The sequence below is a fragment of the Zootermopsis nevadensis genome, unplaced genomic scaffold (genome assembly GCF_977971745.1).
Source record: "Zootermopsis nevadensis isolate Lab colony 2312 unplaced genomic scaffold, Znev_1.0 Znev_ptg000025l, whole genome shotgun sequence".
NCBI classification, from domain to species: Eukaryota; Metazoa; Arthropoda; class Insecta; order Blattodea; family Termopsidae; genus Zootermopsis; species Zootermopsis nevadensis.
Window position 1 is genome coordinate 7,516,714 of NW_028259157.1, and position 576,716 is coordinate 8,093,429.

Here is a 576,716-nt window from a genome sequence, read left to right on the forward strand (position 1 = left end):
AAAGAAACATATTATTTTATTTAATTCTTTAATCTTTGAACATAAATAAAATAATGTAAGGGAGTCATTTCTTGAATATACTTCATGACAACAAAATCTTCTGTTTATAAACAGTTTCATTATTATCCTGAATTATCTCTGGGTTTGCTTAGATGTTTTGTGTTGCAATGGCAGACCTGAATGCACTTCCACCCACTGTTGAGCTTACTGCATATCAAAAGAACATACAAATCTGAGTCTATTTTCTGCTTTTCATATAAAAGCACCACTACCAGACTCATCGAGAGAAATGTTTACCACTTAAATTTCATAACTGCCAGAAAGCAAGGCGATGAAGGATGAGGAGTACAAGGGGTTGCACTCTAAGATGACTATCAGAACAGCAGTAATGCACCAACAGAATACACGACTCAGGCTGTCTGTACTTGGAATAAATGTTTTTTGAACTGAGATAACCACATAATACATACAGCATAACTTCCATAACTAATACTATGATGCATCACTATTTATGTTTGTCTGCTCTCCACTCTTTATATTTATCAGTCACAGTTTTTATAAGAACTTTAAAATAACAAACCAATACTATGCAATTTGCATCACAACCACTTCCAAAATCCTGCCAACTGATTCCTACTAGCAAGATCAAATTATTACTACAAACAAAATAAATCAGGATAATATATTTCTAGATTGAGTTAAATCTGGTATAATAAGAGAAATGGCTTACTCTATAAAGCTCACTGGAGAAATGAGATGTTCGTGCAAGTGTACAAAAAGAAGGCAAATTAAGAAATATTCAACATATTTTATTTCATAATGTGTAACCAGAAAGTGTCCAGTACATGCTGACTATTGAATCTAGATATTTAAACAGTCATACACACTTTTTACCTTCTGGCAACACTTAAAGATCTCAATGTTTAGTGTTGGAAGATAAGTTACACAATGTCAAAAATGAAAATATTATAAAAAGTTGGCGTATTTGGAATTACCTTCAGCTGCATACGATACAAAAGTCTAATAAAAAAAAGTGAACCATCTGTGAGCAATTCTTATATCCCAATATAATGTAGTGGGATAAGCATGGTGTTAAAATTGTTCAACTTAGACAGAAATAAATTGTGATTCTGTTTATTTGATTTTTAAGTACCAACATAATAGAAGCAGAAACAGAATCACAAGTATTGGAATTCTATCCCCTATGGCACATGCTGTCAAATTTCACACACAGGGATAAGTTACAGAGAGAGAAAAGACTATAAAAATAACGTTCCAGTCTGCACCATATGATGTGTAATCAGCCACTTTACTTCAGAGAAGAAGTCCAACATTTTTCTCTCTCCCCCATTAGAGAATAACATAATGGCAACCCATTGTTAGTAGATGTAATACATCTACAGAGCCATTAGGGCCCATGGTGGTTAGTCAGTGTAAACCCATCTCATCACCATTGCACTAAATGTAGTTGCACCAGGAAAGTTAAGTCAGTGATCCATCAAGAATTGTTGTGACTAAATGCTGCTAAATTTTGCCATGCAAATGTTCTGTCTGTCAGAATAAAATACTTGTATCAACTCTTGTCCAGTCTTGTCTTGCTTCTGAATGGCAGAACATGTCAGTAATAGGAGACTGCCACATGGGTCACTCTGAACTGACTTTCCATGTACAACAATGTGAACAAAACTGGTGATGAGTTTGATGACTCTTGCTCTACATCCTTCATAGGCCAGCGCTTTTCCTTGGAGGTGTAGCACCATGGGTATATAAGTGTTTGTGTGTAAAACAATAGTGGGTACCCTTTACACCAGTTTTTCCAAAATTTTAAACATTTGCATACGCCTCTTGGGGATCTCAGACTTACTGGCATGCCCGCTCTCCAAATTATATCAGAATCAGTTAACTTGCAAGCAGTCAAACCACATTATAAGTAAGTTTTAGGCACAAATTAAGAAAGGCTATAAGGTAAGCTAAAAAATTTAAAGAAACTTATGAGCTTAATCAGTATTAACAAATTTGTTCGATTTTCTTTATATTAGAGATCATCTGACAGCAGTCAGAACTCTGGAACAATTTTAAATAATTATTTTTATGCTGCATACCCCTTAAAATACTGTAGCATACCACTAGTGGTACACATACCACACCACCTTGGGAAGCAGTGCATTGCACCATTTTCTGATGAAGGGGACAAAATTGACTACTGCTCTGAACTGACATGGCTGATCACTCATGATTATTTAATTTATAGCTGCCATAAAAGCTTCACATCTTGCATGTACCATCTGCTGTTGGTTCTATTGCAAGATTAGCAAATTCAATCGAGGACATACAGATTTTTTTTGGCATTCAACTGAAAGCTAGCACATTAAAACACAAACATTTGTATTATAAATTTACAACCATATGCAACAACTGAAGTAAAATGTAATATAATGAATCTCCAAACATTATACATATGTATGAAAAAAGCATTATGGATAAAAGACATTCAGAGACCAGGAGCTGCAATTAAATATGATGCATAAAAATTCTTTATCTGTACCATGATTAGGGCTCAGCCTTAGAAATATTTAATAAAAAAGTATACACAACAATAAATTTGTTACTATACATCCCCCCAAAAAAAGAGGAGGGTGAGGGTAAAATACTGAGGGTACTGGGTCCTGTTGTCATTTCAACACAAGCTAGAAAGAAATCATTACAGTGCTTGATGTGTGGTTTGGTCCCAACTCCTCCAAATACACAAGTGTAGCTGCTGTCAATTGAAACATAAGGGCACAGCATAGCTTGGACTAGTACTTTTCTACGACCATTGCAGCGCATTCAAAACACAAAGACATTCATGCACGGAACACAACAGGAGCCAGAAAATGTCATCCATAACTGTGTGCACCAGCTATAATAATTGGTAAATTATGTCATAAGATGCTCTTCACAGTCCATCTGCCAACCATTCTTCTGACAAGCCACAGAGTTTTCAGTCTTCCAACAATAAGATCGAGCTGGCACATTATGCTAACATAATGTACACCCAGATACAAAGTTGCCTCAAATAAGCTATCATCTACATCTGCTGCATAGTGCATGAACATGCACTCACCTATGGGAAGGGTTCTTCAAAGTTTTAATTACTGTACATATGATACAAACTTACACGGATCTCCGGACAGTCTCTTTCTGGCCTAGCATTATTTTTAACAAAAGAACAACAAAATAATGGCAAGTCATTTCCAGCAACTTACCGTAATTACAAAGTTAAAATTTTGTAGCAGTATTTTCTAGGAGTTTAATTTTATATAAAAATGGGAGTTTAAAATAATAGCTCTGTAAATCCACCCATAAATCTAGATCCTTGTGAGGGGACTTTTTGACACTTTTTTCTCTAGTATCATATTCGAGGCACTCAATGTTAGGAAACTATTGTGCTTTTAAAAAAGACATCTGGAACTCTTGACTGTCCTAATAGTCTCCATACTCCCAGTATTTCTAGGAGAGAAGGCAGACAGGAGAACATCATGTGCTTGACAAACATCCCATCCACCCTGCCACAGCCGGATTCGCTCATTCACTAATGCACCACCAACATCTTTGTTCAATTGTTCCATCACCTGATCCCAACAGAGAACGTAACATAACAGAACATCACATCACTTGCAGTCCCCTGGATCACAGTTTACAGTTGCATGTGCATGAAGCATATCACAGTCTCTTCTCTTTTTATCTCAGTAGAGATTGGCCAACAGGAGATCAGGTGACTCGCGCCGTCAGCATGTTGATGTCTCCTCTCCATCCAATGTACAACCCACATTTTCCAGTTTGTGAGCCAGATGCATCTTCTTGCAGTGAGGATCTATATCAAGTGCATCCAGGATCTGTAAGTCACAGAGCACACAGGAGTAATCTTTCAAATAAGTTTCTGAAAAGGCAAAAAGGGCTGATGGCAATAATCAGAAGAATGATAAAAATCACAGAATAGTTTCTCTCTGGGCCAAGATTTGAATCCAAAATCCTCCTGAATATGAAGCATAAGTGTTAACCACTTGGCCATGACATTTAGTCTTAAATACTTGTATGTTGAACAAGCATGCAAATTTTCATCTGTTGAAACACAATGTGCTTGCTTTCCTGTGTACAGACATAATAACCTCAGCAAATAATATACGTGAATAAATTTTACTTTCTTTTATAGTAACCAAAGAAATAAGCTAGAGAATTTTTGGTTTAAGACATGGACACAAAGAATGGCCCCCACCCAGGACTACACTAAAACTACTGGAGCACCACCTACCTGATCACTATACTTAGTGACATAGATGTATAGCTCTTTGAGTGCAGATACTGTGTCAAATTCTCCAATCTGAGACACCGAAAGCTGCTGCATGGCTGTGCTCATTTCCTGATCTGTTATTTGGGGCAACATCTGGACGTCATAATAAAAATTTGCTACTGTATGTCGGTAGTGAGGAATATCCTTGGCAAACAGAAGTTTATTTGATGGAGAATCTTTCCCTAAGCGATGCTCTGTTGTGGAACAAGAATCCATGAATGTCTGAGCAATGACAGACAGACAAGAATCCACTGTTGTTGTTTTGTTGATGTCAAATATGAAGTCAGGGTTCTTGATAAAATTTACCCAAAACCTCAATGGAAGACTGTAAAAGAAATCACATTTTATTTAACTATATTTGTGAAGACATTTATACCATAAGAAAGGAGATGCTTCATTTTTAAGATGTTGCAGCAGAAAGTGTGACAGCCCTGAGAATGCACCTTTACAGATCCTTACATAAATTATGAAAGTTCTATTGAAGGTGATTACAAATTAGTATAATTAATATTTCCACTGACAGTTTTACAATTCTTACAATGAGTAGGTGTACACATTTTACTATGAATGATTATCACTGTATGACAAAATGCCATTTTATAAAGTAACTGCAGCCAATAATTAAAAAAGAGTAACTGACCTATTGGAATGCTACCAGCAGTAAGCACATTATAACTTTGTGTCTGGGTCTGCAGCACTTCTGTCAAATTTAAATTTATTTTAATAGTGGGAACTGTTTTAATATGTAGATGACTCACCTGTTTGATTTCCAGGCATGAACCACCTCAGATTCAGTGATATTGTGCTTCTTGGCTGCATCATCCAGAAGGTCGAACAGCCACTTTACTGCTGGAGGGAGAGCTTCATTAGCTGTTAAGATGGTGTTGAAGAAATCATCCACAAATTTCTGAATTGTGCCTTTTGTGGACAGTAACCGTGTGAGAAAGATTTCAGGGATGGCTTTGTGTGTGCGTTCTGAGGATTTATTGTTTTGGTAGTGGTGCTCATCAATCGGTCGGACCAAGTGGTAGATGCGGAGATTCGATCCTGCTTCCACATCACCATTGGCTGTAATAATTGGGGACAGTGAGTTCGTGAAGTATGTACCAGTGCCTGTAATCATGGATAGAAACCACTTTATGAGAGAGTGCACGCAAATAATAATGACACATGGCATACATATATGTATATCTTCTTCTCCAGACACAAATATTCCATATTGTTAACACGCAACTTATTTTGTCACTGTTGAGACATTCCACAAAGCCTTCTGAAGGGATTAAAGGTAAATTTCACAAAACTTAGTCAGATAATTCAGATTCAGTTACATAGTACAAATTTGAATTTGAATTAATACATGTCTGAAACTTGTTTACAATCCCAAATAAACTACATTTACATACCAACTACAATCAATCCTCTTCATGCTTAGTGCTTTTAAGCAAAAAACTAAATAATTAATTTGTTTGCATTTCTCATGGTTAATGTGCTTCCATTATGGCAAGTCCACAAATGAGTAGCTTCTAATGTCTAAATATGACAGTCATGGTTAAATTTTACTCACTTTCTTCAATAACATACAGCAGAAAAGAAAAGTGTTTTGCTCTTGCTGAAACTCACAATTTTGGCAAGGCTGTTTGCAATTCGCATTGAAGCTGTCATTCTGCCGAGGAATCAGAGACATCACTGCAGACTCCTTTACTCCATAATGAGCTAATGTGTTCAGCTTCTTCCAACCACATATGGTTTTGGTAGTTAAATCCTCATCCTGTAAGGTCAAATGACCTCCACGTCCATGCCTCCATTCTGAATCAATATAAAGCAATATCATCAACTAAACTAACGTGTAAATAATAAGAAACTATCAAAAATTCTGTTCAAGGTTACAGTATACATCTTAGTTCTGCATAAATATGAATAAAACACTTTATATCATTTATGGGAAAGATACTAACAATCTGGTAATCCTTTATTGGATAATGAAAGAAACATGGTAAGTACTTTCTCATATTTCTCATATTAACTACTGTGTATCACATTGTTTTCCTACATATTGAATGCAAATACTGAACGTGAAAAGTTATAGAAGCCCATGTTCAGTATTACAATATAACTTAACCACCATCTGTTGCCTGTCATGACTACTTATTCATTGCGTTTACAGTTATGCTCTGTATCTACTGATCTCCTTGACCCACAACCTTAGGACAAAGGACCCACTTAACATGGATTATTTACATGGTGCAAGACAAAATATTTTTGGTTAAGAATATCAGTGTGCCAGGATTCACTTAGGTCAAAAATTTTGTGAGTTACATTCTCTCTTGTCTTTCACCCTCACACCCAAAAAATGTCAACAAAATAACTTACTCAGACAGTATAAGATACCTACCCAAATCTACTTCATGGATAGATGGCCTCATTGAGAAAGGCGTATTTTTATACAGGGCATCCAAGATTTTGGACTTAACTTGACTAATGGTGTCACAATCCAGAACTTTACACTGGATCTTCTCATCAAGATCATCCTGAACCACATGAAGGGTCTGCAAAAATGCAACAGTTCTGTTTGAAATTTGGAGTTCAAAAATATTTAAAAATGTGTATCTATAAACACTTCTGTTATTGCATGCATTAATGCATAAAGAGATAGATTACTGAACAAGCAAGAGTATGTAAGTATCAAGGGGGCTAGAAGACACAAATCATGATTCTTCTGTTATGCAAAGTTTTGGTTATGTGGCAAGATTTCTGATTATCATGAGGAATATGAAGATGACTGTTTTATGGGGTATTGCATTGTATAGTTTGGTAGATACTGGCCAATATATCTTAAACGCTGGTCAGTATCTATGAAAATACATGGTAGAACATCCCAGATAACAGCCACATCTTTTGAGTTTTCCCATGAAAACAATTGCCACACTGTAAAGAAAATATCAGATAACACACAAAAATTATAATATAGTCCCTACTGAAGTTACAAATTCAGCTTCTTACATTTACACATCATCATCATCATTTTCAGCTATTGAGTAGAATATCACACAAAGACAATTACGCAAGAATTAATTATTCCCAAGAATTTTTCTGAACATGCAACTGCTTTAACTCTGAATAATAAAGACATCCTAAAGAACTGACAGACCTTAATATACATTTCACAACATTACCCACCCATCTATATCTGATCTCACTATCACAGAGAATTATATGGCAATTCCAGCTACCATAACCTGAATTCCAAACAATACAGCAAAGCAACAGGCAACATCCCAACACCATTACAAGCAACAAGAAAGTTTTGGGAATGGAGAAATATAATGATATTCTCATTGCACATACTTGATATGTTTGGTAAGGGATTTTTTCATAATGTGGATCCTCTTGCACAAGATGGATTGTCTAGGGAAAAAAAGAAAGGAAAAATATATTGATGACCAAACATAAAACATAAGCAGTACAGAAACTCCCATACCACAAATGATAACCAGTAAGCATTGGCTCTGCTGAGCAATGGTACCCAGGATGCAGTATGTTACACTGGGGTGACCAACCACCTGTAGCATTTTCTGGATGTACAAACAGAATACTTTCTGCAGAAGAGAATGTGGCATAATGACAATGTGAAGTAATTAAAACTCACATTAAAGCACATTTTTATTGAGCTATGAAGTGCTGATATCACTTTAAAAGTAAGTCTGCACATAAAATAGTACAAAAGGATTTGAAACATGCAGTTGTTTCCCCCAGTCAGCACACCGCACCACAATGCATGCAACTTTTCCAATTTAGAAACTTCTTAACATAACATGTAAAAATAGTAGTATAAATCAGAGTCTATTAATTGCATTAATTCACTAAATTATGTATCTAAATAATGAGAAATTATTTTTATATGCCTTAGAAGAAATTGTATTATTAATAATATGAAGAAATATCACAGACGAGGCAAATAAAGCAGCAGCCACTGTCTAGCCCTGATAAACAATGAGACAATACTGTAACGTTTGCAATTCTGAGATAACATGCAAAAATAAAAAATATTGCTACAAAAAACCTACAATAAACAATGAATGCATATTCTGTACAGTAAACTGTTAATGTATTGTGATAAAAATGTTTGGCATGAACATTACTTACAACCATGCCATGTTCTATCTGCTCTCGTAGCAAGCGTTCTTCAGACAGTGAGTAACGAGCATCATGTGTAATAGCATCAACGGGGCCTTTCTCAATCTGGTGCTTGATGGCTTTGAAGAGCAGGAATAAGGAAGAACCAGCATAATCCTTCAAGTAGTTATACATACAAAGAGCCATCCAGTTTGTTAACATTTTCTCCACCACTGACTCTGTTCTCCGGAGCATTAGTTGCGGATGTTTGGTGAGCACAGATTTGTCAATGAGCCGTAGTAAGAGGCTTCTAAGGACATCAGTAGCATACTCCATCTTACCCATAAGCACAACCATCAAGAGTGACGCAACATTAACTCTGTGGAAGTATAATTTACCATATGTTAAGAATGGTTAACTTCTTGTTTGAATTATCTTTAATACCTGAAAGTGTTTTTATGCAGATCTTTGACATTAATGAATATTTGATGACATTCTGAAGTGACCTGAATAATTACAACTTACTTGTCTCTAATGTTGAATGATTTCTGTGCCTCCAGTGTCTCAATGAAGGTTAGAATGAAACACTTATTGTTGATAAGCTGTTCAAACTGAAGCATTGCTGCATCATAATTTGTTCTTGGTCCATTAATTCGCACCTATATTAAATTTTAAAAGAAAAGTGCATTATTATGTGCTGAGTATGTTGACACAATATTTTTTATCCTTGTGTTGCATCTTACATACAGTCAACTAGATACAATTTCCCTTATAATAAAAATGAATAATTCAGCTATTCCGAGATGACCAGTATATCTTGATTCAGCGACTTGCTAGCAACAAGAAAGATATTAATGACAACAATGTGATATTAAACTTTGCTTATTTTTTCTATGATGCATTTTCTGAAAATAATACATTAAAATATTTTATGAGTCCTTATGTGATGTTATGAACAAATGGTTCATTCCGATGTGAACTAAATTTTGAAGAAGTTTCCAGTACACAACATTCAGTAACAATGACGTGAAACAATAACATTTACTAAAAATTAGTAAGTGCCATCAATATCCTGCTTTCTCAAGTGTCTGCAATTCATTATATAAAATTAACCTTTATTGCAATATGATAGTGAGATGCATAATCAGCTGGACAGCACATAAGATGTGACAAGATGATAAAGATTAAGTCTCACTGCTGGGAATTATTACCGTAGTTCCATGAAACAAATAAAATAATTTAAATGAACCATTTTCAGCTCTTTGAGTTTAGCACAAGCTTCCACATTCTGTCAGTACTTAAATGTAGAGTATTCATAAAATTATTCTTATATGAGTTCAAACATTATACTTTATACACTTTCTAAAATTTTTCATAATTCACAAAATTTATAAATATGTTCTTTAAGTTGTAACAATGCAAAAATTAACATGTGAGAAAAAAAAACTGCTACAACACAAATTTCAAATTTGTACTTTGTACTATAGTATTATCTTATACTTATGTGACATATATACAAATGATGCATTTATTCTGTATGTCTACAGCTGCTAAACCCTTTCAGTAGTACGGAATAGTTCTAGCGATATGGGAAAGCAAACTGTTCATCACAAGGAAAGAAAACAGTTCTGCAATGAGTATTCTGTATACAGAGAGATTTGTTTCAAATAAAATATTGCATGGATGTTCAAAGACTGACAATCATTTAATACTGGTTAATGCACAACCAAGTGACATGCTTGTTTTTTGACTGCAAAAAGTTTAAACTCTCATATATATATATATATATATATATATATATATATATATATATATATAAATAGTATGCTGAAAAGGATTTGCAGGGAATTATTGAAGCACTCACTTATAAAATATACAAACCATAGCCAACAAAACAAACCAAGGAGGTATTTAAGCCTTAAGAAACAAGTGTGATTCAATTGTAAACAAATAGTAAGGAAACCAATTTTAAAAAAGCGTAATATATCATATACTGAAAACATATTATTTGCAGTGAAGACACCACCAGGTAACAGAAAATTCAAACCCAACAATGAAAAAAATAAAAAAAATAACACCGCATCATGCAGGATGCAATGAAGTTTGGAATACATAATTTTAAGCTACAATGCCTTTATCTAAATACCTCCTTACCTTTGGATCATTTAGAATGGGGTGATCACTTACACCAGGAAAAAACACCTTCATAATATAATTCTTGTGATCTAGAGTTGGAATTCCTGAAGATTCCAGGTCAGCTGTGAGATCTGTCATGTCAGTCTGTAGTTCAGCAAATGCTAGACAAAATAATAAAATTATCAATACTTTGCTCTATTTTATTTAACGCTCCCTACTGCTGCAGCATGCACATATATCTATAATTTTATCCCAAATAAATAATATTCCTTGTAGTGGATGTTGTATTAAGTCCCCAGAAATTAAGCAAACACTCAAATGAAGAAAAATTCAAAACTCTGCATATTAAGTTCAGTACTCCTCTCATAACTCAAGATCAAAAGCATCAAAATGAACAATTATTGTACATTTTCATTCTGCATAAACTACAATTTCAAAATAAGCATCACATCACTTGAACTTGTAGTTACAGACTTGTTTTTTTTTTTTTTTAGAAATAAACACACCTATGAGCTACAGCTTTTGACACAGAAGGAACACAGAGAAACAAATATAAAAGTGGAAGGCAGGAGTCACTAATTTAAATACAGTGGAACCTCAATTATCCAAAAATTTCAGTTGTTACATCTCTGCTTCTTTCCCTTGTGTTTGGTATTTTAATATTTCGGTATAGAATGGACAACATGTTGATAGAAACTGTGAAATTTTGAAACTGCACAACTGAACAAAATGTCAATACCTATGATAATAAATATGTGAATGACAGCCTCCTGGTTTTTCTTGCGATGTGGACCATTGTTGATGAAAACCATTTGTAATACTCCCCAATGATTATAGATAAGATGTAAATGTAAAACCATTCATTATACATTTTTGCGGCAAGATTGAAAAGTTTATGACTTCCAACCTTCAATATAATACAAATGGTTATTTGCCAGTTAAATTAGGTTAAGAACAAAATTGTCAGTGCCATCTTAATATTCAATAAGAACAAAAGTGGAAGACTGACAATTCCTTTAAATGCTATTTCTAATTTAGCCTAGTAATTCATATTTATGACTAACAATGCAAAACCATTACAATTGCACACCACGTGAATTATTAAAAGAATCTGTTGCCCTTCTCTGCCTTCACACTGGTTAATTGAGGTTCATTGTAGTAACAGAAAACTACCCTTCCCTACTCTTAAAAAAAATTACACTACCACTAATGAAAGTTATATACGTAGCCACTTCAGCCTCTAACTCGTTATGCTCTACATATTAATAACTATTTCTAACATCTCAAGGATTTAAAATATGTTACTGATGTTAAAGGTTTCTCACTTCTTTTCTTATAATTAAAATGTCAATAATTGTTCATCATTCACCTTTCTCTTTCTTTCAATGCAATGAAATAATCCTTACTCATCTAGATGAAATGATGGACAATTACAATGCACAGTGTAGGATACATTAGGCAGGATGGAACACATCGGCATTTGTATTACAGCTCCCCATAGCCACAGTAGAGCACATTTCCCTCCATCATGTACTGATGGCTGGGCTTATCCAACATGAAATAGGGAATTGCTTTTGGATAGGATCAACTATATCCATATAACAGAAACTGGCAAGACAAGCATTTAAATTCAGGAATTGCAACAACTGTTTATAATAAATCTGTCCATAGAAATTAATTTGATTTTAATAAACAAACTATTCTGGAAAGTAATTCACCCAACAGAACTTGTGTTCAAATTTCCCTACTGCTGGCTTTAAAGCAGATAGATCAGATGTCATACAATGGAATAAAGTCTTCTTGGATGACAGCAAAATTAATTTTCCTATGTTTTTGGGACTAATCCCATATGTAGCTGATTGCCCAAGAAGACTTAACTGTATTGTCACCACAAAATCTTAAAACCTTATTAAACACTGGACTATGACAATAAAATATTTCTGAATTTGAAACTCAGTCAATCAAACATCATTTTAGAAAAAAATCAGTATACTGAAAATTCTTGAAACATGAAAGTGAAATGTATTTTGGGTCAAAATCTGGGCTGTCATTTTATTAAGGTCATATTTAACTTGAAGAATGCTGTCTTCTGGGTTATTGCGCCCTGATGACCGAGGCAGTATGACCTCTGAAATGTTGGTGGAAATCTACTAGACTACACGGCGCAATAACCGAGAAGACAGCAATCTTCAGACTCACCGCTGTGAAAACCTCAAATCCTATATATTTAACTTGTTAAATGGTCAACAAATAAAACAATATTCTGGTGAAAGAAACAGTACTTGATAAAAAAACATTTCAAAATAAAAATAATTTTTCTGATTAGCCAACTGTACGGAATTTTATTCAACATGCCTTTGAATGCACTACCTAACGTAACATGTATGGCTGACTGCAAGAAAGAAGAGAATGGACTCTTTACTCTTTTATTCTATTAAATATGTAAGAGAATAAATGTTATATGAAGTGTATGTGAATTAAATGCAGTTGTCTCCTCTTAACAATCCTGAAATAAACAAATTATTAGGAAATTAGTAAGATAAATATTGATATACTTGATGCACATACGTACATTTTGGTGTACAAGTAGCTGTTTACGAGAAAGGTCATAAATGTAATTTTACATTAGATATGTTTCCTAAATGATTATTATAAAGTGCTATATCAAATGCTGATGTTATAAAGCACTGAATGAGACATGATTATGCATTGTGAATTGGACAGAATACAGGAGAAAGCAGGTACTATGCTGTTCAAGATTTTAACAGAGTATCTCCTGAGTTACTCCAATGTTAAACTTAAGAATAAATAATTCTGAAACGAAACTTGAATATGCTGTTTCTAACATCTGATTTCCTGCAAGATTAACAGTAATGAGTCAGAACTTAAGTTGTAACATCACTTACTCCAAAATGTAGGTTATGGTATACAATAAATGTAAGTGCGGTGTACGTGCACATGTGCATTATTTACATGATGCTATCTGACTTGTGAATGCATTAAGCAACCAGAAGCTGATCTAAAATCAGCAAAAACTGATTGAAATAAAAACCATAAATAAATTGTAACATTCATGGCTTTTCCAAAAGGGTGTTCCATGTTATGTTATTTGCCTAAAAAGAAGTTTTATTAGTAAAAATTCATGTTGCTTCTCTTGCCAGTTAAATTCTCTGACACGCTACCTGGATATGTAGGTAATAAGAACAAAGCCAGATAACATGGTGGCACTTCTATGTGACCAGTGCAAAGTTGTGCAAGTCGCCCTTGGCTGTCAGGAGCCAATTATTACATGTCATGCAACAGTATCATTATTTAGCATTCTTCCTAGAAGAAAAGCACTGTCCACAGGATTAGTTCATGCTGTTCAGGCTGTAAACAAAACAATCTCAGGCACTCAGTTAGTAAGTTAAGCTTCCAAGATGAAACAAATGCAATGTGCAGACGGAAGAAACTACAATATTAAGCGCAGTGGCAATACCATGCAGGAGGCGTGAACCACCATTGCGCCGTGGGTCCCAGGTGCACATCTGAGCGAAAGCTGAAAGAAATGGAAAACAAGACCCCTTTACCACTACTTGTATTATAACTAAATACATCGAGAATTGTGAATGAATTTGTAAAAGATAATATTTAATGCCGATATAAAAATTTTGTTTAGAACCAAATAAAAGCATAATAAAAGAACAAATAATTTTGTAAATAAAGTTTGATCTCAAAATAATAGAACAATAGCAAACTGAATATATGTTGCATATCCAATACGTGCTTTCAGGTCCCACCACATGTCTAAGACAACCAGCTACAAGTGCATGTTAAAAACAGTGAACTGCAACCAAAGTACAGAACTATGCTAAAGAAAACAAGCAAGCATGCACAGACTTACCTTGCTTGCATTCTGATCTAACATTGCTTTCCAAGGTGTCCATCTGAATCTGGATACGTTTGTATTCACGCTCTGCTTGCGTGGACTTGCGTCGGTACACGACCAGCACGATGACAAACAGCAACACAAGGAAGAAAGTCCCTGCAGCAATTCCAGCAATTGCTTCAGGAGGAAATGAATAAGGTTTCATGACTTCATAACGTAGGTATCCAATTGGAAAGCGTAGACTTCGACCGACGCGGACCACCACCAAGGGCAAACTAGTGTCTGTTTTTATTCCAATTTCATCTGTACCAGATGGCTGAACTTCAGGTGGTGTACAAACCAACTGAGTCATGGCCAGGGATGTAACATTACAAGGACGTGTTCCAATTGTTACATTTACATCAGATTCATCACTTGCAAGGTTCAAGTTTTCACCCTAGAAAATAAAAGTCAATTTTATGTATATATCAATTGCTATAATGTACACATAAACATAACACTAAAATTACTTACAATTTTTCATCAAGAGAAGTGCACTAGTTACGATACAGCATGTAAAAAAATTACACATTTGTTTACATTACGTCTTTAATCTTTACTGTCTATACATCATATATAATGTGTTGTCCAATTTGCTGTGCATTATTCCAGCATACTGCTAAACCATTAACCCTGGAGTTACTTCTGGAAGGCAGTACCATAGTACAGATGCTCTAATTCCCTGTTTCTCTATGATAAACATTAAGAAACTGTACAATTAATTAAAAATAGGCCATAGTTTTTCTGTATTTGGGCTATCTTATGCAGCAGGGTTGGATAAGTAGTGCATTGTGACTGGACATGTGCAATATTTACTGAAAGACTGCATAATGTGATCTAACTGCACATTATAAATAATCCATAAAATTTTTTTAGTCTTATGGTTTCAATGAATCTCTCTTTCAAGTCGCTGCTAGACACCATAGCAAGCCATCGGCTGTTTTACGAGGTTTCACACCTTTTCTCTTCATACACCCGCTCCCACCAGCAAGGTGGCAGCATAATTCACGGACACACACAAACAGCTTTTTACTTCACTTTCTCAAATATATGGGAGACAGAATTTGTGTTTATCTACAATACTCAAAATGGGCCGTAACTATGAACCCATAATATTACAATGCAAGGGGAAACTATTGAAAAATTTATTAAAAATATGTAGCTGGTGGCATACACAAGATTCCACAGTCACCATCCCAAACCTCTGCCATCATATACTGGTAACTTATTTGAAAAGTGCCCCTTGCTGTAGCCGCGCGGTCTGAGGCATCATGCTTTGGACCGGCGATATGGAATGCGTGCTGGTTTGAGTCTCGGGGGAGAAGAAATTTCCTCATGAGCTTTCGACCAGTGTATGGGACCGGTGCCAACCCAGCATCGTGAGGAAATTGGGGAGCTACAATGGGTAGCGTAATCCGGTCATGAAAACTAGCAATGGCTGGGGGTTCGTCGTGCTGACCACACGTCACCCTATATCTGGTTGGATGATCGTTCACCTTTGCTTAGGCATGTGAACGTGAGGCCAGCAGTCAAGCTAGTCGGCTTGGGCTCTCTGGAGCTGTTACGCCACAGATAATTTTATTTTTTTATTTAAAAAGTGGTGTACCATTAATCCTACAAAGACCTTCATGTCTTTCTATGTCAACTACCTTATGCATATGCAATGCAAACTCCTGGTCTTTAAAGCCTTTTAAATGAATGTCAGTACACAAGTGATGTCCCTTATAACCTTCATAGAAGAAAAATTTATGTAGAATGCTGATATTTACAATTTTAGATTTCACAGCGGCATACCAAACATCGAGTACATACCTCGATAACCAAAGTGTCTCCCTTGTACAATTTGATCTGGTTTGGGAACTGAAAGAACTTTGGATCATCCACATACACCAGATCTGATCTCATATTATGGAAGTGCTTCTCAAGATCTTTCACAGCTTCCACATTGTCCATAATGAATCCAATGCGAAGCTGCAGTTGCATAACTGTGTACTTCTGCGTCGAGTGCCGTTTTCGTCTGCGCATCGCCCTGAACTTGCCATTAACTGGTGGTGATGGGCATTCCATCTGAATACTATTCAGGACAGAGCACACCTGCAACATAAAGATACCACAACATAAATTCTATTACCTGTCTCACTTCTTTCATCCTGTAGTCATAATTCTGGAGATTATCATGCTGGACTGTTGCACTATTGTAAAACGTAGTTTTTTGATTGTTAGCCTTTACTGATTGCAACACTACTTACATGCAATGGCCATGCATCACAGTAAGTCTTAATACCACAGTTAAAGTTCAGCCAGCAACCCCTAGTACAGGAATTTAAAATGGATTACTTCTAGGACAAACAAAAGATTCCTGGTAGTTTGGAAAGTATTGTTTTTAACAATAATAAACACTAGTATTACTAATAATAATTACTGTTAGTACTACAACTGTCAATATGTTGATTATGATAATACGAATAAAAATAACATTACAAATATGAACCACGTGAAATGAAAATTAATAACTGCAAGCTATACCGAAACAGCAATGATCAAAGACAAACAATTATGATTAACAGATCTCATTAATGTGTAATAAGAAATAAAAAAATAAAAATAAATAAGGGCATAAAAAATAACCCATTCACAGAATATTATTAAGTTAGTATAGTCCTTATTTAGCTAAAAAAATGTTCTCAACCAAATATTTTCAAGTACCCTATTTTAAAATTGTAAATAAAACGACTTTCTTACTGTTTTGTTTATGGGGTTAGGCTCTTCATCAATGTATACCACCATTTCTGGCTTTAGTATGGTGTCCAAATTAGTGCCATGGACAGTAATCATTCGGCCACCTGAGGCAAAACTTATTAAAGGCTTAATCTCCATGATTGTAGGATCCATGGTGTAGTTAAAAGGGTTGCCTTCTAGCGTCCTATTGGCACCATCAATGATGAGAGTGAGACGGTTGATTCGGTGGGGACCGTTACAGCGTGACGTCATGCAAGTGATGCGACTGCTAGAAGCTTGTGTGGAGTTCACTTGGCATGGTAAGTCATCCAGGAATGCAGAAATTGTGCTGCCGATGTTCAGGTACTGTCCTGTAATTGCCAGCTGAGTGCCTCCACTTTGGGGCCCAATGGGTGGGAACACACCCTCCAGCAAGACATCCTGGAGAAACGGAAATGCTATTCAGTTCAAGTGTGAAGGACGACGACTTTTCACAAGCTGACATTATTAGATATTGTATGTATGTGTAATACATGAAAAACATATCATTACCTACAATAAAATCATAAATTTCAACTGTTGAACTTACTTACGAATAAAATTTTATATGATATATCTAATTCATAAGATAATAATTTGGCCTGCATCAGCCACTTTCCTTTAATAACTGATTCTTAGGTTATTTCAAGATGCTGTTTCAACTTCACAGGTTATATAGCATCAAATGACATAGGAAGATAGATGATCATTTATGATAAGCATGTAAGAGTTTGGAAGGATGCAGTCACGATCCATCGGAAGTTGCTACCCTGGCATTTATTTGGACAGAAAAATTATGGACAATCTTGAATAAAGTTCATAACATTATCACAATACCAACCTGCTCTGTACATTACTTGAAGGCAAAATAAAGTAAATCCTAAATATATTATTAAATACACATCAAAGTGCACATATTTCAGGAAGAACAGAATAAAAATAAGTACATATTGTCACAAAACTCAACTATAATGGGGGTGCCCCCCCCCCCCCCCCCCCCAGCCAAACATCTTGCCCGCATACGTCATGGCTGGCTGACTATACGTGAGTGTAATTTCAAGGAACTTAAAGCATCTGGAATAGTGCCAGACATTATAAGTAAATTCTCAAAGCTTGTAGTCCGGTCTGCATCCTTGCACAAATACGAGCTCCTGCAATGAGCAAATCCATGTCGAGGTAACAGGCAGATTCACAGCATCAGGAGACCAAAAGAACAGTACAATGTAAACAAGAACATTTATATCCAGATAACCATGACCTATGCCGGCCGCAGTGGCCACAGACCTCGCGTGCCTGGCTGATGAGACCGTGGGTTTGAGTCCCGCTCAGGGCATGGACGTTTGTCCGCGTCCTTTCTCTTCCAGTCTGACAGATAAAGACTGGCCATGGAAGGCAAGGCGAAACCACTGTGGCACCTTCGCAAGAAAACCCCGTAACGGGGGTCACCAACTTTCAACATTGAAAGTAGGATATTTAAAAAAAAAACATGACCTATAAAAATATGTATCATCACTAATCCATTCTGACTAAACTGAACAAGATGAGAAATCTTGTAAGTGGTACACAATGTGTTAAGGTATAAGCACATTCCATCAGCCATGTTTCAGGATCAAATCATGACCAGAATGCCGAAAAACCCTCTTCCACCGAACCTTGTAACTGAAGTGCACAGCAGACTCGGTCGTCCCAGCTTCATTACCAACGAAGACGGGGGCCAATATCTCTCCATCTGATCTTCCGGTGCGACACACAATCCTCACAGACACTTCATACTGTATCAGTTCACATGGCGTCTCTCCTATGCTGATTTTTCCTCTAACGTCATCTTCTTTCAAACCCAGATTGCTTCCTTCAATAGTGACGAGTGTACCACCTTCGATGGGACCACTGAGTGGTTTGATCTGGAAACATGACATTAAAATAATGATTACCCACTTAAACGATTAATTCATAAATTTCGGATTAGTTCTTGATCTGGCTGATAATCAGCGAGACGACGAGTCAGTGGTGTGGAGCTTACCATGTCAATGCGAGGTTTGGGACATTCGTTCACTGGCGTATGGAGACAACTTTCACTAAAGCTGCATGTGTTGGTGCACCACGTACATTGGTACTTCACATTACGGGTCACGCACAGAGAGCAATCTGGATGTTCCCGATGAGATCCTAGGATGTCGCATTTGTACAGCACGACATTAATCGTGTCCACGTGGTGATTTCGATTCCAAACAATTGTCACACTGGCTTGATATTCCCCTGTATTGGCTTCATATGAGTACTGTGGAAAAAACACGACTCAGTTAGTTACTTGTATCAGTAACAATTATATTAACAACAATAACAATTAAGATGTAAGATTTGAGGTTTTCACAGCGGTGAGAATGGAAATTTCTGTCTTCTGGGTTGTTGCGCTGTGTAGTCTGGTCGATGTTAACCAACATTTCAGAGGTCATACTGCCTCTGTCATCAGGGCGGTGAGTATGAAGCTTTCTGTCTTCTGGGTTGTTGCGCTGTGTAGTCTGGTCGATGTTAACCAACATTTCAGAGGTCATACTGCCTCTGTCATCAGGGCGGTGAGTATGAAGCTTTCTGTCTTCTGGGTTGTTGCGCTGTGTAGTCTGGTCGATGTTAACCAACGTTTCAGAGGTCATACTGCCTCCATCATCAGGGCGATGAAGATTTCTGTCTTCTGGGTTGTTGCGCTGTGTAGTCTGGTCGATGTTTACCAACGTTTCAGAGGTCTTACTACCTCTGTCGTCAATTAAGTAATATCAAAATAGTATTAAAATATATTATGACGCACCTACAATATCTTAAGTAATATCAATAAAAGCCAAGCAACCAAAAGCTACAGGAGGAGTTGATTTGAACTGGCAGATAAAATATTAAACAATACTACAATAAAACAGGAATAATAACAAAATACAAAATATACAGAAAATAAGTACAATGAATTCTTCTCGGGCTATGCACTGTGTCAGATGGTTGAATGGAGGAAACACCATTTTTGTCCCTGTTTTAAAAATAAAGAACAATTACACGAAGTAAAAATAATTAATAGTTATTACGAAGCAAAACATACTTACTGTTGTCTTATCGCAGACAATGAAGTGATTATCCACTCGTGCTGGTACCATCATTTTTGCGCCTTCAATGTTAACAATACACTGGAAGCCTGTATGCCCGACTTGTGGATGAGGCAAGTTTTCAACTTCAAGAACTATTTCTTTTGGCACATTGTTTGGCAATAGAATATCCTCTGCTGGACGACGGAATCGAGGACAGTACTTAGCGCCGTGAGACATAAGGTGAGCAGGATTCTATAAGCATATATCAATTCAAACATATTTAATAAATACTGACCATTTATAAACACGAGATCTATGGTTGACAAAAAGTTTTCCCAACCACAACACACAAAGAATAAAATAACACAGAAACATCAACTTTTGCAAACTGTAACGAAAATTTAACCTCGTATTAGATTTGAGGTTGTAATAGTGGTAGTGGTGATGATGATGATCTGGGTTGTGAAACCATGTACACTCACAGGCAGAGACCAACATTTCTTCTTCTTTTCCCAGTTTAACAATGTTCATACATTTTCCGGTACCCTTTTACGAGTCCCAAACTTTTTTTTTCGTTGGCTTGATCTATAGACATTCGGTAGGGCTCCTTGGACGAGGGATCGGCCAGTCGCAAGGCCTCTGCCTGTACACAGGACAGCACAACACAGAAAAACGCGGACAAACATCCATGGCTTGAGTAGGATTCGAACCCACGGTCCCAGCGACCAAGCGGCAAAAGGCCCACGCCTCAGACTGCGCGGCCACTGCGGACCCCGAGACCAACATCTCAAAGAACATATTATCCCCAGCAAATACCTGCAAGTTTACATGGTGCCACAATCTAGAAAAACATCATTATAACCTCATCAGATCATAACAAATATCACTGCATCTGGATATTGAATCTTCCTGATGTTACAGCTCGATCGACTTATGGTCACATGAAACAAGTACGAAATGTACGCAGAATGCATCAATTCATCAATATTTAACTTCTGATTTTTACAAATGGCAGGAGAATTCCATGGACGAGGACTTCCTACCCAGTCACTTCCGCATGCAAAGACAGATTGCCAACTGCCAGAAAATCACATTCTATAACAATTCTGGAAGAATATTCAACAACAATAAAAATAGAAATAAGACTCCCCCCCTCTTCTGCCATGAGAATTAGCTACTATCTCTATCATCATGACCATTGTTGTTATGTCTGGCAGTTGTCAAACACATGGATAAATTAATTTAATTATAGTGATTCGCATTATTAATATGTCATAAGCCGGGATACTCGGTAAAGAAACTGACCACATGCTAGACAACCAAGGTTAGATTCCTGGCAAAATGAGGGAATTTTCTCTTTGGCTCCATGTCCAGAATGTCCTAGCCTATGGATGGGCTAAACCAACCGGAACGTGAAACATTTCAACCTAGTGTGAAGGTAAGGAATGTGTGGAGCTTTATAGTCGACGTAGTAGTTTTTAGTCGGTGGAGAAGATAGCGGAGCTGGCGGACGGGCCTAGTCTGTGTACCTGAGGTGGCACGGTCAGTGTATTTCTTTTGTTTGGGCGTTCAGTCACCCAAGCTCCTCGGTGCAGTCAGCATTAGACTATCGCAAAAGAGACTCGCTCCTAGCCTTCCCCTTGAAAATTCCACCGGCCAAAAACTACTTCGCCAACTATACTTCGGTTCCAATGTCACGTGTTAATGGCGTGACATTTCGACACAGGAGGCCACTTTATTTATCTTATTATTATGTTAGTAATTTACTCAGACTCTCAAAGCGTGATCCGTACAAGTCTTCGTAGGAACAGACAAATGAGTGATTTTCTTCTTTCCGAAACCTGTCCCTCGACTAAAATTGCAACACTCTATGTGATCACAAAACAGCGATGTGTAGAGGTTAGGATTATTTGATATGAACAACACAAAAGTATCGCATGGAAAAGAAACTTGAAAGTTTTACGATGCATGAATTCTTACATTCGTTTGCTGTCCTGGAAACGTACAAATCATGTTGGGAAGATAAACGAGTTCGTTCCTAGGTTTTTATAGATAAGTCTTATTAATGATCTGCTTTTGTTGAAGAAACAACTAGACGTGAATGTCTGCTGTCGGGCTTGAATGAGGGTTTTGCATGCTTCATCTAATAAGGGAAAATGTCGTCATATTGCCATATAAATTGGCTACATGCATTGCCTTTCTGTTCTTAAACTCAATATTTCTAACACATTAACCACTATTAATTTACCAGCACCTAACCCACATACGCGCACCAATAAGCGCTACATATTCCACACCGACCTGTATTCTGGTATAACTTTACTGCAGGCAATATACTTCGATCCCTTAATTTTGGGTTAGGCCCTACAACTCCCTATGAGCCTTGACCGTTTTGGAGAATTCTTCTCTCACCTTTTCGAATATCTATTTGTTTTCATATATGGTACAACTGCTTAGAATTCCAGCATATAAAACCCACGCCTCACACCACCTGGCTACTGGGACAGGCAAACAAGTTACAATTTCAGGTTAATAATAACTTGCATGGGAAATTTTATATTTATTCAACATAGAAAAAAGACAAGGTATGAGGTATACACTATTATAACAAAGTTAACAAAAACGGCTACTTTATTGGACTGAATTTGAACAGCTCATTAAAACGAAACTGGGACACCATCAAACGTACAGAATAAAAAAAACAAGAGGGATATAGAAAACAAAATACGTGACACTGCGAAGCAGAAAACTAAAGGAAGAAGCACCACAGACTCCATTCCAAATGTTAAACTTTTGCTGAGAATCTCCAAAAGCGATTACATCGTTTCCGAGACTTCTTTAAAATGCTTCTATTATTTCCGGAAAATAACATGGAAATGAAATTTAAATAAGTGACTCAGAAAGGTAAAATATTGAACAACCACATTTCTTTTTTAATTTACAAGACACTTTATATTATTTTGTGATTTGATTGTGGGAAAAAAATCCCCCATTTGGTTGTAAGGGAAACCTATAACCCTGTTCTCTTTCAACACACACCTCCTTTCTTCATTCACCCTAACTTTTCTCGTCTTCTTTAAGCCCTGTTTTTAACATTGTCCCTCCCTTGTGACTAGCATCACCTCACAAATCCCCGTCTTCTATTCCTTTTTATTTTCCCTTCTCTACCCCCCCCCCCCCCCAACAACCCAGTACTTTTTGTTCACCCAAACTTTCACCCAGAGTTCGCTATAGCATGCCGACAACCCCTCGACGTTCTTCAAATCCTTCTCCTTTCTGCTTCAATCTCATTCTCTCCCCGCACAACTTGCTCAGAGATCAATAATTACACGATGTGACCAGAACATTACACATTGCCAGTAGTCACACGCCTTTCTACGTTTACACGAGGCTTCAAAGACAGGACAGAGCACTTAGGAACGTCCACCAGTCAGTGTCTGAGCGCGTTCATACGTACACCTCGTGTTCACACCTTCCGAATCTCCTGTTCACAATCACAAAGTACGGGTTCTCTCCTTATTCACACCAGCCTTCCACTGAATCTCCACTATCTCGTAATCCAGACAACGGGATGCCACTTCTCACACATCTGCATTCCTTTAAGGTACAAAATCCTCAATGAAAAGCTGTTAGTTACTTAGCTGGCCAAGAAACTTCATATGAGAGTTGATATTTTTACGGCGATAAGGACGGTGAAGTTCTTCTGGGTTTTGGCGCCGTGTAGACTCGTCGGTATGTGCCAAAGTTCCGGAGAAACATTCTGTTTCCAACTTCAGCCCTGAAGATGGAGGCAGTATATCTCCGATGAGTCTACACTCATTATTCAAAGCCACCCTAACGTAAAAAGCCACACAACCTATGCATTTGAAAAGGCGTTGTTAAAACGCAAGAGTGGACCAATTAATTTATTATGCCTCCTAGGTATTCGAACTGGTCCCTTCCCTTTCTATTATAATTTTGTACGCATTTATTTCCCCCACTCATGCTGCTACATGCTCATCATTTATTCAGCCACCCTTAAAAATCAGCAGAAAAGTACAAATTACGAAGATTCCACAGGTGTCCTTCGTCCTTTACTGTCATCGGGGGTTAAAATGCAACCCCGCTCATCTACAATGCGGACTGTTACCTTCACATCTGCATGGGTTAGAGACTGGGGTCATGGTTTCCGTGGTTTTCCTCAGTCTCAGCAGGACAACATGCTACAGTATCTTCGAACCGGCTAAAGCTATCTCCTTCCCAATCATCTTCCTACACCATCCGATGCCATATAACTTCAAAAGCTGAGTGAGTGTCGTGTTAAATAATTTAATATAAATAAAATACAGGCTTCCCAGGCCGCCAGACACCAGAATGGTTAAAGGACCACATACGTGGATCCATGGGGTTCAAACAGTGCAGATGACAACTGCCTCATAAGTATCGAAATGGAAATGGGGGAAGAATATCTATGACGAACCGTCGAGAAACGTCCTGCGGCATATCTTAAGATGCTGTTCCCAGGTTCGCCTGCATGACCTTGATTCTATCTTAGTCCCACTCTTCTGCAGAGATTACGTATGCATGGCGTGCTGCTTAATTCACCGGGGATAGCTTTACCTTCATCTTCAATTACATTGGTTAAATGGCGTCGAACGCTAGCCTGAAGTGGAAAGGTTGTGGAAGTTCATTACTGTGGCCCATTTTAAGACACCGCCTCAACATTTACGAGGAAAAAAAAAACTGAGGACAACTACCCGAAACCCCAAAGTCGGCCTGCAAACGACTCTCGTTATACGAGCTTACGCTACTCGCAGTTTTCAGTAGAAGCTGCTCCGAAGGCCCACTGACTCGCGGGTGCAGTTTTGATGACTCACCTCACCATTTCGACTTCTGAGACTACAAACAAAGGCATCTTGTGGTGTATCACTTAGAAAATCCAAAGGAATGTTAACCGTTTTAAGGTGTATGCGTTTTAAATAAATGCAACCCCGCGTATGACGAGAGTCACCTGCACTCGAGTTTCCGGCGAAATTCGAAACAGCGACCTTCCAAACACGAAGCAAGGGCGATAACTATCGGACAGCAACGCCTGATACAAATACCTAGCCGCGTAAGAAAGAAGCAGGTGTGGGGCCCAACACAAAACTCCTAAATACGAACCAGACTTATTCATTAATTCTTTTTAAATTTAACAACTCTGTTTCAGTTTGGCTATAAATTGCGAGAATGTAAATATTTGTAAGGACGCTGTATTTCAAGGCACTGCCTTGCTATTAATGGGAAGAAATGAGGAAAACAACGAACTACGCCTTTATGTAACCGGTAACGTCACTGTTAACTCGCGAATGAAGCCTGGAAGTTCCCAAGCAAACTTTAGCTTAGCGGTAACTTCAGACAAGAGACAAACAAACTGATTACTCAGTAGAGAAATGGACAACATAAACACCTATGAATATTTAATGACGTTCTAATGCACACACGACGTCTTACTCATTTCAAGTCTCCAACATCAACTGCATAAAGGGATAACGCAGTAGTTGGCATAAAAAGTGTAAAGTGAATCTGAAGATGACTGACGGTGTGATGGTCGAAACATGTCGTTAAACGTGACACCAATTAAACAGGGCAGTGACATGATAGTGTAACTGCAACAAACAATGGTAAAACGTTTGTAGAAACTGACGTTGAAACAGAACGGTAACTAAAATTAAGATATTTTTAGACATAATCTCATGTTGCGGAGAGGCCTATAATTTCTGACGGATGAAAAGTAAAGGCTTAACAGATACAATACATCATCTGTTAGCAATACGACCGAATCGCATGACGAATATTACGTCATATTTCTTATATCTCCTATCTTGAATGAGTTGAAAAGCTATTACATTTGTCGTGATATATGAGGACGTGGTCTCTACAGTTCCTTTCTCAGACTGTAGAGCAAAAACGTTTATTTATAAATGTTCTACAGAAACGTTAACGTTTTTATGCTAATACTTTCGACGTACTGACTGCCAACAAGCGTTCTGATACAAGTTCCAGCCACATCGCTCGTCATTGATCAGCCATTCAAAGTTCTAATCTCCTGCTTCTCAAAACTGTATGCTGCAAGGTCACAGAAGCTGCAAAGCGATGCTAGCTTTGCTACGCTGCGAGGTCTGAACCGTCTTCATTCGCCTGGCCTCCGCTGCTGCGTTATATAACATTGTACGACTTTGCTGTGGCCTTGAAGCATGCAATTTTGTGATGGCTACTACAGAACAAGTCACAAACTATGTTCATATTGTTCTCCGTGCATCGTTAAGCTCTTCGTTTATATGGGCCTACATATATTTTTGTAATTCGTATTTTAGTTCACAGAAAAATATTTAAGGGAGTTATTATTTATTATTATTTAGTGTTCTGTCTGACGACAGGTCCATATGAACAGGATCCTTCCATCCTTTTCTCGGACTGGGACCTGTTCATATACGTTCTTGGCAGATGATCCAGAAGTGGTTTACCATTGCAAGATGATCAGTTCTGGGAGGGGTAGCAGATAAAAGATGTGGTCCATATATGAGCTTCATTTAATGTACCGATTCTTAACCGCTTCTATGACAAAACTATTTTAACAAACTTTTCCTGTTTATATATTTTCATTAAGAGATATAAATACCATTTGTGTATATTTTCACTTCCATTAAATGGTAGATAGTGTCTCACTCGGTATGTCAGTCATAAATTATATTCAGGGCAGAAGATGGCGGTTTAAAATCGATAAACCTCGTTCGTATCATGAAGAGGGTTAAAATTATACAACCTTCACAAAGCGCTTATAATACATTTAGTAGTTGTAAGCTTTCTGATTTCTTATGCCAAGTTCCCACAACAGAATTTTCGGTGTTACATATGGTAATTTCGAAAACGCAGGAAGTTTGCCAGAACTTGGAATTTGTTAAGATAATCAGAGTAATTCATGAACTTGCATCTACCCTCTCTTCCCCTCAAAGACAAGACCGACAATGACCTAACACCTCAGGCTTTGCACACTGTAGCCGTGCTCTCAAAAGATGTCATCTTCCCCTCAGTACGTGTAAATGGTCTATTCCCAATGCGCATACATAACCATCACGAGAATGAACGTAAAGGTGGAGCGAGGACACTTCAGACTAATTGCAGATCTTGCAAATGTCCTGCTTCTTTCAACGCTACTGTCTTCTTGCGCCCCACCCACACGCCCAACTATGCCCCGAACCCAAGTCCCTTTACTTTATATTACTGCTATAACTTAATATTCCGCCCCCGTTCCAAAACCCCACGAATTTCCATATTAACACCATGTAGGGGAGAAGGGGCTAGTTGTTACACGGCAAGTTTTAGTTTAAAAATCACTCACTAGCAGCAGCATCTCACGAGTCTCGTATCTACTGCGTCTCCCCTGTGCGCAGTTCTACCCAAGGTATCGTACACGCGTTGGCAAATGATTACATTTTATCAGGAAAGACGGTACGAACGTACAAAAGGAATACAAGTTTGAAAACGCTTAAGTTAGCAGCTGATGAAGTCTCTTCTGGAAGAATCTCGTTAAGGCAAGCTGCTAATATATGATGAAAATGTTTCGTATGTTTGAAGTTAATTTCTGTAATTAATTGTTAATTGGTATATTGTCTGTAATTAATTACTTAATAAAGGTCAGAATCGTTCCTTCTGTTTATTAATACAATGTGTTGTAACAATTTCCCCCTTCACTGTTAACAACTAGCACCATAACAGGGAACATTGACACAAACCGCCTTCTCTTAAATAAACAAGTTTTGTGATGAAACAAAAATGAATAGGCCTTTGAAAAAATGTTATTAATATAGCCAAATAGTAATAGTACTTGAAGCCATAATTGCTAAATTTGTAAACTTTAAGAATAAATGCACAAAAAATCGTAATTGAAAATTGTAAGAACCAGCCCCAGTCTCCCCTACCATAGGCCAACTTCCGCCAAAAAAATCCTCACTCTAGCTCAGGGGTGTCGAAAATACGGCCACACTTACACAAATCCAAGTTACTTAGTAGTAAATGCTGGAAGTCAGCTCGGTGTTGGTTGGTTCTTAAGTTACTAGCCGAGTAGTTCCAACTGAAGAGGTTGTACAGCATCGGACGGGATCAGAACATGATCGTGAATGGTGGGTCGACAAGATTCTCCATGAAGGGGCTTGTATATATTAAGGTAGACCTAATCTTATATCCACCTAAACGCAAATTTTATTTCGTATTTGAAAACATCCTATCCCAAATATCTTTAGCTCCCTAACGTTTCAACCAAATCTATTTGCTTATTGTCTAAATAATTTATGTATTTGCTGCTCATCACACTGCACTTTAAGCAAACATTTTGACAGTGATCATATCAAAGAAAAGGGAGATGGTTGTCTTCTGGCTTGCAGCGTCGTGTAGACTATAATCTAGGCCAGTGGTATTCAACCTGCGGTACGCGTACCCCCGGGGGTACGCGAAGATATCTTAGGAGGTACGTGAAATTTAAAAATATATATATTATTTTATGATAAACACTGAATAATCAGTAATGTAATTTATTTAATTTATTTTAAATGTAGATTATATACTATGTATAACTTGAATTATACACCAACAACTTTGGGGGTACAAAGTTAGAAGAGAAATTATATCTGGGGGTACGCGAACAAAAAAAGGCTGAATACCACTGATCTAGGCGAATCAAACTGAATGGCAGAACCAAGGAAATTTGAGATTTAAAACATTATTTGCAACAACTTTATGGTATGTGTCTGATACAAAGGAAGATTACAAGACCCATTCCTGACACGCATTCTATTTGTCAAAAATAAATTACACTGATATAAGGGTGAAAAAAGACTCTTATATTAACAGTTGTAAATGTCCACCGCGTTCAGCGAAGCGTTCCTGTTTCACGGAAACAGTGCACCAGACGAGGAATTGTCGATCTGACACGTGAAAATCGGGAACCGCTTCCCTGAACTCATTCTGGCAAGTTACGTAATTACGAGACGTCGAGTAGTGTTCGACAGTGGATACTCGTTGCATCTGTGAAAAAAAAAAGACATCCTTGCAGTTCGACAGCTGAAAGACAAGTGACGTACCGGCGCGAACAGGTTACAACCTGACGTGACCTTAACGAACTTTTGTGATTATTACTCCCATCGAACTGCGCTGAATTGCAACAATCAATATAAACATTTTAATATGGGTTGCGTGGATTTTCGACCACCCTGTATATTCGTACCAAAGAATACGACTTTAAAGCGTCCGCTCTTGTACGGCTAGCTTCACAAGAGAGCAAACGTTTCAATACGATTTGCAGCAGCTTTGCGTGCCATATCCTAGCTATTCCCTAACCCAACTGTTATTGACAGAATATCAAATGGCTTCGCTTTGTACATAGCACAGTGCTCGGTAGGACACAGGTCCATTTATATTATGCTTCCTGGTTGAAATAATCAGGGCGAATGTCGAAAGCACTGAATATTATGGTACATCTCTGTATGCGCCTTTTTCGTCTAATTCTGATCTATTCCAGTGTGAATTATCCGTGATTCAAACAGAACAGAGAGGAGCTAATACCTGACGACATCTAACACTAATGCTGACCAACAAACCTTTACGTATAATTTCTAGTCCTCCCTCTCATTCTACGTCAATTTATACCAAACCTCTTTTATATAATGCTTAGAACATAAAGGCAAGCATCATTTTTTGGGCTGGGATTGGGATTAAGTCAACGCAGTCTACAGTTCCCTTCAGATAAACACGAAAACCGAATGAACTTGTAAAAAGGAGCGAGACGGGAAAACAACTGCGTCGGAAAAATAAACTTAATTAAAGTAGGGCTGAATGTCTACCCAATTTGACCTTAGAACGGTGAAATGTACCACGAAATCCCTAACCTCCACAGCAGACTACTAGCCACAGATGTTACAGGAAGAAAATATGGACAGGACATTCCACGGAGCGTGGAAGTTATTGCCACAATGAAGTCCAAACCTTCCGCTCATGAGACGACGAGAAACTCCATTAAAGACTCCAGCAAAGAGAGTGGGTCCACGACAGTCACAAATAGATTGAAAATTCTGCAGACGACAGCAGACGATTCGGTTTGCTCTACTGCATAACAACAAAATTCAGAACAAAAACTAAAGAATTTCTGAGTGAGATCTCACGGTGAGATTTCAACAGCCCTGATGATGGAGGCAGCAAACATATCTGAAACATCTGTAAACTGTCTGCCATCTCTTCACATTCGCCGCTGAGAACCTAGCATCTTGCAAAAAAAAAATGTTCGAATCTGATCTCGCGGTAATATGACTTCAAAGCAAAAATCACACCCTGGTTCATCAATTGCATAACTGGTGTCGTCTTCGGTGGCACATATACAATTTTATGTTCTCAGATAAATTCACATACTCAAGCACAACTCTTCTCCGCTTCGATACATCGTTGAGTTTCACCCTGAAAAGAAGACAGGAAAGTCGTATCTCTTTGGAGCGAACTAAAATTCTAAAGACGTTCTTCACGCCAGATCACGGGCAATGAGGTCAGGAGGTCAAGAAAGGGAACAAACGAAATGATGTCATCGCTGCAACAACGTGGGCCAAGATCACCGTTACCCCAATTCTATGAAAGACGCGACAGACAGACACACATGGATGACCCCATGAGACGTTCTTCGAAAAGAACACCTAGGAGGCATGGCAAACAGAGAAAACCACGCACGATTTGATGTTTTCACGTCTAAAGATGGCTGTCTGCCGTGCAGTCTGGTAGAAGACTTGCACGGCGCAAACACCCAGAAGACAGCCATCTTCAGAGAAAACCACGCTCACAAGGCGTGCTTGAATACGGAAAATTGTATCCGAAACTAATTTTCAGTACCAAGTGTGAGCAATTTCCTAATTTAATTTTAAGGTTGTGTAAGAATGTACGAGCTTGATAACCCTTACAACCCGCCACGAAGTATAAGCAGGCAAGCCAGGAGAAGAGAGTTTGAGAGTACAGCAGAGGTTTGAGCTACAAGCGAGAAGAGATCGAAACTTTGTAGGAACATGTTCTCATGTACAAGGGGAAAGACCGAGCAATTTCAGAGCTGTATTTCTTGTCTGCTACAGCTAGAACCACGGCCATGTGTGAGGTCCTGGAAGTGACTTCCTGTTGGGAGTACAGAGAAAGAAAGGTTCCTTCACCATATTTCTTGCATTAGTCATATAAAAAACACAACATTCGTTCGTTAAGTCGTGACGATTTAACCCTTATTTTATTTTTAACCTGTTGCTGTCACTCGGAATATCCCACAATAATTTCCATAAAAAGCAGAGAGTTCTAGCCGTAACAAAGTCAGACTATTCAACTCCCTTCTTATGGCTAGCCTACTACTGAGTAATAAGATAAAAGTGCCCAATACCTGTTGCAGCATATGGAGAATGCTTACATTTTCTCCGCTGATGACGGCGCGCTGGCAGGAAGTTGTGTTATGAGTGCACGTATTCTCATACACGCACCAATTGCACGCCCACTGAGACTTCACGCAGTCCATGCATGTCGCATGACGAGCACAGTCGTAGTACGCGAAGTTGCGGCTGACGAAATCCTTGTTGGTCTCAGAAGATCTCACAGAAAGAGGTACAAGCACGTGATCTCTCGAATCGGGGATTCCTGGGCGTCCAGCTACGCCTGGGGTAGGACAGGACAGTCCCATCGCAGTTACGACCGCGTCAATCGGCTCTGCCTTCCCAAACACGCATTTGTATTTTGCTCCTGAAGGCAAGTCAGGAAGTGTGCGGATTGTTAGTTGGACCTGCGAGAACAAAAGACAGTTTCAATCAGTATATGACGTCTCCCATGTTGAATTGCGTTCTGTGACGCCGTACATGGTTAATAACGTTCCTGCAGAAGCGAGAACCTCAAACACGACAGTAGTTTATAGATGGCACGTTCGGCCTTCCGCCATTCCTTCTCTTATTACAGAAATGCTGGTGGAATGAAGGGGATTCCCCGAGACTACCGCATTAAAACAAAGTTCACACGGAAGAAATTGCAAGTTCAAGAAACGGCGACAGTTCGAATGGATTTCGTGTTATTTGGCCAAGAACTACGTAAATGTTCGGTCAAAAACTTAAGAAAAGAAAGTAAAATAAATCAATTGTAACTGCCCGCTGTTTTGGTATTGCGGATGAATTATTATCTAACACGTAAAAACAGAAACGTCAATTCTAAACTATGCATTTATACACTATTACAATTTAAGAGTACTGTACGGCGACGTAATTAAACTTGTTTATAAATGGTGTGCAATTTCAACATTCCAACGAGGACTTTCGAGTGCGTAAAATGTGAGGACACGGGAGTGGGCAATTTCGTCTGCCCGAGAGATTCCTTCGTTTCCGCAAGTCTTAAACGACTTAAATAAAAGTACATTAACGAATCACACAATAAATTGTAAAATTGTACACTGCAAGAAAAATTCATTTTGAATTGTATCGGTCCGAATATAGGTAACTAACTACTTCATGCGAAGCTCAAATTTAACATTTTGTTTAGTTTTCGCAAGAATATTTAATGGTAAAAAAATACAGAGATTCATTACTTACATAACTACCATAACTGTGACCCAGACAATTTTTTACTTGTCATATTCAGAACTCAGTTACGAGTTTATAGCGCACATTTCTGCCACAAGAGTTCAGCACAATATGGATAAGACGGAACGAAAATAAAATATCCCCTGTAGTTGTCATTCAAGCAAATTATTTGTAACTCCTGTCCACTCACCGTGGCGAAAAAACAAAATGTCCCCCCTCCGCTATATGGACATCGAACTCCGGCCGCCATACCAACTGAGCTATCCCGATTTCAGAAAATCTTGCGTCACTGAGTCTTGCTTGTTACAGAATCCTGAACGTAATTGCGGTCTGAACGCACCCATTCGTATTGTTAGGGCGTGCTTCAGGGTCCCCGGGTACACTGACATTGGCACACGAGCCCTGAGGGAACTGTAATGGTAAATATGGCTCACATCGCTGTCTCCGAGGACAATTCATCCCAAGTTCCTCCCCTGTCACTCGGGTAATTCTGCATTATGCATAGCCTTTGTGTCTTTCGATATAGCATACGTAGCAAGTAAACATGACGCGATTGTGTTGACACGTACCCCCTAGACAAATGATAAAAAATACAAATGAAATCAGCGAAGTAACTTCGCTGGATTGTTCCATTCACTGTCCATTAGTATTCAGTAGTTAAAATGCAGACAAGGGGACACAAACACAAAGACCACGAACTCTGATTTAAAAATAAGGTACTTAACCCTGCTGTAGATACGAACGACATCCGACTTTCCTTCCAGCGTTCACTTTCCGCTTTACAGTAAATGTAAACGAAGATGGCAGTCTCCTGGGTTGTTGCTCCGTGAAGTCTAGTAGAAGTTTACCAACTTACCGCAGAAACTTGCTGCCTACTAGTCCTGAAAATGGAGGCAGTAGGAACGTCTGAAACGTCGTTAAACATTTACCAGGCGACAAGGCGGAATGACCCAGAAAACTACCATCTTCATACTTGCCACCGTGAGAAAGTGAAATCTTGCAACAAAAATTAGGCTTTTAACGTAATTACATGAAATACTCACGAAATTCTCAGTATTTTATGTAACTCTAAAGCTCGTTGTTGTTTTCAGTCCATCCTGGTATTATATTTCTTTACGGTTAATTTTAATATCACGCTCTTATCTACCACTAAAGAAGAACGTTTCTAAACCAAACTTAGTACGAAAAATCTGGAATAATCGTGGCATTTTTTTGTAAGCGTCATCCTCTGAAAAACGGAATTGTAAGGACTTCGATCGACTTTAGTTCTACCCTACGCCTGGCGCGCTGTTGATTAAGACTGAAGTTTTTCTTGTTCTATTTGATGTTTTAATTCAATTTCTCTAACTTCACTCGGATGCCTATTCCCTGACGCTTCTAAATAGTAACGACAATTCGACTTACAGTTTAAAACCAAATTAAACCGACCTTACCGCTGCATTATTCTCCTCCTTCAACCACAAGTAATTAAGACGAAATCTTCAAGGAGCCTGTACACGGTTAAAACAGTTTCACTACGCTGCACTGTACAAGTGGGAGAAATGTGTTTCATGTGACAAGACAGGAGGGGAAACAAGGTCGGAATGCAAAGTAACTTTTAATTTCCCCAGACTCGAAAGGGTGGGATGGCAGTGAGCTTTAAATTAGAAATGCCCACCGATGTGTGAACGTGTTGCCGGAAGATCACAGCGAAACATCATAGAGACACAAGTTAGGAAATTGACACTCGACCTGACGGGACAAGTTCCTAGGCAGAGGAATGAACATCACACCATAAGCTTACTGCAACTCTTTAAAGCCCAGTGGTACCTCATGTTTTACCACGGACTTATTTTCTGGTTTCATATGGTTCTGAATACAAACACCACCAACCGAATGATCTTTATAATGATGTGTTGTTTTATCTTTGCGGTGAGAATTAATTTATTTGAAAAGTATTCAGATGAGGTTTGGGCTTCAAAAGCATTTGGTCTCCACCTCCCTGTTCTGAAGTGTGAAGACAATTTGATTTACTACAGTTGAAAACAAAATGAAACCAGCGTATTTCTCTCTTCCTTACTTCTTCAAATTTCTTTTATCGTGAAGATTTCCGTCTTCTGGGTTGTTGCGCTGTGTAGTCTGGTCGATGGTTACCAACGTTTCAGAGGTCATACTGCCTCCGTCATCAGGGCGAGGTTTTCACAGCGGTGGGTATGAAGATTTCTGTCTTCTGGGTTGTTGCGCTGTGTAGTCTGGTCGATGGTTACCAACGTTTCAGATTCATCGCCCTGATGACGGAGGCAGTATGACCTCTGAAACGTTGGTTAACATCGACCAGACTACACAGCGCAACAACCCAGAAGACAGAAATCTTCATACTAAGAATCGCCCTGATGACGGAGGCTGTATGACCTCTGAAACGTTGGTTAACATCGACCAGACTACACAGCGCAGCAACCCAGAAGACGGAAATCTTCATATTCACCGCTGTGAAAACCTCGCCCTGATGACGGAGGCAGTATGACCTCTGAAACGTTGGTTAACATCGACCAGACTACACAGCGCAACAACCCAGAAGACAGAAATCTTCATATTCACCGCTGTGAAAACCTCGCCCTGGTGACGGAGGCAGTATGACCTCTGAAACGTCGGTTAACATCGACCAGACTACACAGCGCAATAACCCAGAAGACGGAAATCTTCATACTCACCGCTGTGAGAACCTCAAGTCTTTTATCGTCTTTCATGCCATTTCCAACACAGTTCTGGCCGTGAGGTATATAGACGTAGCGAAAAAGTAAACTGAATAAGGGGTCTATAAAACACGCACAAAAATATGTAAACACGTAGCTAAACAGCACAGCAATAACACGGAGCGTGGTTGACGCAACAACGTGGCAAGTGCGTAGTGCAATTCTCATAAATGTACTCGGTTCGTAGAACAATCAACTCCGCCTGTATATCGTAGTATGGCGCCTGTTCAGATCCCTTCACGTTACAATTTAATCATTAGTTTTTGCTAAATAAGCTCTACAGCTGGTACAAAGACACAAGTTAGCAAGGGGAGTATTGCTGGTTTTACTTTTGAAATATCTGCTGCGCGCTCCTCCAAATAACATATCTACTCGGTAGTTGAACTTAAGACTAGCACTTGGTTCTCAAAGTTATTCACAGATGGCATTGGTTTGTGAATGCCATCCGCGAATAACAAACCACTATTCTCACACTTGCCAATAGATGGCAACCGCATGCCATTATGAATCATACGACACAACTTCCGGTTTTGAGCCATTCAATGATGGGGCTCCATTACCTGAAAAACAAATGGAAACGGATATGTTGATTTTAATCTTTTCTACAAATATTTACAGTGGATCAACGAAAACGTATTGAAGAGTTTATCTACGCTTATTTAATCAATCAAAATGTAAAATAAAATGAACTTATTACGAACATAGGCAATTTTATTGCATTTCTGTCTTCATCCACAGGACCAACTGCTTGGATAATGAAGGGATTACACAATGAGAAAGAAGAGACAATGAACACTTCGATGGGAAAATCTTCACTGACTTCCAACAAAAGCGACGTCAGAGCTATCAGAAAGTTAGTTTTGTAAGAATGAACTCTGCAGATGAGGACTGCATACGAAGCAGTGTGTCACCCTTTCTGCCTGCAAACAGGGGCTTCGGTTGCATGTTCAAGGGAATGACGAAGAGGTCTGTGCAGGTGATGAATATTTAATGGAACTTGGAGGCTATTGTGTAACGTGCAGGGACTAGTCCGCAAATATGGAAATGGCACATAACACTAATAATACTGAACCTGCTGTTATTCTAAAGCTTTTCTATGGGAACGACCCATCTTTCACCATCTTCATTGGTCTTCCACATCATATCGAACGGTTATCTCTTCCACCTTAACACATTCCATCCCCTGAACGAGACGCAGCTCAGTCGCCAACACACTAAACGTTTTTTTAGTGTTCTGTCTGACGACAGGTCCATATGAACAGGATCCTTCCATCCTTTTCTCGGACTGGGACCTGTTCATATACGTTCTTGGCAGATGATCCAGAAGTGGTTTGCCATTGCCTTCTTCTGTGTGTTGGGATGCCACGGAGAAACCGGGGAAGCCCCCGGAGGAAAACCCCGTGATGCCTAGACCACGGCCTTGCCCAACACAAGTTATAAATTCGGGCACCGCCGGGAATCGAACCTGAGACTCTGCGAATGACATATAGAATTACGAACGTAAAGCAGGTGGTACCCGGTTACTAGTGACGAATAAAGGTTTTAAGTGGCTATGGCGGGACATGGAAGTTGTAGGATTTTCGGACTAGAGAAAGGGGAATGTCAGACCTCACGAATATTAAACAAACGTCCGTTGCTTACACAGTACGAGATATTTAACTTGTAGTTTGATTTATTTCCCCAAGTTGTGACTCCCGCTGGGTCAGCGACCCGTTCGCTCCCAGAACAGGCCGCTCTGCACTCCTGCGCTGGAAGACATAAAATTCCCTTTCCACGGGAAACCTGGCATACGCAAGCAATAACATTCAGCCCGGCCTAAACTCTACTGCACATGAATCAATTATTTTAAAATATTATAATTATCGTTATTCTAAAGGGCATTTTACAAAGCTGTCCGAACTGTATATGGTAACATCACGGAATTTCGCATGGAGAGACTGACGACAACCACGAAAAACCTTCTGGGATCAGTCAATGTTCTGGTGATGGAGGCAGCAAGCACCTTTGGCGCAAGAACCAAGAAGGAAGAAGTGTCCGATCCCTCTTTGTTTAATCGAATCCTCTTGATACGTATTCTATAGAAAAGTTAAAAAAAAGTGTTTCAAACCATTCTTAATATGAAATGCGTCAGACAAAAGTTTAGGCATTCCCGTACGGACTTTACTATAGGTTTATTTCAATTTTCCTCATTTCAACGGACAAAATAATGTGAAGACAATTTTATTTTCCACTTAATTCCTAAATAAATCATACAAATCCTTGAAGTACATAAATAAATGGTGCAGCTGTAATTTGCGTTTTGCAGAGCGGCCACGGTTTGTAAGAAAATAATCTAAGTTCGCTTATCAGAACGACCGGAACTCATCTGCATATAACAGCACAACAAATGCAAAAATCAATCTCTGCCTACCCTTACACTAAATCGCTTTGCAAACATCTCAAATCTCTTCCCAACAACACACTGCCTTAGCAAGCCGCCATCTGCTGCATTTTCTACCAATCTCTCCGATCACGTGGGGATTATAGCCGCTAACATTCCCCATTTGAGGGTGAGGCCACGCGCAATTCACTCCATACTGACAATCACGCCAACAAAGCAGCAACACGTAGAACATTTCAAGTGCACACTTCAAAATGGAGCTAATTAGCTCAGTATTGGCATCTAACGTCTTACAGCTACACCTGGGAACGCATATTGGTACTACAGCCAAGTGTGATTCACCTTTAAAGCCCGTAGTCTGTTATATGAAGTTAAATCCAACTTCGACTGTTTTATTTCAAACGACTCGTACAAAAAATGATGAAACAGAAAGCATGAATGTTATTAATAGGTCTGTTAATTTATATTTCTATTTTAAATATGGTAAATCTATTTAGTGAAATATAAAGACATTTTCTGGCTAGTTGTTGTCTACAGCTTTGTAATAATAGCATACATTTTATATGTAAACCTACAATAAGGTTCTTGTTGACGTACATTGTACGTTTTGTTGCTGAAAAAAATCCAGACTTACTCATTTATCCAAACAACAACAAGGCGAATCTGACACGAAAAATAAGTACAGGAAAAGTAAACGAAGATTACTGGAGGAACCAGTTAAATATATTTTAGAGACATACTTCTTATACACGATTTATAACAGTGAGATCACATACCTGATGCTATGAAGAAGACATCCATCTTTAAACCCGTTTTAATAGTCCAGTTACAAGACTTCGACATTAAATCACCATAAAGACCAAATACATAAACTCAAAGAACGCGTTCTGAATGCGTGTGTGCGTATTTTGAATCCCTTGTTGCAGCAAAACCTGCTCAAAGAATATTTGTTCACCGAGAACGTGGGATTTGGATGCGTCAGAACCCACCGACCATCATGCTCCACGGATTACAGTCAATGGCATGACCCAATTCGGAATTAATTCTGAAGCCTTTCGACATTTTGTAGGACTACTTCGTTGCGGGACCCTGCTGTCGTACGGCTTCTACAAAGGGACACGCGACACACACGGAGTGGGATTCGAAGCCGCGACCATTTACTTCAACGGCCCCAGACTGTATAAAGCAGAACGGGGGAGTGCAATAACAACGAACATTACACGAAACAATAGGAAAACCAAGACGAATGTAGGAGAATAATACTGAAGCTGTCTTTAAAACAGGATGAAAGGTTGTGGATTGAACTAAACTGACTCAAGATAGGGATCAGAGATGGGATCTTATAAACATGTAAATGAATCTTCGGATTCCGAAGAACGCGAATTTCTAGACTAACCGAGGGACTATAAGTTTCTCAAGAAATTATTTATAGTTGATTTGACGTTTTTCAGTAGCTCAGAGTATGCAGCGTCGAATGAGACGATAGTGAATAAAAGAGTGTGTAAAAGAGAGCGCTCATGGCCTCAGGCATTTGCCTGGGGGGACTGAGAAAAATCACGAAAAAACCCAGTCAGGGTAGCCGGTCTCCAGACCGAAATTTGAACCCAGAATCTCCTGAATACGAAGGGATGTCAACCACTCGACCACGACGTCCGGTCAGTTCCTCAAGAAGGATTGTATTCCATGAAGGACGTGCAGTCTACATTTAACCTCATGAAACAGCCTAATCGCCCCCGAACTATCACTGCTATATTTCCTTTCATAAGGCCGATTTCTCCAGCTTTCTTCATCTGCTCACAAAGTTTCAGAAGCTCTCCCGTCTAAACGAAAATTAGATACTGGTCACAGTTTCGCTTCACTTCCATCCTAGTCCTTACCTTTGACAATTTCACTTTATTACCTAGTGTGAAAGACGCTTTCAGTTCGCTGTCTGAATGGTTAACTCGAGTTCCATCAGCTGCACAGTTGACCTGTTCACAGCTATACGTTTGTCTGCCTGCTATTGCTCGTTTCGTTCCACCATTGTGACGACATCCACTCGGGCTGTGATGAAATGTCTGCTGGCTTCCCTTCACTCGCTCACCCCTCTCATCCTCAAGTAACCATGGCAACGACACATAAATATCATTTGCGCCATACCACCCAGAGCTGCTCTTGGGAAGACCAGTGGATCGGAGCAGTGCAGCCACTACAAACGGATGCAAAAAATAAAAGTAATCTGCAATTGTCATGATCATGACATCCACCTACGGCGTCGAATATGAACATGGCTGTCTTCTGGGGGGTTGTTGCATCGTGTAGTGTCGAAGACGTTTGCCGATGATAATCGCCCTGACGATGGAGGCAAAAGTTCTTTCAAGAAGTCGGTAACAACGTAGGTCTAGCTGCGCAGCTTCCAGGTCAAATGCAGCACAACTCTTCCGAGCGTAATTTGCAACAGTTTGTAACATGATTAGAAATTAGTCTTGTGCAGAATACGCCAACAAAGAATTAGATTCGCTCCTTATGTCACATCTGATGGGTGTCATAGAAGATGGACAGCAATAATGTTGTTACTAAGACGGTATAATTATGTCAACGTTTCGGAGAAACATAACGTCTCCATCTTCAGGGCTAAAGTAACGATATTCCCTATGAATTTATTTCAAAAAATCATAAAAAGCATTTTCATCATTCTGTCCGTCATAAAGCCACCTTTTATCCACTTCCTCTTCGGCTAGATAATGTAACTCCACTTTACCAAGAGCAGAGTACAAACGCGTGGAAGACAGAACGACCACAGGCCAACAAACGAATCTGTTCCAAACCACACAGCAAAGTTTGCAAGCGAGGGATTAAAGAAAAAAAGAAAAGTCTCGAGACATTAAACTTCTTATGATCGATTAAGTGCTCGGATATATCAGACTCCCTATGGAGCAGACCTCATTTCCACAAAGTTACTCCCACTTTGCGTGGAACGTAACCTCCATACAGGTGCTGCTAATTACTATCACCGTCTCTCTCCATTCCACAACGGACTCTGTTTCGCGCTGACCGCGATGAATGTCGACTCGGCACATTTCTGTCACATATTCTCACAACCACCTAGTGATTTCAATATTCCTTCTTTTAGAACAGCAGCACAGGATATAACTCGCCCTGGTTTCCTGAAAAGTTTTCAGCTACTGGGAGCAATCTTCCCTCTTCCTATCGCCTTTCTTCACCGGGAACTCTCATCGACTTCTTTCGCCTGAAAGCATTGTTAGGGTATGAGAGCGTATCAAGTAGACAAGACATCAATCCATCCCTTAACTGCCATACCATGCCATTCCCGACTGGTCCACTTCTCCATCAGCGTGTGCTCCTTTCCTTTGAGTGGTCTTCCGAGAACCACCCACCAACCACCCCCGAAGACACAAAACTCAAGACTCAGGACTCAGGCCGCGAGCTTCTGACTATTGAATCGCAGACGCTGAGGATTTCACCTCACCCCTCCTGCTATTCCCACCCAACCCTTTCTAACTCCGAAACCCACCCCATGCCTCCTCCCAACCCCCGTCACATTCCCAAGACGAACTTTAGACCAATTTCCTTCCTTACCTCCACTTCTTGGTACGTCCGTGAATCTGTTGGTACAGCCAAACTCAAGAACGTGGATACTAAAAATGTGTGTTGCTACATGTAGCAATATGATGTTTTTTACTTAAATTGTATGACAAGAAAGTACATTAATTTGCTAATTCTTCACGCTGGAGACTGACTGAATTAAGGCTGAGTTGTATCGGACGTGTAGCACGGATACAAAGAATGAGAAAATCGTGTAACACTTCGATGATGATGATCTGGGTTTAGACGCCGTGCAGATTCGTCGGTTCATGCCAACGTTTCAGAAAACATCATCTTTACCACCGAAAAACCTGAAATCTTATACAACGGTTTAGTCAACCTCAAGATATGAGACCACTTGTGCGACGTAGAATAGAGGATACTATTAAAATGCATGTTCACAAACTAGATCTTTGAACACTTAATTCAGCTCGTTCAGGTAAAGAACAACTGCAGGCTTTTGGAAAGTCTGTTGCGAACACCGTGTTTCAAAAAATAACGGAACTTTACTGATCGGCTATGGAACGATCAACTTTTTAAGAACGAACTTACTCAATGGCAATTGGGAAGGGTTAGTTCTGTATCTCATTATGAAACTGCTGTTCTGAAAACGTTATATAACTACAGATTTATATGGAGACTATTAACGAAAGTTTTCTCTCCAACTGCTGTCACCACTGCGCCAAGTTAATTAACGGGCAAAACCACGAATACATCTGACGCAGAACATGTGACCACAATTCTTGACCTCGAACTCTGGTCCTTTTAGTGGGAGACCGGTGCACTCGTGTGTCAACAGAAACTGAATAGTAGTGAAGTCTGGAGAAAAGGTTATACCTTTTTATGAAACAGCTGCCGTAAACACGTCACGTAAGTAAAGATTTATATCTGTTTTCTAAAAATTCCTCTCCGCTGCTTTCAATGCTAAGCACAATTAAATGTTCAAAGACGTTAATTTCCTGGCACCCCGCGAATTTGGCCTCTTACATCATACTGACAACGGGAATGCATGGCTTATTTACAGGCCGTACACATTAAGAAAGTAGATTGAGCGATGAGGTACACCTTTGAAATATCTGTACGTCTGTACTAAATGGTCTGGAAAGGCGTTGAAATTAAACAAACCAAAGAAAAACACGTCCACCGGCTTTCCTATGTTTTTCAAGAACGCACGATTCAAAAGTGTAAAATGTATTCTTGGAACAGTTCGAAACAACTGTAGTGTATTTCAGAACTGGAGGCTGGAGCGTCCACCAATCACTTCCTGCGGGGAGGGAGAAGTGACCAGAAAACACTTGAGTGGTGCCAAACGTAGCGTTGTGGATCGCTGGTTTCCAGTGAATGCAAAACTGTTGTATTTTTATTCGCTAGTTTAGTCTTCAAATCCACATCTTTCGTTTGCATCAAAAAAGGTCAGGCTGATGTTTCTATCTGCAGACCTTTTGTGATGACTGGTCACTCACGAAGTGCAGAACTCGAATGAGCCACCGATTCTGCCGAAAAACACCACAAACGCATGAGAATCGTTACTAAAAACCTCGCAGTTCGTCACGTGACTGGAGGAGTTACAAGTGATAAGTGTTTTTAGCTCAGATTATAAGCATGCAACCACATACATCAGCACCGTGTTGTTATGACGTCACCCATGCTTCTAGATACAGTGAGCGCACTATACAAGCGTCTCTGGCTGGGTAGCCAATCCCAGAACAAGAACTAGGTATATCAGGCCTGGATGCACTAAGCTTGAATTCTGTGCGCTGGGAGGAGTCTGCAGGCAACCTTCCAAGGAAACACCCATTGTAATTAGCGAGCTCTTTTATTTTTTATCCCATCTCCTGCGTTTCTTTATGTCTATCCCAGTCACTCCACTTCACGGCCTCTCTCTGCGGACATGTTTGCCTCCGGCAGCGGTTATTTCATGAGCGGAATTGATTTTCGGCAAAGCTGCAACTGTTAGCACCTGTTACCATGTTACACTGCTATGGCCCGTGATGTAATTGTCAAGTTGCCTCGAGAAAGGAAGGACTGATATTGGCGTGATGCAAGGAAACACTAGATTTGTTAAGGGTAATGGTGTGTGGGATGAAAGCTTTGATGTTCTCTCTTCCGTTCGTATCATGTCATGGTACTAACTTTTTCAATTTTAAGAACGAAATATTTCGTTTATACTAAGCAAAGCTCACTTCATAGACATCGGACTTAGTATGTTCCTCCGAAATGTTGGTCTCTCCCTACAAGCCCACATGGGGTTACAAACGAGAAGACCCAACATTGTCTTCGAAAAATACATAAGTTGTGTAATTAAAACGTATTCAAGTTTTAGAGATTCACAAAGATCGGGCAAGCAATTCTGCAATTCTCACGCGGATGTAACGTGATTTAATAACCGTTCTACCTTGGTACAACTGCGTACTTTATGATACCAGAGGAATGTGGTTAATGCCTTCAACAGTCCAGATGGCGATCGTTACTTCGAACTTCTTCTTTTTCAAGTCTTTCTTAGGGATCTCGAAAATTTCATGAAGTTGCATTCGATACACTTGTTTTTAGAACTTGCGGCTAACTTGAGTTAAATGTTCAAAGTATTAAAGAATAGTTTTATATGTTTTATAAAAGAACAACTTTCTGAAGTGCCTGCTTTAAACACAAAGGTCTGTAGAATTACAAAAAGCAAGGAAGAATGTTTAATAAAAAGTTCGACGTAAAGAAATGTGCCGCAACCTTATCTGAGCACCAGTTCCGACCTTCATGTTTGAAATACACTATTTCTCGACTTTAATTTGTAAACCCTCAATCATTTTCTCATTGAGTTTGTGGTCCTCTACCGCGATGGGCCCTGGTACTGTATCCCACATACGCCCACACAAAGTTTTGATTTTATCAGACGCATAAAGAGAAACCACTCTCAAAATTCGACTGTGCTCGACATCGAGGTCTTTCCGGGCTGACAGAGCCTTGCCAGCAGATCACAGGTGCCCCTGTACTACAGTTGTCTTGTGGTATCTGTATCTATAAAAAAATAGCGCTGTTTACGACTGTGTCGTAACCGAAGATTCGACAAAGCACTTGCGCAAAAGACAGGCATCGCTCGCCCGAAAAACCTCGTCGACCTTGAACCTGCGTGGATGCGTCGCCGATATTTCTGTTGTGACAGCTAGCGGGATGGGCAGAACGGCTCCAGTGCACGAATTACACACGGACAAAAAAAAAATCTTAAGGCATGTGAACTACCTTCTGCGCATGTCTTGTGGACCAGTTCCCATCTCCAGCGTTCCATACAAAGTGCTGAAGATATTCGGACAAAACGAAGATAATTTAACTGGGGATAAATACACAGTGAGTAGCTTCCTAATTTTCAGTCTCCACTACAAAACATTAGGATGATCAAATCTGGGAGGGTGAGCTGAACGAGACATGTAGCATGGATTTGGCAAACGAAAAATGCATACAAAAATCTTTGTCGAAAAGACGGACACGAAGAAACCAGTCAGAATACCTTGGCGTAGACACTAAGATAACATTACTGCAAAATAGAGCTCAAGATATGGGATGTGGACTGGATACAAATGCATGGTGACAGGGTCCAATGACGGGCTCTTCGATTTACAATTTCAAGGATTCTTTGGCCAGCTGAACGTCTCTCGGTTTCTGAAGAGCACTGCTGCGTTAAGACTACACAAATGAATAAGACCCCATCTTAGATCTGTTGATTCTCTCAAAGGATACATTAACGAAATCTGGATAACATGTAGGCCTACGAGTCTGTTTTTATAGTACGTTCTTTCAGGGCTTCCTTTTGTGCCTGCTTCAAGTCATTACGCAAAGCGACAGCTCTGAATTACGTGCTATCTGATAGAAACTATGCCAGATTCAACAACGCAAATAACAGAAATACGGACAATTAGTAATTCCACATGAAAACTCTTTGTTGTTCGGCAAGAAGGGCTTAAGTCAATGGAAATTACGCTAGGCTTAAGCCCCTTTAATCATCAAACACAAAATAATTAGCCCGGGCTTTACTAAGCAGGCTAACAAAACCTACAAGACCCTTAAATGATGAGAGTGGTGACGAAGTATGTCCTGCTTCATATTCGTAAGGTCACAAGTTCGTATATTGAAATTTATCCTGTTCTCCGAACTGTCGCCAGATAAACGAAAGGACAGTGCCTCAAGTAGGTCACAGCCGATATTTTCAGAAGCTGCCATTGGGTGCTCATTTCATCCTGAAGTTGGACACGGGAACTCCGAAACGTCGATCATACAGTCTACTCCTATGCAGTGCAATCACCCAAAAGCATGGTTTACATTAGATTCTGTGCGAAAGCCTCAATTACAATAGAAAAGTTGCTGAGTCGGTATCAGACACTCAGAGAAGAACTCGGATATTTGGAGAGATCAATTTCTACTGTCATATCCCACTCCACTCCGAAGCTTATATTCTATATCCTATTTCAAAATGAACTGGAAACATACACATTTCGTGTACATGTGTAATGATGGGTTAAAGTATTTTATTTCGTTCCATACAAAGCATAAGCCATTAACTTTATTAATATCTTGTTAACATGACACCATACAGACAGGCTCACGTTTCACGTTATATTTAAATTGAAGGGAAACAGGGGTTGGGTTCGAGAGAACGAGGAAGATAAATAGCTAGTGTATGACTGAGGGTGGCACCACTGAGCAGAGCGGGGAGATACTGGCTCGAATGGGCGAACCTAAACAGTGCACAGTGTACTAACACACAATGACACACTCATTCATTCATCTATCGCTCACTAAGGCACCAATTCATCCATCTGCTCACACCCAAACCCATACTGACACTCACCCAGACAGAATGATACACCCAGTCGCATACAGTGACACATTTAACTAACTTACGCACTCACCAACCCACACGCTAACTCACACACTCAAAATAAATCCCATTAGAGGACGACGCCAGACCAGTCAGTCTGAATAACAATTAGCTCGCAACCGAACTGAAGCCGTGGCCAAAGAATGTAGCAGAGGGGAATGGGCCTAGTCTTTTGTTGTAGCTGACGGTGGTCGGCCAGGAACTGTACCATGGCAGTCCCTAATTCCCAAATTCTCAGACCGGTGGCAGCTTATAGTAGTTATATGGACTTCTGGGAGCTGGGGGCTTTGAGGATAACCAAAGCGCACTTGATGTGTATAGGCTACTTTTTCGTGTGCATGAGGTACTGAAAACTCCGAATATCACGTGGGAATATACGGGCCTAGAGGCGGTGTATTACCCAATGTAATATTCATTGCCTTTCTGCACAAAACAACGAAATGAATACTTTGAAGTTCCATATACTACATTTATAACACCTGGTCCAGGTTAAGATCACTCACGGGCTTCGTGAGTATGTTATTTTGCTTCATGCTTCTATAAAATATCTGAGATTGCATTGTTTAATTCAAATCCAACCTTTTACTACAGTGTTTGCCAATAGCAAAGAGCCTATCATAGACAAACACGAATAAAAATATACAACGCTAATAAAATACGAAGCAAAGACAAATAATAATTTTAATTTTTTGCACGCAAAATTATATAATTTTAATTTCTATATGTTGGTTTTTGAAAACAACGCTTACTAAGCGCATGGACTTTATAACGCAATAAGACAAAGTTTACGCCTTAACGCTTCGAAGGCTTCGTACTTAAGCAAAGACAAAAAAAATGACTCATATTTGTGTTGCTTTGTTACACTTTTCAATAAAAATGTGTTTATAAATAAGATCTGGCGAGCAATTGTTTAGTATGTTACAACTCCACGCACTTAAATTTTTGAAATAATTTTTGGGGAACTGTAAACTGTGATATGCCTTATGTAGTAACTAAAACTAGAAATATAATGATACTACTAAAACAGACAGTATAAGAAGAAACCATAATACGAGGTCTGAAAGTTGGAGTCGAGTACAATTATGGCTCACCCAAGTCGAGGTTGACCCCCCCGCTATACTGGAGGGCTGCTCAAGAGGGGAGGACATTGCAAGTAATTAGATCAAGTGTCCACGAGGCATGTAGCACATGATTCAGGGTAATGTACCGCCCCACTAGGAAACCTTTTCTGTCCACAGCGCAGAGAACAGGGGTGAAACTTAATACACGTTGCCAATGTCAAGTTTACATTAAGGTCGGAATAACGTTATTCTGTTGACGCGTGTCACTGCAAACAAATTTTCGTCTTTGCTTCGAAAAATTCTACATACGCGAAATTAGAACGTTGGAAGTAACAAGAAATATTTGTGTAGCTTCTTATTTGCTTACCTGCACCTACACAAACTTTGAACACATTCCTTGGAAGTGTTCCACAGACAGAAATTTCGTTAAAGGAAAATTAATATCACGTTAATTTAAACAATATAACCAGATACGAAACAATGTACAAATGGCGATGTTATGGGTTGCGACGCCGTAGACAGATTCAAACATTTCTGAGAAACATACCGTCTCCATCTTCAGAGCTACTTCTTCAAAACGTTTGAACATATACCAACGAGTCTACAACCGCCACAGGCCCCTATCCAATTTCATTACGTCATTTTAATATTATCCTCCCATACACACCTAGGTCTTCCGATGCATCATGCAAACACCTATTTGGCTCATGGGCGTATAGCCTGCAGCTCCAAAGAACACGAACGATCCTAATCGATTATATCCACTAGCGCTGAGAGTTACAGAGGCGTTTGTTGGTATAATTCGACTGATAATGAACACGAGGTTTCTGGTTTTTAAAGAGAAAAGGCTTTTACCACCCTTGGAAACGGTTCACTTTCAGCAGCTGTATCCTCGCGACATACGTGCGCATATGGGAACAATAACAAAAGCCATACATACTCATTTCGCGTACTTTAGGGGAAGAGAAAGTACGAAATCTATTATTACATCCTTTATCATTACGTAAACACGGTTTAATAAGGGACATGGGAAAGTCGTGTCTGATGTTTTAACTCTTGCCTCGTGTATTTCTGTGTTTGGGGAATGAAGACGCACTTAGGAGTTGACATTACAAATTATCCACTTTTTTTTTTACAAACAAGCGAACACCATCTGCATACTTCAGCTATAAAGTGTTATATTTGCACCGCCGTATAGAACAGTGGTATTCAACCTTTTTTTTCGCGTACCCCCAGATATAATTTCTCTTCAACTTTTTACCGCCAAAGTTGTTGGTGTATAATTCAATTTATATATAGTATATAATCTACATCTAAAATAAATTAAATAAATTACATTACTGATTATTCAGTGTTTATGATATTTTTTTTAAAATTTCACGTACCCCCTAAGATGTCTTCGCGTACCCCTGGGGGTACGCGTACTCCAGGCTAAATACCACTGGTATAGAACACGCAGGCCAAGGGATCAATCAGATTTTATTACATTTATTTCTATATTATTAATATCGCTATTTTTCTCTGAAGCCTAAGGAAGGAGGATGAATATTAGGACAACTGAGGAAAACTAATCAGAAAGAACGAAGCAAAAACGTTTTAATTCACCTCAGAATTCGTCTGGAGAAACTAAAAATGCTAAATTTATTCAGCATAAGCGAATGTGGGATATAATTCAGAACTTCCCTCAGAGTAGACTGATGTATATGTCTGGCCAGACCTGCACTGTTCAGTTTCACTTTGATCTGGAATACCTCAATAAAGAGATTTACGGGGTTCCTGTCTCCGCAAGTGCATTAATGGCCCATACCTTTGAAAGAGGCCAAATTATCCTTCTAAATCCCAAATACTCATTCGTGACCATATTCAAAGCAAAAATCTATGCTGAAATATAGTTTAAGAGACAATCAATCAACTGACAAAATAATTTTCTATGTTGTAACCGAATGGCGGCTTAATTTAAGAGCACGCTAATTCGCTTACGAAAGCGATGGTAACCTGCCTCATGCACAATCGAACCGTGTTGTTCTGAATCCTCACCTACGCACGATTCCAATTAAGCACTAGGCAGAACCACGAAAGGCTCACCAAGGACAGTGATTTCAACCGGGTACCTTCCGCCGATACAACCTTCGTTAAAAACTCAAGATTACTGTAACCAATTAAATTAAAAAAACATTAGAAATTAACAGCTGGTATTTCCTGCAAAGTACTATTTCTGCTACCAGCTCTCAAAGAGTCCTCTATTGCAGTGGTATTCAAACTCTCTTTGTTCGCGTGCCCCCAGATATAATTTCTATTCAACTTTGTACCCCCAAAGTTGGTGTATAATTCAAGTTATACATAGTATATAATCTACATCTAAAATAAATTACATAAATTACATTACTGATTATTCAGTGACTATCATAAAATAATATTTTTTTTTAAATCTCACGTACCCCCTAAGATGTCTTCGCGTACCCCGGGGGTACGCGTATCCCAGGTTGAATACCACTGCTCTATTGTGCCATATGCTAACTGCCACGACAGGGACCTCGCTACAAGTTAAATCAATAAATGTAACATTAAAATTACGGTAAATTTTCTTATCTATTATCCCACACGTTGCAGGCAAGAGAAAGGTAGTAGCTGTTCATTTACAAGTCAAACATTAATTGCATGCATTAAATTACTGCTCTAGCCTTACTGAATCGAAAACAGCAATTATGTATCTTTAGACTAAAATTTCCACTTAGGGGCTTAATGGTTCAGATAATACTGAAACAAAATTCGAAAATAAAAATAAAAATATAAATCCTACACTACATGTTGATATCAGACCAGCATCTAAAGAAGATGACGAGGGGAATAAAAGGGGAGTTTGGGGATAATTACCTCTTTTATTAACATTAAATTCTGTTGGGAATCTCGCTTTTCAATGACTCGTCACAGAAATGTATGCACACAACGATTTCACACGTCAGCATTGTATACGACTTTTGCATATTAACAATTATTAACAAATAAAAAGTGCCATAGTTCAGGTGGTTCCAGGCCACTGACCCGGGTGGTGTTCGTCGTGGACAAATTAGCATGTGGCACGTTTTCCATGACATCAGAAGCATGAAATAGCCGTTGCTGAGCCCTACCAGGCAATTAAATTTCTTCGTTTACCCGGACGTCCAGTCTGTCAATAAAAATGCCTGCAGGTCACTGACACTTGAAGAATGGAAAACGTCGTTAGACAATGACGTAGGAATCTAATGTTTCGAGAAATTTATTAGTAAATCAGTCAAAAGATCATAACTTCAGGGCTCGTGTAACATGAAGGGGATCAATGAGCTATCACTATAACAAATCTATCTAAATCTAAATATTTAACCACAAGTAGCATGGTTCATTCAAATTAAGTAACAGGGGGCTTCTGTCTATACTTCGTCCGCTGAACTACCCCAACTTCGCGTCTCCGGTGACGTTTAAACCGATACAGAAGGGGTGGTACGTTCACGTCAACTGCCCTAGCCCCGCTAACACGTTAAAAAAAAGACAAGAAGCCACACTTTCGCGGTTCAGTGGTACTCCATAACACCGGAACAGAGCAGAACCGATTAGATAAAGTACACCGTTAGTCAGCTACAACCAGTCCATCACAGACGTTGGCCAGCTGCTTGAGGCATATATTTCCTGTGTTTGCGCAGGCGCAATTAGAAGAGACGCGATATAGTATATGTTTGAGGAAAGGAGGGGGTTATATGACCTTCAAAGCTAAGATGTTAGCCAAACCTCGACTGCTTACACGCTACATGCCTGCGTGCTGTATCAAACTTCTCGCGATATTAACTGCATAACATCTGTCACACGCGTGCGTCGAGTTGTGACTTGTGCACCATGGAAGATTAAGTACTACGCATTTTCTCAGCTGCGATAATTTTATCGACCCCTCTCTACGCCATGGGACACTTGTGTAAAACTCTCGCTCAACCACTAACATGATACAGGCTTAAGGAAAGATCTGATATAACTCTGATAATAAGTTTCTGCTAAACAAGGAACAGTGTAAAGTTCAGGTGGGCAGTAATTAAATCCATGTTACTGAATTAGCATGCGCGATTTTCATTAATCTTTTAATACAACGAACGAATGCGCCATTTAATCAAATTCACTTCTCTTTATCGGAGATTCAATTTTTTCCCCCTCTTCCCCGCAGGAACGGCCGTGTCTTTCGCCCTCTTGTGTGTAGACTAACTCGCATGCTTGTAATTTTATATAATGAATGTATTTTAACCTTTGTGTACATTCACTGCTATAACCAGCGTTTCATTACAAATTTAAAAAAAAATCAGTGAACGGCACAGAATATTAAACCGAAAGTTCATCCAGACAGCAAAATTAACTTTCATTGATCTCAATTGTTGGGGGCACAGTGATGATTTTTTTTTTGTGACTGGGAAATTTTGCTTTCGAGTTCGTCATTACAAAGAAGAGAGAGGAGTAAAACCATGGGTATACTTTCTCTGCTCTACACGCCCACAGATTTTAATTTTGGGCAGACGTAAGCGCTTCACAGACGCAACGTTGCTTGCTTAGTTCAAGCGCCCCCGACTTGTCTGCAATTGTATATACGCATACATGCATCTGCACGTGTGTTAGAGCAGTGGTATTCAACCTTTTTTGTTCGCGTACCCCCAGATATAATTTCTCTTCAACTTTGAACCCCCAAAGTTGTTGGTGTATAATTCAAGTTATACATAGTATATAATCTACATCTAAAATAAATTAAATAAATTACATTATTGATTATTCAGTGTTTATCATAAAATAATATATATATTTTTTTAAATTTCACGTACCCCGGAAGATGTCTTCGCGTACCCCAGGTTGAATACCACTGTGTTAGAGCATCACAAGCAATATAGACAAAACCATGAAAGCTGAAGTCTAATACTTTCTCGTTCTAAGTTGTTAAGTCAGTCTGAAGTCGAGGTACGCAGTCGCTCATACGCAAAAGAAAATAGTCCGACTATATGCCGATAATCGTAATATCATCCGGTATCCGGTCCAGTAACGATTTTCCAAGCAAATGTTTACTGAGGAAAAACCACTTTGCTTTAAATCATCCAATTGCCAGTGAAGAAAGGTTTGTACATCGGCACTATTTCTTATTCGATGGTCTATTTGTAATCGAAGCTCGATGTAGCCCGAGGGGATGAATTATTTTACGAAAGAAGTGCAAAGCTTACTGGAACCAACTCAGGGAAATTTGCCCCCGTGAATTAAAAGCCCAAAAACTTCTCATGAACGGAAAAGAATTCGAAAATGGCGTCCATCAGGGCAGATGTGGGACTGTTCGAGTTGTACTATTTCGGCTTTAACGTATCAGTTCGCCAGAAACGAAGCGTTCTTCAAGCACAGAGACAGAAAAACACAATGAATCACACGAATAAGAAACGAATCAAAATCGTAAGAAAATATAAAAATTAGAGGGGTAGAAAATAAGAAGGAGAAACAAACAAAATAAAGGAAGAAGAAAGGAAAAGGAAAGTGTGGAAAGAAAACCGAAATAACACGAAATCCATGCATAATAACATGAACTGCGGTTTCCAAACAATTGCGTATTACCAAAAGCGTTATGCAGTAGGATCTCCATCGACCCTCGCAAAGAAAAAAGAGGGTGTTCGGCCGTGGAGGAAACATCATACTACTTATCCTCTTGGGTCTGTTGACGGATTTACTTCCGGATGGGTGAACTCTTTCCCTTGCACAACTCCACGATCATCCACCAACTTCCGACCGAAGTCTGTCTTCGCACTAATGACTGACCCCCCCAACACCTGCTCGGTTCAGACTACATGCAGACAGCATCGCTCGATAGCGCCTTCAGGATGAGGTAACAATTCCATTTACAGGTGTGCCACTTCAGGGAATCCTTATACTGACAAGGAACTTCTGGTGGAAGAGGACTCTAAGTTCAGCTAAAGTTCCTTTACACATCCTTGAACTTAATTCGGGAACGAAAGCAGTAATTAAACGATTCCATTTTACAATGAAGGTAAACCACTTAGGAAGCAGTGTGTCATTAAACTGTACGTCCTTAAAGGAAGAAAAACAAGGCGGAGAAATAAGATGGCTGTCTTGCGAGTTGTCTCAGGTTGAGGGTTGGGCGTAGGGCCAACTACCCCACACCGTAAAAACAAAACCAGTTGAAAAGCCGGAGGCCAAGGTCCTCAAGAGGACCGTAGAGCCACGAAAGAGGAGGAGGTCTTCTGGGTTGTAGCGCCGTGTAGTCTAGTAGAATTTTTACCGACATTACATAGGTGCTTTCTGCCTCCATCATCAGAGCGGTAGATCATCTCAGAAGACAGACATCTCCACACTCGTCGCCGCGAGAAAATGAAATCTCCAATCAAATACGATAGTTCTCACGGTGGTAAATATGGCGACATCGGTTTCTGTGTGACGCAGTGATACCGACGTTTCGGAAAAACACATTGCCTCCATCTGCAGTCACTACCTTCATTTTGTATGTTACTATGCGTCCACCTGTACAACTGGACCAATAATTGTAGAGAAATAAGTACACAGGTGAGGAAATGACAAAAAAAGTTTTGGGTTTGAATTTGAACTTTGAAACAATGATACGCGTTACAGTCATTACATGGCCTCCACATTCTCCGCTTAGCATTAGGACACAAAAGTCTTTTCAGCGTCCTGCTTTCACAACGCATTCATTGGGGCGTTTGTTCTATTGTGAATAACAGTTACCACTGCCCAACGCAGAACTACCAATTCACTATTCAAATTTCTCTGATTCACAATTGTAGCATTTCGAGCTGCTAGATTCGTCTGTTGCCAAGTAATTAATAGAATCATTTATTTTCTTATTGCAATGTGTAGAGTTTCTGCAACCATAATTCACTGTCTTTCGCGTATCGATGTTACAATGTGCTTTATATAAACGACTCCCGAAAATTTTAAAAGAAGCACACTCAAAACATGTGCATTTGAAAACTTTCCACTATACAAATATTTTAATCGGGTAATATAATCAAAACGTTCAAAACCGATTTCTTCGGAAGCCATCGGACATGATCCTAAACCAGTTCCACCCGTTTTTTTTTTCATTTTTCAAACAACCCCCCTCCCCCAAATATTTGTGTTATGCCATCTCCCTTGCCTTCCAATATCGAAGACCGAAATTCTGTAAGCATCTATTTCCTCCCAGTCTACATGTCCAGCCCATCGTAACCTCCTAAGTAGGAGGTGAAGAAGAAAGAGACGGAAATTATGGAAGAAGCCGGAAGTTGCGGTCGAGCAGTAAACACTCCTGCTGAGATGTTCCTGGTTCAAATCTCGGCCAGGAAGTTGCCCATGTTTTTCCACGATCTCACCAGCGCACAGATTCGCCTCGAATATAGTATTTGACATTATTTTTCTCGTGTTTCCTGGATAAAATTCTATTTAAGTGTAATTTTACAGTAACTGGACACGTAATGAATAAACATGATTACGAATGACCAATCAGAAGTATTTGAAAGATACTTCCTATGGCGTATTGAAGCATAAGAAATTCTGGCTTTCCCTCGGGAGAACCTGTCAACAAATCAGGCCAGAAATTCGTCCCAGAAACATTTCGAAAGTCGTCATTAGACAATTGAAATCTCACTGTCGATGTTAGCATGGTGGAACTGTAAGAGATATTGTAAAATATCGTTGGATGTGATCAGGCAATGGAGGTCAGATCGCCTTTAGATGTATGACGCGAAATGCAATTGCTTTGGTGTCACGTGCAAAATACGACGCTTGAATAAACGGTACGGGGGATGTTCTTTCTGCTTCTTGTCAAACTGTTTCCAATATTTAGCCCGCTGTTCATTCACCACTACTCTATTAGACGACACACTTTTGTAGTAGAAACAAATTCGCCAAATTAACGAAGACGTATCTTTCTTTTGGACATAGCATTTCTGCCTTGGTAACGCTACGAATAGCTCCTCATGATATGGTAGTGGTTAACGAGATTACAACAAAATTTGTTGTCGGCAAAATGGCACTAGCATATGTTTTTCTCCGAGACCAAACATATTTAACTAAACTACATATCTCCACGAAGGACAGTCGTTGGGGTTCTCGGGTAGCTGGTTAGAAATTCGCAGCTTTTATGGAAGCCGAAGGTTCATTACCGTACTCACAAAAGGCCAAACAGACCCCTTGTCAATTAACATATGAAAATAAGATTGGCCACGACTATTTTTTTCCCCTTACCTTGACGTCGTGCTTTTTTAAACTTGCAGTCACTTTTTTGTCATGATTGTCGTCACTACATTTTCGGGAAGAAATTATAAATAACAATTTATCAGCGACCACCATCTGACCAGAGTATCAAAAATATTCCCACTTATCGTTCTGATTCTCCACTTCAGATTTCCTTCTAATTAATCACTTTCGCTGCTCATTTATGGAAGTAACTGAAATCCCTAGGGTTCGTGCAGAACAGAATGCAGCCCCAGGAGCGAGGCAGCAAGTTTATCTGCCGCTGCCACAACACGCCCGCACGGAGAAGTAATAAATTAAGTGGCCCATGTTGAACACAAACAAGTCCATGTAATATTTTCTAGTTGTTGTCCCACACTGCTTTGGGAGAAATCGCTCAATGCCAACCTGAAACAATGGCTCTCTGAGCTGAAGGTTATACATGCGATGCGCTGCTGGACTCGGCCAGACTAGAAATGTCATGTCATTGGTCCATCAAGATGATCCTATGCTCGGCCTTTGACTATCTCTTTCTGTACGTATGCCCGTCTGTCTATCTGTCGCAGGGATGTGCAAAATTTACAAACGGCCAGTTTATATAAGGAATTAATACCTCACTCTTTACGGACATATTCTCCCGGTGCGCTGGGAACACCGCTGTCTTCTGGGTTGCTGTGCCATGCAGTGTAGCGACGTTTCAGAGGTGACTGCTGCCTCCATAAACACGGCGACAACTTAGAAGACAGACATTGATATTCCTCGCCGTTGAGAACACAAAATCTCACAACATGGCTTATATTCAGCAAATTGTTCAATATTAACACAATATAAACCAAGCAATTTTCTTCAGGAAAAAAGGCATTTAAATATCGTAGCTTCCCTTAATTCAGTCAGTGTAAAAGACTAGGGGCTGGACAACCGGGGTTCGATTCCCGACAAGGACGGGTCTTTTCTCTTTCTCAATCCTGTCCGGGTCGACACTGTCGTCCAGTCTCCTGACCAACAGTTAACGGGGAGCTCTTCCTCTGGTGGTAAAACGGCCGAGGCATCAACCCGATCACCCACTTCCAGGATAAAAATGCACCTCTCCGCTCTCCCGTTGGTGATTTAAGGCCCTTTCATCCAACAGTATGTATTCTGTGGCATGTTCGCGACGTAACGTTTGTGAGTAAACAGCTATCTTCAATAAGTAGGATCTGAGGTTTGCACGGAGGTGAGTCTGAAGATGGCTTTCTTCTGGGTTTTTGCGCCGTGTAGCCTGGTAGAAGTTTAACGACGTTTCAGATGACCGTTCTGCCTCCATCATCACGTCGATTCGCCCTGATGATGGAGGCAGCAAGCTGGCGTCATTTTCCACCCTTACCAATAACACTGACAAAAACACAAAATCCACTAGGTCAACACTGAATGCATTCGCCGAATCCAGACTGGCTAAAAATGGCATAACACAATTAAGGTGTTTTAGGTGTGAGCCTTTAGAAACAGTTTTATTACCCCTCGTGTTTCCAAGTCCAACTCTGATCCAAGCACAACGTAACAAAGGCTATAGTTTCATGCAATGAATCTCTGGAAAGAGGACACCAGAACACTGAAAACTTGTCAGGATAGGATACCGCTCTTATTCAATGGAAACATTTTGTATTTCCCAAATGATATAAAGACTTAGAACCAATGCTGGATAAATTATTGCATATGGAAGAACAGAGTTGCATGTCCCTATATGCTCTGAAACAGACCAAGCGCTTCATATACGTTTGTGTGTTTTATAAATTGCTTCCATTACAACCTTTGCAGAATAGCTATTTACTGATAGTAGTGGCTTCGTATGCTGAATGGCAAACAACTAGTAAACCGCCATGTTTCTCGTTACCAATGAGTTCACGTGACACTATAATAACCAGCGTCCTACCGCACTCACTGCAGATAGCAGCACAGTATCTGCAATATCAGCGATGCTATCCAAGGATAAACTAGGATAGCAAATAATGACAACTTAATTTTTTACTACAAGCTTAAAAAAAAGATAAAAAAAAAGATTGACAAAAGTCAGAGAGTACAAATGTCACGCATTGAAAACGTGACCGGACGTTGGTTCGTGATCGTCTATTTTGTTTCTTGAAAGCAAAACAAATTTAGAATTAAAAATCTAGTTTGATTATTAAGTAATAATATCCTCACTTACACATTCCCATGCAATGGCAGAGAAATCTTTTTATTCCTGATCTCGGCACATTCGGCTTTGGAAAGACAACAAAACAAACCAGATATTTGTCTCTTAACTTAACCGTGGCCTATAACCCACAGGAAGAACACTCCTACTTTGCCAGAACACCGAACGATCCGGGTGACAAGGGTCAACACTCCTGCTGTCTTTAACTCAGCAGGGCTATGAAAAGCGGCCATCTTGATCAAGCAGCTTCATGGTTTCCTTCAGACACTCCAGACTAATGCCGAGATATTACTTTAATGAGGCCATGAACACTTTATTTCAAACCCTTCTCAATTCATTATTCAGCAATAAGGTTTCTTTCTACGGTATATTATCCGAGCAACTGACAGTGTAGTCAAATAAACCATGGATAATACAAGCCATTCATTATAATTAAGCACAGACACATTACCAATAACGCCGTTATTCATGAAAAATAATGGCATGAACGACAGAAACATGAAAAACTCACCCCCCCCCCCCCCACCAATCCACGCTCAGAAAATATACCTTCCATCATTAATCAGGGCGATTGTTGTGAAAACCTCAAATTTAAGCTCTATTGCGACAATCAGTGCGCGATATATAGGGCTTATGAAGCCGTTCTGGGTTTGAGCGCCGTGCAGACTGGTCGGTAGATGCATCTACCAGTCTGCACGTCGCGAAAACCTAGAACATCATCCTCGCCGTCGAAAAATCCTCAGATTTTGCAACATACAGTTCTAGTAAATTCTTGCGTTTTTCAGGAAAGTGTGTTATTAAGAATGGAATCCCTTAAAACATTCAGAATAAATATAAAGCCAATAAAGGAAGAAAACTGTCAAAGACGTGTACAGACTACGAGCGCTCGATTCCCGCTCGAGGCACATATGTAAGAGTTCTGTTGTTATTTTGTGTAGGTAGAAGCCTTGCTACGGGACGATCACCTTCATACACGAAAGCCTACTCAATATCAACCCATTAATCGTTTCGTAATTAATTACGTATCGAACAGGCTTGAGGGCCTGATGTCCGAAAAGCAAAGAAAGAATTCCATGGTCTACTTCTGCCCCGCGCTAGTAAATTATAAACTGATCTAAAAGCGAACGCGCTGAAGATCAATCTTAACTGACTGCACTAAGAGGCACAGACAAGAACATGCTGAGTCATGAGTCATTAGAAGAGCTAAGAAGAATATAACAATCACTTCAGTTTTCTTTTCCACATGCAAGCAACGATCCGAGATCACTATGACCTCCCACAGAGCGGACCTCTTCTCCGTTGTCACGCTACGACAGCTAACCTTTCATATTAATATTTCTACGGGCCTTAGTATTCTATTACTGAACTTCAAGATTCTTATTTAAGGCCTAAGTGCATAGTCTACCAACTTCCATATCCCTTTCAAGCATTCAATGTACAATTGTGCCGATCAGGACAATAATAATAACTATGGAGCGAAGTCCTTCTTGATAAGATTAAAATCATAGAGCTTGTCAAGAAATTGCGTTTTATGAAACCCAAACGAACGTTTGTTCATACACAACCGCCACTGTTCATAACCTGAGGCAAATCAACCTACTCCATATTCCACACCCTCCCGCCATTATCTCAAGATCCGTCTTAATGGTATCCTGCCATCTCCGCCTAAATCTTATAAGTGCTTCTCTTCTGCTCATATTTCGAGACCAAGCATTTATCACCTAACTCTTGCGTGCTATATGCTCTGCTAATCCCCCTCTATTTTATCACCCTAATAGTACCCGATTGAAGGGTACAAATTATGGGTCTTGGAGTCACAGAATACGTAAGAGATTTGGCATTACTGATTGGTGATGCCCTAATCGCATATTCAGTAAGTAGTTGCAAGCAAAATGGCGTACAACAGTCTTTTTAATCTTCAAGTTCTTAGGACGCAGACGCGAAAACGTATTTTAAATTGTAAAGTACAAAGTTTTCCCCAAATTTAATTTTTTCTTAATTTCATCCTAAGCGTAATAATAATAACAATAATGAGGACGAGTAGGAGGAGGTGTTATGAAGGAAAGGAAGGGAGGGACGGAAGGTGGACAAGATAAAACAGTTTTTGTTTCACGTCATCTGCGTACCCGCAGTGTTTAAAACCATCACTCCACAAAAACTGACTTCTTCTGATGACTTCCGATCTGAAAGGCATACTTCAATCTCACAGAGTATGTGGCAGTCTATAACACTGTTAGGACTGCCGACACAAAGGCATCTTTTTACTGTACGCGGCTCACATTAAATTCATCAAAGTGATCCCAGAGCATCGTGGCCATGTTTTAATTACTACCCCGGAAGGTGGGGCTCGGCATCCTATATATATATATGTCTGTCGTAAAAGAGCACTAAAAGTCAATAAAAATGGCATATGATCCTATAAACAGTTTTAGATCCACCGTAAACGGTTTTGGCTAAGGTTTACAAGAATCGAAAGCAGCCTCTGGACATGAGCCAGCCATAAAAGCATTGTAAAACACTGCCACACACAAACGCCACATACTGTATTCTAAACTTCTGAAAACTAGCTATAACTCTGTCGTGTGGAGTCTTAGCACTAATTCTTCACTGCAAGTGTATTAGTCCATTCCGCGTCTTAGGGCTTACCGCTTTTCACTTATACACTGTATCCACGTTAGCGGCGAATACAAAAAATGTTGGTTTGAAAATCTGAAGAGATGTAAACCACATGAAATAATTAGGCGTATATGGAAAAGCTAAAATGAACATTAAAGAAGTTGGGTAGGAGGCTGTAAAGTACGTTCATCTGACTCAGGTTAAGACAGTGGCAAGGTTCCGTAAATGTCGGGTAATTTCCTTACTAACCGAGTTGCTATAAGCTCCTCAAAAGTGACTCTGCTCGAAGGTGTCTGTTGCATTAAGAACAAATGAAATACAAAACTGAGTTTTCCATTAACACTAAACGATTTAACAACAATAAAACCGTAGATTAGTAAAAGTGTGGAAAAATTGGATATAAAAAACTATTTTATCGCATATCCTCATTTCACTGTCTTAAATGCGACGGGAATTAAAAAAGTAAGGGAAATATTTTCGTTGTAATATTGGCAACACTGCTGAGGCTTGGTCACACTATTTCTCAAGGTCAGACAGTGACGTGCTGCGAGTGTGGTTCGGTTGTAGCCCATACTTGCTGAGTCAGGGTGGCGTAAAGACGGCTGCCACACTAGAGGTTTGCTACAAGTTCAAAATATTTGCAAAATGGTGTAATACTTTTTGAGAAATAGGCTGTCCGTGGCATATCACGTAATCTTATGTGATTGGTTGAAGATTTTCTTACACTCCTAGATTAGTTGCGCACTCTTCCGGAAAGAAAATTAACGTCGAGTACATGGAGACGTCTTTGACTGTCTGGAAAAGTACTATGGTTATTAGAGACCACTGTCTTTTTGTGACTGGTTGATAAACAAAAACATGTCAACACTGGTCAGCGTGCAGAAGTTCTCCGCGCTAGCCTCAAGACCGGTATTAGTACTAGGACCACAGATTCATTAACAGGTTCCGAAACAAAATACCCACAGCACGAAAACTTGTAAGAAACAACGAATATTTGTTTCTGATGATGATTTAGACAAATAACATCGCTACCTTTTTAACGGTAAGCGTAATTAATGAGGACAGGACGGCATAATGAATACAAGTGGAAAGTTTCTGAGTATAATTCATCCGAACAATGGGTCACAACATGAAATTTCGAATGATACTATCAGGATCTCCGGTGGGCTAAAAGAATCTCAGCAAACCTCAGGCAGGAGAAACACATAAATGTATGTCAGCAGACATTCTTCTTGTCTAGATATATAACATATGGAAAAGTATGTCTTACTGTAGTCATCTGGCTGATGGGAATGCGGTCCGGCAGCACTTGTTCAAAGTCTATGCACTGCTGTCCTGTTCCCAGCGAAAGCCACCTTGGGGCACTCTGGCTGGCTTTCTGGCACGCGCTGCGAACGGTGCACCTGAAACAAATTCATATTTCACACAAGGCACGTGATAAGAAACAACTGATATGCGATGAGATCTGTGGATCTCACGGCGGTGAAGATGTGTTGTAGTTGTTCTGGGTTGTGACGCCGCGCAGACTCGTCGGAAGATACGAACGTTCGGGAGAAATTAGCTTCGGAGAAACGACTTCAGTCCTGAACACGGAGAAGGCAGATTTCTCCGAATCGTTGGTTATCTATGGACCAGTATACAAGGCGCCAAAACTCAAAACATCGACAGATATACACAATTACAATAAAAATGGATGAAACATAAAAACATGTCGGACAGACAGAAGTGCAGTTTTCTAAGACTAGAATTCCGGACATCTACACGATTTTCTGACACAAAACAGGTCAACTTCATCCCGTAACGAGGATAATATGGGTGATGTAAACTACACGTAAAACATTTGCGAGTTCTAAATTTCGTCGAAATTCAACACATACTTCTAGCGATGAGACACATTCTACGCGCGTTTTGAAAACAGAACACAGAAAGCTATGTTTGTTGCTTCAGTCCCAACGCTCAGGGGACATGTCGAGCTCGGTTGCTCGCTTCGTAGCCTGTACCCTCGGACGGGCGAGGATTGGCTGCTGCCTTGTGAGGGGTCAGGGGTCAGGCGCCGGACAGCTATGTCAGATCGACAGACACGCCATGAGAGTGATGACCTTATTGTGGTGTTACTGCGAATAGGATGAGGTGAATAAATATGAGGTCAATTGTTATAAATATGTATATGCGCTTATTACTGACGTGAGTTCACAATAAACAGTTGAAAATTAAAGGGAGGACACAAGAGAGAGAGAACAAAATAACTCGAACGGAACAGCAAAACAGCAAACACAAAAATAAATTAGTTCCTCATTGTGGTTTATAGTTTGATGGCCAAATGATACCGCAACTGTGAGCCTCGTTCTCTTTGTCACCGGGTCACAGCGCGTACTCGGGTTGAGGGTGGACAGCTGCGAACATATACAATAAGAACAGCTGATACGGGGTGGTCCCTCAACCTGGGAAAGGAGATATTTTACGTAGGACATCAGACATGGTGACGGACGAGAATGGTGATGAATCCTCGGGATCTATGAAAGGTAAGAGATTTCCGGACCAGCCATTAGCTTATCAAAAAGTCTGCTCCATGGAGTCAGGGAGTCGGCGGGAACAGATTTTTGGGACGTTTCACTTGAAGGCATGCCGGTGTGTGAGCGTCAAAGCAGCTGTTTTTTCATATTATTAAATCAAAATTAATGACTCTCATGAAAACAAAAATTCTAATGTAGACTTCGGGTACTGGATACGCGATTACAACAAGGCCTTGATATAACGCGAGAACGAGGCTGACTGTTGTAACAGAATACCATAGCATTCGTATATCGCCTTAAATGTATGCAAAATGTCAGTTTATTCCCGTTTCTATGTGCCTCAAGACGAAGTTGATTTTAAATTGCAAGTGAAATACATGAAAACTAACATTTATCGTAATTCTTACTTCTTTATTTACCTCATCCGACTTCATTCTAAATCTTTATAGATTTGTCAGTCCTCGCAAATGGAACACAGAGAGTTTAATTTCCCGACGCACTGGTCAATCTTGTAAATTTTGTGTGGTACTGAAAACTTTTTCAAATTTACAATTCAAGTGTGTTGTACTAAGCCATGAATAAACAGACTAGAAGTCCGAAGGCGTCTTACGACGGTGCGCTATAAAACTTTTTTGTTTGTTTTTGTAATTCGTTCTTCGCCTAAATTATGAAAGTACAACGTTTCGGAAGCAAGATTATAATTTCTGGTTTCAGATAAAACGGGGGGCTAGAAAACAGAAATCGTGCCTACAGGACCAGGTCTGAGGCTCGCTCAGCCAGACAACCCGGCAAATCGGCTTTCTGCCCTCCCCAATGAAGACGGTGGCCGAATCGTTACAGCTCTAAAATTTAGACGACGGACAAGTCCAAAAACAAATTTTACGTATCATAAAAGAGGTAGCTGGGATTACTGCAATGCGTGTGTTACCTTAGTTTCGGATTAAGAACTAAAGCAAAATAATTCATTACAGAGCTTATTATTCAGGCTTACACATGCGAAAATTGTCAGACCTTTGATGTGCGCTTTGTTATTCTAGCCATTAATTAGCACCCCTTTGTTGTGGTGACGGTGTGGCTGCGTAAACCCTAATGTAACATTAGTGGGGGGAGGGGGGGGGAGGGAAAGGCAGAGAACACGGGCCGCGGCAGCATTTGTTTCACATCACGCAATAATAAGGACAACCTTAATTTGGCTCGGAGTGAATGAGGTGGCTTGAGAAAGTAAATGGGGGGGGGGGGGGGAGGACAAAATATTAGCATACGATTCCATATTCCGCCTAATATTATTTACAGGACAACGGTCATAAAACAATCTTTATGGGTCCTATTATTTAATTAATTATAAGATGATATAGTTGCGTCATATTGTGAAAATATATATTTAATTAATTATTCTTGTCCATCTAATCACAATTTAAAATTAAAATTAAGATAATTAAAGTATCATGTGATGTTCCTACCGAAACATTCGATTTACATTTAGAACATCTTTTCTTATTCTCCAAACACTTCTTTTCCTACATGAAGTTCGTTAATTTCGACGGAAGCAATGCTCAAAAGGTTCAACTTTCACATTCGCTGTTATTCACCGTAAATTTTAAACATCTATGGTAACAAACAGCTAATAACTATGTTAATTACTATAACAGTAAGGTTGTCTCTGCTGCTTAACTAAGCACCAAGCAGATGTGTGAAGAGTGGGGAGAGAGCTCCACGCCCGGCAGCTTTGAGGCGAGGAGAAGAATCCTGCCCGGTCAGCCATAGTGTCACCTAGTTACAATACCGACCGAGCTATCACGAATCCTAAATAATGAAAATAACAGCAGCAGCGGCATTAACAGGGAACAGATCAGAAAGGAAACAAGAATTTTTCCGGCCATGGTTTTGCCTTGCCCGACCTGTCCCCATGTCTAAACCCCGATGAAGGCAGCAAACACCTCTGAAACGTCAGTCAACGTTTACCAGAAGACAACCATCCTCAACGTAACTCGGTATTATCCAGACATTCCAGTAATAGACTTAAAACTCCGGTTTATACAGGTTAGGGAAGAGTACATTGGACACGCCGGAACCTGTTCCTGAAAATAAAGAAAATTATACTGGACCCGTCCTATCGTCGCAGACAAATTACATAATTACTCATACTTATAGAGACACATTTCTGCAAGGTAAAGGTAAAGGAGTACACAATCTGGTACAGATGTCAGTGCTATGAAGAACAATTTGGTAAATGAGAAAACTGACAAGCATCTTCAAGAATCTGATCACGACAGGGACAATACAAATTGCAACAGAAGTACTTATAAATAAATGATACATCAATACAAATACATTTCAGACAGACCCCGTGTCGACACAGTGCTATAAACAATTACATTCTTATTGTACAAAAAAATTTAAATATTATATCAGCGAAATATAATATCTACGACTTGATATATGAAATAAATACGGTAATAATAGTTTTATATTTTATGGTCGTATTTATTTGGAGTGTGCTTAGCAACGAAAGTGGGTCTTATCATTAAGTATCGTATTTTCTGTAATTTCCCTTGATGACGTCGGATGAGGACAGGTATCTAAAAATATGAAACGTACTGTGGCATGTATCGTGTGCAATGTAAAATAAAATAATAGCGAGCGAAGAGTACATTTACTCGTGCATTTCAGTGCGAAAACATTAAATACTAGGCACGTGGAATCTGGAAGGTTGACAGATACTACACGTATCTCCACATTTTTGTGACGCATTCTTTTTGTATGTTGCAAATTACAAACATGCAGCGGCGCGAAATTTTGAGGTTAAATACGACATTGTCTATTTCAAGTCGTGGAGATATACAGGCCTACGTACATTAATGAAAACCATATTCAGACAAATGAATACACGGACCAAACCTGGACGAAACCTACATGCGAAATGTTTGCCGGCAGTCTCTGTCGGTGTGTACAGCCTTAAGTGTCATCTACGGCTTTCGATGAGCCCTGAATAATCTAACAAAACAAGAAAAAATCTCCAAAATAACAATATGATGTCTCGCCAACTTATAAATCCGCATGTCTACCATCACATATAAATTACATACAAGTCAGAACTCACTGGTGCAGAGGCCAATAAAAGAAATTTCATTTGAACAAATTTGAAATTCCTTAACATAATAGAATGCGCATATCAAACAACGTTACGAGCCATGTATCGACCGCATATAATCAACCTGCATGACAAATACCAGCAGAAATACATAGCAGGATACTAATTATAGGTGGGGTTAGCTGTTTCAAAAGATGGCAAAAAAGAGACTCGAAACGTGGGTAGTCTTAACTGTTTGTGTACAAAAGTTTCTATGATGAATCTGCGCCTACTGCAATCAACGCATACTTAATGCTCATCAGAAATACCGACAAAATTAAAATTCCGGTCAAACAGCAGCACAGAACAAACGCACGAAAGCTCGTGGTAATTACATTACGTCGCTTTACATAACTTGTACTTTGCTGCGATGCCAGCAGACAATATGACCAATATTATGGCTTCAATGGCAACTAGATAGAGGTTAAACCAATGACATCCAGGTTTCGCATAGAGGCACAAGAAATTTATCCATAATCGTGTTGTTCTGTGTTGTGGTAATCTTCAAGGTGAATATATAATGGTTTAGCATTTCTGGAAGCTTTATATAGGACAGGCAGACTGTTAAGATGGGCAACTGCAATGTTTGCCGAAATGCTGAAAAATTCTTAACACTCGACGCGGTTCATACGCGAAAGCCAAAGTTGCACACTGAACTCCAGCCCCGAAACCACACGGAAAAGGGAGAGAAAGAATATCAAAATTGCAATCCCAAGGAGACAAAGCGCGAATTAAATGCTAGAAACACTTGCTATCATGCACTACGTAATATTTTAACTTACCGTCTACCACACAGAAACCTACACGCGGACGGAGCTAGCTAGACAATATTTTAACCGGAAACCCTCAAGGAAAGATCCCGCTTTAAACAGATCTTACGCTGATATGGTATCGTGATGAGCTCTGCAATGAACTGGCTCAGAAAAGGATCCAGTTGCGGCAATGAACCTGTGGGTTTCCATAAATAACGAGGAGTTTCTTGACCACCTGAGAGAGAATGATCCACGGAGTTAGGAGTTTCTTCACGTCAAATTGTTAAAATGGAATCTGAAACACTATTACTCTCTCCCTTACTCCTCAGAATAAAACCTCTCCACTCATCCTCTACGAACAGAAAAAAAAACGTAGTAGGTGTATCCTGTCACTTAGTTATATTGCTGTCAAGATGAGAAGTAACAGATTAATCAAGAAATGTTCAAACAGCCATTTAAAATAAGTTCTATCCAATTTACGAGAAGAATACACTTAGTCCATAGAGAAACATTCAAAAAGGATGGAAGCATCTTGGATTGTATTTCCAATCAAGACGATCAATGATCTACAAGTAATGCTGCTGGTATTAGAAGGATCTTGTGTGTGTGTGTATAGTAGAGCTCTTTTATGTCCGGTGGATCCCCTACTCCTCGACGGGCGAACAACATTATAAAGGCGCTGTGATGTGCTCTAGCCGGTTCAAATTCTTTCTTACAAGCTACAAGGATATCCAGGGCAAGCCCAGATGTACTCTGAAAACATTAACAATTATCACGAAGACAGAAATCTTCATACTTACCGCTGTGAAAACCTCAAATCTTACATGAATTATCATTTTTATGACACGTATTCACTTCTTATTAGTTCCAAAAGTTTGTGACAATGAATACAATCTCAAGCTCATCAAAGTAATAGAGATCCAGTCCGTACCTTAAACAAAACACAACGCGTCTCCAATACCAAGATATGTTGACAAGCTTTCTTCAAGAAAACAGTAGGTTTACTCAGAGAATCACAAAAAAAACTACCATATTATTGCACTCCGTCGGAAAAATGGAGAGTTATAAATATAGCTACCATCGGTCACTCGGTCAACAGTCAATGCCCTTTAGACAAAAGAGGGGGCATAATTGTGAATTGAAACGGATCCGAAAGGAATCGGCGTTGGTCTATTTAAGGTATGGTACAAGCATATATGAACAGCCCGTTTACCCCATTCACACTTTTTCTGTTCACATGGTAAGACGGAAATTGGTCGACACCAAAGCTTAGCCGAGGATCCCCAGTTACAAATGTCATATACACGTGCGATTCTCAACGGCGTATAAGGGAAATAATTATTAGGATTCGAGTTTTTCACGGCGGTGGCTACAAGGACGTCTGTCTGCTGAAGTTTACCGGACTCAACGTCTCTCAGACTACACGGCTCTACAAGCCAAGATACACTCAACTTCAAAAGACCTGTGTTTGAGGCTCGGCAGGGTGAAGGCCTATCTTGACTGACGATGTTCGTGGTTTTTGTCAGTCACCCAAGATGATCGCTAATATTTCCCTGAAAGACGTTATGATCCCCTCCTATATTTTACCTACTCAACACGTGCCATTATCCACCCATCTAATTAACGCAACAATTTCTGCGATTAAGTATCTTAAGAATAAAGTCAACATATTGAGAATTGCATAGATATAACAGTACCTTACTAGATGTCAGTGTGCCTATCTGCATGTCCGAAAAACGAAAAATACGGGATAGGGAATGTATGTGGATTGTATGCAACTCTATTGGGTCCAGTGCTTAGAAGTGACCGATAACTATGGATGCGGAAGTGTGGCTTTATTAAAACTCTGAGGAACTCTTCCATAAAGTTGGATTCAAAAGGCCATGAAGCTGTTTCCAGTCAGAATAATGATCAACAACGTTTGGTTCCCACAGAACGGTCAGTTTAATATTGCTGACGGACGAGAAATTTCATATCCAACTACAAACTGTTAACCATGGTCCATATACATCATAAAGTGACGATAATCGTTCCGAGTGCAAAGGGTATGAACTGAACGAACACATCTGCAACGTTATACACCATTTGTATGCCGTCATGAAAATATACACTAGGTTGAATTACTACATGACCGTTGTTCCTATCCACAGTCATTGTGGATACACCCGATTTAAGTACCGCGCAAAGATAACAGAATCACCAATGCTTCATGGAAACTTTTATCTCTCGTTCGTGTTCGAAATGAAAATTATAAATAACCAAACAGCAACTTCCACGAAAACGGCTGTAATTTCTAGCACTTCGACACGGATCAATATCCACAAAACGCTGCAACAATCTCAAAACACTTCATACTATGAATTAAAAACAAAAATGCTTCGTTTTAACAAGGGTTACAATTAAAACACGAGACACTAATTTTCAGTGCACCCAATTTACACTAATGCTGAGCTCAGTTTATCAAGTGCATAACTTCAGTTCCGGTACTGGGAAAGACGCCACTGGATTTTCGAATTGAATTATGTATCCTTTCCGATTTCTCGTAAGCCAACTCCATACAAAAACGCAACTTGTAGGCAGGTAACTTAATTATCGACACCAACATCAACAAAATGACAAAAGCCTACAAAATATTATATACCCATACGAGATGAGAACGCAAGAAACAAAACAGGATTACGTTTTGTTTTACATACTGCTGCAGAAGTTCACAGACGTTTCAAAGTTGCTTGCTCGTCTCCGTCATCTGGGCGATCGCCCCGATGAACCAGGCTACACGGCGCAACGCCCCAAATACAGTCATCTATATAATCACTGCCGCGAGAACCTAAAATCCCTCCTGGACACAGTTGGTATAACACAGCTACATCCCAATGACGTGCTTTACTGAACACGCTAATGGACATTCGAGCTCTATAAAGGCAGGAAATTTCTTGAGCAGCTGAAGTAGCTATCAACTTGTCAAGAAAGAATAAGTGTTCGAAGTTACAAGCGGACGCCGGAATATCCGGATTCCAAACTATTGTTCTGATGCGGTGAAACCTGGTAACGGAATGCAGGGTACCTCTGGATACAAGACAGCCCACACTCCACACAATTAGACATACTGTGCAGATGATCTCTCCTCTTCCCAGCTTTGTGGCATGATTCGTTCTGAGGTTGTTCAACTCTTCTTCTGCTGGTTTTTATTTACGAAACTTTTTTTCTGTTAGCATGTGTCCATAGCAAAGTACAATTTCTGTTGGTGAAAAGCCACAAATTGTTGGCTTTAACTGTCGAGAGATGGCGGGAGAGGTTTCACTACTCCTATAACACCATTATGGCCGAACTCGAAGAATCTACATCGCCAATACCAAATCTCGTCACTGAATACGATTCATCCACCTCAAATGTAACCAAGCGCCACACCAAAACAACAAGGTTCAGTGTTTCGTGCGAGATACTTAGGGAAACGCACGAAAAATGTTAACATGGGACAGCCTTTCGTAAAGAAGAGAATCAGAATGTAAGATTAACCTAAATTTATCCTGATCCTGGCATTCCATGGAGTAACACGAGAAGACCAGAAGACCATCGTGACATAGGTAACATGGCCGACATTCAGAAAACGTAGTTATGGATGCACCAACTGCTGAGATGTGATTTATCTTCACGTACACCCGCGAAACAATTCCGAATACCGTACCGTGAGTCAGGAAGTGGTTTGTTTTCGAGTGCCAAAATACAATTTCACATACAGTGTCATAAAAGTATTTTCTGGCTTAAAAATGACAAGGGCGGACACAGTCACCATGTCTGACACAATATCTGTTCTAGCTATCAATACAGACATAAACAAACAAACAAACAAACAAATGTGTGCAGGAATGTTTAAATGACGTCTCCCAGGTCCGCGCTATATGAGGCAGCCAGTGTAAGAGTTGTATCGAGGCAGAGGGACTGATGCTTCGTTGTATCTTTCTTTTTTAGAGTGTCATTTACATGAAAAATTACTTGCTGGATTTGCCCCCATGAGTCCATGTGACAGGTCTAGGCACTTCAAACCGACACTCCAGAAGTAAAGAAAATATTGACATTTTAACAGACTCAATTATGATGGAATATCTTGCTTTGAAAAGGGGGCGTTACGACAACTTTAAGTGATACGCCTACTAAGTCCTTCAAATGGCTCAACCCAAGCCGAAGGGCCTGAACAACCACAATCCGCCAAGAAAACTGGTACTACTTCCTCTCCAGAGCGTATGTATACAAAGACGCAGGTACCGATAACGCGAGAAAACCAAAAATGCTGAATCGAAGTAAAAATTGTATTTGCACACATCCAACACGATAATTCGATAGGTCTCTTTTGAGCTGATGCGCCATGTAATCTGGTAAAAGTTCACCGACGTTTCAGAGGTGAGAACAATGACGGCTGTGTCGTAGTGCTGTCAGTAACTTATTCATCGCCCTGATAATGGAGGCAGTAACGACCTTTGAAACATCGGTAAACTCCTACCAGACTATACGGCACAACTCAGAAGACAGCCAGCCAGTCATCTTCACACTCGCCGGCAACGTAAGATGGCATTTCGTTTTTCGACGCTTTTGATAACATGTAAATGTTGCTGAGCCCGATTTATAAACATTAGCTCAGTAATTTCAAATGCTACGTAAAAATTACGCACGAGTCCTTTGTTTCCCTTCCACGGAAATTATGTAAATCAGGACCATAATAGCGAAGCTATCCTGTCAGCTGGCCACAAACAAGCAACCATGGAAACGGAAACTGAATGCATCAAAGTCCCAATGAGTAGCCTACACGTACAAACCAAAACGAATTGTTTAAAAAAAACTGACTACTCCTTCACATCATTTCATTAGACGCAATGGCGTGGAATGATTTATTTTTCATCTCAATCCTCAATGACAAAATTCATTATAAGAGTAAAATAAGTTTGTGTCTGCACATGCTTTTACTGCTCTAAGATATCCTACACAAGAAACGTTTCTACTGATATAGTTACACTACTCATTCACTTGCAAATTAAATCACAAACAAAACAACCTCATACATTCGCAACAAAACAAAATGTTCACTGCTTCGCCTCAAACAGGCGAAAGAGAACAGCAGACAAGTAAAGCTGATCTCATTTCCATTCTTGGCTGGTACAACTGCTCTATAAATTTCTCAACGTGTCCCCCTCTTCTTGAGTTTAATCAAAATACTAAAGCAGCCAACTAAAAATCCGTAAATTAAACAATTTTGTGTATATACAAACCTAATGGTTCCAGCATTAAGAATGATTCACTACATTAAATCCCCCTTGTGTCAGAACGCTGGAAACCGACGAAAAAGAATGTGCAAGTGACACATGAACGCCCGGAACAAAAGGAAGGAAAATGGATTCTTGATAAAGTGTTGGACGGGGATTTGAATACGCTTCTAGCAAAGACAGGAACAAGCCTGTAAGCTATTTTCCCTCAAGGCACCGCAAGCCATTCGAATTTCGTATTAATTAAATAAAACTTTCCTGTCTTTGCAAATTCAAACCGTCAGAAGATTCAGCTCGTATAGCAATAACAGTACGCAAAGCCACCGCGCTGACACGAGAGGCGGATGATAAGCTCTTCACTGTTCATCGCCAGGACGATGAAGGCAGCAAGCACCTTTGAAACATCCGAAAACTTCTACCAGACTACACGGCGCAACATCCCAGAAGACAGTCAACATCTTCTGGAATAATTTAGTATACATATTTTGGAGAACAAAAATAAATTTTAAACAAGGTTACTCAAAACAACACTCCACCATGTCGAAACATCACTCTTACTTTATAATGAAATATGTCAGTTATCATTAAATCTGAATAAAAAATTTGTGGCTTTTCGACTAGTGCCAAAACGTCTGTGACTAAAACGCTCCCCTGTGTACTTGTTCTACTCTTTTTATGATGAGAGTAATCCCAGGCTTTAGGATCGTTGCCGGGAACTGTAAGGGGCTGGTTGGCTAGCGACCGTCCCCTACCGCCTCCTTACCAACAACCGGCATGGGATTTGCAACTTGTGCGTCGGACAGTCACGCTACATTTATCATTTCTCGGATGGACAAATGGGAGAATGGAAGGGACCCTTCTGAAGCCAGCAGCTACAGTTGGGGCACATGTAACAATGCGGACATTAAACCACAACTAAGCGCACTCGAGTTAAGGCTGGTTCGCAATACGGTACGTAAAGACACGCGCCTTTTCCATTCTCACATGTACGAACTCCAGAACGATGAAGTCAGCATTCCGGGGAAGCACGGAACACAAAATTCGTGAATGCCAAATTAAAATATTTGTTTGTTTAACGTTTTCAGTCGCTCAGACTAGTCGTATGATAGGATGATTGATGAATTAGAAGGGATATGGAAGAAAGATGCGGTATCCTAATTTGATGAACGGTACAAGAGTTTTCCTGGAAGGATTAGAAGAACCACAATAAACCTAAACCACGATAGCCAAAATCCGGGGCGATATCTGAACCCAGGAACTCTTGAACACGAAGCAAGAACAAACTAGGAATCAGTCGTAACGTTCGGAATGTATTCTGATATACCAAAAAACATTCTGCAAGGAATCTTTACTAGGACGTTAACAAAGAAATACAAATAACGCACTGAAAGTAAGCCGATATTGTACTTCAGTTTGTAAACGATACCCGGAAATTAGTTTATAACAAGCCTCTGCCACAGGATTTCCAAAGACGCCAGCCACTTCCTTCCGCTGACGAGAAAACCTTACTTTAACGTAGGTGCGTCATAACGTACCGCAAACCGGAACGTTCTCATCAAATAACGCCGAGAATGGCTCAGGATCTAATTACAAACTACACTTGTTAGGATGAACTGAAATGCAGATGCGTTTCCCCGCCTGACAAGACTATAAAAGCTTTCTGGGGCAACGTTGGTTAACATTTCGAAGCACCAAGTTCATCTAAATGGCATTTAAAACTCAGTTCCTACCTCAGAGAAAACACGCGTCCACTCCAAACACGCGCTCAACGCCGTTTAAGGAAAACAGTTGTTATTTATTTTGAGAAATCATAAGAAACCCGTAAGTAACTTGAACTGTGTTCAAAATGCAGAGGTACTGAATTTTTAAGTAGATGGTACATGCAGTTACCACTGTGTTCTAACGGGGTATTCTAACAATGTATTTAACCGTGGCAGGATTTATGTGGAGCTGTGGTTGTATACTTCTGAATTAACTGTGTATTCAGGGGCCTATATGCTACTGAAAATAGCAATTTACATCACAATGGCACACATATTTTTGTTATTCATGTCTGTTTTCAAACTAAAAACAAAACAAAAACCACTTCCACTTTGAATTCACCGCAGTTAGCGAAATTCGTGTCTCGAAAACGTGAAATAGTAATGACAGACCTCGGGATTTTAATTGCAAGACCACAACCTGTAATTTGGGGAAAAAATTAATTTTAATTTGTATTTCTTAATTTTTAACTTTGTAATATGTAATTCTAAACAGAAAATCACACATAACTCTCCTTCTGGATAAGAAATGTATATTCCAGAGTAAGTGAAACATGTTGTCAAGAGTTTGAGTTTAAGTTTAAGCTGTTAAAAGCAGCCCCGCTACATGCCAATTAGGTCGCTTGGGGGGGGAGGTAGAAAAGCTCCCTCTCATTCTTGACCTCGGTAAGATTAGCTGACGACAGGACGTTTTTCATATCCACACTAATCTAACGTGTAAAACGGTTTATCAAACCGCAGGTTTTGTGAATCGTTTTTCAGAAAACTTACTAAAATGTAAACTTATGTGGGGTACAGTTTGGGAGGTGTGTTGCAATTAGTTCCAATCAAATCTACTGAAGAACCAGAGCTTTGAATTGAAAAACAGATGCAGATATCACCAGAGCATTTGTTTAAAAGAAATGTTAAATCAGTGAAATCCTTCGGTCAAGACGGCAGACCCCGGAGGCGAGAATAAAATCCAGGATCTTCTGGATACGAATCAGAACTAATGCTAACCACGCAGACGCAGAGTTCAGCACGAGTGACGAAAAGAAACACGATGATGTACACTGACCTTTGTTTAAAGTATGTCTGATATACACGACGTTTCGGGAGTATTTTAAAGGTCCCGCGTTCGATCCCGAACGTTGTCACTTACAATACAGACAAGGTGTCAGTATGACAACCAACAGTCTAAAGTCGGGAGTAGAGCCAATTCCCCAAACGTCGTATCAAATATTCCTCAGACAATGAACAATATCCAATACGGTATTTGTATGAGTCAACCAATGTCACAAACATTCAGATAATCAAGAAAGATACAAACCTACGCGTATCTACTGTGGATTTACTTTTTAAATGATCGTTTCTTTTTACTTCATTTCACATGCATAACGAGAAATGCACATTAAAGCTAGGGCAATCAGTTACATGCCACAACGTCCAAGTCCGAATGTCAGCCACAAGAGATAAGGACATCAGCTACTCACTCGAAACACATCTGACAATGTCAGCAACAGCGCTGGACCGAACCGCAGAAATGTCGTCACCCTCCAACCTCCTGTCTGCCGACGGACCAAGGCCACCAAGAAAGAACTCATTGTCATTCACGGACTTCTTTTCCTTGCGGAGGGAGTTAATACCAGTTCGGATCAGGCTGTGTCTAATCCACTAATAATCGTCCCTCCTTCAACAACAGCTCAGATACTGCAGAATACACAGCACTGCCACATGCAGCAATGTCCGGGACACGCACACGAATGAAACGTATTTTTTAGAAGACGACTTCAATGTCTGGAAATGCTTATCTGCTATCCGGAGAATTAAATTTGAATGAACGACAAACTTCACTGATCCGTTGCTCCAAGGAGTAACCAGTGTACTAAAATTTGTTACACAGCAATTTCCTGCTTTTATTGAGCCCGAAGGTTCATCACCATATTCACGAGAGTTTAGAAATTAATCCTGTCCCAAGTCACTCCAGCCCGATCTACATATTTACCTTCTGCTTCTGTAACATTCGTTTTACAGCCAGTCCCACACCTACTAGTTATTCAGTCACGTGTGAACTGTCAAGACAACCTTCAAAATTGTATTAGCTTCATATTTTATATCTTATGGTCAGTAGCGAAGACAGAATTTTCGGAAGTGTTAGGAAATTCCCGATACAGGGGGTGTCGTAAAAATCTTAGACACTGAGTAGTTATTTTTTTTTGTAGTGTTCTGTCTGCCGACAGGTCCATATGAACAGGATCCTTCCATCCTTTTCTCGGACTGGGACCTGTTCATATACGTTCTTGGCAGATGATCCAGAAGTGGTTTGCCATTGCCTTCTTCTGTGTGTGAATGGAGTAATTGTTGGGATGCCACGGAGAAACCGGGGAAGCCCCCGGAGGAAAACTCCGTGTTGCCTAGACCACGGCCTTGCCCAACACAAGTTTTAAATTCGGGCACCGCCGGGAATCGAACCCGAGACCCCAGGATTACAAGGCCAGCCTTCTAACCGCTAGACCACCATTGCGACTTCAGGCTGTCACATCCTTTCACACTGTGTAGTTTCTAACACCAGCAAACTTTTATTAACGGTGTTACACCAATGTGTAATAAACGTTTACTGGCGTATTGAACGTCTGTTTATCTCGGAGCTCCCTCTGTGTAGGAAATCTGAGGAAAAACTGATCTCTTCGTCAAGCATAAATTATGGGCAAAACAAACACACGTTATTACAATTCAAGCGATTAATTAAACTTATAGTACGCTATATATAAAAAATGCAAAATATTGTATCATTTTGTACTGTGTTCAGAGAAGTAAGTAAGCTTATTAAGTAGCAAATGTTCATAACATTTTCAGTCCTACATAATCCAATTTGTACACACGTGCATCTATAGGACTGCACGAAAATAAGGGACCAGTTCATTAACTCTAAACCAAACGCCCACACTCCTGTTTTTATGAATTCGTGTTCAAACACAGGCCTCCTATTTGAGCTGGATGAGCTGCTTTAGATAACAATTCCACGAATGCCAGCAAAAAATTGTAACAGTCTAATTAGGCCCATTTTTAATGTCCTGATTCGAGTCAATTAACCCACTGGTTATCAGCAGTATACTGAGGGCGATAAGAAATGTTAGCCCACACGTTACGCGCACATTTCAACCAACTGCAGTCCACGTCGCTGGTTTAAAACCGTTTTGTAGTGAAGCCATACTCCTGACATGGAGCTGTCTCCTGCAGCACATATGTTGGAAGTTTTATTATAGTCTCTTTCTGAATACACGAAAACAGAAAAAGTACAGTGCTAATTGAGTTACCTGCTTATAAAAATGAATGTTTACAAAAGCAGCTTACACAGTATAATTTTAATACCTCTTCACGACGGTGTCTGAAAACTTATATATGACACTGACTGCCACCCGTGATACATAAATTTTTAACATTCTCAAATCCAACATAATAAAGAATGACAACAAAACATTCCAACATGCAGGCCTGCAATGCATACGTATATATTTACTTTGACGAAAGAACATAATCATGAATGACAACACAAAGGCATTTGATCTTAGGGAGACATGTGAGCTGTTACATATCAGTTCGATAAAAGCTTTGCGACCGCGAATGTAATTTGGATCAATATACTGCATAGAAATTGTAATATTATCGCGTTGAAGAGATCCCTCTTTACAAAAACATTTTTGGTATGCAGCTACACCCATACATGACCTAAAAAGTCACTTTGAAATAAACCGTCCAAGAGGTCTCTTTTAGTTAACCAATAATATTCCCACTCTGGCAGTATGACACACATCACATCACTGATTGACGTTGTAAACACACATTGCACTTCGTAGTACATACGATAAAAAGCATAGACCCACCTATTCAAATATTCGCGCCAAGTATTACGGCCTACGAACATGGTAGCACTTTCGCGTGTTTCCACGTTCATACCTCTGGAAGATTTTATTCAGCAGAATTGTGAAGTAAAAACAATTTTTTATTCACTCATTTGTAAAAATTGACAGCAGGGCATTGTTAGTCGTTCTGACCCGGCTAACACTTAGGGAAGAAAATCTTGTTTAACTTTCGTGGATCAGCGGCACACCATACACTCGAAAACAGCAGAAGCGATCATACAAAATACATCGTTAGACAGCTCCAGTCAGCTAGACAGTTGAGTCTTACGCTCGCAGCGATCGCCTGGCCGGCGTTCTTTGCAAATCACATTCAAAGTAAACACCACGTGAAAACTCCCGCAAAAATCAAACTCTGCCAGACCCCACCACAGTCGCCAACGTAGCCTCATTTGCACTCGGTATCAGATATGTCACCGAAGTAACTAATCTTCAATTTTTTCCGCGTACCACAAACATTCAAGGGAGACAAACAACGGGTATTATAAAGGAGAACAAACAAATACGTGTTGATAGCTCTAGTTACGTTTGCTTAATAGCGGTTAGAACGTTGGCCTTGTAATCCTGGGGTCTCGGGTTCGATTCCCGGCGGTGCCCGAATATATAACTTGTGTTGGGCAAGGCCGTGGTCTAGGCAACACGGAGCTTTCCTCCGGCTGCTTCCCCGGTTTCTCCGTGGCATCCCAACAATTACTCCATTCACACACAGAAGAAGGCAATGGCAAACCTCTTCTGGATCATCTGCCAAGAACGTATATGAACAGGTCCCAGTCCGAGAAAAGGATGGAAGGATCCTGTTCATATGGACCTGTCGTCAGACAGAACACTAAATAATAATAAATATGTACATATAACATCTCCCATCTGACGAAAACGCACCGTCCGGTCAGTCGTGATTAGTAGCAGCAACAAGTTCAGATCGATGTTTTCATCATCATCAACACAAGACAACAGAAGCAGATACTGACCAGGAAGATAATCACTAACAACACAGATCCAGCTGGAAAAGAACAGGTAGAAGAGATTGTGACAACTTCTCAAACCGAGAGATAACTGAGAATCTGAGAGGCGAATTAAACACTTCGTACACTGCAACGCGTGAACACCAGTTTCAAAAGAACTCTGCACATTCTACATGCATGACACATTGTTCTAAATAATACTCCTTGACACATGTACTATATCTGAAACATGCAAACAAGCAGTTTGGTACCAAAGTGCATGATTTAGTACATGACCGGACTCCTAACCTGCAACCGCACAGGATAATGTTGACGGCGAGTATGTTGAAGTTAATAATAAAATGGTAATCATAATTAAACGATGCTTATATCGGCGAAGTGTTTATAAAATTCCAAAAGTTATTTCCCCCTCATGCTGGAACATGAGGCGCCAACAACTCGAAATTAAATTCTCTGCGCAAACCGGATGGAGAAAACTGATGTTTAAGCAAACTCACTAGCCCAATGCTTCAGCTCCCCGTATCGTAGGCAGATTAAAGCGCTCTTCCAACAACAACCATCGATGTGTTTGTGTGTATATTGCTTATCTTACACATTATATATAATTTATTCTGTTATACACCTTACCGTGTATTTCCTTCGAATTTCAAAACTGTCAGTTTCAATCCGACATTGCACAACGTCTCACTCAAATTTTCTGAAAGCACGGCAAACTGCCAAGACCAATTTTTTTTATTTCCAATTATAACACTGTTAAGATTATGCCGATGTTGGACAAGACGTAATGTCCGACTGAGTCGACAAAGGGCCCGGGGGACTTAAAAGAGTTTCAGAAGTCCAGAGTAAAATCGGAACATGCAAATGATTTACATCCAATTCGGTGTATGTGGCCTTACACTTTGAATAATATCAGCTGCAATGCAGTGGGAAACCACGGTCAGTATCCGCGGCACGTCGAAAGATGGCGTGGAGAATACAAACAAAAGCCAACAGGACAAGTTGAATGAAACGGCGCGCAACGTTAAAAAAAAGTGAATATGGACGTTAAAGCGGTGCCAGCCTCATGTTACGCTGGTATCTTCTCAAGCCCACACGGCGTTCCAAACCGGAAGACCAATATCGACATCTACACCGCCGTTAAATCCTCAAGTCTTTGTTCTGGGCACATTTTTCGACACGAAGAGGATACATTAAAAGTGCGTCATTGAATGTATACCACTGGTAATAAAAAATAAGAAGCCGGAATTGATGAATACAGAATCGAATAAGGAAAGACAGAAAAATATAGAAAATGTGTAGGAACAAACCAAGAAAAAGAAATTAAAGTTAAGAAACAGAAAAGTCTCCGAAGTGGGAACGAGAAAAAGGACACAGAGACAAAGAGAACAGCCGAGAAGAAGGAACGAAAATAAATGACGGAGAACGTGCAGGTATGTAATGTTCCTCAGACCTGCGCTGTTCAGAATTTTAAGACTTTCAATTAGTAGCTCTCCTGACAAGGAACCAGTTGGAGTGCAGATTCTTGTCGCCCTACAATTAACGAGTCTGCGGTATGCATACTGAATAATTATAAGTTAAACAAGACCAGAAGAACAAAATGTAAGTGAAATTACATAAAGTAGTTTTCTTCCCATAATATCAAACTTCATTACAGTTTCGTTCTCAGGCCAGAAATAGTGTTTCTGCTGCAAACGTAGCTACTGAGGATATCAGTCGGTCCGAAACATTTGTTAACTTTACACAGGGTCAAACTGTGCGGTAGATTTTATGCAGGCTTCAACTGTGCATTATACCCGTCGAAACTAACACTCTGTACTGTGATAATAATGCAATGTTAGTTCCAACATGGCACTTGTTGGCTATCTGGTTGAAGCCAGTACGTACTGGGAAATCACAATAATTAACTGGCGAATCCAAAAACACGTAGGCAGAATGGGAAAAGGTTATGTTGGAATATTATGATAACATTAAACGTTAATAAGTGAACTGGGACGAATTTATCCACTGGGATTTCCATGGACCGCGTTAGTCTGCTGTCTTTTTGAGCTGCACAATCGCCCAAATTGCAGTTACAGAGCTCGTTTTTAGCCACCGTTAAACAGAATGAGATAACTCGAAACCCGCTTTGCATTTATCGGGTCCCTGGAATCATCTACTGAAGTTTCATCAGCCGTTTGGCATTCTATATTAGTATACGAAATTTAGCAATTAACTACTCATAAACTAGTATGCTTTTAACAGTTTCGACAATATTTTACTGGCAAGATAACGTTTTCCTCAGAAAACAAAATTATCATATAAAACGTGACATAACAAAAGAAAGTTAAACATCGATTAAATTCATTCACTGTTAAAATGTCAGAAAAGTCCATTTAGCACGCAAGAGTACATCTTACATGGAGAATGTGCAAGTAAATATTTTAATTTTTACTAACATCGTCTGAGAGGATGATCAAATTACTGTTTTAAAGGAATGGCGTCTCAACACGAGAAACGTATAATTTATTATCATACATCAAACATAATACTACTTTCTGCAAACTTAATACGTCTGATGATCAGAAAATGGCTACGTAAAGAAGTAGAAGTAACTGAAATAGTGTAGATGACAACCTGAAGAAGTAACAAATACTGAAGAAGCAGAGACGGAGGAAAGTTTACTTTAACCATTTAAGCTCGGCCAACACTTTGAAAATCGAAAGAAAAAAAAAATACCTCCGTGGTCCAGTAGCTCTAGCCAGCCTAGCGTTGTTACGCTCTCCGCGAGCGTAATCTTGGCTGGCTGGAGCTGCCTAACGATGCATTTTATCTGATCGGTTCTGCTGTGTTCCTATGTACCGAGTAACAGTGAACCAGGAAAGAGAGAAGACATTTTATTTTTCAGTTTTTAAAAGTGTTAGCCAGGCTAATAGGGGTAAAACGAACGCTCCGCCCCCAGTTAATTATTAAGAAGTACAAACAGGTACAAATTTGAGTCAGCCAGCTGAAGAGTGCGGCACTGGAGAGCATTCAACAGTCGAGATGTTTAATTACGCTAAACTGTTCCACTCATCACACCTTAACCAGCCCAAAACCTGTTGCTATACCCGTCAACTAATAACCTGAAAGCAAAGTGCAGTTTCATACAATATCCGACTCGACGCGGTTAAAGAGACGCTGAAAACATCACAACAAATGAACAGACGAGGCGATTCAATGCACGTCTTCGCCCGGAGAACGAAACTACGGATTCTCATTGCGTTTGTTTGTTTGTTTGTTTGTTACTAATGATCACGATTCCTGCTGAACAACTGCGGAGCTGCAGACCAAGTCAGGAAGAACAGATATGACTGCTAAGTTCGAACGACGTCTAGTATCGAAAAGTCTGAAGCAAATGAGGAATACAACGACATTACGGTATCTAGCACAGGCCGAGAACATCTCGCTGAACAAAATTTGATTCAGACGTTTGAAATATGCCCCATATAAATATTCATTTTTTGACACACGTAAATTACTTCCTGCTATAACAAAAACATGAACAGCGAAACACAGAACCTCAGACATAAAAGTTTATCAGCGGCTGCATATCAGGGCTTCACCGTCGTTTCTCCATTCGCATTTCCTATACGTGTTTAACTAATGATGATATTTTTTTAAATTAAATACTTTAAATAATATCAATTTTAAAGGTGTTTCCGTCCTCAGGTGAAAAGGGAGAGGCATCTAGCTAACCTCAGTCACTGCAAAACACTAATTTCTTACTAAACAAATTCATTTACAATTATACATTATATTAAATCCTTTTCTTGCGAGATTTTCTCATCTGATGGCGTACTGTACTTCCTTCGCCATTTACTAATATCGTAAACCGAGTAGATATTTACCCTCGTCTCATTCATTTGTCTTCCTTATTATATGACATTTTCAGGACCCTACCGTATCCCATTTTAATCTCATAATTCAAGAGATGGGCAGGGCATGTAGCGCACGACGGAGATGCGAAAACAATTCTGACTATGAAACGTGAAGCGAAGAGGCCTTTCACAATGCCCAGAAGTCAATGCGAGGACAATGTTATAAAAGATGTGTGGATCCGGAGAGAAGTAACCTAGTTCAGAATAAGGGCGGGTGACGAACTCTTTGCTTCCATAAAAGACGGAGAATTTCCTGGATACCTCAGCGTACTGTTAGATTCTCCAAGAGAACTCTGTTTTATGCAGTTACTTTTGTTAGTTAAAAGCTGTCCCACTATACGCCATGTAGGCGCTTGGGGGGAGAGAAAGTATAGCTCCTACTCATTCTTAACCTCTGCACTAGATGGGGGTGAGTGGTCAGCATCACGCCCCGGCCGGCTTTACCCCCCGGGAAAGGACCCCGGTACCCATTGGAGAGGAAGCTGGGTGGGCCCCAGAGGCTAGAGGAAAAATCCTCTGCCCCCGTCGGGGATCGAACCCCGGTCGCCCAGTCCGTAGCCAGTCACTATACTGACTGAGCTAAAAAGAATATATTTCATTTACAGCTGAAGTAATGCGGAGTGTACATTAGTTGCCTTAGAAATAAAGAGAACGCATGTTGACGAATTGGGAATATTTGAGTACGATGCGACAAAATTTACAAGCGACCTTCAATCGGCAGATTTCGGTGGCGCGTGGGCCCTAATGCTTAAATCGCGATTTCGAATCCCATCTGGGGCACGGATATTTTAACGCGTTTTTCGTCTAAGCCAGCATTTCTATTCATCATCGCATTTCCCTCTCCCCGCGTCACTAAACCACATCCACGTTGCGGCAAATTGAAACGGGCTTAACAAACCGAACCACGTTTTAGTGCGAACTTGTATTTAATGGGCTTATGTATACGTGTGTGTGCATAAGCTATGTGCACGAAACTCTTTATACTTCATTATGCTTTACAATTATGTACTTTAAGTGTGATATGCGTTAGAGCTCAAAAATACACAAAAACAGACTGATGGTCTGGCTCACTGAGGATGGCCAACGATCACTTTCATCTAATCGGTTCTGCTGTGTTCCAGTGCAGTGGTATTCAACCTTTTTTTGTTCGCGTACCCCCAGATATAATTTCTCTTCAACTTTCTACCCCCAAAGTTGTTGGTGTATAATTCAAGTAATACATAGTATATAATCTCCCAAAACGAATGTCCTTACGTCCGGTTATCCTGTGGCGAACCCTAAATCTGGCCCTGATTATTCAGTGTTTATCATAAAATAATATATATATATTTAAATTTCACGTACACCCTAAGATGTCTTCGCGTACCCCAGGTTGAATACCATTGTTCCAGTGCATGGAGTACCACTGAACCGGCAAGTAAGACAGAAGACTTTAAATTTTTTGTGTTTACTCAAAGTGTTAGCCGGCTTAACATGGCTAACACGAACGTTTCGCCCCTGCACGCCACCTAGGCTGCACGTCAGCAGATATGCTGCAGTGTTAATAGCTTAATACTGTAGATAAGCTACGTTACTTATGGGCAGTCATAAATAGTGGCGTATCAGATTCTGTAAGATCAACAACCAATGGTATAATTTTTTGTTTGCAGAGCGCTGTCGGCCGGCGTAGATTCATAGCAGGATGTACCCAGTGAATCGAAATGCATGTGTTTTTTTTCTCTCCCCACGAACAACTGTCATGGGCTAGTGCGGACAATCGAACCACAGTTCAAAGCGAGCTGAACAACCACCAAGCTATCAGAATGCTAATTAATATCGCTGCTTTAATGCACCAACAGAAATCTGTGTATTATACACAGCAATGACACTGTCTCCTGGTATACTGAGCCGTGTAGTCTGGCGTTTACTGGTGTTTCAGAGGTGCTTACTGCCTCCATCATCAAGGCGATGGAACCTTAAATCTAAACTTTGTCATCCACCACACTCGGTACTTCCAACTTAACTATGTAGAAAAGCATCTGGGAAGGTGAATGAAAAATTTAGGGCATATTATTCTAGTAATTCCATTAAATCTGAATGAGTAATGGGTATAATGACGATGTTTGGTAAAGATGTTCATTAAAACTAAGCTTTTCTTCGCCGGATGAATAAAAACGAACTGCGAAATCAATTCGCTCCGCAATTAGATTGTTTTAGTTATTAAGCTTTAATTTTCAGTTCTGATATCATATTTAAGACCGACTCACACGTAACAGTGACCCCTCTAATACAAACGCCAATGAAAACACAGACGGCATTAACGAGCGTAATACCCATCGATTCCTTCATTCGTAAACAATGTTTTTTTTTCGTTTAACGCCCATCTCCTTTTTACGTTAACATTTTCTGTTTGTTAGAAGTAAATTTACTTTATTTCCTCCCACATTACATTTTAAGGCCAAACCACATTCACTAAGCCTAATGTTAGCTTTCCTTTCAATCAATCTTCAGTTTTAGACACGTCAGACTGTATCATCATCTTACAAGGTCTTCTGGCTGCACTGCTGTCAAACACACACACACACGGTCCTCCCACTCTACGGAAGGAAATATTTTTCTTACTACGTGGAAGGCAGGTGCATTTCAAACTCCACACAGACGTGAATCGTCCCCCACTCTCAATGTTATCTTTAGGTTATGTTTCACAAGACGAGAGAGCATTCTACCAATTCTATTTGGAAATGTTCATGTGGTTCTATCCCATTGCTTCTCCCAAAAGATAAACACCTGAAATATCTCCATCTGAATCAACCCTCATAGCTAAACCATCCCCGTCATAAATTAGAACAGAATCCTGTTCCCCACAATTCCCATCTACCCTACATAGACTCCGTGCTTCCCAGTGGTTGATTACAGGCCTGCAGAACATGAGTTTAATGAGACTCAGAATTCTGTAATACATTCAGATGAACAGTGTAAAATTTTCACTCATGGAGAACGTTAGTGCCAGGCAGAACTCTACCACACTTACAGAGGGCGTTTTCACAACATATAGCTTATAGTTTAATAGCGTCTGGACCCAGACAAATTAAAATGAAATTACAATTGTTCTAAAATCAAGTCAGGCTTTGTATCAGTCTAAATAAAACAATAAGCACAAGTGAGATTTGAAGTTATCATGGCGGCGAGAAGAAAGATAATTAATTATCTTCTGGTCTTCTGGGGTTGTTCATCCATGCAGTCTGAGAAGTTTCCCGACGTTTCAGAGGTGCACCTGCAACCGAGCGGTTAGCACTCCTACTTCGTATGCATGAGTCATGGGTTCGAATCTGGCACCGGATACCAATTATAATGATTGAGGTTTCTCATCTAATGCTGAGTTGGTATCTTAAATCAGGTCACGACTCATTCCTTTCAAGTTACTCCCAGTTCATTCGACACTATCTAATCTGAGCTACATTTCATTCTCTAGTTTTCATACATTAGCTATTCTGAGATGTTCCAATTCATAATTATGAAACAATGGATCTTTTAAACATTTCGTAGTGCGACTGCAGATTGAAAGATGTACGAAGCACAGAACAACATACTTGTATGAATACAACTGTATCCCAAGCGGGATTAAAAAATGCAACATTACAATTCCTGTTATCCTAAACGAGAAAGCTTCGTAAAGTGACTGGCCACGAACTTGACAAACGGAGTTCGATCACCGACACGGTCAGGAACTTATTCGCTTCGCTTTTACATCCAGACTAATTTCTAGGCTCTACGAAACGGGAGCCGGGGATAAAACGGGCATAGCGTGAAGTTGTAAATTCACTCCCATCTTGTGTGAAGGTCTGTAACGTGTGGAGCCAACAGTAGCGTTCTCTTTGTTGTTCAATTAACCAAATTACTTACTAATTAATTGACTCTCTGACGTAGCGGCTGAGCTGTTATCCATCCTGCTTCGCATTCGGAAAGCCCCGTGTTCAAATACCGGATCTGGGACCAGATGTCGAGACGCAAGTTCTTTTACGGGGTTTCCCCTAGTCAATGCAAGGATAGGCCACGATCACTTCCTTCAGTATGTTCACAAATTATTCATTAGGAACCACACAGCTTCAGTTAATATTGAGTGTCGTTAAGTAATAAATAAATGAAATTAAATCTATTATAGCAGAATCCGAAGGCCCAACATCACTTACACCAAAGCGTATCACAGGACAAGATACCAGGCCAGTTTAATCCAAATCCCAACATTATAACAACTTTTTGTAACAGTGATCTTAAATCAATCCTTCCGTCACCTTCTCAGTGTTCCTGCCCGTTCAAAAAAAATTATCCAATAATATTCTGCATGCATTTCTTCTTTCCCTTATCCTAACTACAGGCCCAGCCCATCGGAGTGTCCTACAGATCACTACCCTGACAAGAAGCGACTTTCCTACACTGTTCTTTTGATGTTCGTCTATCGTATACGTGTGGTTAAAATCACGACGTTTCGGAAGCTGGTTCTGTCCCCGCCATCAAATGAAAGGAAGCCAAAAGCGTAACCTGTTGGGTCCCTGAACCAGGTCCAGGTTTGAGAGCAGCTCGACCACGGGGCGACAAACATTAAGATTTTGTCTTCCTTTAACCTGATGACGGAAGCAGAGCCAACTTCCGAAACGTTGTAGTTTCAATAACATCTACACGATAGCCCAAAAGAACGCTCTAACACAACGATCCGCACCATCGTCAAAATCCTTCAAACTTCAAGAAGTGGCTTTTACAGGACGCGGCGTCTGAAATGTGTACTTCGTCCATCTTAGGCCCAAATATTCTCTTCTGCACTCTCCTTCCAAACTCTTGCATTCTATTAAACGCGCCTTAAACCCATAAAAACTTTTGAGGACTGGTTCACACTCTTCCGCTAAAGGTCTGGACCGCTTCGCCATTTTCACACACAGACCTCACAGCTATAGCAGATCATCAATTGGCAACGGGTCCACACCCTTTCTTCTCCGGATGAATGTTTGTAATCAAAATATTTTCGTTAGAACGCCACGCCCCCATCCGCTCACACTTGACCGGTGAGGAAAGAGGCAGGCAGACAGACAATTATTTGAGGTGACGATGGACTGACCCCAATGGCTAGTGAGTTAGTTAGGAATGTGTGCCAATTTACATTCATTTATACTTGCTTTACGTTCCAACGTTTCGTCTGCCACATCATTTTATTCTGTATCGCTTGCAATTTCATTTGTGTTAGTGGACTTCCATACATAACACGTTTCCAGCAAGGCTACTGTGTCTTCTATCACAACAACACACAGTGGGGATCAAATTTATAAAAAATCCTCAGACTATGCCAACATCACAAAGGGTACTTCAACAACCCAATGTTTTCGAAAGGGATAAAGATATGCAAACGAAATTTACATACTCAGCGAATGAAAAAATTGTTTCCAATTTTAAGGTACAAAATTGAAATGGTAAAATAGAGAAAACACGTACATGTCAGCTGGAATATTAAACATGTCTTACAGAAAGAGTGCTCAGCAAACGTTTGAGGAAGATATAAATTAGAATAAAATAAAATGAAAATAAAAACGTGTTTTCGCTTTACATGATGGCAAGATAAATGTTGCCATATCGTACTGTAAAATGTGAGTTCAGACGATAAAATTTCCGTTGGAAAGAGGAGCTGAGAGGTTGGGGGGGGGGGGATTATACCACACGTTGCAGCAAAACAGATGCCAATTCTCACGAGTATGTCGGAGACTAGAGTCCATTTAAAAATACATCTCGAAAAACATTGACAATACTCTCTCTGTACAGCACTGCTGCTAAACACCAACACCAGAGACACGAGATAGTTCCTCATTTAGTAATTGAACCTTTGAACCTTTTACCCAGTTAATTCTCACTTAGATCAAACTTCAATACTTCGTTAACAAACACATTTAATTCATCGTGATTTGACAGATGATAAGCCCTACTCACAGAATCAAAATTCTTACTAGATGGAAAAGGCATTGCGATACGAACACCAAGTCAACAGGTGACTGACACAAAGTAGGATGGCCCTAAACGAGCTGAAACCCGTCCACTATCTTCTATGGCATTTCGCTTGAAATTAAGATTTCAATAAAAACCCGAAAGGAAACAAAAATAGTTACAGATTCTGTAAGATCTAAACTGTCTCATTTTCTCATGGTGTCGCTTGAGAAATTGGTGTCCAGGAAAGAAACCTAAGGGTCTCTGACGAAGCTAAAACGCACGCTGCGGGGAAATGCAGCTCTCTGAAAACTCAAGTAAGGAATCTGTAAAACTGTTCACAAGGAAATTCTGCCCGAACGACCTGACACACTGTGTGCCATTTGGCGAGATGGCAATGCCTTCTGGGAAACTGCGCCGTGTAGATTGGTATTTTAACGACATTTCAGAGGTGTTTACTGCCTCCATCATCAGGGCTATCGAAATTATCACAGCTATTCTCAAATACCACATACATTCTGTACGTAAATGTCAATGTTTTCAAGCGATATATATAAATGATAGGCCCAATGGATAGGAAAGAATATTTTCATTCTATGTCTTCGATTACAATACTTAACTCCAGACTATTAAGAAGTAATTTATAAAGGCCTTTGATGTCAATGATACCCGAGTATCTTACTGGGACGAAAAAATTTGTAGTTCGCCTCCGGCACGATGGCATAATTCTGTACGTCTCTGATCCAAATTTTAGTATCCCGCAATCCTCATTTGCTTATAATCGTGGTGCATTTCCGTTCATGTCTAAATCACGCGTTATTATGCAAGCAATAACATGACGTGTCCAGCACCGACTCTCGACGTGTATCGATGCAGAACCCCTCTCCCGTTCAACCAGAACAGCTTTCCATCATCAACGTCTACACAAAAGAACTATCACAGCTTACCGGTGCTGTTATTGTTGTGATGGGGTGAGATTATGTGTTTGCGGAACTGGGGTTCCAAAGATCCCTTTGTCCATCCCCCAGATATGAGTGAATATCGAGCAATGGTGAAATGGTATTGACAGAGGAAAACCGAATGACTCCGGGAGAGAAACCTATCCCAGCGCTGCTTTGTCCACATGGACTGGCCTAGGAGCAAATCCGTCCTCCGCGGTGAGAAGCCTGCTACAAACCGACTGGGCTACTGCACGATCCTGTTATCGTGGCTTTGTGGCAGATGCGTTTTAGAATTACAGTGTGATAAATGGAAAAATGAAGGCAAAAACCGGTGTAAGAAAAAGATCAGAAGGAATGGATTAGGGACAACATTAATAAATAAAAAAGAAAGAACATAATGACAATGAGGATGGGTTTAATCCAAATACAGAAACGTAAAAGCGGCAATGTAGGCCTATATCATATTTCAACCAAAATCACAAACCTTTGTAAAACCTTCAACATCACCCCTCCCACCCCCTAATGCGGAAGTTTCATAACGGCGCTAGGCCCCATTCACGTAGGAGGAACAGATCCGAAAGAAGTTCACAATACAGCCTACACAACTTACACGTATAACTGGTTATCGATAATGATCGATACCGCGAACGCAGCCCCCAGTCTCCGTCCGATGTAGCAAATGGTCATCTTCAATTCTGCCTCACTTCATTCCTGTATCATTCCGTCTCACATCGGCCAATCAAATTCGATTCCGTAACCTGACAGCTCCAATCAGTGGAAAATAAAAACCAGAAGGTTTAGTCTTAACTGGACTATAAAATCCTCAGATAAAGTCAGTGGCAGGTCCTGAGCGAAGATTTCAGTCTGAGGAATAAAACAGACTGGGGTCAGATCAGTTTCAAACCCAACTACCACGGCACACAGCATCTCATCTAACCAGATTAACGGGGACCGCGGGAACTACTTCCGATATACAGAGTGTCCCACGAGTTCATAGCCATAGGAGAACTGTTATTTGGTAAAATAAGAAATAAAACATAAAGAGGAAAATGTCGCAGATCATGAGTTTGCAATCTCAAGCGATCTATTTTTTAAACCTAGAACGAGTCGTTACGGCGCTACATAATTTATATTATCACTAACAAAAATCCACGGCATTGGATGACAGAAATGTTAATAACAAATGAAATGGAAAGGAAAGAAATGTTCGTGGCTAACTAAAGATACTGTCAGCTGTCTGGGAAGGGCTAGGAAAGACATGAAAAACCTCAGACACGATGCCCAGACTTCGGGCCGAGATCTGAACCCTGAAAAACCCGTGGAAACATCTCGGCCGTGGCGTGGGGTGTTTGAAGGCTGACCATATAGAATCAAACACCGTCTCGGAACATAGAACAAAACTACACTAACGATTTTATATTAGACACGGGCAAGGAAGCACACACAGCGTGCTTAGTACAGGTGCTCTGAAAAAAGAATACAGAGAACATTCGATTACGCCAATCAGCCTCTTGCCAGATATCAATGTCGTCGTGTACTATGCAGTTGCAAATTACAATGAAGAATGAATTTTTTGTATTCAGTTTTACATTCATATTTACAATTAACTCATAATTAAACAAGCATTACGAAATGTAAACTATACTACTGACGTAGCATCATGACGTTTCGTGACTTAACGTTATATAAAAAAAAAATAAAAAAGGGGGGGGGAGTTGCTGCAAGTTCGCGAACTCTCAAGAACCGGGCTTCATTGTAAAAGGCATATTTATCCCACTGGAATACTTTGCCGGCTGATGGAGGCCTGCTCATTCGGAAATCAAAACTGTCAAATGTCCCTCCTTATGTAAGCCACGTTACAGACATAAGCGTCGTGCACAGTCTAAGCAATGGTGTGCAGGCTGGAAGCTTTTGACCTGTAATTGCTTACCCTAAGCAACGGGTAGTCTGGTAGGCGGGGATTACCACTGAGCTTGCCCTTGGACTGACCTCTATGTTTGTCTTGCGCACCTCTGGTAGCATAAGCTTCCTTGGAATCATATACCAGCAAATAATTATAGAGAACAGTAAAAATCTTGATACTTCGCTTTCATTATCGACTGACACGCTGTTTCGAACAGCCCACAAATACTTCTACCCCCCCCCCCCCAACACACTTTAATCATAATTCTCCACGCACGTATCTGTCACTCACATAAACAAAGTTATTACCTGGTGGTAACTTCATCACCCAGACGCGGTAATTCAAGTTATTAGAGCTTCACAAATGCAGAATTTATAGCGGCAACCGTACAGTCAAAATTACATCCTTCTGCCCTGCATACTCTCGATCAATTCTAACTATGCTTGACACCCTCCCGCACTGATTGGGGTTTAGCATATAGTCCTGAAACCCTTGCCGCGTGAATCCCATTCGCCCTAAAGCATCCACCTACTCTCCGACCCAAATCCCGTTTCGACGGACGCTAGTGGTCGCTCCCACCAAAAACATCAAATCGCTAATGGCTGATTTGCATTGACAAATGTAACGGCACGAAAGTGCACCTTACTCCATTACGCGAGTTCCAAAGTCGTCTGACGATCACTTAGTGCTACGACTGTCCTTAATGGGTGATAAATTTGTATTCCCAAGATGTCGGCGTTTAAGCCCACTTGAGTAAGATGTTCTGATGATTAAAGTAATAAGAGTATCGAGTAAAATAGCAAGAACCACTACTATTACCAAAGCGTTGTTATCATCATTATTGTTGTTATTATTACATTCAGCAACAGCCAACAATTTAAAATCAAAACAGCGCCAAATATCTTCCTACCTTCTCCTTGATAATGGAAAGTATACTACCCTGTTTAACATACCTCAAAAGTCGATACTTAACGAGTGTTTCACACGTCCCTGCTTTCTTATCTGTTGTAATCGGAGTAAAATATTTCCCGCTTAAATTTTCCTAACTGGTGTCCGTGGGAAGCATCTGCAGCCCACTTCGATAACACAATTATACTACGCGAGAAATGGACCCATTTCATCACAATTTCTATTTTCTACAGGCAACGTTCGTTGCAGTACATATCAACTGTCTTAATCATCATTTGCATTATTAATACCACTGAAAAAACCACAATTAATTAGTACTTCCATCAGAAGGGATATTTCAGTAAGAATAACGCATATTTCGTTACGGAACAACACAATATTATAAATATAAACTCAAAATTAATGGAAATGTGTTAACACTTCGTCAATTGGGAGTACTAAACCGACAAAAGAAAGCTTGACATGGCTGTCAGATCAATCTCACCATTAGACGCAAAAACGTATAACTTATTCGGCTAGAACAGCGTCATTAATTAGCAGTGGTCTTCACCTATATAAAAGTGTGTGGCAAGCTTCTGGACGTCTGTAAATGGCGGGATGAATCATGCCATGCCGGGAAGTGAACTCAAGTAGTCTAGCTCCTGTCCAGTACGCTTACTTACTCCGGCTAGAGTTTCACAGAACATCCGACAATTATAACGTCTTGTAGTCTGGTTTAACGGCGCTGTCAGCAGCTCAGAATATACTCCGGAGAACAAGATGATGACTGGAAACGATGTAGAAGGTCCAACTCCATGCACTACCCCGGCATTTGCCTAAGGCGACCGAGAAAAAACCGTAGTCGGGATACCAGGTCTTCGGGACGAGATATAAACCCAAGACCTCCGGAATACGAAACAACCACTCGACCGTGGCGTTCGCGTCAGTCCTGTGTTAGAGAACACGGTACTTAGACGGGGTTCGCACAAATTGAGTACCCTAGCAGAGGCAGACGCGCGGGGTCTACAGGAACAATTTCACGGATCGGCTAAGTAATCGAACATGACACTGTTCATCTGGAGCTTCAGTCGGCTATTCCGTCAACTCTCCTTACGAAATCCAAACACCCCAGCTGGACACTCCAAATTCAATCTCAACTAGTAATGACGTCTGTCAATTCTAATTTCCTACAAATAAACGTAAATATTACAGCCTTGCCTTCCCAGACACTCTTGGTCAGTTTTAACTGCTTTACGTATTGCTGATCATCACTTTAATGACATCATTTAACTTTGCGTAGAACATAAATGGACTAATTGTGGCATTATTTCAGACTCACGAGGAGCAATATACCAGGGAGATGAAGTCGTGTTAAAATTACAGCGTACAAGTCAAGTACTTAGGTCACACTAATATATTCAAACGTTTTGCTCTGCGAAACGTTAACAGAACTATATACAATTAGAACCTTTATAGCCTAGCATAAAAGTGAAAATTAAGTCACAGTAACCGGTGAATTGCGTAAAAATCTTACTAATTACAATTATGGTATTCTAAGAGTAACTGTTGACATCAGATCTTGCTTTTAATCTGTCAAAATAACGAGACATCTGACTGACTGATGGCAACAGAATCTACTTCATATTTTACAAACATGGAAGCCTTCCAAATGCATGTTAGTATTACACAGATTCCTATGATATTCGGGTATGTCCATACTTAAGCCAGTTAAACCCAACACGCACGGTAGCGTTTCTGTTCAGTTTTAAGCACAGAATAATTATATATACATCCTGGTATGCAATTATGACACACACTGTACACAAGTAGACAGGTCCTTAAAGAAACTGCTTATGGAAGTAATGAAGTTATAGCTTGGAGGGTGCTAACATTAAGATAGATCTTGAAGATTAAGAAGTGTAACGAAGACCGCAGCTTTCACACACTGTACACGGCGCATGCACTGATTCAATAACAGTTAAAATTAGTAAGCGATTTTTTTAAAACATAAACAGTTCTGCCGTACGTGTTACTCCAGAAGGGTGACTTCGGTCAGCCGGCCAAGACGATGTGATCTCTACCGACGACACGAGAACAACACACTTACCTGTAACAAGCAGAAAATCAAAACCAATAAAAACAATATGAAAATCAGAACAAAACAGCAAATCCAGCATCACTCTATGACATTCAGAAATTTCTATATCACACTATTTCTCCCGATAAACTATGCACACGCCTATCTACATAGGCCTACATACAAATTACTTCAAGGCTGCATAACACCGAAGGTGTTAATAGTTTCATTACATCGTTTATGAATAGCTTACATGCAGGTTATTTATAAAACAGGTTAAATTGCATTTAAAGTGCGTGTAGAAGACCAACTCGTATCGGTGTCTCTAGTTCGACATACGCCATGGCCTAACACCTTCAAGTGTCACAGCGCTTTTTCAACTCGAAGGCAATCGTCTTTCTCTTCGCCCAGGGATCACCAAACCCTTTAGGGGTGACGGGCACTAGAAAAATCTCATAATTAACTGTGTCCTCGTATCTGCTATTGAAACTGCCTCAGAGGAAACATTGCAAAAATATGAGTTAACAAATTAAAGACTCAAAACTTAAAAATTCTCTCAAGACCCAACGAGCCTGCGTGTAAATGGTCGGCAGTCCCTGCCCTCACCGACGGCGTGGCACATAAACCGCAAATGCAACGCGCAAATACCGAGCAGCTTTGCGCTTATTAGCCTGACACTGCTCGCTAAGGTTTCCTGCTAATGGCTTTTAACAGACCCGCTGATTCACTTTTTCAATGGAACTGGCAATGATATTGAATTCGCCTCTATTAAACCTTGGCGAAAAAAAAAAGTTAAATAGTCTATAGAGCTATCCAGCTGCAATCACTATCCTGTACGACAGGTTATCGATTCCCGATACGAGCAGAAACTCTTTTCTACAACCCCCACGTCCAGACCAGCTTTCCTATTCCATGGGATCCTGAGATCTCTTTCAGCAGAAATAAAGCGGCAGTAGCTTGAAACACGCAATTCTCCCCCCCCCCCAATTCAGTATCGAGGTTAAGAATTCGTGGAGCTATACCTCCACTCCACTAAACGTCATCATGTCGTGGTCCTTAATTAAGTATAAGGACCTAATTTATATTCTTACAAGAACGGGGTTTGTATGTAATGGTTTAGAGCTATTGAAATTGCCGTTAGATAAATTACAAATAAATATCGTGTCACATTAATAAGCAATTTATTGCATAAACGCGTTCCTTCCTATACGCCGTCGCTTCAAGCTGTTGCAAAACGGTAGACGTTGCTGCAACGTATCAACAGTAATCATCTCGGAGCCTACGAAGTTAAACGAGACAGACTGGAACGAGGGCCGAAGGCAACAGTTATTCTTGATTAAAACTTGGATGTTGATCAAAACATCAGAGAAGACCAATGTACATATCGCAGCTTCCAATCTGTGTCTTCAGCTCGCATCCCCCCTTCCACCCCTCAACAACCAAAACCTACTCGAGCGTTCTGCCCGATATAACAACGCCAGGCAGAGACACGAGATGTGACCCAACCTTCAGGTTGGTAGTGGATGTTAAGGGCACGGACCGGCCTCACGGCTAACTTAGGATATCACAGCACATGTAACGTTATGAGCCACAACAAATATCTGCACAGCAATTTTATGGCCTGGAATTTAATATCAAAAAGGAAGAAATATTGCATTAATGGGACGTTTCCCGGGTGATAATACTAGTACCATACATCCTAACTGGTTTTATTTCGTGTGTAATAACAGATTGGAAAAATAAATATTAATAAACAATCCAGTGTATTACTACCTGAATATAAAAATTAGCAGGCGTGTTACTTCCTCGCACATCCCTAGCTGCACGATTTTATTTCAGAATGTTGCTGTAATGTCCTTACAGCTGCGTATTTCTATAACAATAACACACGCTCGATACTTTGTTTTCGGAATAATCGTGATATTTACGCCATTTGTAAAATCAGTGGTGTACAAAATTTCAGCTGACTCTGAACAAGAAATTGAGGTTCTCACAGCATGTCTCGTAGAAGCTGACAGCCTCCATTGTGTTAACCTCAAATCTCGTATGGGCTCATTATGCAAGTTTATCCATTCCGTATTTTTCCACTTTCTTCGGTCCATGTATTCTCGTCAGCATCATGTTCTCACACAACTTCAATTTCAGTCACTCATGGAATTGTAACAACTAGTCTTCACAAGACTATAATTACAACGCTTTAATTACTATAATATACAGCCAAGCCCTCGGGTCGAAACTTCGTTACATTTCACACATAAGAGAATCGTCTGATACTAAATTCCCATTATGCACGCAACTAAGAATCAGGTGCCTGATTTTCTGTCTCATTACATACGAATCCACTCACGTTGCTTCCAGCTACCATTTATACACTACATATTACTCCGCTGGGTGCAATGGCCAATATTTTATGGGTAGCTTTTCATTGCATGTCTCATACAATCCCATAGCAACGAAGCAACTGTTTTATAATTCAATATGCTTATTACGTACGTATTTCGTGGCCAGTTCTACTGCATCTGACTGTAAACTGACTCAGAAATTGCAGGACTAATAAGTTCTGACAGATGAATAACTGTGAAAATTGTAGAAGTGTAACAATAATCTTCCATCCACTTACATATATTGCGTAAAAGCGTACGAACAATAAATAACCACTGGTGAATTAATAATTTTATTTAAGACGGAAAACATGCATTTATAAACTAGAGTTTTAGACAAAGGTGCTTTAGTGTTAGTCGGGGGAGCTGTCCTCTTTATTGTCATTGGATAATAATTCTGCATGTCCTTACAAATAGCAAAGCATAATGATGCATTGGTCCGACGTCATCAGTCCTGGTATGTGACATTATCAATCGTTTGAACTGAATTTAAAAGCCAATTTCACGAAATGATACTCACAACTTATTAAAACAATAAAGTCACTGGGGAAAAAATAAAATGTGTATACGACTTGAGTTATTCTCTGCACTGTCGGAGTCACGTAACAGATTTTTGTCCGTCCCGAATTCCAGAAACTATAATCTTCTTATTCCTTCTCGGATTAGGACATTGCCTGTACCGGTCTCTCGTTAAGAGCTCTAAATAAACTTACAATTACACTACATTCGAACAGAATTAGCTAAAATCCCTTTGTCCCCTTTCGCTTGAGTTACGAAAACTTGCAAAGCCATAGCAGCCTCTGGTAAACTTAATGCCACACGACTACATCCAAAAGTAACCCAAGTTTACGAATAAATGGTCGAGGTCGAACGGTATACGGGTGTTGAGGTTTCGTAAGGGCAAGGTTTATCTGTAGAGCAGAGGTTCAATCTTTGGCCACAGCCTTGCGGCAGCATGGTCTGACAGGATATCGCCGCTGCTTAGCTGCCACATTGCGGGAATTCAATGCAGTTTCTGAAGTAGTGACACCCAGAACACAGTGTTCTGTTCATTTGGATGTCTTCCAAGTGGCATATTCAGCGTCTACACGATTACTCTCGGTTTCTAAACAACTGCGAATTTCACTTTACAAGTCGGAAATCTTCACATCTGAAAGCGTTTCAAGTGTCATTAAGACAATTATCCTAGAACAAAATGTTGGTTGTACGTAGACGTAGAAATCCTCACTTTTAGGACACTAATTTGCGTACACCAAACACATAATGTCATCACCAAATATAAAATGTAATTTATGTAACGTAAGTGCATTTAACGACGATCATAATTTGCGTCCGTCAATTTGTCATCAACGCTTGCAGCATATTCAAAAGTGTTATTCTGAGGTCGTGCTTAATGGCACGATGTCCACCACATCAAATTTAATCCAAATCCGTCCAGCGATTCTCAAGCTGAATCGACTGGACGGACAGACATGACCAGATCGTAATGCATTCTGGCTATGCACTTCGTCGGAAAAAAAACGCATAAAAATAAACCTCGAAAACAGACAAACAGATAACGTGCAGTTGAGGATTTCAGATGTGGTAGCAGGAAGAAGACTTAACTTCTACACCGCTGGAACTTCATTTGCTCCGTTATGGAGAAAATCAATATGGACTGAGATTTCATCGATGCAAGTCAGTAAACGAAAAGAAAATTGAATCAGTTGTACTCTGAAGTACGTCAAACGCTTATCTAACAAAATATCACGAAACCGTCAGATGACCGGGCATTTCTACATATAAATTTCAGCTTACACTAGGTAACTTCAAGAAAACAAACAGAAATATAAATATGGAACAAAAGGGCTTTTATTTTACATTATCCTTCGTCTACGAGTTCTTAAAATCACGGCGTTTCAGATGTTGGTTTGACTTCCGTCATCAAGTGAAAAGGAGGACAGAAACGTAAATATCCATTGGGCTACATGGCCGAACGAGTCTCAAACCCCTTAAGACGAAAGTAAAACCAACGAACTCCAAACTTTGTGATTTTAACGTCTACACGATTACCCCCCCCCCCCCCCCCAGCCCAAAAAGTTAAAACAACACGCCAAACTCGGTAAACTTTTTAATAATTTTTCATTGTAGTTTCTTTCATCTTTCAAACCATGATCAAGTTTTCGTCCCGGTGAATTTCAGAGTGTTTTGGTGCTGACAGTGGGCGGGCGGGGTGTTCTGTGTTAAGTGAGTCTGTAGGGTTGTGCGAGGCCTGCGAGGCAGTTGAGATGCTGGGGGTGCTGCGATCTGTCTAGTATCAGTAACGGTCGGGTAGCTAAGTAGCTTAGGGAGTTTATTGCTGACAATACGTTTAACATTACTGAAAGAAGACATTTCCAAAGTTTCATGCTGAATATTTCACCTCAACCCAAAATCGTAGTAGACGCATTGAACGATTTTAAAAAGAACACAAGTCTGTTCGAAATGTAGCAGAAAGAGAGAGAGGAAGAGATAATATTCAAACATCACAAAACCTCATTTAAGACACAATATACTTTCACCACAAAATTTAAATAATTTTATGAATTAAGCATATATCTGATATCAGAGAGTTTTTGATGTTAAATATAGATGTTCTTTGGTAGCTCATGCTATTATAAGATTCTTAGGGATAATTCCACCGAAGTTTCGCAACATTACATGTACATTACGAGCACTATTTGGTGCCAATATTTATTACGCCTTCTAGTATCTGCACTACTAATAGAGCCGCGCGGGATAAATATTTCCATTGTCTTGAAGCATGAAGAACTACCAACCTTATCGCAACTTGGTAAACGAACTCGAATTTATGACCTCTGATACTATATACAAAGCCTATTAACAAACACCAACTACAGGAAGACAAATCGAACTTGCAATAAATAAACCTCGTTTTAGAAGCACACACAAAGAAAAACTTCGCAAACAATCCTTTATGTAGCAACATCACGAAAGGCATTCGTAACAAGCAGGGATGATGGCTGTGCGTTGACAACGCCATTATACTATTCAGCAACATTATATGAAAATGCTGGTAAGTTGGTCGTTCGTTCAATAGAACTGTAACAGGCTATCCGTAACTACGATACCAAATATAGGAATATATGTTAGAAAATTCAAATCAAAATGAACACATTCCACAAAAACACAATTCTCTTTATATTACGTTCTGAGGAAATCCCACATTCGGGAAAAAAGATAGGAGAATCAGTGTTCCTCAGTAACAGGCAAGAGATGAGTAGTCATAAAGAGAGAGAGAGATTTATAATGGTTTCATAGACCAGTGGCAGCAACTTTAGAAAATTCTTCCGCGCCCGTGGGTATGAAGATAAAATATTCAACTTTCCTGACTGTACGGTTGCTTAAAATTCAACATATACCACGCAAAGTCACAAAAAAAGCACTGCAATTGACAACAATCGATAAAGCCTTTCCAAAAGATCATTTAAGCCAATTTATGTCTTATTTGTCTCATTCTTTGCGTCTCTTTCTTTCTTTCATTCCCGTTCTGTCTTTCCATCATCACATATTTAAGTTATTTATACCTCTCTGCTGTCCTTATAAGAACCGGAAGTCTATAGAATGGCGTTAATATGTCATTTTCTAAAAGAACTCAGCGGTGAGCAGCTGTAAGAACACTGCCACAGAACCACGTCACAACTGTTTGTTCCTGCTTTAGCTGGCATTTAGTAAGCGATGCTCTTTAATCCCACGAGGTAGGCAGAAACCACAGACTGCAGGGATCCAGTGTGGCTGCCGCTAACTAGCCGTTGCAAACATTTTACGGGCAAAATTCTCTCCGAGAACAGCACAGTTATAAATGGAAACAATTGTTCGTCTCTTCAGCAACAAGATCGCATTATAAAGACCCTGAGATGTAATCCGGAAACCGATATCGTGGTAGCAGTTGTTTTCAGGCGTTGCTACAAGCTAAAAGGATTTATATCGCACTCCGTTCTTTCCCTAAGATGGCTGAACTTCGCAAGTTGACACTAATGCAGATCACTGTAGCAGCGAGTTCCCCATGGCATAAGGCAGGAAACCTAGCACCGCTGTACCCGTGATTTACACCCACACATTACGTGGGGCGGGGGTCATTCTGTGGCCTTCAAGCTGCAATTTTGTGATAGCCACTATAGTCTGGAACGAAAATACCGACACTTCGGAGATTCTTACTGCCTCCGTCATCAGGGCGATGAATTACTTTGTAAGCGGTTTATTCATCACCTCGATGATGGAGGTAGTAAGCACCTCTGAAACGTCAGCAAACATCTACCAGACTACACACTACGTATAACAATTCAGAAGACAGCCATCTTCATATTCGCCGCCGTGAGAACCTCAAATCTCAAAACACGTCGGCCTATTCAGCTGTGTTGTACACGCGCTCCTGCACGTGAATTTCGAAAACGTACCAAACGGCATTTCCACCAACATTACACGTGGGGGCTATGAAAAGCAAGGGAAGCGAGAGACATGAGGGGGGAATTAAATGCAAGCTATTAGGTTTCAATTAGGGGAAAATTCCCTAAAATCGACACATCATCACACGAAGAGAGTGGGTGAAAGCAGGAGACAGCGAGCGGCTCGTAATGAGTACGAAGCTGGCTCAGAATTAGCCTACAAGGGTTCGGTACGAGGGTGTCGGCTAACGAGAAACAATTAGGGATGCTGCTGAGCAGCTCACTGGGGCCCGGTGTCTGCGAATAAACACGCCTGCTACTACCGAGTAGCACAAATTAGGACCAAGATTATTTACTGCCATTTTAAAACATCTATCCCTGAGCAGAAGCTGCACACGTTAAATATCTTCCCAATTCTGTGATAATAAATTTTGAAACAAAAATGTTATTTGTACGTCCCCGTAACAAATTAATAATTCTAACATAACAAGATTTATTACACATATTCTTTATTCAAGGATAGAACATACAGAAATGTTGGCTTCATAATTCAACAGCCAAAGAGATTAGGCACCTTTTCTAATTACCGTATCTTTTTTTGGTTGATCAGAGAAGCATCAGCATCCTATCCGCGGCCTTGGTAGAAACAGCCGCGCAAGCCCAAAGGGTTGCGCGCGCCGGTTCACTGACTCGGCCTACCATTTTGACTCCTCGGACTACATATTACGGGCCCCTCATGGTACATCACTCGGAAAATACAAGGGCATGTTATACGCTTTCCATTTTAGGCGTTTTTCGATATTCACGGCGACTTTCAGAAACGTAGTTCAGAATATAACGAATCGCCCGTATAGGTAAAAAAAGTTGTAGGAAATGGTTGTGGCCTCAGCAAAGCGTTGCTGTTTAACAAATCCCCTCGAAAATGACAGAATATCAACCGCTTGAATCCAAGTTGTTTCCAATTTATCATCCTTCCACTCGACGCCACGTCGCTTGTCGTCGGTAAAATCGCTTCAGTGAACACAAAACTAGGTTTGACTTCAGCACTAAAAATATGACCTAACCTATGCGACCGAAAAAGATTATTCTCTTTACCAACGAATAAATCTTAAATTGCGGGAACAGGATTATGGACGGGAAGCTGTCTCCACACTGAACACCGCTCACTCTATTTAATATCAGGCCGTAGTGGCAAGCAATGATTTTGACGTGGTTAGTATAGAACGGAAACGGAGTTAGCATTCCCTTGCCAACAGCTAAAACTTCTTATCGAGGACGAAACTCTGCTGAAAGTTTTCTGAGATCGATGGCTGAGGTCTGTCAACTTCCCACTAGTTATATCATCAGGCCTACATGCACACGCTGCTGACAGTCCAACACTTCTACCGCGCTGTACGTAACATAAGAACCAGCTGAAACTTCACTCAAGTTCGGTCAATGAGGAATCCAGACTTAAGTTTTCACGGCGACGAGTATAAAGACGGCTGTCTTATGGGTTTACCGAGGCGTGTAGTCAGAGGAGCTTGCTGCCTCCATCACCCTGATGATGGACGCAGTAAGTTCATCCGAAACGACTGTAAATTTCTACCAGACAACACGGCGCAACAACCCAGGAGACAGCCATCTTCAATCAAAAATCCTCAAGAGAAAATACCACTCAGTAGATCTAGGCATAGAACATGGTGTTTAGAGACACTGGATTAAAGTCGCCCAAGTGGCTGGCTGGTGATGCATAATAAACCTTACGTAAGAATAAAAGCAACCAAGTAACTTTTTAATCACATGAATAATTTTCAACTTGTCATGGATGATTCTACGTCACTGTGGAGTTGATAAAAGATGGTTAAATGAACAACGTGTAAATCGACTTCGCCAACGTATCGATTTCGTACTACGTGATTTTTCTCAGAAATACGGAACGTTAGTGGAAGAGAATAGATTTCCATAAAATGATAACAAGTATTTGAAATTCAGCAGAAATATTAAATTTCTGCAGAAAAGGCATGTGAAGACGTAGATAATATGGCGAAAGAGAGTCCGGGAAGGAAAAAAACTGTTCTATTAAAACACATTTTACTTAAGTTTACCTCACGTTCAGCTTGAACAGAGCGATAAGACGTGACTCAACGAACATTCAGATTAAGAAGACAATGTCAATGCGCGGTTTGTTAAAATTATTCTCTTCTAACACAAGTTATCAGGAAGGATATCACCATCAGATACTTCACTGAGTTTTATTTCTAACCTTTGTGTAGCAAATGCCGGAACGTTTTATCACGTTTTCAGAACTACTCACTGAATTCTAGGAGTCGCCTCAGCAGTAATGCATCTAATTTGCATTTCGTAGCTGCACGTTACTCGACTCGAATATCGATTGAGAGAGAGAGAGAGAGAAAAAAGTCCAGTACTATTTCGAGTTCTGTCATGGTATCTTAATCGGAATGCCGAGAGAGTACTTTAAAGTAGGTCATGCAAGTTTCCCATTAAAATATCTTCAGATTCCAAGTTCATGAACATCGTTACAACTCATTAATATGCAACTTCTAAAAACAGCATCGTCAAACAGAGTACAGGCCATCCATTGAAATGAAACCGTTATTACCTTTAATCATACGACACTACTAATCCTTCCGTTAAAAATGTCGGGAAAATCGGACATAGTAAACACAGTCATAAATATTATCCCATAAGGCTCAAAATTCATTCATCACCAACCGAACAAACTGCTTATTCATATGGACAGATGAAGTCACAGCCTAAAAGTTAAAACTTCTACGTCGTATGCGGGAGATCCTCGTGTTCAATTCGATCGGCTCCCTTCATTGGTCCCTCCAGACAAATGATGGGATGGACAGAATCGTGTATCAGATGACCGCTTTTCCCATAAGCCTTACAATTCGCAACTCATAAATTATAATTCGACGCCATGCCGTCTCAACTACAGATAACATGGTTAAACGAACAAATTTTATTTATTTATATATATTCACACACACACACACACACACAGAGTATGAATTATTACCACATACGCAGGGTAATTCACAAACGTTTGCATTATCTAAAAGTCTAACAAGACGGAACGTTTGTACACCGCGCTGTTAATCTCATTATTAAGCAAAGCTGTAATAGTCTAGTTGCCATGAAGTTATAGAGCCCAACATGCAGTCATCACATTTAGAGGCCGTATCCGCGATATAATTCTTCTTCGCCCAACAGCTTCACAATAAACTTCGTCCTTAACACATTAATAGACACACATTCAGATAAATCATCGTATCTTGTAGATTTGTGATTTTATGATTTGTTAGGAATTATTTATTAAATATCTTTTTGTTGCTAGTGCTTTGCGGTTATTGGCCTTTTTTGGCTGTTCTAATAAATGAATTGAACTGAATTAAATATTTCTCTACAAACACAGACATTATTAGTACCCATAACGTTAGAACAGCCACAGGCCCATATTTCTCTGCACTACGTCATGAAAGCTTTGCAGTGGGTGAAGAACCACGAATCCTAATTCTCGAACTGAGGGAAGACGAAGCAACTGTAGGGTCTGGTCTGGTCTGGTCGCTTTTTTACACCCGAGGGGTGGCGATCAGTGTTATTCGCAGCGTGAGTTCCAGAACCGTTTTGAACGTGACGGCAAAGCGAAAAATTCTAAAGTTCCTATTAAGACTAGAATCCCGACCATCATCTCCGAAGCATGCCTGACCGCGTTGGTACTGCGATGCACGTTCTGTGAGCTACTCTTTACATTCACGGGGCAGTCTGTTACTTCCAGCAGACAGCACTAAAATACACAATTAGAATTCCACGAGGAAAAATTAAATTTAAATTACATAATCAAACATTCAACTGCGGTTAGATATTTTATGACAATGCAATCAGATATAAATTATTCATTTTCTGGCGTGTACTAGACAGAGACAAAAACTAAAAGATTCTTATTTTACCAGTATAAGAGGGACATAACTTTTACTGTTGGCATAGAAGTAGGATCCCCCCCCCCCCAATTCACGCTGTCTTATTCGTGTCTGGGACTCGGGATGAGCCCAACAAGGCGTATAAAATTAACCGTCTACACTCGGGTTAAAAAAATCAGGTTTAACTTGAATACTGGAAACTGCAGATCTGCAACTTTATTAATGCTGAATTACGTTTCTTTATTCGTACAGAAAATATGCACAGCATCCACTAACTAAAGGACTTTCCACTACATTTTACATCTTAATCTACGGGTTCTCAACCTTCCAAGAGCTGGGGGTCATATACATCGTGCGAGGGCGGGGTACAAAGCAGTTGATTAAAAACATTAACAAACCAACTAACTAACCAACCCTTTCACTGCATATTTCGAGTACAAACTGTGGATTTCTGGGTTGTACCATTAGCATTCTGGCTGTGTGCCATAGTTTCGGAGAAACACAGCTAAGCCAAGATTCGAACTGGGCACCTCCCACTTGCAAGTCTAAACGAAAAATTTTCGTCTTCCCCTGTTCCGAAATAATACACCAGCATTTTCTGAGCGGAACGCTACAAACAGTAAATATCTAGGCTGTAATATCGTTGGGCAATTTGAACGCGGTGCATATGCCATAAGACAATAATGAAATGCAAATTCGCGAGGACTTAACAACTACGGGATTGAAATCTACTTTAAATCTGTAAATTCTGAAACCAACTGGAAAAACCTCCCTTTTAAGTGGTGAGGCTGGTGTTCGCTATACAGAGTCTGGGTCTATTCTGTCAGTATTCCTCTCTACACCATGATTACCATTTAATTAACGTGGTAAAGATGCGATTATCGTCAGTAGATTAAGACCCTGCCATACGACTGGAATCGAAATTAAAGCCTCTGTCAGTATTTACACTCGAGACATGAAACAGACGAGAAATTCATATAAGAAATGCAAAAGAAACCTGTGTTTCTGTTTGACATCTGAGAGGTGGAAGTTTCATTTTGAGACATGAAACAAATTCACAAGTCTTTTTAAGTTTCTTCAGAGCATTAATTACGTTCTTTACACCTGTCTTCTCATGTTCGTAACTCATTAGAGTAATTCTGATTGGCTGTAAACATGACATGCAACCATGTCAGCTGAAAAGTGATACAAATTACATTACGAAATTAAATACGATGAACACTTCTGTACTCCACATTACGCCCACATCGTAATTGAGACCTCCTATCAAATCCTCCACTTCTAAACGACAAGTAAAAACGATAAAGGAAATCATGAGAATTCATGACTCTCCGGAATAATTAAACTTCATGACCTATTACCATCTGAACCACAGTCTGCAGCTGTTTTAACTAAGCCAGCTCAACCCAGTCAATTATGTCCTAACTTCAAATGAAACATTAAATTCCACCAATGCCAATAATTTATTCGTAATGTGCCCCAATTATATTCAACGTTATTTGCATTTATTTTGTTCATACATATTCGAACATTTTCGATTAATCAGTTGTCATGTCCGATCTGTCTACAAGAACTCTCCCTCATTAACAAATCAAATATCGGCTACTGGAACCGAGGGCATAATGGTCATGTTTAATTCCTTTTATTTGTGTCTGGTTGAGAGTTCTCAATGAGTCGTCACACAGCAAAATTTTGTGATGCCATTAGGCAGCTTTTGGAAGTGCTTCTATTATGGATGACGTATAAACTTTGAAACAACGTACTTGTTCTAAGGTGAAAGGAATGGAAAACGAATACTCGAAAGAAGAGAAGATGATAAAGTATAGAATAGAAAAGAAATAACGGGAGTAAGAGATGAGGATATTAAAAATATTAGCCGTTGAACAACAACGGGCCATGTCCAATATAAGTTAGAAATAAAGATAATTGACGAAGAATATGAAGTTGGTTACTGAAGCATATGTCAATCTGACTCTATTTATTTACACTGCCAACTGAATTTTGTAGTTTACTTTAAACGAGGACGCTCTATTTAATGCATAGATCACATAGCGTGGAACAGGCTGCAACAACGATTCTGAATGAGGAATTTAGAGCAACATTGAAGGATATCGTCGCCTATTCTGTGGAAATACATCAATCATTCGCCCCAAGAGACTGAGGTAAACCACGAAAATCGGCAATCGGGTCAGCCTAACATCGCGACGAGAGTTTACTGACAACGCCTGACTGGAGTTGGCTAACGTTGCATCTTATCTGAACGGTTCTGCAGAGCTGTTGTGTATTTAGTGAGTACCACTCATCCACAAAAGTAAGACAAAAAACAATTTTTATTTGTCGTTTTTCACAGTGTTGGCCGAACTAACGGTTAACATGCAGATAAAGAACTTTCTCGCTGGGATATCAAAAGTTAAAGTTTCAGTCTATACCTTACAGCTTAAAGCAAAGCCGGATTTTAGGTCCTAATGCAGCAGTATGGTCATCATACATGTTTTTCCCTGCGAAGAATGCTAAGTCTTCCATCTGTAGAACACAGGTCGCCAACCCAGTAGAAAAAGACGGGGCTCGTGAACGATACAATCGCCTTCTTCGGCCAGAGAGAGACAACAATCCTTCCTGGCAAGCCACCCACGTTGAAGCTGATCACGACACGGACTCCACATAACCAGAGGGTAGCCAAGTACAGCTCGCTACAACCAACATGGAAACAGCTAAGCTGCCTCACAATTAGGAGCTCCCTCACGGTCAAAAAATAAATCCACCACACTCTACAAAACGCATGTTAAACCCAGGGTTTGCTAAGGGCCGCTTGAATAAAAAGTTGACTGTTCCGGGGGCCATCACATGGAGTCGGGTAAATCACAACCGTTAAATCTGACGAATTCTAAGCACACGTTTAAGATTTATTTTCTCACAAGTACACATAAATATGAATCTGAAGATGGCTGTATGCTGGCTTGTAACGCCGTGTAGTCTGGTGGATCGCCCTGATGGTGGAGGCAGCAAGAACCTCTGAAACGTTGGTAAACTTCTACCAGACTACACGTCGCTACAAACCACAAGACAGTCATCGTCGTGAGAACCTGAAATCCTGCTAAATGTAAATTTCATTAAAACATTTACGAAAAGTTCAGGATGCCAGTTAACCCACCAGATATATGAACCAAGTCCAACCCGAGCAGACCACTACTCCATAGCGTCTCTGCTGCTCAAAGCTTCTCGGAAGACATCAATAACAGTTCTACGTTTACTACAACGACCATCAGTTCAGCCAATCAAACATCGCTGGCTGCTATTTATTCAACAGCTTTAGTGGGACATAAAGATGAAAAATGAGATGTCTAGTTGATTCGATTAGACAATTAGTGACAACGTAACTAGAGTTACAGTGACATTAGTGTTGCCAAGGGAAGCAATTCAAAGCGCCTTGAAACATACTAACACTCTGAAAATAATTGCAAAATTTGAACGTACCGAACTAGTTTCAAAAACTTCTTATTCGACAACAATTTTACAGCTGTGAAAACTTGTACGTTACATAAATTATATCTAATTTGTAGCTATCAATTTTACTTCCTTCTTCCTTTATAAATTATTTCTCTCCTTTTCATTAACTTCCCCGAACTTTTACACAGCGACATTCTAACAAAGTATTCTTAACATTAATTATATAACTTTCTTGCATTTACGTGAGTTAAGTTCATGTTTTTCCACGTTCTCCGAAGCTACATTTCTGTTACAAAACGGTAAACATTTTGTACTGCGTAACTGATAATGGATGAATCCTGCCGCATGACAGCCAGTCATGTCATGTAAAACGCGTTATGTAACGTTTTACAAATAAATGCTGAAACAATAAAAATCAAATATACAGAACTGCAATTTTACCTGTTGCTTTAAAAAGCTACGCATTTAAACAGAGCAATGTCGTTTCGAAGGGAAGGGCAATCATCGACCGGCGGTCGTTTAGAAATAAGTAGCAGAGGGAAAATTCGAGTATTTGGATTTTAAGAAAGAAGTAACAGGACAGCGTATAAAAGCAAATAAGAACAGACTTCATTATTTCTTCCCCTAAAACTCTTGAGCGTAATGAGGAAATTAATATGTGTAGCACTCCTGACTGATTTATTATTATTTGCTGTGTATTTAACGGCGATGTCAGAACTTCAGAATATATAGGGTTGAATAATACGGAAAAAAGCAGTCGTGGCTTAATTTAACGCACTATTTCGGTAATTTTACCATAAAAACAGAGAAAAACGAAAAACAGCTGTCAACGCACTTAGGTTTCAACCTGGGATCTCCCAAATATGAAACACTCGTTAGGGCGGGACATGTAGCACACGTGACGAAACGCGAAAAGCATTTTGGCTGCAACAATCTGGGAGAAGGACACTTAGTAAGGCGTAGACGGGAGGAGTGCATTATAAATGACATGAAGTTGGGTCGGTTGGACTCAACGGGCTTATGGTATGTTAAATGACGTGATCTTGTCAACACAGTAACAAACTTTAAAGTTCCACAAACGCGGAGAGTTCTTGAGAAGATGAATACATTATCGTATTCATACGAAGATTCTGTACCATGAAGTTCGTTACGCTGATGCTCTACTAGATAGTAGTAAAGAAATCGGTTTAGAAGTGTCACGGTTAGCCCGGCTAACACATTTAAAAACGAAGAACAAAAATCCTTCTGTCTGATAAGATGCGTTGTTAGACAGCTAATTGAGGCTTACGCTCACCTAATATAAAATGAGGTTCACCCGTTGGTTTAAACGATGGAATAACTGAGATAATCTCTCGTGACAAACTAAAATACTATAACGCTAAAGGGACAAATTCGTTAACTGAAATATTCAGTGCACAGCTTATTCGTGTGCAAGAATGTGAAATTTACGAGTCAGGCAGTAATAAACCCATTTAGTTATTTCGTAGAAGATTAAATTAGTCACGTAAACACAACACTGCTCTTACCCTGTCTCACGCAATCTGTTTTACTTTTATTTCAGTTAAAAAATGAAGTCCTTCCTGTTTTACTTTGATTCGTAACTGAGTAAAATGAATGTCAGAACATTTTAAGCGTCCTATAAAAAAGGAGATGTGGGGCCCGCAAATAGACTACGTAACCCTAAGGAAAAGATATTACTATACATTTGGGAAGATGGCTGTCTTCTAGTTTGTAGCGCCGTGTAGTCTGGCCACAGTTATTTGCCTTGTTGACGGAGGCAGCAAGGAACTCTGAAACGTCGGTAAACTTCTAGCAGACTACACGGCGCTACAACCCACAATTCGTAATTCGTAATTCGCCTTGAGAACCTCGAATCCTACTATGAATATTTAATACACACTTTTCCTGTTGATCTCTCGCGGTTATTACAAAAAAATTACCCTGTGCCTTCATATTTCCCAATTTGGATCCCAATGGAGCGAACGTTTTCCTTATACCCTCTAACAGTGAATGGGAACTACACTTCCTACTTTGATATTATCGTAAATTTTCATTAAAAAAAATATATATCACAGTACAGTTTGTTTAAACCCGTATTAATACTCTGCCGCGTCTCACGAAGTGTACGTAACAAAATTAAATATGGCCTGCTAAGCTAGACTCGCCAATGCTGACATGTGCAATGGTTTAGTTTATTAAAATACCTTTATTTCATTCACTGAATGTGTGTATACATAATTTTGGGACACGCTGTAGATTTACTTGGTATATTAAAGTGCTTACAGTAGGCTGACAATGTAGCTTGAATGAAAGAAACAACGTATACACGAAAACGCGTAGAAAACGGTCACATAGAAAACATTAACCGACGTGTTGCGATGATATTAAAATGGAACTCGGGAAAATGGTTCGTAGTAAAGTGGAGTGGATTAAACACCCTTAAGTGGGTTCAAAAGTGGGTTTCCAGGCATATCCAAGATTCTTTATCAATACAGGGACGGAACAGAGAAAGTCGGAGGCAGTATGACCTCTGAAACGTTGGTAAACATCTACCAGACCACACAGCGCAACAACCCAGAAGACAGCCATCTTCATACTTTTCATTTATATGTAACCTTGCCACGCTCCTGTCCACAAGAAATCGTGAAGAAGGCCGTGGGTCTGGAGAAGTCTGCCAACCAATGGCCTGCACCAAAGCTTCTGCACGAGATAATGACAAGGAAACAGGACAGATATAAAAGCGTATGTGTCCGTGTGTACTGAGCGCGTTAATGCATGTGAGGTGAATTTTTTCACACTAGACCATCACTCACATCCCACGCAAACCAATGCACAGGTCATCCAATCAATAAGTGCGGAATGGCGATATAACATCCAATACATCCTTTCAATATATCGCTACAGATGCGTGGTGAAATGCATCGTCATCATTCGTCATCATTCTATAATCTCCCCCACCAAGTTTCGCTCATCTCTCTCACAATGTGTCTTTTACATTCGTTCTAATTGGTATCTACAATCTTGAAGAAATGAGTAGGCCAGAATCCAGAGTCCCGATTCAGAGGTCCTTGCTGCCTCCATCATCAGGGCGATTACCTTGATGATTACCACTTTCTACAATAGTAGACGCCGTAACATCCCAGCGCCATGAGAACCTGACAACGCGAAATCTCATATGGAGAACTCATTTGGAATTTTGACTACAGGTGTTTAGGAGTCTGAAACAAGAGACGTGTTACGTTTCGGATTCCACATACACTGCAGCAACCGTACATCAAGAATATCGAGAAGAGTTATTTATATCAAACACGATTGCGATAATTAACACGTGCAGTCGCATAAAAAAAACATTTTGCTTTGGAACTATGGCGGCACAATATTCAGTCGGCAGTGTACAACAGCACATCACATACCACTGATTTAATTGCTGTCACGCAAAATTCCGATGACAGTAAGTGGCATCTCGAATCGATTATCCCACTCTCATAAACACACTCATAGTCGACAATGTAATGTACAGTCAATAGTAAGCAGGGTCAATCAGCTAATTCTCTGACGCTGTTCTGATTTGCTTATCGAGATAGCGCTATAACACATCATCAGCAGAGGCATGACAGATGATTTACTAATAGTGGTCATCTCTCCAATATATTCTGAAACCAAACAAGTGAGTTCAATCAGATTATCGGTCAGCATTCGGACAAACAGTGGAAGTCTGCAGCATCCTATTTCTCGGATGAGCATTCATCCATTCTGATCAGCGAAAATGATTTACTATATTAAGAAATTGTAATGACAAACCGCAAGCAAAGATCCAATTCTGTGGTTTGGGCTGATTTAGGGGAGGAATGGCCGCACGCCGAGTGCGTTTGAGAATAATTTCTGATAAACACAGCTGCCCCCCCCCCCCCACAAAAGTGATGGAGAAAATTACACGAAGACCTTTCACAAACTAATCCACTTACCTAAAACTACGCGATAAATTCAAAGGGGATAAGATAGGCAGAAAATGTAGCACGCACTAAGAAAATGAAACCTATTCAAATTTTGGTTGGAATTTCTCAACAAAAGGGGTCATGTGGAAGATATCGAAGAAAATCTCACGATAATATTAAAACAGAACTAAGAGAAATAAGGTGTGAAGTTGTGCACTGCATGGAACTGGTTCATAAAAAGGCTCAACTGCAGGCTTCTGTGACATCTCCATAAAATTCGATTATTTTTAACCTACTGAGTGACTACTTGCTTCTTAATAATCACTATTCCTTCATGTAATTAGTTTTCGTTCTATTGTGCCAACATATAACACAACTGATCGTGCTTCCACGTCTCACAGAACATTCACAAAGTCCTTGCTTCGTATTATTTTATGACACTGAATAATTTGCGGATAAATTACTCATTTTACTATTGAAAGAAAGGGGAAACCCATTTCAAGATAAAATCCTAAAGTGTCTGAAAGTGCTTAAGGAACCCATGAAAAACGAGTCAGAACACGTTTCAGGACAGAGATTCGAGTCGGAGCAAGATTACATTTCTATGTTCCGCAATCAACACAAAGCGCCATAGAGAAAATGCAGAAGAAGCGAATTCAACGACTGCGCCGAGCATTTTAATAAAATATTTTAATGGGCGTTGAAACAAAATGGATGCTAATTATAACATGGAGGGCCTAATGCATTTAAATCAATTAAGGAAGAAACGAATTGAATTAACCACATAACTGCTGACAGAATAATTCTGCTCTCCGTAAAGACTGTTCGCAAAGGCAGACTTGAACATCGATGACCCATTTCCTTTTAATGAGCTCAACCTCAGCAATGACTTGGGGGGGGGGGGGGGAGCTGTAATTTTATGCTATAGAAGTATAGTCGCAACCGAGCGAGTAATGTTTCGTTCGACGGAGACCCAATCAGGGCCAGGACGACGAGGGAGGAAACGAACAAAATGAAATAAATCCGTGAAGTAAATAAAGAAATATCTGTTTCCTTCCTTCCACGACGTCCAACTGTAATGACAAAAAGTCTATCGAACCACACGTACTTGTGAATTTGTTCCAACTGGTCAGCTTCTTTGAACTCACTATATCAATACCAGAATTTCCCAAGAACCTCGCTCTAGACTTGCTGAACCCGTATAGTAACAGACTATCTTCCATAGTCTATATCCAGCTGTCCCCCCACGTCGAGCTAGTTTGAAAACTTGTACTGCAGTGTGCAAATTCTTTCAAACTAAAACGTAAGCAAATAGTATTGAAATGTCCAACCCAAGAGTAACGGCTTAATATTTTAGTTCGGAGTGGAACACAAAGGACTTCGGAATACTTTATAATAAGATCGGATATGAACTGTGAAATCTTCCAATTTAGTAAGCATCTGCAAATGCTTTGTAAAGATGAGATACGAGCTTTTAAAATATAAAGTTAACTTTAGAAGCATCTTACAGTATTACAAAACATAAATAACAATAAGTAAACAACGGAAGTTCTGAAAAACTCGAGATATCATGCTAACAAAAATTCTAGCTAAACTTGTTTTGTGATTCAAATGAAGTGTTCATCAGCCCTGATGATGGAGACAGTCAGTCTTCAAAATGTTGGATTACAAGGTCATTATCACTGCTAATCTACAGGGACCACCTCACCGCACACAACCGCGAAATCTTACATACCGTCTTGGCCTTCAACAGTTCCGCACATAGCCATGTCAGTAACAAAGTCTGCGGGACACGTTATCAAATTACCCTTCGCCCTACAAATACGCACCACACCTCGGAATTCTCACAGCCCTTATCGAAGAGGCTGGCAGACCACACCTGCCATTGATCTGTGTGCAATGTCATTATCACACACCAACCTTCCTCATTTATAGGCTATTAATCGTTGTCCCGTATCAGGTTTGGACTGGCTTGCACATGTCGCTCGCCAGTTAATATCCAAAACCGACGTTAACACCCCTCACGCAATTCTGAGTATCCACTTCCAATAGTGTACTCTGCTATTCCAGAGGGCAGTGTGCGCTGTGCCATCGGGATGTAAACACGTGTGCCAATATTTTAATTGTACAAGTAAATCTGACCCCCTACACGCCACAAAGGCACTTGTGTGGGGAGACTAAATATTTTCTACTCATTCTTTACTTTCCAACAAAACAGATACCCGAAGAAATTAAATTTGTCTTCACTCTCTCTCTTTATCGCTTGTTCACAGTCTAGATTTAACTCTTCGCTGTGCGCGAGAGAGAAATGCTTAAATTCGATTCAGTAGTAGTAATATAAAATATATAAACGACTTTCACACCATTCCATTAACGTAAAAACGGATGCAGTGAAATGTTCATTGTGATTGTGCGTATTTAGCGAGGGATTTAACCTGCCGATAATGGCGCAAATCCAATAATTGATATCACGCCGCCCCAATACACAGCGAAAAGATCAGGACTAATGCAAGCGGGGTCTTCTGGGTCACTGACCCAGGCCAGAGGTCGGGGAGTAAGTGCTAAGCACAGGGTGCGCCGTTTAAAACGCAACCAAACAACCACCACGTACTATGGTGGAAAAACGAAATCAGCCGCAGGTTCGCCCTCGTCTCTCTCCTAGTCACCACCCTAACACTCGAGTCAAGGTCATCCCGGTTTCTAGGCCGCTGCTCACGTCAGTTGCGCAGGAACCGTGCAGGTGCGAACATGGTGTATTCACAAACAGAACGTGTGCTCATTCTCCACAAAACTTCGCATCTGAATCGTTTACAGCTATTCTTGAAGCATTTAGTAATGCGTATCCTGACAAGAAAGTACCGAATTATCGCCCTGATGATGGAAGCAGCATGGACCTCTGAAAGGTTGGGAAACTTCTACCAGACTACACGGCGGTACAGCCCAAAAAGACAGACATCTTCGGGCTCACCGCCGTGAAAACCTCAAATCTTACAATCTAAGAGACTACCCCTTCAAAGGGGTCCAATAAATAGGAAGCACCCCCTCCCCCAATTCTTATAAATGAAAAAATAAGCATCCAGTTTCCGAAACACTGTTTGGTAAAAAAAAAATCAAGACGACACGTAAAATGCAAAATAAAACATGTTTACTTTTATAGTAACTGAAATGACAACTGAATGTAAGAATAAATTACCTTAAACAGCTGGTTTGATAACAAGAAATGTATTCGTAAACCTAAATACCCAGTAGCAAAACACCACACACAATATCGCCATCCTGCAATTCGAAACAGATATCTTTATATCTGTCCCATTTTGAATACCAAAAACGAATTAGCCTTGAAGGGTTGTTTCCTGCAATACGTATGCTCTGCATTTCTCCTTAACCCGAAGCAGGACCTGCGGAAGGTACAAACAGATCACCAATTCTAACACTAACGCAATTTACACCCTTTCAAAATACAGACGTGTCTTGTTCACTGAACCAAATATTTAATTCGACAAGCGACAAAACTTCCAACCCCGTGCGTTGTTACATATGGTATAGGCTTCCCGGTCCAGGCAACTAACACACCCCACAGCTCCTATTCATTAAAATTGGTTGAAAATAACCTCCAATCCATCATCACAACTTCGCGACATGCTGAAAGGCCCTTCCTGTGGTCTACAGAAAACGGTGGTGTGGGTAGAAAGGGTCATTACGCAAAGCGATAGCAAAAGAATGGGCAACAATAATCCATGCTCTAACAACCTCATTCCACCCTCTCTCACCTAAAAAAATAATAAAAATTCGCCCTCCCGCAAAACCACTAGCATCATATACCAACACACACAACCCCCCGCCGCCCAAAACCCAGAATCGATCGTTTATCTACTATCAAAGGCTCTGGAGCACGGCGATCCACACGCACGCACGCACCAAAAACCACTCTAACATTACACAAAACATAACAACCACTGATAACTTGTACTACAGTGTACTACATCATAGGCTATGCATTACACTGCATGGGCTAACACATATCAACCCTTCAATACACTTCGCATCCTATTCACTTGTTTGATTTTTAATTTCTCGCAAAAGAAACTCGATCAAAGGGTAAAATTCAAATTGCTGTTACACTAAATTTATATTTATTGATCTGACAATAAAGTAATCCTCCTCGTTTCCATACCTCACTGACCTCAACTCGGTAAAGCGGGCACTTGCTTCATTTTCAAATCACATAAAGCGATTTATTAAGCCAGTGTCTTCGCCTTTGTCCAAGTGTGAGAAGTTTAATAATCTATTACGATGGAAACGAAAATTTTGTATGGCATACACAGGAAAGAAGGGAGATAAAATTCTCAGAAATATTGAATATCTTGAAGATTAGAACAAGCCTGAAACTACAACACAGAGTGGGAAAGAATCCATTACATTTCTGAATAAGATATAACATACACAAAAGCAAATGTCCTACTATTCCCTACACATTTCTACTAACATTTCATTTCTCGTCAGGTCTCAGCGGAGGACTGGTCTCACAATGCCAGTAGCAATTTGTTTTAACTTCGTTGTTGTAAACGAAAAATCTGAGACAGGTATGGACACACGAAACACGACGGAGGAAGAGGACAACCATCTTCTACCATAAGGGACAAGGAACAGGTATTTCTTTACGCAACGCACTAATGAAATCACACAATAACAGGCATGTCATTCGACTGAAAGTCCGTAAAGCAGTTCAGAATAAGATTTTAAATTACGAACAGAAAACCGTACATGTGCAGGTTAATTTTTAATAGAAATTTTCAAATCTTCCGATAAGGACAGGTTTCTGCGTATACAGGTACGTTTGAAGCAATTTGTACTGCATCTGACTTGTATAACACGTGTGGTCTTTACAAACTATTTAATCTAGTAGAATATGTGAACTCTTCAATTTGTTCCAAGTACAACGAGCACTTTACCGGGCTTGCTAATTTACATATCGCCTAGTAAGACCACACAATCGGAAATCTAAACTGCGCGTACATCAGCTTCCCAGAGTTTTGTCCGATCCAGCGAGCTGGTAGCAATTAAATAAAATAACAGAGCAGGACTAGTGTCGGAAGCCCGACTGAAACCGCTGTCATAATCTAGGCAAAGAGCGAAATAACCCAGCATTCAGATGCAGCATCAGTTCCAAACCAGACTTTGGGTATTTTATAACGACTACCGCAAATTACAGAATGGAGAGACAAAAGGTTAAAAACGGTGAGTCCAGAATTAAATTTCGAAGGCATCTACAACATATGAGTTGGAATGGTGTTATTAAAATAATAATGAAAAATAATTTCAGGAAGATTCCTGATATGATATTAAAGAGGGAACATAATACAATTCATTGTATCATAGTTAAGTTATAACGTATTCATAGATGCAAACTTTCAATTACTTTTATCGAAAAAAGACGCCCTTAAATTTGGTGGAATTTTGCTAAAACGATATATATATATATATATATATATATATATATATATATATATCACTGCAGAATACCTGGAAAATACTCAGATCACAATTCATATAAAATCTATAATATACGTTCATTGAAATGATGCCACTATTCACGAACTATTTAAACCATAACAACAAATTTTGTCTTCGCCTGGGAATTGTCGTATGATAAACAGGTTCCTGGCTGTAGTTTATGGTAATAAGTATCATTACTTTTGAAGACCGAACAAATATACGACCTCAAAAATCTGCAACGACAAGTACACTTTCGTTCCAGCTAATCCTTTAGAATTTCAGCAGAGCGAACGTTCCTCGTGACGAGACGTCGAAAAGGGAACGTATCGACAGCCCACTAGCCCCAGACAGGACGCTAAGTATCTAAGGGTCTGAGCACAGCGTCAATAAAGCTCGGAAATATTTTGCGACAGGTACACAAGGCAAGAAATATTATTTAACTCGAATAAGACAACATGCGGACACAACGCCGAGTCTGTTCAACACCCATTAAATAATAAATAGAACCAAGGCGATTACTGTCTTAGAAAAGCTTCCAAGTGATAGCAGAGACGGGCTGGGAGAGCTTTCGACAGGATACAGTCAGCCGGCGGCGGACGAGAACAGATCAAAGCCCGGCACCCAAGCGCGTTCGGCCTCCGTCCCTCCTTCTACTACGCGGTTTCTCCATTATTCACTATGGAGTCTTCTGAAAAACTCGGCATGCCTGGCCGTAATGTCATGGAACAAACGTAACCTGTTAATGGTACATGTGGTTAGCCTGAAGATTTAACGACCCCCCGACAGCATCTCCACGACAAGGAACGTCACCCCAGCTTAGGGGGACAGAGATCGTAATCCGACGCCAGACATCAAGACTCAAACACAACCACGTCTCTTCAATTTCCCAAACTGGAGAGGGGTTACGACAGATTCGGAAATTAAAATGCTCCTGCAAATATGCGGTACAGAATGAATCACTGAATATTACATTTTATACCATCTTCAGCTGCAAAGGGTTGCAACAAATATGTCCCAGTCATTATAAGGAAATCACACTTTACAAAACCAATATCTGAAGAAAGTATACGTAAATTGAGCCCATTGCTGGAGTAATCAGTATCCACACAGTATCTGGCTAGATCATACGATTAACTCAACAACGCGCCATAAATTCAGTACGAAATATATTTCTGTACACAGCGCACTAAACTGTTTACACTGTCAAGGGGAATGTGGATAATGTCTACCGAGCCAGAATTTTGCCCTGACCTGGACGTTAAAAGCGAGACACAGAAATACACATTTCACTCTCCATCAGAATCGTTTGATCAAACATGTGACCACGACTGCACGACATTAAACGCGTATAAGGATTAAATACACAACGACTCAAAGCTGCGTGCATTCTTTTGATTTTATTATTCACAAAGGTAGCGTTTTCCGAATGACTGGGGCCTTCAACATTTCTGTAAATGTGTTAATTGAGTTCTCTTAATGTCCTCTCCATGACAGAAAATTTAATGAACTAAACGAATGTTTGTAACACGCACTTATTTATTCTCACGTCTTTACCCACGAACACAAAAAGAAAGAAAGAAAGAAAAATGAAAACGAACCGTCAATGTAAAGGCCTATAACATTATTCAGAACATAATTAACACTTCAATAGATGCACAACTGAAACACATAAACGCGAGGCAGGCAATAGTCGCATTGTCTATTTGGTCAGCTGCCAATTTAGTGGAAATATTCATAATTATTGTTGTTTTTTTTCAAAACAGTAGACCACTCTTTTTCAATGTAGACCTTTCAAATGCTCGCTTTTAATTCCGCAAATATGTGTTTATACAATACGGCTGGGTATAAACAAGACCGAAATATAAAGCACTTTTCTGAACTCTGTACTGTATCTACAAACCATCTGTACACTGTAAGATTACATTTATGGGGCATCTTCAAAGGTTTAAGGTTCACAGACTTCATTCCGACAGTCATATACTGTGTGTCTCTGAAGTGTGATGCTTCTCACAGCCACCCATTGCATTCTCTGTATGGAATCACGAAAAATGCTCTAATTTAAAAGCTCCGATAGGTAGGTGTGAGATTTGGAGAATTATGAAGAACACAGGAGAATTTGGTTGGTCTGGAAACGAGGTATAGCACCATGAAGACAGTTTTTATAACCTCAAAGTTATTACAACTTCAACGTAAGATTTTATATGAGATTGCGGTACGTAAAATGGCACATTCTTTAATTAGGCAAAGATAAGTAATGATATTCAATTTCTTGTTGTACAACATTACTTAATTTTAATTTTAGATGTTCTTTTGTGGAAACAATGCAGTGAAACAAAAGACTTCACTCATCCATGGCCTTATATGTATACGTACTTATACACAACCCAGAAAAACATGTTTACGTGTTAATGAACAGCAAATTTCGTAATTAAACAAAGACAATTAATTATTTTAATTTTTATACGCTACATGTTTTAATAAAAAGAGTTTTTGCTACTTCAGATTTTCTTGTCATTCTTGATGGGCAATTAATTATCTGGGTATTTCGTTCTTTAATATTTTTACTATAAAACTTTTCTTTTGTCCTATTCAGTTTTTTTATAATATTTTATTACTGACAAGATAAGATGGTAAAGTTGCGTCATATTGTGATATAATAAGTATATATTAAATCTTGTCCGTCTAATCACAATAATTCTTATTAAATATTAAAATATTACAATAATTAACATTTTAAAATATTTAAAATATTAAATGATGTTCTTTATCGAAATATTCGATTTACATTAGACCATCATTTTTCATGAAATGTTAATTATTGTAATATTTTAATATTTAATAAGAATTATTGTGATTAGACGGACAAGATTTAATATATAATATATATTTATTACTGACATAAAGTGGATCCGATCTACACGTATCATAACACTGACAAATTATAAACCAGAGCAGTTAAACTTCTCCTATGTCCTGTAGAGGAAACCACTGTCACGTGGAAGTTACCTTGAACTACCTTGTATGATTATTTATTTTATTTTTACGATCCACGTAGCAATAATTTGTTAATCGAAGTAGCTGGAGCAGAGGCAACACTGAAGGTCTACAACCCACGTACTTTAATTTTAGCGCAGATTTTAATGATGAAAAAAGACAAAAAAATTGAAGCGTGTCGAATCCTTGTGAGTGTAAACAAACCGCAAGTTGAACTTCACTTCTTTTCGTCTATTTCCCGGTGGTGAAGAACCGAATCCAATTAAGTCAGAATGCTAGTATCAAAGTGACAAGATCCGCATTGTAAATAGAAGTGTATGAGGTCGGACTTCTGCCAGAGGCTACAATGTACACGCAGGGCTTGGACTTAATTTCTGACTCCACTTTCGCTCACAAAGATACGCAAGAAAACTAACTTCAAACGTAGGCCACATACTAAATTAAAACACGTCGTTGCGAGAGACTAAGACCCTTCTGGTAGTCAGGAATTGTGTACATAAAAACACCACTGAATAGGAAATCTAATGATAAAGTAAATAGATATGTAATCACCTACAGAAGCCATAAAACAAGAATAAATCAAACTATACCATCTTCCCGTCCAATTAACGTACGGATATTTTTTGTGATATAAGGTTCTCACGGTTGTGTGAGTGAAGATTGCCGTCTTCTTGGTTGTTGCGTTGCGGCCAGGTAGAAGTTTACCGACGTTTCAGATATGCTTGCTGCCTCCATCATTAAGGTAAAGCAAGAACCACTGAAACGGGGGTAAATTTCTACCAGACCACACGGCGCATCAACCCAAAGACAGCAATCTCCAAATTTAGTTTTGTTTAAGGAATTATCGCTTAACGGATGGCTTTGTTTGAATACATCTCTATCACGAAAGAGACAAGTTTGGTCTATCCAGTCCACAACACATGAAGATGGAAGAAACTCTGACATTCAGTCCAAGACTGTAATGCACTTACCGTACAAACTAACTTCACAGTACCACTTCTCTGATTAATCCACTCTGGGAATTTAAGCGCTGTAACTTGGCTGCATTGCTTCCTCATTCACACGCAGACGCACTTATGTGGCTGTAACCGTTCAGTGGACGCCTATGTCAGACACGGCGTCCAAATGGGTTGTTCAGAACATGTGAATCACAAATCAAACGAAAGGAAAAGAAAGAACTTGCGAGATCTTAATGTCTGTGTCTGTCCCACCTTACAAATACAGAACCAGTAGACAGATTTTCATGAAACCTGGTATGAAGCACGGAGTCCTGAAATGATTTAAGCTAGGAGTGAGATTAAATCACATGGTCATCAGCGGATAAACTAAGAGCCATGAGCTACTACGTATTTTACAAATGATGTGAATAATAATAATATAATAAATATTAGCAATGCTATAATTGTACGGACAGAAATCTGTGTAACAAAAAAAAACAGGCTTTACGAATTTTATCCGGAATTCAAACATTTTAACTTAAAATAAACTACCTTACTTCACCTGGCCAAGCTGATGACTCGCCGAAAAACAAATGCATCTCAGCAGAAACTTGATAAGCACTACAAATTCAAGCATTTACCTTAAAATTCATGAAAGAGTAAACCATTCGAAATTAAGTGTAAAATGATAACTGGACAGAGACTAGCTCTATCTAAGGAACCCAACATAGTAGGTGCCTCTCACCTGAAGACGGAGACAGAACCAGCCACCGAAACGTCGTTGTTTTAAAGAACAGGCGATGGAAAAAGTCCTGACAATGAATAACTTTAAGTGTAAACTACCGTCGACAAAACCCTTTATAATTGAATATTCCTTCCTCATTCTAGGTAAGCCTATTTATACTAGAACGCGTATCTAGAGAAACCTATTTGCTGTTTCCCTGCTTTGACCGTTCTTCATTAAATATTTTTTTCGCCTTCCTTATTCACCTCACTTTCATCTATGAATCTGGGCCACCCAGAGCGAATGAGGTTGACGCTCCATCGCTTTTTCGTGTACTTAACATTTAAGGGGAATGACTAGCAACTAAAACACGACTCGCCTCTTAAAAAACACGCACAAAGAACACCTTTTGCGTCCATACACGGGGGAGGGATTCAAATTTACTCTGAATACAACCTATTTAATTGAGAGAGTGTCAGCTTCTCTGTTAGAATCTGTAGGTACCTTAAATGACCATCTGTTTCTATAGATTATCGTTCAGCAACTTGGCGCTGGGGTACGAAATTGAATGTCAATAATACCAATGAAACATAAATAAAAATATTTGCAAATGAAATATTAAGGTTGAGCATAATACATTACATTCATATATGATTTAAAGAGGTTATCTATAGACTATTCATAATTCAAAACTATAAAAGAGGATTCTACTCAGCATCATTCCAATGACACGAAGGAAATGAAAACTAACAAGGAAAACCCGACGCGCTGTAAAGACTTTTCTCGAGACGAATTGGATCACAGTTAGCTGCATCTCCTGCAGAGATGTGGTTCGTGCAAACAATAGCGAGCCTAATTAGACTGCTGATAGCCATGAATGCGTTCACTCAGGGATGTACATCATGGCAACGTGTTTCGCTTCGATTTCTCCGGAGATTTTCCCTGGTTTTACTCACCAATTACGGGCAAATCCCGCGAGAGAACCTTCACACGGACTACACAGTTTTCCGAATTGGCCGTTTACAACCATTCCAATCCATGAAATCTATGCAAGTCACAACGAAACATTTAAATAATTCTTAAAATGTGGGGATTTCATAATATGCACTCTTCACGCTGTATTTTGTGGGTGATAAAAGTAAGTATGAGATGGGCGGGGAATACGGCATGCATGTGGGGAAAATACCAACTGCGTATTACATAATTTTGACGGAAAACTTCTAAGGAAGAGAACAGTTGGGGAATCTGATACTATATGGGAGGATAATATTAAAAAGTGTCTAGCAGAAAAGGGCTGAGAGTTGTGGATTGGATTCAACTGACTTGAGGTATAAACGCTCCAGTGGGCTACCACATCACTAAAATGGAAGGAGTGTAAAAGAAATTAATTGACTAGCACAATGGCAGCACTGTTGTTGTTGTTGTTGTTGTTGTTGCCGCCTTTGCACTGTGGTACGACTGTTGGACTGACTTCATCATACAGAATTTTCACACGACCAAGTTTTCCCATTGGACCTAATGGCGAAGTTTTGTGAACAATGTGATGAACACTCAGGTTACAGAAAAAAATAACCTCTTTGTCTATACCTGAGTTACTAAGCGTCCAAGGACCATCCTGTGTCACGCAGTTACTACAAACAATGAAATGCATTTCATTGGTAAGATGGTTTCACAGATTCGCATCAACTCTATCTCTTTATGATGAGGTATAAAGCAATGCCTTCTGAAAGCTACTTTAAAGCTTTGTCCATTTCTCCAGACGGTATCAAATCTCACGCTACATTGCAATGTGAAAGCAGAAGACAGTGCAGGTTCAAGATGAAGAAGGGTAGCTACCCGCATAATCTGATGTCGAGATTAATGCTGGGGTATGGTGATTATATGTGCTCCCAGGGGGAAAGTGTAGGGCGTAATTTGTAAAAGCTGCCTTGTCTAACCCCACCAGCAGAATTGGTATGTGCTTGCTTTCTTTAGTACTTCATCCACTCTGTGAGTAGTTTGATACAAAGTAATTACTGTCACGTCAGATGTTAAAATTTCTCGTATATTTAAAATAATTTGACAGAAAATGCGGTTATGAGCAACAGAACGAAACAACACACACAACTTACAAATGCGTTCCTTGTCGAAAACAAGTCTTTCGATACCTCGCAATTCTGTAACACAAAACTGGAAACAGTTTGTAAAAACGGTGCTGCGCGGCCAACTTGTATTTTGTGAAATCTGAGGTTTTCACAGCGGCAAAAATTGTGTTACACGGGCATATTAATGCTGGCAAATCTTTGCCCATCTGTACATTTGATCCCACAACACAAGATTCCTAAAATGCTTTCCACATCTGCGTTTAACGCTAATCAGGGTAATTTAAATTCTTTTTCTATGGCAGGCATTAACAAAACTAATCTGGAAGCAGACGTTTTATGTTTTCGGCACCTAGAAAGGTTAGGGAGGAATTGGCTACGATAGAATTCAGTATAATAAGAACAAACTACGTCAAATTAATATTTAAAATAAAGTCACAATGTATTCATGGAGCCCTAATTCGGATTTAACGGCAGTTTGGAATATGAAAATTGATTTTATAACGGATTTCCGGCATAAATAAAACAATGCTTATAGACACAAAACCCAATTAACGAACATTTTTGAAAATAAAAATATGTCAATTAGTTTCGTTCAACATTTCATCTTCCACGATACAACAATTTTGTGGTCAGAGTTGCTGATACGAATTATTCTTGGCGTTCCACCAATGGGCTTTAGGAAAATAGGTGGGAGGATATGGATTGCCTTAATTTGGTTCAGGATACGGACAGGTGGCGAGTTCTTGTGAAAATGGCATCGAAACGTCTGGTTCCATAAGAAGTGGCCAAGTGAGCGACTGTTGACTTCTGAAGAAAGGCTCTGATCCGAGCAGTTTCAATAACGGCACATGGGAGACAATATGACATAAATATAAACCAAACACTCGCCATTACTCATAAAAATAATCTCGGCGTGGAAATAGTTAACCAGACTGTTTAGACTCACTGACTTATGACGATATTTTGTCCAGGAAGCCTACAGATAAGAACACAAAAGAAAGCAAATTTAAGGCAGTACTTTTCCACCACAGCTCCACCCTTTCAAATCGTGTGCCTTTAAAGCCAAGCGGAAACTGTAGACTATTTGCTTTTTCAATAACTAACTACTCGTATAAACTTTGTATTCAAGGGTTTCGTATAATCCTCGCTGTTAACAATAATCATTTCCTTTTCCACAATTAACTAGTTGATATTCGTAATGGCGGAAGTGTTGTTTTCTTTGCGGCATGGACAGAATCCTCAAATATTAATCAGACGAGCTTCTGCTTAAAAGGACAACTGCTTATGCCTGACAGATACTTTTATCGAAATTACATTTTTAACTCAGATCATGGCCCAATACAAATAACTAACACACCACAAGATACCGTAAGCAAAGGATGATTCTCGCATTAGAGTACAAGGTCCTCAAGTTAGTTATGTATGTGGTATAGGTTGCTATCTCTACTTGCCATGCATACAGCAAACCACTCCCTACGTTTGCAGGCAGCGACTACAGAGGATTGGCTTGCTTTTCTAGTCTTGTGCCGCAGATATGATATTATCTCGAGGTTAATCGTCATCGCACAGCGAGGAGAAACCGTTTCATCGTTGCAAGGAAGGGAAATGCTAATTCGTACACCACGACATACTGTGCTATATATACCATATAATTGCGTATCTAAAACCCAGCGCCTTCCAGTTTCATCTTACATCCCTTCACAGCCATTTGATGCAGCAGAGATTCAAAGCTCAAATCGCAAACATCGTAATGTCTAGATGAATTCGTATCCGTTACTATCGCTCGGGCGGGAAATTTATTGCCTTCGTACTCTGGTCGCGCTCACAATGATTGAAATGCTACAGCATCCCAGCTTCTTAAATGGAAGCCCAATGGTAAATATATGTACCACCTACCTTAACAACCGGCAAATACGCATTTTATGAGTTTCGTGTGATTCTCAGAAGAACGATTCTCCCCCATACACAAAATTAACCAACATTCATCTTTGTAATGGTGAAGAGTAGTGTTTTCTTTGCGGTACGGACTGAATTCTTAAATAATACTTGGACGAGTTTCGGCTCCAAAGGGATAATAATATTATTTTTCGACGTTTGTTTGGGCGGGTCATCATAGTAATAGAGATTCATTCAAAAGTGAAAGTAAGAGATATGGGCCCTGAACACGGGAAAACCAATATGAACGATGTCGCATCTCTCTATAGCAGGGGTGGCCAACCCAAATGATCTTTCGGGCCACTTTGGAAATGCATCATAACTCCGCGGGCCACATATAAAATTATATATCCCCATATTAGATTTAGATACACTATAGACATTTTTTTGGAGTGAAAAATTGAAACATAATGAGTTATTATTATTGTGTTTACTATTATTCTTACATTTCTCATAATTTCGACAGATAATTTTTGAATATATGGATGCACAAATAATGTATTTTTTTAATACATTGGTTTTCACTACTTTGGCCATTATAAAATAAATATATTTTGTAAAAGTGTGATGAATCTCGCGGGCCGGAAAATGTTCAAGGCGGGCCACATGCGGCCCGCGGGTTGGCCACCCCTGCTCTATAGATTGTTCCCTTAACCACCGGTCCACGGCAAGTCTTTTATCGTTCAGAAAAACTTTTACTAACAAAGGTATTTTATTTCTTAAAACTATTGGTGAGGATGCGACAGAAAATTCACTCAGTTTCAAACAACAATCACAGTGATTATCTCCAATTTCTTTTGTTATCGGCCTGCATTCTTTGCAAACATTTACGTATATGCCTTTAAATGTAATTTCTTATTGTAGATTTGTTTTTAATTTAGTAACAAAAGAAACGATTAAAAATTTTATTCCAATAAAAATATATTTCATTTCAGAATTTAATACAAGCAAACACACACATATTTATCGCCATGATAACAAAGGCAATAAACACCTTTGAAACGTCCGTAAACACCTTTGAAATGACCGTAAACGCGCAATATCCCAACAAACTATATTCATACTCGACGCCGTGAGAACCTAGGAATCTCGCCAAACTTGAATTTTATTCAGATAAATTTGCAATAAGCACTGTAATTCAAGATGGGAGGTAGTATGATGTAATACGAAGAAGAAATAAAATATTATGAATTAAACAAAAAAACGTATCCTTTACATAAGATTTAGAAGGGAATTATTGTTCGTATAAATATTTGTTGCTTTTACGTTGAGTGAATTTTGTTTGATACACAGATGTGATCGGTTACGCTACGTGCATTTACACTGATAAATACCAGGCCAAACGATTACAACGACCAGTAATAACCGTGACAAAATATCATGCAGCGCACTGCGGATCCAATGAAGGTCCCATGACATGTCAATTCGACACGGTGTGGAAGAGGAACCACAGAAAAAAGTTGACAACGGGGTTTCACTAAAGAGACTTGTGAAACCGCTCAACAATTGGCAACAGTGCGGTGGTCCACTGGGACGCCTACGGATAATTCCGCTCTGAAGCAAACAATAACACGTTCTCCGGTTGAAGCCAGAAAAATTATGTCCGTATGCATACACCGCTCGATGTTCAGAAGTATTAAAATGTAACCGATCTAATATCCCGAAACTGGGTTTAAAACCCGCGAATGGTTCATTCTCTAACATCAGAAACGTGAGCGCGTTTCTGAGGTATTCATTACTTCATTCAACGACGTTCTCTCAAATACACAGGTTATATATTATTGATTCGAAGGATGAATGTTAATATGGAATTGTAAATTATGTGGATGGACGCTGTCGTGACCAACTGAAAGGACACTATCCCATAATTCATACATGGATAAAATGCCCCCACAATACGAAGCAAGAGTGCTAACCAAGAACAGAGAAGTTAAATATCAAAAGGTATTTACTTCTATAATTTTCGTCGAAATGTTCTGTTACGGAGAACTTCTGAATTGTACCAACGACACAGAGTAGGGGTCAGTAATGGTGATTCAAACTGAGCATCAGAAACTGCGTAAAAGTGCGACACGAAATGCAAATGCAAGTTCCGTGCCATTTTCTGTTTCGCCAGATAAACAAATAATTAAGATCCATTAACAACCATGAAAATCCATCTTAAATATTCTTGTACCCCCACCATACGGCCTTTTTAACTGCAGAGTAAATGGTTCTGGGTGTACCATAAATCATATATGCGATAGGTAATCTTCAGGCAGCCTGCAATCTTATTACAATCCACGACGTTGCGAGTGTTGACCCAAAAGTATCGATCACTGCTTCTTAACACATTACGTGCTGAATAACTACGCCTTCTTGTTTGTGTGATTCAATAATAACGCGACACTTAACACTGACTTTTTGTTATTTAACAACGCTGTCGCTAGCTCAGACTATATAACGCCAAATGATAGGATGATTGGCGAATAGGGAATTGAAAATGATTTTCCCAGTTTTCTATGATACGTCTTAAATCAGGCGAAGTAATAAAATTTAAAGAAAACATCGTTGTAATTCTACGAACTGCCGTCCACAAGTGTATTTAACAACGCTGAAATAAATTATAAATATTAGAATGCTCACAACAACAAAGCTTCTTTCCTTAAGATATTACATAATTCTGCCTTTACTAGGAACTCCTAATGTCATACTATAGTCTGCGCATCGAGACAGAGCTGCTTCAGTGAATAAAGGATTCAAAGTCCACTTCATTACTAGCACACATAGAACGCGCATCTGTTCCAGCCCAGTTTAAACTATACTGTAATAGACACGCATTAAATCCTGTTTATTTCAGGTGTACACGTTCATAATTTTCGAAAAAAACTCGACTGAGAATTCTGGCCAAATAAAATTTTCTATCTTTAAACTTTTAAACCAAGATTTATTCCCTTATTCTCTGAAGGTCGTATGCTTTACATGCAGCTGGACGGATCGACGAACCATGGTATGAGTTAAGAGAAGAGACCTGATTACTAGACAAACACTTGGAACATGAGCACGGGCAAACAAACCGATCCTACGCGTCCTATCCCGTGAACACACACACTTGCGAAGAACAGGGGAACACGCGTGGATCTCTTACTAAGTCAAAAGATAATATACGGCTATGTGATACCAAGATTTAAAGAAAAAGGGCCGACTATTGTTAAGAGACAAAGAAATCATCACAAACCGAGAACAAGGCAAATAAAAACGGCGAGAGATAAAGTGCCTAGTACATAACCACCTGCTTATTTGCCTCACCGATATTTCCAATAGCTTCTGCTTTTCCAAACTCCTCTGCCTTCTTTCCATTTCCCCCCCGAGCACGTTGCTGTACTCCACTTGCACTAGGTCTTCCACCCATTCCATTGCGTAAGAGCAGATGCGAGTCGTAAATTATTTAGGCGACGAAATCGAGAGATAAAACGAAAGGCGACTTCACATCAGAACCCTGATGATGGGGACAGAGTTGGTTCCCGAAACGTCGGTTTACTACGTTAACCAGTTAACGCGGCTGATTGCCCGAGAATATTTTATTGACCACAAGATTTCTTTCATATTACGATAACGTGCATTCAGCCGATAACTTAAAATTTACCGTTAGTCGGTAAATATGTCTTCTAGTCTACAAATACTTCTTAAAATTTCGAACAAGAAGGGTATACATGGAATGTAGCAATCTTCATGAAGAACTAAAAGGGGAAGAAATGGCAGTAGAATGTAAGTGCATGTCAATTGAAGGCAGCGCAGCTGAGGAAAGTTTGGAAGCGAAACTGCATTATTTGCAACGCTGAGAAAAAGTTTTTATTTCTCCGTACGATATTTAATTTTGTTTCGCTTCGTCTCACAATCACAAACAAATGTGAACTTCGTTGAAACACATTTCCGCTTAGATTTAAATATAAAACAGCGGTACACAAGCAGCTATTTCGGATGCGTTTAAAACTCAAAATCGTGTACAATCCGAGAAAAGAGTCGAAACAACGAAAACCAGCAGCGAGTATGACATGCTAGTTCTAGAACGTAATCTATACAAATAACATAACCATCAACCAAGAGGCTACAATTCTTTAGTTATCTTGGTCTGTTCGAGACGAATAAAACTCAAGTCCGCCCTGTTTTCGCCAAACCCCATCAAAACGTATGTCACGAATGTCCTCACTAATAAAATAAAATTACAACCACAAGTATTACCTTGTTTGCCCAAACACAGACAAACATGATCGGCTCCCATCCGTAACTGTCACGCGAATGTATATAGATCTTTATATTGACTGGCAAATATGGCTGGCGAGAAAAAGGCGTGGAGTGAAGAACACTTACATTTTTTTTTAAAACCAGGGCAATGCATGGGAGGTTCCAATTTAAAACCCCACTCACGTATTCACACGCACGTACGTACGACTTGAATGCAAGGTGAGCACGCGAACATACCTCGCATTTCCAAACTGCAACAAAAGCAAGTCGACAGAATGAAAGATACGCAAATTCACTTTCATTTTCATACGCACAACTTGAAGCGTGTTGGGACGGGGCGGGGCGGAGGCCCGGGGACTGCAGCACTAGAGTAATCCGCGGAGGACATGAAGACCAAAGCAGTGACGTACGGACGACGACATTAATGAACGACTGTTTAACATCAGTTCACGCCACAGCTCACAGCCGTTTCATAATGGTTCTAAACGGTAAGGAACATGTACCTAGCTACAGAACGCCACGTTCGAACCAATGAACGTGGAATACGATAAACCCGTGTATTCTGAAGAATTAGTCAGCCGTCGCTTTATTAATATTCGCATAACAAAATGTGGCTAATACGAACGTTTGTAAAAAAAAAAAAAAAAAGCTTACTACGAGGATGATCAACCTTCATCACTGTTTCTACGACGGGATTCAACCTGTGTGGCAAGAAGTCACTGTTGCTAAGGGTCACTCTATCTGCACAACCCGTGATATCAGTGCAATAATGACACAAGACTCAACAATTACGTCGGATGACATCACTACGACCTACATAATATGCCGCGAGGAACACCCATCAAATATCAATGTACTCCAAAGAGTACGTCTTTTCAATTTTGTATCAAAGTAACAATCTCTTTTGTTCCGTCTTATGACATCCAATAATTATTTAAATTTCAAATACAAACCCCCGCATATTTTACGTTCTACCACTTTCACGATTGTGTTTACTTGATTAAAAGAATCCGTATGCCATCTCGTAAACACCAGTGCAAAGATCCCTGCCATAAAATCTTCTTCGCCTTACCTTTTCTCCAAAGAACACCATCCGCAGTAAGGGTCCTTGGCCTCCAGACAGCTGGAGCAGTTTCCATAACTCGTGCAGTGCTCCACTTTTACTTTCGAGATCTGAAGAGAGAGAGAGAGAAAAGAGCGAACATCAGTTTCCATCTTCGAGATGCAAGATCACTCGAAGGAGGATGCGACATTTCAAGGTCACTATAACAGAGGATTCAGAAGGTAGCTGCAGTGGCCACGCTACCTACCGTGTGGATGGAATACCCATAATACATTGCGGTCAAAAGCTCCCTCTCAACAACATCGATGCTGAGACGAAACGGAAAGCAGAGAAACAAATGAGAAAGGTGTCATGGGATTTGCTGCAGTCCCAAATAGTGGGACGTGTATGGCTTCTAATTTTATGTCTGTGAAAGAATGGGGACAAAAGGATTTCTCATCATCTCTCCGGTTACAGGCGAAGAAAGAATTTTCTTTATCTCGTTCGTTCACTCGAAGTGAATTGAAGGCACAGAAGACGGACACCCGGAGTTTGGGAATTTGATGTCTGGCTGTAACTTATGCTACGTGTGAGCACAGGCTACATTTCATTCACAGTTTGTTCCATTCGGCTTCACAAGAGCGTCGTTTCCTTTTTCTGTGGGTAATAATCAACGATTCATTATTCACAAATGAACCTAAAACGGCTGTCTCCTGGGCTCTTGTGCTGTGTCGTCTGGTAGAAGTTTACCAACGTTTCCGATGTCCTTGCTGCGATCGCCCTGATGATGGAAACAGCAAGAACCTCTGAAACGCTGGTAAACTTCTACCAGACGACACAACACAACCCAGAAGACACCCATCTAGTGTGTGTCTGTAAATAAACTTACGTATTTGCTACATTTACGAGGTTTTCTTTCATTTTTGTGGACTATCAGAGGTTTTGATTATCAGGGGGAGTACACTTCCCAACCAACTCCGATAACCGGGAGTCCACTGTAATTTAATCTTCAGCTTTTTAGAACACGCACGGTTCGGTAGTTTCTACTATGAGAACTGAAAATGTTTTAAAACTCATTTACACAAATACCAGTATTATAACTAGACTGTGCATGAACCAACTGAATTAGTAGATCACATGCTGGGGAAGACATACGACCCCAACTTGTCTGCTGTCAGCATTCAGCAGGGGAGAAGATGAGGAATCTACGACACATTCAGTTCGCTCGCAGTAATCGAGAAAAAGAAACCACGAGAAACTGCGTCATAATGCACATTATTTGAAACTGTTTACTCATCTGCCGTCAGTCAGTACATTTGCCATATGTAGTCGTTCATTCGACTTTTTAATACAGCAGCATTCACACAGAGAACGGGATGGAAAAACTTTGTTTGCTCCAGGTATAAATTGTAACAATTGATCGAATCGTGAGCGAATACACTGGTAGTAGCGGTGGAAGTCAACTACTAATTGCACAGCTTTATTTACAAAACACCCAATTATTATTTTTACAAAAAAACGAATTCCATCAACAACGGAATTTCATTCTCCCGACTGAAATTTAAAACGCGACGAATTTTATAATCCCAACAAAAAATAAAAAATCGCAGGTTATAATTGGATTAAGGTATTATACAAGATTAAATACATATTACATATTAATATAAATATTAAATTAAAAATTTGATCATTTTACAGGTTTCTGGCTCTGCAAGATTTCCAATACAAGCTACGAGAGTAATTTAGTAACAGTTTATACAAATTAACACATTTAATTTGTTTCAAAATTCGTAGGCCAGTACTAAAATGAAGTTCCGTATCACAGGCACGTAGTGACACTTTGTAACTATGGTGATAATGTAAAATAAATTAAAAAAATGGTATACATGCATTACTTATTCCAGAAAACATTTATTATCTAAGACAAAGAATATTTAAGAACGATATCAATCATTACTTGTAATAATCCATCCACTTTGGGCCAACAAAGTTAATTTGTGAAAGCAAAGACACCAACTGGACTCTTTAGTTACAAACAGTGGAACAAAAAATGTCACGGTTTCACTTTGTTGGAAAAGCACACAAAGAAGACAATTCTGTGAAAAATAACTCGACATGACAAGGGTTAAACTTAACTGGAGCGAATTAAATAAAACTAAATTGGGTTAATGGCTGCAGTAAAGCATGCAAGAAATTTGGTAGTGCGGATAACTACGGTTCACAGCATCTGCCTCAGCAAATGAAATAAAATCTTAGGAATATTTTACAGGATTCCGAGGAAGTTTCTGTGAACAAGGAAAACACGAAACAAAAAGCACGATATCTCTGGTGCAGCATGAACGGAATTGTCTTTCCCCGAGTGCTTAAACATCACACTTTTTGCTTCATAAACACAATACACCAGTAGAAACCGCGAACGACTGCCCCTTTATTCAAAACACCAAGTACTTCCGAAACGTCGGTAAACTTCTATCACACGACGACGCGCTACATCACAGAAGACGGCCTTCTTAATTCTCGCGGCCGTTACAACCTCAAATCCTACTTATTAAATCTACTAAGCTATACTTGCTTCTTTCTCGTTTGGTAATACAGCATCATCATATATAACCCATTCCCGTCGGTGCCCAGGTAGAACGGCTTGGCAGGGAAACCTCGCTGTGTGTGGGCAAGAAAGTATGGATGACTAACCTGCTTCAGTTCCCTAAACATTAAACCTAAATGACACGTTTTATAAACTACTCCTGCCATTCACAATACTACTGGAGGCTACATTCAGTCTTGCGTGTTGCTTGTTACTCATCAATCATAACAAATTCAATTTCCTTCCCTTACAACAGCCTCAAAACTGTGAAGGTCCTTTACAACTGCAATCCCCCTCAAACTACTGCCACCGCTAATAAAATTACTTATGACATGCCTAAAATAAATTAATTTTAACAGAGAAAATAATGGATTTCACAATTTGTGCTCTTAAAAAATATTATTAAAATGGAAATATCCAGAAGGATAAGTTGAGAAATGCATGCAGAAGTTTGGTCGGACAACATGAAAGAAAACTATCCCTTGGGAGACCCTGGTGTAGATGGGGCGATAATATTAAAACGAATCTTAGAAACATATAGTTTGAAGGCGCGGACTGGATTAAACAATTTCGTGCCTTGGCAAACAAGGCAATGGAATTTCTTGATAGTGAACAATTTCGTAAACACACAACAAAATATTTCCTAACATAACAAAAATTTACACTTGGTTTCTTTTGGGCAAAAACTGAATGTTTGTGCACTATTTAGATCAGCGCTGATGTTAAAGGGAAAATTTATAATCAGGTGAAACAATGGAACAACGTTGTTGACCCACTGTGACGGAGGGATCACCCACTGACGACACAGCGCTGGAACACAGCCAGTTCATAAGTAACGTTCGTGCTAGAGCACGGCTTACCTCGAGGAATGAACACATGTAGTAGGTGTGTGTAAAGGTTACTTCTAGAAATCTTAAATCTCTGACTCTGTGGGCGAGACTGCCTCATATTGCAATTAAAACAATATATACCTCACAATCCTAAAAGTGCGCGCGTTATTTAATGGCCGTTTTGAGTGAATAAGCCACTCTTTAATCAATGTGAATAAATTAATGAAGAGAAGTGCAATATTTTATTGAAATTACAGGCCCCTATTCGTTCCATAAATCCTCTATCTCACCGCACCGATATATTCATTCAATGAGACTCCTCCTTGAGTATACGCAGGCCACGCAACATCGTAAACGGCTGGTGGCAATATAATGGTAATAAGTGTTCATCTTCGATTTGTTTATGTACGTTACAGACAGAAAATGAAGGCAAAACAAACAGATAGAAAGTCAATATTCATTTCATGTCCCTGCACAATAGGCATTGTATTAAAAACTGTTGAATTAGAAATTTTGGGTGGGACTCAACTACTTCTCTGTTCCTATCCAATTCCAAGGAGCAGGGTCTTTCTTGAAGAAAGATTATAGTTGCTTAGTTACACAGGACTTCTACAGAATTTTGTGGAACCAAAATGTTCATCACAGTGTTCTCAAGAACAGATACCAAGTCACGGTTCCAATAAATCACGCAAAATATCACTTTTCCACAGAATGTAATAGAAAATACAGGTGATTAGTTATACGCGCTTCCGCCATCCGCGGATGAGTAACTGTGACGAGGTGAATGCAGGATGGTACTCCTCCGGAGTACCATAGTTCGTGTCGTTACAGGCGCGGTACCTCACGCGACGAGGCTGTTAAACTCAAGAGTACTTAAAAATAAAAGTCTCTTAGCTGGACAGTTCTTGATAAACAGCTCACGAGGAAAAGACTAATTAAAACTCCGTAATTATTTTCGCATTTAACGTAAGAACCAGTTCCAGGTGTTGCAACCTGTCATTTCAGTGAATGCAATGTAATATATCTGATATATTACCTGTTAATACTAAAAAGAAATAAAAGGAAAACGAAAGAGACGATAAAAGTGGATAAAGAAAAGAAGAAAAACTACGGAATGCGAACTCCGTATATTGCAAGAATAAAATTATGTGCAGACGCCAAGTTTCGGAAGTTCGAAATGATTTATGATGATAAAAACGAATGTTTGTCAAATCTTTTCAACGAACTCGTGTCTTCGGGTTTCGACGGCTGGTACACAATGTGAGACTTCCGCTTTCGGGGATAAACCGCCCCATACACTGTTTCTAAAAACTCCCAACCAACACATATATTCACCCTGAAGACGGAAACTGCGATGTCTGCCACGACGCTGGATGAACAATGTTCGACGCCGCCCATCCCCGAAAGACGAGGTTTCACACTTTTGTTCCCGTATCTTCGCACATAACTAATTTTTAGACTGTGGTATTCTGGGTTAATGCGCCTCGCGGTCTTCTCGTTGCATACCAAAGTTCTGGAAGACCATGCTGCCCCCATCTTCAAGGATACAACGAGAATAGTTACGATATTGGTGGATTACATGAGGTTAGTGGAAGATCGTGCTAGGGAGTAGCCTACTACATGACGGCCGCAACACCGCGACTCGAACTTCGCCGTCGTGAGCAGGTAGCTGTTCCACCGCTTCCAACTCTTCCTACGTCAGAAATATCTCCGTAATGAAGGCAGATTAGTCCAGCTTGCCTTTCCTTCTACGATAATTTTCTTTTCCTTTGTTCTTGTTGCTGCTGCAGGACTCATACCGACGAAAATTAATTACTTGGAGCGAACGAAACTTCAGGATGCGGTTTTCGGGGATGGGCCACCGAGCATGTGCGTACACCACAGCCACTAATCTGCTGCCTGTTCTGTTGGGGGTCAGGGGTGTAACTAATGTTCAAAACAACAACACTGTTCACTACGTCATACACGATGTCCTCCCCCCGTCATGTGCTAAATCAATAATGTTACCGTTATCAAACAGTCGTGCTTTAGAGAACGGCCTGTAGTTGGAATTATAATAAAACAACACAGCTGTTTCCTTCATCAGACTCTGTGGTCGTTACAGAAACTGCGTGTTCTGCAAAGAACTTGCAACACTTCTGATGATTCTCATTGCCCTTTATTTACGTATGACCATACTTCTGAGGAATTTGTTGGCAGAAGATGCGAAAACCACTAAAAATCCATTCAGCAATTTAAAGATACAGTGACCAAAAAATATATATACACAAAGCTGGCCGATGTAATTGTTGTGTGTAAATCTTTTTGGACAAATATATATATATATATATATATATATATATATATAATTTTTTGGCAACTTGAAAACTGACGAGGGTGTTCGCGCTCTTTAACAACTGTAACGCGCTGTACACGGATGCTATTTATTTATTTATTTAGTGTTCTGTCTGACGACAGGTCCATATGAACAGGATCCTTCCATCCTTTTCTCGGACTGGGACCTGTTCATATACGTTCTTGGCAGATGATCCAGAAGTGGTTTGCCATTGCCTTCTTCTGTGTGTGAATGGGATGCCACGGAGAAACCGGGGAAGCCCCCGGAGGAAAACTCCGTGTTGCCTAGACCACGGCCTTGCCCAACACAAGTTATAAATTCGGGCACCGCCGGGAATCGAACCCGAGACCCCAGGATTACAAGGCCAGCGTTCTAACCGCTAGACCACCAGAGAGGAAAAAAATTGTTTTATCGTTTCTGTAATCCCAATTCTGCGAATCACGTGACGGAAGCTCACGGACTGCTGGTGGTCCGCGGACCACAGGCTGCGAACATCTGGTCGTTTATTTCTTCCTCCAAACTGTCCTCTGTCCACTGAAGCAAGAACCGTTTGCTCACCAGCGGCAATAGTCGCACAAGGAACGACACATACCGTATTTACTTTCAAAGACGGGCCGTATAAATAGAGATGGAAGACGACGATTTGTAAATACTGGGCTTCTGCAAAATCAAACAGAGCGATGGAAATTACGTACACAAAAAGGGGGCGCCGACGATGGAAAAGAACACTGCAGTCGTACCACATTACATATTGGAACTGATGACGTCAGGAAACAGAAACTCTTTTTTCTGGACGCCGCTATGGTTTCTTCCGTTGCTATATTTAATCAGACCACCTAGCGATATGACGCGTGGTAATGTTTCCTGCAGCTCAAGAATCACGGATTTGACGCACTAACGAAACCTTGTACCCTATTCTTTGTTCGGGATCATCGCCTAAATCGTTACAAATAAACCGACAGAGTCCCGAGACCCCTGTAAAAGTTTCGTAAGAAAGGACACTTTACTGTGAAGGACCATTAACTACATGTGCCATCCCTTGTGGCACGTCAGCAAATTATTATCAAACTATAAAATCTCCCATAAAGAACGAAGGGAAAATCGAAGGTCCTTCCCAAAAACATATTTTTATTGAAAAGTGTAACAATAAGTATATAGAAATCAAAACCACGCCTTAGCTTTACGAAACGTTAAACGTGTCCATCTAGGAATCAACTTACGATGGCAGGACTTCACCGATTTTTGAAACCGCGTGCGCGCGAAGTGCGTGTTTGTTATACCGCAAATAAATAACCGCAATACTTAGGCTATAAAACAAATTACATCATAGCGGTGAAAGGGGCGCGGAGGTAACGCTCACGCGTCTAAACTTTGGCGGAAAATGAAGGTGAGTGGTCTCCTGCGCTGACCACTTTAACCGGTGGGAAAGAAACAGCGCGTCGAATGCAAAGAATTACGCCGTGTTCATGATAGCCGGGACAGTCTTTTTTGTCACTGCATGAACGATATTATTTTGCACGAAAGTGTCTAAAAGAAGTGCAAATTTCTGTGACGCCAACTCTCACTACCAAATTGTGTCATTTAGACTACATCAAAGGTAAACCACATAAAGAAGTTTTCCAATTAATTAATTTTTTTCTGTTGCTCCCTGCATCTTCCAGTTATTTCTGACGCAACGCTACACTTGTTTTTGTGCTACAGCTGTGTTCCACATTTCTTCCAAAGATACAATTTAGCAATGGACGTTTCTGCCCTGTAGTCTCATTATTTGCTTCAATATTTCTTTCTCATTTCCAAGTTCATTTGTTCTTTTCCGCGTTGTTTTGTATGAACCTTCGCCTCTGTCCAATCACCCGGACTCGCCGCCCAGACTGCCGGAGGCTTGTAAAGAAACCTGTTCTTAACACCCGAACTGAACAAGCAAACCATCAAAATGCCTGCACTCACAGAGCGGGCTTCTGCAGCACTAAAAAGATAAAGTCGACGTAAAAAAATAAAAACTGCCCCTCCCCCAAAATCCTGGCAGTTCTTCCTTGTGACGTGCACTCGACCAAATTGAAATTGATCGCCTACGATCTAGAAAAAAACAAAGCGTGGGCCAATCGAACGGCTCTGCCAGAAATACGGGCGTATTTTCAGTTACACCGACCGACCATCAATGTAGTTTAGCTAATTTCTCTCTCACACTTTCGGTGAGTCGCACTTGGTGTCCGCTTAACGTTGTCGCAGTTGACAAGGACAGATGAACGCAGCGTTTAATCAAGCGTCTCCGGCCGGGGTCAGTCCATGTAGCTGCAGAAAGAGACAAATACGAAACTCGCTTGTTTATAATGTTATGTAACGGAGGAAAAGAATAAAACACAAAACGCAGGCAAGGACGGTAAAAAAAATGTCCCTACACCGGACCTCCAAGCGCTTAACAACCAACATTCTGTGTCAAAACAAGGCGAGGTGTGACAACTGCTTGTACAGTATCCGAAGTCCACGTAAAGTGAATGTGAAGGAGACGAGCAATTTTGCGAAGGGGGCAGTGTAGAAGTATCGCAAACATCCCGTACCTCTCTGGCGTTGTTTATATTGTAAACATCAATTTTATTATTACAACATGGATTTCCTTTCCTCGCCCTGAAAATTAGCATTCTTAATTTCGTCAACATTACAAAAAATTTTCCAAATGCCAACCAATTATAACCGTTGTTTCAGGTTCCAAAAGTACAGTACAAGGCTTATGTTAGATTCGAGAGGTTTTCGGGGTGTTAAAGGTGTCGAAGTTCATCTTCTGGGTTGCCGTGCCATGTGGACTTATGGGTACATATCAGCTTTTCGAAAAACATTCAGCCCCCTAACCTCAGGGCAACCCCCCCTCCCCCCAGATATCCGTTTCTCCGAAATGTTGGTACCTACCTACAAGTTGACAAATTGTTACAACCCGTAAGAATATCATCGACAATGTATATTCACGGTCTTTCACTTTCAGGGGGGCCTTACGTCGGGTTACCGTACAGCCTGCAATTCCTACATTTTTAACATGGATCGTACGGAAATGAGTATCAAGTTGAACCCGGAGCGATTTGTGGCCAAACATGGTCCAGTGGCGAAGGGAAAAAACGTCCCCTGCCGCGCTTGGAAGCCAAACGCAACGCTTAATGGACGCCTGAAGTAATACCATGCAAGACGAAAGGAGAGAAAGGTAAAAAAGATAAATAAACAGAGAAAACAAAAGAAAAAGAACGAATGAGTAATTGGTGTGTGTCGGAGGTTTTTCTAGCGAAAGCGGAACTGCATCTTATGAACCGGATGATACAATTCACGAAAGAAAAGACCTCTAGAAATCTAGAAATCTATAAACAAAGGTGCGGGTCATTAAAACTATCCTCGAATACGTTTCTTTTTAATCTTGTAACGAGGCTGTACTCAGCAGAAGCCAGCTGTTCTGCAGAGACTCCCAAATGAAAGTGATTCTGAAAAGAACTTCAGCATTCGAAGCGGATATTATGGTTCTTTATTAACCCATTGACTTGAACGATGAATCGCCGACTGCATGCATTCTTCGTTTCTTGTCCTTGATACAAAGAGACGATAATAGATGGCACGGAGGGTTTTGTTCTGTACAAGATAAGGAGCTTTCGTCTGAGAAGGAATACAATGCAATACGTTCGGCCTTTGAGGTTCCACCACACAAGAAAAGAGCAACCTCTAAAACATAAACACAGCTTCTGTGAAAAAACAAATATACAAAGAAATACTACGACAATGGATTAACATAAAACAGGATATTCTTTCAGATCAAAAAAGTGAATGTCTTCTAACGTCGAAAACGGAATCGATAAGCATTAAGAACAGAAACGAGCCGGAGCCTCGCCGGCACTTCAACATAAATATGTATTACTCGGTGACAGATGCAAATTTCGTGTTCAGATGCCATAAATAAGTATCGAGAGGATCTTTTCTACACCCAGGCTTCTTTCGCAGTGCAGTAACAGCTTTCTGAGTGTACGTATAATTTCCGCTGATATAATTGCATGATGATGGGGAAAGTACTCTGAAGATGGAGACAGTAAACTTTCTCCAAAACATTGGTATCTACCGAAACGTCCAGCCGACATCGCTGAACAAAGACGAACACAGACAAGTAATAGGAAAAAGTTACAGTGGAACCACGGTTCCGGAGAATTTTATGTAAATACGTCTATGCGGAAAGGAAGTTTATATATTGGCTTTATTCTAAATATTTCCTTTATACATGCTTTACAATTGAGATAAGTTTGATTAAGACATTGCTTATTTAACTTGAATTAGTTACGCTTAAGATGGGTCTGTGGTAGCTGAATGTAATGTAAAGTAATGTAATGAAATGTAAAGTAATGTTTTATAGGTAACAACAATGCCGAGTAAACAGATGACGTTTCCTAGGTAACAACAATTCCGAGTAAACACGACGTTCCCTAGGTACACTTGTTACACTTTTTTGCTGAATGACCCTTCCTTATAGACGTATTTAAGTCAAAACAACAGGAAACAAACCAATGAATTATCAGCCAACAAACCGATGTTATTGTAAATTAGAATTTTAGGTGCACACACATTTAGGACCAGTAACTTTCACTTTTCCCTTTGAGTGAGAAGCTCATGTGTAAAGGATTTAAGAATTCAGTCCGTGCCGCAAAGAAAACACAGCATTACAAATACAAAACTGATTTACTTATTTACTTTTGACAAAGGCGATACATACTGTTAGCATCGATCCTGAAAAGTTGAATACGCAGCAGAATACCGACCTGGGCCTATTCCACTTTCGAATTAACGCGTCTAACACCCTGATAACACACTCTCTCTCTCTCTCTCTCACACACACACACACACGCACGCACGCACATAAAACATAAAAATGTACAGCTTAAACTCCGGTGTTCTCTGCCCTAAGATTATTAAACCACTCCACAAGTCGCTACAGCTCACGTACTACGTCATTCGCGAAATCCTAAAATCTTTGTTCCACAAACTCACTCACCAGCTGATCACTAATCTGTTAGCAGTTGAATTCATCCACAGCACAGAACAGAGGTTCTGAACTAATTCTCCCAAGTGACCACGAGAACTTGCACTGGCGACCACTTGTTCTGCAACTTCTGTTTCGCGGCTGCAACTGAGTGTAATCAGTGGTGTCCAAAGTTTAGCCAGCAAATTAATTAATGTGGAAGTCTACATAAAACGCAAACACGATGAGCTCCCTATGAAAACGACGAAGTGAACGTCAATTGCGCTGGAAACAATCAAACTTTACAGTAAAAATGCATTTTACGATACGAATACGTCATATTGGAGATGAGGTACGAATTTACTTCGTAACGAGCATCAATATATATTTATTTATTCGAGAATGTTCAATATACAGTGTTTAGCTAAAGGTCGCATACTTCCAAACGTAATTATCCAACTACCAAGACCATCTGGCGACAAACAGCAGCTGAAATTGGAATAGTGTCGTTAAATACAGCATTAATCAATGAATATGTCTTCAACAAGGACAGTCTCAAATGTTGTTACGGACGGGAATATCATTATGACGGGTGATAATCGACTCTTCGAGATATTTCATCGATGAATGCATCAACTGAACGCAATGTATAATCATACACAACATGACAACCTATACAAGGGGCGAGGGTATGATTTTGTGATTCAACAAGAATAATTCGACCTTGTCCGACTAGTGGATAGATTTCAACTGCTGTTCACAACGCTACACAGTTCACCCCTCCCCCTCCAAATCTTCTCACAACATTTCCAAAGTAAACAATTCTCTCGTGAGGCATTTCGTATGCTATAAAATGTGGTATCCAGCCACGCATCCATTTTTCATGGTATCAGAGTAGCCCCAAAACCAGACAAGCAGTAAGTGGGGAGAGAAACTTCGTTCCTTCGTTCTTTCTTCCTTTCTTTTCCAAGTCTTTGGGGTTGTTATAAAAGCTGCATTGACTTCAGTAACATCGTTGTGATTTACAATAAAACACAAAAACCTGTCACAGTCAAATTTCGTATTTGAAGAGAAACTCGTAAAATATAACTGGATTCTGCCCTGTGTCAACGTACGTCTTCGCATCCTTTTTAATACTTTCAAACCCACAAAACTACATTGCATTGCATTTTCGATTAGTGATCGCTTGATCACTCAATCTTTACCAATATGTTTCAATTGCCAAGCAGTTATGAGATCCGCTGTACAGAATTAAACTGAAAAAATATCTTCCTCCAAGAAGAGACTGCTTGAACTCCGTAACATGCACGTGTACCACGGGGGTCTAGCGGTTAGAACGCTGGCCTTGTAATCCTGGGGTCTCGGGTTAGATTCCCGGCAGTTCCCGAATTTATAACTTGTGTTGGGCAAGGCCGTGGTCTAGGCAACACGGAGTTTTCCTCCGTGGCATCCCAACAATTACTCCATTCACACACAGAAGAAGGCAATGGCAAACCACTTCTGGATCATCTGCCAAGAACGTATATGAACAGGTCCCAGTCAGAGAAAAGGACGGAAGGATCCTGTTCATATGGACCTGTCGTCAGACAGAACACTAAATCAATAAATAATAAACTAAAGAAAACCGCGAAACGTCCATCGTCAGTACAACACGCAGTACACGAAGACTGAAATCGGGTATCTCCCAAATACAATCCCAGAAAGGTGCCGCTGGGTTTTTGTTTTGTTACAACATTCAACGACTGCCACAGCCACAGGCAATTATAACACAGACGATTCCCTATGCATCAAACAGACCTTCCATCTTGTTTCTAATTTCCGTACAGTCTCAGGCGTGGCACGGAAACTTGAGTCCGTGCTGGAAACGCAAATGTCTTGTCGAAACTCACGCCATCCGTCTTACGAGTAGCCTACCCTATTCAGAATCCCCGACGCTGACAAATTGGAATGCCGGGGGCTACGAACAGGAGGTCTGGCTCGGGAAAGACATGAATTCCTCTTTTTTTTTCGCCTGCTGAACTTGTTCTTCAAGACAAGAGGGCCATGGGTGTACAGTACGGCCTACCAGTCTTGATTTTCGAACCTTAAACTGCCACAAATTCAGTGCCCCCCCCCCTCCACCTGGTGTGCTAAGACAGCCTCAATAAAAACGTTTTTCCACATATAAAAATGGCAAGACACACACAACCTTAAATAAACAATACCAACATGATAAATCCCCTTGCTGTGTTATAGACGTGTTCCTTTGTGCTTTTATAATTTTCGAAGAAAACTTGGGGTAACCATGGAAGGAACATTTGTGTGCAACAACGCACGATGTGTAAAGTTTGCCATCACAACGCTAAGGTAAACCACGCAAGAAATCTGGGACATAGAGAACCAGATATCCTTAATTCAGCCCGCTGAATAAAAAGTTTCCAAAGAAAATAATATTACGTTTACTCTTTAAAGCCTAGTGTGGTCACTTAGGTATCACCTACTTCAACAATTAATAATAATTATATTCACACGCGAAGTGTATTTATCGGTTTTATATGATTTTCAGAACAAACAACTATTATATCCCTAAACAGCATTAATTAACTGATATTTGTAATGGTTATGGGTTATGTTTCCTTTGAGGTAAGGTCTGGATGTTTAAATATTATTGAAACGAGCTTCGGCTTCAAAGGGGCGACCTTCCTTTCATATCACAAAATTTCCTACGGCACTTTCTATGATCAGCAATGTAATATTACATTAAATATAATCTAACTATATTACACACGTCTCGGCAAAAACAAATCTTACGTTGACGTCTACCTATTAGTCTCAGACCAAAACCTGGGACATCATAACCATCACCCTCACCGTTGAAAAAACAAACATCAAATTTAATAAACGGGTGAGAAATGTGTCGATGACTTTTCTGGGTCAAAATGTATCGTTACAGGAAATGGAACATCCTGACGTCAATTTCGCCGTTACTGCATTACAGTTTATGCTGATCTCAATTTTTCTTCTCTGTGACATAAGCTTGTGGCTTTACTGTGAGGTTAATCGAGTCGGGGATTGATGGAGTGTGATGAAATGCAAATGTAGTTTAGGGTGGAAGTGATGCAGTCTTGCTTCAAGGGTCTAATGAAAACAACAGCGGACCAAGTAATTAATTTAAAACAATTATATCCACTACCATTAACTCACGGACTGCTGAAAACGACAGTAATAGAAAGTACATTACCATACGGAACATACTTTCACCTTCTGTGCAGTGCAATTCTAAGAGTCGAAAAAAAGAGGGCGTCTAGCGGATGACAGGTGTCTGGGCGCGCGATTAAAGTTCACAGTCTCGGCCGTGTTCCGGACACTCTGAGACACTTCTCAAATATTTAACAAAAAACAACAGTAATTACCTGTCTACCAAGTCCACTACAAACATTAATGTAAACATCAGAATGAGACAACATTAAACAGAAGACAAAGTTTGCACTGTTATTAAATTTGCCGTCCTTTGTTGTTCGTAACAACACGAAGACACCTCAGACGTTCGTCAAATTTCCTGAACAAATTGTCCATTAAGGAAATAAAATACAAATAATTCAAACACAACATTAATAAAAAAAGGCTTCTAAGAATTATGTGCTCGTTTTAAAATTAGGCGGTACTGTTACGGTTTAAAGGGATTATACTCGACAAATGAAAATGTCGTCGAGTTCAATGCAGGTATTTCAATGACTAGTATTTACAAACGATCAGCTGAACCTCAGCGGGGAGTGATTTCTTCATAAGTAGGACGTGAGGTTCTCACGGCGGCGAGGACTAAGCTGGCTGTCTTCTGGATTCTTGTAGTCTGGTAGAAGTTTACCAACATTTCAGAGGTCCTTGCTGCCTCCAACATCAGGGCGATGACAATGAACAACACAACAGCACATCATGTTCCGCTGTTGTAAAAAAAGATGTTCTTTTACAGCAGTGAACTGACGCAAATACTTATAAAATCAACGGCGCATATGCATCGGGAAGGAAACCTGATTTTATCAGACATAGAAGCCTGTGAATTAGCTTCGGAATGATCCAGTAACCAGACCACTAGTGTCCCACACATCCAGTCAGGTGTGTTCAGCTCTATACTAGCTCGCTGTTCAATCCATTATGCAATTACACTTGTTAGCACTGTTCTGCACTAGCAAACCATTATAGTTCTCATCAGAACCAGCAGAGGCTTCCCAGGTCTCGAGACATGTGGTAAACACATTACTGAAACATCAACTCTACCTGAGTTTGATAGTACGATGTTACGTGTGTGTTTTCTGGCAGAACTGTAGCCCAGTCGTTTTCAATTAACACAGTCTACTAGGCTGAAATGGGGTTTACCAACTCTCACACTATGTGACTAAACTTCCGACTACACAACCTCCACTGGTTTTACATTAGTTGCTTATAAACATCAGTCAATACTGCTAAAGGGATTTGGTTCAAACTGCCTCGGGTTATGACGTACTATGCATGATTCTAACACAATACAGCTTCATACGGACTCTACTCTATGCAGTGTCCCAACGGTGCATTATAAACAGTGATTTCAAGTTGTGCTTCAATGAACTAAAGGCAGATGGGGAATTAATTTTACCTCGTAAGTTTATAGCACTCTATTTAACAGTAATTTCGTATAGTGTGTTCTAAATTAATAACGAAGCCTAAAAGAGAAGCATACGATGTTAATGTGTATAAGGAAACATGAAATGGACAGCCAAGAGGACAAGAGTTTCATACAGGCAAATGCCACTGTAAAAAGACATTATAAAATCGAGAACTTCTTCAACACAAACACATATAGAAATTACCTGCAAATAATTGGTCCCTGATATGCAGGGAATACACTTTCCTCACCAATAAAGGTAGTTCCACTGCCATGTAAAATTATTCGTACGAAGGAAAATCGATTAAATCATTCCTTTTCTTTCTGGCTAGACTGGTACGGTTACTGAAACCAGACGTTTCCCGGCATTAGGCCAAGATATAATACAGAATGCAGTTGTCAACACCTTTTAATACTGTTTATGACACTCTTTTCAAGGAAACTCCGTTTACCATGACGTAATTAGTTACAGAGTTACAGGTTTCTTCACGGAAAACATCGACAATGTTATGTTATTGTCTAGCGAGATGAGTGAAAAATATGAACGGCGAATTTAAAATCGTGGAAACAAACGGTCGTAAACCCACAAGGTCTAAAGCGAAACTACACACACCTCACTGAATGGATTAGAACAGGCTACTTCTCAAACAGAAATAAATTTTATTACCACAGAGATAACCTGCTAGGTCCTGTTAAGATAAGAGGCTATATGAAGTGTGAAGTATACAAATGCTAAATCGCATAGATATTTACATATAACAGGTGGAGAAGATAATAAATACGCATACGACGTTTTGTACTTAAAGGCACGGGTTGGGAGAGGGAGCTCATTTTATTTAAAACAATATATTATGTTCTTTTCTGTGTCTGCCTTCAACTCTGTCACACCAGAGGTACATTAGGGCATACGAGGCAGGCACACATAATCGCAAGGGAATGACAAACTATGCACTCTCGAGAAGTAATGCTGCACGAAAGATGAAGATGATAGTGTCTGAACGAATTTTCGGTATGCAAGTTCGGTATGAATTACAGCGTGTTTATTGAAAGTCATTCTAGCAACGGCCATATTTCATTTCGAGATTCGAGACGCCGTTTATCGTAAAATCAAGCTCTAAGTATTAGTACGCATGATTCAGACAATAAGAACTACACATTACGAATTTGAACCTGGAGGATTTTCTGCCTTGAAGATATTTAAATTCTTATTTTTTATATAACAGCGTTTGTGTGGGCTTTCAAGTGTCATTCATAACTGTAAGTTGATGTGTGATGCGGGCAATAATTTATTCCCGCCTACTGCAAAAGTGTCTGACATTTAGTTTCTACGCGTTACTTCATTAAAAGTCAAGGGGCGAACTCAATGACAGGACATTTTGTTTTGTCGTTATTGTCAATGTCGGCGCGAATGAATATGAAATGCCTTCTGCGAGGGTCTTACCTTCGCCGTTGAAAGAACGTACAGGAAATCACCAGCCGGTGTAACCGTCGTGTCTGGCAATATGGCGCGACCTGGATCAACTGTGATCTCCTCGTACTCAGACCCAACAAGTGCGCCGGACAGTAACACCTGGAAATAAGAAGATTGATGTTACTTGGTAACAAAGTAGAAATGTTCGAAACACATGGAGCTGGAGGGCCGGGGGGCACTATTCTGGTGGGCAGTGGTTACTTTAAGGGCAAAATCGGGAGTGGGAATGAAGATGGACACTCTCTTGCCTTGAATTTGTACGGTTATTTTTACACTTATGTAAGTGTATGTTTTGGTCCCGATGTCTGTGGAGAGTTAATGAACAGCACAAGTCGAAAGAAAACCTTGCTAAAAATGAGCTGACAGTTTTACAACTCTGAACGCCGATTTACCACAACCTACTTTGACCGACAAAACACCGAAATTTCATGATCCCACCGGCAGACGCTTCGGCGACTTCCTCGCATCGAACTGGCCATGAATAAAAAGGCACACAATTCTTCAGAAACATCTATATAATTATTTTTCGTGCTTTGTAAGGTTCGGTAAACACCCCCCCCCCCCCCCAAGATTTCAATGGAGTAGAGGTATATTTGCAACAATATTTGCCAGTTCAAGCAGATGCTACTGGTATTTGTAAATGAAATGTGGTGTTGACCGTTATCGACATGAAAGGGGTTAACATTAGCCCGTTTCTCTCCAACGGTGTTCATAACAAAGTCGGGTATTTCCCTCCGAAATAATCGGCATCGCGTGGAAAATGATGTGAATTAATTCAAATACATATTTATAAACAGGCGCAACCCTTTTGTTGAAACGACAGACTCTTGGAATGGGCGGACAACAAATTCCTTCCACTTCTCTTACAGTCTCTATTCACGCTTCGTACTTATTTACTTGCTTTCACAGGTAGGCGCCTAGTCGATTAGCGTTGTCTGTTGTATTGTTAGTAGCGTACTGTGAGGAGCAATATGTGAAATAGGCAGGAAAGGAAAATATGGCATGTATTGTCACGAAAACAGATGCCCGAATAAACTCTAAAATCACATAAGACTCGAATAACAGAGACGATGCAGAAGAAAAATCCAGAAATGACAGACCAAACACATATATAACATCGAATTACAGCTTAGTCCAAAGGTTTTTTTTTACGAAGGAGTGTCATTAACCCTTCAAAGCCCAGTGATAACTACACGTACAGGCTGCATTAGCACCAGAATTTTCATTTTCTGTACATGGGTTTCGTACAACAGTCCCTGTAAATATCAATTACATCCTTAAGCATATTTAACCAACTGATATCTGTAACGGTTATGTGGTGTTTTCTTTGCGGTGCGGACTATTATTAGAAGCGCTTCGGTTTCAAAGGGTTAAAGTGATACATATTAATGTACATTCCTTTGATCTGTGTATTTAAAAAAATACGGAACGTTTGTTAAAATATACGACTTAATTACTTGGGTAGATTGGAAAATGCCAAACTCAATCTCGACCTGAATGAAGATTATACGCATTATACTTGTTTTTCGCTGAGTATATCAGGTCTAGACCTCGAGTTTAGCCCCTGATTTAAACTTCACTGCACAAAGTCACAAAGGTCACTGGTCTGAAGATATACATATATAATTTAAACTGTATGTTGGAACATGAAACATTACAATAAATTAATTATATGATGTTAAGGATTAAGATGTCACAATTTTTAGGTTACAATGGCACAAAACATCGGGGAAAAAAGTTTAAGATCGTCACTGAAATTCTGAATATTTAATTGTGAGCAAAAGTTCATGATTATAGATTTCTTATGTTTATAACTGTAGTAACAAACGTAAAATCTTACAAAACTAGGCTCAACCCGCTAAGATCATATTGGTAGCCCACTCGTTACGTCCATCCTACTTACACATATAATCGTTACACAAGCCTATTATCCCTGTCATTCCGCACAGTTCGTTCATCGTACTTCCACTTCTGAAGATTCCGTAAATGAGAAACCGATGAGAATATACGTTGCACCAAGACCTTAAATTAAACAATTTTGATATACAATCGTGTGAAATTAAAGATACTAATGTAAAATACTGTTTAAAATTACAGCTTCCACGATGAAACTGGAGAAAGTAGCATGCAGGCATTCTGTGCAAAATACAACGTCCAGCCCTTAAACAGAAAACACGTGAAAGGAAGTGGGAGGCATGAATACAATAAAAATCAAGTTACTTTTTTCGATCCCCGGAAGTGGTAAACCGAACAAATTGGCAGCCAACACTCTACACAAAGCTCCAATGTGGTTTATGCTTCTCCCAAAAGAAACCACATGAACATATAAGTCAGCCTAAACAGGAACGATTTTAACAAAATAATGTGAAAAACACCGTATGAAGAATGGAAAATTGTCAATAAAGTATGACTCAACAAAGTAAATAATAAAAATAAATAAATAAATAAATCTGTATTCGTTCCTACCCACAGCTAAAAACAGCAAATCCCTGCGCGCTTTGTGCACGAAGCGAGGCTCTGGAACCGAAAATGTCACGCACTTCTCTCCAATGTTTCCGGAATTCTCGTTGCCGAATAGTTTAAAATGCGTCCGTGTACTCAGTAACCACACCACTGACGGATTTGAAGGTTAATACCAACGTTTCGGAGGAAGATACTGTTTACATCTTCAGGGCTATGTGGACTTGGAACTGTAGGTAGATACCAAAGTTTCGGAGGAACAGGGTGTCTCCATTTTCAGGGCTGTGCAGACTTGGAGTTGCAGGTAGATAAAAAAGTTTCGGAGAAACAGATCATATCAAACTTCAGGGCTGAATATGAAGATACGGTGTTACAACCCATTAGAACAACACTAACACAGCATGATTTCTTGTGTCAGTTCTGAGTATATGAGGATTGAGACAGTATGTTTCTCCGAAATGTTGGTGTCAAAACATACAACCAAGACGACGAACATCGAAAACTTCGCCGCCATGAGAACTTCAACTCTCTTCCACTGTTCTGTTTTGTATTGGCTTCTTTTTCACTGGAGACTGATCCAGTCCATATAAACGTTCATTACATTCACCGCAAAATGGTTGTTATATCCGCTTGCAAAATCTAACGATTAAACATGAAGGCTGTGTTTGTTACTAGAGACGATCGACTGTTCAAAGTAAAATAAAATCCACAAATGTTATGACTATTATAACTGCGACTAAAACTTGTTGAAATCCGTAACAACATAAAACGACCCGGTCAAAATGGATTACAAGCCACAGTTGTTCCGAAAAGACACTGAAACACTAAACTTCTAAGCCGTATAGTGTAGCAGATATCGATCTCAACTCGTACGCCGATTAACGCTATCGAAGGCGATCTCAGATCTCGCGAATTCAAGAAATGACGACGATGTGTGCGACACGCTGAAACGCGCAGGCTGATCAAAACAACGCCCCAGCAATAAGCTTAGACCATCACAGTTCCCATTCTGTAATTATAAGAAAAAACATTCCTCCGAGGAACGTCACGACATGAATAAATGTTTTAAGAGTCTATCAACTACTGCATAGGCTTTCATACTAAATAAAGCGTCTTATCATCATTAGTGGGTCTACACGGGAACATTTGCTGCCAGTCCAAAGTCAAAGAGCTTTCGATGTGCTAGACCACCAAAACATCCTCCTGCCTCCCGCTTGTCAGTCTCCCCAGACCCCCAGTTAACTTTTTTCCACATAACTATTAATCTCCATCTCATTTCAGGTTCATAATTAAACGTGATAGTTGGCTTCCGTCGAAGGCACATTTGTCTTTATGGAACACACATGACAGGCGCACATGAAGAAGGAATTACCTCCAGCAAGATTCGACAGAGCAACTTATCATCAAGGCACAGTTGCGTTTAAATTCTTTTAAAAGTAAATCTGTAGGCGCTAGACACTTACTCCTTATAAAATGTGCCCTCTCTTGCCATGTACCATAGTCTTGTTCGTTTGCTACTCTCATACTTGTTCATATGAGCAAAAACCACTAAAGGCTATATTCAGTCTCTGTATTTCGACCCCCATCGCCCTGATGATGGAGGCAGCAAGGACCTTTGAATCATAGGCAAACAACTACCAGACTACACGGCGTTACAGTCCAGAAGTAAATCATTTTCTTCTGTAATATATTTTTAATACGAAATGCACTTCAGCAGTTAAGGAACTTTATCTAAAGTTGTTAACTGCATATGGTTTAAAATAAGTCATCAGGTCTGTTCTGCGCTGATGGCTGTTATTGGGTGAAGTTATAAATATCACAAGGAGAAACACGAAAGGTGTATTAGGTGCTAGTGATTGATTTAGAAATAAAAGCAAAGAAAAGTCAATACATGTTCATGTTAGAATAAAGGACAAAAAATAAAGGTTGCTAATATATCCATCAGAAAGAGATCAAGATTTCATTCAGGAAGAAATTAAGAACAAATTAACGGAGGGAAAGAATTGCTACAGTACAGTTCGGAATCGTTTGTCTTCCCCTTTGCTATCTAACGACGCAATTTTAAATGCTGCATGCTTATGGATGTCTACGAAACTTGCAGCCTCAAGAGATGGCAAGAACACAGGCTGTTAGGTGATAACGCGGTGCTAAAAGGAATATTTCTATGTGACTAAACGTCAAAAGAGTGAAAAACACTGCGCAGTAACGAGTTTAATTATCTGTGCTTTTCACTAAATATTAGAATGACATAATATTAGCTACTGGTGGTAAGACAATTTATGTAACTAAGCAAAAACGAAAATTGTCATAAAGCAAAACGCACAAGCTACAAACAATACCACTTAAAACATCCACTATCTTACTATTTGTAGAATTAATGAAACATAAAAGAAAAAGAAACATGTCACACAGATGGGCGTCATATTTTAGAGCCACCATTTCTTTAGGACTCCCCCAACATCACATAACCCAAATGTTCCAGCCTTGATAATGATTCACATTTATACCAGGCCACTGCCATTTTCAAGTCTCCCTTAAAATAATAGGGTACTCAAGAAAAGCATTTATTCTCTCTCAAGTCAGCCAGAGATGAAATAAAGGAAAGATGTTGAGCAGGTACACGCGGCGACAGAGCAAAACTTCGGCCATTCCTCGCCACTTCCACAGGACAAGTGCGGATGTTCGCACGCTTTTGTTCGATCTGCCTGTATTCAAGAATCAGGTCTCTCCCGTTAACCAAGGGCGTGCCCCCCCCCCCCCCAGATGCTTCATCCCTCGCATGCGTACGGGAGCTTCCCTCTACAGATGGGAGTCATTAAATATAAAGATTATTTCTATTTTACTACAGAGTGATCCAAAATGTACCTACCAAGTTTAAACTCAATTTTCTCCGCAACGTGTGATTATAATTTCAACAAACTTTGCTGACACACTATAGTACCCAAACCATTTTTAAATTCAATCCTACAGTACCGAATAGCGGATGTTCGTCATCGAAGAGTAGATTCGATCAACTGAAAGCCCAGAGAAGATCAGAAGAGCGTTCCTGGTAATGCTTGGCGTCAAAGTTGGGCAGAACAGCGGCTCAATTTCTAACCTAGACAAGAAATTTTGCACGACAGGATCTAAAGCGTGGTGTCAAATTCCGGGATGAGATTATGAAAGATCGTTGAAGATGAGGGGAAAAAACAGTGCAAACGTCATAAAATAAATGACCTGACATTCTGAGACGAATGTTGTTTGAATGAGATTTTTCATGCCTCGTCGTTCACGTAAAACCATTAAACTTGTTGGGTACATTTTGGAGCATTCTGTACATACGCGGCGACGAAGATGATGATGATAACAGTAATGAAGTAAACAAAACAGCATGCATACCAAAGCACAAATTTCTGTTTTTTCGGTGTCAAAATTTCGCCCAATCCACATATTGCTACTATTCATCAGTTATATAAACAAAAAAATCTTACAACCATGTGACTGAGGAAAAACTGCAATGATCTCGATCAGTATGACCTGTCTGTGAGCCTAGATTCGCGCGCGCACACAATTAACACTATGTAAGCAAGCGAAGTAGCCCCTGCCATATTATTACTGGAACGACAAATGTACACAATAGTCCAAACTGACTAAATAAACACGGAACCAGAAATTAAGGGCAACAGAATAAAAATATACATGCCTTAACAGCTAATGAAAGGAATTTAGACATAGACATAACGATAGGATTAAATACAAAACTAATAGTGCAACTCAAAGAAAATTGTATATCCAACTGGACGATTCATGTTGGAATTCTCGCAACAACGCCATTTTAATTTCACCGCTAACAACGCTTGGAGCGTTGCCATGAGACCGCAACTTAACAAACACCAAACCCGAGACAGACTTCCTTCCGTCCTCCCAGAAATCTCGGCACACTTCACTTTTTGGCCTTAACATGTTCAAATCGTCTATTCGATTCTCAGAGCGACAATACACACGCACGCCCCTTCTCGTGCAATGTTGGCGACCTTTACGTAACCCATTAAACCACTCCCCAATAACACTAACGACTCTAATAAAGAACTACGGAGAATGAACTGGGACATTAATCAACCGTGCGTCTGTTGGCTGGGACGGAGCGTACGCGATAACGCTCAAAACGTGAAACCTGTTGACCAGTTTCACGATAAGCCCGCGGCCTATCAGAGCCAGGCACCTCGCCCCAGCTGACAGACGGCGACATGATGCACGGGACACTTGTCACGGCACAGCGGGGAATGGTTAATTAGTGAAGACAATGAGTCAGCGGGGGCACGGAATTCTGACGAAATACAAAGGCGGCTTCTTTTTTTAAGTGATAGGTTCGAACGCGTACTGCAGTTATAGTAGGGTAACCCAATTCGTTATTTAAAGATGTTTCAAAATGTACACCTAAATGCAAAATGCACGTTATTTGTAAATGCAACAGAAGAATGTTATTTTAATTTTTTTTATAGAAAACGGAGAAAGTTTTAAAATGCTAAGATAATGAGCAGTGCGCCTAGAAATTACTCCACCGGTTCTGAAATTGCTGTTTTCCGGATTTACAAAAAATTGCGGCCACCGGAAATCGTGTTGCAGCTCTCAAACCCATGGTCAAGAACGCGCAATGCCTGAACTGACATGTCATATACATTACTACACCTTCAGAACAAGTTTCAATGGACAGTTAAGTCAAGTCCATAAATTTACAGCCATTAAATCAAACGGACGAAAGTAAACGCAAATTAAAAACATCAAACTAGATTCGCCTTTTTCTTGATAACGGTTCGGTATGAAAACACTTAAATGCAGGTCACAATGGTAACTAGAAACTACAGTGCGCATAATGTGTATTCTGGTACGAACTGAAACATTTAAACTCCACGCGAGATACTTAACTTGTAAGCTTATTCTGTTACAAATTACCAACCAACGGGTTACCTGCTGGCCGAAATTTCGCCACACTACGTACCGCATTAAAATCCACATTACACATTTACACTATAACTGTGACGAAATCTTTTTCAGATACGTCTTAAAACATTACACATTTAATCATGCTGTTTTCAAACTGATCCCACGTGTACTGCATAGGGCCTATATGTTAAATGTCAGAAAACAAAATCAACCAGGTTGGAGAATACTCGAACTGTGATATCGAAAGAACAGAATAGTTCCAAGTGAGATTTCAGGTTCTCACGGAGATATACTTCTGGGATAGTGAGACGCGTAGACTTGCAGAAATTGTTACTGCCCTGATGATATTAAGAACGACTGGTATCATTAAGTTAGAATTGTTTTTTTAATACAACTTGCAGCCTGTGGTTGCCGTATTATTCTGTTTCGTACCTTCAGACAGTTGACTAAAATGTTGATCACTGTTTACTAATCGATAGTCATTTGTGGTTTAGTTTCAGTCTCTGCTACACGAATTATACCCTGCCGCGCGTGCACGCCACTACTGTGTACATGCTTCGCTCCACCTAGACCAGCAGCGAAGCACATTATAATATCAAGCCCACGACATGAACTTCAGTCACGCAAAAGAACGGCTAGACGGATTTGTTGTTGTTATTTTTTGCAATTTTTTCCCTGCATTATATCCTGAGTAGCCTATTTGATGTTTTGTGGGAGAAAAACGTATCTGGAGTTTAGGGCTGATGGGTAAAAACCATATATTTAAACCATCAAGTTTGAAAGTTGTAGGTGTTTCCAATGGTGTTTTAAGAGTCTCAAGGTACGTAAAAATCATCATCATCATCATGAACTGTGCAGGATTATGCTTAATTCTCTGTACGAATTTACAAAAGTCTAACACACATAAGTAAAAACTAGTGTCTACAAATTATAACGATATATTTAAAATTATCACCTTTGATATTTTAAGGCCCTAAGAATTCATCCTTTTCGCCAAAATTTTTTGCAATTTTTTCCCTGCATTATATCCTGAGTAGCCTATTTGATGTTTTGTGGGAGAAAAACGTATCTGGAGTTTAGGGCTGATGGGTAAAAACCATATATTTAAACCATCAAGTTTGAAAGTTGTAGGTGTTTCCAATGGTGTTTTAAGAGTCTCAAGGTACGTAAAAATCATCATCATCATCATGAACTGTGCAGGATTATGCTTAATTCTCTGTACGAATTTACAAAAGTCTAACACACATAAGTAAAAACTAGTGTCTACAAATTATAACGATATATTTAAAATTATCACCTTTGATATTTTAAGGCCCTAAGAATTCATCCTTTTCGCCAAAATTTGTTCACACTATCCGTACACCTTAATATCAAAACGATTTCAATGCGCACCCCATACAATTAATCACGTTCTGACCCTACCTAGAAGGCAAAAATAAGACCCAATAAATTCACTAAAACGAACACACTTTCAAAATCAAATCATTGTAATTTTAAACGGCTCGTTGCTGAATACGATCATTTATTTCGTTTCAGGTTTCCCAAATGGAGTCCCTTGGTCTGTTCCGATACCGAATTAATTCTGAAATTATACATCAACTGGACAAGATTCCTTTGACGGCGAATGGCTACATCGAAAGTCATGTCTACCTACACAAAATCAGCTGATTATGTCCATATACATAAATAGTTGCAAAGCAGGCGAAGTGAAGTACGCAAGGATTCTAAAGGAGCCGGTACTGGCCTATTTGAAGATACTGTTGCAAGCATTAGCCATGGATGAGGGGCTTCGGAGGGCGCCAGCGAGCTGCTCCCCTCCCCCTCGGCCATCATACTGACTCGGAACCATCTGCAGAATGGAACAATAGCATGCCCACAAATTAAGAACTCTTTACAACCGAGGGGCGTTTTATCATGTTCACACAGACGAATCAAACAGAACGGGAGTAGTAAAATATATCGTGAAAGTAATCGAAAACATTGTTTAGCATGTCGCATGCCAAATGGGGCGGAGAGGTGTGGGCCCACACAGCGAGCTTGCGTGAGAACGTAAGAAACCAGGCATCGTCTAAATACAAAACCAGTGACCGCGACCCTCCTTAATTTTGTATACAGGTGGCAGCTCCTTTACCTCAAACGTTTAATTAACTAAGCCCTGAAGAGAAAGGTGGAATTCTCAAGGTCATTCACCGCTTAAGTGTAACAAACACGACAGACTCCCATTTCACTACTAATTGAAACATACCGTAGCTTATAATTATTATAAAAGTAGTGAAAGGACGTGGACCAAAGCCGGTGTTCTTTAATGAATAGGATTAAGGATTAACCTCTGTTAACGGGATTATATTAACAACAAGCTACGAGAACGGACAGAAACATCCGAACTGTTACTTATTTTCCACTACCTTAACTCCGCACAATTTTCCAAGGGCTAGCAGCCATGGCAACATAGAAGCAGACTTTCAACAAACAGTTATTCCGACGGGATACAAGTTCTCGAAGTGAAGAGAGGATTCTGAGGTCGTGAAGTCTTGAGAGTTTCTACCACAATTTGTGAGGAACATGTTTCCTCCATCTTCGGGTAACATTTTCCGTCGTGATGACTAATATCACCGAAGTTTCATGGTCCACGATAGCCCGAAAAGATTTAATATTTAGTAGCCGTGAGGACTTCATGCATCTTCACACTTCCGCCGATTATTCGGCGACGAAAAACCCCTCCCCCTCCGTACCCAGTGGATACAAGAATAAGTGGGTCAGATTTTAAAACTATTTAAACAAATCTTAGATACCACAAGACCGGACATGCTTACATTAATTAACCATCACATAATTAGACTAGAACTGATGATGAAAGCAGCAAATGCCTTTGAAATGTCGATTAATTTCTACCAGACTATACGTGGCGACATCCCAGAAGACAATTTCATAGTTTAGAGAGAGAAAAAACACGAAAAAAGGCGAGGACAAACACGTTTTGCTGTGCACGACTTCGGATTATGTTTCGGCAAATATTGCAGGTGACTTCTTCAACGTTTGCCGAAATGTTGGTTAATACTCAGCATTTCCGAGCGGTTCATCCTCGAAAGCCGAAGTTATAAATTCAACTACAACCGAGAAAACCTCAGGACAAGAATGCTTTATAGCAATTTCCACCGCTCTGCGTCTCTGCAAGGAGCATTATCTGTATTCTACCCGACGGTCTGTCCTTTACAGGCTACTGACCACTAGCAAGGAAGTGGGCGCGTGGCAACCGCATCCTCCTTAGAACCGCTGAGGCTTGCACCAGAAATACAAAGCAAATTTATACATCCCAGAGGGAGCAAACGAAACCTAATCTTTTTTCGTTTGGGCCTGAAAACTGAAGTGAAGTCCAACACAGCGAATTCACGTGTACAGTGAAAATTTAATAAATTGACTACACAATCCTACAGGAATTGAATTTCAGACCCACTCCAATACTGTTTCTTTTAGACAACAAAACTGACCAAAGGCATCTGATAAGGCAAAAATCTATGTAATATTTCCGAGGTCCCAGTGGAAAGCAAAGACACAGAAAAATATACGGACAAACCTGGGATCAAAGGACTTGGGGACATAAAATTTGCACGGACAAACCAGTTCATCACTTCATGAAAGACTGCCAGCACACCCTATTATTTGAAATGCACATTATAAATGTACGGGAAGGATTTCACTTCTAACAATTTGGCCTATATTTTATATAGATTTCAGAAACCAATATTTATATTAATTTAGCTGTATGAAATTAACACCAAGGATAAGTATAAAAGGTGTTTTGTGAAAATTTATGATTAATAGTTTAATTGCTATTGGTAAAAAAGTTTAATTTAGTAACAAACACGATACACTCCAAAAATAGAAAAAAAATGTATCTGACTTCTGAGCCGGCCATATATATCCTTGTAAAGTAGGATTTGAGGTTTTCATGGCGATGAGTCCGAAGATGGCTGTCTTCTAACTTGTAGTGCCGTGTAGTCTGGTAGAAGTTTACAGACGTTTCAGATGTTCTTGCTGTCTCTACGATGAAGGTGGTGGGAGGCAGCAAGGACCTCTGAAACGTCATCTTTCAAATAGTTCTTCGTTGCGTTCTAAATTACTATAAGAAAAAACAGAACAGTATCGTCAAGCGATGTTTATTTAAGTGAGAGTGTTTAGTGGTTGTTGTGCGAGATTGCACAAGAGAAAAATCTCGAAGGTACTGAACATTCATCCTCAGCTGCTGAGCGTTTCCTATTGTTCTACCTGGGGAACTGTTGTCAATATTCGCAGATCAAATGTGCATGTGCTTACATAGCAATAAAGGCGTTTAAAATTGTAAACAGCAACTTGTTTGTCCTGTTTCTGATAATTTAATTGGCGGTCCTTCGGTGACAGCGGGTACTTGAGTTTTCGTGCGAAAGAAATTCCTGTCCTGCTGGGCATTCCGATGTTAGACGTGGCTTCACAAATCTCGAACAGCGCGTTCCTTGTGCGAGATTCGTCGATTGCCCTATATCCAGAATTGTGCTATAAGGCTTTTCAGTAGTCACTTTCTGATATCAGCCTCCGACATCTGGGAAGTGATATACGAACGTAGGAAGGAATAATGCAATTTCGCTTTGTGCTTTCCTCTACCACCACACTTCGTTCCGTTCCTACAATTCCATTCCCTCTTCTCCTGCGACCTCTACATCTTTCTACACACACACACATATCCTGCAGTTATTATGGCCTACAACCTGCCATCTTAAATCCACTTTACTGGTTCCAGTTATACTCTTGTCACAAAAACTGACGTATGTCTTTGATAATAAAACACTACTTTCTTCTGGCCAACACCAACCATTAACTGGCATTATTCTTTTTATGGCTACAAAACACAACCGTGTTTCCTTTGTACCTATCCATCCAGATTTCTCCATTTCTCCCACGTTTGCTTTGCTTAATGTTTCATTCAATCATTCATTCACTGTCTAGCAAATTCGATCTTCTGGGTTGTGAAACCGCGTAGACAGCCAATGTTTCGGATAAGCAATGACTATGGAGACTATTTTTTCTTCAAAATGTTCGTATCCACCTACAAGTCTACACGGCATCACAACCCAGTACATCATCATCCTCACCGCCGTCACAATCTCAAACCTCACATCCGTTATTCAGCTCTTTTCCAATCTCTATTTGCTTCTCAACTCCCTTGGTTCTTCCATCCTTGAAAACAAGGACATTAGGCTTATCGGCTGTAAAAATAAATCTGCCAACATTCTGGACAAATTTCTGGCTCATTATTAGTGTCCAGTGTTCACATAAATGTGCTAGAAACACAAATGACATAAACCTACATAAAAACGTGATAATATATCTGTTCAGTGTACTTTATCACACATAATCACTCAAAGTGCTAACGCTTCTTATTTTAATAAAAGAGACAACACAGTGCGAAAAGTGTCTTTAAAGGACTGTACAAAGGCAAAAGTTGGAAAATCTTAAAAGTTTCCTCATAAATGCAAAAAAATTAAATAAAAATAAAAAATAAAAATAATAAAAACATTACACATGACAAATTTTCTTCAAACAAACAGCTGGATGTAGAATTTCTTTACTTTTAAAAATCAGTGTATATGTTGTAGTGTTCCACGCCTGTTTTCCGAATCTAAGGAACAAATTCATGGTTAACAGTTTCTTACGAAGTCTGCACTTATAATCAATACACCGTTTTTGGAACTTACGCGCCTTTCTCTTTTGACGTTAACATCCCAGAGATTAGTTTCCTTGAACTTGTTAACGAGTCCGAATTGACTTGACACTTCTGACGCACTGCATCCGATAGTTGGGTATCTTTACAAATCGGAGGTTTCGTCCATCGACATGCACGAAAATGCATACACATCGTAGCAGGACCCTTCAACTCAATAAAGCATAATGGTAACTTACGTGTACCACGTACATGAACGCGCTCTAACCCAGCATTTCGCCTACAGTGTATTTACGGATTTAATAAGATTATGAGAATAAACAGAAGTAATGGAGACGTGCCGTTTTCTTTGAGGGAAGAACTGAATTTTTAAGCATTACTTAGACGAACGTCATGCTTCAAAGGTTTAAATGTATGGATGAGATTTTCTCCTTGGGGTTCTACCACAGTGACTTTCTATAACATGTAGCTGTCCCATTCTTCAAGGTGAAAAGATAAAATCTGTGCCATTCTTCAAGGTCTGCGAAGATGAGGTTGAGCTGTCATTCAAGGTGCAGAGATGATACCGCGCGATTCTTATAGGACCCTAAAGACAGAATCTGGTCCAAGAAATCAGGCCTATGACTGCATTGTAGATAGAAACAGAGGAAGAAAAAATGGTATTTATATAAAAGTAAATGTTAAACAAAAACGAACAGAGTGGTTGAACCCAACGTAGGTTTATTCGAGTCAAATACTAGAAGCACATCGTTTCCTGAGAGAACAATGATTGCAGTCTGAAGTTCGATTTCTTCCACAAATTTCCTCCATATTGCACGTGGCCTGTGGCTGGCTGCAAAAACAGAAGAAAACGAGATAAAAAGGGAACTGAAATTGATGCGATTGCATCTTTAGGTCCAATTTCCTGAAGGCGTTCTTCCCTCGGGGTCGTAACAGCCGGGGGCGTCATCAGGTCCCAGAGCCCGACAACGCGAACCCTACACCAACAGCATCGCCAAGTAACAGAATCTACGGGGAAGAAAGACACTGACTGCTCCACGATTCGTGCCGTCCTATTCAGCACCAAGTCGGCGGATCACGCAAAAGAGACGGCGTATTCCCACTGCAAACTAGAAGGAAGAGACGAGACAGCAAACACTTGCTCCTGCTATTTCACAAGATCAAACATAACACCCAGACAACACAAAAGAACTTACGCAGAGACAGAAAATCCAATTTCATTCGAAGGCAAGAAAGCTGATACAGATTCTACTAGCAATCGGGCGAGGCTAATAAAGCACGCTGAAGACGGGTGCTTGTACACACGGGGGATATTTAGTCATTAAACATGCCGAGGAACAAATAAACTGTCTACCACTTTTGCACAGAGATAACATACAATGTCAGAGGCTCTCGTGTACAACGAATTATACTTGTCGCAAAGTATCTCCGAGCGTCGTTGACTGTAACAAATACACACGTTGCCAGCCAGCCCAGCTGCACGGAGGGAGCGGAAGACCGCCAAGCAACAGGGAATACGATAATCCTGAGATACTGTGATGCGGAAAAAAGCGAGATTTAATACAGAAACCTGAAATTTTGTGTGGTTATATGGTTTTACACATAAGCCACGTTTGTTAGCTAGACTTTGCAGGGTACAGAAATTCGAAATATGTGCAGCAGACACACCTCGGTATTGGTGAGAGAGGAGTTGCTGATACAGAAGGCCATGCATGGACTCTTCATAAATACACACAAGATTTTAATGCAATAATTATTACTAAAGGGTGATCCGTTTGAAATTACACGGCTCACTCATTGCCCTGACGGAGGCAGCAGGCACCTGTGAAACGACATTAAACCTTTACCAAACTATGTGGCGCAACAACCCATCCAGCAAACAGCCAACTTCATGGCGATGTATGACTGATGCTCAAATTATATTATGATCCTGTTACAACTAAACCTCAATGACAGCCAAACAGGTGGAAACATCAGCACTAATGGTGCGTAGATTATGATTCTGTAAGGAATACGTCACGGGCTATTTCCGTGTTACCTAGAAATTCGTCTGAGAAAAGCGGTAAACGCTTACATAGCAAGAAATGGAAACCCTGTCGAGTTTTATACCGGGTACCTCCCGGATATAAACAGGACATTTGGAATGTAGTGCCATACGAAGATGCTAACTGAAGAAACAGTTAAATGTACAAGAATAAAATTTAAAGCTACCGACAAAACGTACTTTACAGCTGCTATTATTCACATGCATGACTTGATGTCGGAGTCTTGGCGTGTTGGTGGCACAAGAGCGATGCAATGAGCAACAATGTTTTGCTTCTAATCTCGGAACGACGCTTGATAGATAATTCGAAGCATTCCTTTTTGTCACTGTCGCCAAGCAACGAGACCACGCGAAGCAGCATTTTATTCTCCAAAGTATCGACAATCGAGCAAATGGAGGGAAGAGTGGAAATCGTACAAGGGAAATTCTTCACGAGCGAAGGAGAATCGCGTGTCTCATTCTGTCTTCCATTTTACTTGCGAGGAACGCTGCCTTTATCGTTCGCAGAGACGGTAAGCAGGAGAGATCGTCCTTAAAATGAAGAAACTGTTTCATTTATAAAGGTACATGAATGCGATATTTAAAAGCACTTAGTCGACATCCGAAACTAGTCAGTCAATCACGAACTACACACATTTCATAGAGAGGCCAATCTTCGCCATTTTCTATAACAAAAATCATATGATACTCTGATTCAGAAATAGTATCTAGTTATAAAAGTAATACATAAACGACACTCATTAATCGGATAGAATATCAGGAAACTGAAACTCTCGTAATATTACAAAAAATACAATTAAAATACAGAATTGGTTCTGGTAATTAAATGTGAAACTATGCGAACGCAATTTGCTGAGGTGAACGCGCGCTGCTAGTTTGTGACCACTAATTATGATTTCCGTTCTTTGTTCTCGATTCTAAAAATATGAAAGTTTATGAAAAAAAGGCGAGTTCACGTCTAATATCCCAATTTCTGTTTTGTACACTTGTAAAAGTCAACTGGATCCTACCTCACGCGCCAAAGCCTTATCGTCGTTATCCGACCAAACGAAGTTTTATCAACATCGCTATCCCAACAAATCCCCTTTTATCTGCAACTGTTTGACCGTCATGTTAATTAACAGCTTTGGCCAGCCCCACCATACATCGTCTAAGGGGAGACGAATGTGAATACCAATGAATCACCATGTGCTACAAAAATAAAGATCAGACTACTGTCTTGTGTGATATTGCGCCCTGATAAAACAGACAGTAAGCAAATCTGAAACGTCGGCCAGTTTCCACGAGACTAGACGGAACGACGTCAGATACGACAGTAAAGACAACCTTCTTACTCCTTGCCGTGAGAACATGAAATCTCACTTTAAGAAAATGTACACACACAACCGTTCTTCGAGTCGAGATAGGAACCCACCCCTCCGGATTATGAACCAGGAGTGACAAATCCAGGGTGACATTCGCTTGTATTCCGACAGGTTAAAATCTCAGCCCAGAGCTCGGCTGTAAACACTGAGATTCAGGTTGTGTTCCTACAGGCAAATACCATAAAGTGGGCAAAGACCACATCCTTAGAAATTAACGATTCACTAACTAACCCGCTAACTGCGCACAGCAGATTTAACGTTGACAAACTAGTCAGCTAGTCAAGAAAATCGCTGCTTTTATGGAATCCGAAGTTCGTTACCGTATTAAGAACCCACCACCGGTCCCTAACATCTTGAGACAGACGAATCCTGTCCAGAAGCCTGACTTTCCTTGTATGTTTAGGTAATCACACCGGAAAATAAAATGTGAAATATGGACACAGTACTTCTAATCATACCTGTACAGCTTTCAGGTGGGGTAATTAATGTACCGTATAACCTGACTCACAAGGGAATCTAGAATGCTACAATACGTCTCTCGGCTGTCGCGTATAAGTTTCCGCAATTATTTTGTAATGAAACACTGTTCAGAAGCGGTGTATTTAATTGAATTTAATAAGGCACTCATCTAATACCTTAATTAACGAAAATTACAAAAGGGTAAATTGTGTATTGCTAACTGGGATAAAAATCTGTGAATGTCGAGACAACCCCTCTTCATTTACAAGAAGTGAAACCAAATATAGATTTCAAGTGAAATTTAGTACATAATTTCATTGCAGATCAATCTATATAAATGAACACAAACATAATAGCTGTAACGTAATGAAAACAGTAGTATCGTGTATGTTATTTATGTTAAATAAACGGCATGTTTTAACAAAACATGTCAGCAGAAGAAAATACAAACATAGCTAGTGACGAGTAAGTTCTGCTGTCTCCTATAGAAGTACAGGCCCACTCACATGCACGTAGGGTGGATATAAATTCAATCAAAGTACCGCAGAAACTTGCTATAAATGTTAATTCCTCAAACACAAAACGTTTAGAGTGAAACATCACAGTTGCTATTTAGGAACGTATTTCTTATTTCTAAATCTCGATTCTACAGGCTTGCTTTTCTAATCAATGTCACGAGACAATTCCAACTGATGCGAAATTATTGATTTCCACCAATTTCTCAAACAATTTACAACGCAAACACTTTTACCAAAGTATTTTCGCAGCTTCTTTTTTAACATCAATTCCAGAGAGTCTGAAACACCCGCTTTGTACAGGCCTTGCTGCAATGGCGCGCACATCACAGACCAGCCTATTGCAGATAGGAGACGTGGTGGTTCATTAACAACGTAATTCCTTTGTATACCGACGATGTTCACGAAGAACTAATCGCGTGTGCTTATAATGTGGTTGCAGTTTTAACCTTTACAAGCCCAGCGAATTTTTTAAGACACACCATTGGTATCTCTAGTATGACCTTTTCCTTACAGCGGAATACGGGGTTGCATATGGAAGGGGTATACGACGAGATAGACGAAATTCCGAGCCAGCACGAATACCCGACTCCATGTTACTTATTAGAAAGGTCAATTTAATGGCGTTTATTCTGTGCTCACAGCGTAACAGACGCCAGAGTAAAGCAACAAGGCTTATAATGCAGAGTAGTATTTTAGACTACCTGCTCCACTCACACGTGGCACCAGTTGCCGTATGAGCACGGCGATATGCGGCAGTGACAATCTGTGTACGAAAAATTCACAATTTCTTTTAGTGCTTCTATTATCAGAACACGAAGACTCTGGTGTGTTCTTAGTGAATTTTGCTTTTGTTTTATTTCCTTCCTTTCAACCCTTTCTTTCTTTTATTCTGTATTTTTAGTCAAGTCTCGTCCTGTCTTGTCTGTGGCAGGAATGTTCCTTCTCTGACAAACTTCAGAAAGTAGAGCACTGCCCAAATGTTCCAAAAACCACGTCACATTTCCTTTACAGCGTTAAATGGTTACCATTCATTGGCTTTGACTCTACATTCCCCGGGCCGCAGAAGGTTGGTTTCCTTCTTACCTAGGCTTCAAGTCAGCGTAAGTCTATTTGATAATGGGATGAGAACTGAGATAACGATGTTTCCACAGTCAATGCAACTGCTTTAAACCAGGAATGCGATGTACATTAACAGAGGGAAACTTAAAGTGGCATTTTCCTTCTTAATGTATTAGCACGCGATGCAGCAGGGAAGATGGCGGAAATGGACTGGAAGAAACAGAATCTGAAGGGAGATGAAAAGAATATGTATGAAAATACGTAATAATATTAGAAGCTGCATCCTTTTTCGAGCAGGGAAAAAATACGAAATATAGAACATTAAATCAACATAAACGAAAACAAAATAAAGTTTACCCTTCGGAGCCGAAGCTCGCCTAAATAATATTTGAGAATTCAGCCCGCAGCGTAAAGGAAACAGCAGTTCACCGTTGTAAGGATCAAGTGGTTAATGCCGTTTAAGGACATAATCCATGTTCAAAATGAGAAACATACAGACCCAAAAATACGAACTGCAAGAGTTATTAGGTGTTAAAGCAGGCATATAATTACAACTGGACTTCAAGGGTAAGTGCAATTCATGTTTGGAGTCATACAAAGTATAAGTAAAACGTCCGAGTGGAACTGAGCTGTTTACGACTACAAGTCTGGAACGGAAATGGAATATAGCTGAAGGCGAAAGTGAATATTAACCACAGTAACACGCACGAAGTTTGAGGGGTCTCACGGCGGTGGAGATGTCAGCGTCGGTATTCTGGGAGCTGCACGAAGACACATACATTCTGCCCCGAAACAAGTCTAGGTCTACGAGTCCACACGGCGTCGCGTCGCTGAAAAAGGCAGAAGGTAAAGGGGGAAGGCAAAGAGCCTAAGTACGAAGACTGTAATTTAAAGCATCCCTCCTTTTAATTTCTTCGCAAACGGTGGCATTTTCATACAATGTTTACATTACACGGTTTTTTTAAAACCATGTAACTATATCACACAAACAAAACATGCACACAGCCTAAACGTAACACTTTCACATCGGACGGAAAACAAAAAAGGCTGTGAAATCGCTCCTTATGACCAACATCTATAAGCACTGTAATAAACCTTACCAGGATGATCAGGCAGTCAACGAATTACAACTCAAACAAGGCATAAACCATCCACAGCAACGCTGTAACTTGAGATGCTTGTTTGCTGTAGTAAGACGAGAGTAATGTCTGTGTGTCTGTGCTGTGTTCACTTGGCGATTAAACGCGGCTTACGTGTCTTCTCATAAAACAAGACTTCCGACCGGGCAAGCACACACCACATCTTCGATATTTTGCCAGTCATTAGGAAAGACAAAGTCAGGGCAGGTATAAGCACCCAATAAGGAACTGTACAATGTAAACCTCAGTGCACCATATTCCAATTCATCCTGTACTTTCAAGACGGGGAAAAAAAGAAAGTTTCATTGATCTACTGGTACATACAGACCTGAGGCTTTTACAGATAGACATTAGTCAAGAAATAAAACCACGTGATTAACATGTATCGGCAATGCACGAATAACAGAAACGCAACCAAAATTAAACAAATTGCCAATGTCATGACGCCAACAAGGAGCACGAAAGTATGCTTGAATAGCACCAACATGAAGACAAGAACTGCTGTCACTCGTATGTGTGTGCGTAATTTATATAAGGGCCTAGAATGTATTTTTTTTTATCTAGGCACGACTGAGAAATGCTGATGAGGGTACTGGGCATACAAATGAGGGAGTAACAGGTGACAAAAACTGCGTTAGAACATCGTAATTTGTACTCGTATGTTGCTAGGCTGACTATAACAAGGAAAAATACACGATGGCCTCAACATAGAATATGGTGAGAAACATAAGAGAGATTCATGCCGAAACTTCAGAGAGGAACGCGGCTCTATTTAGACAGACAGCTATTGGAAAGGACTTCTTCCTTAGTCTCACAAAGCATTCTGACGGCGATCGTATGAAAAGCACAGAGGTCGACATCGCCACTACTTCCAGCGAAACTGGATGTGAGCCGTCAGCTATATTCTCGTTATTCAAAGCAGTTTGATGTAAAATTCAATTTGTCTTCGTATTTATTGGTTTACATAGAGAACCTTGAAGCTGCTTTAAAAAGCGAGACTTGTGATTTCCTACATATTCCGAGAAAGCACCAGACAGAATAATCTGCACGTTACAAACTCGATACAATGACTACCAGCTATTCTGAACCAAGTAGGCTAGGCCATTATGACTTCTTCATGTAAATATGTGAATACTGAACATGCATTATGGGCTATCGATTACACACATACAGTGTAGTTTTGCAGGTGGTTAATTCAGAGAAACACGCCGCCTGCATCATCAGGATTGCACGGCACCACAACCCAGAACACTACAACACCAACATCGTCAAAATCATGCCAGTCACGAAATTCCCCGCTATTACGGAATCAGTAATTGCGGCATTCACAATATAGAGCAACCAAGTTTCCGCTGTACAATTAGTGCAGAATTTATAAATAACTTTCAAAAGTGCAGCGGGTTGCCCGGATATAAAAACGGAGTGCCAACTTAGAGGTTATTTGTCGTCGAATTAGCATGAGTTTAATGCCCATGTACGGTAAATAGAATTATACGGAGACCCTACATCTTTTAGCGGCAATCGCCACTTCTTCATCTTCCGTTGTCTCAACGGAAAGGGACGGGCGAGATTTTACCCTGACAGAGGCAGCAAGCCTTTCAGTTCTCCTTTCTTGACACAAAAGATAAAATTGTTGTCTTCGACAAACAGGTTTGTAAGTTTCGCGGAAAGTTTGATTTTCCCACCCTTGTTTGATTGTGTGACAGACATGCTCACTCATCTCTAATGGCGCGATAACTGACTACTAGTGATAGTGTCGTTATGAAACGAGGTCCAAATCGTCCCCGCCAGAAACCCCCCCCCCCCCCCGCTGTTGCAAATCAAGGAGACAGGTCGTGCAGCACGCGTTTTCGAAACGAAAAATTCGTGAATGCTATCGGATAGACAAACAAGCAGATAAGCTGATGATATTAAATCAAAACTTAGAGGAAATCGGTGAGGCATTGCAAACCGAACTCGAGTGGCTGATAAGATAGAATTGTGGAGTTTTCTGAACACGGTGATGGATATTCGGATTTCATAAAAAACAGAAAAAACGTTCCTTTTTTTTGTAAGAGCAACTAGGCCTGTCAACTTGTGAGAATAAATACCCCGGGCCCGGGAGTTAATTACATACTTAGGAAGCCCAAAAATTATTCCGGTTAATTTAAGACTCGGGTTTAAATATTTTGCAACGAAGAACACCGTGTATATAAATTTCTAGCAGACGTTTCTGATTATGCTGTGAGCCGTTTACAAGTTTGCACAAATAATGGTCGAAAATGGAACAATTTATATACCAGCGTACACGAATTAATGTTCTTAGAAGCCTCGCACAGCACACATCTTTCCTTCCCACTGTAGTCACGTTTCTACACTGCATTTAACAGTGTTCCGTATCATATTTCCTGTATGACGTAATACGGAACGCGTAGCCGAGTTCACAATGCCCATATGCCTTGTAGCAAACCCACAGTTTGATTTATTCCTGCAGTACACAGGACTGCATTGCACACGCAACCTTACTCATGGGATATACCACCAAGTGCTTTGGGAGTATTTAAGGGCGATGCAGAATGCCGGTGTTATCACATCAGAATTGGTATTCGTTCGATAACGCGAAGTACGAAGGTAGATTTTCAATAGGCTAATGGGAGGGGAAAAAACACTAAAAGTCTTCACAAACTTATACGGTTCATTGACATTGCCGTGCAATTATGGACTAAAAGGAGATGAAATAAATATTACGATTATGAGATGCTCACATCATTTAACACGCAGACTAGTACGAAGCTAATGCTTACAATTATGGTGGCAAAACCATTTGAAAATCAGATGCAAAGATGGGAGGATAATATTAAAAAAGTAAATCTCTGGTTCTCATGGCAACAAGTATAAAGATGACTCAGTGTTTCTTCATGCAAATAACTTTGACGTAAAGCCGTCGTTTGTTAATTTTCAAAAGGTAATTTGATTATCTAAAATAAATAACCGTCCATTATATTCTGTACAATACAGTAGTCATGTATTACCTCAGTTGCGCTGTATGTAGTGTGCACCATAAGACAGTGAACTGCGCATGCGTACGAGAACATTCTTGGGTCGCTTCCGTGGTAATCCTCGGGGGAGGTTGTCGATGTAATGAACATGTCAACACCATCCATGCAACCGTTATACACTGGCTAAAAAATCATTTACAGGTTTATTCGATTAGTCGCCAACCAACCAATCAATCAGTACTTCGAAACAGGAACCCTACAGACAGCCGTTGGTGGACAAGGAATATAACGATGCGCATCTTTTGAAACACTGTGTGTGTCTTTCCGAAGTCTTATTTCGATGAAAAATACATGGACAGAATCTACAGAAGGTAAAGTAGCTGTTAGTTGATACTTTTATTTTAATTTCACACAAAATACTTCCAAAGTTATTTGTCCTGCGAGGGGTGGTAAGCCTGTAGATAGATCAGAAGCATTTCGTTAGCATCTAACACTGAAATATCATATAATCTCTGGACGGTGAAGATGTGGATTGTGTCCTTCTGGGTCTAACGCTGTTTAAGCCTTTAAAACCAGATAGAGAGGGGGGGGGAGAGAGAGAGAGAGACTTATAGTTAGAAGGTTCCCAGGCAATGCCCGATCGTCCATCTGGTAACGGTTAAGTAAGAAGCTGGCCTAAACAATATTTAATAATCCGGTCTGTACCGCGAAGAAAAGTAAATAATTAGATGAAAACACTGGGCAAAAAGCAGATTTTACGCTGGCCTTGTAATCCTGGGGTCTCGGGTTCGATTCCCGGCGGTGCCCGAATTTATAACTTGTGTTGGGCAAGGCCGTGGTCTAGGCAACACGGAGTTTTCCTCCGGGGGCTTCACCGGTTTCTCCGTGGCATCCCAACAATTACTCCATTCACACACAGAAGAAGGCAATGGCAAACCACTTCTGGATCATCTGCCAAGAACGTATATGAACAGGTCCCAGTCCGAGAAAATGATGGAAGGATCCTGTTCATATGGACCTGTCGTCAGACAGAACACTAAATAAATAATAAAATAGTCACCTGTATTTCTTAAAGGCTAACAATGATATTTCTGTGCCTTTGTTACGCACCCCCGCCTCGACAGTATGTGGTGCAATGCGAGGGTTGCGTGAACCACATGACTACGCAGGCCTGCTCTGCAGAAAACCGCATTTAAATTTCATGGCTGAAACGTAGGAGGCGAATATTCCCGTCGTCCTAGCAAATTATGTAAAACTACGTAATAAGACCGTCTAAGCCTTTCTACCACGCCGTGCTTTCTCTCACCTTCCTGTTATCAAATCGACGCCGTGCGTGTCGAATTCGCATTTGGGAAAATCCCCGATGCTAAGTCTGAGGCCGTCTCTACTGACTGGGATATTTCATGACGCCCCGTGGTCTTCAAACAAATTCCAAGAAACTGCACGTCCTCTATAACCTGTTATTCTCATACATTCTAACACTCAACCATAATCTCCTTCAGCAGAAACGAGGCACGAAGATACGAGATAAAAATAATTAATGTAAATTATTCTCAATAACAAAAAACATGTTTGGTTATAAAGAAAATATACAAAACTATAATTTTAACTATTGTTTTTAAGATTATGAAATTTAGTATTTCACAATGAGGGCAGAAAATTGATAGTATTTGAGAAAGAAGTGATAAGAAATATAACTGGGCCAAAGAAATATAAACGGATATGATCTAGAAACAAAAACCATAAACAAAGTGCACAAATTTTCTTCGCCCAGTTCAGTGAAATTCACGTGGTGGAATATACTCGCAAAATTGTGGAAAATCTCTCAATGTAAGGGACAAGTGGACATAGATGGGAGGACAATATTAAACTGCATCTTACTGAGACATTGTGAGGGGAGTGCGGAGTTGGTCGAATAGGCTGTCATTCTGGGCGGTCTCGAGATACGGTAAGCTGGCGGGCGTGATCTTGGTAGCAACGGTTACAAACCTTCGTTTGCAAGAAGACATTCTTTACCACGGGTTACTATTGTCAAGCAGATGTAAAACAGTTATAGTTATAATTATCGCCGGTATGACATGAACTATGAAGTGTCAAAGAGAATGGACATTCAAGTTGTCGTTTTGCCCCAAATGGTAAATTATGTCCACTCTTCCATCCTTAACATGTTCAGAATTTCAGCAGAAATATATACCTTTAGCCTATACCAGAGGTTTCCAAACTTTTATACCTTGCGCCCGCTTAAAACATTTCATAAATTTCACTCCCCCCTTCCAGAACAAGTGCAAGCAAACAGATTTGACATAAAATTTAGCTATAAGTATACATTTTTTATAATTTAGTATATATTATTCAATGCATTTAATTTAAAAAACTGTAATAAAATATACGCTCTGAATTCTACAGCACTGTAAGATAACTAAACTGCCTCAACCAAGCAAAGGACGTTAAAAATGTTTCTCCATATTTCGTTAAAAAAAAGTTTTTTATACAAACAACACCCCCCCCCCCAGGGGGGGGGGCGCCCCACAACTTGGGAACCTCTGGTCTATACGTTTGGCCTAACTCAGTATTTCGATGTAAGGAATGTTGTAAATTGTTTTCGTAAGTTATCAAGAGATGGTTATTAAAACACTGTTTCTCTATTAATATCGTACGAAATAAATATAAATGGAAGTTAAAGAAGATTCAGTGTCATACATCTCGTCCCTGGGACGGAAACTGTTAATGGCCGAGGTTGAAATTGATTTTACGTAAACCCTACATGATAACCGCCAAAGTGGTGAACAGATGTCTAAAGGAATGGCGAGTTACCAATGAATACACCACATTACTCGTATGCTCTCATTAATCGCCTTTGTTCCGGCCGTTTCCAGTTTATCCTCTGAATCATAAGTTACAGCGGAGTTACTTTCTTCAGTTTACAGGTGACTGAGTCGCATCTGGCAATGGCAATGTCTGCCCAGCACTGGGACTTCACACATCAGCCAGCACACGTTACGTGGCTTGAAAGGTTGATGGGCAAATTCTACAAAATGACTACAAAGTGAAAACCCTATTGGGTCTAAATTATGTTCTGCACAAAGCAGTGCCGGCGGAAATACAAACTTCATTCAGAGTGTCATTTTCAGGCGAGTGAAGCCATTTCTACCACTCGGCTGAAAATGCCACTGTGTATTAAACGCATATGAGAATTCAAACTTTTCAGCGACCCAGACGTGCACCTTTTCTTCCCAGCTGGTGATGTTGACGTCAATGTTCCCACGGTTAAGACGGCCAGTCGAAGCAGCTTAATACAGACAAAACTCCCAGCATTTTAGAACGAGTCACCACATACGTTTCAAAAGTGAGGAACTTGTTCCCGCGGAAAACTTGACTGCAACTTTACTTGACATTCAAAGAGACAAATAAATTTTAAAAATACGTAAAATACACACGTATAATCTGTTAACCGAGCGAATCTGAACCCGATTAGTATAATGAACTAACAGTCACAACAGGAAGATTTGGGTATGACAAGAAAATTTGACAACGAAAAAGTATGAAATGCAAATGAAAGATACCAAGAGTATAGACAGAACAAGAACTACAAACGTAATACAGAAAATAGCGAAATTATTACAGCCTTTAGTCTTGATCTCAATAAATGAAGGCAGTAAACACCTTTGAAATGTCGACCACTTTTATAAGACTACACAGCGCTGCTGTCGTGTTACCTAAAATCTCACCATCGAAAGCAATTTTCTAAGCTACATTTTAATAATATTCTCACATCTTAATCTACGTTTCAAAAATGGGAAACGTCAAAGAATCGTACTTTTTTATCCATTTATTTATTAACAATTCCTGGTTAAACTTCTAAAGCTCAAGATGCTTCAACAATTATATTTCTTCATTTTCATTTCTGGGTTTTGTATGATTTTCATTGTTAACTGGGCTTATTTCCTTACACATCATTGACAAGTTAATCTTTGTAATGGTGAAGTGTGTTTTCGAGATACTGACTGAAATCCTGAATATTATTAGATAAGCTTTGGGGTAAGGGTTCAAAGACTTTCTTATTGTCTATGATGATATAAAGTCGACTGACGAGTGAATAATGAATTAGAGAATTTGTAAGAAAGGTTTGTGACATAATATAAGGCATTTGCCTGGAAGGGCTACAGAACACTCAGATCTCCGTCAGTGTGGCTGGCCACCAAGCCGAGATTTGGACTTGGGATCTCTGAAAAAACGGAAGAGTAATTTTAAATTCTAGACCATACTCGACCGCGACGTCGGGTACTTAAATCTTGTTTGAAAGGGGATGGACAAATGGTCGAATTTCCAGAGAGACGAAATAAGTCTTTCAAAATAACGAGTCGGACGGACAGACGAATGAATTGAATGGCCATTGGCAGCTGGGAGCTGGGGCAGATGGACAGAAATGCTGATGCTGCAGCTGACTGCCTACTACACACGCAGAAGGGGGGGGGGTGTTACGAGGTTTCATTTTACCCTTCCCAACGTCATCAAACCCCGTGCCCTGCAGGCAATGCCGCAGCTGATACCAGAATGCTGAACTTCACAGAATACTTGCAAGGATCGATATAGGTAGAAGGGGAGGCACCTTCATTCAGTATCAAGTGCACGCTGAAGAAAATGTAATTCCTACATGTGCCCCTCTCTTGTTAACCCCTTACAGCCGAGCGGTAAGTATACGCACCGCCTACTTTAACAATCAGAAACGCTATATTCGAATTTATGGCTTTCGTATGATTTTAATTTTTAAAAGCGATTATATCCTCAAACATTATCCAGATGATCTTCGCAGTGGTGAAGTGTCGTGTCTTCTTAGCGGTACGGACTAATTCTTAATATTATTTTGGTGACCTTCGGTCTTAAAGGGTTAATGCTAGTCAACATTTTACTAAGCGTACCCGTCACAGCTCTGTAGCAGGACTTTCCATTAAAAGCACGAACAGAACCCTTGTAAGTACACAACGTGTACGTACGCATTAAACAAGCAACTATTACGCAAAAATATTTATGGCTTCTGTCAAAGCCCAAAACAATCACTCAACAACACATTTAGAAAGTGCAAAATAACACAAATTCAAACATTATACTTTAATTACGCATACAAAGTAAAGGGTTGAACATGCTGCTGAAAGCAACAGCGCTCACCAAATTATGCCGATTAATATTTAAGGTATGTAACATCAAAATACACCGAGCAGGATGGTGCATATTTGTATCAGAGAGGTAACTAGTTCGAATCTATGCAGAAATTAAAATAAGACTTACTGATATTTTAGGATTTGAGTGAGTCTGAATATGGCTGTCTTCTGGTTTGTTGCACCGTGTAGGTTGGTAGAAGTTTACCGACGTTTCAGAGGTCCTTGCTGCCTCCATCAACAAAGCGATTATATTTTACTGGCATTCCTACAAGTTTAATCCAAGCTTTCTGGGAAAATATAGCGTCAGTACCTTGAAAATGCTCACAGCCGCTTATTTCTAAACGCCTGCTACACGCCGTTCATTATCGTTTTCCATCGCACACCAAGCTACGTGGTCGAAACAGTTTCGTTACATAACCTTACGCTCAATGAAACATTAAAGTAGGATCAAGTGGTAAGGAAAATGACCTCTCATCACCAAACATCGCATCAAACTGTTTGAAACAACCGGAAATACGACTGCAGGTTATAAACAGAAGAAACGACGTAAAATTTCAGATTCACGTACGACACTTCATTGATACACCGGAAAATTCCGATATCTTGAGACCTCCACTGGGAAAACTAAATTCAGTCTTGATATTTCAGTAACTAGCGGCTTCAGCCCTGAAGATGGAGGCGAAACGGTGGTAAGCCCTCACAGGATTAAATGGCGTTGCAACCCAGAAAGCCGCAGTCAACTCGACGCGTAAGAACGTCAAAACTCAAACCGAAATTGCTCTTATGAATGCAATTTATATTGCAAGATTTAATTTCATTTCAGAACACATACTGTTACCTTGAGATAAAGTATCCTGTGTATTTGAACTGTTTGTTGTTCGTTAATTTTACACTTTGAATGATGGTGCTATTCCTACAGATTGCATTTTGGTAGAATGTCATCGAACAGAATGACAGCGTTGTATGTGTTACAAGCGATGAACATTTCCTGAAGTATCAGAATGGGACATGGTATTTAAACGTTTACATCTAACAACGCAATTGTTTGTCGGGATGAAGGGCACTAAATGAGAACGCTATCCCTCGATAACCAATCACAATTATATTATCTACGAAACGCAAATTTGACTGAGCTCTCACCATTACGCTAGAATTTGTTGAAACCTGCGTACATTGTGAACAACGAAAGTTCGCAATCGAGTTCCTACCCCATCTACAGTTAGAAAAAAAACAAAACATAAATGATAGTCAACTGTCACTTCTGAACACAGATAATGACGGATATGAAAGGGGATTTATAATTACACAGTCAATTCTGTGGGATAACATGTGCTTGTCCATTATCCATGACATGAATTTTTTGTACGAAAAAATCGCCAATGAGTATGTATGGCAGGTGGCATACATAAACGAGTATCATTCACTCTAGCGTAACAAAAAAGGAAAATAATGGACTATCGCAAATCACAAAGACAGGCATTTGTAGTGGAATAAACATTGGCAGTCTGTGTGTGTGACCCCTAGGACTCGCAGATTGATTTCTGAATTACTGGCTCGTGTTTAGATGTATTTTATTTATCTAATGGGTTGGGACAATTGTAAAATTCGTTATTATAACTAGAATCACTGGTTTCCTGGCAGCGATACAGCACTTGAACAGAGTAGACAAGTAATGGAAAATAGGAAAGACGCCCTCGTCGTTTTCCGGTGGGGGGGGGGGGGCCCTCGGACCTCGAAAACCCCCACGAATGCAAATCAGTAACGCACGTGGGCATAAAATTCACACGAAAAACGATACTTAATACGTTAAATTAATTGTTAATAAACACGTAAAACGTCGGTGGGTCTACCGGGATGTCATGGCTGAAAGCTGTCAAGAGTGATCGAACACACAACGGCAACAACAAGTTCTAAAAATAGCGAAAAATACAGTCGAAGTACACTCAATGTGGCACGATATCTACGTAGATACTGGGACAGGCGGGCTGTTATGTGCTAATCCGTGCGCCTGCGCAAGAGGGACGGGCATTTGCCGCGATGCACAATTATTACCACCACCACAATTTTTTGCGAACCAACGAACGATGAGGAACTTCTATGTCTCAGACCACAGGGACATGAAGTTCGTTTAAAATTGTAGACTGAAACCTAACCTCTGTGGGTCGTCCGGACCCCTACCACTGCTAGCGTGTACTGTTGCAGATGAGATCCGTCACAAAAACTGCAGATAAGGCAAAGAGGAGAACGCTAAGCTCTGAAGGAGTTAAGGAAAGGCCATAAATATATCAATACCTCAAAACTGTTCTGTCGAAGCGCTAAATCTATTCTGTGATATCAACAACTCCACCTGCAACTCGGCGAACAGTGAGGGAATCTCGCTCCACATTTGATGGTACGAGAAACGTATCTGGAGTCTCTTGAAATCTCACCGGTTTTTCTACGATGCTCTTTTTATTCAGCAACTATTATGAGGATGATCAAATCGAGGTGGTTGAGGTGGGTGGGGCATTCGGTGCATTTTTAGTTCTGACGCCTGAAGGGAAGACACCTCAGATGTAGATGACAGGGTAACATTAAACTGTATCTTAAGAAAAAAACGTAAGACGATTGGGATGGATTAAAGTGGGTCGGGTAAGAGACCAATGTCGGGCTTTTTTAACATGGTAGTGAACCTTCGGGTTTCGTAAAAGTTAATGTTCTTAACTAACCGAGAAAATACCAGCTTCTGAACGGCAAGGAGTTCGTTTTCAACTGGGGCCCTCTTAAATTGTACAGCGTAAAATGAATGGTGTAATGGGCAGGATTTGGTAGGAAGCGTCACAGCACGTGACTTGATGGAGTGAGGGTCACCGTCAACGGACGTCCGCAGTGACCACAAATGGACGTCGCAGTACGCAACTCGTGTTGCCGAATAGTTCACAAGAATATCGCACGGCAACGAGACGCAATCACTTCTTAGAATATGAGTAGCATGATTCCACTGAACCTTAACCTACGCATCACACATCTTCCTTTGTGGAAACCGCTTGCCGAGACTTGCAAGGAGCGGGGTGATACAGCCATGTTGGTTATCTGATGTTACGAGAAAAGAAGCGATGTCTGTCAGGCTGAGAGGGGGTGAAAATTCATGCCGCATAAGGGATACTAACGATCTTAGCTATCTGAGAGAGGGTAAAAATTGTGAGATGAGGGAATCAGCCTCCGCACTGAGGACGACAAAGAGGACGGAGGTACACAAGAGCATGGGAGATGTAACCCCAGACTCCCTGCTGAAACAGCCGAGGTGTCCTTGTCATCAGTGAGGTTGTGGGAGGGACGAGGAGGGAGGTTATAGGAATGAAAAGAGAGAGGGGAAATCATCCTCGATTATTCCGTGGAAAACCCTGCAGTAAAGAGATAGACGCAAAGAAGGGCGGCAGGGTGTTTGGGGGCGGAAACAGGGCGATCCTTCATGCCGTGCTGTTTTCCGTTATCTGGTTCCCTTGTAGTGGGTGACCTCACCCCATTTCCGTCACGTTGTTCCTACAAGGGAGGACACTGGTCTCCACAAATGTGACGTAATCACAAAGATGCAGTGGCTGCATGACTTATTACTAGAGGGTGTGTAGGTGTTTCCCACGGAGACAGACCCTGCAAATAATTGTTATCTACTCGTGGCACAAACTGTACATGCCCGTACAGTCCCAGCCAAATGAACTGCTACTTCACGAATTACTATATTTCGTACAGTACTATCGGCGACGATCTAACACCACGAAAGATCTCGGGTAAACGTCTCGGCCCGGAAACGGGACATTCTAGGTCAAGGTCTCCGTGGTTGTCTTCCTTCCCCAAAAGGCAAATGCTGTGACAGCATCTTAAATTAGACCACGACCACTTCCTTCCGCATGCCTTCAGGTCTTTATTTTATCGCGAGACGAGGTTCCGTACACTAACATCGATCGCTATGAGCCAACAGAGCTGTTCGTCCTACAATGCTCAGCCTCGTGACGAAAGAATGACCCTGTACAAAGACACACGACGCTTCGGAGTTTATAAAATCCCAAAAGAATCCGAAAGGTCGGCCTGGTGTTCGAAACTCATTATTTCCACATATAAATTTCTAACGGGCTCACAAAAAGCTTATACTACGGACCAATCACGGAAGAAGCAAGTTCCAAGTGGGATTCATAGGCGATGATAGAGAGTGCAGTAAACCTGCAAAAGCTTTTGAGCAGGACAAATAGGAACGGAAAACAGCACAGTGGAGATAAATAAATAAATAAATAAATAAACACAGTGTGTTTTGTAATAAAAGCAACAACAAACTAAGCAGCGAAATAACTTGCAAATCAAAACAACCGAATAATGAAATCGCTAACCCAAAAATCATATACTCTGAGCCCACTGGTTTATAGATATCAGCAGAAGGAGGTCAAAATCTGAATTAATGGCAGAACAGAATTTAATATTCTAGCAACATCTCGCATCGCTATCGCAAATACGTAATCGTTACATTACACACAGGCCTTTCTGTATCCGGTAATATTTAAACGTTTGCACATGCATGTTGACTATCTTCTGGGATGTTGCGCCGTATAGACTGACAGAAGTTTACCGACGTTTCAGAGGAGTTCGCTGTGTCCATCATAGAGCTACATAAACTTCTTGGCCGCCGTGAGAACCTGAAACCTCGCAAATTAATTTGTATTTTCATGTGCTGAAGAAATGAGACAGGCGCACGCACATTATACAGTCTATTTCGGCCAATCGCAGCTCCCCCTTCCTTTTATTACAGATATCATAACTCAAGGAGTTTCGATTTGTTGCGCGCGTCTCACGCCGAAGCTTATCGGCTTATCACACACTCAATTTCTTTCGACACAAGGCACGCGCAATGTTGGTATTGTCTTTCCAATACGCCTTCTCGTTACTGAAATAAGGGAGACTGTAATCCTTTTTCTTCCCAATCCACGAACATTCATTCCACCACCCACGCCTCGCACAGGCCTTAACAAGGGACACAAAACAGACGACTCTATTCTCTTTGGATATCTCATTGCATTCGGAGCAGATAACGACATGGCAAGCCAGACCACGTTATAAGACGGGATAATGAGCTCCAGCGTGGACTCCTTCGCATAGGGCTATATAATCCACTAAAACTACTTTTCTTGCACTCTGGCTATAACGTGTTGTAATAGCCGCTTAAGCGAAAATGTCTGTCTCGACCGTGGACGAGACAAGGGATCTTCACGTCAAGAGACTATTCAAGTGGTTAATAGTTACGACTATTGTACATTTTGAATGAGCGTACTGGGTTTGACGAAGCATAATAATTCTCGTATTCCGTTCACATAATAGTTCAGAATGTTCCTAACGACTTCTTCTCACAATGCGATCTTCAAGAGAACTGACATACAGCCTTTTTGACGTAGGTCATATTAGTAAAGTTATATTAATGAGCTTGTACAGACTAGGACCTTAGAGCTGTCCTGACTCTCAAATACCTCTGAAACAATGAATCCTTTACACATTTAGCAGAACTACCTGCAAAGTTGGGCAATCAATCATAAGACAGGGCAAATACAAGGTGAAAAAAGCTAATAAACTGTCCTGATCCGAAAGACGTTTGAGCCCAATTTCGCAATTTTAAACCTTTTGAAGCATGGCGTTCATCTACAGAGTATTCAAAATCCAGCTCCTTCGTCAAAGCAAACAACGCGCCTCGCTTACAAACATGAATTGATTAATCTTGTTTAGGAAAATAGTTACTAACTACTTTGAAAGAAAGAAAGAAAGAAAGAAAGAAAGAAAAAACAAGGCTCAAAAACTCCATGAGCTCATGTAAAATTAAAAGATTTAGGATTTTAGGTTGTCATGGCGACGCGATTACGTCTTCTAAGTTTTCGCGTCGCGTAGTATTTTGGCCGAGTACCAATGTTTCGGAAAACGTAAATGGTAAAGTGATCATTCTTAGGGAGGGTCCAGTGGCGGGATCTTGTAACGCGGTAATAAACCATCTGGTTCCACAAAAGACGGAAATTTCCAGACTAGCTGACAGAACAGTGGCTTCTCAATGACTCCGCTCCATGTAGCACATATTCAAAAATACAACGGACCGACCGTCAACTATTTATATTACATAATCAAGTGAGTGGCATAAAACATCAATTCCGCAGTGACCACCAGCCTGTGGTTTGCCTGTTGAAAACAGAACTCCTTTGTGAGCATCACCGGGGAACGAGAATGCCTCACCGGCGACTGGAACAAAACACATTCCTGAGCGATGTTTATTCTCAAACACTGCTGGGCGTTTTCAACAATAAACGCAATTTTGCGGATAACAACCGTCTGGGGCAATGTGCCGTGTAGTCTCTCAGCAGTTGACCGACGTTTCGGAGATGCTCGCTCATATTGATGATACAAGCACTTCTAAAACGTCAGCTAATTTCGACGAGACTACAAGGCGAAATGTCCTGGAAGGCTGTCATCTACATACTCGCCACCTTGAGAACCTGAAATCTCAAACGTAATTATGCTAATAATAGACCTGAATTACACATAAACAGCAGGTGTTAAATCTACAGAACAATGATAACTTAACATGACGTATAAGTGCTGAGAAATGCCATAGATACAGAAACTCAGGCCATGTTAAAATTACCTACGTTTTGAAAAAATCTTGCAGTCTCCACAATTAACGCAGACAGCCATGAAAATCTCAAATCGCACTGACAAATATTTAATTTTCTCCAGAGTTACCAGGAAGTAACTGTTTACTTTTACATCTCTTCAGTAACGGGATTATCACACTTTCAAGGCTGCAAGCAATAGAACGATACATAACTATGTAGACCCGAGTTCTAGAACAGTCTTGTCGGAACTGGGGTATTGCTGTAGATGTAAATTAATTAGTAGGGACTTGGAACGAGGATAACACAAGGCCGTCCAAACACCTCGGAGCAATATCAAAGTTTGAACAGGTTAGAACCAACAGGTGATAACGTAATCCCATTTATGTCTGTAATATTACAATGCTTATTATACAAGGTTTACTCAGCAATCATAAGCTTACACATGTACATATTACTCTGTATTTAAAAACAATTTTAAGTACTTATGCACCGTATTTTAACATTCACCAGAGAAGAATTTACCTTTTAAATTTTAAAAGAATTTATTATACCAAAAAATCTATATCAACAAATCAAACCGTTATATTAACGACAAAACTGAACATAATTTACTCTGTGCAATTAGAAACTTAATCTCAGAAGCTTCATAATTATAGTCATAAAAATTAACAGACCTAGGAGCAGTTGTGAAACCTCTGTTGGGTGAATTAACGAAACCCGTGTGTCTACATTCTTTAGCTATAGGCTGATGGGTACCGGGTTATTTAACGACACTATTTCAGCAGAAATATCTTAAACGAGCAGTAAGTAGACAGATGTTCTTTTTCGGAAGTACGACAAGAAATTCTCAGACCTTTATGGAACCCTAAGGCTCACAGCCATTTGGGGGGGGTGGGGGGGGTGTCAACGGTCCCAATCCTAAGCCAGACGAATCTTATTATTTATTTTGTGTTCTGTCTGACGACAGGTCCATATGAACAGGATCCTTCCATCCTTTTCTCGGACTGGGACCTGTTCATATACGTTCTTGGCAGATGATCCAGAAGTGGTTTGCCATTGCCTTCTTCTGTGTGTGAATGGAGTAATTGTTGGGATGCCACGGAGAAACCGGGGAAGCCCCCGGAGGAAAACTACGTGTTGCCTATATAAAACATATATTCTTGTTTTCCTAATAAACATTTTAATATTAACCTCCCATCCTCTGAACCAAAATCTCGCATGCATTTCACACCTCATGCGCGCTGCATACCTTACCCAACAATCATAATATCAGCTGAAGGGTACAAACTACGAGCTCCACATTATGCATTTGTCTTCAGCCCCCAGTTACTCGAGGCCTTTTACGTACAAATGTTTTCCAAAGCGCCCTGTTCTCATACTCCTCTAAATGCGTTCTATCAACATAAGAGATCAGATTTCATACACGTACAGGAAAAATACACAAAATTTTAGTTCTAATCTTTCGACAGCAGGCCGGAAAATAAAACATTCTGAACTGCACGCACTTAACACCAGATCTGGTTATTATTCCCACGTGTAAATTTTTCTGGTTTCACACAGGAAGCGGAAAAACGTTCGCAAATACGTGCCCGAAATAACAGCGACTGTTCTATCCGGACCGCATCGAAATCTACAAAAATTCCTGGCCCATCGTAGTTGAGACTCTGTTGGCAAAACGAGACCCCAGGTGTGACAGTCAGATTTTGGGTAGATAATACCGCGCCACAGAGGTTTTTCTAGGATGAATTTCATCCTTCCACTGTCCCTACTCTCATGGACCGTCTACATACAGTGCAACTTTCGCACTTGAGTTCCACAAATGGCCGCTGGGATTTGGAACTTCGCAGAAATTGCAGTCATGCAGAACTTCTGCACAACCACTCGAGTATCAGTCCACTATTACATCCGACTTCGAGCAAAGTATTCTTTCTTCCTTCCTTCCTTCTTTCCACTTTCACCTCTTTCTTTCTTTCTTTAATTCTCTCTATCCTTTCACAATTTTCTCGTCTGGTACATTATTCTTGCCCAACTCCGTGTATTTTTCTCTTCGTTGGTTTCACTGTTCCTCTGTATGTTTGTTTAATATTCTTCCATTATTTTTCTCTCTTCCGTCCCTCATTCCTTTCTTCGGCTCTCATACTTATTACATTTATCACAGCGTCCCTCTCTCTAATACAGAGACTTGCAGTGAGGTTTTGATACTTTTGTTGCAACAAATTCTAAAAAATACTCGGAATCAGCCTGGAGTGAGTTACGCTACGCACCCCATCATTTGCGACTTAGTACGTCTACCAAGGCGTCATTTCATTAAGTTTATAACTACTTTGTAGAACATAATCGAAACTACAGTTTGCCGTCTAACTGCCTCGGGATAGGCCTATATTAAATTTTCCATTGCCAGCAACATTATCCTTTATAAAACGTTATATTTTTAATAATTTTTGTGTCAAGTCTTTTTCGCTTGCCTGTTGCTATTATCCTCGGATTCTGATACCCAAGTGTATCTGAGCGAGCTAATGTTTACTAAACAGCGCGCTAAAAAGTGATGTTTTCAAAGGCTTGTTCTGACGCACTGTGGTCGTAAAACGTACAGCTGTTAGTTCGTCACTGTCCGATATATATATATATATTTTGCACTGAAGGAACAAAACAGGCTACAATGAAATCTACTGATTCATCCCGCAACATTTAAACGGAAACAAGACTAATTTGTTGCTGAAACATCTGTTTTCGACTACCTATTACCGCCCGGAACTTTAATAACAATAAACACTGTCTTCTAAGAAAAAGTTCTAGACTACTTTCACACTTCTGTTCCCTCATTCCAAACCTTAACCCCCCCCCCCCCCCCCGTACTCACGGAATTCTCGGGTTCCTTTCTGTAATAGAAGGAATTGGGAAGGAAATAACTATCGATTTTACGAAAGAGCTTCCAAAGCATTTGCTTGTATAAACACCGAATGACAGCCTCAGGCATGTTGATCTAGCAGATCGAATGCCTCGCTGTGCTAATTAATTAATCTGTTAGTTATTTATCGACACTGTTTCAACTTCAGAAGTTATACACCGTAGAAATCTCTTTTCACATAAAAGACAGAACAGGCAAGAGCATGTCCCGTGTGGATCGTGGCCTACTTAACTCGTGTGGGAAAACTTTAGAAGCTAACCCGACCGAATTTTCAATAGAATAACTACCGTATATTAATACCATTCCCAAAACTGAAAAAGTTTATAACAATTCAAGTTAATTCCATTTTGCCAACAGTAAAATCATGTAACAGCCTAATTTGACTGTTGATAAAACGGAGCGTTTCGACAAGGCAAGTCGGATAATCGTATGTCTAGTTGGGTATACACAACGCATTCACTGCACATCTTGACTCAATTGCCAGCATCCATTGCATTAATTAAGAAGATGAACACGGACCACTGACCTATTTTCTTCCTGCGCTGATAACTGTGGGGAATATCCAGTGATGTATACCAGTGGACTATTCGATCACTTACCTGGAAAAAGAAAATAGAAAGTGTCACTGTTAGATATCCAAATCGTACATTATAGAAACTGTGAAGAACAGTGTAGCACCAAGTATGGCATGTCCTTTCAAAAAAGGACTTCTCTGTCTGGGCGCAAAGAAACCTCTCGGTAGATTTAGCTCACTAACTACGGCATTCCGAGATGTTAATTTATAAGGTGTATAAACATGAGACTAAATAAAAGAATGGCGTGTCTTTGCACTAAAAATCTTTGTTTGGAAGGTCTAACGCACTTTATTTACATTAATAAGAATTCTTCTACTGATCTTCATTTAATTTTCATTGATATTTTAAGTTTAATCTATTACAAACAAGTTACAAATTACAAATAATGTTCTGTAAAAATATTTGCAAAATTTATTCAACTGACTAAAAATGGGATTGTATTAAACTTCCAGTGTTGATAATAACGAAGTTCTCAAAACTTCTATCTGCGGCCCACTAAAAAAAACACTTCCGCCTGTCTTCCAGATCAACAATTAATTTCATTTCTCCACTGTTTTAGAAAACTGTAATTAAATTGAGACGAATGCACAGGAAATTACAGAAGCCACGACAAATCGTCTACGGGAGGTGCTCGGTTCGAACACGAACAATGCCTGTTACTGATAACAATGTTGGGGAACATTCAAGTTCATAGCCTGAATCTGCAGTAGTGTAACGGAGTCTTGGTTCGTCATTTTGTGGATAACAATGTTTATGTGGTGGGTGGTAGAATGGACGCCGCGAATGAGATGCCCATGTCCGATTGTAGCGACTGAAGTACCCGAGTGTCATTATACCTTCCCGGCGAAATGACTGGCATATTTATGCGTCACGATTATGAAACTGATTGGATGACTAGCATGTCAGTGTGTCTCAAACGATGAATGATTACTGGGCATGTGCGTGCCAAAGAATGATAACCGAATGCCAGTATTTTTGGACATTCTTGCTGTGGCTGCTGACTAAAACGATTTTCAGTCTTTGTGACAGATACACCAGTCGGATGAAGTTCGCTATCTTATGCCTGGGCCAAGTCATCGGAATTCCGGGACACTTCCAGTTCGGCGATCCTGGCCACAACGACTGTACACACAGCAAGAATAGGACACTACTATACTGCAGAATCATGTATCACCGAACAATATTCCCTGCAATGCCATCCAGTTCTAGCGTTGCACCAACTTGAGGGTGAAATCTGATTCCTAAGTTTCCTCGAGGGACTAAGTGTTCCGAACTGTGAAGTGTCATGTACTGACTGACCACTCCTCACATCACTAACCAACCAACCAACCACTAAGGCCATCAGAATATCAGGTCCATCACTTCAACACAAGAGCTATTCAACTACTGCGTATATAACGGGGAACGAACCAATAAATTGGGGTTTGTTACACAAAATACACGTAGAAATAACACCTTTAAGTAAGAAACACGATTTCAATAGTTACTTTATTGATAAAAGCCATCTTTTGAAACGACACTTGGGCAGGTGGGGTGTTGACATAGGCTTCTTACAGAAAGAGAATAATTGTAATAAATTCAGTAAAAAAACATTTCGTTAAAATATTCTTTTACTGTCAAGTAAAATTATCATATTATTAAACCCAGTCATAGTTACATAGCCCACGTAAATAATCTAACCTGGAAAGTGTTATTTACAAATAAAATCAACTGTCTTGCCGAAAACGTCATTTCTGGATTCTCAGCGACAGCTTGCCAATACACGCATCCCTTCATGCCACAAAGCAGTTGTTGAGGCTTCTCGAGTCTTAAATATATTTTCTCAGATGCTGAGGCTAAAAAGCGGAAACTGGCAGACGCATCATACCTGACAAACTGGAACACGTGTATAAGGAATCGGTTGTGGCATATTTTAATGGAAAACGTGGAAGCTCCAAACAGGACAGCAGATATAGAACCCAGGAACTCCCTAAAACGACACGTAACCTGTCACCATTCCATCGCAGTACCACGAGGAAGTGCCTGGGAGGGGCTGATCAACTGGTCTCCCCATTATAAAACACTATCGAATCGTGCGCGACAATTGTGAGTATATGGAGAAGTATATAAACTACAGAATTGCCCAAAATGTACAGAGTTAATGCTTTATTTCACATGAGTGATGAGGCGTAAACATCTCATTCAAATCAGCATCTCGAGCAATTACGATGCCTTCAAATGCGTTTGTCCTTAGCTCAAAATGATATTTTCCAACCTCGTCCCAAAATGACACGACACTTTGAAGCCTGCCTCGCGAAATTTCTTGACGGGGTTTAAAACCGTGTACCTGTCCGGTCCAACTCTGACGTCGAACTTTACCTGGAAAGCTATTCAGAGCTTTTCTACGCTTTCAGACGATCGAATGTGCTCTTCGATTACGAATATTTACTGCGCTATACTGCAGACCGCCGTTTCTCGATATCTAGAAAATCTAATCAAAAAACTAAAATGGCGTGTCTCAGCAAAGTTTCTTCAAAATAACAATCACTCGTTGCGGAGAAAAATCAGTTTAAACTTGGTAGGCACATTTATGACACCTGTATAGGCGTTGATACTGAATCGAAGAAGAAAATCTAACGTAAAACAAAACTATTCGCCTCAAATTATTCCTCCCTTCTTACGAAACACTTTTTTGTCGTCTACTCTCTCAGTCTTTTCCTTCTTTTCGAATGGACGGGGGGGGGGGGGGGGGGGGGGGGGCTGCATTCGTTATTGGGTTAAACAAAGGGTTTTGTAGCGATCGGATTTTCAGTAGACTCCCGTTTCATTCCTGTCTCTGTATAAAGAATCGATAGTTGTCTGTGTTATCTCCTTTGTGGTTCTTGACATGTTTTATTATGTTGTGAATAAATAAAAACGCTGTAAAGAATGAAACACTGGAGATTTCTTGAAAGTCGAACTTTGGCATACATTTATTCCTTCAAGCTTCAAAAACTTTTATTCTCTTTATACGTGAGACAAGGCTAATGAAATATGTTTCACTTCAAAAACCATACGTGTATGTATAGCGTTACTGCAGTAGGATGTTCAATGATTACCAACTCTGCGATCTATAAGCTACAGATCATGTACAAATTTAGTATAGAAATCAATGTAGTTATGAACAGCTACCCGATTTTATGGTTCAAGCTTATGGGGGCAACAAAAGAACGAACCTGCATATTACCGACGCTGCATGTTAGGCTTCACTAAAGTGATCTAGCTAGTTAGTCTGTTTACACAGGCATAATTCAATCTACGAGCTTCTGTAACTAACAATTAAAGAGATTACATATCTGTCGATTACTGCCTTCAAGGTAGACTAGTTTCATATGCCCAGCACATGCATTTTACCCCTCAGTTTGACCACTGCAGACGTGACTGGGATCAATTTAAGGTACTGAATACATCACACGATTTCGTACGATGCGACTGGAATTCTTACTTTTCTACTACGGTTACAGGAAACGCGAGAAACCAATTCTGACCTCACTAACGTCACTGGAAAGCAGCAAACTCATAAGATGCCTATTTTATAGGTAGAATTCGAGGTTCTCAGGGCGGTGATTACGAAGACGACAGTTTTATGTGAGTTGTATCGCCATGCAGTCTAGTAGACGTTTACCAGCGGTTCTGAGGTCCTTGCTGCCTCCATCATCAAGGCTGTACGGAACCCAGAAGACAGCCATTGTTTCCTATTTCACCTAATGAATACCATTCTATGAACATGCATTCATTTAATGACGCTTTGTCGTCGTCATCATCAAACAGCGATAAATGGGAAGACTGTTGATGATGAAATGGAAAGGGTGAAAGACATGGTCTTCCGCTATTTTAAGTAACATCCAGTAATAAGGCCTATCTCGAGTATTTGAGGACAAGAAGTCTCTTTAATTTATTTTTGGCTTATTTAACACCGTTAGTAGTTCGGACTATAAATATAAGACATTGTATAACAAGATAATTAATCAGTAATCGGAAATTATACGGAAGAAAGCAGCCGTCGTCTAATTTAAAGTAAGAGATACTAAGGTTCTCACGGCTACGAGTACGAAGATGAATCACTTCTGTGATGCTGTGCTACGTAGTCTGGTAGAAATCAACTAAAGTATCAAAAGTGGTCTCCATCATCATCGCCCTCGTGATGGACGCAGTAAGCACATCTGAAACGTCGGTCAGTTTCCAGAATTTCATGGGCGTCATCTCATCCGCCAATGATCTCCTTAGTTAATTCCTCTGTAAGGGTTGACAGAAACAGAACCGCCTGTCTCCGGGTCGTTACTTGAACGCGGGACAATCTGGATACGAAGCAGGAATGTAAGCGACCAAGTACGGCGATGGTGAAACACCTCATGCTAGTTGAGTTCAAACATTGCGTGTTATGCACATGGCAGTCTGTTAAACGTTCAACAGCTATCATACTGCACAAACCCCAGTCACGTAACGTGCTCTGTCGAAGTTATTAATGTGATGGCGGCGGCAGAACGTGAGCAAAGCGATGTTCAGCAAACTGAATGACATCAGAACATGGCCGTCTGCAGCAGGCTGGCTACATCACTAATAAACAGGCGTCATGGTGCGTCATAATTGTTACGTCCAAGAAACTGATCCTCTGTCAGACATTCTGCGCCACTGAGTTATTTTCTTGTTCCTCCCCTAGACGCTAGCACAGCGAGCCCACAGCAAACTGCATCTCAGTCGCAGCACATGAGGTTATAACGGCGCTGTCTTCTGGGTTATTGCGCTGTGTAGTCTGGTCGATAGTTACCAACGTTTCAGATTCATCGCCCTGATGACGGAGGCAGTATGACCTCTGAAACGTTGGTAAACATCGACGAGATTACACAGCGTAACAACCCAGAAGACAGAAATCTTCATCGTCCTGATGACGGAGGCAGTATGACCTCTGAAACGTTGGTTAACACCTACCAGACTACACAGCGCAACAACCCAGAAGACAGAAATCTTCACACTTATCGCCCTGATGATGGAGGCAGTATGACATCTGAAACGTTGGTAAATATCGACCAGACTACACAGCGCAACAACCCAGAAGACAGAAAATCTTCATACTAGGAATCGCCCTGATGACGGAGGCAGTATGACCTCTGAAACGTTGGTTAACATCGACCAGACTACACAGCGCAACAACCCAGAAGACAGAAATCTTCGAGAGACTATTAGTTTTTCTCCATTCGTTATTTTTTTTTTTAACGTACAAGAGTATCTTAATTTCAGCTGTCTGGAAGGCAGTCCTTATAACAGTGTTGCAGCGTAATTACTCTGCATAACTCAGTAAAGGCGCCTCGATCTTGTCTAATTTTAGAACCAACCTTCCCTGGAAATACAAAATAACACTTCTGGATGCTTGACGTATGTTCGTCATCAATGTCCCTCTCCCCCTATTTAATCTCAGTTTGTAATTACCGGTGATTGGCGGAAACAGAAAGTCAGGCAGCCCCCCCTTATCCTCCGACAGCCCTCCGCCAATCTCTTGTCGAAATTTAGGGCGTCACTCAGCGGACGGTCGAAGTAGCAAGCAGTCTGGAGCCCTGACAGGCAGTCGAGTTGAAGTTTTCTGGCAACAGCACGAAATTGATGGCAGTGTGACAGCTTATCAGCACTGACACGGTTTGGTGCAAAAAGTACCAAAATCCACTCTGGAGTCAACTGCATGTCCAGCAATTTCGTTAAAATGACCCTAGTTCGTGCTTCAATTTAAATATTCAGACAATTAATTTGCGTTCAGCAATTTCATTACAGCAGAGAAACTCGTCTCCTAATATTCTGGGTGCATTGTACATACATCGCAAGAAGAAATATTTTATTTTCGACTACTCGACAATGCCATCACAAATGTACATCTTAGACCTGAGGATGACAGCCTTATGGGATGTTACACCGAGTGGTCACGTAAAAACTGATCAACGTTGCAGGGATGTGCACTGCCTCTATCATCGCTGGCAGTATACACCTCTGAAACGTCGGTCAAATTTCAACCAAATATACATTGTAACAGCCCAAAAGGCTGTCCACCATACTCGCCACCGTCATCTCAGGCTCATAACTCCAAGTACGTAGCCTGGAATTACAAATAATAAATATGAAGGAACAGGCCGTGATCTATGGAAAGGTATCGCTCTAAAATTTGACCAAAGGGTCTGAAACGCCTGCCAGTACAGTCGACCTTCGGGCCCAGATTCGCAGCCGACACAAAGATGTAGTGTTATCCATTAAGACACTGCAGAAAATCATATGAGATGAGGTAAAGCTTGATAATTAACTCAGAAATTTTACTGCACTGTAACTATGCATATTACAGACATGCCTGTACGATGTAATTTTACGCGATGCTACTGAAGTTCTGTTACAAATTGGCCTTATCTGTAAACTACGACTCCAAACCCAGACAGTAACATGAAGTGGTCCTCTAGTACTAGGAAGAATATGTTTCAGACTCAACAGCAGCTACTGTTCGCGACAATTTGTCTTCAACTCACAACAATCTTACACTGATTGATTCTAACAAATTGTAAAGTATTCAAAGAAGACATAAAAATGGTTTAAATTGTGCAAACTTTAGAACACTTTATTCCAGGCGACGACATCTCGATCCTTTGTTTCTTATTAACGTTTTAAGAGTAAGATAAGTTTCCGTTCTATCATAGACACTGCTGGTATTCGTGTGTCTACAAGGCAAATACAATTTTCTACTTTTAGCGGAGGCATAAATATTTGTTTGCTTCTGTGAAACAAAACAGAATCTAATACTTAACCATTCGCCAAAGAATAAAATGAGTGTGCATTAAAACGGCAGAGTCTTATAAGAATGTTAAGTACTGCGTTAAAACTAAAGCTTTCCCAGAAAGCAATATGCGTAGTACATATTTCTCGTCGCTTTGACATCACGACTATAAAAACTTCACTGCATGAATTTAATCTTAAGTCCTACTTTAGCATTAATTTATTTCCTTGCCATACTTGTGTTATCCAGTTTAACAGGAAGCTTTAGGAAGTAAATCTTAACAATAAAACAAAAGTGAAATACAACTTTAAAAAAACACAATGCACTGGCTTCTGCCAGAAATTATTAATTACAGTATAATTCAACGAGAAAGTAGATATAACCTACTACACCTCTTAAAATATTCCAGATCCATGAACGTATATTATAACATTAAACACGTATTTGCATAAATAGGATGATTAAAATTAGGGACAATGGAATATTAATACTATTTTGCTCAGATACAGCGAAACCTATTTAAAAGCATATTTAAATAATTGAATGCATATATGCCCTAACCACAAAAGCGATATTTCACAGCAGATTTCACGTAACTATCGCTGCAATGAAAACAACACCCGAGTGCGTGCTTTTCATGTTTATTAAATTATTATTTTAAAAGAACTGTACAGACGGACTTGGACCTGAGGTAAATTTACCCAGAAAGTTTTCAACAACTGAGAAACAATACAAACCTCTGAAGCCAAAGCTAGCAGAAATTGTATTTAAACATTTAGTCCCTTAATAAAAAAATAAAACAACGCAGGTAAATGCAAGCGTTTCGTAGAAAAATTCTGCAATCATTTTCAAGACTGAAGTTGAATGAAGACGGCCCGAGCAGACTCTTCGGTAGATGTCAAAGTTTCGTAGAAACATACTGTATTATCTTCAGGGCTTTCTCCCAAACGATGGCATCTACTGACGAGTCTACACGGCACCAAAACTCAAAACATCATCTTAAACATCATCGGGTCTCAGCAGATTTCAATCCGAACAGACATTACGACCATCAGTTAATTCTATTCTCAATAACGATTACCATCATATTCAGGTCTCAATTACAGATATAAATTTGTGAAGAAAAAGTGTCGTTAAATGCCTAATATTCGACCAGTCAAAGCGTTCCATACGAAGGTAATAAAATTTGCTGATGGAAGACAAGGGAAAATGCTGCAACAGCGAGTCATGAAAATTCCAACCATGAGTTGCTTCTCCTTCCAATTCCTGTTCTTTATAGGGAGACACTTTCATGGAGCTGGCAACACTTGTCAAACTCACGCACGTCATGAGCCCGGATGAATGCAGGGAAAAACACTTCGATCTTCTGCGAGTAAAGTGAAGCCCCTGTTAACGAACACGACTGTCTTCTGGGATGTTTCCCCGTGAAGCCTGGCAGAATCTACCGACGTTTCAGAGATACTTGCTGCCTCCATCACCATCGTCCTTCCTTAGCAAATACAACTGGAAGGGATGGGAAGGTAAGACAAAGCTGAAGATTTCTGTCTTCTGGGTTGTTGCGCTGTGTAGTCTGGTCGATGTTAACCAACGTTTCAGAGGTCATACTGCCTCCGTCATCAGGGCGATGAGTATGAAGATTTCTGTCTTCTGGGTTGTTGCGCTGTGTAGTCTGGTCGATGTTAACCAACGTTTCGGAGGTCATACTGCCTCCGTCATCAGGGCGATGAGTATGAAGATTTCTGTCTTCTGGGTTGTTGCGCTGTGTAGTCTGGTCTATATTTACCAACGTTTCAGAGGTCATACTGCCTCCGTCATCAGGACGATGAAGATTTCTGTCTTCTGGGTTGTTGCGCTGTGTAGTCTAGTCGATGTTTACCAATGTTTCATCGCCCTGATGACGGAGGCAGTATGACCTCTGAAACGTTGGTTAACATCGACCAGACTACACAGCGCAACAAGCCAGAAGACAGAAATCTTCATACTCACCGCTGTGAAAACCTCAAGTCTTACATAAGACAAAGCTACCCTGAGCTTAAGCACAACGCCATGAATATGATGCAGAAGCAGAAACAAATTAATTGAGTCACGTACGGGTGTACTAAATAGGGTTTACATCTCCCGCTAAAACTGTCATTGTCGGATATGACGTCATAATTGTGCCGTAAAGGTAATGCACGTCTTACAGTAAATATATATATATATATATATATATATATATATATATATATATATATATATATATAGAACAAATTGGCTTCCCAGTGAAGTGTCCACGGCTGGATCGTGTCCTGGCGTACATGCTTATTCTTGAAGTTACTGCATCACATTGCGTTGACGTACCTAATGTACAGGATGTCTACAATGAAACGCCCTGATTTTGGAGAGTTTTAAAAAATAGGCAAACGTTTTTTTTCAGTTCTTAAGGGTCTCCTGCGTGCTACAGGAGTTCAAATTCCCGCCTAAATTGTTAGGGTACCTCACGGGTCACCGTTGGGGCGCTGTTGTATGACTAACCAATCTGACAATGTTCAATGCAAGATATATAAATTTTATTTGTGGTTTATTTAACGACGCTGCTATTAAATGAGAATACAGCATCGAATGGTGAGATGGTCATGAATTGTAAGCGATGCGGAAGGAATAGTGGCCTAGTTTGAGGATCTCTCCTGGAGGAACCGAGTAAAACCACGAAAAAGACAGAACAGCAAGTTTCTGGGTCGAGGTTTGAAGTAGGGACATCCAAAATATGATATTGGTGTGATAACCACGTAGTTTTCCTCAGTCATTCACAAGCGGAAATGAACTTAAATTAATCGCGTCTTTGATAAGTGCCGCACAGCGTAATTTGAATAACGTTTCCACAAGCCTGGCAGAATAATAACTGAACACGGAAATAAACACAAACGGGATTTGCAATGGAGATTCTTGATTACAGCCACGTACGACTGCCTGCAATTTCAATAGAGTCTAGCTACAAAACAAACAGAACAAAGTTCCTATGCAAAAATAAATTAAAAGCATTGAATATGAGCCCCATATATAATTGTGTCTAAGCCTTTTGTTCAGAGTCCAATTCTTGAAACACAATTCACCACCAAGATCGGTTTTATATACCGACTGAAACTCTCGAAAGCCAAAGCTTTCGATTCGTTGTTGTAGGTCAATGGGCATTTCTGCACACGACTCCACGAAGACTACAAAATGTGATTTATTGTATTATTTCCACAAAAACAATGGTTTTCAAACATACTGCATTCACAGAAAAAGGTGGCCGTTTGAGATGAAAGAAGGAGAGGCGGCGGCGGGGGAGGAGGGAAGGGGGGTGGGGTGTTTCGCTGATTGCAATCCGGTACTCGTTGTTTAGGCCACGGGGACGTCGTCTCCCGGAAACGGGAGGAATTTAATTAGGGCGAGAATTGTGCAATACCAACCAGGCAGTCGCGAGAGGTTGATACGGGTCAACATTATTCTCGAGATATCCCAAAAGGGAAATAGGAATTGGGGAGGTGCTGGTATCCGAATTCTTTTTTCATGCAAATTGCTGCATCCTTTTGTCGATGCTGCTGGCAGAAGTGTTGTACAGGACGAGATTCTAAACGAAAGGAAAAGATAGAATTCAAAACGGGGGGCGAGGGGGTTAGGAGAAGCTCCTATAAACAAGAATAGACGAGAACAGAGACCTGTCTTAAACTGCCACTGAAAGATTAATGTGGGAAAAAATGACTTTTCAACCTTTATTTTGGTTTTCTGGGTTGCAACGCCTTACGAACTTGTGGGAAGATATTATTTTGGAGGAAGGAACATACTGCTTTCGTCTTCAGGGCTTTCAGCAAAGTCCATTAAAATAACAAATGTTTACTTATTTGCATCATGGTATGACCTCCATCTGCAATCTTGAGTCGGCCATGACTTCTTAACAAACTAACAAATTAACTACCTAAATTGTGTGCAGATGGGGGCAGTATGTTCCTCCGAAACGTAGGTACCTACCTGTAAGTCCACACGATGTCACAACAATCAATACGTTAATCAGTGTGTGAGAACCTCGAATCACAATAGAGCAAGGCCATTCTTCAGAAGCTAATAATCGCTCAGCCAATAAAATTTCCCGCCTGTTATAGAACCCGAAGGTTATTTCCGTGTTCACAAAAGCCCGCCAATTACCTGTCCTGGCCCCGAACGTGAAGGTCCACACAAGTGTTCACAAGCTTCCGCCTGTGAACAAAGTCCTGGGCCACGTTAACACGTCAAAAAAGCTAAAAACTTATTCCTGCGCGTCCACCAAGAGTCTTCTATTCAAGATGTTACATTTAAAATGTTGAACATGGTCCTGTACGTCTCCTTATGCATGCTACATAACTCTTCCATCTATTCCTCCTCTAATTGTTCACCCTCGTATTTGAGTAGGTGGTAAAGATGAGAAGACGTCCCAGGTACTTAATTATGCACCAAGAGAAGAAGGAGGAGAAGGAGAAGAAGAAGAAGAAACAGGGAGTGAAGGTACAGCTCCACGCATTCTTAATCTGGATACCGCCTAAAAGAACAAAAATTAAATTCTCCCAACAACTTTTACTCCAGATCGCCGTCAATACAAATTTTAAATAAAATGTACACAGTAGTTGCATAGTTCGGAGGTAAAGCAAATGAATGCCAATGACTCTGTGCACTTTAAAGAAAGTGCGCGAGAATAAAGTCACGCCCGTGCTGTGTAATTCATTTTCGGAACAAACATTTGTGCCTTAAACTAAAAATAAGGGATCTTTTCTCTTCTTCGTGAATTATTACGACTCGAATCCAAGTAAATATTTTTTTTTGAGCCGGGATGGCTCAGTCAGTATAGTGACTAGCTACGAGCTGGACGGCCGGGGTTCGATCCCCGACGGGGGCAGAGGATTTTTCCTCTAGCCTCTGTAGCCCACCCAGACTCCACTACAATGGGTATCGGGGTCTTTTCCCGGGGGTAAAGCCGGCCGGGGCGTAATGCTGACCATTCACCCCCATCTAGTGCCGAGGTCAAGAAATAGAGGAGCTATACCTCCACTCACCCCAAGCGCCTTTACGGCACGTAGTGGGACAAACTTTACTTTTACTTTACGTTTATATATATTTAAAAGTCTGGTCTGGAAGAACAAAGAAGTTTCTGAAGAAGCGGCAACTATTTATTCCTGTCACTTCACACATGAAACACTTCAGTAGCAAGTCCATTATCAGGATAACTCGCTTTCCCGGCCAGTGAATATATTCAAACGCCGCCTTACCAAAATAATCACAATCTAATTCTTCTTCCAACCCCCAAAAGCAGCGTAACATTTTTTTTCTTGAGAAAAAGACCAAAGTCTGACGTAAACTGCTTTTGATAAGGTCCTCCTCCGCGTTGCTTTACAAGACTCGGCGAAACTTTGCATACGAACTGTAAACATCGTACGTTGCTTGGGGGAAGAATTCCGCCGCAAGATAAAAACGGAAACTGCCTTCTGAGAAGTGACGAAAACACATCTGCAACACACACAGCCCTACAGTAACTTATAAGGCGTATGGGATAATCGAATACACCGTGACAAACCATAACGACTAATGGAGTTTCGAACAAAATTCACTCCTTGCCTCACGTGTCGTCTTTCAGTAACATGAGAGAAAGAAGTACTTCTGATGTTTGTGTGTAACACGCACGGCCTGTTACATACATGCCCCGCGATCTCATCCTCCCCAGGTACCCGGCGTCAGACGGAAGTGACGTGTCAGAACCCAACCCCCCGGCCGCTTGACCTCTGGCACCCTTTGGACAGAAGGCGGGGTCGATATCAGAACTAGTCTGAACGGTGTGACTAAAAGATGTGCCAATGTTTCCAACGGGAATCGAACCCCCCAGTCATCATACAGAATGCGCAACCACAGACGAAATTATTTTCTAACATTCTGAAACCGGAGAACATTAGGAAGAGAAAAATTATGGGAGAGAAATAAGAGGCATTTCTGGGATGGGAGGGGGGTCTTATTGTGAGAAGGTTCCCAGGTAATGCTCGCTCGTCTTTCAGACAGGTTAAACAGATGGTATAATTCTTATTTTAATTCAGTCCGTACCGCAAAGAAAACAGAGCGTCTCCATTATAAAAACAACTGGCTAACGCTGTGTATTAAAGTAAATGCTGTTTAGTCTGAGAACAACACAAAAGCCATAAATATATTCTGTTTACAAAAAGCAGGATTTACTGATTACTAAAGCAAGTGCTACATTTTGTTACCGCTGGCTTTGAAGGGTTGCGAATGAGTTGTGTGTGTTAGGTTTCCACTGCGGCTAAAATGTTTTAAAGCCAATCCAAATGCATGGAGCGAGAAGAGCGACAACAGGACATAAGAAACCATTCAACGAGGCGACTTAACGTTAGTCGTCTAGTTCTCGTAAGCTTACGAGAGCGGAACTTTCTACTAATGGTATCTGGCCAGTGATTATTGCTATATTACTGTGATTGCCCAATGCACTTTAATTTCCTTCGTTCGCTGTCCTCGTTCTCGGTAGCTGTAAGGCCATTCCTCCAGATCCTCCGTCTGTCTGCACCGCGTACAACCGCGTCTACTCAGCACCCCGTATATCTTTCGTCCACACGTAACTTCTCAAACGTTTGGGTTAGAGCCAACAGCAAACTTTATTGCCACTTGTCAGCCATGGCCGAAGCAAGCGTCGACTTCTACTGCGTCCAATGGTATGCCATAACATTGCGCTTGGCTGCTGTAAAATTCAATGTCTCGGGGAAATAAACAGAACAATCAATTCCGAACATTTATCATCAAATCTTCTCCGTTACAAGCGCTTGTCAATTCCTATTCCCGAGGTGTGGAATAGTTCGTTCTACAGAATCCAAGTTGTTTTCTTTTCGACATCTAAAATCTCTGAACAAACGACACGTTCGAAACAAAGAAATTAGTAACACAATACCACAGCCAACGGCATTCAGAGGCGACAATTTCCGCGCCTGTAATTTTGTCTGTGGCGACTGATCAGCATACTGTGTTCGCGTGAAACTCAGAAACTGGGCAGAACTCAAAAGCATTATATGTTTCAAGGTCATTCACGATTTTAGCTCGACATTCGTCACGCTCAGATGAGAAAATCAAGTTATCGACCGAGATTCTAATCGATTGCCACTGAAATGCAATCCAAGCATTCTCATATACGATACCTTTCAATTCTATAGGCCTAGATGATGCATAAGTAAAAGTTAAAATTATGCTGCTTTCTAAGTGGAACGAGACCTGTTCTATAAAAGATGGCAGTGCTAGTAATGTGAATATTTTGTCGGAACCAAATGACATGTTTCGTTACAGAAAAAACTTCGTATTCAAAGCATCATCTCGTAACCTCCACTTTGGCAATTACTTAAGAAATGCACCTAGGAAAACTAGAAACGTTATACTCATATTAAGAAGCTGGCATGGATTCATATATATCCCACTAACAAGACGCACAGATCCACAATTATAAAACTTACAATTTCACTTTTTCAATTACATGTGGCATGCAAAAATAAGGATTCTGGGATAAAATATAGTTTTCTAATGAAAGCGCTCGGCTTCAACTTAAGCCAACTTGAAACTTTTCTAGCAAATACCTTCTCATCTTCCTTCAGTGTTACATCCCAACAAGAAGGGATGAAATCTTGCTGAAGTATTTGCATCCTCCTCATGATTCAATTCAAATATGCACAAAAAATTTAGCTCTATGAAAATCCTGCGATTAATTAAAGGCCACGCCCTGACATCCTACTTTCAGAATTCCACAACAAATCAAAATGATTCCCGAAGACTGGAATGCGAATTTCGTAGTGAAATAAATTCGAGTCTCTGAAAAGTAAATCAAATCACAACAGACAGAAAATCAACTGGATAAAACTGCTGTTAAATGTCTACCTAAAAACTACAATTACGAGACGACATTTATGTAATCAAGTACTGCTGTTACTTGTTACGTATAACAACTTCGTACGGTGAAATGCTTTTTTTCCTTTGTCGGTTAGGTGGTTTAGTTACATATTTATTAATAGCATTTACTTCGCTTATTGTTAGTCATCGCTTTCCAACTAATCCGCATCAAAATGTAGCACTCTGCCTCAAGTAATCAAAAGTGAGCGTAATGAATCAGTTGACTATCGAAATATAATAACAAATAAACAGTATTATCAAAACAAATAAAATAAATAAATCATCACCGCATTCTGACATTCCATGACCAAGGAACATTATAACGCTAGCAGAAAGGTAGCAGGTATTTTTTAATTTAATGCATTATTTCAGGTTGGTATTCTGGATTATTACGACGTCTGGACTTGTAGGTAGACACAAATCTTTAGGAGAACATGCTGCCCCCATCTTCTGGGCTTAAGCGTCAGCCACTAAAGCCATGAAGATGGTATTGAACTTTTTTCCATAGGCGTTCTGTTCCGCGTAGTTAGTTAATAGATTCTCATTTGACATATTTTGAAATGTAATCCTATGTATCAGCGTGATTTCACTTCCAGATGAACGCAAATGATCACTAACACCCAATCTGCCATTAAAAATATCCGATCAGGGACGTAAACACTTTCCCTGGTACGCGTCATTTTCCAAGAAGTCAGTCGACTGCCATGTGAACAGAAGCAGATCTGTACAAGTACTACTTCATGAGATGCCAAGGACACAAAATTCATTTAACCACTTATGCACTTATGAACGTTTGGATAACTGTTTAAACAAAATGGCTTCCTTTTCTGCTAGTGTGAAAGAGAAAATTCGATTTTACGTTACACGTGGAACGTCCTTGGGTCCTGGAATTTGTGTGTCACCTTTTAATACTGATGACATTAAGCTACAGAATGGTAAAAGCAAAAGGCAATTGTGTCAGTAACAGACCCCTTCAAGTCTCTCACTTCACTAACAGCAATTTCAATGAATTCGCCTTCACGATTACATGGATCGCCTAATGAACAAAAATAGCACTGGGAAAGTAGCGAATTCAGCGGAGCAGAAATATGGGACCCATTACTGAGCTCTGCTAATGGAAATTGTCGTTTCAAGCCCCGCTGTTTACATTCCTGAACATCAAAGATGCAACACAGCGCAAGTACCTGATGTCACATCCATGTTAAAACTTGCCCAAAACTACACGACCTGGTACGAACTACGTCATCTCGTGTTAAAAAAAGCGTAGGAACGTACCAAAGTACAAAAGGTCCTGAAAGAGGATTTGAAAAGTCCCTGGGGGGGGGGGGGGGGGGGGGTGATCGTGGGTAAAAAATACGCAAATATTTGTACAACGAGGAAACTCAAAAAGCTTGCACGATGAAAATATCAAAGGCTATGGCGTGATTGAAAACTTTATTTCACTAGGAAGCAAAGTGCTGATGTGGTTTACTGACGACACTTCGTCTGTCTGTCTGTCTGTCCCTACTTCCACACTACGAAAACAAAGCCCCTGATATCTATTCACCCCCTCACTCCGACCCCTGATCAAAGTCAGAGCCAATGTGGATCATGTACTCAGATCCTTCACAATATAGACTGCTAATTAAACTTTGCTGTTTTATTTTAGCGGTTAACATGCATATATGTGTAGGTTTCATTCATCAGATAATTTTAACACACGTAAACTGCGAAAGCAGTCAATGGCTATATAACAAATGGGAACAAATGTAACGTAGTACTAATCAAAGAAACTCCAATTTATTACTCTGAAATTGGTACGTATTTTAAACATGGTTTTGGAGAAACAATAAAATGTTCCATGCATAATCATATAAATAGTTCGGATGTGTTTAAAATTAGCAATGAAATATTAATAATTCATTAACATTGGTTATATATACGCACTGAGCTTGTTTGTTCGTTTCCCGGTCCAATTGTTTCATAACCTAAACTGCTGAATGATGTCTAATTAAATACATTATTGCTGTCTACACTATCATACGGGACAATTTAAACTGTGACGAGGTTCTTCTGGGTTTTGGAGCCGTGTTCACTCGCCGGAAGATGCCAACGTTCCGAAGAAACAGTTTCCATCTTCAAGGTTGAAATAGCGATGCATCGCGATATTACACGGTCTTTCTTGAAAAACTTCGTAACTGCTCGAAATATTCCAGTCTTTCTTGAATCCTAATGTTCATTACCGTGTTTAATAAATTCAGCTAGCACTTCGCCTGGATCTTCCACGTTCTAATTTCTCTCGAAACACTCGGAGAAATTTCTGTAGAAGATCCTATCACCCCACATGTGCTATATCTTATGTACATGTCTCCCACATTACCATCTTTAATCTAATGAACCTAATAGTGGGTGGTGCAGGGTAATATACTGGGAACGACCCGTTCTTCAAGTGCCTGAGCACTGCGGGTCCCAACTTTTCGTTTTCTCGATCTATAGACATTCGGCAGGACTCCTTGGACGAGGGATGGGCCCGTCGAAAGGCCTCTACCTGTACACAGGACAGGACAGCACAACACAGAAAAACGCGGACAAACATCCATGGCTTGAGTGGGATTCGAACCCACGGTCCCAGTGACCGAGCGGCGCAAGGCCCACGCCTCAGACCGCGCGGCCACTTCGGACCCCTAGGGTAATATACAAGTCATGAAATTCAATTCTAATTTCAAATCACCTTCCCCGCACAGAAATAAACCTCTCGTTCCAAGTTCCAAAACCCATGGCCATTTTCCAGTGATTCGGTCGTGTCAAACAATACGTTCAAGACGGTAAAACTCCGTTACGCTGTAGGTTAATTATTAATCTAGGTGGTTGTTAACCGCTTAACCAACCATGAATCTTGAGAAATGCCCATATTCGGCTGTTCGCAACTGCATACTTAACACATCCACAGCTGCTCTTGTACGTGTCTGAATGCCGTCTTGGCCATCCACAACCTGAAGGCACACTATAACGAAGTGACAAGGGACAAATTTAAGATGGTAAAATTCACTGTCTCTATCCTCCAGACTGGAACACGAACTTACATTCTTTCTGTACAATTAAAGTAACTAAATCAGCAAGCGATATATAGACAAACCATCTAAGAGAAGTCAGGAAAATTGGAAATGCATCGGCAGATGGTAGGATAACAATATTCAAGTAACTCGTGCAATCCAAAAACCGTCTGTAGACATCAAACGAAGAATCGATATCTGCACAGTCGTTACATACAGCATCATCGAATTCCAATGGACCATCCAGTAATACATTGCACGTGTTTCCTGCATCCCAAGTCGGAGCAAACACTGATCTGTCACTAACACACCGCGACGTGTAAGAATCCAGTGCTGTACATTAAACCAACAAACTACAATTACCGGAGTCCTTGATGATGAAGGAGGTAGCAAGCACCTCTGAAACGTCGGCAAACTTCTACCAGACAATCACGTTTGCCGAAATATATCTAGCTATAGATTTTTAAAAAGGGATCTAGTTAAAAAGTAGCTTCGAAGATTTCCTGCCGAGAGCAAAGTTGCAGTAGTAGTTTACCTCAGAAGAAATCTCTAGTGATTAACGCGAATGATATTATACGAGAATTTCAAATATAAGAAACACTAGTTCCATAATGAAAGCTAATTGTTCCCCAGGGAGCTAATAAATTTCAGGACCTGGCACAGATAGCTTCGAGGTGATTTGCCAGATATTATAGCGTTTATCGAAACTTACTATCTCGCCAAAACTTCAGTTACCAAAGTTCAAGAGGCAGGCCCGTCCCTTCCTTTCCAACAATAACTCTTTAAAGCCTAATTATAAGTAATATGCCCACCTCCTCCAACTCTTCATTTTGTATTTATGTGTTTCGTATTATTCTCATTGGAAAGGAATTATTTCCTTAAACAGCATTAGCCATTTTATCTTCGTAATGGTAAAGTGTTGCGTTTTCTTTGCGGTACGGGCTAAATTCTCAAATATTATTTATGCGAGCTTCGGCTTCAAGGGGTTAATCGACCTTCTTTCCCACGCACAGAAACAAATCACGATAAATTAAAGCAGAGGAATAAAAGTGGGTAGGAAAAAGGGAGAATACGATAAACACAGGGAACGAACGAACATAAGCAGCATTATCTGCTCCGCCACAGCGCAGAGGATTTTTCAAATGCCCTTTAATAAATCACTTGGGTGGTTCGCCACCACACGCAAATGTGTCAGGATTTTTGTCATTTGTCGCTCACGTATTATATTTGTACTTTTTTCCCACTTCATTTCTCTAGAAAAGTTCTTCTACGAGCAGGAGGGTTGGACAGATCAACACGCAGCGCTTATCGACCCTGACTGCTTATGACACGCTCAGGGCAGTAAGATTACACACATGCAGTAACAGGGCGATATATTCCACCCTAAAAATTCTCAGAAACTTCTTTACTTAAGTAATTCAATGTTACAAATTTTATTTTTATTTTTATATAGCATACATGTCCCTGTACTCGAACACATAAATTACATATTAATGTATTTGTATATTGATTTGTTTAGTATGTCAATAAGAAATGTACAAACAACGCAAAAGTTCTAGCGCGTTCGGTGTCAAATTTTCAATTCGTAAATGTCTACTTTTGATGCCCCCTTATAAACAGTGCTGACAGGCTGGACGAACTAGTAATCACCTCGATTATAAAATTTGATCACCAACAGTTCAATGATTCTCGATTTACGAGATGGCACAGCCAAAATATCTCTTATTAAATAATTATATCGAAAATCGTAGGACTTGTGTGGGGGGAAGTAGGGTCTAATGGACAAAACATTTTTTCTCCACTAAACATAGAGGAAGTGTGTTCCTCCGAAACGTCGCTATCTGCCTACAGGTGCACGCGGCATTACAACCCAGAAAACCAACATCGCCAACTCGATGTTTGGCTGGGGGACTGACGAAAAGAAAAATCCCAGGAGAATAATTCCGTCTCGAAACGTGAACCTAGGACCTCCCGAGTCAATCAGTGTCACTGCTGACAATTCGTGGGCGACTTGTCAGTGAATTCGGAGTCCAAACTTCACGGAATACAACGCGGCGCACGGGTTAAGAAACACTGATGAAGTCTCGGGTATTTTGTAATAACTTAGAGGCTAGTGGAAGCTCAGACCGGCGTAACGAAGCGGTTGAAAATCGATACACAATTCGGTACTTTCCTACAGCCACAGAGAAGCCACACTCCGCGGGAATCGATCGACAAACCGCAAGGCACGTTAATTGTTAGCCATCATCATGTCCTGCCCTATAATAAAATAATGTCACTGTTCAACTCTTCACTATTGTGGGAATTGTTCAGTCAATAATTACACTGGATGATAATTTAATAGTTATGTGTTACGGACAATAACATCCGAATGCATAAATTTAAAACCGAAAAAGTCTCTGTAAGAAGATGGCTGTCTTCTGGGATACTGCGTCGTGTGGTCTGAGGTCCTTAGTGCCTCCACCGCCCCGATGGAGGCAATAGGCACCTCTGAAACGTCGGTCAATATCAGACTACACGGCTCAGTATCCCAGAACACAGCCATCTTACACACATGTGCGAACGTGAATCTCAGGAATTCCTGGTGGAACACCCTCGTGTGACGACGCCCACTGACTAGAGGGGCTACAACCTGGACTGAACACTTTCCTTTTGCGAATGTACTGAAACGCGGAATAAAAATGTAGACTGGATTCAATTTGATTAGGATAAACAGCGGTTGTATACAATGCAATGACCATTGGAGTTAGTCTGTCAATCAATCACACTTAACGGTAAACAAGGTGACATCGGAGGGTATTTTGGATTTATATTTGAGGTATTAGAAGTCACAACACAGCACATAACAACACCGCATTGAAGGCGATACCTAATTAAATATGCTCACTGCTGCTTGTTGTATTTTAATAGCTCGAGGAACTAAAGAACAAGCTCATATAAATGTACCACATCCTTTTTTCTTTTTCATTGTAACAGTTTCAAATACACTATCGTTCTGCTAAGGTTCGTAGTGATGCAATTTGTAATTAATAAGGCTTCAAGAGGAAAAAGCGATATCCTGAACAAAATGACTTTTTGTTATTATGTACAAAAGTCTCTTTAGAAGAATTTAATTGACCTGAGGGGAATAAGAATGGTAAAGTACAATGAGAAAGGAAATCGTTGGCAGAATTTCAACAACAACAAAATGCCCGGTGCAGTTTCTAAAATTTTACTTAAAATAAATGCAAAGGCTTTATCATTACATTGCTGCCACAACTACCACTAGTAATACTAAGTACTAATAATAACACTAATGTAGTAGAAGTAGTATTTTTAGTGTGTGTCTGTAGATAAAACTGTAGTAGATGAATCTGTGTGTTATTACTGGTTTGGCGTCGTGTGCCAACGTTTCGGAAAAAAACACAGCGCCAAAACCAAGAAAGAGATCATCCTCAATGCTGTAAAGGTTTCGAATATTATTGTTGTTTTTTTCAGCGCTTGGCTAGAGAAATAATTGGCTTTATTTGCCCTTGTCAAGCAGCTACGTTAACAGTTAAACATTTGAAGCCGATATTAATCAAATTAGTAATTTTAAATTCAGTTCATAACTAAAAATATTTTCTGATCATAAAGATCGATCTGTAAATCTTGATCAAGGAAACAATAAGTGTTTAATGTAGGAAACACACGAAACTCAAATACACACTACCGTCAAAATAAAGAGTTATTTAATTTTAAAGCAGATGCTGTATGATTGCCGATGGTTTAAAAGAGGTTAAATGAAATTAATTATTACCAACAATTCTTCTCCAATTTCTAATTATCGTGCTATGAGGGAATATAGGGCTGAGAGCCAAGACTTCATGTACGTATTATGAACGACAACAGATACAGGGCTGAGCCGCTTGCTTGGCGTTTCTACTTCACACCGTCAAAGAGAACCAACCACATGGGCCCAGTAAATAAGATAATACTGAAACTGGTGGGAAAAGGATAAGTCTCTATCGCAGTCGGGAGAGACACCCGGTTCTCCGGCCAATTACTGTAGGGCCACATCGATTGAACAGAAAAAATAAAAGCAAATATAACATCGACCATATTTACGGAAAGTACCACCTTTATTAATCTATGTGGAGCATAATTCAAAACAATAATTAGAACCATCGGCCTATTTTATTAACATACGAATTTCCTTCCTACATAATGACTTATTAATTTTTTATATTATGCAAAAAACTAATTTTATTTGGCGGGTTTCTGTATTTCGCAGCCCAAATACAATTTATTCGACGTAAAATTTGGCAGTGAGATTGTTTAATAAACAACATACCAGGAATAATTTTACAAAATGCCTTGCAAATACAAAATAACGTTTCCTGCATAAGGAAACTGATTTGAAAGGGGCTTGAAACGAGAAACGTTAAAAGTCATGACGACCTTGTTTCGGAAAGGATCCGTCTACCAACTACAATAGATGTCTCACGTATGACTGAGGACTAAACAATTTTGCAGTGCACTTCCTTTTCACAATAGTACTGAACAAACGTGTTTGGTCCATTTAGCCTTATCTCGGACAGCGGCGTGGTCATATGTGGTAACGGTTTAAGTCTGGTATGCTGGGCATGTCACGTGTCTAATGATCGACAGAACACAATGTTGACAATACGACCACACTGCTGAATCCCATCTGTGATATCACACCTGGCGCATTCCAGTCTGACGTGAATAACGAGCAAACCGCTTGTTGAATCACTATTGATAAATGCTGTTTGTGTTCTGTCATCTCATTTTGAGCGTGCGTGTTCAACATTTTTGTCACAGAAAGAAGTCTGCTGTATAGAAGAGAACTGAAAATAATTAATCATGGCTATCCACCCACGCTAGGCTGTTAACTTGCTGTCACGTCAAAAGCATCACGCTAAATTCCTCAGTCCCAGTAAACTCGGTTCAGCAGGTCATGAACAGGGAGCAAATAGCGGGAATGAAAGCATAATGTCTGCAAATACATAACGCAATTAATTTGCATACGAAATGGTCTCGAAATGCAAAATGCAAACAGTGGTCTGCCACATGCCAATGCGATTAATACGAGAACATCGTAACTATACAATATGATAATTACTACGATTTATTCACAACGGTCAGAGCTGCCTCGTCGCGCAACAAAACAAATTTAAAAATAAAATTCGCATTTCAATACTTTACTCCTCAATGCCTTGTTCAAAACGCAAAACATAAGAAAGAAATGAGAATATCTTTTTATAAGCGAAACTTGGCATTTCGCTTTATACAACATTGACTCATGGTGTTGTAAAACATACAGGGAAAAAATTATATATAATAAGAAGTGTCATAACGTGTGTTACTATTGTAGGAAGTATATTCGGGGGGGGGGGGGGGGGGGGGGGGCACAAGGGAAAATTAAACTCGTACGAAATTTTGATTTCAAAACCTGGGAGTAGTAGTGACCACCTCGGGGAAGAGACAGAAATAAGATGTGGGCTGAATTCAGTGACTTTGGATGGGGTAAATTGGCGGGATTTTGATAAGGTTATGAACCTCAACAGCAAACAATTTCTTAACGTTCTCAATAACAAACACTTCCAAAGAAATGTCGTAGGCCTGTCATAAACTTAGCCTCTGATTTTTAACATAACCGATTAATAGTATGTATTCTGAACGATATTTCAACAACAGCAGAATGATCTTCAGGGTGGTTCAAGACTAGCCAATTTTTCTGCTAAGGCAGGCAATACACAGCCTTCATTAAATGCTTTAAGCCGGAGCTCGTCTATATTATTATTATTCCATCTATTCACCACTTTATAGGGTATTTGATTCTATGTACACGAAACAAACATTATTATTAATATTTTCTCAGAATTTAATCCGCCCCGCAAAGTAAACACAACTGTCACTTTCCGACTGGAACTGCTTGATTCACAGCTAACCGCTTAAAGGTTTCCCGATACGAGTAAAGTACCGTTTCATGAAAACAATAAACGCAACTCACCTGTGTTATAGCTGTTCCTGACGGGAACCGGAAAGTAACACTGACGTTGAAGCAATGTACAAGAGTACAGCGGCCTTCATTAGCACAATGCTAGTGTTTAATTAAAATCCGCGAATTTGTTAAAAAGTCTATCAAGGCGGACAGACATACGTCACGATACCAATATTTTCTTCGAAATAAGAAAAGTAAGCTAAGAACAAAACACAACGAGAATGAAATCTATCTTCATCCAACAGAAAATGGAAATAGATTCATAAGGATCTACATCTGCGTCCCAAAATGTAATCAAAAAACCACGTTCGCAGAATATGTCTAGAGATGAAGCCTCAGATTTATTTAAATCTGAAGAAGAACGAGAAGAAAATGCATATTCATAAGGAATGTTTCGCTCCGAATTATCTACAATGGAATTCACTTCTGGTTCAGTGGATTCTTTCTAGAGTTATAACTCAACTTCCATTTCGCTCGTTTTTATATCAGGCTGGTAAGCAAAGAAAAGGGCCGACAGAAGACGTATTCTCGTCTCCGCGGCAAAGAAATTACCATCCCCTTTCGCGTTCGCCCTCAACTTCGCCAAACTACAGTCCCAGTTTGAAGCTGATGACCTCTTTGTAAGTAGGATGGCTCCAGAAGTAGTGATTAAAATGTTACTTTCTTGGCTTCGTTTACGAATACAGATGCAATTTATAACATAAATGTGTGCTGTTTCCGCGAGACAAACTCCTGTTATAACACATGGAAAGGGTAAGTTTCCTGGTTCTCACGGCGGCACGTACGAAGACGACGGTCTTCTGGGAATTTGCACCGTGTAGTCTGGTAGAAGCCAATCACCCCTGAAATGTGGGTAAACTTCTGCCAGACTGCAGGGTGCAACGTCCCAGAAGACAGTCGTCTTACAGGTGCCTTCTTCATTTGCAATTTCTCCCCTTTCTCATCCGCACATCATCGTGACTCCCTTTCAATTCCTCCTCTTCGTCGTTTCATCCAAGTCTTCTTTCTTCTTTGTGGAACTCGCAATCCAATTTTGTGGCATAAATGAGCATTATGGAAAATATGGTTCATGGTCTCCTGAGTTGTAACACAGTGCAACATACCTCTATATATTTTAACGATGGTGTGCTGCATTCAATGTTGTACTCTGGACTAAATCCACCGTTCAAAAAACCACGACGTTTCAGGAGATAGCTATTCCCCCCCTTCTTATCACTAGGGCTCTAGTACGACACAAACACTCACTACCGCCCTGCTAAGAAACAGCACACTTTTGTAGGAAGGAATGTAATTGGTTATCAACTTCCTGTCCTAAAAACTGGTACGATGTATCCCGAAACGTCTGTGATGACCTTCAATAATGTGCCGTCCCCTTCAAAATAATGTATTTGAGGACAGCCTCAAGATGACCAAAGTCGGCGGTCTGCATTACACAAATAACTGATGCTACTTCACCGCAAATATTTCTTAGTTAAAAATACTATTTGTTGTGTGAAAGAATAAAACATTACATTTTTTCTAAAAAAACACTTCCACAAAAGGATGCCGGAATTTAAAACTAATAATAATAAGGGTATTGTTTCAAAACAGGTAGTAAAACTGGGTTAAATTACTGCTCAGGGTTAGCGTATAGATGACATGAATCCAAAAATAACGTTAAGAGTTTTTATACTGTCAGCAAATTAATAGGAAAAGAAATAACAGGCATGACCTGAGGGTTGTTAATGGTGAGACGAGACTGGTCATTATACGAGTACCACACGCAGGTTGGCTGGCTGGCTCTATGAGAACGGGGACCTGGTCTGTTAAATGCATGCGTCCTGAATACATTACAGCTTATAATACTCCTCACATTACGAGCTGATTCGCCCTCTTCTGTATCTTAGCAGGACTCGTAAAATGTACAAAAGTGTCCATCTTGCCTCTAAATTATACTTCTTTTAACGTACGTATTATTCAGTAGGTTTATTACTACAACATGTGCTATAATTTCATAATCACTATCTTTACAAAGATAATTTTATAACCTTTGAGTTCGCAGTCGTGTTCATTACATGCATGAAATACAAAATAAATGTTTTTGTTTGGGGGTTGGGGGGGGGGGGGGCGCGTACACTTTAAGAATGGGCATAGTCTTGAATATACAGCACACACTTTCTGATGGGTCAAATGACACTGGAACGCGATGAAAAATACGCAACCTTGACGACCAATTGTTGGAATGAACTGCTAAGCAACAATGAGACTTCGGATCACGTGAGTGCAAGAATGTCCTCAAGACAGCAAATGGCCTAGGAACACATTGGTGGAACAACGACCTACGTGATGTGGCGTAAAGAACACTTTTGGGATGTCCGTGTACATCGAAGAGAACACGTTTCAATAGTGCAGAACCTTCATAAAATTGCAGTGACAGGCGCATCGCTTAACTGAACCACCAGCTAAATATAAATAAGGGGCAAAAGAACTACGTTTATAGGCATGGTATGTATGCGTAGCGTAAAAGGGTTTAAAAATAAATATACTGTCAACTTTTCAAAAAGGTGTATTCTTTGTTGGTTGCACTCAAATATCGGAAGCCTACCAATAGAGGAACAAATTTTTTTAAACAAAATAACAGCTGTGTAAATACAAGCAGGCCTAGTTCAATCATCCATACTCACCGTTTAAATTGAAAAGAACATGTACATTTTCATGATGGAGTGTGTTCGGCGTGAAACAAGACCCCTCAATAGCCATGACTATCATGTGGAGAACTTTAATTATACTGGCACTGTGAGCCTCGCACCAAAACTATGGATGTAAAAGTACGAGAAGAAAACGGGAACTAGTAGGCTTATTATTAAAGAAAGAAAAAGTTCTAGTGGAGGTTATAACAGCACACAATGGATGGCCCTATTAAACGAGTAACACTTTTTTTAAACCGAAAGGTTTTATGAAATTGAGCTAAGGGTCTCATGTGAAACAGGTTCCGTATCTGAGTTTTGTATCTTAATGAAATTAAGAACTCTTAAACTATTTAAGTGACCAAAAATTGTCAGTTATTTACGGCAAGCTATATCAAATATTATGACTAGGAGAGAGACGTATTATAAAAGGAAACCCAACCGGCCGTAAAATAGTGGAAACTAACAAGCTATACGACTCGTAAAGAAATGCCGTTCAAGCGGCCAAGAGTCTTAAAATTATATGGATCTGCATCCATTATCGGCTTCCCGGTTACGACTAGATCCAATAACATATTGGATATTTCGAAGTACCTTTCTGGGCGGAACGCATAGGCCTTCGGCTCATTGCCTTCTCCCATTAATATATTTATAGAATACTGTTCAGGGGACAAGATGGCGTAGGTAACTACACGAACCAGAGTCTCGTTTGAGAAGCTGGTCGCGGTTCACACCTGTACCACATCTGCGCGTAGCTCAACCAGGGGGTCCGAAAGATAACTTTTCAGCCCTCTCCTCCAGCCCCCTTTACCACAAAACGAAAGCACAATCCAGGTTTAAAAATGTCGTGTAATTCAGTAACTTAAGGGGTTAAAAAAAGTCAAAGAATAATTTCACACAGAAAAGAATTTCCTGCCTGTAAGGAAAAAGAAATGGTTCAACCCCGTTTTCACAAGATCCTAACCGCGGTCACTAACCCCAGTCAAATGAAACCAGTCCTCATCCACCCACTCTACCTCCATAATACCACTTTTTAATATTAATATCCCATGTACGCCTTGGTCTTCCAAGTGGTTTCCTCCCACCACTATTTCCACCCGAAGTCTTGTATGCATTTATTTTGTTCAATGCGTACTACATGCCCCACCCATCTCATCTATGAATAACGGAGCTCGTCTTTTCGTAGTTTTCTCCAGACCCCTCTCATTTCATCCCCAGGTGAAGATGTTTGTTTAGTAATAAAATGGATCTTAAAAATAGGACGTATATTATATTCAATTAGCTCGGGATATGGTACAATTACAGGCTTTGAGAACCTTCGGACTCCTCAAATCTATCAATTCACTCAACGGCTGAATTAAATTTTAAAAGTAAAACCTTTACCGTACAGCTGGTCTGGAACATGCTTAAGTTCTTGGAAGCACCGCTTTAATTTAAAATGCCAAGAATTGCAGGCAAGTTTATTTTAAATTCTAGGCCCCTAATCTTCGGCATAATTCGCGGACGACGAATTTACTGGTAAAATACTGAACAGTCACTTTACAGTGCTGATGGCATCTGCCTATCAACTTTCATAAGCAAAGCAAAAGCATATCAAAGATGACACCGATTACGTCAAACTGTTTGTATATACGCGAGTGAAATGTTCAATTTGTCCCAAACATCAACTTTATGTATATTTTAATGTCAACAATAAGAGATCTTGCCCAACAGCTTAGGCCAAAGAAACCGCAAAATCTAGTAAACAAAGCTCTCTCCGAAGTTCCGTCCTTAGAAGTGAACAGAGCCATCTGTTTCTACAAACGTACGACAAACGGTGCTTTGTAGCTTCAGACAGGAAACTTTGATAGAAACTGTTAAAGAAAACGCTGGTCACTTCAATATAGCAAACGCCTTATCTTCTCGGCTATAAACAGCGCCAACATTTTGAGAGAATTTTTTTTGGAAAACAAATTCTGCTGCTGCAGAACTCTAAGACAGGCATGAAGATTTTATACAGCATTTCACAGGGCCAAAAGCGTCTCATACTCGATTTTCACGCGTGTTCCAACAGTATTTTTGAAACAGAGTTGTTTAACTGGTTACAATGCCAAAACAACTGACTCAAGAATTGCACATGACAGGAGATATGAAACACAATCACTTACGAACTATTTAAAATATCCGAACAAAATGCAAATGTAAACTTACCTTCTTCAAATTTCCGTCGGACGTCCCAAGAAATGCGACTGTGTGTCGTTCAGTGGTGGCCATTGAGACTGAGATTAGCGAAGTGTTTGGGAAGTGGATGGCTGCCTGGCTGCTTATTGGCGACACTCCGGAGATCTTCAACCCCACTTCACAAAAATTCAATATGTTGCCAGTCTCCTGAAAAGAAAGAACAAAAAGTGAGTTCAAGTATTCCACTGCAGCCTGTGAATGTCAGGAATGCGTATTACATTAAGTAGAGCAGGAAGAAGCTCTCTTACATCGGTCAAAAGCGAGCGAAAGGAAGAATAAATAGTTTCTTCGTCTGACACGATCCTGTGATCACGTCGGGAGTGTCATGAGTTACGAACTTTCTCAGGAATTCGAAGTTTGAAGGTTCCTGATAATGGTTCGTTAAGCGTAATATTATTTCGGAGTTTGTCCATCGTCTAAATTATAAAACTGTGTGGCTACGACGTTTAGATGCAACAATAAAATTTCCTGACGCAGTAAAACGTTAAACTTCTCAATTCTTCCTTTCGGTAGCCATGTTGGATATGATGTTGAATGCACAATGCAGAACGGGTAAATATCCCGTGGGAAGGCAACCCTTAAAAGTTACCCTTCTTTCCACCACATTCTGAAAACCCAACGACATTCAGTTTTTTATTTTAAATTTATTTCCCAAGTGGGTTGCGAGTTTAAGAAATTTGTTACAGCGTTCGACTTTAGCACAGATGATACTTACGACTCAGTCGTTATAATTTCTTTGAACACCAGAACCATAAAAAAATAGACTTTCGTCTGTGACTACGAGGCTATTTATTGAAACATGACACAGACCTAATCACATTTTTAAACCCAGCGTTATCGCCAGAATGCATATCAATTATTTCGTCTAAAATGTATTAAGCTGGTTTTTCACTAATCCTATTATTTCAATAACGTTGTTAACTCTTTAAAGACCACTGGCAACTACACGATCCACCTAATTTGTACAATCAATAACTTAATGTTTTATTTTGAGTGACGTATGATTCTCATTCAGCATAATTAACAAGATGATCTTTGTAATGGTAAAATGTTGTGTTTTCTTTAAGGCTCGGACTTAATTTTTAAATATTATTCAGACGAGAACGGTTTCAAAGAGTTAAAGGTCAATTTGAATTTCGGTACCCTGACAATGAGGACGAAGATGGTTCTCGAAACGTTGGTATTTTCTCCATTCCCAGAATTCATGTACTTCGTCGTCGTGAAAGCTTCAGATAATACGCGTGAATTCACTGTTTTACCGTTATAATTCTTACAGGAGTCCGAGAACTTTTGATATAATAACTCATCTAATACAACACGTGTTGAATTCCAATGGGAGTTTCTTGAAAATGAATATAAATAAAGTCTCAATTGGCATATACAACTATCAGTAAAACAGCAGGCCGATCATGCAAGAACAAACATTTCTCTTCCACTTCTATCGAAAAAAAGGTCGTTGAATGCTGAATGCAAATGGTATTTTATGCTGCAAATAAGTTTAATAATTGATGAATAGCTACTTTAATTTACGGAGTTCTTGATACGGAATCTACGTAGGTGGGCTAAAAAAGCTGACATTTTTCCACATAAATATTTATAAACATGGTTCGTATACGTTTTAGAACCCTGTGAATCATTTATATGTATAATATATGTGTTAAAAGTGTTGTTCGTAGAATGAAGCATACAAATTTATCTCACAGGCGTATTTTCCTACTTCCTGCTTTCATTCCACACGCGGCATGTTTACCGCGGGGAATCGCGGACCACCCGTTGCGGAACACAGATGCAGAACCGGAGAAGTTTCGTTTAGAATAAGAAATAAGTTGCTTTGAGACGAGAGTCAATAATGACAAACACTGCAAACTTTTTTTGTTCTAAAAAGAAGTAAATCTTATTTCCCAGGCGTCGCGTGCTTACAGTGCAAGAGTGGCATTTATTTTTGTTTCCATCTAACCCTTTCAATGCTGCCAACTAGGTTCTTTCTTAGACTCTGGGGAATATTTTTGGCTTCAACATTTCAAGCATGACAATATCAGTGAAACTAAATTATCCGGACAGACATTTCAACAAAATGTTTATGATTTTCGTTAACAAAATTAATAAACTCCCGCCGAACATACGCATAAATAATGGTGTCAGTTTTTTTCTTTTCAAAAACCAAAGTTATTTCATGTATTCCTTCCTTAGATATTTCGCTTACGACTGCGTTGGACGATCGCCGAGAAAATACTTGGGGGGGGGGGGGGGGGGGGGGGGGTTTTGGTTTGTTGTTGCTATAATCCTTAGTCAAAACCACCGGGATAGATACTAAGTTTCCATTTTCAGAATAAATCTCATACCGCATTCATTTGACGAACTGTAATATAACTATTCTTCACTTCGACATAACTAACAGACCAACCCTGCGCCTATCCACCTTATGATCCAGTAACAAATAGGGTTCTTCGGTCGGGGTAAAGCGGCCGAAGCGTGAAGCTTACCACTCATCTGCTTCTAATGTCGTGGTTTAATAAGCACCACTCCATACAGGCGTATAGTTCCACGCATCCTTGCGAATCTCCAAACTAATGCACAACCCAGTTTCAAGTATTACATTTAACGATTGAAGTCCAAAGGAAAATATTTTCATTACACAGAGGTCTGGTCGAAGTGAAACAAATCTATGATTAGTAACGATATATTTGGCAGCAAAGGGGGCCTCGTACACTCAGTCTCGTAAAGGCAGAAATTTCAGAATCAAAACGTTAATGTAAAAAATGACTACGTGTTGGAGCCAGAAATTGCTGCTCATTTCAAGAAATGCGAGGATCATAAACCTAGTAGTAAGAAGGTTATTCACTCACTCCTAGGGACGGAGGATATTCAAACTAGCTCCTGTACTGCACAATGTTGTTGAAAACCTAAATGCTCGAAGTAAAGACATGACTAAAAATGACCATGAAATTGTAGAGGGAGACCAGTTAACAGCCTTGATACAGACAGTAATAATCAGATTGCAAATGATTTGAGCAACATTACCAACTCGAGTCATGCATTTCAATAAACCGATAGTAAAAAAGTAAGTAAAGTTTGTCCCACTACACGCCATGTAGGCGCTTGGGGAAAGTGGGGGTATAGCTCCTCTCTTCCTTGACCTCGGCACTAGATGGGGGTGAGTGGTCAGCATCACGCCCCGGCCGGCTTTACCCCCGGGAAAGGACCCCGATACCCATTGTAGAGGAGGCTGGGTGGGCCCCAGAGCCGGTCTGGACGCAGAGGCTAGAGGAAAAATCCTCTGCCCCCGTCGGGGATCGAACCCCGGCCGTCCAGCCCGTAGCTAGTCACTACACTGACTGAGCCATCCTGGCTCATAATAATACTATAATAAAGTAAAAATTGTTTACAATTAAAACTATTTACAATTAAAAGTTTAAATAATTGTATAAAAAGTATTCAAGCTTGCATTAAAAAGATTACCTCCTAACTCCTACTCTGTAGATTTTACCTCTGTTCAAATTCTTAAGGTTTATGTATACACGTGAAATAAGTTCTATATTTGTATTATGAAATGTTCTACAGCCTCTGGTTTAGCCCAAGGATGATCTACGGAATGTAAATTAACTACAAATACTAAATATTTTATAGCTGTTATAGTCCCATATTAATACTAAACTACAAAATTCAAACAAACAAGAGTTCAATGAAAATTGCTCACTCTGGTAAAAGGCATATGATATTAAATATTTTAGTTTAACAGCAATTAACTGTTTATAATTCAGATTGTGCGTATATAATATTGTTTGAAATATGTAATACTGTACTAGCCAGGAAAGTTTCATACGAATCATATGCATATTTTGAAGGAAAAAATATTTTTTAAATAAAGAAGAGGTTGAAGTAACACTTTTCCTTGAAATTATTTCGGAGTGGGATCCAAAATCAAAACATCAGACACCGCAAGTGTTCAATCAAATGCTTGTGCTCAGTGGCCAATAATTTTTTTTTTTGTTCATAAGTAGAGCCTTAAAATGTCAGACAGTATACGCAGTTGGTTGACATTCTCATATTACTTAACCACCTGTTCAACTGCTGGCAGGAAATATACGCCAGTATAACTTCAGCATAAGATTAATTAACTAATCACATATACCAATTGAAAGTATTTCTTTACCTTTCACCTGTAGCTTTAATGTTGCTGAGTTGGGTTAAATCAAGTGATGCAATAACCACTCTTGCACGCGAGTTTAAGCTTTCCAAACCAAAATCACCACACAGTTTTTCTAACACTTCACAAACTATGGATGTAAATTATTACTGTTACTCGTAGCCACATTCCTCGTGAGAATTACTTAATTCTGAGTACTTCAGCCAAATAACGCGTAAATCACACGGATTCAGAAACAACGCACAAACCTTCCACACGCGGTTATACCGAAAAAGGGAAGTATCGCGTTATTCTACGTTGAACTATGGGTAATCTCACAGAAAAAAGAACTGGGAGGGAGGTCAGCTGAGCTGCTCGATTTGTTATAACATCTCTGGTTTATAGACATCCTGCAATATATATCGCTCTCTGTCTCTCACTGTAAAGACATTTCGGTGGGGATAGGAAAAGTGTCCTAAGTGCAGCGGTCATCTGGAGCTGTGTTCCATTGAGCAACAGCCGATGAATTACCCATTCTGTCCTTGCTAGAACATAATGCACTGTAAAGGGACTAAAAATATTCTGTAGTTACGCATGATAAAGGGAATAATAACGCACATCACATCACAATCAATTAGCATATCAAATTTGCCATGCCGTTTTATTCAGTGATTGAGAGATAAGCCTGATTATTGAACTTGTTTCTGCTTAAGAAAATAAGAAGAATGATGTTGCTATAGAAGAAATGGGAAACTGTATACGATCGGGGATTGGTGATTAGGGAAGATTTTAAAATATGAGTTTACAGGCAAATGATGGCACAGTATAAAAAGAACGACTAAGATTTAAAATTATTCACTATCGGGACATTTTCCATCGTCCTTGTTTAAAAGAAAGAAATCACGACGTTTCGGAAACTGGCTGTTTCCGTCTTTCGGCGATAGGTACCTTGGTTCCGTCAGATAGAGCTAGTCTCCATCACCGGACAATATACGTAATTCAATTGTCTCAACACATCCACCTGGGTTTAAACAAGGGCGATGGAAAAAGTCCAGATGGTGAATAATTTTAAGTGTAATCAATCCACCACCGTCTGAACCCTTTAGAATTGAATCACAGCTAAGATGTTTAATAAAAGTACGTGTGTTCAACGACGTATAAAGGCAAACAGCTGTAAGGTGAATTTTGAATTTACATAAATCAAGGTGGAAAACAGACTCTTATGCTTAGAACTAATGGTAATTCCGAAATGTTAATATAGCAATAACATCAGAAATTTCCAGACTGAAGTAGTCTACGTTCTTGCCAGTCGCTTGGGGGGGACATCGTTATGCCGAAATAATTTGATTCGGCTAAGTATTTTAAAATGAGTTATTAAGGTACAAAAACACAGATGCTAAGACGAATTTGGAAGATAAGAAGCAGCATGCTGGCACAGCCAAATAGCAGAATTAATTGGGAATAGACGGGCGTACCTATATCTTCATGAGATTTCAGGATTTCACCGGTGGTGTGGATGATAATGATACTGAAGGTGCCTGTCTTCTGGGTTGCTGAGCCACACAGTCTGGTAGAAATTTACAGAGTTTGCTGCCCTTATCATCAGGGCGAAGAAGACATACTTATAATATAAATTAAGTACAGCAAATCTCAGTTTTATACACAAATTTCTTTTCTTTTCTTTGTTTCGCTGTCGTCTATCCTGACTGAACTTCTTTGTGGTTTTCCTTGGTCCCTCCCGGCAAACTCTGGGACAGTAACTTGCAATAAGTTATGATATCTTTCGAATTTTTCGTGAACATTCATCATTCAATTTGACAATATGAAATTTTAGCAGCTGATAAAGCGTTGTTAATTAAACCAACAAAGACAAAGTTACTTTAAGACAGTCATTTAACTACATAGGTTAGTCCTACACAGCGCCTATTAAGATGTAATGATGATCATGATGAACAGGTAGGGGCTTGGAAGGAATCGGCCGTTGTCTCATTCATCTAAAGAGACTAAAAAATTGCACGAAAATCGTACATGGATAATTGACATATTTGCGTACGAAATAAAATTTCAAGCAACGACAAACTCCTTGGAAACAATTCTATTTAATCCGTATGCTCGTACACGGCTACTGCTCTTATAGGCGGCCCACTGGCATTAACTGTGAATAAACACGCAAGATCTGTTATTTAATACCATACGATTTCTTACGTGTGATATGAACTAAGTATACCCTATGTGATAAAAGATATGATATAGTAAGCTTTCTTTAACAAGTTCCATAATTAATAAAGACTGGTTACATTATTAACATGTACAACCTCCCTCAAGAGAAGGAAATATAGCAGATCCACTGTTTAAGAGAAAGGAAAAAAAACAGCAGACCAACCCAGAATAGAAGAGATAATACTGACATATTTCTTCCTTATATCTTTAAGGCAGGCAATGAAAAGTTTCAAGAATTTAAATCACGACACTTCTTTATAATGCCAGACTACTTGCATTTCAGTTTAAAGTTTGGAAGTAAACGATTATAGTTCTTCACACCAATAATTTATTACGACAAAAGTGGAAGAGACTAGAAGCGGGAAATTTTAATGGATGACTGCCCTAAGAGAATGAAACCATTTATTCCATCTCTTCATTATATTTGCGCTCCGTAATTACACTGTAATATGAATCATTTGTCTCTGGAAGTTATGAAAGGGTCGTCAACAAAACAATCTAAATGACAACCTACATCCAAAATTAAATTGCTCTTAAGAAATAGCAGTAATATAAGCATTGAAACACTCACCACAGACGTAAGATACGTTTAAAGAGTTCTGAAGGATTAGACTTAAAATATTTCAATTACAATACATTTAACATGAAGAGATTATGAAACAATTTCTCTACGATGACAAAAAGTACGACATTGTGTATATCATTATCTGTTGGATCTGTAAAAGACCTTCATGCATCACACGAATAATATGTATTATTATTATTTCTCAGTGTACGAGTTTATGTACTTTCATTTCATTTATATATGATTTGATTTTCGAATAATTCGGGGATGAACCGTGTTAAATGCTAAAAATTATCCGTTTCAACAAACAACGCGACTGCAATATTGCTCCACCACCTAATCGTTAATTTCATCACTCTAATAATATACGGTGAACAGAACGCAAAATTATGTTATGCGTATGTATTTCCGCCATCCTTATGTTCCATCTATCTTCGGTTCAAATGTTGCCTAACCACATAGTTCTTAAACACCTTAACCCATTAAAGCCCAGTGGTAAATATATGCACCATCTGCTTTAACAATCATTAACGATGTATTTTGTATTTATGGGTTTCGTATGATTCTCATCGTAAGGAGCGATTATATCCTTGATCAATTTTAACCAGATATATTTGTAATGACGGGAGTGTCGTATTTTCTTTGCGGTACGGACAGAACTCGTAACAATTATTTCGAAAAACTTCATATTTAGCTCAAAAGGATTAATCTATTATCCCATTCATTCCTGAACAGTGATTAATACAGATTTATTATTATTCCATCTATTCATCATATTACAGGATATTTACTAACTATTTACCCGAGACAAATCTTGCACCTGTGCAGCAGCTATTTCCGAAATACATTTTGTTTTTAGTATGTGTTACATGTAATATAGAGTTTTATTGTGAGGGATGACTATATCATTATTGTTCTTGTTGTAAATCTAGAACCGTAATTAGAGACATCGTCTCCTTCATGGTTCACATTTTTTTTTTCTCCCTTGACAGAACAGACCCGCCGAAATTCTGTATCCCACGTTTATATTTGTTTCAGTCTTACAAGATAGCTTAAACCGCTCGCTCTGTCCGCCGAATATTTAAGTAGTATACTTAACATTTCAGTGCACGAAAAGTAAAGAGTCCGGATTATATTCCACAGAGAAGCGCTCAAAAACTTATTCTCGACTTGCCTTGCTTATTGTCCGGAAACCTGGGATTCCTTCTAGCACTAAGGTTCCTGTACTTGGTAATGAGGCAGCCGAAACAGATCTGATCGTTATCTCGTTTAAACAAGCAACAAAGCGTGTTTACACAGCATAACGTAAAAAGGTAACATTTATGGTAATGTATAATATCATACGACATTATTAACCGTGTCAGAAACATCAGATTCGTGAAGAATTTAAGTATGGACGTAGTTTAATGATATGCCTGTAAGAAAGGACAAAATTTGAAATCATCAGCTTGGACAAAAGAACAATTGTGCGGTTAACAACACAATGTTAGTGGCGCTTTTGAGCGAAGAATCATAAGTCCACTCTGCAGTGTTCCTCTTAATCGGCTGACATTTAGCATTTGAGATTTTCCTGGCGGTGATACTGAAGATGGCTGTCTTGTGGGTTGTTGCACGATGAAGTCTGATAGCAGTTTACCGACGTTTCCGAGGTCTTGACAATTCCAACGGTCATTTTACATAAGATACTCGCGAAAAAAGGTGCATGAGCATCCAAATTAAAAACTGTATCATTACAGTACCAATTAAAATTCATCGTTATGATAAAAGGTGACGTCATGAATAGTTCAGTTTTCGTCCTCGCCTTACATTTCCCATCACGAGACAACCGAAACCGACAAGACTACGGGTTGCAGTCTTTTAACAATTTAATAAAACTAGGCAATGATTCGGAGCAGCATATGCCCATAAATCGTTCCAAACTACAGATATTTGACGCAGAGTGACTACGGTATGTATCACTGAAGTGGCCAGACCTCATTGTATGCAGTGTTTGAATTCCAACATGTAAATGTTTGGAGTGCTTGAAGGTATTTGAAGAATGCTGAGGTAATCATACTATTATAAGCAATAATAAATTTACCACTGACATCAGTACAGTATTGAAGATTCATTAGGCAGTCAATTTAAATATAATTACTCACTTCGAGACCTATGATCTGTACAGAGCTTCCTGTGGCAAAACAAACAGAAACATTCTCGTGGTTCAAATATGTGTGGCAATGACACTCGCCATGTTTCGAGGTCCTAATATCACAATTATGGCTATTAATGAGGGTGCCTGAGGGTGTTGTGGATCTCAAAGTTTGGTATAGAAAGCAGTGGGAATGTCCCACATTTTTCCGCGCTTTTATAACGCATTAATAGCAACAAAAATACAACAGTGAGCAAATATAGTAGCACAGAATTGTGTTATTTGAGGCGTTCAAAATTCCTGGTTTAAGAGTGCGTTGCTACATTTAATTCCAATACAGATTTTTGCATTGTGGCGACACTCTAGGATAAATATAGTTTTCGTTTTAGTGTGTGAAGAACGTGTCTAGAGAACAAGACGAATTTAAGCTGAATAATATTTAGAAATATAGTTTGTGCCTTAAAGAAAACACATGGCGTTCCCATTACAAACATCTGTTTGTTAACGTTGTTTAGAAAAATGATCTCAGTTCCTTCCCAGAACCACACAGATCTCACAAACGGAGTTAAGTGGACAAAATGCATGGTTACTTAATTCAAAGAGTGTAGTAAATATAACACATTAAGATAATATGTTCGGTTATCAGGTACACTCCATAAAGTTACCACTGGCGTCTCAAATTCAGGTCCATCAATGGGCGTGAAACGTTAATTAAGGAGACATGAAGTGGTTTACAGTTGGACAACAGATAGATGTACGCTAAACGCACAGGGAAAATTATGTGATAATAGGGCAACATTCACTTTAAAGGTTTTTGATTAATTTTCTGAGCTGAACGAATGATCACAGCGAAGTCAATCATATATCGAGTTGTCTACAAAGAATACTACATCACCCCAACACCGGGTTTCAGCGGTCCACAATTACAATATGACTACCTACAGTGGCTCTATTCTCCTACTATACAATATTTGTTCTTATAACTATAATTCTGTTCTCCTTCCCCTATCTCCAATTATATATTACTGATTTTTATTTTTCCATTCTGTAAAGTAAAGTAAAGTAAAGTAAAGTTTGTCCCACTATACGCCATGTAGGCGTTTGGGGTGAGTGGAGGTATAGCTCCTCTCTTCCTTGACCTCGGCACTAGATGGGGGGTGAGTGGTCAGCATCACGCCCCGGCCGGCTTTACCCCCGGGAAAGGACCCCGGTACCCATTGTAGAGGAGGCTGGGTGGGCCCCAGAGGCTAGAGGAAAAATCCTCTGCCCCCGTCGGGGATCGAACCCCGGTCGTCCAGCCCGTAGCTAGTCACTATACTGACTGAGCTATTTCTGTAGCGAGGTAAAAACCGAACCAATCTGTTAACTACCACTAAACATTCTCCGGCACAAAAGTATTGAAATCGAACATACAATGTGAAATTTTAATCAACTATCAGGGGCGGAAATGACTGTCTTAAGGAATATTGCGCCTTGCAGTCTGGCAGTTTACCGACGTTTCGGAGTTGGTTGTTACCTCCATCATCAGGGCACGACACAGCATCCCAGAAAGCAGTCATCTTCATACTCGCCATCGCGAGAATCTCAAGCGATTGCTATCTTTACAGTGAGGAAATCTGACCAAACTATGACGTCCCATATTCGAAAGCCAATTCCACTCCCACCCTTACACGGCCTCGTACAAAATTTCATGTCTTCATATCCCATTACAAAAATGGCAACGTGAAATATTCACTTCGCCTCTTATAGAATGCAGCAAAACTACGGCGTGAGAGGGCTGGATATAAAGAAATGCGTCTCAACCGGCAAGTACGTAAGACCGGAAATTCGACAAAATGAGAATGCAGAAAATTACACCAAGGCCCAATAATGACGGGAGCACACAACAAAACCCCAGACACAAATTATTTCGTCTTGAAAGCAAAGTGGGCTACAGTTCTGATAAATGGACTATTTGGCTTGCAAAATTCCTCACAGATGAGCAATGTAATATTTTAGCTCTTTTCTTGCCTCCAATGGCATTTCATTTTGGATTTTATAGTCGCCATATCCAGCGTTAACTATCTTTCTCCTCAGTTCTGGATGAATTTGTTCAAACAGAATCGGGATACTCAACTTATAAGAATACCAACTTTTGTTATATTTTACTACGCCGAAAGAAGCTTATAACCTCAATGAACATTCCCTCATCAAATTCTTGTACTACCACATTGAAGTAAAATCATGACAAAACAACTGTACATCCATCTACGTTTCAGTACCTCAAAATTCTACTCAATCAAAACCTAAGAGATGTTAGGTTAGGTTTGTCCGCGGTAACAGAAATGTTCAGGAACACTGGTCTGAAGTATTTCCAGGGTAATAAAATAAACCATAAAAATGTTTTCGCGTAGTGAGTAGCTTCAGATGTCGCACTCGTCTCCGTGCATTTGTACAAACATACTTAGTAAACATTAATCAATTTTGAAATTAGGCTATTCGAGGTAAATAGTTTTGACGAACTACTGTGAAATAGTTCATTTTAAACAAATATGCACAAATTTAAAGAGTTTCCTTGGGCACGTCCAGAGCGGCATCACTGTGCTAATGAAAGCCCGCCTCTGGAATCCACCCTGAGCCAACAAAATCCAGTCGTTTCCTTCAGAGCGGAAGATAAATCCTGATATCCTAACATCTGCCACATACGTCTATCTCCCCTAACGTCTTTCTTTGAGATATTCTGAACAAAAATTTGTACGCACCTCTCTTTTTCCTTCGCTTTAACGATATCATGCTTGCTGCCTCCATCAGCGACCATCGCACTGATAATGGAGGCAACAAGGACCGCCGAAACGTCGGGGAACTTCTACCAGACTACGGTGCTACAACCCAGAAGACAGCCATCGTTCTTTAACTTTCTTAGATGCAGATTTTCTTCTCAGCACTCCGTTCCATTACATGTTCTCTCCCTGGAGTTTGTAAGAAAATTTAGACGTATTGCATTTCGAAAACATTTCCGACCCACGCGAAGCTACACGAACTCAATGAACAGAGTCGATCCATTTTTGAAAGTAAGTGACAGAGTACTGGAATGAATCGCCTAATGTGCACGATTCGTAGGGTCGAACACTACGTCACCGGCCTACAGTTCGGTAATTACGCTTGTTAAACAGAACCGATTAGCTAATATTTTACATCATTCAACAAGCAGGCCATCCCGAGGTCCCTGATAAATCGTTAATTTAACCCGACCAGTCAGATGCACGTAACTGGAAATGGCGCTCAATGGATTCAAGAGACTGGAACGACCAATCAACAAGTTAGGAAAGTAAAACCTTTCCACACAGCACAAATTCTTAAATTATTGTCACTGTAAGGGTTAGTAAACTGAACCATCAGATTCATACGCTCGAAGGAAATTATTAATGATGCGTAATTTTAATTGGAAAACCTATAATGACGAGACCACGAGGGTGATACAGCAGCAGTCGGACGATAGAATTGAACCGGATTTAGACGGTACAGAGTACAAAGTTGTGGACAGAATTCAAAAGGATTAACAGATCCAAATGAAGAGTTGTTTCGTAAATGCGTAAAAACTGAGAATTTGCTGGTCAGCTGGGTAATTATCTACGCTTAAAGGAAGACGATGTCCATGTGATGAGACACAGGCGGTCGAATTAAAAGAATCTGACAACTGAATCGGTTATTTGGCAAACCACATAAATGCACAAAATCACTCTCTAGGAAAGAAAAGTTCTAGCTCGATTTCTTTTCCCACAAGTAATTGTCAAGAATCTAGTATTTTATACAGTTATAGTTCACTAACATGTTTTTCATATAGAATTATAAGGTAAATCAATTTTTGACTCATGTTATTTCGTCCACACGGTATTGAAAGAACACAGCATGACTCACGTAGTTACGTGTCTTCGTTCACTGCTCGGGTGACCTACTTAAGTCGCTGTGTTTTCGGAGGTTTCTTTATTTTCAAAACCTAAACTAGAACTCTTCAGAACAACATGAGTACAGGATTCTTGTCGTCTGTCGCGAAATGGAAGGTAAAGTTGCAAAGACTTGGGCCGACGAGATACTCGTTTATAGGACACGTAATTCATTGGCACCGCGAAGACAAGAATAAAACATGTATGAATTGAGCTTTTCACAGCGGTGAGTATGAAGACAGAAATCTTCAAGAATGGAACAGACCAGTTATTTATTGACATGAGAATCCAGGGAAAAGTCTGTGTTCGTCAGCAGCAGCGATCATGAAAAAATGTGAAGAGAATGAAGAAATGGGGAAACAAGTTGAGAATAATGGCGCCCGGGGTGAGGGGGGTGGGGGTGAAAGTGGAGCGGATATTCGATTTGAGAACCAACTGACAATTCATTTTAATGACAACACTCCCGTCCCCATCTGCCCGCACCAACTAATCAGATTGCAAATGATGGCGAAAGCAAATTTGGGGAAAAAGGAATATGGCACTCAAATGGAAGGGTGTAGATAAAGAACCAAATTATTCCACGTCAATTATCACTGTACGCCTCTGCCATTTCCTTCTTTAAATATTTCCATTAATATCAAAACACACTGCGTGAACCTATGACGATGTCCTCTAAGCATCTCTGAGTCTTCAGCTCAAGGGTCAGCTACCTTTTCGTTATCGCGAGCCGCGTTCTCTATATTTGTATTCCTCTGGGGGGAAAAAAATTAATACTGTCGTGGACAGTAAATGAAACTGCGTTCAACTTACAAAGACCAGCTGGTATTCACTTCAAAATGTACAGCCGCAGAATTCCCCGACACAAATCACTTTCTTGTAATAAGTTTGTTAGTGTCAAACAGTTTTGATTTCAAGACACTGTTAATTTTATAAAACTTCAGTTATTAATACAATTGTTAATTTATGCCTACACCTACAAAATTTGTTACGTTAATTTAGTTTTTGCGACTGCTCGCCCTCATGGACAGAAAATGTTTTGTGCCTCCTCAAAAGTAAAGAATGCCTGTCGGTTAATTCCAAAATCATATTACAAGCCCTATATGGTAGGCAACAGGTTGTATTGTATTCCGTCCCACACAGATTTGGTCACCCATTATTACACAAGAAGTTGCAGCCTAACACGTCCAAACATTCTGATCGTTAAAGATGGCCGTCTTCTGAGTTGTTGCGACGTGCGTTCTGGTCATGTTCCGTCATCAGGGAGATGACAGAGGCATCGAGGGTCTCTGAAACGTCGGTGGACGTCTACCAGACTACACTGCGCAACGTCCCAAAAGACGGCTATCTACATGTGCGCCTCCGTAAGAATGTGAAATCTTGACAATTCTAATCGCTGTTCAATTTCCTGCTGTGGGATTTCTCAAATCCAGTTTCACGAGAAGTTTACGCTTCAATCTTACTTTGTTTCTTTCATTCTTCTCGAATTCTTCCTTTCTATCTATGCTCCTTCCTATAGTTGACATCGTTACCACAGCAACTATTATTACTGGTATTATTTTCAATCCAGGTATTAAATTTGTATTATATTGTCACACCGTGTTACATGGAACAGGGCATCTGTTCGTGTGCCAGGGTCTAACTCTGCTCTGGAGTTCAATTATACAGAGGAAAATACGTTTGAATTTAATGAGGCGCTACATTAAGATATTCCCCAAGACGTGCGCTATTCCCAGATTGGCCGTCTTTTGTAGTACCATCCTAGTGTTTGTCACAGACGTCCTGTAAATGCGTCTGAAATGACCGCGATAAGCTAACAGCTGTGCCGAAAATTACAGGCGCCACTTTCCAAACGCGCTGTATTCTATCAGTAGGTCTTTGCAATTTACTATTTTTTTGGTTTCCTCTTGCATCTGTTACACAAACGTCACCTTTTAAGCGTGTTCATATCTGGTAGGATTTCGGGTTCTCACGGTGGTAACTATAAATATGGTTACCTTTTGAGATGTTGTGCCGTCTCGTAGAAATTCACCGACGTTTCAGAGGTGCTTACTGCCCCAATTATCACCCCGATTACAGCGGCAGTTAGAACCTCTGAAATGTCGGTCCATTTCCAAGAGACTACACCGCGCAGCATCCCAGAGGACATCATCTTAATGATCCTGTTTTACCTCTTAGCGTTCCTGACTCTCGTGTCCATGGCAAACCGAAGCAAGGCTGAGTGAGCTCTTCGTATAGAATAGACGGTCAAGAAAATGGCCTGCATAATTATAAAAATCATCCACGTTCAGATCTTTACATGTTATTACATCGGCTGTGTAGCATAACAGAATAGCAGTATCTACGCAAAATAATAATAAAAGGCATGACCAAATTAATGACGGAAGGTTATATTCATTGCCTTGATAAAAGCAGAGCTTTCTTTTTATCCCGAGGCAATGGAATAATTCTGATGGAATATAAAGCAGCACGCCTGTATTGAGGGAAGATTTAATAACAGCTAACAATGGTTAGATATAAGAGATTCGGCAATTAAAATATAACAAAAAATAAGTTCAGTTTTATAGAAAACAATGTTAAGGCAGTCTTATTCAATTAAGGAATAAACCAAGCATACTTTATAACTCTCCTCTTTCATCACAGATACAATGTAACCACGGACAGGATTATTACATGTGAGAACTTGAGATTTTCACGATGGTGAGGGTCACATGATGATCTTCTGGGTTTCGGCGCCGTGTACACTGGTCGGTAGATGCCAACGTTTCGCAGAAAGACGCTGTCTCCATCTGAAGGGACGAGACGATCAGGACGGAGTGGGCGAAAGACTGACCCGGGCCGATGAAGAGACTCAAAGCTGGCGTCACAGGATTAGTAAACTTTGTGTACAATTCTTAAACGCCTTCAATGCACAGTATTGCGTAATGAAAGTGTCGTAATATCCATAGTACAGTATAATTTCTGCTGTTAGAAGAATGAGTATGTTCCTCGAAAGCCAAGGTGCTTACACAGAACAAGAGGTTACGACCCAGAAGACCAAAAATCGACATCCTCACCGCTGTTATGAATTCAAAGCAATTTAAATCGTCCACGTAAGACTGAAAATAACAGATTAATTAATTTCCTTTACAAAACCGACTTCTTAGTAACTGATAAGTCAAACAAAACTAGATCCGCGGCATGAATATTTGCTATATTCGCCTGAGGTCGAAATGAGGCAATGACTTCACAGTAAAAGGCACACAAAAGCTAGAACCATTTTCCGAACAATTTATTTCAGCTTATGGTTTATTGTCTCGTTTGGTTCATAGATGATTTATCATCTATGACATCTATTGCTAATACACACAGATCAGACCACAGACTGCGTTATTATTCGCTACATTCTTCTGAATATATAGTACTGGATAAACATGCACTCCAGAAGACAGGGTACGTGAAAGGAATACGTAAACAAAATTTGGTATGAGAACAAGTGTACACGTTTGCTAAAAAAAACAATGCAAAGAGCAACATCTTCCAGGATAACTCCAGAACGATGGTTGGCTTCTAGGTTATAGCGCCGTGTAGTCTCGTAGACGTTCACGTTCCTGCTGCCTCCATCATCAGGGCGATGGTAGATAGCCAATACTGCGCAACAACCAAGAAGACAGTCATCCTCATACTCGGCGCCATGAGAATCTGATATCTCACTCTGTCAATAATACGTTTGTTGTGTTAAGCATACTTTTCTCTACAACTGATTTACAACTCCATCGTCGGTATAGAAACTTAAGAAGTGAAAGCATCATTTAACAGCCCCTCCAAACACCAATACCAATCCATAGACCAATTGGTGCAGTCAATCAGCACCTACATCTGCCAAACAGTGATGAAAATTTAAAACATAACCGCGTTAAACTTTATACAGAAACACCCACATCAGACGTAATTGGATTAATTACAATAATCTATTCATGGGCTTGTAGTCTACATTACACCACTTACACAAATAAATGATGAGTATGAACGATTGACAATTACTGCAAACGAAACCTGTTCGACGCCTGGCCGATTTGAAACAATTGTTTATTTAACTGTCTCATTAGTTGCTAAATTGAACGGTCGTCTTCGACCGGGATTTTGCGCCCCGCGTTCCGTAAAACGTATTTTACGATATCGGCATTTGCAAAACTTCAAATTTCTTATCATCATTAACATTTTCATCGATTTCGTCATAAAAAAGTAATAATCGTACAACGCGCCATTACTATTCATTAATTCCCATATTCAATACGAAGTTCAATTCCTGCCGATTTTATAACATAATCGTGACAGTAAATTTCGCATCTCACATGATCATTTTATTTCATATGTGAACTCATTCTCGCCATAACTTTAACGATATTGATCTAGCCAACAGCGGGTTTTAATCCACGTAATGGACGACAACGCGTTGAGCATATCGTCTGATCAGCTTGTGGCATTACACGTTCGTTCCAAAGGTAAAGTTTCCCCTGTGAGCTATCGCCACAAAATGAAGTCGTACAAACGGCGTGGAAACAAGCCCCAACGCATTCCAAAAACACCAACAAACTAACTCAGTAGCAGCAGAACCCAAATTTTCCCACTGTACCCCCAGACGACATGATCTTCAGCAAGTTCCATCCACCATCCTCGTCACAAACTATTTCCCCAAGGTCTATTTTCTGCCTTCCAATAGGTTATATTACAAGATGTTTCCGAGCCCATAAGAATTCCGTATGAACTTAATATCATCGCATATCCAGCTATGAAGCCTGCCCACACGAAAATAAATGTACTTGATAACCACGTTCCATCCGTCTTTACTCCCATATAAGATCTTCCGGTATATTTGGTAATACACAATTAGAACCACAAAATATCTGGCCACTGTGGTGAAGAAAGAACTTATCAAGGACCCGTAGAGAATCGAAACCCAACCACCGGGTCCTGAAGTCAGTGCATTCACATAGGAGTCCTTGAGAGTTAGTAGCTCAGCTATCAAGAAATTCCCCCACTTTTTTTTTGAATTTCAATGCCGTGATCACAGGCGCCTATTTGTGGTCTCTATCCTGAGTCATATGAATTGTCTACATCCATCCACGTTGCTTTCTTAAAATCCGTTTTAATATTATCCTCCAGCCCAGGTCCTCAAAACTTTCTAATAATGGATAAAACACTGGAATAAAAGTAATCAAAGTACTGACGTTACATTTTTTTACGAATTACTCTACGCGTGTAGAAAGTCCTTCCATTCAACGCCACATAATCTGCGTGGGTGATATATTTCCTCCCACTGCGAAGTTAGGCTACATTCGCGGCCCTTCTTGCTATACAGACTTTTCCTTCTTAAAGTCTGCGAAACGAAGCAAAACTACGCAAACCCCCCCCCCCCCCCCCCCACCATGTATTCGATGCTTCGTTGCTTTCCAGACTGAGCAGTGAACATAAACAATACTTGGAATGCATTTGTTCTTATTTTTCTTCAGTCTGCGTCAATGCGTCTTCTAAGTCGAGGCCAGTTCCCTACACCCTACAGTCACGAATAAAATGCTGCTCTTACGTCATCACACTAACCAAACACCCCGACAATGTCAATCATTAAGACGAGTAAAATAACATCTTCCTGACATTTATTTATTTATTTTAGTTGCATGCAATTGTAACGTGGCGTGGTTTCACCAACATAAGCTCTTACTGATTTCGTCACCATTAGATTTCCGATAATTTTGGTCTAATGATTTCATTAATGTTGACAATCATGCAAAAAGCCGTAACATTTTATCATAATCGACTTCTCCATTTTCCGTGTCGTTCTGCTCCTACATAACTGCAAGTTGACACAGCTCGTTAAAATTAATTTTGCATAATTGCTTCTAATTATTCCAGTGGAACCTTTGGACTCTCTTATCTTACATGCTTTACAGAAATAATGCGACAGTGAAATATTTTGTCTTTGTGTTGGAACTTAACCATTCCAGGTTCCTTAACTTCTTGTTTTCCGCCAGGACTTTCAAATTTAACTTTACTTCTGTGCGCGCCTCCTTCGTAAGGAACGCATTTAGTACGTTGGTGAGAGCACGTGGTTTGTATGATCCTCACGACACTGCAGGCATCAATTTGAAACGAGATCAATATCTACACAACACCTACCACATGTTTATACAAATGTGTCTCTATGTTCAAAGTCCAGCTGGTACATGTACCACCTGCTTTAACATGTTTCTTTGTATTTTCTGCACAGTGTATGTTTATGGGTTTCATATGATACTCTGAACAAACAGCGATTATTCCTTACACGGAATTAACCAATTCATCTTTGTACTGGAGACGCGCTGTATTTTCTTTGTGACACGGATTGGATACTTAAATATTGTTTAGATAAGCTTCGGCTTTTCCACAATTGCATTCATCTCTCCGCTACGTGTCACATTTCACTAAACTCACACGGCTTCTCGATTTAACGACTAGGTGAAGAGATGTTATAAATCCCTTTATCACGTAATTTTCTTATCTCTCGTATGTTCGAATATCTCCCTCAGTTTAACATAATTTTCTATTGAAAAGGAATGACAATAATTACGTGGAATCGTACACAAGATCGAATGCCAGTAGTTAAAAGGGCTGAGGTTGTTGATAATGAAAAGTTGTCTGTGTGACTAAGCACCATAGCGAGAAGATGTAGCTTAAATACTTCTTTACGTCGGTACCAGATGGACGTAAAAGGACAGATTCACACCACCATGCCATTGGTTAGAGGTACGAAGTCGTAGTTAATACTAGGGGATCGTTGAGTGTACTAGCGTTCCGAATGTGCTGCCATTTTACAAACTACTAAAATATTCAATAAAATCTTCTCGGGCAATCAACCGCGTTAAATGGTTACCGTAGTTCAAGGCGACTTCCGAGGTATCGAGTCACATCAGAACCCTGGTGATGGGGACAGAGTTGGTTCCCGAAACGTCGGTTTACTACGGTAACCAGTTAACGCGGCTGATTGCCCAAGGAGATTTTGTTGATTGTACTCGCCGCGAAAGACTCAAATCCTACACTAAAATATTGCTGCAAATTATTTAATATAAATGAAGACCTTGCCCTGTTAAGATTAGTGGTAATACTGAGTCTATGAAAGGCACCAGATTCAGACGCCTCGTTGCTCGTTGAATCAAAACCATTTCCAACAGCAATGCGTTCTGAGTATGAACATTAACCTACGAAAGCAATTAATCCTGTGCAAAACTCGAGTTACGGACGAACTTTTCACACAAATAAGATAATATTTGTACATGAAAATAATACCTTCATAAACAGTAAAAATAACATCGTATTTTATTCTGTATGAAAACTTGATTTCGTACAATGTGGCCACAATTTTATATGAAATTTTGAAGCGATCCATCGCTTGACTAATGAACAAATAAACTCTACTGTGTGATACGTTTTGGGTGCATGGCCTTCGAGCTCCCCTATCCATAATGGGAATCTATTCTTGGAATACAAGGCTGGGTCAAATTCCATACCACCACAAGCAAGGAATTCACGTAATATTCCGAGGGATCCAAGCAGAATATCAACAAGGCGGCACCACCACAAACCAACTACAAGACCAGTTACTCTTCCACTCAGGGGTGGACGGAAACAAATCGCTGCAGATAAAAGGATCGGCTATACGTCCAGCTGTAATACGGGCTCAACTCGTACTGTAAATACATTTCCCTAGTCACAGAAAACGCGTTTCCAGCCGTGTGTGTTCTGAAAATATTTCCCCAAGAAATGCCAAGCGTTATAACGTTTATGTAGTGACAGCTTGGAAGATACCAAATCGGCCGTTCCTTATTTTAAAAGCCTCTAGTAAATAAAACTCGATTTAGACCACTCCTGCTGACTAAACGACTAGGATTCGATCCCTCGCAGAGACAGAGGAGTTTTTTTTTCGGAATCCATATCCAGACCGGTTTTGGGTTCACCTTCTTTCGTATCCAGTCGGAAGCTGTGGGTTCAATCTGCAAGGTTCAAGCAGCCGGAACGTTAAGCTACACATTCGCCCTACGCAGTGGCGAGTTCTGGAATGCGTGGAGTTTTAACTCCAGTCTCACTACGCTCTAATAGCGAAAAGCTTAGGCAACTTTTACACTCATTTGAGTTTCCAATAAATAACACGTACAGTCTCATAAAATACAACGCACTACTTTCTACCTCTGGAATCATGAAATCTGAACAGACTTTCTGCCATCATCAAACCCATCGGCAATGGCTCGGTCTACGAGACAACGGAACAGATGTCCCCTGAATACGATGGAAGCCCCGTCCTTCATGAGGTAGTGGTTCTTTTTTAAGGTTTTGAGGATTTTAAGTGTTTTAAAAAAGCGTACGGTAGATAAAAACCAAAACAAGAAAACTACCAATACACCTTTAATACCAAAACCAAAGACATTCAGAGAAGAACGAATTTGTTCAAAAAGAGTTGATAACTTGAATTCCGCTACACTACTATTTCATTTATCGAGTTGAGAAGACAGATGTTTATTACCTTTGAAACTAATAACATTTTCCACTAAATACAATGCTGTAGTGTTGGAACCAAATTAAAGTAACGCAAGGAACATACCAGATTAATGAAGCGGGAACGTAAAATCAAATTACAGCCCTCATATTGCTTGGGACACATTTCTGTCGCTACGTGAAAGATAGATAACTTTAATTTTCTTACGACGAATTCCTTATTTTCATCACACGAATTTACTCATCGCACGGGAAATTAAAACATTTAAATCTGCATACTTCATTTCATGGGAATGTGAATCTAAGATTAAGCGATATGCATTTATTTCTGTCTAAACTACTCAGCCCTATCTACACGACTGAATAAAGACAATTTTATACTTCATGAACACAACGCTGCATCTCCAAGTAGATTATCAGCTTCCCTCCTGCTTCGTTCGTTCACTAACATTATCCTTAACTGAATAAATTTGTTTTTTAAATAAAAGCCGACTTATTTAATTTTTGTTTCAAGCTTGTGGATTTTTGTCTGCATAATCTCCTGATCACAAAGTTCGATCACACTGATGGCTTATCTTATAACTACTAGCATTAATTTGGTTCAGGCCCACACATATCACTGTTTTCAATGCAATTTGACTTCCTTTGCGAATTTGGGTCACTTGGCTATGAATTTTGAAGGAGACAAAGATAAAGGAAAGACATATAAAAAGGTAGATAATGAAAGTGGGGAAGGAAACCAAGAATGATGGAAGAGGGAGAAAATACGTACGATATGATAAGGAAATGCTGAAAGGGTAAGGCGGAAACGAAGTGAGACAGTGGCAAGTCTTTTGAGTTAATGTTCACTTGCTCGTTGCGAAGGTCTGGTGTGGACGTGGAAGTTAGCAACAAGCGTGTCCTGTGCCACGAGGAAAGGCAATTTAAGGCAGAAAAGACAGAGGAGTTGGATGTTCGGAATAAGGATTCATGGAGCTGTCAGTTTCTCACGATTCACATCTCCCTACCGGAAACATTTTAGCCGGATTTCACAAACGAACACTATCACCGGAAATTACAGAACGGCCTTAATAACAGTCAAGTGTTAGTACTCATTTATCAAAGACTCGGCAAATTTCAATGAGGATAATAGTGGTAAATTGTTGTTTTGTTTGCGTGGCTGTGATATAAAATCAGAACAGACACTCCACATTTTAAAATGAATTTACAGCCCCCAGCGGAGTGATGTCACGTCATTTTATTTGGAGCAAAATGACCCACCTCTTGTGTGATACAAAGTAACATAACCTCAAAATCAAACAAGTTTTGCTGCTGCTAGTTTTGAACAGGGCTGTGGAGTCGGTACTAAAATTTCTACAAGACCACAGGACGCAAAAACCCATAAGACAGTCGCATTCATACCATTAAAAAAAATGAAACATCGCACAATATCTTCCATGCCTACGTCGCAGGTGAAAGCGGACGGGCCTCCGATCTACGAGGTTTCAGCCTACGGGCCCGACAGATGCACAGAAACGTGAATCTCGCCGCAGGCCACCATCGAAAGAATCAAGATAACGTGCTTCAGGTAATAAATCACATTCAACAGCCAAACCTCTCTCCCCAATTTAGTTTTTCCAAACCCCCTGCAAGCTTCCTTCTAACTAATCTCCCCTTCTACCCTTACACGGCGTGGAAACTTATTTTCAAGCTGATACTTACGCGGGTGGTCAAGATGAAACAGTAAGATTAATTGCAGTGTTCAGAAAATCCCGCCACTGGACCTTACTCTGAGCTATCCGCCAGTTCACACCCTTATTTCCCTAATACATATTTTAATATTATCATCCTATCTAAGCCTTGATCTTCTAAGTACGCTCTTCCTCAGAGACATCAAGACTAACATTTTGTATACATTTATCATGTCCCCACAATCTACATGCCCCGCCCATCTCATCATCCTTGATTTAATCACCCTAATAATACATTGCAAGGGCGAAAATTAAGAAGACTTCCATTATGTAATTTTCTTCTTCATCATCACGTTACATCCTCTTTCTTAGCTCCACATACTCTCCTCAACACTTTGATCCGAACCATTTAACATGTTTCTGGTCTTCGCCTTACAATGCCTCCAAGTTAGAGGGTTTGTCGACCACGTGGCCCATAACGTTAGGGTTCTCTAGGCGAGATTTCAGATTCTCAGTGTGGCGAATATGAAGATTCCTGAGTGGTAGAGCCCAGTAGTCTGGTAGACGTTTACCGACGTTTCAGAGGTCCTTGCTGCCTTCGTAATCAGTTATGCGGTGAAACATCCCAGAAAACAGCCATCTTCAGATACAGTTTTGTACTCCTTTCACCTTAAGGCGAAAGTACACCACTTCCAAAAGGTTGTAATTTTAATAACACCTAGACGATGTTAAAGAACCACCCCTACCCTCCCCCACACAAAACTGAAATGACCAACAGAATGCATCGTCCCTTCGTCAGATGCCTTCAAACTTCTACATATCCTTGCTACATACCAAATAACCCCACTAAACTGAACGATAAAACGGATTCCAAATAATTATAAAAGAGACAAAGAAGAAGCATGTTCAATCCGGTAAGAAACTTTTATACATAATCTTGACCAGCTAAAATCTAAGGACGATAGGGAAACAGGTTTTGATATTTTTTTAATTACGTGGCAATTTCAGACATATTAAAACAGTGGGGATGTATGCGACCGAGTGCAGAGGGAGTCGAGTAAAAGTTTAAAAAATTAGACAGACCTGCTGTCCCAGACTTCTAACAAAGCCGCACCCATTTCATCTGGTGTATTGAAGCAAAATGTTAAAATACTTTGAAGATAAAATCGAACTCGAAGTTTAAAGCCCAGTGGTGACTACGCGTACCACGTGCTTTAACAATCAATAATTCTGCATTTCTCCCACAGAGTTCATCTATGGGTTTTCATAATTCTCAGAACAAACAGCCAATTCATTTTTGCAGTGCAAACGCGTTTATTTTCCTTTGAGGTAGGGCAGAGGTTCCCAAAGTGTGGGGCGCCCCCCTGGGGGGCGCGAGTGGTTTCTGGGGGGGGGGGGTGTTGTTTGTATGAAAAACTTTTTAACGAAATATGGAGAAACATTTTTAACATCCTTTGCTTGGTTGAGGCAGTTTAGTTGTCTTACAGTGATGTACACTCATAGCTAAATTTTATGTACTTGTTCTGGAAGGGGGGAGTAAAATTTATGAAATGTTTTTTTTTTGGGGGGGGGGGGGGGGCAAGGTATAAAAGTTTGGGAACCTCTGAGCTAGGGAGAAAATATTTAAATACTATTTAGATGAGGTTCGGGCTTTAACTGGTTACGCATAACTGGACGTAAACAACCCGTATGTTACTTAGCGCAAGTAGATACGTCCGTTAACATTTACGTACATGTGGGAGGGAACAGTGCCTCGAGAAAACTGACTAATAAGAAACGAGAAAGAAAATTTACCGATACGCTATGATTCAAGTTACGGGTCGAATTTGGACCGTCATATATATAATGCATCTTTATCGGTTAAACTGTACTTGAAAAGGCAGTCTCAAATTGCTCTTAAATTTATGTAATCATCAGACATAATATGTATACTATAGCAAGAGATTAACTCTTTAAAACCATAGCTCGCCTAAATAATATTTAAGAATTCATTGCTTACTGCAAGAAAACACACTTCAACATTACAAAGATCAAATGTGGCTTGTACGGTTATTTCACGAAAATAATCGTTGTTTACACTGATAATCGTACAAGGACCATACACAGTCACCACTGGTCTTTAAATTGATAATCAATTTGAATCGGTACAACGGAATGGACTTGAAGAAAAATATCCTGCCCTTTTTCTTTCATGTAACTTAACGTAATACACAAGCAAGAGTAAAATGTAATTGAACAATCCTTTAGCGTCTTATCAGCCTACAGGAAAGACTACATGCCATCTCAACAAGTTAATCGATCTTGGGATAGAAATCCAGTAGCTTCGTCTATGGACAAACTTTCTGGTCTATTTCCATTACATGCAACGCAGATACGTACCTGGAAAGACAGGCCATTGCTCCAAACTTTTGGAAGGAGTTATACCATAAAAAAACGTAATGGCTTGCCCTTCGTTGCATGCGTGCGATGGGAAACAAGATGGCCGCCCCCTCAAGTCATCAATGGCTTGAACATCTCATTAGTCCGGGATTTACCCTGCAGACCTTGTGGGTAGATGGGTAACCACTAACACTCGATGTGAAGACCACTTGACTTGGTGAATATGCGGGCGGGCATACATTTGTATGCGACGAGCTAGCATTACGCAGATTTTCGCAGAAATGAATAGGCGAAGTCCAGATGACAGGCGAACGGATTCGCTCTAGTGGCGTCTGCGTTCGGTCCGGTATTTTCCGTTAATACGTTTTGTCCATGCTTACCGACTAACTCCATAGTGCAGGATTATTCTCAGAAAGATTTTAGTCGCTCACCTCGTCACGAAATGTCCCGCTTCTAAAGAACTGGGAGGTTCATTACAGTACTCACAATAGCCCGCCTCATTTTAAACCAAATAAAACTCCACACTCTTATTTCTTCTATATTCAATTAAATATTTTCCAATCATCTATGCTTATGTCTTGGAAGTGGACTCTTTGTTTCAGGTTTTCCTGCCGAAAATGATTTCATCATACACCCATTCTACATGCTTCGACTAATCAAATATCTCTATATCCAGAGGACGTCTGCTGTACGTTATAACTCAGGACACATTATACCCTGACGGGCGACACGACGAGCGTCTCTCAGCGTAAGATACATTTCTCGTCGCTGGTCGTCTCTACATAACCTTCCCCGAGACTCAACACGTTTTCTGTTAATATATTCTGAACCCAACAGTTTAAATATCGCTATGCATAACAGAGAATTAAATGAACTGAAACAGATTAATGAAGATACAAATAATTATTGTAATAAAAATAGTAATTATAAGTGTTATAATGCTGAAAAACGATCGATAGCTACAATCGAGGGTTCTTCGACTGCTCGAACTCTCCGATCGCGGCTTAAGATTCTCTGCCTGGGCCACGCATGCTGGCACGTGCTGTGTAGACAGAGGCCTTGGTGTCGCATCTCCTGTCCAAGGAGACCTACAAAGTTTCGAAGATCGAAGGACTCAGAGACCAGAAGAAAAATTCTTTGCTCCTCCTGGGGTCGAATTCTGGTTGTACAGTTCGTAGATACATAAAATAACTGAAAAATAACTTTGTGACTTCCTCAATATGCCTGAAGTTAACTAAAATGGCAGCATTTTGTAGATCCTCGATGGAGTGTTAACAACAATAGTATGAAAATAAATGAGAATATCTCAAGATGGCTGGACTCCTCCGTCACCAATCGCGTTATTCTACAGAGAACAGCAATAGCAGCCCAAGTGTGGGACAGAATCAATTTATGAACGTGGCTCAACTAAGTACTGGGCAATAAATTCCGAATCACTAGTGCTGTACATATATATATATATATACATACAAACATACATACACACACACAACAAAGTAAGGAAATATGGCCCTAAATACACAGCTTCTCCTTTGAACATAATCAAGCCGGTTAGACCATCAGATTCATTAGCGCCGTTCCTTCCAGGAGCTTCGCCCACCTCACCAAAACAAGAATAAACTAATTTGGAGTTGGGGGAAGCATACAAAATTGATCTGTCCACTCTCCTGCACCAGAGGAGGCACGGCTTTAATGATTTACCTGGAACATAATACCTCATGAGTTTGTGATTTTAATACGCAGCCAACTTTTCAGGCTGTCACACTTTCAAATCCTGCAAGTTACTTATTCGTAAAAATCCAAGAAATCATCCCTAAACTGACTTCCACTCAATGACACAGCGCAACGCCTGCTGTTGTTGATTTGAAATGTTTCTGTCGACGTGTGGTTATACAGAAGATAAAGGCGACACGTTCCTCCGAAACGGGGGTAAGTACCAACAAAGACAAAACTGCGCTATGCCCCAGGAGACAGTGGTCCGCTGTGAGAACCTCAAATCTCAGATTGAACTATTTCTCTCTTGACAAACACAAATCGCAATACGTCTTCATCATCGCCTGCTTCTCCAGTCTCTTATCGACATTCTCCTTCTCTATCTTCATCTCGTCATATTACTGCTTCTTCTCGCCATCTTACGTCTCGTTCTCCTACTTATTTTCATCCCCTGCTCCTTCATATCGTCTTCCATCTCCTTGCTGCTTTTAATTTGCGAAACTGAGTTGGTTACATCAATAGCTCAAATGTCCAGCACACAACAAAGCAGTTAGAATATTTCTACTTAACCTTTGCTCTTGAACATATGTGACGCGTGACATCTCGTGGCAATGATCTGAGTAGTTTTACGATCTGTTCACACGTGCGCATGCTGAAGGAACGCTGACTCGTCCTCAACGTCTCTCAAGAGTAGACACTGACCTTAACATGGAAGGGTAGCTTACAAACATGTAACAACAAAATATTAACTTAAGCCGTGACCAAGTTACAATACTGAAGTCCTAAGTAATCGTTGAAGATTCTTATAATTCACGAATCAAAAAACAAACAACATGGAAGAATTTCTGCTATTTTCGACAAAAATTTGAAAGAAAATGATTCCTGCCTAATACGAAAGTAATAAATAGTTTTGCAGTTTTATGGTCTAATTTCTAAAACTCGGTAGGAAGACAACTTCATGCACATTTAAAAAAACATGAGAATTCTGTGTAGATTATTTGTTTAAAACATAAAATAAGTAAGGCCCGCGTAAAATATGAGCTGCTTATCATAACTCTAAACACATGAGAGCCTATTTTATACTGTAAGTCATTACATACGTGTTTAAAACTGACGCAAATCATACGAAACATGCACTTTTGTGTTTTTTTTCAAAGGGTCAATATACAGTGCGCAGAAATTTTAAGTTTCAAAAACAAATATAATTTGACCTTCTCCAGTTCAGTTTCGTTTGATCTCTTTTAGACGATGATATATTTCACAGTGTAGCTTTACTTCAGTTAACCCACTGACATGCTATGACGGCGTCTGTAACGCTGCACGTGTGAATGAAGAAGTCTGCTTGCTCGCGCGTGGTTTCAGAGGACAAAATGACGCTGGGTAAGTATTCCACGTATTCCGTATCTTGTTCATAGAGACGGCAAAAAAATTTTACCTAGCTCATAACTGACGCAAAACAAGAAAGAATTTGAAAAAAACCTGTTCACCTGCTTCTTTGTTCCAACAGCCAAACGTCAAATGAAAACTGCTTTTCTCAACCGGGACCAAGAGCTGGAGGCGGTGTTAATTACGAAGGTGATGAATTGGTTCCGATTAACCTTTTGAAACTCGAAGCTCGTTTAAAAAAAACATCTAAAAATTCTGTTCGTACCTCAGAGACAACAACGAGCGTACAATACATTGATTAACTGGTCAATGCTGTTTATGGAAACAATCTGTTTGTTTTGATAGTCATACAAATCCCATAAGGACGTACAACCTTTGCGAAACAAGATTCGTTTACTGATTGACGTACACATTTCTGTTCAGATATATAAAAAGGAAAAACGTATGAAAGTGGTACAGGGCACTTCCTGTGCAAATTACCTATCATAAGCCCGCACTCTTTCGCTACCTGTCCTTGATGTGTTCACATTCAATCCGTAACATCGTCAATGAAATTCTGAACTAACTGTACCAACTTCAGTATCTGGCGTGATGGTCAATGGACACCAGCAATTTGCTTCGTACGTTCAGAAGTGGAAGGGCGGGGGGGGGGGGGGGGTGATTTAGTTTAAACCCGGATATGAGAACAAAGGTGGCCCAAACTACGTTTGTAAATCAAAATCACATTACGCCGGCCAATACGTGCATCGAAAATATTCATACAAACATGAACAGCTGATTACTGCTTCATAAAATTTGTCATCGACGTTTAATTTCGTGATATTTCAAGATCTCATGGGGCTGGGTATGAAAATGGCTGTCCTCAGAGATGTCAGGCCTGTGCAGTTTGGTATAAACACTGACCTAGTCATGGCCCTGACGATGGAGGCAGCAAGCACCTCCGACACGTCGGCAAACTTCCCGCAGAAGGCAGCCATTTTCAAGTTAATATTCAATGTATGTATGAACGCATTCCCAACTGGCCGTATGGCTTATATTAAACACAACTGACGCTAATGCATATTCTAAACCAATAAGGTGATGGCTGCTCCGTGTTTTGGTTATTTGCTTCTGTGCCGAGCGCGATATTTTTCTCCATCCCCTGCTGCGATGGGGTGAGACACCTCTCTGGACCTGCAGCCGCCAACAGCCTCATTGTCCATCCCACAGCTAATACGTAATTCAATATAGAGCATCGACGCAGTGATACTGACAGGGGAAAACCTGTCTCAGCGTCGCTTTGTCCACCAGAAATCTCATACGGACTGCCCTGGGAGCAAATCTGGGCCTCCGCTATGAGAAGCCGGCGACTAACCGATAATATAGTCGGCTGGAGAGGGGGGGGGGGGCCTCCTCACATAGAAATTGTGGCCACCTCCTTTCCCCTCAAAATCAGTAATAATGTTATGTTATTCCTTTTCGTAATTTATTACTTGCATGAAACACAGATAAATTTTCCATTCTATTAGTATACTACAAAATTAAACACTCAGGTATTTAATAAATGTTGTTTATAATCATAAGTCGCATCGTGAAAACAATGTTTACACAAGGCACAAACGATCAAAGCAAATGAAATTCCATGGGCTCTAGAGAGTCGAGGAATGCTTACAGAACTACGGCTTGTAAGTGCGTTAACTGACGAACGGTGGAAAATCTCTAGCGATAAAATTTTACTGGCTTCTGTTTCGCCATTACTAATGTACATCAGAGGTAACTCGTCTTTATTTCTTGCCTACTTCTTACTTACTAAACAACACTTTCCAGCTGAGGGCGAAGTCCACTAAGAATGGAGATTCTAATAGAAGGGTGATTATGAATGACGGAAAACTGAAGTAATTTTCGATTAGATATTTGCTTTAGAATGTGAAACTTTGAAAAATAATTTATTTAATTATCTGCATAGTAACTATCTCCTGGTAACGTAACTTGCATAATGTCGCCATCTGCTTCACTAGCGTTCTAAAATATTACACCCTTAACGGTTCTAAGGTACAGAATATGGTGCAGCCTTGTGTATGAATCTACCAGTCCGCTAATTACCATTCCAAATCATGGTCTAATACATATGACAGTAAACACGCCTTTGTTGGGGATCAGCGGAGCCAGACCAAGTGCTTCATCACGCCTACTGGGTCTCTGAACCGAGCGTTCCAGAACCTCTCAACCAATCACAAACCTCAAAAAACCCAAAGTAAAAAATAACTTCATAAGCTTTTTTTAGACGCAATACGTAAGATAAGATGTTTTACGAGAGATTTAAAGTTTTCACGACAAGTATGAGGGACTTTCCTCCGTGAGGTCTGGTAGATATTGGCCTCAATCATTTCGCCCTGATGATAGAGCAAGTAAGCGCATCTGGAACGTCGGGAAATATCTAGACTACACAGAACAACCCAGAAGACGGCCATCTTCAAGATGTAATATTACATGCACACTTCTTTCAGTGGTGTGTGGTACATTACGAATAGCAGGATTTATAGATTATTGCGTTGTCATACATTGCACAAAGAAAGTGGCGTAACTGAACACAGACAAATATAGTCGGTCTTTCTGCAGAAATGTACTTGCATTTTGGGGTGCCCCGCGCACAATTATCATTTTACATTAAGCCGGTGTTTCTTCAAATGTCGAATTAAAAAGTATTCAGTTTCTTATCCATACTACAAACACAATAACTGGTGTTGTATTAATTTATGATTTTATATCCCTTTTGAAAACAAACAACTCTTCACGAAGACGATTTAAGAAAACTTACAGTAATACTCATTAAGCTAGGAACTGTGAAATGTTACATTTAGGTATTTTTGTATGTCTTTTTGGTATGACCAGTTGATGTGAATAATTTAGGGTAATTTAAACATATTTAACTCAAGAATTATTTGTAACACTAAACATCATTTTAATTTTCATTACACGGTTATTAAGTTGTACGTTTTAGGCTTGCGTGGCAGCTGAAATTCAGCTACCACTTTATGAAAAACAACTATTAAAACTTCCCGCTAAAAATAAAAATAACAAGCAATAGCCAGTTTTTGTTTGGCCAATGATAACCCTTCAGTTCCAGGAAACCGGTATTGTAAAGGAAACACACATCCTGGAAAAAACAATGGCGTTAATATTTGCTTCACCTCAAGATGGGAGAATTAATGCATGGCCTGGCACGTCACAATATTCGCGACCAAGTTACGCTTTCTACTTCTTCATAGTTCGACTGAGGATACCGGCTTCAGACTCAGGCTGCACCGAGGATGAACCTCGGCGAGCAATGGCATTGCTAAAACTAAAACCCACAACGTACAGGTAAAACTACCCATGCAGCTCACAACTACGACCAGGGGCAATACTTTAAAACAGGCCACGACGGCCCTCCACTGTCATCGTTCACACTCGTCCTATCATTCGACAACCAGTTAAAAAGGCGTCGTTTAATAACACAAAAATCATTCAAAGACATGTAAACGGGCATTGGAAGCAAGATGAATATTTGTTTAATCTACGCCACAGATGAATGCGAGTGGTTAGATTCACGCTTCGGCCGATTTGCCCGTGGGAATCTGGTGGCAAACATCCTGATTATGCCGGGAAACGAACCCGGGGATCAGAAAGCCGATAAGGTACCTTGAAATTAGTACCTTCTTTTGCCTTCATCGCTCATGAATTGTCGTTCAAAATCATGTCTTTCGGAACTAAAGGTTTGCAGATGTACAATGCATTTAAAAAGATTTGAAGAAGCTGACTCTGGTCTTCAACCTAAGCCGGTAGCAGAACCCAGCACCTACAACGCTAAAGCCCGCCACTCTGAATGCGTAAAAGCCCTGGTTATAAAAGAGCATTGGATGTACAAGAACAAAGTTTAAAAAGTTAACAGCATGGATGGATGTCTGAAGATGCAGGCTGGAAGAATTTGGTGACTTCCCCTGCCTGAGGACCTATCGGTCCACGAGGCCACACACACACTACAAATTCCTATAATCACAGCTCTTAAAGCTGCACGAACGGAGGGTCTTTGTTTTCACATGGTCCAGCTTCGCTCTTAATATAATATGGATAAGAGAGTATTCACAGGGGAGCGAGTAAGAAGTGTGACCCATTTCACTTTGCAGTATCATGCAAACGCCTAACAAACACTCTTCCCGAGTGTCAATATGAATTATGACCGATAACTGTCTCAGGGTCTGAGGGCATCTGAACACAAAATGAGGTCCATTAATATCGAAAATTAAAAGCAAAATCAAATATTTTATTTAACGCTTTGAAGCAGACACTCTTCTGAATACTAGTTAAGGAATCAGTCAGTACCGCAAAGAAAACACCAGACTTCACCATCACAATGACCAAACTGAAAATGCTGTTTGAGACCATAATCCCTGTTTAAAAGAAAAATCATACGAAACACGTAAATACAAAATGAAGACCAACTTTTGAAGAGGGTGGGACATATAGACCTATTTACTTTTTAAGGACTTCTGAAGGGTTGAAATATGCAAATTCATAAAAAATATTATATTCGGTTCAAACGTTCACACATACATACATAAATTTCATTCATAATCAGACCTTTTGCCGTGAACCTAGTTACAAAACTGTACTTTACCCTTTGGCCCTCAAAACCCTTCCCGCCGAGTTAATCGCCTCGATGAAAGTTAAATATGACAAAGCATTTTAATAAAGAGAATTTCAACTATTCTCAGCAACCTTCTTATGAAACACTCCGCTCCATGGAGGTAAGTTGTAGTTATAACTCTTTTATTGCATTAATAATGATAGGAACAAAATAGTTATTAAAGTTTAATGCATTCAAGATCTACGAATTCAATGATTTAACCCTGTTACATACTGGAGTCCTGGGCGATCGCCCTGATAATGGAGGCAGCAAGCATCTATGAAACGTCGGCAAAATTCTAGCAGACTACACGCCCCTACAACTCACAAGACAGCCATCTTCATAATCGCCTCCGTGAGAACTTAAAACCCCCACTAAGGGAGAATTAAAATGCATAACGCAGTACAAGTCCATCTGGTATAAAAATTAAAATGTATTTTCCCAAACTTCAGCTACTAGAGAAGAGAAATGATAATATATTTCTTCAGTCACATCTACATAAACTAATACAAAAAACTCTCGCAACATCTTTTGTGAATCCCATACGATATGCTGTGTTAAGTTTCAGACAGATGTGAAATCGGGAATAGATCACAACACAGTTAAAGATCAATGACAAAGATGTTGGGGAGGGGGAGGGGGGTAAGAATATATAGAGAAAACTAAAAGTTTATACAAGTTCGTACTGTCGAAAGTTTTATGTCCCGAGTCAGCTGAAATAACGCCGGACGAGCTCCGACAGCAGCCATTCCACTTTTCAAATAGGGTCGGTCTTATTCCAATCGCCTTTCTTTTTTAACTACCCCAACAGTTTAAGATAGGGTGCCCAAAACAACCGTAACTTAAGTGTGTACCATGCATCTTTCAGCCCCCTTCAACGCCTCAAATGATAAAGGAAGCCTGTCATACGAACTTCGGAAATCGATAGATGAATATTGCAATTGCTATTGGAAGTTTGGGGGAACTAATGTGAAGGGTTGATAGGAGACAAGGAGCTTGAAAGGGGGTGACCCTCCCTTCTACGGTATAAATCCTGGAGGTTCTCATTGGACATAAAAACTGATCCCACTGCTTTCAAGCAAATGTAATACCACAATCAGGTTACATACATTGTCCAACGTTGCATTTCATCAGTTAACATTTTAAAGACCAGTGGTAAGTATATATACCGCCTGGTGAGCAATCAGTAACTACGCATTCTGCCCACCGAGTGTATTTATGGGTCTCGATTCATTCTCAGAGTAAACACATATTATTTCGATTCTAATGGTTTCTGACGACAGTGTATTACAATCTGCAATATTGGGTTTTTGAACTTGATCCATCGTCCGATTTCTAAAAACAAAAAGTTTCGAAAACAGGATCTGTTTTCGTCCTCAGCTGTAGGGGTGAGGGGCACCTTAATCCATTGATCGAGGTTCTCTCTTTCGAACTGCGCAGGTGACCCCTCCTTCCTTGCTTCTGAGGACGAAAACATCCGGTTTTTGAAACGTTGTGCGTTTTTCAAAGAACATCAGACGACGGACAAAGTCCAGCAATTCAGTAATCCAGCTATTACTTCCCTAAGTAACATTCACCAATTGATTTTTTTAACGCAGACGGGCTGCGTTTTCTCCCAGGCAAGAACTTACATTTGTAAAATACATTCTGAACCGGTTCAACTTCATATGATTAAGATATCAAATTAATGACGCACTATAAACTACACCAAGAAATTAAATCGTAACCAACAGATCATCATTTGGTCAATGAATTAATTTCTTAAATTCTTTCCTCTTCCTTTCCTTTTCATCCGTTCTACTTTGTTTATTCCTCCTTCAATTCTATCTTTTCGTTTCCTTTCATCGTCGTAATTCCCTTTACATTAATCCAAATAAAAGTTTATATTCAAATAATTGGATTTAAGCCTATTACTATTATTATTATTATGAAAATTTAGTGAAGAATTATCAGGTTACATAAAGACGTTGATACAGCTGCATATTAGGTGTTGAAAACTGCACTGGTTCATGCCCTGCTCACCGACAACCAAGTATACAGAAATGAATGAGAATGTGAAGATGTCAGGAGAGGCAGCAAAGAATTTCTGTAGCATCCTGATGAAACAGAAAAAAACACGAATCATGATAACCGATTAACCGACCTAGATTCTGAGTTCATCCAAATACAATTCTGGAACGTTAGTACCACAAAACCCGGCTGCTCTGACTGAAAGATGAAGCACAACTCTTTTATTTGATTAAGTCAATGGAAGGGTAAATATTCTGTCTAGATGTAAGCGGTAGCAAATTAAAAGAAAACCTCCTTAAGCTATGACTGCCACTCTACTCCAAATACCCTGGAGAGGAACTGTCTTTATTACTTTTATTTATGTGAAGCGTGCCCGCAATTTTGAACAAAAGAAAACTTAATCTCGAAGCTGAATCCGGGCAACTGGGCATGAAACTCTTAAACTTCCTTTTTAATAACGGCGTTTAATATAAAAAAGTATACCTTCTTGAAGACTAAATGTGAAGGAAATTTTACATTATAGAACTGAAGATAAAAAGGAAATTGCGTTTTATTTTATAATTACACAAGCCACCCCTCAAACACCGTTTTGAAAATTCAAAAACAACTCTGACGACTTGTATTACATAGAGCGCTTTTATCTCTGGTACTAATCGAAACATATCACAGCTGCGTCATTCTTTGTTTGCGAGGTAAAAATTTGTACGGTCCCACAGTACAGACGTTGTTTTTTACGCATGACCAACACTGTAACATCATCCACCTTATTACATCCGTTTGTAATTCTTATTTTTGAATGTTTGGCCAGGAACTAACATTTCCATCTCAAATGTAACCTATAAAATATTAAATGCTTCATTCTACAAGATACCAGGAGACTTTAAAAGAGCTTCAGGGTCTTAAGGTCATACAAACACAGGTCTGAATCTCAACGGTAACGGAGCTCTGAAGATGGAGACAGTATGTTCCTCCTCTACAACACCATACAGCGTCACAATCCATAAAACACATTCGAGACTGTCAGGAATGCATAGTAGAATTCAAAACATAAAGGCACTTAAATTCAGCGAAGTTCAAGTGACTGGGAATGATAATACCGCTTCAAAGTCACATGAATTACACACTAAAGAGATTACATTCGGGGAAAATACTGATAAAATTCAGCCCATAATATTTTGTTTGCGAGCCATTTAACAGTCTGAAATCAAAATATTCACATCCACAATTTTGTTGACTGATAGCGCAAATTTAATCTATGGTTTTAGTACAAGAAAACAGATTTCGCGAGCGAGAAACATACAAGTTAACCGTTCTACCCCGGCTAACACGGTTAACATGAGACTGCACTGGCACTGAAAATGTGTGGAAACAGAGTACTGGGGAGGATATTTGGACCTAAAGAAAAGACAGGAACACAGAAATCTGTTCTGAACATCCTCAAGTAATAAACACTTGGAGAGACAGGATAATATTAAAATAGAGAAACTGCATGTGACAACACAGACAACATTCAGCTGGTTCAATATACGGTCCAGTATTGGGTGAATACGATGATGAGTCTTGGGATATTCACATAAAGTATATCATTTACCAGAAGATATAAGATTTTTAAGAAAGGCCACGCAGACCTAATCCCATATGAAACAAAGCGATTCGCAATTTCTTTGCCCATTCGGTGGTACAACCAGACCGCAATGTCTTCTTCTGGTGTATGAACATTAAAAGCGCGCATGTGTTACTACGATCCCGATGCATATAAAAAGTTGCAGCCTACACCAGTTGATTTATGGACTCCTCTTTCTTCAAATTTCAGCAGGCTCATTCTCTGATGGAGCTCTGAAGAGGGAATATACGAGGTGGGGGGAGGAATGACTGAGGACAGAGGGTGATAAAAAACACAGCAACAAAACCTTCCGATGTAACGTTCTACCACATGGAGGAATCCCTCAGTGGCATTCTTTCTGTGTGTGGAAGTCGAAGGCAAAGCGAGCATCCCTTTACGCCACGCCTTGCTGCCTGCATCTTAACGCGTCGCTTAGCGTAAGCATACCCAGAATGCATCAGTGCCATTACAAGCACGTGTGAATCACATAGATCCAGTTAGCACATGCTGTAATAGTCGTATATTTAGCTTTAGTGTTTTGAAGCTGAAACTCAGCTAAGTGATATTTGATGGCTGTCTTCTGGGCTGTAGCGCCGTGTAGTCTGGTTGTAGTCCTCGCTGCCTCCACCACCAGGACGACGAATATGGAGGCTGCAAGGATCTCTGAAACGTCGATAAACTTCAGACTACACGGAGCTACAGCCCAGAAGACAGCCAGCTTCGGACTGGACACCGTGAAAACCCATTCTGCCGAAAAACAAAATTATCTAACTTTCCAAAACAATACATTTCAGTAAGTACCTTGTTTTGTACGGGTGTAAAATGTCTTCTTATTTATTAAGACAAACCACACTGCATGAACCGAAATAAGTTTTTGCTACAGCGTTGTCTCTGTTGTGATCCGGAGAGTACAATTAGTTAAGCAATTAGTTAAGTGATTTGTCTGTTTCTGAGAAGAACAGAAACATCCAGAGACAATACAGCTACATTTTTAATTTTCATATTGTCACGGGGACATTTTTTAAGTATTTGTAGTACTGTTTCAAACAATTTCTCCTAATCCTAATAATTACTTGGACAAAGTATAAATGAATCGTATATGTTACAGACATTTTTAGATGAAGTAAGTAATCAAAATGGGGTAGCAGAGCTCGGAGTGCGTCTGTTTTGAATCCCGTCCCCTAATTAGGCAAATGTTTCAAAATCGCCACTTGACTGTACAGAAACGAAGCAGGAAATTCAGAACTGCTGTTACCGGAAAGCAGCATCAACAGATGTTGAAGATACAAACTGTATCAAACAGCCCCTGGATATTACGACTCGTAATTCCAGCAGAAGAACGGGGCACAACGTGTTACGAGATGTTTTGACAGGCTTAGCAGAACATGGTCTGGTCCCTATTATTACACTGATTGTGGGAGAAAACTTACAAAACTTTTCGTGGTTTCGATTTTATAGCAGATAATGCATGCCTACTGTTCATTATTTAACGCATGTAGAAAAGGTTCTCTCGTCTGTTTTAGGCTCTACAAATAACCCAATCATCACGCTTACAGTAAAAATGTCATTCAAAACAGAACATTCTTAGCACACGAGGCATTTAAGTTTCAGCCGTATCGTATTCGAAATACAATTTACATTTTGATTAATCACATATTCGGGGTATTGTCTAAAACATCTGACTGTAGAATCAGAAGCGGAGATAACACTTTCAAAAACGAGGTCAGGTCTTACTTTCCGGGGTCACTCATACTGCATTCACTGGAACACAAGAGAATCGATCAGATAAAATCCCCCCCCCCCCACGAGTAAATGCCCTCTTCCGGAATTTGGTGACTCGCCATGTCGTAGTGAAGAGTGGCCCACAAAGTAGGAAGGAGTACATGACTACTTTTTTATTCTAAAATCCAGCTGTTATTAAATTATCTGGCGGCACAGAATTCTCGGCTGCCTGGCTTTCTATTGCAATTCAAAGCAATAAACGGTTTAATAAAGACTCTAACATGGAAAAATGTAGTCCGCGTACTTCGGATGATAATTGTATTACTGCGCGCCTGTTCACAACGCGCATTTGCTAACCGTTGTTCTTAGATCCTACGGTGTGGTTGATTCACCATTAAAAATATATATTAATTTGAAATGTCCGCCACGAAATGAGAAGTCCGCACAAATGTTTGGTCGGGAAACCTGAGAAATGATACAACCTGTGAGAGACGCAGGTAAAGCTGCAATGCAAGTGAAGTAGTCTGTACGAACTGTAACAAATCAGAACGAATAAAAGAAAACACAGAAAACATCAATGTAAATAATTTACAAACGAAATAGCTATCATCTTTAATTCAGACTGAGTCCTAATTGGCAGCACTGGGAGCAGATGCAGGATGATGACATTTTCTTTATCTGCATTATTATTTAATTAGTAATTGAGATATTTTCATTGCAGCCACAAGAAGAAGAAAACATGCCCATTTGAACAAAATTCCTCACATGTTCAAGAAATAAATAAAAGGTGTACTCTTTAGTGAACACTGAAATTCAAAAGGTATTTTTCAGGTCACATCGCGAGCAATGACGTCAGCATTCGCTTCACTGATAACCATGATTCAAAGGCGCTGTGGACTTACGTCACTACTATCGAAATAAATAAATGCAACAGAAACAACTGTATCGGAGATTGTTACGGCAATGTATTCCGAGGGCATTCCCCAACAATGACCGCGGTTTCCATTGTTTCACTGGTGAATAACAAGAATGATCCTGGTTCCATCTTTTGTCTGGATGTAGAGTCTCACGGCTGAAATGTCTTTGGGCAGAAGCCTGGGGGTTCACCAAGGTCTGCAGCCCCTGGAGGTGGCTTAGCCCCTTAGTTGGCCAAGCCTATGGGCCTGGGTGTTCTAAACCTTGAGGGTTGTATAGAAGTTGCATCCAAGAGCAGTAGGGGCGAAGCAATGGGTATGAATGCCGCGGGTGGAGGGGGGACGTGTCCCTGCAGCAGCAAACGGAGGTGAACGCCCAATAATTCCAGCTCAGAGTTCTGGAAATTAACAGGAAAAATGTTACAATCTATTATTCCAACTTCGTGAGATTTGATGTTCTCGTGGCTGTGAAGATGTCGACGTCGGTTTTCCGCGCCGCAACGCCAGCGCGTTCCTTCAAAATGTTGACAGTTTCAACGGCAAAGCTGGTCAGGGCGTGCTGTAAGAGCATGTCAATGCACACGCGGGTACTGATTAAATTAGTAAAATTAGCGTCATCCTGAGAAGTGAAAAGGTACAACGCCACGTCATGAGGGTGTGGAAGAGAGCGCATTCTTAAGTCGGCACTGGACAAAGATTAGTTTTTGTTAACGGTTTATATCAGGGAGAAAAGTTCCCGGTAGCCAATGGGCTCTAAGTTGTGTTGACTCTACGAGTCTGGACGTGGTACTGAAAAGAAAAATACCGCCCTTGCCGGGAATCGAAGTACGGAAGGCTCGTATGTAAATAATTTCACACGCCTTCAAAATGTTTGGACAGCCATGAAGCAATAACGATAAGCACAAGAAGGGATGAAAAAAAGGGAGACGAAAAAAGTCCTTTATTGCCAGCAGGATGGCGAGTTTCTGTGTGCTTCTGGATGCAATAATATTCTCGTCCCACTAACAGTTCCAAGTCCCCAACCCCATAAAACTTCTACCATAACCGGCAATTTTTACATTACTAAAGCAATTTTCTTTTCTGGATTGTATTCTGAGTGAGGAAGATGACTGAGCCAAAATGTTCCAACTTCAAAGCCGTTTACCCTGCCTCACAGCCAACTATTTCTTTTATTATTACAGAAGTCTCGCAGACCGAGGTTGTAAAAGACTGAGTGATAAATGCAAAAGTCGCGGGGTAGATGGTATTAGTCTTCAAGGATGTGAAGATATTATGACAGCTCGGAGAACATAATTCTGTTTAACACTTATCTTATTGGGAATCCTTCCCACGTGATATGTCTCTGAATCAAAATGGGGTAAGAATACAGAGCTCTTGCTTTTGCGGTAAAATTATATTACATTCGAGTAATTTTATTTTCCTAATTTATGAGCCTGCGTCATTTCAGTTGGTAGCGTTTCTGTTAGTAAAGGAATGTTTATTCCATGCGAATCTTACGTGCGAGTGAGTAATGATATTTTTTGTGAGTATAAAACTCTATACGCTACTACGGCGTTGAAATTGCCACCTGTAAGTCTTCTGACTTGTAACGCACACAGTCTTGATTGAAGGTCCACGACACAGACGACGGTCCTCCAAAGCTATGGTAACCACCAACAAAAGTGAACCCCCCCCCCCCCCTCATCACCAACACCGGCTATTTCTTTTGGAAATCATGATAAAACAAGTGAAACAATTTTAAAGAATATTCAGAAAACGTCAGATGAAAATTTTGCTTCAAATTGTAACTACTGGCTGTCACACTTACAAAAATCAATTTTTTCCCAGATCTGCAACGTTTCATGCATCGCTAAACACCAACCAAGGCGATCAATATTCCTCTTCTTATCACAATAACCCCATACCCTGAACTGTTCACAATGGCGACAGGACGCTAAATAACTTAGATACGTCATGCAGATAACACTGAAGTTGATCCGGACTTACGAACATCATTTGATATGACTGTCTCATGGGTTGCAGTCTCGTTGTTTGGAGAAAGTCTGCCAGTATTTCAGAGGTTCTTACTGCCTCCATCATCAAGGCAGCGAGTCCCGATGATGGAAGCAGCAAGGACCCCTGAAACATCAGCAAACATCTCCCAGACTACACGGCGCAACAACCCAGAAGATAGCCATCTTCATACCGCCGTGAAAACCTCAAATCCTACTTAACCTACGTCTTGACTGCTCAAATAAAGAGGCTTTACCATCCCTTTCGAGAAATCATACGTTTGGAGAGTAAATCAATCTGAATATGCAAACAGCATACACTAAGCTCGTCACTAACCATAAAGTCATGAACCCAGGCGTGCTAATAGACTCTTACGTCTATTATATTTGAATGTCAGTTCGCCTGACAGAAAAATACCATTAGACTACAGCTTAAAGTAGACTTGAATTTCCTATAACACAGGGAAGGTGTTCGGAATATAAACTCTATTTAAAGTTTATCAGTACAGCGCATAACAAAACGTAGTTTTTTCAAATTAAAACCGCAATGGACAATTACTCTTACTCTAACATTTTAGTAAATAAACACGACACTGCTAAAAGTGCGTAAGTGGAAGAAAATATGTTTCCACTGATCAAATACGTCAAACAAGTTGGGTTTCGATTTGAGGTTTTCACAGCGGTGAGTATGAAGATTTCTGTCTTCTGGATCGTTGCGCTGTGTAGTCTGGTCGATGTTAACCAACGTTTCAGAGGTCATACTGCCTCCGTCATCAGGGCGATGAGTATGAAGATTTCTGTCTTCTGGGTTGTTGGGCTGTGTAGTCTGGTCGATGTTAACCAACGTTTCAGAGGTCATACTGCCTCCGTCATCAGGGCGAGGTTTTCACAGCGGTGAGTATGAAGATTTCTGTCCTCTGGATCGTTGCGCTGTGTAGTCTGGTCGATGTTAACCAACGTTTCAGAGGTCATACTGCCTCCGTCATCAGGGCGATGAGTATGAAGATTTCTGTCTTCTGGGTTGTTGCGCTGTGTAGTCTGGTCGATGTTAACCAACGTTTCAGAGGTCATACTGCCTCCGTCATCAGGGCGATGAGTATGAAGATTTCTGTCTTCTGGGTTGTTGCGCTGTGTAGTCTGGTCGATGTTAACCAACGTTTCAGAGGTCATACTGCCTCCGTCATCAGGGCGATTCATCGCCTTGATTGCGTAGGCTATAAGTACCTCTGAAACATCGACAGATTTCTATCAGACTATATTACGCAACAACCCAGAAGACCGCCAACTTTATGTATTACGGCGACTCAGTTTCTGGAGCTCACCACAAAAAGAGAGTTAAGACAGGTGACATACTGTATGCAAGCGCTTTATTTAGTCAGCCTGCACTTACATGCCATTCTTCCAACATACTCTCTCGTGTGCGATATTTCCATCACCTAACGCTGCGCGAGAGTCAGTTTTCATAACTTAAGTTCAACGTTATGCGTTCCCCTCCCAGTGAGTAACGCTTGGAAACCGTTTCAACTTTTTAAAACACACCCACAAGGATTATTATTATAAAAGAGTGAATTAAGAAAGTGAATGTCTACAACCACTGGACTCTGGAGTTCATGTCTGTGCAGTTAAATGTTATAGCACAACATTACCTGGCGTTACCACTCTTTTCTGGCAAAAATTAATGTCTCGTAATTCCCGAGACGCAAACTAGTCTTCAAGGGAGGGAGACAGACTTATAACCGCCTGCGTTCATAAAGCAGAATATTCCTCTGTTCATGTTATTCAACGTCGATAAAACGAAATATGAATAATGACGTAATAAAAGACAAACCCCCAAGGAAACCATTACAGCAGTGACGCCAAACCAAATTTCTGCGGAAAATCTATACAATAGCGAATTTCATTACGTCCGCCAGTCGAAATAAGAACAACAAAACTGTAAGTCCGAAATTTGCTTCTTATCTAATTAGAATTAATAATCGACGCTGCATGTTGCAAGTTCCTTGTGTATCCTGTGTTTTAGTGAAAAATACCTCTCCCACCATCTGTAAACACTTTAGGTAAACCAGGATCAATATCAAGAAAAACTTACAGATATTAAAATTTCTAAAAAAAATTCAAAAGAATCGTATAATAAATGCACATAAAATGGAAATCTTATCCAAACCAGAAACGTACATGAATATACCAGAGAACATTTGTTGAAGAATTTACTGTTATCTTCTTATATTTAAAGTACTAATAATACTCTTGAGTGATTTTGTTTAGTCGCAGAATCTTTATTGAAACATCTTTTGCTTGTTCATCTGATTAAAATCTTTAGCGTGAAAACCACCCATGTTAGCAGATGGCTGCCATGCCGAGCCACGTTAATTTAGAAATCACCCTATATGTAATTCATATTAATATTATCCTCTGCTCTCATCTCCGCTGACATCTCCCAAGACGTTTCGTCACTCTAGTTTTCCCAGTCAAAATTATGCATACTTGTCTTGTTTTCTCCATACGCGATGGGTTGTTGCTACATGTCGCCCTTGGTTTGGTAACAGTAATAATTTTCGGCGACGCGTATAAATTATGAAGCTCCTAATTATGGAATGTTGCATCGCATTCCTGTTATACAGTGACATGGCGGATGACATTAAATTGTACAGGTTCGCACAGTTTTTCCTTTTATGGCTTCTTTCATGTCCTAGACCAGTGGTATTCAACCTTTTTTGTTCTCGTACCCCCAGATATAATTTCTCTTCAACTTTATAAAGTTGTTGGTGTATAATTCAAGTTATACAAAGTATATAATCTACATATAAAATAAATTAAATAAATCACATTACTGATTATTCAGTGTTTATCATAAAACAATATATTTTTTTTAAATTTCACGTACCCCCTAAGATGTCTTCGCGTACCCCCAGATATAATTTCTCTTCAACTTTATACCACCAAAGTTGTTGGTGTATAATTCAAGTTATACAAAGTATATAATCTACATATAAAATTAATTAAATAAATTACATTACTGATTATTCAGTGTTGATCATAAAATAATATATATATTTTTGTTTAAATTTCACGTACCCCAGGTTGAATACCACTGGCCTAAACTTCTTACTCTGGTGGGGCATTATGTGTTCTTCAAAACGAAAGGTTCAAAAAAGTCTAAGAGACGCCTTCCTACAGGAACCCCCAACACCGTTCGCCACATGAACTACACGAACTGGCCTCTAGGTGGGAGGTCTGTTGAGTCAAGCCACATGACCAACATCGTGGTCACAGCAAGACTTCCTCTCATGCAACTCCCAGAGAAAGTGGTACTCAAGAAACTGATCCACACAGCAAAAAATATCTCTTACACTCCCTTTGCGTCTCTAATTTACTGACTGATTGATTTATCCCTAGGTTATTTAACGACTTTCTTCAATGAAATGGATTTTGAATGCGAGACGGTTTGGATTTCGAGTGCAAATAATGGCAGTAGCCTACTGAAAGTTGTCGTCTCAGAATTTTCCCCTGGACACCTACGAAAAACATCAGCCAAACCGTTTCATGAGCAACGTTTCAGCCCGAGAGAAGACGCAAGGATGCTAACCACTGCTTTGCTACATCACTCGCTACGTCTTTAAGCAGCTCCCAAATCCTTCCAAGACTGGTAAACCAAATTGCCTCTTGTTGCACAATATCAGTAAGGCGTGTAGACTGTCTTATTTTCGGGCAGTCCAGGATCATTAAATTATTCGTTTTCAAGTTACCGGAATTCGATTCCCGGCAAAGCAGGAGTTTTCTCTTCGCCACTGCGCCCAGACAGGCTCTGGTGTCCAATCATCCTCCTATCCAACGGTACTTCTCTCGGGGTTAAAGAGGCCGGGGTATGAAGCTATCCACTCACCTCACTGTCAAGGTAAAAATCCGGTAAGATATTCCTCCACTCCTCCACACGCCTGCAACGTCATGGTATATTAACAACGAGGAAGTCTTAACCTTTATCAAGCTTTCTCTACTTCGTGGTTTAATTAACGTCAAATGGTAGAATGATCATGTGCAGTGAAATAGAAATTACGTGGTAGGAAGGGATGGCTGTTTATTTTAGGGTCGGCCTAAAAAAATCCCAATTACAGCCTATTTCTGGACTGATATTCCTATCCTATCCTTGGTTACCGGTAAGCTTGTGTACACATTAACGTGAATGACACAAAGGGAAGAAACGGAACACGCCATCATCACAAGTCAAAAATCCGTCCCCGATAACGACAGATGACTGGTAAAATTTGTTTAAAGAGATTCTGAATTCCTGTGTATTTTAGCAGACTGAATAAGCCTATTTCATGAAAAAGTAGAGAATTTCAGCTCGTTCCACTTGACTTGGTGCGAAGTGGATTGGTAAGTGGAAAGGAAAATTTATCTTGTGTTGAAGCAAGCTGCCTTCGGCAGACAAATAATACCATTACAACAGGGAAGAAGGTTGCCCAAAGTTGATGTTTAAAGTAACTTACGTAATAAAATATCGTCTCGGGAATATTCTGTGCTATAAAAAAATAGCGCCACTTTCCAAAGTAGCTATATTACAAGGTCAGTGTATATAAGACACAAAATTTCTGACAAAAATTTTTATATGTTGCCGTCAAATTTATAAGACATGGAATCACAGTTGAATTCCAAGAATTAATTTTCAATCTATCAAGAAAACGTAATACGACTTATTCTTGTAGGATTTGAGGTCTTCACGGCGGCGAGCATGAAGATGGCTCTTCTGGGTTGTTGCGCCGTGCAGTCTGGTATAAGTTTACCGACGTTTCAGAGGTCCTTGCAGCCTCCATGATCAGCCCTGATGACTGAGACAGCAATGTCTTATAAAACGTTGGTAAACGTCTACCAGACTGCACGGCGCAAAAACCCACAAGGCATCCATCTTATGACATTATTGTTCCTAAAAAAGCTCTAGACAGATACTGGGTTTGAATCTCGATATGAGGTCATTCATTACCGTTGTGAGATTTTAACCAAAATTGGAGTGTTTCCACATATTTCAGTAAAACTGCCCGACATCAAATTTCATAAAAATCTGTCCAGGCGTACAACAAAAACTACAGCGCTCTGTTCTAGAAGCAATGTTCTTGCGGACTCCTTGTTTGGAATCGGAATGTGATTGTTTCTGCCCGTGAGCCGGTAGGAAGCGCTCGCCAGATGAGACAGCGGTGGCTTCATTTTGCGAAGTCTGCTTCAGAGCCGTAGGAAGGCCCTCCCATTCCTTACGTGGGTTCTGTGTATGTTGCCTACAGATAAGGGGGCTCAAGCTGATACGCCTGGCTGATGGGGAAGGAGAAGAAGACTGGAGCTCAGGATCACAGCCGTTACTACGTAGGAACGCATACACAAGCCAGAAAGATCAATTGCATGAACCCTCGAACCATACACTGCCAGTATTCCGTTAAATCCACGCGTTCAACTCATCTCATAGGGCTTTCAAGAGTCCCTGGCTTATAGCAATAGATGTCTGCTGTTACTATGGGAACACTTAAACATGTTCTGAGCCAGTATAAACCTAACGTACGTCCTAGCAATATAAACCAGCAGGCTTAATAGTGCAAACCAATAAAGAGATTTACTGGGTTTACGAATTGTACATTCTCAAGTCGTCGCCACAGAAAATAAGAGGAAGGTTCTGCTGATACATTTTGCCTAACAATTCAATTTCGTACGATTGGGTAAAACTAGTACACAGCGAATTTTCTATACAGCGCATCCGACCAGCGAATTCTTGCGTTATGTGGAGACTTAAATTGACTGGAGACGAAAAAAACATTTTATGGACTGAGAACGTCCATCACCGTTTACATAGAAATCTGCTACTGAACCTTATTCTGAGGCATTTCAGTTATTCAAATTTTCCTTAAGACCAATTTCAATATTATGTTCCCCTCTCTCTTCTCCATTATCTCATTTCTCTCTCTCTCTCTCTAGGGTTTCCTTATCTTACGGTTTTCGGGCCAAAATGTTTAAGGATTCCATTTTCCCATCATGCATGCTACATATCCATCCCATTCCGTCCTCCGTGATTACATATTCCAAACCATAACTTAAGATATATAACGCTGTACAACAATCGAATGACATCATACTTTAGCATATAATTACGTCTACAGGCAACAGAATGGAGGAAAATAGACATTTCTCACATCTGCCATTCCCAGAATCCACTCTATAAAATGGAAAGGCCTAGAAGTAGGATCTCGAAGAAAGCTACAGTAGGGTGAACGAAGGAAGAGCAAAAAGAATTTTCACTGCGAAGAAAAAAATAATTTCAGTATCGTTCCAGAGCAGAATTATGTCGTTACTGTGGATAGTACGACTATAAAACGGAACATTAATTATATCATCATTTTATGCCAGGTTTATAGTCGCAGCGAAGAAAGAAAAACAACACAGCCAAATTAAACTTCTTCTTACATCTGGAAAGCTCTGCTACTAAGGAACTTGAAAACGCTTGTTAATACCGACTGCCTGGAAACTTGTAAGGGAAAGAACAAACAAAACAAATTTGCAATTCGTCCCGAACAATGCCGCCGGCAGGCGAACGACAAATGCCAGAAAGGAACACGGATTTGGAAACCAGCTGTGGGTATGGGGAGGAGGAATTGAGAGTTGGAGCTGCAGCCGCGGTGGGGGTTGGGGGGAGTAACGGGATAAAGAAGGGGGACTGGAAAGATTTAGAGTTTGCGATGCAAGACCCTCGTCCCTAAATTACCAAATCGATCTTCTTCTGGCGATCAAAGTGTGGAGATGGTTGCATAGAGGGAACACGAAAGGAATGGGAAGATGTACCACTGCTCAGACTGCCATCCAGGGAAACATCCGATTCAGCTTATATCTCACACCCCAGCACAGAAGCTCCTGAATTATGGAACACCTTGCCTCACGCCAGAAACAAGCAACCAATGTCCTTTGCACGATACGACGCTACACGAGATTTGAGGTTCTCACGAAGATGGTTTACTGGATTGTAACACAGAATGGACCAGTGGACACCAATGTTTCTGTGGAATATGTTGCTTCCATCTTCAGGGTGGAGGGCAGTATGTTAGGATGTCGGTGGTTGAGTGGATTTTTAAACTCGACATTGTAACTTCAATGCTCAACAAAACCCGATCACTTGTTCAAGATGTTTACGAGCAATATAATATTAAAACTGAACATTTTCAGAAATGGTCTCCAAGGCTCGTAGCCATAATTAACCATGTTTTACAAGGTCCGTGATACATTTATTTTTAGAAATTACCCGCGTTGCAAGACAAGGCTACATATAACATTTAACACTCCATCCGCTAATATGTTTGTTAGGGTTAACTTCTGTTTGTTGTTCGTTTACAAACAGGAAAGTCGTATCTGAATGAACTACTGACAGCTTTCCAGCCATTACTACAACAGAAAGAAATTATTAATAACTAGCCAAGTATAGAAAGAAAGAAATGCGGAACATTTGTACATTGCAAACAGAATCTTCAGAGGGCCTAATTTAATTTTTTAACTTCCTCTTTAGAATCGCTTATTCTCATGTTGACATACATAGTAGCGCAAAGTAACAGCTGGGGTTTACTTTCACAGTATTGGTTGAGAAGATGGCGTCCCACACTACAGAACAGAGGGTGTTTAATGATAATAGTCAGTCCTTTCGTGAAGATCCTGTAGATGGGTTCATTTGAAAGTCAAATTAATAAAGATGCCTTCAGCAAGCAAATTTTTAAGCCATCTAGTTGCGACACAATGCAGCTCGTGGACTGGGAAACTGCACGTGTGAACACGACGCATAAGGCATCGAAACTCACAAACACGGGATTACTTTTGTGCTGAACATCAAGCGGATTAATTTCCTTTGCCCTAAACGACGGAATATTCGGTACAAACTGAGAAATTACGTAACTTTTGTAAGATAGATGAGATACGGGAAGGTTAAATTTACGTTGTAATTACATCAAGCTTTGTGCGATGGTAACGTTGCGTGTACTGACCTCTAGGATGTAATTTTTACTGTGTCCCATGAAGACGTATTTAGGTACAGACCTACGGGTAATACATAAAAAACTGAGTGTCCTATGAAATAAATATTGGTTATGAACACGTAAACATAGGGATGGCAATTTTATCTGAAAACCGTAAACGAAATTAAAGGAAAATTACGAGCTTACGATGACAGGTAACCTTGTGGCACACGCGCGCGCGCACGGACTGTATTGGGACAGAAAGAACTGCATCCATTATTTTAAATAAAAAATCCCTGTATAGCTTCCCTAATTATCTTGCACACTAATTGCGGGAAAAAGTAAAACATTAACTAATAAACGAGAACCACAACGGCTGGGCTATACAGACGAACAATGGTATTTATTTTTCCAAGGCTTTTTCCCCTCACTGGTTTATTTGTTTCTGAAATGAAGTTGCATTCGTGTGAACAAAGGATCAGCGTATGCAGAGAATTTATCTGTACAAACAGCAGTCAGTGTGAAAAATGTAGCGGGCGTGACCAAAAAAGGTTTAAATGCAATCAAGTTTTCATATCTAAACCAAACATGAACACATACCCAATACTTCGTGTCAATTTCTACAACTGTACGTGACATACCCAAGTGATGATGGATTTGGAAATTCTTATGAACAGGCTTGTAAATGAAGCTGTCTGCTCAGAGTTGAATGTAGTATAACACATTCACAATAATCTGATTTTAAAGGTATGTGACAATGGTTTAACCGCTTAAAGCTGAAACTCGGCCAAATATTATTTTATAATTCAGTCTGTACCGCAAAGAAAACACCGCACCACCATAGTAGAGATAAATTTCTTAACTCTGTTTAAGGAAATAATCGCCGACTGATTGTTAAAGTTGGTGAAACATATCGTTACCAAAAGATTTGAGAGGTTTAAAATGTCATGTATTTTCTTTCGAAATTTTTCAATGTCTGGATAAAAACAAGTTAGGAAATATACGCACAACGTTAATTCTAGTGCTTCAGTCAAAATATGATCTCTGATCTTTGTGAATAGATCCAAAATCCAAGCTACTCTCAGTCCTTATACATACTTCCTCCATCCGTGCGCCGTCAATGAGTACAGACCACCCTTTCGACACAGCAATGTCAGTCAGAAGCCTCCTGCTTCTTCCTTACAGATAATCTTGGTTCGTACTAAAGCGACCGGAATTGGGAAGACGCGATTAGAAGCGGATTAAGAAGTTCGTCCATAAAGCACGGGCGCACAAATTAGCGAGGACAAAGAGAGAAAGAGACGCCTGTCTGAGCATAGTGTTAGAAGATTCGCTGTTGTACTTATCTCGGATAGCAAAACTTGCGTCATCTTGGGCTGGCTTTGTGTGCCTACACAATATTCTTGTTTCCGTAAGACATAAGATCCAATTCCACAAATATAAGTATTAAAATTCATTCATGCCGCAGAACACCTGGTTGTTCCTCGTAAAATAGTCTCTACTGGTTGAATTATTGCTTTATTACGGCATTACTCCTTCGTATTCGAGAGGACCTAGGTTCAAATCTCGACCCGGAGACCATTTGTACTGACTCAGTGAGCTTCCTCAGTTCCTCCAAACAAACGTCGGAACAGCAGCTTCAATTAGGTCATTACCACTTCTTTCTATTTGTTTTAACTTCATCGTTCATTAATAATTCTATCATTCGACGCGATATGAAGCTACACATAGCGTCATTAATCTGGTGACAAACGAAAACCAAACAAATAAGCGACTTTATTTTGTTTAACGACGATGGTAAAAACTAATGACTAAATAAAGGATAAGATGGGTATGTAGCACGCTTGGAAGGCAGCAGTATCTGACCACTCAACTGCGATGTTCGATAAAAAAGAAGATAATTCTTAAAAACAGAAAAATTTATCACCATCCGATGTATTCCATTCCTGCACAGCAATGGCAAAATTTATAGATTGTGACATGACAAATTTACAAGGAAAAATTATCGAACATAAAGGCTTATCCAGATACAACACAGCATTCTCTGTTGTTCAAGTATCTTGCGAGTGGCCCATACGTTCGTCTGCACAAAAGGAAGTATTATAAGATACATACAAGACAACGTAAGATAAATGTTAAAACATCACAGAAATTCTGAACGAACTTCCATCATAGTGAGATCCATGAAACGATTTATTTTAAAACTGGGGCCTGCTTTAGAGGTCTGAATTCCATATAGAGAGAAATATACATATATCTACAGTAAATAAGATCTGAGGTTCTGACGGCGACAGTTTTAAGATGGCTGTCTTCTGGGTTGTTACGCAGCGTAGTCCGGTAGAAGTTCACCGACGTTACAAAGGTGCTTACTGCCTCCATCATCAGGGTGACAAGGAAGTCCCATCGCCCTGAAGATGGAGGCAGAAATCACCTCTCGAGCATCAGTAAATTTCGAACGCGCTACACGGCGCAATATATCAGAAGGATGTCATCGTCATACTTGGAGCCGTGAGAACCCCAAATCCCACTTGTTTAAACCTTGTTTGCAATGCGTAATAAAGTAAAGGATTATACAAATAAAACTTTGGATAATATTTTTGGAACGCAGAGTATAAGAACCCTCTATTCGCTCAAGCGCTGATGCAGATCCTCAGCAAAGATTTCGTATCTTTAATTTAAAAGACCTAACTGAACGAATCAGTTCTTACCCGCCGTGGTGAGAGGAGGTGTTCCCAGCATCCTGGTCCACCTTCAGAACAGTAGCTAGCATTGTAATTAAGAGAGTTTCATAGATCACTCGTTGTCGGTAGCAAGAACTGAGGCAGGTCACAAAACACAAGGAACGTCTTTCATTCTGCCACAGCTACGTATCTAATATCTTGCCCAATACCGAGAGGAAACAAACTCTTTAATTAAAACTGACAGGATGCTGCAGGCTGAGGAAAAAAAGAGAAATAAGATGCTTATAAACAAAGAATGCAACGGCACACCACGACAAAATTAGAAACCACGACGATGTAATCCATCCCTCAGTTAAGAACTAAGCCCATTTGTATTTAAAGTCTGGTAGCTGTGATGAATAATGAAGTACGGTGAAGGATTAAACAGAGATTCAGTGAATTTGACTTCACTGTAATACGCTTTAGTCAGCAGGAGAGGGAATCCCACTGTAGCGCAGACTGTGGGCTGGGTATGGAAGCGGGCGACGGGGTAGTTACGTACTAATTACTTACGTGGAATGACTTCATAAAAGAAATAAACTGCAGTTATCTCTGTAAACAAAACTTCATTCTCTAAACTACATCACTGAAAACACGACCACAGAATGTACGCTAGCGATATGACTACTGATATTGTTTCTCTTTTAATATTTTTGACGCACGACTGAGGTTTGAAGTCGAAGCATACCTAAATAAAAATCCAGTCCGTATCGAAAATAAAACACAACCATTCACCATTAAAAACATCAACTTGTAAATGCTGTTTAGGGAAATAATCAGTTTTTATTATGAGAGTCATATGAAAGCCATAAATACGCAATTTGGGCGAACACACTCAACAATTACGCATCTGACACTTCGACTTCTAAGTTGCTACGTCTTGTAGTCTGGCAGAAGTTTACCGACGTTTCAGAGGTGTTTCCTGCATATGTATAACCCTGGTGGAGGCAGCAAGCACCACTGAAACGTCGATGAAGTACCACAAGACGCAATAATTTGAATAAAGCATGCGATGTTTGTTCAGATAGTTTAAGAAGAATAAAACAGCAACAATCTATTTGTTTTACAACTGTATGAATTAACTCAAGGAAATTTTTGGCACCTGAAAATTGCGATAATAATATGCTACATTTCTTGAGGATATAGAGACCGGGTCGTGATGCTGAACGCCCGCTTACTGCTTCCACAATCAGGGTTATAATGGTACCCTGATTATTCGGGTAGTAAGCGCCTCTGTAACGTCAGTTAACGTCTACCACACTACAATGCGGAACATCACAAAAACATTCATCTTCATATTTGGCGTCGTGAGAATCTGAAATCCCACCAAGAACTTGTACGTCAGCTTCGAAAGCCACCTTCCCTTTCTCATTTTCACTGAATCAGAGACAGAAAACCCAATCGATTCCAACGATACCTTAGAATATCCAAAGAAATCAAACACGCATGGAAACTACGTGATATAAGCGACCACTTCTTCAAAAATCATACTTACATCAAATATCAAAAGCCATTTAAAGTGACAATTTAAATTCAACGCCAACAAATAATCATATAGAGTCAACCAATAAATAACGTTGACGTCATACCTTGTTTGGATATTTTAAGGCCTACTGAAATTAACTCACAACACACATAATTAACTGGGAAATTAATGCTTCATTTCTAATACAAAGGCCTTTCGTGTATGAACCAAATGTAACACACGACCATTCCAAATCGCTATCAGTGAAACGTAACGAAATACAGCAATTTATTTCATATTCAAAAGCGTCCATAATACTGTTCACATTCAGCATTTCAAAGTTCTATCTTTATAACTGGATCGTGTTATTTAACGACCGTTTTCAAAAGCGTAAGTCATATATATATAAGTTGATTGAACGACTGATCGGAAAGCATGAGTAAGGTAACGGAGCTTATCTAATTTAAAGTACGTCTACTAAAGGCCAATCGCTATAGATTTCGACATGGCCTTCAGCTTCGTGCGAAATATGTTCGAGGGAGGGTGGGGAACGGAGGCGTCCCTGTCGGTATTGCCAGGTACTGACTGACAAATGTATCGATAACGTAGCTATAAGCTGCTGGTTCCTTACAATCAATACACCAACTCCAATGTAACTCGCTCAGTAACAGATAAAAAACCAAGCACCGTTTCCTAGGAACAAAAAGCTAACTGACATTAATTCTACAGCAACCCACAAAGAACTGGTCTATCAGCATCTCCACTATCGAAACACGTGACACAAAGCATTTTCCACTTCTGCGCACCCAAGGTCACGGGCTTCTTGCAGAGTGTACGCAAAATCACAAAACCCTCAAAACAGCATACAAGGCCGGGGTTCGAAGCAGGGATCTCACGTTAAACAAATGATAACCGTTCAGCCCGGGGTTCTGTTTTAGCTGTATGATTGGACAGACCGCAAGGGTCTTTGTATTGTATATTGGGCAAGGCCGTGGTCTAGGCAACACGGCGTTTCCCTCCGGGGGCTTCCCCGGTTTCTCCGTGGCATCCCAACAATTACTCCATTCACACACAGAAGAAGGCAATGGCAAACCACTTCTGGATCATCTACCAAGAACGTATATGAACAGGTCCCAGTCCGAGAAAAGGATGGAAGGATCTTGTTCATATGGACCTGTCGTCAGACAGAACACTAAATAAATAAATAAATACCCGAACTATTGAAATTCTGCATACAAAGTACTTTCGTGTAGGTTCTAGAAGCCAGCACGCTACGACAAATAATTTTACCTTCTAGTGCTGTTTAAGCATGTTTTAATCAATACCTACACACCGAAATTAGAAGCGCTTGCCTAAATTAAATGAATGAACGTATGTGTGTACGTGGTATGCACGCATAAACGCATGTATTATACACGCATACAGGCACATGTCAATGTTTATTAGTGGAAAAAATGTCATCTAGGTTCACATGAATCAAACTACAGCTGATGTAATCACTGTGATTAAAATGACTATTCTTAAAACGCACACCGCTACAACAAATTATCCACCGCAAATTTGCAAATTAGTCACACCGACATTTTCACTGCGTGTGCAAACTCTCACGTCCCAAAATGACGCCTACGCTTGCAAATCTTACATTTCTGACACTAGAATGGTATGTAAGTACTGAGTCACTGAATACGACTGTCTTGCGGTATGTTGCGCCGTGCAATCTGCGATTTCTGCCACCTTCACCAGGGCGATCCACAACATCCCACACGACAGCCATCTTCACACTCGTCGCCGTTAGAACCTGAAAACTCATCCGATCGCTGACGAACGGAAGTTTGGGAAGTGTAATAACAATTCAAGCCTCTTTTCACCTACGCAATTTGAAGTATTAAAACAAGAATAAACAACGCACAACTAAAAGAATCAGCTCTGTCTGTTTTCACGATTCACATGATCCTAACAGGCACAGTTTGAGGGGCGAGTCAAGACGTTTCCCATCGCACTTTTCTTTTTCCTGGAGGAAACCGAAACAACGTTTTTCCCTGTGCTACGTTTCCGCAACTTAAGTTCCTTTTAACAAAACTTCCAACGTACTACAGTGTGGTAGAATTAAGTCATTATCACATAACTCACTTCGGTGGACAACAGACGGCTTGATAAAGTACTACAAGCTGAATAAAAATAATTTCCTCTCACTGTCCCTTCCTCCAACTAGCATCAACAACCTTTCCTTATTCGCAGGAATTCGAATTTCTTGACGTTTCTGAAAGTGCAACTGGCATTTCCTACTATCTATTTCCGCAACTGAAAATGCTCTCAGTATTTTGTACCCAGATTCATACATCGATTATTTAAGCGGCTTTCGAAGTACGTTCATTCTTCGAGCTTCCGCGTAATGACTTCCCCTTTTAATGTTCATGTTTTTTCATTGTCATACTACGAGGATAATTTCTACGCACATTGCCCGGTGACAGTATGCAACTGGGCTGAGTGTAGAAGGCCTTCCATACCCAGGCAAGCTATATTGATTATTTATGATAGACTGAACATCAAAACCAAATGGCCTTGCTTTATGTCCCAATGCTCGTACCACATCAATACAATATTACGTTTCTTCTTAGTCGTAATGATAAATTTATTCTCTCTTATTCGGAAGTTTTTGGCTAATATTACAGAATTTGTTTATTATCGTTTAAGAAAAAGCATGGATGAAATACAGGCATATGTTAAACGCAGAGTATTTAAAGATATTGGTCTAATATGGCTTTGTGTAATGAGTGTAACTAATAAAGTAACGCTGGATATCATACTTGTAAGTTTGGAAGTGTTTTCGAACAACGTTTAATTAAGAAGAAGAGTGGATTACAAAGGTTAACTGGAGTGGTTGAAGGGAGTAAAGTAAGCAAAAGACACTTCCCCTTATTCTCTGTAAACAACCGTCATTTCTGGGAGCGAGTTGAACTTTCTCCTTGTAATTTAGCAGATTTCTTCTCGTGGGACATTTTCAAGAAATTAATGACGGTCAACACGTCGGTCTATGTGCGGATACATATAACGAGGAGAATTATTATCTCAGGCGTATCTGATATACAGGACGTTTCGGCAGATGGCCCATTGTCATAATGACATTTTCACCACTCTTTAGTGTTAATGTATACTGTTGGGATCGAACCGAGCAATTTTTTAATACTAGACCACCGCGGTGGTCTAGGGTTAGTGTATAGCGCAATATTAAAAATCCCGGGTTTTATCAAGATTGTTACCATTAATATCAATATAAAAATGTTCAGAAGAACTGCCAGCACACTACAGGCTAAAACAACCAGCTGGCCTAAGACTACGTACAGCAAATAGACCTCAAACCAATGTAAAATGTCCAGCACGAAGTACTTAAGCTAATGTACGAGAAGGAGCATGGTCTAGTTTTGTGCTGTAGTAAAGATGACCCTGCAGTTAAGTCTGATATGTACAAGCTAGAAGCACACGACTGAATGGGCACTTGCATGGAGAACTACAGAAACCGAAGCGCCTCTAAACCAACTACACCAACGAACACTCCAACAAACACAAAGTTCCTGTAAGGAAAATGGAAATCATTGCGAGGTCAAAGAGACACGCGTCGAGGCAAGTCGTGTCAGTTGGCAGCTGGTAAAGAAACAATCACCGACGTCAAGCAGACAGACACCAACGTGCTTTAAACAATTACAAAGAAACGATATTCGTTAATTACAGTTGCACAATTTTACTCTAAACAAGTTACACGGGGGGACAGCATTACCGAAAGTAATGAGCAAATCTGTAGAACTGCAATCGCTAGATACCGACTTCACACGTCGGCCGATTTGGAGGCAGGCCTGCCTTATTCTTTCCGGGTTATTTATTGCCTACGAACGCCACGACTGCCTTCTTTCGAATCCTCACCTATTTGTTTACTCGTATTAGTGTACGCATCTCATCAGACACAATTTTAACTTCTGGACTGTGTCGTTGATCGAGCTAAGAATCGCTAATTTATGAAAATGTCATCATTCAAATCTCACATTCGTGGTGTGGCCGCCGTCACTATGACAATGTTCATCGTCCTTAGATATGATAAAGATAACTTTCTTCCCCCTTGCAATGCAATTTGGTTAAGATTGTGATGACTGTCATGGCGACGACTGCGAATTCACTCTGATGCGACATGTCCTTAGCAGACTAATTCCACGACGCTGATTAATTGTACGGATCAGGAGATCAATTAAGTTCCTCTCCTTTTGTTAATGAATATCAGCGTGCGTTTAATTACTCAATTCGGTTGTTTCTGTTAGTTCAGACTTTACCAAATGAGAGACTACCAGCTGTCCAAGGAGGACCACGTCCCATGACGAAATCTGTTATTCGTTAGAACGTTTAACTTTCCACAAAAGTTTCATGATTAATTGTCCGCTCACTTGGAAACGATTCTTTCTGCACAGAATGTTAGGTGACCCCGCGATTAATTTAAAGGGTCAGGCAGAAAGCGGCTATGACCTATTTTAAAGCAGGACTTCAGCAATCGCTGGAAGAAATGGAGATGAACATTAATATCCAAAGCCGTGCTAAGTCTCGAAAGCAGGACGTAGCGAGTGCGAGGCATAAGGGCTGGCCACTCGAACACGACGTTCAGTTTAACTAATGTTAGTCATGCAACTTTTACAGCCAATGGCTTTTCGTCCGTTTGTCCTACGTGATTTTGTAAACACGCGTTCATATATGGGCTACCCCGTAAGGGCCTAAGTTATATTATTACGTTTGTAATGAAGTAACGCCTTGTTTTTCCAACAAGTATCGATACAAATAATTTATCATCCAACCAACTATACGATGCCTGGAGTAGGACACGACCTGACTCAGACATGTTATTATTAGCTACGTCGTTTCACTGGGCTGCTCTTCGGAGCGTCGGGTTTTATTCATGAAGAAGCCGGTTGTAACTTTTAGCAACCATTACTCACATAAATAGCAGACATATTCGGAGAAACAATAGAATATTCTTTTAAAATGCCATCAATAAGCCAACATAACGTCACGATTTATTGCACAGACGATGTAAACATGTGACTCTGACATTTTTATATTATATAGTTATGAAGTAGAGTGGCTACTCTTGAAACTGGCATAGTTCGTTCTACGGCCACAGAGAGCACCGGAGGTTCGGAAAAATAGGATAAAAATGGAGCAATTACAACGTCTCTAATTACATCACATCTTTCCAAGACACGTTATCGACACTTAAACTTTCAGCGCGAGCATGCACACAGACACGAGCGTCACATCTGCAAATCACATGCAGATCTTTCAACGTTTCTTTCCAAAGACACCGCATCCTTTGAGGACACCTTCTCGACACTACAAGGCGTAAAGATGAATCTTTGTTCTTAGCTCTGATTTCTTGCAAACTTGCGCCTTATATGTATATCATTTTATTGAAATGAAATGAATTTAACGTTTTCATCATCATTACATCGTCTCTTCTAACGAAACTTTCCCGATTCGGGAAGTGTATAATTGATTGATTGTTTCAGTTTTATTCCGTTTTAATTTTATTTGGTCTATCTTTTGTGTTGTACATTTTTTTTAGTATTTACCTGTTACAGGCTATTTGCTTTTGACAAACATTTAATAAAGGAAATGAGATGAAATTAACTACAATAAATTGAATTATTGCTATAATCATCTGACACGAAGAAACACCTCAATAATTTTATATGAATAAAAACGCATGCTTTATTAAGCTTCTCGCTTGCTTTGCAGTATTTTGTTGAGCAATCTACTTAATTTCTCTGCATATTACGCAAAAAAAAACATCGCACTCTTCTTTACGATGAGGTTTTATGTTGTCAGCGTATCTCCAAGTATTCAATGCAACGCACCAAGCAGGTAAACTGCAGTTTCGATTAACTGGAAACAGTACCGAGTTTTAAAACAAAAGTCCTATGAACACAGCTAGTGTAATACGTGTTCTTGTTACTGTGGTCTCTTCTGATGTGCCCCCCCCCCCCTCCACATGAAATGACAACACTTTACAGAGCATCTCCCTATAAAGAACTTGCACTGAGTGAACTAGCATATTAAGAAAGGCGGACCTAGTAAAACAAAAGAATACATTTGCATAAAGATACAGAATCCTTTCCAACGGATAAACATGCAAATATGACTACAGATTACGTAAGGCATAACTTATTTTAATCAGCTTTGGGCGAGCCAACAGCTGAATCAATACAGTTCAGCAAAAATAAATAAATAAATAATACAAAATAAAAATAAAAATAAAAATGGAGTAAGAACCTCCTACAATTGATATCCCTAATATCTGGTAAAGAGTACGAACTATTAACCTCCTCATTATACATGTCACTCGTCTTTCTGCTACACTTTTCCTTTAGCCGACAGTAAATAAGCCTACATAGTTCTATATAACAAATTTCTTCCCCAGTCTGCTTTTACGTGAGCTGAAAACGCTAATTACATTTCATCTAACATTCTGGCATGTAGCGTAATTAAATCGAGTCCTTGTGTGTGTATGTGTGTAATTATATTCAACCAAGAGAATATGTCACAACTTGATAAACATACAGATGTGAAACAGAAGACACATTTTCCTACCTCTTTAACATCAAGTTGCCTTGTCATGAAGTGTACACGTACACCCATAAATTATTAAGAACACTGTAGGCTATGAATTACTTGGAACCTTTGGCGATAGAGGGCATTAGTGCAGCTTCTCGCAACAGTGATTTCAAAATGGCTCGGAGTTCAAAACCCTGCAGTATATAATACTTGATTCACTATAGGTTTTCTTGAAAGGTTTACAGGTGCTTATCTACTCAAGAAATTCTCCGATTTTATGTAACCCCAAGGTCCATTAGCGTCTTCACCGAAGCCCGCGCTCTGGCCACGACCAAAGCCAGCTGAAACTAACCCAGAAACTCACGCCCTATTTATCAAAGATCCGTTTTGCTATTTATCTTCCAACCACACGACACCTTTCCATTGAGGTTATGGCAAATAATTTTCATAAATTTCCTTTTGTCTCCATGCAGTTTTCTTCGCCGCGCGCATCTCTTCGTTCGTACTTAACGCTCTCATTAACGCGAAGAAAAGAATTGTAAAATATGACAAACATTATTAAGCCTAATTTTTCTTCACGAGGGCCAAACACTCTCAAACACCTTAAATCTTAAGACACCCCCCCTTCGGTGAAAGATGAACTTTCACATCTGTAAAAATACAAGAAGTAAAATGAGGCCTACACGTTTTATATTTTAACATCTGGCTTTGTAGATAAGAGGAAGGTTTCATATCAATTTAACTTCCAAAAGTACCTAGGATGACAACTGCTTCAAACGGTAAATTATTGTAACATTTCCAAGAGCTTGTATGTCTCCGTGAACATAGTCAGCATGTTACTTTAAACACAGGCCCTATATTATCCAAGCCAGCAGCAATACGACGTCAGCTGGGTGTCGACAGAAATAGAGGAGCATGGAAGCCTGGATATATCACAGTACGAGGGAAAATGTTCCAAAATGTTTAAATGGTAACCACAAACACACTAAAACGCAGGTGCAAGAAACTACAAGCTGCAACTTCATGCGACTGTTTAAGGTTTTGCCATGCCACATACGAAATACCTCGTTTAAAACAGTGGTCCCTTCTGGTCAAGATCCAAAATAAACACGTCCGCCGACTCACAGTGATTAAATCTAAATATTCGCGTCTTTGGACGTGAATTTAGAATGGAAATATACGAAAATATCAAGACGTTAAAACAGAAATATGTAAAACTAGTATCTACTAATTGCCTGAATAAGCTTTGAGGCCGACTGTAAACCGGAGACTGACATTCACAGAAATCGTGTTCCAGCGCAGTCTAAGTATGCATAGCATCTGGTGGAGGCAGCAAGAACCTCTGAAACGTCGTTAAAATTCTACCGAATTAGAAGACCTTCGTACTCCCAGCATTGAGAACCTAAAATCTCACTGCACATGACAAGTCTATAATAAAATGAAACTTCTAAAGGTGGGAGAGAAATTATTATTATGAACTGTGTTCAAAATAAATGAACCCCAAAAACGTAACCTTGTAAAGCCAGTCCAACATTCCGAAAATGGGGCACTACGTCACAATGAGCCGACAAAATATGTATCTGGCTGATGAATCGATTCTCAGGTCGGTCTACGATTGTGTCAATTGTGGACATTACATGACGTAGAATAAATATTTGTTTAATGAAACAAACACAATCCGCCACTCTGTCCCAAGGCAAATGAATTCATTCTTTGAAGATGGACGATGGTGCATTGGAAGGTCTAAAACTGTTATTTTTTCCTTCGTCTACATTACAAAACTGTAAAATTGCGAAGCTCCACAAGCTGGAATCTACCTCCGTCTTCAGGTATAAAATGGATACAGACAGAAAGCCTGTCTGTCGACCCTGCGGTTCATTTAGCCTCAGACCTGGACCATCTCTGAGGCCTGGACGAAACGTTCGCTCCAGTAGAAAATATCACGCAAAACAGGCAATAATATTACTTGCAATACGAAAGGATCACAGATTTAAATTTGTTACAGTACAGGCCTACACTGAAGATGAATGTTCAAGAAAAAACGAGTTTGTAATGCGCAAACACACCCATAGCAAGGCGTTCACGAAATAAATAATGTTATGCTACCAAAAACCACAAATTGTTCAAAAAAATCCAGATATAATGTCTCTATGAACCACCGTTGCTGCAAACATTCAAAATTAGTGAACAAATGTTATCCCACACAGAAAAAAAGTGCAATGAAAAACATCAAAAATAAGTCATATTTGATGGTGTGGACTAATTATACACTTCTCAATAAAGTTAAAGGCAGCAGTAATTTATACTATCGTTTTCACAACGCCATGTTGAATGTAATAAAATTATTACTGCACTCTGTCGATGCAGAAATCCCATACTCGACACGCATTCCTGCGCGCCCTATTAACGAAAGCCGTTCGGGGCAGCGTTTGAACTGGCTGACACATGAAACGTGCTCATACTCGACCGCTTTTACAACGTAAGCCACGAGTTTGCTGACGAAACGCGTGTCGGTACACGGATAACACCCGTGAGTAGAATAATCTGTCGTTCCAGAAAAATACCGATTTCAGTCTTCTCTTATGTGTCACGATGCTCAACTTCTGAGATTTTCGCAGTGTGGACTCGTAGGTCGCACCAACATCATGGAGGAACTCACTACCTCCATCTTCACTTCACTCGCGTCTTGCAACATCTCTACTATTTTAACATTCTTCTTACTTAAGATTTCTGTCTTCTGGGTTGTTGCGATGTGTAGTCTGGTCGATGTTAACCAACGTTTCAGAGGTCATACTGCCTCCGTCATCAGGGCGATGAGTATGAAGATTTCTGTCTTCTGGGTTGTTGCGCTGTGTAGTCTGGTCGATGTTAACCAACGTTTCAGAGGTCATACTGCCTCCGTCATCAGGGCGATGAAGATTTCTGTCTTCTGGGTTGTTGCTATGTGTAGTATTGTAGATGCTTCAGAGGTCGCACTGCCTCTGTCATCAGGGCGATACTACGCTTTATTTGAAACAGCCAACAAAGATGGGTAATATTTCTGTTTCGTTATCGACTTCTTGTTATTCTAAGAACTATCTCCTATTATTTCCTGAAACAACATTAAACAACTTAGTCTTTGAAATGGAGACGCGGCATTAAACAAATGTTTAAACATTACTTAGAACTTCGTGCTTCAAATGGCTATATGCCTGCATATATGCATATAAGAGACCATACGCTCTCCCTTAATATGCCCTTTACCAGGAACTACTTGTTGCTGCTTAATTATCAAGCACTGATTACTAACCGGAAGAATTCCAATGTCACTGCAATGCACAACGGGCCCTGGAGATGGTCATTATCTATTTCTTTCTTCCTTCGCTCACTTTCCTCGATCCAAATTTATGGTATGCCTATTAATCCCTCTCCTTACAAATAACGAGCCACACTATTAACAGAGTTACAAAATATAAATTTAAGATAGGCCACGCCTGTTAAAATCGTGTTATCAGTTAACCACAACACTTACAAACAGATTTATCTACTGCTGTGTAATATGCAAATTTATTTTAATCGTTTAAAAATTGCTATACTTTGCCAGTGAGCTCAATTTCAACTGGAATATATGTCCATGTACCAGCTTCATTAAAGTAAATGCACAGGCGAATCATTCATGTTAAGCAGGCAAACAATTTTAAAAATAAAACGTTCTGTATTACTTCCGTGGCTCACCGTCTCTCCATACACTGCAACACAACAGACACATGCGGCGAGTGTAAGCCTCGACCAGCTGGCTAACAACGTCTGGCTGACTGGCTGTATCTGGCTAACGATGAACCTTATCTGATCGCTTCTGGTGTATTCCACTTCAAGGAAAATGACAGAACCACGAAAGTAGGACAAGACTTTTCTTTTTCAAAGCGTTAGCCCGAATAAAGCGGTCAACATGGACACTCATCCCCTGAAGAAATGGCGAGGCAGATTGAGGGCAATCATGAACGTAGAAACTGAAAATCGAAACGTCCAATGGACGACGTTCATTGTGTTTAAACTACTTCATCCTGTTAGCTGTATATTAAAGATTCAGTAAATTACATTAATATCATCTGACACTGCGTTTCCCGTAATCTGCCCAGTCTGTACATTTTCTGTCATACGTCGAAAGTGGTATGGAGGCTACTTGAATTACTGCACTTTACTGTTAACAATCAGGCTAAAATTATGTGGCATTTCACTTCGTCAAATGGAGAACAGATGTTGATATTACCAAGCATTCTCAGTTGGTAGGTCTATATGTAACTACAGAATAGCCTCTTATATTCTGTGAACCTTTGCAGCTGTCAAGAAAAATTGCATTGCCCACGAACGTATGAAAATTCGATACAGACCTACATTTAATTCTGTATCATAAACAGTAGAGTTTGATCCAAAAAGACTTTGTGATTTATTCCTGTCTTGACAATTTTTCAGCTGCACCGACTACACATCGTCGAAAGCCGAGGATGAATACGAAGTAAAATATAATCGATTATCTGAAAGCAGTTTTTCGATTAATATCCTGTGGTAAAGACACGCCACTGCATGGTCTACAACATTTTATCGTGAGTGGCGTTTCTCGGCGAGTCTGAACGCATTTAGGAGCGATGTACTTCCCGCACAGAGATATCGTTGCGAGACGGTTAGCCGATAGACTGTTCATCCAGTATCTTCGATACGCTACTCTTTCCAGTCCCAGGTTTTGAAACTATTTAACTCTATGTATCAGGGTCTCCATCGACTGCGTACCTGAGGAAATAAAAGATAAACCTTTTCCACGTGTTTGCCCGTCTTCAAGTTATATCAGATTTTTTACACGATGCTACCTACACACGTCCTGTGTGCATGTCCTCTTTTCCATGCGCTGAGGAGTTTTAATATCAGAAGCGTTATTACGTCAGTGTTTAGAAAAAATAAAACAGAAAGAAAGCAGACGTTTAAAGAAAGGATGAAGAAGCATTATTGCTTTAAATGTTGACAATTACACTACATTAAACATAAACATAAACTTATTCTGTTTCTCCTGATTTTGAAAAAAAAAATTAAGAACTATCTAGCTGTGATGTCATGGCCTACCTAATTTCTATTTTCCTTAACCGCGAATGTGTAAACCAGCACAAACCCTTTAAAATCTACTGTAACTACAGTGCGAGACATCTGTAAGCTTCAGGTACTCTGCATTTTTGCCATATCCTCCCAAAAACAGCTATTAATGCCTTAAACATCATAAATCATGTGACCTTTGTAATGGAAACGTGTTGTTTTCTGTGAAGTACGAACTGAACTGTTAAATATTGTTTGGACGAGCCACGTCTTCTTGGAATGGGAAGTTTTTGGTCCGTTGGTAATCCAAAAGGTACATTTTACGTTATAAGCGTGAAATGAACGTTTATTTTGAACCAAAATACGTTATACGAATAGCAGAATACTTAGTTCTAATTATTTTAAATTCAGTAACATTATTCATCTCGTTTTTGAGAGATTTTAAAACAATAACAATAACGAAATGTTTAATTATGATTAATTTTTAAACGTAGTCGAGGAAAAATTATCATTTAACTTTACAGATTAATTAAACAATGCTCGGAAATTTTTAAAAATTATTTTGAGAACAAGCCTGACTGACAATCAGTTTAAAACCGATCAAATACGCCACTTTCCTTAGAATGTACACATTTTTTAAACGCCGCCATTTTCAAATGATGAAACGCGTTCTGCTGAACTAGCCTTAGTCTAATTGGTCTACGAATATGAACCAAGAAACAGAGAACAATACGCTCCTCTATGCCAAATATTCTGCCACTTACCTACTGTGGCTACATTAAATATTTACAACTACTACACTGGATAATGACATTACAAGAAAAAAAACACGTCTAAGCGGAACAACAATTAAGAGTTAATAAACAAATGCAATGTTATTTCAGCTATGAAACAAGCTCTTATTTTAATAACAGAAGTACGTATTAGAACTTTCAAACAAAAAGTATTAAAAGTAAGGCAAGTTTATGTAAAGTCAACAACGTAATGTCGCAAGCCATAAAATTGTTTTCTTTGAGCAAATGACAGTAATTAACTTACACGCCCATTCTTCGTAAAGTATTAACTGTTGTTATGGAACCAGAGATTCAACAACGTTGCTTCCTGGAACACATCCACCATTAGTACCCAGCCCCACACACGGGTCTCCTGTTCTGGGATTTATTTTTACAAAAAGATATTCCTACTTCGTATTCGGGGATCCCGGGTTCAAATCTCAGCCCGGAGGCCGGCTATCCTGTCTGGGGTTTTCATGGGTTACCTCAGTCCCTCAGGGCAAAAGCCTGGATAGAACCTTAAATTAGGACAGAATGCTTCCTTCCACATCCTTTCCAATTCACTATCGTCCTCTCATTCGACGCTATATAGTTCACGCTACTGAGAAAGCGTCGTTAAATAAACTACGTAGAAATAAATAAATATATTAACCTCCCGTTAGGGCTGCCATGCGTTATTGTCAGATGTAGCCACCCCGTCTTACTTGACATTATGTGGATAACACAGATTTTGGAAAACCTCAGTATTTTATTTTCTCCCTTCCCATTTGTAACATTATTCTTCTCGCGTGTTGCAACTCAAGCATCTGCAATTTTCTGTATTTTCGAATCACTTATTTATTAATAATTTCTGCACCAGAGTCATGTCCTGTTTTCTGGTTACGATACATTAAACAAACACCTCCCCAAATATTAGCTTCTGAACTCACGCCTCCGTTGGCTTCATAAACTTTCGGTCACTTAATCCTACAAAGCACACAGTCAAACTCTTTGTATCATTTGCTTTAAACCATCAATATCTGCATTTTACCCAGAGTGTATTTATGGGTTTTGTATGAATATCAACATTAACAGCGATTATTTCCTGACGCATCATTAATCAGTTGAGCTTTCTGACGCCGAAGTGTTGGGTTTACTTTGAGAAAGGAAGTAAATTGAAACGAACCAGTGAGCACCTCTGAAACGTCCGTAACTTCTACCAGACTACACGGCGCAACAACCCAGAAGACCTTCATACTCGCCGTTGTGAGAACCTGAAACCTCGCTTATCTTAAAATGGTTTGTCCTATGCAAGTTTCATATATCAGTTTTTACTGTCAGTTCCTAAGAACTGAGATACTCGACCCACTTCTAAACCCTAATCATCTTTGCATCTGTTAGTTGCATCATTCACGTGGTCTGGATCCTACTGACATGGGACAATGAAATTCTAAGAACATAATAAACAATTATCATTCCCACATCCTTCAACGCACGAACAGGAGACACACAGATCTACAGTCCACAGATCAGGAGAAAATCCCTGCTAGGAATTAGATATACGCGCATGCGCAAGATTTCGCGGTGAGTGACGACCCGTCCTAAAAGCATTCGTTCCACAACCACTGAACGAACAACAGACGACAGGCTTTCATGTGTTCTAATGGGTACAGCTTTAAGTTTACCTCACAGTGGCACAGTGATTTAATCTAGAATATTATCGCAACACCCACAGAACACATTACAATTGCGCTCACTACACGCTACTCTTAACTGCTTGATGTTTTCAGTCTGTGTGCAGTAGAGTAAAACTCTGACGTATCACACTCTCCACCAATAGTAGCCCTCTAGTCCAGCTGATAAGTAACATTCCCCCAGCAGGATTTTTCTCGTCATCTGTGGACAGTACGTGGCTCACATTTCCTTGACATTAAACAAACTTGCCCTCCTTTCGTGTCCTTATCGCCATCACATGCCTATATGACGACGTTGACAAAATTAAACTTCGTCTGAGTGATCTACTTAACTTTTGCACACACGGAGAAATAGCGTTTCAAAAAGAATCCGGAATATTCTGCCTCTGTGGAAGTGTGATATCCAGACCACGCGCTACATATTTTTTACTACGTTGTGGAACAGCGTTTCGGACTACTTCAATCGTAAAATCGCGGGCCCATGAACGAGTGAAGAAAATACATGGAACTCGTGTGGAATCAACTTTGAGCTGAGGAAGTCTGACACAGAATCTTTGTCGTATAAACTTCGTAGGTATTTCCAATAAGTTCAAATTAGACGGCAATATTCACTACAAGCAAAGCTATGATACACGACACACAGAAAGGCTACGCAAAAATCACATAAAACACGAAATACAGCAAAGCGTAGATCGTTAACTGTTTGTTCTTGTTTCTTTGGAGCAAAGGAACGAAAGTGTTAAGAAACTGTGAATGTTTTAAATACAGTAGAGTACAGCACAACACAAACAGATGAGATGGGATGTTTGTCTGAATACAACAGCTAATGAAAGTGTATAAATCGTTTGGATTACGAAATCACCAAAGTTTCTTAGTAAAGAAATCCTGTTCCTACTTCAATGAAAACCAACTGCGTCTCCACTGCAAAGATTGGTTAATTTTCTTCAGGAAAATAATCGTTATTTATTTTGGAAATCATACGAAACTCATAAAAACACTCTATGGGCAACATACAGAATTACTGAATGTTACCACCCTGATAAATTAGTTAATGTGTAACTTAACAGCGTACTAGTGACAAAAGCACTACATTCTGACGGTGTAGAAATTACGCAACTGCCAGTGATAACCTGCAGTCGAGCGAGCAGTAACTCCAAGACAAAAAATTTCCTGACGGCAGTAACTGACATTTAAAAAACAAATTACTGAAATATTTACAAAGAACACAATTATTAATTATATGGCCTTTAGAGAGAGTCTGTCAGCCTACAGCGAATTCAAATTCATTTCAGACTGACTGACCAACTCAGTAAGTTAATGCTGGCTGTCCCTCATTAACCGTGAACCCAAAATTGTTCCCGAAATCTTACATACAAATCATGAAAATATTCCCAGGGCTTCGACGCTTCCTATCTTAAGAGATCAAACAACGTCGCTAAATAAACTCACAATCTATCAATCTTACTGACCCGACATTCAGAATTACTATCGCTTACAGCTACCAAAGCATCGTATAGTGTGCAATACGCAGTCACCTTCAAAGCCCCCCCCCCCCCCCGGGGCATTCATCTTGAAAACATAAAAATATGCCCAAGTCATATATAAATATAAAATTGGGTGTAAAATAGTTAGTACCGAATCAAAGTTCTTAATTCTTACACTTAAGCTACCTCAGACCTCTTGTTTACGAAGCATGAATGGAGAAAAAAAATTACACAAAATATTGGCAAACATAATGAAAACTTTCTGTCAACTAGGTATTAGTCTCAGCCCACAACATTACAAAAGTAACTTCAGCATAAACAGCATAACAAATATTTGTAGTAAGAAATATCGAACTTCCATTGCATTATAAGTTCACTTCGTGTCTAACGCGTGTTAAAGTGTTCTAATATCAGACAAATGGCGGTCTCCCACTACGGAGATCTATACTCATTCATATTTCAAACATCACACACTCCTTCAATGGAGCACATTTACTATGCCCTCTGTACACAAATAATCATATCAAAATAATAACGCTCTAGTTTCACATCCATTTTGAAACACTACCAGGATGCAGGTTCCCACTTACAGCGTATTATCCTTTGATAAACCGCTCTACCTCATTGTCAAGTACGGTGCAAATCGACTATTATCGATCTTTGAAAAGCGAATGCCATCGTAACACTGGCGTGGACCGATTCCGTCATACAGCAAATGCCTCGACGGGTAAACGTGTCTGCTGGTCATTGGCCAGGTCCGTGGTTTTGTTCCCGGAAAAGACTGGACTTAGGTGCATTCACATAAAGTAATACGACCGAACAAACTGGAGTAGCAGTAACGCTTCGCATTTTAAATTAGGAGGTACCCACTTCGATTCTCATCGTGATTTTTCTGTTTCTGAAAGTAAGTGCCTTGAACTGTCACTCTCTCCTACCAAATCCTCGCCTACTCGCCACTTATGGTAATATTCCCAAGACATTCCATGTGGAATGCATAACCATATAATATTATAATATAATATAATACGCTGGCCTTTTAATCCTGGGGTCTCGGGTTCGATTCCCGGCGGTGCCCGAATTTATAACTTGTGTTGGGCAAGGCCGTGGTCTAGGCAACACGGAGGTTTCCTCCGGAGGCTTCCCCGATTTCTCCGTGGCATCCCAACAATTAATCCATTCACACACAGAAGAAGGCAATGGCAAACCACTTCTGGATCATCTGCCAAGAACGTATATGAACAGGAGGTCCCAGTCCGAGAAAAGGATGGAAGGATCCTGTTCATATGGACCTGTCGTCAGGCAGAACACTAAATAATATAAAATAAATATAATATATATATGCATGCCTACATTCGTGTTTTAAACAATGCTCACTTATTTAAAAACCAATCACAATTCGATGACAAACTGAAATCAAGCTAAGGCAAAATCCTTGTTTACTATTCACACAATTTTAACAACCGTACACACGGTTCATCAGCACAGTCTCAAGAGCTGATAAACTATAGACGAATAACGAACGAAAGAATGCGATGCTTCGGCTTTAAAAATAGTCTCGCCAAACAGCCCATCAATTTGGACACCAAAACTTCCTGGTTTTATTTAGGTCTACGTAGGCCACTGTTGTACTTCATTCAACGCGTGAGGGCTTAAACATGGAGAATAAACATTGTCTGGAGGCCCAGCCTTTGCATAAGGCTCTGAGGCCGAACACGAATACAGTGAAAAACGCGTCTGCCCTGTTGAATGCGACAGAAAAGTGGCTCTGTATGGGTCATTTTGGTGACAGTTGGTGAACAGAACTGGTAAAATACACACCTGTATCAGTGACCCCAGGTACCTCAGCCGGCCCATATTAAATAATTTCGTGTTCGTATCTCAGGACAGCAATAAGAAATGGCACAGGAAAAGGTACAAGAAGGTGGAGGAATAGGGCAAGAAAGGATGCAAAGAAAAAGGTGAAGTTGAGAAGAAATGAAGCAGGAAAGGCTACATAATCCTGTACCGCACATTTATAGGCGTCAGGAACACGAAAAGTTGAGAATAAAACGAATTTACGGCACTTTATGTAACCTCCTATTTATATTTTCCAGGAAATATTATCTCATACTCGGGTCAGAACGGTTTATGGGATTTCGTCATATTTATTTCGTAAATTAAAACATAAAAACCGATTAAGGGCGATCTCTCAAAGTAATATACATTCAGAACAGCGCGTTTCTTGTAGTCTAAAACAAACATGTACAGTCAGTGTTTAATTTCTGAAAGTCTCTTTACGTGGAACGAAAAATTTTACTTTGATACACGTCGTTTAGCACGCACCTTATTTAAAATAAAATTGCGTTTGTACTTCAATGGTTAACTGGTTCATTACCACAAATAATCTCTGAAACAATGTTCACAAAGGTAGCCTAACTAATGTAAAAATTTTGTTATTATCTCCACAAAAAACACATTGGAACGAACCCGGATACAGCCCATGAAAAACACTGAGGGCCAGAGGCCGAGTTATCTAAAGATGGAGCGGGTGAAGCCCACTGTCTGCTTACCAGAGCTCCAGAAAGATTCAACCAATCACGAAAAGTTAACGACTTACTTTTGTGAATGAAAAATTTGTGGTTCTCGCGATGGTGAAGACGACGATGTTCTTCTGGGTTGTGTGTGACGCCGTGCAGGCAGACACCAACGTTCTGGAGAAACACACTGTTTTCACCTTCAGGGTTGTAAAGTTCTACAAGAGATTACGTCGCCTTTGCAGAAATGTCTTCGATTAGAGACAGATCGAAGCATCTTCGCCAAATGAAATATCATAAGTAGTACCGTAGACTAAACGCAACGTTTTACAATTATTTTATGGCACGATATGTAATCTTTAATTTACTCAAAACGAAGCAAACTTGCACCACTATCATTCTCACCGGCTCATATTTACTCTGGCGCTGTTATAAGCACGTCAATCGATCAGAACAACACGCCCGTGATTAAATGGGCACGGCTGAAGACAGGACCGCGCGTTTTCAACGTCAAACTTGACCATTTTTTTTTTTGTAAATGTCGTTACTGTATTGAAATAATGACTTTGGGGGGGGGGGGGGGGGGGGGGAAGTCGTAGCATTGAATAAGTTAAGATAAAGTTTAAGTATCACACCGTCAACTACATAAAATTTGATTAGGGAAGGTTTCTCTGCTCATTTCCTGACGCCACGATTAGACGCAGGAAAGTTGTCGGATGTTCGATCCTACAGCCTTTGCCGTCTTATGGAAAGCAATCCTTGTACCTAAAAGTAAAGCTGCCACACTATACGCCACGTAGGCGCTTGGGGGGAGGGGTATAGGTCCTACTCATTCTTAACCTCGGAATTAGATGGGGTAAGTGGTCAGCGTTACGTCCCGGCCGAACTTTACCTCCGGGTAAGGACACATGTACCCACTGGATAAAAGGTTGGGTGGGCCCCAGAGCCGATCTGGATGCAGAGGCTAGGGGAAAAATTATCTGCCCCCGTCGGGGATAGAACCCCGGTCGTCCAGTCCGAAGTCAGTAACTTTTCTTGTATACCTGCTAAATACAAATGTTTCCTATTTCGAATTTCAGTCTACGCACATATTCAGAGACCAGAAACAGCTCTTGGATTGGGTATAAGCAACGTAAAACTTTTCCTTTAGTCACCATGATCAGAACGGCTTCTTCTTGCACGGGTAATAAACAGGGCCTTTCGTCCATCTAGAGTCGAAGACTAGAATCCATTCTCCTATACGATCAGCGTTCGGGAGGAACAATTTTAACTTTATCTATACTTACCCTGACAACCATGAGGACACGAAACTTAGTAAGCCAATAAACAAAGCTAAAGTAATAAACAAACTATAAACGCATACAACAACCACACACGAAGAAACACATATTTAGTGTCAATAGTTTGCACAGCTGATCAGCAGTTTGGTTGTAAAATTAACACCTGGTATCCTTAATTACGTATGTTGACTATATGAGAACCTTTACGGCATTAGGGATTGCCATACCTTAATACAAAAGCCAGTGATCAACGTACGTTTCGGTTATGAAGATTATCTCAGTTTACATTATGTACCTATAGTTGTAAATGTACATTAAGAACATAAATGTTACATGACCTGTGAGACATAACACAGCCCACATGTTGTACCGGTAACAGCTGGAACATGAGCCACAAACATGACTGTAACACATTAAGCAGCAAATTTTAAAATATTTTAATTCAGTGGTGGCGTTTTCAAGCGCATGAGAATGGTGAGCATGGTGAGAAGCTGAGAGTCGCTCAGATAGCCCACAAATCTACTGTTTTGCATGGAACTCGAAGGTTCATTTCCGTATTAGGAGGTGCCCACCAAAGCTCCAAATCGTAAAGACACGTCATTAAACATTGTCTCGTCCTTTCAGGCTTTCAAACCGAATTTCTCGTATCACCCATGCGTGCTAAATGCCCTGCCCGTCTGATCCTCCTTAATTTAATCATCCGAATAATCTGCGAAACAACGTCAGTCATAGTTTTAGACGACGGAATGTGAAAACACGAGGAACACGTCAAGGAGCTCGACGGACGCGAGGAGACAAACCAGAATCGACCGCCATTCGGAGTTAACGTCTCTACCTTTGACGAGCCAGAAATTATGAGTTGAAACCAGGTGACTGAGCAAATATGCGGCCTGGGGAAGAGGAAATGTACCGTGTTGTAGCAAGGACGAAACAAAGAGGCTGGAAGTCTGAAGAATGAAATCGTCTAGGCCTACATTTTAACACTTTGATGTTCGACTATATTCCAGCAATGGCGAGACTAACAGAGCAGAAAGACGAATCCACCATGACGATTCTACAGAAACACACGTAATGGGGCTGTAAGAAAAATGTGCTAATAATAGACAAATACCCACTATAACCAGGGGTTAAGCAAGAGGGGCACTTTAGCAGTGGTGTTCAACTTGGGGTACGCGAAGACATCTTAGGGTGTTACGTGAAATTAAAAAAAAATATATTTTATGATAAACACTGAATAATCAGTAATCTAATTTATTTAATTTATTTTAGATGTATATTATATACTATGTATAACTTGAATTATACACCAACAACTTTGGGGGTACAAAGTTGAAGAGAAATTATATCTGGGGGCACGCGAACAAAAAAGGTTGAACACCACTGCACTATAGGACACAACTCTAACTGAGAACAATTTCAAATTCTTACTCCATGGAGACGACAGTCACTCAGCTACTCAAGATATTCCCCACATTTTATGGAACCCGAACTAAGGTTCATTACCGCTTCTTTAAAAATGTGGCAAAGTTTAGATATTTGTGAGCGATAGTAACAAATCAAAATTTGATTCATGAGGAAATTAAATCCAGATTAAATTCAGGAAATGCTTACTACCATTCAGTTCAGATAACCTTTTGTCTTTTCAGCTGCTGTCTAAAAACGTAAAGATTAAAATATATAAAACCATAATATTGCCTGTAGTGTTGTATGGGTGTGAAACTTGGGTCTCTAACACTAGGAGAGGAACGTAGCCTGAGGGCGTGTGTGTGAAAAGGGTGCTGAGAGGAATATTTGGTAATAAATTAAAATTCTACTGAAATTAAAATGCGAGAAGAGGTTCATAATGTACGAACTCCGTTTGGTCTAAAGTGACACTCACGCTTCACGGATGAATTCCACGTATCAAAAATTTACAAGTCCTAAAATCGTACCTGAAACCGATCTTTCCTGCACATTAATGTTTTTGATCTGTTATCCTACGTTCATTCGTCAATTCAGACACACAAATAGCTACAAGCCATTATTCTGACATGCCCACTAATTCGCTTTTGTTTACACGCAAGAAAGAATAATCGAAACACGTTTAAGAGATAATCAGAGGGTACATTAGAGGCCTACATTAATTTTAATCTCAAGTTTAACAGTGGCGTCAATTAATTCCTCGTGAAACGCCTATCAAAATGGCCCTGTTTCAGACGTAGGAGCTCATTAACCTGACAAGAATTTGCTTTCTTTTTCTTTCTTTCTTTCTTTCTCTTTTACTCTGGTTCCTGTAACTAATGTTCCGAGGTAATTTCTTACAATAGAATAAGTAATAATTACTTTTTCCTACCCCGATCAGCACTCTTTCGGCCTACTGTTACCACAAAGCAAAGACAAGTTTTTCAGAATGCTTTGTCTTGGGGGGTGAATTCAATCAAACGCGTTCTCTTTCTTGCAGTTCATTTATTTCTAGGTACGAGAATACATTTTAACTATACAGATTTACACGTAGTTAAATATATTTTATTTGGATTAACACTTTCAGCCGACCTTCCTAAGGTTGGGTGTCCAATGTAGACCTTTTACCTACCGTTGTCTCAACAAGAGCAATTTTAGATTTCACAGAATTGTACAAGGAATGCTCCAGCTAAAGGTGAGATCAGATCCACAGCTTCTGCCATAAGAAAGTTTCCGACAGGATTCCTCCGTGTGTCTACATTCAGGACGGCAAACATGTACCACCCCATTCGCACGCTTGCGTGGAGATACACCTAACGGCTCTGCAATTCTTATTTCGACACCAGAGGGACAGCACCGAAAACGCCGATAGAGGACACTAAGGTAAGCCCGGAGCGTGACAAACGACTAGGTTCTGTGGTAATGCTGTGTGTCACGCCACAGGCTCGCATACATGGGAACCCTATTATAAAAGAAAGGGAAATCACTCTTTCCTTTTGATAACACGTTCGAAAACACAGCCAAAAAGTAGTTTGAACTGAACTTGGGAGGAGAGGGGGTGACGGCGTCATATCACGTGGACAAACAGGGGCGGAGCAAAAAAGAACCCCCCCCACCTTGACACCTGTCGTGGTAAGTGGGCAATCCTTACATCATATTACAGAGTTGGGCGAACACCAATTGGCGACTGGAATCTCGTTAGATTTCAAAACTTGAACCAATGAAGAACAGTCTCCTACGGAGAGGAAGGGGCTGGGTAATGCAATAAAAGAAACAATACAAGTCATGGGAAATCAAGATTCCACTCAAAGAAGGAGAAAGAAACTGGGAATTGTAAAATGGCGACTAGTGAGTAAGCTGCTTTCGTTTGCGTGACTCAACCCGTATTTTTCAGATGAAGAGCGTCTGCAACTAAGCGGCGCGAAAGAGGAACTACGACGAAGCCTTAAAGCCATCCTCCACATGAAATCACAACAGGCAGAAGACAAGACTTCTTCGGACTCACCGTCGCGAAAACTTCAAATCCCACTTACTATCTAACAGGGACGTCCAACACTTTGAAAGTCTGTGGTAACTTTATTTACCACCTTCCTCTGCCCACCGCGAGAATTCATATTTTCGTAACACTGCCATTATAAATTGGTCTGAAGCAATTTCAACAGTCTCATTCGATGAAGAATAACCGATAAGATAAAGAATTAGCTTTCAATATTTTGGCTTATGATAAACAGATTAGTGTTCATAGTGTCTTGGCAGTGTTATAAGGAATGCTAAATAAAGCCCAAAAGAATAAAATGCAGAACATTGTAGGCTAAACCTCTGTGAGAACGACGAGTGTTTGAAAATAGCCACACTTTACACCAATATCAAGGCCAAAGAAAAACACTAATCTTCCGGCAACCTGTGGAAATAAAGTTACGTTCAAGATATCCTACACAGACCCAAACTTTTAAATCACCGAGTGCTAGGCTACAAGCATGTTGCCTCTCTCTTAATTGTCCGGCGCTGATTTGGTAATATGTCACGTCACACAACTGTGATAACAGAAATGCGAAATAAATCTGACACAAAACAGTCACTATTATATAAACGTAACATTTCTTTTACTTTTCAGTCATTACGCGTGCTGCCACCATCAAGACCGTCGCCCTGACGATGTCAGGAATAAGCACCTCCGAAACGTCGGTAAGCTTCTACAAGACTACGCCCTAGACGACAGCCATCTTCAAACTGAAGTACTCATTTCTTCTGAATCTTTGCCAACAACGGATTCAGAGCGATGTGTGCACTGAAGACATGATTTTGGCATAAGCTGCAAGACACACTCTGCTGTTACCTTATAGAAAATTCTTAGGCTGCGATTCTACACTTAATTTATAAACTCTAGAAGAAAGTCAATAAAAGCTACGAGAATTCTATGGGTGAATTTTAAATCGATGACAAGGGATAAAACTTTAATCGACAACGTAAAATATTTCAATGCCAACACATAATTGAAGACTGCATGCTGCAATCTCGAAATTAATAACGTAGAGTATTTTTTTCCGTGACAAAACTACCAACATTAACTATACAAAAACAAGGCCTAATGTGACTTAACAGACGAGCGTCACGACACAAGGGGGCTGAGCCCCAAAGTTTTCAGCAAGTGGACGACTTCCACACACCAAGCAATCGAAGCGGTTCAACCCCGAAGTCCGCAGAAATAAAGAGAGGAGAATCGAAATATTTGTTACTCACCCCAGCCATAGGACACTTGCCATCCATGATGAGACCAGATATGTAGTCCATATTCCTGTACTTAATGCTACCGTTGAAGCACATATGAATGTTCTCGTTGAACTTCGCCTCAATATCTTGCAGACTGTACACACACACCGCAGAACGAGATTGCGGTTCGTTGCTGATTCCAAGACTCGGCCCGAACACTCCCACGAACACGGGATCCGAAGTCTTGATCCCGAGGCTCATAGCGAGGTCCGCTCCTGCCTGCGTGACTTTGGCGTCCTGAATTAGATTATAATTGACCACAGACCCAGGACTTTGGGGGTCCCTAACCAGGCACTGCAACGTCACCTCAGTGTAGCTATCGTAATTAGCATCATTAATGCAGGTCCTAGCGAGACGAGACACGTATCCGAGTTCCTCCTGTCCTGGGAGCGGAGACTGTTTCTGAACGATCACGAAGTACGCAAATTCGCTTGCGTTAAAACCGTACACGTATTTGACGAGAAAATGGTCTCTGTACTTGACGTCAATACGAACAATGGATTGCTTGGAGAAGCTCAACTCTGCAAATTCCAGGTTGTAGAGATTGCGACTCGAGATGGCGGGGACGTCGTGGCGGTACTCCCCGTTGTTTGTGAACGTCGTCCCGACGTAGAGGACGTTGGACCTGCCCCAGGGGTTATAATGCTCGGGGCCTATGAACGCGTACGTGGACGCTACTTCATCGTTCGCTGCGATGCTGGTAGGAATAAACTCTGGCTGGAGCGAGATGTTCGCCATCTTGTATTTTTCGCAAGCGCCTTGTTTCAGAGAACCGCATGCGATCAGAGTTCGAGATTCGGGGTCGATGACCAGTACTTTGTTCACATTTTCCATCAGAGTCGTTTGAATCACGGGCGATTCACAACCACTCGCGTGACACTGCGGACTGTCTTTGAACGGACCAGTTACGGCAGTTTCTTCCACTCTCAGTCCAGCATCAAGCTGGAGCAGCTTGTTCACTGCCCCCGCATAGACGCGTCCCGTGCCCTTGTCCACAACCAAGTGCGTGAACATCAGGTCACTGCTGTCTTCGCCGTCTGTTGCAGGAGGGTATTGGGCGAAGATGTGTCGAACCGGCGAAGGCGTGACTGTGGCATCCGGGCGTTGCGCTGCTGATACTGCTGGTGGCGGTGGTGGCCCTGTACTGCTACCACCACGGCCCATTTCCAATTCCGTTCCCTCTCCGCCGACTGCCAAGGTCACCACTCCGAGACCAAAACTTAGTATCACCAGGGCAGCCACAATGCCCATCCTTACGGCAAGCGCTTTTCTGGCACCACGTCTATGAATACGTCACCATCACCAGACCTATAACCAACATTAAAATACAATTAGACGCATAACACTAACACATTAACAAAATAATTCGGCCAGCGTTCCAGTTGTTCAACTGAAAGCTTAGTTTCACGTAAACTTCTATTTGGAACGTTCCTGTAATATTAAACGTGGGCATGAACTGTGCTGGCTTGGGGGGTCTAGCGAGTGTACGAGGCTCACAAACATCGATTCATTATCTATATTTCAGGTTTTCACAGCGGTGAGTAACAAGATGTCTTCCGGGGCGTTACACAGAGCTGTCTGATAGAAAATGACCTGTGTTTCTGAAGGGTGATGCCCTGTTGACGGAGTGAATAAACACCTCTGAAACGTCGGTCAATTTCTACATCACACAAGACAGTCATCTTCATCAACCCAAGATAACATCCTAAGTTCTCACAGCGCTGAGGACGTTGATGTTTGTCTTCTGGGCTGTAACGTCGCCTGGATTTAAAAGGAGAAACCAGCGATTCGGAAGAGCATACTATCTCCATCGCACTTCAAAGCTGAAGATTGAGGAAGAATGTTTCTCCGAAACGCTGATACCTACCAAGTTCTCACGTCGTTACAGAGCATAAGACCAAACGATGACAACTGAAAACGAGAGTGTGCGTAGTCCGATGTTTTCAGGTAGGACAATACCTTAATGACAACGTCATGTGCTGGCGGTCAAGTTCACAGATTCGTACCGACTACAAAGATTTTATGTTCGGATAACATCAGCCCTGACAGACTGGCGATCTCTGCTTCGACTGCTGCCCAAGGTGCTGTGCTAGCGACTAGATTCAAGCACAAGCAGGACAAACAGAACGTAGGGGGACATGTGTTGTTGCACTGAACGCTGCTGGACTTGAGGAACCAGGAACCACGCAAGCGCAAACTCAGTTCTTGCGATCCCAGCGCCACGCACGCAGGCGGTAACGGCGAGGACAATGTCAGTACAACCCCCACATGATGGGACAGACCTTGCAAACGGGGATAGCCGATGACTACAGGAATCCGGATCAAACACTGCGTCTGGAATGCGATACTGATTACACGGATGGATTTACGCTTCCCAACACGACACACTTTTTCGATGTACGGCCACGTGCGGAAGGAATGCAACTCCTACGAACCTTATATGCGTAAATCTGTACCACTCTTTCATCGCCGTAACAAAAGTCCTTTCCTGCAACAACTTGTACCAGGAAAACTTACGTTTCTCAGTACGTTTTTTAAAACCAGTAGCCTCAAACAGCCGCTACCACCTCCTTCCAAACCTCTCACTAGACACTGCTCATCATCATCTTCCTTTCTCATCCCACCCTGCGTCGAAATCGGAAATCTCTCTCACTCTCGACAAAAACGCCTTAAGTTAACAGAAATATTTAAGCCCTTCTTGCCCAGAACCAAAGAAATAAACGAAGAACAAACCAATGCAAACGATGTGTAGGTCTGTAATGCTATCATTCAGACCTCCTACGGAGGGTTACATATCTTCGGTGGTGTGCGTCGTTATTCATTAAAGCAATCACTTCATTGCGCCGTCATCAATATTCTACGTTGAATATGAAAGATGATAAATGTTCGTAAAGTGACTGATCACTGAGGCGAAAACTTGTGTAAAGGACCGGTCTCTCTCCCTGAAACAACATAGTCTAGTCACAACAGCCTATCTTTCGCTTTTCCACATTCATCTTGACCCCTCTGCTCTTGGGCGGAGGCCTGCTTTGTTGTGATCAAAGAACACGCATTCTTAAGATACCGCTGAATGACAGACCGGCCGGCCTGCCTGCACGTAAAATATGCACCCCCACGCCCCAACCCTGTTTCTGGGCTGCAGCATTCGATTCGAGGCAAGGAATTGCAATTTCCTCCACGATGAAATTCGTGGCCTCCCCTGTTCGTTTTTTCTCAGCGCGTCCAATCCGCATTTAGAAGTTGCCAAATCAATGTTCACGAGGTTGACATGGCATTTTCCAGCCACTCCGGGCGACACTTGCTGTACTCCTATAAAATGTTTCTCTAATTGTTCTAGTCCGGCCCGACTCGCAATTCGCTGTCGCCGCCATGATACTAAGCTACTAATAAAAACAACATTAAAATTCAAGCAAACAACACATTGTAATCTTAAGTATGTCTTAACCTGAAGTTCAACACGGATAAAACCAAAGCGTATCGTCTGAACTATTTATATCGATTCCCGATCTATCTAAGATCCATCTTAGTGCCGTCATCCCTTCACCTTTTCGGTCAACGAGGTAAGCGTTTCACAAGACATTCCTCCATGGAAATTCTACAAGCATCCTGAAATCCAAACAGAAACTTTAACAAAATCCAAATAATGTATACAACGTAAACTACCAAATGTAATCGTTCAGGCCACATACACGGTCCATTGAAGCGTCTCTCACTTCGTTACTCTGATGACAAGAGGCGATCATCTGATTCAGCGTTGTTTAACTGGCGGTCCGTGGATCACATCTGACCCTAGACCAGTTATGGCCGGGTACGCGAAACTCTTTGCAAGCTCGTGTGTACTTCGCTGATGTCATTTCTGAACAGGTGTTGTTAAAAGATAATGAAATGTATCTATTAGTTTTCAAAATAGTACCTGGAGGGTTTCTTGACCCTTGGGGCCAACAGGAAGCCAAGGAAAGAAAAAAGTTGACCCCCCCCGATCTAAACAAGAAAGAACATTCTTTGCTTATACCCTGTAAATAACTGACTCCTTCCTTCTGAAGCCCATACGTCTCACTGAGCAGATGGAAATCAAAACGTTGCCGTGAATGTCATTTGTTGGAGACGACTATACACAAATCCAACAGTTATATCAACAGGTGTTTAACCCTTTAGAAGCCAAAGACTGTCTAAACAACTCAAAGGTACCATCAAATTGCCCACTCGCGTTCCCAACGAAGACAGCTGGCCGAATTCAAGACGGAACATCTCAAAATATTAACCATTTCAAAAAAAAGAGATTGAGAACATCGTACTACGGTCCAATGACATTCCATCATCGACGAGTTTAAATAAACAAGTTAAATAATACGCAGAGGAGTGGAGGTAGTTTTCCACCTAATCTTTCTTTGATTGCACATGGTAGAGTGTAAGTAGTGAGCTCAACATTCCAGTTTCTCTATTTCTGACTTAAGAAATAAGTTAGTCACAAGAATATTACGTGTTTTCGTTGCAGTAATACTTATACGTAATTAAAGACGTAACAAACAATTGCCCAACAGCGTAAAATATTTGGTTATCATTTTACTAAAAGAGATCAGGTTTAAAAATGACTCTTGTTAAAGCGAAAGTGCGGTCACCACCTGTCTAAAAATATTGGAATGTTCTATTCTCACCTCCAAGAAAAATAATAAATCTCCATTAGACTATACATCCAGATAACGAAGCTTCAAAAAACATCTGATGTTATTCTTAAAAATGAGAAGAAATTCACGAATACAATTTCTTGACAAAATCCCAAGTTATTGTTCGTTCAAGTGGCCACCCTGCCAAAATGAAGTCGGAAAATCTTTCGCTACCAAGTGCCATAATTTATTAGATCTAAGATTCTGACGGTGAAGATATCGATTATGGTCTTCTACAGGATGAGTGAGAAGTAAGTATGCATTGAGAAATGGTTATAACCTCCATATTTTCAATGTATAGTGATTATTTAATGCCTACTTACTTCCCACCCACCCTGTAGTTTTGCAACGTTATGTCGGAATGTTGGCAGATACCAATGTTTCGGAAAAACATGCTGCCTCCATCATCAGGGCTAGCCCCGAAGTTAGTGACAGCATGTTCATTAGAAACGTTGGTATCTACCTACAAGTCCACACGGCAGGTTATTAACTTCGACATTATAAATGGCGTCAGGCCAATGTCTGGCAACAGAAGATTCGAAATGTTTCCGAATTCAGAATATTTCTGAATCATTTCTAAATAAACTTCCACTTCTGAAAAATCCTGCTTGAATCACTAGGCCCTGTATAGTCCATAAGCAGGACTATTAATTTAGTAACCAACTTCACAGAACAGTTTCCTTTTTGGGAAGCTGACAATCGCTCAGAAACCTCAAAATAATTCAAACCCACTGAGAGTTGGCCTACACTGCTCTTCAACCCTTCCTACGCTACGCACGAACTATCTCGCTTAGAGGCACTGTTACCTTCTGGTCGGAATTCACTGTGTATTTCTGCAGACCAGTTCCGCTATATCTGGCAGTTCAAAGCAAACTATTCGCAAGTATTTCAATAATACAAATAAATCGTATAAAACAGCATAGAAATATGTACAGAACAAGATAAAATTATGTGTCAAGTCAGTAGGGGCATGCATTTGTAACAAATAATTCATGGAGGCATGAAGTTAATTATTATTTGATCACTTACGCCAACCTAAAAACTTCAATAAATAATCGTCGAGGCGGTATAAATAACATTAAATAATGTTACTGTTGCACACGATGCAGAAGGAACCCTGACATCACAACCGATGTGGTACAGTATTGTTAGATTGGTTTGGAGGACAATGACAGCTGCGAATAACCAGCGCAGCTGAGTCAATGTTACGCCCATTCAGCAATCAATTAACTGCAAATTTATTGCCATAATTGGGGCAACTGGTCAATCAGACACTACAGGAGTACCACGGCTGTGGTGAGAGTTCTGAAGCCAGACAAACGTCAGAAATCTGCGCGCTACATCTAGTGCATTCTTTAAAAGTGAAAAATTACGAAAACTTTTAAATTCAATATTAAATTGATTGGTGACAAATGACAATCTGACGACAGCATTTCAGTAAAATCTGCAAGTTACATAAATTAAAATTTCCAAGTCTCTCTTAATTTCAAAGCTTCTGTCTTACATCACCGCCTGATCTTGTAAGAATGGACATCTTAGTATTTAAATCAGTTTGGAGAACACAGAACGCCATGAAACGTCCAATTCTACTCACACGACATACTGCCCGGAATTATCTCACTAGACTTTTGATTCCCGTGTTTATAAGCTACAACTTTAACAGTACCGGATGATCCAAAAAGAGTTTCGTGATGTATTTTCCCGTATACACACGAACGTATCCTAAATTATTCCTTTTTCGAGCTTCTCCGAATAAAATCTTGTGGATTCGCGTCACACGCATCTTACAAACCCCCGCCTATCTGACACCCTCTTGATTTAATTACTCTTAACAATAACAGCTGAGTGTGTTAAAGTCTAATGACCTAAGCAGCAACACAGAAATGTTCACGCCTTTCTTGGTTTGGACAAATTACTTCGCTGACCAGCGAATTTGTTCATTCATCACATGACCGTTTTTCTTGACAGCACGGAATTAACTTCCATTCCATTAGACAAATCTCTAAATCGATACGGAATACAATTTAGGAGGTAGAAAATATGAAATATTGGGTTTATATCAGGCATGTCTGAACCTTTTCATTTCAAGAAAGGAAATGAATAAGTAGTTCTTTTTCATACGACAAAGAAAAAACTGCCTTTTCAGGTGGTGACAACAACTGGTAGCTTTACAATAGGCAGCGTGGACGGTGGCAATCTGGGTTTTGACACCGCGTGGACTTGGAGGTAGGTAGGAGCTTCTCAATAAGGACTCTGCTCCGTGAAGTTAATTATGAATTAAAACGCTAAAAATCTTACGACAGCCAATAATCTTTGAACTGGTTATCAGTTATAAATAACTAACTTGCCTACAGTTCTGCCCAAGATTACGTAAATTCAATGTACCAATTGGGGCGTAAGTTATTTTTGAATATAGTAACCATTTATTTAAATAAAACGATAATAAATTCAATCCAGGATTAAATGAAGGATAATAGGCCTAGCCTATAATATTTCGCCGGTTCCACGGTGACGGGGTGTACTACAAAAATACAACCTTCGTCTGATTGCTATTTATAATTTAGAAGAAATACCAGCTGTCTCCAGTTCATGTGTGAACTGTATAATCATATTTGTCTAAATGTTTGCAAAAATCAGTATAAATGATTTGTGAGGTGACTGTCGTCTTCTGGGTTGTAGCTCCGTGTATGAACTGAATTCTGAATACGACCCAATTGTGATTAATTTTACTAACAGACGAAAACTAGAGCTGAATACGAAATACATGGAAACTGACTTCCCATCGTCTTATAAATGAAATCATTACATCAAATTAATTAATTAATTAATCAATTTCGTTTTGAATATTAGAACAAATGTGACAACGCGAATTTCCTACGTTTATTTATAAACTATAATTCATAAATTTTAAACTGTGGTAGACATTATTTCCAGAAAAAAGACTACATTTCAGACGTTTTTATTAAATCACGTAAACTGAGATGAAACTGTAGTCTTCTAAACAAGAAAATAAATTTGCGTCTACATTAGTACCTCTTACCTTAATTTGTACGTAGCTTACTTTACAGCAGAAATACGAAATAGTGCCTTAATTCATTATTCCATCTTAAAAGAGTCGCGGACTGTCCGCGTTTATATGTCCCGTTATGAAATCCTACGAAATGAAACGGTAATCACACAGAGTTTCAAATTCTATTTATCCTTTGATATCTCGTCCGAATTATGTTTAAAACCTCAGTTCCCACCTTTAAAAAACAAATTAATCACATCTAACAATTTCTACACTCTCTTTTTAAGAAATTTTCGTTGTATTTTCTTCACAAATCATACAAAACCCACACATGCGCTCTGCGGAAAAATCAGAATGTTTCTAAACGTTTAAACAGGTGGTAGCTTTAAACGATCAAATAACTCCAAGGCTGGTCATACATTGACAGACTTTATGCAACCCGAAAGATCGTTAGTGTTCACAAACCCCAACTATTTAACACTATTACAAGCCTTAACATCTCATTACTGACACAAATCTAATTCAGCTTACAAGTGGATTAAGATGGCGCATTATTGTCTGGAAACTTTTTTAAAACAACGCGGTTTTTCTTCTGATTAAAACCATAACTTGTTTATTATGTGTTTTGTAAGATTCTCACTGTCAACAGCGATTATTTCCTTAAACAGCGTTAACCAGTTGATCTTTTCAATGGTGAAGTGTGGTGTTTTCTTCGCGGTACGGACTGAATTCGTAAAAGTAAATCAGACTAGGGCTCGCGATTTTAAATGCCGGACTGCTGGCTAGAAGTCAGCACGCATCAGGAAGGTCCTGTGACCGGCCAACTCGACCAAGGTTTTCCGTGGTTTTCCTCAGTACTAGAGCAAATGCCGAGTTTGTACCCAAATTCCACGTTGCTCTGCATGCCTCCCAGTGTTAGCATTAAAATTCCGCTCTATAGTAGCCCCCCCCCCCACATTAAAGCAAATCTTTTTCCAAACTCCACCCCCAAAGCCAATATCAAAATTCAAAAGTAACGCAAGGACCCTGATCAATCTCCCCCTTCTCCATTTCTTATCCCATCCTGTCTCCTAAATCCTTTGCCCTTACTAAACCTATTCATAACAGAAGGACGAGCGGGCAATGCCTGGGAACCTTCGTAGCCTCAAACCAACTTTCTCTCTCTCTTTAAATGGGTTAATAAAACTACTAAAGAACACAGTTTTTACCAAACACGTTTCAGAGTCGTCAAATATGACGTATGTAGAACAGAAGCCCCTTAATGCATTGTGCGTGGTCCTAAATGAGTATCAAGGTACACACAGACGGAAATTATCTAGGCATAAAAACATTCCGAGAGGTTAAGGCTACTGACTTGCTGCATGACCGTAGGGACACGGCCGAAAACTTATCGATTTCACTGCATGACGGGGTCCGTGCTAACGCTTCAACATCTTACAACGGCCGGTCCCAAATGTGTCACAACAAAGGCATATTGCGTGATCGCGTGGGAACGCACGGTCGATCATTTTTCACAGCACCTTGTCCAACATTCCATCTTGATAGGATTATTAGCACCGATAAGACGGTGCTGCCTTCTGTCGATTAATCGAGAAACGGTTCAGTGCCCAGTTTTGATCCAGTAAAAGGCAATGAACCCTTTTTCCGATCTGGACAATAATGCTTTCGTTCCTAGCGACTGCTGAAAATTCCAATTCGACATTTTCGTCCATCTTAAGCGTCCCACGACATATCTACAAAGGCAAGATTCTAATGACCATATACCGAACGTCACAGTCCCTTGGTTCGCACTCTTCTTTCGTATGTGGGACGTCCCCAGTCAAATTCTGAGATTTGTGCATTTATTTCGTACATTCAGACAAATGCAGGATACTACCTTTCAGGGTCATTATTCATTAACCATCCTATTATTCCTTACCGTAAGGTCGGGGCTACTGAGAGCATTGTTACATAAACTACAAACAATAACGTAATTATCATGTCCTTTGTATTTGTAAATACGCTCCACGCCTTAAAATTAAAAAATACAACAAATTCGTTTTAAGAATCGCAAAATTATCCAAACATTCCGCACTAAATAACAATGTGTCATGGCGCGCATACTTTGCAATGACCGAACCTCGCTCTGCGTCACTGTTCTTGGTTAGAAGCGTTGTGGTATGAAATAAACTCGCCCAGATGGCAGCAATTCTTGATAAGGGAAAACTTGAATGCAACTGAACAGAGTATCACAAAGTTTTGGTTCCAAGATTTCTTTTTTTGTTCTTAACAAAGTTCTTTTGTGATGATAAGCTACCACGGTAGAGGGTCCGTCGCGACACTTTATCTTAAGAAGCTGTTTTTTCACACTGGGCACGTATCTCCCCCCACCCCCTGCAACAAACTGAGAAATAACTCTTCTGAAGACGCGTCAAAGCCGAGTTTGAGGTCGTGGTGGGGGGTTGAACTGGACAACTCAACAGCGAATGCCTGCCGTGTCATGAGCATGCGCGTTAAGTCCTGCCCCCCACCTAATTTCAAACAAACATAAAACAATTTGCGCAACTATACCTTCTTCTGCCACTACTGTCCTCTCTCTGTTTGGCTGTTCAATATTTCACAATTCCGAATTTAATTATTCTTTCCTGTTCTAACTTTCGAACGTTGAGTCAAAAACTCATACGTCGCTTTCCCGCCTCGGTCCCTAAAATGTTCCTCCAAAGCATCCTCAAATCTCAGATAGCTAACCCGAGCACTAATATCGCTTTTATTTGAAAAAATCTCACTAACACGTTCTCATTCTACAAAAACTATTTTACGTAACCTGTCTTGCTGTTCTCTCAGCTGGAAACAGTAACGAGGCATTTATCACTCTTCACTGTGTGAACACAATATAAAACATTTGTGTTCCTTTTCAGTAAATGCAGAATTACAATCAGGTAAAATTTGTTGTTCTCGCAACACATTGGAAAACTTTTATGAATTAACTATTTAAAGCCAAATGGTTAAGCATATGCATCACCTACACCAACAATAAATAACTCTAAAATTTTCTAACACCGTATTTATTGGTTTTGCGTGATTCTCGGAGTCAAAACAGTGATTATTTCCTTAAAAATCATCAATCACTCGATCTTTGTACTGGAGTAAATACATGTTCAAATAAATTCTTCCATGCAAACTCAATTTTCCTGCACGTTCCTCGCCCCATGTAGCACTAATCTTTTCCAGAACAGAAATTCACGAAGTGTAAAACGGCGAGCGAAATGCAAGAAATAGGGGGTAGAAATGTATTTTCTACTACGTACAAATAACTCGATGACTCACGTTGCAAATGAAATGGTTCTTCGGTTCCCTAACAAGAAATAAACACTTCAAGATTACTAGCGCGATGTCTGCCCAGACCGGGGCCTACCTCCCAGACCCTACCGGCAGAGGCCCGTGCGCTTCCCGTCAACCGTTAGCGTCCGGTTCTCCTCGACTTCATCTCGTCACATTATTAGCGACTGCACAAAAACATCCACTCCCCGCCCCCCAGAGCAACCATAACAATGTATCTACCATCATCTGTAGTTGCCTCCTTGTCAAGACATTACCACCACAACAAAAACTGTCCTTTATTCAACAATGGAGACGAACCGATGACACGGCAGAACTAGCATCGTGTCTGTCAATATGCACTCTCTTCAGCACTGCACATCATGTTTAATAAAGACCACGGTATACTTGAAATGGTCACGTCTTGGCTCTTACTAACCTTTCTAGTGTGATAAAACCTAACCGACAACGGCTAGCATCCAAAAAAACAAACAAGGAATTGGGGGTTGACAACTCGGGCACTTAGTTTTCTTGTGGCTGCAAACCCTTATAAGATCTTGCAATGTCACTCTTATTAACGAGATATTTTTAACAGCTTCGGTTCTTGAACTAACTTCCTGACAGTCTCCAATTTGTATGTGCTGCGGTTTGTACCTAGGAACATTCCAACGGAGATTAAACCTATTACATAACTGGGGTGGACGCACGTGAAAACGTTTTCCCAACAAACACATAACGCGAAGCAAAACCGAGTAACGCCGCCCATCAAAATGTGCATTAGTCATCAGTTCAGAAATGAACACCAGTTTCTGTCGATTGTAGACTTTTGGTTTGCAATGCCGTGTAGTCTTGTCCGCGTCGCTTCCATCTTCACGATACGGTTCACAGAAACGCTAGTAAGCCGCCTACAAGTCTACATAACGTCACAAAGCAGCAGTAACAACAGACATCTTCACCACCGTGAGAAACTTAAAACACTTTTTGCCTACAGTACGAAAACGGTAGTTTCCTTAACAACGATAATAAAACCAGACACAGTTAGCGTGTCAATGTTATCCACAAAATGGGGTTCTTCTACACTGAAGGGTTCGGAGACGCCTTCCTGGTTTAGAACTCAGTACGACGCGGTTATTTCCAATTTACACATCCGAGGCAATTCGAACGGAGTAACACAGTTCAACTCATTTATTCTGGCCGAAAGCGTATTCACACTTTCTAAAGCAGGCAATAGCGAAATGCGAAGGTAACAAAATTAAATCCGACCTCAATAATACCGCCAGAAATTATCATAATTATTATAAACTTATTTACTCTTTATCGGGCAACAGGATAAACGCATACTTGTCAGTCCCCTACGTTCGCAAATGCGATATCACAGTTTTCTGACTCACCGTAGCTGAGAGGAGATCGCTTGCACACAGTGTTTGTACATAGCTGTGACCTCGACCCAAACTCCGGCCGAAGGCTGAGAGTCCACCTTCCGCTCGCCGCAAACAATGCGCACTTTACCCAGTGTACACAACACTCCAAACACACAATTAGCCTCACGATTTGCACAAACACCAACTTACCGGCTTGCAAGTCGCTCGACAGCGCAAACATTCGTCCTCTTGGAACACTCCAATTTCACTCTTCTGAATTTTCCACGAAAAGTTACACTATTCTTGAGTCTACACACTTTCGACTGGGCACAAACACAGATTAATCCACAAATCGCACTGTCCTTAATGTCCCGCCACTGTGACACTACATGTTACGACACAAACTGTTCGTAATTAAATCTGCGATCACTGCGACCATTAACCAAGGTTCAAACTTTATTTAACTATAAAATACCACTGTTCACGCTACATTCGTAACAAATAATTAATTGCAGTTCAACTTTCACCTCTTTCTAAGTGAAAGAGCTGCAACTACCTCAGCATGAAATGTGATTTACACAGGGAGTGTCTTGACAGAACTTCATGTTATGGGTGTAACACTATACCACCAAGGCACCGCTAGGCCGGCTCGGGGCTCACTGATGGCTCCACGCTCAGGCTTCGTTTCGGCTGCCACAACTTCACGGCAGGCGGCGTGCGCGGCGAGATGCACCGTTAAGGCTCACTTGCTGGGCTAGTCAGAATAGTCCACTCGCCCATAAAGACTCTGGGAAGGGGCTCACCCCTGCCACTACGATATGCCGGTCAGGGTTCGTCGCTCCGTCAGGCGAATGAAGAAGAGAGTGGAGGGGAGGGGCTCGTGTTGTCCCTTGGCTATAGGCCCTACAACGTGCTGCCGTCTAGCGGGCGGCAAACGTTAACTCACAAGTATCAAGGGTACAGGTGGTCCCAACATACGTAACCGCTCTGCTTTTGACTGCATGCCTTCATCTTACAAAAAGATGCCGTCCAGAAGAATGCAATACATAATGCGATGAAAAAAGGGAAAAAATAAGTGATATGGTGCAAGTGAACGTGATAAAAATATAAAAGAATAACAAATAGTGACACTTGGTTCTGAACGAAATGAGACATGCCTAATGAAGGCGAATGAAAGCTCGGACCAAGAAAGAAAGTGACACATAAAGAAGAAGGAAATATTCTTGGAAAGAACACAATACGAATACAAGAGTTTAGTGACAAAGAGAGCTGTAATGAGCACAGGAAGAAGAAGCCGAGCAGGGACTGTGTCGAGAGCGGGTGAAAAATACACAAACAGGGATTGTGGAGCCAGTCAGACACAACAAGAAAATATCCTGTTGGAAGACAGGACGGCCGTGTTGTATTCTGGTGGACTTGAAACACAGACCTCGAGCAACAGCAAGAGAGCTGCGATTTAGCATTTAGAAACTGTTAATTCGTCATGCTTATGTGCAAGATTTTGAACCGAGAGGTAACTTACCCAGCGGCTATAATGGTCGTTTCAGTAAATGCTGCAGAATAGGCAGACTACTTCTTTAAAAAGTCAAATTAGTACCACATTTTAAAGTTATTCACGTATGACACATCGTCCTGTCCCTTTCCTGTGTAGTATAATGAATTGTGCCTTTGGCTAACGTGAAACCCAAGCCTGAACTACGAAAAGGCATTGCCACAGACTGAGGCGGCTTATATTAAAATGATTCTACATTAATTACGTTTCTACAACGACCCTAATAATAGAGGCAGTAAACACCTCTGAAACGTCTGTGAATTTATACCAGACTAGGCACCGCAACATCCCATAACACAGACATTTCCATACCGACGCACTTGGTGGCGATTTGCCTCCACGCCTCTCATACGCCTTCACGGCGCCAAGGTCACTGTGATTGGCTGTCTCTACTTTTCACACAGAGTAATATTAACTGGGAGATTAAACAGAGGAATATGATGGGAGAAGCATGTAGAATGAAGACAAAACCTGTAAATCGGAATGTCTGAGACTAAGCTGGGTCAGAGAACTTTCCTGTGATCCTGGAGATCGGATTCAACCAGCTCATGTAGGGTAAAATCAGGGGTTTTAAAAACAATGTGACGTAATTATGGTTTCTAAAGACAGCAAAATTATTAATCAGAAGTTGGGAAAAAAAAGCTACAAGAATGTTTCTCAGCTGATGAAATATTACCCTAGACGATACGGAAACTCAGCGTTAGCGGAATATTTCTGTGACAAGATGGAGATATAAGAAATGAGAAAAAAATACCGTTAAAGTGTGAAGATGACGGTCATCTTTGATTTTAACAGAGCATGCAAAACAGTCAAACACAGTTTTCTTCAGCCGCCCTCTCAGTACAGACGCTTCTACGATGACTCAATCGCTAAAAAAAACCTAGTCCAGGAAAACAAGCTAAGTCAATGTCACTGTGCCAAGTGCCAGATGATGACACTCGGTGATAATTCCAGTAAGATGTTTATCGGTAAAGTTATAGACTATGGTATGAACTGCAATGAGAAAAATAAGTTAGCAAGCTGAAGGAGCCTTCCTGGAAGTTTCGTAATTGACAAACTACAAGCCTCTTTCACAGCACCCAAGGTTCGTCACAGCGTCCATCGAATCTTAAGCCATTGCACCCGGCCCATTTACAACTTCTCTACGATCCATTTCAACATTTCCCGTTATTTACTCCTCGGTATCTCAAGTTGTCTCTTTCCGTTACATTTTCAGTCTAAATTTATTTACAGACATCTCACAAGCCTGTTGAATGTCATAACAATCTCATAGGCATAATTATTGATCTACTCGTCAGAATAATATTATATTAGTGGGATGTATTATAAAGGTTATCACATATTCTTCGTTAATAAATGCACGAAAGCGGTAAATGTTTACAACGTTATTTTTTGTCGTTGACAGAGGGTTAGAGAGTCAGTATAAAATCCCATAGTACATAATTCAGGTGGGCAAAGAAAGGCAATACAAATACAGGCCATGTTTTAACAAAGGAATGTTATCATCTCATTTCGGAACGCTGGCTCTAAACGCCGTTTAGCAAATTCCTTACGTGACTCCGATAATATTTTTCTTACTCCGTTATCCACACAGAACGGAGAATTGATCCCGTGGTGAAATAAATTGTAGCTATTTAATCATAAATAATGTTTTAACCACTTAAGTTAATTTCACGGCGCCGAGTAATTTTACATGGTTTTACGTAATTTTGAAAGTCATTCTCTCACGTTAAGGCAAGACAACGGACTGAGGGTGTTTGAGAACAGGGTGCTTAGGAGAATATTTGGACTAAGAAGGATAAAGTTGTAGGAGTCTTAAGCTAAGTTCATAATTTATACTCTTAGTCAAATATTAATTATCATGTAGAATGCTTGGGATAATTTAGAAATATTTACAAAAATTTTGTCGGGAAACATAAACACAAAAGACCACTTGGTAGACATCGGCGTGGATGGAAGGAAGACTCTAAGAGCCCCAAGAAAACATGGAAGGAGATGTTGAGAGAATTCATTTTGCACACGAATGGGTCGCGGGTTATTATTGTGGAAACTTCCGGTTTCATTCGCGGTGGAATGATTCTTGACTAGCTGAATTCTTTCGACGGTAGTCTTTGGGGATAACCTTATCCAGGGGTGAAGAATTCTGCAACACCGCCAAGGGATGGATTTCCTAGTGGGGCGAATTTCCCTAAGTCGCTAGAAACTTTCTGGTACTTCACCAACCGCCCAAGGGATGTATTTCCACGGGTGAGGGCAGGGGTGGAAAATTTTCGTTATCTATGTTAGCCTGACTAACGCGATTAAAAAAAAACCCAAATAATATAAAGTATTTTGTCTTACTTTCGTGGTTCAGCTGTACTCCATACGCTGAAACATAGTAGAAACGATCGGACAGAATATCTTAGTCACTTAGTTGAGGCTTACAACGCCTGGCTGGCTGCAGCTGGCTAACGATGCATTTTGTCCGATAGTGTGCGTTTTTATAATCATCTGCGAAGTACTTGTCACATTTCGAAATGATGTCATTACGATCAAGAATCCTGCATCTTAAAACTACTCCTAATTTGAGAACGTGGGAATCTTCTTTAAACTGCTTTAGTAATATCGAAAGAAACCGAAATTACAAACAAAGTAAACGCAAAATTTTCAGATAAGACTGGCCCCCCTTTTTTCTGTGAGACCCTAAAATATACTCTGCACGAGACTAGGCAAACTTTGGGGGCATCAGACCAAACATAGGAAGCGAACAATGAAAATTGTGCGTAAGTGAAGTCAGCCAGCGTTATAGAAACTGAGGTGGGGGGGGGGGCAGTGATGTTTGGTTACTTCCCCTCACCTACTATGGGTTCTGAGATGAGTTTGTGTGGGGCCACCATATTACAGCATTCAAAAAATCTCTTTCTTCACCGTGACAATACGAATGTTCACAATGCATTGACAGGAAACTGCATTCCATGTCAATGAGCGTCAGCTTTACCGACCCCCCCCCCCCATCCTCTAGATTCTATAGGATAATCGTATCTCAATTTCAAAGAGCAATAAATCACTTTCTACTCTTGTTCACTTATAAGTGTCCGAAACGAAACGACCTTTATGCACTGTTTCTCCCCACGCGTCGGGTTCGTGTGACGGTGGCTTATTAAAAGGAAAATAGTTCTCAGCAGGCCTCGCTAAATTATCCTGGCTGCTTTAACCAGTGTCAATAGAAAAAAGAGTGAAAGCTTTGGGGAACACTTTTTTACAAAATTGAAAAATCTAGATAACAAACATAAATAAGTCGACGTTGGTTTTCTGGGTTGTTACGCCGTGTAGCCTGGTAGGAGTTTTCCGACGTTATCGCCCTGATGATAGAGGCAGCAGGCACCCATGAAAAGTTCGGTAAGCGTCCACAAGATTATATGGCCTAACATCCCAGAAGACATATCTTCACTACAAATGGCCACATTCGTCCGTTATCATGAAATTGTTATTTTTTTGTTTGTTTTAAAATGAAAATGCAGAACTGTGAAGGAATAGCACAAGCCTACAAAGTTACAGAAAGTACAACTTCGCATGTATTTCAACACAAAGGGTAGATCATAAAATGAGGTAATTTGAGAAGAGGATACTAAGAAGAATATCTGAATTTTTGATGGATTAAATGACAACATATAGAGAAAAATGCATTATGAGGAGCTTCATAATTTGTAAACTTAATCAAAGGTCAATGATTGGAAAGAATGCAAAATACCTACATTTCAGATGGAAAACCTGACGCTCAGATACCACTTTGGGGACCAGGTTGTACGTAGGAGGATAATATTAAAATGGGTATTGAATAAGGTGTAATAATGTGGACTGGACTGATGTGGACTGTTGTGAACACAGTCAGGAACCTTCTGGTTTTATGAAAGGTGAGGAAATCTTTGGGTAGGGAAACGACTACCACGTTCTCAGGGAGGGATCTGCTCCATGGGGTTAATCAACTGTGGTCATGTATTCGGACGATCCATTATTTTGCAGATTGTAGGAATGAAGCACTCTGAAGCTAAATTTCCCCACTGAAGATCAAGTTTTAAACGGAGGTGGGAGATAATGTGCTAAATTATAGCGGACACTAGGAACTGGCACATTAAGTTTTTATTTGTCTACAGTATCTTCAACGACGATTATAAGAAACGTGATTATGGCTTTCGATAAATCTCATACGACACAAAAAATTAAACCGTGTATAAATTCATTTCATTTTTAAAACGATGTGAAATTATTGGTAAATTATTACTCCCTGACATGAATAGTTTGGAGGAAGATAGTCCTAACACACACTTCAATTACGTAAACATATATAAGGCAAACTAAATAAATAATGTAAAACAGTGGTAACAATATAAATAAATAAATATCCAGAAGTACTGTAGACTACATCTTTGAAACTACGAAATTATATATTTCAATTCCAGAGACCTCTAGATAATTGATACTTCAGATGTTACGAATTAGACGTTAATACCATCTTACTCAAAATTTTCTAGAAATCCTTTAGCCAGGAAATCTACAATTTCAAAAAACTAGCAAGACTTTTATAAAAGAAACAATCAACTAACATGTCTACTGTAAGTAAATTGATATATGTATAACATTATAATATTAGGCCTACCAGTTACAGTCTGAGACCTGTGCAGCTAATACAGCGGATGTTGATACTCCAAACAAACCTTTGTTCCATGATTTTTTCCACATAAATAAAATTATATATATATATCCGCTTTCTGTTTCATATTGCCTTTAATTGGACGCCGAGAAATGCGAAGGGAATTAATACTTTTGGGATTGATTTATCAACAAAGCGCAGAGGAACTCGTTGCTCACTTACTCCTTCTGAATGAATATGCATTTTTATGCTGTACAAAAAAAAATCCGTATTCGCTAAGGATATCTTGATATGACCTTGAAAAATGGCATGGACTCTGAAGAATGCATGTATGTGTCTAACAATATTTTTAAAGCTTTTCCCTTCTTCTTACATACTTAATATCATTTATTTATCTTCTGGGAGGCACAGATGATCGAAAATGCAGAGAAATAATTTTCAAAATTTCGCGGGATATTCTAGAACGTTTATGTACAAAATCAAGGCGTCGAATTAGGCGCATTATGACGTAGATACTGGGAAGCTACGCAAAGTTGTCAGAGATGTGTTAAGGGGGTCACTTTTAAAGGGAATTAAACAACAATATAATTTGGGGAACTACAGAAAATAAGCGAAACAACGAATAATAAAATATGACTATATTTTATACTGGGCGCGTAATATCTGCGATCCTAAGCCATGTCACGTTAAGAGGGAAGAGGACGATACCAAAATAAAATTCCTCAAGATTATCAGAAGTAATCAGTCCAGGTTTAATCCCACATCTGAATCCCAAGATCAGAATTATTTTTTATGATCAACCGGCAACATTTCGCCAATGGATTTCGTACGTTTTCCCGCGTCTTGCGTTCAAGCAGTCTGAAAATTCATATAATAATACAACTTCCATTCAGCTACGTTTACATCGAAGATGGCAAACTCTAATGTTCTCCGAAACACTGGAACATCTTCAGATACCACGAGGTCAAACTGTGCATTAGACTTTCTTCTAAAACCAGAGAACACAACGCAATATGTTGTAGTGTGGCTAGCATATGAAATAAGTAACCTAGGGAAAAAAGAAAAATATCTGACCTAATGAATAAACTGCTTTTAATGTCTGAATACAGCTGCTTGTTGTCTTGTAGTTCGTTGACCCCTTCTTTCCAGTCTTCTCTTTCAGGTCATGGTTTAACTGCACTCGCCTTCCTGCATCAACCACAACATTCAATCAGGGGTGAACTACCCCGACTTCGGATATCGTGTTTCATCCGAAAGCTAGTTCTAGAAATGGTTCGTTATCATGCCATTGTTTATGTCGGCTTTCAAGAAATATCCTGCCGATAGGACGGGAGATGGTAGCCCTGAAAGGCAATGAAAAATCTGTTCTCCAAAACTGAGTACTATGTGTAAGATAAGCATCCTTAATTTATCTATATCTCGCTCTGTCTCACTATATATATATATTATAAGCCGGTCTGTATAATTATACACACAAATAGAGAGTAATGCATACAGGCAGGCATAAATGCATAACCTACATAGGTCTATATGAACGCATGCATGAATGCATTATACAAACATACGCCTATATTATGTATGCATATGTAAGTTCAAACAGCTTACAAATGCGCGCACAAGGAGTACTGTGCAATTCTGTAACCGCTCATATTCAAGCCCTCTATCAGAAATGTAAAATTATTAATTATAAACAATGAAAGCACAGAAAGAAACAACATTTTAAAATATAACCAAAATAATACGATTATAAGAACTGGAGAAAAGCGGATATGAAGTTAAAAGGTACAATTTAAATAATTTGGATATAAATGATAAAAATTAATGGCAGGCTGATGCCAATTTGAGCTGTTCGCATCAGCCTGTCATTTACTCATGAACTGACTTCTAAATAAATTTAAAAGAAAAAGTTTGAAGAAATATAAAATATTTTGCATGAATGTTCGAGAGGCATGGAGGAGGCTGATTTCTGTAAACTATTGTGGCAGTAATTAACGAGAAGTCTCAGTTTATTCACACAGTGAAAATTCTGTACGTTCGAGTTTGCAATGTAAAGCTTACGCTATATTAATACAGCAAAATAAATAAAAGCTTGTGAACAAAATAGTTTGTTTATGGTGTAATTTAAGTAACACAGGAACAAATAACTCGCTTAATAAACTGTGATAATTTAACTCTTCTGTTATCTCTTGTGATGACAAGACTTTATGTACTGTGTCTGCCATTCAGTCCTGAACAAAACACACAGAACTTTTGCTGTTTGTCTATGACATTCGAAGCTTTCACGGTAGTAAAAGTAAACTAAAAATGTCCCACTTTACGTCATGTAGGAGCTTGGGAGGAGAGGACGTATACCTCCGGCTCATTCTAAATCTCGGCACTAAATGGGGGTGAGTGGACAGCGTCACGCCCCGGCCGTGCTTTACCCCAAGAAAGGACCCATGTACCCATTGTACAGAATCCTGTGTGCACGCAAAAATCCTTTGCCCCTGTCGGAGATCGAACCCCGTGGTAATCAGTCGATATGCAGACACGTTTCTAGTCGAAATGCAAGTTCTCATATGTGCAATGTGATGAACTCGCGACGGTATATGAATGAACCTACGCTGCATCTCTGCACTTGAATTCTCCTGTTCGACGAGAATAAAGCAGAAATTTATAATATGATAACTGTTTAACTTGGTAATCTAAAAGTACTTGCACTAGTAAACAGCCGAGGGTTGTCAGTCGTAACCTAACATGTAAGAACGAACAGCACATCCGTACTTTCAACAAAGAAACAGGTTTGCTGTTTCATAATATGACAAGGCTGTATAACTTACTTCCACAGTTACAAAATTCGACTACCTGCAGTCCGTTCTTTTCGTTATAAGCACAAATCGCGTGTTACTGTCCGTTTAGGACAGAGAGAATAAAGTAGAATGCTTACTGGAAAAAAAAAAACTATATGCTGTAAACCTTTAACACCATGAAATTACATCACCCTACAGTTGATGACACTAGCATTGCTCCATGCTGAACGTTTCCTATGACCGTGGTGTCGGTGCCACTGATTGTACGTAATTAAAAAGTATACTTGTGAGTTATCCACTATGACGTTTATAACAAGTTTAATTGAAATCGTTTAATCGCTTGAAAAGTTATGTGCAACTGTAACCAGGAGTGGGCAGGCAGGCGGCAGCTACGAAGTTAACACGAAAAGTTTTACCTTCGTTTCAAAGGAACGGGTTTGGATAGCAAACGACAAACATTTCCGCTACCGAGAGTCGCAACGCTGTAATCGTTACCCCTGCTTCGTACTGGGAAGTCTTGGGTTCGAATCTAAACCCCGGAGATCGACTAATCTCAATAAGACTTTCTGCCATTTTCACAGCATTTCGAAGAAAATTCTGGAATGTTAGGTCTCCTTAAAAAATGCAGCGGCTTTTAGCTTTCATAACCATGATGTTAGACCATGTTAAATACGTAAGTCCTTGATGAGAGCCAAATGGAAAGAATAACAGGAAATCTTTTCATTAAAATTGCTTTATCTGTAACTCATTCTTATAAAGTTTAAAGCAAAACAATGCTGTCAACACGTCTTTGAACCCTACACGTTCACACCACAGCGTCCGAATATATTCTTCCACATATTAATTAAATATTAATCAAGAGCCTAAAAATACTTCGAATAAACTTGTGGCAACTACATTACACTGTTTCTTTTCTTTGTATTATGTATCAATTGTATACAATAAGCTTTTCTTGAAAGAATCGATAAAGTTTCTTTTAAGCTTAACTTAAAGACAGGTTACATTCGACTGTTACTGACCACATCGAAATACGTCACACAACGTCCATTGAAAACTCACAGCTATAAACACTGAGCCAAATCGAATTTCGTTCAGGAATTTTTGATTTTCAACACGTGGACAGACTGGCTTATTCATTTTATGCGCTTTGTGCAACGGATGTTTGACACATTATATTCACCGTACGCTTAGCTGAATCCAATGGGCCCAACAGATTACGCATCATACTTCCATCTGATGATAGAATCAGAGAAAACTTCCGAAACATTATGTGCTTTCCTAAACTAACAGAAGATGGAAAATGCTTAAGGATGTGTGTCACCTTTGTCAGGAAACTTCAGACTTATCTCACCGTCAATGTATAACGGGAACAACAGACACAATCAGACAAGCATTTGTTTGAACAGTGGCCATGATTCTATTAGAGAAACAAACTTCTCGTATTCATGAAGATTTAATACAATATTCTGTCCCACGGAATACAAACGCGGATTTACCCACCAACAAATCAGTTTTATTTCAATAAGTCGTTTACATTTCAATAAACACCTCGCCACTGACATCCATGTGTGTCTTTGGAAATGTTCTTCTTCAAGACTATTATCCTTGACATACAACCTCTTCAATGATTCCACATTTTGTCTCTTTGTCTATGTCTGTTTTACTCATCTTGGCATTCTCCTTATTCTTACCTTTAAAATTATCACTTTCCGCTACACAGTCTTCGTCGTCTTCTGCCTGATTGTATTCGTTTAGGTATCAAAGTTTTCTCAGCTGCTTTGACTACATGCCATCAGATGATGTGATGATTGCTGAAGATTATGGATTAAATGAGTCGTAGCCTGATTAAGGTTAGTATCCGAGCGTTTTACTGTAACGTGTTTCTGAAAACGAGAACCTTAACGGAATCAGTATTATGCCGGTTCGTTTTAGTATAGTAATTATGCAGACGCGTTCGTAAAATCATAATTTATTACCCATTTTCAGGATATTAAGATGATATTGGGTTACTGGAGGATTCAAGGTTCTCACGGTGGTGATAATGTCTTCTGGATTGTTGCACCATGTACGAGGTGCGATCGAAAGGTTTCCAGACTGCGCGTATAAAAACCCGTACACTTATCTCAGGTATTAAATTCATCCATCACCCTCGAAGTAGTTCCCCTGGGAGTGAACACAACGATCCCAGCGCCGCTGCCAAGCCTGGAAGCATCCCTGGAAATCTTTCTTTGTCAGCCTGTCAAGCACCATCTGCGATTCTGCCTGAATCTCTTCTATCGTCTCAAATCTCCTTCCCTTTAGCTGAATTTTCATCTTTGGGAAGAGGAAGAAGTCACACGGAGCTTAGAAAGGAAGTTGGGGTCGGTTCTTGCAAGATCTTTGAGCTCCTGACAAACGAGAAGTCGATTCTGCTTCTGGTCCTCAGACAGGATGCGTCGCATGTGGAGTTCTTCCTGTAGAATAAGCTGACAGGTCCCATAGCCTATCCCAACAATGTCGCACAAGTCGTTGATGGTACGACGTCGATCTTCGTGAATGGCCTGCCGAATCTTCGTAACATTTTCGGGCGTTGTGCTCGAAGATGGTCGTCCAGAACGCTCGTCATCATCGACAGAGGTTCGGCCATTTTTAAAACGTGAATGCCACACAAAAGTTTGTGCACGACCCATTGCGGACTCCCCAAATGCTTGCTTTAGCATTTCATAGGTTTCCGTAGCCGTTTTGGCGAGTCTTTGGCAAAATTTGATGCACACGCCATTCCGAAATCGCAGGAGGGTCGGTGTAATGCACTACCAAAACGCCCGTAACTAAGAAACAAATGCTAATTCGATGATGCCGGCTGGCACACTGATTCACTATGAATGTAGGCCGCACCCCCTAGCGGCAGAAGCTCGTACTACATCCGGTTCGCCCTCTATTGACACAGTCTTGAAACTTTCCGATCGCACCTCGTACACTGGTAGAAGCTAACAGATGTTTCAGAGGTGTTTGCTGCGTCCGCCATCGCAGTACTGATAAATAACACAATATTTTACAATAAACAAAATGGAAAAGTATAGTTATTTCAATTTGTTCCGAAATTATGCACAAAATACGTACACCACTTAATATACGGTCTACAGGAGTAAACGACTCTCGACAGCTTCTAGAGTAAACACTGCTAAATATCTGCAGTGACGTCACGCCATGCAGTGGCCACTTATTTATTATTCTTTTATAGCAGAACCGGTCCGGGAACAAAGAGTGTTATAAGGAATCAACGTTGTACGAGGCCAAGTTAAACGGGGCATTAATGTACATGAGACAGAAATGGGCTAATTGCAATAAACCATGCAAGAAAAGCTACAAAGCGGTGACAGAGTTAGTAGAGTATCAACGCGTGATAATAATCTTCCATCGCGGTCGCTTGCTCAAGTCCGGTGAAGAGAAAATTCCCGGAGCAATTTTAATGAATGGGTTGTGCCAGTAACAAAGTATGCGACCGACGAGGCTGATAGCGGCTGGAATTTACGACGCCATTTTGGCTCATGAACTCCGGTGCATATGCAAAGAGGTGGTTGCTCAATACTCCATGCACCATGCGGCACGAACCGAAGGTCACAAAGCTGCGTATTCAGGAGGTCCCCAATTTGAATCTCGGCCAACAGACTGGTTATCCTTAACTAATAATATGTCGTGTTTATTCTTGACTTCAGTATCACTGTCGCCTTCGCACACACTTTTCACTATTTTACAAGTGCTCGTTAATGTTTTGCTACACGTTTCGACAGAAAACGGCCGAGTTCGTTCAAATTGTATTCGAAATATCGCATTAGGTGTTTAATTTTGTAGATTGTAAACAACACACCTGGAAGTTACAAGACAGAATTGAGAAGTCATGTCATCTAACGCAGTCACAGAACAGTGCAGAACGATAAACAATTAACTGACTGAAGATGAATGTCTTGTGGGATGTAGCGCCGTGCAGTCCAGTAGAAATGTATCGACGTTTCAGTGGCGATTACAACCTCCATCATCAGAGCTATGAGTAGTCCGCGCGCACGGCTTATTTATCGCCTTGTCGAATGAGGTAGGACGGACAAAAGAACAAATTAAGGAAAGAAATAGAGAAATAAAGTATTAAGAGAAGGAAAGAAGAATATAAGAATAATGAAGAACGGTGTTTGATAACCAAAAACATATAAGCCTACCATTAGAAACATTCTAATTTATATAGGACATCATTTAGACATACAATTAATTTATGACTTTTTCGTGTTATAAATACATAAGTAAGTGGGTTATCTATCGGTATTGCTAAATATTTTAATCAAGCTACACCTACGTTAAACTGGAACCTGTCTGAGAAAAACTATTTTCAGTTTCATTGTGATTCCTCTTAGCTCACTCTTGAAACTTCAACAGCGTCGCCCGGTATTGTTTAAAGATTTATTTTACAAATAATTTCTCTCAAGGCTTATAAAACACCACATATGTTACACGTAGTTGAATTAGCAAATCCGAGACAGCAGAGAGTAAGGCCTGTGAAGTGTTTTAGACTACACGTTACAGTCTTCTCGCACCGAACATTATTCCAACTGAAGAAGGCATTACTCCATACACACAAACAAAGAAGTAAAAGTTTCGAGTCGTGTTGCAGTCAGGTCACGAACGAGATCTTTAAGAATGTTTCCAAACGTTTCTGTGCTATGGTCATGCTTAACGCATTGCACAGGATCTATATCTTTACAAACAGCTAAATATTTCGTTACAATTCAGTCAGAGGACGCAGAAGACAATTTATTACCTATAAAACGTAATGGAAGAAGAATCATGTTAAGAAGCTAACTGTACTGGCTAATAAAGAAATAACTCACTCTTATGGGACCCAAAGGTTTATCACCGAGTTCGAAAGACCCTACCTGCGATCTCTACATAAAGCACATAACTCCAGAACAAATACTCTGGGAATATTTCCATAAGAATCATTTTATTATTATTATCTTCCCATCTGGACCCATGTGTTCCAGAGTAGGTACTTCTCACCTGAAGACGGAGTCATAACCAGCCTCCGAAACGTCATTGGTTTTAAAGAACAGACAATGAATAATTTTAAGTGTAAACCACCGTCGTCCAAACCTTTCAGAATTGAGATAGTGAAGGTTGTTTATTTTTTAGATGAGGTTACAGGATTGATGTTTCAGAGTTTCGGGTCTCAGACGTAAACAACTAATTCCACTTTACACAGGAACCAGCACAATGGCACAGCATCACACGTTCTTGCTGTGGCTCGGGCCGTGGAATGTCAGTGACGGCGAAGTGCGCGCGCTAACCTCGCCCGGGTGTTTTGTCAAGCTTCTTCTACGGGGCGAGCATCTCCTCTTCACCTTGGCTTTCCAGAATATTTATGAATGCACGGAGTTAGTGGGACTCTGCTTAGTTCACACTAGAGAACTCAACGGACTTGAGAGAAATGGGAAAACTCCAAGCAGTCTTCCCCCCCCCCCCCTTTTGTCTGGCACTCAGAACAAGAAAGCATACAGACCGCAGTCCTTTAACTAACTTTAGAACTGAAATATCCATTTAACATTTGCTTAAGTACTGCTTTCTTTAATAGTTTCACATGGAACACAAGTGTGTCACAGGAAAAGGCATCGCTGTGCTGATTATCGATTCTCGCTTACTAAAGGGATTTATGTAGGTGAGATTTCAAGTTATCACGGAAGCGGGTATGAAGTTGACTGTCTTTTGAGATACTGCGCCGTGCAGTCTGGTAGAAGTTTAGGTTTCAAAGATGCCTGCTGCCTCCATCATCGGGGCAACAAGCCAGAAGACAGCCATCTCATTTCCTTCTCGCCATTCTCCACTTATTAAACCGTTATTTCTACCATATAGTGCAGTATTCACTCACGACCGACCTCAATAAACTACAAGAGAGATAAACTGTACCACAACTCACTTAAGAAGTTACGTCTTTTTTGAACGGTTGCGAAAGATGAATCAGACTTCAATAACGTCGTGTACGTTCTTAACTGGAGCATGACTAAGGTTAGGATGGCCTCTGTCACTCCATTAGCAAGGTGACGACAAGTTTCTCCTACCTTGACGTCAGAAATATTAAAAAATGCAAGACAATCAGAAATGAAAACCGACAGGTCGGAGCTATCGTCTTCCAGAATATGCCCTCCTTATAGACTACCTGCCAGTTGGAATAAAAATAACATATTAAAAATAAACGTAAAAATACCACTTAAAAATATCATGTCGAGAAGTCTCAAGAAATACGTATGACAGTACAAAGCAAACATGTCAAGAGGGAAATGCATTCCTACTCCAGACAGTTGACATTCAGAAATTAACCTACATATTTCGTCCTCATGTCTGCGTGTCAGAAATAACTTTGAGAATACTTAGTTTGCCAGACATGTTTTGACAGTGACACATAATGACTGAATGAGCATTTATTACGCACCAGCGCGTTTGGAAAAATTCTCTCCAAGGTCTGTAAATACGTTCCACATGAAGACTGCAGCAGATCCAACTTTCAAATTTTTCGTTAACGTTCTTACAACATTTCGCAGGTCAGCAACTTCAAGAAAACTTACTTCTCACGAACATCTGTTATTCATCCGTGTAATTTACATACTGCATCAGAATCCCACCCTCCCATTCCAGAGGATATCAGCTCCGTGGTATTGAACTTGTATCGTACAAGGTATCTGGTTTGAATCTCCGTTGATGGCGGCCGTTATTACTGGAATCTCCACGTTTCCTAGTCTCGTTTTTACTTCTCAGTAACCTGGCGTTGGTTCTAATGCAGTTGAGGTTTTGTTCACTTGCTTACGAAAGCAAGAACAGGTAAAATAACGGAGTTAAATGTATGTAAATACACACGATGGCACACTTACAAATTTGTGACAGGCTACAGGCTGGGTGATCCGAGTTCCAGTCCTGGCAAGAACAAATTCTTTGTTTAAACTATCACGTTACAGAATGGCCATGGTGCCTGGTAAGTCGCCTGTCTCCTATTTATCGGGATAAACTGGTCGGAGCAGGGGGTTGGCAAATCATTATAGTAGAGTTGACGTAGTTTCACTTCCACTAGCCTAACAAGCTTTCATGGCGTGACGCTTAGGCATTCAGAAACGATTAACATAAAAAGGTTTTTACTTGTATAATTATATTAACTATTTAAAGCCAAAGACAGTCTATATTTTAGATTTTAGTCCGTAACGAAAAGGAAAAAACGCTCTGTTAAAAGAAATAATCCCTGTTCACACTAAGAATCAAACAGTACCCATAAATACAAAATCAAGACTTACTGCAGCTGTTAAAGAACTCGGCTTTAAAGTGTTAAAGTTACGATGCGACTTAAATTCACTTTCCAATGGCCAATATTGCAAGTCTTTTAGACTTATCAAGTTTCAGTTATCGTGAAGTCTCTTATAACTTTCTGGAAGGCTCAAAGTCCTCAGAATCAACTCCACCAGAGCTGGCTGAATTCTTCAGTGTTCAATTTTATTACGTTCCCCGTTTCTGAGTTATATACATTCTTAATATAAATGCAATTTAATTCAACATCAGAAAGTTTCCAGCACACATTCTTCGCATTTGAGACTTACGCTCTGATTCGAGATCGGCCTATACCCATCATTAAACCAAGTCGTGTAACTCACCGGTGCCAAGACAAAAGAGTTTTAAGTTATAAACGTTCAGGAAGCGAGAAACATTTTTTGTGAAGTTCTCACAAATCAGATTAATTAATTAAAACGATTTATACAAGTATAATTTATGCGGTTTAGACATTGACTTTAAGATTCATGAGATAGTTCTGATAAATTACAGGTTCCATATGATACAGTCCCTAATGTGGTAATCGTATTTCTATTCCAATTTTTATTTGTTCATCAGTTTACCCTAGGAGCAAATAACTACTCTTATATTTTCGTTATATTAAAATAGTATATTACGTTTTAAAGTAATAAAATCCTTGCTAAGTAAAAATCTGGTCTCACTTTTCAGCTGTCTTTACAGTGTAAAATAATTCTCGATTTGATTGGGATATATTAATCGAAGCGGAATTTCTGAGGAGCAGATAAGTATCGATTTGTTAGGTGGCATTTTGTTCCATCATCGCGATTATGAGGTTCTACTTCCTGTGTTATATTAGTGATCAAACCTTAAAGGATAATTCCCACAGTGATCATTGCAATTGCAATAAACATGACGTGAAGCTGAATATCGATTGGATATGCCCATGAAAATGTTGCTGAATAAATTATGCTCTTAACCCAACAGAACTTGTGTAGCTAATCAGTACACATAATGGAAGTCGTTTGTTGTTGTTACGAACTACGGCAAACGGAGTCCAATGTGTAATGTTAATTTCCTTTTGCCGTTTGTAACAGATCAAGGAATAATTGAACAAACTGTATCATCCAGTACATGGGAATGAAATAATTTACCGCTTGCTCGTTCGGTTTGAAACACTGGTGCGTGATGTTACCAACCCGGCATTTTAGTGTTAAGGTGACATTTTATTACGTTTTACTACATCAGAGGGGGCGGAATCAATACGGAACACAGTTCTACTTGAGAAGCTCACAGTCGCTCAGCTAGTCAAAAAATAATCCGCCAAGAAGGTTTATTACCGTGTTCATAAAAGCCGCCAATTTCTGTTCTAAGTAAATTTAATCCTCGCCACATTCTCTCATCGCATTCTTTCAATATGTATTTTAATATTATCTTCCATTAACGCTTAGGTCTTCCGAATGGCATATTTTTCTTTCAGGATTACCAGCCAGAAATATATACGCATTTCTAATATCCCCCATGCGAGGTACATAAGCTGCCTGTCTCATCCTACTTCAATTTATCATCCTAACTAATTATGTAGCTCCTCACTGTACAGTTTTCTCCAGCCACCTGTCCCTTCATCCGTTGAGGTCCAAATATCTTGCTCAGCACCTTCATTCTCAAACTCCCTCAAAAAGGGCATTTCTATGGCCTTATTTATGACCAAATTTTTAGGATAAATTCATTCCAGCCGCAGATGTTTAGACGTATGTGATATTAGTCTGGTATTCAGCGCCATACTTTGTGGCGCTGCTGTGTGTGGGCGAATCTGTTGGCTGAGTCTTTGAGCGACGAAATGGTTGCCACTACACTCCTCTAGCTGACTAATTACTTTGCTAGTTTTCGTCTCTGTGTTGAGGACAAGGACAGAAGCATGCTAACACAGACTTGTGTACTTGTCATTTAAGTACAGCCCGTAGTATTTACCGAGTCTAGTCTGCCTAATCGTATTTATGACTGCATCGTGTTCACTGTTTTGCAAACTTCATTGAACTGGGAGCACTTTCGATTTCAAAAAATGTTTTTGTAAAACTACAGTAAACTGAAACCACAGGTCGGGAAACGAATTGTGGTAATGATAAATTGACTATTACTCAATTTCAAGCTCTGGTCGCTGTAACCTCGAGGAATAAGAGCACGTTACCAATTGGATACGAGGTTAATCTGACCACAGACTCGGCTGAGAAGATAAATACCAACAAACCTATCACGATTTCGAGATTTGAACCATGGTCGTCCAGCTTGTACTAGGGCCTGTAGATTATTATTAATCCTCATACATACGCTAACTGGTGGTCAGCAAGAATGACTTAAGGCAGCACAAATTACGTTTGACTTAAGCCCTTCTTATCCAGCACCAAAGATCCAATAAGTCTAATAGTTGTTTAGATGTCCTCTCGATTTTCCACAAGGATTTATGTTAATTTAGTCTGAAAATTATTATCGCCGGGTTAATAATACAAAGGAATTGTCTTTAGCAGTCAGAGTTCTTGTATTAGAAGACGTTTTAAGAAGGAATATGCAACTGTTAAAGTACATATTATATACACATAAAGAACGAGAAACAATGAACATTTGCTGCTCTCTTTGTGTACAATAAGCAGACACGTCCTATTGGATACCGAAATGAACCCATTGTTTTTAACATTCTCTAGGGAACGGGGCGGATCGATCACCACTTAATCAGGGTGGAACCATATTCCTGTAATAAATCTTAAAACTACTTTCCTTGACATGACCATTGTTTTACTTGGTAGGACTCGCTAGAAGTAACATGGAATCATCTTCTGAATTAACAGCTTTATAACCGGTTGAGAAAATTCGCTGTGATTTCTTTCTCACACTAGATTCAGCTGAAAATGAAATATTTTATGTGGTTGTAAGAGATACTCAGAACAAATACTAAATCACTCGTTCATTAATCTGATCGGTTAAAAACAGAAATGAAAATGAGATTACGTCTTTTGCCGTATTCCAGAGAACTGAATACACTGGTTCCGCTATCTGCCACGCATTCAACATCAGTTCCAGGATAGAATCGTACTTTCCTTTGCCTTATCTCCGTGTGAACCACAAAAGAATATGATAATCATTTCGTCCCCACCATCTGCTTATTAAATACTTGCATCAAATGCGATAACACGGGGGTGAGGCTTTGTCCGTCGCCTAGGCGCTATTAAACCCACAACGTTTCGGAAGATGGTTCTGCTTCCGTCTTCAGGTGACTCAACTGCCCCACTCAGTCTATCATAATCTAGAGACTCACAATTGACATTTTCTTTAAGACTTCCTCTTCAGACACCTGCGTGTAATTGCTGTCTTACATAAAGGTAAAAACGTTTCAGAACCATACAAAACAACGGATAAAAGGACATCCTGGACAACGGCAAGAGTAAAGGCAGACTCAGTTTATTCATGTCCTCGTGGATAGTAAAAAAGATTTAAAGAAATGTTGTCATGAATATTCCTTTGAGACCTTGATTGTACTTGTTTGTAGTTTATTGTAGTTGTGATCGACTTATCGCAAAGTCTCTACCTACACAGAGTAATACCACGCAGAATATCAAACATACCACGAGCGGAATTCCAACCAACGATTGTAAATTTCGAATGGTACAAGACCGTACGATCATAATCATCATTATGCTTTATGCTTAACCGTTTCAGCCCAGTACCAACTATACGAGAATGTTCCACCCACTTTAATAATCAATAACTATTGCAGTTTGTATTTCTGGGTTTTGCATGATTCTCAGTGCAAACAGGGGACTGTTTCCGCAACAGAACCAACAAATTGATCATTGTAATTTTGACGGGTTCTGTTTTCTCTGCTGTACGGGCTGAATTCCTAAATATTATTTATACAAGCTTCAGCTTCAAACGTTTAATGTCTCCTCTATAATCCTCGTGAAGAAGGAGTCTGTTCTAAATTTTTCTTCGAAAAACACTACGAGGAAACGCGTCCCTTACTCCGCTCCCATTACAAAACAAGCGAAGGTTTTCAAGGAAAACCCAAGTGTCTTCTAGAGACACCAAAACGGGTTAGGGACGTACTTGTCTCAAATGTGAGTTGTTCTCCCAGAAGCTTATAATAAACAGTGGTAGGCCAAGTGATTGAAATTACAGCATTTATTGACGCAAAAAGATGTTTCTGTACATCACCGCGTCCAGATTGCATCCAGCCTCCTACAGAATGGGAACCGCGGGTTCATTCAGCGACCAAATCGTGAAGCTGATCACTAATCTAATGCCGCGGTTAAGAACGCGTGGAGCTTTTATACCATTCCGCCACACGTCTTCTATGCGTGGTGTTTAAGTAAGCACGGGATGTTCTTCTTCTTCTTATACCGATGCTAAGACGCGAAAATAAATCTGGCATTTATCGTCATAAACCGGTTTGATTCGTTCGCCTCTCTCGTCCTTATGATATCTTGATTTGTGGATCAAACTGTCGGTAACAAGGCAATCTGTAATGGCGGCGGAATGTTTCAGTAATGTAGCCTCGTCCTCAATTAGTCAAGTGGTGATGGAAACGTACGTAAACTCCCTTATTATGACATGCTGAGATGTGAACAATTACAGTCGGAGCGTAGACACAACTCCCTCACGTGAAATACTCTCTTGTAACCGCCGTGTATTGTACGCGACTGCAGCAATAAACTTTACTGCAAAGTGTCAACTCGGACAAGCCAACATACAACCTTCCGATGTTACAGTGTGGTATGGGGCTTTCTCCAGCGACAGAAACAAGCGCTATCTACGCGGCCTGATCTGCGACATTCCACACCTGACGACTGTGTAGAGACGCCGGAACAAATGAAACAATTTCATTGTCAATGTTCTTTTTGTTTTGGCTTTTTTGTTATTTATATCCATTATCTGATAGATACAGCAAGTCACCTAACATCGTTGGCGTTTTTTAAGTAACTCATCGACAAAAACACGTGGAAGAGGCAAATGATTCTATTGAATACTATATATCAGGTCCTTCATCTTGCAGATGGTCTTCTGCTAATGCAAACACCAAGTCTTCCCACATCTGCATAAACCGTGTCTGCTGGACTAATCAACAGTATACTTAAGGATATGAAAGGATAAAGCGGTGATCTAATTTAAGGAACAATCTCGGCTCTTGTATGGGCAGACTGAGGAAAACCACGAAAAAGCTTCTAACGACAGATAATCTTCGGTTCGAAATTTGAATCTGAGGCCTCCAGAAAACGAGACAGTAGTCCTAACCACTCTGTGGCCACATTCGTTTCGTAGGATAATGCTGTATCAGTTACAGAGGTTATGCAATGTCTGATAAAAACTAAAACAGATTTAAAATTCTATCAAGTGGAATGTGGGAACAGTAATGTATTACAGTGCTATTATTTACTTTTAAACTTATGAAATCATCAAACATGCCATTCTGGAACGGAACAGACAGGAGAGCGAATGTAAACCTGAAATATCTGGCTAACAACGCTTGGCTGGCTGAAGCTGACCAGCGGTCAATTTAATTTCATCCAATGTATGCTGTACCACTAAACCACGAAAGTAATACAGAAGACTTTAGTTGTCACTTTTCAAAGTGTTAGCCGCACTAACACTTTAGGAAAACATAATTTTGTGGAACACAAGATGGTCAAATTCTGAGTCTTACCTTTTTAACGATGTTATTTCAAATTAAATGTGAGCAAGTAACAGTTTTAATACTTTATTCCGACATTCAGCTTTATGGAATGAATAAGTACATCGATAACGCTAGTCAAGAAGAAATATTCGTTAAGGATTGGTGATAATTATTTTAAATTTAATTATGAAACAGAACAGGCCATACGGCTAAATCTATCAACGATAAAAAGATATCGACCTTACATATCGGCAACAGAATTAATGAAAGACACTAGTAAGTCTAATGAGCCGGGTTAGCTCAGTCTGTATAGTAACTAGCTACGGGCTGGACGACCGGGGGTCGATCCCCGACGGGGGCAGAGGATTTTTCCTCTAGCCTCTGGGGCCCACCCAGCCTCCTCTACAATGGGTACCGGGGTCCTTTCCCGGGGGTAAAGCCGGCCGGGGCGTGATGCTGACCACTCACCCCCATCTAGTGCCGAGGTTAAGGAAGAGAGGAGCTATACCTCCTCTCCCCCCAAACGCCTACATGGCGTATAGTGGGACAAACTTTACTTTTACTAGTAAGTCTAATCGCGGCCGCTGTTAGCGTTATAAAAGCGATTTAACATGTAGCAGAGTTTCCACACATTTGTAGCACGGCTCAGAGTTTATGTAGCCACAAAATGGGTAAAGATGGTGAATACAGACACTTTTACAGGACACGCAGCTTCGATAACTTAATGCCGGTATTTCTTGTGAAAACGTTCACGTCTTAAAAGACCATAAACATAAAGTTTACAGTAACATTTCCTGCCCAGATTTTCGAAGTAAAACACAACTTTGAAATAAGGCTGGCCTATCTGTCAACATTCAGTAGCAGAAGATAAATGTTTGCCGTGACAGGGGAATATCGCCCACCTATGGATGCGGCAAGTGAAAAACTAGACCTGCCCTGCCTCTTCGAACGTTTTAACCTTTTAGAGACGCTATCGGGAAATGACATCGAACTTTACAGCCCTTAAATTCGCCATAAATTGCGATACATTTTAGAAATCTACTAGCGGTAAATTCTTTATTTATTTATGTATTTCTAGGCCAGTACCCTATACCTGAAATTGAACAAGATTTCGAGAGACGCGTCCTATCACGTGGTGAGAGCTAAACCACTCAGGGCTTCATCTAGTGCAGTGGTATTCAACCTTTTTTGTTCGCGTACCCCCAAATATAATTTCTCTTCAACTCTGTACCCATCAAAGTTGTTGGTGTATAATTCAAATTATACAAAGTATATAATCTACATCTAAAGTACATTAAATAAATTACATTACTGATTATTCGGTGTTATCATAAAATAATATATATATTTTTAAATTTCACGTACCCCCTAAGAAGTCTTTGCGTACCCCCGGGGTTATGTGTACCCCGGTTGAATACCACTACTCTAGTGAGTGCACAGAGTTCCCAAAACGCAATTCTGTGGAATGCGGTGTATTGTTAGCAGTGTGAAAGTCTAAATGTAACAAACACATTAATAAATAATGTGAAAAAACAATCAAGATAACTGATGATATATTTGGTTCCACGATAATCTTTGCTCGAAAGCATCCGACTATAGAGTAAAATAAGTCAGTGTGTCCAAAAAACACAATGCTTCCATATTCAGAATAAATCATACCTTCGGAACCGATTCTCTGACTGTCTGCATGGCCAACCACTCACCCGTAATATTTGTTCCCAACATCGTCACTGGTTTAATCTTAGATTATTTAGTGGTATCGTAGAAATAAGTTGTGTCGGAAAGTGAACAGGATATAACTGGAGCACTGTAGTAAGTTTTACATTTAAGTACAAAATTAATTGGCGCAAAACAGAATGGCGCTTATGCGCCTTCTAAATCACTGAGGAAAGAAAACCCAGAAACAGCTGGATATGAAGCTGGGTCGGCTCTACAGTAGGTCTTAAGGTCGCAAAGAGGAAAAGAAATACACATTTTTCAAGGTTATAATCATGACCTTGAAGCCCGCACTAACAGATCTGTCCATGCTCATACATAGCACACACAAAGATTTGCATTATAACAAGCGATTTGTTGCAGCATTATTAATATTTATGCAAACAAAAATAAAGGGCTCTGTAATATTCAGTTTCTATTCATGTGTGCATGCATTATACGTACGACCCCTACTCTGTTTCGACAGTTGCATGCCCTGAAGCCAACCGACAACAAAGTAGGAATTGTAAGCTTCGAATATTTAACTTCAGGTTTTTTTTTCATAATTGCAGAGAGAGAAATTCATTTTAGAATATATGTTAATTTTATAAGCTACTTTTAGGTTCGGCGTAGTCAACAGGAAGTTATAGTGGATGCGATGTTTTATTTACGTTTTAAGGGACGACAATAAAGTCAGGTTTACAGATTGCAAAAATATAATTTACTTTTAGCCTGGGTCATCAGGCAACATGATTTCCACAAAATTTCCCTATTTGAATATTGAATGTGTCGGGCTTTTCACCTCGGAAATGGATTGGTGGCTTTCACATCACACGTGGACTGACCTAGTCTGGAAATCGGCTCCAACAAGTGTGAAATCTCTGCTTCAGCCATGACACGACGTGTAATAACCATTTTAGACAAAAATGATTAGGGACAGACAAAGTATTGCAGAATTGCGTCTCACGAACCAACAAATAAGCGGGCAGTACGTAAAAGAGTCACAGCCCGAGCCTAAACAACGCACAATGTGAAGTTCATATACATGAGCCAAAAGAAATTAACGCAGACCTGCGCCTGCGTAAAAGCCCTCCGTGATACGACGCGATGGTCAATAAATACCGCTGTGACCAGCTTCCAGTTCCTGCTACTCTATTATGACTTTGTGTCTACTACGTATTCCAAAAGTTATCAAGAATACTCCTCAGTGTAATCTGTTTGCACTGATACCAACCTCGTTTCGTATCCGTGGCCAGTGCGACCGCTGGGCCGTCTCACAGTTGCTGTGCTCGCCCGTAAAACAGTTTCGAAACGTGAGCAATCTGGGTCTTAAATATTGACGCAGCCCTTTCGCCCGTGCATGAGATAGCAAGACTTTATTGGACCTACCCCCAGGAAACCATCCCGCTAGCTAGCACAAGAATATTATATCGGAATAATGTCCACACATTTCCCACCCCAACTCAATTTCCAACCTCAAACTCTTTCCTTCACTTTTTTTTCTGCCTCAAAGTAGTATGGAAACTTATTACCACTCACAGAGACATGGTAAACACACCCTTACTCCTTGCTTCTATTTCTATATGAGCGTAATCTGCACTTGGGTCTATAAAATACGGTTTCAAAACTTTTCCATACAGCAGCACGGCCTTTCATGTATAAAAATAATAAAATGGAAACACATATAAAGCTCTTACCCTAAGTGTAGTAGGCTATCTAAAAGCATTGTAACAGAAAGTTTTCGCGAGATAACACAAACCTTCATTGCCAATATATTACCCTTTGAAGACTACGTTAAATGAATGAAATAAGAAAAATTAATTATTAAGTGTTAAACAATTATTCTACTTCGCCAATACAGACAAATTTCTTTTAAATCCTCAATAAAAGCATAGCGCTAATTCTATGAAAATTATTGAATTAGTCTGGTAGAAGTTTGTCGACATTTTCAAAGACTCGTGCTGCCTCAATCATCATAAATAAATAATCGCCCTGATAATGTAAGATTATAAACTGCTAGAGGCTGCAAACACCTCTGAAACGTCGGTAAACATCTACCAGACTACACGGCGATAACAATCCAGAAGACAGCCATCTACAAAAGTCACCTCTTCTTGCCAAGTAGAGTCTCTGTGAACTTTTAAGACCACCCTGAACGTAGAACAAAGGAATATGCAAATCCCTTGCCTGGAATGGAACCCCCAACCACTAAGTCTCGATCAGTCTCTTGCTGTCATCTCTCTTTGGATTCTGCAGAAATGACCATTGCCCTCTGCTATTTTAAAGCACAGAACAAAGACAGATAATGACAAAGAAAATTGCCTTTGTTATTTTAAGCAACAGCTGTGAACTTGAGAACGTCCATCACTTTCCGACTTTGTCCTAAACAGCGAACACCAAACTCACTCGAAACGATTTACAATGAGAAGCATTTCGCCACAAAACTATCACGACTATTTCATTATTGTTCACGGAAAGCGAACTATGTGAAACGATATTCCATTTCGTAATTTGAAACTAATTTAAATTACCTGGCTCTGATATTGGCATTCGTACACTATTTAATACGTGATACACGTATGAGATGCCAGATCGTCCAACAGAAATTGAGAAATGAGGAGAGTCCGGGCCGTTCAATTGTTCTGAAACACTCGAAGAGAAAAATCGAGGGAAAATAAAACGGAAAGAAGAAAATTTCCAATCACAGCAACATCAAACCGTTAAAGAGGCGTGAAATCAAATTAGTGTTCAAACAACGAATCGAAACGGTTCGTAGTTTGGTACCGTTTCGTTGCTTGAATGAACTCAGAGAAAAGAATATGATAATCGGAGAGTAAGAAGAGACGAGGAACTGAAGGAACGTTCGATTGAAGTTTGACTGTACATGACTCTGTGTTATTAAACTATAGACGGAATGAGTGTGCGGAGAATAACTGCAATCACAGTGATTTATAGTCCGCACGCATGCAACGAAAGAAAGTTCGAAACGAATCACGTCACCCACCGAGCGCCCGAACTTCGACTGTTTCGACGGTGGCTCTCATACCAGAAAGAAATATAACATTCGACGACCGTCTCGGTTTCAGTTTCTGAATCTTAAAATTCACATTTGTTAAGCAAATAAATACAATTGCATAAACAAATGTCTTAGCTTGATTATAGGCCCGTTTTAGAGGGGTTTGCCTATAATAGGAAATGTTTACAATTTGTGTAACTAAATTTATCTTTCACAAGGCGAGATTTTTTTTAGAATGCTGCGCTGTGTAGACTGGAAGTGTACTGACGTTTCAGAAATGCTTTCTACCTCCATCATAAGACTCATCACCCTGATGATGGAGGCAGCGAGCACTTCTGAAACGTCAGTAAATTTGTACCAGACCACACGGCACATCATCCAAGAAGACAGCTGCCTTTATCCTGTTTCAAACGTAGGTTAAAGTATCCGTACCACGTGAAATGCGAGCTCTCTGAGATACGTAGTTTCGGCGTCTGCCTTGAGATGGTTTTCGACAGGCTTTGGTGGTGGATACCAGACCGCCGTGAAGGAATGACCCTAGGAAGTGCATCGAATATGTATCCATCAGTGCGGAGAATTATTGCTACCAATTAGTTTCCCGCTAATACTTATCGACTACTGCAGATGCAAGTCAGGTAGAACCGATCAACAAGCCACATTTCCTTATGCTGATACAGACGGACTACTAAGTGACATGAACAAGACGGGAGAAAACGAGAAACGACGGATATGTCACCTCAAGTGATCAGTATGTCATGAGTTTTGATACTGAAAGATTTATTTCGGCTGTAGAGTCACGAAGAGTCATTCCGGACCTTGCAAGTCCCGATTATGCTAACAGGGAGTTGAAAAAAGGTCAGTGGGAAGAGGTTGTGGAATTGTTTCACGAATTTTTATCATTATAGTGATCTCCTCGACGTCCATACTGCTTGACTGTTTCCAAAGTATTTTTTTTTACTGAGGCTGAGGCCTCTGTCTGCGTTGGTCGCTGATGGTTTTGGTCGTTCAGCGACTGGGTCGCCGGCGACCGGTCGACAGTGTGAAACGGCCCTTAAACATTAAGGCAGAAGTGAATCTGTGTTTCACTCTCTGTATGAATCAGATTTTATACGATATTGTAGTACATATTATTGTTTCATCTGATCAAGAAATACTACGCTTTTAGTGAAACCAAAGGTTCATCCATGCAGACATACAAAGACGGTTGTCTTATGGTTTGTTTCGATCATCAAGGCCCTGATGACGGAGGCAGCAAGCATACGTAAAACGTCAGAAAACTTACAGCAAATTACACAGTGGCATCTCCCTCTCTGTAACGCTTACACGGAATCAATTGAGGAAAACCACGTAAAGATGAGGATGGTATCCTATCCACCCATTACGCCAGTTACATCCGGAAATGCATTTTAGGGAAATATGTTGTGGTAATGTTTATTGCACTGAAATTCCTCATTACGAAATTTTATGGGAGAATCTTGTTTTGGTGATGTTGAATCTTCGCGTTCTCATTCTGCAGAAAGACAGAGAGAGATTATCTTAATGTACGTCTCTCGGAAATCTGCAAGTTACATGGACCAGACTATACAGAACACAGAAATATGGATCGAAGTCTGACATCCTTAGTCTGCGGACTGTGATGACCGACTGAATGGGCAGGGTCTCTGTTAATTACGATCTGCAGGCGGACTGGCAAACGGACGCGAAGACGATGAGACCCGTCGAATCGGAAGATGAAACAAGGTTGACCGCAGTTTAGATTCGTCCATTTAACTGAATCAGCTGAAAGTCAAACTCAAGTTCCAGCAGGAATTCGTTCTGTGCATTAAAACCTACACGCTGATTCAAAAGACGGGTTAAAAATTTCTATTTCCAGTTTTATTGAAACAAAAGGGTAAAGAAATATGGGGGAGAGACTTTCTTGGGAAGTTAATAGTCGTTCAAACAGTCAAATAACATACGTTCTATGCAGACCTAACAAACAAACAGTCTGACATGTAAAGACGGAAAAACAGGCTCATACAGTTGATTCACTGAATGAAGACTCAAGCGGTGTCCAGTATCAAGACCAATAAACTCCGAATCCCAGCACTAGATAATAAACTGGTCTTTAACAGAATGTGGAAATCGTCCCGCTTCCTATTCTATGACTAAGCTGTCAGTGTCTATATTATGATGTAAGAAATGACCCTGGTACCTTTTTGCAATAAGAAATGTTTTTGTTTGTGTAATCAATCAATACTACTAGTCAAAACAGCATATATAAATTAAATAATGTTGTTTAACAAAAGATTAATATCATTACTTATCTTTGTTTAATTGAAAAATATAATACGGCTTAATGTACAGCAGCCTCAAATATAATCTTATACTGAGGTTTTAATAACTGCACATAGTGGGCCTCGCTTAGTTATCATATTATCAGATAACGCCAAATATCCCTTAACAACAAATGCTCGCTATTCAATGACAACGGTAATATACAGATTCATAAACAATATCACGTAAGGTTAAAAAATCTCTTTCTTAATATACAGATAAAAAGCGGCTTCGTGTTTTGGGATCCTAACAACAGCTTGGCATCGCACGATCCGGGCTAATTATCTGTTAAATTTCTCAGTGGTTTCTTTGCTTTTTATGCCTTGACATTAACACCTGATAATTAGAGTAGTTACGAGCTAAATTTGTCTAGGTTACAAATAATGTAATCTTTTATTAGCAATTCATAATTTGCAAAGAAGTTGTGTGTGTTCTTCTGTATATTACATTTTTCCGGATTTCTTTTGTTCTTTTATCCACGATGTAACTGAAAGTTGTAAGTTTTCTAACGACGTTGATTAAGCTGAGTAGATCTATAAACAGAACAGCTTGTGGCATGTCTTCCAAAGGCAAGTCTTGTGCTGAATACGCCAGAACAGACACAAGGCCACACGCAAGTAGAGTGACACCTCCGGAACCTCAATCTAGGGTACTATGCCACGAAAACAGCAGACAATTGAATTCCCTCATAAATGGCAGTCGATTTATTTCTAAAAGTCTATTGTGAGATTTCAGGTTCTCACGGCCGCGAGTACGAAGACGACTGTCCTTAGGATGTTGCGCCGTGTAGTCTGAAAGTAGCTTGCCGAGGATTCAGGACGCTCTTTCTGGTGATGGAGGCAGCAGGTACCTCTGTAACATCATTTAGCATCTACCAGACTACACGGCGCAACATCCCAGAAGACAGAAAACTCTTCATGATAATTGTACTTCGTAATAAAAAGATGTGTAGCATACTTTCGATGTTTAAGGTCTTCAACATTGCAGACTTTTTACCCGTAGACATTGGAACGGTTAAAATCAGTAGACTAAAAATTTTGCTAAGATAACTCTTAACCCTGAAGTCGAAGGTTACCCACATAATATTTAAGAATTCAGTCCGAACCGCGAAGAAAACACCACATTTCACCATTACAAAGATCAACTAGTTTGTTGCGATTAAGGAAATAATTGCTGTTTACAGTGGGAATCATACGAAACGTAAATACGAAGTAAAGGAAGAGGTACTGATTGTTGAAACAGGTGGTACATATAGTTACCATTGGGATTTGAAGGGTCAAATAAAAAGGAAAGAATCTGTTGCTGATAATTTCGTGGCTAATGAAGGCGGTTTGAAACGTCGCTCTGTCGTTTCCACGCCAATGTAGAAATGAGGCAAGTCGCCTTTTCGTGGCCGGAAGACTCCGTCCACTGCGTGAGTCGCAATGTTGATTAGTTTCATGCACAGCAAAGAATGTTCGCTCGAGCTGAGCTGAATAATAAAATTCCTGTTCAGAGTTAATATTCCATTGGGCAGCAGTGCTTTATTTCTAGACCTGCTGCATGCGTTACCGAGTGTTCACGCTGTCGTTCAAAAACCATACGAATTTCAAAATCAAAAAAATACATTTACGATTTATGATTCGTAATGCCTTGTGTAGTTACCTCAGTCCTGAAGATGAATCCGCGTTGGTGTTTACTGACAGGTCTACAAGGCGTCACAACTGAAAATAATACCAATTTAAAAAGAAGCTTACAACGTACCCACGACTTCTGACAAATTTTAATATTGCTGTGTTGCCTTCGCTTTGCTTCGTTATGCGTGCAAAATAATGAACTGGTCCTTGACCTTTCTCATTAGTTTGAACTACAGGTTCTCGTTTTGTGTTGCCACTGTGGGATTTCCCTGTGATTCCTATGGCATCGTGAAGAGTGGACAGCTGTAGGAATTATGACGTACATCCTCGAGGCAAGATTGATATTTTAGGCGAAACTTTATTATAACGTAGGTCTATCTTATGACTAATTGTCGTCCTAAGAAACATTTGTTTACAGAGGTTTCGCTTTTGAAGTCTTGTCAAAAGGAGGCGCTGTTAAATATTGCACAATATGAGATAAGATAATAGAAATTCAATAAAGATTTGTTTATTATTCTCGATAAAGCAGGCATTTTCATTCCTTTGCAGGATATTTGCTTAGTTAAAAGGACGTTGGTTTGTAAGACGATGTTAAAAACAGTTTACATTCCGCAAAAGTCTCACGCAGCATGTGTAAGCTTGAACTAGTTGGCTAACAAATGCCCGACTGCTTGAGACGGCTAACGATGCATTTTGTAAGGAATAAAACTTTTATTTTTTGGTTTACTCAAAGTGTAAGCCGGTCTAATACGGTTAACATGCTTGCCTCTGTCTCCTCCCAGTTTTCAAAATAAATATGTAATTCAAAAGGTTCGCGTAATCAGTAGGATTACTGTAGCTCCGTTTAATAACACATCCAGGGATTGTCTGGGATAGCAACTCTCAACCATCGGTCACACTGTGGAACAACTCTGTCTATGTCTGATGTCATAAGTTAGTGTCCGAAGGCAGTGTTCTTTTGAAATGTTGATACAAAGTCCACACAGCGTCAGAACCCAAAAGAATTTCGACACCCAAAGAGAACTGAAATTGAATTCTTGCATTTCGAAGCACGAAGTCCGTTTCCATAAGCAGTGTGTCATGATAACAACTTTGGATGTTTAGAGATCCCTTCCTAATTTTCATGTTCAAGTAATTAGTGCTTGTCTAACTGGTCAGTCTCGAGGAATGTGATGAATAAGTTAGTAAGAACAGCGAAAAATTATGCTCCGCTTGAGTATACGTATTTTGTAAATGCGTATTTAGCCTTGGTGTACATTTGTTAAAGATACAGATCTATTAACGTACAGATACTCACGGCATAAATATCATACATCTAAGACAGATACTATTTTCCTTACACAAGCTCAATGTCCAACGAATGATATAGGGCCATTACGTCAAGAGAAGTTGATAAGCCTTATGTGAGAAACGTTGATTTTGACGTATTAAAACAGATTTTTCAAAACGACTATAAAATCTACAGTCTTGAAAATCGGTACACGTTAAGTTACGGGTTTTCTGTATCAACTGAATTTTTTAAGGCAATATAGTTCTAAACATATCTTGTACTTATTTTTCTAAAATTCTAATTTGAAATGCAGATTATAAATGTTATATCAATAACACCAAAATAACACAAAAATTACCAGAAAATTGAAAGTAACATTAATAACGATAACAATGGAAAGAAAAATAATAACAATTCACAAGTATTCTTCTGCCTATGGACACTTTAAGACAAAAATGAGATCTGAAACTCGATACACATTGAAAGGGTCTTTGTGTCAAGACATAAAACATCCCGGAAAACTAACACGAGTTCGAATCCTGGAGAGATTGTTTGGCACTATTATACATTTTCCAACTTTGAAGCTGAAAGTCTGAGCGAAAATATGAAAGGCCTAACAAGTTTCTTTTCATCTCTGTATTTCAGACAAAGTGTAAACAAAGTGTCAATTTCCGGTACTCGACACAAGGTGTGCAAGAAATACGTGTGTCATAATTTTATTTTCTACATCGCAAGTCCAACTGAAAAGTGGAGTGAAACAAAAAAAAATATATTTGTACTCGTCTACTACACAAAACGCAAGGAAATTCAGCTTTATCACGAGCCATGGGTTGTGCTAAACATACGTCGACAAGTGATTTATCTTATAGAAAATTCAGACCGTTAGAGAGAAGATTAAAGGCTAAAAGTGCTTACTTTGACCATGTCTTAAGTAAAATGGTTGGGTTTGTAACAGCCAAAACATGCCCGAACACATATCCGAACACAAATATTTTAAACAAGATTCTTTCAGAGAAGTGTAAAAATTATTGAATCTTTATCAATAGCCATATGGTTCTTGAAGAATATGCGAAGTGCAACAATTTCCAAATTGTAAGAGAAAAACACAGTAAACAAACATCACATAATAACACCGATTAAATAAATAATACATTAATTTTTAAATCATTTACAAGCTGCCTCATAAATATCTTTGCCCAAATATTTTCTAAACCGTAAGGCGAAAAATGAAAATGAACATATTACGAACGCATACTACCAAGTGAGATCTGAGGTTGTAACTGCGGTGATGATGATGATGATATTCTGGTTTTGTGAGTTGGTGTAGACTCGTGGATAAATACCAACGTTTCGGAGAAAAATCTTCATCCCTGAAGCCGAAAAACAGTATTCACATCCGAAATGTCGGTAGCTGCCAAAACGTCTTCAAGGCCTCACTCGCAGAACAACACGGACTTCCGCTAGTCCGTTTAGTGTGAGCTGCATAGAACCGTAACTAACAACTCATAAGAAATTCTAAAGTGCAATGAATTTAATATCTGTTATATTACGTACGTGTACATGTGGCGAAAATTTCTGTTTTTATCGAGTTTAGAAATCTAGGGAACTTTATAGTAGGCCAACCCACTCAACTCCCACTCATCCATAAACGCAAAAAAATAAATCCCAAGCAGTCGCGGGATGTTACGTTCTGCGGTGTCTTCAGTTCAACACAGAATTCCACTTCGGTAAATTACAAACCCAGCGGAGCAGTGCGTGTTATTAGAGGAATCCTACGTAAACAGAATGTGGGGTGGATTGTAATTGAGACGCCCACTGGCGATGAAGCAGCGCTCGGACAAGACACTCCAAGGCGGCGGGCTAGAAATATTCCTTCCTCCGAAGTGCAACATTTAAAAAAAAAAATTATTTCAAAATATAAATTATAGAAATCATTCACTGCCACAAAATATTTAGACAATCGTGAAAACATGAACTTAATTTTACACATGAATCAACATCTTCAATTAAATATGCAAAACTCCAAGGACAATGGTCAGACAGATCGTAATTGGATTATAATTTCTGAACGTACTAAGCATTCTGATTTGGTTAGACAAATTTAGTTTCTGATGGTAACGACACTTTTCACAATAAGCCTAAAGCCTATAGAAGTTTCTAAAAAGGGCATTAAATAACCTCAAATGTGCATTCTATCAATACTAAACATTAAATTGTTAATGTTACAAAAAAGTGCTAATTCAAAAACACGAACAAGATAAACGATCATCTGAGTTCTATCGATTGTCGCGTCTGGTATAAATTCCTAACCAAAGATTTCGATAAAGATGTTGGCTGGTCAAACCTGTCGAAAATATCGGGGGGGGGGGGGGAGGGGGGGGGAAGCAGTGATAGATGAGGAAGGAACAACAGCAGAATGCCGATCGTTACCAGGAAACTGAAGAACGATGAGAGAAATCGACTACAGTGACACTTTGCCCTCGACGAGACCGACGTAGGCCGACAGCCGGGGACTCTGCGACGACAAGACGACGCTCGCCCCTGGGAAACTGTGAACTGTGTTTTTCAAGTCTTCTTCGTATTGTAATTCTGTTGTGCAATTAAGTTAATTTCATAATTCCACGTTCATATTGCTTGCGTGACTCAGCAATTTCCCAGCAGGGAGAGTCAATGTCACATAAAATTTTATTCATCGGAGAGGGTGGGGGTGGGGGTGGGGGGTATTTCCCATTAACTTCTTCGGTCTTGTTTCTTAGTTATACAACTTTTTTTCCTTTTCTAGAACACCCCCAACTGAATCTAGAAGTAAGTGTTGGCATGTCTCAAGATATCTGTCTAATATGAATGTCAGAAATTAAGCTCCGTGTTTTGTCAAGAAGTGCGTAAAATGAAGAACGGTAGCTGATAAATATTTCCGAAAACGTTTTCGATGTTTAAAAATTTGGGAACGACGGCACCAAATCAGAATTCCATTACAAATAAATTCAGAAATTAATATCAGATTCGGAGAATACTTGCTACCATATACTTCACGTAACTTTTCGTCTGCTATCGGCATCTGAAGACAATGCAAATAACTATAACTATATTTTACAGCATGGGTGAGAAACTTGGTCTATCACACTGATTAAAGAACGCAGTCTGAGGGGGCTGAGGAGAACATACGAACAGAAGAGGTATAAACAACAGGAGATTAGAGAAAAATGCACAATCAGGAGCTCCATAATTTATTCTGTTCCCCAAATATCATAAAATGAAGGATTATGGGATGGGCGAGACGTTTCTTGACTGGCTGAGCAACTCTAAGTTTCTCAAGGAGGACTCTGCGCGTTGAAGTTTGTTAATAAACTCACAAAGGATGCGAACGGATATGCAAAAGAGCTGAAAACAAATTCTAAGATGTGTGGACTGAATTACACGGCCGGATTTAGACATGTTCGAGCACTGAACAATGTTAAGATTCAGATAGTCAGAAGCAATTGAAAAGGATGATTTTAATGGGGGGAATAACATAAAAAGAAACACTAATGTTTCAGACTTGGCAAAACCTCTGTCGAAAATGAATAATCACCAACAATGGTCTTTTTAATTTATAAAATATCTCAATGAGCAAGTAATGAATTTAAAATAATATAATTAGAATAAAAGACAACACTTTTATTTGTTTGGGGCCCCTTAAAATGTGAGACCGTGAGACGTAGTTTGTTATGTTGCTTTACAAAATAAATCCGGCATTGCTCCACTTGAAACAGCCTGCACCTTCCCACTTTTGTTGGATTCTGCGACTGCATGAATTGCAAAAGCGTGACATGAAAAGGTTTTACTTATGTTTAAGTAACGCAAACCTCCCCTCATTTACAGTCCAATCTACACGGTAAAATCTGAATATGCATGGCGCGTGAATGAGCCGGCAAATGTTTTAAGACCGTCACTAAAAAGTGCAAGTCAGCGGCACGTCCGTACCAACAATCTTCCTTTTCCGAGTATTCTGCGCATACCACATGTGAAGAAGGCTACGCTTCGATTCGAGCAGTAATGAAATACAATCGACACGAATACTCGTTACTTTAGAAAACACATTCCTGCCGCCATATTCATGATGGAACTGAGCGGGAAATACGATGTTATCAGCTTTGCTCTCAGTGACTCAGGATGATGCTAAGGTAATGGGGCTCTGAATAGATGTTGCAGCATTGTTTAGGAATATACCTACTTGACGTTGAATAAAAGAGACTGGAGTGAAGAGATGATTTACATTAATATTTCTTTTTATTGATGTAATGACTGTACCTTTTACATATTAAACGAGAGATGGAATTCTTTATTTGTAAGGCATAAAATATTGCAGAAAGGTTTTTACATCGTTACCAAACCAAACATACGCTGACGTTAGATTACGAAGTGCTGAACGATGGTTGGATAAGTGTTCTTTTAATGTGCTTCAAGTAATGAGAACCTATGTACTTACAAACAGCACATTAGTATAGCGTAACATTTTAGACTTGTATTCCGCAGTGCTCAGTTCGAATCTCGGCCGGCTGCAGATTATGCTAATTAAGTTGTTATCCATTTTCTTACATGTATTCAGGCGAATACCAGGAAATACCTTAGAAAACGCCACGAATTTTTCATCCTAAAATCGAAACCACTTGAGCTATTATATATATTCTCAACCGTCTTCCTATCTCATCCAGCGCTCTTAAACAAAATCGATATACAGCCTAAGAATCGATGATTTACAACATTCTGTTGCAATTCATTGCTTGAATGCGAAACGTTGGCCTCCGACTTTAGGGATTGCGCAATTCTGAATCACGCGGATGCGTGTTACTAGTTCCAACGTCATTAACCCTTTGAAGCCGAAACTCGTCTAAATGATATTTAAGAATTCAGTCCTTACCGCAAAGGAAACACAACGCTTCACCATTACAAAGATGGTTGTTGGTTAATGCTGTTTAACGAAATAACCTTCGTTTACAGTGAGAATCATACAAAACCCCTATATACAAAATGTAGCGTTACTGATTATTAAAGCAGGTGGTACATATACTTACCATACACTTTTAAAACTTTTCGACGGTATATACTCTGTGCTACTAAAAAGCGTCGTCAAAGAGACTATAAAAAGTAAGTAAAAAGTTAATATAATTGTCGCATTTTGCTGAAATTTCTGTTGCAGAAACGGCAATATCCTGCAGGATAACTCTCTCCAGGGTGTTAGGCCTACCGGATTCCGTGGTTCAATTCAGTTACTTTCTGATTCACATTTGGACATTATTTGGGAAAGAGTTTTATGTCATTTAACAATGCTAGTTCAATTTTATGAGATATTAATCGTCTAATAAAATAATACAATTCACATTACAGCGGTTAGAAATTTAGACCATTTGTATGGAGTGACTGAAAAGTATCTCGATAATTTGTCGACATTCTTTCCAATTGCATGCTTACATCGCCGAATGGTAGACTTACAATTGATAGTGACATTGGAAAGACTGTAGAAGGAAGCGGTCGTGACCTATTATAAATAACTACCTCAATATTTGTCTGGAGAAACTGAGGAATATCACAGAGAGATTGAGTCAGAATGGCCGGTGGCTCGTTCGAGATTGGAGCCGTTTAACCCCCAATTAGAGATCACAACAGTTACCTCTTGTACCATGTTTCTCGGTACGAGGTTAGAGTAACGTTTCACCTACCCCGTTAATGAAGCTACGTAACACATCTCAGTGATGAATAACTGCAGACAATACGCGTCTTAAGCAATAACATTGCACAGGTGTCAAAATGAGATCTTCAGCCCTGAATTCTATGTCTAAAGTGCGCATGCGTGCAGATCTCGGTTTTAAGGGTTATCTAATCGAAAATGTTTAAGGAGGCTACTTAATTATTAGTAATTATTCCTCCGGTTCACATTCCTTGCATCTGTGCTGATGTTTATGTCACATATTCTGACATATTTCATATCCAGAAGCCATTCAGTGCTCTGACCCGGGACTTCTAAAAACCGGAAGAATTTTGAAATAAAAACACGCATTTACTGATCCACCTCCTTTTTATGTGAAAGAGTTCATTGTCTGCATCCAACAGCGGTTCTCAAAGCTTCTTCGCCGATAAGCATCCTGTCAGAACGGTATCTGCAGTCATTACATGAGAATAAGATTCACGGATCATAAAACTTTAGTGGACCAGACAGAGCAGTTGAAACACAAACTGGTGAAGAAGGCTTTGTCTTTTATTTCTCTTGGTAATTACTAATAAACCCAACCCAGTGAAAACGGAGCTATCACTAACAAATCCTTTAGAGTAACTTATTTATCTGTGGTTCATTAATCAACGCGGTCAACAGTTCAGACTACAACACAGAATGCTTGGATGATTAATAAGTTGGAAACGATGTGGAAGCAAGCTGCCATGACCTAATTTGAGATAATATCTCGGCACTTGCCTGGAGGGCCAGACGAAAACCACGAAAAATGTCATTCAGAATAGCCAGTCTCTGGGCCGAGGTTTAAAGCCGTCATCATTCCACTAACGCGCCATATGCAATTAACACTTTTCGCGACCTGAGCTATGAAACATTAATTTATTCTTGGTTTATTTAGCGGTACGCCACATTATAGAGTGTAGAATGATGAGAGCGAACATTAAATAGCAATGATTGCGGAAAGAAGTGTTAATAGCCTAAATTAAGATACTTTTTGGGCATTTGCCCGAAAGGCCTGGATAAAACCATGAATAAACTTAGCCAGGCCTGTTGGTCGAAATTTAAATCCGGGACCTCCAGCATACGAAGCTGAAATGACGACAAGGCCGCGATGTTTGGTGCAGTTTAATATCACTATTTCGGCCCTTAGCAGGTTTATCACCTTTACCAGGACACTTGGGTAAAAAGTAAAGTTTGTCCCACTACACGCCATGTAGGGGCTTGGGGGGAGTGGAAGTATCGCTCCTCTCTTCCTTGAACTCGGCACTAGATGGGGGTGAGTGGTCAGTATCACGCCCCGGCCGGCTTTACCCCCGGGAAAGGACCCCGGTACCCATTGTAGAGGAGCCGGTCTGGACGCAGAGGCTAGAGGAAAAATCCTATGCCCCCGTCGGAGATCGAACCCCGGTCGTCCAGCCCGTAGCTAGTCACTATACTGACCGAGCCATCCCGGCTCATTGTCACTCTACGGTAAAACAAAGAGAAAAAGACATTAATTTTCTTGATTGATTTTCACACGTATTACTTTATTTAATGTGTGTTTAACTAGGTTTAATATGGTTATTAAATAAAGGAGGTTAGATAAGAACGGATGTGTAACAAGAAACGTAAAATAAAAAAATGCACTGATTTCACAGCAAAACCTTACAAATTAAGTAGGGAAAATAAGTCGACACCTCAGTTCTACGAACGAGATATATCGTTTTGGAACCACCCTCCTGCCATTTATATTTGGCATCAGTTAAAACAAATCCTGTCCATCCGTCTCTTGGCATTTTAAGGTAACTGCTTGTAGCGTCACGCAAACTGAAGTGATAACTCAACCATGAAAATGGGATACAAGATTCTCAGCATGAAATGAGTTGAAATTGATGGTATGGAAATAGGATGTCATGATGTGAAGTGGAATAAACTAGATGAGGTTTTTGTCTACGAGATGAAACGTCAGTTTTCATTTCACCGGGGGATTATGCAAAAAGAGGGATGTCGCAAGTTCCTCAAGAAGTTTGGACACTCACACCAGAACTTTGACATTGCTTCTGACGTCACTCCTCAGCTGTTATTATACGAAGAAATTTAATCATTCTATTCCGAGTGTTTTGAATAACGATGAGTCTGTTTTGAAAATATTCGTCCTACACAAACAGAGAACATTCTGCAAAAATATTATATTTCAACAACTAATGGTGTAAGATACCAAGATACTATATATTCAGAGAAAAATTTCCTTAACAGTATGACTATTAAATAATTAAATTCTAGTATACAGTAAAAAGGACTGGGTAGAGTAAGTCATTAGACAATTTTTCTGGTCAAAGAACTTCTGAAGAATCTTCTTAATTCACTCGACAAACACCACAATTTTCAGTATCCCGAAAAACAAACCCCAAATATTTGCGCTGGCTTAATATTTATACACGGAATCCAGGTGTATAATATGTGTCTCGTTCTGTGTTGTTAGTTTTGTTAATCTGTTAGCTATATAGCCCGAGATCTCGACATAGGTAGGCACGTATTCATGACATCAGTTGGTGGTAGTTGCCTATTCTTCGTCTGCGTGCGTGCGTGTGTGCGTGCTTTTGTGTGTACACCACATAGACCGAACGAGGGAGGAGCACTTTCCCATGTATATAGCACATAATACACGGCTACTGTAAACTTTCTTAAACAAATGTTTGCATGAAGAATAAAGCTTGCTCTGTGTTATATAATATGTGGAACATGCACTGCCACCCATAAAGACGAAAATTTCTCCCGCCTTCCTGCTTCATATCCGAGTCAGGCATTATGAGAGGCTTGCTTACCTGCACACGGCAAACTTAAAAATGTACTGCCCGGGATAATTACAACTGTAAAAATTACTATTGCGTATAACAGAGTAAAGGACAAGCGCATTTATTAAATGTAGATGATCACGTAATTTCAAAAACTTTTTTTAAAAAAAGATAATTAACGAAGTATGCATTAAGTGCACTTCATAAATTAATCCCTTAAGTCGGAATTTCTGCAAATAGCATTTAAAATCAAGTTTTTATCTGAAAAATACTACATACGTCCAATACACAGATCGTTTAATTCTGCTTCTTAAGGAAATAACCGGTGCTATTTGGAGAACAGTACAAAACCCATAAATACACGCTTGAAAGCAAACTGTAGAGTTACTGAGTACAAGAGCATATGGTAGATGCACATTCTGGTACCACCAAGCACCAAACGGTTAATGATGAAACAATTTAATATGCAAATTTATGTTAACCTCTTAGGTTAAATGAAACGATAACAATCCAGTATAAAATAAGCATGTGAGTTGTACCTGTGAAGATAACTACGATGTTTGGTTAGCGAACAGCTTTGAAAGAATAAAACCTAAATATTTACACTGATAAGAATAATAATTCACGTATATGTTCTGGTAGCATATTTTAAGAAATGCAAATTAGAACTACTTTTAAACTAATGCAAATCGCGGTTAGAAATAGACGTACGGAACACACAGTTAAATCGTGAAGACGGATAACTGAATAAATACGGGACTGGGTGTGTCAACCTGCAGGGTGGAGTGTCAGAAAACTGATATGACGCAGAAAAGACAAGTTGTAGCGATGTGTGTAGAAGTATTATGTGTCGTATTTCGTTAACAGAATAATACAAAATAATATGGGTTGTTTATTGATGAATCGCATATAGCGTGGCTAGTTTGTCTGATTTATTTAACGACAATGAATAAAGTACAGAAGTTACTTAGCCACCAATAAAATGGAAGTAATGCTAATCGAAAACGGACAGGAAAATCACGTTTTTAAAATAACTGTCTCACAATTCGCCTTAAGCGATTTCAGGAACAGATGGACAATCATGGAGCTACGTCGAAGTGAAAGCGAACCGTTGCTTTTTGCGAGAATAAATCTGTATAATATTAGAAATAACTGTTAAGTAGATAGACTGCCGGTAACTGTCAATTATTCACACCGACTAAACATATTTCACAGGAGAGGTCTGAGGTTCCCATGGCGGCGAGTATGGGATGTTGCGCCTTCTAGTCCGGTAGAAATTTACAGACTGTTCAGAGGTCCTTACTGCCCGCATAGCTCTGATGACGGAGGCAGCAAGGACCTCTGAAACTTTGATAACTTTCTACCAGATTACACGACGCAACATCCCAGAAGACAGTCATCTTCAGTTTTCGTTAATTAACATTTATTTAACTGAAACGTTGCACTGAACTTTTAGTAAAGGAATACGAACTGAAATGAACATCGTAAGAGGAACATAAAAGACAGAGTAATTAATGCATCGTGGAATCATTTTATGTAGAATTAAAGTGTGACTGTTGTCTGAAAATGATCAAGTTCGTAGGAATTTCGTTACTAGAACGTCCTTCCGCATGAGCACAGCAACGCCTATCCAATCAGACTAGTACACACAGCCATAGCTTGCTTTGTTTAGATATGAGTAGGAAGTGGCAATTTCCTACTGTGTCAGGACACGCTAATTAACAGAACTGACTTCAGTCCTGGCAGGACTACGAACTGTGTACTTCACTGAACTATCATCCCGAGCGTCTATGCACACGAATCTGTTCTGTTAATTCGACGTCTGTCACCGATTTTCCGCTAAGCGAGTTAAACCGTCGCAACGTTATTGATTTCAAATGCGCTTCTGAACACTAATAATATTTCACAACGTCTGGTAACGATAGTAGGAAATTGTATAGGATTTGAGGCTTTCGCGGCGAGTACAATCAATAAAATCTTCTCGGGCAATCAGCCGCGTTAACTGGTTACCGTAGTAAACCGACGTTTCGGGAACCAACTCTGTCCTCATCATCAGGGTACTGATGTGACTGGATACCTCGGAAGTCGCCTGTGCAAATCTGTATGAAGAGGACTTTAGTCTGAAGAAAATTATCATCAGTTGCGCAAAATTAAATTCGTTCAACATAACGAAAATTTTGTAGAAAGTGACGACTGAAGAAGGAACCTTGACTACTGTTCCCCGTCCGCGGGAGCAGTGACGGTCATTATGTGAGCTTCAGGATGTCACTGACGTAAATAAAAGAACAACTGAATGAAATGAGTTTTATTAGTAACTAATTGACGGACAGCTTAGCCTGTAAAATGTGTACACGCCTAAATCGTATTAATGTACAAATTCAAATACCAAGTTGTCACCTCGATTATTTTAATCAAACGTATTACATAACCGAAACACAAAAGAAACACACGCAACTATATAGCTCTCGAAGTAGATGGCGGAATTTGCTTCTAACTTCACGGAATCGAGGTCTGGGTGGCACTGCCAGCTGGAAAGCATCTGCCAGAAAGGTGCCTGACCGCCATTCCTCCATCCTCCCCTAAAGCTAATAAAAATTACAGGAATAATCGGTCTAGCGGCATGTAACTTGGGCCCAGTTACAAAAAGCAGGGTCTGCACTTCAACTCACACGCTCAATCGTATAGAAATCGAAGTATTGATATAATTATGCTCTTCACTACTGGATTAAAACTTTTTCAGCTTACGTTTGTGGGCAGAGAAATCAATCGAATAGTTCAAGGTGGAAATGGCGTGCGCTTTCCCCTGCAGAGCATCTGTCCGTCTCATTGAACGAGTAAAAAGAAACCTCAGAAAAATTGGAGGCAGAATCTTGTTGGCTTAGGAGTCATTGGGCGAGGGATTTTAATGGGAGCGCCATCACTCATTAATGGCCACGAAGGTGCGTTCGAACAAGAGAGGCCTGCCGGAACTGAAGTTTGCCAAGGCGCAGGAATGACAGAACAAAAACAGTTCGTTAAGCATGCCAACCGTTCGTGTAGTTGACAGACATCCCTTTCTTTTCAAGTGCCAGATATTGCTTTCTGCATGTCTTATGGTAGGTAGTTCTTAAGTTGAAATCACTGCACTCAGAAATCTGCTGTGTCTTTCCACGTCAACTGGCTGACATGCTGAGCCTTGTGATGGAATCCAGGTCTTCGTTAGCAGTTAATATTTCCAGACAGTTCTCCCCTGCGTTTCGTAACGCGACTTAAGCCGATTGGGTAAAAATGACGCTGAGACACTTCAAAGCAAGCAGTGTCTCGTTTCACAGAAAAATTTTCGGCACCGGTCCAAGACATTTTAACTTTAAACCTATTACTTTTTAACAATATTACTTGAAATTTATTTTAACATGTAAGCTGCAAGCGATTAATTAATTTTCGAAACGTGAGGATCGGCACTTTTTTTTTAGGAATTGTCTAAATAAACTTAAATAAATAACAAACATCCACAGGATCGAGGAATGAAACGATCTTGAAGATGGCTGTATTCTGGGTTGTAGTCTGGCAGAATTATATCAACATATCAGAAGTAAAAGGAGAAGAAGAAAAATAATTATTATCATTCATTCAATTTTAATATCTGTACTGTTCATAACCACCAATTCACGTAGTAACGTCTTGATAAAGGGCTATGTCTAAAAGGATTAAAAATACCTCACCTATAAAGAGATTTCAACGGGAGTTAAAATTAAGCAAATTTATGGAAAAGTTTACGTAAGAATTTGTGCCACCAAACTGAAAGCATTTCGCTGAGACCGATGAATGTGTTGCACGATTTTCCTGTGATATTAACCATTAAAAATAGAACTCTGAATAAGGTAAGACAATCGAATTATTACACCATTTAAATTCTCACACAATCTGGACATTAGACATATCTAGAGCCAACTGAATATTATCCTTACTCCTGTATATAATTTATTTGCAATCAATTTTACTTGTATTGCCCTCTCATATAAACGCAAGTCTCCCATATTACCACTTATTTTCTGATTTCCCGACTAAAAATCAGTATGCATTTCTCACTTTGCTATTCAAGGCACGTCTACATGTCCCGCCCACCTCATCTACCAAAGATGACGTGTACAAATTATTAATGTTATGAAGCAGGAGTCAGCCTAATTTCAGTCATCCTCTTGCTTCTACCTTTCCTGAGAGACGGGGAGGTCCAACTATTCTTTTCAGAGTTTTGTTCATGGTTCTTCCATTAGAGTAAATCAACTCTCGTAATTAATCCCTACCGTTTAACATCTGTGTTGTTACCGCTCTAACACAGAGATCGCGTCTTTGCGTGGCCCCAGCAAGACAAGTTCCTTCCTTTACGTACCAATTCTTCATTTGAACGGTCTTGTTACGAGTCGCGCGCACCTCACACGCAGGTCGTACGCAAATTAAGACCATCTTCAAGGGCCACTACCGCACCTCGCGACAAAACAGAGCGCGCTGCCGTTCCACAGGCACCTCATTCTGTATGCACAGCCGCACATCGGGGGAGGCGGCTCGGAGGCAGCAGAACGTGTACAGAATACCACGCAGTTATTATTAAAGTCTCTTCTCGCCAGTTTCCTCCCTTCTCAGAGCAGAGCCCGAACCGTCTACAGAGTTCCTTAAGCGAAAACTTTCAAGATTTTCCTTTCGTGATGGTTTTTCAGTTGATTGACTTTTCTTTCCGATGGCGTTAAGATTAAAAAGTTGTTCCCGTACAGAGCACTGCGACATTAAAGTGTACGGGGTGGGGGTGGGGGGATGAAGGTCAAACTCCACTCATATATCTCAGCAACGAAAGGAACAGCTAGGGTGAAGGAAGATAAAACAGCTTCCGAAAGGCTTGTTTTTTGATTAATAGACAAATAGAATACCCAAGAATATGTATCACATTTGTGGCACAAATTCGTCAAAACATTTAACAAATATTTTATTACGGAATTACAGAAGAGTTTCGGAAGGTAAACAGTTCGTAATTCATATTTCTGAACTGGAACATGCCACGAGGCCTAACAAGTAATAGCTGAAGTTAAAGCTGAAGAAGAAGAAGAAGAAGAAGAAGAAGAAGAATTAATTTACTAGACTTGCAGTTGACCGTTAAAACACCGATGTTAGGAGGGCTAGTCACATGGACCCTAACATGAGAACCACATGACAAATTTGAACTACTCCGGATGTAGGGAACACCTCTGCGTGGTATATAATTAGGCTGGAGGGCTTGTAAACTAAGTGAACTCAGAAACGAGGCAACCAGATGACTCCAATATGGCGTCACTTGGTGAGGAAGGACGGCCCACTTTCGAGCTACACAACGTGCAACAAATTAGTTCCTGCGTTATTGGCTTTATTTTTCCGACAGCTTTTCCGTGGTGCTCAGTAGCGTTCTCGTCCCTTCTTCTGTCGCATCTGAAGACGGCTATATGTCTGCTTCGCGATAATGGTACATACCATCTCACTAGAGGACTCTGTCTCCTTGATATGGGGTTTGGAGATGGCTATCTTCTGGGTTGATGGATCGTGCAATCTGGCATAAGTTAACCAAAGTTTCAGGGGTGCTTACTGCCTCCATCAGCAGGGTGAGGAGTGATCGCTCTGATGATGGAGGCAACTAGCACATCCGAAACGTCCGTAAATTTCTACCAGACTACACGGAGCAACAACTCACAAGACAGCCATCTTACCAAACTAGTCTATCATACTCTGTTACTTGTTTCAAATCTGGAACAATACGCGTTCCATTCCTTTTTTCACTCCGCGAAAATATAAAGATGGAATTTAAGTCTGGCTTGTTTATCCATTAAAAACGGTGTGCTGTAGGTCAGTATGGTATTTTAAATTTTATGTATGTAAGTAGAGCGCAAAAATATGGCCATATCGGAGGAAATTATCAAATTGTCATGATCCGATAAGCTTTTAACAATTTAACTGGAAAGGAAATACCTGCTCATTCATGTTCCTTAAACAAAGACTGTCAAAATTAATTAAATACTCGTGAAATGCCTGGGGTCTACCACAGACGGAAACCAACGTCGGTGCAAGATCAGGGAAGAAAGCAATTAATTAATAACGCCCCGTGAAGGCGAAATGGGACGCTGATTTAAGGCTTAAATATTGTAAACATCGGAATAAGATGGAAAATATTAGTCTGTTTTATACACTGACCATTCTCACTACCCTGGTGAAAAACGTCATCTACTGACAGGACAGAAAAAGTGTAGCAAACAAGAAACATTCATAAAGAGAGAATTCTGAAGGCTGCAAGCAAACAGTAAAGAGAAAAGTGAAAAAAGAGTTGATACGCAAAACAGTAAAGCAGTACGGAAACAGGAAATATAAACATAAATTAGAGGCGATAAAAATGCGTTTCGGTATTACAGAAAGAAGAGATTCAAATATTAGATAAAAAATTAAAAACAATAAATAAGACACGGTGAGAGTTGATAATGGCCGAATAGCCATCATGAGATATTTTATAAAACGTTATTTACAGATTATTGCTGTTAAGAAACTAAGAGGCACAAAAGTTCAGTGATCTGTGACACAGTAAGTTGTATGGAAATATTTCCACTGTCTCAAAAATTGTTTCGGGTCAAAAACTGGTGTACAAACAGGTATAATAAGCCTAGTTTTCCTTATGCAATAGTGAAAGTAGGCTAAAAGCGAAGACGTTCTACTTGATTCACTCAGCTCTTGGAGTCAATGAAAAAACTCGATACAGAAATATCTAGAAATTCTAAGAAAACTGACTGAATTTAAACGGGTAATAGTGCAGCCGAACGTAACATAAATAATATAAATGCGACAGACAGGAATAGGAACTGTTGTTGATGATACTTTAGCTGACGAGACGTCTAGTCAAAGTTGGCCTTTCATTTTTTATAAAAGAATGACGTTTCGCTTGCTGCGACCTGAATCGAATACGTAACATTGCACGCGATCTCATGATAGGAACTTAGAGTAAACAAGACATGTTTCTGTCCGTCTAACACCAGTTCTCTAGTATACATTACTATTATTGTTACCTGCCATTTACCTCTGATAACTGTTGGTATCAGAGTTCTAAACAAAAACTCAAGAGAGACTGATATTTTCAATACTTCGTTTTCATGCAGCAAATGGGTCTACAAGATTTATGTATCTGGACAAAAAAAAAGCAAAGCAACTGCCCCACTATACGCCATGTAGGCGCTTGGGGGAGAGGAGGTATAGCTCCTACTCATTCTTAACCTCTGCACTGGATGGGGTGAGTCGTCAGCGTCACGCCCCGACCGTGCTTTTCCTCGGTTTGGACGCAGAGGCTAGATGAAAAGTCCTCTTCTCCTGTCAGAGTTTGAACCCCGGTCGTCCAGTCCATAGTCAGTCACTATACTGACTGAGCTACCCTGCTCATTTATATCCAGACAACGAAATTTATAAATCCCTTCAGTTACGCTGCTAAAACTATATAACATCTTAAACAGTGATTATTAAAAACGCTAGAAGTTCTGTAAGTGTGTGCAAGAGAGTATTACAGAAGAAAATCCCGCAAACACGTCCAAGAGAAACCTTCCAGAAGCAGATCGTTCTAAGCGAATCCAAATGACTAAATCATTAAATCAATCGCGCAGAGTTCCCGAACTTACGTACACAAAACAAACAACCTTCTACAGCCATGACTGACAGTTGCTTTGAGAACGCCAATCCCATCTCAAGCGACGAACGACATATGCGCGGGCTACCGTAATGTAAATACAATATTCAGTGCATACGTGGATAGCCATTCTGTATTCATCACAAGAGCAGTGAATGAATTCCATTTCCTCGGAGTTTTGGCCGCATGTTTATACAGGTGGAGAGGATGTCTGTCCATCGACGATGGATGGATGTTTGGTAGAAGTAAGGTAAGCACTTCAGGAGAGGATCCCTACATTTTCACTCCCAGAGCTGGAAGCAATCTCTCTGAACATTGTACGTACTTTACAAGAGGATCCTACCCATAAAGCCACACATTTATATGTTCCTCAGAAAATATTTCTGTAACAGTGTAAATAACGGATGTGCTACAAATGACGTAGGCTGAAATGCGTAAAGCTTTGACAAAGCAAATAAATTTACATCAAGAAAGTTTACATTCACTTTCATTTGTATCAATTATGGATAAATTACAAAAACTTAAAGTAGTACTTAAAAAAACATTTTACTGAGAAGTGAAACAAAACATTATACAGAAATGTAAACCATTACTTATATTTGCTTAATCAAATGCACACGCAAACACTTCTTTTGCTGCGCTGCGTAGAAGTAGGTCTTTCGATTCAATGCACTTTTTCCACGGAATAGCATATAAAAATTAAAATTAAGTAATTACGTATAAAAAACATCACTGCCTAATTATATAACACATTACGATTCTATGTAACACAACCCATATATGATCTAATATCGATTATAGAACTGCGTTGCAATACATACACATACTAGGTCTCCCTTAACAGCATTGCCATGGCAACGGTTATATTATTATCCCGTAAAGCCCAAAATCCCTTAACAGAAGATGATCACCATGTCATGGCAACAATAACAACATTTATAAATATTATCACGTAAAGCCCAAAATCCTTTAATAACCGCAAATGATAACCAATACTGATTACTACATAAAGAAGATATAGAGATAATGCCAACGTTGAAATTTATGTCTTCATATTTTAAGAAAGTGCCACATTCCAAGAGATGTGTTCCTCATTTTCTGGCTCTCAAATGTTAAGAATTCATTAATGTAATAAAAAAGACTTACAGTGACTGTCTACCTGTAATCATTCTCTTCATTTACGTGGTTCCAAATATGAGATTTCTCGACTAAATTATTCAGACTGTTAAATAATTAAGTTGCTGATAAAAATAACTTCCATAGCAAACCAAATCAATATCAGTGTCTACATGCATCGATCTCATTATTCCCATGAATGCTGCATACCTTTCCCATCTTACAATCCTTGATGTGATTATACTGACATGTGATTATGAGCACCTACTGTGATGTTTCTTATCATTCACCTTCCCCACCTTTCTGTATCTTATCTCCTTTTAGATCCACCTGTTCTCCTGGGTACATTTGTCATGTAACTTCGAAAACAATTGTGTATATTTCATGTATTTTGATACACGAGAATGAGACTAGCAAAACAATTGAAAATTAGAAGATTTCTGATGACGGAGGCAGTATGACCTCTGAAACGTTGGTAAACATCGACCAGACTACACAGCGCAACAACCAAGAAGACAGAAATCTTCATAGTCATCGCCCTGATGACGGAGCAGTATGACCTCTGAAACGTTGGTTAACATCGACCAGACTACACAGCGCAACAACCCAGAAGACAGAAATCTTCATACTCATCGCCCTGATGACGGAGGCAGTATGACCTCTGAAACGTTGGTTAACATCGACCAGACTACACAGCGCAACGATCCAGAAGACAGAAATCTTCATACTCACTGCTGTGAAAACCTCAAATCGTACAATTGAAAATTACATTTATAATGAAATATAAGCAAATCCATGGAACTGCGGTGTCAGATTACACACCGATAATGAAATACATTTCAAAATATAAATTAACTTCCATCACCATCTGTATGCACCTCGAAGCAAAATACGCCAGGTCCATTTTGAATTCTAAGAACGAAAATAATATTCTTAGCATTGCATGTGTTTACCCTAATCGCTCTGTATTCTGGCAAGGCAGATGGTAACTCACCTTTGTATCAGAAATTTTCTATTCCACCCATCGGAGACAATAGAATATAAGCTTGAATAGGATGCCAAGATGTTTATTTTGTCAGTTATACTTCTGTTATATTATTTTCGGAAAGTCTGAAAAGGACAAATATCCTCATATTCCCAGTTATTCGAAATGCTTTTCATGTTTCATTGATTTGTAACCTCAAGAGGCCCCCCCCCCCCCCCCCCGTATGCGTTGAGCTTGCATGAGTGCGGGAGTTGCAATGAATTTCAAAGAGACGAACTTCCTACCAATCAATACACGCCATTCATCCCACACACCCCTTCGTGCATTTCAGCGTCTCTTTTAACAAGCAAGGTCAAGGGAAGAGAGAGACGTGGTAGCTCTGAGGCTTATTTATGCAGCACACTGGACAATGGCGTTCCTTCGATCAATTCACAGACACGAGGGACTGGTTTTAGTCCTCAACCATTTTATTTCCTACTCCACAAGCCAGATCCTGAAGAGTGGTAATCATGAAGCGGACACATTAAAGGCAAGGAATGGCTATTATCGTTTAACTGTTGACCTAACTACTACCCAGCTAACATACTAAGTAACCAACGCCACGGTGAGGGCGATTTCCCTAACAATTCACAGTTGTGGTTAAGAAAATCTCTTTTTAAGAAACACAAATGTCCATCACCGTGTTCACAGAAGCTTCTTAGTCGACCGTACTCTAAATCAATCTAACCCATTCCACAACTTTACATCCCATTTCTTCAATATCCGTTTTAATATTATTCCATCATATATACTTACGTCACCCAAGCGGCCTCTTGTCGTGGGGCCTTCGGAGCGAAATGCATGTTTCCTCTTATTTCCATCACACGCCACACGCCCCGAGTGAATCACCGTAACAAATGCTCGATTATCTGCCGTCACCTCCATACGCCATGTTCTTATGTGTGTGGTATCAGTGTTTATCTAATGGGGTAATTTCAGTTCAGCAACACCCAAAGTTCAACATACGAACAACGCTGAAACAAAGAACGTAGAGAGCGTAGCTCTTTCCACATCCCGGATCTACCCAAACATCCTGATGAGGATTGTCATGGTTTATCTTAGTCCCTCTGGGGACTGAAACAGTAACTTAAAATAAGTCTGGGTCACTTAAATCCACGTCCGTCTTCGATTCTCGCAGTCATCTTCCCATTACACGATGATCAAGACTGTAATGGTATACTCTTTGGAGTACATTGACATTCGAAAAGTGTTCTTCACGTTATAACATTGTTGCATAAGAAAAATCGCCACAGACAGACACTGGCGAACCCACAAGATGTTCTTCGCGTGAAGAACACCCAAAAACCATCTCCTATATTCCAAGCGGTCCCGTCACGTCAGAACATCCTGACGTTTCGATCTAACAAGCTGCAACGAAAACGTGCTGATACGTGCGTACGTTTCCACTACTTCTGAGTTCACTTTATCCATATCAAGGCGAAGACGCAAGTACAAGAGAATGGAAGAGAATGATCAAAAGAGTAAAGAGAAACATTTCAATACGATTCCGTTTTCAGTTGTTCAAAAAATTCGTTAAGTCCAAAAGCATTTACTTTGCCCTGAACATTTAAGCTTATGTTGAAAAGGAAACTGTACTTTACAGCAAACGAAGAAAAATAACATAGAAAATAAATGGAACGTTATGAAGTCATACAGAGACAGCCCTTTTCGAAGAAACTATCACATTAAAATTTTGTCCTTTTTCCTGAAAGGGACAACGTACTTGCAAAGAGCCAAAGAAGAAATTAAGAAATACATTTTGTATTCTTAGTGTCTCTATTACTTTATTACGTCATCAAGGAAACTGCTTGTTCCTAAATACTTCGGTCTGATAGAAATGCAGAAACTTTAATAAAATCTTCTCGGGCTATCAGCCGTGTTAGCTGGCGATTGATCAACTAACACTGCTGATAGCCCGAGAAGACTTTATTAGTGAAAGCTTCACATCATATATGCAGAAACTTGCATCAGAAGTTGTCTGGGTTTACATTGTGCCATGAAATGTCTTCCTACAGTTCACAAAAGTTACAATTTTCCACACAACCAAGAAGTTAGGAAGGGGCGAAATTATTTGGCGGCAGTATAAGCTTCTTTGATGGCAGGCCACTGCCACGTGCACGTGTTCATAATTTCACCTGCGTTCCTTCCAAGTGTGTACGCCATTTGTCACGCATGCATAGTTATCAATCTGTGGTTCTCGATTATCACTTCCACCCAATCAGACACGAGACATGCTAATGACGTAGGCACTTCTCGGGTGGCTCAGAATAGGCCTTCAAAGTACGAAAGATTACCACGAGTGTAGAAAATCAAGTGGCACACCGAGGTCCTTGCGCAGATAAAAATGATTAGCAACGAATAAACGATACAGGTAATTGCATGTGTCATATGCAGTTCAAGGACCACCAAGAAGGGTAAAGAGGCTTTATTTTCTAATGTCACTGTTAGAAATCACTACGCCATTATGGTGTTTATGGGGTCCAGGTAAGCGAGCAAACGATCTAAACGAGATAGAAATGAATAATCACTCCTGAACCTGATCGAACCTTGGCCTTTCAGTTAGCAGTCAGTTACTTCCTTAAGTTAATGTCTTGGTTATAAGGTGGAATAGGTAAGAGATACTAATTAGTTCTCAGGTTATTAAATAGCGCTCTTGTAACCGCAGACTATGAATGATTAACAGTGAATTATTTGGAATAACGTGGAAGTTTCAGTACAAAATTTGATACAAATGTCTCATTCACCATCCTTCATTTGGTCATCGTAATACAGTTTTGTGAAAACTATATATTATGGATCGACACTTAATAATCTCAGCTACTGACTTCGTCCCTAAATAAAACATGAATAAATAAAACAATTCAAGACCAATCACGGACCCTTCGTTAATTAACATCGTGAATTTAAATTCTTATGCTTGCTAGTAAACAGAACTTTCACGACTAATATCAACAGAATCTTCTTAGGCTATAAGGCGTGTCTGCTGGTTAAGAACCACCGAAGTTTCAGGCATCAGATTTGTCTCCATCGCCAAGATTTGATGATTTGATAATTTTATATTTCCCCATCATAAAATCCTGACGATGGAGACAAAACTGATACCTGAAGATGTTTATAACTTCCTGTTTCTCCTGGGGATAATTATATTAAAATTAATCTTAAGGATATAAAAGACAGAAAATCTGACTAGCTTAGCGACTGTTATCTCCTGAACAATGACTCTACGACTGCTCCACGGAGTTACCTATTAATATAACCGCGACACTGATACTCTCTCCCCCCCCCCCCCCAACTAACCCAGCGAATCTTTCAATTTCACGATTGCCAGAATTCAGTGCACACTGAACCCCCTGCAGAGTCAATTAGGCTGCCATAGTTTCTTATGCACATGAGGCAGCGAAACTCAATTTCCTGCATGTACGCTGCGTCCACTTACCGAAACAGGGGTTAATCTAGCTTTTGTGTCGGTAATGCAGGGGGCGAATACTGGTCTCGCTGTGGGGGTGAGGGGGGCAATTTGTGAGTAAAAGCGTGACCAGCGAGCAGCAGCGTCATTGTTCCGAATGCCCTCAGAGATTCGATTCCACCAGTGTTCGTAATTCTTTTCCACCTATCGGTGCACTACAAACTCACAGCAAACACACGACGACTGGGAAATTCCTGTTCTTGTGCAGTTGCATACGTCTCACTCTCTTCGGAAAACTTTGAGGCATGAATGAAACTCCGTACGTTAGAAACAATCTTCTGGATTGACACTGCGGCAAATCCTGGTTTTCCAAAAGGAATTATTTCCATGGAAGTCATTCGTTGAATGAAAAACAATTAACCCTTTAAAGTGAAATGGAAAATAAATATGCCATCTGCTTTAAAAATCAGTAACTGTGTACTTTGTATTTATGGGTCTTGCATGATTCTTAGTGTAAACAGGAATTACTTCCTTAAGCAGTACTAACTAGTTGATCTTCGTAATGGTGAAGACTTCTGTTTACTTTGCCGTACGGACTTAATTTTTAAATAGTATTTAGACGAAATTCGGCTTCCGAAAGTTTCGAAATATGGATAATTGTAACAATTTACTTCAAAACCAACTCCGAAGTTTCCGTTTTCTCGTATCCAATGGACACTGGAGTATTTTCACAGACGCGGCCGGAACGTTAAGCTGACCACTCAACTCCATCTGATCCGACGTTAAAGAAGCTTGGAGCTTTACCCCAACTCCCCTATATGTCTTAATGGCGTGACGTTTTACAGTAATTAAGACTTTCCTTTTAAATAGTACTTATCAAATATATAATTCATTTCCAAGCCAAACTGATGTTTAAAATGTTTCTCTAATCCAGCAAAGGGGGAAAAGTAAAACAGCACAGTTAAATATTTTGTACAGGAAAGTTTTTACCTGTTCATTTCTGTTACAGTGATCATAAATCCTGCGTCTCACAGAATGAGGAAAAAAAACTCCCGCATATTTAATCACATGAATACAAAATGGAAATGGAGAGAAATTTTTAAAACAAATATGACCTAAACACGTCCTTCAATAAACGTCCACAGAAAAATATGATACGGATTGCATGAAATTTTCCTTTATTTCCTCGGCCTGGAATTCCGTTCGCGATAGAGATTTTCAAATAATTTAATTTGTGATACAACTAATTAGTTTGTATCAGTCGTTTAGGTATTTTAAATGACTTTTTTACATTTTCTCAATTAGCTGCTGCAACACTTCAATAGAAAAAGTTCGTAGGTAGCAAAAACACTCAATATACTGTTTTCATTACTCATTACTATGAATGTAATCTAATAAGGACCTGAATAACTTTGGAAGTGATTACTAAACCGTTCTTTGATCTACGAAACATGATTCTAGTTTTCTGTATTCAGTTTAGCTACGAACCTCCTCCATTACTCTCAGTCCCATATCACAAAATGACACGGGTACAGGATATGACTAAGAGAGACGAAGTTTAGTAGCCACTATGCTAAATAAAACAGATGTTGATAGCCGACAAAGGGTGGTCTAACAGCTTTGGATAGGGCGTAAGGTTAAGACCTCCCTCCACCATGACAAAAGAAAAGTAGCTGTTATTAAATCCCAATGCCACAAAAGGCCTCGTTCGTTAAACGAACCTCGTACTCCCAAATCGACGCGTGACAAAAATTTAAAACGAATTTTCTGGAACTGGAAACTCCATATTATAAGAACAATAAGTGTACCATTTGCATAGCTAACAACGTATTGATAAATAGGACAAGAAGATTAAATGTGGTGGTTGCAAATGTGGACTGGACAATAAATATTCATACGATCAGTTGGTGTAAATGTTTAATAACTTCATTATGATGCAATGAAACACGTGTCTGGACATAACATGTGTCATCGTATGGATCATCTGGATCACATACAATTGCATACAGCGGGCACAGGACGTGGGAGAAAAGCTTTTAAGCTAAAAAAAAACAAAAAAACAAACTACATGGCGTCGCAACCCAGAAGGCGCAATTTCAGGTTCTCATTTCGACGAATATCGAAATCAATAAAATCTTCTCGTGCACTGGCGACCTCCGAGGATCCAGTCACATCAGAACCCTGAAGATGGGGACAGAGTTTTTTCCCGAAACGTCGGTTTACTACGGTAACCAGTTAACGCGGCTGATTGCCCGAGAAGATTTTATTGATTGTACTTGCCGCGAAATTCTCAAATCCTATATGAGTATCGAGATGGCTAGCTGTCTTGTGGTAAGTTTCGCCGTGAAATCTAGTAGATACTAACCGACGTTTCAGAGGTCAGTAATGCTTCCATTATCAGGGCGATGAGTAAAGTCATCGTACTGATGATGGGAGGTGTAAGCACTTCTTAAACGTATGTTAGTGTCCACCTGATTACACGGCGTAATGCCCCATAATGTAATCATATTCACAGACAAATCGTTCGTTAGTACAAACTCGCTTGAAAATAATATTCAGATAGAAATAATACTATGTATACACAGCGGTGAGTATGAAGATTTCTGTCTTCTGGGTTGTTGCGCTGTGTAGTCTGGTCGATGTTTACCAACGTTTCAGATTCATCGTCCTGATGATGGAGGCGGTAAGCACCTCTGAAACATTGCTTAATATTTACCAGACTACACAGCGCAACAACCCAGAAGACAGAAATCTTCATACTCACCGCTGTCAAAACCTCAAATCTTACATGTAATTCTTGTGTTATAATGTCAATTTTTGTGATTAATTATAAAACTTGCAGAACTGACGTGAAACCCGTAACAACAGCTTCGAGAATTAAGATCGATATGTCTAGTTGATACGCTAACACAGATCATGTGACTTTGCGAGTCCGACACGCTCTATTTTCAGTAAATATTGAAGAGACAAAACCTGAACCAGCTGGATATTCTCAAGACTTCCTACGAGACATGCATTCACAGTGCCATGCAAGACCGTCCTTGGCCTTCCGCATGAATCTGAAGTTTTCAAACATATAAGAATTTTTCTTTCGTTTTCCATTCATAACGCAAGTCTTCCGAAGAAGTGTTTATATTTTATGATTACAGCAAACTGGCTGTCAAAAATAATTTGAAAGGAACAAAAACACACAATCATAATTATCCCATACAGCCCAAAATCCTTTAACAGCATTACCATGGCAACGGTTACAAAACGCTCACATACATAAACATCATACCAAAGGCCCAAAATCCCTTAGCAGCAACCAACCAACAGTTGCTTATTGTGTAGACAGATTCTGATCATTAACCACCGAGGCTCAATATCAAGGGAGGACAGACTGTGAAAATGTCAAATGAGCTCTTTTTTATTAAAGTGTTTCCGATCGCTCTAAACACTTTAAATATGACAGCCGTATAGAAAATCTACACAGAATATTAACTACTTAATTATCTGGTTAGTATCTATTATAATCTAGGGTTTAAATATTTTTATTTGATCAAGAGGTCTATTTAGTTAGTAGTGGAAAAGACACCATGAAATTTAACTGGGAATGACTTCCTTTGAAGGTCCTATCTCGATCTCGTTAATGTTTTCCTTTTGGCATCTATGAATCATCTTTTTCTTCCGTATTCCTATCCGACTCTGTTCAACTTAAAACGTCTTTGAAGAGTTATCAGCCGCGCTACATAAACGTTATGTCAATGTTTTCATAGCAAATAATACAAGTACTCATAAAAGTTGCCTAACGATAATAACACTTGTAAAACAGAACATTTTGCCACATAACATCAGTACTGAGAACTTCTGGGCGCACTGAAACATGCATCAAAGCAAGCAAACGCCTAACTGCATTTTTCAAAGAGATATAAAGCAATGGGGAATGCCACATTACCTGATCTAGACATAATTTCACCCAGCATTAGACTTCCTGACAGAATAGAGAGGAAGTAATCTTACACCACCACAATTGTTAGAGAAGTGACATCACTTACATGTGCACGGAATGCAGGCAGCCACTGGAAACAGCAAGGTTTGTTCATGTCCTTCAGCGTAAGAAGGCGTCCACGTAATGGAGACTCTACAACCCACAAAATAAATAAATGCGATTTTAGACTTATTAGCAACGCAGGATATTTATTTATTTTAACTATAAACAAGTTATTAGGTAGGGTTATGTCTTTTCTGGAAAAAAAACCACAGTAATTTCTATATGGTCCTCAATCTGCACACAGCAATTTACGAGCAAATAAATTTTTCATTGTGTTATGACATGTCATAACATGAAATAAATAACACTCACACAAGTGAGAAAGTTATTTATTCATAAACTGATGTGTGCAGACTGAGAAAAATACAGAAATTAATAAACGACAACACGACGCTGAGATACAATCCAATGAACATAGTTTTATAGAATAACGTAAAAGTAAAGATCTAACTCTGTACACCATGTAGCTGCTTGGGGAAGGGGGTTATAGCTCCTACTCATTCTTGACTTCGGCACTAGATGGAGGCCCAGGCCACGCTTTACTCCCGAGAAAGGATCCCGGTACCCATTGGATAGGAGGTTGGGTGGGCCCCAGAGCCGATCTGGACGCAGAGGCTAGAGGAAAAATCATCTGCCCCCGTTGGAGATCGATCCCCGGTCGTCCAGTCCACAGTCAGTCACTGTACTGGCTGAGCTACACCGGGCCCACACAGTTTATAAACAAATTGTAGGGTTATGACTTGTGATAATGCTCCGAGAACAACAAAGTGACAATAAAGGGTTAATTAAATAATAATAATAACATATGAGTGACTATCAGCTTCTCAAGAAGGACTGTGCTACTTGTTATGAGAGAATTAGTGCATTCCGACAACGCTGCTTTGCTGACAGTACATGTACGTACATGTTGTTGACGCCACGCTAACACGTGCAATCAAAACTATTCCTGCTCAGGGAACTTAGGACGGCAGCAGCTACAGAGTCTACGTGTCTGTCCGGGTCACTTCTAGCAGCCTGACCCAACCAAGTAACCCGCCCGCCTCACATGGGTCAGAGGGGTTGAAATGGATCACTGGGTTTCCCTGGAAGAATCGAAGTGCGAAAATCTATCAAGATCCATGTAGCTACCGTTTCTCCTGTCAATTGAACCGAAACACAAGACATGTATTCGTGACAGGGTTAAAGAAACACGTTTCTATTTTACACAGCGTACTGAATGCATTTGTACAGAATGCTAAAATAATATAAACGAATATGAAGTCTTCATTTTATTTGTAGTTTACTTAAAGACGCTGTTAGGAGCTCAGGCCAGTGTCAAAGGATAGAGTGACTTAAGTAATAAATAATGAATTGAAAAGTTTATGGAAAGAAGTGGTTGTGGTCTAATTTAAGATATCCTTGAATTTGCTCGAGGAAAACCACGGAAATGTTTCAGGATAGCTGGTTTCCGGTGCGGGATTTTAACCCGGAACCTACCGAAGAAGCAGGAATGCTAATCACTCCATCGCGACGTTCGATAGCAGTCTGTAGAGATTTTATATTATGTGTAAGTACAGGTTGTCACCAAGCGGTCCGCAGTCCCTCGGAAATCACTTGGAGACTGCACAACACACGACACCATAACGAAGAAACTGGAGTGATTTTACAGTCCGCTGGGTCTCTTGTAGTAGCTCGTGACGATAAATATGCAGAATTGGTTGGTTGGTGACTGGACAAAGCCGAAGTAAGCCATCATATCTACATCTAGGCCTCCCAAGGTGTACATTGCTTCGATATTTTCTGACCAAAACTCCGCACAGTCACACAAAGTTTTCCACAGAAGACATGCGACCGTCTCATCTTCTACTTAATCATCCCTCATGTAACTGACTCCACTAAGACCGAATCCGTCTTGAGGAGGTATCAGTCAGTCACGTAGTCAAGAAATTCCTTGTAGTTTATAGAATCCAGAGGTTCATTAACGCGTTCACTGAACCGTGAATTCAGCCAGACGAATTCAGTCATTTACTCACACCGTTTTCTTCAGACCCGCTCCAAAAACGTCTCAGGTTTTTCAGGTAAAATTCTGCATGAACCGATTTCTTCCACTCATTCTAAATGCCCGCCAAATTCATGCTCGTATTAAGCAGTTTTAGAGGAAGGGCGTATAAGGAGAGTCACCTGTATAGTAAGAAACTTCAGCCGAACTGAACTTTGGGAAGGAAGAACCTCTTTGATTGTTCTGTATTCACTGGTGGTCACAAAAATGTTGCCAAAATCCACTTTTATTCCCACACGAAATGGATTAACTGCTATTAAATCTGTTCCCATGGCATTCAACATTCGCAAGGTCACTGCGCAAGTGACGATGCCCACGTTTTGCTGCAGTAACTGAGATTTCTGAATAAACGAAATCGATTCTCATTGCACACACTTCTGCGTTCACACACTGCTTTTCCCTATTCTGCATGACTGCGGAAAATATCCAGCGTTAAAAGTAATGCTGCTGGATTTAGCGTTCAAGCCAGGAGACCTCTGCCACGGAGCTGCAGCGTGCGTCCAAAATATTCCCTAACTCCCTCGACGCCATAGCAGGAAGTTAAATATCACAATGACGTTGTCAGAACGTCCGCAAATTTCGTTCCCTGAAACTTCTATCTACATGGGGTCTCTGAACGGCGAAGGGAACTACAATACCCACCCAAATGTCTCACACTCGATTGAACCTAAAATCTATGAATAAAAAAGATCTCCATGCTGTGTTACGTAGGTTGAGGGCAACAGATGAAAGACGAGGCAGCGTCGGGCGGGAAATCCCTCGACTTTGGATACTAATACCATTCTTGTTCATAAATTAATTCGACACAATTAAGCGTAAATGGACACGAGCCATATGGGACCGTACGGTAATGAAATGACGTCACGCTGATCGGCCATTTGGACAGACGGACGACCACGCCATTCCCCCGGTTTTTCTCCTTTGTCAACTCGGTGGCTCTAAGCCTTTACTCAGACACCGTCAAACTAATCGACTTCCTGTCTGCGATATTGGCAAATGCTTCACCCTTCCTTTTCTTTAGTCCTAACACAATTCACCGGTTGGAATATCCGTCTATTCATTTTGTTCTGCTAATAATGAATTTCCATAATATTTACATATTTCCAAAAAATAAATTAGATCCACAAATTTGCATCTTTAATCCATTAAAGTTCAACGGCAACTGCAAGTACCAACTTCTTTAATAAAAAGTAACGCTGAGTTTTGTATTCATGTGTTTCGTATGATTCTCAGGGTAAAGTGCGATTATTTCCTTAAACGGCACAAAACATAATTTGTGATGGTGAAGTGTGGCGTTTTCTATGCGGTACGGACCGAGTTCTTTAATATTTAGACGAACTTCCGATTCGAAGGGTATATATGTATAACCTTCACAGCGAAGCTAATACAAGAGCTACATAAAATGTCGTTTAGAGCAGTGGTATTCAACAATTTTTTGTTCGCGTGCCCCCAGATATAATTTCTCTTCAACTTTGTACCCCCAAAGTTGTTGGTGTATAATTTAAGTTATACATAGTATATAATCTACATCTAAAATAAATTAAACAAATTACATTACTTATTATTCAGTGTTTATCATAAAATAATATATATATTTTTTAAATTTCACGTATCCTCTAAGATGTCTTCGCGTACCCCCGGAGGTACGCGTACCCCAGGTTAAATACCACTGGTTTAGAGCCTAGAACCATAATACAGTGTTACTGAAATGTTAAACTGACAGCCAATGGTGTTGAGTTTAACTGTACATTGGTATTATGCACTGAAATGCATTTCGACACATTTGACTAACAGCTCACAGAGTGCGGAATCAGCACTGAATTCGCATTCAACTCTGTTTCTTTGATAAAAATGTCGCTGAATCAGTGTGTTTCGTATTTATATTTTGATACTCCTTGCGGTTTATCAGAATGTTTACCCTGTGGCCTTAATAAATTATCTGAGTGTATTTTCTACTTATTACTCGTGGTTAAAATTACAATCTGTTAAATGGTTCTGCGAACCAAAACATTTTGCGAGGAATTATGCAAATGAAATGTGTAAGTTCGGAGCCTTGAATAAACACAGTTTATGTAGGGCTTATATACAAACGTTGTGCTAGATTTGGTGAGCCGAAAGATACTCAAGTGCATTTCAATGTGACAACACGTGCAGCAGGTCCCGAGGCAAAGCTCTAGTGCAGTGTTCGTCAACCGGGGGTTCGCAAGTTGTGCGTAAGTGGTCTGCAAGTTGAGTACAGTTTACATTTATATATTTTTAATGCTGTATAGCTGGAAATTTTAAATTTTCTTTCATCAAATATTTTACTTCCAAATTCAAGTTAAAATATTACAAAACTATACTTTTTACCTATATTTTAGTTAATGTACAGGGTGATTCAGAAGTATGTTTACAAACTTCGTGTGCGTGTTCCAGGATCAAAAATAAGAAAAAATGTTTCTATGAACATGGGGTCGCAAATGTTTCATTTTCGAAATAATAGCCAAAAATAATTTTCAATGTATGCCTTTATTGCCAAGTATAATGACAGGGTAGTTTCTTTACAACAGATCAAGACATACATTGAAAATTATTTTTGGCTATTATTTCGAAAATGAAACATTTGCGACCCCATGTTCATACGAACATTTTTTATTATTTTTGCTGCGTCATCGAACTTTATACATTGCGGTAAGCGCAAACATATGATAAAATCTTCCGAGGTATCCAGTCACATCAGAACCCTGATGATGGGGACAGAGTTGGATCCCGAAACGTCGGTTTACTACGGTAACCAGTTGACGCGGCTGATTGCCCGAGAAGATTTTATTGATCGTACTCGCCGCGAAAGTCTCAAATCCTATATCATATGATAGAAGATAAACGCTGAGGATGATTATGGTAAGTTCAGTTTCCAGTATCGCTTTACTTCCTTTTCTGAGGAGGAAATCATAGTTTGGCATCTGTAAAGTAATTTCTTTGTAACAGCTCCTGTACTAAATCAGCACCACGTCTATTTCTTCCAATCCGGGGGATTTCTTACAGTGTGGCAGTGCCGCTGCTCCTAGTAGTGACGTTCAATATAAGAAGCCAAAGAAGCTTTTAGCGTTTTATCTAACACGAACTTACTTTCGATTAAGCTCTAGGGGCAGGCTATAAGATCAACCCAGCGGCACAGACAAAGTTTGGGGTTTGTGAAACACTGGAGCCAGTACGAGAGGACCCTCGTGAACGAAGGATTGTAGGAAAAAAAAGCAAGCAAGAATGCGAAGGAAGAAACGAAGGAGAAGACCAAAGATAATAGTGAGTTCACGATTCAGCACAGAAACAGGAAGCCTGGAACATGGACCCATGAGTATCCCTCTGGGGATGGGGGACAAACACACTATCCTAATACCAAACAAAGTCTTCTCTTAATATTGGGTGACGGAGAAAGTTTGTGTCTTTTCCCGACGACCTGTGACGTTTGAGGATGTACTATTGCTTTCTGTAACAAACTTCAACCAGGCTTGCGCGTTCGGGGACTTCTACAGACCCCCCCAAAAAAAAATTCACTTATAATGTAAGAATAACAACAACAACAACTCCGAGAACACAGTAACACAAGTGTAGTAAATTTAAGGAATTCACTTTTAGAAAAATGGTAAGTTCTTCTAAAGGTTTCAAGGAGTTCATATTAAGCCGCATTTTTAAACCTATAAATCATTTAGCTCGTCAGACAAATATTAAGCCTCACGTTGAGATAAATACCAAATACTGTAACAGCGGACGATGATGCATTATTTCTAAGCCACTTACGTATTTCTTGCGGTCTTTATTATTTGTTACATTTCAACAAGACAATTTACATTTTATTAACTTATAAACATATATCCGCATATTTTTTTAGACCTCCGCCAAAACACGTTTTCTACTTGAAAATATTTTGAAATATAAACCTAATAATTACCGCTGCAGTTCCTATATTACCGCAAAGTAAATGACGGACCGCCATTAAAGGGGAACTAACAGACATCTGAGGATTCACTCACTAAACACAGATTAAAAATTCATGAAGTAATCAAAATGCGATAAAACACTAGTTGACAGCAGCCTATGTAACTGCTGAAGACAGAAAATAGGCCCATACGCCTATAAACCTGTAAGAATAATTGTCTCGAGGTGAGAGTGGATGACGAGGTACATCTGGTGTTGGCGATCGGACAGACACCACCCGAAACGTCGTGCATAAGAACGCCAGACAAATGACACAGTAAAACACAATGTTGGTAAAGATGACATTATCATCTCTCAGAATAGCCTGCCAACATACATCTCCGGAATGCAAGTATACCAAGCTTCTAGCTTCTAGAAGGATGTTATCATGTTAAACTGAAAAGATAAATCGAAGTAGCTTACTGGCTTGTTAAGATCGGCCACAAAGCCGTAGCCATTTTGATTGAGCCAGGTTCCCTTGGTCTATTTCCGTCCGTATAGGACTCACCACAACAAGAAGGGGAAGACAAACCAAGTGGACAGGTTTCTTAACAAAACACAGACCCGTCCTGCTGATAACGTCCCCCCGAACGGCGGGCAGGGTTACGTGAACACTACGTGCTCAACGGAAAAACGCTCCCTCAAATACGAATTCTGTCCACTGCAAACACGTGGCTCAGACGTACACATCAGACTTTATCATTGCAGTACTTAACAAGAACTGCACTGTTTTTACATGAAACGACATAACGTTTGAATAAACAAAATACTTTCTATGAGATGTGAGGCTTTCAAGGCGATGAGTATAAAGATGGCTGTCTTGTGGGTTTCTGCATCGTGTAGTATGGCAAGTTTATCGACATTTCTGAGGTGCTTGGTGCTAGACTACACGGCGCAACAACCCAGAAGACAGCCATGTTAATTTTCGTATCAGTGTGTTCGATTATTAATTTAAATAATAATTTCTTCCTACAAGTAATAATAAGAAATATAAGCACAAATCGATAATGATTAACGTTATAATGTGGCTATAGGCATTTAATAATATGCTAAAATTATATTTTAACCAAGAACTGAACTGGTCTGAAATATGGAGAATGGTTCAACAACATTCAAAATACAATAGGATTCTAGTCCTAAACCTTAAACTGAAAGTCTTTAGAAATAAGAACAAGTTGTACAGTTGATGAGTCGCTACTCAACCACAAGATCTCGCAACCTTGAGAAACAAACACCGCTTCCACTTGTTGTCAAGTTCCCCGTGACATTCGCTGCGAAGATGTTTAAAAGGATCCATGTCAAAATTGCGAGAGGGCGTCGCAAAGCTATACCCCGAGATGAAGCGAGACAACTGGGTAAATTCACGGCAGTGAAACGAGGAGTTATTTGTTAGACTCAGCAATCAGCAGTAGGCGGTAGATGCCAGGACAAAAGCGCAACTGCTTGATCCGTTTAAGCTAAATCCTTCAATTTATTATAAACACCATCTACGCGGCTCGGCACTTTGCTTTATACCGCGATCCATTATAATGCGTTAGGATGTTTCTCATTCATCACTGCCATTTAGACGTATTTAAGCTTTTATTGTTTCATCTTATGGGGTGTACATTGATCATATCTCTTCATGCAAGCGTTAGAAATGTGTTCACCAAAGAATATTACTAGAAATGATGGGCACTTCTAGACAGAACTCACTAGAGTCCATTTCTACACAAACGAACCAATAAAAACTTCACATACTAATTATAAGTTCGCCCAAATGTTTCTTTAGATGCAAGCGGTCACTGCACCGATGTTATTTGAAATATACGACGTCTCAAGAGTTTGTTATACTACGTAAACGCGGCGAATATTGAGCAGAAAGGAAACACTGAAAAAAATTCTGCGCTAGTTTAAAGTTCTGATTACATACGAGCTTCACCGAATGTCGTGTTTGCACTCCCGCTTCGTATTCGGGAGGTCCCGGGTTTAAATCTCGGCCCGAAGACCGGCTATTTTGATTAAGGTTTCCATGGTCTTCCTCAGATACTCCATGCAAATTATGAGGTAGTGCCTTAAAATAGGCCACTACCGCTTCATTCCATATACTTTACAATTCATTATTCACAAATCACCGTCTCTGAGCTATTGAAAGGGTTGTTAAATGACTGGAATCAAATATAAGCGTGCTTTGTGTCTGGTGCTGTGTGTGCAACGCGTGTCGCGATATTCGGAAAACTGCAGAAACACGAAATGCGTGTGAACAAAGCGAAGAAAAGAGCGAAATAAAGAATTCATTGAAACGAAGTGGACACAATCAAACTCCACCCGGAACACAAGATCGCGTGCACGATACACCCTCGCTTAACAAATAATTAATTTGTTTGGAATTAGGTCACTGGAACTCAGAGGTCTCTGTCTTAGGTACGAGCCTACACAACCAGTAAATCACGCTAACTTACAAGCAAATGTTGTTTTATCAATGTACTTGGCAGAGTATAACGCATCAGCGGGCCGTACTCAATGAGAGTTCAAACGCACATGCTGCAGACAACCATTCATTACACCTTCCAATCGACAAGCACAACTTATCGCTGCAAAATAATCACAGTAATCTACCATGAAGATGACCTGTATCAGACCTCATCTGCACTCACGCACCTAAATACATACGTACCAACTAGGCCTGAGTACTAATAAATCACTCAGATTTTGCCCTTGTTCGGGACGAACCTGGGTCGAATCTAGGCGGGGTTACTGGCTATCCCAAACAATATTTTTCGTGGTTTATCTCAGTCTAACCGAATTCTGACCAGGGCAGTGCCTTCAGCTTGGCCACGACAACCTTTCAGTACAAACCTGCATTCAATTTTATTAGCTCAAGTCTTTTCTGTTTACTGACGTTCTAGTTAACAGTAGGACATTATAAGTCTGCTTAAAGTGCTAACAGTCTACATAAAATGAATAGACCCCTTGAAGGCAGCGGAATAATAAACTTGTTAACTTCTGAACCACGATAAGAACGTGTTAACAACTTATTGTCAAATTAAATGAGGTTATGTTCCAATTTCCCAAGGAGACAAACAGGCTCTGTTCAACTGTTACTATATTTTGCACAGGAAGAGAGAAATTTTCTTACTTGTGTTTAGTGCCATCTAAGACAGGGACCTCCAAACACCAGACAGCGGACCGTGTTGTCAAACGGGTGTATCTAAATTTTGTGCTGTACGTCATGGGAATTTTGGATATGAAAGTGGTTTACTGGACACTACGTGCTCCGAGCTGCTGATAGAGTAAAATGAACTACAAATAACAACATAAAAGAAAAATTAATCATTCTTAATTAGTCTCGTAAGCGGAAGATGGGAGGAAATTACAGATATTTGAAACTCCTATTTTGAGAGTGGAAGGGGGAAATAGGGTTATAAAACTGAAGTGTAGTTAGACTGTTCAAATCGTTTACATCTCACTGGGATATAGGCAATAAACTCACACCAACTACGAAGCGCGCTCTCCACCGCCAGTCAGCTAAACATAATCATGTTTTACTTATTTTATCGCGAAATCCGTCGTCTTTAGGTTGCCAGGCTGCCACTGAAATGCGTGGAATTTGTGATATTGGATCAGCAATACCATGTTAAGTGCAAGAAATATCAACGTCTCAGAACGAACCTCCTACTTTTGTGCTTCGGCTGTTCCAACTTAACGGAGAACAGCCACTGTTCTTAACATTTGTAAGCTAGACGTCTCTCTTAATTGCACGAGATTAATTCCAAGCCAACCATGTTGTCTTTACAGATGACACTCTCGGTTTATTTGAATTTGAAACGATGTAGGATTTGAGGTTTTCACGGCGGTGAATCTGAAGATGGTTGTATTCTGGGTTGTTGCGCCGTGTAGTTTGGTGGACGTTTGCCGACGTTTCGGAGGTTCTTGCTGCCTCCACCATCAGGGCGATGAGCGATCTTCAATTTGAAACGAGTCAGACATATTGTCCAGACATTCAAGAGAATCCAAAAGTGGACTTCATTACGAATCCAGTTTTTCCAGGACGACAAACCACCCAGACGAAGTAAGATACAAGTTTCTCACGTCGGTCATAATGTCTTCTGGGTTCTTGCGCTGTGTGGAAGTTTACCGACATTTCAGAGGTGGTTGCTGATTACATAATCAGTGAAACGTCGACAACCTTCTACCAGAAAACACGGCGCAACTACATATAAGACAATCAACTTTACCGAGACTGAGAGAAGCCTTCAGACATTAAACTGATTAAGATTATTATCAAGCGTAAGTCTAGTATTTTCTTTGGAAGTTGTGCTGCTGTACCATTTTGAGCTTTAATTAGCGTGAAAATCCGCTGAATGGTCCAACTCCAGATACAGATTCACATAACAGATGCAAGAAGGTAACGGGCCCATTTATTCAGTTATAAAGTTTACTTGAGATGCAAGCTCAGTCAAGATGGATATTTTACAATGTTCTTTACTGATTAATTTGTGTCTTGGCCTTTATACTGCTTTCAAAGAAGATGGGTGGAAAGGTGGAGGCCTCAGAGAAATACTCGTTGCTAGCCTGTCACATTCTGTACCAGGAGGAGCCACTGGCGTCCCTCTTGAACAGCGTCATATTAATGCACATGCTGCTCCACATACACACAAGTGCATACACTGCGCTTTATCAAGGAAGGCAGAGACATGGCGGCTGTACAGAAAAGATCAGCCTGGTAGTATGTTTCAAAAGTACAATGACAATTCAAAGTACCAGAGAATCGCCCTGACGACGGAGGCAGTATGACCTCTGAAACTTTGGTTAACATCTACCAGACTACACAGCGCAACAACCCAAAAGACAGAAATCTTCATACTCTGATGACGGAGGCAGTATGACCTCTGAAACGTTGGTTAACATCTACCAGACTACACAGCGCAACAACCCAGAATACAGAAATCTTCATACTCTGATGACGGAGGCAGTATGACCTCTGAAACGTTGGTTAACATCGACCAGACTACACAGCCCAACAATCCAGAAGACAGAAATCTTCATACTCTGATGACGGAGGCAGTATGACCTCTGAAACGTTGGTTAACATCTACCAGACTACACAGCGCAACAACCCAGAAGACAGAAATCTTCATACTCTGATGACGGAGGCAGTATGACCTCTGAAACGTTGGTTAACATCTACCAGACTACACAGCGCAACAACCCAGAAGACAGAAATCTTCATACTCTGATGACGGAGGCAATATGACCTCTGAAACGTTGGTTAACATCTACCAGACTACACAGCGCAACAACCCAGAAGACAGAAATCTTCATACTCATCGCCCTGATGACGGGGGCAGTATGACCTCTGAAACGTTGGTTAACATCTACCAGACTACACAGCGCAACAACCCAGAAGACAGAAATCTTCATACTCTGATGACGGAGGCAGTATGACCTCTGAAACGTTGGTTAACATCTACCAGACTACACAGCGTAACAACCCAGAAGACAGAAATCTTTATACATCACGTTATTTTTAAAAAATGTAATATTTCTGCTCACCTACTAAGAGCACCAGATAAGTTTTACCTAATAGCGATATCTGCATAGTCCGTCACTGGTCTCTCTTCAAATAATTCCGGAATTTTAAAAGAATTATATCGATTCACAATACGGATATCGAGTTTTATGTTTACCACAACATCCCAACAGACTCTGAATCTCCGGATACCTGGAGCTTCATGTCGTGGGTTAAGACGACAGGTCACTGAATCTGACCCCTCAAGGCAGAAGTCTAGAATATCCGGGTCCTTACTTCCACAGCCCGTATACGTCTTTACAACGCGAAGCTTAGGCTGAGGAAAAATGCATCTTTCACCTAAATTATTGCAACTCGTTAGGTAAGAAGACGTCAGAGCGAGTGACGACGCCATTTGAAACACTTGTATACTGAGAATGTGTTTGATGTTGCAATTTATTGAGATTTCTTCACTGCCAGCAAATATGTAAAGAAATGAAATCGTGGTCGCAGAATATAATGAAGCAAGAATCGTTAAGTTGGCTATTTCAGCGTACAAACAACCTGGATGCTTCCTTTAAGTCTCGTTCAAAGTATTCATAAGAAATAAAAAAATCATCATATTCATCAAAGGTACTAAACAGACCTCGAGTTTGTAGTCCTGAAGGAAATGAGTTGGCAAAAGAAGTCACAACTTTTAATGAATCATATTCAGTCCCTTGCTCTAATGTCAAGTTAAATAAAACGCTAGCTTATCTTAGGAAATAACTCAGCCGTAGCAGACACAGAAAACAACGGGTGTACAGGAGACAAGCCTTAATGAGGCAAATATTTAACACATTTACATACACTCATGTGTTTTTGTACACGAATAGAAACATTTATATTTAATCTCTTGTTGAATTATTCTATAAGAGGTTATATCACTGTATGCTACTTTTAATGTCTTTTTCATAATATATTCTAATAACTTCCATAAATTTACCTTGACAATTTCATAAACAAAATTAAAAAATTGTCAGGATCCGATAGTCTACCACTCGTCGTCGAAATTATGCCTCAGAACTCTTTAAAGATGATCAAAGTACATACGGAGGTTTACGACACAGAATAAAAGACTACCTTCAAAAACTGCTTTATTCAGTTAATGCCTACTCAGAAGAGAATGCGAAGTTACTCCAGGTTTAAAGTATTCCTGAGCTGTGTTACATATATCTACAAGCTGTGCAAAAGTTTTACGTACTGCAACTAAAGGCACCAACCCAGATGACCGAAATCTCAGCTGACATCGCCGTGAAAACTTTAAATGTTACGTACAGACCTACGCATTCTCTCAGGTTACCTTATAATTTAATTAACTAAACAAACGCTCATATCTTAGGTACTGCCTTTAAACTGAAAGTTATTAGTTTTTAACAAATTTCCCTGGATGTTTCTCTGCAAGTACCTCGCAACATTTTGAATTCAAATGCTTTTATGCGCGAAGTTTGGTAATATTTATGAGACCTTGTTTACTCCAGTTTCACCGCCCATTATGCTTTGTCTGTAATTTCTTATGAAACGTTTGCCTGTTTCTTTACATTTGTTAATTACAAGGTTTCATCTCAACGCTTACTGAAAATTTAAAGACTTAGTGTCTATATCAACTAATACATTATAATTTATTACTTACTGCTATAAAATCAAAATTATATAATGTATGTAAGTCCACTATATACCATACTACGAAAGACTATATAAACAAACATCATATACAAGTATGAATATTAGTATTTTAAAATACATGTAATATTCCATATGTATGTACATAAATACAAATTGATTCAAAATTCCTCTCCACATGTATGAGCAATAAGTATTAGAAATGTTAAGTGTTTTATAAGTCCTTGTGCACACACACACACACACACACGCCCTAGTTGATGCACGTGAGTTTTAGGGACGTATACATGTTACGTGCGTTTACCTAGGTTGAGTGTGTGTGTGTGCACAGGGACTTTTGTATCAGCCTGTATATAGAAATACATAATTTGGTGTGCCGTGATACACTGAACTTTCTTTCATGGTTTACCACACTGGAGAACGTTGAGAAACACTGGCTCAACGAAAGAATTTAAAGGAGCCCAATATTTTTGTTAGATTGATGTGTCAGGGTTTATTTTCTCTAAAGCCCACATTGAATTAGACAAGCGTATACTTTATGGACGCTAATATACCACTGAGAAAGAAAGAGATCCCCGAATTTGATTTAAGAGAGTTAAATCGCATCTTGTCAGGTCTGTCCAGGGAGTCCACGAGCACTTGGGCCCCCGGGATAGCTGAGACAGTGCCCGGAATACAATCAGACATGAACCTGCATGGAATCAAGCAGTGTTATAAATGAAAGAAACCCACTGCTTTGTTGTAGAGCCTACATCAACCAAACAACTTACATGTAAACAGTTTAAGTAAGCAATAGTTTCATTGCTAGCTTTTATTGTTTATCTACAAAGTACAGTAGCATGTTGTGTGAAGGAAACAAAAAAGAGTCGAGGAATCGGTGAAGGGAATACGGCCAGACAGCGGGACATGCATGCATATGAATAAAATATTTAGATGATGATATTAATTATTAAGATTAATGCTGGCATTAAACAGTATGGGCATTCAGGTCTATATGCAGGCATTACTAATTTGTTGTTATGCTGAAAGCAGTCAAATTAAGAGATATAAAATATTATGGGTACTAAAATTTCAGCATATAATTAATCTTATACACAATATGAAACTTAAGCTATTACACATGAATAATAGAACAATTTTTTTATATATATGTAATAAACCCATTAGTTTCACTCTTCCGTTAATCAGTTTGATTTTGAAAACCAATATTGTGTCTTTTTTTATATTTTAATGATGCAGTGTGTAACTTTCACAGATACAAAGTCATGTAGTTTCAGCTGTTAATACATGACAACAGAATTTATTTTAACTGACAGAAAAAAAGGAGTTTTATCTAATTAGGACTTCGCTGGTAATGAGGAAGGAATTAAGAGCCCAGAATCTTCTTTCACAAAATATCTATAATTACATCTCAGCGGGTAGGCGTGGGTCCCAGCGCTTCTGTTGTCATTTGTTGCCATCTCGAGCTAATTAATTCCAAATCGTATATCTAAAAACCAATATCATCTTTCGTTTTAATATTATTCTCTCCTCTACCCATCGATCTCCCCAGTTGTCGATGGCGGTCTTCTGCGTTTCAATTCCGTGTGAATTTGTAAGCGGGTACCAACGTTTCGGAAGAGAATGCTGCCACCATCTTCAGACCTTCAGTCGGCTAAGTTTTCGAGAAAATCCAAATGAAGGCAATTTTGTTGGAAATTGGAGACTTGTGATTTCTACAGGGATGAGAATAATCATGTTTTCTTAGGTTTTGGCGCCCTGAAGACACATCAGTACGCGACAATTTCTTGAAGAAACATACTGTCTGTGTCTGGTCCTGACGATGGAGACAGAATGTTTCTCCGAAACGCTGTCATATACCAATGGCTGCGAAACCCCTAATCCACCAAGATCTTAAACGTAGATGTGTTTCCACTTAAAATTGTTCGTTATCAGGACTTTTCTATCGTCTGTTCTTTTAAAATCACGACGTTTCGGAGGCTGGTTCTGTCTCCGTCTTCAGGAGAGAGGTACCTACTCTGTTGGGTCTCTTAGATAGAGCTAGTCTCTGTCACTGGACCAGCTCTAGCTCTATCTAAGAGACCCAACAGAGTAGGTACCTCTCACCTGAAGACGGAGACAGAACCAGCCTCCGAAATGTCGTGATTTTAAAAGAACAGACGATGGAAAAAGTCCTAATAACGAACAATTTTCAGTGGAAACTACCGTCTTCAAAACCCTTTAGAATTGAAGTAAATGTGTTTACTGACATACTGCAGTGTAAGAGTACTTGCTACTGGGAAGAGGTATGCGAGATGGCTTACCTCAGAGCTAACCTGTCACGACTTCTAAAAAAAACACAACAAGAATAGAAAAAGCTGGCTTTGTTCTTTTGAAGCGAATTGGTAGTCGTCGAAATATATTGAGGGGAGATGCAGCACCGCAGTGGGGGTGGAGCATGAAATTCTTGAGCTGCAGACCCCTGCAGATCCAATTATGGTTTTCTTTCTTTATTCCGTACTTCTCATTCCTCCCACTGACCCTGTGTTTATATTATGAGGTAGTTTAGGCTTTGTCATCATTTTACAGTCTTACAGGCTACTTGTTTGTTTAACATCACAGTGGATCTTCTAATTTATTTTTAAAGACGTTAATAGTAGTTCATTCAATTAAATTCTTAAGCAAACTGGGATGCTTTTGTTGTATAAAACTTCGCAACCAGCAACGTGGAGTCTGATCTTTTAAATTATTCTGCTTTCTGAATTTCACGGACACTGATGATATTGGCTTCAGAAAACAATTAAGAGGACTGGCTGCCAGCATAGCATGAAATTACACTGTTTCTTTTCAACAAAAATAAGTAATGATGGAATAAAATCAATTGAATAGTGATTTGACAGAAAATAAAATTACAGGTAATGATTGAATTTACAGATTCTTTCAGACGATATTCTTTTTTACCGTTTACTAAATTCTGGGAATCACATGCCAGACTTCTAAGACTTAAAGTGGTTTATCACTGTCCGGGGGTGGGACTCCAACGCTAGAACTCCTAAGTCTGTTGTAATTACGGAAGAGAATAAGACGACTGGATTTAATAAAACACATAAACAATACACAAACTTCAGCGTATTCGGTGACTGATTATCTAATTTTAATTAAATTTCTTCTTCTTCTATGGCTCTCCGGTCCGTATTCGGTCCATGGCCTCCTCAATTCTTCTCTTCCATTCGGTCCTCTGTTAGGTCCGTCTGTCCGAGTCTTTGATTGAGGTTTCGAAACATCTTTCTTTTTACGGTGCAAGGTTGTTAGCCTTGCGACCAACCCCCAACCTGGAGGACCTAATGAAATTTCATATTACAGAATTTTATGAAAGAAATGTCGAATCATTTCAGTTTTCATTTAGATCGGACAAATTTAACGATCATCTCACGTAAGAACGTAAATAATTTTTCGAAGCTTGTCTCAAATAAATGCGATAAGAATTTTGTTTAAACTGTTTTTATCCGATTGAACATAAAAAAATAATAAACGAATTTTAGCTCAGTTTAACAAATATTTACTATGGTATATGTCAATTAAGATCGATTATGACCAAACACGACTTCGTGAACAATAATTTTTATTGCCTATCTGGCGACATATCACTTTTCCACTACGGTAACAATGTTTTATCGACAAGGGCCAACTACACAGATTAATATATAACTGGAGTATCACGACATGTTCTTACCACAAATTGCCAGAATGGGATGGTTTAAGAAGAAATGTGGGCAAGACTTCACAGCGACAGGACACAGTTCGTGTTAACTAGGATGCGGTCGGTGTTAGCCACAGCTGTCGCCTGACCACACTGTTAAAGTCAGTTCGTTGCGTTGTCCTGCAAAACCGCAAGTGGGCGGAGCAACGTTGCCCATCGCTACACGCATAACCCTCAACAGTGCCTGCCACTTTTAACGATTCATTTAACCTTCTAACCGACATTACCGAGTATTCACGGGTTCCTAGTAAACAACTGCCGTTATTTAGCTCGCGGTAACATGACTGAAAAATCCCACATAATTTTAGAAATTTCACACAAAAGTCTAACGTTTCCTTGTGTTACTAATGGTACCTGCATATTTAAAGGCCGCGGGAAGTCCATCCATTTAGATAATATTAGCTGCTATGCCGATTATGAAATGCCTCTCAATAAATGTACCCATGCACACACAGACTTTAAATTAAAGAAAAACGTTTTTGTATCAGAAATATTCTCGTCCTGAGAATATAGATTGAAAACCCGAATTAAATTATAACTAGTGGAAAAATGCCGTTGCATCCATCATCATGTTACTCATAACCCCGATACTTCTGACGACAACACCCCAGAAATACAGCCATCTCGAATTCTCCAATTCTGTAAATAAGTAGTCCACGGCGCAGGGTGAAATCTGGATACAGCGAATAATTCTCAGTCGTTTGGAACACGTCGGAGCCTATTTAAACTAAGACATGCAAAGACTTCGAAATAAATGCGACTATAAGGACATCATGATTTTGCTTATTAACAACAGAAATTTCTTATCGCAGAATGAATCTTGGAACTGGTACGAGCTGATATAAAAGAAATAGAAGTAGTATAAAAAAGTATTTTGAAAATAAATACTGTAATAATTCAAATATAAGAGAAGGTTTTTAATGTGAATATCTGTTCCATAAAATTCAAATTTGCCTCAGGATATTTGAGAACGTAGTTATGATAAAAATATTTAGACTTATAAAAGATATAAGTGACAGGAAAATAAAAGAGCCTGCATCATGTAGGACCTCCTATTATGTCTCTTCGTAAAATATTATTCGCGTGGTTAAATCAAGGAGAATAAGCGTGGCTTATAACATGCACCCGGGAGGGGGGGAGGAGATCAGAAACATGTAAAAAAATTTATTCCAAAACCCAAGTGAAAAGGCCACATGAATGAACTACGCGAAGACGGAGGATAACATAACTAAAGTATATAAAAGTGGCTGAATGTATTGAAAGGATAGACAGGGTAAATGATGAGCTTTTCTGAACATGGTAATCTACTTTAGAGTTCTATAAAAGCTAGTAATTCCTTGGCCAGGAGAATACATGTAACGTCTTTAAGTAATATCCTGAAACTGAAACAAGATCAGATATCTTTGTTCAAGCACTTTTTACTCCGTCGCTATAACGTACGCCTATTGGCCTATAGAGCTTGATGCGTGCCAGGTTACCACCACTGATCCGCAACTGAAGGAGAAACATATTGAAAATCAATACCAGTGAACTAACCAAATACAAGTCTGAATCGAAGGGCGTGTCAAGTGTTAGATACATAACGGTTGTTCAATTTAAGAGTTTTTGAACGCAGTCTGCCATGCCAGCGCAGGTACGTCCTACAGCAGCCATCGTGAGACTAAGTAAATGGATCATCTCGTTGTTATACGCATTAAATAAAAAAATTGAGACTGTAATTGTGGCTTCAGTAGCATGTGTGCTTTGGCTGTCGTTAAGTGTGGAGCAGGGGGTTGCGATCAATTTTACTCAGGCTCGAAGGGTGCTATTTCTAAGCGACTTCAAGTCGAAGGAGAAAAGCGAAAAAAATATCTTTCTCAGTTTGTGTACCCTTTCCACTCTGCGTTTTATTGAGTACCAACGTGTGTTTTGTTTTGCTAATATGGTAAAAATAAAGGAAAATTATACAAGACTTCTATTTCAAAAGCCGTCGTGTCTATTCCAGGGCATTTTACATTCAGACAACTGTACAGATAGATTATGCACAACAAATTATAGGATAATTGTAAATGAATTAGAATGAATGCCCAATATAAGAAAACGGTAGTATCCTATGACATGGTGTCAACCCAGCAGGTTGTAAAGGAACTTAAAAAAAACATCAATTATGATAACCGGTTTCCGGTCTAAGAATCGAACCCTGGTTTTATCGATATGGCGAAGAAAACTCTCATTGACATATTGAGGGATATCACTGAAGGCAAGTCAGAATTACTGACGATCCTGAGGTTCGATTTGACGATGCCCGACGTCAGCATTTAAATCCAGAGCACGAATATTAACATAACAGTGGGCGAGCTAGCATGGCTACTAGCGTTGTTGACAATCACCTATCATTAATAGATAAAATGTCTGTCCATTTTGTTAAGAAACACTTCTGATTCCAACAGTCTTCCTCTACTCGTCGTCTCTTTCGCCCCACTACGACTCGAACTTCGAACCCACAGAGCCCAATGCGTCCACTGCGTACAACACGAACGTTGCCGTAGTACCTCCACCTTCCCCCCTCACCCGATCCCACAACAAGCCGCACGTGCTTTCAACTGGGTTCGATCCTCGGTGAGCCTGACACAGATTCCCTAGATCAATGTGGCGACTGCCCATTAGCTTGTGTACTGCTCCCGTCCCAAGATGAGTCCCTGGCGATTTAGAAGCGACCGGTGACAAATGATACACTAACGTAATATGTAGCTTCAATGTTAAGAACAGGGCAATGTAAACATTTCTGCTTCAGTTAGAATCTGTTTGCTGTAAACGTCTGTGTCGCAGATTACAACACCATGTTCATCCTAATCAAGGACACAAACTTTATAAAAGTGAACTTTGTGACTTTGCGTACTTTAATGGTTTTGCTGCTAAAACACTACGCATGAACTGTATGTAGTCAAATAGGCCACCCATCACACGGGAAATGTGTAAAGCAACTCAATATTTTATTCTGTGCTTGAATTCCTTTGAACGATAAGATTTTTTTTACAAAAAGACAATTTTCAGTGTTCATGATGCACGATAATTTCAGTTTGGCGGGGATGAGCAGACGGGGGCGATCTACCTTGCTATAACAGCGTTGAAATCCGACTAATTAGGACACCGCTTGCAACGCCATTCCCAATCAGCTGATCGTCCGAGAAGGCTTCATTGCATTCAGTTGTCGTGAAAGCTTAACGTCTTACACGGACTGTGGAAAGTTGCTTGATGTGAAGCTTCGTAAATGGTACACACTCTCTACCAAATATTGTCAGGACTATAAAATAAGTAATCTTAATAAGAGGGTCGGGGCATGTACCACATAAGTTGAAAGTTCAAACATCTTGGTTGGAATGCCTGAAGGGTAAGGAATATTAAAATGGATCTTCAGGAAACAGACTGGAAGGATGTTGCTTGGATTCATATGGCTCTGGTTAAAGGCCAATGATGGGTTTTGTGAACATGGTAATGAGCTTATTATCTGAAGATTTCTAACTTGCACTTTCAAACGACATATTACTGCTTGTAGTGATAACACATTTGTGAACACTAAAGTCGCAAATGCATTTACGTAACCGTGATGCCAGGCTGTCTAAATGTTTCAGTGTTTCCATTGCATCTACACTTGATTTCATTTCAGATTGCATTCTGTAATGCTGTTACGAGTGTCAATGAGTGAATGTTGCGTCAGAGTAGCACTAAACTGCAGTGCAATGAACATCACAGTGCTTATTGATTGGGTTTGATTGAACTGATTGGAGAATATTGTCACACGTGACGAGCAATTACCGATGAGATGTGTGTGCTGGGTGGTTTAGTTTTGAAGCCGGGCACTGTTGCATGTGTGCCACCTGCAAGGTTTGTCCCAGTAACACCTAGCCTTCCATAATAATTGCGTGAAATTGTTCTGTTCCGTCACACATACAAACCAATAACATTAATTTTAGGTGTCATGTCACAGACAATGATGCTGTATAAATTTGAACAACGAAATTAGCTGAATTTACGTCGGCTCGCACTGAGATTTTTGATAACAGACGTCATATAAATTTGTGTTATTAATAGAACATTATCCCACAGCTTCCTGAGTAATAATGAAAGTTAAACTACACGCAATAAGTGTACATAAACTGAGATCTGAAGTTTTCACGGCGGTTAAACACGAAGATGGCTGTCTTCTGGGTTGAATGATAGAACTTCACCGACGTTTCAGAGATCCTTGCTGACTCCAGCAAGGCAGCAAATATTCCAAATTATGTAGTAACAAAATCCATGAGATTAACTAAAAATATCAAAGAAATTACTACGGTGTATGATTTGAGGTTTTCACATGAAGATTGCGTTCTACTTTTGAGCGTACCGCCACGCGCAGAAGTTTGTGAAACACTGCTCTAACTTTCACTTACATTTTGTGACAGCCTGTAGTTTCCCACTTTAATATATGAAACTTTATTATAAAATCCTCATCCAAATAGCAGGTAACATGGATTGCAGCAGGGGTTTGGTGAAACGCCGTGTTTTACCACGGAAGGGAATGGTGCTAAGTGGGCGTATAACCGCGGTTGTCCACTCTACGAAATGTACTCGCGTGCTGATTGGCTGAGGTGATTACGTGGCCTACAATATTCCTACTGCCGAACCAATTACAGTATGTAAATATGTCTCTTTTTGATGTCATTTGATCACCGACTTAAAATTTAATGACGACTGGTCACTGCTGATATTCTATACTGCATGTGCTATTCGTAAGCTAAACAGGCTCTTTATGATATCGAAGATACCGTAACATCACCTTCTGCTTTAATTTACGTCATTAACGAAATGAGAAGAATTTTCAATACGCTGATATGCATATGTCGAATTTCATTTATCGGTATGTCCTAACTTAACTGAATCCGTTAATAGCTTCATATTTCATTAACAACATGGTAGTATAATTGTCAAAGTAATTATATACATATAATGTCACATGTTCACTTCTGTATGGGTGTGAAACTTGGTACGTCCGCGTTATTTTTAAAGAAGAAAAACCAGGATATAAAATAGACAATATGACACGTAGGATTTCAGATTTTCACGGCGGTGAGTCTAAAGGTGGCTTTCGTCTGGGTTGTTGCACCGTGTAGCCCTGATGATGGAGGCCGAAAAAACCTCTGAAACGTCGGTAAACCTCTGCCAGACTATGCGGCGCAACAACCCAGAAGACATCCACCTTAATATAACACGCTCTGAGCGTGCTCAGCTCAGAATAACAATTATGTTTCTAGATGACTTTAAAACAAAAGAATATATAATAATATTTATTTTTTAGATTTTACGGATTAGGCCTTGTGACTCATTTCAGTTAAGAGTTAACTTCTGATGTTACGGATACTTTCAGAGATTTGGCAAGACTCCTTGAACGGACGAGAGATCAGCCAGTCACAAGGTCTTAACCTATACAGTGTAACACAGAAGAACGCAGACAACTATCCATCCCTCAAAAAGGATTCGAACGCCCGAAGTGATCGAGCGATTCATAACTCCGTCCGCTTTAATCAGCGCAGTCACTGTGGAATTTTTCAGCAATTTTAAGAAAGACGCAACAGACAGATACAAGGTGCTCTTCGCTTAGGATTAAAAGTAAAGAACACACAATAATAATTACAATATGAGTGGGATGGGATCTTTGGCACAGAGACTGCCTTGATGATGACAGTATAGCACAGTGGTGAAACAGTGACTGAGAGGAAAACCGGAGTACGGAACACCTACTCAAAATACGCATTTTCGTCAGGTCTGATATAAACTACCCGATTTAACAAAAAAGTAACATTTCCGACTGGAATCGTTGTTGCAACATTAATAATTCTGATAGCGACTTGAAGAACAAGTAACGAGTTATTTATTCAACTTGCCTTCTGATTCTGTTCTCTGGAACTTGTAAACCAGCAGACAAATAGCGGTTCGTACGAGGAGGAAGCCTTTCTTCGTCTCCACCGAAGTTCCAATTGCCAGCAGAGTGAGAATAACAAACAGTTCCCAGAACTGAATAAGGGAAGTTGTGAATAGATTTCTAGAAGAATACTTAGAAGTCAGAAAGGCTCATGAGATGCAATATTTTTCCACTCATTTAACTTTGCCCCTCTTTCTTGCAGGCCTATAGTCCAGTTTACATTGTGTTACATGTAACAACTGCATGTGAATAGCACAACTTTGACTGAGAACTTTTTCACTCGAATTCTAACAACGCTTTGATTTCCTTTTTCTTATTTCTTGCAATTGTTTAAGCTTAGTTCTTCCGTAATGCCAAGTTATTAAAAAGGTTACCAACCAACATTTCTTTTAAAACTTTAAATAAAACTGGCTGAATTCAGTATTTTAAAATCTTTGTGTATTTAATTTAATCAAAAATTGCTTAACACCCTCCACGCTATGCACGTGACATCTCGCTTACCCTTCGTATATGGGCCTTTTGTGTGCACGTGTGTTTTAGTCAACACCAGTAAAATAAATCTTATTCGTTGAAAGGTTCGGATGACGTCAACAGTTGAAGACAGAGCAAGTTCACTACCAACTCAAAATTTTGTCATATCCACAGAATGGTCACCAAATTCTCCGGGAACAAAGTAAAACAGCTGATTTATGAAACCAAAGAGAACTGTTTCAGACCTTTGGGTTACTGGCAGAAAGAACTGGACACGTGTAGCGAAAATATTGTGTGTCAAAACTGCACTGTTTGTTTCCAATACCCAATATAATTTCACACTTATTTCGCTGTTGCTCCCAGGCCTCATATAAGAACGCGCTGGAAAATTCTCCGCATGGCTCGGTTTTTGGCAATGCGGTTCGATTACCAGCAGCGTCATGCTTCTAACCGACCGATGTAAAATGGCATGAGGCCGTAAAACTTAATTTACTTTTTAAAACAGAATTTATTTTCCTCCTACATTCACATTACATAACAAAGGAGCGATTTGAGGTTACTTTAACTCTTTTTTTAAAACAATTAGGAATCTCGAACTGTTTCTTTAAAAGTCGCATTGTCCTTGCACCTAATATGTGTCACGTGTCTCTGTCTGACTGTTTCTTCTTGAAATCTTGAAGCTATTCTGCAGACGCCTTGAAAGGGGACTTTTTATTTTCAATCTTTCCCGTTGAGAAATCAACTGCACTCCTCTCTTTCTAGAATGTGAACAAAGAAAGAACGAAAATAAATAAATGCAAAGATAAAAAGAAATTAAACTGTACGGCCTCCCAAATCATTACAGACATGGTGATTAAAAAGCATCACCCACTGAGAACAAAACCCCGACTGCATGAAACAAGAACAAACAGGAGTACCAACTGAAATGTCGAGCACAATGTTAAATGTCCGCGTCTTTCGAGACCTTACAAATTAACCGTTAAGAAAGTGGAAAATCAAATCGTATATTACAAAGAAACTCTGGAAATACCTAATATTTCGGCCGGGAAGCCTCCGAACGGGTCCACTGCCACAATGCCTAATCGAATGCTTTCGGTCCATCGATTTCCTTCGTTAACAAAGATAATGGCGCCTGGACGTATGACCAGGTTCAATTCCAGACTAGTCCATGTGGGATATGTGGTTAACAAAGTGGTATTATTGTCAAATACTACGTATTTTCCCTGCCAATCATCATTCTACAAATTCTCCATATTCATTACATTAAGGCTATTTGCGACCGTGACTTCAAGCCACTAGTCCTGACCTCACAATTAAGTATTCATTAAATGTAATTTCATAGGTAAAATCCTACGTGATTAAGTGCCTGTTGTGGTTGGTAATTGGTATGCCCCGACCTATATGGGTGTAAAACGTGGTCTCATATTAAGGGAAGAACACAGATTGAAGTCGGTCGATATTAGCGAGCTACAGGGACAACGGAACCTTAAGAATAAAAGGGATAATGTGACAGGAGACTGGAAGAAACTAAGAAGGAAGAGAAAGGGGTAAGCTATTTCGCGTGTGAGTAAGAAATGCAAAACAAATTTTGGTTTGATCGCCTGAAGACAGATGATCACTCGGGGTAGTTATGGATAATATTAAAATAGGTATAAAAGTAAAGAGGCTGGGAACTATTAAAGCAGGTGAGTTAATATAAACTTCTTAAGAAGGACTTGGAATGGAATCAGCGAAATTTTTTAGACACTACTAGCGTAAATAGTTACGAACACATGACCACACTGTAATGCCATAACTAAAATACCGGACCTCCGGGGTACATTGGAGGATTTCCAGACACTGCAAACACATTTTGTACTGATTTTTAAAAATATCACCTTTCACATCAACCACTGTTAACCGCGTAATAAGCGTACTGTAAAGTTATCATTTTGCAGTATGTGAATATATTTGACATCAGAGCGATCATCGCCCTGATGTTGGAGTTAACAAGCACCTCTGAAACGTCAGCAAACTACCAGACTGACTACACGGCGCAACAAACCAGAAGAACCCTTTTCGTACTATAAACGTGATGATACGTCTACGATGGCGGTATTAACTAACAAAAGGACGAACAGGACTGAGTGAACTTACGTCCGTAATGTTGGTCCCCTGCACTGCCCTTAAAAAAAAATCCGCCTTCACAAGCCTATATACAACCCCCCCCCCCCCTTCCCCTGCTTACGTGCATGAACCACTCGATACAAGAAAAATATTTTAAAGGAAAGAGTAGCACAGCTCCATTCCCAGTAGACGAGGACATAATTGAATATTCAAATTAAGTTTTCGTTCTGTTCTATGAATGCAGGTCTTCTATTCGACCTTTCATTTTTGTGAAGAAGTCGGAGAACCACACCTATGAGAAACCTTTCTTTCTTTCTTTCTTTCTTTCTCAGTTCCAAGAAATTAAGAATCACAAGAAGTCGATGAGGAGCGGTTCTGAATCGGCAATAAGCTGTAACGTACAGATGAAGTGTTACTCGCACTTCTAGCATTGTTTCATATGGAAATCACTTTTTTTTGCCTTTATACAACTGCGCCTTTCACCCTATACACATAGGAGTCACTTTTCTCTGACACATGTTTCCGGTTCGTCATTTCCGGTCTGATGTGGACACAGTATAAGAAATGTTACTTTTCTTTGCACAGTACCCTCTGTCATCAAGCATGTTAACTACTCATCCAATGTCGTTTGTATCCATCTCCTTTCTTCAGGACTTACTGGACAGGAGCTGACAGTTTCTCAGTTGTTCTACGAAACCCGAAGTATTATTGCAGTGTTTACAAAAAACACGCCATTTAACGCCATCTTGAGCCAGCCGAATCAAGTCCAGACCTTACTGCCCGCATAACACCAAAGAAGGAACTTTTTGAATTAATCTGGCGTACTATGAAATAAGTGACGTCAGATTTTCAAGACTGTAACAAACAAAGATACTAAAAATTCACAGCTACTCAATCAATAAATTACCAGCTTTCAGCAACCCTAAATCTCAATACCACATGACAAAAACCCGTCGTCAGAATATTTTTATCAAATGTTAAATCCACCATCATGTTAATGGGCCTGATGAAGGAGGACAAAAAGAACCTCTGAAACGTTGGTAAATTTCTACCAGACGCAGCAACCCAGAAGATAGCCATTTTCGGAAAATCATATTTTCCAATTCCAACGGGGTAGCAATTTATGCTAGTTCCATCGTACATTTCGAAGGGTCATTTGTGCGTGATTTCCTTGTTGACACGAATCTGACGTCCAAAAAGGACTCCTTTCTTGCCTCGCTACGCCTTCTGAGACCTCATTACCACTCGTTTTTGAAGAGTCTTGCCAGCGGCACAACGGGAGAGCGTGTCTGGGGGCTGTATTCTTTATTCTTCACTAGCCCTTCAGCATTAGCCTCTGTCAGAACTACCGTTTGCCATCTATAAATGGCTCCTGTCTGTCAATCCTTAGTCCACAATTTGTGAAATCTGTCAAAAAAATCCCCTGCAATCTAGGAACAAGGGGCAAATATTCGCTTTCAGTAGGATCTGACGTTTTCAGGGAGGTGAGTCCGAAGCTGGCTGTCTTCTGAGTTGTAGCGCCATGTAGTCTGGTAGAATTTTACCAACGTTAAAGAGGTCCTTGCTGTCTCCATCAACAGGGCGATGAGTCCTTTAAAACGTAGGTAAACTTGTAGCAGTCTACACGGCGCTACAACCCAGAAGACAACCATCCTCAGATTCGCTTTTGTTTACACTAGCTTGAGGTATATTTGATTACTCTGAAACAATACCTGCTCTCTGTCACAAAGCGCCCATTTTAAACAATACAATTTAATATAACTCTCTCGTCGTAAAATGTTTACGAATATTTTGTAATCTTGGATATATTATTAGTGTAATAATGTTATTCTGACTTTCAATCTCTTAGTAAATGTATTTGTTGAAATATTTCTTCAGATGAATATTTTATGAATTTTTGCGCGATGCAGTCTGGTAGAAGTTTAGAGATGTAACAGAAGTGCTTTCTTCCTCTACCATCACGGCGATGAATGGTTTACTAAATGAGATCTCAGGATTTCACGACGGCAGCAAGCACCTCTGAAACGTCGGTAAACTTCTACCAGACTACAGGGCGCTACAACCCAGAGGACAGCCATGTTCGGACTCGCCGCCCTGAGAAAGTGAAATCCCGTTTTCTTGAAAAGCTCACGGATTATTGATTTCGAAGGGTCGTCAAATGACTTCACTCCCAACCCATGTTCATTACTGTCAACTTAAGGCAACATCAACAATATGCGATGTGGGACGCAGATAAAGCGTTGAAGAATTTAATAATGCACTCCAGTGCCTCTAATTATCATAATGTAGACGCAAAACATTTCCGCAGGGCATTTTCCTGGGCTAAGTAAAACTGAGACCGCGGTAACCCAGACAATTCAGATTTCTTCTCTTTGTTACTTCTTATTCCTTCTAAGATAAGACAAACAGCATTGCACTCTGGATATTTACCATTATGTATGAAGTTAGAAATGTTAACGATTCTTATAAATGTGGTTGAGTCGCAAGTTTATAATTTTTATGTACTCTTTTATTTACACGGAAGCCTTCTGCTTTCAAAATTACTTATTTCGACAAAGTTTATCTCATTACGTCAGTTCCGTAATTAAGTTTCATATACAGCCAAGCTTCTTTTCAAGTTTGCAATTCGCGTAAAAAATAATTTTAAAAATTATCATCCTTTAAACTCATAGGGACAGACACATATACACCGAGGCAATTAGTGCCATGTAAGCAGTCACATTGTTGTTAATAAACCTTTCAATCTTAAGTAACATCCTACCAGTATCTATGGACGTCTCTCACTGCGATATGGAAGTGTCATAAAATTACATGCCCCATTCAGAGTCATAAAAATTTCAAAAGACTCGAAGATTTCTGTCTTCTGGGTTGTTGTGCTGTGTAGTCTGGTCGGTGACGGAGGCAGTATGACCTCTGAAACGTCAGTAAACATCTACCAGACTACACAGCGCAACAACCCAGAAGACAGAAATCTTCATACTCATCGCCCTGATGATGGAGGCAGTATGACCTCTGAAACGTCAGTAAACATCTACCAGACTACACAGCGCAACAACCCAGAAGACAGAAATCTTCATACTCATCGCTCTGATGATGGAGGCAGTATGACCTCTGAAACGTCGGTAAACATGGACCAGACTACACAGCGCAACAACCCAGAAGACAGAAATCTTCATACTCATCGCCCTGATGACGGAGGCAGTATGACCTCTGACACGTTGGTTAACATCGACCAGACTACACAGCGCAACAACTCAGGAGACAGAAATCTTCATACTCACCGCTGTGAAAACCTCAAATCTTACATTTCTAGACTCCATTCAAAATAATGTTCCAAACCAACTGTTTACAGCAACTACTGATAATTTACGTGGTTTGTAAAACAAAAAAGAAAGATGTTTGGAAACAAATAAGAAATTAACGAAAAATAAACACAGGAAATAAGCAAGCCAGCTACCAAATCATTTCATAAACCAAATAACAAACTCAACAACTTCACATAAAATTTCTTCATTATCGTCTTTTTACCATCGCACCTAGTGACTAAGTAATTTTGTAATGTTTTCTCATTCAGGTCTACCGCCGCACTCTTCAAGACTGATTTAAGATCGCGATTAGAAACAGTGGAAATACCTACGAGACATCCCTTGAGAAGGATATGAACCCACCAACTTTATCGTCTTAATATGGTTTGTTCTCTGTCTCTTTTCCTTCGGCCCTTCATCACCCTCTCCATGCAGAAGGCTTTCTTGAGAATTTCAATAAATTCTCAGCCATTTATGGAACCTGGAGGTTCATCGCCACGTTCACAAAAGCCCGCCGCAAGGCCTTCCCAATTCCCTGTGTAACTTTTCGTTTAGAACCTCCAACCGAGCTGGGGGACACCCCCGTGTCGGCTGTCACGACTACTTATTCAATATATTTTCATCTCTTTCCATACACGTCTCCTGTTTTGTTTGTTTCTTTCTGATTCTTCCTTCGTCTAGTCCTTATTTCTTTTTTAGTTACTTTTGCAAAGAGTGACCTTGAGGCTGCGCAGTCATGTTTATAATAAAGTTTATTGCGCATTTACTACACCTCATTTCAAACTGCAGTGATCAGCTACGAGGCACACCGCCGGTGGTTCAGAGAACCACTTGGAATGAATTTATACCGAGCGATTTTGATGATAAAAAGATGATGGGGACTGGAAGTTTTGCAATTAAAAATAACGACATTACGTTGCATTTGTCTTCTGTTTATCGTGTAATAAAAAGGAAAAAAGTATCGTATTACAGAACACAGAATCTCACTGAATGCGTGAAGATGCGGACATTCCTGCGGCAAGGGTCGAGTGAATTCAAAGAATTCAAAAGACTTTAAATGCGTAAAAACACGGAGGGCAACATTAATGAGTCAGCAACTTAAAAAATGTTAAACATTTTTTTTCTAAAATAAAACAAGAAGTTACGAAGTGTTGTCGGTTAAATTAAAATTGAATAACATTCAACCTTCAACAATTTTTCTCGACAGAATTTCTTGACAAAAAAAAAAAGATTCGAAGCAGACTATCTGTGTTTTGCACTTTCGTCATCTAGGTTTGGTCCTTGAAAATAAAAATAAAAACACTCCTTTTGTCCTAACATTAGTCTTGCTTTTTTAACTTATCAGAAGTAAAGCTATCAGTAGTTCGATTCTGTTTATTTACAGAACAGCAGAAAAACCCGTATAGCTAATATTTGTCAAATCACAATTACTTTCTCGATGATATTACCCTACGCGCAAATGAATTCAGATAATGATCACTACATTTCGGTTCATATATTTTATAACCTTCAGTACAATAGTTCTCAACCCTTTAATGCTGAATGTTTATTGTATCTGCCACCTGCTTTAACATTCAATAATTTATTTTGTCCAGAGTTTATCTGTATGTTTCATACGTTTATCAGAATAAATGCTAATTACTAACTGATATTTGTATTGGCGACTTGTGTTTTCTTTGAGGTATGGACTTCACTTCTACGTAAGGTTTGGATGAGCTTTGGGCGTTAAAGGATTAGACAGTTATGGTATAAAGCTGCAATTAAACCTGGTCAGGACAGGGTCGAAATATTATGATCTATTAGCTTCTCTAGGACTCACTCCACGTAGTTACATCTGACAAGAATGTCTGAACATACTAAGAACTAGGTCTTCCAGAACAGACCTGTATTCTTTTCATAGTTCCAACATGAAGATCAGCTGTGTTTCTTACTGTTGTTAAGAGGCGATGCTAGAACGCTCAACTTAAAAACGACAGAAGTTGGCCAGCCCTCCGGATTATTTTATCTGAGTCTCGGGTTATGGACTACTATCTCCAGAATCATCTGGCGTCTCGAAGCTGCATCAGAGAACAGTTGGCTGGGTGTTGCATCTCTGACGCGCCAAACGCTCCACTTCATAGGGCACCGTGTAATTACGTTGGAACGTACGATAAATTAAATGCTCTAAGAAACGGCGGTCTGGTGTATCTCTCATTTATCACTGAACACCTCGCTCCACGCCGTGTTAGCGTTCGAGGAGGTTTCATACGAAGTTAAAGTATTATCTCGCAGTTACGTGCCGAAGCTGACCAAGAACATTCTCATAGGTCAGGAATCTGACATAGAAACACGATCTCCATTTCGCAAAAAGAAAATTGAGAGCCCGTGATTTATTCGAACATCTCCACTTTACAAACGAATTAAATCTTTCAAAGAGATAAAACTACAAAATGGATAGGGATATTGCACGTCTCATTTCTGAAATCAGATTTCAGTTTCTCATGAGATGTTTCTGGGATACACCAAGTGTTCTCGTAGAAGTTTACCGAAGCTCTCTGACAATAGCAGCAGTAAACATCTCTGAAACTTCGAGTCAACGTCTACATTACACGGCGCTGTATAACAGAAGTGTATGTGCGTTAAAGACTACAACCGCGCATTAATTAATTACTGCAATAATCGAAAATCATAATTATTTTGTAAATAATGTCTTTTATGCTAAGAAAACATCAGGAGTCAGGTGTGCTGATGACAGTGAATAGTGGGTGCACGCGGTCGTCTCCTCGTAGCTTATTTAAAGACACTCCTGGAATTAACCTTGGAAACTGGAAAACTACAAAACATTGAAGACTGCTCTCTTCTGGGTTGTTTCATCTCTGAAACGTCGGTAAACTTCTACGAGACTAAAAGGCGGAATAACCCAGAAAAGTCATCTTCATGCTTGCTGCCTTGAGAACCTGAAATCTCGCCAAAAAATGTTTTCAGCTTTGCCGACCGACATTCGAACTGGGCACCTCCACAATTGTATTAACGTGTAATACTAGACGGGTTTGCAAGTACCAAAGTATCGTACTTAGCGACGCGCTACTCAGCCTCCTCTCGGAAAGTTTGGTTCGAAACGACGAAGTGAAACAAAGGCGACTGTCCCTTAGCCTCAGCGCCACTATGTAGGAGGAGGAATGGGTTTAAGCTCTCTATATGGTTAACCTCGGCTTTAGACAGAGGTGGGTGGCCATCTTTACATTCCATCCGTTCTACCCTGGTGAAACCGGGCCACATCTCCTTCAAAAGGGATGATAAAGGTCCGAAAACCAGACCTGGACATGGAAATGAAAAGAAATTCCTGTCGGGAATCGAAATACGGTCGTAGCCAGTCACTTTATTGCCTGAGCTCTATGATGTAGTGGGTGGGGCATGTAGAACGCATGGGGGGGGGAGATGTAAAATGTATGCAAAATTTTTATTGGAAATTATGAACAGAAGAGACAACTCGGACGACCTATGCGCAGACGGAAGGACAGTATTAAAATTAATCTTAAGAATAAAGGGCATCAGTGTCTTGACTGGATTTATCTGTCTCAGGACACTGATCGGTGGTGGGATCTTACGAACACAATAACAAATCTTTGGTTTCATAAAGTCCAGAGGATATTTTGACCAGCTGAGCGAATGCCAGCTCTGGAGGATTTGAACGTTTTCACGACGGTGAGTCTGACCGTCTCCACTCGAGCGGCTTACTCATCGCCCTGATGATGGAGGCAGCAAGGACCTCTGAAACGTCGATAAATTTTTACTAGAGTTCACGGCGCAACAACCCATAAGACAGCCATCTTCGAGTGTCAGCTTCTCAAGAAAGACATTCCTCCAAAATTCGCTAAATAAAATGTCTATGTAAACAAGACCCTTCTCATACATTTTGTAAAATAATTACAAATGTACAACTGTATTACCAATCCATAAGACGCAACTTAATAACAGAATAGTCGATGAGAATGAGCTCTAGCAAGGCCTTGATGGACGACAAGAGAGTAATTCACAAAGCAGCAAGCAGAATGCCGCCCGCCCCTGACTTTGAAATGAAACAGAACCCCGTGTCCATTACAAGAAGACACTCCGCCCTTGACGCTGAAGCTTTTAGGTCGGTTTCAAGGGGAGGGGTCCATCTGCCTTGAGTGCGTAATACAAGCAGAAAAATCTGAGCCTCTGGAAAGTCATTATTAGGAGTTAGTCTGGGTCAGTGGGCTGTTCTGGGTTTTATCATGCAATCGCAACGGAAGCTTCCATTTCCTCGGAGATGGGGGCACTTGGAAGGTGATAGACGTTGCAGCTAAATGTAGCTGTGTGAAGGATCGCTTCAGCCCCTCTCTGGGAACCAAACACCAACATTTCCTCTGGCAGAAATGGCAAATGGCTTTCAGTTGCTCCCACAACTCATTTAACTTATAAGCGTACACACACACACACACGATCCATCCCCACTGGCAGGAAAACCAAAGGTTTGACAGGCGCTTGCGAAGATACAGAAAAGAGAAGAAGTAGATTCAGAATAGATAAGGTAAAAATTCCTGGAAGTGGGTAGGAAACATGTCTCAGTGAGAGTAAGGACTTAATCTGTCTGTCATTGTTTCAGACTGAACTTCAGCTTGTGGTCTCTCTTCATTTGTTTTTACATGGCTCCATCAGCTACTAAGTTCTTGTTACATGTTTTCTGCTTTAGTTACATGACACACATGTTTGTTGCGAATCTTATTAAACCATGAAGATAGTGAATCTGGATACATGTGAAACGTGAAGGTCCCGAGTTCTTTGTTCGTGTTTCTTCTTCTACAACTCGATGTTTACCGGCAGGTACTGGCCGAAAGCACTTTTCGACCACTTTAGATTTGCACAACGCAGGCACTGATTCTGATTCTTCAAACGAGACCGACTACTCCGATTGAGCACGGATGTAAAGACGGACAAGAGAGTGAAAAAAGAACATTTGAAAGACTAATAAACAATAGGCCGGAGGTTTCACAGAAGAATTTGCGAAGTTCTAAGTGACTCTTTCACAGTTAACCTAGCCCACTACCCTCAAAACAAACCGCTTTTACTCCATTACTGTTACTTATATGATTTCATTCATTTCCTGTCGATGTTGATCTTCCGCCTTGAAGATGGAGGCAGTATGTTTCTCCGAAACATTGGTATCTACCTACAAGATCACACGGCGCCACAATCCAGGAGATTAACATGGACATCTTCACAACTCTTACTAGATTCCTACAGCCTGTTCAGTTGTTGAAACAAAGACATCACATGAGCCGCATTTACGAGATGTTCTCTTGGGTGTGACCACCAGCAGGCAAACACTTCCACCAGCTGCTCAGTCTGTTTACTTTCACTTCACCCAAGTCTCGAAGAAAGTATACCACTCGTGTTAGGATTCCGGAGATCTCGAGTTGAATTCCCGGGGCAGACTCTGGGCACTGTGACTAACGTTTCCGTGGTTTTTTCAGTCACTAAAGAAAATTGATGTGGTAGGTCTGCATCTTCCATTATTCATTCACCTCTCATCTACGCAGCTGACAAAATGTCGTTAAGCGAAATAAGTACCAACATTATCGACATTTCTCCTTCGCCACCTTGCACAATTAGAACTTATAAAAAGTCATAACAGCAGAGTGCACGTCGCACAAACAACCACGGATTTGAGTTTCAAACGGTAAATATTAAGCTACATTTTCCTTTAATTTTTAAGCGCTTTCGTAACTAGAAGTCGAAATGCATCTATTATCCTTCCCATATCTTTCTGGCTGTCCGTATGTAACATCCGCAAATAACAACTCGAGGACAGCTGAACACATTTTCGTGAACTCTGTTAGACTACTCCGATGATCGAATAACATTTATCGACAACATTCCAGTTTAGGTTAACGACAACAATAATGATTATTTCACACGAAGGCCTAAGTGTGGAATCCCCAGCCAGCCGTGCAACTACGTGGGGAATCCTCCGAGATGACGTCATTACCCAGCCAGAGAGGCGCCAGCCCACTCCAATTTTTATTTACCCCAGACTACATTAGTCATCAGAGCCATTCGCAAATTTCAAACACTATCTTGTTTTCCTTGTTAATTACGAAGTATAAATGTATTTTTTTAAACTTTGGAAGTAATATCTTATCCCGAAGTAACTGGCAGTCTGGAAATGTTATGAGATTATACAGCAGTTTGAAAACGCCCGGTCATTTACGGTAACCATGGTGACAGTGAGATGAGGATAAGAATAAGTTGGCGTGTGATCTGCAGGAATTCTAAAGCGACGCCGTCTCTCACACACCAGAGAGTAGAGAGACGACTGAATTATGGACAGTGAGAGAGTCCGATGTCGCGCGTGGTGCTGTCAGATGGCTCTCAATTGGCCCCGCTGGGAGTGTAGCCCCCATTTTTTCTCCCAGAAGTACAATACTGCAAGCGTGAACTATTTTTACTCTTCTTATATATACGTACAAGCCAACACAATAACTAAACCCTCTCACTGTGAAGTGTCTGCTCCCAGAACACCACCACGTAGCAACCCCCGCAGCCGAATATGTTGCTTCGAATTTCCTTATTCTCACCTAAATACAAGTGTACAGAATTTTACAAGACAAAGCAGCAACGCCGTACGAAATGTGACATAAAAAATTATCTGTAGAGAAACAACTTTCTTCTCAGCCAGTGTCAATAACAGTATCTGTGATTAGAAACGCTGTTGTGTTGTTTAAATTTTAATTAGTGATTCTTAAAACTCTGGAAACACAAACTGAAACAACCGATTGATTGGAAAACACACTGAAATTTAAAAAAAGGAAACTTAACCAAGGTATCAAAAAAGGGGTTTCGGGTATATACATATAAACAAATGTTGTTACATTTTAAATATTAGGCAAGCCAATACTCAATAATACACTTTTGAAGCCGAAGTGTGTCTAAATAATATGCAAAAAACGCAACGTTTAATCATGAAAGGTAAGCAAAATTACCGCCGTGCTTAACTAAGCATCGCGCCATGACGGAGTATAGAGGGGTGGAGATGTAGTTCTTCATCAAAGTATTATTAACCTCAGCTTCACTCTCCGGTTGCTTTAACCTCGGGATAAAATTCCTATATAGATTCAGACCGGAGGAAGCCGTTCTTGACTTAAATAAATAACTGTCAACTGTTCAATAAAAATTACACAATGAAGTTGCTAGTTTAATTAGTGGGAGACAGGTGAATGAGACGCATCGCTGTGCCGTGTGACACCGTGTCTGAAAACTTAACAATATACTTTCACTCATTAGAAAGTCGACAATGCCTGTTGTGACTCTTGCGTCCTTCAAGCAAATCATTCCTTTGGCGACAAGGGTACTGGAGCACGTTTCCTCCCATACAAAAGGAAGAGTGGGCAACTGGCAGATTGAGTCGTGCACATGTCAAGTCTTCTTTTCTTAAATAATACTTTTACTTCGTATCCCGCTTATTGTGTTTCACGGATACATTAAGCTTTGGTGTGGTCGAGGAATGTGACTTGAGGTTCGAAGAAAATTGGAAAGAATTGAACGTGGAGTGTAAATTGTGGGCTCGCCTTTGTATTCAGGAAGACGACGGCTGAAGGGCAGTGCAGACTTTAGTAATAACGTCTACTTCACAAACGGTTTACTGCCTTTTCCCCTAAAATTGCCTTTCCACTCCTTTTGTTGCTTTAAAGTTTTGACAATTATATAATAACCTTTACAGCGTTCTGTAAACATTCGCCTTCCTCTATCCCTACATCCATTTACTTCCTAATATTGCCATTTCAGCCCCGATGAAGATGACAGTATGTTTCTCCGAAATGCTGGCATCTTCCGACGCGTCTACACGGCGCCAAAACCCAGAAACGTGTCAACCTCACCACCGTGAATAAATCAAATATCACGACGTTTCAGACGTGCTTTCTGTCTCTCATCTGGGAGATGAGTAAGCCATACTAATCACCCTAATGATGGAGGCAGCAAGCACCACTAAAACGTCGGTTAACTTCTTCCAGATTACACGGCTCAGCCACCCAGAAGACAGCCGTCCTTACACTCGCCTATGTAACAAATCAAAATCTCACCGTCTTAGATTTCGTTGAGATTGTTAGCACTGCAAGTGATTCTATTACTTCGCCACAGAATTCTTAGTCTTGCCAGTGTCCCGATAGGTTTCTATACCAAATTATGAAATTATGACGTACATTTTTAAACACTGTATTTAACGTAATGGACAATGAGGGAAGAGACAGACGCAGCTGCTAACAACCCAGTCGTTCCCGTTTCGGATCCTTAGTTGAAACTGCCGAGCTGTGATCAGCAAATAATATAAACAGGACGGCGAAATGGACAAGACAGCATAACGTGCTTTATGCGTCTAGCTTTAGAGTGGTATCGCTTTTATTATTACAACATTCCTTAGTTTTTATTTCACCTTTTACCGACTCTGACAAAAAAATGCAATAAGGATTTATCATCCCTTGGCTTGGTCCTTTCCGTACGAGGAGTGGAGCCCTTTAAGAGGGCCGATATGTGAAGTGAATGTCGGTGTTCTGGGAGATAACGCTACTGGAACATATCAATGGCCAAGTGTTTTATACTCCCTTCACGACGACTGGAACGAAAAGTGAGAGGGATGATGTCGTCAGTGGAGAACCAAAGTTCACTGGGAACCCGATGTCTGAGCTGTTACAGAATGCGCTGAGATTTGGACACTTCTGCGCACATGCTGTGAGGCTGTGTAGGAAAATTCCTTCAACGACGCATCTTACACTGCAAAGGTTGTGTGATGGGAAGTTGTTTTAGCATATTCTAAGACGCTATCACAGTTATTTGCCTTGAGATACTGAGAAAAACCAAGAATATCGTCAGTCAGGACAGTCGGTGTCCGAAATTCAAACCTGGGACCTTCTAGATACGAATTAGAACCTCCTGATTGCGACGTTCTCTCTCTCCCTCCCTCTCTCTCTCTCTCTGTAACCCCTACATGACGTAGCCCCGTCTCAGTCTCGTCCTTATTGGCCTATAGATGGTGAGACCGATCGACAGACAGACACACACACACCTGTAAGACTTGAGGTTCTCACAGCGGTGAGTATGAAGATTTCTGTCTTCTGGGTTATAGCGCTGTGTAGTCTGGTCGATGTTAACCAACGTTTCAGAGGTCATACTGCCTCCGTCATCAGGGCGATGACGGAGGCAGTATGACCTCTGAAACGTTGGTTAACATCGACCAGACTACACAGCGCAATAACCCAGAAGACAGAAATCTTCACACACACACCTGTCTTTTAAGATGTTGGTTTCTAAACTAATACATAGGCCATAGTGGTTAGGGCGTCTGCATTAAAGTTTTAAGCACTTCTTTTATTGAGAAGAGAGAAAGTGGAAGTCTGTCTACGACAAGCCGTACACAATCACAATATGCATCTCTCCAGGACGGCTGTCTTCCCGGTTCTAGCGCCGTGTAATACTGTATAAGTTTACCGGAATATCAGAGGTACCTTCTGCTTCCATCACCAGTTCTTCAAAGAGAACTAAACTTATAAACACCCTACAAAGAACAGTCTACTTCCTGCGGAAAGCACAAGGTAACTCAGCCTCTTGCACGGACCCCAGTCTTAAAGTGATTAATTATAAAATCCTAGGGAGAGATCTCGCCAGCTAACCTGACCCCATGAGATCACTCTTAAGCGGGTAGGAAGGACTGGTTGAAAAGAGTCAGGGTAAGGGCGGGCTCGTATTTCCTTTGCAGCAGCGATCTGATCCCCGGGGGGTCCCTTCACGTCATATCGTGATATGAACCTCTTCCTTCACGAATCACCAGTCAGCATCACAGGCATGATCATTTATTATTTTATTTCAGCCGCCTCTCATACAATCCATGCAGCGAACATTACTTCGTACTGGTAAGTTACATTTTACAAGCAAATGGTCATCGTTTGCAGATAAACCCTTACATCCTGTTCTAGTGGGCCGTGTTGCCAGATGGACTCATAGGTAGATTACAGAAACACTGCACTGGACACAGTCCATTGTCTGAGGTGTATTTGATGGTGGCTATACTTATGGTACACGTCCAGAATTCTTATCTCGTAACAGAGTTAGCTTACGTTTGGGTTTCATTGAAACTACATTCAGCCTGGCATACTTTAACACATAGCCCAGCTAACACTTTGAAAAATAAACAAAAATAAAAAATCTTTTTTAGAACTTTCGTGATTCAGCGGTACTCCACACACTGGATCACAGCAGAACCGATCAGATAAAAAAAGTGTCGTTAGCCAGCTAGTTGAGGTTTACGCTCTCTACTAACGCCTGACTGGCTGGAGCTGGCTAACGATGAATTTTACAAAATCAAGTGAATTTTCACTTCATAATTGTCATCTTGAATAGGGATTAGAACATCGAAGGATTAGATATAGAAACACGTATTCTAGACTGGAATTCGGTGCACTGAACATGATAACATGGTTAGAAGTCTGATGCAAGTGAAGACAGTTACAAGAAGGCTTCACTCCTTTCAGACTGGAACGAAACACTCATTCTACTTCTCATGCTAAATGGACCAAAGACATTCTCCGTGTCGTGTGTAAACGGAATCAATACTCATCCCCTTACCCTTCCCGCATCTTAATTAATTGGACAACCCTGCTCTCTCGTGTTAGGATGAGTGGGTCTGGGGCGTGGTTGGAATGGGTGGGGGGGGGGGGGAAGAAGGCGAACTGCAGTTGAGCACCCACGCTTTCGTTATTCCGGAAGGCGGAAATCTACTTGGAGTTTGAAGCTGTTCGGCGCCAGAGGACACAGCCTAAATCCCAAAATCTGGTGTCGGAAGATAAAGTGCAACGAGGCACACTGCTGCCGTCACCATCAGCCGTTTGCTACCTTAGGCCCAAGCAGTAATCCGGACACCTACTGCACTGATGATGGAAGCAGCAAGGACTTCTGAAACGGTAAATTTCTACCAGACTACAAGTTGCAACAACCCAGAAGACATTCAACTTCGAAATAAAGGAGACCTGTCCTGCAAAGTTTAACCAAAGTGTCTGGCACGAACGACGGCGACAGAATTTTGGACTGCTCTGCTCCTCTCATGTCACGTGCCCTCGTGAGCCAACCAACTTCTGAGAGTTGTTGTATAAAGTGTACAGTTGCTTCAAGTGTGAAGCAGACGCCATTTGTATATCTCTCCCTGTGCCACCTTTTATTGTGCCGGTCACTTTAGATTGAAGGAACTAGCTGAGCGTCTCTGCACGACCACCCCGCATGCTGAAGCCGATTGAAGGCGTCGGCAGCACAGACGGAAGGAGGGAGCTGTGACGTGTATCGAGCTGCTAGGGGCAATGTCGCCCACCCGCAGCACAACACAACGACACGTATCCTTACATCCCACACAGCAACGTTCTCCTGCTACTATCCTTTGATCTTACGGCGCAACGACCCCTCTTTGCGTTTACTGCTGCTTGCCTCGAAGGGTAATGGCACTGCTTCTGCTCCTGATAGCCGGGACGCAACACAAAAATCCCCCACGATTCAGGGCAACAGGCGTGAATTTCTAACTTCGTTATGTTTTAAGAGACCGGAGACTGATTTATGACTCCCGTCTGCCTTGTTGCAAGTTGTATGTGGGATTGCCATCACGATGATTACATTTTACTTTTACTAACGTTCCAGGACGTTGTTACGTCTTTTTCAACCCTCCAATTTTTGCACCCCTACTGCATATACTTAAGCCATCCCTCCTCTCTCGCCCCCTCATAAATGCCGATCGGAGTGAAGCAATATACCTATAATATTTTACAAAAGATTAATGGTCTGTGGCTTAACGGAAAATTGAGGTTCAGGAAAAGACGTTTGTGTGGGCTCGAAACAAGATGAGAATATTTCAACGAAAATATATTGGTGACTGCTGTAATATATTAATTGTTTTGAAATCTTTGATATATGAACAGTTCTAAACGAACGAGCATATGTACCCAGCTACACTAACTAAAGATACGGAACCGGGTCCATGAAGAAGATACCCTATTGAAAAGGTAACAGAAAGTTCAGCCGGTTAAAAAATGCCCAGCGTTTTTATAGAACTGAAAGGTTTAATACCATATTTCTCAAAATTTACCTATTCGTGGCTACTGGCGATCAAAAGTGTATGTTACAAATAGGCCGATGGCATATTAAATTACAAGCTTTTAAGTTCAATACACGTTCGCTGTATGAAAGACTTTCCCGTTTCGTGACAACTTGGATTCTTTCTGAAAGCAAATTTAGCACGAAATGAACAAAATGGAGGGAACAGTATGAACGTATAGCAAATGGTGAGGCACTTACATTACATTGACTAAACATGCGCCCCGGTTATATTTTGGCCCACTTTCTAATATGTAAAACAGACGAGAAACACTGTACAGGCTAAATCATTTGAGAGGAGTTATAAAAAGCACCGCGTTCAGCTTAATTAGTTTCTGTATATAAAACAAATGATGCACGAGCAACACAAGTCCTCAACGTAATGCCACTTTGGACAAATGTGCCGTATTATGTAACAAAAAACATTCCATGTCTTATATTTTCATTTTAACTTCTCCCTTTTCTTTATATCGTGTCTTCTCAGTTTTTCCATTACTTGATTTAAACATTATCCAAGTGAAATTCTTTTTAACATTGGACATTTACCGATATTCTTTGAGATAAATACGATTCTGTCAACACTAGTACTTGATTGGTGATATCCATTTGAACCACGCGATAGTTTCCATGGTTACCATCGAAGAAACATCACTCTACGGCTAACTCTTCATAGTCCATTTCTCAGAGTGATAAATGGCGTTGTTATGGAATATTCCTTGTTGCAGGTCGTCTAAAGAAAACAGTCTATTCGATAAAATATTTTGGAACTTGGAAAATTTTCTTCAGTAATTTCATTTTCAAGCGTGTGTAAGATGAAGAAATCCAAAAAGCGCCTATAAGTTTCGCCAAAATCCTATTAATCTGTTAATTATAAATAACAGAGAATGAATTGTGAGACATATTTTGATGGAACGTTATGTAGACATACTGGATTCTGTTTAATAATTTTTATTTTGTTTAATTTTGGTTTATGTTAAGGATATTTCCCTATAGTATAAATGCAGTTTTACACGTATCTTTTAAATATTTACTTTTATGAAGGTTTATACATGACAATTTCAAATTATACGTGTGTCACTGAAATCCATAGTTATCTCCGTGAAGTCGTCTAACCCCCTCTCATTCTGCCCATCCAAGACATAATTTTCCGCTCTTCTCCATTCTGGATAAATTCGAAGTATTGTATAAACGCAATGAATTCATTGCACTAGTAATATGCCTGCCTAAATAGCGAAGTTGCATTTCAAGAAATATACAGGCCTGCTACATTTCTCTTTGGGTTCCAATAATTTTCTAAGCACAGTTTCTTACTTATAATTCTAGCTCTGCCCTCAAAATTAGTATTGTACTCACGTTTAAAAATGGTAATGTACAAAAGAACTGGCAAAATGTGTTAGTAATCAGAAGAAAAAACAGTCTTGTGTTAACATAAAAATAGCATTCAAGAAACGTTGGAACGTAACTGAATTTATTATCCCAAACCCAATAATATTAATTGAACAAACCAATCCGTCTGCTAAGTTCATTCTAATTCATAAGAATAAATCCTTCTAATCAACTGAACAGACACAGGCGAGAATGAAACTGTATACAAATGACATTACCATGGTCCTTCGCTCATTTGCAAAGTAACGAATACGAATAATGCTTAGCATTCTAAGGATATCAGATCCGACGTAATACTGAATAGTCAATTTTTATAAAAAAAATTGTGAGATTTGTTCCTTCAGAAAATGATCTGCACAGCAATGTCACAAACTTCATAATCCGAGCGAGATTTTAGATTCTCATGGCGGCGAATATGAAGATGTGTGTCTTCTGGGTTGCAGTGCCGTGTAGTCTGGTAGACGTTTATTGACGCTTCAGAGATGCTTACTGCCTTCATCATCGGGGCGATGACTCTTAATAAACATTTCTCATGTCAAATCAATTATATATACCTTCACGTACCTCATATAAACTGTGGATTATTTAAACTGATCGACTAAAGGCCTCACTATTTGACTAATGAGTAAGTAACCAAAAATCCATATCACGACAAATCGACATAAACCAACCAATAAGATAAATCAAACGAACCAATCAACCAATTCGGCAAGTCACCAATCTACTGGAAATACGCAAGAACCAACAATATTTGTGTTTGTGAAGAACTGAAGCCTACACTGAGCTAATAAACTGACAAGAGTCAGTGGGAGCTCGACTCCCACAATTCTATACGCACATACTTCCCCAATTTCTTGCTAAATTCCTAGAATATCACAAACTTCTCAACTTAATTTACATAAACATGCCACGACGTTGTCCTGCTACATCTCTTTAACGTCCCAGTTTCCTTAACAATTATTGTTTTCATATAATGTTATATTTTCACAGATTCTTCTGATAAAGATGTTTAAATCCAGTAACAGATCTTTGTTTCAAAAATAAGATATATGAGCACAAATGCAACAGCCCAAAGATTTTGTTCTGGTTTTTACGTTTTCTTACACGATTGTGGTTGATATAATTAATCCTGACGGAAAGAGAACTTTCAGAGGATCTAGGGAAGCTGATATGATAATATTAAAACGGATTTTAGAGAAGGAAGGAGAGTGTTGACTGATGAGGATTAAGATACGGACGTTGCAGGCCTTTGTGAAGACGTTGACGAACCTTCGGGTCTTATAAAAAACTCTGCATTTTGACCATCTAATGTATTTATGGATTTTGTATTGTTCTCAGAATAAAGAGTGATTACTTCCGTAAACAGCATTTACCTGATGATCCAGGGAGAAAGTCCGAATTGTTTTCTTCTTGAAAATACAGTGGGTCGGAGATAAATTATTATTGTAGGGGTAATACTACCCTGATCAGAGTCAATTTCTGTGACGTTCGTTGAGTGCTGCGGAACGCTGTTAATCACACAACAAATTGAATTAAATTGCTTCTATTTTACGGCGTTCTTTTTACTAGAATCCGGAACAAACTGATTAATAAGCACCTCTGAAACGTCGGTAAACTTCTGCCAGACTACACGACGTAACATCACAGAAGACAAGACATTTTCATTTTCGCCACCGAGAGAACCAAAAATGTCAAAAATTCTATTTCTGCAGTCATTATCATTTAACTATTCAGCCCTGAAAACGGAGACATTATGTTTATCCGAAACTGTGGCATGTACTTAATGGCCCACAAGGCGTCAAAATCCAGAACAACAACATCACGGAGATAACATATTTGTTGCAAGCTGTGACATAGTTTACTACAGCATTAATTCATGTAAAATGAGAGCCATGAGAGGTAATTAATTTTTGTTCGCCCGTTCTACAGTATTATTTTTGTCTTGGAGTCACACAGATTCTAAAATATGCACCATAACCAAGTTACAACACACATACGCAATTCTAACCAAGATAACTTGTAATTAGTACAGCTGGAAAAACAAATTTGTTATTGTAAGCTCCCCTTCATGAAATTGCTTTCAAATTTAAGTAAGAGGGAATGTGGTATAAGAAGAGAAACCATAGTTACGTAATTAAGGGGTTGGCAATACTTCTTCTGTTTCCCATTTCCAACCGTTTTCCCCCAAGTATTCTTAAGGCCCAATTGAAGGAGTTTCACGGAGCAAATAGCCCACTTGCGTGGTCATTTGGTGCTGGTAACAGCAGAAACTTCAGAACAGTTTTAGGGTTTCAACAAAATTAACTTCCAGCGTGTGCAACTTCGCCGCCTATTAAAAAGATACTCGCCTTTGTAGTCTTCCTACATATGCAGTCGTTTCAACAAATGTCGCACAGTACGTGGGGGTGAGGGGTCACTTCTTCTGGGCCCGCGTCCTCTGTCTCCACCACCCACCACCACCCACAATTCTACATTCCCTCGCCCTCTGTCAGAACTTTCCATACAAACCCTCCTGCCACACCCCCAGCTGCACGATCCTCTTCACAGTTTTCCAGAGTCCCAACATGGAAAAACAATGAATGGCTTAACAAAGCCGGGCTTGGCCGGACACTTCAATTTACATTGTATAATCCTAATGTAGCTCCCAATTTGTTCCCGGAACGAATTGTCAGTTTGGACCCTGTTCGTGGACACGCAGCGAATGGATGTTCAGGATTACAATGGATGCAGTTATGACGTCATAATGCACAAACCGCGGTCACTCAGGTACAGCCACTGACGTCAAGAGCCAGTCTGGAGATTAGTGCAGATTAAATAGCGAGTCATTATGGTACCACAATCTGTTCGTTTTCACATGTCGAGTGAAACAACACCTAAAAGGCTAACGAAAATGAATCTCTAATATGCTGAATATATGGAATGGGACAAGACTTCATTACATTATACGCAGTTGCGTCTCACTAACAAAATACGATTATGTCATTGAAAATTCGCAGAATCCGATTAGTGTACTACTTTTTACGTTAAGTAGACTTAAATAGTAGAAATCGCAAAGCCTTCTGTCATTCGTGACAGGGACGTTTCATTAAACGGATTTTTTTATTACCGATCATGACCATGATTATTATTACAAACCCCGCTGTGTTGACGATGTCACAACGAAAGTGCGCCTTTTTCTACCTCACTGGCAAAATGGGAGCGATACTTTGTGATGCTTACGAAGAAAGACGACTATTTCTCTTGTGAAGTGTAATATTGGAGGTGGAAAGTAGCACCTACATGTTTTCGGAGACGATAAGAAATCGAGGTTACAGGTGGGAGGATGGATTTTGGTATTTAGAGATGTGGCCCACGCACCATCTATTAGGTAGCTGCCGACGTTTTGGTGGAACGTACTGCCTCTTTGTAATCCAGCGAGAGTAAAATCTACATTAGCACCGACGTGCAAAGCTCTGAATGCCACATTCATAAAGCGAAGCTAAGGAAATATTAATAACCAAATTCATGGCACAGTAATTAGTCTTTCTATTTTTGGAAGTGTCAATTTCGATTATCGCTCAGGAGACGCGCTATTCTGTAATATTTCGCAGTTTATCTTAGTCACTCCTAAAAAATCTGTGATTACATCTTATCTTTTTTAAATTAATCTGACAAAATTATTATCTCGTTCTATGCTATACAAAACGCGTCTGTGGGTTACAAGGAAAAGGAAACAGTCATTTGTAACATTTAAGAATCGGTTGCTTAATCCAAATGTGTTCCTCAACCGCGTTAACGAAAATGTTTATAATAAATCGTATATTCGCACGTTACAGCTCGAAAAAAATACAATATCTTAACTTGCGTAATTAGAATTCGTAACTCCCACATACATACACTGGTCGATGCTCAATAATCATATCCAACACGTAAAATGTTTTGTTTTGGTATGCCCACAATCTCACAGGGCAAGGATTTATATGCACATACAAAATCATGGCCATGTATAGTTCTGTATCCAGTTCACGTGAGGCGAAATTTTGTTATACGCCGTTATGCATCTTCCACAATTTTTGTTTTCATTGTCTATGGCCAACCTTGGCCGTCGTGACCCCTTTCGGGGTTTTCTTGCTGAAGTACCGCGGTGGTTTCGCCTTGTCTTCCGTTGCCAGTCATTACCCACCGGACTGGAAGAGGAGACGAGGACAAACATTCATTCTTTGAGTGGGACTCTAAAGTTATGGTATGTCTCGAGAGAAAAAAGATTACGGAGCACTGGGCTAAATGTCATTTCAAAGAACTCTCCTCCTTCCCACATAGGGCGAATTTCATGACTAAATATTTAACTGTATTAACACTTTGTAACATGAGTGGACTTTACCTGAATTCAAAGTATGTTACGAACAATAATCAGGGGCTCTTTGAACACTAACGAAACTTCAGATTCCACAAGCAGGGAATTGGCTAACTCAGTGCACAATTACCTCCTCAAGAAGGACTCTACTACGTGGAATTAGTCTGTTATGAACAATACCCTCCCTGACTTGCCTCTTCATGAATTTAGAGCCTCGAATGTAGTGGCGATGAAGAGAGGTAAGAAATCACGCCCCCTTCATACATCCGATGTTGTATAATAATATTCAGACAATGAAAGACGTCTGACTGGGATTTCCGAAAGGGCGAACTGTTTTAAACAACAAAACTTCTGACGTAAGTCCTGAAGGTGTGAAATGTCGTGAATGTGAAACAAGGTAGCAATGTTATGAACGGAATTTCTTAAGACACAAGGAACGCGGAACGATACCAAAGCAGAGAGGAAGAGAAGGCAAGGTGACTGGAAACCATCTAAATTATTTGCAAACAGCCAAACACAAAGAGAGAAAATCGGAAAAAAGGCAGACTGAGTACATTTTATGGCTTCATAAAACGAAGCCCTCCTTCGCCTTCAACGCGTGGCTTACTCAGAAAAGTCCAACGAATCGTGATAGATTTTCCTGAGACAGGCGGGAGGTAACAAGGCTTTCACAGTCTTTGAGGAAAACAGCAGATCAAGCATTCAGACAACGCAAACACGCAGTTCAACATTTGTACCACTTTAAAGACCGAAGCTCATCCAAATAATATTTCAGTCCTTACCTCAAAGAAAACACAACACACCTCCATTACGGAGATGAACTGGTTGGTGCTTTTTGAGGGAATAATCGAAGTTTATTCTAAGAGTCTTACAACCCCCCCCCCCCCACAAAAAAAACCTACGGAGAGCTCGTGAATGTCAAAGCGCGTGGTAATCCATCCACACAGGAATAATGCAACAAAATGGAAATTGCAAATTCACAGGTTTAAAATCTACTGTAGAAAATTAAAACTATGCTGATCACTGTCATTCATATTACTCAACACTCGTTCACTCACTTCCGATTGTCAGCATCGACTGGGGTAGACCCTGATTTCAAATTTGAGCTTACAGACCGGCTATCGCAGTTCTTCGTAGGTTTCTTCATTCCCTGGCTTCTCAAAACTTTAGTCAACACATATTTCTAATTTCTCTTGCCGGGTCTACACGGCTACGTATGTTAAGTAGTGTTATTAGAGTATACTATTTGTAAGTGAGATTTTAGGTTCTCACGAAGGCAAAACTATTGATATTGGTCTTCTGGGTTTCAATGCCGTGTAGATTTGTTGGTAGGCGTTAACTATTTGAAGGAAATACTGTCTCCACAGATCTTCAGCCCTGAAGATAGAGGCAGTATGTTACTTCGATAGGAGTTGTTAACTACCTGCATATCCACAAAGGCATTACAACTCAGAAAACAAATCCTGTTATATTATTTGTAGTTCATACATAATATAAAATGCTCCTAAGACATTAATTCATACACATTAAGAATTTTTTCCATCCGTCTTGTTTTAAATAAGACAATTGTTGAGGAAGCGAAGGTATGCTTTCATCAGGCAGGAGAATAAAACGTACTCCCTTAGATGCAGTTAATTTCTGCCCACGGGTTATCATAAAACGAGAGGACAGCTTAATCTGGAACGTAAACCATCAGCGTTTGGTAACAGAACAGTCCACTTCTTATCGTTGCATTTCCAATAACCCCGGAGGTCAACTTACCATGCAGGTGGTCTGTCAGCCCCTTCCTAGCCTCCCCCCCTACGTATTCTTCACTAGGTTAACCATGGCCCATATAATGGAGTAGCAACTGAGGATCCATCCTTGTCTAGGATAAGAAAAACCAGAATGACAGGATTACAATAGGCTGACGCTGCTTTGTCCCACAGCCTCCTTTTACAACATTGTATAACAGTTCGGCATCACGTCCATAATATAACGGCAGGTACGCAGTCTGTCAAAATCCTTTCCTTTCGGTAAACTGCTCTTCTTTATAAAAAAGCCTTTCATTTCAAGACGAATAAAACAGAGTACAAGCAACTCATATTACAAAATGCGGATTACAAAGATACAGATCTTCGGGCTAGCTTTCGGTTCTTTGTTGGCATCATAATTTTACAGCCCATATTTGTGAGAAAATAAGAACCGAGGGAGATGTTAGGAGAAACGGGAGTTATGATTCTGAGAAATGTAGTCGTGGGTTATTTAATCTCTTTAGCTACAAATTTCATCCTTGTAGAATAATATATTTGAAATTAAAAACTTTTCCACGCGTTTCTGGCTTCTTGAGCGGGTCTCTTCATGCGAAACTTTCATTATCAGATGCATCTGCTACTGACGCCCAGCGTCTTCGTATGTAAGCGGTTGATTTATCTTCACAGTCGACACAATGGTCAATTTCGGACACCTCTCTCTCTCCCACGTTCGCGTTTTCGAACATGGACAGATCAGTAGCAGCTCGAAAAATTATTGTCATACTGACCCGTTCAAATGTTTTCTATATGGCTGTAGTAGCATTTTATTTCAAAACACCGTGACTAAGAAAAAAATATTTAGCACTGACAAATATCTGCTCAGGAATTTAACCTCCAGGACAGGAACTTAAAATGACGCCTTTTCTAAATTACCGTGTACATTGAAACATGCGCATAATTTCAACTGATAGCAAACCACGAGCAGTCTGCTAGAGTGGAGTGGTCTTAAACGGCTACGCTATACTCTTTCAAAAAACATGCGTCCACCCCTGCAATACTATTCAATGCACTGCACTGCTAGAGACTGCCAAGTACAGGAACATGACAAGTGCGCTTGAGAAGTAGGATGATTCATCTTACATCTTAAAGGAACACACAATATTTCGGAAGCTGGTTCTTCTTCCATCGTCAGGTAGAAGAATATCACCAGAATAAATAGAAGACGATTACCACCACCAAATGGTAGATAGGATGACTGTCAGATAGAAAAGTGACTGACTAAAAACTCGAAAGCAGTGGTTGGATTCCCGGTAGGAACTGGAAATTTACCTTCTTCTCCCTTTCCAATCTTCTTTTCAGTAGATACCGCGGTCTGCCAGGGGTAAATGCGGCCGCAGCATGAATCTTATCAGTCACATCCATTTAGTGTCAAGATCTAGAATGCGTTTAGCCTCACCGCCACTCCCATATACATGTGAAGTCGTGGCACTTGGAAAAGAACGAATATAATGCCTATAGCCTAATTAACGGGTCCCGCACTCTCCCTTAGACTGGAGACAAATATAAACAACCTCCGAAACGTCTCCGATACATATACGAGGTGCGATCGGAAAGTTTCAAGACTGTGTCAATAGCGGGCGAACCGGATGTAGTACGAGCTTCTGCCTTTAGGGGGTGCGGCCTACATTCATAGTGAATCAGTGTGCCAGCAGGCATCATCGAATTAGCATTTGGTTCTTAGTTACGGGCGTTTTGGTAGTGCATTACACCGACCCTCCTGCGATTTCGGAATGGCGTGTGCATCAAATTTTGCCAAAGACTCGCCAAAACGGCTACGGAAACCTACGAAATGCTAAAGCAAGCATTTGGGGAGTCCGCAATGGGTCGTGCACAAACTTTTGTGTGGCATTCACGTTTTAAAAATGGCCGAACCTCTGTCGATGATGACGAGCGTTCTGGACGACCATCTTCGAGCACAACGCCCGAAAATGTTACGAAGATTCGGCAGGCCATTCACGAAGATCGACGTCGTACCATCAACGACTTGTGCGACATTGTTGGGATAGGCTATGGGACCTGTCAGCTGATTCTAAAGGAAGAACTCCACATGCGACGCATCCTGTCTGAGGACCAGAAGCAGAATCGACTTCTCGTTTATCAGGAGCTCAAAGATCTTGCAAGAACCGACCCCAACTTCCTTTCTAAGCTCCGTGTGACTTCTTCCTCTTCCCAAAGATGAAAATTCAGCTAAAGGGAAGGAGATTTGAGACGATAGAAGAGATTCAGGCAGAATCGCAGATGGTGCTTGACAGGCTGACAAAGAAAGATTTCCAGGGATGCTTCCAGGCTTGGCAGTGGCGCTGGGATCGTTGTGTTCACTCCCAGGGGAACTACTTCGAGGGTGATGGATGAATTTAATACCTGAGATAAGTGTACGGGTTTTTATACGCGCAGTCTGGAAACCTTTCGATCGCACCTCGTATCTATATAATGGACGTCGGAAAGAATTCTTCCATTAATTTTCTTCTACTACATATTAAATGTCGCGCCTTACATATTGCACATGGTTTGTAACATTCAAATAAACGCCCACGAAAGGAAATACACTATCTCGGAGGCGGTCTGACTCAAACGCCCACGTTTCGGCACCAGCGAAAACCTTAGATATTCGTAATCCTGTAGCACTGAACATTTATGCCAGCAAACGGAAATGTCTCCCATATGAAAGTCTTGGAAGCACCGAGGGTGATGGTTGATGGTGTGAGGTGCTAGCTGCGAGTTGCCAATGCATTAGCCTTTTCGTGGTCTTTTCAAGGGAAGAAATGGGTCACGTTTATACGAGGGGCCTGTTTACGTGGCCTCTACCATGGCAACTATCCTATAACAAAGAGCTTTAAGAGCAAAGTAACAGCAGGTATCCATCGGCTAATGTGTTCAGCAGGACAATAGATTCCAGACAGTTGGACGAACTTCCACGCTGAAAGCCTGTGCCTGTATTATGTTGAAAATATACATGCATCCTTCAGACTCGAATGATTTCATACAAGAGAGAGAAAAAAAGACTGCCATATTTGTATTGTAGACCCCATGACTTATTTGACCATACTGGTAGTTGTGCTTTGTATTCAGTGTTTACACAGCTCAGGTCTTGGTTACAAAGAACCAGTTTTCTTCGTATTTAACGCGAGTTTCTACCTTTTTTGTAGCTAAGTGCCGTGGAAAATATACTTGGGTAATGCGATTCATCGCCCTGATGACGGAGGCAGTATGACCTCTGAAACGTTGGTAAACATCTACCAGACTACACAGCGCAACAACCCAGAAAACAGAAATCTTCATACTCATCGCCCTGATGACGGAGGCAGTATGACCTCTGAAACATTGGTTAACATCGACCAGACTACACAGCGCAACAACCCAAAAGACAGAAATCTTCATACTCTGATGATGGAGGCAGTATGAGCTCTGAAACGTTGGTAAACATCTACCAGACTACACAGCACAACAACCCAGAAGACAGAAATCTTCATACTCATCGCCCTGATGACGGAGGCAGTATGACCTCTGAAACATTGGTTAACATCGACCAGACTACACAGCGCAACAACCCAGAAGACAGAAATCTTCATACTCTGATGATGGAGGCAGTATGACCTCTGAAACAGAAATGTTCATACTCATCGCCCTGATGATGGAGGCAGTATGACCTCTGAAACGTTGGTAAACATCTACGAGACTACACAGCGCAACAACCCAGAAGACAGAAATCTTCATTAGCAAGATACATTTAGAGCTGTTCGGTCTTTTTGCAGAATTTCCTGGTAAAAATTCTAAAGTTTTTCGACAGTTCATAGTACTCATTGGACGAGAAGTTATTTCGTCGCAAAGTCTTAACCCACACAATGCAGTACAGGAAGGCGCGTACACACGTCTCAAGTAGGACTCCGACAGACAATCCTAGTGTTCTAGCGACCAAGACCGCGTAGTGATCCACCAACTTTTTACCTGAGGACTTCAAGTGTTTCATCTTGCAAGAAACTGGCACAGTTTAAACCTGGCACAAACGCTGCTTAGCGTAACTACAAATTAAGTTATATGTTCTGTTATTATTTGTTTAAATTATCTCCATTTCTGAGTTTCACACAACCCGAGACAAATTAAATTTGTTGGGAATGCAATTACGAACTATTTTTACGAATTTGTTTATGCCGATGATATTAATCTGTTGAGTGGGAATATAAATACCAAAACAGAATATGTAGGCGACAAGATCCTGTGAAACTTGGCAGCCAATGTTGCAAAACAAAACTGAAATTCTCAAAGATTAAAATATAAGATAATCGAGAAGTTTATGTGTGAATGAAGTTCACACAAAAAACTTGTTCCTCGGGGATGACAAAGTACGCCCTACTCACATTTCGACCCTAAATCACGGAAGGGAAGGGCGTCGAGGAGCCTGATTTCTGAACTGCAGGAAAAATGCCACTTCGGAAGGCAACATCCAGTTCGTTTCTAAGCGTCTGATTTATAACTGTTGAGCAGTGACTGCGAAAAATATCAACTTCTTGTTCACCAACACTTTCATGTTTGCCTCCCATTTATCTGAGTGATTTGATCCATTGATATATTTCACATTAGTGGACGTACAGACACGCGAACAATAGAAGTAATGATTTTAATGACGTCATTTAGCTACACCTTAATAATTTACTTTAAAACATCAATACGTGTTAGCTTAAGGTCCATTACACTCACCGAGCCCCGAATCCGCATTTAAGAGGCAACTGGTTCATATATCCGCCGGTAACTGGCTTCTATGACGAAAGCATTGATTTTCTAAGTTTCTCCACAAAACACGGACACGGCAAGCTACCATATGACACTCAACGATCGCCTCTTCTCAAATCCTTACCCAATGACTATCATTTATTATCTACCTACTTTATCCAACACTATGTAATTGACAGCATCGTTAAACAAGGTAAGAACCAACTGAAATCATGCTATCATCCACGTTCTGCTGAGCGCATATCGCTTCAGTATGTACAGAATGTCTATGCATGTATGCACGTTACGTGTCTGACAAAGCAAGTGCGTCAGTACATTCATATTTATGCTGTGTTCACGCATTCTAGCAGCTTGTCGTACTGAACTGTGTTTAAGGGCACATGGCGACCCAAGTCGTGAGACCTGAAGGAAACGAGGTGTTAGTTGGCGCCTCTCCGTGTCTATTCAGAGCGTTTTAAATTGGTTCTGATTTGTGCTGCAATGAAAGCTATCACGACACCCAGACGAACTCTGAAATAAATACACTTTCTGCAGAAACGTTGTCCGAAGTCATCAGCGTTTACAGGCATCTGTCCGTGGCCTCACAGCATGCATTCTGGTGACTGCCACTCCAGTAACGTAAGATTCACAATCGTGGAAGAAATTCTACTGGCTCAGGACATTGTCAAACAGGGATTTCTTACGCCTTCGGATTACACAATAGCAGGGAATATCTTCACCAGCTGAATGACTGTCAGCGTTTAATAGAGAACTCTCCTTTACTACGAATTCAATCAGAAACTTTGTGTATTTACAACTGAAATCATCGGCTTACGTAAAATAGGATGGAGTGTCACATTTGAAGCTTTTGCAGCGACTGAATTGAATTAAGTCTTCTCGGGAGACCAGAAAATCAGCCGTGATGATGGAGGTAGAGATAATCTCCGAAACATTGGATTACTAAACCATTCGCATAAAAATGAAGCCCGAGAAGACTTCATTGTTTTAAATAGGATGAGATTTTGTGGCTATTAAAAACATAAATCGATTTCGGGATTTTTATCATTTCAGGTCACGCAGACATGCATTAATATTTGCATACAAGATCCACTGAATAAGCAAACGCAGAGGATGTAGAAGGATATACAAACTACACTGATCTCTCGATACATGGGAACATACTCACACACATGCAATCAAACGCATCCACTTATATAGAATTCGTGTACTACCATAACGTTACTGTTGACTGTTTCTGTGTATGACCTCCAGGCATACACGAACTACCGCTTCTGGAAACATATTTCATGAATTCAATTAATATCGATTTTCTATGTAATTTATATTTCGCATAAGGGCGGGTGATGGAACCTGACTGTCGATAATATTTATTTGGCCTGAAGGCTGAAAAATATGATAAAATGAACTGTTTATTTTCCACACTCCCTCGCGTACTTCCAGCGAAAGATAGTTCAGTTGATCCTTGGGGAAAGTGTAACGCTAAATAAAAGAATTGTGTTCGCACAGTTGTGTCTGCTTCTTGAACGTACTGAAAACATCACGAGATAACACGTGTAAAGAAATTTTAATACTGAAGATGGCAGCGTTCTAATATATCGCGACGCCTAATCTGGTACAAGTCTACCGACGTTTCGGAGCACTCACCGTCACGATGATAGAAACAGTAAGCACCTCAAAAATGCTGCTCAACTTCCACTAGAACAAGTGTCCTCCACACGTCAATTAAAATATTTTCCCTATTAATCTGCATACCTCAGTCTAATTGTTCATCTGTTACAGATAAAAGTTCTAAATATGGCGCAAGAATAAATTAATTTGTAACTTAAATGCGTCATGTTTGTGTTTGATTAAATATATATTTATTTTTACAGTCCATACACAAACGTTGAAGTTTATTGATGTTGTTTTAATAGATGAGAAGCGCTAATAATACAATGTAAAATCGTATGTACGATTAAGAGCGCCAAATATAATATTTTATACAACAAAATGTTTTAATATTATATAATCTTAACAACATCAATAAACTTCAACGTTTGTGTATGGACTGTAAAAATAAATACATATTTAATAAATTAATTGTTTTAAACACTGAGCACATAACTTACATGAGGACGCTAATAAGGGAAATGGAGAGAAGGATTTAGGAATTCCTAACCTCACTAATGTAAGCTACTGAGTTGACAGACCCAGACATACACAGTTCGATTAACCCTTGCAGTCAAGGCTCGTCTAACTAATATCCAGGAATTCAGACCGCACCGCAAAGAAAACAATTCTTCACCATTACAAAGATAATCTTCTTTAATACTGTTTCTTGTATGGGTGTGAAACTTGGGCTTTCACTCCAAGGGAAAAGACAAACTGAGGGCATCGCAGAATAAGATGCCGACGAAATAATTTGGATCAAAGACGGATAGGACAGGAAAATGGAGAAAGTTACATAATGAGGAACTCTGTAAATTATGTTCTTTATCTTCACAAACGAAAAGATGAGATGGTCGGATACAGTAGCACGTACGGCAGAAATGATAAATAGAAGATCCGAAAAAAGTGGCAGCTTCAAGAGCCTTGGAGTAGGAAGGACAAAAACACTAAATTAATTTTAAAAATACATTAATTTAAAGTGTTGATTGAATCTGTCTGGAGCACGACAAGGAATAGAAGCAGGATCCTGTGGGCACGGAACTGGATATTCCGGTTCATAAAAGTTGGGAATTTTTTGAGTAGCTGATCTACCGTTACATTTCTGAAAAGAACTCTGCTCTACAGCCGTACTACAGCAAACTCTAGCACGCACTTCTAAAGCCGATGCTTGTAACAGTTTGGTTGGGGTAACATGATAATAAAATATTGATGTCAAGTTGGGGGTCGAATTTGGAAAGCCACTGCTGTTTGCTTTGTAGTTCTTAAAGTATTAGTATGGCACGCTGTGGCACAGAGTGTGACAGTGGCACTGACGTGCCACACCCACATCTTGGTTCCGCTGCCATCCATCATCGCGACCTCCCTGGCTTTGCCATATCCACCCCCCCCCCCCAAGGGCCTGCTCTTAAGTCGGGCAAAGTTTGGAAATGGGCGTGCTGGGACGTGTTGCAGAATACGCGGAACACACAGCAAGGCACATACGAAGGCAAACTACGAGTTCTTGAATGAACAGGCTATGATGATTATTAAGATTGTTGTAAAATTGAAAATTTTTCTTCTGAACTTCGTCAATCGTCTGAACCACAAAGTTATGACTAAAAACTGAATTCTGCTTCCGTCTTCAGCGCAAAAGGGGTACAACGGACAGACATTCTGTCTGTTGTGCTTCTTAGTTGATGGTGCCCCTGATGATGGAGGCAGCAAGTACCTCTGAAGCGTCGGTAAACTATCAGACTACACGGAACAACAACCCAGGAGACAGCCATGAGAATCTGAAATCTCAAAATCTCACAAAAATTCTGCTTCTATGGGTCTCTTCCTTAATTCCTTCGGATACATATTATATTTACAGTTGACACTCAAAATAATAGTAATTTGTGTGAATTTCAAAACGGTCCCACTTACACGTTGGCAGGAATCACGTTTTTCTGGACGCATGCCGAACCATCAAAACCTGCACAAAATTTGTTTCTATGTTTTTATATATCTCTATGAATACCTCTCTTTCTTCAAGTTTCTTTCATCTGGTTTTCTCCATGTCCTTTTCTATCTTGGTCTCTCGCATTCTTAAGTTTATTTATCATTGCTTAAAGTTTTTTCAACCCTCTCTCTAATTTCCTCGTTTATCATAACCGTCCTTTCTCCATTTCTTCGTAGTTTCTACTTTCTCGTTATTTTTTGTCGTAATTTTAAGACAGTCCGACCAAACCCTACACAGGGTAAACTGAAATGGAAGTCAGAGTAACTTATATGTGGGAGGCAGCGATCTCAGTAAAGCAACTTGGGCAACTGTAAGTATGTCCTACAGAGTTTAGGGGTTCTTTCACAATGACGGGCGTGGCAGAGAGATTGCCAGAGTTTCAGCCACTCTGTCCTCTCTTCTCAAACCAACACAACCCTCTTTTACAACTTACCGGCTTTTGTGATAAGAGTATCTTCATATTTTACTTTCTGAAGAAATAAGAGCTGAAACCACAGGCTACAGGAGAACCGTCAATTAGTTCACACGAATGATTAAAGACAAAAAACGCGGTACACTAATGACCACAGACCGATACTGTTTTTAAATTCAGCCTTTTGGGACAAAAATAATTTAAAGCTCAAGTCATGGTTGAGTTGTAAGCAGTTCTACTTCTAAATCGGGAAGTTCAAACTACGATTCTCGGCCTGAGGAATGCTGTCCTAAGGTTTATCGTGATTTTCGTCACTCCGACCGGGCATTTCCTACAAAGGGGACATAAAATCTAATCAGTATCTACAAACTATGAATTTTAATCTGTACGTCACAAGGAACAATACAGCGTATAACGTCTGTAAATTAAACAGTGTCGTTAAAGTAACCACCAAAAAAGAATAGTAACTGGTAAGATTTTGTGTTACCACGGCGACGAATATGAAGATGGCTGCCTTCTGGAGTGTTGCACCTTGTAATATGCTACAAACTGGCCGACGTTTTAGTAGGCTACTTAATATTCCACAATGTTATGTTCGAAATAACTTTGAGATCAATAAATCAATACAGTGTCAGTAGTTTCTAAAATTTCACCTTTACTCCCAACAACTCCCATTCCTAAACTCGATCTGTGCCCACAAATTTACGTACAGAAAACATTTCAGTTTCCTGCAGTGGCATTTTATAGCCATTCTGTGAGTTACTTTAATCTCCTACTAACAAGTAGGAATGTATGTGTGTGTTATATATGTAAGCTTAGTTGGTATCTTAGAGCCCACACATTTACCTTCCCGCTGGTACATTCTCGTTTGTCATAATCCGAACACATCATAAATTTAAAGCAATCCCTTCAGATCTGTAGTCACACTAACTGCATTAGGACCGCAGTTTTCACTCCTGATTTATTTGTGGCTTAACCTCCTGGGCTAAGTTACCATGAAGTGTATCCCAGATTTGTTTGTCTTGCGATGAGGTCGATTACAGACACGCGGATTCAAGCTGGGGCTTTTGTTGTTGCTGGACTGACATCTACACTTTTCGTGATACATTCGTTATATTGGTCAGCAGAGAGAGGACACAAGCAGTCGAATGGACAGTGGGAGGAGAAATTAACAATGACAAATTCAGCTTCTCGAAATTAATCAGCGGACAGCCAAAAGCAAAGGTTTTCGTGCATTTCCATTCGGCGGGCAATAGCCTCTATTTCGTTCAGTTCAGCGGACGAAACATAACACATTATACCTAAGCTCTAGGAGATAATAGTCCAATTGGAAGTATCACGAAACGTATCATATATGAGACTTTACGGCTTTAAAAATGTCGGTATTTGTCTGGTGAGTTGAAGATAGAGGCAGTATTTACCTCTGAAACGTTGGTATCTACCTTCAATTTAACAGGGCATACACTTACTAATTTTATTGCATAAGGCAGCTTCCAAAATGTTGACCGAAATTTTCACGAAAGTAAAATGCGTCTTGGTGGTACGGTCTAAGTCCTGTACTTCTGTCACGTTCCCCGATTTGATTCTCTGCCGAGTAGTCCACTACCCTGAACGAGATCTTCGGTGGTTTTTTTTTTACGTTTAAAAATCAAGCGCTGCGATAGGTCCTGAAAATCGGCAAAGCCTACTTCCATTCCAGTCCTTCAAAATTCATAGTACTTACAACTTACGATTTTAATACAGCTTCATTGAATACTTGAAGAAACAGCAAGAATTAAATGTGAAATAACTTAATTTTATGGGTGAAGGTCAATTTTCTGACCATTTGCACCCTAAAACTAACGCCACGTACTTGTTTACAAGCACCAACAGACTCAATTAATGTCAATGTCAATATGTTTAAAAAGAGAAAGAATATGAAGTTTCCATAATTCGCAATCGATACCAGAACTCTTAGACCTAATTTAAAAATGTTACATGACGTTTGGCCGGAGTCGATTTCAAATTGGCTACTGAGTCACGTATCCCATACTCAGTTGCTTCACCATTTAAAGTCTTTGCCTTCACAGGAAGATGTATTTCATATTTATGCTTCATTCCATTCGATGAATACAAACATACAAATTCCTAACTTACCATATCGTAACCCTACGAAGGTCAAATTATTCATTGGGACATGTAAGATTGTAAACCGGAAGGGGGCAGACGGGGGGAGGGGGCTTCTAGTGCCTACAAATGCAAAGCGGCACAGCTCGAGTATCACTCTGATTATGGAGGCGGTAAGCACCACCCAAACATCGGGCAATTTCTGCCTGACTACACGGTGCATTATCCCAGAAGAAACGCATCGTGCGGCAGCTAACGTCGTTTTCCTCAGTCCCTGCAGGTGAATGCCGAGGTAATATCTTTAAAACGGTACAACTTTTTACCCAATCTTTAAAATTTAGCAAATATGGTCAGCCTGCCATCTCATTTGATCCTAAACAGCCGTTGTAACTGACAGAGCGTCTTCAGATAAATAACCTATTCATATTAAGGCTAGAATAACCTATTGTAAACATATAAAGACAAATGCGCGGACATGGTGGACTCCAAGTAGTCATTAACAATCATATTTAACACCAATGGATGGAGGACAAAAATAATTCCATTAAATGTAATAGGAAACTACAGGCCTTCAAGTGTTATTTATCTGATGCACATGGCACCGTCTCTAGGTGACTGCCTCATGGGAAGACAATGTTGACTCGAAACACGGAAGCAGAAACAAGAACTGTTTGCTATAATAATTGGTTTGTTTTAGTTAGCACGTAAGGGTGGTAGCATTGTTCAAATATATCAACAAAATTAAGAGGACAGCGCACATAACACCCAACACAATGGAAATAGATGAAAATTGTTAAAAGTTTCCACCCGCGTTGTCACTCCTTTTATTTTAAACTCTAGTATAAGCTAACTCTTATTGGTTATAGTTTTGTAGTGTGTGTGTAAACATATATGCACACCTTAAAACAACATTACTAAATAACAAAAATATCAGCATACTTTTGTATACAACGTGGAACAGTTTAATAACTGATAACTCTAGAACTCAAGTGGAGATGGATGCAGTACGTTCTTCCGAAATGCCGGAAACCAATTACAAGATGCGTCAGAGCTTAAATGACTACAACTGACTTCTATGCTGTGACAAACTGAAATCTCAAAAGCTTTTATTTCCTTCGTGAACTCCATTTTAATTTGTTACTGTAGTTGCCACATTTTTAAGAAGTTGATTTGAGATGTTCTGATCCATTTAACACATAAAATTTCCGATAGTACTCAGAGTGACAGCGTTCGAAATAATTTTAAACTACACATAATTTCTATAAAGCCAAAAGTCGATATATCCTTCCTCGTGTCTCACCCAGTATTTAAGTCTCTCCGAGTACAGCTTTATTACAAGCGTAGAGCTGATGACGGCCATTGTCTTACGTGTCGGAAAGTGTTTCAACATGAGGTAATCGACTTCCTTTTTGACGGAGTCACCCCTAATACTTTCCACACAATTTATCATGCAACCCTTCAGTACTTATTCGTTCTATAATTAATTACTACACATTTCTTCCGGTTTTGTTGTTGTCAGAACCATAAAAAAATGTTTTTCCTGAGCTTAACACGAAAAATAAAGATAAAATAAATCGAACCACCGGCAAGCAATAGTTTTACACGAAATTACATACTGAAACACCAGTCAATATGCAAGTCCGTGGCGTTGACGTTGAACATGTACGTGCTTCAACAGACCCTGAACCAAAGTGGATACTTATAGACCTCTAATAGTCTTCTTTCTTGTGAAAGGAAACAAAAACATTGCATGTTCTAACGGGTTGCATCGCCAAGTAATGTCATAGAAATTTACTGACGTTGGAAATGTCACATGTCAGATATTCTGTGAGTTCCCATAAATACAACCCTCATATAAGGAACAGGTTTGTCATTTTGACAAAACGCATCGCACAATAAAATGTTGAAATATTTTACCTATGGCGTATTAGATGTGAAGACATTGTTTCTCAGCATCTGTATCGAGGCATATTTACTTCACATGTGTTTCTGTACATTTAACAGTAGTTCGCCACATGTGGTAACAACACTCGTAACTAATTGGTTAACTCGATATTTTTTTTCATATTCTTGTATTTTATTTGCCTGTCATTCTCACCATTCATTACTAGTTCTAAAATATTGATAATCTGGTGACTTTTGTTTGCAGTCTGATGAATAATACAAACAAATCAATGTTTGAATTGCAGATAAAAATTGTTAGCGATATAATACGATAATAATTTATGCATACAAATACAGACATACACGCAACTTTTGAGGCACGTGCCTACCTCAATATCGTCCCATGACATATTTTAACCGAAATTGAACTTAACCTTGATAAACACTGAATTAATATAGAGTACCAGAAACAAAGGAAGTGAATAAGTTACAGGAAGGACATCTTACAAAAACTTACGTGAAACTGAAGTTTGGTATTGTTATAAAGATCTCGTATTTTAAAAAACACGGAAATGTGAGTCTGATTTCATTAAATTCTCATCCACGTATACCACTGCTGACCCAAACTGTTATGTTGTACTATGTCTTCGAATTAGAGCAACCCCCTTTGTAACCGGTTCCTAACCCATCCCTTCCTATCCACTCACAACCCCCGTTTTCCTCTTCTGCCTGTTGTGTGCGGTGGTCAGAAACCAAGCCATTAGTCGACATGAAAATTACAGCCCCAGATGCGTGAAATATTCAGCTCGGTCTCATCTGTCCATGTGTGTCTCGCTACAGGCAATAGACAACAAATGCCCCGCCCCTGCACGACTGGGGGGAAGAGAATGAATGTAAGCTATAACGAAACCCACTTGCCACGCTTGTATTTGTTTGCACACACGAGAAACACGCAAAATTAATTAAAATTCTGCGTTGTTAGTGCGTCTACTCGGTTCCAACTCAGTTACTAAGAATATCCGAACAAAACTGACGGAATTAAATACCTAGACAAACAAGATATTTGTTTTGTATAAATAAAACATAAGATTTGCACGTGTGCGTTGGAAATACAGCTCCAAGTCAACGGTAACAAAATAAAATTCACAATTTAAAATAATCCTTCAGCTTGGCTTCATGCAACATGTGCAGTTGAGTAAACATCATGGAAAAGTTAATGTAGAGGTTGTGACGCATTACATAATTTTCTTTGTGACGACATGCAGACTCGACAGGGATATACAAACGTTTCGGAGAAGCATACTGTCTCCATCTTCAGGGCTGAAGCTAATCCCTATCTTCTGACCGGAGATAGGGATTAGCTCTAGCTATAGGGCTATACTGAGTAGGTACCTGACGACGGAGATAGAGCCCCATCTCCGAAACGTCGTTTTATATTTTATTTTACTAGACGATGGAAAATATCCAAGGAAATTTTTATTCAAACAAGCATTTCACTGGACCTGGATACGTTGAAAATAAAGACGCTCTGTCAATAATTAAAACCGTGGTTTCATCGGTGCCTTACCTCAAGAGGTCACGTGTGAAAATTCCACTGCCAGTAATCGAGACTATGAACGATTGGTGGGAATAAAACAGTCTTGTCCTCGAATAGATTCTCCAAAAAAAATCGTATTTGTTCAATTACACGAAGATACATTTTCCATTGGTCTAGAAAGCTAAAAACGCACACAAGGTCTGGTAGAAGATTATTTTGGACAAAACTTTATATAACCACGCTTGTTTCTTTCATGTTTTCCTTCGTTTAAACACATTCCATCTTTTTAGTTGTACTTTCTGCATACCTGTCTGTCTTTCTTTACCTCTCTCTATACTTCCTCATAATTCCTTCGGCCCTTCAGTGCTTCACTAATTCTTATTTTCTGCTTCCTCTCTGTTACAAGGAAGAGTTTGCGAAAATGAAAGTTTTATCTCTCCGGAAAGGTTTCTCTGATACTTGAAACTTATGAAGTAATTATAATCAATAAGGGGATTTCGTTAATGAAGTGATTATATGAGCTCTATTAGTTATTCATTAAATTCTGTTTAGACACATCAGGAGATAAAAGCAATACAAATAAATAGTCCTATAAAATATAAAATAATAATAGTAGATGGTTTGTTTGAGGTCTGCAAGCCACAGAAAGACGGGTGTTAATTTCGAAGAGAACAGGGCAAGAATTACCTATATTTAAGCAAATATAAAGATAAATGGGGCGTGTCAGTGATAAAATATGGGGAGGATTGAATCAAAAACTGGAAGGAGGGTAGAGCAAACATGAGAGAGGGATATAGTTTAAAACGATAATAGAGAATGTAAAAATGTTAAAACAAATGCAAATATGTTCAGAAATTGATATAAGACCAGGAAGCCATGTCCAACATTGTAAGCAGCAACCAACAGATTTAATAAATGCCAGTGTTGTTGTTAATGTCGGAAGGTTTATTTTTACACTAGAATCTTAAATTAAGTTCATTTTTGCATGGAACGTAAGCTGATATCTGCCCGTTTTTGAAATCGAACCCCCTTCGTTCAGCATGTGGCCAATCAATTTACTGACTGAGCTCAAATACTGAATTCGTCTCAAGACGTTACTGTCACCTTTTCAACAGAGTACTCCTCGCTTGTCAATATCAACTAAACGACTTGCCGTATTAAACGGTAATTTAAAAGTTTCTCTCTCATTTTATTCTCGTTTGAAATAAAATCCTAAAATTACGTCAAGATATTTTTAGTTCGTTTGCCTTTGTCAACGTTCTGAACCCCAATTTATACAATGTTTTCTGCTCTCTGCACAACTTTCGTTTACTAATGACGACTTGAAGATCCGGCGTCTCTAAGACTTTACGACTTACTGAAAATATTCCCTTTCTGGAGCTTAAAGGTGAGCTCATAAACTATAAATTCCTTAATAATGGATAGTATATAAAACAGTACATCTACTTAGAACACACTAAGCATTGGACTATTTTTTTAGCAGCGATAGAGAATAGACTTTGTGAAGAGGAAAAGCCAATAGGATTTGGACTTGGAGAAAAGAGAGTCCTAAGCTGCTCGTGAGTTGTCGGAATGAGGCAGACTCGAAGACTCGGGAGTGAGCCCTCTCTGCTCATGAAAAAGAGTTCGAGCAAAGCCTGGGTCATTTTCTTGTTTTGAGAAGTTAACGGATTTGCGAACGTTGAAGAGAAAGATTAGCTTCAGAGTAAAGAAGCAAGTTACACGAAGTGATGTTAAGCGATCCGTCAGTTGTTGCTGCAGTTCCGTTTCCGTTGCGGTCAAAGTAATGTCTGTGCGAGTAAGAGATGGGAACAATTCTACGGACTAAACCTTCAATTGTTTTACTTAATTTCCCCTTTCATACAAAGAAACAAGACCAATGTTGTTTCAGAACTACTGCTAAGTCATTTACAAACAGAAGGCCTTGAGGCCAGATCCGACTTCAGCGAAAGAGTGGACCAAACAGATTCTCTCACCGTGTACAGATTTTATATATAATTTGAAATGTCACTAAGCTATTCATTCAGACTTCTACACTTCCTGTCCATGCCTGTCCCGCTATTGTAAATGTATTCCTGTTTTATCAATGCCAATTCACCCGTAAAGTCCAAATACATTACAAAATGACGTATATTATAAAACTAATTAAATATTAACGTAATCATTGTTCTTGTGACAGTGACTGTTATTTGTTATTTGTATTCTGCATTTGCATACAAACCTTTGTTATAACTGCTTTCAGTGTGTGGACCAACTAGATGTCACTATTAATTATTTAGCGACATTTAACGAGATGTTTTAATTCAACAACTATGTGAAATGTACGAAACGTAGAGAAAAGATTTTAAATAACGTATGTGATTGAGAAGTATTATTATGGAGATGTTAAGCTAATAGAAATCATAGTAAATTAATTTTCCAACAATTGATTGATTTTGTAGTTAACTTTCGACCAAACAGTGGAACTGACAAGATATGAGTTTTACTTTCACACCACATCCCTAACTTCCTTCTCAGGTTTTATTTACTTAAATTAAAATATAAAAAATGCTTAGCACTCACGAAATGTGTAGAATATTGTGACATATGAAAGAAAGAATGACATAATAAATGTATTCATGTATACAGTCAATACAAACATGAATTAAATCTGAACATTTTATGACAATTATTTTCTCCTTGAGGGTGAAAGACGGTCTTAAAACATGAATAAAATTATATCTGAGATGTGTAATTAACTTCTAGAAGCGAATAATCAGTTCGATTAGGAAAGCCCTGTTGGCGGTTTAATTAAACATATGAAGTTGAGACAATTCTTAAAAAAAATTAGATATAAGGAAAGGAAGGCGATTATTATATTAATGTGTTGTGTTCCATTCTCTAGTGACATATTCTAAAACAGGGGTTATCAAATCGCGGCCCGCGAGTTACATAGCGTCGAATGATATGATGGTTATGAATTATGAACTGAAAACATGTCACCACCTTTAAGTTATCATCCCAGTATTTGACGGAGAGACTGAACAAACTCACGAAAACTCTCGGTGATCACATCAAATCTCTCGGCTGAGACTCCAACCCAGAGACATCTCAAAAGCGAAGTGTCAAAAACTTTCCCCCCTAGAACTTTTCAATTAGCATACAATGATTACATTCAAATAACATTAACAGGGCTCGCTGCATACAAATTACAAGCCTACGTCACTTTTTACTTCTCAATCAGTTGTTATCCGGTGGCTCTGGGCGTAGACATTCAAGTACATTTTCGTGTCCTGCCACTTGTATAACTTGATTTAGATCTGGGCATAAGCCCTAATCGAGATAATCTATTTTCGTCTTAAACGCGACATTCGGACCCAGCCAGTCATAATCTTACAGTTAAAAAAAATAATGAGCTTAAACAAGGACTGTCACATGGTGACGTGTGCTACAGTGGCATGGGAATATTAAAGTTGAAATAAAGGATAACTCCAGAACAAAAGTAAAAAATGGACGGTATTTGTATAAAGCTACTCTTAAAATTTCCAAGCTTATGTTCAGTGCTGGCAGAGATATAAAAGATAGCCACATCTGCAACTGGTTTTTCGCCAGTGTCATCTACGACGTAGTTGGTCTTACGAGAAGCTGAGAGAATTATGAGAATTCTCATAGGGATTCAAAACCTGTCCAAAGTTGATGATCACAGCTGTTTTGACGCAGGCTTTCTTCAGAATCTAACTAAAATTTCTTTCACTATTTCTTTATAATATGTTTACGCTGGTAAACCCGTTAAATTCTGCAACGATAATGCGTTTAACTCACATTCAAAAAGGTCTCCGGTTCGAAATATGCCGTCGGAATCAAGCCTTCTTAGTGAAGGCGAAATAAATATAAACACTGTTTCCCTTACGGATTTTAAGTACTCATTTAAAACTCAGCCATAACTAAGTGAAGTTTTAGAGTCTCACGGCTGCAACTGTGAATATGACTGCCTTCTGGGTTCTTGTGCAGTGTACTTTGATATAAGATTACCGACGTTTCAGAGGTTGTTGTTTTACGATGGGTTGTGTTGTCCTGGAGAATTTGAATCGTGTTCATCGGGTGGTCGTGGGAATGTCATGGAGAAGTGCTGGAGAATCATGGAGAATTCCAGGAACATTTCTGGAGAAATCCGGGAAAAGTCCAAGAGGAGTGTTGGAGAAGTCCAGGAGACGTATTTCGAAAATTTTTTGTTATGCAATATTGCTGGAGAAATTCTGGAGAATTCCAGGAGAAATCCTGGAGAAGTCTTGATAGGTTATTTGGATATACTTTAGCGGTGGTAAGTTTGATGCTATGCGGGTCGGCTATTTTGAATTCAGTTAAGTTTGTTTGGTATAAGTTAATTTGGATAGATTGCGTTTTGTGTTAGATTGGGTTAGGTTAGGTTAGGTTAGGTTAGGTTAGACCGTGTATATTGAACGGTATCCACTTTCCGCCCAAGGCGCCACGACGTGTTTAGTCCCTCTGATCGGCGCCGACTATCTAGTATCGTGCCCACCGTAAAACAACGGGTTTGACGCCATTTTTGGCGTCACGACGCTCGGCGTCGGTTTTCTAATTTAGTCCTCGCTGTCGTCAGGTCACATCTGATGAACATTTGACGTTATTTGAAGGCGTCGCGATGGATGGCGTCGCGACGCCGGGCGTCGATTTCACAAATTCGCTCTCAATGTTATCCCAACTGTTTCAGACGGACACGTGTGATACAATGATGGCTTCGCGGATAATAGCGTCGCGACGCTCGGCGTCGGTTTTCTAGTTCAATATCTGCAGTACGTTTGGCGTATTTCGAAGGCAACGCCATGATCAGCGTCGCAACGTTAAGTTAGGTTAGGTTAGGTTAGGTTCGGTTGGGTTAGGTTAGGTTAGGTTAGGTTAGGTTAGGTTAGACGGTGTATATTGAACGGTATCCACTTTCCGGCCAAGGCGCCACGATGTGTTTAGTCCCTCTGATCGGCGCCGACTATCTAGTATCGTGCCCACCGTAATACATGGGGTTTGACGCCATTTTTGGCGTCACGACTCTCGGCGTCGGTTTTCTAATTTAGTCCTCCCTGTCATCAGGTCACATCTGATAAACATTTGACATTATTTGAAGACGTCGCAATGGTTGGCGTCGCGACGCCGGGCGTCGATTTCACAAATTAGCTCTAAAAGTTATCCCAACTGTTTGAGACGGACACGTGTGATATAATGATGGCTTCGCGGCTAATAGCGTCGCGACGCTCGGCGTCGGTTTTCTAGTTCAATATCTGCGGTACGTTTGGCGTATTTTGAAAGCAACGCCATGATCAACGTCGCAACGTTAAGTGAGGTTGGGTTAGGTTAGGTTGGGTTAGGTTAGGTTAAATTGGATTAGGTTGGGTTGGGTTAGGTTAGGCTAGGTTAGACCGTGTATATTAAACGGTATCCACTTTCCGCCCAAGACGCCACAAAGTGTTTAGTCCCTCTGATCGGCGCCGACTATCTAGTATCGTGCCCACCGTAATACAACGGGTTTGACGCCATTTTTGGCGTCACGACTCTCGGCGTCGGTTTTCTAATTTAGTCCTCGCTGTCATCAGGTCACATCTGATGAAAATTTAGCGTTATCTGAAGGCGTCGCGATGGTTGGCGTCGCGACGCCGGGCGTCGATTTCAGAAATTCGCCCTCAATGTTATCCCAACTGTTTGAGACGGACACGTGTGATACAATGATGGATTCGCGGATAATAGCGTCGCGACGCTCGGCGTCGGATTTCTAGTTCAATATCTGCAGTACGTTTGGCGTATTTCGAAGGCAACGCTATGATCAGCGTGGCAACGTTAAGTTAGGTTCGGTTAGGTTAGGTTAGGTTAGGTTAGGTTTGGTTTGGTTAGGTTAGGTTATGTTAGAATAGGTTAGGTTAGGTTAGGTTAGGTTAGGTTAGACCGTGTATATTGAACGGTATCCACTTTCCGCCCAAGGCGCTACGTGTTCAGTCCCCCGTTTCGGCGCCGGCTATCTAGTACGTGCCCAAAGTAATACAACGGGGTTGACGCCATTTTTGGCGTCACGACGTCGGCGTCGGTTTTCTAATTTAGTCCTCGCTATCGTCAGGTCACATCTGATGAACATTTAGCGTTATTTGAAATCGTCGCGATGGTTGGCGTCGAGACGCCGAGCGTCTATTTCACAAATTCGCTCTCAATGTTATCCCAACTGTTTCAGACGGACACGTGTGATACAATGATGGCTTCGCGGATAATAGCGTCGCGACGCTCGGCGTCGGTTTTCTAGTTCAATATCTGCGGTAAGTTTGGCGTATTTCGAAGGCAACGCCATGATCAGCGTCGCAACGTTAAGTTAGGTTCGGTTAGGTTAGGTTGGGTTGGGTTAGGTTATGTTAGGTTAGGTTAGGTAAGGTTAGGTTATGTTAGGTTAGGTTAGACCGTGTATATTGAACGGTATCCACTTTCCGGCCACGGCGCCAAGACGTGTTTAGTCCCTCTGATCGGCGCCGACTATCTAGTATCGTGCCCACCGTAATACAACGGGTTTGATGCCATTTTTGGCGTCACTACGCTCGGCGTCGGTTTTCTAATTTAGTCCTCGCTATCGTCAGGTCACATCTGATGAACATTTAGCGTTATTTGAAATCGTCGCGATGGTTGGCGTCGAGACGCCGAGCGTCTATTTCACAAATTCGCTCTCAATGTTATCCCAACTGTTTGAGACGGACACGTGTGATACAATGATGGCTTCGCGGATAATAGCGTCGGGACGCTCGGCGTCGGTTTCTAGTTCAATATCTACGGTACGTTTGGCGTATTTCGAAGGCAACGCTATGATCAGCTTCGCAACGTTAAGTCAGGTTCGGTTAGGTTAGGTTGGGTTGGATTGGGTTGGATTGGGTTAGGTTAGGTTATTTTAAGTTAAGTTAGATTAAGTTAGGTAAGGTTAGACTGTGTATATTGAACGGTATCCACTTTCCGCCCAAGGCGCCACGACGTGTTTAGTTCCTCTGATCGGCGCCGACTATCTAGTATCGTGCCCACCGTAATACAACGGGTTTGATGCCATTTTTGGCGTCACGACGCTCGGCGTCGTTTTTATAATTTAGTCCTCGCTGTCATCAGGTCACATCTGATGAACATTTGACGTTATTTGAAGGCGTCGCGATGGTTGGCGTCGCGACGCCGGGCGTTCATTTCACAAATTCGCTCTCAATGTTATCCCAACTGTTTGAGACGGACACGTGTGATACAATGATGGCTTCGCGGCTAATAGCGTCGCGACGTTCGGCGTCGGTTTTCTAGTTCAATATCTGCAGTACGTTTGACGTATTTCGAAGGCAACGCCATGATCAAAGTCGCAACGTTAAGATAGGTTCGGTTAGGTTAGGTTAGGTTGGATTGGGTTGGATTGGGTTAGGTTAGGTTATTTTAAGTTAAGTTAGATTAAGTTAGGTAAGGTTAGACTGTGTATATTGAACGGTATCCACTTTCCGCCCAAGGCGCCACGACGTGTTTAGTCCCTCTGATCGGCGCCGACTATCTAGTATCGTGCCCACCGTAAAACAACGGGTTTGACGCCATTTTTGGCGTCACGACGCTCGACGTCGGTTTTCTAATTTAGTCCTCGCTGTCATCAGGTCACATTTGATGAACATTTGGCGTTATTTGAAGGCGTCGCGATGGTTGGCATCGCGACGACGGGCGTCGATTTCACAAATCCTGGAAAAGTCCTGGAAGGTTATTTGGATATCATTAAGCGGTGGTGGGTTTGATGATATGCGTGTCGGCTATTTTGAATTCATTTAAGTTTGTTTGGTATAAGTTAATTTGGATAGGTTGCGTTTTGTGTTAGGTTGGGTTCGGTTAGGTTAGGTTAAGTTATGTTAGGTTAGGTTAGGTTGTTATGTTAGGTTAGGTTAGGTTCAGTTAAGGGTATGTTATATAATATTGTTTTACAATGGGTTGTGTTTTCCTGGAGAACATGAATCGTGTTCATCGGGTGGTCGTGGGAATGTCCTGGAGAAGTGCTGGAGAGTGCTGGAGAATTCCAGGAAAATTTCTGGAGAAATCCTGGAAAAGTCCTAGAGTAGTGTTGTACAAGACGTAATTCGGATATTTTTTGTCATGGATTATTGCTGGAGAAATCCTGGAGAATTCCAGGAGAAATCCTGGAGAAGTCCTGGAAGGTTATTTGGATATCCTTAAGCGGTGGAGGGTTTGATGCTATGCGGGTCGGCTATTTTGAATTCATTTAAGTTTGTTTGGTATAAGTTAATTTGGATAGGTTGCGTTTTGTGTTAGGTTGGGTTAGTTTAGGTTAGGTTAGGTTATGTTGGTTTAGGTTAGGTTAAGTTAAGTTCGGTTCGGTTCGGTTTAGTTAAGGGTAGGTTATATAATGTTGTTTTACGATGGGTTGTGTTGTCCTGGAGAATTTGAATCGTGTTCATAGGGTGTACGTGAGAATGTCCTGGAGAAGTGCTGGAGAATGCTGGAGAATTCCAGGAAAATTTCTGGAGAAATCCTGGAAAAGTCCTAGAGTATGATAATTCATCATTCTAATGTCTATTCCTGGAAAACACATTTTACAACAGATCAAATAATTAATTAAGATTGATCCTCTTATGCAAAAACTCAGATTAACACCCTTCTTTTGCGGTCCATGGCTCTAATGCATCTGTTCTGTTAATGAAACAGAAGAAAGTGTTCACCAACCAACACAAATTTTATACAGTCGTCCATGAAGGGAGATCGAAAGTAGCGATGCGACATAATTCTTATAACAGCCTCTTACTGCCTGAATAACGTTTAATTCGCTTAAATTGGGGATCATGAAAACCGTTTTAATATCAAACTGTATATGTGCGTTCTTTCCAGAACAATGCAAGAGCGTGACAGGTTTTCGTTACACGCAGAATTGGTTGAAGGGAGAACGGTCCTTAAAAACACGTCTGTTGAAGCGATAACACAAGTCTAATTTCGTTGCACAGACAGGCCCTGGAGGAATGATTTCAGCTTTATCTTAAGATTTATCAAAAAAATTTTACAATAAATTATGCAGATCACTTACCTTATAATTACTTGTTAAAAACTTTCAGTAAAGAGCATCTAGATTTTACATAGAATACGTTAATACAGTAAAAGTAAAGTTTGTCCCACTTTACGTCATGTAGGCGTTTGGGGTGAGTGGAGGTATAGCTTCTCTTTTCCTTGACCTCGGCACTAGATGGAGGTGAGTCGTCAGCATCATGCCCCGGCCGGCTTTATCCCCGGGAAAGGACCCCGGTATCCATTGTAGAGGAGGCTGGGTGGGCCACAGAGCCGGTCTGGGCGCAGAGACTAGAGGAAAAATCCTCTGCCCCCGTCGGGGATCGAACCCCGGTCGTCCTACCCGTAGCTAGTCACTATACTGACTGAGTTATCCCGGCTCAACGTTAATACAGTATTGAGATAAAATATCTCAGAGTGGTGGATTAAGAAATTACAGACTTAACTATGCAAAACTGAGTTATAGAACTCCAGAGCATTCATTTCCTTGCAATGGAATTCTTGAAAGATTTTGATGTTAAATGGCATCTCAGTGGCACTTGGTAAAATTGAACCCTACTTCATTTTGGCAAAGAAATTATTTCGATTAAAAGCAACCATAAGAATATATAATAACCTATGAAGCATTATATATTGAAGCCATATATTTCTCAAAGCCCTTTCTCTTTGTTCTATTTTAGTTGCGTAAACAACGAGAAAATAATTATGCCAGTCAATTGCAGCTACCCTGCCTCTTCCATGTTCCTTGCCGGAGACTTATCATCGGTCGTAAATCCGAGCCACATCGCTCATCTGTGTGTCATGCCCACAATACTCATCATGCACTGCGAGAGACAAAGATCTTGAATAAAAATCAAATCCGAGTTTTTTATCTGCACCTACCCCGATCGGCGGTATCCAGAACTGTAAACTGTGGTACACTTGAGGCTGGAGGGTGGGTCCTGAAGTTTCTTTTTTTGGGCTGCCGCGAAAAAATGTACCAAAAACAAAGATGCTGAATTAATTTCCTCACAAATATACAATAAGACGAAGATGACTGTCTTCTGGGATATTGCACAGTGTAGTCTGGTAGAAATTAAGAGATTTTTCAAAGGTGCTTGCTGCCTCCATCATCAGGGCAATGACTCAACATCGCCCACATCCCAGAAGGCAGTCATCCTCATATTCGCCGTTGTGAGAATCTGACATCTCACCAAACAATATATATTTTATTTAGTGTTCTGTCTGACGACAGGTCCATATGAACAGGATCCTTCCATCCTTTTCTCGGACTGGGACCTGGCAGATGATCCAGAAGTGCTTTGGAATGGAGTAATTGTTGGGATGCCACGGAGAAACCGGGGAAGCTCCCGGAGGAAAACTCCGTGTTGCCTAGACCACGGCCTTGCCCAACATAAGTTATAAATTCGGGCACCGCCGGGAATCGAACCCGAGACCCCAGGATTACAAGGCCAGCGTTCTACTCCCTAGACCACCGTATAAAAAATTAAATTACGTTTAATTGCAAAGGCCCAGTTTGTTAGAATAATTAATGTCATCAAGGTTTATTGGTAAATATTTTTTAAACGTATAAATTGCATTTGTGCAGGTCGACTGGCCTTCAGACTCTTATTCATATCATGACTAAAGAGTTCGAGAACCAATGATGTACAGAATTCTCCATTAGCTCTAGAAACATAAGAATTACAGACCTCCACTCCCCCTTTACCCCCCACCAACACCCGGACCATCATCCAAACCATCTTTCGACTTGCACAGTGTTCTAAATTTTTAATACATGCAGCACTGTAAGTCGAGAACGGGGCAAAGGCAATTTTAAGGAAACGCTTAGAGAATTTGCAAGGGAAAAATTAGGCCTAGGGTCGGCTCAGATGGGTGGTTGTAGGGGGTGAAACTGGTATTGGGCATTTAGAAGGGGCCTGGGGAACATGATTAAACTCGAAAATGTACGAGAGTCTGCAACATGCCTGTCTTTGTATCGATCATCCACCAGAATTCGCAGGGTAGTTTACTGAACGACGTTCAATCAGAAGCCGGATTCGTCTATAGCAGTGGAATTAAACTGGTTCTCACATCCCTCCCCGTCTCGTCTCGACGCTGCATTTTTCAATCAACTTATCGAACAGAAAGATTCCGTACCTAACTTACAGAGAGCACAGCCTGTAGCCAACGAAGACTGTAAAATTCGTCTATAATTACGATATGAAAATCATTGCATTAAGCAACTACAGGACCAACGTCTGTTACCTGAGAACGAATAAACACAGACCACTTTTGGCTTAATATCCTTTCTTAAGAAGGGAAAATTGTCTGATGAGACCATCATGCTGTCTGTTTTTGTGTGTCCTCGCTTTCAAATCTGAAGCAGTTAAAATAGACTGGATTAATCTGGCTCAGTAACAGACCAATGAGCCTTCAGTTCATTAAAAGAGGCAAATTTCTTAACTATCTGAGTGAAGGACTCTGCTCCATGGAATTGTTTTCTGACAGCAATAAAAATCACTGCTACCAGCGGTCTAAAAATATCAAATTTGAAATTCTACAAATTGCAATTGACAATTTGAGTGCATATTTTTGACAATGAGAGTTTTGGCCTTTGGGGAGCATAGGGTAGAGAGTGGTTAGCACTCCTGTTTCGTATTTGGGGCGTCCAGGATTGAAATCTGAGTCCGGAAATCGTCTATCCTGACTGAGGACTTTCGTCACTTTCCTCAGTCCCTCCAGGCAAATTTTTGGCATAGTACCTCAAAGTAGGCCACGACCTATTCCTTGTACATCCTCTCATTCGACGATGTTTAAAGTGTCATTAAAGAAACTACATATAAAAACTACGGGATGAACCGATTTCTGTTTCTGAAGATTCGTAGCAATGCATCACGATTCTACGTATGAGACACGCGTGCAGAGCCTTGGAACTATCCCGCAATGTTTACAGCGACTCCCCGTTCCCAATCACAGCAGCGTCGTTTCAGCAAGTTAAGTCTCGTGGCAAAATTGTGCTACAAGAAACATAAAATAGAATTAAGCAATTAAGCGCGTCGTTAATTCAATACTGTTGCCCTTAATGTGCTGAGCGGTTTTAGTGCACATCCGCAGGCGAAAAGTGCTGTCAGCCCTAAAAGACGAAGCACGTTCTACTAAACAGACCGGGTCCATTCTATGCGCTATACTCCAGGGTTTTTACTTCCGATGTTACAATGTTGATATCCAGGTCGGGGATTTTCCAAATATATTTAGGCACTCAACGACCAAGTACGGTCGTAAGAAGGCGGTGTTACATCACTATTTGGAAGTAGTAATCCGTGTGAAACGGAGTCTTCAAAAGTGAAACATTCAAAATGAAAATTGAGAAATTTATAAACGAAGATTTGCAAACAGAATTAAAAATTGGCTCCTCTGGTATCGAAGCGAAAGGATGTGGTCAGATGAAAAGTACGCGGTTCGATGTATAACTTTAAAGATATTACATAGATAAAGCTTCTGTATTACGGCCAGGCCTATAAGGTTTTGGAAATTCAAGTGGCAAATCAAAACTGAATCGTTTTTCTCTGGGGCACTACTGTTTATATATTAATTATTCTACAGTTCCTTTAAGAATCTGTTCGTTATCCGGATGCTGAATTACCTCAGGAATTCGGACAGAGTAATTTCAGAAATCGTCAGAACAGAATCTGAAGCATGAAACGATAACTGGAGTTAAGGGCTTTTGGTAAATTACGCGTGGCTGTGGAATACATTTTTAAATCACCCGGTAGTACCTGAACTTGGTAGCCGGGGCTTACTGTCTGCTGGAATAGCATTCTTAACGTTCAAAAGTTTCTGAATACGGCTGCTCATCTGCCAGGGGAAATTAAGCAGAGCTGAAAATCTGCCTTTACCACTTCATGTTCGCCGACTCGTTCCAATGGAATTTCTAGTTTCTTTATCTTGTTCAGAATTAAGAAAGTGAAACGACGTTGCTAGGGAGCGACACCTATCCAACTTTTGCCCGAGTTCTGATGTTCGTCAAATTATCAACGGTACGTACCAACGTCTTTCACCTCTCCCATCGTCAAATATATAATAAGAGGGACAGGATACGAAACACGCTTATCCGTGACCAGCATAAACGTATGAGTGCCTGCATAAATGTTATTAAAAAAAAAAAATTCGTTCCCTTCCATGTACGTGTGTGTATGCGCGCGCGTCATACATCACCGTCCTTCCTTAGTGTTGTATACTTAGCCCATCAAAGATTTTCTAATCGTCAACTCTTACGGACCAGTCCTTGTGGCCTGTTTCAATTTAGAATTAGGCTTAGCTGTAAAATTATTATTCAGTTCTGACACATGGTAGAATTCCGTCGCGAGATCTTTACCTTCACGAGGAAAAGATCCAAGACTTGAGTGGGATTCAAACCAGGGAGCTCTTATCTAAACGGACATAACTATGTCCTATAGAGCGCGGCCATAGAGATGAGAAGAAAATAGCAAAAAAAATCTAAAAATCAACTACTTATCTAAAGATTTGTGACGTGATATTCACAACATCCCAACCGTCGTCACTAATCACACAATCTGCCAGTACAGTAAAAAAGTCATTTTAGGACCGGAGTGAATCCGAAGGCAAAACTGCCTGTAAGTACACTTCAAACAATGACCTGTGTTCCACGTAAAACCTGTATAACTAAAAATCGGTTTAGTGTCGTTTTTCTATTCAAAATTAAACAATCTGGTAAGGGTGGGGGTTCTCACTGCGGTTAAGATGTTACTATTATTCTTCTGGGTTCTAACGTCATGTGGACGTTTGAAGGAACATACCACCTCCATCTTCAAGGATCAAGTGAGCCAGATAATTGAAGCAGGAGACACGGAACTCGAAATAACAATGTGTGTCTTCAGTGCCTTTCTATCTTCTTCCCGAAAACTGATCACTCCCGAAGGACTATTTATGTATATTGTCTATCGCCACTTGATTGAGGCAGTGGAGTTGAGGCTCCACGCGTCCTTAGCCTCAGTACTGAGTTTAGGTGCCTAATCAGCTTAACGAGTCGACCGATTTTTCCCAGAGAAAGAAACCCAAACACTCATTACAGACCCCACAGCAGAACTTGGCGATGGATAAATACGCCAACTGTGGGGAATCATACAAATGAGAGTGATTAAATACATGAAGTTCGATGACCATTCAAAGTTTACTCTTGGAATTTTCTTTGTGAAAGGAAACACAAAACTTGAAAATTAAAGTATACAAAACAATAATTTTGCCTGTTGTTTTGTATGGGTGCAAAACATGGTCTATCACTCAGAGGGAGGAACACAGATTGCAGGTGTTTGAGAACAGGGTGTTGAGGAGGATATTTGGGCCTAGGAGAGAACACGATGGGGCGTGGAGAAAACTGCATAATGATGAGCTTAAAAGTCTGTACTCCTCCCCCAATATTGTCAGGGTGATTAAGTCGAGAAGAATGAGATGGGCTGGGCATGTAGCGCGCATGGATGGGACAAGAGGTGTGCACCGGATATTGGTTGGGAAGCCTGAGGGGAAGAGACCGCTGAGGAGACCTAGACGTAGATGGAAGGATAATCTCAGGCGAGATCTATGGGAGATAGGCGTTGAAGGAGAATGGATTTTGGTGGCCCAGGACAGGGTCCGGTGGAGGGCTTTGGTTAATTCGGTGATGAATCTTCGGGTTCGGTAAGCCATTTAGTTAGTTAGAAAGGAAACACAAATATTACATAAAGACAATTGCAGTACTGTGGTAAAGAAAAGCACAAAAGCTTTTCTAATTTCCACGATAATTATTCATAAATTCTAACTCTTAAATACTCATATTTATGTTCTGTCATGACTCACGTTCATACCTCATTTGACTGCGCTCCCATTTTGAATTGTGTGCCGTCGCCGTGAGCACATTAAGTATCACAATGACACTTCATTCATGGCTGCCGCAATCAAGCGGCGGGACAGTAACGCAGAAGCCTGCGAATTACATCAAGCTGTCATTGCTCGCTACCGACGGAGAGCGTCGCGCCTTGTTCTCCCCTCCTCGCGTTTCCCTGCTCCGCTCTCTGGTCGTCCGTCCGTCTGTCCGGGGCTCGGAGTCTCGAAGAAACCGCTTTCGGCTTAAGTTGTCAGTGGCGTGTCTCGAAAATCTCACGTGAGGCTTCAACAAGTAATTTCCACGCAGGAAACTTTAAAAATAAATACCAAGAGGGCAGCAGTAGCTGTATCAACTGCCGAAGTCAGAAGTATTGATACCAAACACTGCTTCTTTTAAGAATGTTCTGGATTCAGTGTCTTTTGGTGTTCTTCACGCTCTAGCGAATACAACTTTTGTCCCCGCCCATCAACAATGACACTTGAGGAATTCCCGAATAAGAAGCAGGAGTGTGAACCACTCGGCTGCTACGTCTGGTTGCGAACTGTCGTTAAATTTTCATTACCTGCTTGTGTTCGTATCGAATATCTCGTCTGTCTGATACTCCTTCAGTTGTAAAATATAAGCCCCAAATCAAAAACCAATTTCTACATTCTGAAAGCTATTTATTTTTTTAGTAGGCTTGTGACATTACATGGAACTCCCAATATATGTATTTTTTTTTAAAGATGGAAGTTGCCGCATTGCAGCACGCAGCAAACTGCGTTATCGGCTTCGTTATTATTGCCTTCAAGGGATGGGCAGAATAGCCGCGGGATGTGAAACCTAACTTCGACCGACAACATTGATGACGAATTATTTAGAAGCGACTCAACCCCCTTTCCCGTCCCGAAACCATCAAGTGTAGTTACCATCAGTAAGAAGTGCGGTCCCATGATACTTGTGATATAGTTCCGGGTGTGCGCCTACTTTACAAGCCCTGGATCGTGCCAAATTGTTTAACATACGACGGATAAAGTCTAAAGAAAAAGGTATCAGAACACACCCGTTGGCTTCTTTCTGTCCACTGGTACAAAAATGTATTAAATACTAGTTTTGTTACTTCTTGCAGTTCAGTTTCAAAGAAATTTGTCAGATACCAGGGCAGTATATCGTTGACGAAAGTGTGGATTCTCGTAAAAAAACATTCTAGAATTAAAAATATGGCACATGAATTTCTTCCCCATCTGAGCTACCATTAGCTTTACAAGGAGGATTCCATCCGTGCAGATAGTTCCGTAGTTTAGTCGCGGTGAGCAACGCAGGCCCCCGGACGACACCGCCACCCGCACAGCCGTCTCGCCATCTTGCCTGCTTTTGTTCAGTAACAAATAGGCACACGGAAAGGCGCCATGAGGGATCATTAATTAGTTTCTGCGCAGCTCGCTACCTTTGTCCCGAGCAAAGGAGCACATTAAGCACTTCAAACAAATTCAATGGCAACACTCTTTCACTAAATAGATGGAAAGCACTCGACTATATTAGATTCCACATCGAATGAAGGCTAAAATTCATATCAATTAAACTGCATTAAAACGCGTGTTCAGGGAGACTGGGACGCCACGCCAAACAGGAACTGCGTAGTGCGTCGATGAAAGGAGAGGCCATTTCTGATAGAAACGCTCGAAAGTAACGTTCCAATTGCATCTCAGTAAAACGCGTACCGGATGTCTGGCGCCTCGGAGTCTGTTTAATGTTGGGGGGTTGTTCGAAACAAAGGGGGTGCAATGCCTGAAGCTATCAAAGATGAGAACAATGGTGTAAACACATAACTCACGTGTGTCCTAGGCACAGAAGTGTACACGCAGTCCAACGAAACATCATGAAATTAACCCGACGATAACTGCACACACCTCACCACTAAATGATTCACGTCCCTTTACAGCATTTATCATCCTAGCAGGTTCACTGTTCTTACTGAAGATTTAATGACTATTGTTCAACCCTGACCGTTCTAATTATTAAGTAGGCTTTTATTTACATACATACATTAATGATTATAAATATATTCAAAAGCATGCACATAATTAATTAATTAATTTTAGAAAATAAATAAACATGTTGGTACACCAACTATACGCTGTTCCCGTGTGCTCACAAGTGTCAAATTTAATCCAAATTTAAAACTGAACGCAGCAAAGTTCTTTCAGGTCTTAGGAAATGCGGTTAATATCTTCACCGGCTGGGTGACCCTCAGCTTCTCACGAAGGATTCCGCTCCATGGTGTCAGTTTCGAAACGAATGACAAACTTGGCCAATAAATGACTGATTTCAAACTCTATAGCATCATTCTATAGCTGACAAAATAGTTAATCACTCACAATTTATAATCTGTTTGAAGATAATCTCATAAAATTTTAAAAAAAGGGCGTAAATTAAAACAGAACAATCGATCTTAGAGCGCCATCATGTAAGCAATGCAGTAACGAAAAACGAAATCGTGACTCACGGGTGAAAAAATGTTCCTTTTAAGTCTCAAACGAACTGTTCCAGTAATTAATCCCGTCACTGGTATAAAATGGTAAGATTTCAGGTTCCCACGTCGGCGAGTATGAAGATGGTTGTAGGATTTGAGGTTTTCACGGCGGTGAGTTTGAAGATGCACGTCTTCTAAGTTATTGCGCCGAGTAGCCTGATAGAAGTTTACCGACGTTTCAGAGGTCCTTGCTGCCTCTATCATAAGGGCGATGACTACTACATATACACAAATAAAGGTAAATACTTACTACGAATAAACTCTAGAGCAAGTCTGGACATTGTAGCAAAGAGAAAGACTCCTCTAAAAAATGGAATCTCGGTCAAAGTCGTGGGACGCATGCACAAGCACACACAAATGAAGATTTAAATCTTTAAGGCATGTAAACAAAAACAATTTTGACGAAAACCTATAAAACTGATAGACTGAATTTTTATTTATATTAACAGAAGTCTTGTAGCGAAGTCTGCTTTACCATTCACAGATTTCTCCACCGCCTCTGCTACAGTAAAAGACTACATAAACAGCCTTCTTGTAAGTCTATCCAACTGGCATTCCTTTATGTTTTTAGAACAGTTCATCCAGACTGGATCAATATTGCCACCGGGACCAGATGTCCTCCACAAATACCTATCGCCCTCACCCAAGAGGGGTGGAAGAAACAGATCTTTCCCCACAAGAATACGCTGAATTTGTACCTAAGTTACATGCAATAACGATTCCACATAACATATTCTGACAGTAGCTGCAAACGTCTGCTGATTCAATGGAAATATCAGCTACCAGATCAATCAATCTTTTCGTTTAATACACAGGACCTAAAGACACAGCACTTTTACTACTACAGGTGCTAACTTTAAAATTTCTCGGTGTTTCGGACTCGCATAAATTCCTTGAAGCAGAAATTCGTCTAAATAACATTTAAGAATTCACTTCATACTGTAAAGAAAACACAACTAATAGCCATTACAAAGATCAACTGGTTAATGCTGTTTAGGGAAATAATCGCTATTCACAGTGAGAATCACACAAAAACCATAAATACAAACTGAATAGTTGCTGACTGCTGAAGCAGGTAAGACATATAACTATAAGGGGTAATGTACGTGTGTACAGCGTTGTCTAAATAATTCGTTTAGTAAAAAATTGCAGACATATTTTTGGATAAGCTTGTACTTCCTGCCCCAGTACGTTCGTGAATTAGTCAGACAGCCGCTACTCACAAGGGATACAGGGCAATATAATTAGTAATACATCAGCTTCCTTTGTTAATGTATTGTAGTGCAGAGGCTATACTTAAGAGAAGAAACCCGTTTACATTGTTCACCTCTACATAACCTGCCACGCATTCTGATCTGTTGCATTATTTACACAGATTCTGCTGTGTTCAAACAACCCCTACTTCCATACTGGTTTAAAAGATCTCTCAAAATCCCCATTATATGTACACAGTAGCTAAATTCAGAACTTATTTCTTTACACTCTACCAATTAAATCCTTCCTCAGAGCATACAAAATAACCAAATACCTCTGTCCATAACCACAGCAAAACATTCAAGGGAAAAGAATGATTATAAAAAAACACAAAAAATCATTTCGAAATGTAATTATCTTCACGTGAAAAAGAGCGGTGAAGTATACTTTTTCTGATCTCATCAATGGTTTCACAGTCGAAACGTAACGAATAAAAATTTTACGCCATACTAAAAAAAATAAATTGTTTAACGTAAACTCTTAAATATGACCCATTAACAAACTGTATGACAAATCAGTATAACATGCATATTAAATTTTCTAAGCTATGTACAATATACATGGCTTAGAAATAATGTCATTCATAATCTACTTTCTTTGTCTGAGATAATTAAAATACATTATTGCATACCCTGTCACAGAAACGTATAATCAAAAGAAGTTCCTTAAATAAAATTCAACCTAAGATTACAACATATTGGAAACTGATATAATGTTTTCTCCGTGACAGGAAACTTTTGATTATAGGTCTACTTAAGTATCTGAAACTAAATATTAACTTAGAATACATTTATCTGATTTAGGTTTACTGATCACCAAATTAAACACTAAATCAATCAATATTGTGTTCCATGCTCTCTTTCTCCTTTTATCAACGCATTAATCTGTTTATTTACACAAATCTCCCATTCCTTTTCTTCCGTGTTTTCTCGATTACTAAAACGAGTTTGATATTACCCACCACCAAACTTCACAGCGACTACCACAGCACTGCCATCTTCAACTCGTTACAAGAATGAAAGTGTCTCAGATGTTGCTTGCGCATATCAGCTAATGCATGCAAATTTTCTTATTACAAAGAACAAGTCCTGCTTTGTACACGTGAGCCATCTTCACAGCAAAGCTGTACAGCTCTCAGCAAGTTAAAGTTCGTTCTGGTACTTTAATAACATTCGGCTTTGCCGACATTATGTGACAACATGACTGCAAATGCAGGAATACAATTTCCAAATTTTAGATTCTAAATACGTACGTAGCCTAACCAGTCTCAAGCCTTGTCCAATTTCGTCCTACCAAATACTTCCTAGTCTTATCTACCCTACCCTTCATGATGAAAATTAGCAAATGGCAAGAGTGCGAATTTTGACGTCAAATAACTTTCGCTACGCCATGTCTAGCTAAACATATTTAAATTCTATTTATTCTTTGTAACTTCCGGAATAAAGTCTGCTCGTAAGCACGGCAAGAAACCAATATAAAGAAAGGACAAATTAACTGATGAACTATTGCCGCAAGTCCCTCAATCAATATCAAGAATCGAAAAAAGAGTTTTCTCATCGGATGCCACTCAGCGGATAGGATAGTTTCCGAGTGACGCCCGTCGACCGACGTCTGGTCGTCAGAATTCCCGCTCTGTTCGACAAATGCTCCATTCGCTTCCACCTACACCCAGGTAAACTCTGACACACTGACATTGTACCTCTGAAGCCGAAGCTCATCTAAATAATATTAAAAATTTCAGTTCGTACCTCGGAGAAAACAACACTTCACCATTACAAAGATCAACTGGATAGTGACATTCAGGGAAATAATCCTTGTCCACAAAGAGAATCATACGAAACCCATGAATACAAAATAAAGAGTTACTAATTACTGAAGTAGTTGGTGCATTGGGTTTTAAAGGGTCAATGTGTCAAAGCAGCTCACCTATGTTCTACATCCAACTGAGATTTCTATATAATCTCCCGACTAAAATTTTCATTCAAAATCTGATACCAGTTGAGTCAGCACAGAGCCAAATTTGTCTGACTCATCAGTATGATAAAATGTTTAAAATCTGACGTCGGATAACATGACAGATTTTACTTAATTTATATTACACAGTCTGTTAATGTTGAGATACCAACGCGTCAGGTTCCCTAAGCGATTTCACCACAAACACAGGACTCAAGTACGGAATTCCGATTTCCATATGTGATTTATTGATGAAATAGATTCGTTGGGTAATAACTCCAGCCCACAAATTTCATCACATGTAACTTATCAGACGGAAGTATCGACTATAATCTATAATCTAGGCCGGGGTTAGACTACAACAACGTAGTCGTATACCCTACAAATATATGAGATTTGAGGCTTTCACGGCGGTGAGGATAATGATGATGTTCTGGGTTATGACGCCGTGTAGACTGCTAGGTAGATACCAACGTTTCGGAGAAACATATTTTATCCATCCTTGTGTCTGACAGTATTTTCTTTTTCAAAACATTGATATCTACCCACAAGGCTTTCCGGCGTCACAACTCAAAATAACATCACAGTCATCCAATCAATAATCCAATATACAGGTCTAACACACAAACAAAGGTAAAACATGTTACGCTGAAAATAATATATTCTTTTTACTTTCGATTTTTTTTTGTGTGACCAGAATCCAAAGAAAGGCTTAAATCTGCTTGGCTAACCTCAGTTTGGAAAGAGGATTTTCAGCTCAATTTTCGTGTTTCATTGAATTGGGCAAGGATTAAAATGTTTGGGTTGGGCGCAAAACAATGGTCTCGCAGGGTTGCGCTTATCATTGTGTGCTAACACAATACAAAATGTTATCACTACCTCAGGGGTGTCGAATCCTTCCAGAATGAAAACTCTCTCATCAAGTGAGCACTCTGAAAAAACGTAATCTGTCCACTTCCGTAAGTGTAGAGATAAAGCGGCCTAAAGGAAGTGATGCAAAACGATTTCAACAACCTTTAGGTAATATATTTCAGCATTAACATCGAAGACAGAAATGTTAAAGTATCTTAGATTTTCAACATCAACACATTAAAGTGAGTGTGTTATTCTGAACATTTTGTCGAAGTGACTACATTCAAACGCTGCCATCAATCTTATTACATATAGGGATTACTGAGGGACTAATACTAACAAACTGACAGACCCTCTGGCAAGAGAATCTGAACGTTCAAAGCCACCACCGAACGTAAACCTAAACCAGTTTACGCATCCTTCCACCCACAATTTATCTTAATTTTATCATCACATCTCTTTTACGGTCTCCCGAGATGTCGCTTTCCAAAAGGCTTCCTCTTAAATATTAATACATCAACTCTGAAAACGAACGCAGTGTGTCCTCCGAATAGCTAAAATGTGTCTACAAGTCCACATGGCGTTACAACCCGATTTTCCTTCTGACGAATGGGAAAGTTGAAGATTTTGTAATAAAGTAGGTTATTAACTTGGCTGCACAGGTGAAAAGTGAATTTAGGATCACACTAAAATGGTGTTGTATGGTCAGTGGTTAAGGTACTCAAGCATGGGCCATGCGCCATTAAGTCTGCGAGCGAAATCAACTAAATCTAAGTAATTGTTAGGTTGGTATACTGTATAAACAAGCAGTTGCATGTTATTTTATAGAGCAGCGAGAGTAACTATGGCTCTGAAAGGAAGCGTTAGAAACAGGGAAGGAGAATGATGACAAACTCCCAGCTTATGACAATTAATGTTCTTAACGCTCCGAATGCAAGCAAACATATGCAAATGCAAAGTGCTCTGTTTTAATTTACGTTAAGTGGGCACACTGTCGTCGCCAGAACCTTGAAAGCCTGTTTCTTTCGTCACGCGCCGTACTTTAATTTTGACACCACTAACAATACATACAATGACTGTTCTTTCTCTATTTATTCCGTGTGTAAAGAGCGTCTTGTGGCACATTATTCTGATGGAAGGACATAAACTACAAGCGTCTGAAAATAATGTGTTCAGAACCTCAGAAAATGCCGTTAGCGACGTAACGAGGAAGTGGTATCATTATGACAATCGGTTGAGCACGACGGAGACAAAGAATGAATAGAGAATTTTGTTGGGAGAACTTCTTGAAAAACGGTCATTTGTACGACCGAGAACTAGAGTGGTGCATGAGACTGAAATAATTCATACGGAGATGGGTAGCATTCGAGGATGGCAGCAGGACAGAAGTACATCAGACTGTGTACAAAGTCCATAAATCTAGCAAATCCCGATTAGACCAGTGTCTTGAATTACACAAACTCATTTCAACGTCAGTATTTTCGCTGTCTTCGATTAATGTTTGAAGACAGAATTAGTTTCCAATGATAATAACGCAGTGATTACTTTTAATTTTAATTCAGCTTAAAATTAAATTGGTATTCCAGGAAGACTGCAGACGATACAAAGCAAGTACTGAAGCAGCTTACCTCTTCCGCAACTGAGGCCGGTTTGTTGTTGCTGCAAGGCCGCCACTCCCTGAGGAAGAATCCAAAAGAAAAAATCATATACAGCGAACAACCTGCAAGGCTAACCCTAAACAGACTTAACATTCTAATAACGTACCCAATTAAGCACACAGGAAGAAAAGTAAGCAAGGAACAAAGAAATAAAGCCAGACTGAAAGGGAAAGTAAGAAGTTGTCAGTGGAACCAAGGTTCCGGAGAATTAGACGTAAATACGTCTATGCGGAAAGGAAGTTTATATATTGGCTTTATTCTAATTATTTCCTTTATACATGCTTTACAATTGAGATAAGTTTGATTAAGACATTGCTTATTTAACTTGAATTAGTTACCCTTAAGATGGGTCTGTGGTAGCTGAATGTAAAGTAATGTAATTTAATTTAATTTAATTTAATGTAATGTAATGTAATGTAATGTAATGTAAGGTAATGTAATGTAAGGTAGTGTAATGTAATGTAAGGTAATGTAATGAAATGTTTCCTAGGTAACAATAATGCCGAGTAAACAGACGACGTTTCGTAGGTAACAATAATGCCGTGTAAACAGGTGACGTTTCGTAGGTAACAATAATGCCGAGTAAATAATTGACGTTCCCTAGGTAACAATAACAATTGAAGTTTCCTAGGTAACATAACAATGCAGTTACACTTTTTCGTTCCACTTTTTCGATCCACTTTTTGCCGAATGACACTGACCCTAAAATATACACGTATTTACGTCAAAACGTGTTTTGTGTATGATGGTCGTACCATAATGCGTAGCAATTTGAAGAGTTTAAATATATCGAAAAGAATGTAGCCCAATTCGAGTTGAAGGAACATATATTGGGATAATATTACAAATACTGAAAAATAACGTGTGGTTATGTGCAATCGATTTCTGTGTCTCAGAACAGAGTCTAATGGCTTGTGACGACGGTAATGAATATCAATCTTACACCACCACCTCTTAATAATATACGTATTTATCTATCACAATGCTGCACATGATACAGAAAGCGTCTATATTACTTATTTTGTAGCCCAGCAACTACGCCCAGGTTTGTAACTCAGAAATATACAAATATATTTCTCTGTTTAATCGCTCTCTGTGTGCAATTGTTACGTTGTCTGCCTAGTACACTATATACGGTCCAAGATCCCAGAACACGCCCAGCTTCATACTCGACACCATGAGACCCTAAACTTTCAATGTAATTGTGTTCGTACATTATTCACAAAATGCTAAAGAAATTAAAGCATGCTTACCAACTTGCAGACTTTTATAAGAAATTATACTCCAACGTCATAGTTAGGAAAGGGGCAGAAAGTACATTATCTTTCGTAATTAGAATTCGTAACACACACGCAGTTTTATCATTGATAATTTTTGTTTCAATATGTCTGCATTCTGACAGCTTAAGTATTTGTATGCAGACACACATTTATGGCCAAAATTTTCGCACCCCCTTTTCGAATGGCGAAATTCTGAGGATTGCCGTCATGTATCTTTGACAGACTAAGGTATGCCGAGGATGAAGGAAGTTTTCGGAACACTGGCCCCATAGAGCAGGATGTCTTTTTGTTGAATAATACAAGGGCAGATACGTCTACTTGTTCTTATGGATCACCATGGTTACCTAACCAGCTCCAAGTCTTGAGGCAGAATAAGGGTAAGGTTCAGACGGGAAAGCTGCTAAGGGTCGGGAGGAAGTGAAACAGCTACTGGATCATGTAGCTGTTGTTTGCTCAGGATTGGCATGCAAAGTAAAATTGAATCCAAACAGAACATGGCTGCACTGAGACATGTAGCTGCTACCCTCGTCTAGCAGCCTGAATGGTTAGTGAGGAAGGCTTCAGGTGTGGTCGATATCTGGAAGGTTTAAACACATTCGGGCGTCCTAAAACCTTCCGAAAATCAACACAAACACAAATCAATAACGAAAGAATGGGGTAGACAGAACTGAGTGTCTATACAAGTTCTCCGTCCATCGATATCCATGGTTATTATGGTGTATGGACCCTGTCGTTCAGACTAAACAAAATGTATGTTGTACAGTGTACAGTACTGTGCATCAAAATAACCTTTGAAAAACGTAAAATGAAAAGAAAGACAGGAAATATGTTGGCTTAGTAACAGAAGATGCGAAAAGGAAAATAATATTAAAATGTTGGCAATAAGCTTGTAAGAGAAATATGAGAGAAGTTGAGAAAATTAAATGAAGACAGAGAGTAAGGTGAACGGAGAGTTGTACGTAAGAAGGTAGAAGGAGCTATGATATAACGACTAAACACTTCTCCATGACAACTACATAGTATAGGAAACCAGCCAACTCGGCATTTGCAGTCAGGCAACCAACCAAAATCCCTCATCTGCACACATTTCCCGGTACACCTCTCGAAACGAAAAGATGTCCCACTCAGATAGCAGATATTCGGAACGGCAACCAAGGCGTTAAGCCCTCGGTAGAGGCGTGTATACACAACAGCGGAATCTGAGTGGTTCCTTGGTGCTCGGCTGCCTTAACCACTTGAAATCGAGAAAAGCGGTTGGATCAAAGGAAATCGAATGAAAGTCAAGATGTACGAAGCTGAGTAGACTTCAAACAGTAAAACGAGGGGGTGCTGGTAGCGACGAGAAAGAGATCGGCTGGGCATAAGGCGAGGTAGACAGAAAAGATACGTCGAAAAGCCCAAAGCATTGTGATGAGAACAGCCTCAATACAAAAGGAGTGCGAGCTTCTTTCTGGAAAGTTCAGCATAAAAGGAATTCTAATATTCGACTCATTTTTTAACGTTGGAAGAGTCACCTATTAATGTCCATAGCTCATCATCTTTCGGATTTATATTCCTAATGTATTATTAGGATAAGGAGAACTGCCGACATTGCTTCACTTTCGAACGAATTTATTTCATATGCTCTTATTTGTGTGTTTACCACGGAGTTTAAAAATGAAATAAATTTCTGACATTGTCAGTGAAATTGAAAACTATCAGGTTTTGAAATTGGCGTTTGTGTACGTGAACAGTATTTTCGATACGTTTATGTTTCTTAAAGGACCTACGAAAAATATCTGAGGCGTGAATGATACAAAGTGATGGGAACGTATCCTGTCTAAAGAATCCTAATAAACGTCTAATGAGGATGTGTGTCTTCTGAGTTGTAGCGTCGTGTAGTTTGGTAGAAGTATGCCAACGTTTCAGAGGTCCTTGCTATGATCCATCCCCCTGATGATAGGGGCAACAATCCAGAAGATAGCCCAGACTCACCGCCGTGAAAACCTCAAATCCTACTAAACGTCTTGAATTTATTGTTCCAGATTAATTCTAAATTAGAATACTGAGGTGGATTAATCATTTATGCCTGAATAAGATGATCGATCTTGAGATAACACTGAAAGTATATAATTTCAAAGTTTGTGATCTAAAAATTCTCTTCCTATTCTTAAAGCAATTTTAATATGGTCTTTAGACTGTGAAGTATAAACGAACACGAAAAGCAATTCTTGTGGACAAGGCACCTTAAAAAAATACGACGTACAAGACAAAGGTAGCGTTGGGAAAATAACATCAAAACATCTCGTATAAAATTTGGAAATGTGGAGTTGACTGGTTGTGCGAAAACTGGGTCAAAACGAGATATTTAGATAGTTTAGAATTAAATGTTCTAACAGAAGGGTGTTAGTTACTTTGGGAATGTTGGAAACATGATACCCGACTTTTTCTTCAGTTTCACAGTGTTTACATAAACTTAGGGGGGTACTGCCCGATGAAACCGCCTGTAATAATGTTTTGATAGCACGCTTTACGGCACAGCCAAAGACACTGCCCCCGGCTTCAGACCTTTTAAAGTTCGCCCAACCCTCAGGATGGGTGTCCAAAAATCAACAGAACAGCTAAAACCAAAGGTGGATCTTAATGGACAAACTCTTAGCACGTGTGTTTGAGAGCAGACGTGTTGTTGGGGCGTATGGCGATAAAAGCTTAAATTGTATTCTGAAACACGAGTCACTACACACACACACAGTAACTGCAAATGAAACCGTGAAGTATGCGGGAATTATTGGATAAATAGCCTTTGGTCTTTGACATCGCACCGTGCAGGTGTAAGGGAGGGGGGGGGGGTTGGAAGTGAAGCTCCACGGACTTTTAGCCTAGACATTAGGCGGAACAGAGTGATCGACTTCCCCTTCCGCTCGATTTATCTAGCGTCGAGGTAAAGAATGCATGAATCTTAACCTCTACTGCACTATACCTTCTCTCGGAGTGATGATCGGAGCTGGAGCACGTTTATCTCACCACGCTGTGTTAGGTGGCCTTATCTGAACAATCATTTCTGCATCCTTAATGTGTGAGCCCCTTAAACCAATTAAATACAAGATACGGTCTCTTCTTGGTACACCAACGGAACAGCACAGCTCGGAAGTCAAGGCGAACGCAGTAACGAACAGTCGTCTATTCCATAGCGATCAAGTTTCCAGATTAACATCGATCAAGTTTTCGACTTGGCGGTAATTGGTTATTATTGCTGTTGCAGTTCTTGATGATGATGATGACGGTCGCGTTATAGACTATTTTTGTTGTCATTAAACAAGAACGACGGACCGGTACTTGGTTGAAGTGCTTACTGTTTCCATCATCAGGGCTATAAACGTCGATCAATATCTGCAGAACGCAACATCCCGGAAGACAGACATCTTCATTCTCGCCGCAAGACGGGACCTCAAATCTCCCAAGGTCAACGACACCCCTGCAACTTAAGCTTATGTGGGCGCTGAGGTAAATATTAGCATCTTCTTAATTCTAGCTCAATATGGAGGTGAGTGGTCAGCTTCACGTTCCGGCCGCTTTAGTACTAAAGAAAGGGGCACCTCCCATGTCTGGAGTTGAAACACTGGCGTGACCTTGACGCAAAGAAGAGGAAGGGGGCTCAGGAACAAATACCCACTATCAATTTCTTACTGAAATTAACTCTGTACGTTAAAAACTATTTTTGTCTTTTAAGATTTTTTAATTTGACGCCGTATCGTATTTTCTACGTAATTTAATAATATCGTAAACTGTGTTATAAACTGAGTGTATATTATCCGATATTTTGGATTATCCGACCGTCCTTCGGTCCCGTTTAGGTCGGATAATGAGGACTGATGTATATTTAAGAGCGCCACGACAGATCTCTTTTCCCAGTGGCTGTACACATCGTCCTTACCTTCTTCACTGGGCCTGCTGTAGCCAACTTAATGAGCTTGTGTGGAGTGCATAATATAACACCACCTTCAACTATATTAGGTGCCCGAGCAGGCACATAAACTAGATTCAAACTCGTGAACTGCTCCTTCGTGTAAATAAGCAGGAGTCGTCAGTTCACTTCCAGCGCACTGGAAGCTGGACTGCCATCTATCTGCTTTCACGTGTAGTACAAAACTAACTAAAGTGAACCAAGTAATTAAACCGAAGTGATTTAATTGATGTTGCAGTGTCGAGCTGAAGTTTCAGCATAATGAGAAGTGGGTCCCAGATCCACGATAATATCGCACACTTCGACGCCTGTGGAAAGCCACTGAACAGAAGTCACCATATTGCGCAACAATAATAGCATACCTTTACCAAAGCTTTGTAAAAATATTAAGATATTTCTTGATTATTTTATACGAAACCATATAGTACGTGAGTAGACAAACCATTTTGTGTGTACTGGCAGTGCGTTAAGAACGGCATACAACAAGTTCGACTGGACTGACATGTCAAGCAACTTTCGAATATCTACTTTTTTAAAAGAAAACCCACGAGATCTAAATTGTAAGAGCTGAAAAAAGACGTATTTTACTGTTCTTATCAACAGTTTGAAGTGCAGTGATACATTCAAGAAGATTCTGCGTGTTTCTGATCTCAGGAGTTGATATTCCATATAAGTGACCATCCAGCACAATTCCCAGTTAATTTAAACAAGCCAAACGTTCTCATTTACTTCAAATTCCACTTGTGTCCCCAGCGTTTCACAACCTTCTTCAAATGCCCGCACACTAAAACACAATACAATAGCTCACAGCGAGCCAAACCATGTATTATTTTACACTACTTATGTATTAAGGGAAATATGGTTAAACTATGTTCTTATTTAATTAATTATTCTTGTCCGTCTAATCACAATTTAAAATTTAAAATTAAAATTAAGATAATTAAAATATCATGTGATGTTCCTATCGAAACATTCGATTTACATTTAGAACATCTTTTTCTAAATGTAAATCGAATGTTTCGATAGGAACATCACATGATATTTTAATTATCTTAATTTTAATTTTAAATTTTAAATTGTGATTAGACGGACAAGAATAATTAATTAAATATATATTTTCACAATATGACGCAACTATACCATCTTATGTTCTTATTGTTATTTGTAATCCTTTTCATCCATATTTTTGGAGCTGAAAAATTTAACAAATTAATGACAAGTTAGAAACGAATGATAGGTTCAGATGTCAAGAAGCGACTGACTTCTGTTGTTGACATGGAACCAGTTTAACAAGTTTTCATACGATCCGCATCCTACGTGCAACTTTATGAATATTCACTATATATAGCACTTTGCACATTCCATGGTCATTTTATATGGACAATTAATAACGCCGATAATAACATTGACAATGAAATAACGATAACTTAAGCTGCAGAAGCGATAATCACTTGACCGCGATGCGAGAGAGATCGGGCTCAAACACACTTTTTGTTGAGGCCAAGTGGCTCCACTTCAGCGCATAATTATTACTGTACGCGGTGACTCACACAAATTTCCTTCCTTTGCCACGACACGGACTAGTATTAGTGGGCTATTTGACAAGGGAACGGTAACATCTAACAGCATGAAATGGTTAGCTGGATGCCTGGCTCTGTTTATGGCAGACGAGACGTTGTGTTAGTTGCCAAACCATGATAATATGTGTGGTTTAGACAAACACTGTAATTGAAGGCATACAATTATTTTCTATTGAATTATTTACGAGTATAATTACTAGGAAAACGATCTACCACTGGTAAACCTACTAATTCATCACGTTTGTCTCACTCGTGGTTGAAATTTGAGTGTCCTACACAGCCATGATACAAAGCTATAAAGGGGGCACACACTAGAGCTAGAAACAGTGTGTACATATTAGGACCCACATCCTCCACTTCGATGATGAAGCGTAAACAATGCGCCAGGGACACGTGGAAACACGCCGCCAAAGCCGACTAGCGACGGGAAGTTCGGGACAATCTCATTTCCTCCGTCCTTTTTTTTTTTTTTTTTTTTTACGAATTTCGCATGCAGAGTCGGAAGGCATGCCGACAGAGGGCACGTGCCTCATATGAGACACTTTTTATAATAGCTCAGATTAACTAAACCAATCATTCAATGATTTTGTCTCAAGTAAACGGAAGAACTTGAAAAGAAAGTTCTACTTTAAGTGAGATTTCAGGTTAAGATGCATGTCCTCTGGGTTATTCGCCGTGTAGTCTGGTAGAAGTTTACCGACGTTTCAGAGATGTTTGCTGTCTCCATTATAACAGTGATTATCGCAGTACCTATAAAGCGCAAATCTAAAAATTCGGTAAAGTTATACCTGACTACACGGCGTAACAAAAAGACAGTCAACTCCTTTCCATTTTATGTTCAAACGGACAAACATAAATTAATTACCATTCACTTTAAATACATTTTTTTTATTAAAGACGAACGGTGACCTAATATGTGGAAGTTTTCGCGATATATTTGCTTACTCAAATTGTAAGCTGAGCAAAGAAATTGAAATTCGAAACATAAAAGTATATTTATTATGTTTCATCTTCATTTATTCTTCTTCTCCTCCATCTTCCACTCTTCTCCACTTTCTCAGTTACTTTCTTTCCATTCCTTCATTTGCTCCTCATCCATTTCACTGTTCTCCCATTTCCCTTCTTCCACTGTTAATTCCTTCTCTTTCATTCACGTCCTCAACTTATCACTTCGTATTGATTTCCTTCTCATTCATTAAAAAAAACTGCAGCCACTGACATGCTAGGGGAATTAAATATTTGTACGTTATTTAATGGCCTTGTTTTAGCAGATGAATAGGCAGCGATATTTCAGTCACCACTGGACTCATAGAACGCGTTATTCACAGACACAAACTTGTAATTTACAAAAGCGACTTCGGTCTATCGCCTCTCCAAAAAAGTATCGATACCGGTATAACAACGAAAACAGTGATTTTTAAAATCAATAAAACAAATTTAGAAGTGGTCCGTTTTATTTTAGTCACCACTTATTCCTGTAATTTTGGGCACCATGTTTCAAGCACGTAAATAAGTTGTCATTTTGTGAAAAGGTTTCTTCTCTTAGTTTAGTTAGTGTTCTGTCTGACGACAGGTCCATATGAACAGGATCCTTCGATCCTTTTCTCGGACTGGGACCTGTTCATATACGTTCTTGGCAGATGATCCAGAAGTGGTTTGCCATTGCCTTCTTCTGTGTGTGTGAATGGAGTAATTGTTGGGATGCCACGGAGAAACCGGGGAAGCCCCCGGAGGAAAACTCCGTGTTGCCTAGACCACGGCCTTGCCCAGCACAAGTTATAAATTCGGGCACCGCCGGGAATCGAACCCGAGACCCCAGGATTACAAGGCCAGCGTTCTAACCACTATTTTCTTCTCTACTTGCCAAAAATTAACAATGACGCAGAGGTCATTTCCTTATCCCTCTACTTCAGGGCTGGGTCTTGTAAGATCTTGATTTCTCCAGATATTATAAAAAGTCGAATTTGATAAAAACATGATTATGATTGTAAAAGCCGCTCATATGGTCTAGAAATTCTTACGCAACCTGCAGGCTCATTACCGTGTTCATACGGAAGCACCTAGTATTGAAATTTGTGTGCTTTAGTAAATGGTTAAAGTAGCTTCTGGTTACAAGGCAGCTATCTTAATTTATTTCCTCGCTTTCAACACAGACTGATTCCGATTCTTATTCATCCATCCATTATGCATTATTATAAAAATGCAGAACGACTTACATTGAAGAAAATCTAATTCAGTTACATATAATATACTTACTATATTCTGAAAATTTAAAACGTTGTTATTTAATAAGGAACTCGTTCAACAGAAAACCTCTTTATTTACATGGTTTCTAGTTCCTTCGCTCACTTCCATTTCCACGCCGCTCAAAGGAACAGCAGTAGATGTAAGGAACAATTTCTAGCTATTATATCACTTTCCCACTTCGTATGTTGTACAATATCGTGTTTAATTTTCCATCTTCAAGAGGTCTGGCTTTTGAGAAGGGGGGGGGGGAGAGTTGGAATTAGACTCATCCTGAATTCTAAGTGGAAGAACAAGTAGAACATTCAATGTCTTCTGAGACTGCTGCATTGCTCACTCTTCAACGAAGACTTAATAGCTTGTTACGTCATAGAAAAAAGAATCATTTTGCTTAGGAATGTATTCTGTTTGCTTCGTTTACACCACCTGTCGTCAGGGCTGCAGAAAGTTGGATAACAACGTTATCTTCTGCAAGATAAGAAGATTCAAACCACTGGAGAGTTATACTTAAAACTAGAGGATCTGACGGAAAACACGGTCTTGCTGTGAAGAACAGTTGATCTTTTGGTTTCTGCTCTGTCTACAGAGGCTAACGTTCTCAGCAAGATGTATAAATATGTTTTAAATGTGAATTCCTTTCAACTACGAACTGACGACGGTACACGAACCCCATATTTACCAACTGCTAATTACTATGTTACCTCATAGGTAGGCCTACTAGAAAATCAAAATGGTATGTAGAGATGATTACCTTTTGTAATATATCTTTAATTAATGGGTAGGTTGGCATTTAAGAAATGTTTTAATGTTTTCCTGGAAAGATCATATCAAAACAGGGCTTTTTATGATGCACTAAAAGTGGAAATTTATGTTCCGATGTGGTCACAGCCTGCCAGTCTTTACAATGGGTTGCTGATAAGGCTTTAAGTCTTGGTCACAAAATATGAATTATCGAGGCTATAAATGTCATTCAAACACAGATCGTAAATCTGAACAAGCTACAAGCATTTCTTCCATATTCCTTCACGCAGACGAAGTGTGTTATGAGTAAAAAAATATTTCATCGCAGATTCACAGAGTTTAGCACGAACTGAAGATTAATTGTACAATAAAAGTTGTGTGCCTTCTTTCAGTAATCTTTCAATGGGTGTTCATAACAAACTTAACGACACGTAAAGACATCGTGTGTCTACTCGGATTCTTAAAGAAACTAGACAACACCAAAAATATTTGATGACGAGTGATGATGTTTTGTTTTGTTTTGTTGTAGTTACTTGCGATGGTGGTGACAAATTCACAGACACGTGTTTAAATAGATAAGACGAATATATTCTTATTTATTTATTTTCGCATATATAATGAACTTGTCAGCAACAAAGATTATATAGCGTCTAACGATAAGATGATTAATGAATAATGACCTGGAATGGATCTAGAAAGAAGCTGTCATAGCCTCATTTAAGATACTATCCTGGAATCTGAAAGGAAGTACTGAGGAAGACCATAAAATCTCAAAGTCGTGATATGAAGCCGGTATCTCCCGAAGATGAAGTAGGAATGCTAACCACTCCGTTGAGATGTTTAGTGATACGGATTAATGTCTTTGGTAATACGTTAATCAAGTACTTGATACAGCCTATTCTGTTTGTTTAATGGGTGATTTTATGTGCAACAACTGATTACTTCATATAATGAACAGGAGAAAAAGTTGAGACGACCACTTATAATCGCCATTCCGGGACTGAAAACATGGGCGGAATATATTATTATGAATTCGATTTGTTCCTATCGACACAACTTGTTTCCAAGTGGATTCTGTCCTGCAGTAGTACGTTTAAGCTCACGCGACGCTTTCTGGAACGTTCGAGACGCGAAGGAGAGGGGCAATGTTAATTATGGTAATTATTTATCGAGAGGCGTCCAACAACTGAAGAAGTGGTGGGGTGGAAAATCACAACAACGTGAAGACAAATAATCTGGCGGTTCTCGTGTGTAGTAAAATTAAATTAAGGTTAAGATGTCCTAAGTGCATATATTAACCATCAAGCCATGATGTGCATCTTAAAGTAACATGATTTGAAAATCTGTTTTTACTGCCGAAGGAAAAAATAAACGTTTTTAAACTTCGCGTTAGACTAATTTGTGAACCATGTCCAGTCGTTCTAATAACTACTGGAATCTCAAGAGAGGGGGCATTCTTTACGTGCTTCCATTTTATTTCGTAATGTTTCTCCTTTATTTTAACCCCGTCTATGTTTTGTAATATAATTTCTTTGTATAGGACCCCGAGGAGACTTTGAGCGGTCGATGTCAGTCGAGTACATATGAGTCTGCCAGAACACAGCTAAGTGCTCCATGGGCTGGTGAAGCCAGTCGACTCTTGCGGTCTGCGGATTCAGTGGTGAGCGGAATGACGAGGTCACTTCCCGCGGGACTGACTGCGCGCTAAAAGCACAGCGCACTCCGAGCTGCGCGACTATTATTGCCTTTCAATACAACTTAACAACTCCATCCAAAGTCCATCCACTTTCGGGACACTGGGGTGGAGAAGAAGGAAGAGGGAATGTCGACAATCTGACCAAAGTTAAGTGAACAAACACTGTAGCTCTCCCATTCTGGAACTTTTCTCTAAATGAAATGTAGGGTAATGTGATTACACAACTGGGTAATTCTGAACTTCTTTGCAAATGCACATAAAGTGATGTTTTTTTGGGATATTCAATGACGTGGTTTCAAATGAAACGGCTAAATAGTCACATACTATATCGGAAGATGGTCTAAAAAGTTCTGAAAGGAGTCATTTGTAGTCTGTTCCAAGGTACTATATTTCAACATTCATCTACGTCGCCTTTGAGTGATTGTCACCTGTTTCATATCTGCAAGGTCTCTAGTTATAAAACTCGGAGGCTGACTATCCGCATAGTAACACTGTAAATCCAAATTCATGCAGCAGAGTCGTACTTTAAAAGCTGACAGTCCCTCATCTAGTCTTTACGGAAGGTAAATTTTCATTACAGTGTTCACAAAAGCCTGACAATGGACTCTATTTTGAGCCACAAATTCACACACAATTTCCTCAAGACATTAAGGATTAAAATCCACAAATTCTACCTGCAGAGCGTCTTTAGACAAAGCGGGTTAATTGGATGGGAAGTAACGTGTTCAATTATCGAATTAATTAATTCGACCGGCAAAACAATTTTTTTAAATCACCCGCCCATTTAAACGTGAGTTGTGGCAGTTTAGAAAAAAAATAAATTCTTATCCATTCGTTTTACTTACATAAAACCGCACGCTGCCTGTCAGAGACATCGGCAAAGACGGGGAGACCAATACAGTCGTACATATCGCATTATTTTGAGCAGTGTGCTTTCAAATGTTCATGTTTAAGTACACAAACTCTTACTCGTTTGTGAGAATTCAGCTTCGGCACGTAATAAGATAGCTGTCTTCTGGGTTGTTGGGCCGTGTAGTCTGGAAGAAACTGATCGACGTTTCAGAGGTGCTTCCTGCCTCTATCCTCTGCGAATTAGTCCTGATGAAGGAGGCATGTCCAAATCAGCCAATCAATATTTAGAAATCGGAACTGCAAGGCTAATAATCAACCGGCAGGCTTTTGTTTTTATAGTAAATTGTAGACAGTCTGACAGACTCTTTTTGGGTTATTCAAGAAACATTTCTTGCCGGATAGGTTATACTGCATAGAATTATAGTAAACGAAAAACGACTGACAATTGAGCGACTATCAGCTTCTTTAGAAAAAAAAACTGCTCCGTATATTGCACTTTGCTGATTTGTCTTTTGATTGCTGTAAGCAAGTTTTAGAGGCAGCAGGCAGGAGCTCGAAAGTTTCTGTGTTTTAACAACGAAGTTTTTAGGCTTATTCAAACCTGAGCCCGTCTCCTGCCGACCCTAAATGCAACGTTGTGATAACAAACGGCCTCCACACAGCCTGGCTCGCCATACCGTGGTCTGATGCGGCCTGGATTTTCCACTCCAGTTCGTGATTCCACAGACCCGTAAATGAAAGATGAAAACTGACATCCCTCGTTAGTTTAGTAATAGGATGTGTCCGATCCAGCTTTTCGAGCTACATGTTCAATGTTGGTTCGCAGAGAACAGATACACATAGCACCCCCCCCCCACACACACACACACACAGTGTGCGGAGAGGAATAGAAAGATACGAGGAGTTGGGTTAGATTGTGCCTGCAGACAGCCATAACAATAAGATCACGCTTCGTTCACCTTCAACCCCCCCCCCCATACCTACACCCTTTTGTTTAAACAACGTATTCCGTTGCATCCTTACAACTATTAGCATCTATCCCTGTTTTAGCTCCATACAAACGCTGAAATTCCTTTAACTACTGTTACTATTGTTAATTATTGCTAACAACAGCCAGAGTAACAAGTTCACGTCACTATACGACGCTGGCAGCTGGAAAACATTCATAATAGCTAGGAAGTGACGTACTAATATGTATCTGTTACTAAACAGAAAACTTCGTTTACATTACTACAAGAGGAATTCTGTGACTGGCTACACTGCTGAGACGTGGCAATACCGTACTTCAAGGTCATACGATTACACGCTGCGAGTGTGGTTCAATCGCAGACCTTTTATGCCAAGTGAACGTGGTTTAAAATGGTTGCGGAATTAAATATTTGCACCAAGGACGAACAACATTAATAACCAATCTTGTAGAAATTTCGGTAGTAGTTACCCAATAGTTTCCGTGTTTTGTTGGTCTCCGTATGTGGACGGGCGCCCTTGCCTGTCTGTATCAGCAACAATCAATGGTTCGGCTGCTTTTAAACATTGACTTGAAATTATATATATATACAATTATAATTCAAAAAATCGGGCTTGTCACTAATTCCGTCTGTTAGCCCGAATTAGTTGAGTTGTTATTAGAATATCTGGCCCCGCTTCCTGAAGTTACTGAATTCTGTTCACACATTTGCTCATAAAAGAATTCAGTATCTTATCATTTTTGCTATCCTCACGGCACTGCAAATACAGATCGTGCTCTTCTGGGTTGTGAAGTATTGCCTCTAACCCTGAAGATGAAAGCGACACGTTCCTCTAAAACGTTGTTCCCAATCTGTAAGATTACAACTCACTATTATCGCCTAGGTTCAACAACTCGTCTCTTTCCTTAGGATTTACCAACTTAGAACTGGCATATATTTATCATTTATATTTACGTCTCGTATTAAGTCATGCCTGTAGCATCTCCTTCAGAACCTCATTACATTCCAAAGGACTGGGACAAACCCGACCCTTCATTCAATAGTTTTCTAGATGATGAGATTTCTACCCCCTGGACAAAAGTTTCGGCATTCCTCACAAAGGAAGGGTAGAGGACAGGAATGTTGCATACAGGAACCTTTTCGAAAGAGTTCACTGTGCCTGGACAAAAAGAACGCAGTAATATGCGTGACATAGGATTTGGCATAGTTGTTAACGCTTAAAAACACTTACCCAAGAGACACACACGCACTCCTTTTGAAGCACTGTAGGAATAAACGTCGCATTAGTCTTTTGTAAATGTTCCTTGTGTACTCAACACACATCTTCATGTCAATAAGCAACCACGTGGGGCATTTACAGAATAGAACCAGCTCCACAAAACGACGATTATATACTGTGTAAGGTGATATGAATGAACTACGGTTTCATGAACTGACATGCTTTATGTCTCCAAATCCTATGCTTATTCTAAATATTTAACCTATATTAAATTAAGCCCTGAATATGGAAGCAGTATATTCCTTCGAAACGGTGGTATCTACCTACAAACCCAAAGGGCGTGACAAACAATAAGGTAATCCTATGTTCTCACTGACTCATCACATCGTACAAGATGGCTGTCTTCTGTTTGTAACGCCGTGTACGCTGATGAATGTTCAGTGATATGCCTCCGTCAGCAGCGTCCCAGAAGGTGGAGTCAGCAAGTATTTCTGAAACGTCGGTAATCTTATACAAGACTACATGTCGCTAAAACTGATACAGCCAGTTTCAAAACAAATGTTGTTTAAATTAATACAGCGACTTCAAATTATTGTCTTGTGGGATGTTGTGTCGTGTATTCTCATAGAAACTCACCGACGTTTCAGAAGCGTTAACTACGTCCATCATTACGGGGATGATCACCGCCTTGAGAACTTGAGAAATCACTTAATACAGCAATCGAAGTTTAATAATTCGGCACAACTCTCATAAGGACAATAAATTTGTTCAGAAACGTCTTTAAACAGGATTTGTATAGCAAGCGAAAACTTTTGCTGGAATCCACATGGGACTAGAACGGATGAATGAAGCCTGGTGGTTATGGTGGGAGGACGAAAAATTCGTCGTTTGCTAAACACGTTATGTTCGGGGGGGATGTGTATACGGACAGCAGGTGTCAAGAGAAGAAAACGTAGAAGCCACATTTCCTCTGCTGAAGCTACATAATCGGACAAGATGGCGGGTAACCGTGAGCATCACGTTACTGGCAACTAACAATATTATTCGGTGAGATTTCAAATTTTTATTGCAACGAGTATGAAGATGGCTGGCTTCTGGGTCGTTGCTTCGTGTAGTACGGTAGAAATTTAACGACTTTTCAGAGGTGATTGCTGCCTCCATCATAACCTTCAAAATAGAGTCACAAGCACCTATGAAACGTCGGCAAACTGCCACACTAGACGGTGTAACAACGCAGAAGACAGTTATATGTTCCTATTTCTTACTATTCATATTAATATTATCGACTCAGATTATTTTTCTCCAAAGTACAGTCGTTCCATTTTCTTCCAAGGACATTTTGTAACTTGCCTCTTCTATCATAAAGCGTAACACTTGCGTGTCAGGCCTACAACTTAACCACCCTCACGATAAACAAAAATATAAACGTATTAATGAAGAAACGTTAGATATAACCATCGAAAATTTAATGCTGTCCTTATGACTTATACTTTGAGAAAGAAAGAAAGTTTTTTTCTTTTACTAAAAATACAAAGAGTTCAGAAAAGTTCAGTTATTTCTCGGATACTGTAGAAACTGCCACAGTTGGTAACGACGCCATCAAAACTTCATAACTTAGAATGGGTCTTTCTCAGAGTCGCACTGTTCTGAATAACACGGGATTTAACCGCTACTTTAATTTAAACATTTTATGGAATAGAAAGTCAGCTTTTGTTAATAATGCTAGCACATACATCGCAAGAACGTCTGACTGCATTCCACGCTACCACACTACTTAAGCGAATTATATTTTATGTAGCATATATGCGGATACGTAGGTTCTAGTTACAGAGTAGGAGTAGGAGACTTATTACTTACAGGACCTCGGCTTTCTCACATATGAGAGATTTCTTAATCTGGAAGGACTCCTTGGGTGAGTGATCAACCCCTCAGTAGGCCTGCATATATGCAGGACAGTACAACACAGAAAGACGCGGACAAACATCCATGCCTTAAGAGGGATTCGAACGCACGATCACAGTGTCCTTAGCGATTAAGACCGAAGCCCACGTGGCCACTAAGACAGGCAGGAAAAATATTGCCCTTTTGTGTTCGTCCTCATAAATAACACCAGGAACATAAAGAAATAACATTCTTAATTCAATGATTAATGAGCATCTTAAAACGTAAATCCTCGCTCAGCAACCAATACAAAGAAGTCCCTGCTATTTGTCGCGTAACGTCAGACGACGAAGAACTTTATCGTTTCCAGTGAACCTGAATTTTATGGAAAGAGAGAGCTTTTAAAAAAAGAGCACTACCCTGACGCCAGATGCCAGGATACGAACGAGTCACGAGTTCAAACGAACCTGAAAGCAAACGTAAACTCTGGTGTCAACTTTTTGTACACGGAACAATGAGATGTTTGTGTCTCCATATCCTTTGAATAGTGACGTTATCTTCAGTTTCGTTTGACCCCAGTGAACAAAGGCGGACCTTTTGGAACGGGGTCGAATTTTCTTATCCTAATGTTCCCCAGTTCTCTACTGCCATCTTCATTTTCACATTAACTTATTCCCAAATTCATATTGAGCCTGTGGATTTTTCAAGACCTAATCTAATATACAGGCCTGGACGACTGGGGTTCGAATCCCGGCAGCGGTAGATTTTCCTTTTTGTCACTGCATTTACAACTGCTTTATATCAAGTAGTTATCGGGATAATTTACCTGGTGATAAGGCGGCCGAATCATAAAGCTGATCGCCTCTAATTAGTGCTGAGGTTAAAAATACATGGAACATTACATACAGTATTCCGTACGGGGTCATGAAATGTCACCTATAAACTTAAGAAAAACAAAGATAAATGTTGCTCGGTCCACATTTTATAGAACTTGGTAAGGCAGTCATGCCATTGAACGCCATAACACATACATGCTTTAAATTCTTCAATAACACTAATATTTATCCCATCAAGTAGAACTGCTTTCAAAACAAATGAGTATAGAAGTGTTAACCCTCCCATTATTTGATTTGTCGCGGTTTGTTACGTAAACAGAAACAAACATCAATTCGAACTTTGATTATTAATCCTTTCCATACTTTTCTTTTAACAAGAAATTTCTTCTTTCCCGTAAAGGCCTAGATCTGTATTCAATACACAGAAACAATTACTTCACTAACAGTTCGCTTAAAATACCAAACATCGAACAGTCCCAGTGATCAAAGATAATATTTGCAAAGGATGTACTTCAGTTGTAGCTCGGAAATGGAAAATACTGGTATGTTTCTGATGACAATTATTTCTGGAATTGACAAAAGTTGAGAAAAATTTGGTTAGAAAATATTCGATTTACATTAGACCATTATATTTCGATAAAGAACATCATTCAATATTTTAAATATTTTAAATGTTAATTATTGTAATATTTTAATATTTAATAAGAATTTATTGTGATTAGACGGACAAGATTTAAACAATATATATATTTATTATATCACAATATGACGCAACTTTACCATCTCATAACAACTCGCATGTTTCTTCAGGCTAATTTCCCAAACGTAACTCCGGGAACGTTAGAAATACGTCGTAAAAATAAGCTCCTGGTAGTCCTGAGGTGTTTCTTGTAGCGTAACACAATTGCATATTTCATAACTTTCCACAGAGGCGCCGTATAACATTTTAGTACAAGTAACAAAATGAGTGAAGTAATAACAGACAGAAACGAGTAAATAAACAAAAATATTTCTTCCGTGATATATCGCATTACGCACATTCCACTTATTTTGTTTATACTGGCCGAGTATTATTTTATTCACTGCCCTCTCTCGGAACACGTTCCAACTCGTTGCCAAATAAAACACTAACGTTAACAACAGCGTTCAAACATGCTCTGCAAAAAAAAAACAAGAGAATACAGAATATTCAGATACGAAGCTTATGCGTTAAACATTTAACGAGACCATCTGCCCGGAAAAAAAGTACTGTACAGATGGTGAGCAAATTATAAAATATGGACTTTCTTTATTTACATTTATTACCACTAATTTAACGGAGCGTTAAGCCACTGTGCAAAGTCAAACACGAAGCTTTAGGGATGGACAATGATGTCTTCACCTGTAAATAGTGGATGGACTTACTGTAACACCACGAGAGCTTTCTTCGTGTGTAATTATCTTAATACATCAGCCATAACCTCGGAATTGGAATACTCATCTAATTTGTAATTCATAAAGCAAGATGGCTGTCTTCGGAGTTGTTTACCGACGTTTCAGAGGTCCTTGCTGCCTCCATCTTCAGGGCAATGAGTAAGCCTCGCGAAAGTAAACGAAAGACGACTTCTGGTGTATCACTAAACCAAAAATGCGTTTTCTTAAATCTCGTAGCACCAAACCTGCATTTTTGTGCGTACATGTTTAACTTTTTTTTTGAAATTAGTGACATTACACACTTATGAGAGGTTCAATACTGCAACCAAGATCACAGACGCCGTTGCCGTTTAACGACGGCTTTCACTGGCATCGTCCTCTAAGTAGGCGTCACTACAAAGCACAACAAAGCGACTCGTATAATCCTTAATGTAGTTTCAGATGGCTGTGTCCAGCTGCTGCCTCCATATAGGCCGTGTCAGGTCCACTGGGATAAACTCCAAAGAGACTTGTACTTTTCATGTCAGTCTAGCATTCGCACAAATCTCTTCTCTGCTACCACCCCCATCCCTTCACTGCCCCTCAGTAGCATCTCCCTTTCCACTGGAAAAGCCCTGTGGCTTAAATACGGCTCGCCACAGGGCTAATCCTTTACTGTCCAAACAGGTTCTGCCATGCGTCTCTTCCACTAACCAAAACGTAAAAAAATGTTTTTTTTTTATGCGAACGTCAGAAGCGAAATATAACCAAGAAATAAACCCTTCAAGCAATGGAAATAAATGAACAATATTAGGTGCTTTGTAATGAGTGTTGGGCTTAAAATGTGGTCACTTTAAGTTCAGAGGCATTAAGGGACTCGCTGCAGACGCACAAGTGCGTTTTGCAGGTAATGCCTTCATTTCCATGTGGAACTGAAGAGGGAAGAAGTCGGTAAAACACTTCAATGTCGCGAGGGATATTTCTGAATGCGGGGGGAGGGGAAGTTTCCATAACCTCGTAAAGAAAAACGAAAAAATAAAATATCATACATCTTGAAAATATAAACTCAAGAAGATGAGTTTGAGGAGCCATCCGTTTTATTACTTCCCTTAAACCTGTTTGCTTCGTACTGATTTGAGGGGCGGATGCAGTGACGAGTGAAGGCTGATAAAAAAAGAAACTTCATTCTCTTCGTACCAAGAGATCTCGTTTACGCTAAATCTTGTCGTGGACCATCCATCCGTTCCTTAGAGATGACTGTCCTTTGAATCGACCGGCGTTTGAGAGCTGCCTACTGCCTCCATAATCAGTGATCTAAAGAGACTACACTGCAGAACACCCCAGAAGACAATCATCTATAGTAATAGACCGAGACTATTCCTGTAATTTACCTTCGGCCTATTCATTGTAACATCCACACACCTGAGCAGATGTTATTAATACAAAATATCTGTACTCTTGATTTGCATTCGAGAAGTACCAGGTTCGAATTTCGTTTAGGAAATCGTTTGTCTTGATTAAAGTTGTTCCAAGTCCTTTTAGGAAACTTCTGGAGTAATGCGACAGCTTCCTTTCACACGGCCTTTATTCCTTATTTACAGTCCCCTTTGTTTCTTGGTTCTTCTTGATGGCGTATTCTAAAGGAACGTTTAAAACCAATAGTGAGGTTTTCACAGCAGTGAGTATGAAGATTTCTGCCTTCTGGGTTGTTGCGCTGTGTAGTCTGGTAGATGTTTACGAGACTACACAGTGCAACAACTCAGAATACAGAAATCTTCAAAGCATCTCTTGTTTCAGATAATATTCCGGATATAAAATGCACAAGACAAATGTTTACCCGTACCGAACTGACTACAGTTTTTATTTAAACGCATTTTAATTGGTCTACGTACTTCATTTGGCACGCCAAATTTAGTGAGGACGTTGTGCATTTCCCTTATAAATACATCATAGACTTCCTCGAAGCCTGCAAATAGCTGGTGCACTTCCCATTGTAATCTTCTACTTCATTTTCTTCTCGATGGTCCAGTTGATTTCTGAGTATCGGTTCCAGGTTTCCTAGCAAACACAACTCGGTTCGCTTTCTGAACGGATCTAATGTGAAAAGGCAAGGATTTGATGGGAGCATTCTACTGGCCTAATTTATTTCCGATTGAATAACTTTTGCTAGAGATTCGCTCACTTGAGCCCAGACTGAAAGGCTTCCAGCCCGAAGGCTTTTATAAGAGTCACAACTTCTGGACCCATTTATCCTTGTATGTTTGTCTGTTCCATTGAAGAAGTACTTCCACTAACGACCCCACGTTCATGTATAACACCAGATGGCGATTAGTTTTTTTTTTTAAATGGGGGAGTGAACAGATGCAAACATTTGTTAGCTATTTAATTTACGAGCAAAAACTAACGAAACTCCCAGAAATGTTGTTGTAACTTCATATATTATCTATAAATAGTAAACGCTAGTGGAAATAAGTGTGCTGTTACTAAAAGTGCTTTTCTACCTCACAACCAAAGAGCTTGAGACATGATACTGTGAGCATTAAAAATTCAACACCATAACCGTTTATGTACTTCAGTTTCAAAGGCAACGAAGGAAATGCTTTGTTGGAGATGTATTTATTGCAGCCACAGAGGAATAAATAGACAATGAATTATTGTAATTTTCCTCTAACAATATATTTCAAACCCAATAACAAATTTTAAATCGTGTCGATCTTGGTTTCTTATCTTCAGAACTCTCAGTAGTAAATGAAGTTTCTTTCTGTAAATATTAAATTAGTGTTTCGATTATTATTCTGGGTTATGGCGCCGTGTAGACTCGTTGGTGGATGCTAACGTTTCGAACAAACATAATGCCTCCATCTTCAGAACTAAACATAAATGGTGAACAGAAAAGAATTGTGATATTTTTGGTTCTAACGGAATGACGATGATCTTCTAAGTTCTGCCGCCATGTTGATTGGCCGGTAAATGCCAATGTTCCGTAAAAGCGTACCGTCTTCATCTTCCGGGTTAAAATGATAATGCAAGGAACCCGGCTCAATCTCTGCCTCATTCCGTCCTAATTGGAACATTTTTTCAGATTCCCCTACCCGACACCGTATATAATCCCTATGGTTCCCACCATTGCCACTTCAGCCCTGAAGATGGAAACAGTATGCTTCTCCGAAATGTTGGTATCTACCGACCAGTCTTCAGGGCGCCAGAACCAAGAAGATCATTATCATTAGATAAAGATTTGGAGGAAATGGTATATGATTTTGTGAAGATATAAAGTCTGCTATATTTGAGGGTGTCTTTAAAGTGTGGGGTTAATAAATAGAAATATTTCGATACGGACAGTAGTCTGTGGCGAAGATTAATCGATATACCAGGGAATGTCACACTGCACAATAAAATTGTCCCAGTTCTTGGGTGACTGTTTCATGTGCAGCGACTACAGACAGTTTGAGGACGATGGAGCTAGTCATTTCTCTCTTTACGAAAATTTACATTAAACATCTTCGTTCATACTAACTTTCACAATTAAAGATTATACCCTACACATGGCTCGTCACCCGAATGAAAACTCGCTCATCCGAAATCTACCGAAAAAATATCGAACATGAGTTAACGAAAACGCGAACAAGTCACGCAACGTCGCCCACCCAGTTAGAGAAATTTAAGATAAACTTTTGCGTTTCCACTGCTGTCTATAGGACACATTTCTGATCAAAAATTATTTCTACAGCACATGCAATAACGTAACATGCTTCCGATGTTTATACGCTTCTTTTCAGTTGATAAAATTATTGATTTATAATTTTTCAGCCAGTTTTCAGTCGTTCGGGATAGAAATCTCCAATTATAATACCGCGCTTATGGGAACTCTCTCCAGGAACACAACCATTCGAAACAGCCGGACTGCCTGTACTTTTGTGAGAACAATTCCATTTGCAAACAAACGTATCGCCTGTAGGCAGAAAAGGTAGCACGAGTGTCAGCACACCCACGAGGCGCCAAATGGTATCCTGGTTACCGCCTAACAAGGGAGATGCTGGACCACACCAGCGGACAGGGTGAATGATTTGTGTGTCATGTCCTCTAACCCGTGGGACAGAGAGGAAACAATGGCAATCAGAACTGTCAGCTTGTCACCAATCACAATTCCTGTCAATCAGAGTGAAAATGTGGTGACAGAGAAAATTTCCCCTCATGCTCCCGTACAATACCATTGCCAGTGTTTTGCTTTCGCTAATGAATAGGGTAAAAGGCCAAAACTAATATAAAACAGAACTGTTACGTCAAGTAGAACACGGACACTTTTGACAAGCATGATTCGGCTGCACAGTGTAATTGCAAGCTGCTCTAAATGTCTATAAGGTGTAGAAGTAATTAATTTCTTTTTATTAGGAAATGAAGTTGGTTGTCTTCTGGGTTTGCACCGTAGTCTGGTAGAAGTTTACTGACGTTTACATTTGCTTGCTGTTTCCAACATCAGGGCGACGAAGGTCGTCTGAAACGTCGGTAAACTTCTACCAGACTACACTGCGTAAAAATCGAGCAGATCGCCATCTTTGTACTCACCGCCGTGAGAACCCAAAATCCCATAATTTATAATTTGCATTCTGGAGTTCAAACTCAGGACACCAGGAAAGTATACAGAAACCTTTCAGTAGTTGATAATGTATACTTCCCATCTAGTACTACAGAGAGACGAAGTTTTCCCGGGAAAATCACTTTAAAAAAAACTTTAAATTTGAGTAAGAGTTTTTGTGCTGAATTTATTCAGCGACATACGGCGTGTGCCACGCATTCATCTGTAACTGTATAATGAAAATAGGGTAGAAAATAAGCGGCAAATGTTAGAAAGAGTTTCTCATGAATTCGCTTTAGTGTGAGTCAGAACGTACATGTTTACCAAAGTGTTTTAAGTGAGAGACATTTCTTTAATAAAACTGGTTGATTCCTGCGTTATAACGACGCTGCTTCAACTACAGAGGTTATAAAGTATCGAAAAATATATTACAATTATCATAAATGGTGAGTGAGTGTGGGTTTGGAAGGAGAAAGACGTGGCCTATGTATGTTGCTACCCATTAAAAATTCACGAATTAATAGAATCAGACGTTCTAAGCAACCATATTCCGCTTATGTAAAACACTATAATGAATATCACAGCGTCACAGAAAACAACATCTGTCAGTCATACCCACCACAAAGCTATCTTATCATCTGAATCAGCCCTAGGAGACAAGTAGACCAGTAGCAACAGAACCTATTAGCTCAACCTCACCCCACTTCTTAGCTCTCCATAACCCTTTAGTTTCAGTGAACCAAAGTGCCGAATAGCCAGCCCTAGCAAGCGCTTACTGCTCTTCTGTTCCTCGCTGGACCATTTGAGTCTCCCCCCCCCCCCCCCCACCAATTAACGCTTACAGGGGATACAGCTGCAACTGGCTAACCAATCCGAGATCCGACCGGAGCGGGACAAGCCTAATTCGCGAAGTATATATATGTATTCTTGTGGGGAGAAATGGCATGGGAGGAAGGTGTAATTTAGATTAGTTGAGCTATTCGAGGTGGATTACACACTTTAGCAGTTTACTTTGTAATGGAGCAATGCAGTCTACTTATAATTAAGATCAGATCCATTACAGAATCTAACTTACATCCCTTAGCCAACACCCTTCATATACATTGCTGCCACAATTGTTTAAGGCGGTGAGTCATTTACACTATATTTGTTCAGAAATTATTTTTCTCCAATTTTACTTACCGAATCCCATCAATGAAAAGCCCCCTTCGCACTGGATAAATAATTTAATTTAATTAACCGCAAGTTTCATTCAACTCTGATAAAGCACTTTATGCGTATTACGTATTAAAGTGTTAAAACTTCCCATGCTACGAACGAAAATTCTTGTTCAGAAACCTTGTAAATGACTTCGGTGTTTGACTCCTTTAAGTCGAAGTTTGTCTAAACAATATTTAAAAATTCTGTCCGTATAGTATAAAAGCACACACTTCATCATTACGAAATATCAACTGTTTAATGCTGTTTAAGGACGTATTTCCTGTTTAGTAAGAATTGTACGAAATCCATAAATAAAAAAACGAGTTCTCATTTGTTTAAGCAGGTGTGACATATAATTATAAATGAACTTCAACGTTTAAAAGTACGATTCGCACGCCATTTCTTGACATTTCAAGTTAAGTGTCTGTATTTTTCACCAGTACAAATAAATAATTACAAAAGAAATGTTAAATGAAGATGTTTATTTTATAACTGAACGAACACGAGAAGATAAACATTTAATCCTTGTTAAATTTGACTAGGAATTAATATTAAATTAGTATCGATGCAAGCACCATACACAACGATTTATAAAATACAATAAAGACCTACATAATATGCCCCAAAAATATGTTTACACACATTAAATAAATAAAATAAACACAATTTAATAAACTAAACCATTATATACGTCATCATCGGCACTTACTGAATCTAGTGTGGGTGTTCAAAATGACCACCGTTAGCTTGAATTGAAACACGAGGATAATCCATGGCCTACTGTGTACATGATCTTCTGTACAACGCTGTAAAATACAGGTTAACATGTCTACGCTTCGCAGCTTTAGTGATTGATTTATATTGTGTGTTGCGCTGTTTCACTTTTCGATAAAATATAATTTTAATTACTACTTCAGATTTCCGCGTTATTCTTGACGGGAAATTTTCTTGTAGTAAGTTATAATTAGGACTGCAGATTGGATTGTAGGTCTATATAGTGACGCGATAACTCAGTTAAAGAAAACAGTCATAAACACGTATGAATTGTATTGAAAACTTAAGTTCTTTGTCAGATTCAATTGTAGCGCCATATAATTGGAGGTCCAGCACAGAAGCGTCAAGAAATAACTAAGTATTATATATAAATAAATAAAATTGTCGGAACATTATAATTTAAATATACTTGAATCCAGCTAAGAACGATAATTCCGGTACTTTTGTGCTGCAAACATTTTATAAAATTTTATGTCAAATCAATTAAACGCATCTGATTGAATAAACTTGTGACGACAAAGACTGCCCACGAAGTGTCACCGATTGAAGTACTAAGTTCGCATCCCAACCGTTACTGGCGCTACTGTTACATTCTTCTTTCTTTTTTATTTACATAATCAATGCGCGATTTTCAGACACCACAGTAAGCTGCATTGATGTGTCAGAAGCAGAGATCACTCGGCAGGGGTGCCCCTGCTCTGCAGACAAAGTGGAACAAAAGGACTCCATGTCACTCGAATAATTTCTTGCAGTGTAAACGTAGCACTGCTCGTGGCAATGACAATCCACGAATTCTTCCGGACCGCCCACACAAAAAACATCGCGACTCTCCATTATCCAGGACTCTGTAACATTTTGTAACACAACGCGTGCTTCTAATATCGAAAATCCTTTTCCAGCCGAAGACGGCTGTCTTCCGGAATTTATGCCCTTTTGTTTCGTAGACGATTACCGACGTTTCAGAGGTAAACCTCTACCAGGCTCCACGGCGCGACAACCCAGATATACAAAGAATACGCTATCCCACCTATACCCAGGCGTTCCCAGCTGCCTCCTCCCTCCACACTTTCAAACCAAAATATTTTCACATATTTTCCATGCAAAGCACATTCTTCTAAACGCACTCGATTTTGTCGTCTTGATTGCTTTAGAGAAGAAAATAGCTAATTAATTTAATCGACAAGTGTACGGAAATGTTCGGATAAATTAGCACAAAGCCTCGCTTGTACGCTTAAATTGTGTACTGTACAAGGTCAGGTATCAAATATGTCTCTCAGAGATCAAACACTGTGGTGCATTAGCCACTAATTCTCTTTGGTATTCAAACCCGGATATCAAATGCTTCTAATACAATTCCCGCCACTGGACCCTACCCTGAGCCAATTAGATAGGATTTACTGCACGCAAACATATTTACCAAATATCCATTTAAATGTTAAATTACAACCAATATTCCGAGTGATAGTTTCCTAACAGAAGATGTCACGTGGTTGTCTGTCCCCATTACACTTCATGTTTTCCCTTAAATTGTTTGAAAATACTGGAGGAGACGCTGTACAGAAAAAAATTCATTACAGATAACGTGGAATATCGTAATCTTTAATATGGGAGTCTTCTGAATGATCGCACAGATCATGGAGGAAGCAGACATCTCTGAAACGTCGGTAAAATTTTACCAGACTACACGGCGCAACAACCCAGAAAATGACCATCTTCGTACTAGTCTCAGTGAGAACCTGAAAATCTACCAGCGAGATTTTATCCTCCAAAATAAGTTTATTCAGACTTGCATAAATTTACAAACGTCGATAAAAAAGACGGAAGGAAAGAGAAATAACATAGAAAACGGAGATATAACAAGAAAAATAGCGAAGATCTAAAGGAGAAACGAATGATTATAAAGGGAAGAAACAGAAGAAGGACAGAATAAACAACAGAATTAAGATTAATTGGAGATAAATGAAAACTTGCTAACGTTTATTGTAAGGTGCATCGGATGGACCGCTAAACTTGGCGACGAAAGTAATTCTATATCGAGCGACTGATTCCTTAGAATAAAAAAAAAACCTAAACAATTTCTGTCCTCGAAGTGGTGTTTTAGTATGCTAAAGGCGTACTGCGTACACAGGAAAGTCGTGAATCTTCGAACCAAACAATATCTGTGACTTTCTCCCCCGGGATCAGAATTTTAATGCTGAGAACAAATGTCTTTGTTTATACCAGTGTATTCAGTATTCGCTTCATGTGAAAGCAGAATCTGCTAATGAGAGTAGGAAAATTTTGTCGTGTTACTTTTACATCATGGCAGGACACTGGTTGGCAGTACGGGTTTCAGGGGGATTAATAATTTACCAACAAGCGATTAATTGACTGATTAAATGCTACATTTATCGGTAATTCAATATTTTGTTATGAAAGCAAGTAATAAATTTATCCAGTACATTGTTATGACGAAGAGTAATAAATGCATTAACAAGTCAATAAAACCATGCAATTTGAATTATGAATTAACTCAGAGCAATTTCCAATAATATCACTCACATAAATCCCAATGGACAGACCCCTACATGGTAGAAGCAGCTGTCCGACGTTTCTATGAAATTGCAACAAATTAAAACTGTCATTATCTGCGATACATTGCAACGCAGCTGCATAATAATTCGAGGCGTTTATATTTTATCTTTCTGGCTGTAGTATTTTTTCCACTCGTGTGTCATTTCTTCCTATTTTTATTACACTCCCTTTTGTTATTGTGTTTTCTTTGTTTTTCTGTTCCCTCTTCCTTATTTTTCTATTCCACTTCATTCTCATATTCCTTTGCTTGTCTTTGTTCATTGTTTCCTTTTTCTGAAGAAAAGCTGTAGAACCAGACATTCGTATCAGCATCACGCCTCAAGCTTCGATGTTAATGTAATCGCTCCAGAACATCCTTAATTAAACGAACAATAAACAAAATAGCGAAATGGTTCTTAGGCACTGGCACTGCCACGATCTCATCATTGTAAAACGCAAGTCATTATCCTATATTCGCACTGATCCTTTCGTCTCTGATCGACCAGTTTCACTCTTATTTTAACAGACAGAGTAGACAGACAGAAAGACAAGGCCGTCTGAAGCAATTATTTTTCCATACGATATTACAATAACATATTAATAGTTGAAAAACTTTTAATTAATTGCGGAAGATGCAGGTACATGAAAGCTTTTAGAACCATAATTCATTAGGCTCTTAAAATGAAGACAGTTTTAAAGCAATGCATTTAATTCAGTTCTCAAATCCTTGCACTAGTGTCAGAATATTTAAGCAAGATAATTCGGCAAATATGAAACATTTTCGTACACATCGGAGAAATTTTGTGAGGCGTGTCGCGGTTTATGATTGTGTTGCATGTTTTGACGCCGAGTGGACTTCTACGTCTGTACCAATGCTTCTGAAGGATAGGTTAGGCCTTCTGATTCCAAGAAGATGCTGGGAGTCTCTCTCTCATCATATAAACAATCTCTCATTTCTGCTACATCTCAGCCTCCTCCATTTTACCCACCATAATAACATTTGGTAACGGCAAAGTGAGGGGGAGAAGTGATATAGCTCCACTCATTCTTGACCTGGACCTAGTGAAGGTCAATGGTCAACGTCACGCACTGGTCGTGCGGAGAAGGCCACCGTTACCCAGTGGATATAAAGCTGGGTGGGCCCCAGAATTGACATGAACAGAGACGCTGAAAGAAGAAGAGTTGTTTACCGCTAACGGGGGATCAAATCCCGGTCGTCTAGTCCGTCGTCAGACCCTAGGCTAATGACTGAGCTACACCTGTTCCAGTAATTCTTGGGGAAGTCAAATTACAGTTCATATGTACTCTTAGGTATTTGCATAAGAAACGGAAAGACAAAAGTTTCTGGGATGAATAGTAGCAAGAATTCCCCGAATTTAATAAAAATTATATCGCACCGCAGATTTCCGGACACCGATAAATTGTGGCGAGGTGCTCAGAAGAACCCCTCTTAGGCCACAGTCTGTGTCCCTGGTGCAATTCTTTTTTTCTTTTTCAAAATTTTCCTTAGCTCTATGAGGCGAATTACGAGTTACGATTACACGCGTTCGTCTGTTCAACAGAAACCACGTCAGTCCACATCCTTCTGCCTGCTGAATTTTTCAACTTTTCCATTCATCACAGTGTTTGATTAAATTTCAATATACAGTTTTATCAGGCTACTAAAACACGTTTCCAGAGAACACAAATATTTGCCATATACTTTTAATTCATTCAATTGGTTATGCAAAGCGAAAACAAAGCATATTTTTAAAAAGCATTGCTGACCGTAACAAAGTGTCAAGTTTTAACAATATTCTTTTGCAGGATTAAATGATTATGTGTATTTAATTAACTATTACAAGTATTTTAGGTTATGCTACGCTGTTAACTTTGCTATTGCAAAATTTTGCCCTTGATTTTAGTACTTAGAATGGGGATGGGTAATTATAACTAGAAAAAATCCCTTTTTTTAAATTTAAACTTCCGGTTCATAGGAACAGATATGAAATATAATGTCTTCACATATTATTCCACAAACACACTGAGGCGAAAGTTGTGTTCACAGAACTTATTCCGATGGCGTCGCAGAATATTAATTTATTCACTAGTTCACTCAACTGAAAAACAAATTATTACTTTCTTCTTAACGACGATTCAAACTACCTACTTTACACAGCGCCGAAAACAAGGGGTTTTGAAGGTGAATTGAAAATGTTGTAGGCCCTTTAATTTAATGACTTTGTGTCACATTATATCATACGATATGATGTCGTAGTATTAGTAACAAAAATTGAAATGGCTCTAGAATTCTAGGTAAATTTCGTTGCATATTTTAACGTACTCTACAGTAATTCGCTTGGGCTGAGAAAATCACGATCTGCTCAGTCTTGAAAGCCTGACGACGGACCGAGATTTAAAAACAAAATATCCCTAAGCAATAGTGACAAGTAATATACAGCGATGTACAGTCCTTGAGAGAAGAGTTGTTAGGAATTAATGTGAATGAAAGACGGTGAAATATTTAGTCAATATCCTTGATTCTTTTTATTATTGTGACGTTTAATCATAGACTCAGATTCTGAAAATACATCGTAAAATATAATGAACAAGAAACAGAGAACAAAGAGCTGTAACCGGTCTCCTTTACATCAGACACGCATGTCTCATACAACTATAGCCTTCATACGACGTTTGAACAGTGGTTTTCCACATTTCCATGAAAGTTTGTAGATCCCAAGAGAATACTGTTCTCCGAAACAGACTATTAAGCGAAACACTTCTGAAGTGCAGTTTTTGCTGCCATATTTCATAAGAACCCTTCACAGCTTTTGCCGCCACTCAAGGTAACCCTAGAACCAAGGATATAAAATGGTAGTCTATATTTCAAACTGCAGGGACACCTACGTAACCCACAGAGAAGTCAGGCGATGTAGTTCCTGTAATATTTTCGTTCTCCGCTTGTTTCCTATGCTGTCATTTCTTGAAACGTAAAATTCGTGGCGATAATCGACAACTATATGGTCTTACTACTCTCAGAAGAAACTTCCTCGCGCTATAAGATGGTTATAGGACACAGATTAAATCAATACACAGAAGCTGATTATTAGCAATTATCTACATATGAAATGTCAACTTAAATATCTCTCTAAAGCGTCTCTTCTCGTAGTTACTGTGCCAGTCCCTTGCTACTAAAGTTTCACAATTCTATTACAAAAAATGGTGCTGGGTCATGGTCACAAACTTGTACGTCTCTACGCTTCCTTTGTCATGGAAACACACCCAACACTTCCAGCATCACCTCGGAAGATAGCCTTGTGTCGTCTTTCCGGTTTCCCACGGAGGCCCCAACTCCGACACGCCAGTTCAGGACTAAAGCCTTTGATCGATCAAATTGTCAGTTGTCAGTTTCCGGAACCAAGAACTACGAGTATTAACAGGATCTCCCTACTACCCCTTCAGCAAAATTCGTGTGTTAATGCTTATACCTTAATAATTTTAGGTTCGCTCTCGAACTCATAACACGAAAAAGTATACGTAGAAATTAATAAATAATCTAACAAGTTCGGTCCTTGAGCGCAAATTTATCGATTGTTTAAGCAGGTGGGACATGTAGTTAACATTGGACTTTAAAGGGTCTGTAATATAACAAATAATTTTAAAACAACCTATGAATTGACACATGGAACTTTAAGCAGTGTAACGTAACAAATTTCCTTTGCTTTCATGGTGACAATGCTACGCAAACTACGCACGGTGAAGATTTCTGTCTTCTGGGTTGTTGCGCTGTGTAGTCTGGTCGATGTTTACCAACGTTTCAGAGGTCATACTGCCTCCGTCATCAGGGCGATGAGTATGAAGATTTCTGTCTTCTGGGTTGTTTCGTTGTGTAGTCTGGTCGATGTTAACCAACGTTTCAGAGGTCATACTGCCTCCATCATCAGGGCGATGAATATGAAGATTTCTGTCTTCTGGGTTGTTTCGTTGTGTAGTCTGGTCGATGTTAACCAACGTTTCAGAGGTCATACTGCCTCCGTCATCAGGGCGGTGAGTATGAAGATTTCTGTCTTCTGGGTTGTTTCGTTGTGTAGTCTGGTCGATGTTAACCAACGTTTCAGAGGTCATACTGCCTCCGTCATCAGGGCGGTGAGTATGAAGATTTCTGTCTTCTGGGTTGTTTCGTTGTGTAGTCTGGTCGATGTTAACCAACGTTTCAGAGGTCATACTGCCTCCGTCATCAGGACGATGAAGATTTCTGTCTTCTGGGTTGTTGCGCTGTGTAGTCTGGTCGATGTTTACCAACGTTTCAGAGGTCATACTGCCTCCGTCACCAGGACGAAACGTTGGTTAACATCGACCAGACTACACAGCGCAACAACCCAGAAGACAGAAATCTTCATACTCACCGCTGTGAGAACCTCAAGTCTTACATACGCAAGGTGAACTTCGCAGTTTGCATTCTTCGCCCCTTTAGAGAAAGAGCTACAACACTTCAGCGAAAAATCTGAAGCAAGGAGATCATTCATGACGCCTTGGTGCAGATGGGAGAGTAATATTAAAATGTGTCTCGAAATATAGTGTGAATGTGTGCACTATGTTATCTGCCTCGGTGGCTGTTCACTGTGGACACAGATAGACGGAATCTAAAGTAGTTTTGATGTCGAATATTTTTAACACGGTACGGACTGAATTAATAAATACGATTTAGATGAGCTTCGGCTTTAAAGAGTTACATATGCATACAGAATATATAATTATTTTCTCGTACAGCGCATTTTAATACAGATTTTTTTCATTTATGGCGTATTTAACGACGCTGTGATTAAGTCTTTAAACCATAAATAAATAAAACATTCACCGAAGTTTGACAGTTTCTGATGATCGTGCAACAAAATATGTTAAACTGTTATATATATATATATATATTAGAAAACAATACGATATAAGAACTTAGCAAGTTCAGTACTTTATTGCTGCTTATTTTAAGGGATCCCCTGACAAAGATCATGTCTGTTAACTGATATGTCTACAGAGTTAACACTTAAAGAATGAGGTTGGTATCAACCGTAAGAACAATACAGCTACACTGCGTTGTAGCTTAGTCTTACACTGCTGTGGGAGTACATCCGAATAAAGCAGGCAATGATGAGTGACGACATGAAAGTAAGAATAAAACGAGACTCCCGAAATTATATGTTAAGACACGTCAAGATTCAAGGTTGTGTACTAATCCTAATTGGAATTCTATATTCAAAATCTTGAGCAACTGGAATGGCGGCAAGGTATATGTGAGTTTACTCTGCAATTTCTTAACGTGTTATTAATGTTGTGCACATCCTAGAATTTTATAGGTAGGGGAGGGGGAATGAGAAGGACCACACACCGCGCTGGGAGAGGACAACTAAGCAGGGGCTATCCCAAGGCACGAAAGAAACAAAAGGAAAAGAGCGAAATGACATAAAAAATGCACCACATCGTGTTATTTTATGTTTTTATACTTATCTGTCGATAAGAGGGAATCTAATAACGGTTTTCGACGAAGCTACGAGTGTTAAGGTAAAATAGCCGAAGGCTGTTAATTATAATAAGCTTATTACAAAATTTACCGCATGAGCCGGCCAACAACCTGCTTAAAGAATAGACGTCAGCTGACAGTGGAATGCAAACAGTAGAGTTCCATGCTGTGACCATATGCAATGCACACACAGTAACTGCTTAATCTCATAATAACCCTCTGTTATTAGGAAAGTAACCAAATGATCAAAAGTAAAGGCCCTGTGCATCTAATTATAAAATTTCAGTAATAGATCCACGTCTTAGAGACCAGTCGAATAAAAATCACAACCTTTTTTTACTTCACTCTTCCTCAGAGACTTCCGATTTATGATGAACATATTTCTTAGCACCTTGTGTTGAAGGTTTAATTTATTTTGTGTTAGAAATGGGTGTAAGCAAGCATTTTGGAAACCTACTATATTTATCTCCAACACACTAATTAAGTGATGAAAAACACAGGACAATGTCCAAAAGAAGATGGCTGTCTTCTGGGTTGCTGATTCGTGTGGTCTGTTAGAAGTCCACCGACGTTTCAGAGATCATAAAAACAGTGCTTTTGAAACGTCGGTAAACTTCTACTGCAGGCAATTTCAGAGTTACTGGAAGTTCACTTAACTGGTACATATCGCCTTAAAGGGCTAACGAGACTGATGACAGATGGTCTTTTGTCTGACGACTCTACTTGAAGTAAAAACAGTTGAAACAATTATATTTCATTATTAAAATGTAGTAATGCTTACTTAAAATGCTGTGGTACCTTTATGTAACAAAGACATGCTAATTCCACCCCCACACCCCCAGGCCACTAACCGACGCACACAGCGCCACATCTACAAAGCTTCTCTTTCCAAACAACGTGAAAATAAAATCAAACGAGTGAGCGTAGTTTGCAGCGACTGGTAACGAGTTTGAAGATGACGTAACGGGCCAAAGACCACTTACAAAGTTCTGCTATGTTCCATAGCCTACACAGTTTCTTAGTCTAAATGGTAACTAACCAAATCCGAACAGAAAAAAAAATTCGCGTAAGCACCTCGTTACAAGCATTAAGTAAAAGCCAAAAAATACGTGTGATGTAAGCAAGCATCTCCATGAAGGAGAGTCCTTCCTGAGATGATAAAAACTGAGCAGCTGTTTAAGAGATTACCCGACTTGTCTGCATCCTTATTGTGTTCACAAGAATCTGCCACTTGTCCCCAACCTGAACCACAGAAAAAGCGTCTTTAAAAAAAGCAAGAAACAAATATAACTTGTTGCCATAGGCCCTGCGTAATAAACCCCTAGCATTTTGTTTCCTGTCAACATAAAAATGCCAACATGTATAACAAAATGATTCATTACAAAACTGTAATTGCATGCGGAGCTTGGAAAGCAAAGATAACACACTAAATGTACGCGAGTTCAAGAAACGATAGACTTACCCGCTAGTTCGTTGGCCTAACGAATGCTAACACGAAAATTGCAGATGGTGTACCGCAGGACGAATTTCTCTTTCCGCGAAACAAGGCAAGTTACTCGTTGAACTGAACAGCTCAAGGGGAGAGGACGGTTGTAGGTTCCACGCGGAACCACCTGCGTCGACAGCGACGATATGACGTTATCAGCGAGTAAAGAGAGAGCAAAGTCAAATGCGGACAGCGAGCCGGAAAGTGAAAACAAGGGTCTCAACTGGACTGACTATTAAATTACTGAGCAACGTCGTATTAATAAGATTAGTCTTCTGGGATGTTGCTTCGCCGTTTCAGAAGTTCCTACCAGGTTGTGTCATCGTCATACTTGTTGCGTGTAAACCGGAAATTTCATAACGTCGAATTAACAATGTCGATTATACAACATCTAATGATATGGAAAGATGATCAGAAATATAAAAAGTTATTGATATAAAAACTACACTTCAAATATTAATCAATTCCCAAAAAATGTTGCATAAAATAAAAAAACAAACAAGGCATTTTTAATTTCCCCTACGCTTACAACTTCTCCGTCTCTCCAGCTAATTTTCCCGGCGGTGCCCGAATTTATAAATTTGTTGGGCAAGGCCGTGGTCTAGGCAACACGGAGTTTTCCTCCGGGGGCTTCCCCGGTTTCTCCGTGGCATCCCATTCACACACAGAAGAAGGCAATGGCAAACCACTTCTGGATCATCTGCCAAGAACGTATATGAACAGGCCCCAGTCCGAGAAAAGGATGGAAGGATCCTGTTCATATGGACCTGTCGTCAGACAGAACACTAATTAAATTAGTCACCACAATTATACCAGGTGAATAATTTGTATTTGTTACATTTGTCTAACAGCGAAGAAGTAACCCTACCAGCACATTCTACTTGGCCATTTACCAGACCTAGTTCACTTCTATCATGGCATTCCTAGTAACGAAACAGTTCGAAAAATAAATTACTTTCGTTGAAGTATGAGCGAAGGGGAAACTCGACACACGAACTATTACCTTCCCACCAGACGACAGACCAATCATCGAGGGTTTCATTATATCCTTAGGGTGGCTGCAAAGTGCGGTGTGGCCTCATGTGTTAGGATAAACAAAGAATTCGATTTTATGAAAGAGGCCAACTCTCAACAAAACGCTAATGACAGGAGCAACTGTTTCAACTCTTTCCTCGTCGGCGTACGTCGCTTTAAGCTTTGTGCCATTACACCGCACAGAACATACAAGAAGGATTAAAAATTAAACAGTCATATATTAATTAGTTTCATCCTGTTTAAAAATAAATGTAATAATAATAATAAAAACTGTACCACGGATGGACCTGAAATACACTGTTCACTCCAATACACTTCTTGCCTCAACAGACTTCATCCGCATGGGTCAATCGAGCTTCATATATCGATATTGGCAGCTGAGTGGCTAGAATTCTTGCTATCTGTTCTTGTGTTATATTCTGGGCATAGGGGCCGGCTTCTCAGATTTAAATTTTGAATCATTTTCTTCAGTACTTCCGGAGAAACCCATTGGAATGGAACACTGGCTCAGAACAAGCCACCACTTCTACGGTCGACACACTTCGACCCAGTTCACTGTTTACGAATATCCTCCCATGCGATGACAGTCCCCAATAAGCTGAGAAACAAACACGACTGATATTTATAACGATAAATCAGATCGGACTGCAGATGGTTATAAAAGATTAGTAGCTTGCTTAAATAATTCCTAGGATATTTAACGACGTTCTATCAAATTAATATGAAATTTTTGGTCCAATTAGATATGAATATACCACGAATGGTAATAAAAAAAAGGGTCGCATGGGCGATGTATGTAGCATGCATGGGAATAATGAGTTAAGTTTCTGTCAGAGAATGTGAAGGAAAAAGAGAACGCGGGAAACCTAGAAGTAGTTCAGAGAAAGAGAGAGAGAGAGATTGCGGGATAAATTCAAGTCACTCAGGACAGGGTTTGGTAGCGGGCTTTTGTAAACACGGTAATGCAGTCCCTAACGGGAATTCGTTGATCAGACCATACGACAAGTTTTAGAGGATGATTGTACAAGTATACGTGTTATCCAGATACAGGGGCTATATAAAACTGGATGTTATGGACATGCCAGAGTATCAAAACGATAAGAGCAACTATACATCATTTCGGAGTATTAAAAATAGAATAATAATAGCAAATAGAAACGAGATGTTATGGAAAAATTGTTTCAATTAACCCTTTGAAGCCGAAGCTATACAAATAACATTTAAGAATTCATTCCGTACCTCAAAGAAAAACACAACTCCATTAAAGAGATTAAATGGATAATGCTGTTGAAGGAAATGATCGCTGATTATGACAAGAATAATATCAAACATACGATTAAGAATTGCAGAATAACACTGTTAAAAGCAGGTGGTACATGTATTTTCCACTGGGCTTTGAAGGGTTAAGACTATGTTATTGAATTATCTACTGGGCGTGGGATTAACTGTGTTACTTGCTCATTCGGGGTTTATTTACTGACCCAGAGAGTTTCACCCAGAATATTACGATTACGTAAATAGTGCCGTATGACGTAATGATAACGAAAGAAATTAAACGAATGTGGAAGGAAGCGGTCGTGGTCTAATTTAAAGTGCAATACCAGCATCTGCCTATCCTATGTTAGCTCAGTCAGTATAGTGACTGGCTACGGACTGGGCGACCGGGGTTCGATCCCCGACGGGGGCAGAGGATTTTTCCTCTAGCCTCTGCGTCCAGACCGGCTCTGGGGCCCACCCAGCCTCCTCTACAATGGGTACCGGGGGGTCCTTTCCCGGGGGTAAAGCCGGCCGGGGCGTGATGCTGACCACTCACACCCCATCTAGTGCCGAGGTCAAGGAAGAGAGGAGCTATACCTCCACTCCCCCCAAGCGCCTATATGGCGTATAGTGGGACAGCTTTACTTTTACCAGAATCTGCCTAAGACTGAGGAGAACCTCGAGAACCCTTAGTCACGACAGGCAATCTCCGGGCTGAGACTTGAAGCCCGGAGCTACCAAAAATGGAGGCTGAGTGCTAAGTACTCTGCCCGGACGTTCGATATTAGTGGTATTAAAACACGAGGTTCTGTCAGATACTGTGTGCGCCTGGAGGCGCAGAGAAAGTTACTCAGCTCTTGTCCCAAGTTAATCCACTCTTGTAGCGCCAGGAATAAAATTACTATACCTCCCGTCAGTCAGAGGAGCAGTATATCATCGTAAACTAGTCTTTCTCCTTCTGTCATGTGATAGTATCTTATAAAGTGCGCTTTTATCCATTAACTCTTACTGCAGATAGTGTTTCGATTAACATCCTAAATTTCATGAATGACAGTACTGTAATCAGAAGTTGGAGCAAGCTACTCGCTTATTTTCCTAGAAGCTTATATATAACATTACTTCCAGTGTGTGTTGGAAGATGAAGAGATTTCATCTCATCTCTAATATGGAACGAAATATCTGACTATGAACACAGATTGTAAAGAACAATCCTTCAGCTGCACGGAACAGTAACACTAGATTTTCCTTTAGGAACACACCACTGAAAAAATACTAAACATCTGATAACTAAAAAATTACCCGTCAAGGATGACGGGAGAAAACCGACACATATTTCAACATAAACAGTACCAGGGTACACACTGCATTGTCTGATCTGTCCGCAACACAATGTGAGGTCCGGCTGAAGCTAAATACTGGTCTGCCAACAATTATAGTTTCTCACAACAATCAGCAGAGATGAAGAAAAATGTTTTAAAAAAAAATTTCCACGTATTTTGACAAAACGTGTGGAAAGTATGCATTTTTAAGATGCCTACGTTCGTGGATGTTGCGTTGTATAGTCTATTAAAATTCACGGACCTTTCAAAGGCACTTGCTTCTTCAGTCATCGCCCTGAAGAACAACACGGCTAAAAAAACCCACAAGACAGCTGCCTGCCTTCATACTCGCCGTCGTGAAAACCTCAGATCTCAACAACTCACTAATTTGTTTTGTCAATAACAAGATAAATAGGAAGATAAGTAGGCAAGAGTCAATGACTAAATCTTAAGTTGAAGAGATACGATTGTATTTTACATTGGCTGTCATCTAATAACGATTTTAAAAAATAATCACCAACCAACCAATCAGCATTTGTCTGTTATGCATGTGTACTGCATTCAAAATTAAAGTAATCGCTCAATAAATGAGTCGAATAAATGTTTTGACGAATATAAACTGAAATATTGTTATAGACTAGAATAAATTACCTCAGTAACAATACGTTACACACATTACTGATATTCTACATACGAAATCGTGTAATCACAGTAATAAATTATAATATACTAGAATATTGTTGGATAGATCTTTCAGGCACACTAGCTCGTGGAGTGGAATCGTTTTCGAGAATCTAGTAGTCACTTCCCTCATTGAATCCAGAGTTCACTACCATTTCCACAAAGACCAGAACAGTGCGACAATGAACAGACAATCTGGGCAGGCAAACGAGTGTAGAGGCAAATATATAGACCTGTGTTCTGGAGGTACCTCGTTCAAAACTCACTCGCTTTATCTTCCATACTGACTAACGTTTCTGTAATTTATTTCAGTCTCTCTAGACGAAATCAGCTGAGATTGTATTAAAACTGGAAGCGATTCTCTCTTTAAAAAAATCTTACAAAAGTCTACTCAACACTTATGATCAGCGTGCCATTTAATTTGAAACTCTGAGATCGAAATAGTGTCGTTAAATAAATCACGAGTCAGTAGATTACTCACTCTAGACTCCAGTTCTAAATGTAGATGAGTAATGGACCAAGTTAAATATAACTGGAGCGTAATTTACTTAGAAACTATGCAAAGATGGAGAGGTGACAGTTAAGTTAATTAAAGAAAAATACTTTCTAAAAAATACGCAACAAATGTTGATCTCAGAGAAATACAGAAGAGGTCTCATAGAATGTTTCGCTTCACATCGTTCTAGGTACGGATATGTCAGTATTGATATAAAAACCGCATAAAAACAAAGTTCTCGACATTCAGACGCGCCGAACTGAGTTCAGAATATGAACCGGATAGAAGTCGACTATCATGCACATTCCTGGAGGGCTGAGAGAGGCCAAGAGCTGGAAAATCAGTCTTCGAGCAGAGAATAAATCACATCCGCCCGTGGCTTCCTGAACACGAGGACGACGCGTCGACTACTCAACCTCAATAATCAGTACTGAAGTACGACGAACGCTGACTTCTGGGATGTTGAGCCGTGTAGTCACGTATAATTTGACCAACGTTTCAGAAATGCAAGTAAATTTCTACGTAGTGCAAAATTCCATTAACATCCATCCTGAAATCTCACTTAGGCCTAGTATTCAAGTATTATTATCTTATTTGTGCGGTATGATGTTTTCACGGTGGTGACATTAATGATGATGTTCTTCTGGGTTCTGGAGTGTCTCCATCATCAACCCTAGAGATGGAGGCAGAATGTTTCTCCGAAACACTGGCACTTACCGACGAGTATACTGCACATGGCGCCAGAACCAAGAAGAACATGATAAATATCGTATTTGTTGGGAGGAAATGTGCACGGTCGTAAGAAACCTCAAAACACTGGACCCAGGGAGTCGAACCTCAAAGGCACGGTTCAAGCATTACGCTTACACTGCATCAAGAGTAGATGCTGAAATGTTAACCGCTGGTCTGGTTTCACGGGTCACAGCTGCTCCATCGTGATAGAGACTTCCTTGGGCGCGCCCAAGATGGGAGAAGGCTGAGCATATATATCTGTCATCGAAGATCCAGAGAACGAGGGGAAATCTCCTACAGAGAAGCGGCATCAGTTGTGTTGATGACATGTTGCTACTCAGCGCTGCTGTAACATATCGCAGGAAACGGGGGACTGAAGTGGAACCCGGGGAGTGAGTTCCCATGCTCACAACTCTTAAGCTGTCTTCGACAGGATATATTAGATCTGCTGCTAGATTCTTAGGTTGACAGTCCGTGTACAAAACAATTTTTGATTACAGTTCCTATGTCTGTTAAGAATCTACTACATGTTCCGACCTTAACTGGTCATATTAAGGTGGTTTTCCTTAAGTGTTCGAAACTAAGAGATATGACGTTTCGAAGAAAAATACCGTTTCCATGTTCAGAACTGACGTGTCGAAAGCGGTAACTGGTGGGAAATGCATATGAAAGAATTTTCTCAATTATTTTAAAGAATATGCTAAAAGAAGACAAATTGTTTACGGACACTAAATACCTGTCTAGCATAGAGTTAAAGTAATTATTTTAAAATCTAGACGACACAAATAACTCCATACAATAACAATAATTTTTTAAAAAAGCTTTTTACCGGCGTACGAAAAATGACTAGATTTTCAACACTGTCTTCCTTTCTTTCTACTGATAATTCGACCCGGGAGACGAAGACACGCGACAAACCTGACCCGGAAGTACACGCAGACAAATTGACAGGCCTCCTCTAGGGTGAGAAGTGTATTGTGTGGTTGCAGCCCTGCGAACATATGAAATGTATAGTGTTTGTAGTGTCGCCGGTCCAGCGGAAAAAGAGGACCACGTCTTGCAGTTACACCACAAGCGTTCAGCATCACAGCCAGATCTGAGCGGGTTTCTTCAGAAAACTATGGCATCTGTTTGGAAACTCGCAGTCAGAGTTTTAAACAGACAAAACGCAGGCAAAAGATGAAAGAAGGTGATTTCTATTCAGAGGACGAAGAGCCACAACATGGCCGCTGCGCGCAGCTCTTGCCGGTCGAGGGAAATGAGACAAAGAAAGAGAAACAGTTTCAAACGCTGGTCCTTTATCCCTTTCATGTCCTCCCGCGAATCGTTTCTTTCCAACTTCCTTGCATGCTCTTTGTTGGGTGGAATCGTGGGTAAAAAGAAGAAGAAATACTGATTGAAATGCGGCCCAACCCTGCAAAATATATGCCCCTATCTCCGCTAGGAATACAGCACAAAAATGTACAAAACGAGACTGTATTAAAAAAAATCAACCACCTCCATCTAGGAGCCTGCAGTATGGGGTCTAAGTATTAAAAGGTCTGTGATAAATTAGACGACCTTCTATACAGATCGTTTCTGCAGAATGTTAAATTTCCAGATCTCACGCTGTGATTCGAAACCAATATCTAAATCAAAATCGATATTATTACTTCTTCAAAGAAAACATTTTATGCGCATATGGTATTCAGTAACCCGAATGCGTGGATATCTGTTCGGTATCGCCTTGAGTCGTGTGCAAGATTCCTTTAAGAGCCAGACAAGATAATATTGAAACTTAGCAATGACAATTATAAACTTATACAAAATAAATTTAGCAGTTGCATAAACGAGGCTTGTCAAATTTAGTGTCTGCAAAGGGCCTTTACGGGACCATCACCTGAATGGGTAAATTCATAACAGGACACCTTTTCTTTAGCAATTTAAATATTAAGCTGAAGTTATATTTTTCTAATTTTTTTTAAAGTACGTAAAAATGTAAATTTTAGTGTACACTCCCACTTCATTTGACTGAAGTATAGAACAGCGTAGCACAAGCAACTAGTATCAAAATATTTGAAACTTGACTTTAATAAAAACTGGGCCATTTTGTGCAAATTCGAGAAATGATTCAGGTCGCATAAAGCAAAGAAGTGGGCCAATAAATTTGACGTTCCCGGTATATAAACGTTTAGCACAATATGATCTTAAAACTTTTAATTATAAAATAATTATCACTAATATTATATTACTTTCACTCGCTTTTCTCCATAGTAAATCACTAAAACAGGCATTGAAATTCTTGTTCATACAAGATATATAAAATACGCTTCTTTCCAGCGTGTAATGAAGAAACTTTCCACGTCTTGACACAGTTAATTTTCTCGCAGAAATATCAGCTATCGCAGTCCGTTCTTCGCCTGTCGTGTGGATTTTTATAGGGAGATAACTCAGACCACAAGGCCTCCATTCGTGAGTGGGATTTGTTCTTACAAATTAACATATCCTCGTTCCGAAAACAAGAACAGCTGAAGGAGGCAAACTGGTGTCAAATTACGTAAACATGCTAATGCCATTTTTACCTGACAAATTAAATTCGTTATACTGTATGCAGACCTATGTCAGCTTTCAGAGCCAGTGACATTCGTTTCCGGTGGGCTACTAATTCATTGTTCCCCGAAACAATGCTTGTGTCTGGTCAATTGTATGGGTGTTGACACATGAAAATGATAACCAACGCCCATGTTCATTGCCGCCATTTCGTTCACGATAAAGTTGCTGCTTATGAACAATGGCTACGGAGGTTACTGATTGATAAATTCTGTCGTAATGAAAACTTCCCGAGATGTAAATCGGTGGAGTGAGTAGAAGAAAACTACATGGGTAAGTTACCGTACGAAGCAGTCAACACATAAAACTATATATACCTGATTTTAATCTTGCTTCGTAAGATGAAACGTCGTGTGCCAGTTTCTGTCTGTCTCAGTTAATACCAAGTAAGACTTCAGAGTCTCACAGCGACGAGATAGAAGATGACAAGAAAGTTACAACCCAGAAGACCACATTCGACATCTTCACTTCCTTAAGACTCTCAAGTCTCAGAAAGACGTAAGTTCAAGTGATATCGTCCTTGTTGACTTCGTGGGCGATATCGAACAGATCTGCTGACAACAAATCTCGTGCTGATTCTCGTTTTTAGTCTCACATTGAACTGAAAATGCTCGAACGTTCAGTTCCAAACAAAATTTTTCCAAAGATGCCTGTCTTCTGGGTTGCAGCGCAGTGTAGTTTGGTAGACGTTTGCCGACGTTTCAGAGGTCTTTGCTGCCTCCATCACCCGGGCGATGACTCACCGCATAGCAAAAATAACATTTATTATTACTGTCTGCCTGCACTTTGCCTGGTAGCCTCCTACGAACAGAATACAACTTTAGGACTGCTATATCAGTTTCCGTCCTCCTGTGAAAAGGCGAACATGAATCTATTGAGTTGGGTCGGGTCCATTGAATCCAGCTTTCGTTACAATACAAATTGACCGAATCTGAATCTTTAAAATATGTATTTCTTACCAACCAGTAATCGGTTTTTGGCAACATGTGCGTTAAAAAGGGCAACTAAGTTATTCCCTAGTTGCAGTATACAGACGTATATTTTTTTAAAATTAAAAGTATGGTAATATTTGAAAGGTCACTTAAGTAGCATTTCTTTAGAATGTGGAATGAGGAATATGACAGCAGGCAAGTAACCCTCCTCAGCCACAAGGTAGGATTACAGCACCTCGTACAAAAACATTCTCTTGCGTCAACTTTCGTTTCGTCACTGACAAAAAGTGTGACGTTTAATTCTGAATATCACTTGGCACTTTTTCGGCGAACGGGCAACAACGATGTTTCAGGATTCATACAACAGGAATTTCTTTGAATCGAGCAAAGAAATGATCAACGGACGAATAAGGATTCGTAGGAGCCACTGAATATGCTGTCAGGCTCCGCTGTACCGGTTAATGGCCGCCCCTGAATTTATATTAATTCAGTACGTTTCTTGGCCCAGCAACACAAAGCACTAGTTTTGTTCTTACTGTCAGAAAGTAAACTTGTGGCTTTACTGCTGCTAAGAATGGCAGTAACTCCTGCCCTTGATGGTTGGTTGTTGTACATCATTGTTCTGCTACTTTGCTTTTAAGATCTCAAACAAAACTGTAGGCGTTAACAATAGTCCATGTTTCGACTACAATGTATTCGAATTAATGATGTGACATGCACAATTCTATAACGCCAAACCGTACTAGGACCTAATTTAATTCTCTACAAAGTTGGGAAATGACAGTAATTAGGGCGTAATTTTACTTGCCAGACTTTGCAGACTGGCATTCCTTTGCTGTTGCTTTGGAACAGCAATATACTGCAATCCGTTTTTGTAAAGTCAATTACAACTTTCAGAGAAGAAATAATGATGTTAGACACAGAACAATACGCAGGTTAGCTTCGTAAGAAACGGTTTAAGGATTGTTTTATAAAAAAACAAAAACATAAGCAATATTCATATAAACGAATCGGCGAATAAAAACTGTGGTTACGAAGCAAACATGTTTATAAGAATCTAAATCAATTTCCAAATATCTACATAATGTACTCCACCCCGTTTTTAACAAGCTTTAACTTTACAGCTGAAAACTAAGACAGTGGAAAGGCAAAATCCAGTGTCAGAAACACATTCTCCAATGTAATTTTTGCCATTGTGCAAAACATTTATTTTTGGATGTTCCTATATATAATTCACTAAACTTGCATATATTTGCAAATTAACTGCAACAACTACAAAGTGTAAGTTTTGTTAACTCACACTAATAACTGACTAATGTCCATTTATTTTTGCTACAAATTTCGTCCAAACTCCTTTCGTGCGACAGTAGGGGTAAGCTGCTTTGCCTAGAAGGTACAATGAATGCACGGGGCCCAAAAAATAAATTGTAAAAGCAAAAACGTCTTTCGCAAAATTCATCAAATGCACAAACGTAGAGAAAAAGCATGGACCGTGAGTAACAGGATCAAAGTATGCACGTGTTGTTATGAACTATACCGGCCAGCACGTGGAGACGTTCAAACTCTGAAGTTTGTCTTTCGTAATAGAAACTCGACGTTATAAGTTCATGCCATTCTGAACGTTTGTAAATAGGAGTTTAGTCCTTGTTGGCCTTCAATTAACGCATGGAATGATTCTATGAAATGTTTTCAACATTGAAATACACAGACTGCCAAGACCAATTACAGGGCTAGTTGGTCCGTGTTAACTAAACAATGAACTTGGCAAACTTCATACTTTGGTTCTAGATTATTAATGAAAGTCAGAAGTCATTATTTTTTAGGTCAAAGCGGAACCCTTTCAGAAATTCTGTTCCATTTTGTATTGTTGCTGTTTTTACACCATTTTTTTATTCAGTTCAGTGACTCTTTCCTTTGGTCAAATTGTAATAGCTTATTGAACAGTGCGTTCCCTGTGTATGAGGGGGGGGGGGTTCATTTTATATTTAATTCCAGCTACTCTTAATGCCTTGTTCATGGCGAATAAAACCTTCTCTTGTACACACCTGTTCATAACACCCACTTTTATTACGACTAGTAGAAAAAGGCACATGCCTAGCCCAGGTTTCCCAGTCTATGACAGAACTGTTTGTTAATTATGGTTTCTTACAAGAGAACTGCTTTCTCATTTCTCGACATAGGGAGAGAATTGAATTTAAAAAACGCCAACTTTATACTTTAAAAAGCGTCTACGGTTGGGAGCCAACGGTATTATTGCGTGGTTCTGCGGTACTATCAGTTTGAAAAAATGCCTTTTAACATGCATCGTAAGATCTTACAACACATGGTTATCCTAACAAATGTAAAAATACAATCTAATGATCAAGGCACGAAGCAAAAATTTACAAACACGTAATGCACGTAACATATCATTTATGAATATTTCAATGTTTGGAATTAAGGATAATCAATAATCTTAAAATAATTTTGATTCTAAAATCAGAAGAAGAAAACACATCAGACTTGTGTTATTACTCAGTTCAACTATAAACCCCACAGGTTCATTTATAGATTAACTAACTAACTAACTAACTAACTAACTAACTAACTAACTAACTAGATGGCTTACCGAACCCGAAGGTTCATCACCGAATTAACCAAAGCCCTCCACCGGACCCTGTCCTGGGCCAACAAAATCCAGTCTCCTTCAACTCCTGTCTCCCATAGATCCCGCCTGAGATTATCCTTCAATCTACGTCTAGGTCTCCTCAGCGGTCTCTTCCCCTCAGGCTTCCCAACCAATACCCGGTGCACACCTCTTGTCCCATCCATGCGCGCTACATGCCCAGCCCATCTCATTCTTCTCGACTTAATCACCCTGACAATACTTCATTTATAGACTATAAATAATAATTCTACCAGATTTCTGAATAGTATAAAACGCGATCACATGAGTGAACAAAGGCTACAAATCTTTAAAACACAAACTGTCCGGAAATAATTCTGGATCGAAAGGGGATCAGGCATGTGGAAAATTTAGAATATTATTTGTGACGACATATGCGTTGTTACGCCCTGTAGTATGGTATAAGTTTACTTTCAGAAGTGCTTGCTGCCTCCATCATCAGAGAGGCAGCAAGCACCTCTGAAATGTAGGTAAACCTCTACCATACTACAGGGCGCGAACAATCCAGAAGACAGCCATCTTCAGACACACCTCCGTGAAAACCTCAAATCCCACTTGGCAGAAGTTTGCCGACGTTTGAGAAGTGCTTCTTTCCTTAATCATGAGGGTGAAACGTAGGTCAATTTCAACCACGCAACACCCTAGAAGACATCTTCGTACTCGCCACCATGAGAACATAAATTCTCTCAGAATACAAGCACTTTGATATCCCGCCTTGAAATTTACAAAACTGAAGAGCCCAGCAGACTTCGGAATGAACATCGACCAACACAAAGTCGATAATCTATTTTAAAGACAGAATTTAAAACTCTGTATTTTCAGTTCCATTATACGTATAGCTGGGTATAGGATAAGCACATATACCCCATTCGTGTCACGCTGAGTGAGTAGCTTTGTGTTTTGATTACAATGTAAATACAAGATCAGATTAACAGATAGCATCGAGATGAACTGACTGAGCCGGTTGGTAGCACTTGTTCCCTCCTCTCGAACGCTTGGACGAGATCTAAGCCAGATGAAGCATGGAACTCGCTCCTCGTATCTGATGTATACTGACCATTATGAAAGGGATTATATGAAGCCATGTTGAGGTTATTCCATAGTTCCAAGAATTGGCCCAGAGAAGGATCAAGCCTTTGTTGGTAATAACAAACTCCTTGCTATAAGGTTTCCTCAGGAGCAGAGTTGTTCAGCTGTTTGAGAACTATTCTTTCTGATATACCGCTTCGTACAAAGCTGCAGTTCCTTATACAGTGGAATCTCCATATAACGCGGGTTTCGTGGGAGAGCTTCAGCACCCGCGGTATATGTGAAATTGACATTTATCTAATTTTGGAATCCCTAGGATTATGTATATTTATCCAGTGATTAAAATACGTGAAATTTAAGGTGCATTTCAAACTTACGTTTCATCAATGCTACTGGTAAAACAATTAACATCAGATCAATGAAACTCTTCCTGTGTTAACCAAAAGTGGTGCTCACTGAATTTTGCTGTTTGAACAAACTAACCCCAATGTTAGAGAAACCAGGAACAAACGAACGTGTTTTATACTGCATACTTAAGAAGTGGACCCTTCAGACTAAATGCCAATTTACACAAAGGTCAAACTTTGCGTATACTTTTCGTTTTATCTAGCTTTTCTCTTAAGTGAACGCCATTTACACACTCTCCCCTACTCCTAAAAATCTCAATATTTAACACGGCTGATGATTTGCGAAACGTCCTCTGTGACTAAAATCTCGTAGGCCTGTATTTTACAGAATAATGCAATTTCTAGTGGATGTGTACGTTGGCCAATGGCCACTGCACGGATACAAGCAGCTGTCAGTCGCATACTTGGCAGCGGGAATCTTCCTCCAGGACTACAATTCAGAACAGCGTTGGTTAGAATATGCTTACTAGCCCGCGGATATCATACGTCATAGAAAGCCAAGTGCTGGAAAGCAGTCCATTATGTTAATCATATTACGATGGCTTTATAATTGCGAATCAGTTCCATAATTAGAATTCGTGTTACAATAGTTGGATGACATAGGATTCACTCAACACGTCCTTTGATTCAAAAGGACTACCCGTTGGTTCAGTAAATAAAATTCACTGATGCGTTAATAGGCTGGTAATAGTATGCATCTCCAATAGACCTTATTTCACCACTCTGTTCCGTTATCCAGCGGAAAATGGCAAAACAAACAAAATCCCAGAATATAACGGATTCATATTCACGAACCAGTGATTTTCAAGCGTTTATAAACAGCCTCTTTGAAGTGAATTTGACATCTGAATGGCGGAGAGAATAAACGAGTTTGAAAGTGCAGTGAAACTTGGATAATTCATTACTCGTTCACTCCATCTCTAAAGTGACCGTGTTTTACGGACTATTTGCTCCACGATTGATTTCTGTATGTTTGTGACGACGCTGAATCATCTCGAAAAGATTATGTAGTGTTCTGACGACACAAATAAAGAAATTAGTTTCACACATTATAGTACAGAGGTTGATTGCTAAACACAAAGTGTGTCATATGAATTAATATATCATATATGACAAACATCCAAGTAACAAAGAAGTTTAATAAATTAAACTTCCTAGGGTGTATACCTAGGAGCCCGGATAGCTCAGTCAGTATAGTGACTAGCTACGGGCTGGACGGCCGGGGTTCGATCCCCGACGGGGGCAGAGGATTTTTCCTCTAGCCTCTGGGGCCCACCCAGCCGCCTCTACAATGGGTACCGGGGTCCTTTCCCGGGGGTAAAGCCGGCCGGGGCGTGATGCTGACCACTCACCCCCATCTAGTGCCGAGGTCAAGGAAGAGAGGAGCTATACCTCCACTCCCCCCCCCAAGCGCCTACATGGCGTATAGTGGGATAGCTTTACTACTTAGGGTGTATACCTTGGAAAGCAGAAATACAAACATTACAATTGAGATGATCATGTCTTTCTGCGTTCCTGACATGTAAACTCGTCGATAGATGGTAACGTTTCGGAGAAAAAATATGGCTCCATATTCAGGGCTGAAGGGGCGATGCATCTGTTTATAAAGAAAGTACAGAAAAGTAATATGAAACAGAGAGGACATAATTAATGGTCAGTTTCCTTAGCCTTTTGAGAAGAATAACAGGACACTGCATTAAAATAAGCCACGACGGCCCCATTAAAATTCTATCAAGTTACAGTCAACTCAACATTCAAGATCACTATCATATTTCATTCCACGCTCCAACGTATAACGTCAGAGTGTGGTACGTCATCTTTTAAGCAAGCAGAAACAAATTATTTAGACAGATATATGAATCGCTTATAGTATAGCTATAACCTGGTGTCCGAGTTAAGTCCAATTTCACGAACGCGCGCGCACACAAGCAGCAATAATCTTTTAATGCCATTAAATGCTTCTATTTTGACAGTACTCACTTTGAAAGAATATTAAAACTTGTGTAAAATTATACTAACTTTCTGTTACGACAGCCTCGTTTGCTACGAGCGTGTTTAACATTTAACTTCCAACAATTTCATAGTTGTCAAGTCTCATTAATGCATCATCTGTTCTGAAAGAATAATTCTTCGTGTGCAGAAGAAACAGTTTTATTGTGTCTTGGACTCCGACTTGAAGTGAAGACCACACAAACCGTTACAGTAATGAGACCTAGGAACTTACGTTTTTATTGCTTTCAGTTCTGGGCTCCATGCTAACACACAAACGTCTCGTTTCCTGCAGTACACTCGTTGCAGTTACAAAACAAACCCACTTCACGTTTCCTTTGCGATTTATGTGACAGATGTACACACACACACACATTCCATGAATCCAAACGTTAATCAGAACGACGTTTGATGTATACTAGACCACAGAGTACAAAACATGCAGCTCAGTACAATTTAATATGTTAATTGCATTTCACAAACGATAAAGCTTTATCAAAAAAAATAAAATAAAAATGTTTTACTTAATCCACTGCTGTAGCCTAGAGCAGAATACAATAGTGCAATAACTCCCCCAAAAAAGGATTATGAGCCCTCCTTAAACTGCAGAAATTTATCAACAGAATTACATGTACGAAACAAAGTCTGCTAATTTTAGAATAATTTTCCTACACTTATTTTTAGGTTTCTTGAGTTCTCTGTATCAGAGGCAAAAGTCCTCGTACCTAATTTAATATAAACTGGTCAGCTTATTCATATTTTAAAAGGTTGGTGCACGCACAAACGCCCCCACACACATACATACAGACGGCACTACGATCTCATAAGCCTACACTTTCTTTCCTCAGAAGAAAGTACGGTACGAAACCTACAATGAGAACTTTCACTTCAAAACATATATTATGAACTTCTTCATTGTTACGACCGGTCGAGACTCCATTTTTAACTTCTCTGTATTTCCCTCGCGCTTCTAAAATAATCTTCAATTTTTTCAATTAAAACATACAGATTTAGGTACTGTCCTGCCTGAGGCTGTGAGTACCTCACTTCTAACAAGGCTCGAATTCGGCATATCCTTCTTTTTTCTGTCCGTCTCTCCATCAGCTTCTCTCGCTTTACGCGACTACCGGCTGAGAGACGGAAGCAGGGATAATTTGATCGCCTCGGGTCTTAATTTCAGAGAACGAGGTAATTCTCTCTCCTCTGCACGTTACGTCATCACCACTATCATTCGCTTTATCCCATTAACCTATCGAAAGAAGATAGGACATAAAAAATGAAGAAAAATTATGTATTTGTACAAGTAAAATGGGTATTATTTATTTGAAATAGGTATACATATGCAGGCCACGTATAGAGCTTAATAAATACTAAAATGGGTAAACACAGAATTAGAGAGATAACTGAAAGAGATAGTATGATAGAATTTTTACTTGCATAGATTCAGCAAAGCTTACACAAATTATACACGTCAACGAACTCATTTCAAAAAGTAGCCACAAATAAACATTATTTTTAAATAAATATGGAAACACATGGCTTTATAAAATATCGCAAGAAAAAGTGTAAGCTGTAATTAATTAAAAGAATTTTATTAGATTCAACGCCCGTTCATTTAAACGAATTTTATTAGATACTGTTATAACACCGACGACTTGGTTCATTAAGCGTTTTTAATTAAAACACTTTTTAATAACTACAATAATATAGACTCTTGGGCGTAGTCGAACCTCATTCCCTAGCCGCGCTACCAACCTGACTAAAATATATTACTTTAACATAAATTTAGTCAACAGCTAGTTAATCACTAAATTGTGAACATGACGTTTGTGAAATCGTAACAACTTTGCTATATAAGAAATTTGTCATGTTAGTGTAATATTAATGGGCTACAAATACACAAATTTGTTTGTGCTGAAACACGGCGAAACTAAATGGATAATTGTTTCTGTGAATCACACAAGTTAAATAAAAGACGAGAGTAATGGTTTCGTTGGAGCAGCCATTTTCAGGGCCACCTGTTAATAAAATAAACCCCTTTTAAAGCAATGAAACGTATCGCAGTACATTCGTATGTTGTCATATTAATGGCGTTGTGTGTAAAATTTAAAACACAGCATTTAGTTTATAATCCGATATTTTCACATCTAAAAACTTGTCTGAACTTACATTCCCAGTTCTATGTAGTACAGGAGGATGACAAGATATTTAGTCCATCAGAGCACAAGACATTTTAATTTCAAGGCTGTCTGCTTATTTCTTTTTCTTTTTTATTACTTGTTAAGTTGTGAAGAAATGTAAGAAGGTATGTCACCATCTTTCAAAGTATGTTTCTTCTTATCTGACATCCCATCCGCCGCAAACCAAGCAACTCAACCCAGAATATTAACCAGACGGAAGATAACACAGATAAGGACCCTTGTCTCCGTATGAACAGGAGGCAAGATGAATTATACGCGTCGTGAATCTCACGTAACCACGATCTATTAACATCCAAATAGTGATAATGGAGATTGCATGTCTACGAATTCTTGTATCACCACGAGCTCTCCTGAAAGCGTTCTACACTTATAATTCAGTGAGCGTTAGTCGATATATATCGAGATGATTGATCAGTGGCTTTGAAGTCGAATAAAGTGCACTGGTTATAAGCGACTGTCAACACGTCAGACAATAATTAAAAACAAACTTCATAACCTATTGTATATTTCTATGTATACAGGCCAGTATACCTTATATAATTTGAATTAACTCAATACGACTTATCATGTGAAATATCCCGATGTAGGCCTAATCGAGTCCTTACTCAGTGCAGTATCCGGACAGCCAAATAAACACAGGCAACTGACGCGAATAATAAAAATATTCGACAGTGAGAACACATCCAATCACGTGAACACACGTTAATAATTAGAAAGACGACGATGGTCAATCCAGAACGACAGGATTGCTGTTAGTTATTTGTTGGGTTGACAGTCCGTCTACACAACCATTTTTAACAGTCTTAATGTTTAATTAAATCCACCGCATGTTTCGACTTTAATAGGTCATCTTCAGGTGGTTTTATTTAAGTGGTCGTAACTGACAGATGTGAATGCATAATTGTATAAAAAATTGGAATTGGATAACATTCGTATGAATCCGTGCCATTGCTTTACAATTATTCGTAATAGGTGTGTAACAGGTAGCGTAGGAAGTCTGACGTAGAGTGGAAACATCTTATGTAGTAGTCATAGCAGCATTTAGCATAAGCTTTCAAACCCGAAAACAATATGAATGAAGCCGTCCCCCTCCTCAGCCAGCTGAAACCAATTGCTATTTTACTTGCTCGAATAAGAGGATAACAGTGAATAATGAATTTGAAATGATGTGGAAGGAAGCGGTAGTGGCCTAATATAGGGAGATATCCCAGCATTTGCCTGAAAGAACTCTGTGAAATCACGACAAAGCCTTAATCAGGACAGCAGGTAACCGGGCCAAGATCTGAACCCGGAACATCCCGAAAACGAAGCGGGAGTGCAAATAGCTCGACCACGACGATCGGTCAGTTCTCACCTTGACACAACATGCATGAAAGATCCTATGTAATATTCGTCTTAAAGTTTCCCTAATATACTGTACTGTACTGTTTTAGCGTCTGCGTTTATCTGCGCAATTTATCAGCAACCTCCAAGGAAATCTTGAAGTACACGAGTTAAAAACACTTCTTTGTGCCGGGAACTTCATTTTCATGCAGATGTAGGCAGGCAACCTCAACGCGAGTCCAAAGCAATGCAGCGTGTGGAAGCAGGCAGGCATTCCTCGATTTCTGGTCGCTTGCATGGCGCCCATGGGACTCGTTTTCAACATAAAGCAAGTAAAACGGCAGGTTCCAGAGGTGAAGAAACTTCTTTCTTCCATGCGTATCAGTATAATCTCTCCCCAGGGTCCAACTTGACATAAATTTAGGCGTATCACGCCGATATTAAAGGCTTATCACAACTAACTCAGTGACAGATATTAATCACAACTATAAATATTTAATGTCTATTTAAGTAGGCCACAAACTTTGTTACATTAAACTCTGCTGTATCAAGACTGGAACAATTTTGGACTCAGAAACTGAATACAAACACTGCATGTGGTTTAGCAGATCACCTTTTATTTAAAAGTAGGTTAAGCGACACATTTTATTATTAGGTTTTTTTTTTTTTTTTTTTTTTTTTTTTTTTTTTTTTTTTTTTTTTTTTTTTTTTTTTTGCATAAGGAACTCAAAGATGACTGTCTTCAGGGATGATGCACCGTGAATTTCGTTTTAAGTAGTTACCCACGCAAGACGAATTTGCCACTGTGTTAACAGACATAATCATTTTCGCGAACACAATAATACAGACTGACGATCAATAAATAGGACTGCTCACTAACACCCAATGACGTGAAATAAATTTAAACGGGACCCCGAAACTGAAGCAGCTGAGAACTATTGGAATAAAATGTCACCGTGTTATACATTAAATAAAAACGACTTGATTTTTTTGAATCCAATATAATTTCTATTAAATGCTTAAAGGGATACTGAAATTTGAACAGAGTGTATAGGAAGAATAGCCTAAGAAACAACTTATTTTAAGATGCTTTGGTACTTGCCTCTCATACAGAACCCACTGTTTTGTCTAAGTGTCTTGAAAACAAAAGATAGCGAAGAGAATAGAATAAATAATTGATGAGACTACGTCATCAAGTGCACCAAATTAGCCGATGGATAAAAGGCCTCATTACGTCGGTCACCGCGAATAGAAGCTGCCGCCCCTGACATTTAGGCATTGCAGTTACATTTATTTTGGATTGGAAATGTTTGCTGTTATCCTGTCTAATTGTTCTTACCTCCACATTTATCATAAATCATTCTACTCATTTCTCAAGATGTCAACTCACTAATAACCTCACCTATATGACAATTTATTTTAAGATACACCTCAGATAATTTAGTCGGACCTCGAGTTGTGATTGTTAAATAGTTGCTGTTTGCTTATTCCGATAACGATAATGTTAGTAATGGATTATAAAAACACGGGTTTTTGTTACTTATAGCCTATTTAACTACGCTGTCAGTAACTCAGACTACATAGCAGCGAATATTAAGATGATAATGGAATAATAAATTGAAAACAATTTAGAAGGATGAGCCTGTGGCCTAAGTTAAGGAATCCGTGGAAATATTTTAAACCGCACCCTCTCGAATATGGACCAAAAGTGAGATTTGAGGTTCTCAAAGTGGTGAGGTTGACGATGTTTTTCTGTGTTTTCCTAACACTTGTTATCTACCTATGAGTGTACAGGACGTCGGAACCCAGACCAATATCGTCATGGAGTTGGAGTGCTAACCACTCTGCCTCGAAATTCGGCAATAAGCCAAGAATAAATCTATAGACATAAAATATGGAGACAAACTCCTTCTTATATTTCTGTAACAACATGATTTGCTTCATGTTTGCACACTTAGCAATGTTTCCCATCATACGGTGTGTAGGAAGGTAAGATATGGGTGCTTCAGGTCGACGTGACAATCGAAACTCGACTGAAACAACCGAGTTTACGTTTCCGGCTACACCAAGAGATTTCCTCAGGGAATCGGTGAACATCGCAAGGATGTGCTGTGTTACATACCAGGTCCCAGCGCTCTGCGTATCCACAAGTCTGGCACTGAGATGTTGCTTATTTTTTAAACAAAACTTTAAGTAACTCGAAGAGAAAACGTAGCACTATTGTATACCCTAGACATAACCCCTACTTTAGACTATCATTTCACTTCAATTTTCCACACATACAATTTCTCCTCGACTTTATTCTTCTGTAAAATGACACGTGCTTCGCGTGACACAGCACTGTTTGTAAAAAAATAGTTCCCAGTATTCGATAAACTGAGGGATTTACGGCACAGCAAAAGATTTGAGCTTGCGAATGGGTCGTGAAAACATCACAAATAAATTTAATAAAAATAACCTTGCAGTAACTGATAACTAAGCACATCACACGAAGTCTCGTGTAGTTTAAAAACACAAACAGTACATAAAAATGTATTTGGCTTTACTTAATTTTATAGCAAGATGTTCGTATTTTACTTGTTTAAACTTATCATATAATGTAGAGAATATATTTCCAGTTCTTAATTTGAAAATGATTTCTTGACAACCACAATGTATAAGGAAATATTTTCCGCGTCATTAACAGCAGATCGTCATTCGTTTAAAATTTCCGCCCATTCGTATTATTATTAAGTATACTTCATTGGCTTCCCATTCTCTGTTTACAAAAACATTTCCTTGATATGCTTTGGTGCATTCTATTAATTAAACAACTCAAAAATAAAAATCAAATAAACAGAAATTTAAAAAAATATTCCAATTTTTTTATATTTGTGCGACAGATTGGTTTTAATCAAGGAACCTTCGAGTACTAAACCACGACGCTAATCCCAGCAGGGCAACTCCTCGTCCTTACACAAGGATCGAAGGTCATATAGTTCATATTCTGACTGTGTGGGGCGGTGCCTTCGAAGACCCTGCACACAACCCCCTATCATTAATGCCCTCGTCGGGATCGAACCCGGCTGATGTCGCAACTTATTAAGACAGCGCTGTCCGTCCGTCTGCATGCGCACAACACACTTTCACGACGTTATTCTATCGGTGTTCACTACAAATTCAAAGGCTACTTTCTAATATCTTACAGTTGGCAATGCAAATAAATCTTGTAATTCCCCAGTGGGGAATCCCCAACCAGGTAATTTGCTGCTATTCTTACAGAGATCAGCGCTTACATTCTGGCTAACGAGCCAGTAACGCTACGCTGTGCATACAATTTAATATTTAATTTTGCGGTTATAAATATTCTAAGAATTTACTCTCTTCCTAATTTTATAAACATATTTTTAATATCGCTCGGTTGGGTATTTGAATTTCTGCGCGTTTTCAAAAATAACTAACTTCTATTTATGTCAATATTCATTGTATGCCTTAAAGATGAGATGAATACTAAATTTATATTTTAAAACTGCCATAAAATTAGGCGTCTGTTCGCTTTTGAAGATCAGTCCACGGCGGAGGTGCGTAATACGCTTTTCAGCAAATAACCCCTTCTGCTTGACTAGGTTTCAGTATTGTACTTCGCCTTGTTTCGTGCTTTTACTCCAGAAACAGCCGATGGGCCTTTTTTTTTTTACGAATGCGTAATAATGCATGCGAATACAATGAAGTGTAAGCCGGGATTCTAAAGTAAATATGTGAGGGTCTGAGATGAAAGCATAGAACTCTTTGTTTGCAGGGACATGTCTGGAATTTTAGATAAAATAGCGGTTGAAATTAATTATTCCCTCATGTTTTCCCCTCATTTGTCGATACCACTCATTTAGATGTACTCGAAAACAGAGGCCACTGTTGCCATCCTCTGGGCATGTTATTTTAACACAGACCTACCATTTCCACCATCCACACATATATATACGTGCACGAGGCATATGGGCGGAAATTTCCTATATGATAAATGATGTTCAGTTTTTATTTTCAGAATTGAAACTTAAATGTTGGTGGCGAAGAAAGTGTTCCTTAACTTATTCAACGACGAATTCTCAAGAGCACAGATAATAATAATAAAAGAATAGTGACTATAAATAGGGGGCTGAGGAGGATTTGGAAGTAAGTAATCAGTCTCAGTTTATTTCAATTACTCAGTTCAAAATAACCTTAAGAAAAACCATGTAAAAGCTCAGTCACTATAGAAGGCCTCAGGGAAAAGTATTAAAGCAGAGATTTTCTGAATATGAAGAAGCATTTCCCCAAATCTGGCGAGATTCGATTTCGATTTACTTAGGAACGAATTAGTTTCTCCCGTAAATTATTTAAGCTGTTACGCTACAAAGGCTGTGTAAAGTTGAGGGTGTTTACATGCGATCTGAGTTGGCAGTAATTAGGAAAATTGTAGCCTACTGAAAAAACTATCCTCATTATAACATAACACGTGTGAAAATACCCACGCAAATCTTTACTACATTGAGCTGAGTCTTTCTTGAAAAATTCATAGTTAGTGAGCCGGTGAAGAAATTCCATGATTTTATGAAACCCGAAGTTTCAATGCTATGCTGACAAAGTCAGCAGCTAGTCTTTATCTTGAGCCATTTACATTTAGTGTACTCCTTTCAAACTGTTAAAGGTACATTTTAATATTATCCTATCATCTATCTATTAGTCCTTCCAGTTCTATCTCCCATTACATGTTCCGAACAAAATTATGTACTTTAAGTTCCGCTCCTCAAATTATCCTCGATGTTATCCCCCCCCCCCCCACACACACACACACAATATTTGGCGAATGTTACGTACAATTTACGAATCTCTTCAGCATGTATTTTTCATTCTTCTCTTACTCCCTATTTATTAATTAAACATAAAGTTTTAAAATTTCTACTCATGTTTTAACGTATTTGAAAGCAAAGTTCCACAACGAAGGAACTAGATTTGTTATGAAATTCTGTAAACGACTTGAAGCAATGAATAAACCTACGGCAACTAAATGTAAATAAAGCATTTTTTCCGCAATATTAATGTATTTATGTACCGCATACAGTACATATTATTTTTATTGGTTATTTTATTTTTATTATTAAAATATTTATTTTCTTAAATTATAACAATTTACAGACCGTATATTTGTTTGTCTTTACTGAAAACTATTTGTGTTCCGATATATAATTAACTAAATGTATTTTTGTGTTTAATTACTGTTTTTCATTTATTTATTTATTTAGTGTTCTGTCTGACGACAGGTCCATATGAACAGGATCCTTCCATCCTTTTCTCGGACTGGGACCTGTTCATATACGTTCTTGGCAGATGATCCAGAAGTGGTTTGCCATTGCCTTCTTCTGTGTGTGAATGGAGTAATTGTTGGGATGCCACGGAGGAAAACTCCGTGTTGCCTAGACCACGGCCTTGCCCAACACAAGTTATAAATTCGGGCATCGCCGGGAATCGAACCCGAGACCCCAGGATTACTGTTTTTCATACAGGAATAAAAAAAAACTATATCGTCTCGGTAGAACTTGTAGACTAAATAAGTTTACTGCATAAAAGTATGTTTGCTTATCGTATGTGAGTTTTGTTGCACACCGCACTTTGACTAAGTGAATGTCTTAAAAAGTAAACTTACATAGTTCATGAATCAGAACTGAAATAAATGCAGCTGAACAAATGTTATCCGACATTACGACAGACAGTTGGAACAGTTAAGTACAATAACTATATATACCACCTGCTTTAACAATCAATGACACTTCATTCTGTATTTATTGGTTTCTTATCATTATCATCATAAACAGGGACTATTTAATTACCAGTTTATCTATGTAATGGAAATGTGTCGTGTTTTCTTTGAGGTACGGACTGAACTCACATCATTTACACGAATTGACAACTGGCATTTATAATTCTGCTGTGCAGCGGAGAGTAGCTACAGATTACTCAGAATATGCGCGTATGTGGCATTCAACGATTTCCGGTTAACATTTCAGTGATCATTTGTTAGTTCGAAAACAACCGAGATCCCACTGGTGTGACTCATACGTCGATGGTCTGTCTGAATGGTCAGTGCACCAAGGTTGCAGTGGAAGAGGTACCTGACATGTATGGCACTCTAAGATTGATCTATGCTCATGATGAATTTCTACTTAAGACTTTGTGTTCGTCTTTTTAGCCATTGCTTAAATCATTAATTAGTAAGGAGAAAGCCGTCCTCATCTTGTACGCTACTTCTGTGGGCGTAACTATGCTTGACCCGACAGGGAGAATGAATCCTAAGGTTCATATTAGCTAACGAGATTATAAACCTTAGGCCTTTCACCCTGAAGTCGGTACATTAGTTAATAAGGTTAAGCTTTTGTGGGACTGACTGTATTGGCCGACAAAGGAAGTCTGAAAGAGTGAAAAGCAGAGTGTTATGAGGGGCTGAAGGGGGCACGAATGGGCGGGTCAAGCCTAAAGAGAGGTTGAGTTGGTGCGTCTACGTAATGAGGCATTAAAAATGGGCACGTTTCATTAAAGAGGGGTCAACGTACCGCGGACAGAAGTAGCTACCGACTGGGCACGTAGAAATCACGCATTCTGATCATCAAGTGGATTTTACTTCATAAACAAGTTTGTATATTACTAGCCTGTCCAGCAAAAAGCACGCATTCTTTAAAATGTTAACCAACGCTGCACAAGTTAATATAAAATACCTGTACGAAATTAAACCAAAATCTTCGAAATTATTGCAAAACCTCCATATTACTTCACTACTTCTGTAGTTAACAAGTAAAGTGAATGAATTTGACTATGAATATCACTGCATAAAAGTCTAAACAGTTTACGTATGAAATCTGAGGTTCACTGATAGTCTGCGTTTTGTCGCTGCGTGGATTTGAAGGTGTGTGCCTTCTGTTTCGGAAGCGGACAATGCTGCCCTCTTCTTCTGGTCGTGATGATGACGGCGATGACCAGGACAAGAACGGCTTTGAGGATGATAAATTCTTTTGGGTGTTGGCGACGTGTAAACTCGTCGGTCGATACCAACGTTTCGAAGAAACACACTCTCCTGAAGAAGGAGACAGTACGTTCCTCATAAATGTTGGCATCTACCGACGAGTTTATACGGCGCCAACACCCAGAAGATCATCAACATCATCAACAACAACAACAGAGTTTCGTCTGATAATTGTGTGCGCTGCGCTGTGAACAAACTGGTTCCCTATTTTTCGAGTCCGGAATCGGTTTTCACGCTTGTAGTGATCAATCCGCTGTCAACACGCCATTTATATTTGTGAGAAAGTCTGCTTGTCTGGTGTCGTCAACAAGCAATGCGCCAGTAATTCCGAGTGACGCATTAAATTAAATTACCTTCATCATATCATACGAACAACATATGAGGTGTAGGTAATAAAAAGTTGTATCTGATGGTTTGAAACATTGTTACAAACGAGATGGAACACAAAATTAACTTCGAGGTAAATTATCTTCAACTTGTTATTTTGTTTGATATTCTGCGCGACTGGACGTGTCCTAATGAAAGGTGACAGTTTCAAACAAAACTATTCCTCAACTGACAGCTCAATTTCCAATTTCATCCTTCGTTTAGCACGTTGTAGGAAATTAATATACAAAATAAATACAGGAATACATATTTTGTTTAAACGCATTTGTGTGCAGAGCTTAATCGACCTGAGAGTCAGCTTAAAAGTCATATATTACTATATTCTAATTGCTGAAGTCACGGAACCCGAGAATTCCCTCAAAGTGGCGATTGAATCATTCTATGTACATTTAATGACGCTGTTTTAACTACAGAAGTTAGGGAACCAGGGAATTGTACTGAACGTAGTGTATTGATATTTAACAACGCTACTTTAACTGCAGAGATTATACAGCAGCCTGACGTAGTGCTGATTTGTTTTCTGTATATTTAACGATGCTATTTTAACTTAAAAGGTTACTGGACCCAACAGCCGGCCTGCACGTGACTGTACTGATATTTAACGACGCTATTTTAACAGCAGAGGTGGGAAGAATAGGCTAAATGTTAATGGTTACTAAGAAAGGATTTTCATGCTCACACATCCTACATAACGACTACAGCTGATAACACGTCGTTACGTAACATTCCGACAAGGGGAGGAATGAAAATAGTCTACTTCACTGTTCGTCTTAGGGGACCTAACTGGCAACTCTTGTGAATTATCTTGTAGTTAAACCATTCTCGGGTGATCACACTGGTGTATGCACCGACTTACGAGAGTTTCGGAGACCATAACTGTCTCCGTTTTCCAAGCGAAATACCCTCCTTGAACACTGAGACACGATTATGATAATCTGAAGCCTGTTGTTTTAAATTACTGGAACAGAAGAACAAGCTAATGACAATTATAAGTGTATCTGAATGTTGAGAATCAAATTTGTAGTAGGATACGTCCTTTCGGATTATCATGCACAAAACTTGTCGGAATAACACATAATAATATGCACCAATTTAAATGATTATGAAATGTGTTTGTAAGCTTATATAAAAATGTAATTGTGGTAATCAGTTGTTCCGGTCTAAATTTTCGTTCTCTGTCTACATAATACAGCAATTCAAACAGTTTTAATTTTAACTCTGTGAAGTGAGAACTCTGTTCATTACGTTAAATTATATAACACTAAAAAATAAATTAAAACTCAACGAATAGTTAATTACAACAACGTAAGTGATCAGCGTTTGAATGTGATGATGAGAGCCCAACACTAGTGGTTGTCCAGAACAAGTGCGAAGTTAACATTAAAATTTTACACAAATAGATCTATCACAGGCTAAGCACACAGCAGCTTTGTAAATCTGAAGGTATATAGAAATTTATAATACTATCTACAAGCAGCAGAAACTAATAGTACACTAAACTTCTCATAAATTTCCAAGAATATCCAATTGTTATGAAAAATACGATAGGCTGTCTCAAATTTAAATGATGATGAAAGCAAGGAAGTAAATTTTGGGCCTACTGTCTAATCTTGACTTGTGAACATCCAGTACTCGACTTTCTATCGTGTTCAGTTTTAAACAAGGATGAACTCGATAATGATATTACTCATATGTTATGAGAAAAGTAACGATCCGAGATTCTAAGAATTTCCTTTTGCGCTGGATAAAAAGAGTGTGTTATTACTCTGAACTTATTAGACACTTGAAGATCCCAGAGCTGCTTTTTCTGTAGGTCTCATTTCTATGTTGGAACATCTCCCTACCATGCTTTGTGACAAATGTGTTCCACTCAGCAAAGAGCATTCTTTCGTCCACACTCATCCCAGTATTATAGGTTTCAAGCAAGACGTAAAAAGCAGGATCTAAAATTAGACCGCTGGAAGAAAACGGAACAGAAGACACTTTCCAGCAAGAGGACGTAAGCCGTAACCGGGCAAAGCTTCTCAGTGGACACGGCGAGACTACTGCATGGTCGATGGTTGTTTATATGTGGCTGCGAGCGACAGGGAATGTAGACCGCAAGGGAAAATGAGAAGGAGAACACACTTTGTTCGAATGGAATGAAATTAAGAGACCAGACCATCCAGAAGGCTCGGGCGTACATGTGAGTATAATATTAAAATGAATCTGAAGGAAGGAAAGTAGGAGCGTGTGGACTGGATTCAGGGCTGAACAATTTCTATACCGTGGGAGCCTATGGGGCCTCACGCTTAGGGAGATTCAACGACGCGTTGAGCCACATGGTGTGGTAATAATGCGTTGCAACTGTGGCTCCGGTACCTTAAGAATACAAACTGTCTACAAATCAATCGATTTCTGCATTAACCATTAGACGCATATTTAAATACAGGTTATGAGTCTAAAAAGCAGGCTGATGATTCACTTGGTGGTGATGAAATCTCCTATGGTGCCATTTACCATTTTAGTAGGTTTACTCTTATTAACACATATTGAGCTTTTAGGAAGTAGTCGGTAACCATAGTACCGACTCCACAGTCCTGATTGCATTTACCTACCGTATCATAAGAAATGTTGGCGGTATCTTTTGAATGCGGTAATACACCTTCTGGTTCCATAAAAGACTGGGAATCTGACTTGCTAACCGACTACAAGCTTCTCAAGGAGAACTATACTCCATGGAGTTATTGAGTTGGCCCTATATCTGTACAAGCGTATTGTCCGCATACCAACCGCCATAAATCGAAATTTTAAAATAAGTTACTGACATTTCCAGGTACCGCCATGACTCGGTTCGCAGAGTCTCGTACGTGATAACGAAATGTATTACGTCAATGTGAGGCTGGCATTAAAGTACGCGTGGCTTCATTGCGTATCCAGTCCCCCACATTCCAAGCATGGAAAGATGTCGAATGGCGTATTTCGTAACTACCGATTCTCTCATTTAGCTGAAAGGATTTCAGAGCAGGCAACAAATCCCTGAGGAAGCCGGTCCGGACGGTTCGATGAAATGTCCTTTCAGATATAAAACTGGTCCATTACCGCAGAGGAAACTTGATAGGTGCGAACACCATAGAAAGGGTAATTTCAGTTTTATCTCCTACTGGATATACCTCTGATTTAAACATGGGCATATAGTTCTACATTCTCACTGTATCTCTAAGTATCTGGGGAAAAGCATACAAAATAAATGAATGCTCGAAACGAGATTAAAATATATTTATTAGGCGTTCTTCACGCTCTAGCGTGAGCGATACGCGTCTTACGCGCCCGTCCATGTCTGAAAAATGAAGAGGCTTCAACTAACACGCATACAGAATGTTCATGAAGGACAACACATTATTTTAGGTGTTTATCCTGTTCATAAAAAATGGCTGTTAGACTCTTAGTTTTCAAGCTATAGTCCAAGTAAAAGAAAAGGCACCTATTGGTGTTTATGAGGCGATCTTAAAAGTATAGTGTATGGTACCGTAGATAACGATGTTCAAAACTATAACAGAGGGTATATAACAGGCATGGAATTTTTGATCAAGAGCAATAATTCTTATTAGGACGCGCAGGGCGCTGTATGGATGAACAAGGACATGCTTTGACATTTTTTAAAAAACTTTTCGTCAAAAATAGTAACTTGTAACGGTAAAATCAGCTATTTGCAAATAAATATTTTCATGTGAATGGATTTAACTTAATTTTTTAACCCTCTATTTCCAAAACAAGAATTAGCCATAAATAAAAGACTAAGCGTCCAGGAACCCATGTTCACGTGGTCTTCGTTAGTAGTTTCTGTGCATTGAACATGACCCCAAATATTTTCCGTGTATTTTATAAACATTCTGTTTATACTATAGGTAATACAATACAAGGCAAACACCAAAAACTTCGATAAAACGATACTGAACGCCGAAAGTTTTTCTGGCATGTAATATAACACTGGAGTAAAGCTGTTTTCTTGGGGTCGGTTTATAAATAATCAAACATGCTGGCGGCCAAAGTTTCTGCGGTATCTTGGTCTCAGTTATAAACTTTTTTTAACTTTCCTTTCATAAGCGAAACGACACCGACAATGAAAAGTTATGCCAGCTGAATCTCCATCAACCGTCTTCTATAAGCAGTCCACTCTCAAAACAAAGTTAAAATACACAGGTCTAAGAAATATCTCCAATTGAAATGTTGAAATCGTACCATAGAAATAAAGAGAGAATCAAAGACGCAACGAAGAAGTTAAGGAAGGTGGGAAAAAAAACAAACAAAGAAATAATTGTCAGTGTTGAAGGAATCTTGATGAAAAACTAAGTATGATAAGTATGCCATGCAATATGATACCAAACCTTAAGCTTGGCGAACAGAGAATAAAAGTTGAGTTGTTGTTACCTGCACACACACGTTATTAATTTATTTTGTCCTATGACAAACAAATGTGCTTCAGCGAAAATAAAATTGTATCATGTTTTATTGTATCTTCGTAAAGCAACCAAACAGTAGAGAAAAGTTCAAGTGACCAATGATTAAATAATGATAAAGCCATTCAAGTATAAATCATAACAAATCACAAAACAACCTATCAAAATAACACGAACTGCTGTTGAACTACTTTATATCTAACACTAAGTCATTTCTGCGAGACATTATGTTAATTCCGTATACGGAGAAGAGGCCGTTTTTAACTATCTGTTATTCGTTTATGAACACTGAAGAGTATTCTGGATGTATCTGGGAATAATAACAAGACGCCTTCAAGCCCGCGAAGTGCTCATCACTTCCTTGCTGAACCACATTTCCATGCAAGTTCAGAGCCACTACTTTCGTTGGTGGTTGAAGTCAGAAGTATCATGTTCCATACATTTGGTTGGATTTAATAACAACTGACGTTTGTAACATTGAGATGAATTCAATTTCATTTCTTATTCCAGCTTTAGGCCCTATAAGTAATATGTGATGAAAACTGACGACTACTGGAATATATACTTTACTCTATATTTCTAGACTTGCCTTGCGGAAAGATAGTAATAAATTACTATAAAATCCTCTCGGGCTATCAGCGAAGTTGGTTGGGGCTTTCAGTACCCTGAGGGCGAGGTCAGAGATGGACCTCGAAACGTCGGTTTTGTCATGTTTTAACCACTTGACGGGGCTGATAGCCCGAGAGGATTTTGTTGTATACAGTCGCCGTGAAAGCTTAAGATCATACAGTAATAAATTATTTTCTGTTTTATAAAATAAGAATAATTCATGTGTCTTGTGATACAACTCTTTCCTTCCTGAGTTTACTGTGCAATTATTATAACTCTGTTCACAGAAACGAAAAGCAAACCTTTATAACCGAATGCAATGATTAGCGAATCTGAAGCAAGGGAAAGGGTGTGACGTTGACGAAAGCTTAGAATAAAACCTGGACCTTGCATAAACCATAAAATATTTTACATTCAATTTTAAAACCTTACAGGTGGCATTAAATAATAATAAATTCGGCATGGATTTTTTCTGGCTCAGGATAAGACCGGTGACGGGCATTTGTGAAGACGGTGACGAACCTTCGGGTCACATAAACGACGGGGAATTTCTTGATTAGCAAATCTCATGTTACATACAAGCGTAATTCAAGAAATATTAATCATTTCCGAAACACAGAAATCCAAATCACCATCACTCCAATGTCACCCAAAACAGAATGACTTTCTGATGAATTATTCGCATGATATTCTTCAACTTTTAATTTATCTGACGCCGGATAACATTCTCTGAAATATCTTCTACTTAAAATCTTATGCACAAAAGCAATATCGTTGTGACTGTACAAGAGTCAACTCAGATCACGTCGTGTTGTAATCTGCTCGCGCCAGTCCGTCTGTTGTCTTCAGACAGTCGAACTGCAAAAATGTCTTTTTCACAAGTGCAACGACTGTCTACTGTCGAGCACTACCTAGCACCCCGTTCTTGACAGAGTGAGTTTAGAAAAATATTTCCTGATTCTTCTGAGTCAAACAAATCGACCCAGTTTTGTCTAGTGAACCATTCCCGTGACGCATGGATTCTTCGCCGGGTTGCATAAAGCCTGAGCAAAGGAGTGAATGCATGTATGCATTTCTGAAAGTGATGGATACCTAATATAATTTTTTAATTTTGTTGTCCGATTTCAGTGCGAACTATTTTTCGACGAACAGAACGTGTGGCTTTTCGATTACTCTGAAAAGCCCTCCTTCTGCAGTTTACCTAATTCTTCCGAGTTGCCTGTTCCATCAGGTTTTCCACGTTCAGTTTCTACCTAGCACGTCAACAGTCAGTTTTGCATGAAGCTGTGAGGATCATTTTAAGAGTGGAAGGGTGTGTGGGTATTTGCAGAATATAATGGCAGCATAAACTTTCAGACAGTAAAATTACTAAGCCTGCAGTACTTTAAAGGATCGAGTCCCCGTCTGTCCCTCTGCGGGACAATTATTCGTATTCGGGGTGGGGTGGGGGGTCTTTTAACAACGACTGTTTATGGGCAGCATTTCCTACCTTCCTACCACCACACAAAACCATGGCAATTTAACACTGGGGATTTAGCATGTAGATACATTCACTTTAAAGACTTTGATTTCCACACATTGAAACATAAATTTCAGCTGCAGTCACTTATTCCAGGTGCAGCTTTCTCTGTCGAAATTATCTGTGACGTACTGAGAAACTTAACTCAGATTCAATGAATTTACATAACAATTCGGCAAAGATTCGAGTACTTTAATTGTGATGCAGTGTCCGCATCATCGAAAAAGATAGTTTTTTTATTTACGAAAAGCAGGGAGATCGTAATCAACTGACACACGCAATTTTCTTTACACAGAAGGTTGGCAAACTATGACCCGCATATGAGGCTCGTCACATGGTCTGAGAATCAGCCAATGCAAGAGCAGCAACCACCTTTGAAATTTCAGCGAACATCAGGCAGACTACACGTCTTAATATCCCAGAAGATTGTCACCTGAACTCCCACCAATGACTGCCTCCTTCCAAATCCTAGCCTTATCAACATTAGTGATAATCTTTACATCTCATTTTAAACTATAGGGTCTAGCGTATCTAAGTTTGTTACAGAAATCCAACAATCAACGAGTCGAGTAAGACATTCCTAAAGCTGTCCATTGTGGTATTTTTAACCTGGAAAGCCGTGTGGACGTTTCGGAGAAATATACACTGACATGTCTTCAAGACTTACGCACAGCCAAACTGGTTGGAAGAATGGTAAATGATTTCAACAGAATATGTACTTCATCCTACTGTTTTTGAATATATATTCCGCACTTCTAAATATAACACCAATTTCAAAAAAAAAACGTTTAAAAACTGAAAGTATCAAATGTTCTCATTTTCCACAGCAGTTATTTAAGAATCCATTAAAAGATACTCCTCCAGATAATTGTTAACGAAGTAACTAAGGATGTTCCACGTTCCCCAGGAAAATATATGACTACAGCCAACGCATAAAACGACAGAAAGAGATGCAAGAAAATTATGCTATTGATTCTTCAGACTGCACGAAGGAAGAGAGAAAGATGCAAACCGCGACTAATTAAAAATACGAATACAGAGTCGTTCTTTGGATTTGTCCCGAGCTGCTGCTTGGCTGTTATCGATTGTGAGAATTCTTACTCTGCGGACTGCTGCGTATATGTTGCACAAAGGAACGCTGCCATTAAACCATAGGTTGGTAAAACTGCGTAACTACAGGATGCCTCACAGACAGTTTCCTTCCATTTTGGTGTCTCGACATTTTTTACGTAATCTCGTAATACCCTATATCAGTAGTCCGCAAGCTACCTTCCTCCTGTAGAACACTTTAATTTGTCGAAGACGTGACGACACACCACAAAAGCCACCTCACGAGAAGACGGTAGAAACTGCACGTGGTAATAAACATCTTTGCGTGTATTAGAACTATTTTCACGAAAGATAAGATAAAATATTGTCTTCTAACTATAATACGCAAACATAAATTTATTACAAAAATTGGCGACACACAAGTCGATGAAACAAGTCCTATACGAAAGCAGTGGTTCATAATTTAGAGTGGCGTGGAAAGAGGCGGTCGTCGCCTATTTAAGTAAATATCACAGCATTTTCCTCAAAAGACTGAGTAAAAACTTTAAAATGTCAGTGTAACCGAAGTCACAGACGAGAATATAACCCGGGATTTGCCGCATACGAAGTAGAAATGTCAGCCGCATACCACACAACGCATTCGACTCAAACTAACTTTGGAAATGGAAGAGCGTTGCTAAATAACTTGGAAATCAATCAAACAATAGATCATAACATATTTATTCTTGTTCTTAAAGTGCCTATCCGTTCCGGATGTTGGCGATCAGCATAGCAATTTCAGCTTTACTGGCTGCTACTTGAAACAGCCCTCCAGTGGACATCGAGAACCAATTTTTTAGGTTCTGAAGCCAGGAGATTCTTGGCCTGCCAGGTACCATCTTTCCGAATACTTTTTCCTGGATTATCAGCTAAAGCAGCCCGTATCTATCACTATTTCTCGTGATATGACCGAAATATTCCAACTTTCTCTTTTTTATGGTGTTAACAACCTCGACGTTTTTGCGGAGTTTCTCGAGAACTTTTTTGTTGGTTACACGGTCAGCCCAGGAAATTCTGAGAATACGTCGGTACAACCACATTTCGAAGGCCTCGAACCTTTTTGAAGAAGATTCGTCAACGTCCACGATTCAGCGCCGTATAAAAGCACAGAGAGAATATAACATCTGAGTAGTCTTAACTTGGTGTTTAAGTTTAAGTCTCTACTCCTGAACATATTATGAATGCCTATCGCTTAAAACAGGACATGGAAATGTTTGTTATGTAAAGATTTACTTTGTGTTCGTGTGTTAGTGATTATGTAATTGAAGAATTTTAATTTTTAATTAAAAACATAGAAAGAATACAAATACCTAATACATATTTTCCTTGAGAATTCGCTGACCAAATAAATCGAACTTCTAGCAAACATTAATTCTCTTTAATGTTAACATCGTGAAACCCACCTTCAGGACATACGTCAGTCACAGATATTCCACCAATTCTGCACCCGACAGAAACATATGTGTTTAGATTGACGGTTTATCTGTGTTATGGGCAGTCTAAAGCATAGACTCTGCCTTCAATTTCCGGTTCCGGCAACGTTTAAAACCTCAGTTTCAAGTAGAAGACAATCGGAGAGCGGGCAAGCCCCTATCATTATGTATCGTGGCCAAAGCTCCTGTGTATGTTCTCTGTTCATCCAAGCATTTGAAGATGGCTATCCTCTAGGTTCCTGGGTCGTGTACTCCGGTAGACCCCTCTGAAACGCCTACCGGACTACACGGAACAACTACCCAGGAGACAGCCATCTTCAGTTTAAGCATCCCTTAAATGAGGTGGAAAATTTCCTTCAAGCACTGTACAGCCACGGAGCAAGTCATGTATGTTAATCTAGACTGGTCTTTTCCGGGACTGGGAACTTTTTTGGAGACAGATTGTACTTTTGGAAAAACAATACGCACATATTCAGGATTTTGTCTCCTAGTTTTTTAGTCGTATCTGCCACCTGTGTACTCGGTTCTGAAAACAAATTTAGGAAATCCTCTGAGCGCCCCACTCAAACCCCACTGGCACATTGCTGTTCGTGCTTGATCGATGCTGAGTCCCTAGAAAGGAATTTTTTTTATCTTCAGGAACAGACAGAAGTCCTTGCGGGTATGTAGCCACGTCGTCTGCTTTATCGGTGAAAAATTCAAGTTCACATAAAAAGCGCAGTGTCAGAAACACAACCTCTTCGCGTGCTCTTCAAATTGCGACTGACGGCAGAACCGAGATGAAGCTTAGAAGTGGTGTGTGGAAGAGTTGCCAACTTCTGACAGGGAAAATTCACGACAGCAAGCGAGGGAAACCAGCTTTTGCAATGCATACCATATATCCATCACTCGATGAGTTTCAGGTTCTAACGGCATGTTGCAATGCGTAGTCTGGTAGAAATTTTCCGACGTTTCAAAGGTGATTGCTGGTTCCATAATGATCGCTGCGTAAGATCACAGAAAGGAGTGATCTTTATAACCATTTATTTGTTTTAAACCTGCTGCATTTTACACATATTCTATTTTCTTACTGTTTGTTTGAAGACGCCTTTCCAAGTGAATAGATTAGGTCTATACGTCATGAAAATTAAAGTTAAAAGTACAGAATGAGCTTGAAAGGATGCGAAAGAATCAGTCTCATCTTGCTGCATGGCAATAACTTAGCATTTAATTGTAGGAGCAGACAAAATACAAAGTATAAGTCCGTATTTGTGGTTTTCGGGCAATGAGACTAAAATGCCATATCGGGAATGAGAAATGGGTGCTAATGACGTTGCGTTTTTCGAGAAGGTTGTCTAAAAAATGTTAATTCTGGTCTGAAACGAAGAAGCAGAAATAACTTGAGTCAGAAATTAAAGTGTCGCTTCGCGGTTAAATTTTATCACTGGACGCAAATGCATATAAACTAAAATAATGCAAAGTATGCTTCATTGGACAACGCAGCTTAAATTATCAAGTTTTTTAAAAAATGTAACCCGCGTGATTCCAGATTGACGGCAGTTAATTATTTGGAAGGCGTGCTTCCTTGTAGACAAGACACCGCGTGTCGTGAAATGTGCAGCCGACGTGGAACATCGGCTCGCGAGAGGGGTTCTGTGGAATTGTTTATTTCCGGTGCAATTTCCTGAATCCTGGGATGTGGACAGTCAGGCATGCAGAGCGGGGAGTGCTGGGGGGCAGACGACGACGAAAAACAAAATGGAACTGTGGAAATTCAACATTCTTGATTTCATTTAATTTAATAACATGGTAATGAGAAATACTGGATATTCATAAAGAACTTACTCATATATTAATCAGTTCTCTTTTTCGTTAGCTCTCAGAATTACTTGATAAAAGACAATTTCCTTGTTATCGAATTACTTAAAATAATAAATTACTGGTAAGATGCATTTTTCTTGTGGACCTAATAACATTTGTTAGCCCAGCTAAGATTCTGCTAATGAAACTAATCGAGTTCAACCATTTCAGTTCCAACAGACTCCAACATAAAATGTAGTTCAAAACACTTTCACAAATTTTGCAATATCAGTGTCATTTGCAAAGAATATGTTGTAATAAATTGTTTTACTCCTAACTCAACCAACGTTTATCACACAATTAATCCAGGTTTAAACCGTGATATAAAGTTAAATTAGTTATGTACGTAATTTTATCATGGCATAATAATAGTGATGCTTTCGCTAGTAGCTGCAGATTTTTGAATTCGTAAATAAACGCTCACCACAAAGAGCGTCATTAGTTGCGGGAGGAAAGATCAAAAATTGACCTTCGATCATGGTTTCCGATTTTCAGTACAAGTAAAATAATTAAATATTACAGTTTTATTTCTTCAATGACTTTCGCTTTCAGATGACCTAATTTTGACGTGAAAAGGTCCATTATTCGTGACTGAACATTGAATCTAATTAACGATCAACTGAAAATAATGAAATATAAGTAATTTTAAACATAATAGAAAACTGAAGTACTTTGGAACACAGTGGGCCCCTTTCAGTATTCGATATACGCCTAACAATTACTAAGTTTAGGAAACTTGAGACTAAATAATATAAAAAGGAATTATGACAGTTTAAAAAAAATGTTTCTGTACTTACCATCTGCATTTCCTGCCGGTCCCATACGGTGGATCAAGGCTGTTTATTCCCTTTCACAATTCATAACCAGCGGTCTTCAGCAACCTATAAGAAATGTAGGGCTTTAGTACCAAAGTAAAGGTTTGTTAAACTTTCGACAAACAAAAGAAACATAAAGACGAACACAAATGCAGGAATAACATTATTAGTATTGAATTAAATAAAAAAAAGTATTTTCGAAACATTCTCTTATTCTTGAAAAAATTAACAGTTTTGAGTCGTATTCTGGAGGCACCAAGTTCAAATCCCGGCCCAGAGGTTGGCTACGCTGACTGATACATTTCATGGTCCCTTCAAGCAAATTCTGGGATATTACTTGCAAGAAAAATAGTTTTTGACTAAGCAAATCCGTTTGTCATCTGTGGAGTAACTACTAATATGACAACACATTCACAGGCCTATGTGCAATAAGCGAACATTAGGACAAATAAATTGTGAACAATTCGTAAAAAAACAAGTTTTTAAAATGTGTACTCCTATAGAGTACACCTTTCCACTCATGTAGATCTTGAGATATGGACGGAAAAACAATAACCTCCTTCAAAATCCGGTCCTGACATCTTAATACAAACCCGTCGCGTTTCCGGTTTGTTAGAACCAACCACATCAGTCTTCATATCAATCAAGTGCTGCCTAGAAGTTGAGGATATTATGAATGTGTGTCTTAATGTAACAGTTCCCACGTTAATGTTGGTAAAGGTATTTCGGGCCATGTTATATATTACTTATGACCGTGTTCACTACTTCAAAAATTTCCCGTCATTATTGACGGGCAAGTTACTGGTGCAAATCAGAAAATACGATTAAACAGAATCAGTTTTCTGTGGTATACGCATGTCCAACGAGAGTGTGGACTTTCTTGTGTCCTGTCAGGTTTTAACTCATGAACGCCACTGTTAACGGAGAAGGGCCAAGAAGGGCTTTGCCCAGGGATTACCTCACGTCTCCTACGTTGTCACTGCAGTTTCCCCGGTCTTGTTGAACCCCTTGCCGATGGTCCACGTCCTGGAAACGCGGGGGGTGGGAGGGAGGGTCTTTAATCTCCGTCTCTGGAAAGGATCGCTGGGAGTACGGACTTGACAACTTCAGTCCAGTAATTAATTGTCTCGTAAGTCCCTTCATTTTTCTGGGATTTGCATACCCATTTATCAATACCAATGCGTTTCCTCTCTATTATTTTTCCTTTCATTTCTTTCTTTCATTTATTCTGTTCACTCATTTTTCTATCTTCCTAGCCAACTTATTATTTTTTTCCCTTTTCAAACAATTCACTGTTCTTACGTAATTTACGCTGTTGAAAAACATTTTCAGAGCCCCCTTTATATTGCTGTAAACTAAATAAACAAATGTTTTCACTGCCTTCTAAGAAGTAAATTAATTGGCAATTAGTTTCAATTTCTATGAGACTACATGACGCACCTTCCAAGGAGACAGTAAACTTAAGTTCGCTGCCGTGAGAACCTGAAATCTCGCACAGTAATAATAATATTGAAGTTACTGTCGGTAGTATAGTGGTGACGTTTACTACTACTACTAATACATACAATGACAATAATGTGCTATACACTAACAATATTATTGTATAAATGTTGTCAGCGTCAACATTATTAAGCGTGACTGATGCTAACAGATATATTTCACGAATCAGGTTCGCCATTGCTGTAAATTAAAACTGGTCGTTAAATACTAATTAAAACTGTGTTTATGTTCAGAGTATTTTGCAATTCGTCAATTTAACATCCAAGCCATTTAAAACACGAATTGGATTATTTACAAATCTCAGTCCCCATAAAACGAGGGCTACTACATTCCTGTACGTAGACCTACCACGGCACTCGAAAGTAACGGGGAATCTGACCTCAGTTTTTAATATTTACTTTGATATTTCACTTGGGTAAAGTATGCTATATATACATGCATATATATATATATACACATATATGGATAAATAAATAAATAAATAAATGTGTTTGTGTGTGTACGCATAATTTTTTTTCTGATATCGCCGAACTGTTCATTCAAGAGATCTGAAATACTTTCCTGAAATATATTTTAAATCGTCTAAAGAGCTTACTAATACGTTTTAACTTACTCTTTCGCAAAAGACACTCTGAAATACATTACTGTACTGAAAGGATCGCAGTACCGTGTTGAAATGACTTTACTTCGATTCAGATTTGTTTACTAAATCAGAATGAGCGAGCTACAAACCTATTTTAGGGGAATTTGAAGTTACTGTTTTGTAGTTTGATCGTGTATCTTTTATTTGTAATTTCATAATAAATTACTTCTATTAAAGCTATAAAATTTATTGACGATACGTTATATTTTATATGTCAATGTATGGCAAAACCATATTTCATGCTTCTGAGTGAATTGTGTTTTAAAAATTCTTCTAGCATTAATTTTTTATTTCGCATACTAAACATTTTCGTACGCTACGTACGTCCGCTGTTGTGTTCACAGCTTGTAAAATATGCAATTTACTTAAATATTGCGAGTTTAAGTCCTGATGGACTCGTTCTGTCCAAGGATAAGCAACACGTAGCAAGGTAGTAGCATCTCGCACGACAGTGCATAGCGTCCTATTTCTTACCAAAACGAAGAATATCAACAAATACAAAATGGAAGAAAACCCCAAAATAGTCAGCGTTACATTCAAATTCGCAATCAGACTACGTCCTGACAACGAATTGCTCCGGGCATGTGATGTTCTCCTGTCAGTCACGATTTGCATCCTATCAGATCACACAATTAATGCTATTGTTGGCCTGAAAATTACATTCTAGCTACATGCTCAAGAGCAGTTGAAGTTTTAATTGTATTTGTCAAATTCCGTACGTTCATTTTGGTTCACATTTATAGGGATGCATGTCGATGTCATTCCAATGTCTGACGCCCTAACTACGTATTACATTGCTACAACTATTTATGATGATGACGTTAACAGCAACAACAACAACAACAACAATAACCTCGGCCTGGAGGCTGGCAATTCTGACCGAGGTATTTCCTGGTTTTCCTCAATCCCAAAAGGCAAATTAGGAGACAATACGAAGATTTCTGTCTTCTGGGTTGTTGTGCTGTGTAGTCTGGTCGATGAATCGCCCTGATGACGGAGGCAGTATGACCTCTGAAACGTTGGTTAACATCGACCAGACTACACAGCGCAACAATCCAGAAGACAGAAATCTTCATAAACATCGCCCTGATGATGGAGGCAGTATGACCTCTGAAACGTTGGTAAACATCTACCAGACTACACAGCGCAACCCAGAAGACAGAAATCTTCATAAACATCGCCCTGATGATGGAGGCAGTATGACCTCTGAAACGTTGGTAAACATCTACCAGACTACACAGCGCAACAACCCAGAAGACAGAAATCTTCATACACACCGCTGTGAAAACCTCAAATCTTACGAAGATAATGCCTTAAATTAGGCCACGACCGCTTCCTTCCACACCCTTTCAAATTCCACCATCACTCTCAAATTCGAGGCTACAGTTCTGATATGCTGAAAGCGTCCTTAAATAAACTGTAAATAAATAAACATCGATAATAAAAACCACTGGAAATAAAATTAATCAGACCGTGGTAATTGGCCTTTTCGCATCCCTTTTGTCTCGACGTTGCGACTTTGTGCTAGCAGCACTCAAATGGCATCCGTTTAATTTCGCTGCTGGTAGAACCCCTTCGCTCAGGTTTCCTCTAGTCGCTCGTTCACTCGGACCTCCCGATGTGGCGCTAAAGCTGGCAGGCGGAATGCAATCACAGAGGTGACAAGAACTAATGTCAGTATGACCGCGTGTCTGTCCAACCAACCGGCAGACCGGGTCCACCACATGTTCCCGAAAACATGCCCCCGTACCAGAACCTTCGACTCGAATCGAGGGCCGGGAAAATGCAAACAGCCCAGAGAACAGATTCAGTGGCGGATTCACACCGTGGCATTCAACATCTGGGGCAACGGACAGTCTTGTCCTAGAATAAGTACGTCTAAGTTAATACTCACTGCACCGAACTTCAAATGTGGTCACTTTTAAGCGGACTATTCACATACGAACATGCCCATTGACTTCTTACGTCGTCACATACGTACAACATTATTAACCTGACTGAATCGAACTTCAGTGCATGGCGTACTGATGACGGAGGCAGGAAGCACATCTGAAACGTCGGCAAACTTCTTCCAGAATACACGGCGCGACATTCCAGAAGACACACATTCTCAACACAAACTCAACGAAGTATATTCCGTCTAAACAAACCGACAGACAGACATTCAACTGATCATATTTCCGGAGAGCCGTAGATTAATTTCATTAGCAGCCGCCACTGCGAACAGCGAAGCTGTAACATGCAAACAAGTAAAGAGTTAAGTAGTTGGAGGGACCGCCCTTGGATTACAATGAGAATGAGTGAGGGATGTTAATAAGACATGCAACAACACCCAAAATAAGCCAGCCATTTATATCCGTTTTCTACCCCCCCCCCTCCCAAACAAAACTCTTTTCTTTTCAACTACCTACGTACTATAGTCAGTCAACCAGCTAAATTCTGAGAGGGCGTTACCCGAAATACCGTCTACTGTCATGCAAATAGATAAATCCTACTGTTAGTGATGCTGCCAAGCTGCCAACTGTGACCTTTAATTGTGCAGTATTTAAAAAAAAGACTGTATTCTATCCAGCCAACCCCTTCACATAAACTCCTCAGCTCATTTATTCACTTAAAATAAAAATAATTACAACTATATCTCGTGCTCGAAGTGACTCGTATAATTTAGTGAAAGAAGGTCCACAAAATTAATAAAACTTTTTACATATAATATTATAAAGAAAACTAGGAATGCGGCGGCTATGGAGTACAATGGGGTACTACTGTCTTCACGAATTATCAACCCATCATAAAGATAGGAGTTCAGGAGGAAGGAACATTAGGATGATACGCTCTGCACGTTCTCTATTTAATATCACAGTCCAAAATAGAAGTTCCAGCACGTTAAGTGTAACAATAGAGCAAATATCTTCGCGCAGAATGGTATCTGGTGAACACCTGTTTAACCGTCCCGTTGCGTAAACTGAGCTGGAATGAGTCAAGCCAAAATCACTACAATAGAACGCAGAAGACAAGTACGGATAATCAAAGTTATTAGGATTAACTTACGAGAAAAGTGAATTTCTCAGTCAGAAGAGCTATTTCACACAAGCACAATGTTAAAATTTGTAGGCTACTTCTCGAACGACAGAAAACTGACCCCCCCCCCAAAATACAAATAAACAATTTTATTGCCCGAAACTCACAAGCAACAAAAACAGATTATTAGATTAGCTATAAAAAACACAGCAAAATCTTCCACAAGATTCACAAAAAAGAAGAACATAAGGCGAATTGGCTCATGGACATCCTATGGTTGCGTTGGCACGTGTTCGAGTCTGTTTCGAAGATTTCGGACGAGCAAGTTCGCGTTTGGATTACGAGGCAAGCAGAGGGCATGTCCTTCATTATTAACGTTTTTATGGGCAAAATTTCGTAATGCGAATCTTCTTATAATCTGACTGTATTGTCGTAGACAGAATCATAAAAACATTTAGGCCTAGCGAGTATTTAGAAAAAAGCAAAAACCAAAACAGGCCTAGTAACACACAAACCGACACCCGAAAAATAATATGTTTTGTGTAGTAGCGTGTTCTAACTGTTTAAATGTGCATTTTATATTACAACATTTAAGTAATGTATTTTTATCGCGTATTTACACATCTAAAATTTTTAAAAAAACCTATGTTCTTGTTTTCTTTTTCACTGTTTGTATAATTCTCGCTCGCTTCTGACAGATCACCTCGTACTAAAATGAAACAAACAGAATTCATACAAACCTGCTTTTTTGGTGTTTTTTTAGCAGTACGTGCCAATTTATGTTCACTATTACTTATGTCCTTTGAAATTTGATACTTGCTGCTTCAATATGATGAATCACCACTGTATAGAAATGTATCTTGTTGAATCAATGCAGGTTTTCTTTTATCTAGGTGACACATGCACCACTGTATTTATTACAGATCCAAAAATATATTTTGTGCGATACATCTCTAAAAATCTAAACATCCAACCCTACTCTTAAATAAATTTGTCAAGAGTCATTAAGGCGACCGTCGTCGTAATGATGGAGACAGAAAGTACTTCTGAAACGTCGGTAAACTTCTACTAGACTAGATGGCGCAACATTCTAGAAGAAGACATCATTTTTCTGTTGAGTATTAGAAAATCTTATTAATATATCAACAACCACAATCCTAAAATGGACTAAAATCTGTTTCGAGTAAACAAATATTTCTTCACATTGGAATATTTTCAGATATCAAAAGTGTATCTTTTAATACTTAAATACAGTAAAGGATTTATACAACGTAAGAAGACATCGACGTATTTGTGGAAGCCACAGGCATAAATCCGCTGCACTGTAGACCGATTGGCATCATCTATAATTAGAAACGTATTTTCAGTCACACATTTATTTCTGTCTGACAAACACGGGCTTAAATTACAATCTGGATTAATACACACTAATGTATGCGAAGCCTGACTAGGAATACAGTCAATCTTCAAACATACTGAGTGCCAAATATAAATCGCGATATTTCAGTAAAGAATCACACCCCGAGCGCCTTCCAGATTCGACTACACTAACAAACCGAAAGGAAACTGACACATCCCGGCATCCCGAATGAACTGCATTACTCACCGCTAAGCGCTACAAAATTTTTCCGATACAAGTCAAGTACCGCTCCGTAAAAACAATAAAATCAACTCGCATTGAATATAAGAGGTGCTGAAAATTGTGTCCCTGTGAATGCAAAATGTCGCTTTACATAACACTTGCAAAATTTGTTTCAGTATTTGAAGTTCATGTTTCATTTTACGTCACGTGACATCAATGTAAATTGTAGGCCAATACAGATTTTGTGGGACTGTGCATAACACATTGCCTTCATAAATAAAATCATGCATACAAACAAAACTGTTTACACATTAAATAACACTTTGTGTAAAACGCGTTTCGACCTCAAGAGGTCATCATCAGTGACAAAAACATTAATTCATTGGCCTCTCTATTAAAATCATACAATTCATGAAACGATGGTTTCTTATAAAGCACTGTAAAAGGAGCGCACTTTATAAAGCCATACTTCATGTAATACCACACTGAACGTTTAATTGCACATGAGTTGGTGTATTATCTAAATTGAGTTACTCAGCTTAATGTTCACTGGCTCAAGTTTTACTCGAGGTTTCCGTTGTTGGTCTACGGTCAGCCGTGGTTGCGTTCTCTGTGCCAGGATTGTGAACTTCAACGTTGCGTGGGTATTACTGCCGGTTCTAAAAAGTGTGCAGGGTTTATAATCATTCTGACCCACCAGTGCGGCCATCTGTTGCATATGAAATTTAACTTTGTTTCTGTTTACTACCAGGTCAAATAACACATTGGAGTCGTGGGCGTTCTGTTCATTTATGATATTTAGCTTTTTGCTAGTTTTAAAGATGTAGAATTTTTCTAAAATGGCAAGCATTTTGCCTTTTGAGACTATTTTTTAATACGTTCATGAAATCTTCCATGAGGCCGTATCCGTGTCTGTGGTCGAGGATGTGTTACGCGTATTTTGATTTTGTTAAATTGAATCTAATGTCGTGGACACACTCGTTCATAAATCGCATGATTTTAACAGACAGACTAATGAATTAATGTTCTTGCCACTGATGATGACCTCTTGAGGTCGAAACGCGTTTGGCACAAAGTGTTATTTAATGTGTAAACAGTTTTGTTTGTATGAATGATTTAATATATAAATACACTGCACGGTATGCAAGGTTTCAAAATCTTGCCTTCAGTAAATCTAAATTATGTTTTGTATTTTTGACGCTTTGATAATTCTTAGAAACCATTTCGAAATCGACGCCATGGATATTTCTGCACATTTCATTACTACATCTTTCGTTTTACACTTTTCATTGGAAAATACAGAGCACGTCACAATTCCCATTCAGTCAATTAAGAATAAGGCGCATTGCTAATTTTGTCTTTCATACGTCACTTCAGTGGTTTATGTTGAGGTTGGCTGTCAGTATGTACATGAACTAGGAATTAGCAAAGTTCCCTGCAACTTATAATGCAAGAAACGCATTGCGTAGTGAAGATCTAAGAGCAGAGTGCAAGAAGCCAGCAGACGAGAAGGCAGGCTTCTAAACTAACCAACCATATAGCCACCAAGTTAGCAAGAGTAAAGCCACACTCACACTTTATTGTTGATAAAAGCGGCGGTTCGCGGCCTGAAAGCTCGTTTAATTGCAGAAACGTGTTACCACTATTTCAATCCCGTATCCTTTCAAAGCCTGGCTCCATCTTTCATCCGCAGGAGAGAGAGAGAAAGAGAGAGAGAGCCCTAACCCCCACGTCTCGAGTCTCTGCATGTAGACACGACCCTAGTTCAAGGAAGGGAAGTGGAGGTATCCATTAAAAAGACAGGATTATCCTTCGGAATATAATAAATTACACGAGAACCAGCCATGTCGATAGTGACGCAAAAAATTCAAACCATGTCGCCTGCAACAGTCATTCTCAAAGTGGTGTGCTCCAGTTTCAGACGGCGAGAAGGTGTTCGAATTTCTACCAGTTAAGCGTACTTAAAATTCACGACACCATAGATACATTAATTTAAAGAGAACGGATAAACACTGAAAGATGTCAGGCGGATGTTCAGACGTTTAATGGTGCTTCAGAGTTGCTGCCACCATTATCGGGAGAAGACAGCAAACACCTCTGAAACGTCGAAAAACTACCACATTACACGGCGTAACAACACGTAAGTCACTCATCTTCATGTCAACGTGAACATATAATGTCACATACGTCAAATTATTTAAAGACCCACAGAACGTCACGGTCCAGTTGGCCCCCTGATTCATATTCGGGAGGTCCCGGGTTCAAATCTCACCCCGGACACAGGCCAGTTTGAGGTTATGAAAGTGCTTAAGCTGATGTAGACAGAGGAGGATAAAAGTAAAGTAAAGTAAAGCTGTCCCACTATACGCCATGTAGGCGCTTGGGGAGAGTGCAGGTATAGCAACTACTCATTCTTGACCTCGGCTCTAGATGGGGGTAAGTGGTCAGCATCAAGCCCCGGCCGTGCTTTACCTCCGGGAAAGAACCCCGGTACCCATTGGATAGGAGGCTGGGTGGGCCCCAGAGTCGGTCTGGACGCAGAGGCTAGAGGAAAAATCCTCTGCCTCCGTCGGGGATCGAACCCCGGTTGCCCAGTCCGTAGCCAGTCACTGAGCTACGCCGGCTCACAGACAGAGGAGGATAGAGCACAAAAATACCCAATTTGAACAGAAATATCCTTCTAGCTGCCTTCATCCAAAAACAGTTGGCAACCCCTGCTGATAAACCTAAGCACTGACAGCGTCGTTAAGCAAACTGCAAACAAGCAAATAAATATTCAAATGTTATTATGAGGGACATGATATCTTAAGCCGATCTTTCAGGAAAGCAGGATAAAAGGGGATGCAAGACGATTTGTCGTCGTCCCCTGAAGGAAGAAGGGTCCGCCCAATTTCCCTTCGTCACATAAAAAGCCGGACGACGGAAGAAGTGCGTTTGCATCCACATGCTTCGGAATTCCTGAAGAAGTCACGTGTCAATGTCACCCCCACATTCCCGAGTCACCATAACACCAACACACACTTTACAACTGTCTGCGGCCTCTTATCATTCTAAGCACTGAGACCGTCTTTAAAAAGTGATGTATGAATCCTTGGTAACAGTGGAAAAAAGTGTAAGTTTTCAACATCAGTTTATAACGTTACAATGCATTCGTAAATGAATCATTCTCTCTTCTAGGATGACAGCAGGCGATTCATTCTACATTGATCCGAAACAGAATTTTACACAAGACTAGAAGGTTAAGGGACAACACAGAAGGACTGGATTAAAAGAGGATTATAAGAAATTAAGAAAGGGAGAATAAAAGGGGGAGAAATGAATGAAGGAAAGAAAAGTAGACTGAAACACACAAAGGAAGTTTAATATTTTTTAAGTTCGACTACTAGAAAGGCCTACACTCAGTTTCAAGACTCTCTACCCCGTGATAGAACGAAAGAATATGAAATTTCCCCGAACAGTTGCGTAAGGATTGAACTGCATTACACTATAACCCAACCAAATGAATTCATGAATGTAATTTGTAATTAGAATTATTAGTAACTGGTAAAAAGGCGACATAGAGACATTGATGTAATGTGCATAGTGAAGTGATGCGAGATGTCACAGTATTTTTTACGATCCCTACAAAAGTAAGTGCCGAAACGATGATCCCAGACTTTCTTACAAAAGGCAAACGCACTGAAGACCACTGGCAAGGCTGAACTCACATAAAAAGTGACGCAGATATAAAAGCCAAGCAGCGCCCGAAATATAAAGAAAGATTAATTTAGGACTCTTGTTTTATACAACTTTACTTCGGGAAATTTTTAGTATTTTCTTTGTATGTACGGAACAGTTATGATGGAAGCAGGCAATGAGACGGTAAATGATAAGCATCATAAAATATTTTGTCACCTCTTTATTTCCGAATGACATAAAAATGAGACTCTTTCGATGCTTTCATATGTGAGCAGTGCGTGCAGCGTAAATAATTTCACGGGTACAGTTTTCTGCTAGAGTCTTCTGAAGACATAAAAGTTTTCGAGAGGTCAGCAGACAACACCTAAATCCTACAGAGCGCAAACTTCACATAAAACAGCAGCCTCATGAAACATCTAAACGTATACATTTTTTCAATCATTAGAACTACAGTGGCACTATAAGGGTGGTTACATCAAGGAGAATATCATCAGGACATTTAATTATCAAAGGTAAGGTGAGAAATGCGTGCAAGACATTTGTCTGTAAATGGGATTGTGTAAGGACAATAATGTTTGGGGTTAACTCTTCATAGTAGACTCCTATAAGCAGGTACTTGGTCTGATGGGCTGTAAATTACGAAGATGGTGTAGAGGGCTTCAGTTCTTATCAACAACTAGAACCGTCATCACAAAACTCTTCTTAAGGAATATCTTTCACTAATTTTAAAGAGAAGACATTCTGAATAAGCCCATAGTCGCCCACCTTGCCAAGAATGTCCACGACGGTCCATTGCTGTGTTAACAGCAAAATATCACTGGGCCCTATCGTGAATCAGATAAATAGTGTGCACATTCCCACACTCTACAGCTTAAGATATTTTTAAATATTAACAAAATATCCACGCTTAAGTCTCCGCAGTTGTCTTTTTCCTTCATGTTTTACTAATAAACTTTTGTATGGATTTCTCATCTTTACATGTCTCCTTCATGTTTATTTTTCACATGATTATTGATTGATCATCCCAATAATATTTACCTAAGAGTCCAAATTATTAAGCGACTCATTATACAATATTTCCATTCTTCTGATGCTCGGCTACTTAAAATACATCGGCTATAATTAAGCCTTAAGACAGTATTCAAATTTCTTTCACTGTATACAACGGTTTTCACGACCTTTACCTGTTACCTTCAACCACCTGAATTAAGAATAAATAACTGAATTTTTCATTATTTATGGCTTTCGCGTCAAGCAGTTAATCTTTGTAACGGGGAAGATGTGTGTTTTCTTTGCGGTACGGACTGTATTATTAATTATTATTAAGACCAATTTCGACATCAAAGCGTCAAAATTTTCCTTTTGAAAATGGTGGTGGCAACATTAATGTCCACAATCGTACAGCAGGAAGTGTTGAAATAAAACAGTAGGTGGCTTCCTTGGCAACGCTAATCTAAATGTCGAAAAGACAGACGGCCTTACTGGAACTGAATCAGTGCTGAAGCTTTCAAACATCCATCTCATTCCTCTGTTTCTACACAGGAACGGACAGAATGAAGGAATGCAGAGGCGATATGACGATCGAAGGCTTTCTTCGCCAATTGAAAGCTGCAGAGTGTAAAAAGTGAGAATATGCTAGGGAGAATGTTTTCGCTCATCTTGTGGTTGGTTTTAAAGTGAGCGGCTTACATAAACTTTGAAGCTAAAGTACCAGATCCTATCGTCTTTTATTACAACAGTAGGTCGTCGCTCGGGGGGGGGGGGGGGGGGGGGGTCGACATCAATACATTTACAATCTTTTATACCGGTTCCTCCGCTCTCTTTCATTTTCTATTCTCACTCTGTAATTTCGCAGACTGCGTAAGGAGCTGAGTGCTGTCGAAGAGATTACAGTTGTATTTTGTGTACCGGACTGGAAGTTTGATAATGTGTCCCGTAATGTACCATGAATATTGCAACAGCGAGGAAGTTCTCTGGAGCATCAGGTGCAATGGACCGGGTATTTCCCATACACGAGTAAGGCGCGTTTTTAAACTATTGAAAAATAATGGATTGTGTTCTGCGGTATCAAATGTCTCTTCAAAGCAAAATAAATGACAAGAGTCTTCGGTAATTTAGTGACGATTTCTGAACGGTTCATACTGACAGAAGATAAAACTTATGTGAGATTGAATGTTTAACAGTGAATATATCGATGTTGATCTTTTTGATCTTCTGGGTTATAATATATATATATATATATATATATATATATATATATTATAATATTATAGGTAGACACCGACGTTTCCAAAGAACATTGTGCTTTTATTCAGGCCTGAAGATGGAGGTACTAAGTTTATCTGAAAGTCCGCATTATATTACAATTAAGTACAAATTGAAGAAGTTTAAGAGATTAGAATGTTAAATACAACTACTGTTTTGGATAATATGGAAGTATAGGAAACTATCACATCTGCTTTGGAAACGCCTAAGAATTCATCTACGATAAAGACAGAATTGTAGCTGAGCGTTAACGATTTCACAGAATTATATAAAATTATATGAAGGTTTTATGAAGAGCACGTCTGTGGTAGGAAAGCGAAGGAACAAGGCCAAAGCACGGAGCCTGTGAGTCCTAAATGCACGGAGATGCGTAAGCCAGTCTAATAACCGAAAGTGGCTGAAATTTAAGGATTGAAAAGGGTATTATTTGAAACAAAAGTCATCAAGATTAAGAGAAAATTCATCCGAGATTTCTACACAGCAGAAGGTTAGTTCTGTAATGTATGTTTCAAATGGAAATGATATATTTATCTTTCTTGGCAGCTTCAGTTATCTAGAACCGACTGCTCCGGGACATATACATATTTTACTTTCACATCTGGATCCGTGTCTTCATCCAGAAAGATGCTGGGACAGTACGCTCAAAATTGGCCACGATTCTGCTTTCCGTACCCTATTCAATCAATTGCACCGCAATCTAAGCAGCTGATACAGCATTCGTAAATAAACCAAGATTCTTCTTCCAGTTTTCTAGTCTTCAGCTGTCACAGTCTCGACTTTCTGTTGTGAACCGATTTTAAACTAAATTCGGGTGTAATTAATTCAGATCTTGAAAATTATTACTAGCCTGCGTGCTAAAACACCAATTGCTTAGGGATATACACTGAAACAATCAACTCTACCTTTCAACTTTATTTCCAGCTCCAGACAATGATAAATATTTTCTCTCTCTCTCTCTCCTCTTTTTCTTTTTTCTGGGCACATTGTTTCTGACAAGGACTCGCCTTCTTTACAAGAATGTGCGTGCGTGTGTGTGCCTTCATAGGAAGTCCAGCCCAAACAAGCAGAGTTGTGAAAGCCCTTTCGTCAACCTGCGTAAGTCTCGACACTTATTTGATAAAAGACCACGACGAAAAGAAGCTGGCTTCTAATACCGACGATGCCAAGTGGAGAATAAAAAAATTAGACGAGGCGCCGTGCAATCACCCCGAGGGGACGTAGTGGTTCAGCCCTACGCAGGCTCGTCTCAAGAGACCAGTCTGCACTAGAACGGTTTTAAAAAAAAAATATCGTTGTGATTTATGGAGGTCTTCAAAAGGCGGTATTCTCTCCTTTGTCCCTCAAATAATTCCGTCAAACGCAAGAAATACAACCAAAAACTGAAGAAAGTAAGAAACAAGACGAGTAAAACAGGAATAGAAAAGTACAACACTTTCTCGAACCTAAATCATTATTATATTATAAATAATTTAATTTCGAAATATCTTGTCGTAGTCTTATCCACTAATGAGATACATGAATTCACCTCAGAGTATATCTCAAGGTCAAAAAGTACCAGCCATGTTATCAGAATGTCAATATTACTGGAAAGTGATGCAGGTCGAAAACAACAGAAGAATTTATTATATAAAGATGTCGGCTTTATGCGATGTTATGCCGTTTCTGACTCCAAAGTCAGGGCGCTGATGGAGGCAGAAAGCACCTCTGAAACGTCGGTTAACTTCTACCATAATACTACACGGCGTAACATCCAAGCAGACAGTCATCTTCATGTTCGACGCCGTGAGAACCTAAAATCTCAGCAGACATTATCGCGATGTACACTCCAACCTACAGTAAGTAAACTTGTATACTTTTCTGTGTCTTGGCCTCAACCACCTGTCTGGAAGTCGAATGTAAACAGCAAAACTTCACAGCCGGTACAAGAAAGTTATTTTATGAGGGCGTGGTCTTTCTGATTGCCTGTTAGACAAGACATTACAAACCGCCATCTACCCAATCCATGTTCCACACTTCTTCACACAGCAAGATACGAACAGCATCGCCGTTACCACGCCTTGCAAATCGCTACAAGACCGATCCTGCGAACCCAAACCAAAGTGTGGAGCGCGTTCATAAACATGAGCGTTACAGGAAGAACGGTCAAAGTTAAGTCCCTCTTAAGTACGTTCGCATCTCCACGTCGCTTGATTCGTCTGTACGCATGTTAATAACACGAGAACGGACGAACGTGTCTGCACGAAATCTGATCGTTACATGTTTATCTTCTGCATGTCCAAGCAATGCGATGACTTTCCGCTGACACCAGTATGATGCAGACAAGACTATGAAACGTCACATTCACAATTCATTAATTTCAAATTTCAAATTCATCTTTGTACAATTAAGCGAATTGTTTTCAACTCACGTGTTCAAATCCATTTCAGCTCTACTAGCAGCAAGTTCACTAGTCCACTCGCTCAGTACTAACACCCTGTGATTTATTCTAAACCATTAATTACCAGAACGTTGTTCCCACACGTTACCATTTATTTCCATTATTTCTTACAGCTATTGTAATTGTTACAGTAGACCCGCGTATCTGTCTTCGTGTTACAACAGGAGAATCAGCCCTACTCTTAATGTTCATAATGTTCATGCATATACGCACTGTCTCATTGTATACTGCCAATAGATCTCACTGCAAGAGTAACAATGCGGGTAAGGTTTAACAGCCCCACAGTGACATTACACAATGTCTAAAGGCTCATTTCCTTCCTATGTAAGCGCTTAAGCAAATATCCAAGTAGACAGAATCATTTGTCAAAGAGCTGAGACGTAAAAAATGCCCTCATTTGCATGAAGCATACAGTGTATAGACAGTAAATGATCTTATAAATAAAGACTCATCAGCCATCACTCACAGACCATGGAACTCGTGACCATTATTTATCTCTGGCCGTAGTCAGGAGGCAGGTTTGAACAACTTAACCTGCTCGCTCAGACGGATATGTTGGGACTTAATTGTTAAGCGACGTAAAGTTTTTTGGTTTTAATACGATTAAGATGGGAATAACCAACTGTGCAGTCCTATGGATATCGTACCAACTTATATTGATAAAAATTACTTACGATTCTAAGGAACATAATGCCTCCCGTCTCTTGGGTCGACGTCAGTAAAAAGTAGTGTCGGAGAGTCTATAAGGGTGTGTATATGACGCTCATGTGTTTTTAGTCGGAAAGATGTAGTCTCGTGATGATATGCAAAGTCCTCTAAAACGTCGGTAATACCACGTTGAGATAAAAAGAGGAATGTACAATGGATATGTTCCAATATGAATGTAGTCAAAACAACTTGGCGTGTAGGTGACATGAAAATTCTATAAAATTGATGGGAATTCTACTACTCATTGAAACGCATATTACCAAAACATGAGAATCACTTAAATCAGTGGTATTAAACCTGGGGTACGCGAAGACATCTTAGGGTGTTACGTGAAATTTAAAGAAAAAAATTATTTTATGATAAACAATGAATAATCAGTAATGTAATTTATTTAATTTATTTTAGATGTAGATTATATAGTATGTATAACTTGAATTATACACCAAAAACTTTGGGGGTACGCGAAGACATCTTAGGGGGTACGTGAAATTTTAAAAAAAATTATGATAAACACTAAATAATCAATAATGTAATTTATTTAATTTATTTTAGATGTAGATTATATACTATATATAAATTGAATTATACACCAACAAATTTGGTGGTAAAAAGTTGAAGAGAAATTATATCTGGGGGTACGCGAAAAAAAAGGTTGAATACCACTGACTTAAATAACAAATAAAATAATCTTTCTAAATGAAACGAAAACTTAAAACATTAGAAGAATGTTCACGTATTTCACACTGTAAACTTGACCGCACGATCTTCACCCTAAAGTCCGCATGTTCGAGGAGAGACAGTGTTTTTTTTTTTGATTGGTTGGCTGACCGACTGTCTGATCGTCTGCGACATGGGACGTTTTCATTCTGCGCAATTAATTGTTACATGCGTGATCATGAAAGGTTCCCTCTCCCTTTATGGAATATATTCATCAGCAGCGAGATTTTGGGTTCTCACGACCGCGAGTATGAAGAAGACTGTCTTCTGGGATGTTGCGCAGTGTAGTCTAGCACCGACGTTTCGGAGGTGCTTGCTTCTCCCATCATCGCCCCATGGACGGCAAAAGATTACAACACCTCTCTTGTACACTTCTGATATTAATTTCATACAGTAAATTAAAGCTTTTATTTCTTTGTGACAGGCCCAGTTTTAATTAATTATGTTTATTGGCTTCTGAACCTTCCATTTCTTCACGTTTATTTCTAACCTAGATGCGGCTGACGAGCTGTGTAATTAAAATGTTGCTTGTGGCAGGTTACGGAAAGTTAATAAAACGCGTGTGTGATAATTACGCAATAAACACCAGGCACTTTTCTAGCGTGTGGTGTTATTAAAGGGTCACTAGTGTAGACTCTTTTTAAACACTGTCTGCTGTCCCAACGCGGAAGTTAAAAGAACAAACACGCAGTTTTCCTATGAGAAATTGGTTTAAATTTAATCGAGTCTCAAAAAAAAAGTTTCTAATGCTCTATCGAAATCTGAATAAGGGATGTATCATCTGCCTTTAGCCATGCGTCGCGCAATACAAAGTGGTACCCGGCATCCGTGTGGTACTGGCTATCCATCTGCATAATAAGCAATGCAGATTATTTGGTTCATAATTATTTGCTGTTAAGACATTCTGAGCCTTGTATCTTAATAGACACGACTATGTGAGCGTTGTTACTGCCATTGCCATGGTAAGAAGATCGTTAGCTGTTAAGGGATTTTGGGCTTTACGGGATAATTTTATAACCGTTGGCATGGCGATGCTGTTATTGTAGGCTTACTATGTGCATGTAATACAACGCAACAGAGTTATTATAACCTTGCAATATGACTTTGCGGTACACAAAATCACAACTATTTACTTACACAAGAATAAGTTATTAATTTTTTGTTTGATCCCTTGTGTAAACGATGCGCTGAAACGAAAGACAGTTCACTCATCAACAGACCGTTACGTACACGTAATTCTATGCAACGTAGCAAATCAGATGTTTACGTGTTGATGCTTCGCAGCTTTTGTAATTACGCAAAGATATGGAAAGATTTTAATTTTTATATTCTACGTTGTTATAATTTTCAATAAAATGTGTTTACTCGAGTATTACTTCATATTTCTTCCGTCACTCTTAACGGGAAATTTTCTAGTTTCTTGTAATATACAGTGTAAAAATAGTTGTTTTACTTAGCTACCTTCAAGCAGGTTTATATATGTTTATAATACACGCCCTCTTCGCCATTAGTATGCATTGGGAAGCACTGAGCGCTAATGTGGTATATTTCTTGTCTCCACAAATTTTATGAAGTTTTGAATATTAAATGAAGTAGCAATACTTTATACCTTGTTAACAGTGTAACGTATCACGTCAAAAACTAATGGATATGAAAAATATGTTCCTTTGAATCCTGATACCTATAGCATTTAATATAGAGCAATACATTATTTGGTGTTTATAAGTAATGCTTGTTACTAAGAGTCATTTCTTGTTTATACAATGCATGGAAACAAACTAATTTGAAAGTTAATTCAATAGAGAATCAAGGCATCGTAACTTAAAACTCGAGGTCAGGTTTTAATGGTTATATAATAAATTCCGATAAAGTTTATATTATATGAAGTTGATTGGATTCGATTGTTTATTACGTCGTAAATTTCAAGAAGTTCGTTTCACACTCCAAACATATGAAATGTATTCTAGTGCGAAGGTTTACAAGTTTCCAGTGTTCAAACTGCTAGAGAATCAGAAGCACGTACGTCATCAAACCCGCGTCGGAAACAGCGGTCAGAGGAACAACGAACCTGGAATATTCAACTAATATTCCTTCTCGAACATCACCATGTATCAAGCATTTCATTTGCATTTCGAATACAAAGTAATTTACGAGAGCGTACGTAGATTTTGAACACATGTAGTAAAATCAGTTACACACAAAAAATAGGCCTCAAAACGTATTAGTTTAATACTATATTCTTTATGTGAAATCTATGCGGTTATTTTACAGTTATATATGTCTAATATTATTAACGGACTATGTAAAGCATTACGTATTATCTTAAAAACTTCCTAAAACACCAACTTATTTCTTCCTTTAATCGACCACCATCAGGGATTACCATTACATTAAAACAATAAAACTTAATTTTCATGTATTACTTCAAAGGATTTTCTACACTTTTTAATTTTAAAAAAATCTTCTTGTGTTTGTGCTGTGCATACGTAGTAATAAAATAATTATATATTAAGTCGTCATAGGTATTGAAAACAGAAATATATCTAGCAATAGTTTTGGTATACAATAATATAATCGTTCTGAATATGTATTCTTACAAAAAAAAAAAACCTCCCCCTAACAGGCTGTTTCGTACATTCTGAATGAGAAATTAATCTGTAAATCTATTGGACATTCAGTATCATTAAAGAATGCTTTAAATATAGGAAATTTTCCACTTCTTCTACAAGACAGATGGTGTATGAATGTTGCACTCTACCAGTTTCCTAACACAAGCTAGGCTCTATAAGGAAACCGTTTATCTTTTTATCTTAAGAAAAGAAAACTTCTGGCTCGTGGAATTAAAATTCCATGCAAAATTCAAAAAGATAAACAAGTATTCACAATGAAGACGATCTTGCAACATAAAATTAGCAATTCCCTATGGTACAGTCTCTGAAATGGTGAATTGGGCGGAATATTATCCCCTTTGTAGCTGATTCCATGCTATACTCCTTTGTTCGGAAGTAGACATACAGACAAGACTTGTTTCTTTTTTTCAAAGGAAGGTACAAGAAGAAATTTAATGTAAGATTTGAGGTTTTTACAGCGGTGAGTATGAAGATTTCTGTCTTCTGGGTTGCGCTGTGTAGTCTGGTCGATGTTAACCGACGTTTCAGAGGTCATACTGCCTCCGTCATCAGGGCGATGAGTATGAAGAATTCTGTCTTCTGGGTCGTTGCGCTGTGTAGTCTGGTCGATGTTAACCAACGTTTCAGAGGTCATACTGCCTCCGTCATCAGGGCGATGAGTATGAAGATTTCTGTCTTCTGGGTCGTTGCGCTGTGTAGTCTGGTCGATGTTTACCAACGCTTCAGAGGTCATACTGCCTCCGTCATCAGGGCGATGGCGATGAAACGTTGGTAAACATCGACCAGACTACACAGCGCAACAACCCAGAAGACAGAAATCTTCAAGAAATTTAATGGAAGACATATTTAGAATAAACACAGCGGATTGTTACGTTCTTGCATCATCAGATATTAAAACAACCCATTTCAGACAACAAATCCCAAAACAGGGCGCGAAAACAGTGAACTCTTGGAACTTTTCCCCTGCGTTTCACGGTACCCGGCGGTGTAGAAACCGAATGAGTCATTCATTGCTAGCGGCTTCAGAAAGAGAGGCGACACAAAACAAAGGACGAATATGCTGCACACGGTTCTCACGAACACAGCGAGCAGCTGTAGTCATCTGATAAATTAGATACGTCGAGGCTTGGATGATCAGGTAGACAGATACCTTTCGCAACCGTTCTGAATTCATAATCCAGTTATACCATCCTTGCGCACACAGCATAAATAAATGCATGTCCATACGCACGTTTCATCTCTGAAAATAATGCATGGTTTATGGTAAGGCGAGGGGAACTCTGTCATGTACACCAAAATACGTCGGCCGAATTTAATTTTGGTTCTCGTCGGTTGAGTACAAGCCAAACTGAACAATAAGTTCTCAGAAATTTCATCTTTCAAAATATGTGAACGACAGTGGGGCAAAACCTCGCGGCCTGACACAGCGAGCTACAACGTACTGCCGCTGGGAAGTGTGTTTGTCGATGAACAGTTCACCTTGCCTGTTATCCCTCCCAGACGTCTGACCGCCATGTCTTTTACTTCTGAAGGACGGGAAGTAAGGTTTCAGCCAATCACTAACGTAAAATAAAACGAAGATTTCATAACGATTCTCCAGTGTTCCAATGTTCTATGCAGTAAACATTAAAAAAAATCAAAATCTAAGGTGGTTAGACGCTGCCTTCTCAACTAACAGACCTGCTGTCCTCAGCAGCTCATACAATGGGATTATTAATGAATAATGAATTGTAAAGAATGCAGAAGGAAGCGGTCGTAACCTACTTTTAGGTACTATTAACTTCATCTGTCTGAAAGGAGCTGAGAAATATCACGAAAAACCTGAGTCAGAATAGTCGGTCTCCGGGCGAAGATCTGACATCGGGACCTCCAAAACACGAAACAGGGAAACTAACCACTCGATGGCAAAATATGGTGAAAACTTTCTTCGTCTCGTTGAATCATTTAGTTAGACGTGTCGTGACCTCTTGGACGATGCTTACAGAAGGCAGATATGCTCTGAGTGCGCATCAAGATTAAAGGTTTTGAGTTATCGAAGTTCGCACACGTCTCACATCGGTCTGCTACTGTGTTCACTATTCTAAGGGAACAGTAATCTTGCTATTCCTTTGATTTTCACGAATACCGATGTGCTGGTGGAAGCTATTTTATTTTATAAATATGGAATTATTTAAATGTAAAAGATATAATATCAGAGGTAATTTTTTTTAGTGAGATCTTTAGATAATCTTCGCCCAGTTACGTGCAGAAGGTGTGTACCTTCCTTACTCTAAGTGTCTTACAAGAAAATATTAAGCTAAAAATTACGGTACGCCAGATGATACAGCTAGCTTTATGAACAAGCTTCAAATTAGAAATAATGTTTTGGGATTTGTGAAATAACTGCGTAATTCTCGAAAAGCTCATATATCTCAAGAGAAATCGTGGAGAAACCTGTAGTAAAGTGGTATAAATGTGTTGCTCTGTACATGTGCACTGCAAATATTCACAAAGCCATGTTGAAGTGCAAATTCCCACTGCAAAATGAACCGTGGGACAAGCGCCATCTAAAGTAGACCTACATAATGGGGTCTAACCCCGAGACTAAAACGTAATACTTATTTAATGCCGGGGCACAAGTAACGTTAAATGCGTTGTAAAGAACGGTAAACAACGCGCGCGTAGATTTTACTTTAGTAACATTTTCCATACACAAGAAATTGAGCCAAGGGTGGCTGTTATAGATGTTACAACAGCTTGAGTGTAATTACGCTTTCTCGCTTGGTAGGCCAATAAAAGAATACAGAATGTTGATGTTGGTTATTAGCACTAAACGCGTTATTCTCGCATACATTTTGCTAGGAGCACTTAAACTACCAGATGCTGCAACGCTGGAAGCTATGGAATTACATTATATTTTGTGGTACCTCACGGATCTCCGAGGCGACCATTTACGTAAACAGCAGCCACACGTTAACTCAACCCTTCAGAGACGAATACTACCCACACATACTTGCTGATTAACCATAAGCATCCGTACGTTTTATGTAAAAATAACATTAATCACTTAATTAATATCTGTAATGGTAAAGTGTCATGTTTTCTTTGAGGTACTGAATGAATTCGTAAATATTATGAAGACGAGCTTCTGAACCAAAGGATTAAGCAACACAGTGCAAAAATAATGTTACGGTGACTGCATCAGGCCGGCTTGTAAAACGCGTACGAAGCGTTGAACTCCCCAGTACTGTTCGTATGATGGACTCTTCAATATTTAGGAATATTTAGGCTCTGTTCAGAGGGTTACGACAACGTACGATCTTGTAGCGTTTTCGGAGGAACCTGATACTTCTGTATCCTGGGTAGATAGAGATACGCCCATCCGAAATGCATTGCGCCACAACCGAGAAGACAGACATCTACACACTAGACTCGGCGACAACTTAAAATCTCACATCATAAGATGTCAGGTCACGTGAGAAATAAGTGTTACCCACTCACATTTTATTTTAGTGTCATAATAAAGAAGATTCCAGTGAATGCCATCAGATGGCGTGTTGTAGCACGAAGATCAAGGAGTAACTTTTAATAAACTAAATGTTTGAATAACATGTAGAAATAATTCACAAAATTGTAAAGTGTCAAAACTTGAGAACGAAGGGGAAGTACAAGATGCAGTTGTAACACCTTGGTTGTCTTTTAGTTCCAGAGCTACGACACTTAGTTACGTTTTGTTATCATGCAGTATCTTGCTCGGACACAGTTTTCATCTGCGTGGACGAGACAGGCTGAAGACAAGAGCCTGCCCTTTCATTTTAACATTTAGGTCCGTTCCCTTAGTAATTTCCACTGTACGTGGTAAATGACGAATGCATGAGATCCACAAGATAACGAGAAACCGACACAAAGCTCAAGTTGCGCTGCGCGTTTCTCGTCGGACGCTGGAAGTATCTTCCCCGATCTTCACTTTTACTCGTTTTATCTTCTTGTGACTACGTGGGGAGAGTTCCGGTCCGTCATCAGCTGAAGACGAGAAGAGCTGAGAAGACAGGACCGTCACAAACTCGGGCTGCTTCAACAATCTCGCATCAAGATTCACGTCTCTCAACATCCTCGTTTATCGTCTCTCTCTTTCGACATCTTGTTCCTTTTTTCTGTAAAATATACCGACAATTTATTCTCGCAAGGTCGCCAGAGAAAGACAGAGCTACAAGACAAGGCGTGGCTGCATAAATCTAACAGAAGTTGACAGTGAATGTTGATGAAGTTTTGTTCGTTACATGTCAAAAAAAACGCACAACTCTCAATTGCATCTTGTCCTTAGGTTTTTGCGGCTGGATTTTAATGTGTATCTTTGGCTTTCGGGATGAGCAGCGTCGAATGTTGAGAATCATTCATCCTCGGTGTAAAAAATTGCAGATGCCATTTTCAGAGCTCAGATACCACGGGATTTGTGTAAGAGTTGAACGAAAGCCTCTGTATGCGAGTTGGTCATCAGTTACTTATACATGGCAATACAACTACATAAAATGTATTCGAAACTAATTCAATTATGCATGATAATTTGTACTCTGGAACACCAGTAATATAAACTTGTGTTTCTTACACCACCCAATCTATTATTTAGATTCTTCGAAATGAATGAATGTATTTTGCGCTCCATACATTTTTGCCTTTCAGAGATAATTGATTTCGTGTTTTTTGAAATTTAAAATCGGGCAGTACCTTAAAGCCAGCTCTGCTCCTTTCACAGAAGCCGCTAAAACAATCAAACCGCGTGGGGAACGTGCCTTAAGCCTATTGACGCCGATTAGCAACTGGGTTTAGGGTTTCGGCCCATGAGGTATGTCCGAGGGTAGCATGTTGCAGGGTAATTTATTGTAACCCTCTTTAGTAAAACGTCCTTTCTAATTATACGCACTGTTTCTGACGAGAACGGTGAAAACAGAAATTATGTATTTAGAATATAATAAAATATTTAATACTGCCTGTATCCTAGGGCTCCGAAGAAGCATATAAGCGGCTGAAAGTTCATATTTGTTTGCAATACATAATTTTATTACCAGTGTTAAAGAATTACTTGTTACTTTCGGAGGTAATAAATTTTTTAGCCAATACTTGATACCACTCTGAATAATCCACGATAACGGAACACAAATTTCCCGTTAAAATTAATGTTTTATCAACGCATTAATAAAAGAAGAAAGGAATTAATCGATATTTTCTTCGATATTAACGAGATAAAACGTTGCATATTTTAAAAAAGAAATGAAGCCTTTGATGTTCCCGCGTGTTATAGTCCAGTCACTTTAAAGTGTAAAAATAAAACAGAAGTCGCCGTGCGTAAGGAATTTCTCACTGAGGAAACCAGTGCCCGGATAACACTGAAAACAGTTGTAAGAATAGCATTGTGCCTGCGATTATTATAGAGTGACATTCGCTACATGTGTTAGAAGTAGACAAAGTTGTGCTATAAGTATAATCTCCTAGGAGCCGAAGCTAAGCTGTAAAACATTAAAGTATCAAAGTATGCCAGTAGCAACATTGAGTCTGAAACCTATTTCGTTTTATTATACACTCTAAGTACCCTCTAGATGAGCTAAGTACATGCACAAACGAGTTACATTTAAGGTCATTTTCAAAGCCAGCGTCATGCTCGTTTACAGTCGACTTAAAATTCAGCCAGATTTCTTTTAGAAACACACTCACTTAGTTCACAATCCATTCTCCTGAACTACTTGTTTCAGCCCAATGTGGCCATCATCAGGTTCGAATTGTTGATAATGTGAGAATGTGGACTGGATGTCCGGTAAGGAACGGGTTTCTGTTATGGGCTTTTGTGAACACGGTAAGGAACCTTCGATTTTCATAAAATACAGGACAATTTTTTTAATTTCTAATAAACTATTTGGTTCTCAAGAAAAACTCTGCTCTATGGAGACAATTAGTTAATAATATTAACCTTTGCTGCCGTATGATTTTGTGGGCGTTAAAGAAGTTTTGGGACTGTGTGTATCTGCTGAGGAAGATAGTGGCTCTGGGTGCACTGTTTACCACACACACAAGATTTCCCCGGAGGCCCATCTTTGGCAACAAACAGGAGCAGACACGGACCCGCGCGCAACCAGCGCCCTGTTCTTGCCCTGATACACACACACGCGAGTCTGTCTGCGAACCGGAAGACGTAGTCATGCTACATCTTTATAACACACACCGTATTACTAACCGTTCATTAATAATGTGGTTAGTAAGTGTCCTACAATTAGTGTTACGTTTCTAAACTGCCAGTGAATTAATTGTATAATGTTTTGAAATTTATCGATGGTGTTATAAAGAGCCTCACTAAATCTTTGTTTCTTGAAGAAGACAACTGAGTTTTGGAGTTCGTATCTTCCTTAAACCGAGAGTAAAAGGGGGAGACAGTCCTATTCTCAGTCAGTGCGTTCAACATGGAACCCTTCCGTAGGCGTTGTCTATCTTTTAACGTAGACTAAATACATCGTCGGGTGTTGGATAATTAATGAACTCTGCAACGAAAAGAATGCGGAAAGAAGCAGACATGACCCTGGAGAAACTGCAGAAATCCAATAAAAATTCTCCAACAGGATAGCCGGTCCCAGAACAAAGATATGAAGCCGGAACTTCTGTATAAGGCTACGAAGAAGGCGTTCTAACCACGTGGACCCCGATGTTCTGTACGAAATTTGTCTGCGACGTCCTTTATGTTAACATAATTTACACAACTTCAGCACTACAAATATCAAGTAGCTAAATATGTTTAAGCAATTAATCCTCGTTTACAATGCGAATCATACAAAATGCATACATACACACAAAGAGTTCTCATTGCTAAAGGTGCTGATACATATATTTACCATTTGGCTTTAAAGGGTTTTAAATATATGCCGAGTTATGGCCGCCATTTTAGAGAGAGCACATGTCGCTATACACAATACTGTCCTGTCGTATTATGTTATAAATATTAGTTGGTTTGTCGCATTCGACTATTAAAAATCAAATACGTACGTAAGAAACGTGTACAACTGTCCTTTTTTACTCTGCCCACAATCTAAATTATAAAAATATAAAACTAAAACGTTTCGGAAGCTGACCGACCAAGTCTGAGACAGACGTTTTGTCCTATTACCCCCTCTTCTACCTGAAGACGAAAGCAGAATCCACTTTCCGACACCTTGCAGTCTTATAATTTAGGCGATGGACAAAGTCCAGAAGGACAAGTTTACATATATTTAAAGCAACATCGTCAGAGACCTTCAAGACAGAAAGAATTGTTGGCTTGGAATCACGTACAGCACAACAATCCTTTTAATTTGAATTTCCTTTGTTAATGTGTGTGTGTGTTTCGTAATAAGATAGAGATACGTTAGAGCCTTTCAAAATAATTAAACAAGATGAGTATATGCCCTTTTTGATTCGTCTCACTTTACGAACAAATGGTTTACAACAGTTTTGTGTAAATCCTCTCCTCCCCCGTCCCGTTCCATTGGAGTTCTCATTTCTCAGACGTTTACTCAATAAGAAACCCTTTCGGAGGAATGAGATAAAAAAGAGAAATGAGCACGATGAATGGTATAGAGAGGGAATGATAAAAGCAAAAGGAGAGCAGAAGGAATAGTAAGGGATTTACTTGGGCAGCGATCAAAAGAGTGAAAGAAGCAACCACGACGGGGGTGAGCGAAGGATTTCGAGATGGAATGGACGGGAAACATCATTGCAAACCTTTTGTCATCATCCTGACAGCCGACAGGTCTTCACGGGTTTCTGGATGTTTTCCTTCAAGTGATGCGTCATACTGATCACATACATATATATATGAAAAAAGAAAACAATACCTCGAAACGTTCATTTTTGTTTTCTTTTCGGTGTTACCAAATCACACTAGAGAAGAAATGATATCTACGTAGTTCAACCCTTTGAATCTCGTCTAAATAATTTTTAAGAATCCAGTCCGTAACGCATAGGAAACACAACACTTCACTATTACAAAATTAAAGTGATTACTCTTTAAGAAAATAATCGCTGTTCACACGGAAAATCACAAGAAAATCCATAAATACTGAATGAAGATTTACTGATTTTTGAAGCACATGGCACATATAGAAACCACTTACACCATGAAATAAGAACACAAATGACACGTCTACAAGGGAATAGGAATAAGTTAAAGTTATAATCTACAATGAAACACGGATTAAATTCGTACGAAAGCCCGCTTTTAAGAGAACACTTATTAACAGTGTTTGGTCTTTCTTCCGTAATCAGTGCTCTGAAATGTGCCGAAGGATTGGGGATCGATTCCCGGAGGGGGGCGGGATGTTCCTATTCTCCACCGTGGCAAGCCCGATCTGGGCACCCATTCCTGTTTCCTATCCAAAGAGAAGCAAAGCGTACGTATGACCATTTACGAGCATAAAACAAATGGGGTTTTACCCACGAGGCTCCATATGTCTTTACTCCGTGGTGCTTAGCTTGTATAAAAAATTCTCTCCGAATTCTTTTATGACCACAGCACTTTGCTTCGCATGATACTTACACAACTTTAATTGTAATGCAGAAAGGTTGTCGCTCGACGTTCTTCGTTTGTTTATACTTTTCGACTACGACGACGTGCAGGAATGCAACGATTCGGTCGCCCGAAAGCGCTGCATACAGACATATAGATCTCGTTTCTCAAATTATTTCCTGCATACCAGGATTTGAAGCAATCTACTCCAGATGAATAGATATATACAAATAAATACATTTTAATAACGAAACCATTACACACGTGATCACTGGCAGATCGTGAATTACTGAATCTAGTGTAGGTCTTCAAAATGACCACCATTATCTTCGTAACACAGTTGACAGCGGCGAGCAATTTACTGACAAGATAGAATTCCACATTATAATGTGAAAATATAATTTTGGGACATTAAACACATCCTTGTTTTACAAGGTTATAAAAATGCTCACAAAATAACATTTTTTCTGTGTTTTGGCGTCCTGTAGACGTGTCGATACATACCAACGTTTCGAAGAAACATACTGTCATCATCTTCAAGGCCAAGATTAAACTGATGATGGAGGCAGCAAGCACTTGTAAAACGCATGTATATTTCTACCAGACAACAGCCATCTTCATAAGAATTTAAATTCAATCTCACTTCCTTCACATTCAGACATAATAAAGTTCATTTCTTACGTACGAACGCGCGCATCCAGAATCATAAAGTTTCCGCCCAACAGTGAAAAAAATATCGTAATAGTACCCGAAACTACTCGAATTCTTTATTTCTTCTACGCAGAAAGAAGGCTACCGATAATTGTAGCTTCCTTCTGGTTCTTTATCTATTTGATCAAAAGAAGAAACATCTCCACCCAATTATATACTTCACAACTCCACCACAACTATTATCCCACACAAAGCCAGCCCCCCCCCTCCACCCCCCATACACACACAACCATTTCTGTGGGGCGGAACCAGAATCATTGAGGCAGGCACTAACATTCTTTTCGCCTTTGTGAATGACATCAACTGAATTACCATGTAAGATCTAGGCGGTACAGGAATTCTAATATTTGTGAAGCATAAAACGAACACGAAATGCCGTCTCACTACTTTATATTTCCTTCTGGCTCGCGCAAGAAGGGAGGGTAGCCAACAGGGAAAAGAAACAGTGAGTTCTTCATACCGCCGTCAGAACCTGAAATCTCGCGGACCACTGTCATTCATTTCGTGCTGAGGGTTAGATGACGAGGAATTTTACAACAAATCCACCCCCCCCCCCAACCCTTTACCCACATTTTCAACGCGTCTTCATTAGTCACAAATGTATTCTCAATTTATTTTGTATTAATATTTTCGAAAAGTCCACTTAATTTATTCAGTGTCACTATGATGAATAAATTGGGTTGCTGTGGGCGAAGCAAGTGGTGAAACGTACAGGGAAAATAACAGCGGAATAACTTAAAAAAAACATGGAGACTTTCTGAAAGAGACACACACATGGGAGGATAATATTAAAACGCACAGTGCCGACATCGATAGAATCTACGGGGGAAAAAAATACACAAAATAACAACGTAGATTGAACGAACTTCCCTTGTACGCAAGATACAAATTCCTTTCCTTGTTACAGGATCGGAAAACTGAGTCAGCGGTGGATATTATAATTCAAGAAATCAATTTTAGATCCAGATTTGAAGGAACTCAACTAAACTTAAGGGCAATTCATGCAAGACACTGTAAGGGGTACATACTAACATTGTTCTTTTATCACATCATGGTCCAGTCCTGCGAAACGTTACAAATAAAATTCTGGCAAAACAAATCCTTTTCTTCTATATTATGTGCAGTGTTTAAGGCAACATCTTCTATTGTAATGGTGCAGGACGCGATTGAAGAAGTTTCGATCATCGCCCTGGCGCTCAGGACCATTAAGCATGACTACCTTACGTCAGGACAACGTCAACGTGTCTGCATATTGACGCCAGCCGGCCTGTGGAACGCGCGCCGCAGAATTAAATCCAGTTTCAAGCTTACGTTACCATGACAACGGGAATGTTTGGCCCAGGTGGAGGGGGCCTATCCAAGCAGCGGGTCTCGGGTTCGGTGTTCATTTGATAAGCGTTTATCTCTCCTGCTTTATACTCAAGAAGACCCAGACTTAATTCCCGGTCCGCAGATCAGAATGCTGACATAGATTTGTCATTGTTTTCCTCAGTCCCGCTAATAACGTGTTGGGAAATGCCTTAAAATGAGCCACGACCGCCAAAATCTACATAATTTCCACTTTATTCGTATTGCACCCCGTTTAACGCTACCTAATCTGTTGAAACGAACAAATAATCTAATCAGTCGTACCAACCAACCCGAACCTACGGTATTTAAAAGTATGATACAAACTTCCGCATTCATGGAAAATAAAATATAAAATTGTTGCAAAGAACTGCGTATTCAAACTACGGATCTGAATTAATTGTCTGGATTTCTTAAGAACAGAATAAAAGAATAAAATTAAATCCAACTTCACAGAATTACTTGCAAAACACGTATTATATTTTAGAGCGACTGTACGAAAGGGTCTCTGAAGTTGCTTATGTTATGTTCCTCATTCTTTCTCGCCTGCGTTTCCTTCAATGTAGTAACTTTTGTTGACTCATGGCGCACAGAGAAGCAGGCAGATACAACAAACGAGACCTAAGTTTCTCACTCGACAATGGAAATTTTGCTTGTTCATCTGTCTGTCCATTACACGTGGAGTGTTATCAGTTCTGGCAGAGTCAGTACTGAAGTTGAAATTATTATCTCCGTTTCGGGTAGATGGTGAGGGGGGAGGGGGTGAGTACTCTGGGAATAGGAGAACTGGCGTCCTAACAAGCGCTGAATCTCTCAGAAATGGTCGACGTAATTACCATCGTTACACAATGTATTGGAAGATGTTCTTATTTTTATGTTTGTGTACAGAAGACGCCAAACATAAACGGTTAATAGTTATCGAAATTGATAGACTCGGGCTCTTTAAGTGCTTATAATTTTCACAAAAGACTGACTCTTTTTAATTATGTTTCTTTCGCGGGTTCGCTTACGAACCGGCAAATCTCATTCGCTGAAGCGACTGGATATGAGATTAGAGTTCGTCTATTGATTGACCAAAGATTATGTTTTCTTTTTGATACTGCAGTTTTGGGAAACTCACAAGGTCACGTCTTAAGTGTACCAACGGCAGCTTTCCTCGGAGGTAAAACGGCCACAGCGTGAAACTAGTTACTATCTTCCATTTACTATCGAGGTCTATAAAAATACAAAGACATGAATCATTCATGATCTTCATGCATCCCATACTTTTCACATGGTAATATCTCAAATAGCAATTTTCATTAATATTTCGAAATTGGCGTGTGATTTGACATTTCCTTTGCCAGTAACAAAGGGCTCGGATAATTAATTCGCTGAAATTAACGAGCATGGGGCATGCCAGCCCAAAAAGTTAGCCAGCCTCTGGGTTTCATCTTCGGACAGACACGTTCATCTTTTGCTTGAAGGTAAGTTAATGATGTCCATGCACCTATGCCGTTCGCCGTGAAGGTACATAAGAGGCAGTGGAGATAAAGCTCCACGCATTCCTAATCTCGTCAAATGTATGCACTCACCATCAGAGTCAGACCGCTTTGTTAACCCGTCCGTCCGGTAATGTGTGTCTTGGAAGAAAATAATAATCCCTGCTCCTACCGGAAATCGGTTCCCGGATTCCCAACCGCAGGCAATTATTTTCATGTTCGTTATATTGGGAATTAACAATTGTGACTAATGAGGGTGGTATTTGAAAATATGGCGGGTGGGGTTTGACAATCCCAGTTCCTTTGTCATTTCAATACAGCTGTTGAGAACGAACAATGCATCATTGTTAAGCCTCTAGTTGAAGGTTCCTGCGGCTGAGGCAAGACATTTCTTTGGACTGTAAGGTCTTCAGAGAACAAGTCGCGTTATTTTTGTGAAGACTGCTGATGTTTGCGGTCGCGTAAGCTTTTGTATAGAAGACCAACATTTTTACCCCTCACTTTTGTTGTCATCCACACACTTCCTCAACGTGAAGTCACAAAAGAGACAGCGTAATTATTTACCAGTTCCATTTAACGTGTGTGTTACTCCCCGAATTAGCTACCTCAGGACAGCTCAGAAGTCAACTCTGCCAAGCGAAGTTTTATTACAACTATCTGGGATCGTTTATAAACAAGCTGTTTTTTTTAAAAACAACCTTACAGGAACAAATAGATTTGTGTAACTCAAGTTCAGCGCTTAAAAGGCTTTCATTTGATCAGTGTCGTGATATACTTTTAATGAAACAACGGTTGGACTGCGTTGTAAATTGGAAATGTTTAATATTTACCACTTCCTAAAGGTAAAAATACAAATTACGTATGGAGAGGAACCTGCCGTGTTATTTTTATTACATTCGAAACGAAGACGTTAACAAAATCTCTCGAGGTAGGTTCTCCCTTGGTTTGGCCCAATTTTACTTTATTTCACTTTAAATGTTAGCTTAAACCTGCTATCTTATACTATGCAGGCCCTAGACACATTTGACAGTAGCAAATACAGTTTGTTTACATAATTTCCAGTCACTTAATACGCTGAAGAAATGCAAGGAATTTATCGATATTATTCAGAAACGCACAGAAGTAGTTCAGCCTGGATTCCTGATGAAATAGTCTGTCGCAACAGTGATTCATACAGACAACGGATCGCACATTTCACGGCAAACAGAAAGTACAAAACTAGCATACAGCTCCGTAATACACGTCTTGACTTTCAATTGCTTCAATAGGAGGCACAAAGGCATATAATGCACGTTTTTAAAATTCAATTCATTGAATTTCTTTTGAGAACACATTTTAGTGTGCAAAAGTTCTTTTTCTTCCATCCCTTGAAAGGTCCTATAGATTCAATGTGTGTCTATAAAGCACCATGTGATCACATGCCGCCTGTATTTAAGCAGGTCTCTTCAAGGATTTCCAGGTCTTGTGACCTAATGCTAGGTGCTTGACACCTACCTATTCATAACCTGCATACCAACAAGGTACTATACGCGACAGATAGTCACCCCCAACCTTTCAATGTCCCCATCTTGCCACTTCTCACATTAGCAAAGCTTCTAGAAGGAGATGGAGTGGAAGACGCGTGTTTCTATATGAAGTCATTGTCGATGCACACTTCTCAGGTGAGAAACGATCCTGAAATGTCAGCTCTGTTGTCTATACTCAGCTGACCAAATACTTATTTCGATGTGTTTCTTTTTAAACAAGTTCAATTTTAAACAGGCTTAAGCGTTTAAGAAAGTAACCGACTTGCAATGAATCATTTTTTACCCGTGGCAACTGCATATTTTACTAGACTAATATGACCTATAAAAGCTGAAGGGAATAAACTTTTTGTGCTGAAAAATAAGTAATACAGTTTACTGCAAGATTATCTTCGCAACTCACAAGACATGATAAAGTTAAGAGCAGAATGGACTCAGGAAATTCATACTAAAGCAAAGTTCAGAGACTCTCTTTATCTGCTTTGGCTGCTTTCCAAAAATGTAAAGGAAATTAAGTTTCTTTCCGTAGTTTTATGGGGGTGAGAGACATCATTTCACCCTGAGGGAATAACAAAGTAGCCCTCCTGAAAATATTTTTAAAATATTGTCGAGAATACTTATATTTTAAGACAGATTTATAACGTAATAATGCGTCCATTAACATTATTGGGCAAGTCTTAAGTTATACCCTTCAGTTAATACCTACAGATTGGCTGAATAACGGTGCTGACGATCAGTTGGGAATGTAGCACGAAACGGGAGGCAGCGTGTAAAACAATTTGTTGGAATAACTACAGGTTGAAATTTAACAGGTTAAAATCTTAGGTTATAAATTACTGAAGATCTTTTATGTTGATTCTGACGAAAATTCGGGTTTACTTTAAACTCTTAACACCATATTATTCGAAGAAATTAATCATTTAGCTACTAAAAATTCGGTATCAGTTTTACAAATGTTCTATTTCGTTCAACAGTTTTACCAAGTACGTTAGTGTAGCGGTAACACTTTACACTTATCTCCAGGAGTATCGAATTCGAATTCCGGGAGTGTAATCAGCTGTTCTTACGGAATCTCTCTCTAGGGAACTTCAACGTTATTTTGAAACAGATCACTGCAGCCTCTTACAGATTCGTTTGTAATCTTCCCACCTCATTCGACGAAGAACGAAAATATCGTGATTAAATAAACGTAGGTAAATCAGTCGAACGTTCTGATAAATTCGTTACAAAAGTGAGAGAAAATATGTATTTCCATTCCGATTTTAACTTCCTTGGAAACGCTACATAACAAGAGATGTTTCCTCGCTCACTGTCAGTTGGGAAACATCTAGGGGCCTGTGTGGAACGCATTCATTCAAACCCCATCCTGACTCTCTTAAGGCTTGGTCCCGCCCTATAAACAGCAGCTGGTTTCGCTACGGTATGTTCCTAAACAGAAACACCTTCCTTTCTCACCTTCCAACCTTTCTTTCTCCCCTTGACTCTCCTTTTTTCCAGTATCCAGTTTGTGTGTCGGAGGTGAAAGGGCGAAAATAAATCCAAAGACTCTTAGTAGGAACAACGGAACTGGACACTGCTAGGTAGATGCATAACTTTGAACGACTAAATTCAATCAGAAGACTATTCTTCGTGGCTCCACCAAATAAGTGACTTCTACCTTTACTATCCTGTTGTCATGAACTAGGAAGACGGCGTCCCACCGATCCTACCCCCCGGACACGCTACTGCAACGCATCTAGACCATCAACACTAGAAGCTATCTTCACATATGAGCGTCTTGTTATAAAACGGTGCACAGACATCTGTACGAGGCGCTGAAAGTTTTCTAATAAAGAAAAAGGAAGACTAGAAAGTACCAAGCAGGGGTGAACAAAGTAAGACAGGGATGAAATTATTATTTTTTGTGAAAGACAAGAATATCTGGGACGAACTTACGATGCCAGGTTTCAATTAAATTATTCAATGGATTCAACGAGGCCTGAGGAATTACAAACTAATAATTAGGGTGCACATAACTAATTTTGATGATTTCCCAAAAGTAGAACATACAGGCAATGATGCACAACAAGGAAGTTTTACATCACCATATTTACAATAGTTACCACTGAAGGAAAACTTATGCATTTCATTTTAAGTTACATACCATAATAAAACGGCTGAAAAATTCGTAATAACCCGAAATGCAAATTCATTATCAGTCACCCTTAAGATTTAGGCAGCAAGCAGCCAGCCGATTCTTAGAATTGTGTAAAATGACTTGCTTTGAATTAGAAGCTTACAGTTTCTTCAATGCTAGTGAGCCAGATGATTTATTGAAATAATTTCTAGAAGAAATATAAACCAACCTAAGTAACTAAGTGGCACACGAGTCTACAAAAACTAGTGTATGGTTAACAGCATTAGAATTTCTAAATCGATGTAAAAATGTATTCCTATACTCATAAACAGAACACATGAAGATTAACATGTAACGTCTTACGATTTAAAATACTGCTAAAAGTTGTTTTAATTGCTTCCAATACTCTGCTCAGCGTAATGGCTACTTACTGATTCAAAAGCTTCTGGAGAACAAAATTGCTGATAATCAAACTACGCGTATCGTAAATTACTTCTGCAATATTAAGAAATCCGTTTCCCGAAGTATTACTCTGTTCCGGTCCATTATCATCATATCAGAAATTCTGTTTCAGACTTCCATTCAACTCAGGATGACGCGTTCAAGAAAGCTGCAATCATTGGTAAATCTACGTTTATTCATCTTCTTTGTGGAATAAAATGTCGACCCTTGCCACGTTGAATTTTTTTCACTACGTAAACCAATGCAGATAGAAACTGCAGAAGTGATCGGTTATGAGATAAAGGACCACGCACTCTAGAGGTGAGTAAGTTACCTTTACGCTCCGGCCGATTTAAATCTGCGGAAGAGTCTAACATTCCCACGGGGCAGGTGACTGGGTGAGCCCCGTCACTTTCGTATTAAAAAATAAATAGAAGATAGCAAACGAACATGATGATAATTTAGTTCAATTCTTTATTTTGGCGTGCTAACTCAACAGCTGGAGGAGTCAATTTCACAATCCGCACAAGAAGATAAAATAAATTCAAAGGAGATAAAAAAACTAATGTAAACAAAAGAAAGATAAATACGTATAATTAATTTAAACACTTTCTCATGTCGATAAAATGTTTTCAAAGGAGAAAATGGTTTTGTCAAAAATATAAAATATCTGCACATATTTGTAATAATGACACACCTAGTTGAAGGAAAATATCTTAATACACTGTTCACGAGGAAGTAGAATTTTTTTTTTTTTTTGCCTTTTAGGAACACGAATATAAACAACGTCTATGATAGGATAAAAAAATAATATCAAATTTCAAAACATTTTGTACCACTGTTACAAGAATATGCTTAGAAAACTACTTCTTACGAAGTATTAACCTAAAATGTAAATTTAAACAATGAAAAAAAAATTGAGAGTGACTTTTCAATGTGAGGATTTGAGGTTTTCATGGCGGCGAGTACGAAGAAAGTCATCTTCATGTTATAAGTTCGGACATGATCTTCAGTGTCGCTCACACAGCTATTACTCCCGACTTCAGCCCACAACACTTTCAATTCCTGCGCACACAAGGTCATGTGTTTTCTAATGAGCAGCTTCACCAGGTGGGACCAGACCACAATTTATATTGTTAAATTTAACTTCATAATTATAAAGACTGCTTTCAATGCTTACTTGTAAGACAAGTACTCTATTAAAGAACAATTCTTTCACTAAATACGAGCATCTAGATTTAATTATAGATTCCGTTAAAATCAAGGCACGAACTACAACATCACAAATATTTACATTAACGCTTAGAGCTAACAATTAAATTGAAGACCGACTGCTGAGCTACTTTATCGTGTAGCTCCATCACTGTGCCAAGGAGTCAGAGAGAGAGAGGGGGGAGGGGGGTAGTGACGTGGAACGGAAAATGGCCCTAGTGTAACAAACTACAGAATTCATAACATATTTCTCTACGATGCAGCAAAGCTTCTGTCTGGAGCAATATACATTTCGAGAAAAAGAAATCAAATATTAATAAGGAGATTTCATTCTGAATAGTTCTTCAGAATATAAAGAAAGAGAAGTGGGTGAAATGTGAACTAATATTTGTTTAAGGCAACGAGAAGACGGAAAGAGGAATTTGTCTCTTTGCAAGAAATACGAATATTGATTTTGGGAACCTTTTAAACAGTAGCCTCTAAATTTGTTACAACAACGTACGCTGTTACCACCGATTCCAACATAATTCAAACAAATATTACCATTTCCATTCTAATCCTCTTTGCAATCGCACACTGACTGGCTGTGAGATGTGTACGATCGTGTCGTGACACAGCTCCTAGGTGTCCTGTTTGGTAATCGGGATGTTCCGGAACCAACACTTGGACACAAGCAGGAGCTGAGGGTTCTCGTTAACTGTGTTAGCCCGGCTAACACTTCCAGAAACGAAAAGCAAAAAGTCTTCTGTCTTACTTTCTTGGTTCAGTGGTATTATTCCATACATTGGAACACAACAGAAACGATACGATAAAGTGCATCATTAACCACCTTCAGCCAGGAAAGTGCCTTCGGCTTAAGCCTCAACTAGCTGGCTAACAACACCTGGCTGGATACAACTGGTTAACGATGCACTTTATCCAATTGGTTTCGCTGTGTTCCAGCGTAGGGAGTATCAGTACACCAAGAAAATAAGACAGAAAGTGTTAGCCGAGTTAACATGGTTAACACGAATGGTCAGACCTGAACCTAAGCGTTGACAACGCCCATTATTGCTTAACTTTAGTGATCGGACAGGAAACAATAAAGTGGAGGATAACATTTTTGAGTAGAAAATGGCTCGCTATCAATGAAAAGTTAGCTTAGATGAAAATAATGAGTATCGTATTCCTCGATTTCAAGACGCACTCTTGAGTAATAGGTCTGCAGGAGAAAAGATGCTATATGAATTCGTAGACGCCATCAAATGTCCGACGCACCCCGATTTCAGAAATTTTAAAATACGAAAAAGTATATCTTAAAATCACGAAAATACAGAAGTATTAAGAAACAGACCTGTACGAGAACACTTGTATAAAAGTATATGTTAAAGTGTGAATAAAACTAGTAATATATGAATAAAATTTTATAGTAAGAGAACCACAAAAGCCCGATCTCAGGCGAACGCAGATTTCTGTATAGAGAACTCAACTCAATACATGATTGACTGGTTGAACTCTTGAACCCATCGTCGGGGAAGTAACCGAGATTTATCCGAGTTCATTTATGCATATAGCGGAACAGAATAACGTTAAAATGTATCTTCGAGTCCGTCCAAATCAATCGCGCGACTCCTGCAGGACAATTATTGAATTTAACACTCCAGCTGATACAGAATAACGACGTGTGTGTGTACAAATCTGAACGCCTCTACCAAGGCTTCAGACTGGCGCCGACTGCTATCCTATACTTTTACGAGCCATGCACAACAAAAGGAACTCACGAGATGCCGAGAAGAGGGATGTCTCAGGATTCCACCCCCACGCTTCAAAGTCTATATTGCCATCAACTCCCCATTTTAACTGTAACCATGCGTAATCAAGCCCTAGAGAACGGTTTTAAGAACTGCCGACACTCCACATCCGAGAATCGCTGTGTTTGAGAGCACTGTTTCTAAAAAACCGTCATAAAGACTTCACTTATATATTCTGCAATTTGTATTCAGCCTGAGATTTCAGAGAGACACTTCGCGTGATGGTACAGTGCTCCTTAGTAGGCTATTTCACAGAGTAAAATCTTGACGAACATGTATACAATAGACCGATATGCTTGAGCACTTGTATCAAAGAGCAGGTTAACTTCATGATGATTTAATTGGCTTAATGATCCAAGATAGCTTAGTCAGTAGAAAGAAAGACTAGACTGGCTCGACGACCGATGTTCTAATCCTGGAACTCGAAAAAGGGGAAACAACTCTCATGAAGACGACTGTCTTCTGAGTTGTTACGCCGTGTAGTAAAGTAAAGTAAAGTTTGTCCCACTATACGCCATGTAGGCGTTTGGGGGGAGTGGAGGTATAGCTCCTCTCTTCCTTGACCTCGGCACTAGATGGGGGTGAGTGGTCAGCATCACGCCCCGGCCGGCTTTACCCCCGGGAAAGGACCCCGGTACCCATTGTAGAGGAGGCTGGGTGGGCCCCAGAGCCGGTCTGGACACAGAGGCTAGAGGAAAAATCCTCTGCCCCCGTCGGGGATCGAACCCCGGTCGTCCAGCCCGTAGCTAGTCACTATACTGACTGAGCTATCCCGGCTCCTACGCCGTGTAGTATAGCAGAAATTTACCGACGTGCCTACTGCTTCCATCTTCAGGGCGAGTGGCTACTAAATCTGTACCAATTAGCGACAAGACAAACGCACTGCGTCATTCAAAATTTCATAAATTTGCTTTAAGAAACATCGAAGAGTAACTTACCAAAAACAGCGAGGCAGCTCTCCAGGAACCTGATGGATGGACCTCGATTCCCGTCAGGTGTGTGTCTTCATATACGTACATTACGCGCGTCTTAGAGCCACAAAGCCTTTTATCCCAATGAGCAACGCAGTTTTCTGACAGCCGGTGTGTGAGACAGCTACTCACTCACCTGCAGACAGAACACGTATAAGCACATTACTTTTGTGATCTCTAAACCTGCATATTACAGGCGTATGCTGTTCTTAAATACTGATTTTCAGGTGTTCCTCGGGTCTCTAACGAGAACAAATGACACCTTATAGCCCTATATATCGCAATTTGTTGCAGGGATAGGCAACCTGCATGACCGGGAAGTCATTCTTGCACGAAAATAAGAACATCTGATTCACACTGTCGAGCAACAATTACATCTAATCACATTAGTGCACGAACGACCTAAGGCACAACTATGACCTCGGATTATATTAGTGCAGCAGTGACCTACGAGACGTGGCATATCAGTGTACTCTCTTGATGAAATGTTGTGTTACCATTTACATATAATTACGTAGCTATGAAACTATATTTATGTAGCCTCAGAATCTGTAGAAGACAGCACAAAATGAGCTTAGTAATTTGTACGTACTCTTCATCAAACACTTGTCTAGGAATCAAACATGGGATGACGAGATATGCTGATCATGCAGCACGCACACAAAGTACAAGTAATGTAAAGAAAATATTGATAGAAAAACCTGAAAAAAAGAGATAACACGGCAGAACGAACCATTTGTTACAAGAATATGCTAAAATAAATTTCAGTGACACAGGATGTGAGGTAGCGGCCTGGGTTGAACAGACTTGCGACGGGGTCCAGTGGCTGGGCTTTGTGAAATTTATAAAGAACGTTTGGGTTCAGTCAACGCTTACGTGAGCCCAAGAGACGACACGGTGCCAAAACCCAAATCATCATCATCATCATCATCATCGGTCCACAGATTAATGCTGCGTTGAAGATTTCTGTCTTCTGGGTTGTTGAATCGCCCTGATGACGGAGGCAGTATGACCTCTGAAACGTTGGTTAACATCGACCAGACTACACAGCGCAACAACCCAGAAGACAGAAATCTTCATACTCATCGCCCTGATGACGGAGGCAGTATGACCTCTCAAACGTTGGTAAACATCGACCAGAATACACAGCGCAACAACCCAGAAGACAGAAATCTTCATACTCTGATGACGGAGGCAGTATGACCTCTGAAACGTTGGTAAACATCGACCAGACTACACAGCGCAACAACCCAGAAGACAGAAATCTTCATACTCTGATGACGGAGGCAATATGACCTCTGAAACGTTGGTAAACATCGACCAGACTACACAGCGCAACAACCCAGAAGACAGAAATCTTCATACTCTGATGACCGAGGCAGTATGATCTCTGAATCGTTGGTAAACATCTACCAGACTACACAGCGCAACAACCCAGAAGACAGAAATCTTCATCTGAAACGTCGGTTAACATCTACCAGACTACACAGCGCAACAACCCAGAAGACAGAAATGTTCATACTCACCGCTGTGAAAACCTCAGATCATACATAATGCAGCGTTACTCTATTCAAGTTTGGGGAGCCCTACTCAGTAGGCAAAATATGAGGAGAGCAAATAGGCATTCTACTCGTTCTGGGCTACTCCTCATTGAGGCTGGGTCGAGTTTCTCCTCGTAATTACGACGAGTGATCAGGTTTCCTATTGAACAAACCCGGGATGTTTTTCTTCTCTTTCAGATTGCTGTTTTGTGCCACGCAGAAGCACAATGAAAGGCCTCATTCTTTCTTCCTTTTGAAAAGTGAATTGGCACGAATTTACCAACGTTTAATGCATTGTGAAAAACATATTAGGTCGTGTCCGTTTACTCAGAAATTGGGCTTTCATGCTCCATCCATCCGTCCATCCACGAAGGATGATTTGTCCTGCGTTGCTCCCATAAGCCAGACTGCAGCAAGAGAGTGACGCGTTGCTGATGAAAACGAACGTTTCAAAAGGACGACGCACTCTCATTTACGAACTGCACAGCTATTTAAAGGCTCACTAATTTTGTCGGTTCCCGAAGGGGAATCATCAAGAACTGGTGATGGGTGAGCTTATCTCGTAGAGAGTCACTAATTATTTCCAGATAGTTCGTGACATAAACATTGCAAAATATGAAGGTCACCCAGAAAGTAATGTTCTTTGATAACTAATTTCTAGCGTGACGTCTTTCGGAATTTTTTTTTCCTTACTGAACTCGGAAATGAGAAAATTAATTGTTGCAGCACTGAAAAATATTCTGTTTTCACGAAAAGAACGACCACAATTAAAGAAAAATATCTGTGTGGCTTTCCCTCTTGGAAGTACGAAGTCTTCACAAAACATCAAAAAATCAATCAATAAATCAATGCACACTCTCTGGTCGTATTTCTCTAGGTTTTCTAAGAGATATCTTTCGTTCGTGTTTCCCTACTAAAATTCTGTACGCATTCCTAATCTCGTCATGCGTTCTACCTGCATATCTCACCTAATGATAATAACGATGATTGTAACACTGATAACAAAGCCCTGGAAAGTAACGTTCCTGTATTATTGTTACTTCAGAATGTGTGTTTGTGTCAGCCTCCATAAACAGAAACCGATAATTTCGTAAGCATAGACGGATGTTACATCGTTTTCCATCGTTTTCCACAGACCACAGCCGACTGGTTACATTCTGGCCATATTTCTTTACAAATGAGGAATGTTTGAATCACTCTGTACATTCGGAGGTATAATGGTAGGAGCTTCTTAATGCATGTCCCTGTACGAGACTGCCGTTGTGCCAGACGGGTCATTTGTCTCCTTCTTCAGCCAGGTTACGTGGAGCCAGCCGAATAGTTGACGTAATGGACAGTTCCCTCGGATACGGTTCGCGGACCATGAGCAGCGGTGTGTCAAGCTTTTAACAGGGGCAGTCCACGCCACTCAGTGCTTTCTGGATCACGCCCTTTGGTTCAAGTTCTACGTAAATTAAGTTTTGTTATCAAAGTAAGAAGTGCAATTGACCTTAGTCAAGAGTAAGAAAAATTGACGATCCAATACAATAGTGAACACCTCGCAACTAAATTCTTGAAACACAACTTTACACAGATTTAAGACAAAGTCTGACTAAGGTACAAACAACAATAATTTCGGAAACACTTTACGGTTGAAACTAGAATTCTGTAACAAAAGTATAGGCTGTCACTGAGTACATGTCAGATAAACCAAATTTCGAAAGTAAACAATTTACAACATTAAACGAAGTAGCTTTTCATAACTTTCAGTTTACGTTGGTTTCTTAGTTAACTAAAAACGCATTCCAAACTGTACAAGTTTTATAAGAATGAATTGGAAGATTGTTATGAATGGTGATATCTGAAAGCTGTGGAATTACGCAGATGCCTTCTGCTTGAAACTATTATGATATTCTTTGATCACCCCATCAACAAACAAGTTCTTTGCTTTTAAGAATCTCGGAGGTTCATTACCGAGTTTACGAAACCATCCCATTGGACCGTATTTCCCTATGTGATAAACGTTCTGCGTATCGCAGATAAAGACAAATCAACTGTTACCAACATCCACGCAATACACGATACACATCGCTTAAAATGTAGGACATTTTTATCGCATTTATTCTGTGATTGATAAGAAAAGAGAAAGAAACTTGTACTTACACATCTCGATTATAAAAGTCTACTATTCATAACTGTTATCAGCAGAAACTACGCGTTGCAATAAAAACACACAAACAAAATAGGGTTGCTATGAAACACAGACTGGAAAGAATGACGAAAAGACCTCGGCCCAGCACAATTAATTCGCTTCACGGCGCATGAATAAAATCTTCCGCATAAAGTTTTAGCACCAAGACACTGCTATTTAACCTAAGATAAACAAGCCTACACAAAACGCAACAACACTTGCTAATTTGTCTTAGCAATAAGAACGCACATTTTGAAACAGGCGTCTGCAGCCGTCCAAGTGGACCTAAATGAACGACGAGTAACAGTGTTAAGTAATACACGTAAATAATGCAGTGTCCATGGAGGAATGCTGAACAACTTCTTTTAAGCCTGATGAGCATAAGAAATATTTATGTCTGGAGACTTTAACCTGCGTGCGGGAATGCTACGAATGGAGAATGAACATGTAATTCCACTCTCTGGAGACACAACCTCCACCTTTTCTCTTAAATCCGTAGTCAGGGCTGCGTTCTGGACTCTAAACTTAACGTCATGTTTGGAGTTGGCCTTATTACATTTGCAGTATGAAAGCAAATATGTAATGAAACGTACACATTATTAACAAAGTACATGTGTGTATATATATATATATATATATATATATATATATATATATGGATATATAACGAATGGCTTTAATTTAAATCGATGATCGTCCTGATGATGGAAGCAAAAAATACCTTTGAAACGCCGGTAAACTTTTACCGGCCTACCCAGAAGAACAACCAGCCGTAAGAACCTGAAATTTCGCAATGACGTCTAAGCATTTGTAAAATTCATTTAGTGGAAACTGAGAATGAATGACATTGAACAGACAGGTTGTTAACGTATGCGTGGCCTAACCAGCCAGTATCGCTTATGAAAGAATTGTGAAGGTCCCAACATGTACCGCATTACGTCAAACGATACAGCACACTGATATCTGTATAAATCGTAGCTGTAGGACATGGGAAACGTTTCGGCTGGCTCAGTGCCATTTCTGCTGTATCTAGAATGCATTTTGGCGCATATTCCCAAATTTACAATTACAAATCAGACTGGTGCATAAATCCAAAGTAATAACCACCATTTCCCCCCGTCTTTAACCAGCAAACGGCGCGAGAATTCGGCCACCAAATTGCAGAGAATATTCATAAATATGTCATGCAACTTGCAACAATCCACATCCAATATGCATATGGCCTCCTTAATGTGCATGTTATAGATACATGGACACGCCACATTCAACACAAATGTTTCAATTTATTTTGTAATATTTCCCGACAAGCCTCGTGCGTTTATGTAAATTTCATCTCATACAAGTCAGACAGTAACAGTTCCTTAGTGCTTCTTCTGTAACTGGATGCAAGTACACATATAGGTCGAGTAATCGCAGAAGACAAAATCAGTACGGTCCTCCCATCTGGCATATGGCTCAGCACCAATGTTCTTGTAACACTCTACATGATGAAGTGGCCAGCAGCGGAATTATCCAGACATCGGAACCTCTAATCGACCCCGCTTCTGTCTGTAGTGACCGGCACACAGACAAATGACTAGTAATTTAACACAAATATCGTGTAATACTGAACCGTTAACTTACTTCGCTAAACATAAATTTTAAACCGAATGTGAACACGACTTCCATTTTTCGAACGACCCCGTTCAACACGGCGAATTTCCAAGACCATGTCGGCTGGCTGTTTAAAGGCTCTCTTTCAACAGATAAGTCACTGACTTCAGAATGGAGGACTGGAGTTCAATTACTTTTTTTTTTGGGAGGGGGTATTTTTCTTTGTAAGCAGTATCTTATCATTCCACAACTTTCCGCTCTGTTCTTAAGCTGAGTTTTAGTGTATAACTGATCAGTTTTACACAGTAAAATACCAAAGCGAATATAAATAGTACAGGAAGTAACAAAAGATGCGAAACAAATTCAAACGAATTAACAGAGAAAAATTCAATTTCCGTTTTATACAAGTCACACATAGATATTTGTGTTTAGATCATAAACAATTTTGAGAACATGCGGTTTTACACAGAACGGTGTCTTGAGTGTGAAATATATCAAACCATTTACTTTTTTTTAAAAAAAAAAATAAGGCCAACGTATCAAACCGTGAAACTCGGAAACCCGAACTTATTAAGAGTATTTTAAATGTTTTGTATGCCGTAATGATCCCGCATCCGGCATCCCTTTTCAATTCTCATGTTCTGCATGTCTGACGTGATCCCCCGGTTTCACATTCACACAGAACAAATTACCCGGAAAAACGGGTCTTTGGAGCAAAGCGCCGTGACGAACCGAAGAGTAGGAAGTGGAAGGATGGGGTAAAATCATACCCAGTCAGATGACGAACGAAATGTGCCTTGTCAATCTTTCTACACGAAAATACTCTTTCACCCCCTTTGCCATATCCCTTCCAGATAAAAAAAAGTTTCACAATGTGTAACACAAGTGTGGGGAAAACCATTCTCTCATCGCTATGAAAATAAACATTCACATTTTATTTCCTTTCCAGTGGAAAAGAAATGCATTGCCCAAGATGACAGCTCAAACTGGAGGCTTGAGTTTTTTTTATCATTGAACGTCAATATTTCATTTTAGGATACACAAATAGGATAAGGGATACTACGGAGATGGCGCAGAAGCTGGAGAGGTCTACGACTGACCCTCGATGACCCATCATGTTTCCTCCTTTCAAATGCCCCTATAAACACCTACGGTTATGTAGCAATGGCTCCCTCAGCCAACTGTTCTGCTTATGTACCTTAAACTGCACTTCCAACTAGCCTGAAGGAAAGGAGAAAGGAAAAACGAGAAACGAAACCATGGTGAAAGTTCAAGAGAAAAGGAGATGGCTATACACAGAAAAATGTCCAGAATGTTCATGGAGAATGGAGAACCTTGCATTATCAAACAAGATATTTTTCTCTGCGAAGCATGGCGTATGCCAGTATCTCAACTATCGATAGATAGGCTTTTCAATCGACATCCACGTGCCGGTATCACCCAGTTTTACAAACGCCACATATCCATTCCTTTAAAAACAAAGACCAATTACAATCCCTGAACGGGCTGAATCCATTCCATGACAGTTCGTCAGTTGTAACATTTTACTCTTGATAAATTTAAAGATTGTAGAGCCTAAATGGCTCGTTCTAAGTTAAAAGAAATCCAACAGTTGATACATGCTGTGTATCCTGACTTGAGTCGGTATCTTATGGATGAGGTGTTTCGTGGTGTTACTCAGTTCCTCAATGTTAATGCTAGAACGTTGCCGTCAACTTTAAATAGGCAGAGCCCTCTTCACAGATCTGTCAACTCATCAACAACAAATTCTGATCGTATGAGAAATGCAGGCCTTCATATGCAGTCGAGACAAAGTAGTCAAATAAGCTAAGAAACTGAAGTATAGAAGAGGGCAAGAATTAAAATTCAAGAGCTGAGTCTCTTACACGCTGTTATGTTTGAAGCATATTTATTATTTAGGTGGGTGGGTTGTAGGGAATACGAGTTAAATCTCAATATGATGCACATGCAGACAGAAGCAAGCCATTCATGGTCTTTGTGGCGTAACGTTTGTACTCTACAGGCTCGTTCCCTTGCAGAAGGGAGTCAGGTTGTATGTTTGTACATGAGAACAAGAGTGTTACTCCTCATCCATAATTAGCAATTCTGCATGCACTCTTACTTCTGTGATGATACTTCTGTTTTTGTTTCTATTACTAACATAAGAGTTAGGGTTATCCAAAACAGCAGGCTACATTAAAACGTACACTAAAACACATTATTATTATTATTATTATTATTATCCAACCTCTTCACCACTTTATGGGGTATGTACTTCTATGTACCCGAGACAGACCTTGTCCCTAAGGTACATAGGGCAGCAGCTATTTCCGGGATACATTTTGTTTTTAATATGTATTACATGTATTATATTATTTTATTTTACGACAGCGTCTTTCGAATGATGTATGAAGTTCCCAAAATGGCAGTTTTCTGAAGTTCCCTGACGTCGTGTTCGCCCGGAATGTTGGCCAATTATTATTGTTATTATTATTGGATATTAGTATCAGACTATTAAATAACGAGGAACTCAATAGTTCATACACCACACGTATTTAATTTTTGGGCAGTAATATATGGGTGGGTGGTGGGGGGGTACAATATTTTAAGCATGCAGCTAGGATGGCAAGGGATACGTACAGAAATTTGGTGTGGAAACTTTCTGTAAAACAGCCAATTGGAAGACCAAAAGTGTTGACGCCTGTTTGTTGTTTCTAGCAAAGTTTCTCTCAGCATCCTTCAATACCTTTTCATGACCTCACAGCCAATAAGACACCGGAAACCAGCTACACTCACAAGGACCTCAACGACAGTTCCACATCCCTCCAAGTCCATAATTTTTAACCACTCCACAACTCATGATTTAACGGTGCATAACGCCTTCAGTTGATTCAGAGCAGTGAAATAACCGAGCACAAAATTTACAGTAAGGTTTGTCCGCTCAGTAGCGTATTTGTTGTTCACGTGAAAAGAAATTTCAACACATCTTTTCAACTTAATGGGCATCCCTTACAAAGCGGCTGCTGACAGAGAAAGAAAGGCCGTACATTGTGAAGTGACTAGATGCAAAGTGAAGACAAGCCACTTCATAGCATCTTCCACATCTCGGTATGAAACTTTAATGACGTCGGTGCATGGATGACGCATGGAAGATGTTTAGTACGCATCTACTTGAAAAGTTAATTACGAGATCCTTGTTTACACACGAACCGAACACGACATAATGCAATTGAGGTTCTATTTGTCATACAGCGCTTCTATGAGGCCGCGTGACGTAAAGAAAGCTAAAGCTACTTAGAAGTCAAGCTTTTTATCATTCTGCTTTTCCTAACACTTGTATTTATATTACCACGAGAAACTCGATGCTAATCTATGATATTCTTACGTAATCTGATTGTATGAAAAATATCAGAACTAATATTCCTATCAATATCGTCAGTGTTGGTCAACGCCGTGTGGACGTGTCGGCAGACAAGTTACCAACATTTCGGAGGAACTTACTGCTTCCATCTTCCTCTCGTAAAAATCACATACATCGTATAGGCCTAACAATCATGCATAAGATTAGGATCTGCTGTTATTACCAGGTTCTCCTGTTCACAAATGAACCACGGTTCGAGACCCTGTTTGGGCGTGGTTCAAGTTAAGAAAACGATAGTGTCGTCATTGTACGTGTTCACCCCCTTACCAGAACTGAAGAGGGCGTGTGGTAAGGAAATCATAGAAATATTATTTAAACCTTCAGTTGAAAATTAGTTCCATTTTCAGTCACTATACAGCAAAACGATAAACTGTAATAGTTATAAAACAAAACGTGGGAGTTTTCAATTAGCATAATACGCTTAGTATATGTAAGGATAAAAAATAAAATACACAAATATCTACAGAAAACTAATTTTAACTTCAAACAATGACAGTAAACATTCAATATAGCTACAGATCTGCTGGAAAATATTAATCGTTCGTTAATTACTATGAGATCTACTGATGTATTGTCAAATCAGGCAGGCAATTTTATTGCTTGACGAGAACTAGACTGATTATACACAGAATTATGCACTGTGGTTTTGCATTTTTATTGTAACAGTTTGTTAACAAAAACAATACTTCATGCAATTTAACCTTAATAAAACGAGGGCATGGAAAATTATTTCGAATATTTGGGTTACTAAAATGACATATATATTAAGAAAATTAATTTCGACTCTTCTTGGAAAAGCATTTTGAAGACGACAAAATTTTGAGAGAGCAAAGATCATCAAACGAATAAAGTAAACTTTGACACTTTTATCAAACGAAAGATTCACGAGACTCTGAAAGAAATATCATGTGGATTAATCTGTCTACAGTTCGTTCTACTGCATTCAAATGTGCATAAATATAATTAAATGAACTACTGAAAGATTATTCAGAACGCATGATAGAACTGCGTCCTATATTTGTAATATTAAAATCAATAAATAAGTTACATATTATACACCTGCCTCTAGTGCTATCCTCTATTTATATTTATGAAACAACTATGTATATGCCAAGAAAATAAAGTAAAAAAATAGAGCAAATTAATAACTTTGTGACTGTTCATAAACTCAATGCATAGAAACGCTTAGCAATTCACTGCTAGATGCAGATGCCTGTCTTTAATGCATTATCTAAGATATAAAGATTCATTTATATCTTCCAGACAGAATCCTTAATTCTTAACAGATGGTACCTTCCGTATTCTAGTTTGTCTCCAACTGAAAACAGTTTTAAGCAGGTTATGTTCTTTCATATTGAGTGTATTGTTTATTTTAAAAAAGGGTTTCATGTTACTATTATTCTAAAATGTGCACGAATATTTATTTATTTCTGTATTGCACGTTCCCGTACCTTGAAGGCGTACCTCATGAAACCTACGGCATAAATCACTCACACAGTGTTTCTGATTTATTGATGCTATAAAATATTCCGTTACCGAAACTGCTCCTAGACACACGTTGATTCATCAGAATTTCTATAACAACAAATTTCTTTTAAAACCGACCATTTCAGGGCAGACACGTCTCTAACTAAAATACTTCCAAAACTTTCGTCGCTAAAAATAAATATTTATTTTACTTCTATATATTTCACCGAAGGGGTTTGCAAAACGTTTTTACATTTGATGTACAAACGTCGAATCCCAAATCGAGAACAATGTTCTTGACGAAATTTTTTCTTGTAAATTCTGATACTTCATCAGGGCAAATGGGACATGGCAGGTTATTTTAATTCACCGTTCACGATCTTAATAGCATATTTAATTATATATATGATACAAAAAGTTTACAAAGCTTGGAAAGACACTAAATAATTATCCTGCCACATATGGTTGACGGGTTCGCTCAGATGGGTGAACAGACAGGGAGCACATATTTGGAAATTCCTCTTTTTTTCAATTTGTCTCCAAAACCTCACACAGGCCTGCGTATTCCTCTGAGGAGAAACTTTTCAATTATTCTGCAAATAGGCCTATTATCTTCACGGTAGGGAACAAAATTTGCACACGCTCCAAATCGGTCCCGCATGTTGTGTGCATTATTTACAGGTTTGCTGCTACGCTTACTCAGATGGGAATGGATGAAATGATTGATGGATTGGAACGATGCAACATATCCCAAGGTTTTACTGGGTATTCATTCGGGGGATAGAAAACCTGTCAGGAGAAGAAAAAACCGAAATTTAAGATCCTTCTGAAGACCATTCGTATGAAATTCATGCCTTTTAGATGTGTTTACCTACGTAGCACACGGATTCAAATGTAAGATAAAACTGGTTTCATTGGATCCAAAAACCTTTATACACTACGGTATCCAATCTATATCGATAATTTGATACATCAATAAAAATAAATACACTGATGTCATATCCCGCATTTATTCTAAATTCAAGGTGAAATATATGGAAACCACTTTTAATTTTCTTGATTTCTTAGAATACATATTTAAAATTAAAAATACGTACAATGGAATAACTGGTTAACGCTGTTTATGGAAATAATCACTGTTAACACTGAGAAGCGTACGAAACCAGCAAATACAAACTGCAAGTGTTAGTGATTATTTTAGTAAGTAATGATTTAATCTGGCTCAGGTTATTATCTATCGATTGTATCAGTAAGAAGAAACTAATTCATTGAACAGCTGGGTAACTATAAACTTTTAAGAAACAATCTGCATCATTAAGTTCGTTAATTAACAGAAGATAATGAATTTTCTCGCTTCTAGCTTTGTTACCGCTTGTTTCAATGATGAGGGTCCACATACAGCGCACTCAAATATGAAGGAACTTGGAGTGTTCCACCAGCTCCCAAGTTTATGGACCACACATATATCCCTCTCATCAATTCTGACACTAATGCCCACACATGGAGTGTGAGTTGCTAGCAAACAGGAAAGCAAAAATTTCCAGTTGGAAGAGCAGAAGAGTGTCGGTTCTTGTGAAGGAATCGATCGGTCACCCTCCGGGTGCCACCTTCATTTGTCAACAATATCGAACAGAAGGTCGGGCAGACCTCTCTTTCTACCAACACTCCTGACGACCCTACAAATTGGAATTCTTGGTGTTTGGTTATCCTCATTTCTTCTCTCGATCAACCCAACCAAGTTTGTTTCCGAGTGACTCAACTTTCGAAATCTGGCCTAGCTCCATGCAACGGGTGTTTGTCTTCAAGAGTATCATGAATCATAACAGACCGATGATAAAAGTCTGGTTTGCTTTACAACCAGACGCCCTTGCTTAGAATTTTATAACTTACAACCTATGACGAATTAAATTGATCTTTTGTTGAACCACATGAGTCCAACAACTAATTTTCGAGAAATCTAAAAAGGTGGGAAAATCCCCCAAACCAAATTGTCAAATACCTAATTTCTTGATAGAGTTATAGATCCCCAACATCTTTTGTTTCTAGTTACAAGCTAAATTTGTTTTCGAGCGCTTGTTGTTTACGTAAGGAACACACAGCTAAATATAAAATTGAAAGATTAATCAAGAAATTCTGTGTCAATCATTCCGCTAAGAACTGATTTAGCTGAAGAAAATGTAGTAACATATGAACCTTCTTGTCCTCAGGATTTTATGGCTAGAATTCAATGCAAGACTTCGGCTTTGAGGGATGAGCCGCGTCGAATAATTAAAATTATACAATGTTTCGGCAAACACAACAGTTGCCATCTTCAGGGCGAAAAGTGACAACGCGACGTAGATCACCCTCGAAAGAAGAAGTTGTAAAATGTGCGAACGTACTTGCAAGATTCATTTTAATAAAATGTCATTTATATTTAATAATTTTTCCAATTTATAACCCGGCGACCCGCGAGTAGACATGAGGTAATTTCGAACGCCTGTTTTGTATCCAATTTAACAGGCCGTTTTATGAAATATTTATCCCCAACAAATAAGTGCTTTTAGTTCAAAACCATTCCAGATTTGGTAAATGTTTAATGAGAAATATAAGAAAAAGTTAATTTAAATTTTTAAATAAAGTGCTAGGCATAATATTACAAACATGCATTTATGAATATGTATGCATGTGTTTTATTTATGTATACATCTTGATATCTCGTGTTTCGCGATGTGGACGGAATGATAAATAAAGATCGGGGGTCGGGGGGGGGGGGGGGAGTCTCTAAGGATGAACCTGATTTAGATTTGTACAAGCTACAGTGACGGAATTTAACACTAACGGTGTTGAATTTTAGGGTTTCTGCTATCACAGAAGTGCATTTTTAACATCGCTGTGCGAGCTGCAAATAGACGTGAAGCAATTGTGTTTGTATATTTTTAAGTAGGGTCAATATCCAATCAGGAGGGGCTGAGGAAAACCACGAGAAATGTCCGTCAGTATATCAAGTGTCCGAGTACTGTTTCTGTGCTATATATGATACATGATATTCGGAAATAATGTCCTCGAGAAAATATTTGAACCCATAAATGTTGGAGTGCGAACTGAGAAATTAGTGATTTATAGGTTTATCTAGTCCTGTTAGGTTAATATTATAAAGAAAGATGCGACAGATTGAACTGTGGCCGGCGGGGGGCGGCGGCAAGAAATAAGTACAAGATGGTGGAAAAATCATTCGGAAAACGACCACTTGGAAGACCAAGAAAGTATATAACAGAATTAATCTTAAGAAAACTGATGGAAGTAGGCCCAGATCTCATCCGATTACGAGATCAATTTTTCGTGCAGGACGTATCTCATAAAAAGAAGAAATCGCGTAGTTTAATCAATGGGCGTACAGGAAGACGATGGTCGTGGAGTATCATTATGGTTTTCACTGAAGTCTGTCGGTTTTAAATCAGCTTGTTGCAGCAGGAAGACTGCTCCTGAACTACAGAACCGACGGGAGCATACAGAGCGTACGGAGGTGAACAGGCCGCATTTCATTAAGCGAAAGGAATGTGATGTCTTTGTTACATGGAGCGAAAGGGTAGATAGACCCTTTGCAGTGGCTTGTGAGCACTACTTACTACGTGCAAATTAATTAAGAATGTGGGCTCACATGCCGCAAGTACAACACTCTCATCATGAGAAAGTAATTGTGTGGGTTTGTGGCTTATTACATTTTGAAAATCGTTAGCAAAAATAAAACAACCATGTACTTGCATAGACACCTTGCCAGGACACAACAGGGTACTACATTAACGACAGCATTAAGGAGACAGAACTGTGGGACACTAGAGGAACCGAGAAACATATAAATATTGTTACTTCAAACTTAAAATCTTTGAAGTTAAAAAGAATAAAAGCAGCTTTCTTAAAGTCTCTTAATGTAGAATTGTGAAATGGTATTCACATAACTCCATGTTTTATACAGTGTTATATTTCAAAGACAAACTGCAAAGTAAAGAAATAATTCTATTGAAACTTAATATATTTGTTGGTCTAGTAGAAGACGTAGACTATGGTTTAGATAAATCGCTGTACCTCGGTAGCTAATTAGGCGCAGTCGTACAAAAACTGATCTGTAGAGTTCTGTGGCACAGAAAATCTCTTATCAGAAACATTTTTTTTAGTCGACGCACTGTCCCGTGTGGTACCAAATATAATTTATTGCCCAGCGTAAGGGAAAACGTGTATTTTATAACAAACAATTTGAAGGTTCTGTCTTTTGACACATGGCATCCGTATACCTTCTCTGGATTTCAAACCTGTCAAACTAAAACTCAATCGAATAATGTCCGAATGTCAGACAGATACAGCTTCAGATAGACTCCTTTAATTATAGTTTTGTATATTTTAAACTTTAAGCCGTAACATGTAAAATACAAAAATGAGATCTCACTTAAATGCATAAAAATAGGTAAGTAGTATACATACAGCACACATACAACCAGACATGATTCTCTAAAGTCTTGCGAAAACAATTAACTCATTATATTAGAACTATGTTAACATAATATAATATGATATGATATAATATTTGTATAGCAAACGCCGAGAATGAAGACGGCGCGAAAAGCCACCATGACGACAACACTGAGGACTGAAGTAGTAGGATTTTTCTAAATGCCGGTATTCATCTATAAGCTCACAAGGAATTTATACTTGGATGACCAACATCGACATCTTACCGCCGTCAAATCTCATATTAGACATTAATTAGTAAACCGTAATGTAGCAATAAAATGTATCTGCTTCTGCATAAAGAGTTTGAAGTACTATATTCTTCCCACAACTTTATGTTCCTCTGTCCAGAGACACAAGCGTAGATAATTGGCTGTCACGTGACTATTTGTTCATTCCCGAATTATTCGTTGATAAAATTAAGCGTGGGTACGTCAGGACGTGTTCAAAACAGAGGTTCGGCGACCTGTAAGGAATTCAGGGAAAGCAAAAGTGAAGTAGCTAACCTGTAATTGGTCTATACGTGTTTCGTGATTAAGTTCAATGCAGTTTCCCCCACAGAAGCGAAACAAATCAATCACATACCGATGAATCAATTTCAGCGTTTCATCAGTTTCGGTAGCGAAGATACACGACGATAAGTGTTATATATAAAACACAAAGGTTGAAGTGAGTTGACTGTGAGAAACAAGTACAGTCCCTTAAGCGGTGACTCAGATAATTTTGTTCACTATAACAGTTTTCTCCAGTTTCGCGTTCCTCCTTTTAAATCCAAGAGCATACAAACTTAGCAGGATTTGAGGTTTTCACGGCGGTAAGACGGAAGATGGCTGTCTTCTGAGTTGTTGCGTCGCGTCGTCTGGAAAAGTTTACCGACGTTCAGAGGTCCTTGCTGCCTCCATCATCAGGGCGATGAGTGACTCTGAAACGCTGGTATGCTGCTACCAGACTACACGGCGCAACAACCCAAAAGACAGACGTCCACGTACGACCTTACAGTTGCATACGGTTTGGCATGTTTTCTAATACGTACCGAATCAAGCTATATTTAGTGTGTCGCAAAGTGGAAGTAAGCCAAGTAGCAATGATTAAAGAAATGTTAGCACGCGTTTGTAATTATCTATTCGGAATGTTCCTTAGAATCGGACAGCTTACAAAACAACACAAAATTCCTCAAAGACGGAAACAGTCTTAGTACTTGATACATTCATTACACAGCATAAACCTGCGTTGTACGACCTGTGGCAATCGATTCTGTACCGCGGGTTAAGGCTTCTTGTGGTCAATATATAAGGCGTGGGATCATTATATCTGCGTATGGTTGTGTCCTCACACCGTCGCCCTGAAGCGTCTGCCTGATTGAATTACAGGCGATGGCTCGGACGGATGCAGATAATAACGTTTGCTTTAGAAACAGGCTTGTTTATTTGGTTTGCATCACTTGAGGGCTGTAAGGAGACGCTCTGACCAAACACTCCCGTCTTTGCTGTTCGTTCAGGAAACATTCCGGTGTAGGCCTACACAGCAGTTAT

At 39.7% G+C, this 576,716-nt stretch overlaps 1 protein-coding gene and 1 long non-coding RNA gene across 14 annotated transcripts; both read right to left on the minus strand.

Moving 5' to 3' along the window:
- Nucleotides 1–788: 788 nt before the first annotated feature.
- Nucleotides 789–363,017, minus strand: PlexB (plexin B). Of its 12 annotated transcripts, none has more exons than XM_087356028.1 (23): nucleotides 362,932–363,017; nucleotides 293,013–294,350; nucleotides 215,276–215,452; nucleotides 148,794–148,922; nucleotides 132,038–132,138; nucleotides 61,809–61,941; nucleotides 31,725–32,117; nucleotides 20,330–20,563; nucleotides 19,264–19,521; nucleotides 18,896–19,144; nucleotides 17,229–17,645; nucleotides 16,299–16,580; nucleotides 14,463–14,883; nucleotides 14,058–14,117; nucleotides 10,598–10,740; nucleotides 8,969–9,102; nucleotides 8,474–8,822; nucleotides 7,676–7,735; nucleotides 6,723–6,876; nucleotides 5,951–6,136; nucleotides 5,089–5,443; nucleotides 4,292–4,655; nucleotides 789–3,875 (listed from the first exon to the last, which is right to left on the minus strand). In XM_087356028.1, the coding sequence occupies exons 2-23, from the start codon at nucleotides 294,291–294,293 to the stop codon at nucleotides 3,768–3,770; spliced, it is 5,988 nt and encodes a 1,995-aa protein (XP_087212154.1). In that variant the 5' UTR covers nucleotides 294,294–294,350; nucleotides 362,932–363,017; the 3' UTR covers nucleotides 789–3,767. The 12 variants fall into 12 exon arrangements, with proteins under 12 accessions (XP_087212154.1, XP_087212160.1, XP_087212157.1 ...); XM_087356034.1 differs by lacking the exon at nucleotides 362,932–363,017 and adding an exon at nucleotides 305,585–306,046 and having other exon boundaries at nucleotides 5,089–5,398; XM_087356031.1 differs by lacking the exon at nucleotides 362,932–363,017 and adding an exon at nucleotides 305,585–306,045 and having other exon boundaries at nucleotides 31,752–32,117.
- A 72,256-nt stretch (nucleotides 363,018–435,273) lies between these two features.
- LOC110827616 (uncharacterized) lies at nucleotides 435,274–449,042 on the minus strand. 2 transcript variants are annotated; one of them, XR_015537104.1, is made up of 4 exons: nucleotides 448,811–449,042; nucleotides 448,675–448,723; nucleotides 440,456–440,757; nucleotides 435,274–435,436 (listed from the first exon to the last, which is right to left on the minus strand). It is a non-coding gene; the product is annotated as an uncharacterized LOC110827616 (long non-coding RNA). The 2 variants fall into 2 exon arrangements; XR_015537105.1 differs by lacking the exon at nucleotides 435,274–435,436 and adding an exon at nucleotides 435,449–435,573.
- Between the last annotated feature and the right edge of the window lie 127,674 nt (nucleotides 449,043–576,716).

Coding starts and splice junctions, on each gene's coding strand:
- PlexB (XM_087356028.1), bottom strand. CDS start 294,293: ATGGGCATTGTGGCTGCCCTGGTGATACTAAGTTTTGGTCTCGGAGTG. Junction 61,942..132,037: donor TGGTGTTCTTTGGAGAAAAG/GTAAGGCGAAGA, acceptor AATTTGTTTCAG/GTGCACCGTTCGCAGCGCGT. Junction 17,646..18,895: donor CTGTGCACTTCAGTTACAAG/GTTCGGTGGAAG, acceptor CCGTTTCTCCAG/GATGTCTTGCTGGAGGGTGT.